The 576,716-nt window shown below is 40.2% G+C and overlaps 2 protein-coding genes and 1 long non-coding RNA gene across 7 annotated transcripts; 1 reads left to right on the forward strand and 2 right to left on the reverse strand.

Annotated features, from left to right (window-relative positions):
• The first annotated feature begins 42,924 nt into the window (after window positions 1–42,924).
• On the forward strand, window positions 42,925–86,993 carry ACER2 (alkaline ceramidase 2). Its single transcript, XM_004485099.5, has 6 exons — window positions 42,925–43,175; window positions 52,641–52,755; window positions 53,448–53,589; window positions 67,687–67,824; window positions 79,131–79,268; window positions 82,446–86,993. The coding sequence occupies exons 1-6, from the start codon at window positions 43,068–43,070 to the stop codon at window positions 82,630–82,632; spliced, it is 828 nt and encodes a 275-aa protein (XP_004485156.2). The 5' UTR covers window positions 42,925–43,067; the 3' UTR covers window positions 82,633–86,993.
• A 9,251-nt stretch (window positions 86,994–96,244) lies between these two features.
• Window positions 96,245–102,846, reverse strand: LOC111765828 (uncharacterized). Its single transcript, XR_002798055.3, has 3 exons — window positions 102,582–102,846; window positions 101,323–101,444; window positions 96,245–96,895 (listed from the first exon to the last, which is right to left on the reverse strand). It is a non-coding gene; the product is annotated as an uncharacterized lncRNA (long non-coding RNA).
• A 13,346-nt stretch (window positions 102,847–116,192) lies between these two features.
• Window positions 116,193–469,491, reverse strand: SLC24A2 (solute carrier family 24 member 2). Of its 5 annotated transcripts, none has more exons than XM_058301921.2 (11): window positions 469,256–469,487; window positions 466,286–467,370; window positions 291,955–291,993; window positions 289,368–289,476; window positions 262,452–262,502; window positions 235,723–235,821; window positions 232,067–232,185; window positions 210,942–211,085; window positions 204,204–204,293; window positions 201,518–201,684; window positions 116,193–119,164 (listed from the first exon to the last, which is right to left on the reverse strand). In XM_058301921.2, the coding sequence occupies exons 2-11, from the start codon at window positions 467,213–467,215 to the stop codon at window positions 119,161–119,163; spliced, it is 1,752 nt and encodes a 583-aa protein (XP_058157904.1). In that variant the 5' UTR covers window positions 467,216–467,370; window positions 469,256–469,487; the 3' UTR covers window positions 116,193–119,160. The 5 variants fall into 5 exon arrangements, with proteins under 5 accessions (XP_058157904.1, XP_004446815.1, XP_004446816.1 ...); XM_004446758.4 differs by lacking the exon at window positions 116,193–119,164 and adding an exon at window positions 188,827–192,947; XM_004446759.4 differs by lacking the exons at window positions 116,193–119,164; window positions 262,452–262,502 and adding an exon at window positions 191,037–192,947 and having other exon boundaries at window positions 469,256–469,491.
• Between the last annotated feature and the right edge of the window lie 107,225 nt (window positions 469,492–576,716).

Genomic DNA, 576,716 nt, shown 5'->3' on the forward strand with positions numbered 1-576,716 from the left:
CCAGATATTTTATTAATTAAGAAAAGCAAGTTACCTTTTGTTGGGTAAGAAAGAAGGGGAATAATAAAATAAAGATGTAATTGTTTATTTGTTTCAAAAAAGATACCTGGGAAGTATAAAATTAATTTGAATACCTTTAGTCAGGGTCAATGGGATGAAGAGGGTAGGGATCCTGGAAGCAAGGCTCTGAATATATCTTTCATAAATTTTTGACTTCTAACTATATATATGTATATATTCAAAAAATTAAATGAGAAGAAAAAGGTCTAAAATTGAATCTAAATAGAAACAAATGAACCAAATTATATATATCAAATTCAAATATAATCAGATAAAAATTAATTTCAAAAAATTTTGAAAACAGTATTCTGACTGTACATCCCACATGGGGATATATTCTAATGACCAAAATAATGCATGGAGATCTTGAACTTTACAGTAGCTAGGTTTGTTATTGATAGTGCTATTAGTTTCATAATTCAGAAACTATTTTGTATGTATTGTAAGTTCGAGTAAATGAGTAAATCAACTGATGTCTTGGGAACCAAAGGTTGCACTGTGGTATATAAATATTTAGAAAAATTATAGATGAATCCTGTGGAGTTGGATTTACATTGGAAGTATCAGTATGTATTAATATTTTATATATATATTATACATATATATATTCTTTAAGAAACTCTGGTTCTCAAAAGAATCAGAGTTCCTTAGAAAATTGGTTGATTCCAGATATGGGGCAGGGACAGCACAAAGTGATCTAGAACATTTGTGGCAGAAATAAAGAAATGTCTCAAAGCCTAATGGAATCACATAAAAAATACAAAGAGGTCGTTTGAAGGGACCCTGAATCACACAAGTACAAAATGTAGGTTTTCCTATAAGACAGCTGACTTGGAATCTTAAAAATCAATGTCATAAAAGCTAAAGAAAGGGAAGCAAATGTGGCTCAAGCAGTTGGATGACTGCCTACCACATGGGAAGTTCTGGGTTCAGTTTCTGGTGCTTCCTAAAGAAGATGAGCAAGGCATCAAGCTGATGCAACAAGATGACGCAACGAGTGACACATTAAGCAGGGAGCAGATGTGGCTCAAGTGATTGGGTACCTCCTTCCCACATGGGAGGTCCCAGGTTTGGTTCCCTGTGCCTCCTAAAAAAGAAGGCAAGCAGACATAGGGAGCACACAATGAACAGACACAGAGAGCATGCAGTGAGCTCAAACAAGGCAGGGGGAAAAATAAATAAAATTAATATTTTTTTAAAAGGAAGCTAAAGAAAAAAAGGGGGGGGGGTTGTTTCAAATTAAAAGAGTCTAAAGTGACTTAACTATCAAATGCAGTACATGAACCTTAACTAGATCCTGGATAGTATGAGGATGGGAAGGAGAAGCTAAAGAAGACATTTTCAGGGACAATTTCTAAAATTTAAATTTGGACTGACAGATTGTATTACCCAAATAATGTTTATTTTTAGGTCTAATAATGGTATTGAGGTTATATGGTAGATAATCCTTATTCGTAGGAGATGTATGCTGAAGTATTTAAAGATAAAATATGGTGTTTTCAATTTACTTTTTTTTTTTTTGCTTGTTATCTGCTCGTTGTCTCTTTGTTTTTTTCTTTTCAGAAGCACTGGAAACTGAACCAGGGACCTCCAATGTGGAAGGCAGGCACTTAACTGTTTGAGCAACATCCACTCCCTGCTTGTTTTGCTGGTTGTCTACTTGTTTTTTGCTCAATGGCTGCTCATTGTTTTTTGCTTGTTGTTTATTTGTCTTCTTTAGGAGGCACCAGGAGCCAAACGCAGGACCTCCCATGTGGGAGGCGAGCACTCAACTGCTTGAGCCACATCTGCTCCCTAATTTACTTTTTTAAAAAAGATTTATTTTATTTATTTATTTCTCTCCCCTCCCCCCAACCCCGTTAGCTGTTCTCTGTGTCTATTTGCTGTGTATTCTTCTTTGTCCGCTTCTGTTGTTGTCAGTGGCATGGGAATCTGTGTTTCTTTTTGTTGCATCATCTTGTTGTGTCAGCTCTCCGTGTGTGTGGTGCCATTCTTGGGCAGGCTGCACTTTCTTTGGTGCTGGGTGGCTCTCCTTAACGGGGCACACTCCTTGTGCGTGGGGCTCCCCTACACGGGGACACCCCTGCCTGGCACGGCACTCCTTCTGCGCATCAGCACTGCGCATGGGCCAGCTCCATACGGGTCAAGGAGGCCCAGGGTTTGAACTGACACCCTAACCACTGGGCCAAGTCCGCTTCCCTTAATTTACTTTTAAATGGTTCAGAAATTTAAAAAAAAAATATATATATATATGTAAAGAAAGATAAAACAAAGGTAAAATATATTAATAAATAGTGAATCTAGGTGAAGGGTATACAGGTATTAATTGTATTCTTTCACCTTTTCTTTGGGTCTGAAATTTTTCAAAACAAAAAAGTTAAATAAAATTTAAGGAGTGCAATGGATAGAACTTTATAATTGATGGGAAGGAAGGGAGAAGGCAGAGTCAGAAATGACACCCATGTTTATGGCCTCTTATGGGGGTGCCATATCTGAGATGGGGAACCCTAAAGGAAGAGCAGGCATACAAGTAGTCACAGGAGTTTTGCTTTGGATACACTGAGAGTGAGGCATCTATGGGATACAAGAGGAAAGAACCAGTAGGCTGTTGAGTACACAGGTTTGAAGCCTTGAGAGCTCTGAACAAGGACTCAAAGGAAAAGTCATCCACAAGGGCCCTGACTAAATAGAACACTTCTCTATATTCAGTAGCTTAAATCAGACTAATCCTAAAAACAAGCAGTAAACACAATTTTCCCCTAACTCACAATAACTATGTGAAAAGGTGACTTTTTCAAGTGATTTTTGGGGAAAAGGGGTATTTTCCAAACTGAGGTAGAAGTACAGAAAGGAGAAGTGGTAAGGGAGGAAGTGAATGTGTTAGCATTTCAGTAAGCTATCTCCTTTCTGGCCCAAGTCAAGGAAACAGGAAGAAAAAAAAAGATTGTTTTTGGCACGGAAAACTAAATTTCAAGGACAATTTCTAGTTGTAAGGAAAAAACTAATTTTTAAAAATGCCATGATAATGTTTGGGAAAGGAATTTGAATCAAAGAAACAAGAAAAATTCCTCGGCAGTATCTATGTAACTCTATCCAGGAGCAAGTATTACAATGCATTTTTTACCCTTTGGGTTAGGGACCAAGATATTTTTGCAGAGTTGTGGAAAGTAAGATCTGGCACACAGTTATGAAAGATTTGGAGGAGGGAAATGGATATGGCTCAACTAATTGGGCTCCCATCTACCATATAGGAGGTCCAGGGTTCAATGCCCAGGGCTTCCTGGTGAGGGCAAACTGGCCCACACAGTGAGCTGGTCCTCCCTGCGTGGGAATGCCGCCTCGCGCGGGAAAAGCTGCCCTGCGCAGGAATGCCTGCCCACAGGGAGAGCTGGTGCAGCTAGATAACACAATAAGAGACACAAAAAAGAGAAAATAAGAAGATGTAGCAGAATGGGAGCTGAGGTGGTGCAAGAGAGTAATCACCTCTCTCCCATTCTGGAAGGTCCCAGGATTGGTTCCTGGAGCCACCTAATGAGAATACAAGCAAACACAGAAGAACACATGGTGAATGAAAACAGAGCAGATAACATGGGGAACAGGAAGGGCGAGAAATAAATAAAAAATAAATCTTTTTTTAAAAAAGACAGATTTAGAGGTGGGTGAGCAGGAGGGTACATGACAGGAAAAGTACAAGAATAAACCAGTTGTTTTTTTTTATCAGATCAAGTCACTGCATCAGGGCAATCTTTCTGTCCCATGTATAGTTATGTGACCTTGAACAACTTACTTGCCCTCTATGTGCCTCAGTTTCCCCATTTGTAAAATGGAGATAATAATAGTACCTTCTTCATAGATTTCTTGTCTGTGTGCTAACACATGAAAAAGTTAAACAGATCTTGGTACATAGTAGATTTTTAATGAACATTAGCTTTCCTCATCATTGAAGGAGCCGGCTGGTAACTGAACTGTGGCCCCTAGGCAGAGGGAATAAGAGCCAACCAATAGGGAAAGAAATTTTCAGCCAATAAGGTCCATTACCCTAATTAATAAAAGGCTGATCATTGCCTCCCATTAACATAAAATGCAAATCTTGCCTCCAAATGCTAACCAATGCCCTTGTATGGACCCAATGAATAACCAGTTAGAACACTGCAACTTAAGTCTCCACCTTCAGGGGGATGTCACAGTAAACCTATAGATAACGCAGCCCCAAAGCCCTGAGCAGGCTTCCATCCTTGCCCTGGCCAGACTAACACCCGAACTGCAACACTGAGCCAGGCTGTAACGCTGAGCTGTATGCCTCCATCTTTGCCCTGGGTGCACTTCCATTGTCTCAGCCAGGCTTGAGCACTTCCATCATCACCCCTACCTGGCTGGCACTGCAACACTGAGCTGTAATCAAACAAATACCTGGCCAATGTACTGAGATCATGTTTCTTCATTCTGAAGTCTGTCCGAACCAAGGAACAAAAGTGGCGATAACAATCATCACTACCACCATCATCATCATCATTGTCATTACACATGCCCCTCTGACTTTGCCCATTTTCTCTCTGCTGGCAATGCCTTCCTTTCTCCTTTCCATCTTGTTTAAGTTGTGATTCTTTTGGAGTATTTCCTGAGGATTCCAATCCAAGTAGACTTCATTGCAAGGAGGAGATGGAAGCCAGAATTTGGTGCTGAGGTGTTCTGGATTGATTCAGATTGTGGACAACTATGGGGAGAGTCCTCAGCAATATCATTAGTAAACATATCAGCACCCGGCTAGCAGCAGAGGATACAGAGATGAAAAGTGATGGTCCTTCCTTTCAGAGAACTTTTTATCTATTGGAGAACGAAGCATATAAGCAGACAAAAGATATATAGTAGAGGTATAGTAATATAGCAAAAGACAGGAAACAATCTTATGTCTGGATCATTCCCATCAACCTAAAAACATGCTGTAATATATCCTATTTTTTTTAAGCTGCTTTGCTTTTTTTAAAAAAGATTTTATTTATTTTATTATTTATTTCCTCCCCCCCCCCCCTTGCGGCTTGCTTGCTGTCTGCTCTATGTGTCCATTCACTATGCGTTCTTCTGTGTCTGCCTGTCTCCCTTTGTTGCATCATCTTGCTGTACCAGCTCTCCACGGGCATGGACGTCAGCTCTCCACAGGCACGGGCCAGCTTGCCTTCATGAGGAGGCCCCAGGAATGCAAACCCAGTGCCTCCCATATGGTAGGTGGGAGCCCAATCAATTGAGCCACAGCCTCTTCCCAGTATCTCCTGATTTAAGAAATTCCATCTTGAATGCACCACCTTGTCTGGCTACCATTTCTTTGCCACTTTATAGCAAAGTTATAAAAAATTGCTATACTATTTCCACTTTCTCACTTCACGTTCACAACTCTTTTTCTAAAAAAAACTATGCTTCAAACTTCAAAAGCTAGGAAAAGATATGTAGCAGGTTGGATTATATATCCCAGAAAAAAAATGTTCTTAATCTTAATCCATTACTGTGGGTGTGAACCCGTTGTAAATAGGACCTTCTGAAGATGTTATTTATATTAAGGTGTGGCCCAACTGAATGAGATTGGGCCTTAATCCTTAATGGAGGCTTTATGAAGAGAAAGTCACTTGGAGGAGAGGAAGCAGAAGTCACTGGAACCCAGAAGAGACAGGAGTGTATATCACCCTGTGATGGGAAAGCCAAGGAACCCAAGGGTTGCTGGCCAAGAAATGAAAGGCATCCAAATTGGAAAGGAAGAAATAAAACTTTCCCCCTTTGCAGATGAAATGATCCTATATACAGAAAATCCAGAAAAAATCCACAACAGAGCTCCTAGAGCTAATAAATGAATTAAGCAAAGTGGCAGGGTACAAGATCAACACTCAAAAATCAGTTATGTTTCTCATCAGTTTTTTCTTTTTTAAAGACCTATTTCTCTGCTCTCTGTTGTTCCTCTCCCCTCCCCGCGCCCCGCCCCTTTGTCTGTTCTCTATGTCCATTCACTGTGTGTTCTTCTATGACCTCTTGTATTCTCATCAGGTGGCACTGGGGATCTGTGTCTCTTTTTGTTGTGTCATTTTGCTGCATCAGCTCTACATGGGTGTGGCACCATTCCTGGGTGGGTTGCAGTTTTGTGCAGGGTGGCTCTCCTTGTGCAGGGGCTATTCCTTGCATGGGGGGCACTCTTATGTGGGGGCATCCTTGCACGGGCCAGCACTCCTTGTGCACAGCAGCTCTGCACATGGGCCGACTCGCCACATGAGCCAGGAGATCCTGGATATCGAACCCTTGGACCTCCTATATTGTAGGTGGATGCTCTATCTGTTAAGCCATATCCACTTCCCCAGTAATGTTTCTATACACAAACAAGGAACAATCAGAAGAAAAAAATAAAGCATTCCATTTAAATCACGACAAAAAGAATAAAATATCTAGGAATAAATCTAACCAAGGATATAGAGAGCTTGTACACAGAAAACACCAAAACATTGCCGGAAGAAATCAAAGAAGACCTAAATAAATGGAAGGACATTCCATGTTCATGGATTGGAAGATTAATTATTGTTACGATATAGTCCTACCTTTTTTTTTTTTTTTACTTTTTAAAAATTTATTGAAGTATGTCATTCATACATAAACATACATAAACAATAAGTGTATAATAATAGTTGTGAACTTACAAAACAAGCATTAAAAACATCATAGAGGACTCTCATAACTCACCCTACCACCAATAACTTGCATTTTTGTTAAACCTTTTTAACTAATGATTAAAGAGCATTGTCAAAATATTACTACTAGCCAAAGTATTTTCCCCCAAAGAACTCTAATATTATTATCTTTATATCATTTGTATATGAACGTACATAAACAATTAAGTGTATATTAAAAGTTGTGAACTTACAAAGCAAACATGCATGACATCACACAGGGATCCCATACATTAACCCTCCACCAACACCTTGCATTGTGAGAAGTTTGTTACAAATTTTGAAAGAATATTGTCAAAATCTTACTACTAATCATAGTCCTTACATTTGGTGTGTTTTCCTTCCCATTATAATTTTTTAAATACATATTTTTTTATGACAGAAGTTGTAAACTTATAAAACAATCATGCACATGTGCAAAATTCCCAAACAACACCCCTCCATCAACACACCACACGTGGTGGAATATTTGCTGCAGATAGATAATATCATCTGATTGTTACCATGTCCATAGTGTACATTTGGCTCACATTTTCCATACTGCCTCAATATCAACACAATACATCTTTTGCATAGATGCAAGAATATTATATTATTACTATTAACCACAGTCCACAGTTCACTCCAGCTGTATTTTTCCAGGGCTTCTCCACTTCCCAACACCCTGCGGTAGTGATGTACATTTGCTCTAGCTCACAAAGGACACTCTTGCATCTTTACCATCAACTGCAATTCTTATCCATCTCTTGGTTTACTGTGCTATTCAGTTCCTAGATTATTCTCTAACATTTTGTCAATTGGCATTTACATACCTAGACTCTATTTTCAGCCACATCCCAATTTATAAACTAGCTGTTACTCACTGTGTATTACCATCCACTCTATGCATTTCCACATTTCTACAGTAAAGCTAATTAAAACTTCTACATACATTAAACATCAGTAGTTCATCTCAGTACTCCTCTTATCTCATTTAAGAATTCACCACCTACCACCAGTTCTTGAAGATGTTTTCCCACATTTTCTTCTAGAAGTTTTATGGTTCTTGCTTTTATAGTTAGCTTTTTGATCCAGTTTGAGTTAATTTTTGGATAAGGTGTGAGATAGGGGTCCTCTTTCCTTCTTTTGGCAATGGATATCCAGTTCTTTCAGCACCATTGGTTGAATGGACTCTTCTGCCTGAGCTGTGTGGGTTTGACAGGATAGGCAAAAATCATTTGACCATACATGTGAGGGTCTGTTTCTGAACCATAAATTTGGTTCCATTGGTCTACATGTCTGTCTTTATGCCAGTACCATGATGTTTTTACCACTATAGCTAGCTAATATGACTTAAAATCTGGAGATGAGGGTTAGCTTTTCCTTTTTTTGATGTTTTTGGCTATTCAGGAGCCCTTGCTAGATTTATTTACCCTTCCAAATAAATCTGATGATCATGTTTTTCTTTTTTCTTAAACGCTGGTAGAATATTTATCAGGATTGCATTGAATCTGTATATTGATTTGAGTAGAATTGACATCTTAATGATATTTAGTCTTCCAATACATGAGTATGGAATGTTTTTACAGTTACTTAGGCCTTTTTAAAATTTCTTTTAACACTGAGTTGCAGTTTTTTGAATCCAAGTGTTTTACATCATTGGTTAAGAATATTCCTGACTATTTGAGTTTTACTGTCCTATTTTATTTTCACCAATCTTTGAACACTTTCAGTTACTTTTATTGATATAATCTTCATTTCTAGACTCTTCCAGGCCCCTCTATCCTGTTTTTTCTTTTCAAGCTCTAGCTCCCCCTTTAGTATTTCCTGAAAATCTGATCTCTTGCTTAGAAATTCTCTCAGTTTCTGTTTATCTGTGAATATTCTAATCTCACCCTCATTTTTGAAAGACAGTCTTCCTGGATATAAGAGTCTTGGCTGAAAGTTTTTCTCTTGTAGCATCTTAAATATATCAGGCCCCTGTCTTCTTGCCTTCATGGTTTCTGGTGAGAAATCAGCACTTAATCTTACTGGGTATCCCTTATATGTTATGCATTGCTTTTCTCTTGCTGTTCTCAGAATTCTTTCTTTGCCTTTGGCATTTGACATTCTGATGAGTATGTGTTTTGGAGTTGATCTATTTTGATTTTTTCAGATGGGATTAGGTTGTACTTCTTGAAAATGGATATCTACATCCTTCAATAGGGTTGGGAAATTTTCTACCATTATTTCTTCAAATATTCCTTCTGCCCCTTTTCCCTTCTCTTCTCCTTCTGGGACACCCATGACATGTATGTTTGCACCTCTTTTGCTGTCATTTAGTTCCCTGAGACGTTGTTCAATATTTTCCATTCCTTTCTTCATCTATTCTTTTGTGTGTTCACTTTCAGAGGCCATTTCTTTAAGCTCACCAATCCTTTCTTCTGCCTCTTGAAATCTGCTGTTATATGATTTCAATGTTTTTAAATTTCATTTATTGCACCTTTCATTCCCATAAGGTCTGCTATTTTTCTATGTATGCTTTCAAATTCTTCTTTGTGCTCATTCAATGTCTACTCTCTTTTTTTTCTTTATTCATTTTTTTAAATATTACGTTCAAAAAATATGAGGTCCCCATATACCCCCCAGTGCCCCTCACCCCACTCCTCCCCCCATAGCAACATTCTCCTCCATCATCATGAGACATTCATTGCATTTGGTGAATACATACATCTCTGAGCATCACTGCATCTCATGGTCAATGGTCCACATCATAGCCCACACTCTCCCACATTCCATCCAGTGGGCCATGGGAGGACCTACAATTCTGACCTCTGTGTCAGAAACCCAAAATTCCATATCTTGCAAGAATCTCCTCCGTCACTGTCTCACCATATTGACTTCCAGACACCTCCTGCCTGCAAGCACCTGAAACAGCCTACTGGGGGCGCCACTGTACTACAAACAGCTCAGGGACTGCTGCAGATGGGCCGCCAGCCCTAGGGGGAGGGGCTCTATCTGGAAGCTCTGACCTCCATGTCAGAAACCCAAAATTCCATGTCTCTCAAGAATCTCCTCTGTCACTGTCTCACCAAATTGACTTCCAGACACCTCCCATCCTGCAAGCCCCTGAAGCAGCCCGCTCAGGGCTTGGGAACTCCCCAGTGCAGCAAAGCCTCCAGAAATCGCCGCTGCCGGGCCACCAGCCCCAGGGGGAAGCATCCTGCGCGCAGCCCCAATCTCCGTGAAAGAGACCCAAAATTCTACCTTTTACAAGAATCTTATCTGTCACCGTCCCACTAAATTGACATCCAGACACCTCCTGACCTGCAAACACCTGAAACAGCCTGGTCCAGCAGGATTCCAACCCTACTCAGCTGCTTCTTTGCAGGAGAGATTATAAGGTGCACTCACTCAGACGCCATCTTGCCGATACAGTCCTACCTGAAGTGATTTATAGACTCAATGCAATCCCAATCAAAATTACAGCAACCTTCTTTGCAGAAATGGAAAGGTCAATCATCATATTTATATGGAAGAGTAAGGGGCCCTGAATAGCCAAAACCATCCTGAAAAAGAAGAATGAAATTGAGAGACTAACACTTCCTGATCTTAAAACTTATTACAAAGCCACAGTAATCAAATCAGCATGGTACTGGCACAAGGACAGACATGTAGACCTATGGAATTCTATTGAGAACTCAGAATTCAACCCTCATATTTATGGTCAACTGATTTTTATATTTTAGGAGGTACTGGGGATTGAACCAAGGGCCTTGTACATGGGAAGGAGGCACTCAACCAGTAAGCTATATCCCTCACCAAAGAGAGTTGGTTTTTTCATTTGTTTGTTTTTAGGAGGTACCAGTTATTGAATCCAGGACCTCGTACGTGAACCCGGGACCTCAGGCCTTCAACCACTTGAGCTATATCCACTCCCCTCAACTGATTTTGACAAGGGGGCCAAGACCACTCAATTGGAAAAGAACAGTCTTTTCAGATGATGCTGGGAAAACTGGATTTCCATTTGCAAAAAAAGGAGTATCCCTACCTTATGCAAAAACCAGCTCAAAATGAGTTAAAGGCCTAAGTATGAGCTAGAGTTATCAATCTCCTAAAAGTTAAAGTCTTATATTGGGCAATGATTTCCTAGGCTTTATACCCAAAGTATAAGAAACAAAAGAAAAAAAAAAAATGTGACCTCAACAAAATTAAAAACCTTGATGCCTCAAAGGATTTACCATGAAAGTAAAACAATAACCTATACAATGGGAGAAAACATTCAGAAACCACATATTGATAAAGGCTTAATATCAGGATATGTAAAGAAATCCTTCAATTTAACAAAAAGACAAAGTTTAAAATGGATAAAAGACTTAAATAGACGTGACGGTTAAGTTCATGTATCAACTTGGCAAGTTTATGGTGTCCAGTTATCTGGTCAAGCAAGTACTGATCTGAATGATACTGTGAGGATATTTCATGGATTTAAATCATTGATAGGCTGATTGCATCTATGGCTGATTTACATCTACAACAACCTAAGGAGACTGCCTTCAACAGTGAAAGATATTTCATCCAATCAGTTGAAACCTATAAAAGAAGAAGTGATGGGAAGCAGACTTGGCCCAATGGATAGGGCATCCACCTACCACAGGGGAGGTCCGTGGTTCAAACCCCAGGCCCTCTTGACCCATGCGGAGCTGGCCCATGAGCAGTGCTGATGCATGCAAGGAGTGCCGTGCCACTCAAGGGTGTCCCCACATAGGGGAGCCCCATGCACAAGGAGTGCACCCCGTAAGGAGAGCCGCCCAGTGCAAAAGAAAGTGAAGCCTGCCCAGGAATTGCACTGCACACACGGGGAGCTGACACAACAAGATGATGCAACAACAACAACAAAAGTAACACAGATTCCCAGTGCTGCTGTTAAGGATAGAAGTGGTCACAGAACACAGTGAATGGACACAGAGAGCAGACAACTGGGGGGTTGGTTGGTGGGGGGAAGGAAGGGGAGAGAAATAAATAAATCTTTAAAAAAATAAATAAATAAAAGAAGAAGTGATGATTTCAGCAGTCAGAAGAGAGAATTTCCATCTCTACTTCAGCTAGCCAGCTTCCCCTAGGGAATTCATCAAAAACTGTCATCAACGTTCTCAGCTTTCTCAACCTGCCCACAGAATTTGGACTCATGCATCCCCATAGTCATGTGAGTCAATTTTATAAAATCTCATAATATCATCTTCTGTTTCCCTCGAGAACCCTGAAAAATGCACAATGAAATTTCAGTTTCTACTTCAATATATTAAGAGCTTGGAAGTCATCACTCCCATCCTCACCATAAGGAAATATTTGAACAAACATATTCTAGATCTATCAGAAACTTGTGGCTACAGGGCAAACCCTAACTGAAGAGACAGATGAATACAGAGAGAATCACAGCTTTCTTGGAGCAGAATCTTCTGAAGCCAAAACGGTAGAAATACAAAAAGGATAATTGGCTAATTGCTGGAGAGACTAATGTGGACTAGCTTGAGAATTTAAAACTCTTGGGGCCCACTGTTAGGGGATCTCCCACACTTTCATGAGTTTTACCTCCATGAGCCCCACCAGATTTTGGGGTTGAAGATTAGAGAAGTATCTCATGCTTCCAGAAGGGAATGGGGAAAGTAACCATTTTTTAAATATGTCTAGTACATTTTATTATTTGTAACAAAGGGCTGCCCTCAAGGAGAACTACTTCATCAGAGTCTAACTGACTTGGGAGAAGGGAAATAATCAACTCTGGCCCTCTCTAGTCTTTTTTCTCACCCGAAGGGGGTGGGGGGAAACCTGAGAATCACTTGTGAAGGTCACAACTGAGGAGCACAAACAGACCCAATAAAAGACTGAGAGCTAATCACAGGATTATAGAATACTTCCCCTCCTCCTACATCTTACCTTCACATCAACAGGGTTGCTGTATAATAACAGGCAGTTATAGTGGAAAGAACTGCAAAGCTCAGATCCCATTTTAGAAAGAATCTTAGAGAAACCCAAAGCAACAGGTTAGATAGAAACAAAGACACTAAATGAAACTGAAATCTCTATAGATACAGCAAACCATAAACACAGCTTATCTTTTAGCCAGATAAGCATAAAATTTCATGTTAAATCCCTACGTATCTTAGTTCCTACTACTCAATACATCATATCCAGCTTTCAACAAAAAATTACAAGGTGTGCTAAAAGTCAAGTAAAAACTTGCTTTAGAAGACAAAAAAGGAAAGCACAGAACCAGACACAGTTATGGAAGTGATTTTGGAATTAACAGGTTGGGAATTTAAAATAACAATGATTAATATGCTAAGGGCTCTAATGGAAAAAGTGGAAAACATGCAAAAGCAGATGAGAAATATAAGCAGAGAAATGGAAATAGTAAAAAAAGAATAAAAAGGAAATGCTAGAAATCAGAACCAGTGTAAAAGGAAAGATTGCATTTGATGGGTTTATCAGTAGACTGGGAAGAGCTGAGGAAAGAGTAATATGCATAATGGAATACCAGAAGAAGAAGATACTGAGAAGCCAAAGAAATAGTAGAAGTAGTAATGGCTGAGAAGTTTCCAAAATTAATGACAAACACCAAGTTATAGATCCAGGAAGCTCTGAGAACACCAGTCAGGCCAATATCAAAAAAATCTACACCTACTCATATCATATTCAAACTGCAGAAAACCAAAGACACAGATAATCTTGAAAGAAGTTAGAGGGGGGGAAAAGAAACACCTTATCCATGGAAGAACAAGAATAAAAATTACGTGGACTTCTCTTCAGAAACCATATAAGCAAGAAGAGAACGTGTGAAATATTTAAAGTGTTGAAGGAACTTATTCTCAAGTTCATTGGACTCACCCAGGACAACTAACAAGAAGGTGATGATGGGCATCCCCTATACCAAGGAATGGAGAGAGTCTACAGCTGAAAGCAAGAGAATCCCATCCATCAGCCATATGGGACTGAAGCCCCCTCTCAATTAAAGGGAGTGGGCATCACCATCCCAGAATCCTCAGGATAAGGGAATGAACTTTGGACTAGCATGGACTTACTGGTGTTCTCTTATAGACTTATTGTGATTCTAGCAATGGAAGAACTTATATTATTGATGTAGAGGGAGTGGCCACTGGAGGTTCTGAGGTTAGGGAGTGGGAAAACAGGTGTAATGCGAGGGTATTTTCAGGACTTGGAAATTGTCCTGAATGACATTGCAATGACAGATACAGGCCATTATATAAGTTGCCATAACCAACAGAATTGTGTGTGAGAGAGTGTAAACTACAATGCAAACTATAATCCATGCTTAGTGGCAGTGCTCTAAAATGTCATCATCAATTGCAATGAATGTACCACATTAATGAAGGATGTTGTTAATGTGGGTAAATGTGGGTGGTGTGGGGAGTGGGGCATATGGGAATCCCCCATATTTTCTATACAATGTGTAATCTAAATGTCGTTAAAAAAAATAAAAGGAGCTAAACCTTTTGAGGGGTAATCTAAATGGTCTAAAAAAGGATTCTGGTGATAGTTGCATATCTGCATACTTAATAAAATAATTGAATTATATCATAAAAAATAATAAAGTGTTGAAGGAAGAACCCACCAACATGGAATTCTGTATCCAGGATAATGATCCTTCCAAAGGGAAGGAGAAATATTTTCTCAGACAAAAACTGAGGGAATTTGTCGCTAATAGACCTGCCTTGCAAGTAATGTTCAAAGAAGCTTTTCAGAGATAATGAAAATAATATATAGGTCAGAAACTTGTATCTACCTAAAGAAAGGAAGAGTGTTAGAGAAGGAATAAATGAAGACAACATTTTTTGTTTTTCTTATTCAAAAAAGAAAAATAATTCAATTAGAATATGGGCAAAAGATATGAAGAGACATACCAATAAAGAAGCTATGTAGAGGGCAAATAAGCACATGAAAAGATCTCCAATATCATTAGCCATTAGGGAAATGCAAATTAAAAACACATTGAGGGAAGCAGATGTGGCTCAATCAATTGGGCTTCCATCTACCACACGGGAGGCCCTGGGTTTGTGTCCCAGGGCCTCCTTGTGAAGACAAGCTGGCCCATGCCTGCAGAGAGCTGGTGTGGGCAAGATGACCAACAAAGGGAGACAAACAGGCACAGAAGAATGCGCAGTGAATGGACCCAGAGCTGACAGGAAACAAGAGGCGGGGTGTGGGGGGGAAGGGGATAAATTAAAAACAAAACAAAACACTTTGAGGGGAGTGGATGTAGTTGAGGGCCTGCTTGCCATGTACAAGGTCCCTGGTTCAATCCTTGGTACCTTCTAAAACAATAACAAAAACACACATTGAGATATTACTACACAACTATCAGAATGGCTAAAATTAAAAATAGTGACCAAATGCTGATGAGGATGTGGAGAAACTGATTCATTCATATATTGCTGGTGGGAATATAAAATGGTATAACAACTGTGGAGAGCAGTTTGGAAGATTCTTAAGAACTAATCATGTCAATACCATAAAATCTATAAATTGTTGGTCATTATTCCAGAGAACTGAAGACTTGTGTTTACACAAAAACCTATGTATAAATGTTTATAGCATCTTATTTTGTAATATCCAAAATCAGAAAACAACCCAGATTTCATTTGGTGGATATGAATGGTTAAATAAGTTGTGGTACCTACATATCATGGAATACTGCTCATCAATAAAAAGGAATGAACTATTGACACAAGCAACATCCTGGATGGATCTTGTATGCTTGGAGAAGAAAGCTAGTTCTCAAAGGTTACATTCTCTATGATTCAATTAATATAGTGTTCTTGAAATGACAAAACTATAGACATAGAGAACAGATCAGTGATTGCCAAGGCGAGGAAGGTGGGAAAGTGGGTGTGCTGTAAAAGGGGACATAGGGATCCTTGTGTGATTGAATTGTTCTGTACCTTTACTGTATAATGTGAATATGCTGGTTGTGATAATGTACTATAGTTTTGCAAAATGTTACCATTCAAGAAAACTGGGTAAATATACCCATTTGCTGGTCCCACTGCCTGGAGTGCTATTTATACAGATAACTATATATGGCTTATGCAGAGGCCATGAGAAGGAGTTTTGCTAACGTCCAACTGCAGAAAATGTAATTGACCAGTGGCTGCAGCTGCCACCTTTGAAGTCCATCAACACATTGGCTTCATGGGCACACTCCCCATGGGCCATGTCCAGCTGATGATTGAGCACACCTGGGATACTAAAACATACCTAGAATCTAGAAAACAAAGTTCTCCTCTAATGGCCTCCTTTAGCTTGGAGGATTCCCCAACAGCCTTGTAAAACCTCCCTTAGACTGTGCAGCAATGTTCCCTCCCTCTCTTCTTCACTAGGGGTCAGACTTGCATCATAGTCTGGCAACCCTGCTAGTCTTTTCTGGCTCCCTCCTCATTTTCTCTCACATAGACATTTCCCCTAATAAAATCCTTGCACATTTAATCCCATTTTGCTATTTCTTGGAGGACCCAGACTAACACAACTTGTTTCCTTAAACATTCAGGCCTCTGGTCAAATGTTAGCTTTATCTGATTATTCTTGTAAAATAGTTTTGCCATCTAACTCTATCCCCTTCCCCTGCATTATTAATCTTCATGGCACTTATCATTCCATGGCATTATATTATGTATTTACTTATTTACCTACTTGTTTATTGACTTTTCCAAAACAATTTAAGTTCCATGAGGGCAGGGGCTTTGCCTTGTTTTTTGCTAATCCTCACACCTATGACATGCCTGACATATGGTAGAGGCTCAATAAATATGTATTTTTAACACTTTTTAAAAATTAAAGTTAATAGATCACAAAGAATGTTACATTAAAAAACATAAGAGGTTCCCATATAACCCATTCCCCAGCCCCCCACCCCCATCATTTTTGTAAATTGTATTTTTTAAAGATCTATACATCACAAAAAATGTTACATTAAAAAACAAGCCAGGCATTGGTGGTTCAGTGATAGAATTCTCACCTCCCACGTGGGAGACCAGGATTTGTTTCCCAGCCAATGCACGTTATGGCAGGCATAGTGGCCTCCTATATCCTGTCCTTTGTCATATCTCTTTCACTCACCTTTTAGGGAAGCAGAGTGGCTCTACTGATAGAGCATCCATCTACCATATGGTGGACCCAGGGTTTGACCCCCAGGGCCTCCTGACCCATGTGGTGAGCTGGCCCTCATGCAGTGCTGCCGTGTGCAAGGAGTGCTGTGCCATGCAGGGATGGCCCCACATAGGGGTGCCCCAAGCACAAGGAGTATGACCCGCAAGGAGAGCCGCCCCACATGAAAAAAGCACAGCCTGCCCAGGAGTGGCATCACGGAGAGCTGACGCAGCAAGTTGATGCAACAAAAAGAGATGCAGTTTCCCAGTGATGCCAAATAATGCAAGCAGACACAGAACAACACACAGCAAATGGACACAGTGAGCAGACAACGGAGGGAAGGGGAGAGAAATAAATAAAATAAATCTTAAAAAAAAAACATAAGAGGTTTCCATGTACTCCCCACCCCCCACCCCACTCCTCCCACACCAACAACCTCCCCCATCATTGTGGCACACTCATTGCACTCGGTGAACATATTTTGGAGCACTGCTGCACCACAGGGATAATAGTTTACCCTGTAGATCACACTCTCCCCACAGGACATTCAGTGGGTTATGGCAGGATATATAAAGTCCAGCATCTGACCCTGCAATATCATTTAGGACAACTCAAAATCCCAAAAATACCCCCATAATACATCTCTTCTTCCCTCTCCCTGCCCTCAGGTGGCCACTTTCTCCACCTCAATGCTACAATTTCTTCTATTACTAGTCACAATAGTTTTGTAGTAGACTATCAGTAAGTCCACTGTAAGCCATATTTTATTCCTCCATTCTGTGGACCCTGAGATGGTGATGTCCATGCCACCTCTATATCAAGAGGAGGCTTAGATTCCACATGGATGATGGATGCAGATCTTCTGCTTGCAGTTGTAGGCACTCTTGATTCCCTGAATTGGTGGTTGACCATCTTCAACTCCCTGTTAGCTGACCTGGGTAAGTCAATTGAACCAGAAAATAGGAGTTACAACTCTTCTGAGGCTCAGGGCCCAGCTTGCACATGGGCAGTCCAGAGATTCAAGTCTCCTGAATATACACCATCCCTAGCACCAAACACAGGTTCAGTAAAAGTGACAGAGGAGACATGTGTAGAAAGGTCACATCTGAATCCAGCTCCATCACACTCAGGAGCAAAAATTCCAAAGTAGGGCCCTCTGACATGGCACAGAACTCCAACTCCATCTGCCATGACCATATACACTGTGAGTCTCCATAGCTTTCAGGAGAACCAGTACCTAGGATTGTATCTATTTTGGCTTTTTTCTGGGGTCCTGCTGCGGTGTGTGTAAGTTCAACCCCTCTGATGACCTCCTGATGCTTTTTTAAAGACCCTTAGCCATATAAACTCATTTGTTTTTGCCATTTCCCCCTTTTATTCAAGGTCAAAAAGCACTTCTAACACATGATCCTACATGTAGGCTGAGCTGCTGGTCTGAGTTGACCCTTTTATTCAAGGTCTCTTTCTAGTTGCATCAACAGTTAGTGATTGGTAGTAATCCCTCAGCACCAGGGAGGCTCATCCCTGGGAGTCATGTCCCACACTGGGATGAAGGTAATGCATTTACATGCTGAGTTTGGCTTAGAGAGTGGCCACATTTGAGCAATGTGGAGGCTCCCAGGAGGTAACTTTTAGGCACCCTGCAGTTCTAGGCCTCATTCATATTTCAGGCACACAGACTCATAAACATAGTCATCAGTATCAAGGACTCATTATTGGACCATCCTTCCTTGTTGGTCTTTGCCATTGCACTTGGGGGATTATTGCTATTTTATTGGGGAATGTGACAGAGCTCCCTGGGTAGGAACTCAGCATGCCCTCAGTTGACATTTGCAACTAACTACTATGAAAATACCCAACATATATCAGAACATTTTTATGTCCCCTATATCCATGCCCTGTAGAACTCCTTCCCACCCATGTGTCCCCCATCAATAACACCCCACACCAGTGTTCCTCCCCTGCCATAGTTGAACCTCTCTGTGGTCCAAAACTTCTTCAACAATGAAGCCTAACATATTACCAAATTCGATTAATAGGAAATTGAAATATAGTGATGGGTTTAAAGTTTAGAAATAGAATACATACTAATTTAGAAATACTAAAATAAAGTAAAAATAAATTGTTGTATTTAAAAAAATGAACAATATTATAAAGCTTTGTTTTTAACATTTGCCTTTCATACTGTAGTAGGCATTGCCCTGTATGTACTGTGGCAAGACACTTTCTTTCATTTCTTCCTCAGTATCTACATCCTTGCTTTTTTTTTTTTTCCTAATTTTTAATTTTGTCTTCAAAAAAGTTTTAGAGCTCAGTAATTCACATATACAATATAGGGGACTCCCATATATCCAACATCAAACCCTTTTCCCCTTTCCCTAGCAATGATCTTTTTACATGTTCATGTTATATTTGCTGCAGCTGATGTACAGATTTTGAAACATAGCTATCAAACATGTTTCCAATTTGGTTTACATTATGGTTTACATTTTAGACTATACACATTTTAAAATTTTTAGTTTCTTTATGTTTTACATTATGGTTTACATTTTAGCTTATCAACTTTTATGCACTTTTGGTGTAAGTTAACTTGTCCTATATCCATCATTGCATGATCTTGTGGAGCATTTCCATTGGCCCCCAGTTGCCCTTCTTCCATCTATTCTATACCTCTTTCCCCCTCCCCTGAGGTCCACAGTGATAATCAATCTTCACTACTTGAGGGACCAGATTTACAGATATTTGCAACAATTCTGAGGGCTTGACATACTAGACTGCCCTAACTGATTGGGAGCCACCAATTCTCTTGAGAGACACAATTCCCTCTGTTTGAGAACATCAGGTCTCCCCAGGATGTGGGTACACCTTCACACTCATTGTTGGGTCTCTACCAAATGACATAACACACTACGAAAAAATGAGCACTCACACACTCCCTAGAAGCCTGTCCCTGTACCAGATGTGCCCCCCCCAAGCACCCAAAACACATAATCCTTCCTTATTTCCTTATTACATTTTCTAAAGAGTTTTCTCAACATCATAGTTTCAACCATATACGTGACAGTCTCCCATATTCAACTTTCCCCCCCAGCAATCCCCCCAATCCCTTGGGTCATCTGACCCATCCTCCCAACCATAGCCCCCCTCAAGCTCACAAAGCCCCACCCAAAGGTATCCCTATGCCCCCATCTTATCTCTTCCCTGAACAAATACCTCCTGTTTATCATAGACATCACTCATGTAGGGCATCAGCTTGCAACCTTCCTCTCCCCCCCCAAATTCCTTTAAGCCTATCTTCCAGTCTCTAGCTCTCTCAGACAGCTTGGTTTGCTTGTTTCATATCAGAGAGGTCATGTAGTATTTGTCCTTCAATGCCTGGCTTACTTCACTCAACATAAGGTCCTCAAGATCCATCCATGTTATCACATGTGTTTGTACTGTATTCCTCCTTATAGCTGAGTAGTATTACATTGTATGTATATGCCACATTTTATTTACCCATTCATCTGTTGATGGGCATTTGGCTTGAATCCAACTTTTGGCAATAGTGAATATTGCTGCTATGAATATTGGAGTGCATATATTGGTGTCCTTATTTTCAGTTATTATGGATATATACCCAGCAGTGGAATTGCTGGGTCATATGGCAAATCTATAGCTAACTTTTTGAGAAACCGCCAAACTGTTTATCAGAATGGCCGGATCCTTCTGCATCCCCACCAGCAGTGGATGAGTGTTACCATTCCTCCACATCCTCTCCAGCACTTGTAGTCTGCTATTTTTTGATAGCTGCCAGTCTTATGGGAGTAAGAGGGTATCTCATTGTAGTTTTGATTTGCATTTCCCTAATAGCTAGTGATTTTGAGCATTTTTTCATGTGCTTTTTAGCCATTTGCATTTTTTCTTTGGAGAAGTATCCATTCAAATCTTTTTCCCATTTTAAAAATGGGTTGTTTGCCTTTTTATTTTTGAGATATAGGAGTTCTTTATATATGCAGGATATAAGTCTCCTATCAGATATATGGTTACCAAATATTTTCTCCCATTGTGTAGGCTCTCTTTTCACTTTCTTGACAAACTCCTTTGAGGTGCAAAAGACTTTAATTTTAAGGAAGTCCCATTTATCTATTTGTTCTTTTGCTGCTCGTGCTTTTGGTGTGAAGTTCATGAAGCCATTTCCTATTACAAGGTCCTGTAGATGCTTCCCTACATTGTTTTCCAAGGTCTTTATGGTCTTGGCTCTTACATTTAGGTCTTTGATCCATCTTGAGTTTATTTTTGTATAAGGTGTGAGATGGTAATCCTCTTTCCTTCTTTTGCATATGGATATCCAATTCTCTAGGCACCATTTGTTGTCACTACTAGGCACCACTCCCAATTGAGTAGGCTTGGTGGCCTTGTTGGATATCAGATGGGTGTATATATGGGGATCTATATCAGAACTCTCAATTCATTTCCATTGGTCAGTGTGTCTATCTTTGTGCAAATACCATGCCATTTTCACTACTGTAGCTTTGTAGTATGTTTTAAAGTCAGGTAGTGTGATTCCTCCAATTTCATTTTTCTTTTTCAATATGTCTTTGGCTATTTGGGGCCTCTTTCCTTTCCAAATAAATTTCATAGTTAGTTTTTCTAGTTCCTTAAAGAATGCTGTGTTGATTTTTATTGGGATTGCATTGAATGTGTAGATCAGTTTTGGTAGGATAGACATCTTAATAATGTTTAGTCTTCCTACCTATGAACAGGGAATATTCTTCCATTTATTTAGGTCTTCCTTGATGTCCTTGAGCAGTGTTGTGTAGTTTTCTGTGCATAAGTCTTTTACATATTTAGTTAAATTTATTCCTAGGTATTTGGTTTTTTTTATTTACTATTGTAAATAGTATTTGTTTCTTGATTTTGACCTCAGATTGCTTATCATCAGTGTATGGAAATGCTACTGATTTTTTTTTGCCTTGATCATATAATGTGCAACTTTACTGAACTCATCAATAAGTTCTAGAAACTTTGTTGTAGACTTCTCAGGGTTTTCTATGTATAGGATCATGTCATCTGCAAATAGTGAAATTTTGACTTCTTCCTTTGCTATTTGGATCCCTTTTATATCTGTTTCTTGCCTCAGTGCTCAAGCAAGTACTTCTAACACAATGTTAAATAGAAGGGAAGATAGTGGGCATCATTGTCTTGTTCCTGATCTTAGATGGAAAGATTTTAGGATTTCACCATTGTAAATGATGTTAGCTGTGGGTTTTTCATATATGTCCTTTCCCATGTTCAGAAAGTTTCCTCCTATTCCTATCTTTTGCAATGTTTTTATCAAGAAAGGGTGCTGGGGAAGCAGACTTGGCCCAATGGATAGGGCACCTGCCTACCACATGGGAGGTCTATGGTTCAAACCCCAGGCCTCCTTGACCCGTGTGGAGCTGGCCCATGCACAGTGCTGATGCACACAAGGAGTGCCCTGCCATGCAGGGGTGTCCCCTGCATAGGGGAGCCCCACATGCAAGGAGTGCACCCCATAAGGAGAGCTGCCCAGCGTGAAAGAAAGTGCAGCCTGCCCAAGAATGGTGCTGCACACATGGAGAGCTGATGCAACAAGATGATGCAACAAAAAGAAACACAGATTCCAGGTGTACCTGATAAGGATAGAAGTGGTCACAGAAGAACACACAGCGAATGGACACAGAGAGCAGACAACTGGTGGAGGCAGGGAATAAAATTTTAAAAATCTTAAAAAAAAAAAGAAAGGGTGCTGTATTTTGTCAAATGCTTTTTCTGCATCTATAATACGGTCATGTGATTTTTTTCCTTCAATCTGTTTATGTGGTGTATTACATTAATTGATTTTCTTATGTCGAACCATCCTTGCATACCAGGAATGAAACCCACTTGGTCATGGTGTATAATTCATTTAATGTGTTGTTGAATATGATTAGCAAGTATTTTGTTGAGGATTTTTGCATCTAGGTTCATGAGAGATTGGTCTGTAAGTTTCCTTTGTGGTGTCTTTGTTTGGCTTTGGTACTAGAGTAATGTTGGCATCACAGAATGAGTTAGGCAATGTTCCCTCTATTTCAATTTTTTGGAGGAGTTTAAGCAAAATTGGTGTTAGTTTCTTCCAGAATGTTTGGTAGAATTCACCTATGAAGCCATCTGGCCCAGGGTTCTTCTTAGTTGGGAGGTTTTTAATGACTGATCCTATCTCTTTACTTGAGATTGGTTTGTTAAGATCATCAATTTCTTCTTTCATCAATATAGGCGGCTTATGTGTTCCTAGGAATTTGTCCATTTCCTCTAAATTGTCTTTCTTGTTGAAATATAGTTTTTCAAAGTATCCTCTCATGATAGTCTTTATTTCAGTGGAGTCAGTGGGGATAACCCCTTTCTCATTTCTTATTTTGTGTATTTGCATCTTCTCTCTTTTTTTCCTTGTTAGTCTAGCTAAGGGTTTGTCAGTTTTATCGATCTTCTCTAGAACCAGCTCTTTGTTTTGTTTATTTTTTTCGAGCACTTTTTAGTATTCTATTTCATTTAGCTCTGCTCTGGTCTTTGTTATTTCTTTCTTTCTTCTTTCTTTGGGGTTTGTTTGTTGTTGTTTTTACTAATTCCTCCAATTGTGCAGTTAGTTCTTCAATTTTAGGTCTTCTTTTTTTGATGTATGAATTTATGGCTATGAATTTCCCTCTCAGTACAGCTTTTGCTGCATCCCTTAACTTTTGATATGTTGTGTTATCATTTTCATTAATTTCAAGGTAGTTTTTTATTTCTGTTGAGATTTCCTCCTTGACCCACTATTTTTCTAAGTGTGTGCTGTTTAACTTCCCAGATTTGTGCCAAATCTGGGTCTCTGGCCCTTGCAGATTTCCAGCTTCATTCTACTGTGGTCAGAGGAATTATTTTGTATGATTTCAAAATTTCTGAATTCATTGAGAATTTCTTTGTGTCCTAGCATATGGTCTATCTTGGAGAATGATCCGTGTGCACTTGAGATAAATGTAAATCCTGATGTATTTGGATATAATGTTCTGTATATGTCTATTAGGTCCAGATCCTCTAACATATTGTTCAAAGTCTTTGTGTCTTTATTGATTCTCTTTTGAGATGTTCTGTCCAATGGTGATAGTGGTGTGTTAAAGTCCCCCACTATAATTGTAGAGGCATCTATTCCTTCCTTTAGTTTCTCCAGTTTTGCCTCACATATTTGGAGGTGCCCTTGTTAGGGGTAAAAATGTTTATGATTGTTCTTTCTTATTGAAAGAATATCCCTTTCACTATACGTAGTGTCCATCTGTTTCTCTCAGAATAGTTTTGCATTTAAAGTCTATTTTGTCTGACATTAATATAGCTACTCCTGCCCTTTTTTGGTTATTGTTTGCCTGTGAGATTATTTTCCAGCCATTCACTTTCAATCTCCTTGAATCCCTGGGTCTAAGATGTGTTTCTTGTAGACAGCATATAGATGAGTCATATTTCCTTATCCAATCTTCCAATCTGCGTCTCTTAACAGGTGAGTTTAATCCATTGACATTCAGTGTTATTACTTTCAAGGAATTACTTATATTAGCCATATTTTCTTTGGATTTGTGTTTGTCATATGTTGTTTGATTTTTCCCCCTCTTTTTGTCATTTTAGTTGTTCTTACACTCTTGTCCAACTCTGTCTCTCCAGTTTTTTCTTTCCTCCTGCAGAACTCCCCTTAGTATTTCTCAAAGGGCACATTTCTTGTTGGCATATTCTCTTAGTTTCTGTTTATCTGTGAATATTTTGAACTCTCCATCATTTTTGAATGCTAGCTTTGCTGGAGAGAGTATTCTTGGTTAGAAGTTCTTTTCTTTTAGTACCTTCACTATGTCATACTACTGCCTTCTTGCTTCCATGGTTTCAGATGAGGAATCAGCACGTGATCTTATGGAGCCTCCCTTATATGTAATGGTTCTCTTCAAACTTGCTGCTTTTAGTGTTTTCTCTTTGTCTTGCACATTGGATAATTTGACAAGTATATGTCTTGGGGTCAGCCTGTTCAGATTTATGGTGTTTGGGGTGTGTTGTGCTTCCTGGACATGTACATGCATCTTCCTCAATAGGTTTGGGAAGTTTTCAGCCATTATTTCCTCCAACACCCCTTCTGTCCCCTTTTCCTTCCCTTCTCCTTCTGGGATACCTATAATGTGTATGTTTGTGTGTTTTGCATTGTCATTCAGGTCCCTAAGTCCCTACTGGATTTTTTTCTATCTTTTTATTGATCAATTCTACTATCTGTTTGATTTCAGATGTACTGTCTTCCACATCACTAATCTTTCCTCTGCCTCTTCAAATCTCCTGTTATTTGCTGAGAGTGTATTTTTGATTTCTTGGATTGTGCTGTTGATCCCCATCATATCCATTATCTTTTTGTGTATGATTACAATTTCTTCTGTATGCTCTCCAAGTGTTTTCTTAATATGCTTAATCTCTTCCTTCACTTCATTAAATTGGCTCATGATACATGTTTTGAGAGCTTTAATTAGTTATTCAATGTTCCACTCTTCTTCCCTGTTTTTAGTTTGTTCATTGGATTGGGCCATGTTTTCCTGATTATTGGTATGGTCTGTAGGTTTTTGTTGTGTCTGGTTATCATTTTATCTTGTTGGTTTATTCAGTTGATTAGCTTCTTCATCTCAGGGTTTAATTAATTGCTGTTTTTGTGTGCGTGCTAAGTCTTCTCTTTGTCACTTTGTTCTTCTTATTCTATTTCTTTGTTCCCTTGAAGGAAATATTAGGGCTAAGTTCCCTTGAAGGAAAATATTAGGGCCAGAGAAAGCAAAAGGGGTAAGAAAAGAAAAATATAATAGTAGTATTGATAATGAATGATAGCAGAAGAACAATGTAAGATCTAGGAGAATGGATATTGAACTCATGTAAGCTGTGTAGAGTTACAACAGTAAAAACGTGGAGTATAATAAGATAGTAAACTGAATATGGGAAGAATATAGTATGAATTAAAAGGTCAATGTGGTCAGGAGAGAGGGAAAGAGAAAAGAAAGGACAATAATATAAAGAGTGAATAAAAGATAGAAAACAGAATAGAGGTATTAGAGATAAAAAGTCAGAAATATTGGGGGCTAAACAGAGATGGAATATAAGAGAAACAATAAATGATGGAGGGTAGAAAGATGTAAAGGAAAGGGTTAGCATTGGTAGCCAAAATCAGTACACACAGAAAAATGGAAATTGAGGATGAGGAAGCACAGCGAATAAGAAATTTTGCCTGCAGCACCTAATATAAAAAAAGGAAAAAAAGGGAAAAACAAAGAAAAAGGAAAAAAGCAAGCAAGAAAAAGAGAAAGGAAAAAAGAAAAAAAAGTGGCTGTGGGGGGATAAAGAGGAAGGAAAAATAAGAAAACAAACCAACAAAAAAGACTAGACAAGGCCTCAGGCAAGGAATCCTCTTTGCAATTGAATAAACTGCTTAGGACTCTGACCTAGCCCCTTTCTCCCTTCTTCACTTCCCTCTCTCCAGGGCAGTAGGAACCCTGTGTGAGGGCTCCAATAGGAGATTCAAATGGGTCCCTGGTGAACCAACTCATCTCAGAAAATAATGTCTCTTAATTTCTCGAGAGAAAGCACACACCCCTTGCCAGGAACCCTAATTATGCTACTGGAAGCCTGCAATGCACTTCCTACTGTCCCTCTCCCTCAGGTGTGCTACAGGGGGGTTAGTTAATTTTCTGACTCCACCTTCTCCCAGACCAAGTTTCCTATCCCAGGGTTTTTAGGTAAATCCAGCTCTCTTAGTAGATTCACCTCTCCTCTCTTCCTAGGCTCTCCCCATGTCAGTTGATAGGCTCCTCCAAACTCAATAAAAAGGAGGGATCAGATAATTCAACCTGCACTCCTTGGGCCCCTCTGCATCTCCCACCTAAACCCTCCCACTCCTGGAGTTAGCCCAAGACAGGGGGCTAGGGCAATGCCAGATTTCTGGGAGTGCTGGTCTTGAGAAACAGAGACCCAGGAGAATGTGGACTCAGGGTACATAGGTCTGTGAAATGTGGGTTGCGGGGGTTCAGGAACATGGACTTGGGGGTCATGCCTTTGGGGAACACGGGACTTAGGAATGCTGCAGCGTGACTGGCAGTTCTTAGAGAGCACTGCCACCCTTAGCCCAAGGGGAAAGGGATTTACCCTCCCACAGCTTCAAGTTCAGTGTTAGAAACCCACGGTTTCACCTTGAGCAAGCATTAATTTTGTTGCTATCTCTCCAGATTAATATCCATACACCCCCTGCTTTGTAGGTTCCTGAAACAGCTGGCTCCAGCAGGATTCTGTCAGAACACAGCCAGTTCAGGACAGTTGGGACAGCCACTCCTTGCTCCTCTCCACACTTGCCCCCACCAATAAATATGTTTTGAATGAATAAATATATAATGGTCAGTCATATATATGAAATGGAACTCTTTCTTTTTTTTTTTTTTTTAACCAACATAAGCCCAGGACAAGATGCAGCTTCAAAAACAAGGAGGATCCTGCACTTCACTTTTGCCTTGAGTTAATCTTCTTGATAAGAGGACTGAATCTGAAGGAGAGCACCAGCCAATTTGCAAAGACTGTGACAGGGGCGTTTTTTTAAAAAATTAATTTATTGAAATATATAACTCACACACAGACATACATAAATAATATGTGTATAGTAATAGTTGTGATCTTACAAAATGAACATATGTAACATATACAGGACTCTCATAACTTACCCTACCACCAACACCTTACATTGTTGTTAAACCTTTTAAACTAATGATTAAAGAGCATTGTCAAAATATTACTACTAACCAAAATATTTTCCCCCAACCCTCCCTATTATTATCTTTATATCATTTATATATAAACATACAGAAACAATTAAGTGTATAGTAAAGTTGTGAACTTACAAAGCAAACATGCATAACAACCCAAAGGGGCCCCATACATCAACCCTCCATGAACATCTTGCATTGTCATGAGATATTTGTTACAAATAATGAAAGAATATTGTCAAAATCTTACTACTAATCATAGTCCTTATCTTACATTTGGTGTGTTTTTCCCCCAACCCACCCTATTATTTTTTATGACAGAAGTTGAGAAATTATAAAACAATTATGCACATGTGCAGAATTCCCAAGCAACACCCTCTATCAACACTCCACACTGTGGTGGAACATTTGTTACAGATAAGATAATATCATCTAATTGTTTCCATGTCCATAGTATACATTGGCTCACATTTTCCATACTGCCTCATTATCAACACAGTACATCTTTCGCATAGATGCAAGAATATTATATTATAACAGCTAACCACGGTCCATAGGTCACTCCAGCTGTATTTTTTCCATGCTTTTCCACATTCCCAACACCCTTCAGTAGTGATGTACATTTGCTCTAGCTCACAAAGGACACTCTTGCATCTGTACAATCCAACCACAATTCTCATCCACCTCTTGGTTTACTGTGCTATTCAGTTCCTAGATTATTCTCTAACATTCTGTCAATGTTACATACCTAAACTACCATTTTCAGCCACATCCCCTTTCATAAACTAGCTGTTACTACGTGTTACTATCCACTCTATTTCCACACTTTTACAGTAAAGCTAATTAAAACTTCTACATACATTAAATATCAGTAGTCCATCTCAGTCCTCCTTTTATCTCTTTCAAGAATCCACCATTTACCACCAGGTCTTGAAGATATTTTCCTACAATTTCTTCTAGAAGTTTTATGGTTTTTCTTTTATTTTTAGGTTTTTTATGCATTTTGAGTTAATTTTTGGATATGGTGTGAGATAGAGGTCCTCTTTCCTTCTTTTAGCTATAGATATCCAGTTCTTTCAGTACCATTTTGCTGAATGGACTGTTATGCCCGAGCTGTGTGGGTTTGACAGGCTAGTCAAAAATCACTTGACCATACATGTGAGGGTCTGTTTCTGAGCCATCATTTTGGTTCTATTGCTCTATATGTCTGTCTTTATGCCAATATCATGCTGTTTTTACCACTATAGTATGGTAGCATGATGTAAAGTCCAGAGATGATGGTTCACTTTTCCTATTATTATATTTCTGGCTATTCAGGACCCCTTTACCCTTCCAAATAAATTTGAAAATTGTGTTTTCAATTAAAAAAAAATGCTGGTGGAATTTTTATCAGGGTTTCATTGAATCTGTATATCAATTTGGATAGAATTAACATCTTAATGATATTTAGTTTTCCAATCCATGAGTATGGAATGTTCTTCCAGGTATTTAGGACTTTTAAAAAAATTTCTTTTAACATTGGATTGCAGTTTTCTGAATACAAGTGCTTAACATTGTTGGTTAAGTTTATTCCTATTTGAGTTTTATCTGTCATATTTTATTCTCACCACTCATTTGACACTTTTAGTTACTTTTATTGATATAATCTTCATTTCTAGACTTTCTTCCAGGCCTCTATCTCCTGTCTTTTCTTTTCAGGCTCTAGCACACCCTTTAGTACTTCCTGAAAATCTGGTCTCTTGCTTAGAAATTCTCTCAGTTTCTGTTTATCTGTGAATATTCTAATCTCACCCTCATTTTTGAAAGACAATCTTCCTGGATATAAGAGTCTTGGCTGAAAGTTTTTCTCTCATAGTATCTTAAATATATCAGACCACTGTCTTCTTGCCTCCATGGTTTCTGGTGAGAAATCAGCACTTGATCTTATTGGGTATCCCTTATATGTTAGGCATTGCTCTTCTCTTGCTGTTCTCAGAATTCTCTCCTTGTCTTTGGCATTTTTTGTTCTGATTAGTATGTGTCTCAGAGTTGATCTATTCAAGTTTTTTGGATGGGTTTATGTTGTGCTTCTTGGACATGGATATCTATGTCCTTCAATAGGGTTGGGAAATTTTCTAACATTATTTCCTTAAATATTCCTTCTGCCCCTTTTCCCTTCTCTTCTCCTTCTTGGACACCCATGACACATATGTTTGCACATCTCTTCCTGTCATTTAGTTCCCTGAGACCTTGTTCAATTTTTTCCATTCTTTTCTTCATCTCTTTCATATGTTTACTTTCAGAAGCCATTTCTTCAAGCTCACCAATCCTTTCTTCTGCTTCCTCAAATCTGCAAGTATGATTCCATTGTTTTTAAAATTTCTTTTCCATAAGATCTGCTATTTTTCTATGCATGCTTTCAAATTCTTCTTTTCATTCATCCAGTGTCTTCTTAATATCCTTAATCTCTTTAGCCATCCCAATGAATTTATTAAGGAGATTTGTTTGAACATCTATGATTATTTGTCTCAACTCCTTTAATACATCTGGAGGCTTATCTTTTTCCTTTAACTGTGCCATATCTTCCTGTTTCTTGGTGTGGATTGTAATTTTTTGTTGGTGTCTTGGCATCTGGCTTACTAGAGTATTTATTTACTCTGGGTGCAGTTTTTCTCTTTAGTTTAGGGCTTCCTGCCCTTTCTCCCTTGCTGGTTGTACAGTAGGAACCAAGGATATAATTGGTGCTATAAGCTGTGGAGCCTCAAGCTGCCCTCATTGCCCCAGGAACCAATGAAGCTTCTCCCAACTTTCTGCTTTCCCAGAGGTAGGGACAGTCATGGTTGTGTGGAATAATCTAAGTTGTGCAGGCCTAGATTGTGATTGCCCAGAGAGACTGATGAAGCTTCTCGCCCCTTTCTTCCCTGCTGGGGCAGGGATGGAGCTGCAGGTATGGGCAGCAATCTATGCAGTGCAGGTCCATGATGACTGCAGTTGCCCCAATAGACTTTAGATTATTCAATTCATGGCAGCCAAAGTTACCCAACATTACCTGAACAGGCTGGTGCAGAGCTAGCCAGCCTCCTCCCTGCCAGGGGTGGGACTGAAACCTAGGCTAGGGCTGCAGCTGATCTGGGTGAAAGAAACCGGTTCCTACCGTCTCTGTGATATTTGGTCAGCCCAGCTTCCCCTCAGGCTGGAGGGTGGAGTCAAAATGGAGGCCACTGGCCTCTTTCCTTTCCAACTTGGGCAGATTCACACCCCAGCTGTTCCTTGGGTTATTTCTTAGCCATCCGAGTCTATCAATCAGTAACTGAAATCAGCAGCCAACTGTCTCCTCCCATTTATGGGAAATGGAGCTTCCAGTTCCAATCACAGAATAGCTCCTGGGGCAGCTTGTGCCTCCAGAGTAGGATAGTCAATGGCCTCCGCGGCTTGGCCGGCAATCTCCTGGAGAGCCTGGCACAAGTCCCCGCAGCTTCCTCCCTGTCAGAGGTGCCACTGGGGCCTCTGAAGTCCTGCAATCTGACCTGGGTGGAAAGAAGCCAGTCCCCACTAGCACTGCGATTCTCAGTCCACCCTGCTTCTCCTTGTGCCAGGCACAGAGTTAAGATGGCAGCTCCCAGCCTCTTTCTGGCTTGGACAGGCTCAAACTTTAGCTGTTCTCAGGATTATACTTTAGCCTGCTGAACTTACTCATCAGTAGCTGAAATTGGTGCCCAACTGTCTCTTCCTCCCCCGTTTTTGGAAAGTGGAGCTTTCAATTCCAGCCACAGAATAGCTCCTGAGGCGGCTTGTGCCTCCAGTGGAAGATGGGCACCAGCCTCCATGGCATGGAGCCTTCTACTTATGAGTCTTCTCTGCAGATGGGCAGTCTCCTCCTTCCAATCCTTCAAGAATGTGGCAGGATGCCCTTCTGGCCTCCTGGAGCCCCCAAACAGGTGCTTCAGCTAGCTCCAGAGAGCTCTGGGTGTTTACTAACTGTCCTGTAGCAGGAGCTGACTCTAGGAGCTCCTTACTCTGCTGCCATCTTGCTGGTTGTGTCTATAATGGAATTCTTATAGCTATTTAAAAAGAATGAGCTATGGGAGTAGGTGTAGCTCAGTGGTTGAGCACCTGCTTCCCATGAATGAGGTCCCAGGTTCAATATGCAGCACCTCCTAGAATAAATAAAAATAAAAGGAATAATCTAGAACTGTATGTGTCAAAAAGAAACAATCATCAAGATGCTCTTGGGGAGCAGATGTAACTCAAGCTGGTTGAGTACCTGCTTCCCATGTACGTGGTATACCAGATTCAATCCCTGGTATCTCCTAATAACAAAGAAACAAATGAAAAAAACAACTCTCACAGGGGAGCAGATGTCTCTCAGTGGCAAGTGTCTCTCAGAGTGCCTGTTTCCCATGTGCAAGGTCCTGAGTTCAAATCCCGGTAACTCCTAAAAATACAAAAAGATGCTCTTACGTGAAAAAAACAAAATACAGAATGTACAGTATAAAATGAAAGGGAAGAAAGATATACTGTATGATATACCAATGTGCTTATGGATTCATAGATTTATGGAAGGAAACAAACTGGTAATAGTACTTGTTTTTTGGGAGGGTAGAGGGTGACAGAGACTTTTTTTCCTTTTCCTTTTAAATTTTACCAGAGTTATGCATGCACCTAATTTAAAGAATAAAATAAACCTACAAAACTGATTGCCAAAGTAGTTCTCCGCTTCCTACCCCCTCATTCTTCATTTCCTGTTAATACTTTCAATTCTCAGGTAATTCTTTGGTATTTACCCATAAATGTAAAATTAACACATTACTATTTTTTAAAAAGATTTATTTCTTTATTTATTTTCCCCCTTCACTTCCTCCCACCCTGCTGTTTTTGCTGTCTGTGTTGCCTTCTCTTCTCATTTTCCCTCCTCTAGGATTCACTGGGATTCGATCCTGGGGATCTCTGATGTGGAGAGAGGTTCCCTGTCAATTGTGCCACCTCATTTCCTCGTCTCTACTGTGCTTCCCCTTGACTCTCCCCTTCGTCTCTCTTTTGCTGCATCATCATGTTGCTGTGTGACTCACTTGCGCGGGCACTGGTTCACCATGTGGGCACTTGCACTCAACACAAGGGCACTTGTGCAGGCACTGGCTTGCTGTGTGAGCATGCTTTCTCTTCTCCTTTTTCACCAGAAAGTCCCAGAGATCGAACCTAGTTCCTCACATATGGTAAGTGGAAGTTTATTATTTGAGCCACATCAGCTTCCCAACACATTACTATTGATAGTTGTTCTTATTTTCCTTCTAAAGCATTATCTATTGACTTGAAGCATTTTCTATTGATTAAGGAAAACAAGGATATGCCTCTCTTACACCATCCCTCCTAATACACACACACATACTTTCCATCTTCAGAACTCCCATCCTCCCAATATTGTATTTTGTAAATTTTTATGATTATGTAAATTTATTCAAAACTGAGCCAGAAGTAAACTGTGATCTTTTTCAATTCTTATATTCTTTTTAATTTTTTCTGGAATTAATACTTGTCTTGTTTTTCCCTTTTTTAAGTGTATATCATTAACTCAACCATAAAGTTTCCCTCCTTTGTGTCATTGCCTCTCAATATATTCACACATCTTGAGGAAATTTCTCCATGAGTCTTCTGGCCTGTTCTGATCTAATTGGTTGCTCTCTGGTCAGCCTACTGAATAGATTATTATCTTGAGAGCCCCTTTGCCATCACTCTGAGAATTCCCTTTGTCTTTCTATTGCACAGAATCACAGAATCCTCTGTTTCCTGTTTTTGTTTTTGCCCATGGTTTACTCCATCATTTTGGTGCAGAACATACTTCAGTAGCTTCCCGAGAAAGAGTACATGGACTCTTGATAGTTTGACTGGATATAGAATTCTGAGTTAAATATAATTTTCCCTCCAAACATCATTCAATTACATATGTCCTAGCTTTCAGTATTGTAGTTGAGAAATCAAATGATATTGTGATTTTTAATCCTTTTGTTTGAAGTCACATTTGTCTCATTGGAAATTTGTGGAATATTTTCCTTGCCCCAATAGTATGAAATTTTATGATATGCCTCAGAGTGGGCTTGATTTCATTCATTGATCTTGGTACTCAATGTGCTTCTTTAATCTGGAAATGTATGTCTTTAACTTTTGGGAAGTTTTAAATTTTCCTTTATTTAATTGTTCCCTTACCTGTGTTTTCTCTCTTCTCTCTCTTTTTTTTTTTTTTTTGACATTTTTATTGAAGTATATAATTCATACATGAACATAAACAATAATGTATAGCAAAAGTTGTGAACTTACAAATAAACATGCATAACATCATACAAGGGTCACATCCATCACCCCAATACCTTGCATTGTTGTGATACATTTGTTACAAACCATGGGAGAGCCTCACCAAATGCCATCACTAACTATTGTCTATATCCTACACCAACACATTCTTCCCCCAACCCACCTCATTTTAAAAAATATATTTTTATAACAGATGTTGTGAACTTACAAAACAGTCAGGCACATGAGAAAAATTCCCATACAACGCCCCTTCACCAACACACCACACCATGGTGGAATATTTGTTAGATTATGAAATAATATCATCAGATTATTACCACCAACCATGGTCCATAGCATACATTTGGCACATTTTTTCCATTCCCCCATTATCAACACAGTATATCTTTGACATTGATGAAGAATATTACAGTATTGCTGTTAACCACAGTCCATAGTTCACACCAACTGTATTTTTCTCATGCTTCTCCACATCCAAACACCCTGCAACAGTGATGTACATTCACTCTAGCTCACAGGACACTCTAGTGTCTATACCATCAACCATAATTCTCATCCACCTCTGAATTCACTGTGTTATTCAGTCCCAAGATTATTCTGTGGCTTTCTTTCAATTGGCATTTACTTCCCCAGACTGTCCTTTTCAGTCACGATCACATTTGTAGACCAGCTGCTACTCACTATGTGTTACCCTCAACTCTATCCATTTCCACACTTTTACAGTCAAGTTAATTGAAACTTCTTTTTTTTTTTCCAAATTCTACTCAATTTATTCATTTTTTAAAAAGATATTACATTAAAAAAATATGAGGTCCCCATTCGCCCCCACCGCTCCCACCCCACCACTCCACACCCAATAACACTCATCTTCTCTCTTTCCGAAACTCTATTATTTGCATGTTGGCTCTCCTGGACTAATGATATTGTTATTGTTGTTGTTGTTATTGTCATCATCATCATTATCATTATTACTCTGTTTTCAATATCCCTTTTCTCTGCTTTCTGAGAGATTTATCTTCCATACCTTTTATTGAGTTTTTCTTTTCTGGCATTATACTTTTAATTCCCAAAAGGTCTTTTCTGACCTCTGACTAGTCATTTTTTAAGGCACCAGTTCTAATTTCATGGATACACATCCTCAAATGTGTCTAGATGTTCCATATTCCCATCTTTTTTAGAAGAGAGTTCTATTGGGTCACTTAGTTCTAAGTCATAGAAACCCAACTCAAACTAGTATGAATTTACTATAAAAGTCTTGGAGTATCTTGGTAACCTTTGTGTGTAGTTGGGCCTGAGCATAGCTGGAGCCAGGAACTTCTTTTCCATCTGGACTATCTATTCTCTATATAGTTTTTTGGGATTGCTTCATATTTCTCTTTCATTGTTGTCCAGTTTTGCCTTCTCCTCTGTCCACCTGGTGGAACAGGCAGCCAGTAATGCCCAGGTTAATATCTCCTCCATTCCTGAAGGCAGCCAGATGGAGTTGAAATAGCTCAACTTTGATTCCAAATTTTCATTGATGCATTCTGATCAGCGAGTTTGGGTCAAGACCTACTCTTGGACCAATGCATTCTATAACCATAGCTGTTCACATGGTAGCCATCTGAATGGAAGGGTGGTGGTAGAAGGTGGACAGTCCCCAGAAAATAGAAGTAAAAGGCCCCAGAAAAGGAGAGGATGCTGAGACAGACAAAACAATACATGTCTATTCCATGTCATCTCTTCTCTCCAGGCAAATCACAATATTTTGAGCCTTCAATTCCATCTCTTCCCAAATCCTTTGGGATCTGGTTTCAATAATTACCCTATTTTTCTTCTATATTTTAAATCTGTTTCTTACTTGGGCTCCTTCTCCTTAGGCTCAAATTTGCTCCTGTATCAAAGAACCCTCCATAATCCTTCTTTAAGCTCCTGCCCAATCTATGTAACTTCCTTTTCTGCCAAGTGAATGTGATCTGTACCTTATTCATATTTCACAGCAACCTGGCCTCTTCCCTCTTCACTCCTGCCGCTTCCATTTCCCCAAGGTGTTTCTTTATCTTTAAAAAGTTGAAGACAATGCATAGTGAAAGAAGCACAAAGGTTATAGGCCGTCAAGTTGGGCCTTTCCAGTAGATATGCTGTTCTGACATGCCAGTGCTGACTACTACATAGCACATCTCAGGAATCACAGAGCCCAGCCCCAATGGGCCCTCAAGATTGTGAAGCACAGTAGTGACCATACTTGACCTCTGTAGTTCCTGGTTCCAGAGAGTCTGGAGCCACAGTACCACCTGGACTCCACCCAGACTGTTGAGAGTCATCTTGTTTGCCAAAGCCTATCTGGGTAAAAGGGACCTTCTCACACAGAGGTCTGTGCTTCCTCGGATGGGGATAACCTGCCATGCCAGTTCTGTGCCCTGTGCACTAAAGAGGAAAGGTAATAACCACAGGTTCAACCAGAACTGCTTCTGTAAGGCTACTAAAGCCGAGCCCTTGCACTTGCTCACCAACCCACTTTTCTGCTGCTCAGTGCTTGTGGGGACAGTCTACTTAATGGAGACTTCTGCGCCTTTGTCTTAAAACAATTTTTTTTATTATGAGAAAAATTTAAATACATTCAAATTGGAGAGACTGGATTAATGTTTCTACCACCCAGTTTCACCAATTTTCCACTTGAGGCCAATGTTTTTCCATCTGTACTTCCAAACCAACACCCTCCTCCACTGTTTCAAAGCAAATCTCAGATATTATATATTTTATCTGCAAGTATTTCAGTATGTATCTCTAAACAAAAAGTCTTCTTTTTTGTTTATTTCTGGTATTTTTTTTAGTGTGGTGTAGTGAAAAACTTGCCTGATTCTTTTCAACAGTTCCTGGGGAAGCAACCTCTGAATCTTTGGAATTTCCTGTGATGGGAGGATCTTCTGTTCTTCATGTTGTTCCCAAGACCACACCTTATCAGCCACATTTGCAGTGTGGGAGGCTGATCACACCAGAAAGACCAGCTAGTAATTAGGAGATTGGATCTTCATATTAGCAGCTCCCCAACCTCTCTGATAGGGCCTTGATTCTCTCAATCATGCCTATGTAATGAGACTCCACATAACCTAGGGACACTTGGCACTCCATAGAGCTTCCATGATTGAGAAGATGCATCACTGTGCTAGGAGGGTAACATGTTCTGACTCCATGTGGAGAGGACATGGTAGCTTGTATTTGAGGCCTTCCCAGACCTTACCTTATTCGTCTCTTGGCTTCTTATTTGTATCTTTCTACTATAACAAAGCTATAATTGTAAGTGCAGCATTTTCAGCAAGTTCTGTGAGTTGTTCTAGTGAATTATCAAAACAGAGGGTGGTGGAAACCCCCAAATTGTAACCAGTTGGTTAGAAGTGTGGAACCCTAAACTTGGTGACTGTTGCCTGATGGACAATCTTGAAGAGAAGTGCCCTTAACTCATGAAATTGGGCCTGACTCTGGGTAGAATCAGAATTGAATTGATTATTACAGTATTTGCAGTTGGTATTTGAAGCAGTCTTTGCAGTAGCTGATTGATGTTTTTGATAACCATTACAGTCATGTTTATTTATTTTATTTATTTTTTAAAGATTTGTTTTATTTATTTCTCTCCCCTTCCCCCCTGTTGTCTGCTCTCTGTGTCCATTTGCTGTGTGTTCTTCTGTGTCTGCTTGCATTCTTGTCATGTGGCACCAGGAAACTGTCGCTTTTTTTGTTGCATCATCTTGCTGTGCTAGCTCTCCGTGTGTGCGGCACCACTCCTGGGCAGGCTCCGCTTTTTTTGCACGGGGTGGCTCTCCTTGTGGGGTGCACTCCTTGCGCGTGGGGCACCCCTACGCGGGGGACACCCCTGTGTGGCATGGCACTCCTTGCATATGGCAGCTCTGCATGTGGGCCAGCTTCCCACATGGGTCAGGAGGCCCTGGGTATCAAACTCTGGACCCTCCACATGGTAGGCGGATGCTCTATCAGTTGAGCCACAACCACTTCCCAACAGTTAGTTTATTAGGGTATAGTTTACTTATATAATAAAATCTACCCTTTTTAGGTGCAGTTCTCTAGGTTTTACAAACTCATTTAGTTACGTAACCATCACAGTCATGATATAGAACAGTTCTATCACTACTCAAAATTCCTGCATGCTCCTTGGCAGTCAACTCCTTTCCTCCATCCCCTGGCAACCTATGATCTATTTTCTGTACCTATAGTTTTAGCTTTTCCAGAATATCATAGAAATGGAATCATACAGTATGGACCCTTTGAGAACTTGCCTTTTAAAACTTAGCCATAAAACCATCATCATATCCCACCCTCCCCAATCAACAGTGATTCCCTCATATCACCAAATATCCAGTGTTCACATTTCCCCAATTGCCCCCCACCCCAATATTTTTTAATACTCTGTATGATTTAGTTCTAAACAAAATCTACACCTTTTTAACTGGTTGTTATGCTTCTTGGGTCTCTTTTAATCTATAGGTGTCCTCTCTATCTTTTAAGAAGTGGTGGTGCCATGAAGAGCTTCTTCCCATAATCCGGATTTTACTGATTGCATCTGCATGCTGTCACTCTTCTGTTCCCTATACCCTTGCTGCTAACATATGGTCCATGGGCCAACAGCATCAGTGTCACCTGGGAGCTTGTTAGAAATGCAGGATTTTGGACCTCCCCCCCGCCCCCCCCCCCCGCCAAGAACTAGAGTCAGGATATGCATTTTTAACATTTTCAACAAGATCTGAGGTGATTCATCTCTTGTAGCTTGGTTTGCAGAGCTAGTGTCTTAATCTGCTTTAGGTTCAAATTTTTGGCATGACAGCTTCATAGGTGGTGCTGTGTCCTTTATTTCTAGACCCTGCTCTCCTGCTCCTCTCTATGGCTCTGACTGCTCCTTGTCAGGCAGGATTTGCACTTCCCTGTAACTCAGGCATCTGTAAATGTAGGCAAGCCCAAGGATCTGCCCTTGACCCTTCTCCATTCTCTCTTTCCTCCGTGTCTCGAACAAGCTCCTTTAACTTCTCCACTTTAGTTATCTGTCTTTTTTTTTTTTAAAGATTTGTTTATTTCTTTATTTCTCTCCCCTTCCTCTTCCAACCTTCCCCCCCCCCACCCCCCACCCCCGTTTGTCTGCTCTCTGTGTCCATCAGCTGCGTGTTCTACTTTGTCCACTTCTGTTGTTGTCAGCAGCACGGGAATCTGCATTTCTTTCTTTTTGTTGCGTCATCTTGTGTTCAGCTCTCCGTGTGTGCAGCACCACTCCCGGGCAGGCTGAACTTTCTTTCACGCTGGGCAGCTCTCCTTATGGGGTGAGCTCCCTGTGCCTGGGGCTCCCCTACGCGGGGACACCCTTGCGTGGCACGGCACTCCCCGTGCGCATCAGCACTGCACATGGGCCAGCTCCACACGGGTCAAGGAGGTCCAGGGTTTGAACCATGGACCTCCCATGTGGTAGTCGGACACCCCATCCACTGGGCCAAGTCCACTTTCCCAGTTATCTCTTTTATCCTCATGATTCATGAATATTTTTCATAATCCTTACTTGTCTTTGGTCTTCTAACTTGTATTTTCTGTTCCTTCAGGATATCTTTTCCTGGATGTTCAGGCTGCACCTCTAACTCAACAAGTCAAAACCTAAATCATTATTTTCCTTCCTATCTTCCCTTTTGAGTTTATAGCCTAAGAATCTTCTGATCACTCAGGCTAGAAAATTTGAAGTTGCCTTCTATTTTTCCCACTCTTCTATGTCCCAACTCTAAGTAATAGTTAAGCTTTATTACTTCTCCTTCTGTATTTGTCAGCCTTTATTAATTTATGCCAGGGTAAGAAATAATCCCTCAAATCTCAGTGGTTTACAATACAAAGTTTTATTTTTTGCTTAAGTTATATGTTGACAGTAGGTTGACTGCAGCTCTGCTCTGCTCCATGTGTCTTCTTCATTACAGACTCCAGGGTGAAGCAGTAGCCCCTATTTGGTATACATCAGAGGGATAAGAGAAATAGCTTCATGATCTGCTCAATCGTTGTAGAGATCAATTCCATGCACATTCCATTGGCCATAGTAAATGACAAGTCTTACATCAGTGAGAGGGAAAGTGTGCCCCACCTGCAGAAACCCACTGCAAGTCACATGTGTAATGTTCATGCAGAAAACTAATATCTAGTTTTGACAGCACAATCTATCACAACTCCCTTTATTTCTTAATTGCATTCCCTTGTTCCAGTTCCCTTTGCCACTGCCTTAAACTTCACTTCTTTCATCTTATAATCCACTGTATTAGTCAGCCAAAGGCGTGCTGATGCAAAATACCAGAAATTGGTTGGTTTTTATAAAGGGTATTTATTTGGGATAGGAGCTTACAGATACCAGGCCATAAAGCATAAGTTACTTCCCTCACGTGTCTATTTACACATGTTGGAGCAAGATGGCTGCTGACGTCTGTGAGGATTCAGGCTCCCTGGATTCCTCTGAACTCAGCACCTCTGTTTTCTCCACAAGATCAGCTGTAGACTCTCAGAAGAATGCCTCTTTCTCTCTTCCTGGGGCTCCAGCTTCAGCATGAAACTCCAACATCAAAACTCCAACATTAAAAGCCTCCAACTGTGTCCTTTGCCATGCCTTTTATCTGTGAGTCCTCACCCACCAGAAGGTGGGGACTCAACGCCCTACTGGCACAAGAGGTTTACATGATTACTTAATCAAGCAAACCTTTGAACCCAGTATAATCTAATATTCTTATAGGAAAACGTCTTATTTACAAACATAATCCAATATTTCTTTTTGGAATTCATCAATAATATCAAACTGCTACATCTACTTCCTCAGGGAAGCCTTCCCTGATACTCTCAGACCAGGTCACACACCCCTGCTCTCTGCTGTCATGGTAATTGTACTCCCCTTCGTGGTGGCACCTGGCAAAATTGTAACTATTTACATCATTATTTAAAGACTGACATTTCTCCTAGAATACACGTTCTATGAGGGCAGAGACAGTATCTGTTTTGCTCATCATTTTATCGCTAGCACCTAGAAAATTGTCTGGCACATTGCAAGTATTCTGCACTTACTTGTAAATGAATGCACGAATGCCTTAGTCATGCCCATATCATCCCTCACCTGGATTATTGAGCCTACCAGGTGTTTCTGACATGTAATTTATCCTTCTGCCATCACTTTTCCTTCTTAAATACTTGCTCTTTCCATATTACCCTTCCAGTTCAGCCTCCCCTTCTGTCACTTTTCCAGCTGAACCACAATATTTGACGTTTCCTAAAAGTACATGCTTTCTTAGACCTCCATCCATTAGGGGGCCGTGCTTTGAGAACCACTGGCATACAAAATTATGGTGTCTTTTATAATGGATGGTATAACAAAGTTGGTGAATATGGATATATTATTTAAGTATTTCCACCTAAAATTATGGAAGGAGTAAAATTTTGAGTTCCTAGAAAACTCTGTTGTTGGGAAGGTGGTATGACAGCGTGAAACACAGAAATTAACTGGTGTACCTTCCTTTTGTGGCTGTGGGAATCATTTTCCGCCTCCTACTCCCAAGAGGTTGTTCACCCTGCATATCCTACAGGCCTGGGTAATTCTGACCCCAGGAGAAGGTACCAGAGTTTGTTTAGGAAAGCTGGGTTCCAAGAGGCAGGGGAACTGGCTGTTAAGAAGGAAGACAAATTGGTACAAAAGATGGAAAAAGGACAGTGGCTTGGCTCCAGGGGGCAAAGCTAGATTGCCCAAAGACTAGGAAAGGAGTTGGGGCATTGCAGTTTCCACCATTGATAGACATCTGGAGAGATATGCATATGGCTATGTGGGAGCCGGACATGAGGTGCAGAGGGCTTTGGAACCAGGGTCTCACTGGGCAGTCAGGCCTGGAGAGCTGGAAAGCAGGATGGCTTTCAGGACACCATGCAGGTCCTGCCAAGGAGATCCTAGTGATAATATGATGGCATTGCTGACCAGGACCTCTTCTGCCACTGCCCTGACCTGGAGTCCAGGAACTACCGAACAGAGAACACACACACACACACACACACACACACACACACACACACACACACACACAGAGGTTGGCCTTCTCCAAGGACCTTGGGAGCAGGACTGGGACCAGACTGGACTTGATTTGGAAACTACAGAATAGTTACAGCAGCAAAGCAAAGTGGTTATGAGCAGATCTGAGGTCCTCCTGCTTGAATGTGAATTCTAGCTCTGCCACTCAGGAGAGGCAATGGTCCTGCTGATAGTATCCACCTCTCACCATCCTGCTCGGAGGGTTAAATGAGTGATCCACGGTAAGTGTTCAAACAGCACCTGGCACGTAGTTCTATGTATGTGCGATCTTCTCTTGCATTTGAATGTCCTGAGATGTCATACCTGCCACAATCTACATGCTCTGCGGGTTGAGATGGCTGAAATTTGACCCTAGTATAAGCCCTCACGTAGAAGATGGCTTACAGGAACCTACTCGAAATTGCAGAGGTGGTCCGTTGGCAAGAGGAAAGGTTGTTGCTGCACCCAGACGACAGCAGCGAGTTGTGGCAAGCAAACACCTCCCGGCTTTGGAGGGACCGAGGGCCTTTCTCCGCGTCAAGTGCGAACTCCCCTGGAATCCGAAGGAGCCTGGATCAACTTGGGTTTTCTCCTTATTTCTTTTTTGCCTTGCAGACCCTGAAGTTCTTTGCACAATCGGGGGACACCTGCGAGTCTGAGTCTGGGAAGTGGGTATGGGCAAGCGTGGGCCCCATCACCGGCCTGGAACCGAGTCCCTCTCCCGCGGGTCCCGCCCCTCTCCCGCGGGTCCCGCCCCTCTCCCGCGGGTCCCGCCCCCTCTCCCGCGGGTCCCGCCCCCTCCCCCGCGGGTCCCGCGCCCTCCCCCGCGGATCTCGCCCCTGAGTGGGCGTGACCGGCGCGCTGCCCGTGGGCTCGCCCGGGGGGGCGGAGCCGGGGGAGGGGTCTACGAGCGGATCAGGTCCAACCCGCTGAGCCGAGAGCCGGGAGGCCGGCTGGGGAAGAGCCACATCCGGCGGCTGGCGCCCTAGTGCCCGCGGCCGCCGCCGCCGCAGCTTTCCTCCAGCAGCAGCTCTGGGCTCCTCGTCTCTGGAGCAGCTGCCCCGATGCCCCGGAGCTGCCATGGGCGTGCCGCACTGGTGGGACCAACTGCGGGCGGGCAGCTCCGAGGTGGACTGGTGCGAGGACAACTACACCATCGTGCCTGCCATCGCCGAGTTCTACAACACGGTGCGGGGCGCGGGAGTGGAGATGGCAAGGCGGGCTGGCGGGGGGCGGCGGTCCCTTCGCGCCGCCGGGTGGGAAGCTGGACGTGGGTCGCTGCGTGTATCTGGGGCATTCTCTCTTAGGCCAGGGCCGATCCACGCCTTCCCTCCCACGCACTCCTCCCAGCTCTCCTTCTGTCCCCTCCTGTCCCTATTCCCGGTATCAGGAGCCGTCTCCTCCTGTCATTTCCCTCTGATGGCTCTATTGTCTTGTTTGATCCTCACCCCCTCTCGGAGCCGCAGATCCAGGCCAGCCCGTTCCCCCAGTTTGAATCACCTGGTGGTGGGAAACCTGCCGGGTCAACTCCTTTCCTTCCCCAGGATCTGTCTGGCGTGACGCACTTGGGTCGCATTGTGCGCTTTTGCCCTCAACTGCTCTGGGAGTCCCGGGAAAGGCGAAGACCCCGGCAGGTCTCAGGGGCCGGCTCGCTGGCCCCACGCTGACATGCCCCTCCCCCACGAATTCTCCAATAACAGACTGAGTTATTTTGGCTAGAATATTACTACTAGTTCTTATTTTCTTTAGTACCCAGCCTCACTCCAGCCCCCAATTTTAACTCTCCCAGGCCAGCCTTCTCGCCAGTTTTTAAGTCAGGGTGGTGAAAGGGAAGTTGGGAGTGGTTATTGGTGTGTTTTCTGGACGTGTCTAGGTCCCTGGATATGAGAAGACAGAAACTTCCCCACTGCAGTATCCTCTGTGTGTTTAGTCTTTGTGGGAGGGAAAGATTGCAACTGGGAGAGGAAATGCCTCTTCTTTTCACTGTGTCCTGGCTCAGGATTCTGGGAGCGAATGTAAAGCTTCGCGTGGTCATTTCTGTGGCTTATCTTTTCACCGCTCGGACATGGAACATAGGAACCCTGGTTTGAGTGTCATTGTGGATTTTAGGTTGTTCTTTAGGATTCCGCCCCCCCAGATTTGCTGGAGGGAACGTCCTTGACCTGAGCCAGATGCTTATTGCCTGGAGGGATCTCAGATGATCCAGTACAGTCCTGTCATTTATAGGATGAGGAAAATAGGCTTGAAAGGGGAGTTGATATGTCCCCATTTCTGGTATGGCTGGGACCAGAATCCAAATCTTTACTCTCTCCCCTCAGGATTGAAATCTACACTACCCTCCAAACACACACATATCCTTCTGCTCCTTTTTTAAAAAATTAATTTTTAATTGTCTTTTTTTAAAAAAAAGATACATAGATCACACAAAATGTTACATTAAAAATTATAAGAGGTTCCCATATACCCCACTCCCAACCCCCCAATCCCCTCTCCTTCTTTATAACTAGGTTAATTTCTCAAGAATACCTTTACTGTCCCTGAATATTGTGAAGGATACAGTTAGTGGAGGTGGCCACATTTCACTCACACAATCTCTTGGGGAGGATGCTGTCAGGTGTAGACAGGTGTGCACACAGGGCAGGTTCAGCTGGGGTTAGAGTTTGGTCCATCTGATTCTCAACAAGGAGAAACCACCACCACCAGTGGTCAATTTCTCCATTTGAGAGTAGAGAATACAGTGAAATACTGTATTTTACCAGAGTTAAGGAAGGAATGTCCAGTTCTCACACACTGAGCAAGGGTGTCTCTGGAGCCCAAGGCTGCAGAGAGTCAAGTCTGGTTATTTGGGTCCCAAAGGTTAGTGTGAAGAGAGACCTAAAATCCCGGGTGAGGGGAAGAGTTTATTTTGTCTTTACTTTTAGTCTCGTCTCATTGGAGCTGTTACGGAACTTAGTACCCAAGTCATTTGTAGAAATTATCTTCAACTGCAGTATCCGTGTCTGATTAGCCTGGCTGGTCAGTCTTACAAAACCTTATTCCTTGGAATACTTGTAAATCACAAAATTTTCTTTGGGAAAACAGAGAGCTTAAGGTCTCAGAAAAGTAGCTGATCACCTGACTTGGTTGAATGTAGGTCCGAAGAGTTTATTTAGCAAAGCCCATTTCTTCCTCTCTGTTCCATGATCCTAGTTATGGTTTGATGCTTATCACAAGACATAGCTTGCTTATCTTAGACTTATGAAGGAAGACAGTGAAATATTACTTTGTGATAAACATCTCATTAAATCCTTATGACAAAGCAGCAGGCCTAATTATCCATTTTGTAGGATACCTATAATCATCAATTTTGAGAAAAAGTTAAAGGGATTGAAGATGTTTAATCTGGCAAAAACTGGGAGAGGAATTTAATACCTTCTTAATGGGTCTTGGTGACAGCACATCACTACTGCAACTTCAGTTACCACTAGCTACCATTAACTAAGTGTTTGTTATGTGTAGGAGCTCTCCTGGGGACTTTACAATCACCATAGGCAGTGGGTACCATTTATTATATCTTTTTAACCAAGGAGGAAATTGGGGCCTAAATAAATGATGCTCTGTGCCCAAGGTCAAGAAAATGGCAGAGCTGGGGCTAGAACTTGGCCCATCTGACTCCAAAATATTTCTCTTGAAGATGATGTAAATGCCACTGTAGCTATTTTAGATTTATTTAACTGGGATAGTGTAGGTATTTATTATCCAGTCATTTAACTTAAAACCCCAGCATCATCAAAAAATAAAAAACAAAACAAAACAAAAAACACTGCATTAGGAGCCATTCTGCCTATAGGATAAAACCCATGATGTTTGTTATGAAAAAAAGAATTGGTTGGAGTAGCTTTTGTTAATGTTGTTATTACCAAAGTAGTAACATGCTCATGGTAAAAAAAATTCCGAGTATGGAAGTTTTGAAATAAAAAATACCCTTTTTTTTGTATCTTTCCAGAAAATTTTAATCATGTAAAAATGCAAACGTATGTCTATGTGTAAAATATGTGTGTGTAGTGTATATACAGACTCTCTTGCTTTTTTTTTTTTTAACCCAATTAGGATTAAACTATACAAACTCTTCTGCACTTCTCTCTTTTAATATATCCTGGAAAGATTCCCATATTAGCTCAGATGATGCTATCTCTGTTTTGTAAAATTAGCCCATGAGCTGTCCTCTTACCCCACTCCAAATCACCAAGCTAAGGAAAGCAGGATTCTCTTCCTATCCTGAAGTTAACGCCCCACTGTCTGTAGATCATAATTCTTTTTATCTGCATGTCTGGCTGTCTATCTCAGTCTGTGCATACTGGGCATTTGCTCTGTACCTAGCGCAGAGCCCAGACCTGGAAACCATCAGCGGGGCGGGGAGGGCCATAATGAGATGACATACATTAGGGTGCTGTCAGTACTCCACGAGGGGTGGTGTATTGAGGAGAGGTGGAATTTGCAAGGAAGCTTCTGAGAAGAGTGACCAACTTGTCCTGGTTTGCCTGGGACTTACCCAGTTTTAAAAATGAAAGTCCTAGGTCCTGGGAACCCCCTCAGTCCCAGACAAACCAGGACAGTTCCTCCCCCATCAGAGAGGTGGCCAGGGTGTGGCTGAATTCTCAAGGAGGCAGGAGAGGTGCTGTGGAATGAATGATTAAGATTCTGTGAACAGGGAAGCAGACTTGGCCCAGTGGTTAGGGCGTCCACCTACCACATGGGAGGTCTGCGGTTCAAACCCCAGGCCTCCTTGACCCATGTGGAGCTGGCCCATGCGCAGTGCTGATGCGCACAGGAGTGTCCTGCCACGCAGGGGTGTCCCCCGCATAGGGAAACCCATGTGCAAGGAGTGCACCCCATAAGGAGAGCTGCCCAGTGCCAAAGAAAGTGCAGCTTGCCCAGGAATGGCGCCGCACACATGGAGAACTGACACAACAAGATGACACAACAAAAAGAAGCACAGATGCCCGGTGCTGCTGATAAAGATAGAAGTGGTCACAGAAGAACACACAGAGAATGGACACAGAGAGCAGACAGCTCGGGGGTGGGGGGATGGGGAGAAAAATAAATAAAAAATAAAATCTTAAAAAAAAAAAGATTCTGTGAACAATTAAGATGCACAGAGCAGGGTGATAAGGGTAATAAGGCTCCTTAGCCGCTTGTGAACGTACTGTTCAGAAAACATACAGCCTATTGCTTTGTCACAATTTACCCTCTGTCTGGAAAGGGGCACAGCCAGACATGGCAGGATGAGATGGCAGGATGAGATTGCAGGGTGTTTATGAGTGTGGAGTCATTGCTACATAGGAAATCATGGAATGAAAAAATACCTAAAAGATCATCAAGACATTTTTAAGTTGTTCACTCCTTTCTTAAAACATTATTGTAATAACATGTATATACAACATATAATCTAATTTGGGAAGCAGATTTGGCTCAATGGGTAGAGCATCCGTCTGCCACATGGGAGGTCCAGGGTTCAAGCCCGGAGCCTCCTGACCTGTGTGGTGGGCTGGCCACGCTCAGTGCTGATGCGTTCAAGGGAGTGCCATGCCACGTAGGGGTGTCCCCCTGCGTTGGGGAACCCTGCACACAGGGAGTGTGCCCCGTAAGGAGAGTCACCCAGTGTGGAAAAAACAAAACAAAACAAAAAACATAAAATTTGTCATTTTAACTATTAGTAATTCAGTGGCATTACTTACATTTACAATGTTGTACCACCATCATCACCATTCATTACCAAAAGTTCTTCATGACCTTAAACAGAAATTCTGTACTTAATAAGCAGTAACTACTTTCCATTCCTCCCTTCCTCCAGCCCCTACTAACCTCTAATCTACTTACTGTCTCTACAGATTTGCCGCTTCTAGATACTTCAATTATGTTACATCATACAGTATTTGTCCTTTTGTGTCTGGCTTATTTCTCTTAGCATAGTGGCTTCAAGGTTCCTCATGTTGTAACATACATCAGAACTTCATTCCTTTTTATGCCTGAATAATATTCCATTGTATGCCTATACCACATTTTGTTTATCCATTCATTGGTTGATGGACAGTCAGGTTGTTTCCAACTTTCGGCTACTGTTGACAATGCTGCTGTGAACATCGGTGTGCAATTATCTGTTCAAGTTCCTGTTTTCAATTCCCTTAGGTATATATATACCTATAACTGGAATTGCTGGATTGTGTTTTGTTTTGTTTTTTATCTTCCCCCTTGTGGCTTTTGCATGCCGTCAGCTCTCTGAGCATTTGCTGAACGTTCTTCTGTGTCTGTATTTATTTATTTTTATTTATGTCCCCCCGCCCAGCTTGTTTTGCCATTTCCTCTCTGTGTTTGTTTACTCTGCGCTCTTCTGTGTTTTTACTTGTGTCCCTTTTTGTTGCGTCACCTTGCTGAGTCGGCTCTCTGCAGTGCTTGTGGGCCAGGTGGCACTCTGCGGTGCCTGGGCCAGTCACTCTCTGCATTGTGTGGGCGAGCCTGCCTTTACAAGGAGACCCGGGACCAGAACCCAGGACCTCCCATATGGTAGACGGGAGCCCAAATGATTGAGCCACAGCCGCTTCCCTGTGGTTTACGAAAGATCTATTAAACGAAAGATCTATTCTGCAGGCATTAAACAAACCAATTTCCAAGGATATTAAAAAAAATATATCCTGGCTGAATTATTCTTTAACGTCAGTGACCCACACAAAGGAGAATTTTCATTTCTTAGCAGAGACAGAGTTATTGAGTCTGTTTCTTCATCATCACTCCTTGCTTTCCTGTATTTTTGGGGGGGCTTCTTCCTCTTTTTTGCCTTGGGAATCATCTCTCTCTAATTTGGTCTTTTTCTTTTCATATGGTGACATCTTTAAAAGGGACAGTGGAGGCCAGCAGCAGATGGCCTTTGCAGAAGCAATAATGATTTCAGTGGTTTTGAGAAAAATATATGAACTAAGATGAAAAGGTATGCAAGGCATACTGTTGAATGAAAAAAGGAAGTTGAAGAATGATAATGGTACAATGTGTATGTTTTATATGGATGTAAATATATTCACATAAATGCAAAGAAAAGGACTTGAAGACTATGAATCTGAGAACAGTGGTTGAGTCCGTGGGGAGGATAGAAAGGAGACTGTAGCTTTGTCATGTTTTAACAAAGAGAACACATTCACGTATATGACCCTTCACATCAGGTTTAAAGTTACCCATGGTATAACAATTTCATTTTTCTTCTCTTCCTCCTCCCGCATCACCTCCTCTTCTTTCTACTTCTTTGTTTAACAAAAGGTAAGCTACATTTAAATTATATAACAGGTTTCATGTGCACTATGTGTGATGCAGTTCCAGATTTTTAGGTGCCAAGTAAGGAGGTGCACAAAGATAGAATGTGGTTGGATGGGTTGAGGGTGAAAATTAGCTTGGGCAGAAGGAGCATGAGGCCAAGAGTTGGCTGGCTCGATGCTGCAGCCTGGGCTTGTGATTGATTGCCTTTCTGACCTTGGCCAGACTTGGAGCTTTCCTGCATCTTCACTTATATCCTTTCACAACACCAGGGATAATCTTTAAGGTCCCTCATTTGCACTCTTAAAGATCTCTCTCTTTTTTTTTTAAATGATTCTATAAAATGTTAAAGTCTGTGATAGTAACAATAAACAGTAGCCTTCTACTTATGCAGTACTTCAACCAGTGTCCTGAATCCTCCTTGTTTCTTAGTAATTGAGAATTAGCCATATTCCCAAGACTTGAGACCTGGATACTACCTGGGACAGCTGAGACAATTTACTCATATTCCCACCATTAGCTTTTTTTTCCAGGAGGTAGTGGGGATTGAATCTGGGTCCTTGTACATGGAAAGCAGGCACTCAACCACTTGATCTAAATCTGCTCCCCACCATTAGCTTCAGCGCCCCCTCCCAACTGGCTCCCTCATCTGCTTGCTTGCATTGTTGGTTTGTGTTTTCTTTAGGAGGCACTGGAAACTGAACCCGGGGCCTCCCATGTGGGAGGCCAGTGCTCAGTGGCTTGAGCCACATCCACTCCCACCATTGTTTTTTTTTTCCTATCTGGTTGCATCATTATCTTTTTGGTGTGATGCTTCATTGGCTGACCTCTGCATGGGGGCCAGTGCCTCTCCAAGCAAGTCTGGGACACCTTTTTTCTTTTTTTACCAGGAGGTCCTGATGATTGAACCCAGGTCCTCCGTATGGTAAATGGGAGCTCAATTGCTTGAGCTACAGCCACTTCCCTCACCTTAACTTTTAAGGCTCCTATGTGGGAAAGAGAAAAAAGATTCTCTTCTGAGTGGACCAACTAGGTTTGTCAAGAATTTCTCAAAAATGATGCCGTTCCACTAGGGATTTTTACCCTGGGTTTTAACCAAAGGCAGTGGACCAACTCCCACCTTGCCTCTGACAAAGAATCTTGTTCTCTTCCCTTGTTTTTTGTTTTTTCAATTTTCATTCCCTCCACCCAAGATGGCTCCCTTGTCTGTCTGCTTGTCTTCCTCAGGAGGCACCAGGAACCAAACCCAGGACCTCCCATGCGGGAGGTGGGCACCCAATTGCTTGAGCACATCCACTCCTCTCTCCCCTTGTTTTATCTCTCTCCAACACTGCCTTTCTCTAATAGTGGAGTCACTCCCAGACCCCTCCTGTTCCCAGGTGGTGGTAGAGGCATACGTTCTTGCCAGAGGTTGCCAGTTCTTACCTGCACTGTGTCTCAAGGACTGCAGTTTGCAGACACATTTTATTTGTTTAGTTGTACCCCGTGTGGTTTCTTGGGTCTGGCAAAGTCTTTCTGTCCTGCTCCCTTCACCTTCAGTTCACTTCAGGAGGCTGCTCTCACAGTTCCTTTGAGGCCTCAAAGGCAAACTTTCCACAATGTCCATCATGGACAACCACTCTTTCTTTCTGAAAGCCCCTGCCCCCTTGGCGTTCTGGACTTCATCTGCCTCATCCTCCTATCTCCGAATGGTATTTTAGTCTTTTTTTTTTTTTTCACTCTTCTCCTCCCCAACCCCAACTCCGCTGGTGCTGCTCATTTGGAAGCAGCTGTTCCCGTCACATTCTGCACTCTTCTCTGTGGCTGCACAGTGTTCTTTACAAAGAGCTCCTCATTCCACACTAAAGACGAGACTTGAAAAGCTGAATGCCCCAACCCACTTCACGCCCACTAGGGGAGCTATGAAAATCTGAAAATAACAAGTGTTGGCAAGGATGTGGAGACCTGGGAACTCCTGCACTTTGTTGGTGGGATTGCTGCGGCCAGTGTGGAGAGTAGTTTCATAGTTCTTCAGAAAGTTGAATGTGGAATTACCTGATGACCTAGCAATTCCACTCTTAGTATATACCCAAAAGAATTGAAAGTAGGTGTTCTAAGAAAAACTTGTTTGTGATGTTCATACCAGCACTATTCACAACAGTCCATCAACTGATAAATGGATAAATAAAAAATGTGGTATATACATCCAATGGAATATTATGCGGCTGTAACAAGGAATAAAGTACTGATATATGCCAAATACAACATGGTGAACTTTGAAAGAAGAAACCTGGAAGAGAAAGAAAGCAGATTAGTGGTTATCAGGGACTGGGGGAAGGGAGAATGGGGGGTGATTACCTACGGGGTACAGGGTTTCCTTTAGGGGTAATGAAAATGTTTTGGAAGTAGTTAGAGGTGATGGTTACACAATATTGAGAATGTACTAAATGCCACTGAACTGTCCACTCTAAAATGGTTAATTTTATGTTATGTGAATTTTACTTCACTGGTAAAAAAATATCTTAGGGGAAAAAAAGCTGGCTATGACCTACCTTCAAAAATCACACCCCACCCCAATAGAGGGGAGGTTCTAGAGCTATGCTGTTCAATGTGATAGTCACTAGCCACGTGGGGCTGTTAAGCATGTGAAATGTGGCTAGTTCAAATTGAGACGTGCTGTGTGAAATTTACATTGGACTTCAAAGCCTCAGTATGAAAAAAGTGTAAAATATTTCACTAATGATATTTTAATAATGATTGTATATTAAGACGACAATATTTTAATATATTGATCTATTGCATTATATAAAATATATCATTAAAAAAAAAGGGAAATGCCTGCTTGGAGAAAGAAAAGAGTGGTTCAAATCCAAACTAAAGTCTGAAGGATAAAATAATTGTCATTTTAAAGCTGAGAAAGCTGACACAGGGCAATGAAAAGGGGAACTAGGAAGAGCCCTTCACGGGGCCGAGGTAAACAGGCTGACCTTGCCGATGAAAGGTATTGGGGCTGGAACATGTTTAGTCCTACTCACCCCTTCATTAAACTTTATTTTCACCATTATTTAGTAGAAGCCTTGTCTTTAAAATTCTACGTGCAAGTTCATTGGAATGCTTCATAATTAGTCTGTGCAGAAAAAGTATAAGTAGTTGGTTCTCTTAAGAAAGGAGACTGTGCCGTTCTCGGATCAAAGAGGAACTCCCAAATGGTCATTTAAGAAGCCTTCCATTTTCCTGGTTGTATATCTGCAATAAAAAAAAAAATGTACAAGAGCTTTAAAAAGGCATATGACCATATCCATCCCAATTTGCAAAGGATACGCTTAGCATATGTGAATATTTTTCACTCTTTTACTTAATATGCATCTTTTCATTTTACATTTCCCCCCACAGATCAGCAACATCTTGTTTTTTGTTTTGCCGCCCATCTGCATGTGCTTGTTTCGTCAGTATGCAACATGCTTCAACAGTGGCATCTATTTAATATGGACTCTTTTGGTTGTAGTGGGTAAGTGGATTAGTTTGTGAACATGGGCTGAAAGGGAGGAAATGGGGTTCTTCACACTTCCTGTCCCCTTTGAATACTATGTTTTGTAAACCAAAGCCACTCTGACGTCTTAGCAAACTTGTTTTTTGTTTGCTTGACGCCAAAAGGAGGACATTCTTGAATGCTGGCTTGATAACAAAGGTTGGCTATAACTATCACTTATTTGAGAGTTCATTTGTGTAATAGTTATTGGTGGTGTGCCAGTGCAATTATCTGAAAACTTGTGATGAAAGTCATGTGAAACAATTGAACTCTTGTGAGACTGCAGTTTGTAAGTAGACTTAAAATAAAATAAGAGACTCTTCAGTGTTCGATCCATCATTGTTCTGGGAATTATTTGTGTAATTTCCACTTCCTCTCACATGTAGGTTGGGAATTCTTGGCTTTTATTTACTGTTTATTCTCATGAAGTTTCATGGGACAGGAACTGTGTTTAACTGTGGGCATAGTTCTGATGTTCATATTTGAACCTTACTTGAAATCTTCTTTCCAGACTTGGAGTCTGCGTGCTGGGTTGTGTTTCTTCCTTCAGTTTCTTTTCAGAGAAAGAGAGATCTGGTGATTGTGATAGGGGCTTTCCTTAAGCAGTTTATTGAATTTGTGAGTCTGTTCTTCCTTGGTGACCTCCTTTATTGGTGTGTAATTTTTTTTAGGAATTGGATCTGTCTACTTCCATGCAACACTCAGTTTCCTGGGTCAGATGCTTGATGAACTTGCAATTCTTTGGGTTCTGATGTGTGCTCTGGCTATGTGGTTCCCTAGAAGGTATCTACCAAAGATCTTTCGGAATGACAGGTAAGCTTATGCCAGTTATTTTTGCATTTGCCATTACCCAATAATACCATGTATTTATCAAGAAAAATAGCATATGATTGAGTCCAGTCTAGTGATAAGCTTATCATTAGCTGGTTTAATATCCAGTGATTGGTTATGACCTGATAGTATAAATAAAATGATAGATAAAAGAGGAAATTTCAATATGCTTGGGGAAGAATTTGTATGACATTAGGGTCAATAAACCAAGTGTCTTTTACTTGATATGCAGAAGAGTGGAAAAATTTTCAATGGAGGAGAAGTTGTTGGATGGTAGTTAAGACTTCCTTTGATCTGCTAGAACATTTCCTTGAGTCTAGTCCAGCTCCATCAGTTTTATGTCTTAAGTAGAATCCACATTGAGGAACTGATTCATAGAGCTATAGATACTTTAGTTTTCAAATTGCATTGTTTTTAATTTTGATGAGATACACTTGCATGCACATGCACACTCATACATACACATACATGTGTCTCTCCAAGCTGGAAACCCAGAATTTCAGAAAGGGGCACATTTTAATATCTATTGTGTTATGATTATATAGTTATTAATTAATTCACCCAGTAACTATTTTTGTTTGAAAACTTACTATTTACTATGCATTTTCCTAGGCATTGTGATATAGCAGTAAAAGGCAGAGTCCCTCCCTGCCTCCAATGAACTTACACTGAAATCAGGGAGCTTTAAATCAACAAACAAATAAATAACACAGTTCTAAGTAGTGGTAGGTGGTTTGATGAAAAATGAAGCAGGTAAGGAGATAATAATGATCCAGCGTACAAATTTAGAGCTTGGTTAGGAAAAGCCTTCTGAAGAGGTGATATTTGAATAGAGATTTGAATGAAGTAAGAGGATGAGTCTTATTAATATTTTGTGGGAGAGCAATTGAGGTAGAAGAAATAGCAGGTACAAAGGCCCTGAGGGTGGAAATACATCGGGCATGTTTGAGGCATAGCAAAGAGACTTGTATAGCTAAAACAAGTGTGCACTGTGTGACTCATGGGAGAGGAGGAGGGAAAGGCATGCAGGGACCGCCATTTAGGGCTCTGTAGACCAAAGTGAGGGTGTTGGAGTTTATGGGAAGTGTTTGGTAAATTTTGGCAAAGATTGAAGTGATCTGATTTGCACTGTGACCGCTGTAATTAGTGGACTGTAAGGGACAAGAGGGGAGGCAGTAACGGCTAATAGTCCAATCAAGAGATGATGATGCTTGAGCAACAGCAGTAATAGTAGAGGAAGATGCATTAGGGTTAATTATGAAGGTGTTATCAATACTGTATACTGATGGACTAGATGAGGAATGTGAGAAAAAAGTCACCTCAGGGGAAATGCCACGGACTTCTGTCTGAACAGTTGGGTGACTGGTGGTGGTGCTGTGCTGAAAAGGAGAAGCATTAGTGGGGAAGCGAGGGGGTGACAGTGCAGGTATTTAGTTTGGGATGGCCGTTCTCCTTTTTTTCTTTTTTTTTTTTTTGAGGTTCAGGGGCCTGGTGATTAAACGCAGAACCTCGTCTATGTGGGAAGCCAGCATTCAACCACTGAGCCACTTTGGCCTCCCTGAGTTATTTTTTTATTTGTTTTTTTGCTTGTTGTTTATTTAGAAAACACCGGAAACTGAATCTAGGACCTCCCATGAGAGAGATGGGTGCTCAGCTGCCTGAGCCCCATCTTTTTTTAAAATACATTAAAAAAAATTTTTTTTAAAAAGATACTTTAGGTTACATAAAAAATACAGGGGATTCCCATATGCCCAAATGCCACCCCTCTCGTACTTTCCCACATTAACAACATCCTTATTAGTGTGGTACATTTGTTACAATTGATGAACACATATTGAAGTATTGCCTCTAACCATGAATTATAGTTTACATTATACTTTACACTCTGTCTTGCACAATTTTATAAGTTATGACAAAATATATAATGGGCTGTATTCGTCATTGCAACATCATGTAGAACAATTCCAGTGTCCTGAAAATACCCTCATATTACACCTATTCTTCCCTCTCCCTCCCCTCAGGATATCCTGTGGCCACTACCTCCACATCAGTGATAAAAGTTCTTCTATTGCTACAGTAACAATAAATCTACAGTAGAAAAATAGTCAGTCTACTTTAGTCCATTGTTCATTCCCCAATCTTGAAGATTTTGGGATGGTGGTGCCCACTCTGCCTCTAATTGAGAAGGGGCTTAGATCCCATGGGGCAGATGGATGGAAATCTCTTGCTTGCAGTTGCAGACTCTCTGTTCCTTGGGTAGACATTGTCCATCATCATCTCCTTGTTAGTTGTCCCAGGTGAGTCCAATGAACTGGAAAGTAGGTGTTATACAATACTGTTGAGATTCAGGACCCAACTGGCATGTGGACAGCCCAAATATTTAAGTCTCTTGGACTATCACAGCTAGTGCTAACTATAGGTTAAGAGAAGGGGCAGAAGAACTATGTGTAAGGAAACCACAAATGAGTCCAGCCCTGTCACACTGAGTAGCATAAGCTCTAAAGTAAGACCCACTGGTAGGGTGCCAAACTCCTGAGCTGTCTTCCCTGCCTATAGTGTCTGGATGTTTCTAGAGGCCTCAGGAGCCCCACTATTTGAGGCAATATTTACTGTGGTAGTCAATGAGATCCTGCTGAGAATTGTATAAGTGTAACCTCTGGAATGACCTCCTGACTCACTTTGAAATCTTTTAGCCATAAAAACTCATTTTTATTTACCTTTGCCCCCTTTGGTCACCTTTTCTAGGTGCATTGCTATTTGGTGCTTGCTAATAATCCCTTGGTGCCAGGGAGGCTCATCCTTGGGAGTCATGTCCAACACTGGGTGGAAGGTAGTACATTTATATGCTGAGTTTGGCTTAGAGAGAGCTGGCCATTCTCTTCTGATTGTTGTGGCTACTTGTTTGTGTGCTTCTTTCCCCTCTCCCCCTCCTCCCCTCCCCTCCCCCCACCCTGCTGTTTTTGCTGCCTGTGTCCATTCACTCTGTGATCTTCTGTATCTCTTTCTTTTTTTGTCTTCTCTTCTCATTTTTTCTCCTCTAAGATTCACCAGGATTTGATCCTGGAGACCTCTGATGTGGAGAGAGGTTCCCTGTCACCTGTGCCACCTCAGTTCCTGGTTTCTACTGCGCTTCACTGTGACTCTCCCCTTCGTCTCTTTGTTGCATCATCATCTTGCTGCGTGACTCACTTGCGCTGGTGCTGGCTCGCCACCCAGGCACTGGCTCACCATGAAGGCATACTTTCTCTTTTTTCCTTTTTTACCAGGAGGCCCCAGGTATTGAACCTGGGTTCTCTTGTATGGTGGGGGAAACCCTATCACTTGAGCCACATCCACTTCCCATTGTTTGGGTACTTCTTGACCCAAAAATAAATATAGTGAGTTTTGCCAGTAATATCTGAAGAACAGAGGACAGTCAGCCTAATAAGAGAAACATTCCTGGAATATTACCTATATGTTTCTCCACAGTCCACAGGGTATTGTATTCTGTCAGAATATATATGTGGATAAATAGCCTTAGAATATGGACTCAAAAGCTGATGTGACAATCTACAGAATGGGAGAAAATAGTTGCAAATAATATATCTGATAAGGGTCTAGTATCCAGTGTATATAAAAAAACTATAACTCAAGAACAAAAAGACAAACGACCCAATATAAAAAATGGGCAAAGGACTTGAGTAGTCACTCCTCCAAAGAAGATATACACATGTCAATAAGCATATGAATAGATACTTGACATCATTAGTCATTAGGGATATGCAAGTCAAAATCACAATGAGATACTACATTACAACCACAGAATGGCTATAGCTAAGAAAGAAAATAACAAGTATTGGCAAAGATGCAGAGAAATTGGAACACTCCTACATTGTTGGTGGGAATGTAGAATGGTACAGCCACTGCAGAAAAGTTTGGCAGTTCCTCAAAAAGTTAAAAGATAGAATTACCAAGTGACCCAGGAATCCCACTTCTATGTGTATACCCAAAACAATTAAAAATAGGAACTTGAATAGATACTTGTATACCACTGTTTACAGCATCATTATTCACAGTAGCAAAATGTGGAAATAACCCAAGTGTCCATCAAACGATGGATAAACAAAATGTAGAATATCATTCAGCCCTAAAAAAATAATGAAGTTCTGATACCTGCTACTACATGGATGAATCTCGAAGACATTATGTTAAGTGAAATAAGCCAGACACAAAGGAATAAATATTTCATGATTCTACTTACATGAAATACTTAGAACAGGGGTTCTTAACAAGGGGTCTGTGAGCTTGAATTGAAATTCAAAAAAAGATTCTTGTGTGGATGTCTTGGTGCAGGTGTGATATATTCATTAAATAATACACAGTATAGTGGAGTTAGTAAAGGGTCTATGGTTTTCACCTGACTGGCAGAGGGGTCCATGGGACAAAAAAGTTTAAGAGCCCCTGACTTAGAATAAGAAAATACAAAGAAACATAAAGTAAATTAAAGATTACCAGGGACTGGGAGAGGGGGATGGGGAGTTATTGCTTAATAGGTAAGGAATTTCTGTTTGGGATTATGAAAAAGTCCTGGTGATGGATGGTGGTGATGTTAGTACAATATTGTGGATATGATTAATACCAGTGAAGTGTACGTTTAAAAATGGTTAAAGTGGTAAAATTCATGTTATTTATGTTATCACAGTTAAAAAAAAAGTAAATTATTCAGGGGAGAAAAAAAAAAAGGCAAGCTATATGTACATAGGGAGTAAAGGAGCAGGAGTTCTGTAGCTATTCAAGAGTAAAGCTGATTGCCATGGACTGAGGTGGAGGAATGTCCATGAAAAATGCTGCCTGCAAAAAAGCACATTGCAGAAATATATATAACATCCTAGAATGGATGAACTGAAGTGTCTTTTAAGTGTATGTTTTTGTTTATGCACAAAAATGGCCTGAAAGTTTGAGGACACCAAACTACTTCATTGGGAATTGGAATGGGAGAAAGAAATTCCACTTTCACCTTTATTCTCTATTTAAAAATTTTTTAAAAGAGCATGTGTTAATTGCTTTTTAAATTTTTTTTTTTAAAGATTTATTTATTTATTTAAATCCCCCCCCTCCCCTGGTTGTCTGTTCTCTGTGTCTATTTGCTGCGTCTTGTTTCTTTGTCCGCTTCTGTTGTCGTCAGCGGCACGGGAAGTGTGGGTGGTGCCATTCCTGGGCAGGCTGCACTTTTCTTTCGCGCTGGGCGGCTCTCCTTACGGGTGCACTCCTTGCGTGTGGGGCTCCCCTATGCGGTGGACACCCCTGCGTGGCGCGGCACTCCTTGCGCGCATCAGCACTGCGCATGGGCCAGCTCCACACGGGTCAAGGAGGCCCGGGGTTTGAACCGCAGACCTCCCATGTGGTAGACGGACGCCCTAACCACTGGGCCAAGTCCGTTTCCCTGCTTTTTAAATTTTTTATTTGGTAAAATATACTATCTAAAATTTCCCTCTTTAACCACATTCAGATATACAATTCAGGGGTAATTACATTTATAATGTTAGCACATGATAATTTTTAACAGTAATATTTTATTTTTAAATGAGTAGGGAGAAAACGTCCTTCAAATTGAGTAGTTTGACAGTTCATCTTGGGAAGCAGAATTTGAACTAAATAGTGTCATCTCTGTATATAATCTAGCAGAAAGGAGCACAAGAATGTTTCTTATCAAAAAACAAAAGAGAGATTGGGAGCACGTGCTAATATTAGCTCCTTTTTTTTTTGAGACTTATTTATTTATTCCCCCCCACATCCCCTCCTCCTGCCCTGCTCTTTATGCTGTCTGTGTTATCATTTGCTGTGTGATCTTCTGTATCTAGTTTTCTTTTTATCTTCTCTTTTCATTTTTTCTTCTCTAGGATTCACCAGGATTCGATCCTGGTGATTCCTGATGTGGAGAGAGGTTCCCTGGCAATTGTGCCACCTCAGTTCCTGGTCTCTGCCTCACCTCACCTTGACTCTCCCTTTTGACTCTCTTTTGATATGTCATCATTTGCTGTGTGACTCACTTGCATGGGCACTGGCTCACTGCGCAGGCACTTGGCTTGCGTGGGAGCACTGGCTCACCACATGGGCGCTTGCGCAGGCACTGGCTTGCCGTGCGGGCACACTTTCTCTTCCTCTTCTTCATCAGGAGGCCCCAGAGAGCAAACCCGGGTCCTTCCATATGGTAAGTGGAAGCCCCATCACTTGAACCACATCCACTTCCAAGCACTAGCTCTTTACAAGTAAAAGTGAAAGGAAGGGGACGTGGATGTGGCTTAAGTGATTGAACTCCTGCCTACCATATGGAAGTTCCCTGGTTTGGTGCCCAGTGCCTCTTTTTTTTTTTTCTCTCTCTCCCCTTCCTCCCCCCTGCCACCTGCCCCAGTTGTCTGTTCTCTGTGTCCATTTGCTGTGTGTTCTGTGTCTGCTTCTGTTGTTAGCAGCATGGGAATCTGTATCTCTTTTTGTTGCATCATATTGTTGTATCAGCTCTGTGTGTTTGTGGCACCATTCCTGGGCAGGCTGAACTTTCTTTTGCACTGGGCAGCTCTCCTTATGGGGCGCACTCCTTGAGTGTGGGGCTCCCCTACATGGGGGACACCCCTGCATGGCAGGGCACTCCTTGTGCGCATCAGCACTGGGCATGGGCCAGCTCCACACAGGTCAAGGAGGCCTGGGGTTTGAACCGCAGACCCCCCATGTGGTAGACGGACGCCCTAACCACTGGGCCAAGTCTGCTTCCCCCCAGTGCCTCTTAAAGAAGACTGCAAGCTGGTATGATGGGCAGGTGTGGCAAGCTGATGAAACAAGAGACACAAGAAAAAAAAAAACCATAATGAGAGAAACAACAAAGCAGGGAGTGGAGGTGGCTCAAGTGATTAGGTGCTGCTCTCCCACATTGGTGGTCCCAGGTTTGGTTCCTGGTGCCTCCTAAAGAAACAAGATGAACAGTCACAGCAAGTTTAGACAATGAGGGGGTAGGAGAAATAAATAAAAATAAATCTTTCAAAAACAAACAAACGAAAGAAAAGTAAAAGGAGGGCATTTTTGGTCTTAGATGAAATGTGCTTCTCCAGCTCCCCATGACCCTCTACTCCAGTGGAGAAAGTATGCTTTAACATTTTAGGTTATGTAAATGTTACTAGAATAAAAATTTTTTAAGAAGTTCATGGAACTGAATAACGCAGTGAACTCTAAGATAAACATGGCCTATAGTTAATTGTACAGTTATAAAAATTTGCTTTCATCAGTTGTAACAAACGTGCCACCCCAGGTCAAAGGGTTAAGAGGGTATTATATACGAACACTGTATTTTATGCATAATTTTTCTGCCAACCCACAACTTACCCCTCTAAAAAAAGAGAAGAAAAAAGAAAGCATATTTTAAAAAGATATGGCTAGTTGGTTTAAGTTGTCCCAGCCTACAGTCTTCTTTTGTTTCCTGATACAGTTTCAGGAGAGTGACAGAGATGACCAGAGAGCTGTTTTTTGTTTGTTTGTTTGTTTTGTTTTTTAGCTCTGGAACCCCATTTTGCTTATCTGTAAGATCAGAATGATAGGGAAGCAGACGTGGCTCAACTGATAGAGCATCCGTCTACCATATGGAGGGTCCAGGGTTCGATCCCCAGGGCCTTCTGACCCATGTGGTAAGCTGGCCCATGCACAGTGCTGCTGTGTGCAAGGAGTGCCCTGCCATGCAGAGGCGCCCCCACCTAGGGGTACCCCACACACAAGGAGTACACCCCGTAAGGAAAGCCTGCCCCATGTGAAAAAAGCACAGCCCACCCAGGAGTGGCACCGCACACATGGAGAGCTGATGTAGCAAGATGACGCAACAAAAAAGAGACACAGATTCCTGATGCTCTGGCAAGAATACAAGCAGATGCAGAAGAACACATGGCAAATGGACAGAGAGCAGACAACGGAGGGGGGGAGAAGGGGAGAGAAATAAATAAAATAAATCTTTAAAAAAATGAGAATGATAAAAGTACCTCATGAGATTAGATATAAAAGGGAAAATCATATAAACTATATAGTGCAATGACTGCCTTGTACATAGTAAGGACTCAGTAAGTGCTAGCAGTTATTATGATTGGTTAATGGGGATTTGAAGATGTGGATGTCCAGAACAGTGGGAAATTATTAAAGTTCATTATATAAATATAATTTGTGGATTTTAAAAAATGGGTTTTCTTCCAGTTTGTCTAGGATGTCCTAAGACTCTCCAGGGCTTACACTTAGCTGATGATGTTTATTAATGTTTAGACATTTCTATTTTGGGGAAACAAGCATTAAGGACTACCATAAGTGAACTGAATTAATTTCTTAAAGAATATTTATCATGCTGTGCTTTTTATGATTTTACCTCTACAAAATCTAGGGACAGCCCCTGATTTATAATCAGTTTCATTTTTGGTATTGAGTATGATGTGCATTCTGAACAGCAAGGTAGTGGGCTGGGTCTGCCAGTCTTGTTCTCACATTAACTTGCTGAGTGACTTGGGGTGAGAATCTTAGATTCTCTGAACCTGAGTTCCTTATTTATATATATATATTTTTTAATTTTAAAAAGTTTTTTATCCCCCTCCCTTGTAGCTTTTCGCTGCTGTCTGCTTTCTGTGTCCATTTGCTGTGCGTTCTTCTGTGTGTCTGTATTTATTTTTCTTTATTCTTCCCCCTTGTGGCTTGCTTGATGTCTGCTCTCTCTGTTCATTTGCTACGCGCTCTTCTATGTTTTTTTGCTTGTCTCCCTTTTGTTGCGTCACCTTGCTGAGTCTGCTCTCTGCAGCGCTTGCAGGCCAGACTGTGCTCTGCAGCATCTGAGGGCCAGGTGGCGCTCCGCAGCATGTGGGCGAGCCTGCCTTCACAAGGAGGCCGTGGGACATGAACCCAGGGCCTCCCATATGGTAGATGGGAGCCCAACTGATTGAGCCACAGCTGCTTCCCAAGTTCCTTACTTATAAAATGATGGGGTAGGCTGGCTGAGAGTCCTTCCATGACTGAAGGTGGGAATACTTGGAATATCAGGCACTCGTTGTTCTAAAGAGGTTCTGTTTTAGTCTCAAAACGTAGTTTAAAGCAATGGATTTTAACCAGGGACATTTTGATTCTTCAAGGCACATTTGGAAAATTTGTGAATACATTTTTGGTAGTCACATTGAAGAGAGGTTTAATCATCTATAAATTCCATTTCATTTCAGAATAGTAAAGGGTCTGTAGCAATTTGATATGGTTATAAATTCCAAAAATAGATATTGGATTATGTTTGTAATCTGATCTGTACCTGGGCATGACTGAGTTATGATTAGGGCTTTGATTGGGCCACATCGTTAGGGAGATACCAAGGGGTGGGGACTCACAGATAAAAGGAATGGCAAAGTACAGAGTGGAGGGTTGTTTTTTTTTTGTCTTTATTTATTTTTTTAAATATTACATTAAAAAAATATGAGGTCCCCATATACCTCCCACCCCCCTCATCCCACTCCTCCCCCCATAGCAACAATCTCCTCCATCATCATGAGACATTCATTGCATTTGGTGAATACATCTCTGAGCACCACTGCACCTCATGGTCAGTGGTCCACATTATAGCCCACACTCTCCCACGTTCCATCCAGTGGGCCATGGGAGGACATACAATGTCCGGTAACTGTCCCTGCAGCATCACCCAGTACAACTTCAATTCCCAAAAACGCCTCCACATCTCAATTCTTCCTCCCATTCCCCACACCCAGCAGCCCCCATGGCCACTTTCTCCACACCAATGCCACATTTTCTTCGATTACTAATCACAATAGTTCATGAATAGAATATCAGTAAGTCCACTCTAATCCATATGCTATTCCTCCATCCTGTGGACCTTGGAATGGTTGTGGAGTGGAGGGTTTTTGATGTTGGAGTTTGATGCTGAAGTCTTAAGCTGGATCCCTGGAAAGTAAGCTCACAGAGGAAACAGAAGCAAGCCCCAGGAAGGGAGGAACCCTGAGCCCAGGAAAAAGAAGCCCGAGGAAGAGAAGAACCCAGGAAGCCTGAACCGTAGCAGATGTCAGCAGCCATCTTGCTCCAACGCATAAAAATATACTTTGGTGAGGGAAGTAACTTATGCTTTATAGCCTGGAATTTGCAAGCTCCTACCCGAAATAAATACCCTTTATAAAAGCCAACCAATTTCTGGTATTTTGCATCAGTACCCCTTTGGCTGACTAATAAATGTCATTACCAAAATTTTGATATTTGATATTGATAGGATTGGAAATCACTACTTTAAATGGGTAATGATAACAGTAACAACTTTATTATAATACTATGACAACAGTATTGGGTTGTGGTAGGTTTTGGTTTGGAGAACACAGGAAGAAGGGGTGCTAAGGGTCCCTGGACCTTGTGTTCCTTAATATGCTGGAAAGTTGAAAACAGGACCCCTAACTGCAGTAGGAGTTGCCTGTCATCAGCGTTTAGAAGGACCCTGTCTGGGTCTCTTGCTCCTGGATATTTCTAGCTGTCTTGTGCCCAGGGCCTCTGGTGACTCTGGGGTCTGCTCTGTGCAGAATTGTGTGTTCACAGGACATCCTCGTGGCTAAGCTGCCTGCTTGAAGCACATTGCTCCACATCTTTTGGACCCAGTCTGCAGGTGGTGATTGTGGACGGTTTCCTTCCAGAAGTTTGCTGTCTTTTAACTATTTGACAGCATTACATAGGGCCTTTGGTGGTTGCAATGTAAGCTCGGTGAGGTTCTCCCTAAGAGTGTGATATCATTAACAATAATACTATTATTTAAAATAACAGTTATTCTCAAAACAATGACAGTAGTAATGATTTTCCTAGCACATTAAATGTGCTAGGCAACATGTTAAGTGCTTTAATACTTACGAGAACACTTGAGACAGGGTACATTAATTTTGAGATGGGAACCCTGAGGCTTGTAGGCTGAGTTACATGACAGGGGTCCCAGAGGTACCAAGTGGTGGAGGCAGGATTTGAATGCTCATTAGTCTAACCCAAGCACCTTTTAGTCACTATGTTGCCCTCTCTAATCTGTGCCTGAGTCCTACACCATGGGGTTGGGTGGGGTGATAAAATTTGGCAGTTTCCAATTCTCTTTTTATCCAATGTAAAAAGGCCAGGCAGCCTTGGCATGGGTCACACACCTCAAATACTGAAAGAGTACCCTGGGCTCTGTAGGACACATGCCCAGGACGGGGTGGGGGAGCCATGGCTGACGTCCTTGGGCTGTGCACACAGGGCTTCCTTTTATCTGGTTGCTGAAGGATGCCAGCCAAGGCCAGGAGAAAACACAGTTTTCCTGAGGATTTGCTGCCTGGATCCTTGCCCATTCGTATTCTTTCCCTCTGGTCAAAGTTTCAGGGTTATGATTCCTGTTCCTTCCAGTCAGAAAGTTGGCCACTCGATCAATGACTTCCTGTCCCTTGATGGTAAATTGTTTTGCTATTTAAGAGAGAAATTTGTATTTTGAAGGTTCAATGTGTTTTGATTTCTTTATAATGGAATTTAATTTAAAATAGTTTCCTAACTACATGACTTGTTCCAGGGCTCTTGGCCAAAGTAAATTGTGGTAATGAGGAATAATTAGAAACTTCAGGAAAATCATGCATGGATAAGGCCTTTGAGATCATCTATCTAGTCCAGCCTTTTTGTTTTATAGGTAAGGAAAGGGAATCTCCATGAGAAAGAGCATGTCCAGGATCACATCGCCACTTCTGACTCTTTGTACCTAACTACCTCCATTGAAGGATGTGAGAATATTGTTATTTTTTTAAGATTTGTCATACTGAGAACTTTTCAACAGTGCACGTATATTTCAGTGCGTACTGGTTATGTGGGTTGTCAGGGCAGACACTATTAGAATTTTTTCTAGGACTTCCAGTTTTGTATGCTAGACACATGACATTAAAAAAAAAACTGGGAAGCTACATTTTTTTAAAATTTTATTTTGTACATTTAATCAAAATATAAACAATTAAAAACTAAAAAGAAAACACAATTGAATAAAAACAAACATTTCTCAATTAAATGTACTAGATACCTATAAATTTTTTTTAAATCGTACAATATGTTACACAGTATATTTGGTTCATAGTAATGCAATCATACAGCATTTGTCCTTTTGTGTCTACCTTGCTTCACTCAGCATAATGTCCTCCAGGTTCATCCATGTTGCCATATGCTTTACGACTTCCATTTTTCTTACAGCTGCATAATATTCCATCATGTGAATACACCACAGTTTGTTTATCTATTCATCTGTTGATGGACACTTGGGTTGTTTCCAACTTTTGGCAATCATGAATACTGCCACTATGAACATCGGTGTGCAGATGTCTGTTCGTGTCACTGCTCTTAGTTCTTCTGGGTATATACCCATAGTGGTATTGCAGGGTCACGTGGCAAGTCTATATTCAACTTCTTTAGGAGCTGCCAAAGAATCCTCCACAGTGGCTGTACCATTCTACATTCCCACCAACAGTGGACAAGTGTTCCTATCTTTCCCCATCCTCTCCTACACTTGTAGTTCTCTGTCTTTTTAATAGTGGCCATTCTGATAGGTGTGAAATATCTCATTGTAGTTTTGATTTGCATTTCCCTAATCATTAGTGATGTTGAGCATTTCTTCATGTGTTTTTTTGCCATTTGGACAAGTGTCTATTCAAGTCTTTTGCCCACTTTTTAATTGGGTTGTTTGTCTTTTAATGTTGAATTGTAACATCCCTTTATATATCCTGGATATTAAGCCTTTATCGGATATGTGATTTCCAAATATTTTCTCCCATTTTCTGCCTTTTCATCCTTTTGGCAAAGTCCTGTGAGGTGTTTAATTTTTGAGGAGGTTCCATTTATCTATTTTTTCTTTTGTTGCACGTGTTTTGGGTGTAAGGTCCAAGAAACCACCATCTATTCCAAGTCTTGAAGATGTTTCCCTACATTTTCTTCTTGTAGTTTTATGATCCTGGCTTTCATATTTAGGTCTTTGATCCATTTTCAGTTGATTCTTATATAGGGAGTGAGATAGGGGTCCTCATTCATTCTTTTGGGTCCCAGAACATTTTTTGAAAGGACTGATTATCCCGTTAACATTGACTTGGCACGTTTATCAAAAACCAGTTGCCTGTATAGGTAATGGTTTATTTCTGGGTTCTCAGTTCTATTCACTGATTTATGTGTCTGTCTTTATGCCAGTACCATGCTGTTTTGATCACTGTAGCTTTGTAATATGTTTCAAGTCAGGTAGTGAAATTCCTTCCACGTCGCTCTTCTTTTTTAGAATGCTTTTGGCTATTCGGATGTACTTTCTCTTCCAAATGAATTGATAATTGCCTTTTCTAATTCTGTAAAGTAAGCTATTGCGATTTTGATTGGTTTTGCAGGAATCTGTAAATCAGTTTGGGTGAGATTGACATCTTCATGATATTTATTCTTCTAATCCAGCTACATGTTTTGTTTTTTTAAATGGCCTTTGTTTTTCATATAAAAGTCATACATATTCACTCCATAGAACATGGGTCCAAAAACTGTGCTGTGGCCCAATGGGGTCCAACACCTCTTTTTACTAAGTTCTCTTGGCACACAGCCACACAAATTCATTTACTTATTGTCTATGGCTACAATGCAGAATTGAGTAGCTGTGCCAAAGACTGAATGACCTGCAAAACCTAAAATATTTACTATCTGGCTCTTTACAGAAAGACTTTGCTAACCTCTGCTGTAGACCATCTGAAAAGTACAGAAAAGTAACACTAAGAAAACAAACAATTATCCATAGCTCACCCTCAGGAACGTGGGTTGATTTGAATTTTACATTTTTGTAAATAATGCTGGGATAACCATTCTTGTGACTAAATATTTTTGAAAATCTCTGAGTATCTCCTAAGGCTAAATTTCTAGAAGTAGAATTACTGAACCAGTGAGTATGAAGTGTTTAAGACTCTTGATTCCAAGTACAGAATTTCTTTTCAGCTTGCACTGCTCCTAGCAGGGCCTGCACCTTGCCAATATTAAGCAAGCAAACCAACAAAAACTCCTGTGCTAATGGATTTGGTTTTGCTTTCTCTGATTCAGGGGCAGGTTCAAGGCGGTGGTCTGTGTCCTGTCCGCAGTTACGACATGCCTGGCGTTCGTCAAGCCCGCCATCAACAACATCTCTCTGATGACCCTGGGGGCTCCTTGCACGGCGCTGCTCATCGCAGAGCTAAAGAGGTGGGTGCCATCCTGCCTGTCGGCCTCTCCAACTGTCCCTGTGGTAGAAACATGCCAGCTCCCAGTTCTTTTTGCTGCCCTCAAGTGTGAAGAGAAATTTTACTCTTCATGAAGAATGAGTTCCTGATATGGGATTGCAGGCAGGTTTAATGGTTTGGTTCAAAATGTTAATGTCATTCTCAGAAAGGGGAGCAGTTGATTACTGGATGCAATACATACCAGTGATCACAAGCCAGCTCAGCAGGAACATCTCAAGAACCTGGCGCGCTTCTAGGACAAGCTGCCAGAGTTAACTCTGTAGAAAGAAGAACGTATTTGTTTACAGGACAAGAGCAAGAGGGAAAGAAAAGCCCTCAAGAATGTTATTGCATTCACACACACAGAAGGAAAAACAGGAAGGGAGCAGGGGAAATGAGTTTCTCTATATGATGAAACATTAACCACTTGTGAAATACAATTGACTATGACACCTTCTTGAGGCTTAATTTCTACTTTACAATCTATCATTGTATATTGCCTTTTGCTATTTGCTTAAGAATTTTCCGTTGGGAAGTTGTGTGCTCAGAGCTCATGTTGATAGCCAGAAAGTTTCATTTTAACACTCGTGTGTTACAATTACTGTCTTCTAGCCCCAACTAAAATACATCTCACCACTGCCCCTATTTCAAGATTTGAAAACAGGTCTCTTTCTTCGCGCGAGCTGAATTTTCATTTCATGACTTTCTCATCACTCTTGATCCCTAGGGTCTCATTTGCAGTCTTGTGTCTATCTCCCGTTGTGCTGCAGTTGCTCTTGTGGACTGTGTTTGCTCAGTTGTCTCTCTTGCAAGGAGATGCTCGTTTCTTTGCCCCTGGGGGTTTCTGCCATATAAAAGGCAGGGCCAAAGGCCTGGGCTGTTGAAGAAGTAAGTATTTGCACTTTGTCGGTCAACAGCAGGATTCTCTCTGCTCTTTTCTTCTGGGACAGCCTTGGAGCAGCCTTCGAGGACTGGGAAAGAAAAAGACCCATTGCAGAGACTTGGGTCTTGAATTTGGTACTAGAAGAATAACTATGGCAGTAAGGTCTTTTTAATAGGAAAATAGATAATTGAGTAAACAGTAATCAAAATAACTCTTGAAAAGTCACCTTCCTACTTTTGCACTTGTAATACTTGTTAGAGCTGGAAGGGTTTGTGGCAACCCTGACTCTAGCTGCTCTCTCAGGAGTGTTTACTGAGTTCCTGGTATGCCCCCATTACCATGGATCTTACCTGGGGATGCCTCAGAATCACTTGGGAAGCTCTTCGAAAGTACAGGTGTGTAGCTTCGCATCTGCAGGGATTTTGATTCTGGAGGTCTAGGATAGGGGCCTGGGTACCTGTAATTTTACAAACCTCAAGAATCCAGTTGCATGGGTCTAGGGTGCAAGGGGGAGCCAGAGTGGGGATACAGGGAGGTAGACAGGAGGAGTGGGAGAGGGGAATTAACTGCTAATGGGTATGGGGTTTCTTTGTAGAGTGTTGAAAGTTATAAAATTGATTGAACAACTCTGTGACTATACTAAAACCACTGAAATGGGCGAATTCTATGGTTTGTGATCTATATTCCTCCATAAAGCCATAAACAAACAAAATAAAACACTCTCAAGAATGGGCCCAGGTTTACCTGGAACCCTGAACGGCTGCCCCAGGGAGGTCAGAGGCTTCATTCCCATGGGACCCATGGAGGAGCTGCCCACGACTTTAGGACTCCTTGGCCGGGTCTGAGCTACACAGTGTCCTGAGAGGGTTCATTAGGAGAAAAATGTCAGTCACAGCTTAAGAATTTACTTTGAAAGGAACTAAGGAGAAAGCAATTTGGAAGGAGAATGAAATTCGGGCACAGAGAGAAAGCCAGGGAAGCAAGAAGCTGAAATCACAAAACCCACAAGAGAGAAAGGAGAGACCAAGGATTGCTGGTGGCTAGTCTTTGGGAAGAAAACATGGCATTACCTTGATGATACTTTGGTATGATTGATTTAGGCACTTTCATGGCCTCAAAACTGTAAGCTAATAAATTCTCATTATTTAAGCCGGAAAAAAAAAAAAAGGAAAAATGTGCCGAGGTGATTCCACCTGATGCCCACTTCTGTTTGAGAACCATAAATCTATTTGAAACTCCACATTTCAATAGTGGGAGTGCTCTATCTGTGGGGAAGCAATTTTTCTCTCTCTCGGTAGCAAGTCGGAATCTGTCATCATGAAGACATTAAAGAGGAAGACTTCGTAGTTTTTAATAAATAATTGGTCATCTTAGCACCCAACAGACTTCATGCTGAATACAGGAAGTGATCTGCATCCATCCAGCTATGTTTTGAATGTTCTCAGTAAAGCTCTTATCAAATCATTGCCTTTCATGAAAACATTCTTTTGCTCTCTCATATGTCTAAAACTCTGCATAACTGAGGCCTGTGCTTAGACTCCTTTATGCCAAAGTGACTAGAGTTTTCTCTGAGCTAAGTGTGTCTACTTGGTGATAATAACGTAATAACAGTAACTGGTTCAGATTGCCAGCTACACCCACGGGACAGAGCTGCTCGCTTCTCTTTCCCAGTGTTTTGAAAGAGTTGTCTCTACCCATTGCCCTTTCCTTCTTATCCACTCTTTCTCTGAGCTCTTGTAGTCTGGCTTCATTTCCCATCTTTAGACTAGAATGTTCTCTTAAGGGACACTAATGCCCTTTTAAAAAATTTTAATTTTTAACAATTAATTTGTATTTGTTATAGAGAAAGTAGAGAATACAAACAAGTAAAAAATAAAATTATCACTTACTAAATGAATTAATATTAAAAGTACTTAGAACAATGCTTGGTGTGCACTAAATAAAAATAATTAAACATGTGATCTGATTTTTAGCCTTTTGTTTTATATCTTCCAACCTTCTTTTCTTTGCCACCTTTTCTATCTTTAAAAAATCTGACTCTATATATATTATAAAAATGAGATTATTCCTTTATAGATCAATCTGAAATTGTATTTTCTCACTTAGCAATATATTATAGCCATCTTTCTGTGAATATAGACTTAGGTCCTCATTTTTATTGGACATATAGAATTTTAATTTCTGGACATACTGTAATTTAGTTAACTGATCTACTGTTTTTTAAAATTTAGGTTATTTCCAGTTTTTTACTATTATAAATATCTCTGTGTCAAACATCTTTATGTGTCTCTGTGATCTTGTTATATTATTTTCCTAGGCTGGACTAACAGACTTTCAATTTCTAACTTTAATGTCCCTTCCTCAGCCCTCCCCTCCCTGACGTGTATGAAAGTCTTACCCTGGTGACTGCCTTCTCTTAGCTGTCTTCTCTTGGCTTAATGAGTCTTTGTGATCGAAGCTCCTCTTCTACTTTGCCGACTCTTCCAACGCAACTCCTTTACTTCCTTTAAATTGGCATTCTCTAATATGTCTTTTCCCCTTTTTGTTTATTTCTTGAAGGTCTCATTCGCTCCCATGCATTCAGCTATCATCTCTCTGCTTACAGTTTTCTGCAGCCCGTCCTAATCTTTCTTCTGAAGTCCAGTCTCACATTTCCAATTGCCGGCTGGGTGACCCTCCTTAGACTTTCTACTTTCCACACTGTAATACTCAGTGGAGTACATAGAAGGAGCAGGGCTAGAGAACCCCAAGCTTGGATCCTTCCACTAGGTTGGAAACTTTTGGTCATTTACTTTGCTCACTTGGGATGTATTGCCCTTATCTGTAAGTGGAAGATAATGTGTGGACAGCATATTCCTGTAGTGAGAATTAAATAAGATGTATTTAGTCTAGTACCTGATACATAGTAGATGCTCAACAAATATTTGTCACCTTTTAATTTTTTTTTACCATTACATTTCAGCAAGGAGAGCTAAATCAAACTAAAAGAGACATATACACCTTTTCCTCTTCTCTCCCCTCTTTTAGGGATTTTGCCTTTATTGTAAAGAAATTCTCTGTAATGTGCCTTGGATAGAGAGGTTAGTTGAGCTGAATTTTCTCTGCAGGGTTCATGGACCTTGAGAGACTAGCTCCTGTGGCTTTGGCCCCATTTTCATCCTGCTCTAGCCAACCCCGAATATTAACAGATCTTGAAGTTCTTCTGAAAACGCAGAATTAAGTTACCAGTGAAGATAACTGACTTGGATGATATTTGTAACATTTAGTACAGTGGTACTGGTTTATTTTAGGCCTGAATTGAATAGAATGTTCTGGACTTAGCTTAGTGTTTCTTGAGAATTCACTGTAGTCTAGATTCATTTTGACTTTTGAGTATAATAATATGTCTTAGCCTATAATTTTTGTTAAAAAATAGCTTTAGTAGAGGGAAAATATTTTTAATTAATAATACCCAAACCGGAGAAATGGGGGAAGAAAAGTGGTTAGGGCAGATTATTCTGCAGTTTATTTATTTATTATTATTTTTAAAGATTTATTTTATTTCTTTCTTTCCCCTTCTGCCCCATTGTCTGCTCTCTGTATCCATTCACTGTGTGTTCTTCTGCATCCACTTGCATTGTCAAGTGGCACCAGGAAACTGCGTCTCTTCCTTTTTTTTGTTGCATCATCTTGCTGGTCAGCTCTCCGTGTATGTGGTGCCACTCCTGGGCAGGCTGTGCTTTTTTCGCACAGGGCAGCTCTCCTTGTGGGGCTCACTCCTTGCGTGTGGGGCACCCCCGCATAGAGTGGCATGGCACTCCTTGCATGTGGGCCAGCTTACCACACTGGCCAGGAGGCCCTGGGTATCAAACCCTGGACCCTCCATATGGTAGGCAGACACTCTATCAGATTACAATTGTGGCCTTTAAGAAGGGAGACATATTTTGCTTTAATTCTCTAATCTTTGTAAGTGTATTTCTTTCCTAGGGCTGCTGTAACAGAGTACCACAAACTTGGTGGCTTAAAACAACAGGACTGTATTGTCTGACACTCCTGGGGGCCTAGAAGGTCAAAATGAAGATTTTGGCAGGGCCGTGTTCTATCTGAAACCTGTTGGGGAGAATCTTTCCTTGCCTTTTGTAACTTCTGGTAGTCCCTGGCATTCTTCGGCTTATAGGTACATCACTCCCTTCTCTGCCTCCTCCATCTTCCCGTGGCCTTCTTAACAGCTGTGTCCGTCAGTGTCTCTTCTCCTTTTCTTACAAGGACACTGGTCCTATTGGATTAGGCCTTATCCTAATCCATTTTGGCCTCATCTCAACTAATTCCATCTTCAAAGACCCTATTTCTAAATAAGTTCACATTCACAGGACTGGGGATTAGAATTTGAACTTATCTTTTGGGGGTCATAGTTCAACCCATAACAGTACGTTATTGAAATAACTTCTATTTCATACTTAAAATCTTTGCCCCCAGAGGGCCATCTACGGCTGCAGCTAATTGGTCTTTAGTATTAAAATAGAAAATTATAAAATCATAGGAAGTATCCCTCCTCCTATCTGCCTACTGATTATTTGCTCTGTTCTCCAATACCCACTTTACTTCCCATCAGCCTGGACACATGTTTGGGTCTCTCCCATCCTCTGTAACTCCCGATCTGGACTTGATCGTCATCCTTCTCCAGCTACCACCTTTTACCTTCCTTGTCCATCATGGTTAAACTTCTTTAAAAACTGTCTTCATTCCTCCCCTCTCATTTACTCTTCAACCCATCCAATCTGGCTTCTGCCTCTGCTTCAATACCCAAAGCCTTCTTGGCATGTCATCATTTTTCAGCTCTCCTGTATCCTGTGTATTATTCTCTCAGTTGTGTTTGCACACTTAACACCTCCGTCCTTGAAAGTTTCTTTCCTAGGGCTCTGATGATACTGCACACTCCCAGTTTTCACACTAAGTCTGTGCAGCCACTTTTCAGTCTCCCACGTAGGCTCCTTGTTCCCCACTCACCTTTCCTTGGAGGGATCCCTTTAGGTGCTTCCTCAGCTCTCTAATTTCTCCCTTTCTATTTCTCTTTAAAAGATCTTACCTCCTTCCATAGTTTTTAATCACTGTGCCCACATTTACATCTCCTGCCTAGTCCTCCCTTCCAAGCTCCACCATTAGATATCAGCTGCCTACCTGACATCTCCAATTCCAGTTCTCACAGGCATCTCGAATTTGACTTGTCCAAACCAGGATCCTGATCAGCCTTTTCCAGCCCTGGTTCCCATAAAAATATTTTCAGTCATAATAAATAAAAGCAGCATTTACTGACTTGCTCAAGTTAGGAACCTGGGGCCCCATTCTCTTCCCATGTCACCTGTCTGATCGTAGTAGTTTTCTATGAGTTCACGTTGCAATTAAGTTAAAATTCAGAATCCTTGGCATGGCTTCTGCCTGCCTCTGCAGGCTTATCTCTTTCACATGGAGCTCCCCCTGCAGCCACTCTGACCTTCCCTGTTCTCAAGTGGACCAGCTCCTCCTGGGCCCTTAGACATTCTGCCCTTTCTTTCGGACTTCCCTGCTTGGCTCACCCTTCAGGTTTTGGCTCTCAGCTGCTTACATATGATAGCATCTAAACTTCTCCTTTGTGGGCCTCAACCCAGGTGTGATTAAAAATTATTTGTGTCATTGCTTTGGTCAGCATTTGTCTCCTCTGCTGGGCGTAGACGCCCTGTGGGCAGGGTGGGGTTCCCACATTCACTTGCGGAGTCCCAGCTACCCCCGGCAGTCCCAGCCAGGGAAGGAAAAGATGGTTGTTTACTGCTTTGAAAACATTCCCAGAGAAGAGGATGCCCTTTTGGCTCTTTGCATTTCCTTCCAGGATCTTACCCTATTTGACTACAGTCTCTAATGTCTGAGCTAAACGTTTCTCATTGTACCTCCCTTGGCTCAGAGGAAATAAAAGAGAGACTTTATAGTTTTCGGTTTTGCTTTAACCTTAATTACTAAAACTTGTTTTCCAGTCTCTTCATAGTTTCATTGTCCTTTCTGAACTTTCTCTCAGACCACAAGGAAACAAAATTTCATTATGATTTGGGGTCATGACCTGAAATTTATTGACACTGGTGCAGTGTTAAGTCACATTTCAATGTGGCTCAGCTGCTTTTTAATTATTTTAAAATATTCTTTTCCTGATTATAGGAGTGATTTTATTGTTAACCAGAAAACAACTTTGAAGATACAACATTGGGTCAAATAGAGAACAAATGGTAGACATTCTGTCAGATTTTTCTATTTTATAAAATGGGATCCTGCTGTTTTTATGATTTTTGTTCTGCTCTTTTCACTTAACAACCTGTTGATATTTTGATATAAGCCTTGAAAAGTGGGACTAAAGCCTAATGGAATCATTTTGCTGAGTGAAATAAGCCAGACATAAAAGGATACACACTGTATGAATTTACTAGAATGGGTAAACTCATAAAGACAGAAATTAGAGTTGAGGTTACCAGGGGCTTGGAGGTGAGAGAATGGGGAGGTACTGCTTAATGTGTGCAGAGTTTCTGTTTAGGGTGAAGGAAAAGTTTTAGTAATAGACAGTGGTGATGGTAGCACAATATTGTAAATGTAATTAATATCATTCTGTTGTATACTTAACAATTATTAAAATAAGAAATTCTATATCTATCTATCTATCTATCGTCACAATAAATACAAAACAAAAATCCCAAAAATCTATTGGAGCACATGGACAAGCCCCAAGTAAAAATAAGCCTGTCGGCAAATTACAGCAGGACCTCCCCCTCTGGAGAGAGGAAGCAACGAAACAGGCTGCTTGACAGCTCGACCCTGCAGTACTTTTTTCCTTCCTGTGCTTTGTAGACTTTACCCTAGCCGTGTCCTGACTCGGAAATTCCACCTCTTGACACATTCCACACACTGCGCTGACAACATACTATACTGCTGTATTTTGGTGTGTTCCTTAAGCCTAACTTCCAGGGTTTAAGTGTATCAAGTGTTCATAGATCTTCTTGTACAGGTAATTGTCCATATATTTACTGATATTTGTTTTTTTTTAGTTAGCATGTTACTTTTTAAATTGTAAGGTACAAGGCCTATTCATTTTGCCTTATAAAGTGACTAGCATCGATTTTGAGAATTTGGTGCCCAGTCAGTATGGTTCCTTTTTTTTTTAGAACGATATTTTCTTTTTAGATTTTTCTCCCCCCCCCCACCCCAGTTGTCTGCTCTCTGTGTCCATTCACTGTGTGTTCTTCTGTGTCTGCTTGGATTTTTGTCAGCAGCACCGGGAATCTGTGTCTCCTTTTGTTGCATCATCTTGCTGTGTCAGCTCTCTGTGTGTGCAGCACCGTGTGTGCAGGCTGCCCTTTTCTCGGCTCTCCTTATGGGGCGCATTCCTTATGTGTGGGGATCCCCTACATGGGGACACCCCTGTGTGGTACAGCATTCCTTATGTGCATCAGCACTGCACATGGGCCAGCTCACCACACGGGTCAGGAGGCCTTGGGTATCTAACTCTGGACCCTCCATATGGTAGGCGGATGCTCTATCAGTTGAGCCAGATCCGCTTCAAGTAGGGTTCCTTTTTAAAAAAATATCTAAAATCACTTTTCTGCCTAGATCACTAGAGTCCAGTTAGAATTGTCCTTTCCCTTCATTATTTCATCCATTCATTCAACAAGCATTTATTCAGTGCCTAATCTAGGCAGTGTTGCTAGAAACTGGATCTATATTAGTGAATAAAGCAGATACAGTGACTCTTCTCTTTGATCTTACAGACTAGTTTAATACCAGATATTATACAACTAATTGCACAAATAAATTTGTAATTTCAGCTTGTGATAAATGTTGTGGAGGACAGAGAAAAGGTGGCATTGGAATGGGAAAAGTGGACATGGTGGCTGATGGATATGGGGAATAGCAGGAAGAGATGAGATGTGGAGGCGCCTTTGGGACTTGGAGTTGCCCTGGATGGTGCTTCAGGGGCAATCACCGGACATTGTAAATCCTCCCAGGGACCACTGGATGGAATGTGGGAGAGTATGGGCCATGATGTGGACCATTGACCATGAGGTGCAGAGATGCCCAGAGATGTACTTACCAAATGCAATGGATGTGTCATGATGAAGGGAGTGAGTGTTGCTGGGGGGGGAGTGGTGGGGTGGGGGTGGTGGGGTTGAATGGGACCTCATATAATTTTTTTTTAATGTAATATTTTTACAAAATCAATAAAAAATTTAAAAAAAATGTTGTGGGGGAAAATGGCAGGGTGCCATGAAAGAATATAATAGGAGGAGACTGAAGTTAAATAGTGGGACAGGGAGGTGGTATCAGGAAAGCATTTGTGAGAAAGTGATGTGGAAGCAGAGAACTGAAGCTGAGGAGAAGGACGAGGTGAATGAGGGGATGAGAGGATAAGTACTCCGCGAGGGGGAACAGCAGGTCGGAAGATGAGCCAATCACAGAACTGAACGAAGGCTGGGGCTTGAGTGTGGTGAAGGGAAGGGAAAAACACATGTTTAATCTGTTGGTATTAGTCATTAAGTAGGAATATAGCCTTTGTTAATTCTTTCAGAAAACTTTTTGAGGGTGCATTAATCCTCCTACAAAATAATTTTTGGTTCGTTTTGGAACAGGTCTTTCTGGACCTGCTGCCACACCCCGTGTTTATTGACACTGTTGCTGATGTTTCTCTCAGGCCACTGGGAAAGGTCCAGGAAGTCAAGCTTTTGACATCTGTTTATTTGTTTAACACATAAACATGAAGCTCCTTCTCGGTTGCAGATGTCATGTTAAACGCTGGAGCCCAGGAGGGTACTCGGAGGGCTGAGGAGCAGTCCACAGAGGGAAAGGGCCCCTGCCTCTGGGCATTTCTCTCCAGAAATGAAAGTCACCCTCTTTAGAAGCAAGTTGGTAATAAGGAAGAAAATGGCAGCAGCAATTTCTTTTGAGTGGTTTGGATGTTTCAGAAAAACATTGTGTCCCAGTGTGTGTAACGTCCCATCCCTTCCTCTAGCAAATATCGAGAGCCTTCTATGTGTCTGACACTGCTCCAGGTGCTGAGGAAACAGCAATGAGCAGCTTACATGCAGATAAACAGGAAAACCTAGAATGTGTCGGAGGGATTATAAGTGTTACAGAGAAAGTTAAAGGAGGGAAGGGGGATTCTGGAAGGGCTGCTTGAGTGTTGTGACTGAAGTTGCAATTGTGAGAAACAGTGGTCATGAAGGGGCTCACTGGGTGGCATTTGAGCAAAGACTTGAAGCAGATGAGCCACAAGGACATCTGGAGAAAGAGGAGTCCAGGCAGAGAGAACAGCGTGTGCGCAGAGTTTGGAAAATTGACTGTAAGGGCAAGGGTGGAAGAGGAAGACCAGTTAGGAAGTGATTGCCATAATTCAGGCAAGAGGGGCTGGTGGCTTGGCCTAGGCGGTGGAGGAGGTGGTGGGAGGAAGGTCAGATTCTGCATGTATTTTGAAGGTAGAGCTGATGGATCGGGTATTGGGTGTGTGAGAAAGAGAACCATGACGCCATGCTTTTTGACCCGGGCATCTGCAAGAATCAATTATCTTTTCCTAAGACAGGAGAGTCTGGGAAAAGAATGGGTTTGGGCAGAGGTAAAGATCAGAACATGTCTCTCGTGGCCATGTTAGATTCAGATCCATGTTAGAAGTTGGGGTGGTAGTAGTTGGGTATAGAGAGAGTTGGGTATAGAATCTGGAGTCAGAAAGAGGCCTGGGTGAGAAGCAAGACTGTGTGAGTCATCTGTGTACTTGTGGCATTTAAATCCATGAGTCTTGGGAAGAGGATTTGGCTCAACTGATAGAGCATCCACCTACCAAATGGGAGGCCCAGGGTTCAAGCCTAAGGCCTCCTGACCCGTGTGGAGCTGGCCCATGCACAGTGCTGAGGCATGCAAGGAGCACAGTGCCATGCAGGGGTGACCCCATGTTGGGGAGTCCCATGCGCAAGGAGTGCGCCTCGTAAGGAGAGCTGCCCCACGCAAAAAAAAAAGCACAGCCTGCCCAGGAATGGCGCTGCACACACAGCGAGCTGACACAGCAAGATGACACAACAAAAAGAGACACAGATTCCAGGTGCTGCTGACAGGTGTGCAAGCAGACACAGAAGAACACACAGTGAATGGACACAGAGAACACCAGGGGTGCGGTGGGGGTGAGGGGGTGGAGGGGAAGGAACAAGAGAGAAATTTAAAAAATAAAATAAAATAAATCCACGAGCCTGGATTGGCTTGAGAAGAGAGTGACTGCAAGCTGGGAAATGAAGCAGCCTGGGGCCCTCCGGTGCCTAGAGGCTAGGGAGCAGAGAGAAGCCTGCCCGTGAGGGGGCAGAGAGGTGGCTGACGGGCAGGCAGAAACCAAAACCAGGGCTGACTGCGGCCTGCTCTCCGGCTCCCCTGCGCAGGTGTGACAACGTGCGTGTGTTTAAGCTGGGCCTCTTGTCGGGCCTCTGGTGGACTCTCGCCCTCTTCTGCTGGATCAGTGACCGGGCCTTCTGTGAGCTGCTGTCGTCCTTCCACTTCCCCTACCTGCACTGCGTGTGGTAAGCCTCTGCGTGGGGGGAGCTGGCTCGGGACAGGTGTCTGGGGACAGGTGCCTGAGCTTTGCTGTCAGGGGCCTTCGCCCTGCAGGGGCTCAGTGCGCAGTGAGGCTGAGTGGAGCCCTGCGGGCCTCTTTCTCACCTCAATTCTCACAAGTTTCAGAAGCAAAGGACAGTGTTGTGAAAAGCAGCACTAGCTCCAGGCAGCAGGCCTAGCAGAACAAGACCTAAGTGTTGATGCTACTCGTCTGCTGTCTCTTACCTGAAGCTCCCGTATTAAAGCATAAAGGAGCTTCAACACCGAATCTGTACCCGGAGCTACAGCTGGAGCAGAACTCTAGGGTGGGGGGAGGTCGGGAGGGCATGGGACAGCGGAGGCGGGACAGGGTCTGCCCTGAGGGGGCCTGTGTGCCCGGGGGTCAGCACGGGCCTTGCAGTGGGTGGCCTGGGGGCAGGGCTCACCCCCCTCATTTTGCAGGTGGAGATGAAAGCCTGGAGAAGTAAAGAGAATTATTCAGGATCACCCACCTGGTTGTAAAAAAACTACTTAGAAGTTCAATAATAGGCAATTTGAGCATCTATCTTTTTGGGAATGCTTGGGATACACTATTAAGTTAAAACAAACAAACTAAACAGGTAACAAAACTGTATGCAGAATCCTGCACTCAGACAACTGAGGAAATAGGAGTGGCTTTCTTCCTGGGAACTGCTTCAGATCCCAACCCAGAGTGATCTTCCCTTCTCTGTCCTCCAGGACTTCTGATTGCAAAGGATAATAAGGACCAAGAAATCTGCTCTATAATGTCACTTGTACATTGGGAGCATCCGGGGAGGAATTCTAGTGGTAGAGTGGGAAAAGCTTTGTTAGATCTAAATTAAGAGGTTTAACTTCTACTAGAGAGGACCTGAAAATATACAGTTGGAAAGACTTCATTTAAATTCCCTCATACATTTGAACTTGTATATATCTACCACAAGACCCAACCTACTCAATTTAAGGCTTGAGGACTCTAGAAAATTGCTTGTAAAAAACCAAAACAAAATAAAACAGCACAAGTCGAGGTTACTAGTCTTGAGATCCATTGTCTGTCAATTCTTAGGTTCAGTCTTGACTCACACTAGTGAGTTTATATAGACTTTATATGTTTATCGAGGTAAAATTTACAGATACCAAAATGCACAGATTTTAAGTGTATACTTTGAATTTTGATAAATATACATCTGTGTAGATGCCTCAATTACAATATAGTGCATTTCTATCAACCCAGGAAGTTGTCTTGTTAATACTAGTGATTTAAGTGAAATTTAAAAATTAGCTGATGTAATATCTTTGGCTCAGAAATTTGTTTATAAATTTGGTATCCTTTCTGCTTTGTTTCTGAAAGTTGTATCATCTTTCTAGTCATAAAATGACATCTTTTTAAAAATAATGTTTTTAAACAACATTGAAGTATAGAAGAGGGCCTCATAATTCCATCCCCTGAAGAGAGGGAACAGTTGTTAACAGTCTATACTTCCAGGCTTACATATATATATATTTTTTCTTTCTCTCTTTCTACTTTTTAAAAACAAAAATAGCTGCATTTTGTACATAATGCAAATTGGTTCTTTTTTTTTTTTCAAACTAAAGGATGTCATGGACATCCTTCCTTACCAATGCACATATAAATATTTTCATCATCATTTTTGATGTCTGCATAATACTTCATCATTTGGATGCTTTATGATTCATTATACCAACCTCTCTGTTAATGAATATTTAGATTATTTCTAATTTTTCACTTTGCAAACAATCTCTAGTGAACATCTATATTTAGTCATATACCTGAATATTTCCTTAGGTTAAATTGTAATGTTTTGCCAAATCCAGAAAGATTGTACCAATTTATACTTTTGCTAAATGCCTTTTTACCCACGCATTTGCATATACTGTACATTATTAACTCTTTTAAATCTTTGTTAGTCTCACAGGAAAAATGTTATATTTTGTTTTAATTTTAATTTTCATGTCTTTTTTTCTGATTAACATTGTAGTTGAGTATCTTTTCAAATATAAATTTTCTATGTGTCTTCTTTTCAAATGTGCCTTTTAATTTTCTTTGTCCTCTTCCCTATTGTGTTCTTATAGTTAAAAAAAAAAAGTGTATCTAGTACCTAGTGCCTGGCATTACTGTCTGCCTGTGTGCCAGTTATTATGATGCAAATTTGCAACACTTTCAAAAGCATAGAGAATAATACACTGAGCACCCATGTAGACAGCTCCCTGCTTCAATAACTATCAATCTCATTTCATACCTTCTTTCCCTACCTCTCCCCTCCCCTGCCCTGATTATTTTAAAGCAGTCCTGGACATCATATGAAATGATTACTTTTTAAAGGCTCTTTTAATGTAGAGAGTTTAACTTTCTGTCATATAGTGCAAATATTTTCTTCCACTTTCCCATTTATGGGACTGTCTTTGTGGCATATAGGTTTTTAACTTTCATGTTGTCACATCTGCCAGTTTTTTCCTTTATGGTTTCTGGACTTTGTGTCATTCTAAGAAAGGCCTCCCCAGTAAGATAATAAAAACATTTTCTTTGAATATATTTTTAAAATACATGTTACATCTTTAATTAATCTGGAACTAAGTTTTGATGTAGGGCCAAAGGAAGAAGAATTACATGCCTTTAAATAATATTTCATTGGATAAAGATTAATATTAAAACCTTTTACATGCACAATAAAGATAAATTTAAAAAGAGTTCCCTTACTAAACTACAAAAGCAGTTTAGTCAGTATATAAAATGGGGACTTAAAATATCTACAACCAATTGTTAAAGCAGACAACCACACGTGCTTAACTATTTCCATTTTCTTACAGCCTCTTTTAAATCCCTTGAGTCTCAGACTTCTCGGTAGAGCCCCAAAGGCATTTGCATGTTTGTTCCCATTATCAAACCTGAATATTCTAGAGCATTCCAAGACTGATCTTGAATTGCTCAAGATTTATCATTCTCCTGCCATTGGAGATTGTTGGTCGCGTCTCCCTTTCTAATTAGAAGAGATCCCTTGGACTGTAATTACAGCCAATGAGAGACAAGATCTCAGCCAGCGGGAGCAAGATGTCTGCTTCTGTCTGGGCCAACCTGCCCTCATTGGCTGTAGTTGCCAAGTTCTCACTTCTCATCTCTTTTTCAGGCACATCCTCATCTGCCTTGCTGCCTACCTGGGCTGCGTGTGCTTTGCCTACTTTGACGCTGCCTCAGAGATCCCCGAGCAAGGCCCTGTCATCAGGTTCTGGCCCAGCGAGAAGTGGGCCTTCATCGGCGTCCCATATGTGTCCCTCCTCTGTGCCAACAAGAAGTCATCAGTCAAGATCACATGATGGCGAGAAGCGGGCTGTGTGCTCTGCTTGTTTTCCTTCATTCTCTGGCAGAGACAGCTGGGGGAGTCGCAGAGTAGGGGGTTCTGTCATTTTAACGTTCCATTCCTGTGGGCTCTAACCAGTATGTCTGTGGGCCACCAGGATTGCACTGTGCTTGGGGAGCAGCAGGTGTCTTGGCCACAACCCAGAGGTGGAAAGTAGGGGGTTGGGGGCTCTGGGCATTTCTTTCTCGGCATCGCTTTCAGACGCAGTGGCTTGTTGTGTTGTGTGCTTTCTGGTGATGGCTGAGCGGTCCCCTGGGTGAACCCCTGCCGCACAGAATCTGTCTTTCAGAGCGAGTTTGCTCAACCTCCTGTTCCCAGGTCCTCCTGGTGTGAATACTACCCTTGACAGACAGACCCTCAGACAGACGAGATCCTTTGACTCATGATGGAAGATACCAGAAACTGTCCTTCAACCCAACCCAACCAATCACACACAGGGCTTATGGCTCAGGAGGCTAGTTTTTCACCTGCAACTCTTAACTAACCCAGGTTTTACATCCATTTGTGAATCCTTCTGCTACCTCTGCTGAGAGATGGAGGCTTGATTTCAGATGAGGGTAAAGCTAAGGAGAAAAATCCTCTATGCCAAAAACTGTATTCCACTTCAAGCCATTCCTGAAGATGAGCACGATTTTTAAATGTTGATATCTTTTAAACCTCTCCCCACCCCCTTAGCTCTGTAGCGTGAAATACACAGAGAAAAAAGTTACATGTGACACTGAATCAACTTCCTTACTGCTGGACCTCTGTGAGATTGCCAAAGGGCTCCTTACAATCGTGGTGGGGCTTCTGGTTCAGAATTTGGAGCAAAATTGGAATTTTTTCTGATTTTGGTTCGTTTGAAGCCTCCTGCATATTACATTCTTCTGGAATTACCTCCAAGAATCTCACCCCTTCTTTCTCTAATATCACTGGGAATTCGGCTCTCGTTTCACAATACAAGGTGCTTCCTGTCGATTCTCAGAGCATTTGATGCTTACTTCTCAAGTGCTGGCAATATCTACACATTGACTGCCTGATGGGATTTGTGCAGCAGGGCAGACTGATTGCCTTCTGAGTTTCTCTAAAGTAAAGTGACACTGGCTATAACACAGATCTCCTTTTTGCTGGGCTGACTCAAAGATTCCAAAATTCTGCAAGGTGTGAAGTGGGAATTTTCACCCTCAGGAATAGTTTTAACTCAGGCAGCTCCTGCCTTTGAACAGCCCATGTGGGGAGAAAGCAGGACATGTCCTTCCTGTGTGGACAGAAGATATGTCACTGTCCTAAGTAAGAGTTGGACAGAAGCAGTTTTTGGCAAGCCCAGGAATCTTACCCTGGTGAGAATTTACAAAGGATCCGAGGCAGAAAGCCCACTAAGGAACTGAATTTATAATTTAAAAATGAATGACTTGATTCTCCTTCTGTGGTTTTCAACTTATTTTAGCAGCAGAACCCTGTTTGCTATAAGAAATCTTCAGTGTGTGAAACAGGTTGTATTTTATTACCTTAAATCTATTTTAAGGCTAAATTTATAGCATTTACTAGATAATATATAAGGAAGTGAAAATACAGATTAACGGATTAGTGGTTTCTAAGGTAGAAACATTTGGTATTGAAGCAGTGTATTTTATATAGTTTTAAAATGTATTTTAAAAATGATCTTTGAGCTTAATATTTGTGGGCCTTCTGATGCACCTCTATGAGACCTGGCAGTTTGTGGAACAGAATTTGGAAACTGCTTTGAATCCAAAATTCCTTTGGATTTCAAGTCTAGAGTTTTTTAAAGGGAAATATCAGATGGTCATCACTTAAGTTTGATCTTACTGGATTCTGGTCTCACCTATTCTGCTGAATAAAAATGCCCCAGAGTGGGAGGTTTGATATATTTTAGCCCATCTGTCTTAATGTGGAAACATAGATATGGAAAAAGAGAGTATAGAAAAGATGTGTGTGTGTGTGTGTGTGTGTGTGTGTGTGTGTGTGTGTAAGGTTATTCTTTGTCTTGAGTGTTCCTCAGTGGTGCATGTTTTGCCTCAACAGTCAATGGAAGGGCCATTTCTCCAAATAACGGCTAAGGGCTTTCCCCCTGGGGTCCCTCTAGCCCCTAAGGCTTTGACCTTGCCATCAGAAAGAACCTCAAATAAGGATAAAGTTTGACTTTGGGTATGTATGAATAGGTTGGTAAGTGAAAGCCCTGACTTACAGGGCTATTTCCACTTCTCTACTCCAAATGATGAATTTAAGATGTCTTAAAGTGAATGTTTTCATATAAAAAGCAGAATGCTCTTCTAGAGACTGGTTCCAGTGAGATGAGAGCTGACAAAGAAGTGTGCAGTGGGTACATTTGAGGAGGGCAGAACTTTACTTTTGAGCAGAAATCACTAGAGCTTGTCAGCTTGGGATGGTAAATCTAGAGAATAGGAATACATACCTATTTTGTTTTTATGGTGTCAATCATATTTATATAAATATACTCTTTAAAGAAAACTGGGAAACTACAGAGAGGTTTAAAAAGAAAAAAAATGCAACCCATATCTCTATTGCCCATGCTCAGTCACTGTTAATATTTTGGTATATTACCTTTACATAATTTTTTTAATGTAGTTGTAAATAGATTTTATTTTAGAGTTGACAGTTTATACTGTAGCTTGACTGGAATATAACTGCCAGTTGCGTGTTCTTCATAAGGAGCTGGTTTTGGAATACACTGAAGTTAGTTATGTATTAGAGAGCTAATCACTGGAATCTGAGACTTACTACTGAGTCTTTCTTTTTGAATTGAGCCTAATATAAATGGGCCCTAAGAAATAATGAACCAAATTCTACTTTTTTTTCTTATATCCTCTTGAGTTTATATTATCCTAAACTTGGTCATAGAAAATAGCTATAAATTGGTGATTCTAAAGGTTTTGATATTTTCAGATTAAAAAAAGAGTAGTATCTTTCATTAAGTGACATGTAACTAGGAATCTTGTTTTCAATTATGCAGGGAAGCAGAAAATTGACAGTTAAGAGTTAGGTCATGGCAGTTACTCAGCGTGACTATCAGAATTTTGTTCTGGTTAGAATTTATAACAATTGATTCCCAGCAGGAACTCGATTTAGGATATAAAATACATTAATGTTATCAAGTAATAATTTAAGTTAATGACTCTTGTTTTATAGTGTTTGGTTTATTGTTGATTTTCAAGGAAAAGAAACCTTGTCTCTCCTTTATGATTATATTATTATAAAACAAGCACTTTGGTGAATCTGTTTAAGGTGTGGGTGATATGTTGTCTTAATCCATTTGTTAACGGACTACCTTTTTTGGGAACTCTGTGCTTGGTCCCTCTGAAGAGAACATAAACATCAGTTATGGACTGAAGATGTTCTGTTTGGGAACAAAGCTTGATGGTCGACAAACACGGATGGACTGAAGATGTTCTGTTTGGGAACAAAGCTTGATGGTCGACAAACACGGGCTTTATAAAAACTGTCACTGCTCAGTTTATTAGATCTCTCAGGCGTGTAATAACTCCCCTTCCCGTTCCTTTACTAGTGAGCCTGAAGGCAGTGTGGGAGGCTGCGCGGCTGGCTCTCTGTCCCTGGGACTAGCGTGGAACTGGTCCCTGCACACAGTGAGGGCTGCCCGATTGCCCGGCCAGAGCACCTCTCCCGGCTCCTCTGCTGTGAAATGAATTTGGAACTTAAAGTCGGGGCTTTGCCTGGGCGCTGTCAGACCCGCTGGTCAAAGAGAGAAGTTGTGGACAGATTGGGAGTCTCAGTGGAGTTTGTAGACATCTTGCTCCTATAGGCTTTTCACAACACTGCCCCTGCTCCAAGGAATTAATTCTTTGAAGTATATCTTTTCCTATATGCTGACTGTTTTATAACCATACTATATAATCAGAGCAATATAGTTTTTTCAGATATATACCTTGTTTTATATACAAAGGTGTATTGTATATGGAGTGGCATGCCCCTTGGCTGTGGCAACATTTAATCTCCATTGGGGAAACATTTAAGGCCTTTTGAAATGGAGACTTTGCACTTTATGCTCTTTTTGTGAATTGACTATAACAGCTGTGTTTGATATTAAATCTGTAAGTGGCATTTTCTGTGTCTGAATGAATATATGTATGTTTATTTCTGAAGTACCCACAGTGAAAACGCATTTAATGAATTGAAGAGCAAAGCACATTTGCCCAAATTAATTTGTTAAAGAATTTAGGTATCATTGTTATTAAGCATGTTTTAAATTAATGAAGTTAATTGTTGGTTTCTCCTGAGTTGTGAAATGAATACATCTAAATATTTTCATTATAAAGTACATAAAGTTTGTATTTCCTCAAATTTCTATAATTATGTCATTTGCATATAAAATCTCAAATATAGAGAACAGTTTATTTGAGATGCATTTTATCCAGTCACTGGAAGGAAGATCACATGACATTTCAAATTATTAAGTGACTTTAGCAGGAAAATTCTATATCTACTTCTTTTTCTTTATTTCCTGTGAAATTATCCTTTATTAAAGGATTCACAGCAAGTCAAGCTTAAAAGAATTTGACCTTAGAGACGAGGAAAACAACCTTATCAGTATTCTTACAGTGGTTCTTTAGACTTTTGTTTTTTGGCATGGGGGTGGGCTCACGTAGGGATCACAGACTTTGAAAAGCCGATGCAGACAGTGGACCTTCCACCTAGAAAAATGCCAATACTTATCATTTTCTGGGGTTTCAGATGTCCCTAGTAGCCCACCCAAGTATGGAACCCTGGTATAACAGAGACTTTAAGCAAAGATTCAATCCATTATGGTGCTGAAATTGGTTATCCCAATCCTTAGCTTTTGGCTGAACTTTTTTGTGGCTGCAGTGAGTGGCTGAGGAGGCCCTGCTCTGCGGGGGTGGGGGGAGGGGAGGTGGGGGGAGGGGAGGTGGGGGGGCAGAGCGTGGGAGGGCATATCAGCCCAGTCAGGCCAAGGGTAGGTGCAATCTACTCAGCTCCCCTTCCCTGGCTGCCCTTAAAGACTAGCACATATGGGAACCTCTTAAAATTTTTAAATGTAACATTTTGTGTGATCTATGTATCTTTAAAAAAAAAAGTTAATAAAAAAATGAAAAAAAAAAAAAAAAAGACCAGCAGGTAACACCTTGCCCTTCCACCCTCTTTTCAGGCTTTACGTTAGCGGGTGGAAGCAACAGCAGGGTCTTGGGAATTTGCATCTTCCTCACTGCTTCTCTCCTGGTGTATGGTTTCAGATACTTATTGAGACCATGTTTGAGTTTGCCATAGGTTTCTACTTTTGTATTGTTGAACTTTTCCATAATAAAAAAATAACTTAAAAAAAAGGTATTTGAGTTTTTGTCCTTCAGTCTCTCCAGCGGAGCTCAGCGCCCGCTGGGGCCCACCTGCCTTGAGGGGGCGGGCAGCTCCTCCTCCCCCTTCCCCAGCCTCAGGAGTTTTGTCTGTCTCAAGTGGGCCCTCAAATATCTTTGGTGACCTACAGGTGATCTTCTCTTGGGGGTATTAACGCACAGATAGGAAAAGATCACCCTCCCAGCAGTATTTGTTTTGTATTTCTCAATAAAACAAAACATTTGATTTGGCTGCTTTTACAATTGAGAGCAGAGATCTTAACACAAATTTTAAAATGTAAGAAAACTAGAACCGGTAGAGTTTAATTTTATATTAGACCTGGTTATGGGAAAGTGGCTGAAAGAAAGGTAAGGCCTTGAGCACGAAGTGACAGAAAATGCACAGTGGCCCTGGATAACATTCACTAGAGAAGGATGTCTGTGAACAAAGAAAACCGAGGCGGTGGAGCGTGGCCAAGGGCTGAGGGTACGACCACTGGAGTAATGTCGCCATCTTGTGGCTCTATTGGGTATTGCTAGCTGTGGCGTAAACGAAGCCCTTTCTAATTCCGAATCATCCTAAACTCACTATATCTGTCTCAAAAGAGCTACTATTTGACCTCTGTCTAACCTTAAGCATATTTTCCTGGAATTTTTTTTGGAGGTACCAGGGAAGGAACCCGGGACCTCAGACATGCAAAGCAGGTGCTCAACCACTGAGCTACACCCGCTCTGCTTATTTTCCTGGATTTTTTAAAGCAACTTTCTGCCTTCCTTTTCTACTCTTCTCTTTCCCCAGCAACTCATTCTTCACCCCATAGATTTTAAATCTTATTAGGATTTTAAAAATCTCCCAAACGTGATAAAGCAAATACTTCAAGGGGAGCAGATGTGGCTCAGTGGTTGAGCACCTGCTTCCCATGTATGAGGTCCTGGTTCAATCCTGGTACCTCCTTTAGGAAAAAAAAAAAAGGAAAGTTAATATAGATGTGATCTAAAGGAAGTTTTTATCTCACTGGAGTTAAATTAAACTTTTTGGGATTAACAGCTCAATTTATACAAGCCAAATCCCATTATGACCCAAATCTTTTTAATACTGAATCCAGTTTAAGTCAACATGCGGCAAATGCCTGTTTTGTATTATGTGCTGTGATCAACATGGCAGCAAGCTTGTGTGGGCTGTGGGAGAAGACCACTGACTGTTGGAGTGCCACTAACGATGAATCAACCATGCTTGAGGGGCAGGCAGGAGAGGGAGGTGAGGCCTGACCAGGGAGAAGTTGGGATTTGACAAATGAGCCACATTTAGTAACATTTGGTAATATATGTTACTTCCTTGGAAGATTATTATTTTCTTATAAATATCGATTATCTTGAACATGCATTGTCTTATTTAATTCCCCACAAATATTTTATGAGGCCAGCATTATTATTATTCCTGCTTTGAATATGAGAAAATTGAGGCTCAAAAGTGTAATATATTTTGACCAGGGTCACAGCTAGTAAGTGGCAAAACCAGGATTTGAAAGCAAGGCTTTTGACATAGTCTCTAAGTGTCTAATTAAATTGGACTTGTTAGTTTAATTTACCTCTCTCTCCTCAAAGGGTTTAACTCTATTTTCAAAATGGCAAACAAGGTAGTTTTTCATATAGGTAGGCACCAAGCTGGGATGATAAGATCCAACACTGTCCTATTAATACAAACAATTAGATGTAGTATAGAATAGCAATTGGCACATAGAAGATGCTCAATAAATGGCAGCTAATCATCATGATAACCTACCACCACACAGTCCTGGATGACAGTATTGCCCTGTGGCTATAGTGGTGAAGCCCAGCCCATTTCCTGAAGCTTCCCGAGGGGTTTATGTACACAGGTGACTCTCCCTCTTCAGGCTCCGTAGTCCAAGCCATCACTATTTTCTGAGTGAGAGATCGGCATTTCCAGCTGCTTCCTTGCCATCTCCATAGACACTTAAACTTACACCTCAGCTAAGCCTGTGCCTTGTTTACCTCTAAGTATGGTGCCCCTTTCCATTCAGTGGCCAGAGGAAGTCCTCCCCTCCCTCAACTGTCCATATCCAATATCAGTAAATAAATCCCCTTAATTCCACTCCCCAGTGTCTCAAATCCAGGCATTTCTCTTTATCTTAGCACCTTCATCTCTTGCCAATCCATCTACCATACTGGAGCCAGGGCCTTCTTTCTAAAATAAAATCCAACCTCATTGCTTCTCTGCTCAGAACCCACCAATTCTCCCCGTTGCCCGTAGAACCAAGCCTAAATTCCTTAACATGATTTATAATCTCCCTCAAGATCTAGTCTCAGCTTTCCTTCACTCCCCTTGTGCCCTTCACTTGAGTCTTCCAGAATTCTAGCTCTACATGGTCTTTCACAGGGCCTTAGGGCCTGAATTAGTTATCTGTTCCTGCTTGACAAACTACCCAACAACTTAGTGGCTTAAAACAACAAACATTTACTACCTCGCAGTTTCTGTGGGTCATACATTTGGGAGCAGTTTAGCTGGGTGGTTCAGGCTCTGAGTCTTTCATGAGGTTGCAGTCATCTCGAGGCTTGGTTGGGGCGGCAGGATCCACTTCCCAGGTGGCTCACTCACATGACTGTCGGCTGGAAGCCTCAGCTCCTTGTTGGGTGGACCTCTTGATAGGGCTGATCATGTGTCCTTACAATATGGCACCTGACTTCTCCCAGACTGAGAGATCCAAGAGTATAGCTGCCTTTTAGCCTCAGAAGTCACAGTCATTTCTACAGTATCCTATTGATTACACAACTCTGTCTTATTCAATGTATAAACAGACTGCACAAGGAAGCAGGAGTCAGATCATTGGGGACTATCATGGAAGCTAATGATCACAGGGCCTTTGCACAAACTATTCCCTCTCTCTACCAGCACTGCACTCCCCACCTACTTCCTGAGACTTCATTTCCCATTACCTCCCAATGGTGAAGCTTTTCCTATTACTCCCGTCTTCCAACTGTCTCTCCCCTTTTATCATACTGTATACTGTAATAGCTTCTTAGGGCAGGGACTGACTGGGTTTTGAAACAATACTTATTTCTTCCAAGATCTGGAACAAAGTAAATTAAATCCAGGGAATCAAGTTTAAAGTAGAGTAATGGTTGCTTGAGTGGAGATGAGTGATGGCAGAAGCCCTTATGAAGGTAGAACTACCAGCTTTCCCAATGAGAAGTGGAGGGCAGTGGAGAAGTCCAAAATGATCGCTGGTTCAGTTTCCTGTGGCTGCTCTAACATTACACAAATCTAGTGGCTGACGACAACACAAACGCTTTCTCTTACAGTTTCGGAGTTCAGCAGACTCAAAGGGTCTCATCTGGTGTAGTGGGTTGGATAGTGTACACCCCAAAATTCATGTTCACCCACAACCTCGGGATGTGACCCTATTTGCAAGGAGGACTTTGCAGATGTAATTAAAGTAAGGATCGCAAGATGAGACCACCCTGGGCCAGGGCGGGCCTTAAATCCATCGAGAATGTCTTTACACGAAACTGAAAGGAGAAGACACAGGCACACAGAGGCCAATGTGAAGGTGAGGCAGAGGTTACAGCGGTGCATCCACGAGCCAAGGAACAGCCACCACAGCCAGGAGAGAGGCGCGCAGGGACCCTCCCTCAGCACCTCCGGAAGGAGTCCACCCTGCTGACACCTGGCCTTGGACTTCTGACCTCCAGAACTGTGAGAGAAGACCTTTTTGTTGTTCTAAGGAGCCTCGTTTGTGGTAACTTGTTCCAGCAGCCCTAGGAAGCTAATACGCTGGGCTAAAATCAAGGTGTTGGCAGGGCTGCACTCCTGGAGGCTCTGGCAAGAAGTCACTTCCGGCCTTTTCCAGCGTCTAGTGGCTGCCCTGCCTCCACCTTCACCACCGGTCACTTTGGGCAGAGTCCTCAAGCTGCCACCCTTCTGCTCTCTCTCTCCTGCATCCCTCTTCCACTTATAAGGAAACTACAGATTCCATTGGGCCTCTGGTAATCTAGGATAATCCCCCATGTCCAGGGCAGCTGATTCCCTCTGCACCCTGAAATCCCCTTTGCCATACAACCTAACGTATTCACAGGTTCCAGGAATTTGGACGTGGATATCCCTGGGAGCTGTTATTTTCCAATGAGCCAAAGCAGTGATGCTGGAAGAAGGAATTCTGAGACAGTAGCTAACATTTAGTGACTGCTCACCATGTGCCAAACAGCCTACATGTATACATGTAATCCCATAATGTCTTTACATACTTGGTTTTTATTAAGATTTTTAATTTTTAATTTATTTCTCTTCCCTTCCCCATCCACCCCCCCCCGCCCCAGTTGTCTGTTCTCTGTGTCCATTCTCTGTGTGATCTTCTGTGTCCACTTGTATTCTTGTCAGCAGCACCCAGAATCTGTGTCTCTTTTTGTTGCATCATCTTGTTGTGTCAGCTCTCTGTGTGGGTGGCACCATTCCTGGGCAGGCTGCACTTTTTTTGGTGCTGGGCGGCTCTCCTTACAGGGCGCACTCCTTGCACGTGGGGCTCCCCTACGTGGGGGACACCCCTGCGAGGCAGGGCACTCCTTGTGCGCATCAGCACTGCGCATGGGCCAGCTCCACATGGGTCAGGAGGCCCGGGGTTTGAACCCTGGACTTTCCATGTGGTAGGCGGACGCCCTCTCTGTTGGGCCAAATCTGCTTCCCTATATACTTGTAATGGACATTATGGTGTACACTTACCTGTTTGTCTATCCACACCAGTGATAACTCACTCCATGAGGGCAGGGACTTCGTTTTGTTCACAGCTACCTCCCAGGCACTGAGAACACTACTTGACGTTTAGTAGTTTAGTGAATATTCATTGACGGGATGGATGACTAACTGTACGAAGCAGGTTTATATTATCTTCATTTTCTTGATGAACTCTGAGGCCCAGTGGAACTGAATATCTAGTCCAAGGTCACCAATGGTAAGTGGCTGAACTCTCCCTCGCTCCCAAACTCCGAATCTTTCCCTTCTTTGTTCTGCCCCCACCATTCTATGTCAGGGCAGCCAAAAGAGAGGGACTAAGTTCACTTTGCTGAATGCGCATAGCTAAGGGTGGGAGGGCGGGGCTGATAGTTCTGAGCAGCTCCTGTCTCAGGTCCTTCTCCCACGGCTGGTAACTGGCGGTGCAGCATCTGAAGCTATTATTCAGCGTGGAGGCTGAGGCTCTGAGGTAGAGCAACTTGCCAAGGACTCCTAGCTGGTAAGTGATGGAGGCAGGATTTGAACTCAGACCTAGTCTGATGTCACAGCTTCTGCTTTAGTGTACACTGTATTTCTGTGTATGTTTTCCTCTTTCAGGCCTGGTTGCAGCCAGTTCCTGTCCACAGCCTGCTTCTTGCATCTGGCGAGAATCCCCTCCCCACAAGTTCAACGGAAGGCACCAGCGTCGAGTTAGTGTGTTGGGAACAGGTAGACTCTTCAGTCCACACACCCACAGCTCCCTCGTTCTCTTCTATGGGCCTGTCCGGGCTTCCCGTAATTCCTTTCCTGCTCCCCATCTGAGCTGAGCGTGTGACCCACTCCACAGCACAGAGGGTTTGCAGGCCAAGTTAGGGAAGAATGTGTTGCCTGGAGGTTCGCCTGGCCCAAAAGCCCTTCAGTTCCCGGACTTGAGGGTTCCATGAGGAGAAAGGCAGCCAGCCGGCTCCCCTTCCCTCCCCACGGCCTGCTCCTTTTTGTAGTTCCAGAGACAAGCCCAGGGCCTGACCTGTCAGTAGCCGTTTGTGAGGTTGAATGGAATCGTTAATTTGTCCATCAGTCATTCACAGCAAGATGCGGCCAAGTTCCCTGCAGGCGATGAGGAGGACTGGCTGGGTACAAGATCTCGGTCCGGACCGTGCTCACGTAGAGCAGGGCTCCTTGGTACACGGCGCTGGTTCTGTCTCGAATCCAGATGGGTGTGCATGTGTGCGTCTGTGTGTGTGTGTGTGAGATGGGGGTTGTGCAGGGAGACGTGAGAGAGGTGAGCAGGGGTCATGCCCAGGACTTGGAAATATCACAAAGCGGGATTTGGGCCCGCAAGACTCGTTACGCAGGCCTGGCCGCCTTGGAGAGTTGGGGTTGGACTAAGGGCAGGGTGCACTTCTGCTCATGTCCAAAGCTGGTGATGGGGTGATGGGGAGCACGGGGTGGGGAGGGGGTTGCCGCTCTGACCTGAGCCTCCGAGGAGCTGGGCGGCGCTCTGGCGCCCACCAGCGGGCAGTGCAGCCCGCGCAGGGCGCCCCCGGCCCAGGGAGGGAAATCTTGGGAAGTTTCCAGTCAAGCTGCATTGCTGACTCCCGGCTGCAGGGCCCGCTCTCTCCAGCTCGGCCCCCGCTCACCAGGGAAAGGTCTGCGCTCTGTGGCGGCTCCTTGAGGCTGGGGTTCCACAGATTGGATTCACCACAAAGCTAATGAAAGTTAGATTTTAGGGCCTCAAGTCTGCAGAGTTCCTCTCTAAGACCCTGTTCCTAATTTTGCATTGTTTTATTTTCTTTGTTAAAGAGCTTTCCTGAAAGTGTGTACGTTTCAGTCGCGCAAAATCATGATCTGCCCGTGGGGTTCATTCCAAGTTTTAGTTTGTATCCTGCCTTGATGGTTTGATCTCTGCCTCAGGCAGATCCACCAACTGCTGCTGAGAAACCAGTGCACACAGAGCAGACCTAGGGGCAGCCTTTGTGTGTGTGAGAGAAAGAGATCTCAGCAGAGTAGCCGAACCCTGTAAGGAAATAGTCCCCTTTGCCTTGTGACATTTTGGGTGAAAATCCTTATGTGAGTCTCTGCTCTCTGTTTTCTCCAAACCTTTCATTTACAGCGGGTTTCTCAGCCTCACCACTACCCACATTTGGACCTGATAATTCTTTGTTGGGGGGCAGGGACTGTCCTGTGCACAGCAGGATGCTTAGTACCATCACTGGACACTACCCACCAGAAGCCAGGGGCACCCTCCAGTTATCACAACCAAAAAATGTTCCCAGAAATGGCCAAATTTCCCCCCAGGGCACAAAATCTCCCCACTTGAGAACCACCCATTTAGAGGTATTTCTCTGGCCATGGGGCCTGAGCAATTCCAGCATTCCTTTCCCATTGCTTCATTTATTTTATTTTTAAAGAAGCTTTAGATTACATAAACATTACATAAAAAAAAAATAGGGGATTCCCATATGTCCCCTCCCCCTCCCACACTTCCCCTTGTTGCTTATGAGTTAAGCCTCAAGTCTTTTCCAGAGGGCTTTCATAATGGCCTGTATATGCCTCTTCCTGGGGATTTCCAACCACAGAAGCTGGGAGGGTCCACAGCCCCCATTAAAGCTCTGGTCTTGGGTGCAGGGCGGTGGACTCAGTAGGCTGGACAGGCGGTGGAGAGCCATGCTCAGTCCAGGAGAAGGCCTGCAGCCTCCCTTCCTCCAGTGGCCACAGGCTGTGGCCATGTGAGCTGTGAAAAAGAGCTGCTGGCCTGGCCCCGAGTGCCGGCTCTGCTGCCACAGATTTCCATTCTCGAACAACTAACACTAAAGCTGGAGGGGACCTGAGGGCCAGCACCTGCCCCTTCCCTTTGTTTATGACCCTGATGCCCAGAGCTACCACTGTCTCCAGGGTTACACAGCTTTTCTAAGACAGAAGCAGGACCCCATCCAGGTCACCTGACTTTGAGCTCAGGGCTTCTTCTGTTGAGTGGGCAATTTCTTAAAGAGTCCTCCATTACAATGCAATTGCCTTGGAGGACAAACGCCTTAAGTGTAACAAATCACCCCTACCCTTAGTGGCTTGAAACAAAAACAAACATTTACTCTGTGGTGGTTTGAAGCGATATATAACCCAGAAAAACCTTCGTAAATTTAATCCATTCCTGTGGGTGTGAACCCATTGTAAGTGGGACCTTTTGATAGGGTTACTTCAGTTAGGATGTGACCCTCCTCAGCCAGGATGGGTTTTAATCCTATTAGCAAGTCCTGTATAAGTGGAATGAAATACAGACAGAAATAAAGCCACAGGAAGCAAGAAGCAGAAAAGGAACCCGGAAAAGGAGGAGGAGACCAGGAGATGTGCCTTGTCATGTGACAGAGGAGCCAAGGAGTTCAGCAGCCAGTCCTGGAATACCAGGCTTGGGGGAGAAAGCATTGCATTGATGATGCCTTGATTTGTGTATCTTCCCAGCCTCAAAACTGTTGTAGAATTTGAGAGAGGTTCAATTATTTGCGTATAAAGAGGCCAGGACTCAGGAATGATTCTGAGAAGGAAAAATGGTTTATTGATGGCCAGCCGTACTCGGGAGCTTTCTGTTTCAATCCCGAGCCCCGAACAAGATTTTCAAATTTCTTTTAAACAGAGTGGAAAGGCCAAATGGTCCCTTTGTTTCAGTTCTCAATAGGCTTGAATTAGCATATATATCTTCCACATCTTAGGTAAGCTTTTAGCATGGACTCCAGACATTCTAGAGAAGCTTTTAGCATATTTGGTTTGCATTTCCCCTAAATACTTAAAGTTTATAGACCTTGGATTGTTAAACTGTTTCCTGGGACTGGAGTTGTTGCCATGGTCACCAAGGGCAGGACTGCAGCCTCTTACCATTCCACACCCACAAGTCAGACAGCTTAGGTTATCTCTGAAGAGACACAGAGCCTTCCACCCATAGCCCACATCAAGACCCTGAGCAAATAAATTCCCATTGTTAACCCAACCCATTTCGTGGTATTTGCTTCAGCAGCCTAGGAAATGAAAACACCATCTTTCTCAGCTTCTGTGGGTCAGGAATTTGGGAGTGACTTGGCTGGGCAGTTCTGGCTCAGGGTTCTCATGGGTATCATCAGATATCACGGGGACTGTGGAGTCTGAGACCTCGGTCAAGAAGCCTCTCTAAGCCTCAGTTTCCTCATCTGTAAAACAGAGGTAATAAAAAGATTACTTCATAGGACTGATGAAGATGATTGACATAATCCTTGTGTGGCAGACTGCCAATTGCCTCTCTCAATCTCAGTTTCCCCTTCTTCCTTTGTAATAGACACTCCGATTTTTAGCTGTGAATATGGCTGCCTGGAATCAAAGTCTACATTTTTCAGCTTTCCCCTTCCCTTTCCTTCCCGTCCTTTCCCTTCCCTTCCTGCTGGCTGTGTTCGAAGAAATATAAATAGAAGTGGTATCTGGCAGCTTTCAGTAAACTTCTTTTAAAATCAACTGATACCTCCCTTTGCTGTTTCTTCCTCTATCCTGTTTTCTGGAATATAAATTTGGTGTCTGGTGCTCTAGTTGTCATCTTGGACCATGAGGATGACACCACATCCCTGGGATGACAGAGTGAAGGATTGCAAGGGCATTGGGTCTCTAAAAGTTTTGTGGGGCCTCTATACCAACCCTGGACTGCTTATGTGATAGGGAAACTTCTGGGTTTTCTGGCACACGAATCTAAATTGAATCCTACCTGATTATACCCTTAGCACTTTCCCAGTAGTCAGGAGGTGCTCAGTAATTGGTAGGTATTTTGATTATCCAAAGCTGAGCTCAGAACAGTCAACCAAGCCTTGTAAACTGGCTATGGGGAGGGTGACTAAGACGGTCAGGAAAGTGGAGAAAGAGCTGATCTGGGGGCTAAGAGACCCGGTCATAATTTTAGCTCTTCTCTCTGAGCCTCCACTTTATTTTCTTTAAAATGAGAAGGACTGGAGTAGCCAAAAGGTTTTCAAACTCTTCTTAAATTTTTAAAAATTTTTATTAAGAGAATCCTACTCTTCCCATGGAAGCCAATTTATAATGCAGGTAAGTGGAACTTCTGACCCATCCAGTCCTTTTGGTTCCATCCCCAAACTGCCTTGGGGGCAGTGACTCCAAGGGGTTTTAAGGCACATGATTTGAAAAACAGAACAGATTGATTCTCCAAATTCTCTTCAGGTGTAACTAAGGCTGGTTAGTTTAGGGAAAGGGAAGCCAAGTCTAAGACCTGGCAGAAAAACAAGGCCACGAAATATGGCCATGAGACCCCCCCCCCAAGGGAAAGCCCACCACCAAGGAGGCTGCTCCCACAAGAACCCCCACTGGAATGAAATCTCATTTGGGGTCAAGGGAAAACCCCTGACACCCTCGGGGTCTCACCATTGGACCCCTGGGGAACTGACAGGTGGGGTAACCAATCAGAACAGCAAACAGCTGAGCCCCTCCCCCAAACATTACTAAGGGGAGGAGTAATTAATAGCTTAATAAAGGTAACCGCACAAGCCAAATCTTTCTCTGCTTGGAGCAGCCTACACCTACATCTGGGGATGCATAATCTGTTGTTTTCTCCTGTTTCTGTTCTCTTCTCCCATCTTCTCAATAAACTACTGGCCTAACTAAACCGACACGTTCTTAAGTTCTGTTATGTAATACAGGCAAGAACCTGGAGGAACCATCATCCCCCGACTTCCCCCAATTTCATGTGGTGAGGCCAGCCAGGAGTTCTAGAGGCAGGTAACCTTCCCCACCCCTGGGGAGGCCTGGCGAGTCTAGACTATGAATTCTAGCCTGTTTAGCACCCTTTTTTGGTTATCTACTTTATTTATTTATTTTTTAAACTTTTAAAAAAAAATTTCTCTCCCCTTCTTCACCTCTTTCCCCCCAGTTGTCTGCTCTGTGTCCATTCACTGTTTGTTCTTCTGTGACCATTTCTATCCTTATCAGCAGCACTGGGAATCTGTGTTTCTTTTTGTTGCGTCATCTTGCTGTGTCAGCTCTCCATGTGTGCGGCGCCATTCTTGGGCAGGCTGCACTTTCTTTCGCACTGGGCAGCTCTCCGTACGGGGTGCACTCCTTGCACATGGGACTCCTCTATGTGGGGGACACCCCTGCATGGCAGAGCCCTCCTTGTGCACATCAGCACTGCATGTGGGCCAGCTCCACACAGGTAAGGAGGCCTGGGGTTTGAACCCTGGACTTCCCATGTGGTAGGCAGACACTCAGTTGACCCAAATCCACTTCCCATAATTAATGGTTTAAAAGGCCTGTTCCTGTGCCTTTCGTGCCCTCTTCTGGCTTCTTGGCCTCTCCTGGATCAATATGCAAGTAAACCTGTGCATTTATAATCTGTAATGGGGAACTGTGGTCTGTAGACCAGCCCTCTTTACCACTCTTCAGCCCTTTCCTCTCTACCTGGGACCCACAATCTGTTATTTTCTCCCATTTCTCTTCCCTCCCTACCTTAATAAATTACTGGCCTAGTCAGCATGGTTCGCTCTTGAAATTCATTTCTTGCAGCTTAGTCAAGAACCTAGGGAAACCCCGATAACACTGGGAAAGGGAACAGGGCTGCCCCATGGTTCCCAACCGTGGCAGGCCAGGGGGGCGTCGGAGGGTGGGTTGGAAGGCAGTCGCGAATGTGCAGAGAAGCTGTGTGTGAAGCTGGCTCCCCAGGAGGCGTGCAAGCCCCTAACTCTCTGCCACTGCTGCTGAGGGGTGACGGCAGAAGATGGCGGCAACCAGCGCCAGTACGGGGCCAGCTGCTAAAAAAGCCAGACTGTAAAAGGCGGCCTCACTGCCCGCAAAGCCTGGCCCAGGACCTCCTGTCTCTGAAGAGCGCTGCTTTGTGCCTGCACCCTCCTGGCCAGGTTCAGATGCCACAAGCCTCAGTATGAGGTGTGTAGGCTGAGGAATCCAACGCCCGCCCCTGCCCTTGGCCTGGAATTATGTCCTGTGGGGGACCCTACAGGAACCTGTTTAAAGTGGATAGCCAGGGAAGCGGACTTGGCTCAATGGATAGAGCGTCCGCCTACCACATGGGAGGTCTGCGGTTCAAACCTCGGGCCTCCTTGACCCGTGTCAAGCAAGAGGATGCAACAAAAAGAGACACAGATTCTTGGTGCCGCTGACAAAAATGCAAGTGGACACAGAAGAACACGCAGCAAATGGACACAGAGAGCAGACAACAGGGCGGGGGTAGAGGGGAAGGGGAGAGAAATAAATAAAAATAAATCTTTCAAAACAAAACAAAAAAAACCATTAATTATTTCTGCGCCTGCGCTAATGGCAGGGGAGGAGTCCCAGCTGTTTGCTGTTTTGGTTGATTGCCCCACCTGTCAATCCCCTGGGAGGGCCCAATGACAAGGCCCCTGGAGAATATCCGGAGCTTCTTGTGGCTTCGGAGGAAACCTCGTTCTGAATGGGAGTTCTCCTGAGGGTCTCCCAGCAGCCATCTGGGGGAACCAAAGAACACTGCTAATGCTGGTGATTTTTCTGTCACTGCCAGATCCATCTATGGATTCCCTACCTAGCCAGCTCCACAGGGGTTCACGGGCCAGGGGGCTGCATTCGTATTTCGGCTCCAGTCGGCCTTTAATCTTCCCACTACTGAATTCCTCATTCTGGGTTTGTAAAGCTTTGGAATATCTTAGTAAAGGAAAATGTCTTTGCTGGGAGGTTTCGGTTCCACCCTTGGTGCAGGAAGTTCCGTTCCTTCCCAGCGCCCTGGAGGCCCCGACACTGCCTAAGGGCCCGAGGCTGTTGGCTAGAACAGGATCTTTATTTTCTTCGTGGACCTTCAATGTCTGGTTAAACTGTGAAACTCCCAGGCAGGGCTTCAGTTGGGGGTCACAGCTCCAAACGTCTCCCACAGGCCCGGCTTGGCAGCTTTGGCCTGAAACCCGGGTTCCCTCATCTGCCAAGGCCTCGTTCTGCCACAGCAATGCCCAGAGGTACCGCCGAGAGCTCAGGACGCTGCGACCGGAGCAGCGGCTCCAAACATCCCCCAAAGCCTGCGCGACCCCCGAGCGGTTGGCCTCCCTTAACTTCTTCGAGGGGCAGGTGTTTTGGAGCTTCAGTTTGGAGGGTAAAAGTTGAGTCAGACACAGACTCTGGGATGCCAGGTCAGCTGACAGGCTCTTCTTCGTTTTTCCTAGAATTACGGGCACGGCCTCTAGCATGCCAGCAGACTCCCTCAAGAACCGGACAACCGTGCCCACCAAAGGGTTGAGGAAGGAGAAACTGATCTTCCCTAACATGGCACGGCTGCGGTACAGCCTGGAAAACAGCCAGCAACCGCCTGCTGACGCACTCTCGATTATAACCTGATTTTGCAGTTCAACCTCCTGTGTAAAAGGGAAGGGAAGGGAAGCAGTTAGAGATTCCATATACCCAGCGCTTTATGGCTCTATCTCAGAACACACGTTTAAATGGATCTTGCAGGTTGTGTAGTGCTCGGGAAGTAACCCCCCCCCCCCCCCCCCCCCCGCCCCGGAAGAGAGAGAACCTGAGTAGGAGGGTGATATTCAGAGGATCCCCTCCTCAGTTGTCCCCCCGCACTGCAGTCCGGTTCCCAAGCCTAAGGCTCCCTTGGACTCACCTGTAGCCTCGGCACGCTCGCCTTATGCACCCAGAGCTAGTCCAGAAGGAGTCACCAGGAGGGAGCATCTTTTCACTCTGCCAGGGGATCCGAGAACAGCCCCTACCCAATTAGGGGAGTAGCTAAAGGAGACGCGGGAACAATTAGAGTCCATGCTCCTTTCTCCCTGGCAGATTTAGCTCAATGTAACAAGCAGTTGGGGTGATTTTTCAGAGGACCCAGCTAAATTTACTGAGGAATTCCAGCGTTTGACCCTAATTTTTGAGTTACATGGGGAGATATGCAGGTTATCCTAGCCATGAGCTGTACCCCAGAAGAAAAACGCCACATTTGGGAGGAGACTCAGGGACATGCTAATAAGACGGCGGCCCAGCAGCCCCAGCAGTATGTGTAGAGGTTGTGGCAGTCCCAAATACCAACCCTACCTGGGACTACCAGAGGGGCAAGCAGACCTAAGGAAAAGGGACCATATGATAGCACGTTTATTAGAGGGAAAGAGGACGTGTGTCATCAGCCTGTTAACTAGAATAAGCTGCAAGAAATAACCTACAAAAAAAACATTCCCTGTTCCAAGGGAGGCTAGTGAAAGCTATGACTCACTGGAGTCATAATCCAGACTCACTGGAGGGACAGATTATGTTAAAAGAATATTTCACCAGCCAGTCAGCCCCAGATATTAAATTTTTTTTAAAGATTTATTTATTTATTTCTCTCTCCTCCCCCCACCCCACCCCACCCCACCCCACCCCACCCCACCCCAGTTGTCTGTTCTCTGTGTCTATTTGCTGCATGTTCTTCTTTGTCTGCTTCTGTTGTCAGTGGTATGGGAATCTGTGTTTCTTTTTGCTACTTCATCTTGTTGTGTCAGCTCTCCCTGTGTGTGGCGCCATTCCTGGGCAGTCTGAACTTCTTTCGCACTGGGTGGCTCTCCTTACAGGGCGCACTCCTTGTGTGTGGGGCTCCCCTATGTGGGGGACACCCCTGCATGGCAGGGCACTCCTTGTGCACATCAGCACTGCGCATGGGCCAGCTGCACACGGGTCAAGGAGGCCCAGGGTTTGAACCACGGACCTCCCGTGTGGTAGGCAGATGCCCTAACCACTGGGCCAAGTCTGCTTCCCTAGCCCCAGATATTAGAAAGAAGCTCCAAAAGCTAGCACTAGGACCCCAGGCCCCAGGAATTCTCTTTCAGAAGCAGCTTTTTCCACAAGACCATCAAGGAATTGAAGAGTTGAAGGAGAGACAGGGAGAAGGCTCACCTTGTGGCAGTCACCGTGGATGATAACCTTGGAGTCATCTGACTTGGACTCCAAAGTTGAAGATCCTGCTTCACCTGTGGAAAGCTTTGCCACTGGAAGAAAGACTGCCCTAGACCGCCGCAACCCTGCAATGGAGGAAAACAGGCCATTCATCTCAGGAGTGCCCTGAACCCCAGAGGGGAGGCAGAACATAACCCAGGACTCTTAGGGCACTGGTGCCCGGGGCACAAGTGGCTCCATGGACAACTCTGTGGAAATTGAACTGGAGGAGCCCTGGATGACCTCTGATGTGGTTGGTAAGACTTTTTAAGTGATACAGGAGCCACCTATTCAGTTCTGACCTGTCACTCCACATTCCTCCCTGCAAACCTGTCTGGTAGTGGGTGTTGACGGTATTTCTAAATTAGATCCTTTACTGAGCCTCTCCTCTGCCAAATAGGAGACCTAATCATAAGCCATCCATTTTTAATTGCTCCTGAGTGCCCCACCCATTTACTAGGACAGGATTTACTTCATACCCTAGGAGCATGCTTCCAACTAGTAGGGATAAATAGAACCTCTAAGGTGCCTGTAGCCCAGTGCGCAAGAGAAGAATGTGGAACTTTGCGTTTAGCCATGATTCTAGATAAGGAACTGGGTGCCTTGTCAACACTAAGCCCCAGGAGGTCAGTAGTAAAGTAAATCCTAAAGTCTGGGAAACCAGGATACCCAGAAGGGCCCTCCGGGTTCCTCCAGTTTCCACTGCTATAATACCAACCAGCCCTACCCTCAGAGGAAGCAGCACCCTCTCAAGGAGGAAGCTGTTAAGGATCTCGGGCCTAGGATTAAAAAGTTCTTGGGAGAATGGCCAACTAATCCCCTGCCAATCTCCTTGCAACATGCCTATTCTTCCTGTGAAAAAGCCCAATGGCACCTACTGGCTAGTTCAAGACTTAAGAGTGGTCAATCACTCTGTAATACCAATTCATCCTGTTGTACCCAACCCATATACTCTGCTAAACCAAGTCCCAGAAACCGCGACTTGGTTTACTGTTCTTGATTTAAGGGATGCCTTTTTCTGCATTCCTTTCCACCCGGACTCCCAATTCCTCTTTGCCTTTGAATGTCAGGAGTCCAACTCTAAATTTCCAGTTCAGCTTATGTGGACCATGTTGCTGCAAGTGTTCTGAGACAGCCCTGCTATTTTGGGAATTCCTTAGTTCAGAACGTAGCTGATCTCCACTTGCTATAGAGCTCCTTCCTATAGTATCTGGAAGATCTGTTGCTTTGCAGTCCAACAAAGAAAGTTTCCAGTGCCAACACCATTTTAGTCCTTCATTTCCTAGTTGATAGGAGTTAAGGGGTGTTGGCATCCAAGGCACAATCTCTCAGCAGAAAGTCTCCCATTTAGGGTTTCTTCTCACCCCAGGAGAAAGGCCTCTCTCCCCAAAAAGAGGTCAAGCTATCCCTAGTATTCCCCAGCCTGAAAACACAAAACAACTGCAGGCTTTCCTAGGAATGGCTGGTTACTATAGACTATAGACCCAGGTTTGGCAAAATAGCCTGGCCACTGTACAGTGCTGTTGCAGGGGCTGATAATCATCCCTTAGACTGGGGAACAAGCCAGGAAACTGCCTTCCATGCCTTATAACATGCCTTAATTAGTCCTCCAGCCTTAAGAATTCCCAACCTATACAAGCCTATCTTTCTAAATGTAACTGTGAAGATGGGAGTGACTCTAGGAGTATTAGTCCAAAAACTGTGTGATGTTTCTTATTTTCCCAAACCTTGGATAACACAGTACAGAGATGATCACTTTATCTGAGAGCAGTGGGGGCAACAGCCCTTTTAATTGAGCAAGCCACCAAATTAACTTGGGAGCAATCTCTCACAGTCATCATCCCATACCAGGTGAAAGATGTGCTTGAGGCCAGGGGCCACCAGTGGCTTACCAGTAGCCAGTTGATTAAACACCAGGCTCAATTACTAGAGACCCCCGAGGTGCAGCTAAGGATATGTCAGACCCTCAACCCAGCCACCCTGCGACCAGTAGAGAGCCCAAGGTCAGATCCTGAGAGGCCCCTTCTCCACTCCTGCCTTGAGAATTAACCAAAACTACTCAAGCAGGCCAGATTTCAAGGGTGAGTTGCAGTACAAACCCAGGTCTCCCTCCTAGCTCTTATTCCAGACCTTATCCCACTCCTACCATGGGAGAACTGGCAGACCCACATGCCTTCCTGCCATGGCTAAGCATTTCCCGCCAGAAGGGAAACAAGGTGGCTAAGGACCTACTTCGAGATGGTCTATTGGTGACCTTTCCTCACCCAGGACCTGGAGACCAGGTTCTGATCAAAACCTGGCAGGAGAACAGGCCTCGCTGTCAATTAGGGCCAAAATGGAAGGGACCCTACTCTGAGGTTCTAAACACTCCCACAGCTGTTACAGTTAAAGGAATTGCCAACTGGCTGCTCTTATCCCAAGTGAAGCCAGCTGACCAAGGAAGTGCTGGCTCACCAGAAGCACCTGACAGGACATATGAGTGCCAATCATTGGATGGCCTGAAATACCCCTTCAAGAGACAAAGCTAAAAAGTATCTGTGTCAAAGCCAGCTGTTCCTCTAGCTCTAGCCCAAATGTTTATTGCTAGGGGGAGGGCAAGCCAGACACCCCTTAAGAAATCTTGGCTGTTTCCGTGTCCTGTATTTTCTCCCTATACAGTAACTAAAAGGGCAAAGCCTCTTCTCATTGCCCTCTATATTAGTCAGCCAAAGGGGTGTGGTTGCAAAGTATCAGAAATCTGTTGGCTTTTATAAAGGGTATTTATTTGGGGTAGGAGCTTACAGATACCAGGCCATAAAGTATGTTACTTCCCTCACCAAGTCTATTTCCATGTGTTGGAGCAAGATGGCTGCCCATGTCTGCCAGGTTTCAGGCTTCTGGGTTCCTCTCTTCCTAGGTCTTTCTTCTTTCTGGACTCAGGGTTCTTCTTTTCCTGGGGCTTTCTTCTTTTTCCTCTGTGTGCTTACTTCCCAGGGTTCCAGCTTGAGACTTCAGCATTAAACTCCAACATTGAAAACCCTCAACTCTGTTCTTTGCCATGCCTTTTATCTGTGTGTCCCTCCCCACCAAGGGGTGTGGAGTCAATGCCCTAATGACATGGCCCAATCAAAGCCCTAATTATAACTCAATCATGCCCAGGTACAGACTAGATTACAAACATAATCCAATATCTATTTTTGGAATTTATAACCATATCAAACTGCTACACCCTTTTAGCTGTCTTAGGCATAACCACTGCTATGGTAACTGGGGTTAGTAGTTCATATGAAGCCCCGGTGATCTACTAGAATCTCTCCCTAGAGCTAACTAACGGCAGGGAAGGCACTAGCCATGCCTTATAAGCTCTACGACAGCAAACCGAATTTCTTGTGCTGTGGTGCTGCAAAATTGCAGAGCACTTAATATGCTAATAGCACAGGCAGGAACATGTCTGTTCCCGTCTCTATGTAAATCACTCTGAAATAGTCCTAGCCAGCATTCAAAACCTGCAAATGAAGCCCACCTTTGGAGAAACCTGGCCTTTCCTACTCTATGTGGTCTAGTATCCTTTTAGTGGGACCTTGATTTCCAAATTCTAATTAAACTTATTTCTTCCAGAAACAACACCTTATTAGCTGTTGAGGTTATGGTGTGAGACAATTGGGATACCAAGACCAGCAATTGCAGGCAAGGATTTATTAAGAAATCCCATTAGGAAGGGGTCTGAAGATAGAGATTTTAGCCCATCATTGAGGGCTTTATGCAAGTTTATGAGGGTCAAGAGGAAGGGCTAAGGGTAAGGGGTTAACGTGGGGGACCAATAGAACCTTGGTTCGAGGGTGGCGTTACAGGGGGTATGGAGTGTTGCAGGGGGTATGTGGTTCCAGAAAACAGGATCTTCATTTGGATTAGTTTGTTCCTTCTAAGTAAATGCTGGTTGCATTCTCACAATAGGGCAGGTTAATAATGAACTGCAACATTTGTAAGTCATGGCTGTTATTAGGATATAGCTAGGCTAAAGGATGGGGCTTAGTCCTGTTATTCTCAGGTTTCAGTTATATTAAAAATAAAAGCAGGCAGCCGGTCTCGCACATGAAGGATGGGCATCAACTCATTCCGGCTGTTTCCTGCTCTTAAGGGGTGTAGGGGGTTTCCTTCCTGTGTGGCTCGGCTGGTGGGATCTTGTGTTCTGAGATGGTTATTGATTGCTGTTCCTGTAGCAGGGAGGCCCCATTCACATATTCTTGAGTTGTTGTTTGGACAACTCAATGAATGAATTGAGTGAGGAGTTGCAGAAGGCAAGGACCACATTCGAGAAAGAGAAGGATAATTATTAGTGGGATTATTAGGGATATTAAAATGGCCTTCAAGGGTGATGAAAAGTATGAGAGGGAGGAAGAGAGCCAGGATTGGTTTTCATAATTTTCATCTCTTGCTCTCTGAATAATTTCAGTATTTTCTTTTAGGACATTTAGGTTTTGCTTTACTTGTTATGTTTTATGTAAAAACAACAGGTCTCATTAACAATGCCACTAGTTCTTTCTGCCACAGCAGTGAGAACATTGAGGATGCTTCAGTTCTGAATGACTACTGAGACCAGGCTATTGATTATAAATTGTTGATTATTAATTGCTTGTACTGTTGTACTGTTACATTTCAGGATAGCTGGAGTTGTAAGGAGATGTTTAAGATAGCTTGCTTTAGGAGGGGTATTTCAGGGAACTAAAAAAGATTATAGAAGATAGTGTGTCCTATTTTGTTTTTTTCCAGGATCGGGTTATCATGGGGATGGTAACCAAATTCTGGTTCACCCAAAAAGTGTCTTTTCCTGCATTTGTGTTTTGGGGAGAGAGAGGTTTCAAGGAAGGCACCAAAGTTTGGGATTAGGTCAGAGGTGGCCATGTCTTGCAGCTGAAGAACAGAGGCACTGGGAGTTGTAGACACAATAGTGCAGATATCTATTCAAACCACTGGCAAAACCAGATGAGTTGAGTTACCACAAAGAAAGTAAAAGCCTGTTCCCACTAAAGTTAAGGCAGTGGAGGGACCAGAGGGAATAAAGTAGGTAGTAGGATGATTAGGAACATGGAAGATTTGGGTACCTCCATACACTACATTGACACATAGTGGGGAATAATGCGGCTTGGAGGGAATGTAAGTGAGATTGGTTTAACACAGGAGATTTCTGAACAGAAAGGTAAAGAGGTTTTTTGTATTCTTTTTAGCCTTTGATTGAACAGTGTCATATAATTGTCTGGATTGAATACCAATCCCAAACAACTCTTTCTTTTGGTAAGAACTGTTGAAGCACAAGATGTCTTCACTGTAGATTTTTGTACTAAACTTAGGTAGTAACATTTGGTTAATACTGCTGTCATTCCACACTAGAGTAGAACTTAGGTGTTTTATGGTGATTTTTGAGTTGGTCTGCCAGGTTAAAGAGGTGGCATTGAAAATTATAGTGTGATTACAAGAGTGAGAAGCGATGTACCCTAAATTAGTTGCGTAGGACTGGGATGAAATGTATTTGAAACACAATAAAGGTTTATTCATGAGGGTAGTGATTATACAAATAGAGTGGGAGTTGTCTTCCTTTTGTGACTAGTTTAAAGCCTGTCAGAGAAGGAGGATATCTTCATATTCAGGTAAGGATGGAGGGGAGTGATAATTCAGCAGCTTTCAAAGCCAGTATACTCAGGGAGGATGCGTATTAGGGTTTCAGGGCTTAGAGGGAATGCTAGTAGTTATAGGAGAATGACCATTGTCCTTCAGCACCCCCTTAAGAATAAGGGTGTAAACCCTCTGAGGGGGGAGTTGAGGCTGGTTAGTTAGAGAAAGGGAAGTCTAGTCTAAGGCCTGGCAGAAAAACATGTCTGTGAAACATGTGGTCATGGAACCTCACTTGGAAACTCCCAAGGGAAAGATTGCCACCAAGGAGGCTGCCAGAAGGACCCCACGAGAACCCCATTTGGATGAGATCTCATTTGGGGTCAAGAGAAAGCTCCGGATACCTCAAGAATTCTCATCATTGGGCCCCCTGGGGAACTGACATGTGGGGTAACCAATCAGAAGAACAAACAGCTGGGGCCCCTCCCCCAAATATTAGCAAGGAGAGGAATAATTAATAGCTTAACAAAGGTAATCACACAAGCCAAATCTCTCTCTGCTTGGAACAGCCCACACCTGCATCTGGGGATGTGTAATCTGTTATTTTCTCCTGTTTCTGTTCTCTTCTCCTATTTTACCAATAAACTACTGGTTTAATAAACCAGCATATTCTTAATTTCTTTTATGTAATATAACCAAGAACCAAGAGGAACCCATCATCCCCCAACTTTCCTCAACTTCATAACCATGTATGACTCTAAGATACTGTTCTGGGAAACATATTCAGGTTTTCTAGAATGAGCCATAATCTGGGTGAGAGGCGACATCAAGTGCTCCGTAGGCCTGGGCTCCTGGAGACCTCAGGCACTAACTGTGTGCTGGTGATGGAGCTACGGCATCATCTTACTGTGGAGGGAAGCACATTGATTCATAACCAGGTCACCCCCAGCATCTTTCCCCTTTAATAGTTCTAGGCTATCATACATTATACTGTATTAGCTAGAAGTCAGTAGACATGACCAAAAACCAGGAGAATGTGTGAAATTTCATTTTGCTGGTATGGCAGGATTGAAAATAATCAGCTCCTTAAGTCACCCAAGTCATTGGTGAAGGAATTATGGCATGAATCAAGAAACCGGGACTCCAAAATAAATCCTCCATTTGAAACATTTTATGGACTTTGCTGTAAAATGCAAACATTGCAACCCATTGTTGTGGTTGCTACTCATCATTGGGGCAATAATACCGTAATTCATTGGGTTATGTGAGGATCAGATGAGGTAATACACAAATGTTCAATGAATAAGTTATTGACTTCCTTTAATGGTCAACTGGGGGTTGTGGTTAGTGTTTTGTTATTGAGTTGCAAGAGACTTTTGTAAGGATGTCTGATAGTATTTACTGTCAAATTCTCCAGTTTATTGTTTTAAAATTCTGGTTGTTATTATTATTGTTACTTAACACACGTGTGTTGAAATTTTTCAGTGTTGGAATCTGTCGCTCTTTTTATTACTAATAGCCAATATTTATGTGTACCAGGTGTCCAGGCCCTGTTGCCTTTGCAAGTCTTTCTCAAGCACTAGTTTATTGAGCCCTATCAACATCCCTGACGCTGGGGATGCTCTTGTGCCCATTTTACCATCAAGGTCATGGTTCTCAATGCATTCTCCACCTACTACACCCCTGTGGGAATAAAGAGGCCCTTAAAGACTGGTCTCTTTTTAGAAGTGGAAGCGTGTGAGCTTGCAGGTGGGGACAGGCCTCGGGGTAGGGTAGAGAGCACAGAATTCTGATACCTGGGACTTACCAGAATTGTTTTGTCAGATGCCTGAGAGGTAGAAATATACCCTCTGGGGTATGTCACCCTGATAATTGAACCATGGCAATCTAAATTCAGCCCCACCTTGGTTTCTGTGAACAAGGTCTTGATTGAGGCAGTTCTGTCCTCTATTACCTAAGGTTAAAATAGTTCTAGTTGCTTAGTTGATAAACAAAATGGCCCAGCTTGTTTTGAAGTAAAAATAAAACTGTAATGGAGAGTTAAGAATTAACAAATAATTATGATTACTGAAACACTATATAGATGTTTTCTCTTCCTCTTCTGGTATATTAAGAATAGGCAAAAGTTAATACTTGAAATGACTAAAACTCACTAGAATGAGTTTACCTTTAATTATGATTATTTAAAAACTAGGCTCACCCTTGTGTATTCTTGCCATTGTGTTGGTAACCACTCCACCCTCCCCTGTTTATTCTTGCTCCTCTGGTTCTGGGAAGGCAGATTTGAGACGCTCCCATCTCCTGTCCTTTCCCAGGTGTTAATAAACCTGCTTTCTCTCTGGACCATCCCAGTTTGAACTCCAATTCATCTGCTCTAGGAAAGAACCCAGAGGGACCCCCACTGGATTTCCTTGAGAACCAGGGAAAGTTGCTGAAACCCTACCACATCTGGAAGAACAATGGGGGAGAAATGTTAACCAGAGCAGGTCTTCGCTCCAAATTTCCACTGCCTCAGCCTGGAAACTTCCACTGCCTCAGCCTGGAATCCAGGATGGCAGCCCCAGTTCCTTTTGAAGTGATCCCCAGCAGAAAATCTGTTGACAGTAGTTTTCCCCAGGATTATCAGCCAACTGACCACTGGCTTTGACAAGCTGGATGTGGACAGAAGCTTGAACCCTGATTTGAACTTCTAGAGTCCTGACTCTGCCACTTAACAGCTTTGTAAATTGGGACATGTAGAATTGCTTTGTAAAGTACAGAGGTCTATGTGTCAAGGCATAGAGTGAACATTCATGGCACTCCTCAGGGAATGACATCTCAAGCTGGTACTCAGTGACTTTGCTAATGCAGATGCTGAGAACCATTTTTGGCTCTATCTCATCTGAAGCACTGTTGAATTGATGCTGAACAAAAGTGGGTTATTTGTCTGCTTGGTGACCTCCAAAGACCAATTCCCAGGACAGGGGGCTTTCAAAGAAAGAATTTATTTGTTAGTCTAGCAGAGGAGGTCAGTGGCCTAAGGGCTTCAAAATCTACCTTTTCAAGTTTGAGGATTTTAGTTTTTTTGTGGATTCAAACAGGGGGAGGGTAGAGTATATACAATAATAAGTATACACAAGGGCGAGCCTAGTTTGAAATAACCATGAACAAAGGTAAGATCAGTTCAGTGAATTTCAGTAATTTCAGATATTAAGCTTTGTCTATTTTATAATATACTGGAAGTGAAAAGACATCTATATAATCATAATTATTTGTTAATTCTTAACCCTCAGTTACAGAGTGATTGCCCCAAACTCTCTGAGTCAAGTGAACACTTTGATACTGGGCAAGTGCAGATTCCTTTTCCTGACGCATCTTGAAGACACCCAGCTTTCAGAGAGGAAGCTTTTATTTGTTTACATAGTTAAATGAGATCAGTGGTCTTGTGGCACCCAAAACTGCCTCCTGGATCTGCAGAAATTCGAATATTTCATAGCATTAGGACACTATTGAGTAATTGGGGTGGAGCTGGCCTAGGTTTCTTCATTAATAAACATTATGGGGCTTAACAGGATGGGGAGTGGGCACCAACCCAAGGTGAGTCCCAAGGTTCTGGGATAGGAGGGTACAGAACAGAGGTCAGGTACAAGGTTTTTCATATGGATATTCAGCAGAGGAGGGCGGAGTGTTACGTCTATAGAGACTTGGAATGCTCCCTTCCCCCTCCCACTAATTATTTGTGTAGATTGCTGGAAAGGGTGGGGAGGAATTGGCCAGCAATCCATCCTGGGAAGTCCTGCTACACACACACAGGACCCTATGCATCATTAATTTGTGTACATGCTGCCCCTCACTGTTCTGGGAACCCACATGATTCCCCCCATATGTACGCATTCACTGCTAATCATTTACTAGGCTATGTGCACACTTGAGCTGATCTATGCATTAGCTAGATGCCCTCGTTTTGCTATCTAGCCCTATATAATCTTTGTTTCCCTACTGCACAGCACTGTTGCTGCCCAAACAGCTGTCATCAGGACATGTGAATAAATAAATGGTGTGACTGCTGCTGGCATCCCCATGTGGTTTCTTTGGAATATCAAATTATTTGGTCAGTCTTCCCAGGCTCAGCTTTGCTGTGTTACACTATCACAGTAGTAAGCATACACAAGGGTGAGCCTAATCTTAAAAACAAGAGTAAGGACAGTCTATAATCTAGAGTAATCACAAATTCAAGCTAGCTTCAGTAATTTCATGTATACCAACTTTTGCCATTGGTAATATAATGATTTAGCAATCATAATTATTTGTTAATTCTTATCCCTTGGTTACACCTCCCAGCAGGTTCATGAACTTCGTCAAGGGGCTGCTCACTTATCTCCCTCTTCTTGTTCTTCCAAACTCCACACCAACCACACTGAATGCCCGCTTATTACCTCTAGGTTTGGGCACTTTTAGTTCCTTTGTCTAGCATGCCTTCCTCTCCTTCCTATGTTTTCACATTCTTACTTCTACTTCACCTTCAGGATTCTGTTTATGTTTTATTTCCTCCAGGAAGCCTTTCTGACAACCCCCAAAAGTTGGTTTATGTGCCCTTCCACTGTGTTCCCATAGCAACTTCTATTTTCCTACCATGGGGCACATCACTCTGTATCTAAATGTCTTCCCCACTGGGGAGGAGCCTGAGCCTTGTTTATCTTATATCTGCAGAGAGTAGAATTCTAGAATTCTAGAATCACTGACTATTTGAACTGGGAGCATTCCCTAGTAAAGCAGGCTAGTAAAATAGGAAATCAATATATGGATCTGGAACCTGGCAAAAAGTCCACATGGACATCAATACTCCTAAGATGGCTGCCAGAAGACTCTCACGAGATTGTGTCATTCAGAATGAGATTTCCTCTAGAAGCCAGGAAGAGCTCCAGATATGCTCCAGGGACCTTATCATTGGGGTAATCAATCAAAAGAGCAAACAGCTGTGAAGCAGGCTAGTAAGATAGGGAATCAATAGGTGGGTCTGGAACCTGGTAAGAAGTCCATGTGGAAATCAATAACCCCACGATGGCTGCTGGAAGAGCCTCCCCAAGATTCTGCCACTCAGAAAACTTCCTCCAGAAGCCAGGAGGAGCCCCGGATATTCCCCAAGGACTTTATCATTGGGTCTTCCTGGGAGACTGATGGGAGAAATAAGCAATCAAAATGGTGAACAGCTGGAACTTTTCCTCTGCCATTAGCAAAGGGGTGGGATAATCAACAGTTCAAAAAGAAGGTGGGAGGCCTAAGCTCGCTCTTGCTTCTGGACCCCGATGCTGGCTGCCTTCTCCCCCACTTGGATCATAGCGCAAGTAAAACCTGGGGATTTATAATCTGTAATGGGGAATAGACTGTAAATCAGATTACCACTCTTCAGCCCCTTCCTCTCTACCTGGGAGCCATGCCTCTTGTTTTCTCCCATTTCTCTTCCCTCCCTACCATAATTAATTGCTGGCCTAATTAACCCGGCTTGCACTTGAAATTCGTTTCCTGTAGTTTAGCCAAAAACCTAGAGAAAATCTGGCTATACTAGTATCAAGCCTTTATTTTACATATTGTGGAAAGATGGAAGATGGGCCCAGAGATTTAGTGATTGGTACTGAGCAAAAGTGGGTTCTTTTTCCCTCAGTTCATCTTTAAAGCCAGGGTTTCAAAGAGAGAAAAAGTTTATTTGGTTGTGCAAGCAAAGGAGCACAGTAGGCCTAATGGCCCACAACTACATCCTGATTTGTAGAAATTCTAGTATTTTATAATATCAGGATGCTAAAGGGTAATTGGGTGGGGTTTGCACAGTTTCCTTCATTAGTAAACATTAAGGTGCTGATCCAGGATGGGGATGGGTAATGAGCAGGGGTGAGTTACCAAGTTACAACCATTGTAAGATGAGATGAGGTCACTTAGGAGAGAGGGATATTAAAAACAAAGGTCAGCTACTCGCTTTTACATATGGATCTCAGACAGGAGGGTGGCAAGGTCACTCTTTCAATAGATATGTTCATATACAAAGGCGAGATCTGTCAGGAGTATTCATTACAATGGCAGGTCTTTAGTGGGAAATGGCGACATACAAAGGGTGAAGTCAGTCTTGCCACTTTCAGTAATTTTAGATATTAACCCTTTTGGCTAATTTAAAAAAGCATCTATATGTTTCTTAACCTTCAGTTACATGATTAGCCCAAAGGCCACACATCTATTTTGTAACAGAATCGAGTAGAACTCAGGTCTCTTGCAGCCCATGCTTTTCTCCTACCACATGGAATTAGTGAGACTAGGATTTGAGCATTGCCTCAACCCCCCCTCCAATACCACCACCTCCCACCAGTTGCATGACCTTGGGCAACTTGCTTTACCACCCTGGTGTGTTTGCACTATGCAAAATAAGAGCAACAGTACCTAGCTGCTAGCTGCTGTGAGCATTGTGGGCAATCTATGCAAAGCAGAGAACAGGTGTTTAGAATGGGGGTGGGAATTTAGAATTCAAAATCAAGCAACTGGTGTTATATTTCCACGTTGGGCCTGGATCCATGATACTGACAGGACATGACTAAGTATTTCGAGGGTCACCCCCCTTTGTAAGCTCCAAGAGGGAAGACCTTTGTTTAGTTCTCCACTGTATCCTCATAGCTTGGAAGTGTGCCAGGCACATAATAGGCACTCAGTAAATATTAGTTGAATGAATGAATGAATGAGGTACCAGGAAACTCCATGAGATGATTGGATCTTGGTGACTGGTCCTGGTTCGGGACTTCTTTTTTCCTTATATTCTGTATCTTATAAGAGCCTTCCTTCACCCCAAAGGAAACCAGAGGATCCCAAACATTTTTACCAAGCATCTTTCTTTGCCATAAGTTTGAGAAAAGTTATTTACCTTGAAGAGAAAGCCAGAAGGGAGAGAACACCTTGTCTTAACCTCCAGCACCAAATGGTGCCCGAAACATACCACCTACGCAGCTCATGTTCTTGGGAGAGAGACACTGTAAAGTGGCATCTGGAAAAAACTCAGTTCAAGCCAAATTTGTGTCATTTCCTTCTCTATCAGACTGTGCTTCCCTGTAAGTGAAGGATAACATGATGACAGCTTTATAGAGTTCCCTCCTTTTTCTTCTTTCCTAAGAAAACTTTAATTTAAAAAAGTGTTTATGACATGAAGGGAAAAAATTGTCCATTAGGACCTTCTGTAATGATGGAAATGTTCTACAATCTGCACTGTCCAGTATGTTAGCTTCTAGGCCCATGAGGGTATTGAGCACTTGAAATGTGGCTAGTGCAACTGAAGAACTGAGTTTTAATTTAATGTCAACCAATTTAAATAGACACATACAGCTAGTGGACCATGTATGAGACAGCACAGTTAGAAAGTGTAGGGATGAGAAGATGAGGGATGCGAAAGGGTCCTCAAACAGGGATTTGATCCTGGAAGTCTTCAGTTGACCGCTTCCAAGGACCAGAATCAAGAAAAGGCCACCAGTTTTTCTGTGCCTTTTAATGGTAGCTTAGGGTAACACATGAAGTTATTTCTTTTAATATTCAAACCACGTGACTCTGAGCCTTTAGCCTGCCTCTCTTCTCTCACTCAGGATTCTCCTGCCTTGGGGATTTCTCTGTCCAAGGGGTCAGTCACCATTATGCTCACCTCCAGGAGAGAAAGCCAGAAAAGTTGCTTGTCACCCAGAAATCCTGGCTCTCTGGCTGCTGCTGCTTTCTTGGCCACTAGATGTCACCAGTGGTCCCACAGCCCAATGAGAGCGAGGAGGCAGGTACCAAGTTGCAGGGCTGGCATGGAGGAAGGGGTCCCCCAAGAGTTAAAAACTTAGTTAACAGGTTCTGAGGGTAATGGATGGTGATAATGGTAGCACAATATTGTGAATGGAATTAAAGCCACTGAAGTATATATTTGAATGTGGTTAAAGGGGGAAATTAGGTTGTATATGTTACTAGAATAAAAGTTAAGAACAAAAACCAAAAAACCAAAGGACTGTACAATACAAACAGTGAACTTTATTGTAAACTATGAACTATAGTTAATGGTACAATTATAATATTCTTTCATCAGTTGTCACAAAGATACCATAGTAATGCAAAGTGTTGATAATGGGGGGGTGGGGAATGGTGCATGAGCACTCTTTATGTTCTGCAGTATTTTTCTGTAAACCTACAACTTCTTTAACAAAAAAATTTTTTAAAATATATATTAAAATAAAAACACTTCTGAGACAAAGGTGGAAGCAACCCAGTTTCCATCAACAAATGAATGGATAAACAAAATGTGATACACATGCATTGGAATGTTATTGGTCATAAAATGTAATGAAGTTATACATGCTAAAACATGGAAGAGCCTGTAAGACATGTTTCATGAAATAAAACAGACAAAAAAGGACAGGTATTATATGATTCTCCTAATAGGAAATTCACAGAGACAGAAAGTAGGTTAGGGAAGCGATTGGCTCAACTGATAGAGCATCCACCTACCATATAGGGGGTCTGGGGTTTGATGCCCAGGGGCTCCTGGCCCTTGTGATTAGCTGGCCCATGTGCAGTGCTGCTGCGTGCAAGGAGTGCTGTGCCAGGTAGGGGTGTCCCCCCGCGTAGGGGTACCCAATGTGCAAGGCGTGCACCCTGTAAGGAGAGCCACCCTGCGCGAAAAGAGCAGCCTTTCCAGGAGTGGCACCACACACACGGAGAGCTGACGCAGCAAGATGACACACAAAAAGAAACACGGATTCCTGGTGCCGCCTGACAAGAATGCAAGCGGACACAGAAGAACACACAGCAAATGGACACAGAGCAGACAACGGAGGGAGAGGGGAGAGAAATAAATATAAAAAAATTTTTTAAAAAAGAAAGTAGATTAGAGGTTACCAGGGGCTGGTGGGGAGATGTGATGGGGAGTTATGTCTTAACGGGTACAGAGTAATGAAAGGTGGTGGTGGTCGCAAAACACTGTGAATGTAACTATTACCACTGAAATGTGTGGTTAAAATGGGATATTTTGTGTTTTATATAAATGTTACCACAATAAAAAAATAAAAGAGAAAAAAAACACCCTGAGGGGTGGAACTCAGACGCCTGACCTTACTAGAGGGAACAGATAAGTATCATGTGGGGAGTGAGTTGGGGAAGAAGGATGAGGCTTAGAAACATTTGCTGTGTGCCTGTTCTGACAGAATTTTTCCTCACTCCAGTCACCAGACCCATGGGCATCCTGTGACGGAAGCGACTTTTGCAATATCTACCCTCTTGCCTCAATGGACCTCAACAGGCAACCTCCCTCATTAGGTGAAACTGTCTGATGTCCATCCCATCATAAGGTTTGGGTACTAAGTCCTCTCCATGGTGACCTGGAATGTAGGAGGAGGAGTGTGTGCTCACAGTAGGAGGTGCATAGACCTGGGTCCTGGGTCCCAAAAGATCCTAAGCACCTGTATCACAGAGAAAATGAGACCTGCCACTTATTTTTAAAGATTTTATGTATTTATTTCTCCCCCGTCATTGTTTTGTGCTTACTGTCTGCTCTCTGTCTGCTTGTCATCTTTTTTTTGGGAGGCACCAGGAACTGAACAGGGAGGGAGGGAGGCGCCTGATTGCTTGAACCACATCTGCTCCCTGCGTATTGTGTCTCTCATTGTGTTTTTCCTTGTTGCATCATCTCATTGTGTCATCTCATTGCATCATCTCGTTGCATCATCTCGCTGCATCATTCATTGAGTCATCTCATTGTGTTATCTTGTTGTATCATCTCACTGCACCAGCCCAACATGTCAGCTTGCTATCTTGCTCATCTTCTTTAGGAGGCACTGGAAACCAAACCTGGGACCTCCCATGGTGGTAGGTAGACACCCAACTACTTGAGCCACATCTGCTTCCTGTTGCCACATATTTTTGCAGCTTTTTTGTCTCCAAGTTGAGATTTTAGTTTCCTGACAGCCCAGTGCACAGTAGAGTTTCAAATAAATACTTGCTAGTTGATTGAATGCTAGTGTTTTAGTTTGCCACAGGGCTGCCAATGCAAAGTACCAGAAATGGTTGACTTTTATAATAGGGATTTTATTTAGGATAAAATTTTAGAGTAACAAGCCATGAAATGTCCAAGTCAAAGCACCATCAGACGTGCTTTCTCACCAAAGTCAGCTACTGATGATCCTGTGTCCTGCCATTTGGCGAAACAAAATGATGGCTGATCTTTGACGAGGTCCCTGACTTCCTCTCCAGAATCTACTGTCTCTCAGAGCTCAGCTGTGGGCAACCAGGCATAGGGCTTGTCTTTTTCTGGGCCTCCCCACTCAGTCTTGTTTTTTTCTGCTTTCTTTTCAAGTTTAGCTGTGGACTCTCAGGCATATAGCTCATCTCTTCAGCCTTGAGCTGCTCCGTGGGCCCAGCTGTTGGGGACATTGTGCTTAAGCTTTGGCTGCTAGCGATTCTCGAGTTCTCTCTCACACAGCAGGGTCAAAAATGGCAGCTTCCTTTCTCAGTGTCTTTTTCTCTGTGTCTCCATACAAAGCTCCAGTAAGAAGGTAGAAATTCCAACTAAGTCACACCTTACTGATACATCCAGTCAAAAGGGCCCCATAAACTCTTTTTTGGGATTCACCAAATTCAAACTGTCACAGCTAGTTTGAGGGTTATTAATGTAGGTGGGAGTGATCTGGATTTCCTCTCTGCTGAGATTCAATGAAACTTTTGCCACCCACAGACCTCCAACTTTCTGGAGTCAGACTTGGATTTGATTTCAGCATATGAATTAATTGGATATGTCACTTAATTCCTCAGCACCTCAGTTTCCTCATATGTAAAAATGATGTCAATATCTAACTTTCAAATGGCCGTGAGGATTAACTGAAATAACAGTGTGAAAATATCTAGTACACAGTTCATTGTAGGTGCTTAATAAATGTTGTTTTGTTATCCATCCTCCTAATTCTCTTGGTCAGACATTAAATAGTCACCTAAAGAAAGGAAAAAGACAGTCAACTTGCATTATTTGCTGAATCTTTATTTAAGAATTTGCTCATTTGCTAAAATTTATTAGTAACCCCAAAATTAATACTTAATACTTTTGGGGTCATTCACAGACATGCACAGAATAACAAAACATTTGAGTCACTTGAGGTGCACATTTCCAGCTGAAGTCAAACCAGGTGACACTCTACCTTCTTGTTTCAGCTCTCCAACTGTGAAGAAGTGCCCTTTTTGTAGTGTGTTTAGTGCCATATTTTACATATTTTCATGCATTTTTGTTGGCAATTTCATTATTTATTTCTCTCTTTTTTTAAAGATTTATTTTTTACTTATTTCTCTCCCCTCCCCGCCCCAGTTGTCTGCTCTCTATGTCCATTTGCTGTGTGTTCTTCTGTTCTGCTTGTATTCTTGTCAGCAGCACCCAGAATCTGTGTCTCATTTTTGTTGCATCATCTTGCTGCGTCAGTTCTCCTTGTATGTGGTGCCATTCCTAGGCAGGCTGCATTTTTCGCACTGGGTGGCTCTCCTTATGGGGTGCACTCCTTGCGTATGGGGCTCCCCTATGCAGCAGACACCAATCTGTGGCATGGTGCTCCTTGCCTGCATCAGCACTGCGTGTGGGCCAGCTCATCAGATGGGTCAGGAGGCCCTGGGTTTGAACTTTGGACCTCCTATGTGCTAGGCAGATGCCCTATTGGGCCAAATCCACTTCCCAATTTTGTTATTTAAAATGGCCCCCAGGGGTAGTGCTGAAGTGCTGTCTAGTGTTCCTAAGCACAAAAAGGCTGTGATGTGCCTTCTGGAGAAAGTGTGTGTCAGATAAGCTTCATTCAGGCACAAGTTATAGTGCTGTTGGCCATGAGTGCCATGCTAATGAATAAACAATATTTTAAGTAAGGCGGCCTTAAACACACATAAAACAAGATTATGTATACTGATTAAGATGCTGTGACCAGAACCTAACTCCGTGTTTACTCTAGGAACAATGGTTCAGTATTAGCTAGTTCAGTATCTGCAGTGACTTTATAGAACATTACTGTGAGTAAAAGAGTCAACCCTCCTTAGAAGTATGGCACAGAAATCCGCTGGTCAGTCTGCCAATGTTGTCCACTCTCAGTGGACTGCCTGGTGTCTCTTGAATCACTTTCCTGACAGAGGACACTTCCCTAGGCACCCCCTACTCCACCTGTCTCCCATCTCTAGAACCTTAGAAAAAAAAGGCACATGGCTTTCTTTGTTCCCAGTCACTAATGGCTCCTGGGTAGGTAAGAGTAGGAGGGAGAGATAATTCCCTCCTCTTCATCCTCATCAGTAATCTCTACTAAGCCACACGTGTCTCTGGAGCCTGAAAGGTGAGGGGGTGGGTTCATTATGCTTCTTCAGATATGTAAGACCTCTTTTCATCCAAGTGCTTTTTGCCAATTGATGGCAATTAGAATTATTTTTAGCATATTTGAAAACTTTCTTTCCCATATTGTACTTGGGAAATCTAAAGCACTGTGCTACAGTTAACTTTTCCCTCTGCTTATGACTAATATAAAATAATAATAATAATAACTCACACTAAACATTGATTTTAGGTCATTTTAAAGATCATTGTTATTATTTTTGTAACTTAAAGCTTAGCCTGTATATTAGTTTTCTATTGTGGTATAAGAAATTACCATAAGCTTCAAAGCTTAAAACAACATCCACTTACTATCTTGCAGTTCTGTCATCAAAAATCTGGGCATGATGTCAATGGGTTACCTGCTCAGGGTCTCAAAAGACTGAAGTCAAGGTGTCAGCCAGGTTACGTTCTCATCTGGAGCCCAGGATCCTCTTCCAGACTTACCTGGCTTATTGAAAGAATCTAATTCCTTGTGATTGTAGGACCATCAGCTGGGGATTGCTCTCAGTTCTGAGAGACCACCCCCAGATCCTTGTCACGAGGCCCCTTCTGTGAACCCCTCCCACTCTCATGCTTTGAATCTCTCCCTTGGGAAGGGCACAGTCTCTTAAGGACTTGCCTGAATAGACCAAGCCCACCCTGGCTCAAAGTCAACTGATTAGAACCTTAATTATATCTGCAAAGTCCCTCTGCCAAGAAAATAATACAATCATGAGAGTGATGCCGTCATCTTCATGAGTCCCTCTCACACTCCAGGAGAAGTGATTATGTGGAGGGTGGGAATCTTTTTTTTTTTTTAAAGATTTATTTATTTATTCCCCCCCTCTACCCCTCCCCCCGGTTGTCTGTTCTCTGTGCCTATTTGCTGTGTGTTCTTTGTCTGCTTCTGTTGTTGTCAGCAGCACGGGAATCTGTGTTTCATTTTGTTGTGTCATCTTGTGGTGTCAGCTCTCCATGTGTGTGGCACCACTCCTGGGCAGGCTGCACTTTCTTTCGCACTGGGTGGTTCTCCTTACGGGGCGCACTCCTTGTGCATGGGGCTCCCTGGCACGGGGACACCCCTGCATGGCACGGCACTCTTTGTGCGCATCAGCACTGCGCATGGGCCAGCTGCACACAGGTCAAGGAGGCCCGGGTTTGAACCACGGACCTCCCATGTGGTAGACAGATGCCCTAACCACTGGACCAAGTCCACTTTGGAGTGTGGGAATCTTGGGGACTAAGAATTCTGCCCACCACACTACATATCATAATTATCATCAATACTCAGTGGTTCCTTTTGTGATTTTCCTGTCCCCAAAGTGGAAAAAAAAACCCAAATCCCAGTCTTACAATATTTTTTATCATTCATTTCCTTAGTTCTTTTCCCAATAACTGGGAGTGGGGATGATTGTGCTAGTAATGAAAATAGTCTTTGTCTCAAAATTCTTGGCCAGGAGAATTTCAGAATAAAGGGGGGTGGAGAGGTCTCCATTAATTCATCTTAGCCCTGGGAGGGTCTCGAGTGGCTGACCTCTCTTTCGGCCCCCACTAAAGTTTTACTGGAGTTGCTATTGGTACTTCTGTTTTACCATCTGATAACCTTAATCATTGTCAGGGTTCCCCTTCAGGAGAGGACTAGGGTGGGCCTTTCCATGCTGCCATGCAGGGTACTCCTTCAGGCTCCTCTCTGACTCTTCCTCATTTCTCTGAGCTTCTAAAGCAGGATTGGTAATTACGCCATGTGGACCAAAAACAGGACCACATGCCTGTTTCCATATGGCCCATGAGCTAAGAATGGGTTTTTACATTTTTTTAATGGTTGGAAAAAATAAAAGAAGAATATTTTATGACACCTGAATATGAAATTCAAATTTCACTGTCCATAAATAAAGTTTTGTTGAAACACAGTCACACGCATTTGTTTGTTATTGTCTATGATTACTTTCATGCTACAATGGCAGGGTAATATAGTTGTGACAGAGGTGGTATGCTTGCAAATCCTAAAATATTTACTCTGGCTGTTTACAGAAGAAGTTTGCCAACCTGTTCTAGACGGTGGTATGTTTCTGGATCCTGTGTATTTTTGCTCATATGATCTCTTTTGGTGATACTATCTGGGCCATGACTTTAAGTACCATCTATATACTGATGACTTTAATAAGCTACAGACTCATAGATCCAATCCTTCTCTTCTTGAATATCCAACATTTTCCCTCCTCTCACCCCTGCTTCTCATAATCCATCAGCAGGTCTTGTTGATTCTATTTTGATAACATCTCTTAACCCATCCGCTTCTCACCAGCTGCACTGTCACCCAATCCAGGACCATCTCTTCCCCAGACCACTGAAACACTCTCAACTCATCTCCCTGCTTCCTCTGTTGTTTAATTTATTCTCTACACAGAAGCATTTTATGGTCTTAAAATTTAAATAGACCATTGCCTCTACCCTGCTTTAAATTCCACATGGCTGCCCACGGCTTCCAGGATAACCTCCCAAGTCCTTACAGCAGCCCCCGAGACCTGCCTACCTCAACATTCTTCTCCTTTGGCTCTTTCCCTCCTTTATTAAATGTAGCCCCAATGGTTTTCCTTCAGCATTTCCAATTGCCAACCCCTTTTGGATCTCAGGGTCTTTTTACTTCCACTTCCTGGAATGCTCTTCTGCCTGCTCTTCCCATAACTCTCCTTCTGGCTTTCCAGGTCCCAGATTACATACCACCCCTTCTAAGGTCTTCCCTTGCCAACCAAGCTATAGTAGTTCCCACAGTCCCCACTTCTCTCTGCTTCAGCTGGTGCTTGTTTCCTTGTTGGAACTCATCAACATTTGTAATTTTTATATTTATTGGATTTTTTTTTCTGTCTAACCTTACTAGGAGATAAGAATCAGGAGGACAGGAAATATGTCTGCCTTCTCCTCTTTTGAATCCCCTGGTTTTCACAGTGTCTTTCATATAGTAAGTTCTCAATAACTATTTTTAGAGATAATAAATAAACTGGAGGTGGATGTGGGCTGCTGGTGTGGGAAAGCATGCTAGAAGACATGTTACATCCTCCAGCTACTGGGCAGGAGATACTTTTTACAGTTGCCTCAGCTCTGGAGTTTAAACCTTGGTTTACCAGGATCTACTGCTTCAACAGTTTCTTTTTCACAGCCAGAGGTGTCTATAGGCTTCACTGCTTCATAGCTCCTATATACCAGTGTTGTCCTAACAGAGGGGCAAAAACACTCTCATTCCAGGATTACAACTCATCAGGTTCCAAAGGGGTGGTGTCACTCTGTGTTCTTCTGATTAAATACAACTTTTTATTTTAAACAATACACAGATAAAGAAAACAATGCAAATGAGTGACTTAATGAATTATTCTAGGGCAAACACCTGTGTACCTATCACCAGCCAGGAACAGAACTTGGTCACCATCTCTGAAGTCCATCTATGTGTCTAGTCCTAACCATACTTCCCTCCCTCCTTACATATAGGTTTCTTCATCCAAATATGCACCCCTAGTCAATGTAGTTTAGCCCAGACCATTTTAAAAACTTTGAGGGAAGTGGGTGTGGCTCAATCAGTTGGGCACCTGCCTACCAAATGGGAGGTCCCAAGTTTGGTTCCTACTGCCTCCTAAAGAAGATGAGCAAGACGGCGAGCTGATGCAACAAGTGAGATGATGCAACTAAGAGACATAGCTAGAAACACAATGAGAGACACAACAAGCAGGGAATGGAGGTGGCTCAAGTGATTGGGTAACTCTCTCCCACATGGGAAGTCCCAGGTTTGGTTCCCAGTGCCTCAAAAAAAAAAAAGACGAACAGAGAGCAGACAGCACGTGAAAACAATGAGGAATGAGGGGGGCAGGTAGAAATAAATTTTTAAAATATTAAAAAAAACTTTGGTATATCTTTTAGTCTCTTTTAATCTATATGATTCCTCACCATCTCTTTTCCTTTTAATTTATCTGCAGAAGGACCTGTGCTATTTGAGCTGTAGAAGTTCTCACATTCTGGAGTTTGCTGATTTCATACTCACAGATAGTTCACCATGTTCCTGCAAATTAGTAGCTGGATCCAGAGACTGGACTGTCTTCAGTTTCAATCCCTGTGGCAAAATTAGAGGAGGTACATAATGCCTGGTTCTCTCTGTTTTTGTGATAGAAGCAGCCATTGTTGCTTAATGCCGATACCTAATAATTCATTGGGGTTTGTGAAATGGTGATATTCTATGATTTCTTTTCACTTAATAGCTGAAATACTTTCATAAAGAGAAAATTTCTCTTATCAACTATTTGGTTAACCAGGGATAAAGATAATATAAGGAAGACAGGGATTCTTTTCTTTATTTGCCACTTTTCAAGGTTAAAAAAAAAATTGGTTCCCTATGATCGTCCAAAAAGAATCAAAGATATATAAACTCTTGAATTTAAAAATATTTGGTGGATTTCAAGCCATTGCAAATTGTCACCATTACTGAAACTCAAACTGTCCTATCTTTGGCCAGTGGGAGTCTCTCCAACTTGGCTTTTGAATCTCTCTGACATGACCTTAGTGGTCTTTGGTACTTTTTTGCTATCTTGTAAGACAACAGGGTCCAGACTCACCTTGTACATTTCCTGCCCAGATCTGGACTCAGCTATCATTCCATGAAGCACGGTTTCTTTGCTTGTTTGTTGGTTTTCGTGAGAAATTATATTTCAAGACCATAATCTGGGTTCTAGGAGTGCTCATTGCTGCCAGGTTGGTCATTGTTTCTAGCCCAGTTTGGTGGTCAAACTCAATGGACAGGGTTCATGGTCATGAAAAGGGCTAAGAATTGCTCTATGTAAACAGTCCATAATAATCAAAGTCCTTTAGCCCTAACTGACCTGAAAAGTTCCCCAGAATTGTTCTCCACAGGAGAGGGTGTCAGCTCTGTCATCTAAACCAAACTCTGGTCTTAGTGACAGTGTTGTACCAACCTAAAATCTTCCACTGCAGCTTTAGTTAAAAATAGCACAACTTCTTCACTTTCTGTTCTCAGTTGCCACATGGTTGCCACATGGGGGCTCATGTGGAAGCTGCCTCCCTCCTCAGGGGTGAAGTCATCCCTATAGATAGCGCGGTGTCCCCAGATTCTCTTCATCACCTGGTCATATGCTGGCAGATATTTCCCCTGGCCACACTACATAGAGAAAGGGTGAGCCCTCCTCGTCTCTGCCTTGCCATGCTCCTCCTACCACTCCTTAAAGCTCTCCCAGCCTCTCTCCTGCACCCACAGCCTTCAAGATCCATATCAGGTCTCAGGAAGTCTTCCTGGACTACTTAAGCCTCCCTGTGCCTTAGTTTCTCCATATGTGAAATGCAGAGAATTAAACTCACCTCATCAAGTTGTGAACTTTATACAAGTTATACCTAGAATAAGGCTCAGCACAGCAAGTCCTCAATAAATTTGAGCTTTTATTCTTACTCTAGTCCAATAGGTCTCAACCCTAGCTGCATATTAGAAACATATGGGAAGGTTTTAAAAGAAAATAGTGGGGAGTGGAAGTAGCTCTGTGGTTGAATACCAGCTTCCCATATATGAGGTCCCAGGTTCAATCCCCAGTACCTTTGAAAATTAATAAATGAAAATAGTGATGCTTGTCCCCAAATCAATTATGACTTAATTGGTCAAGGAGTAACCTGGGCATTGGGATTTCTCAAGTTCCCCAGGTGATTCTAGAGCAGGGGACTCTAGCAAACTGCTGCTTCTTTTGGTAAAGTTTACCTGGAAAACAGACATCCCTATTTGTTTAGGTGCTGTGTATGGATGCTTTCCCACTACAAAGGCAGAGTTGGGTAACTGTGATTGAGACCTAATGGGCCACAAATGCAAAAGTGTTTACTACCTGGTCCTTAAAAAAACAGTCTGCTGACTCCTATTCTAGAGCCTTTCTACTCACAGGGTGTTCCAATAACCAGCCGCTTCAGGATCCCTTGGGAGCTTTTAGAAAAGCAGAATCTCAGGCCCCACAATGGACCTAGTGAGTCAGAATCTGATTTTTCACAAAAGCCCCAGGTGATATACGTACTTACTATGGCTTGAGAAGCAATGCACGAGAGCACCTTTTTCTAAGCAATTCACATCAAAATTTAATGACACAATCTATTTTCTTTGTTGAGTGTTTCCTCTACTGAACTGGCAGCTCTTTGAGCACAAGGGCTGTATCTTGAATAGGCATTCCTATTTTTTAAAAAAATTAATTAATTTTTAATGTTACATTAAAAAAATATGAGATCTCCATATACCCCCCACCCCCCTCACCCCACTCCTCCCATAACCACAACCTCCTCCATCATCATGGGAAATTCATTGCACTTGGTGAATACATCTCTGAGCACTGCTGCACCACATGGTCAATGGTCCACATTTAAGTCTACACTCTCCCCCAGTCCACCCAGTGGGCCATGGGAGGACATACAATGTCCAGTCACTGTCCCTGCAGTGCCACCCGGGACAACTCCAAGTCCTGAAAATGCCCCCACACCACATCTCTTCTTCCCATTCCCACCCTCAGCAACTACCATGTCTACTTTCTCCATCTCAGTGCTACATTTACTTCCACTACTAATCACATTAGTTCCAGAATAGAGTATCAGTAAGTCCACTCTAATCCATACTCTATTTCTCCATTCTGTGGACCTTGGGATGGCTATATCCACTCCACTCCTCTATCAAGAGAGCATCCCTATTTTTTATGCACCTTCACATTTCATCCATCCATGTATGTGATGCTGCCCAAATAAAACCTCTATGGCCTTGTATTTTCCTAAAGGGAAATAACTATTATTTAATAAGTAATAGTTATTAGATCACAAAAGCAGAGTGAAGAAACATAACCTTGTGAATCCTGCCACATGTATTATACTAAGGATTGTACCTTAAAACAGTTTCAATCCTGGTATCCACAAAGGAATTGCATTTAGAAGTGAGCTCCACCTCCTCCAGGTGGATACAAGTCACTCCAGGAGAGAAGATTTTAATAACTAAACCTTTGGGAAGTACTGCTCTGGTGGAGGGCAGCAGAACCCTTCCCACGCCAGTCTTGAGCCTGGGGCTCCCGCCTGACTCTCCGCTGGAAGTTGGTGGATCCCTGGATGAATCTTGTGGGTGTGGGTCCTGAGAGCACGGGGGAAGGGCAGGAGAGAGATGTGGAAGGTGGGAGGGGGCGGCTGTGAAGGAGCCTGAGGGACCCTCAGTAGACCTGCGGCCCTCGCTGGGGGAGGCAACTGTACAGGCAGGGCAGCCGTCTGCAGGGCCCTGCATGCTTTAGGAGAGAGCCAGGACTGGGGCACAGGAGCCTGACCAGCCAGGCACAGGAGCAGAGGAAAACAAGAGCACGAGGCTCCCTGCTGGGAGGACCATGCTGTGAGCAAGCCTCTACCTCCCCTCCGCAGGTAGAAGAAAACAAGCAAGGGGCTCTGCCCTTCCACTCAAGGAGAGTGTCAGTGCCCTGGGGTGAGGACAGGAGAGTCTAGGGACCTGAGACTAAGGCTTAGAATGAACAGGGCTGAGTCATTAAATACCCAAAGGAGACTGTTTTAATAACTAAACATGATTGAAAAGTCTTTGAGCAGGGCCAAAATGATATAAAGAAGCCCCTACCAGGTGGGAAGGTGGAAGTATTCAACAGAGTGGAGAAGGAGAAGTTCTTGGGGTGGGGGAGAAGTGCATCATAGTTAAACCCCAAGCGAGTGGAGATGCCTTGATAAATGGGTTATTTTATCAAGCACTTCTGGGAGGTGCCGTATGCCCTGCTCCTGCCTGAAACCCTACCCAGTTGGACTTTCCATCCCTGCCTGCCATCGGCCTCTTGTCCTCCTGTCCTCTCACTGCACAACCTCCTCCATGTGTGGACATGGTCCTCCTTCCCTCTTTCCCTACAGGGACAGCAATGCAAGGCCATTGCTCTATTTTAGAGTCTCAACTTGGTTAACATCAGCTCCAACACAGCCAGGTGATTCTGCTCTGGTTGCCAAGCTGGGAACCTTGCTTACTTTGGACTTGGAGAAAAATGACTTCAAGGTGTGTTGACTGACAGGGAAGCCTATCCTCACCTGTGCACACTGGGGATGGGCGGTGGAGGCAAGGGCGGCACATATGGAGATGAGAAGGTCTGGCACTATTTTCACAACTGTTCTGAGCACTTTTTGGAGTGTCTTTTGCATCCTAAAACAGCTCCTCTGTCTTAACTGTTTCCTTCACACGCAGCAGCCCTCAACCTCAGCAATTGTTTTACCATCTGCTCTTGCTCCCAGCTGATTGGACCAGGAATTTGCCCTGATCAAAGGCTGGCCCATCAGCAACTCTTCCCCAGGAACTCAGGACCGAGGGAGATGGCCAGTGTCTGCGTGATAGCACGCTATGCGTGCCTGTGGACTGGAGAAGTGGAGGGCACACATGGGATTTGTAGAGAGAGAAGACAGGAGCAAGGGTAGAAGTGGAGAGAGGGGCTTGACAACTTCCCAGTACCTTCCTGAAGCCCAGCTCCATTATTTCTTTTGGGTCCTGTGCATTGATATACTTCTGTACCATGTTAATACATTTTTGCTGACTCTAGGTTGAGCTGGTTTCTGTTACTTAAAACCAAAGGAGGCCTAATGAATGCAGGAATGATCTGTAAGACAAATTGTTACCTGGAGTTCAGCCTTAGGCCGCTCCCCCACACCTACTCCCAGGAGTCCCCTTGGAGGTTGCTTCTGCTCTGGTGATTGGGGCACACGGTTTAATGCTATCTCCATCTGTAGGGAGAGCCACCTACAACTTTACTTAGTAATACATTTCCTTTCCTTACCACATTAGTTCAGCCATTTTGAGAAAAAAACATAACAATTTTATCTTTACTATTCCCCCATCCCCCTGCCTTTGAAACCACCACTGCAGCTGCTAACAGAAGCATCTCTATGTAGAACATTCTTTGTCCTTCTGCAGAAGACAAAGAATTATTCAAAAAGCAGCCAGCTGCTGGTACTGGCAGGAGAATGAGCGGAGTCTGTCAGCTTCACTCTTTCTCAGCTGAGTCACCACTATCTTCCTCTTGATCCTGATTTTCCTCTTACTTTTCCTGGTCCAGAAGATAGGGGCCATGGCCCTATTCTAGCTCTCTAACTCTGGGAAGACCCACCTGCTCAGTGCTCCCTCTTTGTTGAATCTGCATGTCTTTTTAAGCAAGCCTGACAGTTAAGACAGGGCCCCTTGACTCTAAACAGCACCTCCACACACAAACACACAGCTCATCTAACAGTGCAAGATTTACTGAAAAATGTCTCTTGTTCTAAGCATTGAGGACAGCCAGAGAAAAGAAGAAAGAATGACTTTAAACGTTTCTAGGGATTTTCCTGTGTCTCTGGGAAATCTACTTCGGCTTTGTCTCCTGAGTTTGCTACTTGCCAAACTGTGTGTTCTTGGACAAGTTATTTAATCCTTTCTCTTCTCTCATGTGCACCACGGGGATAATGACAGTGTCTACCTCATGGGGGTTAAATGAGATAGGCAGTGGGTCTCAAATTTAGAATTGTGGAAAGAGTTTTAAAAATTCCAGTACCAGGTGGCACCCAGATCAGTTAGGTAAGAATTTCTGGAGGTGGGAGCCAGCCATCAATTCTTTCAAAATCTCCCTAGGTAATTCCATTGTTTAGTCAAATTTGAGAGCTGGTGAGATAGTATTTATAATAAACACTCAATGAATGGTAGCTGCTTCAATTATTACAATCAAAAATTAAGTGAGAGTCCCCAAAATTAAAGAGATGACTGTAATTGAAGGCTTGCTGGGACCAGACTCATTCCTTCTTTAATCCACTCAACCAAAAATGACTGAGTACTTACTATGTGCCAGGCTCTGTGTCCTCCCCATTGGGAAATAAAAAGATCATATTGCCTTCAAGATGAAATTCAAGCTCTTTAGGACAGTCTGGCCTCTCTCCACCCCTGTGGTGTCCATCGCCTGCCAGGGCTATGGCCCACCTGCTGGTGAGCTCCAGCCACACCAGATGGTTTGTACTCAGTCCAGGCCCTCCTGTGTCTTGTGCCCTTCCCCATTTTCTTCCTTTTGTCGAGGAAGCCCTTGCCATACGTCTCCCTCTGCTTTTTCACCTGGCCTGCCCTATGGGATGAGTTCCTGATTCAGAGCCCAAAGAACAGATGGGGCCCAGCACTCCCTGGCAGCCCCCACCAATTCCCCTCTGATAAGTGAGCTGGCCAGTGCCCCATCAGGCTCAGGATTCCTTGAGCACCCTGCAGTGTGTGAATGATGAGCTGCCAAGCTCTTTTCTCCACAGAAGCACTGGACAATTCTCTCTCTGCTATCCCTCCTGCTTCACTTAGGCCCAGGCAGGCTTCCTTTCCTTTGCTTTGCCTTGCTCCACTGGCTCTGTTGTTCCAGGACTACATGGAGCTGTTCCCCAAGGCCCCCCTGAGGGACAGCACTCTCCTCTTGAGTAATCCATGGGAGTAGGGCAGCTCAGAGCCCACTAATTGGCTTGTCCTGAAAGCCTGGAGGCTGGATCTGCTGTGGCCACTATATGAAACCCCATGAAGTTGGCAGTCTTGGGGGAGTGAGGAGCAACACCATTTTGCAACCAGGAATGAGACCCTCTAACAGCTCTGCATTGCAGCCCTGTGACAGCCGAGGGGTGTGGTGGCTGCCACAGCTGTGAAGAGTTCTGCTAAAGCCAAGAGTTCTGTTAGGGATCTTCTTTGTCTTGAGCCCACATTCCACCCCCAAGTGGTCCTGCTCAGAAAGGTCCCAGCACTTTCTTTGCATCTGAGTCTGTCAGGAGGTGGCCCCATTGTATAGATTTGTGTGTCTTCTCACTGGGCCCATGGAGATCTTTCTGTCATGTCTGTCTGGGCAGACCTCATTCAGTATTTCAAGCCCACACACACACCCTTGATTCAGGCTCTTCTAGTCCCAGGCCAGTGCCACTGAATAAAGTCATTAACTTTGCAGCCAGGCATAGACAGGGTGACATCTTCCTTCTGCATTCATTCTTCAAGATTTATCTTAAGTCTTTGGGCATGGGAAAGAGGGAAAAGAACTAATATTTGCATACATTTATACATGTTATCTAACTTAAACTTTCACAACAAACTTAAGTAGTTGGTGTAGTTGTCCCTATCTTTCACAAGGACATATAGCTGGAATAGCAGTTAGCTTCTGACGTGTAACAAACCATCCCCAAAATAAGTGGCTTAAACAACAGCTACAGGGGAGCAGACGTGGCTCAAGGGGTTGAGTGCCTTCTTCCCACATAGGAGGTCCCAAGTTTGGTGCCTCCTAAAAACAAACAAAAAAAAAACAGCAAGCAAACAAAGGTAAAAACTAACTCAGGGGAGCCAATGAGTGCCAGCTTCCCTTGTGCAAGGTCCCAGGTTCAATCCCTGGTCCCAGTACCAAAAAAAAAAAAAAAAAAAAGAAAACCACCACCACCACCAGAAAACCCCAGCTGTTTTGTTGCAACAATTCTAGGGAGTGCCTGGTTGTCAGTTGGGGCAATAGGAGTAGCGGCACATTTGGGCCACATGATCTCTCTCATCCTCCAGCAGGCTGGGCTGGGCTTGTTCACATGGCAGCCTAGCAGGATTCCTAAAGGAAGAGAGGAAGGGCGAGGGTCTCTTGATGCCTGGGCTTGGACCTGACCCAACATCACTTCTACTGCCATTTATTGGTCAAAGCAAGTCATGAGGCCAGATCAGAGTCAAGGAATGATGGAGTGGGCTATGCCTCTTAATAGGAGGATAAGCAAAGATATTTCAAGTGGGTGTGCATTCATGGAGGGGTGGAGAATTGTGGCCAATTTTTCAATATACTCTATTTGGTAGGCAGCAGAGGTAGGATTTTATTTTTCAATTATGAAAATAGCACATGCAGATGAAAAAATTCAAACAGTATAAAAGGGCATATAAGGAACAATCTTACCCCGAGGTAGCAAAACACATTCTAATCTAGTCCTACTCTCCACATGTAAATACCATTAAGAGTTTCTTGTGTATTTTTATATGATTTTTTCCATGTATATATACAAACAGATACACTATCCTGAACTTTGTTCTTTTCATGTAACAATGCAGCTAAGAGCTCTTCTGTAAACACAACCAGAGATATTCCATTCCTTTCACCACAATAGCAGTCCACCGAATAAATGTATCACATTTTATTGAACCACATCCCCTACTGGTAGACATTTAGGTTATTTCTGGGGTTTGTTGCAAACAATGCTGCAATGAACATCCTTGAATATCCTTCTTTGCATACTTGTAGACTAGAGTCCTACAAATGGGATTGCTAGGTCAATTATCAGATTTGAGCCCTGATCTGTTTTCAAAGCACATGCTATTTCCAAGATGGGACTCAGGTTCCCAGGTGTTCCAGATTTTTCTCCTACTAGAAACTACCTTAGGAACCAGTGACCCATATGAAAATGACCCTGTGTCACATGCCTCCTTACATCCCCTTCCCCCATGCTCTTTCCCTCTTGGGAAGGCTCAAGAGATCCTGAGATATGCATTATTAAGCTTTCCAAGGCAATCCAGATTAGTTGTCTTTTTTGTGCCTTCCTTTATGAATTCTTTTTTTTTTTTTGACAGGCCAATGAGCAAAGAATCCTAGTAACATGTAACACGCACATGATGGGTTCCATTCAGGTGAAGGCCTAATGCGTAAATGAAAGAAGATATCACAAGTAGTACAAACAGAGGCAAGTGGTAGAAGAATGAACTTGAATCACAACAGCAAATATAGTAGTATATACCAGCTGTCACATCTAGAAGTTGTATTACTCGAATTCCATCCTTGTACTTTACCAGTTCATGAACATTAGGTAGGATAGCAAATATACAGTGCAGAATATCTTGAGGTCATATATTTCATTCTTTAATATTGGTTTGGGGTTTCTTTATGGATCTTTTTTATTTTTTAATTTTTTTTTGAGGTACCGGGGCTGAGGACTGAACCCGGGACCTCATAACAGGAAGCTGGTGCTCAGTCACTGAGCCACATTGGCTCCCCTGAGGTGGTTTTTTTGTTTGTTTGCATTTGTTTTTAGGAGGCACAGGAACCAAACCCGGGACCTCCCATGCGAAAGCAGGCACTCAACTGCTTGAGCCACATCTGCTCCCCTCTTCATGGATCTTGGTGTCCACATCCCAGGGCTCACTGGAGCCCTGAATTTCTACCAGGTATGTGTGGACTTCTCTCTATTATGAACATCAGATTGGCGACTGTCAGAATCTGGGGATAGCATGTAGGTGCACTCAGATATCCTGCTCTATTTCTCACCTCCCCAATTATTTCCCTGAGTAGATGTAGCCAATAATTCTACAAAAGGGGATAAAAAACAGGGACTAATTTCTGTGACTGGGGAGTCTGCATTTCAGGGCTGTTCTGTAGCTAGGTTAAACGTGGATTTTCAGAGAATACAGTTTTAAAAGATAATTACTTAATGGTTTGGGAACTTTACAGAATTATAGGCATGTAACTCAGAATTCAAAGCAGGAGGTACCCAACTTCCCATCTGCCATTTAACATTACAGATATTGCTGCTGTCAAAAAGGCAGAACTCTGAAAAGCTACGATTTTTTACAGCTCAAGGAAGAATGATGTGTTATTCCAGGGTACCCTTAACAGCAGAGAACTTAAGGGCTAAAACGTTGATCAGTCACATTACTTTGCTCATTCCTTCACTTATTCGGCATTTTAGTGAGTGCCACTTTGGGCCAAGCACTGTGCTGGGTATTGGGGCTATGAAGAGAAATACAATACAACCTCTGCCTGACCAGTTAGTTCTTCGCTACATAACAGATACCTCAAAACTTAGTGGCTTAAAACAAATGTTATTTATTTAACTTACAAAGCTCTGGGTCAACAATTGAGCTGGTCAGTTCTTCTGGTCAGCCACTGGCTCAGGCAGAGCTGGCTGGTCTAGGAGATTTTCAGTCGGGATGGCTTCTCTCTGCTGCACCTGCTCTGCCTTCCTCCAGCAGGCTAGCCTAGGCTTGTGCATGTGGCAGCAATGCAGATTCCAAGAGGATGGGAGAAAGCGTGCAAGGTCTCTTGGATATTAGGCTCAGAATTGACAGGACGTTGCCTGAACCATTCTATTGGCCAAAGCAAGTCACAAGGCCAGACCAGATTCCAGGGATGGGGAAACCCCACTTGGCTGTCATTGCTAAGAAACTTAAAAACAGGCAGGGGAATAATGTTGGCTAACTTTTGCAGACAATCTAGTCCACAGACCTTTAGGAGCTCCTGGTCCAGTCAGAGAGGAAGGAAATTGTGATGTGCTGTTATAGAGGGTGTGTCCTCTACCCACCCCCACCACCACATCTATCTCTAAATTTTATTAACCTTTGTACGTTTTCCTGCACAGAAATCTAGTAACTCGGTTAAAATACTTAAATTAGTAAAATGTTTAGTGCGGTGCCAACACTGTATGTTTCTCCTTTTTTTCCCCCCAGGAAGATAGAAATTTATTTTTTCTTTCATTGAAAGGTCAAGATGTAGGAAGTTCAGGTCTGATATGAAGATTCTGCAGTCCTCTAGGTCCAGGCTAGACCACCAGCCCTAGAATGTGCCCCTCATCGTCATGTTCTAAGATGTTGCTCCAGACATCACATGCATGTTCTTACGAATGGCTCAGATCATGCTTGGTTCAATGAGCTACCATGAGTATCTGCCCCATTTTTATATATATAGTAACCCTGCTTGCACACCTGGGGAAAGTCCTTCTTGATCATGAGGTGTTCCTTTTTAAATATTTCATTGAATTTGTTTTGGTAATATTTTTATTTTAAGATTTTTGCATCTGTGCCTGTATATGAAATTGTATATTTTTCTCTTCTTGCCTGTCCCATCCACTGACTGAATAAGATAAGAAGGGCTGCTTTCTCTCTTTTTCTATTGTTTTTTGGAAAAACTTGATAAAATAGGGATTATCTCTTGAAAGTTTGGTAGCACTCAAGGAAAGTCTGATTACCATTAAAATGTTTTGGATGGTCATTGGTCTATTTAACTTTTCTATTTCTTTTTGTTTCAGTTTTGCCACTTTATATATATTTTTTAGAAATGTATCCATGTCACTTAAATTTTCACATTTAATGACATGAATTTCAAATTTTTGTATATTTCAAAATCCAGGGAAGTAGATGTGGCTCAAGTGATAGAAGTTTCTGCCCACCATACGGGAAGACCCGGGTTCTATCCCTGGGGCCTCCTGGTGAAAAGAAGAGAAAGTATGCCTGCATGGCGAGGCAGTGCCTGTGTGGTGAGCCAGTGCCCACGCAAGTCCCCGCATGGTGAGCCAGTGCCTGTGCAAGTGAGTTATGCATCAAAAGAGACAAGGGGAGAGTCAAGGTGAAGTGTGGCAGAAACCAGAAACTGAGTTGGTGCAATTGATAGGGAACCTCTCTCCACATCGGAGGTCTCCAGGATCAAATCCTGGTGAATCCTAGAGGAGAGAAAATGAGAAGACAACACAGACAGTAAAAACAGCAGGGTGGGAGGAGAAGAGAGAAAGAAAATCCATTATACTTAGTTATTTTCCTTTCTTACTATTTTATTTTATTTTTTCCTTTTTAAAATTGTTACTGGCAGAAATTTTTTAAATAAATCATTTAAAAGAACCAGATTTTAATTTAGAAAAATCATCACTATTAGTTATTTTTTGTTGTTGCTGTTGGCTCCCTTGTCTGTTTGCTTGTTGTTTGCTCATTTGTTTTTGTTCATTGTCTGTTTTCTTTAAGAGGCACTGGGGGGAAGCGTACGTGGCTCAACTTATAGAGCATCTGTCTACCATATGGAAGGTCCAGGGTTCAATCCCCAGGGTCTCCTAATAATCCATGTGGTAAGCTGGCCCATGCACAGTGCTGCCATGCGGACGGACTGGGCCAAGTCCGCCGCCCTGTGTTAGTTTTCAATTACTAACCACTGGGCCAAGTCCGCCGCCCTGTGTTAGTTTTCAATTACTGCTTTAACAAATTACCATGCAGGGGTGCCCCTGAATAGGGGTGCCCCACGTGTAAGGAATGCACCCCACAAGGAAAGCTGCCCATGTGAAAAAAAGCGCAGCCCACCCAGGAGCAGTGCCGCACACATGAAGAGTGATACAGCAAGATGATGCAGCAAAAAAGAGCCACAGTTTCCCAGTGCCACTGGATAATGCAAGTTGATGCAGAAGAACACACAGCGAATGGACACAGAGAGCAGACAATGGCAGGTAAGGGGAGAGAAATAAATAAAAAATAATTTAAAAAAAAAGGGGGGCACTGGAACTGAACCTGGGACCTCCCATGTGGGAGGCAGGAGATAAACCACTTGAGCCACATCTGCCCCTATTAGTTATTTATTTTACATCTCTATTTCATTGACTTCTGCTTTGCCATTATTTCTCTTCTTTTAAACTTTCTCTAATCATCTATTCTCTAGATCCTTAAATTGACACAAAGTTCATTTATTTTCCATTTTTCTTGTTTCTAATTGTATTCGAAGCTTTAAATTTTTCTCTTAATATTTAACTGCATCACACAAATATCACCATGAATCACTCGATCGTAATAATTTTATAATGTCCCCTTGTGGTAGGTGGCTTCTGAAATGGCTCCAACCATCCCTGCCTCCTGGTACTCACCCCTGTGGAATCCCCTCCCTTTGAGACTGGGCTGGATCTAGAGGTTTGCTTCTAGAAAACAGAACCTGGCAAAGTGATGGGATGCAATTTAGGAGATTAGGGTGCAGAAGCCGGCCTCCCCATGTTAGCATGCCCTCTTTTGCCCTCTGGCTTGCTTGCTGGCTCTGATGAAGCAAGCTGTGTGTTGAAGAGGTCCACAAGCCTGCAAGGAACTGAGGGCAGGCTCCAACCAACAGCCTGTGAGGAACTGAATCGTGTCAACAACCACATGAGTGAACCAGAAAAAGATCTTTCTCCAGGTGAGCCTCGAGATGACTGCAGCCTTGTCAGAGACCCTGGGCCAAAACTCGCAGCTCAGCTGCATCTGGATTCCTGGGCCAATGAAATTGTGAGATAATACATGTTTTTCCTTTATGCCACTAAGTTTTGGGATAATTTGTCAACAGCAATAGATGACTGATATAACCCTCTTTAACCCATTAATTATTTAGTATTATATTAAAATATTTCTAAATCATATAGGATTTATTTTTAGCTAGACTTCTGTGTTTTCTTTTTTTTTAAAGATTTATTTATTTATTTCTCTCCCCATCCCCCAACCCCGGTTGTCTGTTCTCTGTGTCTATTTGCTGCGTCTTCTTTGTCAGCGGCACCAGAAACTGTGTTTTTCTTTTTCTTTTTTGTCTTTATTTATTATGTGTTTTTCTTTTTGTTGCGTCATCTTGTTGTGTCAGCTCTCTGTGTGTGCAGCACCATTCCTGGGCAGGCTGCACTTTCTTTCACGCTGGGCGGCTCTCCTTATGGGGCGCACTCCTTGCGCGTGGGGCTCCCCTACATGGGGGACACCCCTGCGTGGCAGGGCACTCCTTGTGCTCATCAGCACTGTGCATGGGCCAGCTCCACATGGATCAAGGAGGCCTGGGGTTTGAACTGCGGACCTCCCATGTGGTAGACAGACGCCCTAACCACTGGGCCAAGTCCGCCGCCCTGTGTTAGTTTTCAATTACTGCTTTAACAAATTACCACAAACTTAGTGGCTTAAAACAGCAAAAATTTATTACCCTCCAGTTCTGTAGGTCAGAAGTCTGCCAGGTCTCATGCAGCTAAAGTCAAGATGCCAGCAGGGCTTTGTGCCTTTCTGGAGGTTCTAGGGGAGGATCTATTTCTTTGCTCACTCAGGTTATTGGCAGAATTCTGATCCTTGCTGTTGTAGGGCTGAGATTTCCATTTCCTTGCTGGTTGTCCAGCTTATAGAGGCCACCCACATCATTTGACACGTGGCCCCTTTCTCTGTCTTCAAAGCCAGCAATGACAAGTCATGTCATTCTCATGTTGCATCTCTCTGCTTATTCACCCATAGTCATGTCTCCTTCGGGCCCATTTCCACTTTTTAATCTGGAAGGCAGTTGGAATGATCCATGAAATACCACAACAATGAACATGTTGACAGAAACCTGGAGATAGAAAACCATCTCATTAAAGCACATGGTGTGAAACCAGTGAAAATGGGAGCAAACTCTGTAGCTGTAAAATAAGCTCTTTTAATTAAGGGGCTTATTTTTGACTCCATCAGAGAGGATAGGCCAGAGATGTCAGTACCAGATGCACCTAATTAAATTAATTCCAAGTTCTTGCTGTGCAGGAACACGCTGTGTTTGAAGCTTGTCCCCACCAGGTGAATCACTAAGGGGGATAAGAAATATTAGGTGAGTGGTTCTCAAACTGTTGTGGGTATGAGAATCACCTGGGTGGGGATGGGTTGTGCATCATCTTGTTAAAGATGAGATTCTTTTATTCCATCAACCACTCCCATCTTGGTGATGCACGTAGGTAATTTTCACATAGCCGGTCAGAATCACACTTTGAGGATCACTGCTTTGCTTATAAAGGAGGTCATAGTTCAAGGAAGAACTTTTTCAGAAAGAATTAGGGCCTTTCAACCTTCATTATCAAGCAGAAAAAGCCCACTTTTTGCCAACGATTTTCTCACGAGGACTAAATTTACAAGAGAATTTAAGGTAAATACCCAGCTTTAAATCACTATTCAAGGCCCAAAATGCCTTTCTAAAAATCTAATTTGATATGAAGGGGAAATATTTCAGCTGAGGATTTGTGGATGGGTTACATAGAGCTATTGCTGGAATTTTCTCTTGAATTGTAGACCTATACTATACAAGAGTTCAAAGAGAATTTGATGCTACCTAAACTCATTTTATGGATAAACTGAAAGTGTCTTCTCTAAGTGGCAGAGATGGGATTAAAACCTAAGTCTTCTGAGTCTTTAAAAATTTAGTTTTCTCAAGATGTGTAGACTCTGTGGTACTCAGCCAGTGTGATAGTCTCTGGTTGTAGTTTCTCTTGTGGGGCAGCCAGCCTCATGGTGGAAGAAAGGCCATCCCTAAGATGGTCCTCAGTGCCCCTTCCCAATAGAAGCTCTTCTGGAGTCAGGAGAGCTGAGAGGGCTTGAGCCTTTGGCCCAAGAGGTGTCAAGGATGCTACAGCACCCCAGGGACTTTGTCAGGGATCCTCCATGCTGCGGTGGGGCAGAGGTGTACTGTGGGAGTCATCCTGAGATTGCTGCCAGCCATCCTCTATGATGCCTGGTTTCAAAATCCTCCTCAAGACAGGTCTCCAGGCAGTCACTTTGCATCATCCAGTTAGCATGCGAGACGAGACTTGTTTGCAATCCTGCTTCTAAGAGAATTTGTCTAAAGTAATTCTAAAATCAACCTCCAGAGAATAGGATTTACCAAGCCATTGCGAGTATGGTGGGTGGTGGGGCACTGTGTCAGGACTACCAGAGAGTGTGGCTATTGCTCAGGATTGGGTTGTCCTGTTGTGGAATTTAAGAGAAGTTTAATTATTTGAGTATAGAGAGGCCAGGACTCAGCAATGATTTTGAGAAGGAAAAATGGTTTATTGACAGCCGGCTGGACTCGGGAGCTTTCAGTTTGAATCCCGAGCCCTGAACAAGATTTTCAAACGTCTTTTATACAGAGAGGAAAGGCCAAATGGTCCCTTTGTTTCAGTTCTCAATAGGCTTCAATTAGCATATATCTTCCACATCTTTTCTAAGCTTTTAGCATGGACTCCAGACATTTTAGATAAGCCTTTAGCACATTTGGTTTTTGCATTTCCCCTAAATACTTAAAGTTTATAGCCCCCGCATTGTTAAACATTTCCTGGGACTGGAGCCGCTGCCAGTCCCCAAGGGCAGGACTGCAGCCCCCCACCGTTCCACACCCACAAGTCAAACAACTTAGTTATCTCTGAAGAGACAAAGAGCCCTCCACCCATAGCCCACATCATTCTCCCCTTTTGTCAAAGTTTACTTGCTAAGCTTTGGCATAATTATTGTTGGAGCTATGAGGTGGATGGCTGTTTGTTGTCTTGACTGATTATTTATCAGTCTTTAGTACAGCATCCAGGACCGTTTTTAGAAGTTTAGAACTTTTCATTCTGGACAGCAGAATCTTGGGCAGGGGCTTCCTGCAGTTATTCTGCTGCCACTGGCACTCACGTGGATTTCCAGTCAGGTTCCAGATCCATCTATTACTTTTATTTTACTTTTAAAGAGTTTACACCTTTAATTTAAAAGGGGTGCTGAAGGGAGACGATCTCTTTTCTGTAACTGCTTCCTGCTGGCCATGGGCTGTAGTCATTGCCTAATAAGGTGTAAAACTCTTTAATTTATTTTAACTGGAGGAAGATGGATCTGGCATTCTGTACGAAGTTGGATGAAGTTTTTATATGGTTAATAAGATGTTTACTCTGAAAGAAACAAACTTAATTAAAATTTTGGAATACCTGTTTTTAAAAGAGGACACATTGGATTACAGAGGTAGACAAGGTTAGGTGCTTATAAAGATGGCATTCCTTAAAAGCTGGTGGGAACAGCATATATATTCTTTTTTTAAGTTATCTATCTTTAGAGAGAAATTGCAACAGACACTTAGCTTTGTCTGAAGACACATTCTAAGCTGTTCAATGATTGACACTCATTCGCTCTGTCAGATGCTCCTGGTGAACTGGTACTCCTTGGGCAACTGGCTTCACTCAGGATTAGAACACTAATTTGGAAATACTCTTAGTTTTTACCTGTGGGAGTGATCAGAACTACAGAATAAAGATTTTTACACCTTGGTTTTTATTGTACAATTTTTAGCAATTTTGACTTGTTCAATAGGTGACTCACCATCAGCAAGCAAGCTTCACTTTTGCTACACAGCAGAGTACAGCAGAATATGGAAGCTGACTGAGACTGGCTGAGACTGCCACCTTATTTTATAGACATGTTATTAACTGTTTAGAAAATGATTTTACCAGGAATTTAACATGTCTAATATACTTCTGCACTTGATCTAAAATAGAAAATATAACATTACAATTATTAGGCATATATTTAGTACAGGATAAAAGTACAGCACTTAATACTAACTAATGTATTACTTAATGCATAAGGATTTAGAATTGCCATTATTAGTTTTGAGTTTCAGGTTTGTAATACTTTACATGTTATCTTTCTATGAGAGCAGGCCATAATGCCAATTGTGTTTAAGTTTTACTTACAGTCTCCTGGTATCATGGCTCCACTTAGCATGTTCTTTAACGCAGTGAGCAAGTTGCAGCATTCTTCTAGTATTCTAGAGATTTTCCAGTATTCTACTAGCTTGGTGCATAGTGCTCTCTGGCACCATGGAACAGTGCCAGTCTGGAGGCGATATCCATTGTACACTTGGCTGTACAGAGTCATTATTGGCTGCAGGAGCTTGAAACTGCAATATAGTTTCCATCAACTTCAGGAGCAGAACTAGAGACTGATATAGCACATATTTTTAATTGAGGGGTCAGTGACCAGCTTAGCCAATAACTCACATGGAGAGGCCACCTGTAATGTATACAAGGCCTGGTTCGAATGCACAAGAGTTTGACAATGTTAAAGTTTATTCTTTGTTTTATATATATTTTAAACAACTTAACGCAATACATATATCAAATGACTATTTACTTACACAATTTTACTATGAAGATAACAGTAGGTACTTTACTTTAGTAATAGAGGAAAAATATTATTTTTCATTGTTAGAATGAAAACAGAATATTTCCAATAGAATCAAGACAACTTTTTATTACCATTTACTTAAATGTGTATTTTGCAGTGGCCTTCAGACAGGTTTATTATCATGAAGTTATTTCTGCTACCAATACCAATCTAAGTTTCTTTAGTTAACAATGACTTCTACAACTAGAACTATTTAAACATTTTCAGTTTGGAAGATGTTTTACAAACTCTTTATAATTGACTATAACCGCATTGACTAGACACCTCATGTTTAAATAAACTTACTAAATTACAATTACTAATGAAAGAAATTTACTCTTTATTTAAGAGAGCATATTTACAATTTTTTTCCTTTAGCTTAATTTCACCAATGTGAACTTACAATTTTCATTACTTTAAAGATTTTGTACATAATGTTAATTCAGTTTATAAATTAACTATGGGAGATTACACTCAAGTTAAATAAAATTGAAACTATAATAGTTTATGCAAGGAATGTTCTCTTTTTCCTTTACAGGAAGCTAAAAACTTCTTTTTTTTAAGTTATGAAAATTATTAATTTAAAAGCATAACTGACTACCAGGTTTTAAAAACACATGCATACTGACTACCAGGTTTTAAAACACATTACACAATTACTTAATTTTTTTAAAATCATAACCCAGGAAAGATCTCTCCATAGTTTTTATGGACTTTCCTTTACTTACTGAAATTTGTCAATAGAGCCACTAATTACTTTTATTTCGTTGGAAAGAAATCTTCTGGAAGAATTAAGGCTCACCAGATTGTGGAGAAGAAAATAATTTATTCTCAATCTTGCAAGAAGGGGTGCAGAGCCAGATATGGCTGGTGCCACGAACAAAGAAAAATGACACAATTTATACCCCTAAGCCTAGCATGCAAGCTCTTTTTGTTTTTCTATAGATTGGATACTTCAGAAGTTACAGCTTATCTGAAGATTTAACTTTCTCACGCAAAAGTTTGATTTAACTGCTTCCTCTATCACATTCTAACCATTTTAGTTTTTACCTGCTCCCCCCTTTTTCAAATAAGGAATAGAATTTAGTGCTGAAATGGCACCGACTTAGTTAGCTCTTTCTTGGGCATCCTTCCACTGCCCATAGGACTGGCCTAAACTGGTCTCCTCCACTGCTGTCCAACCCGGGAGTGGGAGACTGAGGCAGCAGGCCGCCAGGTTACATCAACATTTTTTTTATGTGAAAATTAACTTAATCTTTGTGTGTGTGTTTTTTTTTTTTGCAATTTATGGCTGACAATGGTTTAAACTGGGAAATTACCAGGCAAACTGATTCTTAATTCCCTAGCCTAGTAGATAGGTTTAATCTGCCACACCTAGTCTTGCTTTAAAAGCTCTTGCAAAGAGGAGGCCCTTTCCCAATTGTTTCCATAATCAGATTTCTATGACTTTTTCATCCTGCTTAGTTTAATTTGGGCTTTAAGAATATTTATAAATATAACTGCATATTTAATTTTTAACAATTTGAATAGACCTCTTTTAAGAATTTTTATTTGTTAATTTGATATTATCCTGATGTATGAAGGCATACATTGAGCATTTTTTTTTAAATGGGCAGACACAAAGAGTTAGACACAAACACAACTCATTGATATTACTTATAATTTGCATTATTTTATATACTGTTTAGCTTAATTAATTAGGGGTCCAGAAATGCATATTACTTATATAACTGCATATTTAGCCTCAACAATTTGAGCAAATAGGCAGACATGAATAGTTTGACACAACAACATGACTTTAGTTACTTTAAACTTTTCAAAGACTTTTGAAACTCTTCTTAATTTGCACTATGACCATGCAGTTTACCACAAGAATTTTCTTTCTTACTTAATGGATTGTAATAACTAAAATGTTCTCAATGCCTTAGCACCATTTTGTTTTAGAACTTTATATTTTACTTTGAAATTAGCAGAATTTTGGATAAGCAACAAGATTAATTTTATATATATATACTGAGGCTATTTGAAGCCTCAGGGAGACAGACTGCTTTCTCTCATGAATTGCCATTCTTAGGAACACTGACCGTCAAGGCAGGAGACTTCTCCCCCTCCACTCCCTTTTTTGGTTTTGGAGATAATAAAACTCCAGTGGCCATTTCACCTTATTCTATCAGGCAGCAATTTATTTAGTTTACACTTGAATTCATGAGAGAAAGGGTTACTAATACCAGGAGAGGAGACAGTGATGTCCCAGCTCTTCTCAATTATGAAATAACCGTAGGCAAAGGCAAAGGGTGAGGTTATGATGTGGGCTATGGGTGGAAGGCTCTTTGTCTCTTCAGAGATAACTAAGTTGTTTGACTTGTGGGTGTGAAACGGTAAGAGGCTGCAGTCCTGCTCTTGGGGACCAGCAGGCTCCAGTCCCAGGAAATGTTTAACAAAGCAAGGGCTATAAACTTTAAGTATTTAGGGGAAATGCAAAAACCAAGGCTTATCTAAAATGTCTGGAGTCCTTGCTAAAAGCTTACCTAAGATGTGGAAGAGATATATGCTAATTGAAGCCTATTGAGAACTGAAACAAAGGGACGATTTGGCCTTTCCTCTCTGTATAAAAGACGTTTGAAAATCTTGTTCCGGGCTCGGGATTCAAACAGAAAGCTCCCGAGTCCGGCCGGCCGTCAATAAATCATTTTTCCTTCTCAAAATCATTCCTGAGTCCTGGCCTCTCTATACTCAAATAATTGAACTTCTCTTAAATTCCACAACAGTTAGGCTTGAAGTAACCATAAACAAAGGAAAGGTTAGTGTAGAATTTACACTTAAATAATAGTTTCAGGCTAAATTCACCCAGCTATAATCTCAGTTATTGTCTTTCTACTGTTTTATAATATAAATGCATTTATAAATGATTTTAACTCTTAGTTACAGTTTTTATTAATTTTTTTAAAACCTATTAATTTTATAACACCTTTAAATACTTTTCATTCAACTTATAACATATTAAATGAACTTAACCATTACTTTAATTTTTCCTTTAAAGTAAAAGAATAAATCTCTTGCAGTTAGTTTGAAATAAAAGGCTACTTTTCAGGATTTGATTTCTAGAACATAAAATGTTCTTTTAAAAGAGGTAAGACTTTTCTTCAAACATTGAGGATATGATGAGGTTAAAGCACAAGAAGCTATTGATAAAATATTTTCTTTGTATATTGATCTTACTCAATTTAATTATAAAAATTTCCCTTTTACAAACCTTTTACACTTTCAGTATTCATTCAGGTTCTGTCCCACACTCTACTCTTTCCAATAATTAATCATTTTATCTTAGGACAAAATTATCTTCTGTTTTTTTAACAATAAAAACACACTCCATATATCCCACATACTAAGTTACCAGGCAAACTTCTTACAACATATAATTGCCATTAATACTAAACAAGTTTGTTAAAATAATGAACTTTTTTTCACTTTAAATACTTAGTAGCATGTAATACTAGAAACAGTTTTTTGGAAGCAAGTTGGCAGGGGAGATTGGCTGCCGAATAAGTTTGTTATAAAATTGCCTTTTATTATTATTATTATCAATTCAGTTTTGTTAAATAATGACTTTCTGCAATTAGCCACTTAAATACCTTAAACAATGCTTTGTAAAACTTTTATAATTATTTATACCCTTAAGACAAATTTTACTTTCACAGAACACATTCTATTACTTAAGGTTACTACAATACCTTCTAAGAACCTGAGCAGAATGCAAACGTATTTTGGCTTTGACACCCTAAGGAGGGAACTTTACTGCATTTATTCTGATTTTGCTTTTCACCTCCTTCACTTCCCCCCCTTCCAGGCAGTCGGGTGCACAAGAAACAGGAATGCGGCTTATGAATAGAAGGGTGGACTCACTGGAAAGGGGCAAGCCGCTCCCCCCTTTCCAGCTTTCAGCTAAAATGGGCAGACAGAACTTACTCAAATTTGGCAACTCTCCCAGGAACCCAGCCGCCCTGACTGGGACATTCCCAACAAACTTGGGTGCTTGGCGCGGACACAGATGGCCTCCAAGCCCCGGCAAAGGACCAGACCAGAGACAAGACAGCAGAGCATGCACAAACATCTAGACTCCACAAACAGCCAGACTCCTCAGCTTTTGCCCCAGAATCATTTCACCCCCTTGCCAATGGCAAGGGAGGGCTCCAGCTCAGCTGTAATTCCACTCTACATAAGGATACAACTCTAACACTAGCCTTGAGCTGACACAGACAGAAGCACAAAGGTCACTAATCTGACCCACAAGTTTATATATTTATTTTCACCATGGCTGCCCCCACAGCCATCACAAACCTCAGAACACTTAACATTTGGTGTAAAGCGAATTCATTCACAAATTAGCACCATAACAAAAGATTTCAGCTAGACTTTTCCACTGTTTAAACTTTACACCCAGACCAAGCTCCACCAGAAAAGCCGATCCATTTTCCTGTAACCAAGTTTTGTTTCCCTTAATCTAGACCAATTTCCAGGACATTAGGACTTGAACCTATAAATAGCCCTTCCTATTAAAATCGAGACTCCACTCCTTTAGTGGATATAAGACCTGTACCAGATTCTAACATGCAGTTAGACAAACCCAAAACACCAGGGCTTTTCCCCGGTTTTCCTCCTTTTCCCAAGCCTAGAGAGAACGGCTTCCCCCCAGCCTTCTGGGGCTACTAGGGTTCTCTTGGGAGGTGATCAGCCTCCCCTTCCTAGCAATTAAAGCTAGGGCCTTCCAGACTGTGCTCACCCGGGGAGTCTTACCTTCTTCCATGTTCGGAGTTCTTTTTCGTTCCCAGAATCTTTCTCTTCAGACCTTCCATTGCCCCTCGATTTTGTCGGGAAGATTCTGGTGGAGCCCACATCTTTTCTGGATTAAATTTAATCCAGGGGCACCCAGATTTGGGGTTCACCCGAGTCCTCCCGGCTTCCTCGGGGATTTGGAAGGGGCAGCAAAATGCTACCGTCTCTGGCCTTCATTTATTATCCCACCAGAGTCACCAAAAATGTTGTGGAATTTAAGAGAAGTTCAATTATTTGAGTATAGAGAGGCCAGGACTCAGCAATGATTTTGAGAAGGAAAAATGGTTTATTGACGGCCGGCTGGACTCGGGAGCTTTCAGTTTGAATCCCGAGCCCTGAACAAGATTTTCAAACGTCTTTTATACAGAGAGGAAAGGCCAAATGGTCCCTTTGTTTCAGTTCTCAATAGGCTTCAATTAGCATATATCTTCCACATCTTTTCTAAGCTTTTAGCATGGACTCCAGACATTTTAGATAAGCCTTTAGCACATTTGGTTTTTGCATTTCCCCTAAATACTTAAAGTTTATAGCCCCCGCATTGTTAAACATTTCCTGGGACTGGAGCCGCTGCCAGTCCCCAAGGGCAGGACTGCAGCCCCTCACCGTTCCACACCCACAAGTCAAACAACTTAGTTATCTCTGAAGAGACAAAGAGCCCTCCACCCATAGCCCACATCAGTCCCACTTTCATGTGGTGGCCTCCAGATGGGTGAGACAATCTCTTCTATTGTGTAGTCAGTGCTCCTCTATGTGTATGTGTGTGTGTATATAACAAAGACCCAAGATTACAGGCTGCAGCTAAGGGTTCTGTCTGTACCCGTAGAATAGAGTGATCCCAATTGTTTTGTGGAGATCAAACCTATGTCCTTAACTTCCCTGGTGTGGTTCTCAAGCAACTGAGCTAAACTGTGACCATTACAGAACATAAAGGCTTGCCATTCAAAGTGTGGTCCAAAGACAGGCGAACTGGTCTTCCTGGGCACTTGTTAGAAATTGAGAATCTCAAGCTCCACACCAAACAAAGTAAAATAGTGAGTCAAGTTTTAACACATTTTATTAATAAGAAATATAAGTGACTTATATGCACATGAAAGCACCAACTTACAGGACTCACCATATAACACAATGGCTTTAAACTGATAGTAACTTAAGGGTCTACTGTGTCCCCAGAGTGTGCTGGCCTCTTTAGTGGATACCAATAAAGCACATGACAGGCCTTGCCTTCAAAGGTAGCTCTTTGCATGCAAATGCACCTTGTGACTTGTATTGTTCTAGAATTAAAACTTGTTCTTGCTTTGTTTGCCTCTTTTCTTTCTCCTCCTGCTATTAATTCCTCCACCATTTTATGTTGCTCTGCATGAGCCCTAATACCCAACTTTCAGAATTTCTCCTAGCCTCTTGTGTGCTTGGGGGTTTGTTTCAGCCTGCCTCCCCCACCCACTCCCCATTTTCATTATCTGAGTGTCTACCACTTTCTCATTGGCTCAGGGTTTTGACTGGGATCCTGGTTTTGCAGGAAACACTGATAAGTCTTTCTTCCAATTTAGCTGTTGCTGATTCGCTTATTCTACTTAAGGATCCAGAATCTTAGATAATTCAAAAGTCAATAATGAGGCTTGAAATAGGATAGCATAGCTGATCCTGTTTGCCCATAAAAAGAGACAAGAGCTTTCCTACTCAATGGGATCCCTTGGTTGGGAGTACTTCACCTGTTCTGGAATCTGTCAAACAGCTCCCTAGGTTGGGATTCTTATCCAGGTGGGCCCTGAATGGCCAAGTGACAGATGCCTAATATACTGACCAGGTAACATTCCTCATTACATTTCCTTCCCATCTGCATGTGTTTGCCACCCTGTACTGCCATTTTGGAAGCCTGCTCTGCCCAGTACTAAGTAATGGCTGGCTGGCAGTCATCCCTGTTAAGTTCACTGCTATTGATCAGACACAATGGGGAAACCATTTGGCGATGTCCTCTAAACATTTAGAAGAACAGTGATTAGAAGGAAGAAGACAGAATGTCTCTAAAGTGTGTCAAGTGAAGAAAAGATTAACTGTTAAAATGGTTCTGTTTGCCTTCACTGACCTTGTTCAATTTTTTTCAAAGTGGCATAAGGTGCCACACAGCTACTATACCTGGCTTCTGCTGGCTGCCAACATTCGGAGAAGGTGGCCTCTTCAAACCTGAATAACCAAGTCCATGGATTAATTGTATTTCCTTAATTCAGACACTGTTAATAAGAATCTGTCAGCATCTCCATTAAAAAAAAGATTAATGAATAATGTAAATTTCTAGTTGTACCAATTCTGGTGTTGTTAATTTTTCCTCCCTGAGGATTATTTTAGGTGAAGATTTCTACTCTTAGGTCAACTTTATACAAAGCTATATGATTCTCTGCTGTCCAATACAGTAACCACTAGCCACATGTGTCTATTTAAATTAAGGTCAGTTAAATTTAAAAATTCAGTTCTTCAGTTGCCCAGGATTTTAGGTGTTCAATAGCCTAGTGAAAAAGGGCCTTTCCATCATCTCAGAAAGTTCTTTGGGATGGCACTGATAGTGGCTCAGTAGAATTAAGGAAGCAGAACAAGATCTATTGAGTCTCACTGGCCTGAGTCCAAATCTTATTTTTCCTACTAAATATCTAAATGACTTTGGGCAAGCCATTTACCCTCCCTAAGGGCTCAGTTTCTGCATCTGTTAATGGGGTAATAACACCTTCATCTCAGGGAAGCTGTAGGATTAAATGGGAAGGTGCTTTTGGGAGCTCCTGGCATAAGTGCTCAGTCATTGTCCTATTTTCTTGGCCCCCCCCCCCCCCTTGCCAAACATTTTATTTCCTTTCACCCTTAGATCACCTTTATTACTAGGAGCTCAGACTGAGCTTTGAGACCTGGCCAGGAGTGGAGAGAATCACCTTTCCCTTAGTGTAGAATGGGGGAATCTTGGGGATGATTCTAAGATTGTGATGTCCACAGGCAGCTGAGGGAACTGCCTGGGGAGCAAAGGGCTTTATTTCATTACATCTCACTCTCTATGCCTTTACCTGCAACAAATGGGTGTGTCACAATCAGGAACATTTGTTATTTAATATGTCTGAGTTTCAGATGATTATGTTGTATATAGATCAGTGGTTCTCAAGCTTTAATGGGCATCAGAATCACCTGGAGGGCTTGTTAAAACAGATGGCTGGGTCCCAACCCTAGAGTTTCTGATTCTTCAGGTCTTGGATCCAAGAATTTGCATTTGAGTTGCTGGTCTGCAGCTGTGGTGGACTTGTGGCAGCTAGAACACGACACTTTCATAGGCAAAGATTATGTGATCTGTACCCATGGGTTACACTGAGAGGGTCCATAGGCTCATTCTTGGGTCGTGAAGATTCTTCAAATATTTAAAATTTGATTTCATCTTTGATCCTATTCTGGATCATAAACCAAATGCCTGTGACTTTTGTGCCTGCTCTTGCACTTACGTTTACAGTTACATTAACACCAAGCAGTTTCCATGGGCAATACTTAACTTTTGATGTGGTGTTTCTCAAAGTGAGTTCTGTGGAGATCTTTGGTTATGTATGTAGGAGTCCAGGAGTCCCCATGTTTGAGAAACAGTTGCCTGGGGGCGGAGGAGTAGGGGCAGCAAAAACAAGCCTTTCTGTGTTTCTCACAGGGAGCTTGTGGCATTTTGAGGGGACCTGCCAGACATCTTGCAGGGCATTTAACATCACTGGGCCCTGCTTAGTTAGTGGCTCTGGAGTTACGTGACAACCCCAAATCATTTGCACACATTTTCAAATCACTTCATGAGGGCAGTTCTGTTCACCCTTGAGTGAGAACTGTTGAGAACACAGGTGTGGCTTAAGAAAGGTTAGCCTTTGCTCTTTCTGGTGATACTAATGGCTGGAGCTGAGTCCTTGGGCCTCTCCCATGTGTTCCTTTTTTCTGTCATTCCTAGGCCACCTGGTATGAAATTCAGAGAGCCCACTTTCAGGATGCTTTCTGTGGGTGATCTTCCTATTCTACCGTGTTGACTGTAGAGGGCAGCAGCACCAAGAACTTGTCAGCTGCATTTTAAATGGATGAGATGTGCTAGGCATCTCTCAGTCCCTCTATCTCTCTTCTCACCTTGCCTTTCTTTTTGGCAGTCATGTGTAGAAGAGTGACTGTCATAAGTGCCAGGGAGGAAGCCTGGAGAGCAGCAGTGGTGTTGGCTGGAGATGCACCTGCTCTTTCGGGATGCTGAAGCAGGGGTGCCCGCTCCCCACTGCCTGAGCATCAGGCAATGCTAAGTGCTTGCAGGGTGCAGTGGTCAGTCTGGTGGCCTGTGGGCCACTGCTGCCTGCCCTGCTGTTTTGCTCATTCATTTCCTCTCACTTCCTTGTCCCCTAAGTGCCTTTTTCCAGAAAGAATCTGAGTCAGTTTCTTGTCATTAGATTAGTTCTTGCCAAACTATGGCAGATGTTAAAGCAGCTGACAGGAAGACTATAATTCTCCCTGGCTCCCACTACAAAAGGTAAAGGGGAATAAAGAACATGAGAGGAGAAGGTTATCTGGCAAAGTTCTGAGGAGGGGAGATAGGAGATAGTTCTGTTTTGGCAGTTCAGGAATCTCCACCATCTCCCCTGCCCAAAATGAGAAAAGGGAGCTGGAAGGAGTACCACTATATCACCTGTTGGACTAGCCCAGAGTCTTTGGATTTTTATTTTTAAACCAGTTTTATTGATACATATTAATAAAACATACAATTCATCCAAAGTGTACAATCAATGGTATTTGGTATAATCATATAGATGTGCATTCATCACTTCAATCATTATTAGAGCATTTTCATTATTTCAATAATAATAAGATCAGACAAACTAATTCTTCACCTCTCAATCTCTTTATGCTTCCCCTGTTGTACATAGCAACTATTTCTGGCTATTCTTGCACAATTTATTTATTAAGCAGTTTTGTTGAGATATAATCACATACCATACAATCTAGCCAAAGTGTATAATCAATGGTTTTTAGTATAATCACAATGGAGTGCATTTATCACTACAAAAAATTTAGAACTATTATATTACTCCAGAAAGAAAAAACTCCACACCCCTTAGCAGTCCTTCTCAACCCTACATAACCACAAATCTAATTTCATCTTTATAAAATGATTTATATTTACATTTTATCTAAATGGAATCATACAATATGTAGTACTTTGTGTTTGGTTTCTTTCACTTAGCATAATGGTTTTTTTTTTTGTCTGAAATTAACAACTTGTTGTATTAACATACATGTGTTCAGTTTTAAAGAAAGATGGTCTCTTTTTTTTATTTTATTTCTCTCCCCTTCCCCAACTCCCTTGTATGTTCTTTGTCTGCTTCTGTTGTTGTCAGCGGCACGGGAATCTGTTTCTTTTTGTTGCGTCATCTTGTTGTGTCAGCTCTCCATGTGTGTGGCACCATTCCTGGGCAGGCTGAACTTTCTTTTGCACTGGGCAGCTCTCCTTACAGGGCACACTCCTTGTGCGTGGGGCTCCCCTGCGTGGGGGACACCCCTGTGTGGCATGGCACTACTTGTGCGCATCAGCACTGTGCATGGGCCAGCTCCACATGGGTCAAGGAGGCCTGGGGTTTGAACTGCGGACCTCCCATGTGGTAGACTGATACCCTAACCACTGGGCCAAGTCCGCTTCCTGAAAGATGGTCTTATATATCCAGTTTTACCCATATTCACATTTCCCATGTGGTTTTACTATGCTATACATTCCCATGTTATATTTTTTAGCTTTTATTTAGTAATATACATGATCTTAGACTTTCCCTTTAAACTATTTTCATATCTGTATACTAGTACTGCGAGTTACAAACATTTAATTTGACTTTCATCTTTTCCATTCATTTACAAAGATTAACACATCCTTTTTGCTAATTCTGCACAAGTTAACCCTCAGCTTTCCATTCTTTACCCTCATTCTATTTTATGGTAAGCCATATTCAAGTTCTTAACTCCATGAAATTACACAATATATTTAGTTCATAATAGCACAATCCTATAGTATTTGTCCTATTGTGTCTGGCTTGCTTCACTCAACATAATGTCCCTTAGGTTCATCTATGTTGCCATGTGCTTTACAACTTCATTTCTTCTTACAACTGCATAGTATTCCATTTTGTGAATACACCACAGTTTATCCATTCATGAGATGGATACCTGGGTTGTCTCCAACTTTTGGCGATCATGAGAAATGCTGCTATGAACATTGGTGTGCAGATGTCTGTGTCACTGTTCCCAGTTCTCCTGGATATATACCCAATAGTGGTATTTCAGGATCTCATGGAAAAATCTGTATTCAACTTCTTTAGGAACTGCCAAACAGTCCTCCACAGTGGCTGTGCCATTCTACATTCCCACCAATAGGGAATAAGTATTCCTATGTCTCCATGTCTTCTCCAACACTTGTAGTTCTATCTTTTTAACAGTGGGCAGTATAATAGGTATGAAATGATATTGCACTATAGCTTTGATTTGTATTTCCCTAATTGCTAGTGAAGTTGAACATTTTTTTTCATGTGTTTTTTGCCATTTGTATTTCTTCTTTGGACAAATGACTATTCAAGTCTTTTGCACACTTTTTAACCATGTCGTTTGTCTTTTTATTGTTGAGTTGTAGCATCTATTAATATACCTTGGATATTAAACCCTTATCAGAGATGTGATTTCCAAATATTTTCTCTTATTGAGTTGGCTGCCTTTTTCACCCTTTCGACAAAGTTCTGTGAGATGCAAAAGTGTTTCATTTTGAGGAGGTTTAATTTATCTAGTTTTTCTTTTGTTGTGCAGGCTTTGGGTGTAAGGTCCAAGAAACCACTACTTACCACAAGGTCTTTAAGATGTTTTCCTACATTTTCTTCTTGTAGTTCTATGGTCCTGGCTTTTATATTTAGGTCTTTGATCTAAATATCTAAGTAGGTCTTTGATCTTGTACAGGGAGTGAATAGTCCTCTTTCATTCTTTCGGTTATGGATATCCAGTTCTCCCAGCACCATTTGTTGAAGAGATTGTTTTGTCCTGTTAACGTGGTTATGGTAGGTTTGTCAAAAACTTGTTGGCCGTAGAGGTGAGGGTTATTTCTGGACTCTGAATTCTATTCTACTGATCAATGTATCTATCTTTATGCCAATACCACTGTAGATTTGTAGTATTTTTTTTTTTAAAGAAAATAGTCATTCTCTTTAATTTTTAAAAAATATTTATTTATTCCATCCTGTTGTCTTCTCTCTGTGTCCATTTGCTATGCATTCTTCCATGTCTGCTTGTCTTCTCCTTAGGCAGCACCAGGAACTGATCCTGGGACCTTCTGGAGTGGGAGAGAAGTGCTCAATCTCTTGTGCTACCTCAGCTCCCTGGTCTGCTGTGTCTCTTATTGTCTCTCTTCTGTATGTCTTTTTGTTGAGTCACCTTGCTGCACCAGCTCTCCACTTGGGCCAGCTCACCATCTGGGCCAGCTTGTCTTCACCAGGAGGTCCTGGGAATTGAACCCTGGACCTCCCACATGAGAGGTGGGAGCCCAATCGCTTCAGCAACATCTGTTTCTCTGTAATATGTTTTAAAGTCAGGCAGTGAAGTTCCTCCCATGTTGCTCTGTTTTTAGAATGCTTTTGGCTATTCAGGTGCACTTTCCCTTCCAAATGAATTTGATAATTGCCTTTTCTATTTCTGTAAACTAGGCTCTTGGAATTTTGATTGGTATTGCATTGAATCTATAAATCAGTTTGGGTAGGATTTACGTCATGACATTTAGTCTTCCAATCCATGAACATGCAATGTCTTTTCATTTGTTTAGGTCTTCACTGATTTCTTTAAGCAATGTTTTATAGTTTTCTGCATATAGGTCCTGTACTGCTTTGGTTAAATTGATTCCTAGGTATTTGAGTCTTTTTGTTGCTATTGTAAATGGAATTTCCCCCCTGATTTCCTCCTCAGATTGTTCAGTACTAGTGTACAGAAACACTACTGATTTGTGCGTATTATATTGTATCCTGCCACTTTACTGAACTCCTTTATTAGTTCAAGTAGCCTTATTGTAGAAATTTCAGAATTTTCTAAACATAAGATCATGTCATCTGGAAATACTGAGAGTTTTACTTCCTCTTTTCCTATTTGGATGCCATTTATTATTTATTTATTTATTTATTTTCTAATTGCTCTAGCTAGAACTTCTAGAACAATGTTGAATAACAATGATGACAGTGAGCATCCTTGTCTTGTTCCTGATCTTAGAGGGAAAACATTCAAACTTTTCCTACTGAGCAAGATGTTGGCTGTGGGTATTTCATATGTGCCTTTTATCACATTGAGGAATTTTCCTTTTATTCTATATTTTGCAGTGTTTTTATCAAGAAAGGATGCTGGATTTTGTTGAGAGCCTTTTCTGCATCAATTGAGATGATCATGTGTTTTTTTTCCTTCAATTTGTTAATGTGGTTCGTTATGTTGATTGATTCCCTTATATTGAACCAGTCTTGCATACCAGGAATAAATGCCACTTTCATGATGTGTAAGTCTTTTGATATGCTGTTGCATTTGATTTGCAGGTATTCTGTTGAGAATTTTGAGAGATTGGTCTGTAATTTTCTTTTCTTATAGTGTCTTTGTCTGGCTTTGGCATTAATGTGATATTGGCTTTATAAAATATGTTGGGGTAATTTTTCCTTCTCTTCAATTATTTTTGGAAAAGTTTAAACAGGATTGGTGTCAATTCTTCTTGAAAGGCTTGGTAGAAGTCACCTGTGAAGCCATCCAGTCTTGTCTTTTCTTTGTTACAAGATTTTTGATGATGGAATCAATCTCTTTAAAAGTGATTGTTTTAAGTTCTCGTATTTCTTGTATGTCAGTGTAGGTGGTTTGCGCATTTCTAGGAATTTGTCCATTTCATCTAGGTTGTCTAGTTTGTTGGCATACAGTTTCTCATAATATCCTCTTATGATCCTTTTTATTTCTGTTGGGTCAGTCATAACTTCATTTCTGATTTTATTTATTTGCATTTTCTCTCTCTTTTTCTTTGTTACTCTAGCTAGGGGTTTGTCAAGTGTCTTGATCTTCTCAAAGAACCAGCTTTTGGTTTTATTGATTTTCTCTTTTTCTTTTTGTTCTCAATTTCATTTATTTTTGCTCTAATCTTTATCTTTCCTTCTGCTTGCTTTGGAATTGGTTTGGTGTTCTTTTTCTAGTTTCTGTAGTTGTTCAGTTAAAACTTGAGTTTAGTTCTTTCTTCTTTTTTAATATAAGTGTTTAGGGCTATAAATTTCCCACTCAGCACTACCTTTGCTGTATCCCATAAATTTTGATAAGTTGTATTCTTGTTTTTATTTGCCTTAATATATTTACTGATTTCACTTGCAATTTCTTCTTTGACCCACTGATTATTTAAGAGTGTGTGGCTCAGCCTCCACACACTTGAAAATTTACCTTTTTCCTGTCTGTTATTGATTTCCAGTTTCATTTCATTATGATCTGAGAAAGTGCTTTATAATTTCAATCTTTTTATAATCATTGAGAGCTATATTCATGTGGTCTATCCTGGAGAAAGATCCATGGGCACTTAAGAAGAATGTGTAAACTGCTGAGTTTGGATTCATTGTTCTGTATACATCTGTTAGATTTAGCTTGGTTATCATATTGTTCAAGTTCCTTGTTACCTTGTTGATTTTCTGTCTAGTTGTTCTATCTAATGATGTGAATGGTGTGTTGAAGTCTCCAACTCTGATTGTAGAGATGCTTGTTTCTCCCTTCAGTTTTACCAGAGTTTGTCTTATGTATTTTGGGACACCCTGGTTAGATGCATAGATATTTATGACTGCTATATCTTCCTGGTGGATTTTCCTTTTTATTAATATACAATGGCTATCTATATCTCTTCTAACATTTTTTGTACTTAAAGTCTGTTTTGTTCAATATCAATATAGCTACCCGTGCTCTTTTTTGGTTACTGTTTGCATAGAGTATCTTTTTCCAACCTTTCACTCTCAGCTGTTTTGTATCCCTGGGTCTAAGGTGAGTCTCCTGTAAGCAGCATGTGGATGGCTCATGTTTTTTTAATCCATCTGTCAGTCTGTATCGTTTGATTGGGGAGTTTAATCCATTCACATTCAATTATATTACTGTAAATGCATTATTTACTTCCACCATTTTATTCTTTAGTTTTTATATATTATATTTTCATCTGTCTTTTTGCTCTTTTGATTATCCTTTCTGCTATTCTTTCTTCTATACTCTTCTCCAAGCCTCTCTCTCCTGTCTTTTTCTTTCAGGCTCTAAGGTTTCCTTTAATATTTCCTGCAAAGGTTGACTCTTTTTTTAATGCACTCTCTTAGTTTCTGTTTGTTTGTGAATATTTTATACTCACCTTCATATTTGAAGGACATTTTTGCTGGATAAAGAATTATTGGCTGGCAGTTTTTCCTCTTTCAGTATCCTAATTGTATCATACCACTGTCTTCTTGCCTCCATGGTTTCTGATAGGAAATCTGTGGTAAGTCTTAGTGGGTGTCCCTTATATGTGATGGTTTGATTCTCCCTTGATGCTCTTAGAATTTTCTTTTTATCATTGACATTTGACATTCTGAATTGTATGTGTCTTGGAGTAGGTTTATTCAGATTTATTCTGATGTGGTATGGTGTGCCTCTTGGACATGTAAGTTCATTTTTTTCATGAGAGTTGGGAAATTTTCAGTTGTTATTTCCTCAAATATTCTTTCTGCCCCTTTCCCTTCTCTTCTCCTTCTGGAACTTCCATGACATATATGTTGTGTTTTGTGTTGTCATTCAACTCCATGAGCCCCTACTAATTTCTTTCCCATTCTTTTCTTTCTCTGGTCTTTTCTCTCTTCAATTTCAGCTGTCTTGTCTTCTGTATCACTTATTCTTTCTTCTATCATTTTGAGTCTGCTATTGTATGTCTGTAATGTGCTTTTTTCATTCATATGATCTCTGTTACTTTTCTATTCAGGATTTCAAATTCTTCTTTGTTCTCACTCAGTATCTTCTTGATGTCATTTATCTCTTTAGTCATATTGTCTTTCAACTCATTAATTTGATTTTGGAAATTTGCATGCATCTTGTTAATTAGTTCTTTGAAATCCTGCATCTCTTTTGGTCCTTTGACATATTTCTTTTCTTGGGCCATGTCTTCCATTTTCTTAGTATGGCTCATAATTTTTTGCTGATGTCTAGGCATCTGATTAGGATGGTAGTTTACTCAGATGCTCAAGTTCTTTCTCTTTTGTAGGTATTTAGTGGTGGGAGGCTGTGTGTTACTGCTGCTCTTTTTTTCTTGGTTCAACTGTGATCATTGGGATTGTTCCTGTTAAGTTGCTCAAAACTGGGTTCTCAACACAGTAATGTGTTGCAGACCCACTTCCTAGGGCCTTGGAGATGGAGACTATTAAGGCCAGAAAAAGCCTCTCTTATTTATTTTTAATTTTCTCACATGCAATTCCTTGTCCTCCAGCATATGGCAATCTTCAGCAGCTCTCTCAGTTCAATGCCTGGTTGGAGTGTTTGTTGTAATAGTGACAAGATTAATGTGACAGAGGATCTTGCCTGAAGGCTAAAAGCCTTGTAATTCAAACTTTCTCAGAGACAGTACTCCAGCCTTCTCTGGCAGCCCCCTCCCTTTTCCTGGATAGAAAATAATTCCACTCTTCTCTGCATCCTCAATAACCAGTCCTGGTTAGTAGAAAAGGAGATTGGGAGGGTTATATCTCTTTAGCCCCTTGCTGGTTCCCAGGCAAACAGTGGCAAGGCCTCACCCAGCCTGGAAGGGCTCATAGGACACAGAAGACCAAATCTGTGGGTCAGAAGGTGAGTCAACCTTATGCTGCATCCCTCTCTCTCTCCCCTTTCCTGGGGTGGTGGATCCCTGGAGCCCCCTTTGACTGTAGCCAGCTCAGAGGCTTGAGAATTTATTGTGGGGGAAGGGTATAGCAGTGGCAGTCATTCAACTCACAGTTTTCCCATTATCACAATTCCCCTCCTTTGTCCCTCTCTCTTCTGGGCAGTGTCCAACCTTTGCCTGTTGTCCTAAACCTTTTTCCAGGCAATTTCAGCCTGTCTTCTAGCTATTTTTGTGGCAGAGAAAGTCCTATGTCTTTCTAGTCTGCCAACTTCCTGAAAGTCTCTAATGTGCTTTTTTTAAAAGTATTTATTTATTTCTTCCTCCCACCCCTGCCATCATTGTTTGTGCTTGCTGACTGCTTTCTTTATCCATTTGTTGTGTGCTCTTCTTCATTTTAGGAGGCATCAAGAACTGAACCCAGGACCTCCCATATGGGTAGGTGCCCATTGGCTAAAGCCACCTCTGCTTCCCTCTAATGTGTTTTTGAACTTACCTCTTGTAATTTCATTCCCTGAGTTCTGTTTATTTTCTATTCAGGTTTTCAAATTCTTCATTGTACTTGCTCAGTGTCTTCTTGAGGCTCTTTACATCTTTAGCCATATTGTCTTTCAATTTATTAATTTGACTTTGGAAATTTGTGTGCATTTTGTTGATTAGTTCTCTCAAATCTTGTGTCTCTTTTGGTGCTTTGATATATTCCTTTTCTTGGGCCATTTATTTCCTTTTTTTAGTATGGCTTGTAATTTTTTTGCAGATGTCTAGGATGGTGAGATTACTCAGATGTTCAATTTCTCTCTCTCTCATAGGGATTTAGTGGCAGGAGGCTATGTGTTACTTATGTTCTTTGATTCTTGGTTCAAGCTATTCTGGGTCTTTAGGGTTGTCCTTGTTAGTTACTTAAATCTGGGCCCTGGACCTGGTAATGGGTTCCAGACCTGCTTCTTAGGGCCTTGGGGAGTGTAAAAAATGGAAATTACTTTAGTTTTCACATAAAGAAAGAAAATATTAATTAATGTTACCTGGCAGCCTACTGCCTCAGTATCCCACTCCTGGGTTAAGCAGGAACAAAGGAAACCAGCTTAAGCCAGACCTATAGCCAGTAAAAAAACTGCACAAGAAAGAGCTAAGTCAATACCAATTCAGCACTAAATTCCATTTCTTATTTGGCAAAAGGAGCAGGTAAAAATTACATTGTTGAATGTGATGGGGGAAGCAGTTAATCAGAAACTTTTGCGTGGGAAAGTTAGACCTTCTCTGATAGGCTGTAACCTCTGAAGTATCCAATCTATGGAGAAACAGAGGACGAGCTTGTGTACTAGGCTTACGAGTATAAATTGTGTCATTTTTCTGTGTTCAGGATGCCATCCACATTTTCTGATTCTGTGCCCCTTCTTGCAAGATTGAGAATAATTCTTTTCTTTTCCACAATCGGGTGAGCCTTATTTTCTTCCAGAAGAAGATTTCTTTCTTACAGCTTTGGGAGCTTGTCTGGGATTCTGAAGCTTCAGAGAGCAGACACTGGGAGTGGATGATGGGGAGGTGCATCCCGCTGTTTAAGCGGTCTTGGACTCCACTGGTGGCGGCCTTGCCTCTGGCAGCCGGGAGACCTGAAAATAGATGCTTAGATCTGCTGATGTGGATGAGAAAAAGGGAAGGGAAAATCTGCCTCTCACTGACCAGGTAATTCCATGCATGGACCAAGGTAAGAACAAAGGCTACTAAGTATTAGTACCTTGGTGGTCAGAAATTCTGATGAGTCTGAGGTTGACTGTGCATGAATGAGACACGTGACATACTGTACAAAGTGAGTGCAGAGCCCCAATTCATGTTTCCCTTCTCCCATGAGGGAAAGGGCTGGGGACAAACAAAGCAAAAGATTCAAGAGTAAGAGACCGAGACAAGATTCTGAATGGAAAATAGATTCAGAATGGAAAATAGTTGACAGGGAAAAAGGGAAAGGGGGTATCTGTAGGATCCCCCAGGAATATTCCTCCAGACAGTCCATTAGTGAGGATGTTAAGGGATTGGATCGATAGTGATCATGATAAAGCCTGTGCATGAATTCAAATTTCTCTAATTCTGTATCCAAGTGTGCCTAGTTTCTAGAAAGCCAATTAAGTATATAGGCCCTATAGGCTTTGAATATTCAGAAAGTATGTAAACTGAATGTGTATTCAAAGTTACATCCAGACAGAATAGTTAATTCAAGCTTACCTGGAAAGTGGGTGATATGTTAATTCAAGCTTACCTGGAATGTGGGCAATATGCTAATTCAAGCTTTGCTAGTATTCAAACAAATGGCTAAACCCTAAAAAACTAACAACGAAAGTCTTTGTGACCCCTAAACCTCTCCTGGCTCCACCACATGTGTCTCTTGTATAAAAATAACCTTAAGTCTCTACTCAGAGCTCGCTTTTTGAACAGGAGGCCACTGGACCTGGCCGGTTGTAATAAATCTTTCTTTTCAAAGATTCCTGAGTCCTAGCCTTCAATATGCGATTACTGAATCCTCTCTGTTTCCACTAAAATTGGACCAGGGGAAAAGACAAAAATAATTAAATACTGCTATTGTATCTAGACCAAGCAAAGTATTTTACTGCCTGACATATTCTGGCCAAAATACGGGGCAGATGAGGATTGGCTTTGTGCCGACCTTGTACTGTATGTTAATGGGAAAACACCCTTCTCCAAAGAAGAGTCTGACTATGCTGTGTGCTGGTTAAAGGGAAAGTGGGCCACTCTCTATCCTATGAAAGCTAAAAATCTAGACCCCGAGACTAAGCTTGCAGAAACTAAGGCTACAGAAACAAAAGCTGCAGAAACTAAACTCTGGGACCCCCTGTTGAATCTCCCTTCTCCTTACGTTCCCCCTCCCCTCCCAGGAAAAGGGCCATTGAACTTGGAGGGCCCAGTAGAACCCATTCTAAACCCTGGGGAACCGGAGACTCAAGTGGAGCCAACAGCCCCACTGGTTACAACTCACCAACAACTGAGGAAAGAATTGGAACAGTGTAAAAAAGACATACGAAATTTTCCATTCCCCAGAGCACCTGAGGAGAAGAGAGTGAAAGAGCAAAACTCCATTAAGCCTTTGTATCCGCTAAGAGAAGTACCAGTGGGGCCAGGAGAGATTAGCTATGTAAATGCCTCACTGATGAGTACTGAAATAAGGAACTTCAAAAAGGAGATGAAATCACTAATAGAAAACCCAGTGGGGCTAGCTGAACAAGTAGATCAATTCCTAGGTCCTAGTTTATATATATGGCCTGAACTTATATCCATACTGAATATCCTTTTTATGGAGGGCAGTTATGAAGGAGTGGGAAAGGCAGCATCTGCTGGGGTAGGGGGTAATGGCAGCAGAATAGAAGTTCCCAAACACAGACCCTAATTGGAAAAATAATGACCTGGGGGACAGAGCACAAATAAAAGATCTTAGAAACCTCGTTATACAGGGGATCAAATTGGCTGTACCCAAATCTCAAAACTTGAATAAGCCTTTGAAGTAACCCAGGAGATGGATGAGATTCCCTCTGCTCACCTGCAATGATTGAGGCACCAAGTGAGGAAATATTCAGGGATGGACCCTGATGATCCTGTCTCAGAGAATGTTAAGTCAGCCATGTGAAGGGGTCTTGGCCTGATATTCAGAAGAAGATTCAGAAAATAGAAGGATGGATGGATAAGCCATTGGAAGAGTTATTGAGAGAGTCCCAGAAAGTGTTTGTAAGGAGAGAGGAGGGAAAGCAGAAACAGAAAACAAAGGTTATGATAAGCACAGTTGATCAAATGGTTAAGAAAAGATTGCAGACGGGTCAGGGAGGGAATGATAAAGAGGCAAAATGGGCTTATTTAGATAAGGGGTCAAAGAGAAAGTCAGGCTCTGCATGGTGCTATCACTCTGAGAGTCCCAGTCATTTCAAAAGGGAATGCCTGAGTTGAAAAAAGAGAGTCGGGTAACCCCCTCATTAATTTTGAGGATTAGGGGGAGGTCTGAGCCTCCTCACTTCTAAAGCCCACTGGAAGCCTTTAATAAATCTAAGGGGAGGGCCCATATCAGGAAAAAAATTACATTTTAGTAGATACCAGGCAGCCCAATCCTCTGTAACTTATCTTTCCAAAGGAACCAAACTTTCTAGCAGTTCCCTTACAGTCTCAGGGGTAAAAGGAGAAGGATTTGAGGTCCCCATTTTTTTCCCCACTAATATTTGTTGGGAGAACAATCAAGTTGTAAGCCCTTTGTTGTACATCCCAGAAGCTGGGAGTAATTTGTTAAAAAGGGACTTAACAGTATTCATGGGTCTGGATTTGGAAGTAAGGGATGGGCAAATAGAAGTAGTCTTAGCCCATGCCCACTGAAAAAGATGAAAAAGATATCAGAAAGGAAGTGTAGGTGAAAGAAGGGAATAAAGGGAGTTTGCAAGTACCCTCTATTAAAATCAAATTGTAAAAAGAAGGAAAAATTATTTGTCAAAAACAATATCCCATTCCCCTTAAGGGGAGGCAGGGACTTCATCTCATCATCGAAAGCCTCCTTCCAAATCGACTCTTGGAGCCCTGCATGTCCCCCTTCAATTCTCAAATCTTGCCCATTCAGAAATCGAATGGTAGTTGAAGGATGGTACAGGATTTAAGGGCCACTTTAATCAAATTGTTCAGGATCTACACCCAATAGTTCCAAACCCATACACTCTCCTTAGTAAGATCCCCTACCATCATAAATAGTTTAGTGTAATAAATCTAAAAAATGCCTTTTGGGCCTGTCCCCTTAATCCAGAGAGTGAAAACTTGTTTGCCTTTAAGTGAAAAAATCCTTTTACCAGAAGAAAACAGCAAAACAGGTGAACAGTTTTACCCCAAGGCTTCACAAAATCCCCCAACTTCTTTGGACAGGAACTGGAAAAAGTTTTAGAGAAATTTGCAGTCCCATCTGAAATTTCCTTTTTACAATATATAGATGATGTACTAATATCAGGTAAAGAAAGGCAAATAGTGGCCCGAACTACAGAGAGCTTATTCAATTTTCTGGGAGATCAAGGGCTAAGAGTGTCAAAAAAAAAAAAAAAAAAAAAAAGGCTACAATTTGTGTAAAAGAAAGTCAGATACCTGAGTCATTTCATTAGTGAGGGAAGGAGGAAGATAAATCCAGAAAAAATTCAGCCATTACTGAATTACCTCTTCCCCGAACAAAAAAAGAACTAAGATTTTAGGACTAACGGGATATAGTAGATTATGGATAGATTCTTTCTTTTGTTGTTGTTGCATCATCTTGTGTCAGCTATCCATGTGTGTGGCGCCATTCTTGGGCAGGCTGCACTTTCTTTCGCACAGGGCAGCTCTTCTTGTGGGGCACACTCTTGCGTGTGGGGCTCCCCTACGCGGGGAACACCCCTACATGGCAGGGCACTCCTTGTGTGCATCAGCACTGCACATGGGCCAGCTCCACATGGGTCAAGGAGGCCCGGGGTTTGAACCTTGGACCTCCCATGTGGTAGACAGACACCCTATCCATTGGGCCAAGTCCGCTTCCCTGGATAGATTCTTATGCATCCCAAACCAAAGGGTTATACCAAAAACTGTTGGAGAAGGAGCCTGACAAATTAGGGTAGAAGGAGGGGGAAGTAAAGGCCTTAGAGGGGCTCAAGTGGGCATTGGTGCAAGCCCCAGTTCTAGCCCTCCCCTCCCTTGAAAAACCTGCCCATCTGTTTGTTACAGTTGATAAGGCGACAGCCTTAGGAGTCCTAACCCAGATCTGGGGAGGCCAAAGGAAGCCTGTGGCCTTCCTTTCCAGAATCCTGAACGCTGTCTCCAGGGGATGGCCAGGGTGTGTTTAGGCCGTGCCAGCAACTGCTCTCTTAGTAGAAGAAAGCAAGAAACTGACCTTTGGAGGGGCCTTAGTTGTTAGCCCCCCTCATCAGGTCAAGACTATTTTGTCTCAAAAAGCAGGAAGGTGGTTAATGGATTCCCAAATTCTAAAATATGAGACAATTCTAATAAAAAAAAAACAACGATTTAATATTGACATTTGATCATAGTCTGAACCCAGCCTCTTTTCTTTGGAAAGGATCCAATCAGATAGAAACTCTTAAACATGATTGTTTAGACTTAATTGAATACCAAACCGGAGTCCAGCCCAACCTAGGGGACCTTCCCTTACATTCAGGGGAAAAATTGTTTATAAATGGGTCTTCTAAGGTCCTGGAAGGAAAAAGGCACAATGGCTATGCTGTTGTTGATGGGCTAACTTGTGAGGTGAAAGAGGCTGGCCAACTGCCCAGTGATTGGTCAGCTCAAATCTGTGAGCTGTATGCATTAAATCAAGCCCTTAAATTATTAGAGGAAAAAGGTGGTATAGTCTACACAGACTCTAATTAAATATACCTTTGGCATGGTCTACATCTTTGGAAAAATTTAAGAAGAAAGGGGATTAATCAATAGCAGAGGGAAGGAATTAGTCCATGTAGAACTGGTAAAACAAGTGTTAGTCTGCTCTTACCAAGAGAAATATCCATGGTACATATAAATGGGCATCAGAAATGTCACACTTGAAGCGAAAGGCAACAAACTGGCTGTTAAAAAGGCCAAAGAGGCTTCCCTCTGTTCCCTTCTGGAATTGATGGTCCTGATACCCTCCATCCCCAAAGAAACTGGAATCTCTGTATTCTCTGAAAAGGTAGTAAAAGAACTAAAACAATTGGGAGTGACCTTAGATATCCAAGAGAAGTGGCTCCTCTCAGATGACCAGCAAATGTTAAATAGGCAAATAACGAGGGAAGTACCAGCAGTTTTGCACCAAGGAAGTCATTGGGGTGTACAGGCCATGTGTGACATGGTCCTCAAGCATTTCGGGTATGTAGGCCTTTATACTATAGCCAAACAAATAAGTGAATGGTGCATAATCTGTCAGAGTTAATAAGAAAGTTTTAAGAAAGCAAGTGCCAGGGGGAAGGAAGCCTGGCCTCAAACCATTCCAGAGCATTCTGGTTGATTATACTGAAATGCCTCCTGTAGGTCAACTAAAGTATGTTCTGGTTATTGTGGATCACCTGACAGGGTGGGTAGAAGCATACCCTCTTACTTCAGCTACAGCATCAGGGACTTCAAAAATTATCCTTGAACAAATCATTCCCCAATATCTGTTAGTAGAAAATGTAGATTCAAACAATGGTAGTCACTTTACATCCAGAGTGTTGCAAAATATTATGCAGGGTCTTGGTATCACATGGAACATCCATACTCCCTGGCACCTGCCGTTCTCAGGAAAAGTGGAAAGAATGAACCAAACCTTAAAAAAACATCTAAGTTGGTCCTAGAAACCAAATTACCATAAGTTAGATGTCTGCATATAACTCTGTTAAGAATCCAAACTGCCCCTAGAAGGGAACTGGGAATTTCTCCTTATGAAAAGTTTTTTGGCCTGCCCTTCCCTGGGAAGCCTGGAGAACTCCCCTCCTTTGAGTCGAAGGATCTCTCTCTTCAAAAATAATATACTAGCCTTGTCTTCTACTTGGTCATCCCTCAGAGACTGGGGTTTGCTGGCTCAGACTCCACCTCTTGAATTTGCAGTCCACCAACAATGACCTGGTGACTGGTCCTAATCAAGCCATGGAAAGAGTCCAAACTCCAATCAACCTGGGAAGAACCTTATTAAGTCTTGCTGACAATTGAAACGGCAGTCTGAATGGCAGAAAAAGGCTAGACTCACTACTTTGGAGTAAAAGGACCAAAATCTGGACCAGATGATAAGTACCCAACAACTTTATCTGAATCTTGGAAAATAACTTCAGCCCCAGACCCCTTAAAAATCACATTGAAAAAACAATAATTGGGGAAGGGAGGGGTTGAGCTGTGTATTGTCCCAGTCAACAATGGCCCTAGTCCTATTGGAATACCAAAGAAGGAATTCAGACCTTAAGTTACAAGTGAAAATAATCTTACTAGCCATGATGTTTCAAAGTTGAAAAGCAACTAGCCCCATTAAATTAGTTATAACTGTGACTGAAGGTCGAGTCCCAGACTGTGCAATTTGATACCTGCCAAGTAATAGACTGTAGAAATTTAGAACCCTCGTGATAGCTGAGTGTGAAAAATAAATACCTATGCCCAGAGCCAGTGGGGAATGGTTACAGTAGAGTCCCCCTTTGCCCCTCCTGGGATGATGTATGGTGGATTACCCAGAATAAGGGATGGACTGTGAATATGGGATGGATCTCACCAAGTTTGAGGACATTAAAGGGTAAGATAACCTTTTATAAAGGTAATACCCTGCCAGACTGCAAAAGTCTTCAGTGCAATCCAGTAGTAATAACTATTAAGAAGGCAAACAGACTAAAAACTGGGAGCAGCACCAGGGACCAAGTAGTCAATAGAATATATGGAATGGAAGCAGATGTTACAGGTAAAGATCCTCTGGGGAGGTTCCTTATCCGAGTCCTTCCTCCCTGTGTAGATACGACATCAGCAATGCCCTCTCCAGCTAGCCCTTCAGAAATACCACAGGAAAACCAACCAAAAGCTAGTTTCCAATTCAAAATAACCCCAAAGCAGTAAGGATACCTAAGGCAGAAGATTTAAAGCAAACCATAGAAATAGTGACAGGATATGGGGACACAAATGCTTGGGTAGAATGGATCAAATATACAGTCCAGAGTCTAAACAAAAGCAACTGTTAGGCTTGTGCAACAGGCCGACCCACAGCTCATATTGTACCCTTTCCTCTAGGTATGGAAAAGCATAAAAAAGGAGTTTAAGTGCATGATACTCCTCTTCCAAAATGCTACTCCTGGTAAAAATTGTAGTACGTTGTCCTCTTTCTTCCCACTGGTCAAAAACAGAAATATCAAGGCCATACCCATCTTTTGTCTAGGCCCAGGGAATCACTCTTTGTCTCTCTAGACAGGGGGAAGGATTCCGGGGCCTTAAAACTATGGCCTGATGTACACAAGTGTGGAATGTGAACAGTAATCGTACTGACAATTTCTCCAGTTTGGTCAAACCTCAAACAAACCTATGGTGGTACTGTGAAAGGCTGTTCTCGACCAATACTGCCTGAGAGTTGGGGTGGAACCTGTGCTCTGGTCCAATTGGCTATCCCATTCATCTTGGCATTTGAAAAAGAAGCAAAAATAATATCCTAGGGAGGGAGAGAGAAGTCTACTTGTTCTTTTTTTAAATTTTTAAATTTTTTTAATACTACACTAAAAAAAATGAGGTCCCCATATACCCCCCACCTCCTTCACCCCACTCCTCCCTCCATAACAACAATCTCCTCCATCATCATGAGACATGCATTGCATTTGGTGAACACATCTCTGAGCACCGCTGCACCTCATGGTCAATGGTCCACATAATAGCCCACACTCTCCCAAAACTTTGTTCTTTTGATGAGTGGATCTATCTAGACTATATAGGAGTTCCCCAAGGAGTCCCAGATGAATTTAAGGCTAAAAATCAGGTAGCAGCTGGGTTTGAATCATTCTTGTTCTGGTGGGTCACCATTAATAAAAATGTAGATTAAATTAATTACACTTATTATAATCAACAAAGGCTTATTAATTACACCAGAAATGCAGTTAAGGGAATTGCAGAACAATTAAATGCTACTAGCAAAATGGCATGAAAAAATAAAATGGCCTTAGATAGCTAGCTGAAAAAAGGGGGAGTCTGTGTTATTATTAGAAGTAGTTGTACATTCATCCCCAGTAACACTGCACCTGACACAACTATCACTAAAGCTTTACAAGGCCTAAAAGCCTTATCTGAGGAATTAGCAGAAAATTCTGGCATTAGTAATTCACTCACAGGATGATTTAAAAATTAGTTTGGGAAATAGAAAGGGGTTACACTGTCCATTTTAACTTCCCTCATTTTCTCAGCTGGGGTGCTTACCACAGTCAGATGTTGTATCATTCCATGTTTCCAAGGGCTAGTTCAAAGACTCATTAAAACTGCCCTAACCAAACAAATGTCCATACAGTATAGGCAAAACAATCTGTACCCCCTTAAAGAAGGAGATCCCTATGATAGAGAGTGTGAAATAGCTCTGAGAAAATTTGTAAAATGGAAATGTGAAAACTGAAGAGTTTAAAAGGAAGAGGGACGACTGTAAAAAATGGAAATTAGTTTAGTTTTCACACAAAGGAAGAAAATATTAATTAATGTTACCTGGCAGCCTACTGCCTCAGTCTCCCACTCCCGGGTTAAGCAGGAACAAAGGAAACCAGCTTAAGCCAGTCTTATAGCCAGTAAAAAAAATGCACAAGAAAGAGCTAAGTCAATACCAATTCAGCACTAAATTCCATTCCTTATTTGGCAAAAGGAACAGGTAAAAATTAAAATGATTGAAATGTGATAGGGGAAGCGGTTAATTAAAAACTTTTGCGTGGGAAAGTTAGACCTTCTTGGATAGGCTATAACCTCTGATGTATCGTCTATGGAAAAACAGAGGAAGGGCTTGCATACTAGGTTTAGGAGTATTAACTGTGTCATTTTTCTTCATTCAGGGTGCCAGCCACGTTTTCTGGTTGTGCATCCCTTCTTGTAAGATTGAGAATAAATTCTTTTCTTTTCCACAATTGGGTGAGCCTTATTTTCTTCCAGAAGAAGATTTCTTTCTTACAGGGAGGGAGACTGTAAAGGACAGAAAAAAGTCTCTTACTTAACTACTTTTAATTTCCTCACATATCCGTCCTTGCTCTTCCAGGATTTGGTGATCTTTGACAGCACTCTCAGTTCAATGCCTGGTTGGTGGGTGTTTGCTGCAACTTGAAGTGGATCAGTGTGATAGAGTATCCTGCCTAGAGGCGAAAAGCCTTGTAATTCAAACTTTCTCAGAGGCAATTCTCCAGCCTTTTCTCAGGTAGGAAATAATTCCAATCCCCTCTGCATCCTCAACAACCAGTACGGGTCAGTAGACAGGGAGATTGAGCATGTCAGATCTCTTTAGTCCCTTGTTGGTTCTCAAGCTTGGAAGGGCTAGTGGGACACTGCAGACCAAGTTTGTGTGTCAAAAGCTGAGAGAGCCTTAGGCTGTGTCTTCTCTCTCTCCTTTCCTGGGAGGTCAATCCTGGGGGCTCCCTTTGTTTTTAGCTGCTGGCCTTGAGGCATGAGAATTCAGAAGTGTTTATAGGATGTGGGGCAGTTGCAGCTATGGTTTTTTACTCACAGTTTTGCTATCACAATTCTTTTCCTTTGCTCCTCTCTCTTCTGGGCATTGTCCAGCCCCCGCCTTGTGTCCTTAACCCTAGAATATTTTTTCCAAGTCATTTCTGCCTGTCCTCTAGCTATTTTTCTGGGAGAGAAGAGAGTCCTGCATCTTTCTAGTCTACCAACTTCCTAAAAGTCCAGTCTTTGGATTTTATGTTGCCTTAGAGTAAGAACATTTTCTTTTCTTTTGATAAACACCCTGTTGGAGTTTTCAGAAGTTTTAGGGGGGGGGGGGATTGATGAGGAGGAAGATTTCTAAAGACGTTTCTGGTGTAAAAGAAGGATTTGGTAGGAAGAACAGGTTTAGCAGAGGAAGGGAAAGAAGGAAAAGGAATGCCTGAATGTAAGGGATCTCTGGCCATCTGTCATTACACTGGATAAATTTCTTTAAGTCTTGGAGAACTGGGAAATCAAAAGTGCCATTTCTCAACCATTGACTATCATTGTCCAATTTGTATTGCAGCCACATAGAGGTCGAATAGAAAATGAGTTTTTTGGGTCTGATATTTCCTTCCGGGTACAGAGTTTTAAGGTTATGAAGGAGACAGCCCAGAGGCATGGATTTTAGGGGGGCCAAAATTGAATTCCCTATTTTAGATGGCTGGGGTGAGACTAAGGATCTCTAGGACAGGGGAGATTCTGAGTGAGACAAGCGTCCCTGAATCAGTCAGTTATCTCCAAGGAAACGGCTTGGAGCCAGACGCCTCTGGAGTCAAGGTGTTTCTTCCCACAAGGACACAGGCGAACCTCCTGCCGTGGCCCTCGGGGGAACGGTGAGGATCCTGATCTAGCAGTAGGTTTGCCCAGTGGGTTGTCCTGGACAATGGGAAAGGGGAGAGAGAGACAGCAGGATCTTCTGACGGAGAAATCCTTAACTCACCCAGCTGAGGTTTGATGTTTGGTGTTGGATGGGTGTTCAGCTATGGCAGATGGGAGATTCCTCACTAGTCAATCAGTCTCAACATGACCCTAGTCCTGGGTTTTTGACATCATATGTGGGGGGAAATGGCACTTACTGGGACACAGAGACTGATATAGCCACAGGCAAAGAATTTATTGAGAAGCTCTCCCAACCGAGGGGGTCTGAAGAGAGACTTCAGCCCACTCCTGGAAGGGGGTGGTGGTGGGGGGGATGGGATTTGAATTTATACAGAACTTTCCCAGGCACGGAAATGATAGTTGGTGGGAGAGGGGTTGAGGGTCCAAGTGAGGTGCAGGGACAAAGAGGAAGCCCTAGAGGTGAAAATTTTCCCTGATAATGACTAGAGAATAGTGGGTTAGGGAGTTATGGTTTCTTGGAATGCTGCAGGAGCAGATGTTTCTTTGATCTGTAGGAATTAAAGAGTTTCTTTATCTCCCTCTGATATGCAGGTAGGGAAGGATTCCATTTCCCTTTACTCCTGAGTCTTTACATGGTTTCTTTGTTTAACCTTTGGGGAAGTGCCATGCCCTTAGGCACACAGGCTTATGGGGAGGGGGGTTAGCCTTTCCCCAGTGCATATCAGGGAAAACTGAGCTATAGCTTGTTAATTATTGCAAGCCTCTAACACATACCTTGACCTGGCTTGCATGCTTCCAGATGTCACTATTTCTCCCAGTTTTTCTTATTTGCATGCTTTCTGTGAGTGCTCACTCATGCACTATCTCACACACATGGGCTTCAATTAATTTTTCTGTGAAATAGGCAGCATCTATCCTATCCCCAGTGACTTTTTTTTAAAGATTTAAAAAATTTTTATTTACTTCTCTCCCCTTCCTCCCCCTGCCCCAGTTTTCTGCTCTCTGTGTCCATTTGCTGTGTGTTCTTCTGTGACAGCTTCTATCCTTAGCGGCACCGGGAATCTGGTTTCTTTTTGTTGTGTCATCTTGTTGTGTCAGCTCTCTGTGTATGTGGCACCATTCTTGGGCAGGCTGCACTTTCTTCTGCACTGGGCAGCTCTCCTTATCACTCCTGGGGCTAACTGTGGCTGAACTTCGTTTTCTAAGCCTAGGAGGTCACTCTGCACTGCTCCCAGGAGTTCATTTGATTTGGGCTCCTCATGCTAGAAAGTCACTGCTGCCAGTGACCTAGGATCCTGCTGTGAATCCTTTTCCTTGGGGGAGAGGATACAAGATGTGACACATCCTGGATCTAAGAACCCTGGCAGAACAGTTCACTTCAGGAAAAAAAATCCAGGGTCACCTGGACTTTCTTTGTCAGAGAGAAGTCAGTCAACAGCAACCCCAGGAGAAATATTCACATCAAACTTAGGGACTGGGAGGGCAAATAGCCTGGAACTGAGAGTGCAGAGAGCTGATTGCCGAGGCAGGCAGGCAAGCAAGCATGCCGAGGAAGAGGATGGCAGCCCGGTCTCTGGCATCCCCAGGCTTCCTGACCACTGCCTTTTGGCTCCTCATGTTTACTTCTTACCTCAGGCATCACCTGCTTCCTCTTCATTCCCACAAAAACTTACCTCCTTTTACACTGGGATGCAAATGACTAATTAAAGCTGAGAGTGATAGAACAGAAAAGCTTTCTCTTGGCCACTCTTTTAAGCAATTATTTATAATGGAAATTTCAATCACAAAGAGACAGAGACCAAACCCTATATATCCATCACCTAGCCTCAACAATCATCATCCTGTAGCCAGTCTGGTTTCTTCAATACTCTACCTACTTCCTCCCATACCTCTGGATTATTTTGAAGCAAATCCAAGATATTTCTTTTTAGTCTTTAAATGTTTCCGTGTGTGCAGAAGACTTTCTTAAGCCGCATTCTGAACATGTCATGTGCTGGTGAAGAACCTTTGGTGGCAGGAGAGAGTCCAGGCTGCTTGGCGGGTTAGAGAAGGTCCTCACAATCTGTTAGCACCCTGCTTTTTGGTTTATATCCCTCCATTTCCCAGTAGAGCCTGCCCTTCAACCACGCTAAACATTGTTTCCCAAAATGTCATAATTTTTTTTTCATTTGTCACTTGGCCAACAATGTTTCATTGTTAGTCTTCTCTTCATCCTCAAGCCCAGCTCAGAGGCCATCTCCTCCTTGAAGCTTTCCCACAAAACCCCAGATGGAGTGAATTACATCTTCCTTTGGGCTGTGATGGTGTGGCATATCCATTTACAACACTTAGTTATCAAATGGGGGTGTATTCTTTACTGTAGGCTAGACACTGTGCTAGGGATGTTTCAAATAAATATTAACTGCTTTCACCTGTGTAAAAAAACCTCACCAGATAGGTAGTAATATTAATATTATTCCCATTTTAGAGATGGGGAAACCATGGTACAGAAAAGTTTAGGTCACCCAGTAAGTAAGTGGCAGAGCTGGGATTCAAACCCAGGCAATCTGGCTTCTTAACCACTGCGCTAGGCTGCTTATTCAAGTACAGGGCCTTCCTTGAGACTGTAAAGTCTTTGAGAACAGTACCCGGGTGCTCAGTCCTGTTTCTGGCACACTGCAGGTACTCAACACGTACTGCTGAATGCATGAAGAAATGTAAGGCACTCCAGGTGGTCAGTTAGAGAAACTCCCAGGCATGGACTCCTCGTAGTGCCATCACCATTTCCAAAAGAATTAGGGCCTTCAGCGAAATACCATTCTCTTTTATTCCACCCACCACCTCTGTGAGTTATGGCTCACTCCTTACTTGAGGGCTACCTATGGCTCTCATCTGGAGAGAACTTTACTATGCAGAGGGGGACAACTGGAGGTGGAGCTAGGTTTCACACAGGTAGTTTGCAAAAGCCCAGTTCTGGGAGAGGCAGACTCAGTTAAGGTTCACTGAGCTGGTGAGATAAGACACTAAGTGGAAATCCTAGGCCATGCCCCAGGGAGTGTGGGGGTGTGGGGATTTTGAGGATGCTGGGAACAGGGTCCTCCCTCCACCTCCCAGGCACCTCTAGAGCCCACCCCTCAATCAGGCTAATGGGAGGAATGGCCTGATTTGCCATTCCCTGTGAAAAACGTGGTGTTTTTTTTCCCTTCCTTTTTCTTTCTTCTGAAGGCTAGCGAACTGCTGCTGGGATTGATTGCACATTTGAGCAAGCGAGCAGGAAGAGACAGGAAAGCCAGAATGATTACAACCTCCCGACCTGATTCTATTTCAAGGATGTGGGTCATTAGCTGCTGGCAGCAGACAGATCTGCATGCATCCTTTTCAATGTTTTTGTGACCAAATTTGGGCATAGTTATGTTTTTATTTTTTAGGTTGTTGTTTTTGGTCCCTGAGGTGATTATTTTTTACTGGAAATTCCGTTATTAAATCCTTGAAAGCCTTTCTTTTCTTTCTGCACAATTCACACTAATTAAAATGTGTTATTATTTAGTGACTGGCTATAATCTAACTGATGATCTAACAAGACTTTTTAATGAGAAAGAATTTTATCTCAGTTCTCTAGTACTCCAGCTTGTGAGTGGTAAACACTCAGCTCAGACCCTTGTGCATCATGGTTGGACGTGTAAAACTCCCTTGACAGCACGTAAAACCCCTCAGGTGCACTTTGGCTATTGCAGAAAACACTATACACAAAACAAAAAACAGACCATAATATGCAGTTCTACTGTGTGACCTCAGGAAAGCATCATGACCCATTTAGTGCTCATTTTCCTCATTTATAAATTAGGCTAGAGCCTGGGGTGGCAATTAGGTTTTTTCTTGCATGCCAATGTGACTGACTTAGGCTGCCTGGAATGCTGGAAAAGCATGGAGGGAAATGGTGATGTGATTAATTACTGATGCCCGCCATGGGTGAGGGACCATGAGTGGTGCCATCATTTACCAAAGGATTGCCAGTTCTGGGCATATAATATTTTAGGTCTGTCCTGGTAGAAGTATAGAGAATATAGTTAACCTGTGAACTGGCTCTAATGGCAAGGTTAGCCAAGCAGCGGCTCAGTACATGTTATTAGTAGATACTGATCATCAAAGCCTCCAAAAGATGGGGGAGTTCTAGGGGTTTTGATGTGCACCAAAATTTTTCATGTTCCGGTTGAGCTTGATGCCAGGACTGAAACAGAATCCTTCCTGGTCTGTTGTTAGTAACTAGCCTAGGCTTTTGATCCCCAGATCACCTGTACACTGCTGGGGTGGGCTAGATGAGGGAATGAGATCAGGGGCAGCATTATACCTTAAGCATCCCAGGAAGAGATGGGTTTTAGAGGTGTATTGAATTATTAGTGTACTGAGATGAATAATCAGGATTACTGTAACCTTCAAGCTAAGGTAGGGTTCAGGCATCCCAATAAAGGACCAATTTAAAAGCTTTCTAAATCTTGAAGATGTTATATAACTTCAAGTTTATACAGGGTTACGAATGGGAGGAGGGGCTAACATTTACTAAAAGCCTCCTCTGAGCTATGCACTTTATGTAGGTTATAGCTCATTTAATCTTTCCATAACCCCATGGGATTTAATAATATAGTAATATTATTTCATAGACCAGGAACTGGTGATACAAAATCATTGAGTAACTTGCACACGGTTGCATAGTAAGAGGTGGACTAAAGTTAAGTTTTTCATCCCATTTCTGGATTCTGATCACAGTATATTTTGTATCAAGGCTTCTTATGTTTGGTAATTGCCAATGAATTTGGGCCCAGGAATTTGATATTTGTGACAACTAAGGAACTAAGGAGTGCTGTTTTGCTTTTTTTTTTTTTTTAAATTCTATGATAAAGAAGTTTGTTAGCCTGTAAGCAAACTGTCAATACAAATAAATGCTAGAGGAATTTTGAAGATATTAAAATTGGAAGTGTTTTTCAAGCCATTAAGAAGTACTTCTTTTTGTACAAATAATTGACAAGCTAATGAAAATTGCCTTTTTATTAATTAACACCAGGTTCCCCAAATATCTCTCACAGTTGTCTATTGTTCACCAGTTATGGCAGTTTGAGATTATTTATAACTTCCAAAAAGAGAGGTTATGTTTGTAAACTGGTCTGTTCCTCTGGGTATGCTACCCTTTGATTGTATTAGATTCAGCTGAGATGTCTTTGATTCAATTATGTTAAGTCCCCTCCCCCTTGGTAGGCTGATAGAAATGGACATTCACTCAAGATACATGGGAAGAGAGAGCTCCATAGATGCTAGAAGAGAGAACTTTGGTCCTCAAGCCCCAGGAAGAGAGATAAACCCTATGCCATCCTGTAGCTGAGAAAGAGGAAGGCTGAATGCTTGCAGAAATCTGTAACCATTTTGCTTCAACATTTGGCAACTAACTTTGGTGAGAAAGCAACCTTGAGTTGGACTCTTTAGGGCCTTGTAACTGTAAGCTTTTACCCCAAATAAATACCCTTTATAAAAGCTAACAGATTTTGGTACTTTGCATTAGCATCATGTTTCAAGAAGTATTTAAAAATGTACTTTCTTTTCTTTTTTTAAAGCTTAAGGAGTATACAAGAGGCTGCTTTAGTTGCTTAGACAAAGATAAAATAAGGGTGGATCTGGTGCTTGGGAGTGAGTGTTGAGGAATGATACTCTTAGACCTGCTCAGTTTACATTTTAGGTCTGTCTTCAGACCAGAGAAGGGTTTGCTTACTCAAGAAATCAAAACCCACATCAATATACAGAGAACAAAGCCAGGGTGGGAAGCAATTTGAAAAAGTTACTCCTAGCTAACTTAAAGGATATTAAGTTTCTAGGCCTCAGGCAAATGACAGCTCAGGGTGCTGAGAACAGTTGTGTGTGGGACCTTCCACACCTTGGTAATCCTCAGTGAAAGATATGAGCAAAAACAATCCCAACTTTTAAAATGAAGAAAAAGATTGAAAGGGTTAATTGAAGCCAGTTGGCCTGAGGTTGTTTCAGGCTAAAATCTAGAAAGTGTTATTAAAAGTGGGCTCCTTGAGCCGAAAGTGACTACAGCTGCAAGCAGGAAAATCACATCTGTCAACCATGTGGGATCTAAGCCCCCTCTTGATATAGAGGTGGAGTGGACATTACCATCCCAGGGTCCACAGAATGGAGGAATAAAATACAGATTAGAGTGGACTTACTGGGATTCTACTATAGAACTATTGTGACTAGTAGTGGAAGAAACTGTAGCATTGATGTGGAGAAAGTGGCCATGGTTGCAGAGGGCAGGGAGAGAGAAGAAGAGATGTGATGCGGTATCATTTTTGGGATTGGAAATTGTTCTAAATGATATTACAGGGACAGATGCTGGACATTATATATCGTGCCATAACCCACTGAATGTACTGGGGGAGAGTGTAAACTACAATGTAAACTATTATCCATGTGGTGCAGCAGTGCTACAAAACGTATTCACCAAATGCAATGAATGTGCCACAATGATAAAAGAGGTTGTTGATGTGGGAGGAGTGGGGTAGGATGGGTGTGGGGTATGTGGGAACCTCTTATATTTTTTAATGTAATAGTTTTTTGTGATCTATGTATCTTCCAAAAAATACAATTAAAAAATGCAAGAAAAAAAAAGTGGGCTCCTTGAGCATTAGAATAAGGAATACTCATCATTAGGGGCAAGCTTTGGGTTCTTCCAGAACACACTCAGGCCAGATTTTCTCACACATTTTTCTAATATGCTGCAGCTTGTTTTGTGGTAGTTATATGTCTGAATTTCAGCAGTGCATTAAAAAAATAGCAAATATTCATTGGTTGTTATGGGTACTCTGTAAGTATATAATATTTTTTTTTTTTTAAGATTTATTTATATTTATTTATTTTGCCCCCTCTTGCAGCTTGCTTGCTGTATGCTTTCTGTGTCCATTCGCTGTGCATTCTTCTGTGTCTGCTTATCTCCCTTTGTTGCATCATCTTGCTGTGCCCGCTCTCTGTGGGTGCGGGCTGTCAGCTCTCCGCGGGTGTGGGCCAGCTTGTCTTCACAAGGAGGCCCTGGGACATGAACCCAGGGCTTCCCATATGGTAGATGGGAGCCCAATTGATTGAGCCACAGCTGCTTCCCTCTATCATTTAATTTAATTCTCAAAGAATCCATATTTGAGGTAGATAGTACTATTACTTCTATTTTATAGATGAGGAAAGCAAAGCCCCAAGATTATGATGCCACATGCTCCTGGTTTGCCTCCAATTATCTGATGTTCTTTTCTTAGTATTTTTATTTGGCTCCTCTTCTTTTTTTTTTTTTTTTAAAGATTTTTTACTTTTTAAATTTCTCTCCCCATCCCCCATTGTCTGCTCTCTTGTGTCCATTTGCTGTGTGTTCTGGGTCCGCTTGTATTCTCGTCAGGCGGCATGGGAATCTGTGTCTCTTTTTGTTGTGTCATCTTGCTGCGTCAGCTCTCTGTGTGTCCAGTGCCACTCCTGGGCAGGCTGTGCTTTTTGCACAGGGTGGATCTCCTTGCAGGGCGTATTCCTTGCACAGGGGGCTCCCCTACATGGGGGACACCCCTGCCTGTCATGGCACTCCTTGAGTGCGGTAGCACTGCATGCAGGCCAGCTCACCACACGGGCCAGGAGGCCCTGGGTTTGAACTCTGGACCTCCAATATGGTAGGCAATGGCTCTATCGGTTGTGGCTCCTCTTTTTACATGGCAATTTCCAGGCCGGTGTTCCTCAAAGCTCAATATAGGTGATAAGATTAGGATCCCCAAAAGATCTCAAGAGATTAATAAAGTAAAAGAGTAAAATCAAATAGGGCTCACTCTATGGTCCTGCCCTTGATCCTTTCAACTGAACGGCAACTAATGGACAAGGCTTAAGGTTTGGCTGCTTGTGATGTCACTATGAGTTGGTGTTTTAGTTTCCTGGGCTGCTCAAGCAAATCTCATGAAATGGGTCAGTTTAAACAATGGGACTTTATTTGTTCACACTTTAAGGCTGGGAAAAAGTCCACCTCAAGGTATCATTATGGTGATGTTTTCTTCCCAAAGACTGGTGTTCTGGGACTGGCTGCTAGTGATTCTTGGTCCTTAGCTTGTTTCATGGCAAGGCACATGGTGGTGTCTCCTGATCTCCCCCTTTTCTTCCAGGTTCCACTGGTGTTATGTTCCACTTCTGGCTGCTGCCTCTGGCTTTCCCCTTAAGTTTTATTCCACTTATAAAGGATTCCAGGAATAGGATTAAGACCCATCCTGATGGAAGTGGGCCCCCCCTTAACTGAAGTAACCCCATCAGAAGGTCCTATTTATGATACATTTGCGTCCACAGGAATGGATTCATCCAAGAACATGTTTTTCTGCTCTGAATGTTCCAGGAGTATTGTGATTGCTCTGGGAACCCCATGTAGAGTTTTAAGAGATTATATCAAAGGAAGAATGACTGAGGAAATCCTTTAGGGTCTGTTCTGACTCTGAGGATCTGGAGAATATTCAATAATCTAGGGTTGTATGGACACACTGCATGTCATGTAAGACAATCAGAGGAAGTGATGGTGATGAGTACTGAAGGGCTGTGTAGTACGAGGCGGGGAATAATAATAGCTACCATTATCAAGCAATTATTATGCGCACGGCAGAGTGCTAAGTATTTCATTTAATTATCACCACCATCGTGTAAGGCGGCTATTATTAGCTCACATTAACAGATTATAGAGAGGTTAGCTACTCGTCCAAGGATACATGACTGAAAAGTAGTGAGTCAAGGCTACAGATTCAGAACAGTTTACTCCAAACCCGGGCTGTTCCTCACAATGCTGCAAACATCTTAGAACCAAACCCCATGAAGAGAAGCTCTAGGAAGACGGAGTTTGGTTTTCTATATGATAGACCTTTCCATTAGCCAGGTGTCTAGAGACTGCCTCATTTTGACCACTGAGGAGAATTTAGGAGAAGAAAGTTAGACTTTAAGTGAGCAAATCAAGAAAATCCCTTTGGGATCCTTTCCAACTCTGAGGCTCTGAGAGAAAAGTCTATAATCCAGGCAGCTCATCCATTCAGAAATGTTTCCTCTAATTAGGAGATTTTATTCTATTGAAGAGATTATATGGACTTTTCCACGTGATATATTACACTTGAATACAGTGGAAAAAGGGAGGATAACAGGAATGGTTACATTCTCATTTATGTGATGTATATGCCATGACAGTTGTGATAAATAAGCCATTCCAATAGAAATTTAAAAATAAAGCGACTGGGGAACTGATTTTTTTCCATGTGCTATGATTGTTAGGTAGAAGGAAAACCTCTTACCATTTCCCATCTCTGAAGTGGAGGTAAGAAAAGAAACGGAAAGACAGCCTATAAAAAAAATGCCTGGCTCCTAAGAAGAATAATCTTATCTAGAGGTTCCCACACCATTAGGTAAAATAAAATGGCTGCCTGCATTAGGGGTTTCTGGGAGGTGACCTCTTTCCCAGAAGGGCTTGTCTAGAAAATAATTGACCTGCAAGAGCTTTCTGAGAAAAACCGCAGATAAGCAACACCTACTGATAAACCAGTTTCCATCCAGGCTTATCAGATTGGACAGACAAACCACCTTTCTCAGTGTACACCTGCTCCCCCCATATAAAATGGAAACTTAATGTCAGTTAATCTCAACATTTCCTTACTTACTTATGCATTTGTCCCCCTCTCCACCTCTTGGAGGAACTTCCTTCTACTTTCTGAATGGGATGCTGCTGGATTAATGAGTTGCTCAATAAAGCTGTGAGATCCTAAAGTTAACGTTGTTGAAAAGTTGTTCTTTTAATAGTACTAAACCTTCCAACAGGGAGACAGTGACTACACATTCCAGTGGCCAGGCTGCCTCTGTGAGCTCTAGGCAACCAGGCTGGTGGAGGCGGTAAGAGAAAATCAAAATGACGACAGGTACAGAAACCTTGTTGTGCTTTGCAGGTGAGTCCAGGTGACAAATAACTGATTTTCTTTTTTTTTTAGTTACTGTGTATCCAGCTGAATGTCTAATTATCACCAGTTGATTTTGAGGAATGTTTGCTTTCATATATTGGGAAATTATAAAACCCTTTTTCATTCCTTTCCCTATGTTCCTGTCCTGTTTCCTTTTGAAATACATCATCCCAAGAACATGCCTTTTGTGCAGAATGCAAGGAATAGGTCATTGCAGGAACAAAGAAAAGAACCATTATGCACTCCAACCCTCCCAGTGGAGGGTCAGTCCACACACATCTCCAGATCAGTTTTAAGTCTCTGCCACATGACTCAATGAATGTAAAAGTCCTTTTATTTGAACACTAACAACTGGGTTATTTGAGTACTTAGTGAACCTGGAAATGGTTTTCCACGATTCTGAATTGAGACTCACTCACCAAATATGGCGATTTATGATTGTATTTTGCAAATCCCTTCTCTTTCAGTATAAAACCTAGTATTTCTTGTCTTTGAGGACTGTACCAAGCCTTTGAGGCTAGCCCCTAAATGGGATCAGGCAAGGGTATGGCCTGTGCTGCTCTTCAGTGGGCAAAATTGGTTGAAAAGGATTAATGTGGATTTGAAAGGGAAAAACAATGTAGACTGTTGACTGCGGATAATGTCTCTTGGGAATGAAGCTTGAAATATGGAGAGGATGACCTTAGGTGTTAATTTTTTACCATCTTTGGCTCCCCTAGTTTCCAGTGGAAATCTGAGTAAAATAAAGAGGAAAAATCATTTAATTGTACTATATAGAGAACTGATCAAAGATTTTAATCAACCTATTGATTATTGCCCAGAAATCAGCACTGAAGAAATCAACCTTAATATAATTCTGACTAAAATGCTTATATTCTTAAACATAGGATGAAAATACCATAAGGGTCAAAAAACAGATTTTTACATATTGGGTTGAATGCAAGGCTGAAATGTCCTGTTCTTTTTTCCTAAAGTATTCATATGTCCTTCTGAGAAGTGGGATTCATTGTGGAAGGAAGGGAATGAGAGGAGTGTGGGTTTAAGCTTTTCTTAAACTTGGCTGTGTGTCTTAAGCCCATCAGACTTTCCTGACAGAGACAGGGCCTCACATCCTCCTCCAGTGTGGAAGCTTCAGGACAAGGCCAATGAGCATTCACTAAAAAGGTCACCTCAGCGCACAGCTTTTGGGATGTGGTATTTCCAAGGTTGTGGCTTGCAGAAATCCCCTCAGAGAAGAACAATCCTTTTCTCAGAGAAAGACCTGGAGACTCAGAGAGAGGCAGACCACCTCAGGCCAGAGGTATTTGGTAAGCTGCCCAGCTGTGCGGAATGGGCTAAAGGAGGAGAGTCTCAGAGCTTCAGTAGTTGCTGTTCACACCCCTCCCCCGTGTGTGTGCGCGTGTGCATGTGCATGTCAGGAGAAGCTGAGAGAGAAAATTAGAGACTCCAATCACAGATTATTTGACAGGATTATAGCAAGGGATCAAAGGCAACCACTGGCTGGAAGTCTAGCCATCCTGCAATTTTGCCTTCCCCCACCTCTGTCCCCAGGGAACACGTGGCAATGTCTGGAATTACTTTTGTTAAACAGGCGTCTATTGGGTAAAGGCCAGGGATGCTGCTAAACATCCTAAAATGCACGGGACCATCTCCCACAACACAGACTTTTCCAGCCCCAAATGTCAATTCTGTAATAGAGGTATTAAAACTCAATCAATGCAGCTGGTATGTATATACCTTTTATGGAAAAATGTGAGTTAAGGAAAGAAGAGAAGAGGTAGATCACTTGGCTGACTTTGGTGTCCTCATCCTGTCTGATTGCTTTTGTGCTCCATAATTGTAAATCCTGGAGTTGGGGTAATTATGCAGCTAGAGGAAGACAGTACAAAGCAATGATTAAGAGCTCAAAATTGAGTAAGACTCAGGTTCCAGGGCCCGTTCTGACACTTATTGTGTGGCCTCGGTCCTGTTACTTAACTTCTTTGAGCCTCATGCACTTATCTGTAAAATGGAAATAAAGGACCCAACTCATTATTGTGGGTTGTTAAAATAAAGGAAATGCTGCATTTCCTTTCTCCTCAAATGCAAAGCACTTACTGCAAATGCATCGTTGTCAATAAAAAGTGTGGAACTCTGGTTAGAGCAGACTAGAAAATTACCATCAGAAGGAAGAACCTCCACCAGGCAAAGAGATTAATTGACTACAATCAAGTGGTGTAGGAAATTGGCTGTAACTCAGGTGCGGCCACAGAATTCGCCTACCCAAATGAGGAGACAACATTTTGAAAAAGATTTCAATTAAAAAATGGTAATGGTAATAATGTCCATTGGCTTGCAAAATCAAACCCACCTGAAAGGCAATGGACTTGGTGAGGAAAGGGCCCTCCATGGATACAAGACAGAATGTGATTGAGTTAGAGCATTATATGATTACCTTTGGCTACACTAAAATCACCCAGGTCCTATGTAGGGCCCAAATGTCATGTCTTGAGTCAATTCTCTAAATGATAAAAAATGGTATTGTGTCTCAGATCCAGAATCTTATCTTGTCAGAGTTGGTAAATCTGCTCATTAACTGGGGAGTTGTCAAAGTCTGGGAATATATTTTAGAAATGTAGAGACGATGAAGTAAATTGAATTAAAGTATTAATAATGTGTTTTGGTATGGTTTAGGAATGAGTTCTGTGATCATTGGGATAATTTGGGTGCATCTGTATTTGAAGGCGTTTGAAATAAATCTGGCATATTAGATAATCTGATTACAATTTGAAATGTGCAATTTATATTGGACTCATGATATTAATTTTAATGGTGTAGTACAGTTCTATCAAGTTTGTAAATGGTATCTAAAATATTTAAGAGAACCCAGCTTATTGAATTTTATTTAAGTTTGATTTATTAGACTTACAGGAATTGCTTAAGTGCATAGGAGGATTTCGTTTTTTTACATCTGTCAGGCTTTTGGAATGTTTGAGAGAATTAGGTATATTAAATATGTACATTTTAAAAAGTGCTTAAAGGAATTTGATGAACTTTAATTATAAATAGGATTATTTAGAATTTAATGTCTGAAATTTATGTTAATTGAGGATAATCATAGAAGAAAGTGACAGTGAAATCTTATAGAAAATTTTAGATTTATAGTAAGACTTCTGAGTTGCATTTAAAGGCTTGGGGGAAACACTAGGTTTTTAATTTACCAGTTAAATATATTTAATTAAAATCCAATAACTCGACAAAAACCTTTTCATGCACAAAGTTCCCTTCAACATTTAAAAGTTCAAATGACACTATTAAGTACCCAATAAATGGTAGTTATGATTAACAATAACTCCTGCTGCCCCTCTGTTCTCTCATCCTTGTAATGTAACTTCCATGTTGTGTGCCCATTTCTTGAGACCCTGACAGCCCTGATTAATTGAAGGCAAAGATTACTCCAAAACTCATACAATACTTCTTTTGAGTTAATAATTTTATTACTAGTATTTTTCACACTGAGAAGACTTAGTTACATAAAGTGATATTCTATGAGTTTGTCAGTAGTAGAAGCACAAAGGTGTGGAAAGTGTAAAACCTGAACACAGTGAAGAAACACTCTTTATCAGAGCGAAGTCCATGTGACAGAAATACATTACTCCAAACAGCCTATGTACAAATAAATAGAGCTTTCAGTCTCTGCACAGACATATTCACAGAGAAGGAACTGATGCAGTATCTCCGTACATCTTGTCATCTGGTGAAAACTGCTCATAATAAACAATACACACACACACAATGACAAAATTCCTTTGGAAGTATATCAGTTGGATTCTTGTGGAGTAAAGATGGGTGTGGAGTGTTTAAAATGCTTCTTTAAAATGGAGGCAAAGGAAGGATGAGACAATGTCTCTTCCTAAAAAGATCCTTTATAAAAATGGCATTGAAATGTTTTAGGGAAAGAGTTATGTTGGGGTCCATGTTTTAACATTTTCTCTATTTTAACAATATGCAAAGAACAAAAGTGTTAAGTGGGAAAATGTGTACCCGCTTCCAGATGGAACGTCTCTGCTCTTTGGATATACTCTTCAGAAGATGAAACAGCCTCCAACAGGGGGAAATCTCTGGCACTGGATCAAGGCACCCTTTCTTTAAGGCAAAAGACCATTAAGGATAAAATTGATGGGGTTGTCCAATTCAATACATGGGTTTACCCTATATAGTTTAAGTACCCAGTTATGGTAGATATTTCTGGGCTATTAGGTGCCTTTTAGTCCTTACTTTAGATTTCTTTTAAACTATATAAAGAGTTGTGATGAAGTGAAATATGAAAGTTTTTAGTTATGGAGACATCTGTGTGTACACATGGGTCATGTGTGTAAGCAGTCTACCATATAAGTCAGAAACTGTATATTTTGGCAGAATGAAAAAACACCAATGCATTTCATAAGAAATCTGCTGTTTCACTTGTCCTCCCAAGTGAGGTCTATAAATTATTACAGACATAGGTTATTGACAAATTGTATACCTCTATTTGCCATTTTTATAAGGGAACTTCTTAGACCCATGCTATATTTATTTAAAAAAACTTAAACACGCCCTACATTTCTTAGGTATGTATTTGTTAATTTTCCATTTCTCTCTCCATTTGAGTGAACCTTGTTTTACATAACAAATGGATTCCTGAAAAATAGTGAATCTATAATTTTAAGAAAGGAAGTATTTTCAAAGTAATACATAATCTTGCTACTCAAAGAAACTGTGCAATAAGCTATATTGAAATGAAGAATTCTTTTGTGAAATGAATATCTTTGATTTTTCAAAGTTTTATTAAAGTACCATCTAAAATTTATCAGTAGATTAAGATTGTCTAGAACAATAATTGTATGTAATAAAAATAGAACAGATAAACACCAATTTACAATAAACAATATGAAACAGGAATGACTCATGGACTGCTTATTGATTGACTATATTCAGAAATCCTGAATATATGTATTATTGGTATTTTATGGCTTTAATTAAGACAGTTGTCTCTTATGAAGTACTATACAGTGCAATATTAAAAAAATTAAAAAACCCAAAAGGCATCCAATGTCCCTCAGTTTCATCCTTATGAGGAGAATTGGAGATTCATTTAGTTAAAAGGTAAGGAATTATTTACTCTTAATTCACATATGAGTAATTACCTTATTCAGTGATTGAGACTTTTTTTGGGTGATGAGATTTTTAAAAATTAGTATTGTTTTTTGACTGAGTGTTTTAGAAAATCAGCAGTTCCAAGACCTTAGTTATTTATGGATCCATTATAAAGGAATATGCACGCCAATGTATGAGAATGCGAGAGGAAATTTCCAGTGAGTTGTAACCCATGATCCTAGGCCAGGACACCAACCAGCAACCTTTAATTCCTATGGAACCTACTACATGAGGGAGAGTATACACTACTGGTTGATAAGAGAAGGTCTAATCATTTGCCCTATTTCCTAAAAGGAAAATAAAAATTCCTCTTGATAAATAAAACGCAGGTAAATGCCTGTCCAGAGTTTCTGAATGATCTACATTGATGCCCCCCACATTCTGATTTCTTTCTGAGAATGGCACCATGATCTTAAAACCAAAGCTTGACCTTGATCTTACCAGTGTTCATGCTTTTCACCAGAGGATAAATGCCTGTTGGAGCTTGCTCTATTCAAAGCTTACTGGTGCTCTTAAGGTATTTCAGTGAATGGGTGCTCTAGCAGGTGTGAATTCTGTCTACATTTTAGGAGCAATTAGAAGGGAATCTCCCCTAAGAATTAGTTACACAAAACACAAGTCGTTGAGGAAGCGCGGTTAGCATTTTTAAATATTCACATTCATGAGGAGATAAAAACGCTCACTAAACCTGCCAGGTGAAAGTGAACTGGAGAGCATGGTGGTGAAACCCTTGCAGAGGAGTAAATACTGGGCTGCAACCTGGCCTAGAACATCCGATGTGGAGTTTGAAATAGACTGAAACTCAATGAGACCACGTGGAGACTGGCTCTTAGTAGACAAGACACCATTGCAAATGCAGTGGGACAGGTTGAGAAATCTATTGGCTTCATCCAAATGTCTCTGAAGAAAGATGCAGGGGTCATAAGGAACACAAGATAAACATGAATCAGTGATGAAGTGTGACTTTTCCAAAGATAAGGGCAACAGAGGGTGCATAAAATGGGAGCAACATTAGCATGGAGGCTGCAGTTCAGGACTGCTCAGACCTTACACTTGGGTCATGATTAGTCATGAGGTTTCATAGTTTAATAGTGACGTAAAGCATTTAAAAAGGCTTAGTAGAGAAGACCTGTAGGAGGGTTAAAAAAAAAAAAGGCTCAGAAATAAAAATCTAAAGATACTTTTGATGAGAAAAGGTAAAGGGTCACAGTGGTGATGCCAACTATATCTGGAAAAGGGTGAAGATGCAGTTCTTCTCTGCCAAAAATTTAAAAATAGGTTATCAACCTGAGAGACTTGGGTTACCTGGATGGAGATATTTTTGATGGTTGCTAAACTCTGAATTGGGTTACACTATGAACATTTAGGTTGGGAAACCTTTCCTAAAAAAGGGTTGTCTTTTTGATACGGACATACTATCAGTGGAATTACACCTTTGGTGGGAGCCTGTGCAAACTCCATGGCATAGTCAGACTTCGGCATTTATTTGTTTTGCTATAAAATTTAAAAAAAAAATTTTTTTTAGGTTTTCTTTTCTGCCTATCTTTAGTGAAAGTTATTTGGCGTAAATGATTTGGTATTCCATACAGTTGCTTACTATTTGCACATTTATTTGAACGTAGTTGTCTATTCAGACTTAATTGCAGGGTCTTTTTGTCTCTGAAAACTGGGTGACTTGATGTGCTTGTCCTTCGTGGCATTCTCATTCTTAAGTTCAATTTAAGAAAATTCTTCTTTTAATCTGATTAAAGACTTCTATAGAATTCAGGTTGTTCTGAGCAAGGCAGATCCCCTATATGTGTAAGAGATATGTAAAATGGTAGGGCACATTGTTTGGGAAGTAACACTTGTTACTTCCATAGCAAACATGAGAGTGCCAGTGATATCTACGTAAGTCTAAATTCTCCCGGTGATTATATGTCACGTCCTGTGCAGTTTCAAAGCACCTAGTGGAGTGCAAAATATATTGTGATGGTGTAATAATAAATAATGGAGTTTAGCTGGCTGAGGGTATTTCCTTTATTGCTTTTCTTGGTTGCTATAAATTTCAAAGATATGAAGGCTGAGAGATTAAAAAAAAAACAGGCAGGTTGCTGAACCTTTTGGTATAAGGGGGATTTTTTTTTTAGAACTACCTATGGGCTTTTGTAACTGGCTAAAAAAAGCCTGATATTTGTAAGTATGTATTTCAAACAACATAGGGATATATTTCAATGTGACACTTGCTTTCTCTGGAACCAATTTCTCCTTCTTTGCCTGCCTTAATCTTCTATTTTTTCACCAACCCTCTTGCCTACAAACTGAATACAATATTGCTCAGGTTGGTTACAGAGGCTGAGGATGTTTCTTTTAAAATATTAAACCTTTAAGATCTGGCTTAGCGGGAATGAGCATCTGTTCCTACAGAAAGCTTTTAGTCGATTTTTCTAGAAATTCCCAAGAACAGTTTCCCTATTTCTTTGGGAATAGAGCTGCCACCCATAATATGGCCATTTAATTGTCTGAGTGACAATCTGCCCAGATGCAAGGAAACATAACATCCTCACCATCTTGTGCGCAGGTGTGCGGTGGTGGAGAGCGTAGGGAAGAAAGCACGCTGAAATGTTCAGAAATGCTGTGACCATCGAACGCATGCCAGAGATTCCAACCCAGTAATTTCAGCACTTAGCAGCTGTCCCATTCTTTCTGATTTGTTAGCAGCTCTGTCATTTCCTAGGTCAGTTTTATGCTAAGGTGATGATCTGGGGTGCAGGAGGGGTGGAGGGGGGTCTCCCCTTAACAGCTCCTCTCTGTCTCACTGTTACACAGGAATCTAAGAGCTCTGAGCAATGGTGGGGCATTTGCCAATTCTCTCCCTGCTCAGGAATGGATGTCCATTAACATTAGTGAGCATCTAATCAGTGAGGCAGCTGTGTTTTACTGAACAGACTCCAAACCACCTGATTCATGCCTTCCCTAATAAAATATAATGTCCTCTGTCAAGCATGACACCTGTTAGAAGCCTTACGAAGCATTTTCACCAAATATGAAACAGTCCATGTCTCTTTATATAAGCCTCTGGACAAGGCTTTTAGGATGGTCTTCTGCATTTGCCAAGTTAATAAATAACACTGTATCTCAGTCCCTGCACATGTGCTCTTTACCAATCTGTCACTGCCTGACTCCATTTAGGTCTTGGGAAGCTGCAGAAACATCATCTAATCTCCATTTTCAAGTTCGTCAGGCACCAGTCAAGTTCAGAGGGCAGCTGAGCTTATTGTGGACATTCCCAGATCCAGTTCAGAAGGTTCCATTTGAACACTGTTGGTTTGAGCCAAGTTGCTCTCCTGTCCTGGGGCTGACTAGGGCTACAGGGGATGTAACAGCAAGCAAGACCTGCTTAGTTTGCTGGGAGGAAATGGAACCATTCGGATATAGCATGTTTATTTTAGGCTGATCAACAAAATGTTAGTTTTTGAATGTTTATTATTTTATACCCTGCTCCAGGCAACAAAGCAAGTGTCTGCAGTCTAAATTTTGTTTCATAATTTTCTGTTGTGTATTTTTTGCCTCAACATCAGCATTAGGGATATGGCTGGTCAATTCCTTAAGGCTACAAATCACTATTACTTGGGGTGGGAACATATGGGTCTGTTTATATGTATATGTGCACTGAACAAAACAACCTTATGATATTAGGATGAAATGTTCCCTTTGGTAGTTGATATGCATGACTTTCCTCTTCCTTGACTTTGATGAGCTTGATGCTCCCTATTTTTGAACCCTGAATGTGACTGGCTTAGAGAGTGATGATGCAAGTGATATTGTGTGTGTATATATGGACCAGTATAAAGAGATATATATATATGTATAAACACAGGCATGCAGGGAAAGTGTTGGAGATGACCTTCTCTGGAAACCATGATCTAGAAGCTTCTTTCTCATAATTATGTCAATGACTTGGATGCATTCTATACAATGCTCTTTGAACAATCCTGGTCCAATATGTAACTACATACTCATGAAGCAAAAATGAGGGAAAAGAAAGGGAAAACAGTAGAAGGGAGAAGGTGACTGCATTCAGTCATGGAGCATGGCTATTGTAGGTCATACTCACTCCACATCACTGAGGTGGGAACTGGGCTTGAAAATATTGTCTTCTCAAACACAGCTTTTCATTAGTGACCACTACAATCCCTGTGAAATGGAGCTCCCAGGGGACTAAAGGGCTCCACTTGGATCCACTTTCACTGTGAGCTGAGAATGAATGAGGAGTGGGAGGTCAGGAGTACTGGAAAAAGAACAGGTGGTGGCACTGGATCACACGCTGCAACCTTTCTTGTTCTATTTTGTCTACCTGCAGTGGAGTCAAAGTCACTTGTTTACACTTTCTTTCAAGTTACAAACCGTTTCGGGAAAACAACCAGTTTTTAAAGAGAAGTTCACTTATTTTCTTTCACTTGTAAGGAACTAGCACAAATTCTTGCCTCAATGAAAAATCCTGTCCTTGGTGAACGACGTGGGATTCTCTCACACACCTGAAAACCTGGCTTTGCAAAGCCAGAGAGACTTGAAAGCTAGGCTCCAAGGTGGCAGCCCTTTTGATGTGTGTTCTCAGTGGACCTCCACCTAGAAGTGTTTTTGCTTGTGAGTGAAGAGCTGTGGTGGACACTGCCTGTACTGCCATGTTCTGTGGAGTGAGTTGAAGCTTTGTGGGGCCTGATCTGGGACTGTAGGTCTCCCTTCCTCTTCATTCAGCTGGGAGTTCGGCATCCTATCTCCCAGTGTTAGGAAATGTGTGCTCACGACAACATTATAGCAGGCGTCCATGATGGAACAGTCTGGAAACAAGATAACCTATGGTGTATTTCCCCCTAGGTGGTATGTGCCAGCCTAGGTATAGGACAGGTACAGAGTAATGGGCCATCCCCAATTTGACTTTTTAATTGGTATTAATCAAAACATGAGTTGAGGAAATGAAAAAAAACTTTTTTCATCAGATTTTTTTGTCTTTTTTTTCCTGCTCTTTTTATTTTCTACTGACATAGAACTGAAAATCATACAAGGTGTCGAAAAGAGCTTGGGGCCACTGCATGAATGAAATGCAATATACTATGTCACACTGAACAAAAAAAGGGAAATCAAAATCTTGGAGTAACTGGCTTGAACCAAAGTAAAGAAGATGTCCAGTAGTCTTTAGCTCACTATGTAAGCTAGAAAGAGTCCCACATGGGGTCCTGATGGACGTAGAGACAGATGTTGCACAGACTTTATCTAAATACTGGCCCTGGCACCACCTGGCACAGGACCCAGGAACCTTCCTGAGGTGTGCTGAGTACGCAAATGTCTTCCCAAACATCTCTAATCTGCTTTTCCCCAAGCAGCATTGAGCAGCGTTAATTTAGCTCTGTGAGAGGGAAAATGAATTCCTCAGACACTGAAGCACTTTATGACCACACTGGAAGATGCTGTAAAGAACTATGCCCTTCCATTCCCATTGGGGCAAACCCCACTGGACCCTCCATTGGACGATATTCCTCATCACACCTGGCGGCCCTCCTGGTGGGCATTTTGACTAGCTGTATGGTTTTAACACCAACATACGCCTAAATGACAACTGCAGCTAAATTTACCTTCTCCTTTTGATGATAATGGGACATGCATTGGTACAATACAAGTTCAGTTTATATAGTCTTGCTGTCCTAGAATAGTGCTAATTTGGTTTGCAGTCACATTTTCTATTTGCATGCTGGGGCAATATAAGGAAAATAAACTAACCCTGGTCACCTTTCCCCTGCCCCTGAACCAACACCCAGTTTGGGTTTTACCTCTGTTCCAAGTAATCCTGTGGATTTCAAATGGTCATTGTACCAAGTGGGCATGGGTAGGAAGTCTACCTTGTTTGGCTTGTAGTAGTATTTTAGAGGGCTAAACTCAGGACCCCTACAGACTATCTCCACCAAGCCCTCTCCCGCAACCTAAATTGCTAAACCCTCCACCCTACCAGCAGGACCCCAGTAAGTCCAAGGTAGGCTGAAGGTCACAGCAAAGTGACCATTGTCCATCAGTTCCAGTAGTTCACCTCTTATACTAAAGAGGTAAAACCCAGACTGAAGGTTGATGCCCCTCTTCAAATAGGTACTATAAATATACTAGAACTATCCCTGAAAAGATGCATTCTTGTGTGTTTGTGTGCATATATATATATAAATATATATATAATTTTTTTCTTTATGTTTGTATACAGGAATATAGGTGTGGAAAGAGAGGTATAGTACAGAAACAGGCAGGGTGTGTGTTCATGTGTTTATATTTATAATATGTATATTATATATATAGCCTACATCAGCGTTTGCATTATTACAACAAATGTACCTCCGACCAGCGAGGAGTACCTGTCAGTAGAGAATGGAGAGCAGTCCCAAATTGACGGTTCTCTTTGTCTCTTGCATGGAACGGTTTTGGTAGGCAAGGGTGGAAGCAGCCTGTGAAGTGAACAGGCCCAATGTGAATCCACCCCTCCTAAAAATCCACCAAGAAGGGGCACTTGAAACACCCAGGACCATGTGCCAGCTGCCTCTTCTCAAGAGGTTGAGGAGCCTAGAGCCCAGAGTGGGGAGGGACCACCCATTCTTTTGGTTCAAGATATGGCTTTTCCTTCTAGATGGAAACAGGGCACATAAGAATTCTGTCTTCTAAGAGGACGCTGACCACCAGGAACACAAAGTAGAGACCAAACATGATGAAGCCCAGCACTTTGTTCATCCGCCATTTGCAGAGGGCAATGGAGAGGATGACGAAAAGCAGCATAATGAAGAGAAGGACGATGGCACAGAAAAGGCCATTGCTGCTGACGGCCACTGGTTGGAATCTGTGAATGATGGTGTACAGGAGCCAGGGCAGTGGGAGCCTGTGAGGGAGAGAAGCAGGGATGAGGGGCCGTGGTAGACCAGTCAGACATGTTGAAGAAGGCAAATGTCATAACATTAGCTTCCTGAAAGCTATCTTGCTATGTTTATTATGACTTGGGCATGACTGGCCCAGGAAATCACATAAGGAAGTCAATCTGTTTCCTGGTGGAATTAGGGAAAATGGAGAGAATTTGTGCTACAGTTGGATAACATCAAAGACATGGCTGCTGCAGGTGATTTCTGAATTTGATTTGATTTTCTTTTTGTTTCTTTCCTAGCTGAGATTAAAATGTGGCTCTAAGCCCTAAAGAAGTGAACTAGAGGATTTTTACAGGGTAAGGAGAGAATACAACAAATGGAGAAAATGTATAGGCATCAAGGGTGAAAATGGTGGAATTATTTAATTGAAGACAGAGAATAGCAATGATTTAATTAATTGAAAAGCAAGATAAATTAGATGATGACAGGGACCAAGATATAATATAGCACTCTGAAGTTTATTCTGGAAAAGATATTGAAAGCCTTTTGATTAGAAATAGGTCTTTCTGAAAGATTTGAGGGAGAGAGTATCTTATACTTGTGAGGTGGGTTTTAAAATTTTAACATATATTTTCATATTGTTATCTCCATTATCATTTGACTTTTAAAATCTGATAACATCATTCATTTCCTATCCAGAATGGCAACTCCAAAAGACACCAGGAAAACTACTTGGCACGTGCACCTCTGGGGTTGAAGAGGACTCTATGGGAGAATAATTTGGCTGAAAACACATGGCTCATGTAGCATGAGCATCTCCAGGTGGCTGAGGGAACACAGCTGGGTTCTACCCATTGAGCCTAATGATGGGATGTTGGCTAGGGTGACTTGGACCAAATTGGCTGAGCCTTTTAGCATAGCAAAGGATGAAGGAAGGTTCAGTTATGGCCTTGTCTCAGGGTGTGGATGAAGAGGTGCTCTTTTGAAACACTAAGTTGTCTGAGAGAAAAGAAAATAGCTTGTCAGAAAAATAATGAGGGGAAGAGGGGGCAATTGCAGCTGGCTGCCACCTCAGCAACTTGAGCTTACATGTTAGTCTCTTCACTGAACAAAGTGAGCAGTGATGCTGCTGACTGGTGAGCAGTTTTGCTCACTAAAGTCTGAATGGGAGGCACGTTCTTCTGAGTGGGTGACAGGGAATGGCTTCCACAGGGGCACTTCAGGGCACAAAGTGTAAGCCCAGCTACTTGGATACAGGGGCAGCTCTGGGACTCTGGTGTCAGCAGTGGAAACTCAGAACATTTGGGGTGGGGTGGGGACAGATTTGTTATGATACAAAAATGAAAACCATCATTAGGGTACTCTTCTTCCCTGCTGGCTATCTCTTACAAAGGAAACAACCAAAATCATTTTATTTTTATTAACTTAGCTAAATAGAACAAAACAATTCTGATGAGGGTGAGGTTGACAGCACTACAAATAGGAAAACGCTTTGGAAAAAAATTGCACATTTTTCATAACTTTTAACCTATTGATTCTATTGTCAGGGACCAAGCATAAGCAATAAATTGAAATAGAAGATCTCAATAGACTAATTACAATTAAAGAGATTGAATCAGTCATCAAAAACGTGCCAACAAAGCAAAGCCCAGGATTAGATAGCTTCACAGAGGTGAATTCTTTCATGAGTAAGTCCTTTGCACAAAGGTTGCTAATTTTTATGAAGTCCCCATTAATCTATTTTTCCTATGGTTGCTTGTGCTTTTGGAGTAAAGTCTTAGAATCCATTGCCTAACACAAGGTCATGAAGATGCTTCCTGATGGTTTCTTTCTTCTAGAAGTATAGTTTTAGTTCTTCTATTGAGGTCTTTAGTCTGTTTTTTTTTGGGGGGGATACTGGTATTGGTGATTGAACCTAGAATCTTGTAAATGGGAAGCAGGCACTCAACCACTGAGCTACATCCACTCTCCAATGAAAGTTGGTTTTTGATTTGTTTGTTTTTAGGAGGTTCCAGGATCAAACCCAGGACCTCATACATGGGAAGCAGGCACTCAAAACTTGAGCTACATCCACTCCTTTTAGTCCATTCTGAGTTAATTTTTGTATACGGTGTGAGGTAGAGGTTGGCCCTCATTCTTTTGTATATGGATATACAGTTTTCCCAGCACCATTTGTTGATGAGACTATTCTTTATCCTGTTGAGGGGACTTAGCGGCCTTGTCAAAAATTACATGGCCATGGATGTAAGGGTATATTTCTGAATTCTCAGTTTGAGTACACTGGTCTATATGTATGTCTTTGTGCCAGTGTTTTGACCACTGTAGCTTTGTAATAAATTTTAAAGATGGGAAATGTGAGTCTTCCAACTTCTTTCTTTTTCAACATGGTTTTCCTATCCAAATGAATTTGATGATTGGCTTCTCTGTTTCTCCAAGGGAGGTTGTTGGAATTTTGATTGGAATTGTGTTGAATCTGTAAATCACTTTGGGTAGAATTGACATCTTAACAATATTTAGCCTTCTAATACATCAAAACAGAATGTCCTATTTATTTAGGTCTTCTTTGATTTCTTTTAGCAACATTTTGTAGTTCTCTTTGTACAAGTTCTTTACAACCTTAGTTAGCTTTTATAATAGGTAGTTCATTCTTTTAGTTGTTATTTAGTTATTACAATGGAGTTTTTTTCTTGATTTCCTTCTCAGATTGCTCATTACTAGTGTATAGGAACACTAATGATTTTTTTGCTCTGATCTTTTACCTTGTCATTTTTCTGAATTTGTTTTTTAGTTCTGCTAGCTTTTTTGTTGATTTTTTGGGGACTTTCTCTATATAGGATTGTGTTATATGCAAATAGTGAAATTTTCACTTCTTCCTTTCCAATTTGAATGCCCTTCCTTCCTTCTTTTCTCCCTCCCTCCCTTCCTTTCTTTTGCCTAATTCTTCTGGCTAGAACTTGCAGTACAGTACTGAATAACAGTGATGGCAGTATCTTGTCTTGTTCATCTTTCCCAGAGAGTAAGATGTTAACCATGGGTTTATCATATATGCCCTTTATTATATTGAGGAAGTTTCCTTCTATTCCTTTATTTCTAAATGTTTTTTAATCAACAAAGGATTCTGGATTTTGTCAAATGCCTTTTCTATAATACATCAATGGAGAAAATCATGTGGTTTCCCCCCCCTTTGTTCTGTTAATGTAATATATTACATTAATTGCTTTTCTTATGTTGAATCACTCTTGCCTATCTGGGATAAATCCCACTTTATCATGGTATACAATCTTTTTTTTTTTTTTAAGGTGGTACCAGAAAATGAACCCAGGACCTCATATATGGGAAGCTGGAGCTCAACCACTGAGCTACATATGCTCCCCAGTGAGAGCTGTTGTTTTTTGTTTGTTTTTAGAAGGTACTGAGGATTGAACCCAGGACCTTGTATGTGGAAAGCAGGTACTCAACCACTTGAGCTACATCTGCTTCCTAGAGTCTTTTAATGTGCTGATGGGTTTGATTTGCTAGTGTTTTGTTGAGAATTTTTGCATCAATATCCATAATTTTCCTGTAGTATCCTTACTTTGATTTTTGGGGGACTTTCTCTATATAGGATCGTGTTACATGCAAATAGTGAAATTTTCACTTCTTCCTTTCCAATTTGAATGACCTTTCTTCCTTCCTTTCTCCCTCCCTCCCTTCCGTCCTTTCGCCTAATTCTGTAATTTTCTTGTAGTATCCTTAACTGGCTTTAGTACTAGGGTGATTGATGTTGGCCCCATAGAATAGGCAGTGTTCCCTTCTGTTCAAATTTTTAGAAGAGTTTGCATAGAATTGGCATTAATTCTTCTTGGAATGTTTGGCAGAATTCACCTCTGTGAAGCCATCTAATCCTGGGCTTTTCTGTGTTGGCAGTTTTTGACGACTGAATCAATTTCTTTAATTATAATTGATTTACTGAGATCTTCTATTTCTTCTAGAGCCAGTGTAGGTTTTTGTGTTTTTCTAGGCATTTGTCCATTTCATCTAAGTTTCTAATTTGTTGGCATGCAGTTGTTCATAGTATCCTCTTATGATCTTTTTTATTTCTGTGGGGCCAGTAGAAATGTCCCCTTGATTTCTGATTTTGTTTGTAGCTTTTTTTTGGTCAGTCTAACTAAAGGTTTGTCAATTTATTGATCTTTTCAAAGAACCAATCTTTGGTTCTGGCAATGCTCTCTGTTGTTTTTATATTCTCTATTTCATTTGCTTCTGCTCTAGTCTTTATTTCTTTCCTTATGCTTGCCTTCGAGTTAGTTTGTTATTCTTTTCTAGGTCCTCCAGGTATGCAGTTAGGTCTTTGATTTTAGCTCTTCCTTTCTTTTTTTTTTTCTGCCTCCCCCCCACCTTGCAGCTTTTTGCTTGCTGTCTGCTCTGTGTCCATTTGCTGTGCACTCTTCTGCATTTTTGCTTGTTTCCCTTTTTGTTGTGTCACCTTGCTGAGTCAGCTCTCTGTGGCACTTGGAAGCTGGTGGTACTCCGTGGCACTTGTGGGCCGGCAGCTCTCTGCAGTGTGCAGGCAAGCCTGCCTTCACAAGGAGGCTCCGGGACATGAACCCAGGGCCTCCCATATGGTAGACGGGAGCCCAACTGATTGAGTCACAGCCGCTTCCCTCTTTCTTCCTTTTTAAAGTAAGCACTTAAAGGCTATAAATTTCCCTCTCAGTACTGCCTAAATATATGTTGATGCATTCTTGTTTTCATCTCAATGTATTTACTGTTTTTTTTCTGTAATTTCTTCTTTGACTTATTGGTTGTGTTGTTTAACTTCCATATATTTGGAGAATTTCTAGTTCTCTGCCTGCTTTTGATTTTTCAGATTCATTTTGTTGTGGTCAGAGGAACTGCTTTATATAATTTCAATATTTAAATTTATTGAGACTTGTTTTATGACAACATGTGGTCTATTCTGGAGGATGGTTCATGTGCACTTGAGAAGAATGTATATCCTCTGTTTTGGGGTGCTATGTGCCATATATGTCTGTTAGGTCTTGATCATTTATTACAGTATTCAAGTTCTCTGTTTCCTTATTGATCTTCTGTCTAGATGTTCTGTCCATTGATGAAAGTGATGTATTGAAGTCTCCAGAGGCATCCAATTTTCCCTTCAATTTTGCCAGAGTTTGCCTCATGTATTTTGGGGCACTGTGGGTAGGTGCAGAAATATTTAAAATTGTTATTTTTTCTTGTGGATTGACCCTTTTATTAATAGAGTGCCCTTCTTTTGTCTTTTGTAACAGCTTTTGACTTAGTCTTTGCTAAAATTAGAACAGCTACCCCAGTTCTCTTTTGGTTACTATTTTCATGGATTATCTTTTTCCAACCTTTCACTTTCAACCTATTTGTGTCTTTGGTTCTAAGGTGAGTCTCTTTTTTTTTTTTTTTTTCCTGAAGAGATTCAGGATTTTTTTATTTTTATTTTTATTTTTATTTTTTATTGACTTTGTAATAATATTACATTAAAAATATATATGTGAGGTCCCATTCAACCCCACCCCCCCACCCCCCCTCTCCCCCCCCCCCCCAACAACACTCGTTCCCATCATCATGACACATCCATTGGATTTGGTAAGTACATCTTTGGGCACCTCTGCACCTCATAGACAATGGTCCACATCATGGCCCATACTCTCCTCCATTCCATCCAGTGGGCCCTGTGAGGATTTACAATGTCCGGTGATTACCTCTGAAGCAGAAGGTGAGTCTCTTGTAAACAACAGGGAGTTGGATCATGCTTTTGAAATCCATTCTGCTAATCTATGTCTTTTGATTGGGGAATTTAATCCATTAACATGGGACATATCCTGCATTACAGCAGTTCAGTTTCCCCCTTTTTGTTTTCTGTGAGGCTTTTCTGTCTCTGGTTACTTCCCCATTAGAGTATCCCAATGTTCAAAAAAGTCTTTTTCTTCATTTCATTGATCCACCAGTCAGAGGAGTATGTGCACCTCTTGCCAACAGTTCTGCGGTGATCTCTCATTTCCTGATGGCCCTTTTGTATGCACTTGCCTGCCTGGGTCCCAGGGAACTTGGGTCCTTGTGCCTGGCTATGCATGAGGTCCTAACTCTCTGGTGTGAGTGACTCTATGGTCTGAATTCATGGCAGCAGTTCCCTGGGTCATGCTGCCCCTGTTTGACTCTTAACCTGCATGGGACCAGGTAAGGGGGTAGAGTCCAGACTGGCAGGTCCAGATCGTAGATCTTCTACCTTTATTTGGTGTTTTTTTTCCCTTTTTCTTTGATTCGGCATTTGTGGAGTCCTTCTCCAGTCCCTATCATCCTCCAGAATTCCATGCAAGTGGGATTTGCCCTTTTATAGTTGTTTCTGAGGGGAGACTTCCAGGGGAGGGCTTATGTGATGATGACATCAGTCCCCTGAAGAAACTCTCTCTTATCCTCATTCTATTGCTAACAACATTGTAAACTGGTATAAATTTATGGGCAAGAATCTTTTAGAAAAGAAATATACATCTAATATCATTAAAATGTTCATAACCTTTAGTCAATTAATACTGCTTGAAGGAATTTATCACTAATAAAATAATTAAAAGATAGGGTTTTTTTTGTGTGTGTGTGCATAAAGGTGTTCATTGAAATAACTATAGTAGTAGAAAATTGGAAATAAATACAGGTCTAACAAAAGGGCAATGATTAATTAAACTGAAAAGCAACATGAAGGAATGTTTTAAAATCATAAAATATGTTATGAGACTTGTGAAGAAACTCAGAAAAATGGTTACTATTATTCTCTAATTTATTAATAGCTGCCTACTCTGTGGCAGGCATATATGGCCTTAAAATGGAAGAAAATGCTCACCAAGGAGACTAAAATGAATATTCACTAAGAAAATTTTGTGAAATATTTGGAAGAGAACTTATAAAAATGAAATATTTGACTTGTAGGATAAGGGTGTTTTTTTTCCTTAAACTTTCATTTAAGTTGTGTGTGTACACACATGTAATTTAAGAACAATGAACAAAAAACATGCAGCAAGTACCTAGAATAATTTTCAAAATTACGAAAAGGATGTCTAATAGAACATTTGTAAGTTTACCCAATTTATAAGATTTATACTACAGATACTACAGGGCATTTTCTTTTCCTTAATATTGACCAAGAAAAAGATTGACCAGTAGCGGAACTGAGAAACACGTTTACGTCAGGGACATCCTCACTTTAAACAAACACCTTTTAAGGCATTCATTTATTCATTCATTCATCTGTGTATTCATCCATGTAACAAAAATTTGTCATGCCACTGCCATGCATCAGGAAATGTGACAGGCTTTGCTGAGACCTTGCTCTTGGGGAGTTCACAATCCAGCGGCCAGAAGGACATGCAAGACCAGGCCTACTGTACACTGTGCAGAGGGTACACAGGAGCAGGAGCCCCGGGGCAGGCTCAGGGCAATCAGAAGCCAGACTCTGAAGTGATTCTGGGAGGGGGGGTCTTAGTTTTCCAGGGAGACAAGCAGTGGAGGGCTTTTCAGAGAGGGGGCCAGCAAAGGACCGTAGTATAGGGGGGTAGGGCATCTTCTGAATCCACTGGTGGTTCAGACAGTAGAAAGTCAGAGCAGGATTTTATGTAGAGATAGTGCCATGGCTGAAAGCACAGACTGTTCAAATCCTGGCTCTCTCATTTACTAGTTATGTGAAATCTGTACCCTTCATTTTCCTTCTCTCAAAGTGAGGATGATAATACATATCCCATAGGAACATTGTATAGATTAAATTGATAATGTATGGTGCAATGGTAGATACTACATGGAAAGGAACAGATAATATCATATATATTTGGTAATGGAAATATGTAACTTTGATATTCAAGATGTTCAGTGAGAAAGTAGATGTATATCTGTGGGTTTTCAGGAGCCTGGCTCTCCTAGGAATCAGTCTCTCTTTCTCAGGGGGCTGCCACTCAGGTTTACTTATCAGACTATTTCTATTTTTTCTAAGTTAAATGAAATAAGTAATAGAGGTAAAAGCACCCTTCCTAATCTGACCTACTTTAGAGATTTTCTTATTGAGCACTCCAGTTGGCTTAATGGTGAAAACAGATTTCATTCTTCCGAGTTTTAAAAAACCTAGAATATCTTTACCAGCACAGATAAACCATGATAATGCATTTTCCAAGGAAGGAGACAGGATATCTATGCTGGGTCTATGTTTGTTCCAATCTGTTTTACAATCTAAATGTCACCTGAATTTGGAGAGGACTTACCTAAAATAAGAATTTAGAAAAATATACTGAAACTACCAGAATATCTCAGACATGCCTGAATACTGAATATTTATACCATGTAACCAATGCCTTTATGTAAGTGAAACTCTTAACATTCATTCTGCATGCAGGCATGTGTTTCGGCCTGTCTAGGGATGATTTATTCTTCACTGTGATCTCTGAAAATAAAAGTGAGGTCTGTGAAAGTAAATGTTCATTCTGTTATTAGTATTTGTTAGTTTTGGGCTTGGAGACCGCAGTCTTGTCTTCACAGCTTCTAAGAAGACAGGAACAGAGAAGGAGCTCATGCGTACCTTTTTAGAAGTATCTTTACTCACCCTACAGTGATGTCAAAAATGTTACTTCCAACAGAGCTGGACACGGCCATGTCCCCAAGCCCTTTCCGGGCCACGATGACACTGGTGATAAGATCAGGGATGGAGGTCCCTGCAGCCAAGATGGTCAGGCCCATAATCTCCTCGCTGATGCCAATCGTCTCTCCAACCTAAATGTGGTGACAGGAGCAGACTCAGGAGTGACTGAAGCCACATCATTACAGCCACAAACATTTCATTGTAACTACTTTTTAATCATTTTCTACCCTGGACTCTGCAGAGTGCTGGGATTACAAAGATGAATAAGCTGCAATAACTGCCCTAGAGGAATGCACACTTTAATGATATCCAGACTCAAGAGGTCAGGAATGTCCATGGGGGTTTCAACAGGTAATTTCAAATAAAAAAAGAGTTATATAGAGGGCTAGTGTGTGACCAAGACTGCGCAAGGGAAGCTGCAAGATTTGAGTTCTAAAAAAGTCCGCAGGCCACTGAATCCATGAGCAGCACCGACAGGGGCACCAAGGCCAACGGGAAGCCCCTGGCATTTACCATCGAAGGTGGAGGACTGATGCCCGCTGTCCCCATTTTTCCTTAACATTCCCTAGTGTCTGGAGCCAAATCTTAAACACTTTCAGCCTCCACCATTTTATGGGAAACTTGATTTTGGGTGTGTTGGGGTTTGGTAATATAGGACTGTCGACTGGCCAGGCAGCCGTGGGAAGAACCACAGCCAGGGAGGGAGGACTCAGCCCCAGGCTGGCTCTGACATTTAGTAAGTACTTGGCCCACTGGTAAGTGAACTGGTTGTGTAATTTCTTTGAGCCTTACCTTCTTATCCATAAAATGGGGTAACACCACTTACCTTACAAGGTGGCTGTGAGGACTAAATGGTAATTCCTCTAAGAGTCCTTTGTAAATAGTAAGTCATTTTTGGAAACCAAGGAGAGGGGCAGCTATCATATTTTCTTTTGGTCTTTACCTTTTAAGACTGAGTTTATTTAGGAAGGTTGGTCTAGCCTCAGATGGATGTTCCCTTCATTCTCTCTTTTTTTTAAGATTTATTATTATTTTTTATTTATTTCTCTCCCCTCCCCGCCCCCAGTTGTCTGCTCTCTGTATCCATTCGCTGTGTGTTTTTCTGTGTCTGCTTGTATTCTTGTCAGCGGCACCAGGAATCTATGTTTCTTTTTGTTGCGTCATCTTCCTGCGTCAGCTCTCCCTGTGTGCAGTGCCATTCCTGGGCAGGCTGCACTTTTTTCGTGCAGGGTGGCTCTTCTTATGGGGTGCACTCCTTGCGTGTGGGGCTCCCCTACATGGGGGACACCCCTTCGTGGCACGGCACTCCTTGTGCGCATCAGCACTGTGCATGGGCCATCTCCACACGGGTCAAGGAGGCCTGGGCTTTGAACCCTGGACGGCCCATGTGGTAGGTGGATGCTCTATCAGTGAGCCAAATCTGCTTCCCACCCTCCCTCCATTCTCTTAAAGGACCTATTTGTCTTCTTGGATGTTTTAAATACTTTAAGCTTTTTTTTTTTTTTAATTTATGAACTATAGTTCTGCAGTTAGTGGTTCCCATGTGGTTTCCAGCAGTCTACCTGTATCCAAAGAATTCTATCAAATAGCATTTATTACTGGCAAAACAGGTGGGTAACAAAACAGTTGAGCACCAAAGGCTACACTTGATTTTCTTTGTAGCCTTTATAGTTCAAAAGTACAAATAATAGGAATTAGAGCTAGACTTCTATAAATCTATTTAGATCAACTGTCTGGAAGTTTTGAAACAGAAAAGCATTTCCATAGGAGAAAGGAAAGAGAATCTTCTCATCCATTATTGGAAAGTAAGGTTTCTGTTTATGCACTTAATATTTTGGGCCTTTTTGTAATTATTGTCCTAGGCATTGCATTTATATTCTTTTTTTCTATGAGAAAATGAAAAGGAAACAAGATTGTGGAATTAGAATTATTATGAAAAAGAAAAGAGGATCAAAGCCCGAAGGATGATGTTCTCTAGCATGGCTTAAGAGAAATATCTAGTTAGAGTGCCGCAAGTGGAAGAAACCTCCACTTTTTCCATTATCAGCACACACAAAAATAAAAAATGATTAAGTAAAACCATTATATTTTATAAATGCCAATAGTCCTTTCAGGCTGGAAGTCTGGATGCTGAGAAGCAGGCCTTATTCTCAATGATTTCTGCCACGTACCGGCAGCAAACATCTCTCAATGAATGTAGACGATAACAACTTTAGGGCAGGCGGAACTTCTTCAGGGAGCCAATGATTTCTGGAAATAGCTGGGAAGAGTCATCTGAAGTCAAATGCCAGCAAAAGAACTATGATAGGAATAAGATAAAATATCTTCTAGGAATAATGCTGCGTGTCTCCACCAACATTTCCAGTGGATCTGCTAGTGCTCAAATTGCTTTTTTATTAAGGTATAATTTATATACAGAGCACAAGAAGCCCTTTAGACTTGCCTTGGGGCCTATGCCGATTTAAGTGTATCTTACAGGAAAAGGCTGGGAGATAATGGAAAGTTAAGTGAAGTATATTCCTTTAGTTCCAGAATAAATACTTGTCTGTGTCAGATCCAATACTGTTTTGACACTGTTAGGAAGCTAACGTGTGGACTAACCACTTGGGGACCAAGACCAGAGAAAAACCAGCCACTATCAAGGTCTTACCTGGTGTGCCCACCAGACCATCAAGTAAGAGAATATGGCAATCCAGGTGATGGAGCCGAAGAATGTAATGGGAAAAAACTTCCGTGATGACTGAAAGAGAACCAGGGAAAGGTGAGAATGTCAGTGCTAATAATCTGAGTTGGATCTGATAATTCAAAGGCTAAACCCATCAATATAGCTATTCTCCCCCATTTCTTATAGTTGGTAGAATTATCAAGCAAAAGGCCCTCCTACCCCTGGTCAAGCTGAGAAAACAAATTCTTGGGAGTGTGAAAATGGTTGAAGCTGAATTCTGGAATCTGGTTCCCTGAGATGGTGAGCTCCTGAAGAGAACATCTGCTAGTTCTGCGGCTAGATTACAGATTCCCTCTGTTTCTGCCCTTTCCAAGGCCTGGTTTTTCAGCCTTTCCTTCAAACTGTTAACTACCTCACATCCTCCTTTGTCTCCTGTTTCTTTTTTCTTTCTTTTGCTCAAGTTCACCAGAATCAGTTTCTATTGCTTTCAACCCATGTGTCCTAAAAATGTGTGTCCTTGAAAACCTATGAGATTAATTACTTTTAACAAGAGATGGGAAGGATCAATGGTTTAAAACTGATTGGCTTATTTTACAGTCCCATGAATGACCAGGAAAAGCCACACAGAAGAAAACAGCACCATGGCAATCTTTGTGCAATCTCAGGTGTACAGTGTTAGCATTTTCAAAGTTCCTTTCGAATATCAGCCAAAATGAGACACTTAAAGTGAGTGTTCCTTACTCAACTCCACTAAAGGAAATGCAGACTTGCACTATTATTGTGGTGTCCTTTTGATGCCTTTTTTTGCAAACTGGGGGCACTTAGAACATTCTCAGATGGCAGAATGCTGCCAGAGAGCCTCTCATCTATATTGCCAACACTTTTAATTTCAAAGCTCTCCACTTCCAGAAAAAATCCCACTTTTGCTTTGATAATTGCCATCCAATTTTGTCCATAGAAATGAATCCTGGAGTTGATTGGGAAGAAAGCTATCTAGATTGTGTGAAGGGCTGACCTTGGGCAATCATGTGGAATGCTTTGTGCCATAGCTTTTCAGAGCTTCTTTAAAAAGGAACGATAAATTTGTACATGGGAACCTTTTAAATATCTGTGATGACAAACACAGTCTCTATTGCTCCAAAACAGCTTTATGTTCTCTTTACTACTTTCAATATATGTTGTTATTTACAAACTTCTGTTACATATCACAATAATCATTTCTCTCACTTAATGATTGCTGTTTTTTTTTTTTGCCATTTGTTAGTTGGGGTGTCTGGAAGACCAAGGGGGCTTGATTAATCAGGCCATAGTGAGTAGCCATCGCCTTACTCTCAAATGTTTCTCTTACCCTGCCCTTTCTTTAGAAGGAAAATATTTTGGCCAAGGACTCAGACCCCTTCCAGGTACCTAAACACTCCGATAGGTTGTGGAGAAAAGTAATCAGCATTTTAAATCAAAGGTTGAGACTAGAACTTCTTTAAGCAAGCAAATTCCTTTAAAGTCAGAAGTTCAGCTGGATTCTAGAAATCAGACTCCCTGAGTCTTGGGATTGCCAGTGCTGGGAAATCAAATGTTCTCAGGCAAGGCATTTAGCTGGCTGGAGTTTCCATCCTTTTGTCGTGTCACAAGTCACTGCTGTAGGATTTTCAGTGATGATAAGGGCTTTACCTCCCACGGCCGTGCCCTGTTAAAAGGGCTGGAAGGACTCCTCTCCTGGCAGGGTCCACACCCATGATCTGAGGAGCAGTCAGTCCATGAAGGAGGGCTGACTCCATGTTTTATAGTAGACATTTGTATTAGATGTCCACCTGGGAGAGTCCTCATTTCACAAGTTGCTCTTTCAAAGTTAGCACATTTACTAAATGTGTAATTATTATTTCATTTTTGTACCTCTGAAGATCTGTTCATCAGGATAACTTCACAAATCAGAATCAAATTCTTTGAACATTCTTTTGATTTGAAAAATACCAATGAGCTATAGAAAATTCCCAGTCAAAACGTAGAAAGCAAGGAATCAGAATAGGGATTTAAAGATGCTAGATTCAAATCCACATATTGATGATCTCTCTAATTCAAAATTTGTGCTCATGAGTCTTAAGAAGCCAATTAGTAATTGGCATCCAAATGTACCTAACATCGTATTAGGGAGCTCACTGGGAAAAAAAAACAGTTAAAAGTAATTTTTCTTTGTGAATTTTCAGGGTCTTCGTCATAAACCAGGGGTAGGCAAAAACTCTGTACCAAGATCTTGTGCTAGAGATGAAATTGGAATCTAGGTCTGCCTGCCTGTATATCATGTGTTCCTAACAACCAGGTTGTATTGACTCCTTCCAGAAACACTGGGGCCAATGCTCAAATAGTCCCAGCCACAGACAAAGTGATGATCATCACTATTATACTAGGCTCTGCTCTGAATGTCAGAAAATAAATAGAGCATCAGGGAGCCACAGACTTGAATTCTAGCTGTATGACCATCTGCCTCACCCAGCCTCCCATCCTGCTCCCGCTTTGGAAGTAGCAACCCTTTATGCATCAGCAATTTGATTAAGCTTCTCCCAACTGTCAAACTATCTTAATATTTCAATTGTACAGCTCAGGTAATTCCTTCCTTTATCTTTTCCCTGAACCAATCTTTTTATTTGGAGTCTCTAGTCTCATTCCAGACATCACCTGTACTGTCATTTAGTTACCAGACTCACTGGAGAGAAAACAGCCCTTCAAGCCAAGGACTGACACATCAATTTACCGTTAGTAATGGCGGCTCATCCTGACATCTGCTGGGATGGGCCTGACACTAATTAGCAAATACGCGAATTGTGCTCATGTGCTGGCCATTTAGTTCCCAATGTAATGGTTTATTTGTGTAATTGGCTCATGTTCTCATTAGAAGCTTCTGGTACATCAGAGTGATATTTGCTTGGCTTGAAAAAAGTTGCTGGACATTGCTTGTTGTGCAAATTGGCCATATCCTAACTGATTTAAATTCAACAAATATTCACTGAACATCTACTCTGTGTAAGGTTCTGGGGAATACATATTTAGCCATCCTACTAAAGATTAAAAGTTAGCCTCTGGGTTCATAGGGCATGCACTGTAATCCCTGCCCACCAATTAGCAGCAATATGTCCTTAGGCAAATAATTTAATCTCTCTAAGCCCCAGTTTCTTGCTATAAAATGGGGTAAATAAGAATATCTAATTGTTCTGAGGACATCATGTACATTAAGTGTCTAGCTATGTGCCTGGAACTAAGTGCTTGGTTAATAATGGTAGTTGTATTAATAATTAGGCAATACACCCTCTTGGTTTGCTTTTAAGAGATGAGGAAGCTGGCACTTAGGTGAATGACTGTGTTGAAGAAGCAGCTGGGCATTCCTGCTGTGGAAGTAGCAGGGACAAGATGGAGAACGTAAGTACTGACGGTGCTTTCCCTCAGAGCTGGACTAGGAGACCTGGTCTTGGCTCTGCCCCTTACTAGCTGGGTGTGCTTGCACAAGACACTTAACCTCTCTGGGTCTCTAACTCCTCATCCTTGCTAGAACAGAGCCTGGCACATAGTAAATGCTCAACTACCTGGTGAATGAATGAATGATAGAAATTGCAAAAATCTAGCTTGGTTCTTGGGTCTCTTCCTACCTTGTTTTGTAAAGAGCATCCATTCTAGGCCATGAGAGAACATATCTTTTTGGGTCTTTATTTCCTTTGTTTGCAATTTTCATCAAAGACATGCTCATTCAAGTTTACATTTTAGTTCTTCAGCTTTTAAATCAAAACCTTTAATTTAAGGAAACTAAAGTGAAGCCCATATTAATTATGTGAGCTAGAATTATGCTTAATTCAACAAATCCTGTCATATAATCTGAGTACAAATGAAGTGAAAAAAAAGTGGGAGTACTATTTACTCTGAAACTAGAAGTATATACTTAAAACAATCATGTTTTCCTTGTAATTATTGCCAAGGTTTGGATGTTCCTGTCCATGGATAATTAAAAACTTATTGAGGAGAGATACCTGACAGACTCTAAGGAGAAGCAAGTATCTTAATAATTCTCTCTTGTTTCCCTGGATCATTTTCTTCAAGAGGCATTTCTGGCAATAGATGAGGTCTATGGTAGATGGCAAAAATGGCCATAATACTTTGCAATTCCTCTTCAATAGATGTAGTCTATTTCCCCACTGTTTGATTAAGGGTCAGCCTTATGTCTTGCTTTGATCAACAGAAATGTGGTGGAAGTGAGAGCTGCAAATTTCAAGCTGGCTATCAAGAGGGCTCTGCAGCTTCCATTCTTGCTGCTCTTGCAACTCTACCACTGTGTGAACAAGCCCAAGCTAGCCTGCTCATAGATGAGAAATCCGTGAAGCCGAGAAAGCTGGACCAGTGAAGACACCCCCATACCAACCAGCTACCAGTCATCTGAGTGAATCCCACTGAGACCAGCAAAACTGTCCCGCTAAGCCCAGCCCAAATTGCTAATTCACAGAACGTGGGCTAAAAAGTGCTTGTCGTTTTAAGCCACTAGGTTTTGGGGTGGTGTGTAATATAGCAAAAGCTAATTGATACAAGATAAAACCTAATTAAACTATCCTGTGCTAGGCATGTTCAAGAAGTCACTTGGTTGCTTTTGTACCAACTGGCATGATCTTTTTCATTTGGCATTTTGTATATACAAAGGAACACCATATAATTTATCTTTGAAACTGGGACTGTCCTGGGCAAACTGGGATGTATGGTCATCTTAACTTGCCATATTGTGTTGATGGTTATCTCTTTATATATGCTTTCCTTAATCAAAGAATGTCACATGTGGCAGAGAATTTAGAAGTCTTCCAACCCTTTATTCACAGAGGAGGGAAAATAAGGTCCAGAGTTGAGAGTGACTTGTGAAGGTTGCATAGCTCATGGTTTGTGAGGGAAGAAGCCCAGCAGTCACTGCAGTAGAACGAAACTGCTCTGGAGTCAGGAGACTTGGTTTTTTTTAAGATTTATTTATTTATTTTTCATTTCTCTCCCCCTCTCCCCCTCCCCCCTAGTTGTCTGCTCTCTGTGTCCATTCGCTGTGTGTTCTCGTGACCACGTCTATCCTTATCAGCGGCACCAGGAATCTGTGTTTTTTTTTGTTGCGTCATCTTGTTGTGTCAGCTCTCCCTGTGTGCAGCACCATTCTTGGGCAGGCTGCACTTTCTTTCGCGCTGGGCAGCTCTCCTTACGGGGCACACTCCTTGCTCGTGGGGCTCCCCTATGCAGGGACACCCCTGCGTGGCAGGGCACTCCTTGTGCGCATCAGCACTGCGCATGGGCCAGCTCCACACAGGTCGAGGAGGCAGGGGGTTTGAACCACGGACCTCCCATGTGGTAGGTGGACGCCCTATACATTGGGTCAAGTCGGCTTCCCAGAGCTGTTTCCTCTTATCTCTCCTTAGTTCTTTTATTTCTTGGGACAATGGCCCAAGAACCTAGTTTAGCAACAATGGGAAGTGGATGCTCCCTTCATTTGATTGACATTCACATTGTACTCTGCTGTTCACAGGATGGTATTACGATAGTGCCTTGTACCCAATACATAATAATGGTAGATAATTTTATCAATAATAATACAGGAAGGAGAAGATCAGACATGTAAGGCATTTACACTACATGAATCCATTTCTTTAAATTATTATTATTGTATCCTCTCCCCCGCCTCCCCCCAAAATGGCTCCCTCATCTGTCTGCTCACTGTGTCCGCCCACTGTGTCCACTTGTCTTCTTTAGGAGGCACTGGGAACTGAACCCGGGACCTTCTATGTGGGAGGTGGGCACCCACCTGCTTGAGTCACATCTGCTCCCTATGTTATTTTTGAATAAATAATCCAAGTACACAGCCATAAGAATATCCAACACAAAGTGAGTTGCCCTCTTGCCTCAGACCTTTAGTTTCCCTTCTTAGAGACAATCCCAGTGATGATTTTAAAACATGACCTCAACTTCTTTCACACTCCTCCTACCATGACTGTTATGTGCTTTATGGCACTACTATATTCTGAGTGAACTTTGTCTCTTCCACTTGAATCAAGATAGGCTTATAGCTGCCCTGACAGTAGTATTTGGTGTAAATGACTCTGTGAGCTCTGAAACTAGGTCATGAAAGACCATGCAGCTTCTGCCTTATGCTGCTGGAAGGAACCCTCACTCCTGGAACCCGATCCCTTATGAAAGATGGCAGATGTCTGACTACCCTGAGGACACTGTGTTGTAAGGAAGCCCAAGTCACACACAGGCCACGTGTATGCACTTCAGTTGACAGTCCCAGCTGAGCCCAGCCCTGGAATCATCACTGTCGGTGCCTCATCACTGTCAGGTGCCAGAAACGTGAGTGAAGAAGGCTCCAGATGATTCCAGCCCCTAGCCATTTGAGTTACTCCAGCCATTCTAGACTTCCCAGCTGAGGCTCCAGACAATGCCAAGCAGAGATAAGTCATCCCTACCATGCCCTTTTGAATTCCAGATCCACAGAATCCAAGACCACTACTAAGCTCTGGGGGTGATTTGTTACGCAGTATTAGCTAACCAGAACAATCACTATTATGGTGTTTCTGTCCAGAGAAAGTTCAGCCATACATAGGCATCATACACATGTATATATGTTATACTCCTTTTCCTGTTAAGACGAATCAAAGTGGACCATGCATACTGTTATGTGAGGTGCTTTTTGCAGGGGACCGATTTCAAAAATGCTTTACTCACAGGTTTCCGAACGTCAGGTAAGGTAACCCAGAGAGGGAACACTATGGGGAAAACGATCAGGAATGTGACTTGCTTGCGGGCATTGGAGGGCCAGGCCAGGCTCAGGGGCTGGTCCTCCTCATCCTCACTTGTCTCTGCGGTGTGCTGTAGAAAGAAAAAAATAAATCAAACTAATGAGGGTGATGCACACAGGCCAGAAGAGCAAGGTGGCAAAGCAAGGGAGGGGAGTGATGGGGTTCATTAGAAGTTTCCGCATCATCCAGCAGTCGTACTTCACTTTTGTTTGTTTTTTTTAGATTTTAAAGAGAATCCCATCTGCAACAGTCTGAGTCCTCAGAACAAATAATAAATTGCCCAGCATGAGAATTTAAGACCTTTCTTTTCTCTCACTGCTTTTCAGCTTCTCACTTTCATCATCTGATTGTTCCAATGAATGAGGCTACTGACATGATTCATTAACTTTTCATGAGCAACTATATCTGCAGAGCAAAAGGCCCCAATACCTACCACCTTCTCCCTTCTCTCTGAGAACAAAGTGACAGGATTTGGAATCTGTGAGGACAGCACTGATTTTTTTAAAAATTTTCAAAAATTTTTTTGACTGCATAAAATTAAAGGACCACAGAAACAATTCTGTAACAACACTAGGAGAATTCAGCTCCCTCCCTTTGGCCCTGGAATAGTGAAGCTCATGGATTATTGTGTGGTTGTGAGTTTTTAATCTGCTTAATCACATGGTTGAATTCTAAATCATTTTACTTGCAGGCAAAGGCTCATTTGAACATATGCCTCGATCCTCAGAGAACGAGAGGGAGAGAGTAGAGCAGGACATTGAATATGGGGATTTCAACTGCAGAGGCCTTAGAGCTGGTGTAAACTTCAGAGTTTCCGCCTTGGCAGCAACTGGTGAGATTTTTAGTCCCAGGCTGCTGAAGTCAGCAGCTTCTCACATCCCAGGGCTAGAAGAGACAGAAGGTGGACGGGCCCTGGCAGGATGAACGGTAGCCTGATAGCTGGACCCTTAGGGCCTCCAAACCAGCCCTGCAGGCAGCACGCATCCCAACTCCCTGCTTATTTAAACATGAATGACAGCAGCAGGACCAAGCATCAGATCTAAAAATAACAGGAGGCACTTTTCCACGGATGCACCCTTTTGAGACTGTATAAAGAACCTGCACCGGCTTCACCAAGCTCCTGCCCCCTGTGGCTTTGGCTTCCAGCACCGGCGCTGACTCCCCAAGCGCCCCTCTCCCTATGAGGTGACAGATGTGGCAGGCTCAGGCCTGAGGGTGGAGGGTGGAGGGGGAAAGGGATGTGGCCAGAGGTTCAGGGCTGCATGAAGCCCGACTTGCTGTAGTGCTCTGTCTGTTAGTTACAACTGAAACCCAGTGTACTGTCCAAGACGATCTGTGGGGGTTTAAACAAACAACATTCACCCACATTTTAGTTCTCTCCAGCGGGAAAATTTAAAAAAATAATAAGAAGGATCTTAAGCCATACTGAAAAAGGTGCTAATAACAGGTTCTTCCACTTTCAGTGTATGACTTTGGCAATGGTTAGAAGAATTTATAAACCGCAAATATGAGGGAATTAAGGGGATTAGGTAATAAAGCAGCCTTAGGAAGTTGGCCTGGTTTATTGTGGTCACCCATCTCCTCACTAAATACAGCTCTCATGCTCCCATCCTTCTGCTATCCAGTTTGTGTGTGGCCCTCTACTGCTTTATTTACTTGGTCCTGAGGGGTCCCTTTCCTGATGGAAGCTGGGGCTTGCCCTCCTGGCTCCTCTTCTGAACCACCTCCATCTTCTCTGAGGAGGTGTAGCAGATGTAGAGACTATCATCCCCTTATTTGGCCCCACCAGCCAACTGGCTACACGGACCCTTTGTGTCATGAAACTGATGAAGAGTGAGACAAGTGCTTTTTACTTGTCCCCTTCCACATAGGCTTTTTCTTGTTTAATCCAAACAAATGACTCCCCACTCCCCATCCTGTAGATGCCACAGAAATGGGGACAGCCATGGGAGAGTTGAGGCATGGCATCCTCTTTCGTGTGTGCCCGTCTCATACAAGATGGGCAGTTTTCTTCTGGCAGAGGATCCACTTTCCCAAAGACTCATGAAGCTGAAGTGAAGAGTCCATCAAGGCCCCTCCTCACTCCCAAGATTGACCCCTGCCTTCCACCCACCACTGCCATCTTACAATCTAGCAACTTCTCTCTAAACTCCAAGCTAACCTTTTTCTGAGAAAACACAAAAGCAACTCTTGATGACTCATATCATTTTAATGACACCAACAGATGGTGACATTTCATCAGTAACCCTTCTGCTTATAATCTACGGATTAGTTCCTTTCTCCATCTGCCAAAGTCACCAGGCAGGCAATGCTGCTAGCAAATAGCAGAAAATAACTGTCTGTTTAGATGTATAAGCTCTAAACACACTACAGTCCAACACAAATGATTAGCTATACTGTATGGTTTCCAAAAGCTGCATTTGAGGTGGCTGCTGCTGGGGCAGAAATGCACAAGAAGAGAATGTGTCAGGCCGTGTAAATGGAGCTCTCTCTGGGGACTTCTTGGGGGGTCTGGTGTCATAGAGAAGAACAGGAGCCAGAAACCTGGGGTAGATATGAAAGGTGTCCTGGGAGCCAGGCTCTCAGGATATTTGAGGGGAAATTCTCTTTGTCTTCTTGCCAAATGAAATCTCTCTCTACTTCAATGGACAACAGCTTGCAAGCTAGTTAGGGAAGTGGAAAAAGAAAGCCATTCCAAGTCTGGAGCCCGTTTTGCCTTCGCCCAAGCTGGGGCTGCTGGCATGCTCATTAGTCTCAGCCCCAGGAGAGAGGCCACTGAGGTTAAGGCAATGATTTTTCAGTTTTTTCCTAGAGCTGTGGCAGCCTGGCTTTGACCTTGTGACGGCCCATCCTCATCTCCTAAAACTTCTGCAGAGTGTCCACAGAGAACAAAACCATGTAAAATGATCCAGAAAGAATTCAAATGGTATTTGATATAAGGGTGTAAAATATTTTGATACCTGCTGGGGTATCTGTAGAACTCTTAGAATTGTACAAAGCCTGGACCAGCAATCACTGCTTTGAGACCTTGTCATCTCTGATCTGGCAAATCTGAGATTGAAATGCGTAACACCTAGTTTACACACAGTGGATTTGCTGGTTGTTAGACCTTGAATGAGTCAATGCAACCTGGTGGGAAATGGAGACAGTGGAGAATTAGTATCCTGGGTTCCAGTCTCTGCTCAAACTGGGATTCCTTGGATGGTCACCACCATTATCTGCAAGCACTCACTGAGTGCCTTTTAGGTGCAAAGCACTGTGCTGAGATCAACAATTCTTGCCTTCAAAGAGTTTTGGCTTTAAAAGGGGAGACAGAACAAGCAGCTCAAAGAACTTATTAATTATCCCGTTACATTGATGTATGGCTAGTGGCAAGAGATTGCTGATTGTCCTCCAATATCCATTCTGCCTTCTGCTTTAGCTTACTATGAGAAAAAGACCCCAATTTCAATCTCTCCTGCTGTTAAGTGTGGCCATGTGATTAAGTTCTGGCCAATGGGATGTGACCAGAAGTATCCTTTACAATTTCCTGGATGTACCTTCAAAGGGTAGGGATACATGCTTCATCATTCCTTCCTTCCTGTTGGCTGGAATGAGGACATTTTGGCCAGAGCTCGAATGGCTGCCTTAGCTGATGAGGTGAAGGAACAACCTAGGAGTCCTGTGTCTATTGCCAACACAACAGAGAGCTGTTCTAGCCCTGGACTCCCTACACAGACATGAAGAGACACACATTATCTTATTTAAGCTTCTGTTATTTTGGGTTTGTTGTTGCTACAGTAAAACCTTATCGTAATGAATTCAGTATCCTCTTTATGAAGACTTATAGGAGAAATATCTTTTAGGTCTCAGTATCAGAAAAACTTCAAAAAAATCTTAGGGGAGCAGATGTGGCTCAAGTGGCTGAGTGCTTGCTTCCCACATGGAAGGTCTTGGGCCTCCTAAAAACAAAAAACAACAAGCAAACAAACTAGAAAACCAACTCAGGGTGGCTAATGTGGCTCAGCAGTTGAGTGCTGGCTTCCCAGGTACGAGATGCTGGGTTCAATTCCTCAGCTCCCGAAGCTCAACAACAACAACAACAACCAAAACAAACAAAAAAACACAAACCTTAGGAATCCTGTCAATCAGGTAATTGATACTATTCTTTCTTGCTTTATTAACTTAGGAGTTCAGTGTCAAATTCATATTCCCCATCCAGAAACTTCAACACTGTAATATGTGGGGTATGTTTCTCTATGCAAAATTATTCCAATCTTATTAGTTTCTTGCCCTTCTGTTCCCTTCCAGTATATTTTCAAAACTATTCATTTATTATCTGTTTTTGTCATATGTATTTTTGCAGTCTTAAATCAAATCTTTGTGAAAATGGGTGGGGGAGACTTAAGTAAAAAGTGGTCTAATAGAATTTTTAGTATAATTCTATCAGAGTGAAAAGACTTGAAAAAAAAAAAGATGTTATTCTAGGTTACAGCTAGCGACAACTGTACTGCCACCTTCTAGGATTGAAATCAGGAAGCCTGGCCATCAGAAAATATACAGATAGGAGAGAATACAGGGGTCACTTAGCATCTACCTGAGGTCTCTGGAGCAATGTACTTATTTTTATTTATCTAGTGAATGGGGAAGAGTAAAAGGTGTCCACCTGTGGCCTAATCTCATGTCTATTCAGAGTCTTTGCATAGAAATTATTTTTAATTGAGAAGAAATTTATATAACATATCATGAATCATGGTACAATCAGTGTACAATTCAGTGATAGTGTATTCACAATAATGTACAATCTCCAGCTCTCTAGTTTCAAAGCTTTTTCATTACCTCCTAAAATACCCATCCCTGTGAAATCATTACTCCTATTCTTCCTTTCCCCTATCTGCTGGTAACCTCTTATCTACTTTCTGTCTCTATGAATTTGCCTATTCTGGATATGTCATATAATAAGATTCATAAAATATACGACCTTTTGTGCCTGGCTTTTTCACTTAGCACAATGTTTTTGAGGTTCATCCAAGTGTTTGTGTATTGTTACTGAGTTCCTTTTTATGATTGAATAGTATTCCATGGTATGTATTTGCCACATTTTGGTCACCTATTCACCTACTGATGGATACTGGATTGTTGCTACCTTGTGGCTATTATGAATAATGCTGCTATAAACATTTATGTACAAGTTTTTGTGTGGACATATGTTTCCATTTCTCTTGGGTATACACCTTGCATGTGACTCTCCTCCCTTTTCTTCTTCTTCTTCTTTTTTTTTTAAAGATTTATTTATTTATTTAATTCCCCCCTCCCCTGGTTGTCTGTTCTCTGTGTCTATTTGCTGCCTCTCGTTTCTTTGTCCGCTTCTGTTGTTGTCAGCAGCACAGGAAGTGTGGGCGGCGCCATTACTGGGCAGGCTGCTCTTTCTTTCGCGCTGGGCGGCTCTCCTTACGGGGCACACTCCTTGCGCGTGGGGCTCCCCTATGCGGGGGACACCCCTGCGTGGCAGGGCACTCCTTGCGCGCATCAGCACTGTGCATGGGCCAGCTCCACATGGGTCAAGGAGGCCCGGGGTTTGAACCGCGGACCTCCCATGTGGTAGACGGACGCCCTAACCACTGGGCCAAGTCCGTTTCCCTCCCTTTTCTTCTTATGCCTGCCCATGGTTGGCCTCAGAGTAAGCACTGGGTCTCCAGTATGAGGTGTCTGGTATAGATTCACAACATCAGATGTTGCCTCTGCAGCCATTAAAACTATTTTTTTGGAAGTAACCCAGTTACTTATTCTTGTCTACGAAGGGCAATGTGCAAGATTTCAGTGTGAAGGTGAACCCATTTTACTACAAACTTTTAGCAGAGAATTAAAATGAAAACACAGAAGGCATCTGAAAAGAGGCCATCTTCAAATTCAGTTTTATTGATTGCTTATAACATCTCATCTCCAGTTCACAGGGAGAAACCCCAGAGGATCGCTTGCATCTGCCTAGGTATCACCTTGACTGGGTTCGAATCAGGCTGGAAATAAGGTTCTCACTTCTCTATGCCCTGCAAAGGACCACTCACTTCAGAACTCAGGAGTGCCACCCCTTTTCATCGCAGGGAGCCCCTGAAGTGTAGCATGGTGCTGGAAAAAAATAAAATGTCAGCCCTTAAATATCCAGGTAAATTGATAATCTATTCCCTCTAAAACAAAGGGCCATGGTCAAGATGGGTGAAGGTGACAATTTTAAGTAGTTTGTACTTCTATTCCAAGAGGATGGTCCTTAACATATTTGTTTTCCCTATTTCTGGAATTTATATTTATAGAAAAGAAGACAGCTCCAATCTTCATGCTGTTCAGTTGCATAAATGCCAAAACGAATGACCAAATGAAGCAAAGCTCATGGAGTGTGGTACATGCTAAGAATTGCCAACAGGGCCGAGAATGGGAACAGAGATCCATAAAAACATCTGCTGAATTGAAACTTGCTCAAATGGGGCCTCTCTCTAAGCCTAGATAAGCACATAAACCCACCACCTTCCCCACCCCCCACCCCCTGGCATGGGACATGGCTCCCAGGGATGAGCCTCCCTGGCACTGAGGGATTATTAGCAAGTACCAATTAGTGATGCATTTGAAAAAAGGACTTGACCAAAGGGGGAAATATTAAATACAAATGAGTATTTATGGTTAAGAGACTTCAAAGTGAGTTGGGAGGTCATTCTGGAAGTTATGCTTATGCCCATCTCAGCAGGATCTTACTGACTGCCACAGTAAACAATGCCTCAAACAGTGGGGCTCCTGAGAGCTTGCAGATATCTAGACACTAGAGGCAGGGCAGACAATCTCAGGAATTTGGCACCCTGTCAGTGGGCCTTACATTGGAATAGATGCTCCCCAATGTAACAGAGTTAGACTCATTTATAATTTCCCTATACATGGCTCTTCTGTCCCTTTTATTTGAACCTATAATTAGCATTATACTCATTAAATATATGCCCCAGAGACTTAAATCTTAAGTCTGTTCATATGCTGGTTGAGTCCTAAATCTCAGCAGAGTTGTAGCACCTATTCTCCAGTTCACTAGACTCACCCAGGACAACTAACAAAAGGATTATGATGGACAATGCCCATCCCAAAAAACAAGAGTATTTACAACTGCAAGCAAGACAGTTCCATCCATCTGCCACATGGATTCTAAGTCCCCTTTAGTCAGAAAGAGAGCAGGCATCACTATCCCCAAATCCTCAATATTGAGGAATGAGCAAATATAAGGGGGAATGGACTAAAGTAGACTTGTTATTCTAGCAATGGAAGAACTTGTATTATTGATATAAAGGCAATGGCCACCATAGGTTCTAAAGGGAGGGAGAGGGAAGAAAAGGTATAACTTGGGGCATTTTTGGGACACTGGAGTTGTCTTGCATGACATTGCAGTAAGGATACAGGCCATTATACATTTTGTCAAAAGCTATAAGTTTGTGTGGTACAAGTCTAAACTATAATATCAACTATAGTCCAAGGTTAGTTAGCAATGCTTCAATATGTGTTTATCAATTATAACAAATGTACCACACTAATGAAGGATGTTGTTAACGTAGGAAAGGGTGGGAGGGTGAGGTAATGGGTTATATGGGAATCCCCTATATTTCTGGCATAATATTTATATAATTTAAAGCTTCTTTAAAAATAAAATAAAAAAAATAGAAACATCTGCTGAGCCTTAGAAATTAGGTTTGGTAGGTGCATGAAGAAAATTCCAAACATCACTCTCAACAATGTTTTAAAAATGACACCTAATAAAATATGTGTAATGTCTAGCTTACTTGGGAGATATTTACCTATAAACTGGCATCTGTAGGACGCACTGTGCCTGACTCAGATGAGGGGCTCAGTGAATGTTAACGCTCTTCTCCTCTGCCATTAATCTCCACTCTGTGACTGACTTTGTGACCTTGGACAAATCAATAAAAATTCTGGAACCACCAAAGAGTATATAATGGATAGTACCTATAAGGTAGCTGGTCCTGGTGCATCTCACTGGCTTTAGGCTCCAGCAGTTCTTACAAACCATGCCACTGTCAGGCAGATCTTCTGTCTCTAGGAATGTTTTAAAGGGGGACCACCTTCCTGTCAAAAAACTTGACATTCAATTCATCATACGGACAATAATAGATCACAGGTGATAAACTGTAACCGTAGAGCTCTGCAATCATTTAGAATAAGAGTTTTTGGCTGTGACAGAAGGAACCCACAAATTTCCGAGTTGGAAGGACCCTGGCTCATTGGAACCAATCCTCTAATTGATGGATGAGGATCCTGAGAGAAAGGTTACAGTAGCAAGGTGGGTCTGGATGACCCCTAAATCTCAGCTCAAGGCTCTTCTCACCATCCCACTTTGCTTTCCTTACTCAGTACTATAAAAATCAGTATGAATGTACTTTATGCCCAATTACACCAAGCTTCCCAACTTTTTGTAATAAATTTGATCTATTAAAGTAATAATGCTAACTATAAGAAACACTAAACATTTAATTGACCATTTTGCTTGATATCCTTGAGCCCAGAACTCATTTCTGGTTACTCGGATGACCCACATTTCTTAAAAAGCTGATCTGTAATGTCTGAACATTGCATTTGTTTCCCTTTCTCAGATCTATAAAATATCCAGGGCAAATGAAGGGGAAATGAAGGGTAGACTTAGGGGTGTGTGGATAGAAGGAGTCATCAGGATGCCCCTTCCTTCCTCCATCTTCTTGACTGATGTCTCTAAGGTAATAGTAGAAATTTAAAAATGAAATGTGGGAGCTATCAAGCCATGAAAAGACATGGCTGTCTTAAATATGAATTCTGTTCAAGAAAGCTCCTTTACAACATTATTGTTGTTAAAAAGTTAACTGAGATAACCCATGAAAAGCACTTAGCACAGTATATGGCATTTAGTAAACTCTCAATAAATGCTGGTTATCATTATTTCTAATAAGTGTTTAGGGAAATAATTTCTTAAAGATATCTAGGAGAAAGGAGAATGGACTAGGTGAATTATAATGATACTCCAAGTAACAAACTCTATTACTCAATGTGAAAGTGGAAACTGCAATAATTTAGTTTCTCCGTTTGTCTACTCATCCATCATTTACTGAACATTCATTGTATTGATATCTGTGATCTAATTTCTTTTTCTTTTAGGTAATATAATACATGGAAGGTCTCTGTAAATAAGGTGAAAGGGAAAATTCCACAGCCCTAAGGAGGAAAGTGCTGTTTTATAACAGGAGATAGGCTTTAAGTTAGAATTTCTGTAATAAACAAAGCTTCCAAGCAGATGGCAAGACTTATTATGACACTTGACTCTGTATTTTGGGCAGAGCTAAAAACAATGGAGTTTTTACCTCTCAAAGGTAAAATTACCAAAAACGCACTGCACATTTTAATATTTCAAAGGTGATGAAAAAAAACCAACTATTTGGCAAATATACGTGCCTTCCAAGAGACACAGTGTGTTCATTTTGTGAGCTGCTGTTAGATGAAGTGTTCTATATGCCTATTAGGCCTGGTTGGTCTATAGAATTATTCAAGCATTTTATTTCCTGTCTACTATCTAGATGGTCTATCCATTATTGAAAGTAGTATATTAATGTCTCCTAACTATTAATGGAGACCTGTCTGTTTCTCCCTTCAAATTTGTCAATATTTGCTTTATATATTTTGGGGTGCTGCCATTAGGTACATATATATTTATATTTCATGTGTCCTCTTGTTGAATTAACCCATTTATCAGTATACAGTGACTTTCATTGTCCCTTTTAACAGTTTTTTTCTTAAAGCCTATCTTATATAATATTAATAAAGCTATCCCATTTCTCTTTTGGTTATTATTTGCATGGTATATTTATTTCCATCCATCACTTGTATGTTTGAAGTTAAGGTGATTTTCTTGTCCATAGCATGTAGTTGTGTCATACTTTTTAATTTACTCTTCCAATCTCTGTCTTTTGACTGGAGAGTTTAATACATTTACATGTAAAGTAACTACTTTTAATTCAGGACTTTCTTCTGCCATTTTGCTATTTGGTTTTTGTAAGTCTTAAACCTTTTTTGCCCCTCAAATTTCCTATTAATGCCTATTTTCACTTTTTCTTTTTTTTTTGGTATCATGCCATTTTGAGTCCCTTCTCATTTCTTTCTGCATATATTTTAATAAGTTTTCTTTGTGGTTACCACTGGGCTTAAATATAACAAGTTAACGTCCTAAATCTATACCATACACATACACTGTTCCCATACTCCTCTGTCCCCACCTTTTCTGTTGCACTTATTACAGATTATATCTTTAAATTATATATTGTATGTCCAAAACCACAGACTACATATCTTTGCATTTTAGAACCAGTAAGAAGTGGAGTTACATATAAAAAAATACAGTGTAATAATTTTGACATTTATAATTACCCACAAGGTTATCTCTATTGTGGGTCTTTATTTCTTTATGTCACTTTATCCACAGTCTAGTGGCCTTTCCTTTCAGTCTGAAGAACTCTATCATTGTTGTAGAGCAGGTATAATGGTAATGAACTCTGTCACCTTTTGTTTATCTGGGAATGTCTTAATATATCCCTTATTTTTCAAAGACAGTCTCACTGTCTTTCAATATAAAATTCTTGATTGGCAATTGTTTTCTTTTGGCACTTTAAATATCTTGTCCCACTACCTTCTTGCTGAAATGAGAAAATGGCACTTAATCTTTTTGGGACTCCCTTGTACATAACACATTGCTTTTCTCTTGCAACTTCCAGAACTCTCTCCTTGTCCTTGCCATTTGCCAGTTCGACTACTATGTGTTTGGTTGTGGTCTCTTCAAGGTTATCTTGTATGGGGTTGATTGGACTTCTAGAATTTGCATATTCATGTCTTTCATTAAATTTGGTATGTCTTCTGCCATTATTTCTTTGACTATTCCTTCTGCCCCCTTCACTTCTTCTTCTTCTGCATCTCCTATTATGCATATATTGGTACTCTTGATTGTTTCCACAGGTCTCTTAGGTTCTGTTTACTCTTTTTCATTCTTTTTTCCTTTCTGCTCCTCAGTCTGAATCGTTTCATTTGTCTTATTTTTGAATTCACTAATTATTTCTTCTAATGCTCTTGAAACCCCATAGGGAATTTTTCATTTCAGTTTATTATGATCTTCAACTCCAGTATTTTGTTTGGTTCCTTTTAAAAATTTCTACCTCTTTATTGAGATTCTCATATTCATTCATTCATTCATTCATTCATTCATTCTTTTCTTCATATCCTTTAGTTCTTTCTCTGTGTTTTCCTTTATCTCCTTGAGCATATTAAAGATGTTTTTTTAAAATGTCTTTGTCTGGCATGTTCAAAAGCTGGTCTTTATTGATGGCTTTTGGATTTTTATCTTGTTCCTTTGGATGGGCCGTCATTTCCTGTTTCTTTGTCTTGCAATCTTTTATTGCACACTGTACATTTTAATGTTTTAAATTGTTAACTCTGGGATCTAGCCCCTAAGTTGTCTGTTCCTTAAGTTTGTAACCAGCTAGTGAAATAAGGGAGATTTCCTTGACTGGCAAAAGCTAACAAAAACAAACAAGTCAATGCAAAAAATACCTTTCATAGCCTTTGCAAATTGGCTTTGCTTTTGCTGGTGGTTTCCTTTAAAGCTTAGCTCTCTTATCAAGAAGATTAGCCTGAGGCAAATGCAAAGTGGTGGGTGCTCTCTGTCTTATCTGAGTTTGTGTGGCTTCCCGAAGCCTGCTTCTTTTCCTGGGTTTGTGTTTGCTACTGGCCTTAGGAGTTTCCCTGTTTACAGTTTAGTAATTCAAATGCCCTCCTGGATGCTCTATTGCCTTAAGGCAGGTAATCCTTTGCCCCAGACCTCTCCGACTTAATTGTTTCTAATATTGCTTTAGCTGCCTGTAAACTGCTTTGTAGCATTCTGGGAGGGCAAGCCAGAGATGAGTTTCTTGGTTCAGTCTTTTGGGCTGCCACGTGATAGAATAGCAAAGATAGGCACAAGAATATGCACATAGGAGTTACTCTGCTCCTTCCTGGAACAGGGCCAGGGACCCACAATGGCAATGCAGGTTGGCACCACACTGCATCGGGGAGAGCTTGGTGGAGGGGTCAGCAAGGGCACCAAGGGGTTCATCTACCAATTTCCAGCAACTTTTTCTTGATTTTGGACTTGACTCATTGCTGTAATCCTATAACCTTTTTTTCTGGAGTTTTGAGGAAGATGGTTCTGTAAGTTTTTGCTAGCTGTTCAAAGATTCTGTGAGGAAATGGTACCCTGGAGCACCTTATGCTGCCACCTTGGTCCCCAAATCTTTAAGTATACATGAAAAAGTGAAATTTTTAGATCCTGTAGCTCAGGACTTGCCAAAAAAGGTGTACTGTGAGCTACTTCTGAAGCAAACTCAGAGCTCTGGGATGGGTCTGCTTGGGACTCCATGGCTAAGGGTAAGACTTCATTCGCCTTTCCTTTCTGAAAAGGAAAGGAACAGGAGAGGCTGGGATAAGAGAAACCGCAGAGCCATATTTGAAAAATCTCAGTTACTCAACTCTAAGGTTTGAGTTCTTACTGCCCATAGGACATTTTTCTTTTTAAAAGATCTCATTTGTGAATAGATGCTTTTTGGTTTTGAAATAAATTACTGTGCTCACTAACTATAATTTATTTCTATATGTGGAGCAGGTGCAAGTTCAGTGGTTGAGCATCTGCTTTGTATGTATGAGGTCCCAGTTCAATCCCTGGTACCTTCTAAAACAAAAAACAAAACAAAAGAAAACAATGTAATTTATTTTTAAATTGCCTTTTTTCACTCATTCTTTATTGAGTCTTAGAAAAATCTACTTTTGTTCTCTTTATTTCTCAATATCTTTGCATTTGTAATTTTTACCAACATCCCTCATTCTCTCACTCTGTTGTTATTCTCTATGTTCCCATCACTTATCTCATTCTAAGAGATGAATCAAAAAAGAGATAAGTAAAAAAGTGTCTCTTTTTGGAAAGGAACACCATCTGAGACATTTGCCTTGCCTTCTGTGTGGACATCCTGAACCAACAGAGCTAACATTTAAGAAGCAAACAAATCTAACATTTAAAATAAAAGTGATAAATCTCTGTCTGACTGGTGATAGGAAATTATTTAATCCCCTTATAATACCATAATCGGGCATGTTTTACATATAGATGGAAGAATTTAGCATATTAAACACAAAATGAGGTTTCACTCAGCAATGGCAACAGAAAACGACTTAATATTCTACTTCTTTGGGACTTTGAATTGAAAGCAAGGTTTCAAAATATTTTGCTATGAGTGATGAAGCTGTCTGGTTCCACATTTTCCAAGAAGCCAGGAAACGACTTAACTATAAAGTAAAATAGCATTTGGACAGTTTGGTGAAACGCAATTGCTTTCCTTCACTTTGCATTTTGCCCAAATAATTCTGAGGTGCAACCTACAGACAAGATGGATTTCTTTCTCTATTGTGATTGTAAATTGGCTCTTGTACAGATTCATGGACTTTGTAAATCAATTGCTGATACGAATCATAAAAGATTTGTCAATATAAAAACTAGGGAGAATCGCAAAAAATAATTAAAAATCATTCTCCTTGCTTCATAATCAATTGAACTGGATTCCTTATAGAAATAGTAATATTAATATTTGTATTTTTTCCTGAGTGTTAATGGAGGTTTTTTCCCTTTTTATTAATAGTCAGCAACTAATGTATCTTATGGGAACAATTAATAGGCATTCTTTAAACCCTTTCAGAAAGCACAATGACAAATGAAGTTAACATCCAGATTTTCAGCGAAAATCATTCTTTGTCAATAATCCAAATTTAGGCAGAAACTCAAGTCTAATCTATATCTATTTGCATTTTTAAATGTATTTAGAAGAACTCTGAGTACATTTTAGGCAGTTCGTAAGTGCTGTCCAGGTTATTAGCTAGATGAACCCTAAGGTCCACACCTTAATTTTTGCTTTTATAATTTGTGTTTTATAATTTGTGTGCATGTTTTTTTCTGACACTAATGAAGTTCCTTTTCTAAGGAAATCATACTTCTAACATGGCTTGGCTTTAACAAATCCAATTTAACAGAGAATCTTTTGATACTATTTTTCTTTTCAATATTAGGCCTTGACCTGTCTCCCCCAGCAGTGCCTTTGTGCCCCGGTAGTGATAAGACACAGACACACATGTACCCACATCCCACTGATACCTTCTATATTTGGGTGTAGGATCCTCGTATGTTTCCAGATGTCCCAAGAGATTGAATAATTTCATTCAAAGGAGGAAACGCAGTCTTGGGCTGTTTTAAAACTTTCTAAATGGTGGGTCTGTGCTATTGCCCCTTAATCATTTAGAAATGATACTTGCTTTTTTAATAACAGGAGAGTTTGGAGTTCCCAAACCCTGCACTAAACCTTACCACTGCTAAGAATTTCACACATCTGTTAACTAAGTGTAATATTTTAGGAAGAAAGATATAATATGGATTCCAGGCATCAAGAGCTTGGCTAATTGTGGAAATGTCTATCAGAGCAATCTCTGACCAATATTTATTATGAAGTCTCCCTCTTTAGCTCTAAATTCTGTAATCTTTAAACAACAATTCCTAACAAACTGTTGTCCTTGAAACCAATGCTTTCGTACCACACTTAGAGATTCAAATTTAGCGGTAAGGAGGTATTTTTTTGCTTTTTTTTTTTCAAGACGCTCTCCAGGAAAGTTAAAAATCACAGTCTCCCATCATCCACATAATTCTCGAACCTGCTAAAAATGCAACAAACATTTTTTTCAGCACCATGAGGTTTTATGAAAGCAGATCTTAAAAATGCTGAGTTTAAAGATCTGTGCTAGACAGAAATCAGTAAGAGTTGAATTCCCAAAGGAGAAAGAATGTGCTTAACACAGCAAGGTGATATTTAAATTGTAAAGTGAGAAAATAAGGAAAAAGTCGATAAGGGCCGCATTTCATACTCTTTCTCTCTGTATATGTGTAATTGTATATAGGTATATCTCTGCATAGACATCATGTGTTTGCATATACATGAATTTTATATGTGTGTATGTATATATGCATACATATATATTTTCTTTTTCCTAGGAATGTGATTTTCTCATACAAATCCCAGTGCCTCTGGGAAATGTTTGGCTATACGGACAACTCTTAACCAAAGCAATGGCAATTCTGAATTCTCTAAAGACAGGTAATATCTTATAAGTGAAATGAAATAGAAGCTGCAACATATAAAAAAGCCATCTCACAATGAATGACAATGTAGGACAAAACTGAAAAAAATGTTAATTTTTTTAGATGTCAGAATCCAAGAAATACGCAAGGCATTTTGCCTTCTACCTTCTCATTGTGCATGTGTCATTAAAGGGTTTTGTGATCTGGCACAGCAGTGACATCGTAATGCAGCAAGGCATGAGGCTCCACCAGCACGTGGGGCCAAGTGCAGCCGCCTGGATGTTGTCTAAAGTGCCAAAATTAAAATGTATGAAAATGCCGCATTCTGGGTCGGGGAGAGAATATTTCTTTGAATTGTCTTTCAAACCTGGCTAACCTCTCAACCCTGAAAATTCGGGAAGGTTGGTAATTCTCAGTGGCATCCCAAGTCAGTTTTCTCTGTGTTATAATCCACAGTATTGCATCAGCAGTCATCGGGAAAAACTAATTAGCACTAAGTTATTTAAAAAGTCAAATTATTTCTTGGTTCCACATAACACATAAACAAGGCAAAAATGCTCTTGCAAAGGGGCTTCCTCTCAGAGAGAATATTTTAAAAAGCTCTTTGTTGTCAGTGTAAAGCTCGTACTGAAGAAAACACTCAAAGATAAGGTGTTAATGTAAAATGAGCTCACTTGTAAACTGGGGTTTTAAAGCAGCAGGTTAATTATTTGAAGCAGGGTAAAGTCTTAGACTACCAGTGATGAGTATGTGGTGCATGGAGCACATAATTTCCATTAATAAAGTTGGGATGCCCACCTCATTCTTCATATAGCTTGATGAAAATACAACTCAGAAAGAGAGAACTCTAAGTCAGTAGAAAAGTTTGAATCATTTCTGTTAAACCTGTTTCGAGTGGCCTGAGCATTCTGATTTCACATCTTATATTCCAACTCTACAGTCATAGCCCTGATTCACTGTTTCGTCCAGTCTTCCTCAGAAACCTCAGAACACTGACAGTTTTTTCTTGTTTACTCTCTATGACCAATTTATTACCAAATCATTTCAATCCTGGCTTAGAAATAGCTCTCAAATACAGCCAGTACTTGGTCTAAGGCATTGTCATCTGGACTATTTCAACAGTCATTAAAAAAAAGTACTGCTAATAACAGAAAATACTTATCCAGTGTTTACTGTGTGCCAAGAACTATTCTAAGAGCAGTTGATCCTTACAAAAATGCTGTTAAGTGCTGTTATTATCCCTGTTAGAGAAGCATAGACAAAAGAGAGGTTAAGTAAGTTGTCCAAGGTCACACAGCTAGTTAAGTGCAGAGCTAGGCTTTGAAATCAGGTGGACTCTTTTCAGAGTCTCTGCTTTTAATGACCAAATCATACTGTTTCTGTTTTAATTTAACCCATTGTTAGTACTATTGCTCTTTTTTTCAAAACAGGTGATATAGTTACCTGATTCAAAATTCAAAAGCTATAGTGAGTGCATATTAAAAAACGTCCTTCCCACCCTAGTTCCTTGTCCTTAGGCCCCTTCTAGAGGTAATCAGCACCAGTTTAATTTCTCCTTTTTCTCTCTCACACAAATATAGCATGCTGGATACAAAGTGGCATGTTGCCTTTTCACACTAAACAACATATATTGAAGTTCATTTCATTTCAGTCCATGGAAAGCTTCCCAACCTTTTTTTTTTTTTTTAAGACTGCAGATGGTCTAAACCAAGGGTGGGCAAACTTTTCCTGTAAAGGGCCAGATAGTAAATATTTTAGGCTTTGTGGCCCATATGGTCTCTGTCACATATGCTGCTGCTAGCTTCTTTTTAAACACTTTAAAAATGTAAAACCATTCTTAGCTCATGGGCTGCACCATAACAGGTTGCAGGCCAGATCTAGCCCAGGGACCATAGTTTGCTGGCCCCTGAACCAACAGACTCCCATCTGGCCTCCCTGTATCCAGTCTTGTTCCACTCTGGCCCTCCTTGACTGTTCTGTGTTACCTTCCTTTAAAACAAATCTGACGCTGCTACTCCTCTCTGGAATCCTTCACAGTTCCCCACTCCCAGCAGGGTGAGTCCAAACTGCCTGGCATGGCACACGATGTGCTTCAGGACCCCTGTCTTTCTCACTGCCTTCATGTCTACTGCACAGGTCCAAGCCACCATCGGCTCTTTCCTGAACTCCTCTGGTGATCTCTTTGCCCCATTATTGCCATACAATCTTCTTCCCAACAAATCAAATCTCCACATCACAGCGCAGGGATCTTTTCCAAGCACGGATCACATCTGAAACCTTCCAAATGCTTGCTGCTTCTCTAGAAAGAAGTCAACTTTCTCACCCCAACCTACAAGACCTGCCAGCTCTGATTGGCCCTCCTCTCCGACTCACTGCTGCCCCCTCCCTCTCTCCACTTCTCGCTCTTCAGCCCCACTGACTTTTCTCTTCCTCACACAGGCCAAGTTAATGTCTGTTGTTGTAGGTGCTGACCTGCTGCTGGCTCAAACGCGCCTACTGGGTGAGGCGTTCCCGCAGCACCCAACCTAGAGGGGCCCCTGCACAAGCTGTGCATCATGCCCCCTTGCCTTACTTTCCTCGTGGCCATCAGCACCACTTAGAACTATCATATTTTGTACTTGGGGTCTCTCTTCCGCACTAGAACACGTGCTCTGTTCCCAAGTGCCTGGCACATAGCCTGACACATCTCAGGTGAGCCATAAAGGTTTTCCGAAGGGATGAGCCATGGAAGTTGAGCCAAATGACCTTTCCTGACGGATCTCTCTTCCCTTGTCCCATATATTTCAGTCTCCAGTTCCATTGGCTTTCTACCCAGCCACTACACATGAGATTCCCTTTTAAGGTTTAATACCTTTGCATAGGCCATCCTCTCAGCTATCTTTTCCTTTTATGGGTGACAAAGTCCTACTCACCCATCCATGCTCTCTGCCTTCAAATCCTCCCTCTTTTGTGAAACCTGTTCTCTCTGGCAGGTTGCCAGAGCACTTTGCACAGACCTCCATGATCCCACGGGCCAGAACAATCTACCTTCTACAAATCTTTCTTGATTGATTTATACACTGAATACTTCCAAATATATATATATATTTTAAAAGGTACTGGGGCCAGCGATTGAACCTGGGACTTTGTATGTAATATGCTGGCACTTAACCACTTGAGCTGTACCGGTTCCCCCAAACGTACTTTAAAAAAAACTATTTTTATTTACCTATGGTGAGCTCCTTCCTAAGTGACAAGTATGGACACATAATATAAATAACTAGCATTTAGCTCCATGCTAAGTGTTTTATGTACATTATCTCATTTAAGCCTCGTTGTAATGCTAATGAGGCAGGTACTGTTATTATCTGTACTTTCCAAATGAGGAAACTAAAGCTCAGCAAGGTGAGATCACTTGACCCTGGTAGAAGTGAAAGACACCGCCAGGCAGTCCTGCAGCCAGCCCTGCTGGGGTGGGATTCTGGAGGCCTGTTTGCTCGTGAGTGCGCTCTGTATCAGTCCTGCTTCCGGTGGTGAGACTTGGGAGGGCAGCTCTGCTCACAGAGGGGCCATGGGGACCCTCTTGCTCCCCTGTAGCAAGGCCCTTGTTTGGCGGTGGTGGGGGTGGCACAGATATCCCTCTGCTAGCCAGATGGAGAGGCACAGATACTGGGCTGCCCTCTGCGCGCCTGAGGCTGTGCCTTCCCCAAGGGCAGCCAGGTGTCCTCCTGCCGCCACCTGGTGCTTATCCATGTGGCCCTAAGCCGCTCTGCCAGCTCACCTCTTGAGGTAATGCCAAGGGACCACAGGAGCCTAGAAGGCAGAGGAGACAGGGGCAGAAGGAGCTGCAGTCCCTTTATCCTTTCCTTTAAATGCAAAAACATTCCTTTCACATCCTTTAGGGAATAAGGCAATGGGCAACAAGTAGCATGTTTTGTTTTGTTTTTAAAGTGCACACTCTCTAGTAGAAAGTATATTCTGGTATAAAGGAGAAGAAAGTGCTGTGACATATGGCTTTAGTCTAGTTTCTATTTGTGCGTCACATGTAATTTTCAGCTCATTCACTGGGAAAATACTGTCTAGAGAAGTGGGTCTAAAACATTAGGGTAGAGCTGTTCAAAGTGTGGTTCTTGGACCAGCAGCATCAGTATCATTTGGAAGTTCATGAAGATTGAAGACTCGACCCTAGACTTACCAAGTCGGAATGTGAATTTAAACATGACTCCTAGGAAGTTCATAAGCATGTCAAGTTTGAGATGCAATGACCTAGGGTGCCTGATTAAAATGTAAATCTGGGCTCCATGTCTTAGTGATTCTGATCTACTAGATCAGGATGGGGTCAAAAAATCTAATCAGCATCACCAGTGAGTCTACTTCCTTTTTGAGCTACTGTGGCCTAGAGACAGGGTTGTGTAGTAGAAATAGTACAGGCACGGGGTTTAGACAGTCCTGAGAGCAAATCTCAGCTCTATGAGCTACATGATCCCAAGCAACTATTTCATTCCACTGAGCTTCAGTTTACTCAACTATAAAATGGGGATTAATGGAGGTTTAAAGATGATAATGTGGAAAATGTCTAGCACTGAATCTTTGACACATTGTAAGTGCTAGATCAATGGTGGTAGCTTGTATTCTAACTAAAAGGTCAAGCTGTTGTCTGTTGCTTGCACCAATGAACAGCGGGTTGTATCAGAGAGTTGATTAACTTCAAAGCCAGTGACAGGGAAGTCCAAGGAGGGGTGCTCACTAAGGTGTGCTGGCTATGGTTTTTCTGTTATTTAATGCTGACCTTGAAGACACAATTGCCAAGCTTCATTGTGCATTAAAATCACCAGGAAGTTTGGGGATGAGCCTTCCTGGCACTAAGGGATTAGTACCAAGCACCAACTAGTGACGCATTTGGAAAAAGAGCTTGACCAAAAGGGGGAAATATTAAAAACAAATGAGATTTTATGGCTAAGAGATTTCGAAGTGAGTCAGGAGGTCATTCCAGAGGTTATGCTTATGCAAGTCTCAGGAGGGTCTCACTGATTGTTACAGTAAACAATGCCTCATATATTGGTGCTCCTAAGGGCCCTAGAGACATCCAGATCCTATAGGCAGGACAGACAAGCTCAGGAATTCTGCACCCTGTTGGTGGGACTTACTTTGGAATTTATACTGCCCAGTGTAACTGAGTTAGACTCATTTATAGTTTCCCTACACATGGCTCTTCTGCCCCTTTTACTGAACCTGTAATTAGCACTATACTCATTAAATACACTTCCCAGACATTTACATCTCTGGTCCTTACATGTGCTGGTTGAGCTCTGAATCTCAGCAGAGTTGCAGCAGCTACTCTCCAGTTCATTGGACTCACCCAGCACAACTAACAAGGTGATTATGATGGACAAAGCCCAAGGAACAGAGAGAGTCTGCAACTGCAGGCAAGATAGTTCCATTCATCTGCCCCATGGGATTTAAGCCCTTCTCAATTAGAAACATACTGGGCATCAACATCCCCAAATCTTCAAGATTGGGGAATGAATAATGGACTAGAGTAGACTTACTATTATTCTATTATAGATTTATTACTATTCTAGCAATGGAAGAACTCGCATCATTGACGTATATATACTATTTTTTTTAAAGATTAAAAAAAATTATTTCTCCCCACCCCCTCATTGTTTGAGCTCGCTGTCTATTTGTTGTGTGCTCATCCTTCCCTGAGGAGACACTGGGAACTGAACCCGGAACCTCCCACATGGGAGGGAGATGACCAATCCCCTGAGCCACCTCTGCTCTGTCTAGCTGGGAGCTAGGACCTCTGAGAATGCAGGGTTCTGTGCTTCTATGCTAGAACATCAAGAAGAACAGTAGCTCAGAGGAGCAACGGGAAAAGGCAGTACCTGGACTTCCGTAGCTTCAATGCTGTGGGAGAGATTTCCATTTTGCACGGGTTCCGAAGCATCACTAGGTGGTGTCATTTCAACTTCAGTGCTGGTGCTGTTTGGGAGCTCAATTTTTTCTGTAACATAATTTAAATGCACACAAAAAGCAAATGGAATCAATGGGAGAAAAGAACCACATTGGAAAAAAATCCTAAAATGCAGGGCCAACAGAGAAGACAGGGGTCCCTGAGGGGTGCTAAGTGATGAATCCCAGGGTTGCTGCTGAGCCAAACAGCCAAGAATTTGTGCCATTCTTCCCTCTTCTGCCTTTTAGCATTCTCAACTTCCTTTTCCTTTGGAATGAATAGCTCTCTGGCTTCCCATTCCAGCATGATCTCTTCAATTTAGGGCCCTATCAGTTCCCATTATATCCCATTCTATAGTCCAGGCAATACTTACCCTCCAGCTGTTCAAAACAGGAATACTGACACTTTTAAACCCAAATCCTACCCAATCTACATACTACTCTTTATACCCAGGACCACACTCCTCAGCATTTTTCTTTTGTACTGCACTCTGCAAAGGGTGTTGGCCAGGTTGTGAAGAGTTGGGGGTCCCAGGTCTGCTCTGTCACAATTCAGAATTGGGAACCCAGAGCTTCCCCAAAGTCCTGAAGAATGCTAGTTAGCACATGCCACACCTGGGCGTCCTAGTGCAGGAAAGGCAGGGGGAGCTGAACAAGTAATAGAGGAAAACGTCTCAGCATTCTCAAATGAGAGGAAACCTTAGGCAGAGTGAAGCCATAGTCCAGCAAATACAAGTTCAAGTTTCCCCCTAAGAGTTGAGAAGGGATGCAAGGGTAATGGTTAAGCCCTGGGATTCTAGGACACTGGGAATCAAACAGTTTTGGGTTCAGACTCTGGCTCTGCAACTTATCCTGTGTCAGTGGTCCTTAGCAAGTGACTTAGCCTCTCTGAGCCTCAGTTTTATTATCTGTATAATGGGGGTAATGATGACAATGCTACCACTGACAACAATGCTATATACCAAATGTTACTTTTTTTTTTAAAGATTATTTTATTTTTTATTTCTCTCCCTCCCCTACCCCCCAGTTGTCTGCTCTCTGTGTCCATTCACTGTGTGTTCTTCTGTGACTGCTTCTATCCTTATCAGCGACACTGGGAATCTGTGTTTCTTTTTGTTGTGTAATCTTGTTGTGTCAGCTCTTCGTGTGTGCGGCACCATTCCTGGGCAGGCTGAACTTTCTTTCGTGCTGGGCGGCTCTCCTTACGGGGCCCACTTCTTGTGTGTGGGGCTCCCCTGCACAGGGATACCCCTGTGTGGCACGGCACTCCTTGCGCACATCAGCACTGCACACAGGCATGGGCCAGCTCCATATGGGTCAATGAGGCCCGGGGTTTGAACCGCGGACCTCCCATGTGGTAGGCGGATGCCCTATTCATTGGGCCAAGTCCGCTTCCCCAAATGTTACTTCTGTAAGGATTAAATAAGAGAATGTATATAAAGCACTTAGCACAATGCCTAGTTCAGAGCAAGTAAGCAAGAAACAAACTACTCTGATCCTCAATGCAGTACCTACCTTGTATAGAAGATTTCTTTCAGGGCTAAGAGGAACACTGCCAGGTGATCAGTGTCCAGGCACAGCAGTATCTGCTGTGACCTCAGTAGGAGGAAAATATAAAGGTTCCTAGGGCCACTGGCTGTGCTGGGTCAAGTCCTGGCTATCAGGGGAGAATGAAGCTATGCGGTTTAGTAGCAGGGTTGCCAGGAGGAATCTGCTCATAGAGTGTCAGAAGTTTTTTTTTAAAGCAACTTCAGAAGGACCCTACATTTCTGTTAACTAGTGCATAAGAGAATAATTTGAGCGTTACATAGAAATTTTTGGACTTGAAGTGGTCAAATTTTGGAAATTGTGGGGAAATATTTATGGATTTAGTGTGGAATACAAAGACATAAATGTATTTAAATATACAAAGTCATGGAAACTCAAATTTATTTTAGTTTTATTTATCTTAATTTTAAATTTGTTTTTTTGTAGTGACAAAGACACAGATGCATCATGTTGCTGTGTATGGCTGTGCTAGTTTATCTCAGCATGTTTGATTGAGTTAAACTAAAAATTCCTGAATACCTTGGGGAATACTAAAACTCTGTTTTGGGGAGTTTATTGGCTGAAATGACACAACCTTAGGATCCAGTTGGCAATGGCCAAACTTGACCCTAGAGATATGGGATACTGGGTACAAAATAGAGTTAAGAAGTCCAAGAACAGACATAAACAAAAGAGAAGAAACAACCTACCAGGCACAAAATGCAGCCCGATTATGCACATCTTAGCTGATGAAGTACTTTTACATGTCAGGCTGAGGTCTTGTTGCCACAGAAAATATGAAAATGAATCTTGGACTCACTTTGAAAAGCATGGGTTTTGGAAACATTGATTTTTAAAAGTCTATTTTCAGTACAAAATCATTCAGAGACCCAATCAATATTGGAAGGTTCCCAGGAGTTACATGTTCTCCTAGACAATTAAATTCAAGTCTAAGGTCACCCAATCACTAGAAGTAGTGCAGGGCCTGAATCCAGGCATCTAAATCTTTTATTCTATGCTGCCTCCCCTACAAAGGAGAACTCATTGAGTGGGGCAGAAAAATAGCTTATGTAATTTAAACATCACAAGCAACACAACCTGTACATCACAGTTTTATGGCATGGCTTTAAATTTTTTTACACAACAACCCAATATGCCCATTGTTAAAAAATTTGCCCAAGTTCATAGAAGCATAATGGGGGGGACAGGGCAGGTAGAATTAATGTACAATTCCAACTCCAGGAAGTATTGTTAACATTTTAGCTTATTTCCTTTCAGTCAAGATCCAATAGGATCTTGACTGCTTCTTACCCAAAGATTTTCCCGGAACTAAAGTCAGGATAAAGAGAGGCAGACACTTATCTAGAAGTGTCATGTATTTTGAGTGAAACACTTGAATTCTGCCTGCAGATAATTTTAGTTCCATGGGCAACAGCATCATTTATAGCATAGATTCAGATCAGGTTAAATTTAGTTTGAGTTTAGAATTAGTTATATTATAGTTATAGACAGGAAGATCATGTTTCAAGTTAAAATAAGATTCCTGAATGTCACGGTCTGGTCGCACAGGAGGCTCAAAAGAGCCGGCTAAAAGAGATCTGGGCTGATATTGCTGAATTCTTCAGAAAGGGGAGCAGAGCCATCTTGCAAGGACTTGCAGGAACCTGCAGGGACTGCAGACACCCGCAGGGACCCTGTGCGTCGTCTGGTAGTTTAGTGGAAGCACTGCCAGCACTGTTACAGGTATACACCCTGGTTACCAAGAACTTCAGAAAGGGTCCTCTACTCTTAAACAGAGACAACTGGTTAGCCGCTGGCTTTATTTCAGACTCCTCAGGATCACTTAACTCTTTTTTGTGTTCCCCGGCAGTTACAGGTGAAGGACCATTTCCATGCATGCCCTACATCCACCAAAGGAAGAGGGGTTTCTTTCCTGACAAAGCAGCAGCCCTGTGGACCTCTAAGTGTCTGCACTGGGTCGGGGGTACCCGTGCCGGATCCAGCTCCTCTGCTCCCCGCTCACACCCCAGTAAAAAGGGAAGGAAGTCTTCTCTGTACTCACCCACGTGATTGGCAGCCCCATTCTGCCTCTCATTCTCATCTACTGGGCATTTCTTCTTGGCAATCTTGTGGAGAATGGAAGCCTTTTCTCTGAACCGCCCTGAAACAAGACAAAGGGGCAGAAAGGAGAAGGGTGAGGAGGAAGATTAAGAGAGAGGCCTGCAGTGAAGGGTGACATGTTGCTCCCTCTGTTATGCTGTGTTCTGGCAGCAAACCAAATGCCCTGCGAGCTGCACAAAGGGTACTTTTTCTCTTTTGTGGATTCTTCAGTCCAGTTCTTCATTTGAGAACCTCAAGCAGCTAGACCCTACACAAAAAGTTTGACCTCCCCCTAAATGCCTGTAAAATAAACAAAAGCACCAAGCACCTTTACCAATAGCTACTGTTGAGATCCAAAGCAGGCCTAAAGAAAAAAGTTCATCTGGAGGCATAGCCATTTTCTGGGGTTAAATGCCAGTGCCACCTTGGCTATTGATGACCGGCCGGGAAGGCAAGCCCTTTGATTGATACTGGTTTTCAAACATTTATCATAACTAACATTGCAGTTTTTAAATGATTCAGGAACATGCTTCACAACTTTCTGGACCAGCTGAGTTGGCTGCAGTTAAAGTCTCAAGGAAGCAGTGATTTGACTTGGGGACTAGGGGAAAGAATGATCAATTAAGCATAGAGAGTAATGTCTGACGGTGATGTGCTGCATAAGGAGAGGTGCTGGAAAAATACCATTTTCAAAATCATTCTAAACAGTTATACCATAAATATAATGCATCATTTGTTTTCTGTTATTGTTGTAATTAATGGGTAAATGCATGCAACAAGCACAGAAAAAAAAAACATGCAAAAGTATAGAGATTAGGGGAACATAGCACATTTCTCTTTTTTTTAATCCTTAATTTTCTTCCCTGGGAACATTCAAGGTACAGAAGATTCTTATTCTAAATGGGCTGATTATTGCCTAGATTCAAATATGATGAGTTCCTCAAACACCACAACTTCTACAATATTCCCATTAGGCATCTGTTGTTGGTTGTGTTCCCTACCAGCATATTAACAGGGGATCTCATTCTACTTTTCTAGTTAGACCAACAACAAACCCAACAAAACAAAAACCAAAATGTTTCTCCTGGAGAGTCTCTTCTCCTATGATGGGAGGTTGGCATCCACTGCCCTTCCTCTTGGGTGGAAATCATGGGGGGAGTGGTCCTAGTGGTGACTTGTGTAAGTGGGTAGGAGTGACGGAAGCTATAAACTAGAGTGGGACTCCAATGGTGAAGTTGATGTGGGATGGAGCACCTTCTGCCTCACAAGCTCCATTAGTCATAAAGCAAGGCACCTTACTACTGCACAGGCAGCTCTTAGGATGTAAGCACCTTAGTCTAAGCAATGGATGTTAATCACAGGGCAACTCTCAAAGGAAGTTGGATGGGAACATTATTTGAGTAAAAGAGATCAGCGAGTGATTTGGGCTCCATAGGGGATAAGAAGGAAGAATGAGGTGCTGGGCATGACGTTCACCTTGAGGGATGCTGTTTCAACCCAAATCCTGAAGGGTATGAGTTGGTGTGGCCATGAGACCAAAGAAGGCACCTGGTTTTGAGTCAGGCGTAAGATTTTTTTGGGACTTACAGACAGGAGAGGCTCTCCAATGGTGGCCAGGTAGAGAATGCATACAGTGCTCCACAAAGAGACAAGAAAATGAGGTATGATATAAGGGGTTTCAGAACAAGGACATTCCATAGGGTGTGAGAACAGAGTTTCTGCTAGGGTCAGGTGAAACGTGCATGTGGGGTCTGGTGATGTTTTCACTATGCTCGTAGGATGGGCATTTATTGCTTTGGGAAGATTAGTTTATGACACCATCTATGCATTCTCTCCCTTCCGGGGAGGGTTGTTAACCTCTAGCTTATGTCTAGGTCATGCAGGCAGCTATGTGCTGAGGACTTGGGGTAGGGGGTCTGGGTCTCCAAAGATGCTGAAAAGCTTATGGGAGGGTCAACACCAGGCTCATGAGCCTGCAAAGTATTTTGATTTTGTTTCTATTTAATCTCCAAGGGGAAATTTTGGAAAATAAAAGGAGAGGAAAAAGGCCTGGGGGCTAGGAAAAGGAGGAGGTAAAAGGGAGCAAGAAAAGAAATAAAGAAGGTATATCAGGAAGGAGGAGGTTGGCAGAAGGCTGTGGTTATCGGGAGGTTGCCCTGGTAGTGTTGATGTGAGACATTTTCTTGGCTACCAAATCTCGTCACTGGGGGACTAGGTTAACAGATTATCTCTAGTACTCTCCAGCCTTAAGTCTGAAGAGGGGCTATTTCTTGCAGAAGACAACTGTAAGAAGTCCTCAAATTCATATGATAAAAAGCCCAGAAGAGGAAAAAGGAGGTCCTGAAACTTTATAGGGGATGATGGCTCTACTGATTAAACTGTTCTACCATGGTTTCATGGCCATCCTTTCCACAGAGAACATTATGCAACTTTACAAAATAAAGATGAACATTAATTGTTATTTTTTTTTTAAGATTAATTTATTTTTCTCCCCTTCCCCCTTTCCACCGCCCCCCGCCCCCCCCCCCGGTCCCAGTTGTCTGTTCTGTGTCTATTTGCTGCGTCGTCTTCTTTGTCCACTTCTGTTGTTGTCAGCGGCACAGGAATCTGTGTTTCTTTTGTTGTGTCATCTTGTTGTATCAGCTTTCTGTGTGTGTGGTACCATTCCTGGGCAGGCTGCACTTTCTTTCGCACTGGGTGGCTCTCTTTACGGGGCGCACTCCTTGTGCATGGGGCTTCCCTACGCAGGGGACACTTCTGCATGGCATGGCACTCCTTGCGCGCATCAGCACTGCGCATGGGCCAGCTCCACACGGGTCAAGGAGGCCTGGGGTTTGAACCGCAGACCTCCCATGTGGTAGACGGATGCCCTAATCACTGGGCCAAGTCCGCTTCCCCATTAACTGTTATTTTAAAATTACATATACAATAATAAGAAAACATTCAGAAAAGGAAAAAAATAAACCTGCTTAAAAAAACCCTGAAATTACGCAATCCAAATAATGTCCCAAAGTCATGAATCATGGCAGAGATAATATTTGAGAGAGACCAGCTAATCACATACTGTCTGTGGTTATGAGTTTTTTTTAGAGCTTAGATGTATGCCAGAGAGAAATGATAATAAAAGGGATCCCCAAAGCATGTAATAGACCAGCCACTCCCAATGGTCTGGCCATGGTCATTTATAAGCTAGTTTCCCCCAATTCTCCAAGGGTCAGAAATGATTCTGGAACTGGGCTTTGTAGGTTCTAAATATTGTCACAAACTAGTGGGCATTTTCTAGTAAACTCTGTGTCCTATGCCCTCATCGCAGCAGAGCCTCAGACCTTCCACGCTATTGAAAAGTGGGAGGGTTGAACCTTATTTGTTTTTTCTTGGGGTTTAGCCTTGAGGCAAGCAAAACTAAGGAGCATGGGACGCTGTCTGGGATGAGGGTGCATGGGTGAAAGGCCCACTTTTGGATTTCAGCATACTTGTGTGCTCACAAAACAAGTCATGCTCATGCCAGCCCAATCCCTGGGACCACCACAGAGTACCCTTTGAGAAACGCCGTGAGGACGAGAACAAAGAGGACTAGAGCAAGCATGTGGGTTTCTGGGTCATGACTCCTGGTGACTTGGGATAGGAAGGCATGGCACTTTTAAGACTTGTTCTGCCCCAGGCAGGGGACTATCAAGCAGGGTATGTGTGTGCAGCGGAGGCGGGGGTGGTAAAGCATCTGCCATTAAATGGTGTGATTTAGAAGCAGGTAGATCTGGGTTCAAGTATTGGCTCTCTCACTGGCTCTGCTGGGTGATGTTTGGAAGTAGCTGAGTATTTCTGAGCTTCAGTTTTCCCATCAAACAGAGATTTCAGTGGTACTGTCTCATGAGTTAAATGTAAGGCCTAAATGAGAAAATGTATGTCAAGGGCTTATCACTGTATCTGGCACTGGAAGAGCTCTGTAGATAAGAGGAAAAAGAAAAACAGAAAGCCGAAGGACGATATCGACATGAACCTGAGTTACTTTAAGAGAATTGTTGGCATTTTCTCCTCTCTCAATTCACACAAGCAGGGTTGAAGAGTCAGTCATATCCTGACCCAAATAATTGAAGCATCCCAGAGCCTTACTGGATTGCTGCTCAGGTTTCAGGGAGTTCTCCAAGTCAGTTCCAGAACTGATTAGGAAAAGGATCACTCTATAGTTTCCTGAAACTGAGAAGGTCAAGGTGACAGGGCTAGCATTCAGTTTAAACACTGATAACTTTGCAATCTTAAAACTGAAAGATGGTGATCAGCTTTCCCTTATCACCTGTGAAGACAGAATGAGGGTCAAGGAGCTCTGGATCGGCTCAAATGAACTTCCTGATGCCCAAGTCTCAACCCCTCTGTGTCTCAGGTTCAGAATTTGTGAAATGGGGATAATAATGTCTCACATGGTTGGAAGTTTCAATGAGTTAATGCGCATCAAGTTCTTAGATCGCTTCTGACATTAAAGTGTTCAGGAATTGTTACTCAGAAAGCTTGATTGTTATGGAAGGGAATGGCAGGGAATTCTTCCCATAAACTACTGAAAAGAAAGTTATTTGAAATGGAAAGATGCTGACAGCCTTAGCTGAAGCAGAGCTCAGTGGTAAAGGGGTTGCTTAGATAAAACTATTTTAGGCATTGATTCCACCGTGTCATGTGGGGTTGCACAGGTGGGACAGAGCTAAGTAACAGCAGGAGCTTTGTGCCTCGCCAGTGATAAAGAATCAAGATATTTTTGAGTGCTTTTCAAGGTGAACGAATGAGTGATTTTAACATGCTTTAAGGCAGCCTGAAAAAATACACTTTTTTTGTGGTGTAAACCCCTGAAGTGTTATCTTTTTATATAGTTTCCAATATTTGTATACTTAAAATCTCAGAAATAGCAAACTCTGCTCAAATCGTGAGACACCTACGTCAAAACCTAGTACAAAATTTTAATATAGTTTAGCTTGGCCTGAAAGTTGCAAAGGAATACCAGCTGAGTGTTCTCAGGAGTGTTGAGTGGGTGGTAGGGAAGGAAAAGATCAAAAGCATAAAGGCCTAATGTGAATAACAAAGAATTCTAAAGAACAACCAGGAATCAAAACCCTTGACCACATCGCTTTGACATAAAACAGAGGCCCCCAAACTACACTGCCAAATAACCTTGGAGAGTCTATTCCTGCAAAGGAAATGGATTTGGCTTCTGTTTGGTTGTTAATTAATTAAAACAGCCCCTGGAAATTTCTTCACATCTTTCCCACTGAGCCTGTAATAAGCAGGATTACAAAAAACAACCCATTTGGGTTGGCAATCAGATTAGCTCCTGGCCTCCAAAGAACACTGAGAGCACCAGCAAAACAGAAAGTCCTGGACAAAAGAGATGTGCAGATGCAAAGGGAGTGACAAAAACACCTCAGAGAACAGACCTTGGTTTGGGGGAAGGAAAGAAAAAAAGAAACAAAGGAACACTTGAAAAGTCGTTTTGAATCTATTTTTGTGTTTTCATTCTGCCTTTCTTGTCTCTTTCTTTGAAGTGTATGGGTTGGCAGGTAGCTTCAAAAGCAAAAGCGCACCTGACCTTTTGTCCTGTTTCTTCTGTACCTTTTTTTCTGGACATGGAGACTCAAGTCAGGCAGACAGGCCATTGTCATGCTGAGAAGATTTGCAAAAGAAATGATGTGGCAATAAACAAACTCTAACCTTGGGACATCCTGGACTCCTCTTTCTCTCAGAGTGCACAAGCCACCCATCAGCAAATCCCTATGAAATCTCTATGAAAGTCTCTACTTGCATAATATTTCAGGATCTGATTGCTTCTCCCTACCAGGCCCAGCCACCATCGGATCTCACCAGAACAATTCCAGTTGCTTCCTAACTGGTTTCCCTCTTCTAAACTTACTCCCCACTCGCCCCCACTAGTCTCTTCCCAGCATCCTTGATCTTTTTCATGTAAATCAGATCATGTTACTTCTCTGGCAAAATCCTGCAACTGCTCTCCAGTTCAAAGTGAAAGCCAAAGCCCTTACAATAACCTATAAGGCTATGAGGCTCACCTAGTCCACCTTGACCCTGTTCCCTTGTCTTTGTTCACTCTGCGCCATCAATGCTGGCCTCTTGACTGTTGTTTGAAAACGCTGTGCACTACCCCACCTCAGGGTCTTTGCATTTGCTATTCCCTCTACCTGGAACTACAGGGCTCACTGTCTCACCTCCTTCAAGTATTTGTTCAAATAGTTAATAGTACAGTTACAAAAAAATGTTGTCACAAATTGCCACATATGTACCATGCAAGGTGTTAATAACAGAGTGCTATAAGGGAACTCTGTATTTTATGAATGATATTTCTGTAAACCTATTTCTCTATTAAAAAAATTTTTTTTTTAAAGTCACTGTCTCTTTGGGGCTTCTCTGAGCAGCCTATTTATTTATTATAATTAAAATTGTATGATTTATGAGCAGCCTATTTAAATGTGCAATTTCCCACTCCAATATTCTCTGCCCCCCTTCCCTGGTTTACTTTCTCTAAAGCATTCATCACCTAATATACTACATCATTATCATCCTTTATTACCTGTTTTTTCCCACTAGCAGCCAAGTTCCATGAGGGCAGAGTTTTTTAATCTGCTTTCTTCATTGTTCTACAGCACCCTGTAGAGCTCCATAAATCCTTGTCTTTGTGGTTTCTAGGTAAGTAGATGAGGTTACAACTCTTTCATATGCTTTTCCTTAGCTGATGACCTAAAGAAAATCCTTTCAGTACCACTCAAACCCATAGCCCCAGTGGTGCTGAGGGGGGGAAGCACCTGTGAGAGCCCCAAACTTCGTAGAAGTAAATAGAAAATGGAGTGGACTGGGTCTTCAGGTTCCAGAGGTGGAAGGCAGAGTGGCTTATCATTTGTCCCCTTTCCTCACATTTCCAGGGCCAAGAAGGTGGGTGTTAAAAGGAGTCTGTGTCAGAGGAGAAGGTGTAGTGAGTGGAAGTGTGTAGAGCAGGAAAGCTGGGCTTTTGCTCCTCATCCTTTATTAAGATGCTCCTCATTCTTCAAGGGCAAACATAAGGCCCACCTGAAGGTTCCTTTACTGACTGATACCCACACCCCTTCTTCCCAAGAAGAAACTCATCATGGCACTTGGATTGTACATGCTAGAGCCCTTAGCTCAGCTTGCTGCCCACAAGTCTGCTTTCCTCACCAGATGTTAGTTCCTCTAGGGAAGGGGCTTTCTGTCTGCCATCTTTGTATCCCTCAACAAGTGCCTTGGAATAATGGTTGGCATGTCATATGTACTCACTGAATTGCAGTGAAGCACTCCCTTTGATCGGCAACCCTGGGATGCACACATTTCTTTTCTGGCCAGTACAAACACCAATGTTTCAATGAGTAAATATTTTCCAAATTTGTGCTATATATGGGCTCTGTGCTAAGTGTTTGTTGGGTAAGACGGATCCAGTTGGTGTCTTTGTAGGGTTCACAGCCTGGAGCTGGAGATAAGTAACAAGGATTTAAGATTGTATTCTGATGGTAGAGGCATTCTCGGGAGGGTATGAAAGTTCAGAGAATAGCAACTTCCTTGATGCAAGGTATTAGCAGCTGGAAGGAGTAAATTTCTTTTCCATTCTATACACTGTCTTTCCTGGGCATCTTATTTCCTTACTAGGATCTGGCCTGACTTCTATCCTTGTAAACAAAACATTAAAAATAATTTCATTTTAAACAAGCAAAGAAAAAAATAATCACCCAGAACATGGAATTTTATTTACTCCTAAATCTTTTTTTGACATATAACATCAACATTTTTTTTTTTTTTTTTTGAGGTTCTGGAGCTGGAACCTGGAACCTTGTAAGTGGGAAGCTGGTGCTCAACCACTGAGCCACATCTGCTCCCCTAAATTAAGTTTTTATTTTTTGTGAAGCATCATTTAAACCATTTATTTTGAGACTACATTGATATTAATGGAAATTAAGCTATTATAAGAAAACATTATGTGAAATGTCTTCAGTAAATATTTATAAACCACATAGTAGAGAGCATTAGCATGATTTAGTTATTATACTTTGTTGATAGATGCAATCATAGGGCCAGTTTCTACAATTAGTGAGAATGACCTATGTAAATACGTATCAAGAAGTGGTCAAAACCAATCACACAGTGATGCAGCCAGATTTCCTTCTTAAGGTCTTTTAAAATAATGTTCTGCAAGCACGACGTCAGGGGCCACCTGTAAAGAACAATACTGTCCAAATGTGAATGAGTGCCATTATTTGCCCTAGTAGAGTCACTTTACCATTGGAAATAAGAGCATGTTTTAATATTTTGAAAGGCATTCCATGTTTATCAAAAATTCGTCATCTTATCTTGCCTTTTGTTTCCAATGTCTTGTCTTCCCAGGAACATAGCCTAAGCAGTCATCTTCAATTTTCAATCCTTCCCTGCCCTTCAGTGTATAACTAAGATCAAGTCTCTCTCAATTTGGGAGGTCTTCTCTTGATTTCAGGTGCCACCCTCTCTTGCCTTCCTTTCACAGCCAAGCCCCTTGAAAGCCTGGTCTATGCTGGAGACTTTAAGGTCTCTCTACTCCTTTGTTCCCATCTTAAATCCTTCATCTGGCATTCATTGGTGCTTCTCCATTGAACCTACCCTCAGCTACTTTTCACCTCCAAGTGACTGATCTCTGTGACATCTCATATTCCTGACCCTCTCTCTGAAATCCTCTTTGATGTTCAAGAGCCCCAGTTCTCCTGGTTTTCCTTTTTCTCTGCCTGTGCCTTTTCCTTTTTTAGAGCTCCCCACCACTCACATTAAATGTCACTATTTCTCAGGGATCCCTTCTTGCTCTCACTCTTTCTCCACCCTTCAGTTTCTCCCCAAAGTACCCAATGAACCTGAATGTCAGTGATTCCCAAATTCCTGTCTTCGGCCTGATCCTCTTAACCAACTGACTTCTGAGTATCTTTACTTCGAAGTCCCTTCATCAGTTACACTCAACATGCCTCAAACATTTCTTCCTAGGAATATGCTCTTCTGCTTGTATTTTCTTTTGGGGATGTTCACATACCTAGTTTTTTCCCCAGCCATCCTAGAGGAGCTCCCCTCTCCCTTACATCTAATTAGTTACCAGATCCTTTGACTCTACCTTTGAATGCTGTATTCAATTTTTTCCTTCTCCTCTTCCACTACTGACAGGAACTTTCTTGCCTGGATACTGGGTACAGCCTCTTATGTGGTCTCCCCATTTTCAATAGCATTTCCTTCACCTCCAACTTACCCTTGACATGGCATGGAATGCTTTACCCTTATTTGCTTGTCACACTCTTCTTCAAGACTCTGCTTTAGGCATTTCCTTCTTTAGGGAGCTTTCCCTGTGGCCCTTTCTGGGCTGGTACTTTACTCTATCACAGTACCCTGAGGACTTCTATCATAGCAAGGTACCATAGAACATCCAGGTGCTTTACTGACCCTCTCCTCAGTTAGCCTTTGGGGACCTCAAGGACAGAAATGCCGTTTTTCATCTGTCCCCCAAGTGCCAGGCAGGGGCCACAAATACAAGGTCTGAACATATTCCTTTTGCTCCCATCCCTTCCATTCCGTGGATACCTAAGAGATAAAAGAATAATCACCTTACAAAGCAGGCCCCATACGCAAGGCTTGCCACCATCTAACTCACTACCATCCCATGGCAGAAAAGATTTCTTCAGAGTCAGTTAGTCCAAGCCCGTATTTGGGTAATGACTCTGCATATGGGCTGTGACATTAATCCATTCATTAGGGCAGGGGAGTTGATTTGTTCACAGCCTCTGGCAAATAGTAACTGCTCCATAAATATTTGTTGAATTACTACTGAGACCCATATTTAAGAGAGCCAGAACCTAACAAAAAAGTTTTCTTATCATGAGCTGATATACTACCCAATTATTTATCTTGATGTTAAGTGGAAGAGTTTAGATTTGGCTAACATTTATTTAGTAGTAGCCACTATTTCATGTAAACACATCATCTGCCACCTGGATTTCATGTGTCTGGGAATTATCAGTTTGAGTTCCTATTTATACTTTTTTTTAATCCTCAACTTTATATTGTAAACTAATCTCTACAAATCTCATTTGAAAGTGCTGGTGCATGCTGAGAATCCTTAAACAGGGGTTACGGTTTGGAGAGCCACAACTAAAATGAGACGATTTGGTTCATTTTAAATTTAACCAAATGAGAAACTTACCATGCTTAACTGATCATGCCACTCTTCTGGCATAACAGATTCCCATTTTTTTTATTTTTAAGAGAAAGCTTCATGGGGGTAAATTATATTATTAATTTATAATAACAGTATTCAGGTTTGACTGATGAAGGCAACAACATTTTTTTTTTGTCAGAAAGAGACAAAAAGAAGAATTCACACTTGGCCTTCTGCAGCCACTTACTGCCATCTACTTAAACAATTTGACAAAATCTGACTTTTCTTGCCAGGCTCCATCTTTTTGTTTTTTTACCACTGACAGTTTAGATCATGAAAATAAAAGGCAATGAGATTTGAAAAACTGGATGTATTCTAAGACTTCCTTGGTCCGGATCTTCAGGAAGACTGTGGCTTCATCCACAGAGCTGGTTTGCTCTTTTGGGCAGACCTGATGCTGGTCACTAGCTAGGTCGACTGGCTATGCACACTGACCAGGCTGCTGTCTTCCTTAGATCCAGCCCCAGGGAAATGTTTGTAAGAATACATCTCTACAGTAGAATGTGGTTAATACCTGGTGAGTTCAATACATTCATATTTTGGATGAGCCTCAGCCTTCCAGAGGGCATTTGTTCAAATGCTCAGAAAATTCCTCTGGTTATGGAAGGGTGGAGTCAATGAGTTAAACCATAAACTTGGAATGAATGGAACATAACATGGAAATGGTGTGTGTGCACAATAGAGGTCCCTGCTTTGGTAATTGGAAGGTGGAGAGTTAACTTGCAGTGTGTTTCTCAGACTTTCTGCAGGGAGATCAATGGTCTTGAGGTAAGAAGAGCACAAGCTGCGGTGGAAACTGGAAATCTGTGTAGGAGGAACAGCCTTGTCATTTAATGTCAAGAGAATAAATACTTCCATCGCAACTGTACCCTGCCTTTAATTCAACCTGGTTAACAATTTGGGTTTTGAAACAAGTAAAATAGAAGATAGTTACATTACAAAGTCTTAGTTGCTTTGTAATGAAATCAGTTTGAATCTCTGTTGAAAGGACTTATTTCAATTTGTATTTGAGGCTTTCTATTAGTGGGGGTGAAAATTGGTGCAATACTTGGGTGGACACTTTGATAGTATCTTTCAAAATCTGAAATATGTTTATCATTTGATAGGCATTTCAATGTCTAGGAATTTATCTTATAAATAACTTCTACTCAGTATGGGCTATTATATGGGCAACAGAGATGCTCAAGTAGCATTGTAGTAGTGACTAGACAAATACATTAAAAAGGAAATATTCAAGTTCATCAAGAGGAGACTGTTAAAACCACCAGGGAACAGCTGTGCAGTGGGTTATTATACAGCTGCTAAAAAGAATGAGGAGAGTCTATATGTGATGATCTAGAAAGAACAAAGATAAAATTGATCCAAGATATAACTATTAATAGTAAAAAACAAACAAATACTGATATAGAACAGTATATAGCATTATCCCATATATATAAAAGAGAACATGTTTTAAAAAACTGCTAAAATTGGTTACCTCTCAGGAATAAATGGAATCTGGGTTGGGAGGGAGACTCAATTTTTGCCTTTCCTTTTGTAGTATTTGCTTTTTACCTCCACCTGCATGTAATATTTTTTATAACAATAAAAATTAATTTGCAATTTAAAAATTTTACTGTGGTAAAAGTTTGTAACTATATATAATTTTTTATTATTCTAAAGGTTTATTTTATAAGCACTATCTGATATAAACCACATTAATAAAGAATTTGGCTATGAACTAGATCAGACAATACACAAGTCTTTCACTTCAGATGCAGTGGCCTGGGAAGGTACTTACCACAGTCTTGGTGACAGCTTAAAAAAAACTCAAGATCAAGTTTGCAAAAGGGTTAATCTTAAAAGTAGAGTGCAAACAAATATCCTCCATCCATTTACTAAAAGGCATCTTGGATTTGGGACTGCAAGAGGCATCAAGGTGTCTGCTATCTAAACACTGTATTGAAGGATCCCTGGCTTCTCCAGAGAAGGGGGCTCCCTCCCTTCTTGGGCATGTCTATAGGAAAGGTCTTCCTATGCTAGGCTGAACTTCTCTGAACTGGGGAAGGCAGAGATCCTTCCAGACATGACATCCCCATCAGCTGGACTGAAGGAGGTCTCCAGAGCAACCCTTTCCTAGTAAGACAGATCATTCTTTAACTCTGCAAATGGCCCACAGGACTAATCCCAAGAAGGAAGCTACAGTGAAAACTTCTAACATGTCATTAGGTTGATCCCATCCAATGCTACATCCTTGCCCACTTCAGCCAGAACCTCCCAAGTCATCCACTGCCACCCAGACCCTCATCTCATGAAGACCCTGACTTGACTCAAGCTCCCACCCCTGGCCATCAGTTAATCTCCTATATCCTTAATCTCATCTCTGAATATCCTATGTCCTCTCTTATTCCAACTGAAACTCAGCTCTTCCCTGAACATCCTTTTTCTCCTGTACCCCTTAAAAATGGCACTATTTTCTCTTCCAAACCCTCACACTCCATCCCCTCTTCCTCCTCCTCACCGCTTCCAGACCTTTTCTCCTCCCTCCCTTGACACAAGCCATTAAACTCTACCACCTCTACCTTAACTGATTTCCTAGTCATCCTCCTCCATTTCTGAAGATTTTAGAACCTAGTTCACTATTTCTCTCTTGCCCAATACCCTTGTCATGATCCATGACCACTTTGTGTAGTTGAACCCTACAACACTTGGCTCCTCAGCTCCATAATCTCCTCACTTCCAACTGCCCTTTCCTCTAGTTCACCTCATCCACCCCCTCCTGTGGTTAGTCTCTAGACTTTGTCACTACCATTAAGTGTACCACTTCCAAAATCTTTATTTGAAACATTTCATTCTGTCCATCATTTGTGTGTGTGTTGTATAGTTGTATGGTTTAATATTTTTTAAAAAATTCTAGTAACATATATACAACCTAAAACTTTCCCATTTTAACCACATTTACATATATAATTCAGGGCTGTTAATTTCATTCATTAAATATGCTACCATCAGCACCAACCATTACCAAAACATTACAATCAACCCATCCAAACAGAAACTCCATATGATTTGAACATTAACTTTAACCCAGCCTCTGGTAACCTACATGCTAGATTCTGACTCTATGAATTATTTGTTTATTCTAATTGATTCATATCAGTCAGATTATGCAATATTTGTCCTTTTGTATCTGGCTTATTTCACTCAAAATGATCTCTTCAAGGATCATTCGTGTTGTCACATGTATCAGACCTTCACTCTTTTTACAGATAATATTCCATTTTATGTATATATCACATTTTACCCATTTATTGGTTGATGGACACTTGGGTTGCTTCCATCTTTTGTTAATTGTGAATAAAGCTACTATGAACATGAGTGTGCAAATAATGGTTCGAGACCCTGCTTTCAATTCTTTTGGGTATATACTTAGAAGTGGGATTGCTGGGTTGTATGGTAATTCTATACTTTCTGAGAAACTCCCAAACGGTCTTCCACAGTGGCTGCATAACTTTACATTCCCACCAGCAATGTATGTTTTTCTTACTTCACATCCTCTCCATCACTTGTAATTTTTGATTGTTTTTAAAATAGTAGTCTTTCTAGTTGGTATAAAATGGTTTTGATTTGCATTTCCCTAATAGCTAGTGATGTCAAGCATCTTTTCATGTGCTTTTGACTATTTGTATATCCTCTATGAAGAAATGTCTCTTGAAGGTCTTTCATCCATTTTTGTGATGGGTTGTCTTTTTATTATTGAGTTGTAAGATTTATTTTTCTGGATATTAAACCCTTTAGGATATGTGATTTCCAAATATTTTCTCCCATTAAGTAGGCTGTCTTTTCACTTTCTTGATAAAGTCATTTGATTCACAAAAGTTTTAAATTTTGATGACATTCTATTTTTTTTTCTTTTATTGCTTGTGTTTTGGGTGTAAAGTCTAAGAAACTATTGTCTAACACAAGATCCTGAAGCTGCTTCCCTATGTTTTTTTTTCTAGGAGTGTTATAGTATGGTTCTTATATTTAGGTCTTTGATCCATTTAGAGATAATTTTTGCATATGGTGTGAGATAGGGTTCTCCCTTCATTCTTTTGCCAAGTTAAATTATTTTTAATTTTTAAAGATGCTTTAGGTTTGACGAATGTTACATCAAAAAGAGAGGGGGTACCCATATACCCCTCTCCTTCCCACATTAATAACATTTTTCATTAGTGTGGTATATTTGTTAGAGTTGATAGACACATATTGAAGCCTTGCTATTAACCATGGACTACAGTTTACATTATACTTTAAACTTTGCCCCTCCCTTAATTCTTAAGTATATGATACCCAGTTCTCTCAGCAGCATTTGTTGAAGACACTCTCTCCCACTGAATGGATTTGGCAGCCTTGTCAAAATTCATTTGGCTATCGATGTTACAGTCTATTTCTGAACTCTCAATTCCATTCCATTCTTCTATATAACTATCCTCATGCCTGTATCATGCTGTTTTGACGACTGTAGCTTTGTAGTAAGTTTTAAAGTCAGGAAGTGTGAGTTGTCTGACTTGTTTTCTTTTTCAAGATGGCTTTCGCCATCCAAATAAATCTGATGATTGGCTCTTCCATTTCTGCAAGGAAAGCTCCTGGAATTTTGATTGGGATTAGGTTGACTCTGGAAATCATTTTGGGGAGAATTGACATCTTAATGATAGTCTTCCAATCTGTGAGTATGGAATGTCCTTACATTTATTCAGGTCTTCTTGATTTCTTTTAGGAAAGTTTTGTAGTTTTCTGTGTATAAGTCCTTTACATCTTGGCTGAATTTATTCCTAGATATTTGATTCTCATGGTCGCTATATTGTAAATGAAATTTTTTTACTGATTTCCTCCTGAGATTGTTCATTACTAGTATATGAAAACACTACTGATTTTTGTGAGTTGATCTTGTACTGTGTTACTTTTCTTTTTTATTTTTTTTTAAAGATTTATTTTTATTTATTTAATTCCCCTCCCCTCCCCCGGTTGTCTGTTTTCTGTGTCTTTTTGCTGCGTCTTGTTTCTTTGTCCGCTTCTGTTGTCGTCAGCGGCACAGGAAGTGTGGGCGGCGCCATTCCTCGGCAGGCTGCTCCCTCTTTCGCACTGGGCGGCTCTCCTTATGGGTGCACTCCTTGCGCGTGGGGCTCCCCTACGCGGGGGAAACCCCTGTGTGGCAGGGCACTCCTTGTGCGCATCAGCACTGCGCATGGGCCAGCTCCACACGGGTCAAGGAGGCCCGGGGCTTGAACCGCAGGCCTCCCATGTGGTAGACGGACGCCCTAACCACTGAGCCAAAGTCCGTTTCCCATGTTACTTTTCTAAATTCATTTTTCAGCTGTAATAGCTTTCTTTGTTGTAGATGTTTTGGGATTTTCTACAGGATCATCTCATCTGCAAAGTATGAAAGACGTACTTCATCCTTTCTAATATGGATACCTTTTATTTCTTTTTCTTACCTAACTGCTCTGCCTAGAACTTTCAGTACAATGTTGCATAACAGTGGTGAGAGTGGACATCCTTGTCTTATTTCAGATCCAAGAGGGAAAGCTTTGTTGAAATTTCAACAATGATTATATTAGCTGTGGGCTGATCATATATACCTTTTATCATGGTGAGGAAGTTTCCTTCTTTCCTATCTTTCAAAAAGATGCTTCCTTTTGTCAAATGCATTTTCTGCATCAATTGAAAAGATTATGCAGCTTTCCCCCCTTCGTTTTGTTAATATGGTGCATCACACTGATTTTTTAATGCTGACTCTTGCTTACATAAGTTATATCCCACTGGATCATGGATTCAATTTGCTACTATTACAGCAGTAATAGTATGAAAGTAAAAGTATGAAGGTATGAAGGTGTTCTTTCATTTGTAATGAATATATCAAAATGATGTAATGTGTTGGTGGTGTGGTGATATACGAGAATCTTGTATGGTATGCATGATTAACTCACTTCTCTAAAAAAAAAAAAAGCAAAAATAATTTTCCCTCCCAGCACTGCCTTCACTGCTTCCCATAATTTTTGACATATTGTGTTCTTGTTTTCATTTGTCTCAAGATATTTACTGATTTTCCTTGTGATTTTTTCTTTGACTTACTGATTGTTTAAGAATGTCTTAACTCCCATGTATTTGTAGATATTCTAGTCCTCTGCCTGTTGATTTCCAGCTTCATTCCATGTGGTCAGAGGAGATACTCTGTATACTTTTAACCTTTTAAAATTTATTTAGATTTGTGGCCCAATGTGTGGTCTATCCTGGAGAATGATCCACGTGCACTTGAGAAGAATGTATATCCTGTTCTTTTGCAGTGCAATGTTCTAAACGTCTGTTAGGTCCTTTTCATTTATCATATTATTCAAGTCCTCTGTTTACTTACTGATCTTCTGTCCATACATTCTATCTGTTGATGGGAGTAGTGTATTGAAGTCTCCAAATATTACTTGTAGAGGGGTCTCTCTCTCCTTGTGTTTGCCTCATATAGTATGGTGAACCATGGTTAGGTGCATAAATATTATTTCTTTCTGGTGGGTTGCCCCTTTTATTAACATATATTGTCCTTGTCTCTTTTAACAGCTTTTGACTTAAGTTTGTCTATTATTATAGCTACCCCAGATCTTTTGGTTACTATTTGCATTGCTTATGTTTTTCCATCCTTTCAGTTCAACCTATTTGTGTCTGTGGGTCTAAGGTGTATCTGTTGTAAACAACACAATGTTGGATTGTGCTTTTCTATCCATTCTGCCAATATCTTTGACTAGGGAGTTTAATCCATTCATATTCAATGTTACTACTGTAAAGGTAGTACTTATGCCAGGCATTTTGTCCTTTGGTTTTTATATGTCTCAGATCTTTTTTATCTCTTTTCCCTTAATGCCACCTCCTTTACTGCACAATCTTTGTGTTGTATCTGATGGATCCCTTTCTCATATCTGTTTCTCTCTCTCTCTATATATATTTTATGAAGTACCGAGGCCGGGGATTGAACTTGGGACCTCATATGTGCTGGCATTCAACCACTGAACCACATCAGCTCCCTGCATATTTTAAAAATACTTTCTTTGTGGTTACCCTGGGATTTGTATTATACAACTTAGGGCTCTGATCTAATTTGAAAAGATGCTAACTGAGCTTCAACAGCATACACATTCTCTGCTCCCATATCCCTCTATTTCTTCTCTTTTTGTTGTTTCTGTCCCACAGTATCTCTTTATATTTTGTATGTTCATTATTAGGAAATATATTATTTTCACTCTTTATTTTTTGCTTGTTGACTGTTTTTTTCCCCTTTCTTTCTTATTGTCTGCTTGTTGTTTTTGCTCATCTCTGTTCATTGTTTTTCTTTTTTTTCTTTTTTTAAAGATTTATTTATTTATTTAATTTCCCCCCCTCCCCTGGTTGTCTGTTCTTGGTGTCTATTTGCTGCGTCTTGTTTCTTTGTCCGCTTCTGTTGTCGTCAGTGGCACGGGAAGTGTGGGCGGCGCCATTCCTGGGCAGGCTGCTCTTTCTTTTCACGCTGGGCGGCTTTCCTCACGGGTGCACTCCTTGCGCGTGGGGCTCCCTCACACGGGGGACACCCTTGCGTGGCACGGCACTCCTTGCGCGCATCAGCGCTGCGCACGGCCAGCTCCACACGGGTCAAGGAGGCCCGGGGTTTGAACCGCGGACCTCCCATATGGTAGACGGACGCCCTAACCACTGGGCCAAAGTCCGTTTCCCTTGTTTGTTTTCTTTAGGAGGCACTGGGACCTGAACCTGGAATCTCCTATGTGGGAGGAGGGTGCTCAACTGCTTGAGCCATGTCCACTCCCTTATTTTCACTCTCCCTGGAATTAAAGAGAAGGGTCATAAATTGAGGATGCAGTACTATTGTGTTTTCTATTTAGTTACCTTTACTGAAGTTCTTTACTGTTCCAAGACTCTCTCCTGTCATTTCCATTCAACCTGAAGAACTCCCTTTGGCAATCCTTGTAGGGTAGGTCTTTCGGTGATAAACTCTGTTTCTGTTTATCTGTGAATGTTTCAAACTCTGCCTCATTTTTTGAAGGACAGGTTTGCTGGGTAAAGAATTTTTGGCTGGCAGTTTTTATCTTTCAGAACCTTAAATATATACCACTGTCTTCTCATTTGCATGATTTCTGAAGAGAAACTGGCACTTAGTCTTATTGATCCCTTGTATGTGATAAATCACTTTTCTCTTGCTGCTTTAGAATTCTCCCTTTATCTTTGGATTTGACATTCTGATTAGTGTATGTCCCAGAGTAGGTCTATTATGGTTTATCCTGTTTGGAGTATGCTATGCTTCTTGCATACATATTTTTTTCTTTCATAAGAGTTGGGAAATTTCTGGCTATTATTTCCTTAAATATTTTTCCTGCTGCTTTTCCCTTCTCTATGTTGTCTGCAACACCCATGATACATATGTTCTTAACATGTTAACAACATATACATCATGCTGTCAACCAAGTCCCTGAGAAATGCCAATTTTTTCTATTATTTTCTTCTGACTATATAATTTCTATACTTACATAATATATATGTCTTCTAGTTCACCAATTCTTTTTACTGCCTGTTCAAATCTTGTTGTTCTATGGCTCTCACATGGATTGTTTTTTAAAGGAAGGCAGATAAAGAGTTTATTGAGAAATGAGAGAAAATATGCACCCATGACATGGGTGTGGATGTCCTCAAGGGAGAGGTGCTCTGTTGTGATTTTTAATCTCCATTATTGTGTATTTCCTCTCCACAATTTGTTGTTTCTTTTTAAACTGTCATTCTTCTTTTACTGACACATTTTCTTCTATTTTTTAGCTCTGTATTCTCCATTAGTTTATTTCTATCTATATTTTCCTTTATCTTCATGAACTGATGTAGATTTGTTTGAACTTCTTTGGTTAGTTGTTTCAAACTTTGTTTCTCCTCTGAAGTTATAGTTCCCTTGTTTCTTAGCATCATTTGTAATTTTTCCCTCATGCATGGGCACCTGATTATTTTGATGTGCTAACTCTGACAGTCAGTTTTTCCCTCCTGCCTAGGATTTTATTGTAGATTTATTATGTGCTAAGGTTTCTTCTTTGATGCTTGGTCCAATTTATACTGGACCTTTAGAGTAGCCTATGTTTAACTGTCCAGATTTTTCCAGCTCTTCTGTACCTAAGATATGTGGTATCTCTGTCCCTGGAAATGTAGTACAACTTTTAAGATTGCCCTTTTATATGCATTTGTTTCACCTCCAGGAAAAAGCTTCCTTTCCTCTGTTCCTTCTCTGGAAATCATGTTTTTCTTTTGTGCAGAATTTTCTCTCCAGCTCCTATAATTTGTTTAACTTCTCTCCCTCAGTACCGCCTTTCCATCATACTTCTCTGTTTTGGGACTTTTCATGCCTTACAGCAGTATAGTTCTCCCCCCTCACCCCCTTCCTTTGTGAGGCTTTTCTGCCCTGGAGAGCCAACTGGGGTCAATTCCAAAAGGGTCTAATTTTTTGTTTAGGTGACCCAGCAATCAGAGACTGGGTTGACTATGTGCACCTCTTGCCAACAGTTCTGCCACAGCCTCTTTTATTTCCTGGGAGCCCTTTCTGTATGCAGCACTCATCAGCTGCTTGTGTTCTGCCCTGGTGTCTGGGGACTTGGGTCCCTGTGCCTGGATATGTGTGGCATTCTAACTTGCTGCTGTGAGTGGTTCTATGGTCTGCATTCACAGCAGGAGGTATCCAGGCCATGGTGCCTCTGTGTGACTAGTAAACTGTGTGGATTCGACGGGCGGGTACTGGTCATTATTCTACCTTTTTTTTGGAGTTTTTTCCCTTTTTCTTCAATTAAACATTTGTGGAGTCCTTCTTTAGTCTCTCTTGTCCTCCAGAGTTCCAAGTAAGTGTGATTTGTCCTTTAATTAGTTGTTTCTGTGGGGGGCCTTTTCCCGGGAATGACTTACACTGCCATGTTGATGCTGTTACTGTCCACCACTGTTAATGCTTCTTACAACAATTCTTTGATCTCATTGGGATCTGCAATTCAGTGACTATCACCTTTTCAATGCCCTTCTTCGGAATGCGTTCTTCAGTTGGCTTCTGGGTCTTTTCATATACACGGGTCACTCCTCAATCTCTTTTGCTGGGCCTCCTACTTCTTCATAGACTCTGAAATTTGGAGTTCCCAGTGTTCAACCATTGGCCTATTCTTCTCTGTCTATTATCCAGGTACTTGCATCCAATTCTGTAGCTTTAAATATCACTTATAACTGACTGACGTCAAAATTTACATCTCCAGCCCTGACTTTTTCCCTAAGCTCCTGATCCCCAGTCTACTGTTTTCTCAACGTCTCCATTTGGATTTCTGATAGGCTTTTCAAACTTAACATAGACTTTCAATCTTCCTCATATACCTTGCTTCATTCTCAGTCTTCCCTGTTGCTATATATGGCATCACCTATTCATACAGTTGTATGAAAGAGAGATTTCCCTGCTATGGAGAAACTCTAAAAATTGCCTATCCAATATGTATCCTCATTTCGTTTATTAATTTCATAATACCTAAGTTATTGGGGCAACAGACACTCAGCTACATTTTCTTGCTCCCCTGTGGCCTAGTACAGCCATGTGGCTGAGTTTTGGGCAGATTTTAGATCGGACCTCAGGGAAAGCTCCTTAAAAAGACGAGAAATGGGTGGGGAAAATCCTTCTGGCCTTTCCTTTCTGAAATGCAGGCATGATGCCTGGAGCTCCAGCAGCAGCAGCAGCAATCTTGTACTATGAGGTATCTCGGAGGTTGAAAGTCAAGATACTAGAAAGGTAGAGCAGGATAGAAGGAGCTTGGGTCCTGGAATTTCATGGATCTACCACATCTGCCAGATACTGCCTGCCTCTGGATCTCTTTTACTTGGGAGAGAAATAAACTACCTGATTCAATTCTTTGTTAATCTGGATTGTTTGCTATGTGTAGCTGAACCTATCCTGCTTGATGTACTGATGTATGTAACAGTCTCATTCAGTAAAGGATTAAAATGTAATGTGAAGGACACAGGTAATGCCAGGATCTAGTTCTGGAACTATGATTTTCAGAGGATACATTTTGGGTAGTGGGAAAATTGCTGCTGAACAGTATTCTAAAATTCAATTTCTCCTTGAAAAAGAACTGGAAAATTTCATGCAACTAAGAACATCAAGTGACTGGTTAGACTATGTGACTTGAAGTTGCTTTTGCTCCTTTGAAAATAATGGGATTTTCAAAACTCAGTCACATGACTAATTTAGGACCCCATGATTCATGCACGGCATTAATTTTTCAGCTTGACCGAGAGGCTATGGGTTGCTATGAAACAGTAGCCTTAATTTCATCAAGGAAAAGGTCATTATAAAATTTTGCCCTTGATATCACAACTTCTTCTACCCCCTCCCCCAAATACAAATAAACAAAAATTGACTTTTTAACTAGGGATGAAATTACTTTTCTGAAGATAACTTTTGTTAAGTTGCAATGAGTTTAGGATAATACAGTGCAGGCAGCTTTCCCCACACACCTCTTCTTTGCAAAATATTAGTCATGATGTCTACCTACCTACCTAAATGCTTCTTTGAAACATTGATCTCCGAGAGCCCAGATCACTGGTTTGTACACTGCTGTTGATGGAAAGGCCTTTTCCTCTTTTAATTCATTTATTGTATCACAAATTTATGTATTACTTTGAACTAACATTTTATATTTTTATTTAAAGTAATTTTAGGAAGGAAGCCAAGTCTAATTTATTGAGAAATAATTACCCAGAGAATTCCATGACATTTGGATATCTGCAGATAGATATAAACTAGGAGTTATTAACTTTAAGTAAAAATTGGAGATGGTTCTTTCAAGAAGATTAATATCATCCCATAAGGAAATAAGGGGATGGCTGCTCATATTGGGAATATGAAGTCAACAAATGACCCCGCCCAGGGTCATTTGTTCTCATCTCTGAAAAGGTCTTGTTATAGAAGCAAACAGAGTCCCCGAGAAAAGTGGTGCTCACTGATCAGGTCTAGCAAAAGGTCTCATACAGAGCAGGTGCTCAATTATTAAGTGAACACACTGGCATCGGGTTGTCATCTTAGGATGCAAGAATGAGGCAGGTGAAACATGGCTGCTTCTGAGAAGTCTTCCCGCATTTCCCAAGATTGAGTGAGGTCTTCCCTTCTGCTCCCACATGACCTGGGCACCCACCACATCACTCTGTTTTATTTGTCTGAGATTTTTAAGCTGTCTTTAATCTCCACAGGCCCTGTACCAAGTCTAGTACACAGTACAGATTCATATTTTCAAATGCATGGGTGAGTGAATGAATGAGTAGATGATATCTGATGGTTTGGGGATCAGGGAGGAAATAGGGTGTTGCCCAGTTTACTGCTCCAGTTTAGGTTCTAGGGTACCTGAGTAATGCGGGAAAAAGGAAATGGGTTTCAATGATAGGAAAACTTTGCAATTATCATGATGTAGTCCAGTGTCTATAAATATGTTGTTTTCTTAAAATAGACTTTTTACGGAAAAGTGTCCAAGTATGGGTATATGTCTACTTGGACATATTTTATTTTATTCAATAACTCAGTGCTGTTCATTCTATGATGCCCTTGTTTTCCAGGCTATGGATCAAACCTTTACCATGATCTAGTCTCCATCAAGCCTTTCTTCCAACTCCATACACTGCAGCCGTGTGAATGGCCCCTGTTTTCATTGCATACCACCACAACAGGGGGGGAATTTTCAGTTAAGAATGGACAGAAAAGATATTCATGAAAGGAGAGGAAGGTCAAGGGAAGCATAAGGAGAGGTTACAGGTGCTCCATGAGGGTCTTCATCCAATGAAATACTTACTTGAGCCTATTTTAGCATCTTCAATAAAATCTACCTTGTGTGGTCATTATGAGGATTAAATGATATAGACTGTGGGAGACACCCAGTAAATGTTGGTGTGCCCCATCTTTTCAGTGCCCTCCTTTGTCTCAGCCTGGTATGTCCTTGCTACCCAGTTCCCCAATTTACCCTATATCCATAATCTACTAATCCTTTCAGGCCAGTTCAAAGGTCACCTTCTCCACAAAAAACCTTCCTTGAGCCTTCTTTCCTCCCACTGCAGTCTGTCACCTTTCTCTGAACACCTACCATAGTTACTACTTCCTTCCTGGTGGCTCAATGGCGGCCATGCTTTATTTCTCCCCCCGGTTTTTAGGTCCATGGGAGCATACTGACCATCTATTTTCTTGCATTTCCAAAGAATCTAGCAGAATACCTCACACATATAAGGTGCTTAAAATAATGAACCTTAAAAATAATGAACTGAATATAAGCAGGACAACGCTCTATATCCTTCCACTTGACCATTTTAGGGGGAAAGGCCTCATTGCAAATAGCTAATGTCACACAGAGTTCCTTGGAAACAATTATCTATAATGACTAGTCATGTGAGCAGTCATAATAAAGCTCTGCCCAAGGACTAGTAGCATATCTAAAATTGTGAAGAGAACTGCTTAAAGGGTCTTAACCAGGGGTTCATGGACCACTCAGGGTCCGTGAGCTTGAACTGAAAAAAATCAACTTATTATCTTTATTTTCTCTGACCTCTAACTGAAATCTAGCATGTCCTTCACTTATAAATGTATGCAATAAATAAATTGTAGTAGTATTCGTTTCACCTGACTGGCAAAGGGGTCCATGGAACAAAAAAGGTTACGAACCCCTGGCTTAAATGGATGAGGGGATGGTATTCCCAGGGGCTAATATAGCTAGTCCACAGCTATGCCCTCATCTTTAACATACTCCCTTAAATTGTATAACATGGAAGTGACATAAATCACACTTTTTTTCTTACGGGAGTAGGTGGCCCTTGAGAGTTTGAGAAAGTTGCCATGTCTAAGAGTACTGAGCTGGCCTTGAGTCTTTTTAGATTGAATCCCAGAATTAGGGCTTGGCTTGACATGGAGGCAGCTGCTGAAGGTTATGATTTGTGGCGGCGACATGGAGGTCCCCCTGCTCCAAAATATTCTATCTAGGAATATCTGCTAGGAATTGTTGTGTTTAGAAGGCTTTTTAATCTTTCAGAAAAATCCCTATTCTAGGAAAAGGATGCCTTAAGCTAGAATTTCCAAAATGATCCCACAACAGATTCCATGTGAGAAAGGGTCTCTGATCAAATAATTCTGGGAAATGCCACATACTCAGTCCCTCTTTAGGTTTTACTATATGCTACAGTAGAATATTGAGGGCTCTGAGAAGTCATGTGGCAAAGAACCTTTCAAATTATCTCAGAAGCTTCTGGACTTAACTCTGAAATCAGTTCTTGGATTTTCCCCCCTTTGGTTGCAAAATTCCTAGTTACAGCATATGAAACCAGTATTTCATAGAACATACTTTTAAAATGCTACCTTCACTACTACTAGCTATCACCATAATGGGGTGAGTTTTCAGCTAAGAATGGACAGAAAAGATTTGCATGAAGGAGAAAAAGTCAAGACAAGCATAAGGAGAAGTTACAGGTACCCCAGGAGGGGCCCAAACACAATGTAGAGGCTTGCTGATAGGTAGTTACAGTTCTCCTTTTGGACATTCTTGTGATTTTGTTTTCCTGCCTAGAAAGCTCAGTCATTAATACGTGGTGTCATTAGATTGGAAGTAGCCGTTTTTATTTTCATCTTCATTTGATCTTCAATGGTCTGGTGTCAGGAGGAAAGCGAAAAGTGCAACTGGATGACTATTTGCTCAAACTGGATGTGGGCAGAGGAAGGCAGAGGGACAGAGAGATGGAATAAGGGAGCTGATGGAGGCAGAAGTTGCACTGCCAATGGAAGTCAAGGATGGAGGGCAAAGGACTGAATGGAATAAAGGGAAGAAAGTTCAGGGTTGTGATACATTAGGTAGGGGTTAAGGAACCCACCCAATCAAGCTATGAAAACGAGGCTGGGAGCTAGGAAGGAACCCTGAGGCGCTATCGAATTATAAAGTCAGTGAGTCTCAAAGTTTTGGTTTCTCTTGCAAATCACCAATACAAATCAAAGATCGGGAGACACCACCCAAAATAACAGCTAGGACAGGAGCCTGCCCTTCAGGTGTGGATGGCTCTTTCTTGCCCTGGGTGGCAGGATAGCTGTTCCTGCAGGTAGGGTGCTGCCCATGGGCATCTTGGTGCCCAAAGGTCTGTCTGTCCCCAAGTTGTTGTAGGGACCTGGGCTCCAACAGGGCCCAGTGTGAGGTCCTAATAGTGGCCTGCTGCTTTAGAAAACATCACAGTGGTTAATTACAGCACAGGGCTAGCAGCAGGGAAGGGCCAGAGTGTTGTGCAGAAGCCAGAAAGAACAGGGGCTGAGAAGAGGTTTCTTACCAAGTGCTGTCGGATGTTCCACTTGGTGCATGCAAAGCAACTAGGAGCTATGTGGCAATCTAAGGCAACTTAGAAATACTGGAAGCTGGAAGCCAGATATGCAACACGTGGGACTTTCTCTCATATTGCAGGATAAAATTAGCTGATTCCCCTATTGGGGTACCTTTTGATTTTTGTCAGTATCAATGTAAAAGCCATGTAAGAAACCCAAATGTTTACATGATTTACAATCATTATATATTATTAACAAGGTGGTGGTGTGTGTAGGGTGAGATGGGGGTGGAGTGGGGTGGGGTAGGGTAGGGCACCAGGACAACTCCCTTTGTAAGAATTCCAAATCTTCAAATTGCTGTTTCATAGTGAACTTGATTGAGAAAACTGACCCTGCCTGGGGCAAGGCTGTGCTCTGGGATAGAAAACTTTTATTTTAGGAATTCATTAGTAAATATATCTTAAAGTAGATCTCGGCCAGACTTGCCTTTCTCAAAGAAAAAGGTTAGGATGACACTTCAAGCCTCAAAGAAGGGGAGCCCCCAAATATGCAAGTCCACTGGCTGGGAACGGTGGTCCTCCCTGGCCTGTCAGAGTGAGGGTCTCATCTGAGCCAACAGGGGCTGGGGCGGAGGGCTGGGACATGAGCCACAGCCCTCTGCAGCAGAAACAGGTACCTAACGGGGTTGGGGTCTGCAGCCTAGGAGTTACCTATGGACTCATTCCTCTACATAAATCAGAAAATCACCAGAACATACATCCTCACTCCTGACGCTGAGGGCATATTAAAAGAAGGGTGTAGGATGGATGTGCTTGTAGGTTGTTAACAAGCGTGTGGAGGAAACAGTGCTGACCCAGTGGGACTGTGCTTGTGCTTACACAGCTGACACCACTTCTCTGTGTGTGTGTTCCACAGTCGAGATGGTCTGAATCATTTGAATGGAATAACATGATCACCCATGATATTGCACGCCTCCAATTGCAAATAAACACAATGGCAAAAATTAGATGAAAATGCAGAAAGAAGAAGTTACACAATGTCACTGAAGTCATGCAAAGAGGAAAAAAAGGTTAAAAAAATGGGCAAGCAACAGACACTGTAAATGAAAAAAAGCCAATGCATACAATTCTAAAATCATTCTTACCTTCTTCAGTCATTGTGTCATAATATTTTAGTTTTCCATATGATCCAAGTTCTACAACATCACAGTAAAAGACACAAAGATAAGGAACGAGCTGTAATGCAAGAACTTCGTTTTTACACATTCTTAATTAATCAGATTCAGAGTTATACTGTCAAATTCTGCAATCGTAACTATATAGAGATGTGCAAACACGGGCCATGTGGCAGACAGCTTTCACGGCCCATTTTCATAAATCACTTAAAATATATTATTTTACAGGGAGTAGGATGTACCCTGCATCACAGAAAAGGACAGTTATTTTAACATCTGACGAAATGGAATACTTGGCAAAGTTAGTTTCACACCAGGTCTAACCTAGCCCTGTGATTTTTTTAGAGGTGACATGCCAAGAGAAAGGGATTGAACAAGGACAATGTCCAGGTCGACTAAGGCATACACGGAAGTCCCAGAAGTTCATTTCACAGCTCTTCTCCAATGGAACCACTTCCTAGATGTTAAGGAAGACTACCTGGAGAAATTCAAAATAAGAAACCAGGTTCTAAGCTTTCCTTTCTCTTCTTACCGTATTTCAGACAGAAAACACTGAATACCATGCATGCACCATGCTGGGAAGAGCTGCTGATGGTGCAGGGAGCTGGGGGGCCAGGGCGGCGCAGAGGCAAATTCCCAAGGAGGAACACCTGGCTCAGGTGACAGCAGCAGCAACCCCCAGATGAAGGTTATCACTTGCTGCTGTGGGAATTATGGGGAGCGGGAGGGCAGGAGTCCCTCCTCTGTGTGCAGATCATCAAAGGAGGTGTTATAACCAGGGTGGAAATCAAGCTGATCTGAGTCGGCTGGTGGGATTGGCTGCCAGGGCTGGGGTGGGGGGTGGGGGGGTGGGGGGGGGGAGGGAGGAGATGAGGATGGATCCCTTATTTTCTTACTTCAGTTCCAAAATAAAAACTTTTATTTTTGTTCATCTGAAAACTCCAGATTGTTTTAAGCAACATTGTCAGCAGGCTAAAATTAGTTTTCCTGGTTATAAAAATAGTCTCCTGGTAAACTTCAAGAAATTAATTAGACTCAAGAGAGATTCCTGTGGCTCTGCAGACTGCATCCATAGCCCATTAACTTGGAAGGCTGTTGGAAAGACATGTATGGATCCACTAATCATTTATTTTTGTTTTGCTTTTTGGTTTTGTGTGCATGATGGACGATCTAGCTTAAAACACAATTATAAACAGTCTTCTAATATACATTCTACATACATTCTTTTCCACATGCCTTAAAATGTACTGAAAGCTATTTTAATACATGAATATAAAATTATGCTTTGAGAAGAAATCACCTTGTCTTTATGCTTCTGCAAAAACCTGCCTATTCTGGAATTACAAAGGATGTAGCTGCTTCAAGAAGAAATGGAATTTTGTGTAAATAACAAGAAAATTTTTTTATGACTTCTGGGGAGTACCTTCAGTGAAATATTTTTTTCTGGTATTTTAAAAACAGGAGTCTATTTATGACATTGTACAGGTTTAGAATTCTTCAGATGATCTAAATACCTTCATAAATATTAAACATCTTCATAGCAACATACATAAATCTTCACACATAATGTGTGTGTGTTTGTGTGTGTGTGTATGTGTGTAATCTTGCAGTAAGATGATGAATTGTAACAGCCAACTCATTTTTTTATTTTGGTAACCTCTCTTCCTTCCTTGAAGTGAGGCAGTAGAATAAGCAGGTGGCATTCTCTAATATTTGCTCAGGAGAATGTAGATGCCTCTTTGTTTGCAGGGTTGGATGTAAACCATATTCTATACAGTGAAGATACACCATTGCATTTTTATGGACCTTTTTAGATGTAAATATCTCCTTGTGCACACACCTGTTTTCATTTATCAATCCAAAATTATCACATATCTGCTTGTGGAGACGATAATTATTTTTTTACCTCATCTCTTGCAGAGTGAGGTATCAATAAATATAATCGTATTCCTTATCTGTACATAAATGGAACTGGGACTGTTCATGTCTGACGAAGCTCACACATTCTTGTGACTGTGGCAATGTCTGGACTTAGTGAACCATTGGTTTTTAGCTGCTTCCTTGGATGATGAACGGGAGAGAAGGAAAGAACTTGGCAGAACATACCAAAAGGGATGCTAAAGATGGTGGGAGAGAAGGAATAAGAGTTGTGAATAGTTGATAGCAATGGGTGACTTGGCAGTCAAAGCTGAGTGAGGAAGAAAGGAAGGCGAACAATATCTGCCCAAGTGAGCGGAACCTTGCTTGCAGCTCACTAAAGGGAGAAAGTAAAAGAGAAGGAAACCAGCCTGTTGGAATACAGTGTTGGAAACACTGACAGTGACCAGCTAATTGGATAGTGAACTCAGCAGTCCAAAACTGTCAAAATGGTTACCGGCAAAATCCTGAGGCAAATGGGAAAGCATCTCTAAAAGCCACACCATCCTCTTCCCTGAACTAGAGCCTCAGGAGGTGCAGGAAGATGGGTGTGACATGAGACCAGGACAAACACATCACGTACACACAAACCAGAGCATGTCATGCACCTGGTTGGTGTCCTTCAGCCCAAGGTTGCCTTAAGGAAGGCGGTCCCAGCCCCCGCCTGGTGACAGCCTGTGGCCAGGCTAGTTGCTGAGAGGGCCTGAGGGACACACCTCTGGGATGAAAAACTCACCTGCATGGGAACAGAGCCCTCCAACCAGCAAATTTCCCACAGACAATAACCAAGGCTATCTTTAGCATCATTGGATCAGGATTCAAACTGGGCCAAACTGAGTTTTTTTGGGTAGAAGGGAGGAAGTGAGGGAGTTCAAGACAGTGCTGTTTTATATCACTCCAGCAGCGCCCATGGCGTCAACCAAGCAAGAAGCAGCCAAAACTGAAAGAGCGATGCATTGCCAGTCAATTGTTCATTCTCGATACCACCTGGTGCCTGTTTTCTATACATTTTTCTCAGAATGCCACACAATTTAAAAGAAAATTCAAGAGCCCTGTGGTTGGTGTTTGGGATGAGCCTGTAAGCTAATGGTGGATGAGCCTGTAAGTTAATGCTCAATGCTGCCAATTGTGGCCACCACACGTGCTTCCATGCCATCTGCCCAGCTGGGGCCACTGGTACCCAAGTCCTATATCTCAAGAAGATTTCATCATTCCTCGATCCAGTTCATTCCAAGACTTAGTGGCAGTCTCACTATGTGGCTTTAAGGTATCTCTGAGCTCTTGTTCATACTTCATGATTGACAAAAATCAAGGTAAGGGTCTTATCTTTAGTCTCAAAGAATCAGTAAACAAGAACTATACTTTGGGCTGCTAATTTTCACCTTTTCTGCAAAGGGTATAGATACAGATTTCTCCTTAAAGCATTGTCTTTCTCAACCTCACTTTAAAAAAAATTTTTTTAATATTTATTTAATCCCCCCCCCACCTGCAGCCATCTCCTCTCTATGTCCATTTGCTGTATGTTCTTTGGTGTCTGCTTGTATTCTCATCAGCTGGCACTAGGGATCTGTATCTCTTTTGGTTGCATCATCTAGCTGGCGTCATCTCTCCATGTGTGTGGCACCACTCCTAGGTGGGCTGTGGTTTTGTGTGGAATGGCTCTCCTAGCACAGAGGCCACTCCTTGCACAGGGGACACCCTTATGTGGGGGCATCCCTGCATGGCCTGGCACTTCTTGCATGCAGCAGCACTGTGTGTGGGCCAGCTCACCACACAACCCAGGAGGCTCTGGGTATCAAACCCTTGGACCTCCTATATGGTAGGCGGATGCTCTATCTGTTGAGCCATATCTGCTTCCCTCAGCCCCACTTTTTTGGTCACTGGCATTCTCAACCATTCTTCAGCAAATCCCACAGGAGGGAGAAGGAAGCAAATTACATTTCCCATTTCCAGCCCTCAAAATTCTAACATATAATACAGAATGTCATTTGAAGAATCCATGCAGGGTTCATTTTATTAGTACAATTTATTACTTAAATGTTAGTTGATAGAAAAATAATGATTAATGATTCTTTTTTTAAACCAAAGAGCTAGATTTATTTTTGGTATTACTTTGAATTGTATGTGAAGACCTAAAAATTCAGGCTTTCTCAAGAGAAACAGTAGTTTCATAATGAAGCTGTTGGATACCTAAAAGAAGAGAGGTACAAATACTGGACTGCATCATACCCAGCGAAGGATTATTTTCAGTAGTGCATGGAAGTTAAGAACATGAGCACTGAAGTCAGGGGTGTTTGGTGGTGTGACTGAGCAAACGGCTTCCCCTTTGAATCCTAGTTCCTCAGTTGTAAAGGGGCATGATAATCATATCTATCATATAAGGCTGCAGTGAGGAGTGCTTGAGGTAACGGCATACACTAAGCAAGCAATAAAGGGCAGCTATCATTATTGCAACCATCTCAAAGAAGAGTGAAGGAGAATCCATGGACCAGAAGCAAGGCATTTAGAGATCTTTCTCTCTTACACAAGGTTTGTTAAACAAATTCAACCACTAGTTAGTGAGGTTTTAAATATATATATATATATATATATATATATATATTGTTCAACAACAAAAGATACTCTCTTAAGTTGGGGACAATATTGAAAAGAAACCTCTTCATCAATCCTTTTCTTCTACTCACAGATCTACAGGGAATGTCTAGACATGGACCACAATCATGGGACCATGACATGAAAAGCTGACTTTCATTCATCGCACCACCAGCGTTCTAACACGGAACCCAGGGCCCTTCCCTCCCAGTATCTGTGTTTAAGCCCATCTTGCCCACTAGGCTGTCCATGTCTTAAAAGCAGGGATCTTCTTTAGATTCCTCCCAACAAAATCTAGAACAGAGTTTGGCTTTCATCACATGCTCTCTCCCAACTGTTAAATAAAATTCACAAATGCAGAGCTCCCCAGTGACAGCCAAGTTCAGGATGCTTAGGTTTGTCAAATTTCCTTGGACTTGAAGTCAGGAAGGCTGGCATTGATACTGGAGGCTTCCTGTCTTGTACCCATATCAAGTTTTAGTAATTCTGGATCAGCTCAAAGTCCTGCTCTACTACTTATGAGCTGGGTGACTAAGCAGGGTCCTGTCCCTCTCTAAGCCTCCACCTCTAATGAAGTAGGGATAAGAGCAATAAAAACCTGTTCTCAGGAGGGTTTGGAGGGGATTAGATGAGAAAATATCTATAAAGCACTCTGCATTGGGGTGGCACAGATATGCTCAGTGATTGGTTTCCCTCTTCATCATCTGCCCAAGGTCCATCATGAACATCTAACTCAGCCCAGTACAAGGAAGTTGAATCCTGGTCACACTCTATCTGTGTGGGTGGACACCAATTTATGTTTAACATATGGAGGCAGCAAGAACCTCTACACCAGGGGTTCTTAACCTCTTTTATTCTGTGGACCCCTGTGCCAGTCAGGACACAGTCATGGACCCCTTACTAAGTCCACACTACATGGTGTATTATTTATTAAATACATCACACCTGCACCAACACACCCCACAAGAATAATGTTTTTTTTGAATTCCAGTTCGAGCTCATGGACCCCTTGTTCAAATCCCCTACTCTAGACATCTTCCCCACTTAAACACATGGAAGGCTGTCAAAAGAAAATCTTCAGTCTGGTAAAAGGCTGTCCTAACTAACTTCTAGAACTGTATTTTGCAGTATTAATATTTTAGCCTGAAGGTGTTTTCTTCTTCTTTTTAATCCGGGAATTTATTTTTAGTATCGAGTAAAAGTGTTTGTTTTGAGGTTTTGTGAATGGGTAAAATGAGGGTTGAATGTTTATCATTTCCTATCCCATACCCTGCAAACATAAAACTTACACTTATAGCTCTATATAATTTTTAAGTTTCTTGCAGGGTTTCTGGGTTAAAATGGTACCATGACAAGCAAAAGCTTGTCTCCTGGTGTGAAAAACTTCCATCAAAATAAACAGAATTCTGTGTTAAAAGAGGTCTTCTAATACAGCCCAATTTTAAGTTTTTTTTTTGTTTGATTTCATCTCCAAAGTGGCTGCATGAACCACCAAAATCAATGGCTATTATTTTATATTAAATGTTCATGCCAAAGCAAGTAATTTTTATAAACTTTTAAAAAAAGTCTTTAAGAGATGGAGGTTATATGAGGAAACAACCACAAATCCTCAGTTCTTACTTAAGTCAGAAGGAAAGGAATATTTTAACCTTCAAATTCAAAATTTCGCACCAAAAAAAAGCTTTTAAAGTACTGACTCACTGCAGAAGCTCTGCTTAACATTCTGTGGGGGGTTGATACTTGCGTGCTAAACTTCACTAAGAGGCTCTTAAATATGTACACGTTTGCCCAGGGACAGCTGGTGCCAACACGTGGTACACAAAGACGTCATACACAATGCGTTAATGGAGATAGTTTTGCCCTATGGATTTCTTTTCACACAAGAAATCTTCCAAACCCATGCTAACAAGTACTTACTTATTTTTGTTCTATGGGATTAAAACCTTCAGGCCTTCAGAAGCAAGTCAAAAAGTTTGCGAGTGGAAATGGAAGGCTGAATTTGTGGGTTATCCTCTGTCGAAGAGAGTTTCAGGTAGGATTTGTGAACACACACACATGGTTACCTCTTAGAGATTTATCACCTGATTTTCATATGCTTTGAGTCTAGGCCATTTCATGAAATACTCCTTGTCTTACATCCTGAAAACCCAGGTACACTTCCTTGGTATTGTTACCTTTTTCTCTTCACGTTTCATGTGTATTTCCTTTTTTATGTTCATTTCCTGATCCCAGAGTGAGGGCCCAGTCCCAGAAAATACTGATGCCATGTCTGTGGCCAATCCAGGAATCAGAAAGATTCTTAGCAACTGGCCCAGTGGCTGCAGTGTAGCAGGTGTCCTGATAAAGTGCCAATGAACTACTTTAAATAGGGTTGCACATGCAAACACCTACAGGGTTCACGCATGCAGGTGAGTGAAGTGGGCTGGGGAAGGCGAGGTGGAGTGCTGGAGATTATGGAACAGACAATATATGCCTAAAGAGGGAGCAGCCAATCAGCTCTGACCAAGGTCTCCTTGGGGAATGCAGGTGCCATGCTGACAAATCTGATTATTTAAGGGAAGCCAGGTATCTGGATTTTTATGTGAAATCTCCTAGTTTTTAAATATGACAACTAACTTTGAATGAAAAAATACTCTGGGCTCATCAATTTGCAAACCTTGGTTTAAAATCAGTTTGCTTAGTCCAGTTTCCTTATAAATATTAGTTGAATGAATGAATGAACAAACAGGAGGTTTCCTTGCTAGGCAACCCTTCTCCAGAAGGTCATTCTCTGGCTCACTTCCTTGTCTCTAAGCGTACATCCCTTACCTGATAGACATACTACAGTTTGCTCACCTCTGGCTTAGGAGCAGCCTGAGTCCCTGAGCTAACTAATTCCCTCCTTCACACATGTTCCTGCCTAACCAGTTCTGCCATCACACAAACCAAGAGGTCAAGGTTAGGTTTTAATTTTTATTTCGGGGAGGAATGGAAATTGCCCATTAGGTGTAAATGTCCCCAATTATCTTGCAGGGGAATATCTGGATAATTTGGTAGGTTAAGATCATTGAAGGAGGTGCCAATATAATAATTGTATGGGAATTATCATCTTCAAACAGAGAACAATAATGTGTAGTCATTACTGTGGATCATCCAGATGGCTCATAATGAAATGCCCAAGTGAATCCCAGACACTCTGGCTTCTTATAAATTTGTCACCTAATTTGCAGCCTTGTTCTTCAGTGGTGTTGCTTAGCAATATCAGTGGTTACTGATTTCTGTCCCGTGAGGAGGTGACTCAGGCCATATTTCACCATATTTTACATGCTCTGGATGATCAAGCAAGAAAAATGGGACCTGAATGTGCCATTCTGCTGCTTTCCCTTTTAGGTGGGTTGGAAAGGGGGACAGTACAGGATGGAATGAGCAGGTTTCCACAAAGGATTTTTAAATAAAAGTAATGAGCCACCTAAACAAGAGAATCAACCCAAAACAGCATGGCTAAAGAGATTCCCTGTTTTTTATCAGCTCCCTTTTGGTTATGTGACTAAAAACTTCACTGACAATTTTAAGATAGTTGCTATGGATTGAACTGTTTCCCCCAAAATGACATGCTCAAATCCTAACCCCTGGTTCTGTTTCTGTGAATTAACTTGTAAATAGGATGTTTAAAGTTGTCAGTTTGCCAAGAAGAGGCCAGATTGTATTAGGGTGTGCCCTGCATCCAATATGACTGGTGTCCTTACAAGTAAGGAAATTTGGGCACACAGAGAGGGGGCCATATGACAAAGCAGAAAATGAATTACGCCACAAGCCAGGGACCATCATGGATTGCCAGTCAGCTGCCGCCAGAGCCTTACAGGCTTCAGAGGAAGGCTGGGCCTGCCAACTCCTTGATTTCAGACTTCTGTCTCCAAAACTGAGAGACAATAAATTTCTGCTATTTAAGCCAACTCTTCTGTGGTCTTTGTTAGAGCAGCCCTGGCAAACTAAGACAATAATTTTAAACACTACTACTTTGTCAGAGGTTTCTTCCCAAAGGGAAGGAGAAAAGCAAGTGACAATATAGCATGGTGGCTACATGTACAGTTGGGAGTCCTACGTACCTTGGCTTGACAGGGGGATCTGCCAATTACTAGCCATGTGACCTTAGGCAAGTTGCCTGTCCTCTGCAAGACTCAGTTTCCACATTTATATAAAATGGGAACAGTAAAAGTTATCCTGTAGGGTTATGGTGAGGATTACTGGTAGTTAATATATAATTGGGACATGATATTCATTAGATACATGGTAGCTATTATGATGACTTCAAAGCATTGGTTTTCCTTTAAAAATAATTAGGAAGCTCCCAAGGATAGCATTCTTTGATCCTTATAAAATCAGAGGGAACTTGCTATCAAGAAGCCTTATCAGGGAAACGGACTTTGGCCCAGTGGTTAGGGCGTCCGTCTACCATATGGGAGGTCCACGGTTCAAACTCCGGGCCTCCTTGACCCGTGTGGAGCTGGCCATGCGCAGCGCTGATGCGCGCAAGGAGTGCCATGCCACGCAAGGGTGTCCCCCGCGTGGGGGAGCCCCACGCGCAAGGAGTGCGCCCGTGAGGAGAGCCGCCCAGCACGAAAAGAAAGAGCAGCCTGCCCAGGAATGGCACCGCCCACACTTCCCAGTGCCGCTGATGACAACAGAAGCGGACAAAGAAACAAGACGCAGCAAATAGACACCGAGAACAGACAACCAGGGAGGGGGAGGGGAATTAAATAAATAAATAAATCTTTAAAAAAAAAAAAAAAAAAAGAAGCCTTATCATTATAATGTAGAACAAGGAGATCTTACAGGATAGCATAAACTTTGGAGTCAACAGATATGGGTTCTAATCCAGACTTTACTTTTTATTAGCTGTATGACTTTGTAGTAAAATTTTCAGCCTTTCAAAGCTTCAGTTTCCTCCTTTGTAAAATGGGGACTATTCTGGTACCTCCCTCGCTGTGTTGTTGTAAGGGGCTCCGCAGGGTACATAGGATACTGGAAGTACTCAATGTATGGGAGACAAAGTCCAGTGAGCAGTGAGCTGTCTAGACTAATATATAAGTCACAGTAAGTGACCACATTCTTTTCACAAGTTCATACTGGAAGAGAAACAGGTAAAAGAAGAATGACAAAAATAAGGACAAATTATATCATGGCAAAGGTGTCTATGAATCTAGCATTCCTCGGTATAATCTGGCACCAGGTACACAGACCATTGGTATTAAAGAAAGTACAACTCAGGGAAAGAGATATGTCTTTAAGTTTTGATTTGCAAAGAGAAAGGTCAAAAAGGATTCCAAGCTCTTTGGGAAAGTTCTACTGTCTAGTGCTTAAGAGAGTGGGCTCTGGTGTTCAACAAATCTGGATTTGAACCCAGATCCATCAATTACCTTCATGTGTCCTTGGGCAAATTATCTAACTACTGTAACCTTTAATGTCCTTATCTATAAAATAGTTATATTAGATGTTTCTATCTCATAGGATTGCTATGACAAGATTGAATGAATTAATCTAAATAAAATGTTTAGCACAGTTGTACCTGGCACATAATAAGTGTTCAATAAATGTCAGGTATTTCTGTTGCCATCATTATTGCCTCCATGTACATAAATTCAGAACTCTGGCTGAATATTGAACATTTTCTCCAGTCTCTTCTTTTTTAGCTGGAGTTTCAAGAGAGAAAATAGTATTATTAAAGATAGTGAAAAAATATGGTTTGAATAGCAAAGAACAGTGAATATCTGAAACCATCCAGGCAACACTGAGAATGTATTTCTTATTTCAGAACATCTGTTGGAGCTCTTCTACTAAGCAAGTTTCTAAAAAATATTCTCAATAATTTTTGTGGGGTGGGCAGGAGAATAGAAAGCTAACATTTTTAATAATGACATTTTCTCACATCTTGGGTACATTTTTATATCTCTGTAAAATTGGAAGATCATGTTTACAAAGACAAACAAAAGACACTTTCTGATTAAATCTTATCAGACTTGGAGAGGGGATACAAACACATTCATAACTTAAGTACTAAAAGTGGAAAAACATTCCATTCTTTCTCCTTGCCTTTTATTTTAATGACTTACCAAGTAATGCACTTTCTTTCATAGAAACATGAGCTTGGTTACATTACTTGTGAATAAGATCCACAGGGCTGGGCCTAAGGTGAAGGTCACACTTCTATAAGCCATACCCATAATGAAGCCCTATCAATTCTACCCCTTCAATATCGTCAATCCTGTCTTTTTGTCTCCATTTCTACTGCTCCTGCCTTGCCTAGTCCACTGCAATAATCTCTTATTTGAACTCTTTTTCTAATCTTATCACCAGTCTACCCCCAACGCCTTTTATTTACATTTTATTTTATTTTATTTTAAAGATTTATGTATTTATTTATTTAATCCCCCCCCACCCCACCCCAGTTGTCTGTTCTCTGTGTCTATTTGCTGCATCTTGTTTCTTTGTCCGCTTCTGTTGTTGTCAGCGGCACAGGAAGTGTGGGCGGCGCCATTACTGGGCAGGCTGCTCTTTCTTTCGCGCTGGGTGGTTCTCCTTATGGGGCACACTCCTTGTGCATGGGGCTCCCCTACGCAGGGGACACCCCTGTGTGGCAGGGCACTCCTTGAGCGCATCAGCACTGTGCATGAGCCAGCTCCACACGGGTCAAGGAGGCCCGGGGTTTGAACCGCGGACCTCCCATGCTGGTAGACGGACGCCCTAACCACTGGGCCAAGTCCGTTTCCCTACATTTTATATTGTTACCAGGATAAGCCTTTCAAAACGCAAAGGGAGAATACAACATACTCCTTCTTCACACCTTTAAATCCTGCACAAATTGATTTTTTTGTATTGGAATTTTATTCTCCTAGTTTATTTAATCCCCCTGAACCCAGTTTTGATGTCCCTTCTTCCAGTCTTCCTAAATATCCCCCGTCCCCAGAGCAAGTCACTTTCTCCTATCATTTCTGTTCTAATATACACATCTTTTGTTGTGCACACCACATGTACCTTAATCTATTTGTTTTCTGCCCTTAAGGGCAATGAATCATCATACTCATTGCATTAATTCCAGCACCCAGCAAGGTCCTGCCACTCTGTTCAACAAGTGCTGCTGAATTGAATTAAATCCTTATTTCATAATGTCATTTTACTTTAAGGACATTTAATATGAAATGCCCTATTTCATAATGTCCTGTTAATCTTCCTTAGCCTGGATGCCTCTGATACTGATGATTAGGATTCTTTCCGTTTTAGTTTCCTACTTCTCAGTTTCAACTATCTGTCCAGTATCTCTGTGGGCAGAAGCCTGGGAAGGGAAAGTATGTATGGCCTTGACCCTTAGAAACCCCTTTATTGCTTCTGTAAAGTAGAAGGATTTACATCAGCTCAAAAGAGACACCAGGAGAGTCCTCTGTATACAAAAGATAAAATGGTGGCAACATCTTGAAATGGACATGAACAACTCTGGCACACAGAATGGATGCTGCATGTTGGCTAGAGAACAACTTGGACGTTCTCTGGATCCCATCTTGCGGCCTGGCTGGATTCAGAGGTTTTAGCCAAGCAGAAGAGAATCGGTGTTAAATTATATCCATCTATGGGGTCAGCACAGCTGAGTGTCTACCTTCTGGTACACTAAGCATCAAATAATGTCCAGAAAACACACAAGAAATGTGTCCTAGGGGGAGGAGGGGAGAAATAATTAAAAAAACAACAACAACCATCTAAGGAAAAAAAAAGTAAAGGATAAGAGAGGTGTAAGAGAAGGCATGAGAATTTGTGACTAGAATGAGACTAAGAGAAAAAAGACTGGAAGACAGGAAGGAAATGAATGCCATTGATGTGGAAGTAATTCAAAGTAAAAACTATTCTTGAGGTTATGTATTGTTTAGGACAACACATTATCCCATTACTGAACACTTGGATCCCTACTCCAACAGAAACAATCACCACAAATGATGAAGAAGCTAAAGAACCTAAAGCAGAAGCAATTTTTTTTTTTTTTACACAGATCCTATAAATGAGCTTAATATCCAGGATATAAAGATAAGGTAACAGATTAAGACATGCGTTACAAGCACTCAATTTTTCATTTAGATTGAATAGAAAATGCCTGGCAAACTAGAGACCCAGATGTAACCCAGATGCAATCTCAACTTTTTGGAGGGAAATGAGTTAAGTACCATGTCAGATTGCCTTCTTATTGTACAAAGGATAGGAGAGCTTTGTAAATATAGAAATTGTAATTATACAGACTCAGGATAACTTTTGCTCAACTAAAAGCCAAACTGACAGATAACTTCACACGTTATTTTCCAATGAGGTACCCCAAGATCTGAAAAAACAGTGTCTGGTAAACAGGCTTTTTCTGAAGGGAAACTATAGAAATGACAACCCAATTGAGTTACAATTGAATCACTAAAATCTGCATAAAAATATGATGGCTGTAAGGGGGAACAAAGCAAAAAAACTCAAAACAACAAAAAACCCCACATAAAACCATAAAGAATTAATTTGGAAAATACCCACATAGGGCTTATGATGTTTCAGGCACTGTTCTATGTGCTCTCTGAATTGCACTCCATTGGATACACTTAGCAGCCCTAAGAGACAGATACTATCAGCTTCCCTGTCTCACAAAAGCAGCAGCTGAGTTACAGAGAAGTTGAATAATTTGCCCAAGGTGAATACAGCTAAGAAGTAGTGGAGCTGAGATTCAAACCAAGGTGGCTGGTTCTATAGGGTCTGCTTCACAACTACACTATGTTACTCCTCCCAAGAGTCTGATGGGCAGGGGCCATCACTAACACACCAAGGAGGGGAGGGAGAGGTAACCTAAATGCGCACATTGTACGATGTTACCTCTAAGGTCCGGGAATCAGCCCCTCACCTTCTAATCCTCATCAGCACTAAGAAGATGGGTACAGCTCTGAGATCAAGAAAAGAATTTGTAACTTCTTTCCAGATAGGAAACTTTGCAGGACCTATTGAATCATGAATGGAAATATGGTACATGAAAAGAAAGATAAACAACTGGGTAAAGTTTCTTTCAGAAATGGCAGAGGAGAACTTTCATGATAAATTGTTTTCTGGAACAAGACTGATTCACTAGGAATTAAACTCCTGCCCAAGATGGTTGCTGTGGCCTAAAGGCCTTTGAGTTGAAGGAATTCTACAGTCACGATTGGTTATTTAGTCAACACCCTGGGAAGTCAGAGGGAGAAATCATCACCACAGAAATAGCCACATACATCACAACAACTGCTTTTCTAAAGCTCAGATTCACCAACTGCATTTAAACTGCTTTTCAGGAAGTTAACCAGTTTAGGGCAAGCATTGGTTAATGTTCCCAGTAGAATTATCACTCATATCAGCTTGCAATAGGAATGTGCTTTGTGAATGAACGAATGAATATAAGAATACATAAACACAAGATAAGAAACCAATCTGATATAGACTTCTAGGTTTTATATAACCAATGCTACTTCTGTAGAAGCTTGAATCTACATGTGTCTTTCCCTCCCTCATTTGAGCCCCAAGACTACCGGTGAAGGGCAGTCTGGAACAGGTGAGGGAACTCTTTTTAGTGGCTGAGGTGAAGAGGCCAGAGTTGGTAGATCTGATAATGTGAGGTCAGGAGAGAAATGGACCCTGGCCACCACTTGAGGATTTGTGTTTGCAATATGATCAGAGGTCCAGAGGTGAGTGCACAGCACAATACAAATCACAGATGGAATACCAGGAAGAGCTTTCACTGCGATCAGAGAAAATTGTCTTATCATTGAACGTAAGTCATTCACCCTGCATTCCACTGAGGTCCTGCTATTTATTAAACAATCAAAGGCGTCTCTAAATTACACGCTTTTCATTTGGGAATAAACACCTTTGAATGCCCTCATATGATCTTTATATACCAATATACATTTTGAATGTGTAGTCTTTGGTGAAATGAAATGTTTTTTAACCTTCAGTGATTGCCCTCATCCTCTGGCTTCTCACAATCATACACGTAACAGCTAACTTTTATCTCTGAGAGCCCTGAGCTCCCCCTTCTGAAGTTCTAAATGCATCTTTTGAGCATGTGATAAGTTCAAGAGAACAAAGATGAAGCTGTTACATTATGGGTGTTTCATATTCTTTTTCCTTTTTTGTACTATATTTAAGCTCAAATGCTATCAAAAGCAATTTTTTGGGGCTCCATACCTTTGTAGCATTTACTTCAAAGCAAATCTTAATAGAGGAAAAAACCAAAAACCCATTTTTCCATACCCAAAAAGCATTTATTTCAGCAAGAAGATTCACCTTTTGTTCATGTCCCAAATGAAATGTATTTATAATGTGTTCGAGACAGAGATTCACTTTTGACGTCTTTGACCTTCAAATCTGGGTGTAATGCTTTACTACTCCCCAAAGAGAGGAGCACTTTAGCTTGTCCCTGCTTTTGCTCTAGGAGAGGCATCAACGGCATGCCCTCCTCTATTCAGGCATTTAAACTACTGCCACCTTATTACAAACACAGCCAGTATATTGGATTTCATTTTCCCCCAGTGAAGATTTCCACTCCTGTTCTATTCCCTCACCAGGCTGAAGCTGCATGCAAACATCTTTATTGCTAATTTAAACTGATCTACAATTTGAGAAAGAAGGGAAGGTTAAAGTACTGACATTCAAGGACACCTCCACATTTTGAAGGAAACAGATGCAAAAATGACTTACTTTTGGAATCAAATGACAAGTTATGAAAGCTCATTTTGAAGCTTTCTTTTGTAGAAGCTGGGTAAGTACCAAGCTCTGCTATTTGAGAAATACCTCCTTCCACTTCTCCTCCCAGCAACCAAGATTTATGAAAGTTTACTCTTAATGACAGCTTCAAGTTAATATTACATATATATATATTAAAGGACTGGAATGATTTTACAAAATAAAGAGATGTATGGCTAGGTGAACAGAGGATGGACAGGTATGGCTAGCGATGAGAAAGTCCCATGTGATTGGAAAGAGTTCATTCAGGCTCTGAAGTCAAACTGTCATGGGATTTATTCCAAGACCTTCCACTTAGGAGGCTGAGTGACTACAAGCAAGTTCTGTAAGCTCTCTGAACCTCAGTTTGCTCAGAGGTAAAATTGGCATAATAATTCCCAAACTACTGGTAAGAGTATTACCTGAGACAATTACTCTCAGCGGCCTGGCACAGAGTAGGTACTCAAAAAGTTCTACGTTCCTTTTTTTTTTCTCCTTGCCTAGCTTCCTACAGTCAAACCACACACTCACAGGTATGGCAGACATATGTACACATCCCTAGTGGCCCCTGACAGGAGAGACCATTAGAATGCTGGTTCACCGGCAAATAGCCACATGCTTGCTTATCTCACGGGGGCTCCCAACTTTAGTTGGGCCAATAACACATAGTTTTGGATCACCCTCAGTGGGCCAGTTCCTTTGCCTTGAAATCCTACACCTTCTTCTCTCTGCCTGCTCATGCTCCTTGCCTCCTTCTATAACTGGTCTTACAGATCACTTTCTCCAGGAACACTCTTCCTGATTGATCTTCCTTCAGGGTTTGCACGTCAACATGAATTTCCTCAAGGTCTGGCAAGCAGAGCTCAGAGCATGGAGTGCTTATTCTATGCCAGCTGCTCTGCTAAGTGGTATACATGCACCATAGCACATTCAGATTTGGTTTATTCATCTGCACTTGTCATGATGTGATACAGCATCCATAAATGTGTGCTGCTTCAAACAGGTGATGCTAATGCTCCTGGAAGTCCCTCTCCTATCCCTTCCAGTGCTTCACTCAAAAGCAGATTCCAGTAGGGAAGTGGTGGTCACATTCTCTTCATAGAGCTCCTCAGAGTCCACCTTAGGGAGACCCCCACTGTCTCTGGCCTCGTACCCCTCCTCCCATAAACGTCAGCCAGAGCATCCCACAGCTGCTGCTGTATACTTTTTGTGCTCTTGTGGGGCAGGTCTCCCCCTCTTTGCTTTTCTCTATCAAAAATGTCTTTGGCTCTTCTTTTGAAAATTTATATATCAAGTTAGAAAATTTCCTGAAATATCTTTTTTGGGATTTCAATTAGGATTGTGTTGCATTTTCAGTTTAATTTGGTGAGAACTGATATCTTTATAAGATATCAACATTTATTTAAATCTTTTATGCTCACTAAAGTTACTTTTTTCCCATAGAGTTCTTAAACATTTCTTTGGGTTAATCTTTGTTTGGTACCTTATGGTTTTAATGCTATTATGAATGAGATCTTTATTTCTTTCACATTTGTTACTATTGGTCTATAGGAAGGTTATTGAACTGGGCACATCGGTAAAAGATCTTACATTAGTGAACTCTTACTAGTTCCAACAGTTTAAAAAGAATTTTTTTTTCCCGGGGCGGGGGGGTTAGGGATAACTTTGAACGAAGGGTTTTGCTGTTTTAAAAAAATTTGAAAAATCCATGCTCTAGGGGACAGGAAAGATGGTGAAAAGAGTTATTTGCTACTCATTTGTGGGGCTTTCACAGTCAAGACGTTCTGGGACTCAGGCCCCATTGCCCGAGCCAGACTGGTAAAGCAATAGAAGAAATAGTATCACAGATGGCTTAGTATGTTCCCTCTGCTGCTGCAGAGGGATATGAGAGCGAAGCTGTCCTACAGAAGGGCAGGAGAAATGCTCCCAGAATACCTCCCAAACCATTCTGAACTTAACCTAATGTGTTGGTGGAAAGTGACAACAGCAGAGACCTCTTCTGACAACATGAAGTGAGCTTACCACAGGGAATATCTGCTTGTCTAACAGCAAACAGGGTAGGTATCATACTATGAATACAGTGTCATTTTCAGACATCTCATTACAAGATTCCACAGATTATATCATGAAAAACTAGGTGCATGGAAATTACATTTCAGGCATTAGACATGCTGCTCAAATAGTTTAGTAATCCTATAGTTCAATTTCAGGTCCACTAGATAGGTGTTATTTCTTCTTTTGTGCTTCTTAGGGTAGCTAGTGCACTTATTTGTTAAGTTTTGGTATTAATAATAAAATTGTTGTTACAGTGAAAGAAATGTAAATCAAAATTTGAATATCTACAAAGAAGAAGAAACAATTAGGAATTTAGGAGAGCATCCAAGAATCCAAAGAAATTGAGTGAGGAGCTCCCTGTTTTGCAGTTTTCTTCTCAAACTTACTCACCTTAACACTAAATTACATAGCAGATGCAATTTTACAGGTATTTGAATTTGTAAAAATTTGTTAAAGGAATAAACTTTCTAGAATCTCATAGTATGTTCTTTGAACATACAAAATTAGGTTCAAGGAATGCAACTGATTAAAGAATAAACTATGCTGAAAGGAAGGAAAGAAAATGAGGGAAAAACAAAGAGTCTGGGGAAGAGAGGAAGGAGTGGAGAGAAAAGCGCATCAAAAAGGCAAGAGGTAGAGGGCAAAGCTTCACTGCCAAGGCAATGACTCCAGAACTAGAGGAAGTTGGTCAATCATCCAGATAGCTGATGCTTTCTGAACACCTACTTAGTGTTTGGGGATGCAATGGAGACCAAAACAGATATGACTGCTATTCACTACTGCAGGGACTTTGCAAATAGGTCTTTGCAGGTCACAACCAAAGAATAGCCCTTTGACAGGGCATGGATTAAGAAAGTCTACAGGGCTAGAGACACACCCTCATCCAGCAGAAAAATGGTAAAAACAAGTACTCACCCATTCAATTCATTCAACAAATATGTACTGGGGTCCATATGTACCAGGTACAGGGGATAGAGGCAAGCCTGCCCCAAGTCCTGCCCTCTGGAGACAGAAAGGGGAGGGAGAGGCAACAAACAGAAAATAAATATATCCAGGGTGATGAGTGTTATAGAGAAATACAGAGCAGGACAGGCAAGATGGAAAATTCTGTTTTATCACTTTTTGATTTTGCTATTTTTCAAAGAGTGAACGAGTAAGTCCTCTCTGATCAGGTGGCAAATAAAGGCAGTCTTGAAGGAAATGAGAATGGGAACCATTTGGATATCTGGGGGAAGAGGGAACATCTGTAAAGGCCCTGAGTTGGGACAGCCAAGGAGCTGGAGCAAAGAGAATGACACATGTGAAGAAGGGAAGAAGGGCAGAAAGAAGGGGAGGAAGAGAGAAGGGGAGAAGGGCAAGTTGGAGGAAAGAAGGGCAGAGAGGAGGAAGGAAGACAGAGGAGGAGGGCAGAGTGGAGAAGAGGAGGGCAGAAGAGAGAGTAGAGAGGCAAGTCACAGGTGGCCTTAGGGCCACTGGAAGGGGTAGGCCTTTTCTGTTGGTGAGATGGTTTTGAACAAGATGAGGAATGATTTAACTTATATTTTAGGGAAACTTGGAGTCTTAGATGGCAAATTTTGGGATGTGCCTTTTCTGGGGAGTATGCAGGGCCACTGGATAAAAATTGGATCCATGGGCCAACAGAGAGTCCTTCACAGGAGGAAGAAAGGGAATATTCCTCTCTCTCCTGTAATTTAGGAACTTGAGAAGACAGGACAAAGGCTACTAGGGATGGGAAGACAAAGGGGAACATGTTTGATTTAACTGGGGTCCACCACTGAGTTCCAAGGTGAGGTACTGGGAAAATAAATTTCCCCTAAATCTGTCTCATCTGAGGAGTGTGACACTGGCAGAAGCCTGCCCAGGAGAGGTGAGAACAAAGGGCATGGAACAGGGCTGGCTAGGACAACCTGAGCGCAAAGCTGGGCAAGTAAGAAAACCACTCGAGGCCTCAGTCTCCTCATCCATAAAACAGAGATAACAGACCCTCTCTCATGGGAATCAGACAGTGTTTTCAAAGCACAGTATCTGTACCTAGTAAGTGTTTAAAATATGGGAACTAAAAAAGCTATTATTATGATGTATAAATCCCATCTGGAAGAAGCAAGATGTTATCCTGAGGCCCTTTTCTATCCTTTCATAATAGTAATAGCACTTTTCTAGCACTTACTCTCTGCCAGACCCTGTTTTAAGTACTTTACATACCTTAGCTCATAGGCCCTTAAAAACACCCATTCTATACTTAGAAAGTGGATGGATCACTAGGATCACACAGAAGGGCCAGAGCCTTGGAACTAGCTCCACCTGGGTATACATGTGGCCTCTCCCTGGGCAGGCTCCCCTGACTGCTCTGGGTCTCCGTATCCACTCATGAAGCAGGGATGACAACGTTCAGGTGAGGTCACGACAAGTGCTCAGTAAGTGGAAGATGCTATTGCCATCAATGATAACAATGTACCTTATTCAGTAATAATCCTCCTATACAGTAGAGCCTCTATTTTTAGTAACTTTGTCACCTTTATGGTCAAGGTGACAATTTTCATCCCTGAATTTTTCAGCAGTCATTTTTTTTTTTGCATTGTGTGACTGACTGATAACAGGAAAAGTGTATGGTCTCTTAATTCTCTGAGGCTTTTGGGAGGCAGATAGATAAACACTTGGCTGAAGTCACCTGCCTGCTTCTGTCTGGAGATGTCTGGGCTGGGGGAGCTTTAAGGAGGGGTTCTAGACCAAACCTTGTGCAATTCTCATCTGCTTGAACTGTATCTCAAGAAGCATGGGGGGAAGAGGACTTGGCCCAATGGACGGGGCATCCACCTACCACATGGGAGGTCCGCGGTTCAAACCCCAGGCCTCCTTGACCTGTGTGGAGCTGGCACATGCGCAGTGCTGATGCGTGCAAGGAGTGCCCTGCCACGCAGGGGTGTCTCCCGCGTAGGGGGGCCCCACACGCAAGGAGTGTGCCCCATAAGGAGAACCACTCAGTGCGAAAGAAGGTGCAGCCTGCCCAAGATTGGTGCCACACACACGGAGAGCTGACACAACAAGATGATGCAACAAAAAGAAAAATAGATTCCCTGTGCCGCTGATAGGGATAGAAGCAGTCACAGAAGAACACACACCAAATGGATACAGAGAGCAGATGACTGGGGGGAAGGGGATGGGGAGAGAAATAATAATAAAAAAAAAAGGATAAAAAAAGAAGCATGAGGCCAAGCAGGGCTTGAAGGGTGGGGAGATGGAAGATAGCACCATTTTTTCATGCCTTCTCATCCTCCGCAAAAATGGTCAATCTCAAACATCTCTATCCACAATACCCTAGTTTACCTGCCTTGCTACAAATCAGAGAAAAGAAGAGAAAATAAGGAGAGCTATTTTCACTCTCTCAGGAAGGAACCACTTCAAGTCTTCCCTGGTAGTAGCAATAATAATAATGTGGCAGGCACTACTGGCTGCTTTCCCAACATCCATTCTCCCCTTCTTCCTTGCCAAGAACACCCTGATTTTGTTTGGGAGGCAGAATGCTCCTCTGGAACTCAGGGTGCAACTGTGATAAAAATGGAAGTTTACTGTGTAGGGCTTCTGGGGTGCTAGTGTTTTTCCCATATAAAAACAGCTTCACTGCCTTGCCCATCCCCTGCTTTCTGCCCAGAATACAGATGTCCTGGGGGATGGAGAGGGAAGGAAGGAGGGTAGTAGCTGCCACCTCATAAAGATGTAGATGAGAACCATGTACTATGGATGGAAGAATGAAAATACAGGAGACTAGGTCCCCAAAGGATGTGGAGCTGCATTGTTGGGCGTCTTGTAAAAGAAGAAAACGAAAACACCAGCAAGTTAAGTCTATGCAGCTGGGTTTTGTTACATGACACCCAACACAATTTTAACTGAAAAATGACTGCCAACAGTCACCGAGCACTCATTATGTGCTTTTTGGTTATCACTGCACTGAGATGTCAAGATAAACTTATGACAGTGAAACTATCATTATCCCATTTTGCATATGAAGGAACCAAGGCCCTAAAAGGTTGGGTAACAAATCCACTTTGACAGTGGCACTATCATTATCCAGTCTTATAAATGGGAAAACTGAGGGCCAGTGAGGTTGAGTAGCTTGCCCAAGGCCACAGAAAAATAAGGCTGAGCTAGAATTTGAACCCAGGCAGTCTGACACTGGGAGTACATACATTACATGGCCAAACTCTGATACCATTCTGATTCAATCTCCCAGTGTCCCCACATGGGCCTCCCCATTGCCCTCACAAGTGGATGGGCTCCCCCCAGAGATGCAGAGCTGGCTATGGGGTTACTTTTCCCGTGCAGGATAGCATCCACGTCATCCTGGGCAAGTAGATCACCAGCAGTTCCATGTGTGAGAGGGGAAAACAGCTTGAGCAAAAGTTGAGTGACAAGAGCAAGGTGTGCTGGGGACTGGTAAGTGGCTGGAACCCAAGGTGTGGGAATGTGATGACAGGAGCTGAGGCGGGAGAGGCAGGTGTTACGGCAAAGGCTAACATATGAGAAATTGACATCTCACAGATTGAACTAATAACTGGTCCAGTGATAGGTGAGAGCTCCTGGGATCTAGGTTGATTCTATACCAGGAGAACAAGGAAGACTGGATCAGACATAAGGTTACACAAAGAGGTAGGATTGCAGAAGAGCTATGAACACAGAATTTGAGTCAAGCAGATATGGGTTCAAATTCTGGCTCTGCTATTAACTTCCTGTGTTGTGAGGTGAAACACCTCACCTCTTTATGCTTCAGTGTCCTTATCCTGGTGATGGGCTATGGAAGGATTCAATGAGATGGCTTATAAAGAGTACTCAAGGTAATACCTGCCCTATAGCGATCCCTCAACAAATGGTAGGTGGTGGTATTATTCTTCGACAAATTGATAGTAGAAGCTACTTCTCAGTCTAAAAGTGCTATATCTAGCATCCTCATTTTAGTTTCATGAAGATGTACACCTGGGTGAATATAATGGCTTGTTTAGAAAAAACGTTGAAATCAATATGAGACACTGAATTTATTAGAACGATCAATTCAGACAGCCATGGATCTTGAAGATGAAAAATTCTAGTTCCCCAGGGCTTTCGAATAAAAGAAACAAAATCTTTATTCTAACCATTCCTGTGAGCTTTAAGTGGATCAATTCTTTACATGACCAATGTCTCGTTCAGAAGTTTGCAGCCATGGAAATGTACCACATAGCCTCATTCGGACGAAAACTCACCCAGCCAGGCCTCCTATGGATTTCTACACAGTGTGGTCTGCCCGAGCACAGCAATGAACAATGAAGAGATGAACTGGCCAGCAATCAAACCTCTAAAACAGATTAAAGGTGGCTTCAAATTCTCCATATTCCCCCCATTAGGAGGCGGAATCTCATTGCCCTCCCATTGAGTCTGGTTTTAGTGACTTGCTCCATCGATAGAATATGTGGAAGCAGCATTCTGGGACTTCCCAGGCTAGGTCCTACAAAGCCCTGCAGCGCCCAACTGGTCCTCCTGGAGTGCTGGCTGTGGGAACTGTAGCCACCATGAAAGAAGTCTGACTACATTGCTGGACGGACCATGTGGGAAGGACTTGAGACAACATGGAGATGCAGAGGGGCCCAGCTGAGCCCAGCCTTCCAGCCATTCCCACAAAGGTGCCAGACATGTGAATGAAGATTCTGGCCTTCCAATCTGCCATCCATCAGCTGAATCCCATCCATTAAACTCAATTGATACTCCATGGAACATAAAATATCATTCATCTGATCCTGTCTAAATTTCTGATGTACAAAATCATGAGCAATGGTAAGATACTGGTGGTTGTTTTAAGCCACCAAGTCTTGGGGTGCTTTGTCACATGGCAATGGATACCCAGAACACAAACCCTGTTGGATCCTGTAACTCGGGCTCAGAGGCTATACCAGCCACTGATTAAGGCTTTTAGCAAGAGCCCAGACACTACATTTTGGAAGATGGAAACACCTTGGGTGGAAGCACAGATGACACAAAGGGGAGTGTCTTTCCATAGGCAATCAGCCCTAGATGAAGCTTTTGAACTAAGTTGAATACTTCCCTCTGTGAACACTGACAGTTTGCCCAGTGGTGCCAATGCACTCCTTGGCTAGGTGGATACCAGGAGCCTCTGGGAATTTCCTTCAGTGCAATTGGGAAGCTACTGCAGTACTCATGGTCGACTTGGTGATGCAAGCAGCACACTCTGCAGTATTAAAAGGTGATAGTTTGGCATGAGGATGGGTGAATTCAAGTGAATAGATGCATACTAAAAGAGAGATGAGTATTTCTGAGAGCTCTGGGTTAATTTTTTGGCTATACTTGGGATGGAAAATGATTGAATTTGGGGGGAAAAATACCAGAGCAGTCTGTTTTCTTGGCTGTGTGCTATGGAGCAATTTTAAAGCATTGAAGTGCTTTACATATTTTCTAATCACTGATTTTCCAATCACTTCTAAGTCCAGAACTGATTACAGCTCTCAGTGTTCATTCAGATTCACACCACTGGAGCCCTCCATGTCTTCCAGGCAGAGGTTTAACCTTGAAAGCAGGAGCATTAGAGGCACATCTTGCTATAGTGGGAACAAAGAGTTTAACTGCACCACATTCCACAAGTGCCAGGTGTTTTGGAAAATCACTGAGGGTCCAACTCTATCAGTCTCAGAAAACCCAGATTTACTACCTCACTGAAACAAAACATAAAATAGCTCCCCTCCTCCATTACTGGAGAACAAAAACAAAAGCTACCCCAAACTAAATAACTCCAAATAAAAAACAGAAATTTTGATTGTTGAGACCTATTGGCAAGGTCATACATGCAGCTGAATATGTGTAGGGCATTTCTGGAAGGATGCCCAAGAGATTGGTAACTATAGTTTCCTCTGGAGAGAAATGGGGGACTGAAAGAATTGGAAGGGGAAGGCATTTTTTACCAAATAGATGAATACCTTTCAAATATTGTGAATTTAAAAAATCATCTATTATTTTTCAAAATAACAAAACCAAATAATTCAAACCTGTACAAAGTACTCATTTAAATGCTAAGTAGTGATTTAAATGCTCTATGTATATTCACACCTCTAATCTTAATGGCAATCCTATGGTGCAAATATGATATGTCATGCCCATTTTATAGACTGGTAGAAAAAGGTTACGTAACTTACTCAAGGTCATACACCTGGTAAATGCAGAGCTGGGATCTGAGTGTCTGGCACTGGAGGCTGCCCTGTTAAACACTACACAATACTGCCTTGCCAAAAATAAACATTCTCAGATACCTGCTCCTATAGAGTTGGAGCAGATAAAATCCTTCCTTTCTTCTCTCATATGGTCCTCCAGGGCAATGGGGTAGAGAAGATGGTGGCTCAAAATAACCAAGTTACAATTCACACACAATTGGAAACCAAGGGGCTTTCGAGGGCTTTGATAACATGAGAACATCAGGTCAACAGTGTGACTTGAGCCAAGGGGCTTAATTGTTCTGAGCCTTAGCAGCTCCTATGTGCTTAGATACTGTGCTAGGCCTTGGGGATAAGTGGTGAATAAATGGAGTCCTTGCCCTAGAGGCACCTACTGTATCCCGTGAGAGACAGGAAGTTAACAAATAATCCCACAAATGGTCAGTGAGCAATAAGGGAAAACTAAAGGCAGCCTGAGATATGACTGGGGGCCCTGATTTATATTAGATGCTCAGGAAGTGTCATTTAGACAGAGTGCTACAGAATGGAAGGAGTAAAGCAGGGGACATGGAGGGGGGTGGGAAGAAAGGAGACTGTTCTAGGTAGAGGGAACGGCCTGTGCTGAGACCCCAAGGCAGGGCAGAGGTTCCTGGAAGACAGAATGGCTAAAGCAAAGTGAGTCAAGCTGAGTTTGGAGCAAGAGGCAGGGGTCAGATCATGCAGACCATGGTAATATCTCATCTTTACCCTAAGAGTCAGGGGAAGCCCCATATAGGCTCTAAGTAGAAATGACACAATCTGATTGACTTTTTATGATTCCTAGGGCTGCCATGTGGAGAATATGGATAGAAGAAAGCAGTGGAGGGAGGGGAGGACTGGCCAGGAAGCTACTACAGGAGTCCAGGCACAGCAAGTGCCGGCTATGGAGATGGAGAGAAGTAAAGAAATTTGAGATCTATTTTGGCAATAGAATATTTTATGAAGGGAGAATAATCATTTTAGCTATGAAGTGTTATTGTGAAGTGGAAGTTCACATGTGCAAAAATGCTTCATAAACTGAAAGTGCTAAACAAAAGTAACTGACAGTTACTATAGATGAAGAAACCAAATACCAGAGTACTTAACTTGCTCAAAGTCTCACAAATTGCTTAGTGACTGGGAGATACCCTGGGGGAAAGAAAAGAAGGCTGGTAGCCAGGTCCAATCTCCTTGTCAAATCTGGGTAAAGACGGTAATACATTTAGGATGTTTCTGGCTAAGGATTACCTCTAGTAATAGTAAATAGTAAATAGAAGTCTAGTAAACAGAACTCAGGATCTGTGAAGCAGGGCCCCTTGGAGAATATGAAGTCAGTGATAAAATCCTCTGGGGGAATGGAATGAAGATGCTTCCTAATTGAAATAAAACGCTGTGTGTGGCTGATGAAGGAAGACAGGGTTTGGGAGCTGCCCTGGAGAGCTCAGAGTTTTCTTTGCTTTATCTGACTGAGGCTCTGGATCACCCATATCTTTGAAATTATTGAGTAAAGGTTGATACGGGGTGAAATCTCTGATTTTTGTGATATGATTCAATAATCTGCTCTTGTGTGTATATTCAGTGACAGAGACCTGCTTCCAAAGTCAGGCTCTTCCCATGATTTCTACTAACATCCTCCCCTCCCACTCCCAGGTAACCTCAGGTCAGGTTTTAAGTTCCAGGGATGTCTGAACCCCAGGCCTGTGGCAGAACTGATATATATTTTTTGATACCTCAGTTATCTATTTAAAGAATAAATTTTAAAAAATACACATATGCAATTTAAGAAACAAGATATATTTGACTGCATTGTGAAAGTAAAACTGGAAGTACTCAAAACTAGATTCACCCTTGGAGGTGAGCCAGGTCTGTGGGTCTGCAAGGACTGAACCTAAGAATTGCTTTAGAGAAGGCTCCTTAGACGCTCACTCCCTCCCACGCTCCAGTAGCCAAAGAACCAGTATCAGTGTTCTGCAGTGAATATGATGCCCAAACAAGTCACTCTCCTCCTAAGTCACATAATTTTAGCACCACGAACAACTTCATTTTGTCTTTAGGAAGGTTGATAAAAGAGAAATGTTACTCGTAGCTGGAGAGGAGGGAAACCTTTTCATCCTATTTCATTACAGACTGTATTCAAGCTGGGGGCCTCAAAAGACAAAATCAGCATGTGGACCACAGATCCTACTCTTGGTATAAAAATCACCAATCATGAACTGCGTTGTTGCAGATAAAGCATGCCAGAGGGCCAGATGGTAAACCAGAGAATTTTGGTGAGGCTTGTGTGATGGAAGCATAAACGTGCTTTGTTAAGAGAAGTCTCTTCCCTCACATCCTCAATGCTATATAAACTCTCAAACCCAAGCCTGAAATTTACCTTCAGCAAGGGGGTCAAGGGTGTGTATCATGAGCTGGAAGATGCTATTCCTCATGAGACTGTTGTGGAGGGAGGCAGAGCTTCCTCCTCGCTGGAGACGTGGTTTAGCCTGAGTGGAGAAACCAAAGAGGCTGTTAGTTATTAGAAAGGCAAGGCAAGTGCAGATACTAACTAGACTGGTGGCCATTCATTTCTGTTACATGATCACACATGACTGACAAAAGATTTTCAGAGTACATTTCAAACCCTGTGAAGGAATGGCTTTCTCACATCCTTTCCTACTAAATGAATTAATAGTGATTTTTTTTTTTAGCGCTTAGTAAACTCCAGGCAACGTGCTATATGCTTCACATCCTTTGGTTCATATCATTTTCAGAATGAACTCTTTGAAGTAGTTACTGTTATTAGTCCTTTAAACAGTTGAGGAAATGTAGTCTCAGAGAAGTGAAATGACATGTCCGAGTCACACAGACGAAAGTGGAGAACAGAGGAATGGATCTCAGGTCTGCTTCATGCAAAGCCTGTGATCTAAACTAGCAGGTGGTCTTTTTGGACTGTATACCCTATCAGTAAAATTTTGTGTGTGTGTATGTGTGTGTGTGTAAATACATCTGAGCATATATGTATGTGTTCTCAAACATGTGCGAAAATAGAAATTAAGAATAAGAATACAGAATTACAGAGATGCTCATATTTTGTCTTGATCCCCAAACAATCACCTTGTACATCTTTGAGTATCTCATCTATGCCCTGGGAACCATGGCTCTAATCCATGAAGTCCTATATTCTGGGTGAAGTGGGATTTGAAGAGACAGAGCCTCTTATTTTGAATCCATGGAGAACCCTCCTGAATTTCACATCGACTCCTACTTGTTGTGATCCTTTGGCCAAATAATGGAACTGATGAAGAATGAACTTCTAGAGATGAGTTTGCCAACATACTTTTTTTCTTTTATCTTCCAACACAAACAGTCCAATAAAATCCAAACTTGTTTTGACATATTTTTATCCCAAATAGGAATTATGTTCTTCCTTTTGGTTGACTGTCTGCTAATTTTTCTCATTATCCCTGGGAAAGATGCATCAGAGAGCACTCAACTAACTAACTTAAGGGAATTAAGTTCTTATTAAAATTTTGGTCCAAAAGCCTGACATGGAATTTTTATAGGGTCAGGCAAAAATTAAATACTATTTCCCACTAAGTCTCTCAACCCTCTATATAATAGGATTTCCAAAAAATTCTATCATACTCCAGTCTCAGAAGGGAGCTTCCCAAGAAAAGTCTCACAAGAGACACTGTGATCATATACATTTGGGAAGTGTTACATCCTAGGTCTGCCCACTTTTAGAGATTTAAGATACACATCAGACTTCTAAGTCTTAACACTAGCAAAATCTACTTAACTTTGATTAACTTGGGCAGTGTTTCTAAACTATTACCCAAAATCAGGTCTCTTATTTTGTAGAACACTTAGCAACAGTGTAGTGAGCTTGAAGTGTGGGTAAAAGCTAAACATGAGATACATGGAGAAATCTGACTTTTCTCCTGTGATTTGTTACAATTGATTTATCACTAGAAATCATATTTCCAACTAAACAGGGTTGGAGAAGGAGCAGAGATTATTGGTGCCTCAGTGGTGAACCAGACCACATGCTCCTCAGAGGAAGGAGCTGGTCTGTACCCCTAACCTGCTCCAGACCTGGCATCTCATATGGGCTCTCAATGAATGTCACAAGTCCTTGCTCTGAGCATTACATGAGAAAGCACGGGGTCATATGTGTATCTTCAGTACTAGTTCTTTCAGCCTTAAAATTCTATAACATTTTAATGCATTGTGTTATTTGGTTTTAGAGGTTTCTCAGATGATTAGGGTTTAAAAGATTTTAGGGGCAAGTATAGGAGACTTGAGAGTTGAAATGTAATTGTTATTTGACAGCTGAATACAAGAACACTGAAGGTCATTTCCTTGCAATGCTTCACAATTTAAAATGTGATGTGTTAATTGGATGGGAACTGGGAAATGAGTTTAGTGTTAAAAATTTGTTATCACCACTGTTACTATGGGTCTCAGTCTGGGAAACTGGAAGAACTCTGTGTGGAGAGCTTCATTAAAATAGGATTATAGCTAAAGAGGAACTTAAAGAATTCTTTTGGGTATTGTGTATACATTGAATACAAAGGTTTCATAAAGAATTTCTTTTGATGGGACCAAAAGAAATTTCCAGCCAAAAAGTGTGTACATGCAGATACTTGGAGAAAATTGATAAGAAGCATTAGATCCCACAATATCAGCACAACATCCCTTGGAATGCAATCTGGAAACATTTCACTATGAAAGTTCATGCCAAATGGAAGAGAGAATTCAAATTTTCTGAAACCTGGTCCCAGAAATAATTTTGTGAATGTGAGAATTCAATCATCACTAATTGTAGAACAGAGTATACATAAACAGCAGTGGTTTATACCATTTCAGTATTCCAAGGGAGAGGATGATTTGTTGAACACATACTCCCCTCTTTCTCCCACCCCTTCCCCACATTCTCCACAGGCACAAGAGTAGGTACAGACAAGGTCACTGCTTCCTACCGGTAGAGCCTGTTCATCCTTGTCTCTGGTTGTAGATGACTGCATAAGACGAAAAGGCAAAAACAAAAGACAAAGAAAGAAAGAAAGAGCGAATCACTTACAGGTTTTACATTTAATAACAAATACCAGTGTAAGAAAAGATTGGGTTCTTTCTGCGCCGGCCAAGGGTTAAGCAAACATGGAGAACTATGAGCATAAATTTCTAATCAATATATAATAATTTACTTAGGCACATGATAGGTTCTTCCATAAGGTCAAAGTTGAACGACCGACCCAAATGTCCAGCATTAGAAGGCAGTTAAATAAATTATGATACAGTGATGTTATGGAAAAATAAGATATTTGTTAAGTGAATTTGAAAAAGCATTTAAAATACTTATCGCATTTTATAAACGAAAATAAATAAATAACACTATCGTATATGTAAAGGAAAAAAAACTCTGCCAGGAATTATACCAAACTATTATTAGTGGTTATTGTTGCAGGGTGGGATTACAAGGAAGTGTCATTTTCATGTCTTTTGGCAGAGAGTCAGCCTTCACAGCTCTACACTGGTGAATAAAATTAAACCTGAAGAAATTAGCTTTTTAGTAAAGTAGAATCATCACACATGGAACTTAGATAACCCACCTTCCTGCCTGCCCCAAGCATTTGTTTCCATTTCTAAAGTGGAAATCTCTATCAGTTTGGGAAAAGTTGACTAGAACTTAAGGCCACATGAAGGCCTAATCATATGTTGGAAGAGAATTCAACTCTGATAAGGGGACACTGGGATTCTACCAAGGGCTGTGCTCTTCAACTCAGTGAGAAATTCCTTTCACTAGAACAAGGGGGGCACCATCCTGTGATTTTTCCAACATTGTACAGGTGCCTTGGAAAACTTACTCCCCATGTGTATTTTCTCAAGCTCAGACCATTCATTGCCTTTGTCACTTATCATGTATCAAGAACAAACTGGAACCTTCCTCTGTCTTGGTCCTTCCCATTAGAGTCTAAGCCAATCTATGCCTTCAGGAGTAACCACACACTTGGAGAAAAGGAATGGGTGCAGAGCTATTTTAAAACCTTCATGGGTTCTAGGTGCTCTCTTTTTTAGGTCCTACCATACACATCATATAAAACACATTAAAATGCCCCCCCATTCCACATCAAATATACATTTTTGTGTAAAAAAAGGATTCTTATAATTTTGTGTTTGAAATTGTTTACCTAAGTTCTGCACAATTTTTCTGTAAACCTAGAACTTCCCTAATAAAAATTATATTAAAAATGATTTGCCTATGTGCAATTCATTTAATTTATGATTGGTTATAATGAGTTTCTCAAAAACTACCATGGATGCTCAGAAATCTTGGATAGCAAGAAAATCAGAAATCTTGGATAGCAAGAAAATCACAATTTGTTTTCACATGTAACATAACTTGAGATGACATTTTAATTCTTAATGAAGTTGATATAAAATCCTTTGTAGGCATTCAATGAAACATTTAATAATTTTGATTTTTGTAGATACCTTTTTGGATTTAGGAATCAATACCAATTTATAATTTTCCGTCTGGTTTCAAAATTATTGTAAGTCCTGGAAGAACCTGTAAGCCTCAGGCCCCAACAGAAGGGTCCGGGGTTGATGGTTATTCCTAAGTACAGCCTGTGGGCATCACTAAATTTGCAGAACCTTCTGAATTAAGGACTCTCTCTCCTCTCTCTCTCAGTGGCTCCCTAAAACACTAATAAGAAAACATCCCTGAAGCCCCAGTTCACAGGAATGTGCTTGGGGAACTGGTGTGCACCTGAAATTGTCCTTTGATTTCCATTTTGCTCTGAGAGGCTCTGAATGATTTGCTTCTCTCTAGCAAGTCCTTTCATTTTCTCTCTTTCCACATCAGACAGCTCAACAGATGGCCTCACATTCTACAGAACAATCCTCCAGGGAAATTATCCAGTGCAGTGAGCTCAGCCTTTGGACATACATCGAGATTAACTGCCAGAGCACGCCTTCTCAGTTAGGAAATGTACACCTTGTGGCTAAATGGGAGACAAATAATCATGAGCTGGTATTGATACCACAGCAATTTATTTTTGTTCTACTACAGAACATGAAGGAACAGGATGAAATTAAGGAAAGAAAAGGGTGCCCTACATAACAGCAAATATATCACCAGCTGAGAATTTGAATTTTTAAAAATAAATTTAAAAAAATTATTTGATGGAGGAAAAAAAATCCAAACTTGTCTCTTGGTTTGAAAAGAAGAAAAATATCTACCCCACTGACTTCCTTCTTCCCTTGCAGGGAGGATCATAATACCCAAAAAAGTAGAAAGAAAATGCTTTATACACTGATCCTTCAAAGAAAAAAGAGTGCAGGGAAAGAAATCCTTTACAAAATTTCCAACTGTTTGGCATCATTACTTTTCTTTCAAGTGTGATTTGCAGACATGAATGTATATTAGGTCATAACATGCAAATTTAGATATACACATAAATGGCAGCTGAGGCCATTAAAACACCCCTGTACCTTCTTTTTATGTAGCCCTCTTGCAAAAGAGATGAGAAATGTGACATGCGGTGTTAACTGCCCATTTTCAGGTGCTCATCCACATCTACTGATAATTTTTGATGTTCACCTGACAGCCTCTCTCTTAGTGCATCATGTAGCAACCTCATGGTCCTGGGAATTTGCTTTTCATTATGTTAGGAATTCAATTTTAAAGAGGTTTTAATTACACTGAAGTAACTAGTGAAGGAGACAAAGAAACAGTCTAAGTGTATATAGCCGATACTTACTGATGACAGTGTTTTTAACCACTGGATTTTGTCACATGGTGGTTAATGAACTAAACGGGTTTGCCTCGGTATTGTGAATTTATTTTCAGGGTCATTTAAGATCTGACTAGTTTATTCTAACCCATAGAATGTTACAGATGCCAACTTCTCCAAAAGAACACTAACATGACTTTAAGGATAAATCTCGGCATCTTATTATGCATATTGTTTTTTAATCCTCTTAATTTTACACAAACCAAAGTACCATCCTTTTGGGCAGTACTAATTTTAAAGTCCAATTCCTGATGGTTAGCTCAAAGGCTGTGCCAGCTATTGAAAAGATGTGCCAATCCAATCTGTAGCATAAACGGCAATTATTGAGGATTATTTAAGAGAATTCATTAAAGAGCACCCCAAGGGCGATGTATGGAATTCTACATATTATGCATGATTGCTTTGTAAGCTCAAAACTTCTCTTATACACACACACCTAGTAGGTCAAAGTATACACCCTGTTTTAAGAGTAGCACTCTCCAAAAGAAATTGAGTGCAAGTCACATAATTTAAAATTTTCTAATGGCCACTCTAAAAATAAAAGAGGTGAAAATTTTAAAATGTCTTCTTGAACTGAATGTAGCCTAACATGCAACCAATGTAAAATTGTTAGTTTTCTTTTTAAAAAATTACCCCAAAGGGTCTCAAGGCTGTGGTGTGCTGTGCCAATGAAGATCCTCTTCTCCATTTATGAAAGGAGGACATCTACTGGGCCACAATGTAAGTAATACATCAGTCATTTAAAAGAACATATTCCATAATTCAAGCCCTTATTTAATTTAAACTGGACCCCCCTCTAATAATTCCAAGTTAGTCAAGTGCTGACTGCACTTAAATTGAATGATGCCATTATTATCTATTTTTCTCCAACACTAAATGAATTCAGAAAAATTGAAATTATACGAAGTAATTTCTCTGACCACAATGGAATGAAGCTGGAAATCAGTAAGGGGCAGAGAACCAGATCAAGCACAAAGATATGAAAGTTAAACAACACACTCTTAGACAACCATTGGGTCAAGGAGGAAATTGCAAAAGAAACCTGTAACTACCTTGAAATGAATGAAAATGACAACACAACATATTAAAGCCTATGGGATGCAGCAAAAGCAGTGTTGGGGTAATTTATAGCCATAAATGTCTAAATTAAAAAAGAAGAAAGAGCTAAAATCAAAGCTCTAACTACACATCTGGAAGAATTAGAAAAGGAACAACAAACTAACAAGGCAAGTATAAAGAAGGAAATAATAAAGATCTGAGCACAGCTAAATGAAATTGAAAATAATAAAGCACTAGAAAAAATTTAAAAAAACAAAAGCTGGTTCTTTGAGAAGATTAATAAAATTGACAAACCCTTAGCTAGACTAGCAAAGAAAAACAAAGAGGATGCAAATACATAAAATAAGAAACAAGGAAGGAGTATCACCACTGATTCCACAGAAATAGAGTATCAAAAGAGGATATTTGAAAAATTATATGCCAACAAGATGGATAACTGAGATGAAATGGACAAAGCTGTAGAAACACACAAGCAGTCTACACTGATGAAAGAAGAAACTGATGAACTCAACAGACCAATCATGAGTAACAAGATTGAATTAGTCACCCAAAACCTCCCAACTAAGAAGAGGTCAGGACCATAGATGAAGTCTACCAATCATTCCAGAAAGAACACTAATCTTACTTAAACTCTTCCCCAAAAAAAGAAGTGGAGGGAGGGAAGTGGCTGTGGCTCAATCAGTTGGGCTCCCGTCTACCATATAGGAGGCCCTGGGTTTGCATCTTGGGACTTCCTTGTGAAGGCAGGCTCACCCGCACGCCAGGGAGAGCCACCTGGTCTGCAGATGCCACGGAGCACTGTCAGGCCTGCAGATGCCATGGAGTGCTGACTCAGCAAGTGACACAACAAAAAAGGGAGATAAACAAAAACACAGAAGAGCGTGTGGCAAATGGACACAGAGAGCAAACAGCAAGCAAGCTGCAAGCAGGGAGGGGAAATAAAATAAATACAGACACAAAAGAATGCACAGTGAATGGACAGAGAGAGCAGACAGCACACAAAAAGCCACAAGGGGCAGGAGGATTAAAAAAAAAAGAAGTGGAGGGAGCACTGCCTCACTTATTCTGTGATACCAACACCGCCCTAATACCAAAGCCATAGAAAGACGCCACAAGAAAGGAAAACTACAGACCAATCTCTTTAATGAAACTGGACAAAATACTCAACAAAACACCTGCTAGTCATATTCAACAACACATCAAACAAATTATACACCATGACCAAGTAGGCTTCATCCCTGGTATGCAAGCATGATTCAATAGGAAAATCATTCACTATAACACACCACATTAGCAGACCAAAAGAAAAAAACCACATGATTATCTTTATTGATGCAGAAAAATCAACAAAATATAGCATCCTTTCATGGTAAAAACATTTTAGAAGACAGGAATAGAAGGAAACTTCCTCAACATGATAAAGGGTATATATGAAAAACCCACAGCTAACATCATATTCAATGGTAAAATGCCAAAGGCTTTCCCTTTAAGATCTGGAAAAAGATAAGGATGCCCACTGTCACCACCCTTATTTACACTGTGTTAGAAGTACTTGCTCGAGCACTTAGACAAGAAAAAGATATAAAAGGCATCCAAATTTGGAAAGATGTAAACATTTCACTATTTGCAGATGACACAATCCTGTACATAGAAAGTCCTGAGAAATCTACAACAAAGCTTCTAGATCTGACAAATGAGTTCAGTAAAGTGACAGGATTTAAGAGCAACATGCAAAAATCAGAAGCATTTCTGTACAACAATAATAAGCAATCTGAGGAGAAAATCAAGAAAAAATTCCATTTATAATAACAACTAAAAGAATCAGATACCTAGGAATAAACTTAATTAGAGATGTAAAGGACTTGTATGCAGAAAACTACACAACATTGTTAAAGGAGATCAGAGAAGACCTAAATAAATGGAAGAATATTGCCTGTTCATGGATTGGAAAACTACACATCATTAAGATGTCTGTCCTACTCAAACTGATTTACAGATTTAATGCAATCCCAATAAAAATTATAGCAGCATTTTTTTTTACTGAATTGGAAGTTAATTATGAAATTTATTTGGAAGGGCAAGGGACCCAGAATAGCCAAATACATATTGAAAAAGAAAAACGAAATTAGAGGAATCACATTACCTGACTTTAAAACATACCACAGAGCTACAGTGGTCAAAACTGCATGGCGGGACAGACCATTGTGCCAAGCCCTTGATATTAATGACTGTACTTGTGAACCTTTTCTTGTGAAATTGAAACTTAGCCTTGTATTGCATGTTACCTAAGAGTTACCTCCTTAGGGCCTCCTTGTTGCTTAAATGTGGCCCCTCTCTTAAGCCAAATTCACCATATAAACACATTATCTTCTCCCCAGTGTGGGAATGCCTTCTCCCCAGTGTGCGACATGACTTCCAGGGTTCAGTCTCCCTGGCACCAAGGATTACTGCCAAGTGCCAACTATCAATGCACCTGGAAAAAGACCTTGACCATAAGGGAGAAATGGTAAATACAAATGAGTTCTTATGGCTGAGATTTCAAAGTGAGTGGTAGATCTCTCTAGAGGTTATGCTTATGCACGTCTCAGCAGGATCACATTGACTGCCACAGTAAATACTGCCTCAAACAGCTGGGCTCCTGAGAGCTCCAGAGACATCCAGACACTATAAGCAGGGCAAACAGCTCAGGAGTTTGGCACTTTGCCAGTGGGCCTTACCTTAGAACTTATGCTCCCCAGTGTGACAGGGTTTGACTCATTTGTGGTTTCCTTACACATGGCTCCTCTGCTCCTTCTAGTATATTTGAATCTACAGTCAGTAGTATACTTGATAGGCATATGTCCAAGAGACTTAAATCTTTGATCTGTCCATGTGCCAGCTGGGCCCTGAATCTCAGCAGGGTGGCAACACCTATTCTCCAGATCACTGGACTCATCCAGGACAACTAACAGGCAATGATGAATGGACAATGCCCATCCCAAGGAACAGGGAGAGTCTGCAACTACAAGCAAGAGAGTTCTAGTCATCTGCCCCATGGGATTTAAGTCCCCTCTCAATTAGAAACAGAATAGGCACCACCATCCCAGAACCCTCAGGATTGGGGAATGAGCAATGGAATAAAGTAGACTTACTATTATTCTACTACAGACTTATTGTTATTCTAGCAATGGAAGAACTTTTATCATTGATACAAAAGCAGTGGCCTGTTGTGGGAACCTGGCTTACCCAGTTCCTTATTGTAAATGTTACACCTGTTCTATTGTAAATGTTGCAGTTGTTAGATGTTGCAGTTGTTCCCTATTATTGTAGATGATGTTGCAGTTCTAATAGCAAACAGCTGCTTGGTAGTTTCCAATAAAAACGAAGTGGAAACTGGGGTTGAGGCTCTCAGTTGTGGAAACTGTGAGTCCCCTGGTCCCATCTTTATTTCCTCTCTCGTGTTTCTCTTTGTCCTTTATTTCTTTAAGTTCTGCATTGCCTCCCTTCAAGCCAATCTATCGCTGAGTTGGTTGTAGCAACTGGCACCCAATGTGGGGTGTGAAGGGAAGAAGGCTCACAGCAACTGGTGGCCTGAACAGGGACCCGAAGGGAAAAAGGATTGTCTTGAGTGAAACTAAAGTTGGTGTAGAGGTGCAGAGCCCCAAGTGGTTTGGAAAGCCTTCGAAGTCCTCGAGGGTTTGCTTATATTTCCCCACGAGACAGAGAATGTCCTGTGTGGGTACCAACTCGTCGGAATAAGCCATACCATGAATGCCAAGAGACAACGGAAGTTCCTGTGGAAACTGGAGCCTCCGGTAGTGCAGATGGAGAGATGGACACTGGAAACTGCATGGCTGGGTCTCATTTCAAAGACTAGAATGGCTTTATATCAAAGTATCTAAACTAAAGAACTTATTCAAGCATGGAATCATAAAGCAAGTATGGCTTGGGGACAGAAAGAGATTAAGAAGGAAACTGAGAGGAGGAAAACTGGAAAAGAAATGTTGAATTATAAAAGGAAAAAATGAAGAAATTCTAGATTAATAGATTTGCAACTGCTTTTGTGTTTGTTCAATGTCAGTGTATGTGTTGTAATTGTTCCAGTATGTGATTGTTCAAAAAAGAAAGAAAAAGAGAAAAAGGAAGGAAAGAAAGTAAAAGGAAGGAAGAAAGGAAGAAAAAGAGAAAGGAAGGAAAAGAAAGAAAAAGGAAGGAAAAAGGTAGAAAAAGGAAAAAAGAAAAAGAGAAAGAGAAAGGAAGGAAAAAAGAATAAGAAAAAGGAAGGGAAAAAGAAAGAAAAAGAAAGGAAGGATAAAATGAAAGATTAAAAAGTTAAGCAAATATTGAAAAAGGTAAAAAGTTTGTGGGAATGTGAAAGCATTCAGTGAGATGTGTTTTGTAAAAGTAAAACAAGGCTGAATGAATACAAAAAGTGCAAAAACTGTGTGAAAAGGTCAGCAATGGACTTTTGCAGTTCTTCAAGGCTTTTTGCCCTGGCGTGAAGGCAATGAATCTGGCTGCATAGAAGAAACCCGTGGCAGTGACCCTACTAAAAAAAATATCAGACAACGGTATTTTAAGGGACTGGAAAAGGCCTTGCTGCTCAATCAAATTCTTAAATGTTTGGGTAAGACAAAACTATATTCTCTGCTGTAATTGATAAATACAATGCTTTCTCATGTTAATGGAGTTTGTAATAACTTAGCTTGGATGTGGCCAGCACTAATATCAAGTACTGGCCTATATAGCTTTGCCATTTGGGCATTTTAAGCCCATGAGAAATGAAAGTTTATTCATTAAATGTATGCTAGTTGGAAGTCTTATTGTTTGTTGTTGTATAATCTATGGTAGTTATGGATTATGTATAAAATGCTTGAATACTAATCAGAACTTTCATAATGAAACATATTGTATACTTAAGTGATTTGATGAACTGTAAGTGTATATGTATCTTGATGTAAATCTCTTGTTTTAAGTTTGAACAATCCTGAGACTGAATATATTGAGAAAAAAATTTGATGAGTATTGTTCAAACTTAAAGTGAAAATATCATGCCGGAAGCTTTGTTTATCAGTGAAATGCCATCTGCATAGACTTTGCAAAAACAAAAAGGGGGGAATGTTGTGGGACCTGGCTTGCCTGTTCCTTATTGTAAATGTTACACTTGTTCTATTGTAGCTGTTGCAGTTGTTAGATGTTGCAGTTGTTTCCTATTATTGTAGATGATGTTGCAGTTCTAATAGCAAACAGCTTCTTGGTAGTTTGCAATAAATACAAGGTGGAAATTAGGGTAGAGGCTCTCAGTTCTGGAAGCTGTGAGTCCCCTAGTCCCATCTTTATTTCCTCTGTCGTGTCTCTCTATCCTTTTATTTCTGTAAGTTCTGCGTTGCCTTCCCTTCGAGTCAACCTATTGCTGAGCTGGTCGCAGCAGTGGCCACTGGAGGTTCTGAGGTGAGGGAGAGGGAATAATAGGTGTATATGGGGGCATTTTTGGGACAGTGGAATTGTCCTGCATGACTTTGCAATGGTGGATACAGGCCATTATATATTTTGTCATAACTTAAAAAATTGCATAGGAAAGAGTGTAATCTATAATGTAAACTATAGTCCACGGTTAGTAGCAATGTTTCAATATATGTTTATTTATTGTAACAAATATACCATACTAATGTAGGAAAAATGTGGGAAAATGTGGGTGGGAAGTGGATGGGGCATGTGGGAATTCCTTATATTTTTTAGGTAATATTTATGTAATCTAAAGCTTCTTTAAAAAAAAATCCATTGTTCTCCCTGGTGGAATCTCTGATTCCAGAAGAGAATTTTGGTACTTACTTGATGAGTTTTTAGTATGTTCCCCATTTTTTTTTTTTTTCAGATAATAAAATATATAGTTCATTCAGAAAGTATTTTTAACTCTACTAATTATTTAAAGCTCTTAAATCATCTTCCTTTGAACCTCACAAGCCACAGAATGAGAAACAATTTCACTAATTATAAAGTGTAATTTTGATGTGACCTTTGTACAGTCTCAGCCCACATTACACACACATGAAATTTAACAAACATTGTGGTCTAGTGGCCTCCTGCCTCCACAGTAAGAGATGTTAGCATGCCCCTGTTTCACAGACCTGGTTGGTCACAGTAAATCAGGCATTCCTCACCTGCAAATCACAAAATCAAATAGGTCATTGTGAAGATTTCATGAAAAATGTGCAAAATATAGTGTGGTTTTCTGGGTCAGCATCAGCTACAAAGGAAAGCCATGCAATCTGTTGCAAAAGCCAGGTTGGAACTATAGACTTTCAGCATCATAACCCTTACCAAATCTTGTGAAATGTGCCTAATTAAATTCGTTGTACCAAGGACTTAAAAGCACTATATGATCTATGAAAACCAATTTAAAAGTATAATTATATTGTCATAAATGTGATATGAAACAAATGAGCAGGATTAGAAACATTAATCCAACATGTAACTGACATTAATTTTAATGTCTTAAGAATTTAGATGGGTTGGGTGAGGGATGATTAGAACTACTGTCATTTAAAAAATTAATAATTGTGAGCTGATGTCTTCTTTTTCTTTCAATACATTTCCTTGTAATAAACAAACATGTTCAAAAATCTCTCTTGGTTCAAGATGAATGAACTCCTGGCCTTATAGGAAGGTTAGATAAAAGGTACAAAAAATTCACTTCTGAAATTAGAAAGGAAAGAAATCTTACCACCTCTTAATGAAGATGGAAATTCATCTCCTTCTACCTCCATTTACTGTCTTAACATACTTCCTAAAATATTAAGGCAGAAGGGATTAAATAAATTCCTACAGAGTGAAATATAATACTAGGAGATTTAAATTCAAATTTTGACCACTGGTTGCTGGGTAATTATTCCACTGTCATTGTCTTTCAGGAAACTAGGAATCTCAAAGATTAATGACAGCTGCTGAAGTTGGCAGCGCAGCATGCAGGAATACCCACTTCACAATTCTGATTTAAGAAAAATGTACTGGAATGGAGAGAAAGGGTAGAAATTATTTATGTAGTATAGAAATGGAAGCTCAATTTTGGAAGCAAAACCTTTTGATCATTTGCTTGAATAATCTCCATAATCATGAACTATTTGGGATTGCAGAAAGAAATTTCAGAAGAATAGATATCCCAAGAAATGGAGGGAGTAGAAGAGAATTTGCTTACAGACAGTTAAGGAACAACATTTTGCCATATAAATAGTTTAAATAAAGAGAAGAAATAATATGAGATGAGAGGTGTCATATAACTTTAAGAATATATAACTCAGGATCAGATTGCTTGGGTTTATTTTCCTGTTTCTCTCACTTACGAGCTGTGTGACCCTGGATCACTCCCTGTGTAGTCTCATGTGTAAACTGGGGATATAATAGTACCTACCCTCAGAGGTTTGTTGTGAGGATTACATAGATCAGTACATGTGAAGTGCTTAGTTAGACCAATGTTTAGTACATGAAAAGCACTGTGCAAGTATTTATCATCACTGTCATTATTATCAAGAACCACAAAGGAGACATTATATGACAAAAGGAGATTCAGGGCTGTGAACTAGACTAGAGAAAGGGTTGGCTTCTATGCGCAGTAGGAAAACTCCACTGATTCGGGTGACAAAGGTGATTTGTATAGAACATTGGAAAATGGCTAATTGGGCACCCTCCAGGTTGGCAGCTGTGAGAGGAGGAGATGACACCAGATTACATTTCAGGACTTGGCTTCTGACTCCGGCCCTGTCCCATGAGTCAGCACTGTCTGAATTACACAAGGCAAGTTCAGCATTTCATATCCTATACCCCTGAGTGGGCTTGGTTTTAAGGAAGATGTGGGGGCTGGAAGATTCAGAGAAGACGGAACCCAGGTCTGAACCGAAAGGATCCTTACTCTCATTTTGAAATTCTAAAGGTTTCTGGCCACTTTCACTTGGTGGGATTTACTTGCAAGCAGAAAAAGGGAATTATCTGCATCAGAAAGGCCTGTGGCCTAGCTGTGAAGTCCACTTCCGACGGACGCCTTTCTTCCCCTTGGTGGTTGTTTGGTCTGGAGGTTCTCTGCATCTGGGACGCCAGGCTGCAATGGGGGTGAATTCTGAACAAACCAGGGTCAGGACCTGGGTGCACTGGTACCTGCTGAATGTCATAATTTGGACAAAGAGGGAGATAGGGTCTCCTTACAACTTGGAAAAAAGTTGACCCATGTGAGTGCAGCTGCTTATGGCAGATGAGATGACACATCTGTATAAATGACCCTCTGTAAAAATGTCAGGAAATATGATCTGAGAATACTCTCAGTAAATCAAGGGGACCAGGGTCATTTCAGGATGCAGAACGTGGCTATACCTGACCAGCTGAAATCCACACAATTGTAAATAATCAGTCTATAATGTTTTATGATCATATAGCATTAGCAAAGAGCTAGTAACATACAAATATATTGTGTGTGTCTATCGAACTCGTGCTATTTTCAAGCACTGAGTAAACACAGATAAATTTTTCCCTCTCTTTTTTAAAAGATAAAAGGAAACAGAATCCTTGTATTCCAAATCATTGTCTTGTGTGCCTCACTGGACCTTAGCAACCAGACCTTTAAAAAGGATTTTTACACACATGTGTGTTGCACGCCCAATCCTCCCCACCATCCCCTAAATAATGGAAGTTATGTGATCCCTCAGGGTGGGATTCACCTCTGTGCCTTCCACGGGCCCCAATGTGGCTACTTCAAACTTCCATGGCAGTGTATTCGACCAGGTGGCAGGGATGAGTGAGTAGCTCAGTCAAGAGCTGGGTCTGTGGACTCCTTGTGCACAGAAACCAAAGCTCCTCAGCTGCTTGCTCTGCTGGCTAAATTAATAGTAATGATGTTTATTTAAATCCACGTCTTGAAGACCTTAAAGGATTATTTAATCTTTCTTATTAAGTAGGTACACAGAAGACAGCGATTCCATTTTATCAATGGAGAGAGAAGCTGGAAGGCCTCAGGCTCTTTCTGTACTCAGGATCCTAAGCACCAGTGCTAATTCACTGTAGAGATGAACCACCCAACTCTGCTGCCATCTCTGGCCTCCCTCTGAAAAACCCAGATGTTGCTAATATACTTCGTTGTATTGTTCAAGCAATTCTCACAATTTTGATAAGCCAATCAATACAATCTGGTAGTGGTGTTCTGGCATTAATCACACAGATTTCCTTTGATAGTACAGAATCCAGAATGGTTTACTTCTTTTAAGGAGAGAGTGTCTAAAAGGATGCAATTTTTTAAAAGAAAGCCCAACAAATGTGTATTACTGGCCAAATTACAGAACTTGGCACACAAATCAAGTAGATTCCAGGCATAATGGGTAATATTAATTGAAAGCTTAAGATGTGTCAAGTGCATTGTATATGACATCTCATTGAATTCTCACAATAACAGGTATTACCACCACTACCCCCCTCCTCCCCCCCGCTTCTAATACAAGAGGACACTGAAGTTGATGGAGGTTGGACAATTTGTCCAAAGCCATGTAGCTGGTAAAGTGGTAGAGCTGGCATATGAACTTGGACAGCTGAGTTCAGAGCCTCCCTCAGTGCCCGGGAAACAAGAAAGTGGGATTTTCCTTGCAGAGGTCTGTGGGGAAAAAAAAGGAGGCACTAGATTGTCAAACAGGGTGAGAATAGTTTATGTGTATAATGAGCTCCGATTTCCAACAGAGGCCAGAAAATAGTTGCCAAGCGAATTATTGTGAATTCAGAGTGACAGATTTTATTAGTGTTCTTTTGGTATGAAAAGCTAGGACCAAAACGTAGGGAAAGTATAGAGGTTACTTTCCTGTCTTACGTCTCTTCCAGAATTATTATTTAGACTCTTACCTACAGTCATGAATTTTCATTATTTTTTCTGTCTTTTGAAAGTCAAGGAGACACTTTTTATGCCTTTCACAATGGCATAGGTCCAAATAACACTGCAAATTAGTTTACTCATATTTCAAGTTGACTTGTATTAAGGAATGTGTCTTGCTTAGCAGTACAGTTGAGGGGGGCAAGCAGGGCCCTCTGGTGGTCTCATTTATCACTGAGGTGGTATAACACTAGTCTATATTTAGTTTATTTGGAAGCACGGTGTGTCCTATCTTCAATTTATTGCTGACACTTGAAGGACTAGTGCTGTTTTTTTGTTTCAAGGAAAGAACAAGCTCAGACAATGAAATAATCATCCCCAGTATCTGAAGCAACAATGGGAGATTCTGAATAGCAAGTTTGGAATAAAGAATATACATTCACTTACTCAACAAATATTTATTGGGCACTTACTATATGTGCCAGACATTCTTCTAGGGTCTAGAGAAAGAGCTGTGACCAAAAGGGGCAAAATTCCATGTCCTTACGGAGCTTATATTCCAGAATATTGTCATGAAATTAACTCGACAGAAAGGGTAGCAGTGAGATCACTTAAACATAACTGTTATACTTAAGGATAAACTTAGGTGGATTCACTGTGGGCTAACCATCACTTTCGAAATCATACTTTAATTAACCCATGATTTAATACATGTTCTAGTCTGGAGAAAAGCTAGAAAAGGTTATAAAAGCAAATAAAAGTACATGATTGTGTACATAAAATCACTAAAAGCAGAACATGGAAAAATGCAACAAAGATATTTAAAGAGCATCTTGAGACTCAAAATTGAAGTGTGAAATGTCTTTATAAATTTAATTTTCTACAATACGATTGACAATAAGGATTCTTGTGAATATATTTTTTAAAAACTTTAATAGATTTAAGATAAAAAAATAAGAAAGCATGAACTCCAAGGAGAATAATAGTATAATTTGAATATAATGTATTTCAGTGGTTTTGACATATATTACTTTTCATATTTATTGTATCCTAGATACAGTATAAGCTCCTTAATATAGTGGGTTGATTCTCCACCACATTTTAACTTTTAATTCTAGAAATTTCCTTTGCACCACACCCAATATATAATCTCCACATGACCTGACACAATTTCCATCTATGCAGAAAAATAAAGATACCAGGTTTGATGAATTTGGTTTTGCAATTTCCTGGAAGAAAATGAGTATCATGTAAACCCAAAATAAAGACTGGGTAAAATAATAAGTTAAGTTGGGGAAAATAATAAATGGTATGAATATCAAGCATATAATACTTTGTTGAAATATGTTTTTTAAAAATTAAGTTTGTTTTATTATGTCCTTAATAATGGCTCTAATTTCCTTGCCATGATGTTTCCAGTTGAGTCAAAAAATGTATTATACCCTCCTCCAATGGTATCTTAATCTTAATGTGTTATTCCTCAAGTATACTTTTGTGTTTTTTCAATTAATTTTATATTTTTAAAGAAGCTTTAGATTACATGAGTGTTATGTAAATAATATAGGGGATTCCCATATACCCTACTCCCTCCCCCTCCCATACTTTCCCACATAAACAACATCCTTCATTACTGTGGTACATTTGTTACAACAGATGAACACATACTGAAGCATTGCTACTAACCGTGGACTATAGTTTACATTATAGTTTACATACTTTCTGCACAATTTTGTAGGTTATGACGAAATATATAATGACCTGTATCTGTCATTGCAATGTCATGCAGGACAATTTCAATGTCCTGAAAATGCCCCCATATTATACCTATTCTTCCCTTTCCTTCCCCTCAGAACCTCTGGTAGCCACTGTCTTTAGATCAAAGATAAAATTTCTTCCATTATAAAATAATAAGTCTATAATAGAATAATAAGTCTACTTTAGTCCATTGAAAACATACTGATATTGAGGACTGTTCCCACTTCTTGATCTGCTCTCCTTTTCCCAAGAGGCCAGGAAGACCCAAACATCATCCATGTCATGGAAATAGGTTTTAAATTGGGATATAGCTATGTCCCAATACTTTTCATACTCTGCGCTCCTCCCCATTTCCTTCCTAGTTCACTCACTCTCACGCAATATTTGTCTCATCTCTCCCTTCCCCACTACTGTGCACTCTTCTGAGGGCAGAGGCCATGTCCGTTTCCATCTTTATATTCTTTCACAGTACCTACCATAGAAAGATGCTCGGTACATGCTTGCTAATTAAATAAGCAAAATGGGATTTTAAAATTGTTTAATTAGCCCATATGCTCATGTATAATGAGGCTGGGGGATTTGTGCTGTCGTTACTGCCTCACACCTGTAGGAATACCATAAGATAATATCTCCCTTCTCTGAACTCACATTTTATTTAGAACTGGCACTTCACATTCATTCCTGATTACTTTGTGTTTGCCATTTGCTGGCTTATGCTGGAATTGTACGGTTGTAATGTGGGTGTTTTTTGTTTGTTTGTTTTTTAAGGTGGTACCAGGGAATGAATCCAGGACCTTGTACATGGGAAGCAGGAACTCAACAACTGAGCTACATCCACTCCCTTATGAGACTTGGTTTTTCATTTGTTTGTTTTTAGGAGGTACCAGGGATTGAAATCAGAACCTTGTACATGGGAAGCAAGTGCTCAACTGTTTGAGCTACATCTGTTCCCCTATGGGTGTCTTACATATCAATATTTCATATTTTGCCTACCAGTGTGCTAGCACGTGGAAGATCTGGTGCTGTCACTTTGTAATAATCAATCAAGGAATCTGTTTAAGAAAGGAAGAAGCTCAAATAGGGAGGAAACTCTTAGACAGAAAAGAGTTGGGGCTTAGGTCCTAGCCAGCAGAAATTATTTTTACTAATACAGAGTGACAGCATTTAACCATTCTTTGGCTAAGTCCACTGAACCCTGTGCCCAGGCACTGTGGCATGGGTCCTTTGACCTGAGAATGCCAGTCTTCCTTTAGGTAGTCCAATTGCACCTATAATACTAATGGCAGGGGAGAATGCTGTAGTAGTGGTCTCTTTTGGCTGGTTAAAGTGTTGACTGGAACAGGGTCACTATGTAGTGAAGGAGAGAATGTAAGAAAGAGTTCTATCAGGGTTCACCATGTGGTACCTGGGCACCCTGGAAAATGAAACTTCCTGGCAAGGACCAGGAGTCCCACCAATGGGTCGTGACATGAGGACAGTTACTTTCTCAATTATCCCTCTAAGACTGATACAATTTAGGGTAGTGAGAGTCACATATGGATAAAAATTTAACTTTAACATCTTCTCAGGTCACTTTTGTTTCTCTCATGTTGAGGCAGTCCAGGCAAATTGTCATTTTATGAGTCCTAGCCTGGATATATCCACTTCATTCCTTCTTGCTCTACTTGTCAAATATCCTTTTTCATGGCACCTCCAGAATCACTCATTCATTCATTCATTACATATTTAATGAGCTTCTTCCATGTGCTGCACTGTTCTAGGTAAGGGGATACAACACTGAACAAAAGAGACCAATTCCTTACTCTTATAGAGCTTACATTCTAGTTTAAATCTCTATTCTCAGACATTTCTTCTAATTAAATAGCCACAGGAACAATTAACATATAAAACCCTTGCTGACTTTCATTGAATACTACATTTGAGATATTGTGCTAATGATCATTTAATCCTCATAGCAACCCTAGGGTAGTAGGTACTATTAGTAAATATTTAAAATTTTTATTTTGATATAACTATAGATTCCAGGAATTTGCAAAGAAATGTTTTGTCAGCCTCCTTCCATGATAACATCTTGAATAACTCTAGTGTAATATCAAAACCAGAAAGCTGACATTGGTACAATCTTTGAATTCATTCAAATCTCACCTGTGTGTGCCAGTGTGTGTATGTATAGTTCTGTGCAATTTGTATAAGTTTATAATAGGTATAAGCTTTGTGTAACCACCACTGAAATCAAGATACTTAATTGTACCATCTGCACAAGACACCCTCGTGCTACCCTTTTATATCTACACCCACTCCTTTCTTCTATCCCTAACTTCTGGAAACCACTAATCCATTCTCCATCTCTATTACTATATCATGTATATTGTCTAAATGGAACCATGAGGTGTGTAGCCTTTTGAGACTGGCTTTATTTCACTCAGCATAATTTCCTTAAGGTTGATCCAAGCTGTTGCATATACAGATACTTTGTTCCTTTTAATTGCTGAGTGGTATTCCATGGTATGGATGTACCATGATTAGTTTAAACATCTACCCACTGAAGGACATTTGAGTAGTCCCAAGGTTTTGGCTATGACAAAGTTGCTATGACAGGGAAACGGACTTTGGCCCAGTGGTTAGGGCGTCCGTCTACCATATGGGAGGTCCGCGGTTCAAACCCCGGGCCTCCTTGACCCGTGTGGAGCTGGCCATGCGCAGCGCTGATGCACGCAAGGAGTGCAGTGCCACGCAAGGGTGTCCCCCGCGTGGGGGAGCCCCACGCGCAAGGAGTGCGCCCGTGAGGAGAGCTGCCCAGCGTGAAAAGAAAGAGCAGCCTGCCCAGGAATGGCGCCGCCCACACTTCCCGTGCCGCTGACGACAACAGAAGCGGACAAAGAAACAAGACGCAGCAAATAGACACCAAGAACAGACAACCAGGGGAGGGGGGGAAATTAAATAAATAAATAAATCTTTAAAAAAAAAAAAAGTTGCTATGACATTCAAGTACAATTTTCAACATGAAAATAAGTTTTCATTCCTCTGGGGTACAGGCTAAAGAGCACAATTGCTGGTCATATGGTCAGTCTATTTTTTGTTTTAAAAGGAACCACCAAATTATCTTCCAGAGTAGCTGTGCCATTTTACATTCTCACCAGCAATGTATGAATGATTCAGTTTCCCCACATCCTTGCCAGTGTTCGTACTGCACACCACTGTTTAAAACTTTAGCCATTCTAATAGGTGTAGTGCAATCTTATTCTGGTTTTAATTTACATTTCTCTAGTGGCTTATGATGTTCAACATCTTTTCATGTGCTTTTTTGTCATTTATGTATTCTCTTTGATGAAACGGATGTGTGTATCTTTTGCCCATTTTCTAAATGGATTTTTCTGAATAAGTCTGGAGAGTCCTTTACATAGTCTAGATAAAAGTCATTTGTCAAATAGATGATTTGAAGTTATTTTCTCCCAGTATGTGATTTCTCTTTCCATCTTCTTAATAGCATCTTTCATAAAGCAAAAGCTTTTTCATTCCAATGAGGCTTAATTTATCAATTTTTCCTTTTATGGATTGTACTTTTGGTGTCAAGTCTAAGAAATTTTTTCCTGTCATAGGTCATGAAGATTTTCTATTTTTTTTTTCTAGAAGTTCTACAGTTTTTTGTTTTACATTTAGGTCCATGGTGCATTTTGAGTTAATTTTTGTATAACATGTGAAGTTTAGATCAAGGTCCACTCTTTTGCCTACGAATATCCAACTGCTACTATAACAACTTTAAATATCAAGAGCAAAAGTCCTAGTAAGGTTAACTAACTTTCCCAAAGTCATACAGGTAGTAAGTGGAGGTGTTAGGATTGAAATGCAGGTAGTGAGACTTGAAATCACATTCTCTTATTGATTATATTTCCCTAGATCCAAGGTATCACTTTCTTTTCCTTCCCCAAATTAATTTAAAACACATTCTGAATTCAATGTACATGCAGGACATGGAATAGAACAGGAGTCACCCATTCACAGATTTTTTTTTTTTTTTAGGAAGTATGGGGGATTGAACCCAGAACCTCATATATGGGAAGAAGGTACTCAACCACTGAGTTAGATATGTTCCCCTTCAAAGAACTATTTAAAGAAACCTAGCTTCACTCATTCACCCTGATTTGAATAAAAGTACATGATATTTTAAAATAAACTATTATTTACAACAGCATGCATCTTTCTAATCTCATAAAGATAAAGTGTAAAAGAGAAAAATAAAAGACATGAAATTGAGATCTGCCATTAAGTAAGGATATAGTGCTCTATTTTTGCGAATGAAGTAATAAGGTACTGATGAGGTTGTAGGTCCAGGTCTCAAAATAAAAATTCTGGTTCCAGACAGTGGCTGTGGTCAACTAGGACATATCTTATCTGTTATCTGTCAATAGCGCAGCAGAAATTGTATGCTATTGAAAACAGATGTAGCCTCACAGTAACAGAAATGGAATAGACATGCTCTGGGAATCCTAACTGCATTACTGTTGAATGGAGCCAGGAGGTACTGATATTACAGTCAGAACCATCTTCTTGGCCAAATATTCAACACTATTTTCAGTGTTGGAATTAGAAATCTGTTGCAGAGTTAGGAGAAAATGACATGAGGAAACTCTGGCAGGAAAAGCTTTTTCTGATTACTGTTGGCTCTGAAGCCTTGGCTTTAGCCACTCGCACCTTCTCAGGATCATTCTGGAGGCACTGTTACGTAGCTGGTCTTAGCTCACAAGCTTACTACTGAGGAACATCTTAAATACTTACAATATTCATGTAATGTGAGACATCATTGCTGACAAGTTTCCCTTCTATTATTTTTTTAAACAATCTACTACTAACTAAATTATAGAAACATTGGCGGAAACAGATGTGACTCAAGCAATTGGGCTTCTGTCTACCATATAGGAGGGACAGGGTTCGATACCCAGGGACTCCTGGTGAAGGCAGGCTGGCCCATGCAGAGTGCTGGTCTGCACGGAACGTTAGCCAGCGCCGGAGTACTGTCCCACACAGGAGTGCTGGCCCATGCGGAGAGTTGGCGCAGCAAGATGAACACAACAAAAAGAGACACAGAGGAGAGATAATAAGAGATGCAGCAGACCAGGGAGCTGAGGTGGCACAAGAGAATGATTGCCTCTTTCCCACTCCCCAAGGTTTCAGGATCAGTTCCCGGAGCCGCCTAATAAGAATACAAGCAGACACAGAAGAACACACAGCAAATGGACACAGAGAGCAGATGGGAGGGATAAATTAATTAATTAATTAAAAAAAATATTGGGTATCTTTGAATAGAATTGTAAATTGCAATGAAAAAATATACTGAACATAAGAGAAAATGATACTTTCCCATTGACTGCAGAAATTCCAGTCCAAAAGTGAAAGGTTGTGCTGATGTTGACATTTCTCTCAAAATAATGTGTATTCATTCTCCAACTTTATATAATGAAAAATTTCAAAAATAGGAAAAGTTCATAGAATAGTATAATGAACACCCATATAACCACTACTTAGAGTCAATAATTGTTAACACTTTGCTATATTTGCATTACCTATATCTATATAGAGTTATACTTTTTTGGGGAATCATTTTTAAGTAAACTGCAGATGTCATGATATCTTCACGCTTAAACATTTCACATGCATCTTCAAAGGACATTATGGACATTTCTGACATAATGGCAATACTCTGTGCTTGTGTGAGCATGCACACATGCATTTTGTATGTATGTAAACAGGCAGCATGTTGTCTTTTTGGGTTAAAACCTCCAAATGGTGTTTTTGTTAACGTGCTCAATTATGTTTGTGTTTATATTTTTGTCTCGTCTCCTAAGACTAGTTGTTAGGTATAAGTAAAACAAAGTGTTCATTTTATTTGCTAAGACCCCCTCCTTTCCCTGCTTATTTTACCAACCCATAAGAACAGAGGAACAAAAATCATTTGGTTCTTTAAAAAAGAAAAGTTGCTCTAGACACACATACTCATTTGCTAACTGCTCTTTGGTATTAGCTTGTAGCTGGGCAATACTGACTACACAGATATTTTAAAGTACAAATACTATTTGGTGATGGGGCTCTTGATTTGGGATTCTTACTGTGAATTTTGGGGCAGGGGGGCTATGAAATTCCTAAAACTATGTGTAAAAGTATGGTATGTAAATGAATTTTCAGGGTACAGGAAGAAAGTGTCCAGCTTCTGTAAAATTCTCTTTCAGGCTCAGGACCCTATAAAAGCTTAAGAATCAGTGATTCAATGCTTTCAAAATACTTATACTTTGGAAGCTGGGAGATGTTTTATATAGGGCACAAAACCCTCAACTGATAATTGACAGAGAGAAGGCATTCCAAAAGGATCCATCTATCAAGTTGCCAGTGTAGTGCCAGGGAAATGGGCTCTGGCAGATGCAAGACAGAGCAGAAGGCAGCACAAAGCATCTTATGCACATCGACAAGTCCTCTATTAGTTCACACTCTTCAGGAAAAAGATCTGAATGTCACTACAGATGGTTCCATTCTATTCAGTGGGCAGACACTGGGCAGAATGCCCAAGGTCTGCTTGGAGCATCAGGAGCAATTCCGACCCATGTGTTTGTAATGGTTGGACCTCTGAAGCTATGATAGTCTGAAGGCTGGTTTACCACGATGATCGTGCTTACCTTGAAGAAACAAAAAGGAGGAAGCAGAAAAATCCCAAATAAACAGTGAGAGAGGAAAAAAAGCCTATTTTTTATCTGCCTAGACATTTTGGACATGGGTGCACTTCTTGGTAAATGACAAAGGGAATAACACAAGGGCACAAACAAATGCCAGGGGCTGTGCTAGGTGTTCTCACATGGCTGTGTCATAGCATTATGGGAATTATTAGTAACTCATTAGTATCTCTGCTTTATTACTGGAAGGAAGTAAAGCCTAATGGGATGAAGCAACTGGAAGGGGATAAGGACCGTCAGTTACTTAGTGAGCAGGGTTTAGGATTAGAACTTGACTGCGGGATGACACAAGAGAGTATTTTTCCATTGCAGTACATTGTTTTAAATATTTATGTGTATGTGTGTGTGTTCGGGGGGAGATAGGTGTGGAAAACATAAATGGGAAAAAAAATTAACAACTAAAGTCAGCTTCTACTGTAGACGGTTTGCTGAACTTTATTTTGTGCTAGTGTGTGTTGAAAATACACTGGGAAACAAATCAATAGCACTTAGCATTTGAACGAGCTGATCTAATTGCATTATCTTGTTTAATATTTATAGCTCCATAAACATTATCAGTCCCATATTGCTGTTGGTGAAAGTAAGGCTCTGCAAGGCTGAGTAAACAGTCCTAGACTACAGAGGTAGTACCCAATAAAGCTGGGGGGTTCCTGCTCAGGATTGTCTGGCTGGGAGACTGGAGCTCTCTCTCCTCAGGTTTGAGGCTTTACCAGGTGAGTTCAGGAAGTGTGGTAACACCTGGCAGGGCACCGACTCAGTCCACATGGGAACATTCAGTTGAATGAGGAAATGTTGCTTTCTCCCAGTGAGCTCCCCAACACACACAATCCTAAAAAGTTTTGTGGGAAATCAGGTTTTTGTAAAATGACTTTATCTTTATTGCCAATAGATCATCATTATGATTCTAATACTTTTATCTTAAATTTACCTGCTTTCTATGGAGTTACTGGTCTACAAATAAGCATTTACACATCCTAGGATTTCTAAAGGAATCTTTCTTTTGTTTTTGGTAATGGAATCATTATTTCTCAATGGATTAGATTCTGACATTTTTACTGTCAACTTTAAGCATCATCACCAAACTATATAATACAAGGGACTGTACAAAGTCATGGGATGACACTGCAGAACAATGGAAACTGTTTTAAATACCCATAGCTCTGCCAATGACTATTCTGATGGCCTCTGGCGAGTTACTAGAGGGCTCTAAATCTCTGTTCCTAACATGTAAAATGTGGATGATTGCTATCTCAGAGGGTTCTTTAATTATCAATTTTAATAAGATGACATATGTAAAATGCCTGGATCCTCAGAGGCACCTAATGAACATATATGAGAATACAAAATTACAAGAATTTACAAATGGGACAATTAACTATCTAAGCTTGGAGATGGCAGGTAGCCAGGTTGTAATTCCAACTTCTGAACTAGTCCTGAATCTCTGAGGGCTTTGGTCAAGAATTTCAATTTCATATAAACATGGAGAACAGGGGAAGTCAGACATCATCATCCCAGACAGATAGGAATGCACTCTGCTTCAATTTCTCCACTTTCTCATCCACATATTGTCGTTTTGCATTTGCAAGCAGTTTTACCAACAAAGATTCTCTCCCATGTCTCTTCCTATCCCATTTCTCACAATAACTTTTTAAAAAATTCACCAGGTGAAGCCATTATGTTATAGGGTAACTGAGAAATTTTTCCAGCTTTAATAATTGTGGTAGTTTGTGTGCAAGTTGGCTGTGATTCTTCTTCTCCCTGTACCCACATCTCTTTGCAATGTGACTCTGTAGACCCTCAGGAGGAGGAGTTTATTTCCCTTCCCCTAGATTTGGGCCTTGTGACTTGTTTTGTCAATGAAAGTGGTGGAAATGACAGTGTGCCAGGCCCCACCCTAGGCCTCAGGGGACTGTGCATGCTTCTAACTGTTCTCCTAGACCACCACATTTCTTGTTAATCTGGAAAACCTACAAATATTTATTCTCTTAATCAAATCCCAAACCAGGAAAGTATATTAATGGATTTCTAAGATCCTTCATGCATCAGCATAACAACCTGAGCTTATTAGATGAATAAAGAAAGTAAAGCTGCCTGGTTCTTTCAGTTGATCACCTGGTAAAGAAGAAAAACCTTTTCCCTCTGTTGGAGAACTCACAAAATAAAATTATGATCCTAGCATATTAGGCAGTCAAAAAAGTATTTTGTCTTGTACAACTTTAATCTGTCTGGAACCTTTCCATGAAAGTACCACCAATTTCTCTAAAACTGGCTCCCCTGCTGTTATTAATCCACGGGCCGCACTGCGCACTCACCGCATAAGATCAGATCCATTTGGAAAAGAAGTTGAGTCTTCCCCTTTGGAGAGGTTAACATTAGGTGCCTGTCTGTCTGTACTGCAGGGCAAAACATCTTCAGATTTCTCCGGTTTATTTTAAAGTGGTTAAACACCTCTAATGTTTATGTTTTTTTGACCATAAAAGCAAGTATAACCCTTGCCGGACTGGGATGGAGTGAGGTGAGTTTTTCACTAGTCTTATGCACAAAATTGAAAGAGGCACCAAAAAACACAGTATCTAGACAATGGCTTTTTAGTACAATATTTCAAAAAATAAAGATAAATCCAAAAAATCCATGATGAACAGAATATCAAGATTTTAAATAAAGACAGGATCCGACTCTGCACTTCTAAGACCCTGCCTCACTGGTCTCCCCCTAATCCCAGTCCTTGTTCCAATCAAACTTTAATAAAAAACAAGTGACTGGCTCATGGGTTGTAGTTGCCAATTCGATTTTTTAAAATATTGCATTAAAATATTACTTACATGATAGCTGAGTTTTGGAGGTCCCCTTAATTTTTTTTCATTTTAAAAACAATTTATAGAAGTATATCGTTTATAATGAACATACATAAACAATAAGTGTATAGTAAAAGTTGTAAACTTACAAAACAAACATGCATAGCGTCATACAGGGCTCCCATACATCACCCCACCACAAATACTTTTCATTGTTTTGACATTGTAACAAATTATGAAAGAGCATTGTTAAGTATTACTACTAATTATAGTATCTATCTTACATTTGGTGTCTTTTCCCCCCAACCCATTTCATTATTATTTTTTATTCATAAACCCTAGAGTTTATCCAAGTGTACAATCAATCACATTTGGTAAAATCACATAATTGTGTATTCATCACTGCAATCAACAGAGCCTTATCATTACTCCAAATATACCCAAAAAGCAAACCACTATCATACCCATATGTTAGCACTACTAATGGCAAATCCTGTGAAGTGCTTTCATCATTTATATTCATTTCCAAACATTTCCAAACAACTTTTTAAACAATTCTGCAAAGACTAAACCCGTTTTCCATTCTCTAACCACATTCTATTCTCTGGTGACTTATATTCTAGCTATTAACTCCATGATTTTGCTCATTATATTTAGTTCATAATAGCAACATCATATTTGTTCTTTAGTGCCTTTGCTTCACTCAACATGATGTCCTCCTGGTTCATCTACATTGTCATATGCTTTATGACTACATTTCTTCTTACAGCTGATAATATTTCATCATGTGTATATACCACAGTTTGTTTATCCATTCATCAGTTGATGGGCACCTGGGTTGTTCCCGTCTTTTGGCAATTGTGAATAATGTTGCTATGAACACTGGTGTGCAGATATCTGTTCATATCACTGCTTTCAGTTCTGGGTATACACCTAGTAGTGGTATTACAGGAGGATCTATATCTAATTTCCTTAGGAAACGTTAAATAGGCTTCCACAGTGGCTGTACCATTCCACATTCTGACCAATAATGAATTAGTGTTCCTATCTCTTCACATCTTCTCCAACATTCTAGTAGGTGTGAAATGATATCTTATGGTAGTTTTGACTTGCATTTCCCTAATAGCCAGTGATGAACTTTTTTTTAATGTGTATTTTCACCATTTGTATTTCTTCTTTAGAAAAATGTCTATTCAGGTCTTTTGCCCATTTTAAAATCAGGTCATTTGTCTTCTTATTGTTGAGATGTAGGAGCTCTTTATATATCATGTATATTAGATCCTGGTCAGATGTATGATTTCTAAATATCTTCTCCCTTTGAGTAGGCTGCCTTTTTTATCCTCTTCACAAAGTTCTCTGACGTGCAGAGTTGTTTAATTTTGAGGCAGCCCCACTAATCTATTTTTTTCTTTTGTTGCTTATGCTTTGGGTATAAAATTTAAGAGACCCCTACCTACGACTAGGTCTTCGAGATGTTTCCCTACATTATATTCTAGGAGTTTTATGGTCCTAGCTTTTATATTTAGGTCTTTGATCCATTTTGAATTGATTCTTGTACAGGGACCGAGAAAGGGATCTTTTTTACTCTTTTGATTATGGATATCCAGTTCTCCCAGCACCATTTGTCAAAGAGACGGTTTTGTCCCAGAAAAGTGGACTTGGAAGGCTTATTAAAAATCACTTCACCATAGAAGTGAAGATCTATTTCTGAACTCTCAATTTAATTCCGTTGATCAGTGTGTCTCTCTTTATGCCAATATCATGCTCTTTTGACTACTGTAGCTTTATAATGCACTTCAAGGTCAGGAAGCATGAGTCCTCTGACTCTGCTATTCTTTTTTAGGATGTTTTTTGGCTTCTCAGGACCCCTTTCCCTTCCAACTAAAGTTGTTAATTAACTTTTCTATTTCTGTGTAGTAGGCTATTGGAATTTTGATTGGTAGTTCATTGAATCTATAAATTAATTTGGGTAGAACTGACATGTTCATGATGTTTAGTCTTTCAATCCATGAGCATGGAATGTCCTTCCATTTGTTAAGGTCTTCTTTGATTTCTTTTAACAGTGTTTTGTACTTTTCTAAATACAGATCCTTCACATTCCTAGTTAAATTAATTTCTAGATCTTTGAGTCTTTTTGTTGCTATTGTAAATGGAATTTTTTTCATGATTTCCTCCTCAGTTTGCTCATTACTAGTGTACAGAAATGCTACTGATTTTTGCATGTTGATCTTGTATACTGCCACTGTGCTGAACTCATTTATTAGCTCTACTAGCTTTGTTGTAGATATTTCTGGATTTTCTAAATATAGGATCATGTCATCTGTGAATAGTTAGAGTTTTACTTCCTCTTTTCAAATCTGGATACTTTTATTTCTTTTTCTTACCTAATTGTTCTAGCTAGAACTTGTAGTACAATGTTGAATAACAGTGATGACCGTGGGCATCCTTGTCTTGTTCCTGATCTTAAAGGGAACACTTGCAACCTTTGCCCACTGAGTACAATATTGGTTATGGATTTTCATATATGCCCTTTTATTATGTTGAGGAACTTTGCTTCTATACCTATGTTTTGAAGCATTTTTATCAAGAAATTCTTTTTTAATATAGACATTTAGGCTACAAATTCCCTTCCCAGCATTGCCTTCACTGTATCCCAAAAGTTTTGACAAATTGTATTCTCGTTTCCATTCCTCTCAATGCATCTACTAATTTCTCCTTTTACCCTCTGATTGTTTAGGAGTGTGTTGTTTAGTCTCCATATATTTGTGAATTTCTCCCTTTACTGCCTATTATTGATTTCCAGCTTCATTCCATTATGATAAGAGAAGGTGCTTTGTACAATTTCAAGCTTCTTAAATTTTTTGAGAGTTGTCTTATGGCCCAACATTTGGTCTTTCCTGACGAAAGACCCATGAGCACTTGAGAAGAATGTATAACCTGTTGATTTTGGATGCAATGTTCTATATATGTCTGTCAGGTCCAGCTCATTTATCATATTGTTCAAGTTTCCTGTTGAGCTTCTGTTTCATTGTTTTATCTATTGATGTGAGTGGATGTAGAAATCTCCAGCAATTAGTGTGGAGATGTCTATTTCTCCTTTCAGTTTGGCCAGAGTTTGCCTCATGAATTTTGGGGCACCCTGGTTATGTGCACATGTATTTATGACTGTTACTCCTTCCCGGTGGATTGTCCCTTTTATTAATGTATAAGGCCTTCTACATCTCATCACTTTTTTGAATTTAAAGTCTGTTTTTTTCTGACACCAGTACAGCTATCCCTGCTTTCTTTTGTTACTATTTGTGTGAAATATCTTTTTCTAACCTTTCATTTTCAGTCTATTTGTAAACTTGGTTCTAAGGTTAGTCTCCTGCAGACAGCCTATGGATGGCTCATGTTTTTTTATCCATTCTATCAGCCTATGTCTTTCTGATTAGGGAATTTTATCCATTAACATTCAATGTTATTACTGTAAGGGCATTATTTACTTCAACCATTTTATCCTTTGGATTTCATATGTCTTGTCTTATTTTTGTTCATCTTTTTACCCTTATGGTTATCTTTTCAGATAGTCTTCACTTCTACACTCTCCAATCCTCTCTCTTTCCTGTTTTCTTTTTCTAGCTGCAGAATTTCCTTTAGTACTTTTTGCAGAGCTGGATTCTGTTTTTATGAACTCTCTTAGTTTCTGCTTTTCTGTGAATATTTTAAACTCATCATCATATTTGAAGGACAGTTTTGCCAGATAAAGAATTCTCAGTTTTTCTCTCTCAGTACCTTAATTATATCATACTACTACCTTCTTATCCCCATGGTTTCTAAAGAGAAATCCACACTAAGTCTTATTTGGATGTCCCTTGTGTATATGATGGTTTGCTTCTCCCTTGCTGCTTTCAACATTTTCTCTTTATCTTTAGCATTTGGCATTCTGAATATTATGTGTCTTGGGTGGGTCTATTTGGATTTATTCTAATTGGAGTATCTGCATATCCTGGGCATGAACATTCATATCTTTCATGAGAATTGGGGAATTTTGGGCCATGATTTCTTCAAATACTCTTTCTGCCCCCTTTCCCTTCTCTTCTCTGTCTGGAATTACTGTAATACATATGTTGGTGTGCTTCATGCTATCATTTAACTCCCTGATCCCCGCTCAATTTTTTTCCCATTCTTTTCTGTGTTCTTCTCTCATTTAAATTTCAGCTATTCTGTCCTTTATATTGTTTATTCTTTCTTCCATGGTTTCAACTCTGCTGTTGTATGTCTTTATTGTAATTTTAATCTCACTTTTTTCTTTCATTCCCATAAACTCTGTTATTTTTCTATCTGAGGTTCCAAACTTTTCTTTGTGCTCACCCAGTGTCTTTTATTTTTTTTTAAGGAGGTACCAGGGATTGAACCCAGAAACTCATACATGAGAAGCAGGTGCTCAGCTCTGAGCTACATCTGCTCCCCAATGAAAGCTGTTTTTTTAAAAAATTTGTTTGATTGTTTTTGTGTTTAGGAGGTACCAGGGATTGAACCCGGGACCTCGTAAATGGGAAGTAGTGCTTAATCACTTGTACTATATCTGTTACCCCCAGTGTCTTCTTAATGTCTTTTATTTCTTTAGCTATGTTGTCCTTCAACCTCATGATTTCGTTTAGGAGATTTGTATGAACCTCAGTGATTAGTTGTTTTAAGTCATGTGTCTCATCTGTAGCTTTGATTTGTTCCTTCCTTTGCCTGAGTCATCTCTTCCATTTTCTAAGTATGGCTTGTAACTTTTTCTGATGTTTAGGCACCTGACTGTGATGCTGAGTTTACTCTGATGTTCAGTTTTTCTTTCTTGCCCAGGGATTTCCTGTTAAGTAGCTGTGTGCTACCACTATCCTTTGATTCTTGGTTCAACTTGTTCTAGATATTTAGGAATACCCCTGTTAAGGTGATCAAACCAGGGCTAAGACCGAGTCATGGGGTGCAGGCCAGTTTCCAAGGGCTTTGGAGAAAGTGGCAGTACAGGCACCTGATTGCCTATTTATTTTTTTCCCCTTCTTTTCATTAACTTTTCTTGTCTGGCCAGCAGATGATGCTCTCTGACCAACCTCTTAGCTTACACCCTAGATCCTAGGGGGGAATGGATTCACCTTATCCCTACCCTGGGGCGCTGTGCAGAAGCAGTGTCCTCAGGGCAGACCAAGTCTGGTAAACAAAGTTTCTCAGAAGTTGTTCTCCTCTCTGGGCCTTGGCCCTCCATACCCTCCCTCCCTTTGCCTCCTCAGCAACCAGCCCAGGGCAGTAGGGAAGGTGCTTGAGAAGGCAAATTATCAATTAGCAAACAATGTCAAGGTCTTGGCCTGGAAGTGTGAGATCCCTTCAATGCAGCAGACCAAATTTGCTGGCCAAAATCTGGATTTGCTGTAGACTGTGTCCCTCCCTCTCCCTTTTCTTGGGGAAGAGGACCCTGGCAACCCCTCAGCCTGCAGCCCTTGTAGTCTGTAGACTGTTTGCTGTCAGGGTGGGGGGATGGAAGCCAGCTTTTGCTGCTGAAGCTTTACTCAAGGGATTTTTCCAGCCAGCTGAGACACCTTTTCTTTGTCCCTTCACTTCTGGGTGTCTTGCCTTCCCCTGGTGTCTGAGCCCCAGAGCAGCCTCCAGTAAGTGTCTGCTTATCCTCTGGTTATTTTTTCTGGGAGATAAGTGATACCCCTCTGCCTCTCTAATTCTCCATTTTCCCAGATGTCCCATATCCCCTTAAATTTTGTCTCAATTATGGCACTGTAGTTCCAGCTCTGGGAGTTTACATTTTATACTAAGTTCAAATGGCAAGCCAATGAAGGTTTTAAAGCAAGTGGCTGATGGGATCTAAGTTTTTAAAAAAGATTGCTTTGATTGCTGTGTGGATTGGACATAAGCTTATATGGGGAAACTGGGAGACTAGTTAGGAGGTTGATACACTAGTTCAGTGAATTCTGCTCTTCTTCAGTCATCAGAGACCACTTTGAGATAAAGACAATAGCCACCTGCCTGTCCTCACATCTCACTTGACATCTCAGCAACGTTTATCTTATTTCTTCGACTCTCATGGTTTTCCCGCTACATCTCTGACCTTTCCTCCTCAGTCTCTGGGACTCTGCCATCTTATGTTCTCAGAAAACCCCATGGATTTAAACACCATCAATACACACCTCTAGCCCTGACTTTGTCCTCTCCCAACATCCATATCGAACTGCCAATATGCCATCTCCATTTAATGTCTAATGGGCATAACAAATTTCACAAGGCCACAGATGATTTTCATAGAGGATAAAGGAAGGTGTCTTTCTCTTTATACTGCTGGGATCAGCCCAATCACAAACTTAGATGCTACAAAACATCTTCATATTTCTTTGGTTTATGTTAGGTTGTTTAAATATTTTATAAAACTTAACATTTATGTATTTGCCTTTAAAAACAACACAAGTTCACTGGAAATTTTTATGTCTACTCCCCAAACCTTTTACTCTTCCATTTTCCTTGACTCAGATAATTGTACTAACATCTACCCAACCGTTCTAGACAAAAAAATTAGAGGAGACTTGCTTAATTCTTCTCTTCGGCTTTTCTCCTATGTCATTAGCAAGTCTCATTAATTCTGTCACTAATATGTGTGCCTCCATTTTTCTTTAAGTAAAATCAGCACCAACCTAACAGACCTAGTAAGGGCACAGCTCTCATGTCACATATCTAGAGTAAGGGCTGCCCCAGATAGAAGGAGCTGAGGTTTGCAGGAGCTTAGTTTGGAGGAAGCAAAAGCTGCATGGCGGAGGGAACTGGTTCCTGGCATGCCTGGGTTCCTCAACTGGAATAGAGGGAGACACACTCCTGTCAAGCACACACTCTCTACATCCTGTCAGCTGGTTTCACACATCTGGATCTGAGAACAGAGGAAGATTACTCCAGCACATTCCCTGGTAGATGCAGCTGGTCTACCTTGATGGGAGCAGGCCAATCTCAGTGACAATGAATTCAATCATCAGTCTGGGAGGGTGCCTGAGCAGCAGAGGGTTGGCAACAAAGCACAGCCAGAGTTCAGCATTACAGTTCACCCTCCATGGCCTGGCATAGGACTGAAACCAGGGGCAGTGAACAGAAACCACAGGATAAGTTTTCCAAGTTAAGAATAAACTCCTCTGGGAGCCAAGTCTGCCAAAGCAGTGGCCACTTCCCTAGTATTTAGGCACATGGGTCTTGCTTATATAGACTGAATAGGGTTTGTTTGTTTGCTTGTTTTATTGTTTTGTGATTTGGCTTTGAAGGTGGCTTACATGAGGATGTGATGCTATGACTTTTCATGTCTCATGATTGCATGATCCTGCCTTACCAAACATCTGCCCACTTAGTAAAAAATCAGCAGATGTGATTTAGAGACTACTGATTTTGACTGCTCTTTGCATATGAAATGGAAGCTGTCATGACCTATTAAGATGAGCAATTTTTCATCTTAACGTTACTTAAAATTTTTCAATATTTGCTTTACTTATACCTTTATTTTACTAAATTCAGTGGACTCTATAGTGTAAAATATTAGATTTATTATCTCTTTCCTATTGAACTGTGTGCAGAGATGAAATGGTTCATTATTCAGGCCAGATACTATTATGTTTTGCATTAACCTTGTCTATATGAAGTATTTCCAGCTTATATTTTGACATGCCCCTGCTACTCCACACTTTGCCACCACCATTATATTTGAATAACTGGTGAAAATGTTAGCAGTGTGAGTATAAAACCTTTGGGGCATATTTCTTTGTATGTGGGTTGTCTGCTGCTAAAGGACCAGCAAGTGAGTGTATTCCAGATAAGCCACCGAGGACAGATGAGAATGGCTTATTGCCAATGATGGCTGTGCCCTGGGACAACGGCCCCAACACTCTTCCATCCTTATTGGAAGGGGCAGGTGGGTCAAGTCTGAGCCTTCTCTTTATTCACCAAAAATAACTATGAACATCTATGTATGATTTTCCACTTTGCAAAGCATTTGCAAGGCATTGCCATCAACATGTTGTTTAGGACAGCATTTCTCAACTTTTACACTTTTCCTGCAAAACATGAGAATGACATTGACATGTGTGACACTTTCCACAGTGATGGACCCAATGATATGCTTAAGCCACAGCGTGTAGGATTGGCCAGAATGTTGCATCTTTGCCTCCTTCCTACTTGAGGAAGCCTGCTGGAATTCCACTGAGTAAGGCAGATGTTACTGAGATAATCTTGAAACTACTTACTCTAATTCGTGAATTTATAAATTTGGGTACGCTAGTCATTGTGAATAACAGACTGCTTATGGCACACTTCACAACTGAAGACACACCAGTTTGTCTCAGTGCTGCAGAGTGAACTTGGAGATTAAGAAGTAATGGCAGCTCTCGTCTAAAGATCAAAGAGTTAGGTAAAGTGACATTGAGTTGTGGTGTTGAAAATGATGATGATGGAAGTATTGGCACTCACTCCTAGAAATAAAGAGAAGTTATTAGGAAAGCCAGGTTCAAAATGAGTGTAGCTGGAAGACACAATTCTGAAGGATAAGGACATTCAGCCTGAACTGATACATATAAACAGGTAAAAATGATTAAATTATAAAAATTTATAATAAAATTAAAATTATGATTAAAAATCATAAAATGTAAGCAATTTTATAAAACTTTTAAGGTAACACTGTCTACTCTGTGCCAGGTATGGTTTATGTATTTCACAGACATCTCTTCACTGAATTTGATAACAAGCATGTGAGAGAGGTTCTATTTTCATCCCCATGTTACAGATGGGGAAAGTGAGGAAACTGAGGAAGAGAAAAGTTAAATCACTAGCCTAAGGAGCACAATAGTAGTAGAAGAGCTGAGATTTGAGCTCAGGCAAGCTAGATTCAAGGTTAATACTTTTAACCATCATACTACTGTCTAGCTCTAATTTTTAACTTGCTTAATTTCAAATTATAGTCCTAATTGTTTTCCTCACTTGACCTTAGCATATCTGTATTTTCTCCATATTCTTATATAAGTACTATGCTTGAAACATAAAAAAAGTCATGTTTATTTATTTATTTTAAACAAACAAGCATGGCATTTTCTCATGTTTGTTCAATAGATATTTGTAAATATCTAAAAATAGAATTCTTTGTAAAGATTATTTGTCATCATTAATTGTACTTGTTTCTCTGAAAATTTTATAGGAGAATGGCAATTTTAATATCCTCATTATGGGATCTTGAAAAGTCTCAAAGAACATTTACTAAATAGATCCTTTCCATGAACTAACCATGCATTGGAATATTCAGAAATTTTGAACAAGAAACTGAACGAGGTGAATGAGATATATACAGTACTTAAAGATGAAGACAAAAATCCCTATTTTAGTACATCCTATTTTGTATAGTTTCTTTAGATGCTCCTCATCCTATCAATGCAAAGAATAATTTGAGTATTCAAAATATGTACTGTAAGGATATAAACAGGGAGGACAAGTTACCAAGGGCATAAAAATACCTGGACATTAAAATATACCCAACTCCTATAGAGCTATCTGGCTCCTAAAGAGCTCCTTTAGCTACTGTATTAATATAATTTCTATTTATATTCATTAGTAAAGACCAAGATACTTGGAATTTCTACCATCTCAGGAATACTTTGTACTGGGGTTGATCATAAAGTTGACAATACTTTTTTACTTAAAATTTCTCTGCTCCTCATAGAGTATGTAGCATTGTTATAACTATTCGGAACTATGATTTAGCATATTTTAGTTTGTAAACTTATGGCTGTAAGAGAAAAACAGACATATTTTGCATACAATTTTTAGTTTCAAAGTAAATTACCCATATATAATTTAAAAAACATGGATAAATGTGGGTTTTAAGGACCTGGTGGCAAAGAAGGGGGTGGACGGGGTGGCACTCAGGAGAGAAGGTGGAAATGAGGAGCATTTCCCAGGTGGGTCCTGATGACAGTGGGTCTGAGGTCAAGTAAAGAGCAACAGGGGGTTGGGTGATGGTAGGGGGCACCTCCAGTGGTCCAAGCACCCCAGGGGCCCACTCCATCCCTCAATCTTGGGTTCCTTGAATTGCATCTGTGACAAAGAAGACTATGCTAATTTTCACTATGAATCTCAAATTATAAACTTCTCAAGACTTGAAGGAATCTCTGAGGGAACTGTCCTTGCCCCATTCTCTCTTTTTAAAGATGAAGAAAATGAACTCAAGAGAAGTGAAAGGACACTGCAGTTAAGATAAAAAAAAACAAGAGTCTTACTTCTGTACCTTCCTACCTGTGTGAGCCTGGGAAAGCCATCAGCCTATCTGGCTTAGCTTCTCCAGCTATAACATCATGATAATCCTTTCTGGGACTCAGAGGAAGATTAAATGGGAGATGTATATGAAAGCACTTTGGAATTGTCAAAAGCAATATAAATCATCACTGTCAAGTAACTCACTGTAGGCACACAGTTCAGCAGGATCGAAGCTGTAACCCTAAGGCAAGGAATTCTGCCCATTTTGTGTAACTAACAGTCAAACAGGGACATACTGGTATGTATAAATTTTCCTATATGCTTCTTTTCCTCACAAAATAAAAATATAAACCATTTGAATTTCTTGTTTGTTCTCAGACTCTCCTTGAAGATTTGAAAAGAACCTGTCCTTTCACCCAGCAGACCATTTCTCGTCTCTGAAATTCCCCTTGCCACTGACTGTCACAAAAACCTGCACCCTTTTTTTTGGCAGCAAGCAGGGGGCTGTCACTTTTAGGGCTGACACACTTTCTTCCCTTCAGAAAGAAATTCCTCTAAAGCTCTGAATGCTGAATTCAAAACATCAGTGATGTCAGGCCAGGTTTGCTTTTTAAAGAAAGGTCACTGCTATGAGGGATGGAGCTGTGTGCAGGGCCTCAAACTGGAGGGGAGCAAGACTGACAGACAAACTGTTCCACCAGAAAGATCCTGACAGAAAATAAGCTTTCCTCTTTCAAGGGTGTGCTTAATCAGATAGGAACAAGATAGAAACACTACTCCCCAACTCTTCTCACCGCAAGGATTCTCTCTTATTGCCTTAAAATATGGCTGTAACCAACCTTTCCAAGGGTATTTAACAACACAATATACATACATGTACACACACCAATACATACACACACATATTGACGGAAGAAAGGGATTGCTAGTTCTTTAGTTGGATCCTTTGTCTGGATTACTCTCCTTGGCACATTCCCCTAATTAATTGGTTGTATTTCCATCTATCCTTTAACTACTATCTTTTCCAAGAAGGTGTCTAAGATTTTATGAGATAAAATTAATCTTTTTCCTTCTTAGCATGAGACTACTTTGCTGATTCCTCTATGACATCAGAGCCTGTATTCACAGCCTGCCTTGATTTAAAGATCTATTTTTATTTTGTCTCCCTCCTATATTGAACTCTTCCCTGACAAGGGGTAAGTCTCACTCTTCTATGTCTCTCCCCTAAAACCTCTGAAATTAATAGAAGTATTTCCTGAAGTATTTCACTGTCAAAAAACTCTTCAAAGCCATCCTTTTTTCTCAGGAAACTTATCGATGGTCTGTATCAGGGTTTCCAAAATCTCCTTTATTGGTCTATTTTGCCAGAAAGGACAAGACCATAAACAGGTCCCTAAAATTAGAGAAGGAGCACTGGAAAGAGGTGGGTGTTCACACCTGTGTTTTCACATCACAGGGGACCTTGAGACAAAGTGGGGCAGCAAGCACTACTCAGAGGACTGCCATGCTGGTTTAGGACTGCCATGGCGGAGGGGAAGTAAAGCGGGGCGGTAAGGACAACATGGACATAGACGAAAGGACACTTCTGCATTAAGAAAAAAAGGGGTCAAAGCAAGATTTATGGCCAGCAGGAAAGAAGGATAACCAAATTAATCAGCTGGGTACCATTTATATCTCTCTCTAGACAACCGAGTTTCTTGAAGTGAATGTGGGTTCTCACCTTTATAGGAATCATTAGCACCTATCAGTAGATTCCGAAATGCTCATTTTCACAAGCACAGAGAGAAGGCCTGTGCTAAACAAGTCATAGGGTGTCTCACATGTGTTAGGCAACATCTACCTTTTCGTTGGATATTTAAATATGGATTGTGAACTCTCAGTTTGTATCTCCTTACTCCTCCTATTGGTGGTGTGATTTGTGAAAGAAAGGAGGATAAAAGATGAAAAGCTAAGTAGCCAAGACAGCCTATTAACTAGTTCTCATCAATGTAAAAGGTGCTAACATTACCTAAAGGGACATGAACTGGATTAGCCAATAGGCAGACACTAATTTATAGTAGCTACAACAACTCTGTAAGGTAAATATTATTATCTTCATTCTCCAGATGGAGAAGAGAGGCACAGCAAAGTTAAACAACTTGTTCTAATCCAGTTAATAAGTGGCAGAGCCAGGTTCATCTGATTCTAAAATAGAAGGAAAACTTGCCAAACAGGGATAATTCATTAAGTAATTAGATTTTATGAATTCAGATGTGGAAACTGAAAACAAAAAAACAACTGAACAAAGTAGCACTCAAAGGGGTTGTATGCTACTTACAGAAAGAATTTCAGAACAAAAGAGAAAAAGTAAAAGTAAGAAAAAAATCAAACTGGCTAAAACCAGAAGCTGCATCAACATAACAGAATGCTACAAAACGAGGAAACTAAACCAGGTCATTAAAGGAGAAGTGAAGAAAATACAATTCACCTGTAGGAAAGAAAGCCCAAAATAGAAGACAATTTGTAGCAGACATTAGTTGGAAAAGGGAAAGCATTATTTAATTCTATCACGCAGAGAGAAACCAAGGTAAACACTGCTTCACTGACAGAGAGAAACATCTAATAAAAGCGGAACATTAAGGGTTATGATTAGTTGTTGACTATTATAATGGTCACTCTATTAAGTTCCACATACTGTGTAACACCCACTCATGTTGGCAGGTTGGGAAACCTCGAATAGGGAAGGAAATGACTCAAAGTTATTTAATAAAACAGGTTTCATTCAAATTGATGGGCCTAAAAATATCCATTCCAAAAAAAGATGGTATAGTGAATTTTACCATTGTCAATTAAAAACAAAAAAACAGAAATTCTTTCAAGGTGGTGATAGGAAATGTAGATGTCATCTAGAAAGAATCCAGAACCACCAACAAAAAGACCCAGAAGGAAATTATCAATTAGTCAGACCAATTTAAATGCTAGAAAGAAATCAATGCCAAATATTAACCAACATGTAAATACTGCAAGCATCTAAAGATTCGGTGCTTTAGCTAAATTGTTTTGAGAATTAATGCATATAAAACATTGTTTCTTGAGCGGGGGAAGTATATTTTTATGACAAACATTGAGAAGAATTAAGTTTTTTCTCCCCACGATAATATTTGTTGATCTGCAGCTTGAACTGTTTTGCACAAAAATGTGTTGGATATTTCAAAATCAACGAGAGAGATGAGATACTATTGGTACTTTAAAAAAAGCTGCCACTAGGACCAAGTCTTTACCATAAGTGTAGAGTAATGATGAGAGTACTATGTTTGGACTTCAATGTGGGTTTTCTCTCAACATTTGGAAATGACTTCCAAATATATGGTCTAATACACACTGACATTTGTGGAGAGAACAACTGGATCAAAGGCTTCTTCAAATACAGATTTCATTTAGTCCCAAATAATGGCATGTTAAAGCATCTCTGCAGAATAAAATATTTCTGAGGCCCAGCCTAATAGTCTACTTACTCCTAGTGGCATGTGATTCGACTAAAAAATATGGACAATGCATAGGAATAAGATTTAACTGCTGGATTAGAAAGCGTTTATTCAATTTAGTACAGTTTGCCAGGTGGTTATTTTGAATCTAGCTCCAATAAAGGTAACACAAAATCAGAACATCTCCTCAAATTAAGGAGGATTCAAAGTAGCAGGAATCTGAGATATCCAGTTACTAGCTGTTCAGCCTGGAGTATCAGGTTTGTAGGGAAGTATCATAGCTCAGTGGTCAAAGAGCATGGAACCTGGAAGATTTTGAATCCTAACTCTGTGTGTGACATTTTGGCAACTTAACTGCTCTAAACTTCAGTCCTCCAGAAAAAAGGAATAGTGGGTCCAACCTCAAAGGCTATTTTGAGGGTTAAAGGAGATAATTTATGTAGAGTGTCTTGGTACCTGGTAAAGTATGTGTTCAATAATTGTTAGCTCTTATTAGCAAATTCTTTATCAACATGCACAGCCAGTGAAAACATTAGAAATCAAAGATGTAATACCTCCAGAAAAGAAAAACTGGTACTAATTGGACCCCAGGAGTTTTCTTTGGCACAGAAGTGGAAGGGTGCTAAAATGGTCTAGTCTACTGTGTAAGAGTAACAGAGCCTAAATCCAATTTCTGCAGGGACCCAACCCAGGGAAAATTAAGAAAATCATCATAGTTAGTGTTTCCTTTGGCCTCTGGCACGCTAGTTGCTTGACCTGCACTTGTTGACTGACCCTGATAATCTTCCTCACCCACCGCCTTCCCATCCAATGGGAGACAACAGCTTGGATGTGCAGGATTAGGGAGCAGGCTGTGGCTATGAAAGGAGTAAAGAGCAAAGCTAACTGGCCAAACGGGAATTGAAACTGTGATGCTGGCCTCATTAAAAACAGGCAGCAATGTCCTTGAATAGATGTTTTCAGACAACCAAACCATCTGCAGAGAAAACAAAACATGGCATGCACACACACATACACAAATAAAAATACTCCCCCCCTGAAACAAATACACAAACAAGTTTCATGACTAAAATAAAAATTGCTTCACAGGTATTTTTACATATCAGCTTCTATTCATTTTTTTTCTGGCACCAGTGTTAACAGCCTTCTATGAAGTCAATTCTATTGACAAGGTTGAAATGCTTCTGAAGTGGAGAACTATATGCTATAGCTTACATCTGTGAAGAGCCCATAGCCCAATGGTCAACCTGCACTGATAAGACTTGTCACTCAAATATAAGTAATGTGCTGCCTTTTAAAATGTGAAAACCAAAACCTTAGTAACTCTTTAGAAACAAGCTCAGCTGTAGAAAACAGTATTAGGCAACTCAGATCTGAAGCCCTTATCACCCCATGTGCTTTTACAATATGGTTTGAAATAAGCCCTCTTGGTAAACTAGCACACCCCAACTAGATTCGTGTCAAAAATAATAGCTCCTAGCTGGACTCAGATGTGATCTTTGTTCACAAGCCTCTCCTGTTACTTTTACCGGAACTGTAGTTGGTGCTGGGGTTTAATATATACCCAGGGGTCCTGAATCTCTGGACTGACCACGTGATAGCCAGGCCCTGAGCCTCAAGAGACTTCAGCTCCTACACTCTGGTTTATTGGACTTACCCCACTCAGCTAACACGGTGTTGAAGAAGGTCAACCACCACACCAGGGAGCCAAAACTGCCTGTAACTGAAAGCAGGAGGATTGCATCCAGCATCCATGTGGAATCTAAGCCCCCTCTTGTTACAGATGTGGAGTGGACACAACCATTCCAAGGTCCACAGTATGGAGCAATAGAGTGGATTTACTGATAATCTATTCATGAACTATTGTGATTAGTAATCAAAGAAAATGTGGCATTGGTGTGGAGAAAGTGGCCATGGTGGCTGCTGGGGGTAGGGAATGGGAGGAAGAGATGAGATGTGGAGGCATTTTTGGGACTTGGAGTTGTCCTGGGTGATGCTGTAGGGACAGTTACTGGACATTGTATGTCCTCCCGTGGCCCACTGGGTGGAACGTGGTAGAATGTGGACTATGATGTGGACCATTGACCATGAGATGCAGCGGTGCTCTGAGATGTATTCACCAAATGCAATGAATGTCTCATGATGATGGAGGAGATTGTTGTTATGGGGGGAGGAGTGGGGTGAAGGGGGTAGGGGGTATATGGGGACCTCATATTTTTTTAATGTAATATTTAAAAAGTAAAGAAAAAAAAATAGCTCCTAATAATGATGATGTGACTACTTAACAATCATACTTATTTGGTGCTACTCACTGTTTTAAATACCATATATACTGCCTAATTTAATTCTTGCCACAACCCAATGGGAAAGGTGTTATTATCATTCCCATTTTATAAACATAAAACCTAAGTCCAAGACAAATTCAGTAACTTGTCCAAAGCCATCTGGTGAGTGGAGGAGTCAGGATTTAGACTCAGGCCATCTAACCCAGAAGCCCTGCTCCTGCAATCACTCCACACCATTTCTAAGGGAAGCTCTGGGGAGGGGTGACAGATGGCATTAAGATTGAGGACTATATAGTTTGCTAACATGAAATCCTCCCCCTGCCCCATCTCCATGCTTCTTTCTCAATTTCCCTCATTGACTCTAAGAGCACTGTTTTATAAGGGTAACAGAAATCACTATTTTGTACCATTAAATTTTTTAAAAATTCAGTTGTCAGGAATCTTGAAGATCAACTCAATGCCTTTATTTTACAGATGAAGATACTGAGGGTTCAAGTTAATGGGCACTAAAAAATTACTGGGATCGTAAAACTGATTACAGGGTAACAATGGAGCAGTACCTATCCCTTTCTAATTCTTACAGGTTTCCCTACGAAGTACTCCCGAGGTGCCTGCTGGTTTCTTATAGCCCAGTTTCTATCCCTGACCATACAGCTATTTCTTTAAACAAACAAATGCCTGGGGTTTTTTCCTCCTGTAAATCTGGGATCTTCACTCTCATTTGGGTAGTCCTCTGTGAGCATGTATCAGTATTCATGCTTGATTACAAGTTAACCACTTAATTACAGAAGACACCCAAGCTATTTTGCTCCCAAGGATTATTATTATTTTATATTTAAAGACACTTTAGATTACATAAATGTTATATCAAAAATATAGCAGATTCCCATGTACCTCACCACATTTCCCTTCTGCACTTTCCCCCATTAACAACATCTTTCATTAGTGTGGTACATTTGTTACAATTGATGAACACATATTGAAGCATTGCTACTAAGCATGGTCTGTAGTTTACATTATGGTTTACACCTTGCACTGTACAATTAATTTATAGGTTTTGACAAAATGTATAATGGCCTGTATCTGTCATTGCAATATAATGTAGAACAATTCCAGTTTTCCCAAAATGCCCCTGTTACACCTATTTTTCCCTCTCCCTTCCCTCAGAACCTCTGGTGACCACTGTCTTTATATCAATGTTACAAGTTTTTGCATTACTAGAAAAAATGTCTGCTTTGGTCCATAGTTGCAATCCCCTCTTATGTTTGTTTGTTGCTCAATTTTGAGGATTTTGGGATGTTGATGCCCACTCTGCTTCTGATTAAGACAGGCTTAGATCCCATGGGGCAGATGGATGGAACTGTGTTGCTTGCAGTTGTAGATACTCTTTATTTGGGGGGGCGGAGTGGGAATAGGTATTGTCCATCATCATCCTTTTGTTAGTGGGTCTGGGTGAATATGATGAGCTGGAAAGGTGGTGTTGGCTTCAACTCTGCTGAGGTTCAGGGCTCAACTGGCATATGAACAGATGGAGGATTTAAGTCTCTGGGACATATATTTAACACACAGGTTTAGTGCTAATTATAGATTCCAAAAAATGGAGCAGAAGAGCCAGGTGTAGGAAAATTATAAATGATAACATGGGGGAGACTGGTTATCATATATTCCAAGGTCAGGCCCACTGACAGGGTGCCGATTTTCTGGGGTTGTCTGCCCTGAGTATAGGCTCTAGATGTCTCTAGAGTCCTGAGGAGCACCCCTGCTTGAGGTACTATTTACTGTGGAGTCAGTGAGATCCTCCTGAGACGTATGTAAGTGTAAACTCTGGAATGACCTCCTGACTCACTTTGAAATCTCTTAGCCATAAAAACTTGTTTGTATTTAATATTTCCTGCTTTTGGTCTAGGTCTTTTTCCAAATGCATTGCTGGTTGGCACTTGGTACTAATCCCTTGGTGCCAGGGAGGCTCATCCTCAGGAGTCATGCCCCATGTCAGGGTGGGGGCACGGAAGGGAAAGTAGTGAATTTATATGCTGAGTTTGGCTTAAAGAGAGGGCTCCCTAGGATTATAATCACTAAATGTCCTTGTGCTTAGAGAAGAATTCCAAATTCTTTGGAATCTCTAAGGGTAAATCTAGCTGATAGTATCATATATTTCATCTGAATGTGATCAGAGGTTATTGATTATTTTCACCTTTCTTTTGTCTGTTTGGAACTAATAGAACTTCCATTAGTTCCTAACATTTTGTTTAGTGAAAGAAAAGATTTAGAACTTGTTATCACTGTGGTAGGCTTAATGACCCCCAAAGAGTTCCAGGTCCTAACCCCAGGAACCTGCAAATATTACCCTATATGGCAAAGGGTCTTGGCAGATGTGATTAAGTTAGGAATCTTGGGATGGTGAGATTATTTTTGATTATCCAGGTGGACCCAATGTAATTACAAAGGTTCTTAAAAGAGGGAGGTAATACAGTTAGAGCTAAAGAGGAAAAGGTGATGATGGAGCCAAAGGTTGGAGTGATAGGCTTTGAGGATGAAGGAAGGGGCCATGAATCAAGGAATGCAGGCTGCCTCTATAAGCTAGAAAAGGCAAGGAAACTTATTCTTCCCTGAAGCCTCCACAAGGAATACAGCCCTGTCATCACCTTGATTTTAGACTTCTGACCTCTAGAACTGTAAAATAATAAGATCATGTTTTAAGCCATTAAATTTGTGGTAATTTGTTATAGCAGCAATAGGAAATTAATAGTCACCCTAGTTCAGATCCTCATGCCTGTTCTAATTAGTATCCTTGACTTCAGACTTTTCTCCTTGTAATTTATCACACCAGGTTCAATGAGTCAGTGATTCATTCATTCATTCAACTGATATTTATTGAGCACCTGCTATAAGCCAGGCACTGTGATGATGATGCAGGGAAGTTTGCAATGAGTGCTCCTTAAAAACTCTTTCATCAGAATTGGCACTTGATGCAATGGCAAAGACCAAAAAAGGATGGTCCAACAATGAGCCCTTGATACTAATGACTATGCTTGTGAGCCTGTGTGCCTGAAATAAGAACTAGGCCTAGAACTATAGGGTGCCTAGGGTTACCTCCTGAGAGTCTCCATGTTGCTCAAATGTGGTCAGTCTCGAAGCCAAACTCAGCATGTAAATGCATTGCCTTCCCCCCAGCGTGGGACATGACTCCCGGGGATGAGCCTCCCTGGCACCGAGGGATTACTACCAAGTACCAGCTGATGATGTAACTAGAAAATGACTTTGAATAAAAGGGTCAACTCAGACCAGCAGAATATCTCAGCCTACATATAATATCAGGAGTTAAATATGCTTTTTGACCTAAATAAAAGGGGGAAATGGAAAGGAAAAATGAATTTATATGGCTATGAGTCTCCAAAAAAGAGCTGGGAGGTTATCAGAGGGGTCGCCCTTATGCACACCTCAGCAGAGTCCCAGAGACAGATAAAGTAGATACAACCTCAGGTAATGGTTCTTCTGAGCGCTACAGAGACCCACAGGTTCTATGGTCATGGCAGATGGAGTACAGTGCCATGTCAGTTGGCCCTACTTTGGAGTCTGTGTTTCTGTGTGATGAAGCTGGACTCAGATGTGATCTTTGTTCACAAGCCTCTCCTGTTACTTTTACTGGACTTGTGGTTGGTGCTGGGGTTTAGTGTATACCCAGGGGACCTGAATCTCTGGACTGTCCATGTGATAGCCAGGTCCTGAGCCTCAAAAGACTAGCAACTCCTACACTCTGGTTTATTGGACTTACCTCACTCAGCTAACATGGAGGTGAAGAAAGTCAACCACCACACCAGGAAGCCAAGAGTGCCTACAACTGAAAGCAGGAGGATTGCATCCAGCATACATGTGGAATCTAAGTCCCCTCTTGATACAGATGTGGAATGGACACAACCATTCCAGGGTCCACAGGATGGAGGAATAGAATATGGATTAAAGTGGACTTACTGATATTCTATTCATGAACTATTGTGATTAGTAACTGAAGAAAATGTAGCATTCATTTGGGGAAAGTGGCCACGGTAGCTGCTGAGGGGAGGGAGTGGGAAGAAGAGATGTGATGTGGGGGCAGTTTCAGGACTTGGAGCTGTCCTGGGTGGTACTGCAGGGACAGTTGCTGGACATTGTATGTCCTCCCATGGCCCACTGGGTGGACTGGGCAAGAGTGTAAACTATAATGTGGACCATTGACCATGTGATGCAGCAGTGCTCAGAGATGTATTCACCAAGTGCAATGAATGTCCCATGATGATGGAGGAGGTTGTTGTTATGAGAGGAGTGGGGTGAGGGGATGGGGGATATATGGGGACCTCATATTTTTTGAATGTAACATTAAAAAATTAAAAAAAATAAAAGAAATGAAATAAAAAAAGAATTGGCACTTGAAATGCCTGTTTCAGGTATCTGGAAAACACACTTGTTCTTATTCAGTGATGAGGCTAGATCAATAAATAGTGGAGGATTTTTTTTTCATTTACAGATTTACAGAGTTTCCCAGCGATATAAAGTCTAATCATTTAAACTTCCTGTAAGAAAGCACAAGCAAGACTCTCCGAAGGCTGGTGGCAAATGGATTTCAACTCCCTTGCCAATTACAGTTGATGGGTCAGGTTGCCTGGAGTGCTGTATTGAGAACAATTTTGACTCCATATCTGGCTAGGCTCAGTGGGAAAGACTGCTAAGACCAACTAGTGGTATCTTACATGGGCATGGGAGGAGGGCACGGTGGCTTGAAAATCACATATTTAACATTCCAATCTTAGAGTGCTATAGTTGTGAAAAAAAGATTGCAGGTGGCCACAAGTTCCAACTGTCCATGCAGAGCCTCAATCACTTTCTCCTGGCTGGAGATCTGAAGATTGATCTGCAATTATGAAAAGTAGGCCCTTTCAGAATTGTTGTGCAAGATCTCAGATTGTCAGCTTCAATGCTGTGAAACAGATTTGTGTTTCTCTCTGAAACCAGGGAATGGGTCAGTTCCATAAAGAGAGCTTCCATTTAAGTCAAATTGCTATGTAAGATACCGCAATGAATAGAATACAAAGTCTTTGTGGTTGCCAAGACTACAACCAATCTAAAAATGAAATAGAAATACTAAAACCTGATACCTGCAAGTCTTGATTGCTGTGTGTGGTTAATACTGTTAAATTTATACTGGTCTGATTTTATCCTCTGTTTGTACTACCACACCTATATTAATTAATTTTTGTCCTCAGAATGCTAGGAATATTTTCTTTTGCTTGAGTCAATTTAAAATTCTTAATTGTAGTGTCTTACTTTCTATCCCAAGTCTATTTTTTTTTTCTTTTGACACCCTTATTATTATTTGATTCCACATACCCTCTCTGAAATCCTTTTCCTACACTCCTCCAGAAGTACTGGTTTTCTTTCAGTTTCTTTCCCAGACTCCTAATTTCCCTATTTGGAAAACCCCTATTTTTTATTCCCACCTTCACAGCCCACAGACCAGACTCAATATTACTCCTCCATCTCCCTGTTTTCATCTCTGCATTCTCTTTCCAGCTCCTTTGCCCCTTCTGAAATCTGATGTTGCAGCTGTGGTCTTGCTACACCTTCCACCCTCTTCTTCTATGCCTTTGCAACTAACCACCCTAATGGAAATGCCTCAATTCCTCTTTGGATGCCTGCTCCCCAGCACGACTTCTCTGTGTCCATATTCACTCTTATATTCTACCTGCTGGGGAAACTGGTTCCCTTCCCGAGTACCATAATCCATTCCTTCCAACTCCTCAGGGACCTCACCCACACCAATAGGTGGGAGGCTCTTTGTTTCCCAGGGCAACTCTTCCTGTGACCCTCCTGACACATACAGCTTCGCACCTTTGTGCCTGGACAGTTGATTGCTAGCTTTAGTTCTCCTCCCTTAGCCGTGGCTGAATATCTAACTGTTTATCTGGCTCCTAAGAGCTTCCTTTCTCAACTCCATGCTACCGTTTCAACTCACTCTCAGAAGACCCTTTACGAGACTATGTATATCCAAACCAGCCATCAGGAGGAGGAAAGAAATCAGTTTATATTTAAAATGTGAAAAATTTACTGCTAATACCAAAGAGTTACTGAATTACTCTCTTAAGTCAAAACTCAGCCAGGCATTCCAGTTCCTTCATCATCATCATCTTTTTAAATCTTAATTCTACTGTAATCCTACTTGTTGTATTATATCATACCTTCCACCCTCTCATTTTTACTACCAAATCTACTGATGGTTTCCTAAATAGTTTTTGTACAGTCACAGTTCTTTGCCTTTGCTTAGGCTCTTGCTTCCTCTTTCCCCCAAAACCCAAATGCCCAAACCCTACTCTTTTTCAAAGTCCAGCTCAAATAATACCCATTCCACAAGGCCATCATATGTCCAACAGCAGAACTATGTCTTCTTATTAGTCTTAAGTCCCTTATGGATTTCTACTTTTAATGAGAGGAACTGGTGTCTTGCTAAACTGTAAGTTCCTGAGGGGACCAACAATAGCATCCCCAAAGACAATTCCCATAAGACATTGGATTAGTCCTATCTCCATTATGGAAATTACCCCAGCCTTTGCCCAAGCTGCTCTCCGGCCAGCACATGTACCAGGTGTTGAAGATCATTCACTTGTGTTGATAACTCAAAAAAGTCAAAGAACATTCCCAGGAAAAGGGCTTGTGTGCATACTGGTGTCCTTTGACCAATACGGCACCTAACACTTCCCACATTTACTAGGTTCATAAAGTCATGATAGGAAAGGTGGGCCATTTCAAGACGACCAGAACTCATAATAAAATGATAGCTATCTTGACTACACAATTTAACCTGTGTTCATCTGTATATTTTTCTTTTCTTTTTCTTTAACACTTTTTAAAATTAAAGTTAATAGATCACAAAGAACGTTACATTAAAAAACATAGGAGGCGGCGGACTTGGCCCACTGATTAGGGTGCCTGTCTACCACATGGGAGGTCCGCAGTTCAAACCCCGGGCCTCCTTGACCCGTGTGGAGCTGGCCCATGCGCAGTGCTGATGCACACATGGAGTGCCGTGCCATGCAGGGGTGTCCCCCGTGTAGGGGAGCCCCACGTGCAAGGAGTGCATCCCGTAAGGAGAGCCGCCCAGCACGAAAGAAAGTGCAGCCTGCCCAGGAATGGTGCCCCACACATGGAGAGCTGACACAACAAGATGACGCAACAAAAAGAAACACAGATTCCCAGGCCACTGACAACAACAGAAGCGGACAAAGAACACGCAGCAAATAGACACAGAGAACAGACAACCGGGGTGGGGGGTGGGGAGGGGAGAGAAATAAACAAATGGATCTTTTAAAAAAACCAAAAACAAAAACAAAAAAACACATAGGAGGTTCCCATATAACCCACTCCCCATCCCCCCACACCCCATCATTTTGTAGATCTTTCTCAACACTAGAGGAACAATTGAATTAGCAGTTGGAATTAGATACGATAAAAGTGCCTGGACAGTGAGCAGATGTAGCTCAATGGCTGAGCTTCCCATTTACAAGGTCCTGGGTTCAATACCAGGTAACTCCTTAAAAAAAAAAAGCCTGGACTGAACATTTTAGGAGTAATGCTTCCATGACTGAGCAGTTATCTTTATCTGTTATTTTATTTTTTGAATTTGAAATACATATTAAAAAACGATAGCTACCTTTTATGGTTACCACATACTAACAACTCTATGCAGTATGAATTAATATCCTTAATATACAGACAGGGAAAGTGAGACTTGGAGAAATTAGCTGGCTATACTAGTTATTCTGTTTGCCCCTCCTTATTCACTCTTTACCCTATTTGCCTTTATGGACTACATCGATGGGCTCCTGTCTTAGCTTCCTGTTAGACTCAACCAATGGGAGACATGAGCAGAGGATGCAGGAGATGGAAGAGGAGCAAAAGGTCAGAATGCTTATTTCCCTAGCTCTTCCCCTCCTCACGCCCCGCCTGACTATGGACGGCCAGTGGCTGCATTTCTCCCCTCAAGGGCACAGCTGCCATCATACAACCCTCTCCAACAGACACAGGTCTCATGGGTTCCAGTAACCTTCTGTCCTGTGCACCTTGTTGTAGGTTTCCTGAAACCCTACCTCTAATCCTTGCATAGAGGTCCCTTGATTAAATTCTCTTTCATCACTTCTTTTCAATGAGCCATGTGTTTTCTCCTGGTCCTTGTCTTTCCTAAGATGAAAAAACTAGGAACTGAATTCAGAGCTATGATGGCAAAACTCAAGTGTTTAACGTCTATAGGAATACTATTAATAGTAACAAAGTTAACACTTACATAGAGCTTATGTGAACTCCCTTATTGCTATTCTATCTGAGAACTAGGGTTCTACACTCTATTTTCGGCAATGATGACAAACCTGAATCTTTCCTATTAGACAAGGTGGGAGAGCTGTGATGACGAGTATGCTTGAGGGGAGCGGACTTGGCCCAGTGGTTAGGGCATCCGTCTACCACATGGGAGGTCTGCGGTTCAAACCCCAGGCCTCCTTGACCCGTGTGGAGCTGGCCCATGCGCAGTGCTGATGCGTGCAAGGAGTGCCCTGCCATGCAGGGGTGTCCCTGCATTGGGGAGTCCCACGCTCAAGGAATGCGCCCTGTAAGGAGAGCCGCCCAGGGTGAAACAAAGTTTAGTCTGCCCAGGAATGGCACCGCACACATGGAGAACTGACACAGCAAGATGATGCAACAAAAAGAAACACAGATTCCTATACCACTGACAACACAGAAGTGGACAAAGAAGAACATGCAGCAAATGGACATAGACAGCAGAAAACAGGGGGGTTGGGGGGGAAGGGGAGAGAAATAAATAAATAATAAATCTTAAAAAAAAAAAAAAAAGAGTATGCTGGTTTCCTGAAGAGGCACAAATAAATTCCAAATGGAACAAATGAAAACCTGGGTCCATGGGAGTCAGGATTTTCAAATACGTGTACAAGTGTCTTTCTCATGAATACCATCAGGAGAAGAGCCAGATAAGAAGCATAGGTCCCCGCCTCTATTGCCATCAAAGCCTAAAACTACAGGACAGTATCTTTATTTTTAAGGTGAACAAGCAATTGTGTGGGGACCCTTTAAATGCAAATAGGCTGGCAGCTTGCCAAGCTGCGATTCTTCCAGATGAAAAAGAAATAAAAAAGCAAACAGATGAAAGGTATAGATCTGAAAGTTTTCCTTTGCCGGAAAGGCTCTCTCTGATTGCTCAACCCTCCAGACCATCTCAGTGCTTCTCTCTTTATGTATCCTGGTTCCTGCTATAGGGAAGCAGGTGGAGGACGCTGCTAAGTAATTACTGCACTACCATTTTTTTCTTAAGGATCACTATTTTTAGTAGAAGTGACTCAGGGATATAAGTAGGTACACTGTTGGGGTGGGGTGAAGCTTCCTTAGTGGCGATTTAACTCTTATGCCTCTGTATCTATATTTATTCCCATACTTTGTCCCTTCTCACCATGATCATCACAGGCCACTTCTGACTTACAGTACTAATGAAAACACATAAATTCCCCCTGAAAGCTTAAATTGGTCTCCATTCTGAAGTCTGGGAAATGTGGAAGTTATTAAAATCTCTATAGCCAAGAGTGAGGGCAAAAATGGGGAAGAGATATAGGGCAGTGGTTCCAAGTCTTACTGAGAAGAGAACAGCCAAGAGCTAGAATGAAAGACTGAGAAATTCTACATCAAAATATCTCATGCTTTACAATGGAGTAAGAGGAAGAGCACTGGATTAGGAATAGAAAGATTCAGGAGCCTTGGGGAAAAAACCATGTCACTTTGAGGAGGATACTTCCTGATTCTAAGCTTCAGTTTTCCATCCTCTAAAGGAAGGCTAGAGCTCCCAGCATAACCAACATGGCCAGTGAGCTCACAAACACTGGGCAAAGCATCTCACAGATTCTCTCATGTAATCCTCACAACACTCTTACGAGACAGGTAGTGTTATTAACCCATTTTACAGATAAGGAAGGTGAGGTTAAGAGGCTTTGTAATTTCCTCAAGGTGACAAAATCATAAATGGCAAAGCCAGGCTTGGAACTCAGATCTGTCCGAGCTCAGACATTCTGTAATTCTGCCCCACCGGGCCATGGTGAGTACACCAAAATCTACTAGCTAGTGATCCTACTACAAGAGCTAGTTTTTGAACATTTCTGAAGACCTTATTGAGGATTAATTGCCTTACTCTGGCATAAGAAACCCAATCTGTGTGATCCTGTGGGATTGCTGGAAAAGAAAAACAGTAAAAACCTAGCTATTACAAGTGCTCCAGTTTAAATAACCTTTCTTGTAATTCCTCCTCATCCAATACTACAAAGCAAATTAGCCATAATATATTTTCATATCCATGTATTTTAGTGTACTTATTATTCAAATGGCATTCTGCCCTAATGACCAGTCCTCACCATACTGCCTGTTGTAGAGCACAAATCCCTAAATAACATGGATATTCCCATATAAACTACTAGATAAAGTATCTAGCAAAATATCAAGGCAGGACCTTGCTTAATCATCCTTTGGATGAGGAAAAGTTGGCATTTATTGTAAAATCATTATGTCCAGGTATATCTTTCTTCTTCAAAATACCTTAAAGTATTTTCAAAAGAATGAAATGAATAACATATTAGAGCAATTTAACTCAGTATTTTCTGTCAGAGGGTCAGTTGGGGGCATATCTAATAGTTGTCTCAGAAGATATCATCATGAAAGATTAGAGACATTTCTTAATTCTGTTAATAGCTGTCATCTGTTCCTTCATCCAAATCTTCCTTAAACACATTTATTTGTATCTAGCTAAGAAGTCTGGGGGGTTAAAAGAAAGTTCAAATAAAGGGCATGAGAAGAATCATCAACCTTTTCATTCTTTGCCAAAACTCTAATCACAAGCTGGCATCTTAATTTTCTCTTGGGCAATCCCTGACTACAAAACCACTATTAGGGAGTTTCTATTTGTAAAGTCATGTTCCATCATTGCCATCTTTGATAGACATTCTAATTTGTCATACAAAGTCTATCAAAATATCTAAGTGTGGATTCCTAAAAATATGTAATTTTATCAAAATACCACTGAGAGTTTGTAACCCTACTCCATCCAGATGGTCTACTCTTAATTCCTAACCACACCTTGCCTAGTCTGGTCCTGGTGTGTTCAAACTCATCATTCTCCTTCACTGGCAAATGCTTTTTCTCTTTTTTATTTGCATCTACACCCTACTTCTTCAAAGCAGTGTTCACACTCCATGTACTTGCTTCCCTGCCAACCTCAGGCCAGGAGCTTTCCATCTCTAGACCAGTGCTGTTGAATAAAAATATGTGAGTCACACGTAATTGCAAATATTCTAATAGCCACATTAAAAGGAAAAAGAAAAAGGTGAAATCAATTTCAATAATATATTTTATTTAACCCAATGGTTCCAAATTATTTTAATTTCAACATGTAATCAGTATAAAAATTAGTGTTGAGATATGAGATACTCTTTTTTTATGTGAAGTCTTCTAAATCCAATATACTTTTTTTTTTAAAGATTTATTTTTTATTTATTTCTCCTCCCCACAGTTGTCTGCTCTCTGTGTCCATTCGCTGTGTGTTCTTCTGTGACCGCTTCTATCCTTATCAGCTGCACCGGGAAGCCGTGTTTCTTTTTGTTGCGTCATCTTGCTTTGTCAGCTCTCCGTGTGTGTGGTGCCATTCCTGGGCAGGCTAAACTTTGTTTCGCGGTGGGCGGCTCTCCTTACGGGGCACACTCCTTGCGCGTGGAGCTCCCCTATGTGGGGGACACCCCTGCGTGGCATGGCACTCCTTGCGCGCATCAGCACTGCGCATGGGCCAGCTCCACACGGGTCAAGGAGGCCAGGGTTTGAACCGTGGACCTCCCATGTAGTAGGCAGATGCCCTATCCATTGGGCCAAGTCCGCTTCCCCCAATATACTTATTCTACATATGGTTTCAGACTAGACACATTTCAAGGGCTCAGTAGGCACGTGACTATGCACTTGGAGGATGGTACATTCCTGTTGTTCACTAGATTCTGACACACTGTCTAGCACACAGTAGGGCTAACACTTGTTGCACAATGTACTCTCTCCTCTGTGTCAGACTTGTGTCTGCTCTGTTCAGTTTGCAAGGATCACTGTGGTTGAATTAGTAACATCCTCAGGTATGCACACATCTCCTCAACTAATTCACAGAGAACAAGGGTTACACCTTGATTCTCCCTCACAGCACACTGTGCTACCTGTGGTCACTAAAAACCTGTCCCCCTTCGCACCTACTTCTTATGCCTCCTTGTCTTTGTACATGTGGTAACTTCCGTCTAGAATGTTCCTGCCACATCTCCTTAAAAAACTAACATCCCTTTTCAAAGAGCACTCTTTCCCTGTAGCCTATCAGTTTGATTTAATACCTGTTTTCTGACATCTTTTTTTCAGGATTTACATACCCTCTAACAATTAACTAAATACTTGGTGACATTCACTATTCTATGAGCTCGGTATATGCATGTATTCCATATTTTACTCTTATACTGGTTTTGGATCCCTAACACCAAATGTCATACTTACAAAATTAATGCAGGAGCAGTATTTTTTACACAGTATATGCTTAATAAAACATTAACTCATCTTTATACTTTTGAAAGAAAACAGGCTTCTGACTTAAGTATACTCTGCATTTATTATCTATAAAGTAGGTAAATGTTAAGAGTGTACTATTATTGCTCTGATCCATCATGAGTTAATTTTTGTCTAAGGTGTAAGATGGTGTTCCTTTCTCATTCTTTTGGATATGGACATTCAGTTATCCAAGCACCACTTGTTGAAGAGACCATTCTCTCCCATTTGAATGGGCTTTGGCCCTGTTGAGCAGTGTATAGGCGAGGATATACATCAGAATTCTCAATTCAGTGCCATTGTCAGTATGCCTATCCTTGTGCCAACACCATGCAGTTTTGACCACGTAGCTTTGTAGTATGTTTTAAAGTCAGGTCATGTGATTCTTCTGATTTAAATTTTCTTTTTCAATACATTTTTGACTATTTGGGGCCTCTTGCCCTTCCAAATAAATTTAATAGTTAGCTTTCCCAATTCCGGAAAAAATGTTGTTGCAATTTTTATTGGGATTGCATTAAATCTGTAAATCAGTTTGATGATTTACAGATGATGTCTATTTTAATGATGTTTTAGCGTCCCTATCCATGAAAAGGCAATACTCTTCCATTTATTTAGATCTTCTTTGATTTCCTTTAACAGTATTATATAGTTTTCTGCATACAAGCTGTTTACATCTTTAGTTAAATTTATTCCTAGGTATTTTATTCTTTTACTTGCTATTGTAAATGGTTTTTTTTCCTTGATTTCCTCCTCAGATTGCTCATTATTTGTGTACAGAAATACGACTGATTTTTGCACATTCATCTTATAACCTGCGACTTTACGGAACTCATTTATAACCTCTAGAAGCTTTGTTGTATGTTTCTCAGGGCTTTCATTGGCACTGAGGGATTATTACCAAGCACCAACTAGCAATGCAGCTGGAAAAAGACCTTGACTGAAAGGGGAAAGGGTAAGGACAAATGAGTTTATATGACTTACAGACTTCAAAGTGAGTTGGAGGTCATTCCAGAGGTTACACTTATGCATGTCTCAGCTGGATCTCATAGACTGCCAAAGTAAACACTGCCTCAAATAGTGGGGCCGCTGAAGGCTCTGGAGACATCCAGACACTATAGGCAGGGCAGACAGCTCAGGAGTTCAGTGCCCTACTTGGGAATTTATGCTCCCCATTGTGACAGAGTTGAACTCAGTTGTGGTTTCCCTACACATGGCTCTTCTGCCTCTTCTACTTGAACCTACAGCTAGTACTATATTTGATAGGTATATGTCCAAGAGAGTTAAATCTTTGGTCTGTCCATGTGCCAGTTAGGGCGTGAATCTCAACAGAGTTGCAAAACCTACTCTCCACTTCATTGGACTCACCCAGGACAACTAAAAAGGAGATAATGATGGACGACGACCATCCCAAGGAACAGATAGAGTCTGCAACTGTAAGCAAGAGAGTCCCATCCATCTGCCCCATAGGATCTAAGCCCCCTCTCAATTAGAGGTGGAGTGGGCATCACCATCCCAGAATCCTCAGTACTGGGGAATGAATGATGGACTAGAGTAGACTTACTGGTATTCTACTGTACACTTATTGGGATTCTACCAATGGAAGTACTTTTATCATTGATGTGGGGGCAGTGGCCAGGTGGTTTTGAGGGGAGGGAGAAGAAAAATTGGTGTAATATTGGGGCATTTTTGGTATCTGGGAATTGTCCTGAATGGCAGTGCACTGACAGATACAGGCCATTATGTCTCCGTCATAACTTTCAAAATTGTGTGGGATAGAATGAAATCTACAATGCAAACTATAATCCATGCTTAGTGACAAAGCTCCAAAATGTGTTCATCAATTGTAACAAATGTACTACACTAATGAAGGATGTTGTTATTGTGGGAAAATGTGGGAGGGGTAGGGTGAGGGACATATGGAAATCCCCTATATTTTTTATGTAACATTAATGTAGTCTAAAAAACTTTTTAAAGTATATTAAAAAAAAAAAAAGGAGTACACTATGTTGGCCCCGCCTTGGAACAGAAAAGGGAAAGATGAACCCAACATTTCCTGAGTAACTTCTACCAACCTGTCCTGCCTCATTTAATCCTGATAGCAACCCCACAAAGTAGGTAACATCACCCCCATTTTATGGTGAGGAAACAGGTTCGGAAGGTCAAGAGACTTGTCTAAGGCTACACTGCTAGTGAGTAGCCCAGGAGGGATTTGAGTCCAGGTCTGATCATCTCCAAAACTGATCTTTGTGCTGGGACCCAAGTTACAACCAAGTTCTAGAGCAGTAGCCTTCTGCTCACTTCAAACAAACCCTAGCTCCAGGGCACTCCTTACACAGAGACTGGAGGCACAGGTCGATGTATTTCCCATCTCCCTTCCCCTGCCAGGAATGATCTGCCCCCTACATTACCAAACACAAAGGGTAGGTGACAGAAGATGCTGTCTGAACTGGCAACAGAATGGGCTCCCAGGGACATGGGGACAGAATAGAATGGCAGAAATGGCCTGGGCCCAAGCCATGGAGACAATCAGACTGTCAGAGGGAAAAAGTCAACTCCAGCTTCTGACTGTGAGAAACAGTTTTGCAGTGCTTATCCCTTTTCTCCAATGAGACGCTTGTTTCCTCTCTCTTGAAACACGTGATATGCTACCACCCTCTGTAATGGAGTCTTGCCTAAACATCCTCAAACAGCATGGGCTAAACTAGGCATGCATTTGCCTGGTACTGTGGTCAGCAGCCACAGGCAATACCAGGGGAGCCGAGAGCAACCATAAGACCCTAAAGTGGCGAGTAACAGACTGGGTGGCGGGCAGAGCACCAGAGTGTGGGTACAAATTCTCAAACAGGGACTGATTTCCCTTCAATCTCCTGTCTCCTTTTAACAAGCAGCTGGACAGCTGGAAGCCAAAGTGATTAGCAGGGCTGTTCTTGGAAGTGCCTGTACCCCGAGCGCCAAGGCTCCTTCCCTTGAAGGCACCATAACCCCATGGGGAGGATGGATGGTTTCCTCGGTTGGTTTCTCTGCAAGCAGAACAGAAGTTGTCTACATTCACAGCATACAGAGTCGCCCTTGGGTAAATCTAACTTTTGAGATTGGATTTTGGTTGTTTTATGACAGACCATGTATCTTACTATAGGGATACAGAAATCAGCATAAAAATGTAAATTAGGGACAATTATTTGCTTTGTTTTGTGAGGGATTTGCTGCAGAATTTCTTTAAAGACAAGTCCTCGGTGCATTTTTTTAAAAAAGGTAAATTTACAGATTTTTTTTTTTTTTTTTTGAGGTATCAGAGTCGGGGATTGAACCCAGGACCTTGCATGTGGGAAGCGGCACTCAACCCCTGAGCTACATAGGCTCCTTGGAGTTGGTTTTTTCATTAGGCTGTTGTTTGTTTTGTTTTTAGTAGTAATTGGGGATTGAACCCAGGGCCTTGTATGTCAGAAACAGCCATCTAACCACTTGAGCTATATCTGCTCCCCCAGATACCTTTTTAAAGCAAACTGGCTGGTACTAAATCATAGCTGCCACTTCCTGAGTGGTCTCCACGAGACAGGCACTGTGCTAATCACTCCATGCATTACCTCAATTATTGTTGATAGTAGCACTGGAAATTAGTTATTAGCATCCCTGTTGTATAAATGAGAAAACTGGGGTCCATAGAAGTACAAAGTCATGTGCAAACCTGGGATTCAAACGCCAGCTGTACTGATTCTAAACACCAGGCATCCTCCTCATGGAACAAGTCTCCCTGGTGTGTGGTTCCGGCCATCACAGGCCGCACTCTTCCCAATCCCTGCTTCAGGAATGATTTTGGTGGACAGGAGTTTTCCAAAGATTGTCCCCGGTAAAGAGGAGGATTAGAGTGAGGCAAGCATAGATACAGGGGAGACTGCATAGAAGTATTGCTATTTGGTGGCTTAAGCTTATGAGGTGGCAGTGGGGATGGAAAGAAATTGATGACTCTGAGGTACTGAAAAGGTAGAATTATAGGATCGCTAGCACACTGGATGAGTGGTGGGGCCATAGCCAGAAGGGAGCAGTTACTATGACTGGTATCAAACTGATCCACTTTAACGGATATGGACTGCTATAGAGTTCTCTAAGGGCACAGGCTTTAGAACCAGGCAGGGGGGGTGTGACCTCTGGCATTGCCACTAAGTAGCTATGAGGCCTTGGACAAATCAGCCCTGCTGGGCTTTAGTTTCCTCATTCTGTAAAAACTGAGAATAATGACGCCCTAGGTTATAGCAGTTAACACATGTAAAGAGCACATGATAAGCAAATAATGAGTGACTCTCTTTCATAAAATATTTTATAATTAATATTGTGCTTTATTCCTAGAATCCTTCAATGGTGCATCTTATTAATTCAAATGAGGTAGACTGGATCTTGTATTTATTTCTTAAACGTGAGAAAAACGTGAGGAAAGACTGTGACATAAAGTGGCTAAGGACAAATGAAACTCTTTTTTAATGTCTCAAGAAAATAAAAAACTCTTTTCTAGTTACCTGTCTGACCATGCAACTGAACAGTACCCATGATTTTTGGTACACAGTTTAAAAAATTTGTTTGGAAAGGGAATGTAAATGCAGAGCAGTGTAGAGAGCATGTATTTCTTTATTTTCAACAGGTCATGGGAACACGATGTACCAGTAATAAAATAGCACTTTCTCTTCCCTAACACATTTTTTTTCTCCCTCTAAAGGGCTACTAAAACCATTAAGTTTTGTTCAATGCAGGACATCTTGTCCTTTTCCCTGGGGTTATAATAGTTGCTACCTTTCATGGCTGCAGGCAGTAAACTGCTCCCTCAGAGGAACTCTGTTCTTTGCCCAGGACATTTTACCTATTATAAAGCACAGTGTGTCCACCATGACAGGCTCTATTTATGTGTGCATTCTCAGAGCTACACAAACAATAATTTCCCCCCTTTTATGGAAATATTTAAAATAAAACCCTCAGTACAAATTAATAAGGATCAGATGCTACTACTTTTGTATAATTGGGATCTGTCTTTCAGCTGAGACGCTGATAAATATAGATGCCTCTACTAGCAAGCAGTAATTCCATTTTCCTGCCATTTAAAAATAACCTACATGATTTATCATATAAGAAGAGAAAATAAAATCTTGAGTTAAGAATCATAATGAAAGAAAGAAGTTGCCCAAATAATATGTACTGAGATCTTGCTAAAGCCACTCCTTCCCCAACTTCGATTGCCGCAGGTTTCCCTCAGGTGTCGCAGTAATCCAAATATTCGAAGCTGAACTTACTGCAATTTCTCCCTTCTACCTCTCCAGATGTGTTCATCGTCCCATCCAACCATCGTCCAACCAGAGAACTCAAGTCATCCTGAATGCCTTTATTCACACTGCCCAAATCAACTGCTCACCACATCCTGGTGATTCTATCTCGCAATCATTGCTCCACCTCCTTCCTGCTCTCCTTCCCTTATTAGTTCCCTGGACCAAGCTTCTTAAATATTCGCAGGCACCTCTTAAAGTGGTGTGGGGGTCCACTGGGTCCTGAGCCTGACTCCCCCACCCTAAGGGAAGCTCAGTCCACAGACAAGCCGCTGCCTGATGCCCCAGGACACAAGCTAAAATGAAAAACAGACCTCCCCATGGGAAAACTGTGTATAGATGGTATTGTGGACTGTAATTTTTTTCTGAGGCTGTACACTTCCTTCCTACAGTAACATCACTAGACCCTATTTATTTAACTCTGTTATGAAATGTCTTTGTTCTGAGACCCTTTATATTGCCCCTCATTTTTCCACCTCTTGGCAGAGCACTCTCTTCATTCTCTGAACCATCACCTTCGGAGACCTTCTCCTGTCCGTAAATCCCAATAAATTAAGTTTATGTCTGACACTGTACCATGTACATTCTTTGGTCTTGCAGCTGCCCTGACCTGTGCCCTTCAGGAGTTGGCTTGGAATGACTGGCGAGTCATCAGCCAGGAGACCAAAGGACCGCAAGCTGTAGTAGGCGTGGGCTCAGGGAAAGGAGAATCCACGGGGGAAATCCTAGGTTGGCCTATAATATCCATGTGGGGAGGGGTGGCTGCCCTACTGGACAAGTGGGGACCGCCAAGAGAATATGGGGACACCCTAAAAACTCTGGCAGGTATACATGTCTTGATTGAATTACCTGCTAAGATTAGGGCTTTGATGCAATGACGTCAGTAGGTTATGACTCAGATTGAGTCCCCACCCCTTTGGTGGGTTGATATAAACAGGCACTCACGTAAAAAGACACACGGAAGAGGAAAGAACTTGGTCATTTCAGTCCTGCTACAGTAGGTAGTAGAGCAGCTGCATTTAAATAGGAAAAAGGGAGACTACCAAACAGCAGTGGCTATAGCATGGAGTCTTGAAGGTGACTACTGAGGCAGAAAAAGTGACAAAGGTCTCTATGCGGTCCTTAGAAGAAGAGTTAAAGTTAAAAAGGGACATGCACCTGGCACAGGCAAAGATGAAAGATTCTTTAACCGATAGCCTATGCTGAGTTAATGATCAGTTAGAAATCCTAGTTTATAGATATGCTTGGGCTATGGGCTGCAGGTTGCCTTGAGTCCAGGTCCAGAGGATGTTAACATTCCTGGGGTGGGACCCTAAGGCATGGGACCCTATGGACTCCTCCTCAGATAAAGAAAAAGAGGAAGAATGGAAAAAATGAATGGAAAAAAAAGAATGGAAAAAGGGCTAGGTGTAACAAAACAGATAAGTTTAGCTTAAAACTCTTATCTACTAAGCCGGGGAATTAAGAATCATAGTTTGTCCTGTAATTCCCCAATTTAAACCTTTTAACAGCCTTAAAATGAGGATAATTAATCCAATTACCAAATTTCAGTAAGTAAAGAAAAAGCCCTTAAAAACTATGGAAAGATCTTTTCTAAATTATAATTAAAACAAATTAAACAATTACAATATATTCCAAAATCTAGCAATCAATACTCTAAAGTTTATTTAGAATTTTAGAATTTTATTTTAAAAAAGAGAGAGGTTTTGGCCTCCTGTGGAAGGAGGAAAGAAAGAAGAAAATTTCTTGCATAAACTGTAACTGTTTCAATTTTATTTGGCTTGTGTACAATCTCCCTAGGTTTATAGGATACTAATAAAATAAATTAGTATTATATGTATTAAAGTTCATGTTTAATGAAGTACAGATCTGTCCTAAAGTGAAATCACTAGTTTTCACAGAACAAAATGTGGAATATAAGATAGGACTTAAATGAATAAAAGTAAATTTTATTAGTTGCTAATTGTAATTTAATAAGCTTAAAGGTAAAAGTAACTTATAGGAAGTTTGAAAAAGCATTTTTTAAACTGAAATATTTAAATGACTAATTCCAGGAAATCATTATTAAGCAGAAACCTGAATTAATAACAACAACAAAAAGCAACTTCATAACAGAAAAACTTGTCAGAGGCCACCTCAATCTGCATATTAAGATGATAGTTGGGGGAAATAATCTTAATTCCATTTGAAATCTTAGGTTTTCATAAAATAATGAAGAAAGTAGTTTTTTCCTATACTGCTAAAATAATATACCTGTTCATTAATGTAATCATGGTAAATGGTAAAAGGCTAAAAGTAAAAAGTAAAGTACTAAAAATAGTTAAATTCATTTGATATGTTATTCACTGCATTGGAAGAGGTTAGCAAGTATATAAAAATTAAAAGAGATAAACTTCAGTACTGTCAAACTCTTGTACATTCAACCAGGCTCCCAGTATCCTGCAAAGGGCCTTTCCATTTGAGTTATTGGTCACGTCGGTCACTACAACTGACCTCTAAAACAATAAAAGCACCTATAATATCTCTGGGTATGCTCTCGAAGTGAATGGAAAATACACTGCTGTTTCAGACTCTTGCAGCAGGCAGCAATGGCTCAATAACATTGCCTCCAGACTGGCTCTGTTTCAAAGTGCCTGTACACCAGGCTGGTGGAACACTGGAGCTTCCCCCCAAGGGCCCACGGTGCTGCAGCATGCTGGCTGCATACCAAGTGCAGTGATAATCACTCAAGTAACGTAAGTAGAATTTAAACAAACATAATTGGCATTATGTCCTGCTTCCACAGAGACACAACATGGATGGTACTACAAAACTGGAGCTTACATCTATTAATTGCAGCTTAAAAAGAAACTTGGGTATTGATTAGTATTAAATACTGTACCTATATATCTGATGACTATCTCTTCTATTCCAGATCATATGTAGAGGGATAATAAACATTTTAAAAGTCTTTGTAAACTTAATTCATTTCCTAAGTTTTTTTTCTTCCAGAATCAACACTTTCCATAACTTTCCAGAACAAGAGATTTCACCTAGTTCTAACCATGGTGCTGTACCCATCTTCCCTCAAACTCAGTAAAACAGTCATAGAGTTTCACACCCTGTCAGGCAGGGGCTACTGTCCCTAACAAGCAGGAAGCAGCTGTAGAAGAATAAGGGTGTAAACTCTTTGCAGGGAAAAGTTGAGGCAGGGTAGTACAGGAAACATGGAAGGCGGTTGGTCAGAATAAAACCTGCCAAGATCTTAGTCACAAGGTCCAGTTTCAAAGTCCTAGGCTCAAAAAAGGTCTTAGATAACTCCAAACAGAAAGGTCTTCCCATTGGTTCCCTGAAAGCTGACAGGTGAAAGTATAAAGGCAACCAATCAGGACAGGAAATAGCTTCATTCTCCAAATTGTTGCCTTCAGAAACCCTCTCTTGTCCATAAGCCCCAATAAATAAGGGTTATCTTACCTTACCTTACTTATCTTACTGTACCAGGTACGTTCTTCAGTCTTGCAGTGGTTCTGACCTGTACGCTTCAGGAGTTGGGCTGAAATAAGGGTCCTCTTGCCTTTGGTCATGGAGTCTTCATTCCTTCTCCCCTGCAGCCTGAGGGAATGTTTGGAATTGCCCCTCTCTCACTGGTAAAGGCCTTTGCTGGCATCAAAGTCTATAAATGGAGCACAACCTCCTCAGAATACCTTTTCTCCTGCTGGAGCCTCAGATTTAGTTACTCCCTGTCTTAGCCTGCACTTGATATTCCAGTTATTCCAACCTGCCTGTTACCTATCAACCATATTATACTGCGCCCTCTGCCTGGAAATGTTTTTCTCCACCTTGTCACCCTAGAAAACTACCCTTAAATGTGCCATTAGTTCTGATAGAATATCCTCTAGGAAGCCTTCTGTGACCTTTCCTTCTCATTCATTGCCACCTCAGTCAACTCCTTTTTACCTCGACTCCATTCCTATTCTTGTACAGTTCACACTTTATTAATAATGTTTTAATTTACATATCTACCCCCAAGAAGCTCCTGGGAGGTGGAGACTGTTTCTTACTCATCTTTTCCTCCCAATCCCCAAGGATAGTGCCTGGACACAGAAGAGACCCACCAACTCCTGTGGTGAATCCCAGTTGTTCATTGTAAACCCTCTACTGTAATTCTTTTTCAATTTCATTTCTTGATATTCTTCATTCTCTCAGATTTTATTTTCCTTTCCCACCAGACAATTGTCATCATCTTACACATGAGGAAACTGAGGCTCTGAGGGTAAAGTCATTTACCCAATTTCACACTACTAGTGACTAACAGTGCCAGAATTTGATCCCAGAGCTGTGTGGCTCCAAAGTCCAGATGCTCAAGTGTTAAGCTCTATTGCCTTCCCAAAATATAAGCAGTAGGTTGTAAGTAATTTCTTTAATGCACCAAACATTTTCATACTTCCATGCCTGTGCTCATTCCCTGCACTCTCGCTAAAGGCCCTCTCCTCATCTACCTGTGGAAGCCTGACTCCCTCTTTAAGGTCCAATTCAAATGCTACTGACTTTATGAAACCTTTTCTTTACTTGCCAATATGTAATAATAAAATAATAGTTTCTTTCTTCTCCTGTGCAATCCACAGCATTTTAAAACACACACAACCTCTTCTGTCCATGGTCTCAGTTATTTTCTAGACCCTATGATGGTTATTTTCTGCAAGACTTCCTTCCTCAATAAACCGAAGTACCTTTAGTGAAGGGACTGGGTCTTTCCCATCTTTGTATGGCCACAGTTCCCAAACAGTGCTGTATATGTAGGAGGTGTTTAATGAATTTTGACTGAGTGAATAAATGTCTTATTTAATTGGTCTATCTCTGTTTGAGAACAGGGGCTTTCTAAATATCCTTAAACCCTCTAAACTCGGCCTGATAACTGGAAAATAAGTATCTGACCATGTATTGGGTTCACTGGTATGCTTTCATATTATATAGTTTAGTTCTTCTTCGTAGCTTGAGAGAGGGAGAAGAAAATAGGAATGGAGAAGGCAGATGTAATCTGGGACTTCAGATTTGACCTGAGCTCCAAAGCCAGGGGAGGAAAAAGAAAAAGGCCAGCTCTCCCTCTCTAGAGACTGTTCTCCACCAGGGATGGTATTCTGCTCCCAGATGGTGTGTGCAGAAATGTGGGGGTGGGGTAGGCATGGATGAAGTGACAACTGGGGCTAATACTGGCATTAGTGGTCAGGAGCCAGAGCTACTTAAAGGCCCTAGGATGCACTGGGCAGCCCCATGTAATGGGGAATTGTGCTTCCCCAAATGCCAATGGTGCCTGTATTAGTTTTCTATGCCGCTGAAACAAATTACTACGAACTTAGCAGGTTAAACACATGACTTTATTACCTTACAATTCTGCAGGTCAGTATCTAACACGGGTTTCATAGGCTAAAATAAAGGTATCAGCAGGGTTGGGTTCTTTTGTGGAGGCTCGAGGGCAGAATCCCTTTCCAGCTTCTAAAGACCACTCACAGTTCTTTGCTCATGACCCCCTTCCTCTTATTTCAAAGCAAGTAATGTCACACCTCCCTGTGCCTTTCTTCTGAAGTCACATCTCTTCTCACCTTCCTTTTCTGCCTCCTTCTTTTACTTTCAAGGATCCTTGTGATTACATTGGGTCCCCATAGATAGTCCAGGATAATCTCCCCATCTCAAGGCATTGAAAGCTAGGATGTCAAAGACCCTAAGCTGGTACAGGCTTAGCCCAGGCTGGTTGGGATAACATGCCATTACGTGCTGGTTAGCAAACTTATTTCCCCTTTTGCTGTTAAACAACATATGCACAGCATGTGGACATCTTTGGGGGCCATTATCCACACTTCCTGGTCTGCCTCAAGGAAGGCACTCAGAGAACAGTCTGAACCCAGAGAGCTGTGAAGTGTAAATAACCCAGTGAAACTCAGCACATGGGGGAAGCATCATTCTGTTCCCAGAGACCCACAGACTCCACATTTCTTCCCTTCTCTCCTCTTCCCACTAGAAGTCATCAAAGGACATCAGGGCTCAGCCTCAAGATGGCTCATTTATCCCTGGAGGCACACATGAGAATTAAGGACAAGGGAAGGATGTTGTCCCATCTAGCCTGGGTTAACCCTGTACTATCTAAGGGTCTTTTACATCCTGCTCAATGCAGATACTGAAACTTCCAAGTGTGACCATAAAACAGCATAGTTAGAGCTATTTATTATTAATATAAAAATCAACTTCCTGCAACAATTAGATATTCTCTAAGCCTGAGAAGTGAAAAGGACTCATGATTTGCTACACATGCTTTTGTTTCTCAAATAATAGTTATTATGAATACCGTGGCAGTTTGAGATTATTTATGAATTCCAAAAAGAGAGATCATGTTTGTAAACTCATCTATTCCTTGGGTATGATACCCTTTGAATGCATTAGATTCAACTGACATGTCTTGATTAAATTACCTGCTAGGATTAGGGCTTTGATTTGACCACATTAGTAGGCTGTGACTCAGATTGAGTCCCCACCCCTTGCTAGGTTGACGTAAATGGGCACTCACAGAAGACACATGGGAGAGGAAAGAGCTTGGTCATTTTGATTTCTGTCATGTGACAGAAAGGAGAAGGCTCAAGCTAAAGCCCTGGGAAGGGAGATTAGCCATTTGCCTGATAGCTTTCAGCTGAAGAGAACAGAGCAGCTGAGAAGGTCCGGAAAGAAACAAGCCTATAGGACTATAGGAAGACAAGACTATATAGGAAGGAGAAGACTGACAGAGATGCCTGCCATCTTGCTTCAACACGGTGAAAAAGCAACCTTGAGTTGGACTCTTTAGGGCCTTGTAAATGTAAGCTTTTACCCCAAATAAAAACCCTTTATACAAGCCAACAGATTTTTGGTACTCTGCATCAGCACCGCTTTTGATGACTAATACAGATACCAATACAAAGTACCAGGTGGTTTTGTTATATTCAACATAAAAATATATATTTTGTTTCTTATGACAGTCAAAACTATAATTCCCACTTTACAGATGAGGAAATTGAGCTACAAAAAGATTACCTTATTTGCCTAAGAGCACATACAGTGAGTATATAGACAAAATGTAATCCCTGCTGCCAGCCTCCAGAGCCAGCCCAATTTTTCTGGGCAGAAAAATTCAGACATGGCCCAGATTCTTACATGTCTCAGTGAGAATAAGCTCCTGTGTTCCATAAGTCACTCTTCACTGCCCAGGCAGCAGGTGGTAGAGTGAAGCCTGCTTTATCTGCACTGGATGAACCTAATATCTTTCTACAGAGCATTTCTGATATCCCTGATAAAAACTAGCAAAACTATAAGCTAATTAGCTTAAAGTAGTCAGAATAGGGTTAATTCTGTGCTTAAAAGTTATTTACTGTTTCTAGGGAGTTTTGATAATAAAAAGAACCTTAGATCTCTGTTTCATAGACCTTTCTGAAACAATGGCATTTGCCTAAAAATTATTTGTTGAATGTGTGGATAAGTAAAAAATAGCATCAAAATATTTGATGCCTAAAAAAACCCTGGAAGGCAATACATGTCACATATTAACAATGATCATCTCTAAGTAGTAAAATTACAGATGACTTTTTTGTTTATCTTTATTTTCTATTTTTTCCACAAGGAAAATATATTTCTTACATCATGGGGAAGGTTATTGTGGTTATTGTGGGCCATGTTATGGCAGAGTGTTACCTAACAAGCTGTAGATTTACAACATGCTTGTCTACACATATCAAAAGGAAATAATGCTCTCTGATTCTCTAAAGTATCCTGATTATTTCTAAGGATAGCATATAGGTATCTATTACTGATCAGAATCACCTTGACCCTGTGCACCTTACTTTGCCCACCTTTAAAAATACCTTCCTCCTAGGGTTCCTGGAGGAGTGAATGAGATGAAGTCTATAATGTGCCTCGTACAGTATCAGGGACACTAAAGTCCAAAATAGGTGGCTGTCATTTTTATTCTCACAGAAAGGAAACTTAATTGGTCCTTGAAAATGCAAATATCTAACATAAAATAACAGGGTACTATGGGATCTTTCAGATAAACATGAATTTAATGTATACTAAGGATTTACTGTGTCTCAGGCAAGATTATTTTAGCATTGCAGCTACAAACAAACAATAAGACTCAGTTTTTGTCCTCAGGGAGTTCACAGTCTCCAAGTACTATAATGGGGTGGAGTGGGGGCAACTGGGAGTAATGGAAGGAATGGAAGAAGCACAAGAAGGATGAGTTGAGAGATGTAGAATGTGTCAGAACACACTGAGAGAACAAGGCAGTTCAGGGGGCCCACAATCAGGCAGACCCACTGCCCAGCTGTGGAGGACAAGGACGCAAATCAGGGAAGCAGACCAAGCAGAAGTTCTGACGCTGCTGCATCTACTTCTCTATGGTTGACGACATTCTGCTGAAAATTCTAGTTTCTTTGTACAACTTTTGTTCATTAGAAGGATTGTTTTAACAATAAGGCTTAATTTCACTTCTTAAACATTATGGGAAATGCAGGTGGCTCTCTAATTTTCATCGTTAAAATTATGAGAGTTTAAATTGTACCTTGCTGTCCCTTGTCCTTAAATTCTTTCCCATGACCCAGATTTACTTATTTCAAGGCAAAGATTCATGGCTTCCAAACAACTGAAAACTTCTTTGCAGTTTCACACTGTTGAAATGCTCACAAATACAATGAGTGACAAAACAGTTCTTTCTTTCCCATCGAGAGCTTATATAATAAATGCTCATTAATTTTTGCTGAATTAGAACACTCCAAATGTTCATTATCTGTATGTGTGCATGCATATGTGACCTTCATGATGTATCCAGAGTCTGATCACTTCTCAAAGCCTCCACCTCTAATGCCTGGGTCCAGCATCTCTTGCCTGACTGGAGTAATAACCTCTGATTAATTGCCTCCCCACCCTGCCCCACTCTGGTTTATTTACAGCACAAGAGCCAGAGATACCTGTAAAAAAGGTTAAGAGCGAACGTGTCTCTTCTCTGCTAAGAACCTTCCAAATGTTTCCCTATTGTACTCAGAGCAGAAACCAAAGCCCTTACAGAGATCTCCAAATCAACAACTGCCCCCAAACATTATACCTCTCCAACCTCACCTGCCCTACTCATGTCTCTCCAGCTACACCTGGAGCCTTGACCTTGGTCTTCTTCTCTGGAATGTTTTTTGCCCCAGATATTCACCTGGATCCCTTCCTTACTTCCTCAAGTCTTTGCTCATATGTCACCATTTCCAGTGAGGGCTTCCCTGACCACCTTATTTAAAATTGCAGCCTCCCTGCTCCCCAGCATTCCCAACTGCTCTTCTCTGCTTCATGCTTCCCAGAATCAATTCTCACCTCTAACAGCCTATCTAATTGACTTATTTTATTTTTCTGGATCCCTCCCCTAGAATGTAATCTCCACTAGGGCAGGAATTACTGTCCTTTTGTTCACTGCTATATTCTCCAGCCCGTCAGCTTCACCAAGCTGGTGTCTGGAGACAGTGCAGAAAGCATACCAGCTGTGGTCCTACAGAGATCCCGGGGCTCATGGGCATTCCAGTGTCACCATCTTCCTTTGTCCTCTACTCATATTGCTCAGCTCAAAAAAATGTTTGGAAGTGCGACACTATGTAGCAAAATAAAAAAAGAAGCGATGGATAATAGAGCCTACATATAGCATAAGCAAGTTTGGCTGTTATCTTTGTTCCCAGGTAACATGAACATTATAGACACATATTGAGGATCTACAGATGAATAAATGGGGAGATTATTTACTTTTTTTTTTTAGGAGGTGCTGGGCTTTGAACCCAGGACCTCGTACATGGGAAGCAGATGCTCAATCACTGAGCTACATTTGCTCTCCAATGAGAGCTGGCTTTTCTGTTCATTTGTTTGTTTTTAGGAGGTACTGGGAATTGAACCCAGGAACTTGTACACGGGAAGCAGGTGCTTTACTCACTTGAGCTACATCCGCTCCCCAAGGTCATTTACTTTTATTCTCTTGAGATTCATTCAGTTAACCTTTTATCTGGGAAGCGATATATTATATTTGCAGAATATTTGAGACAGGAGTGACAAACACTAGTTTGCAAAAACAACTCCTTCACCCAATAGAAATATGCTTTGATTGATGGGTCCCTCCAGGGTGATTTATCATTACTTCTTCTGCCCCAATCCACTGGCTTCATTTTACTGCTGACATTTCTTATGCAGTCCTCTCTGTCACAGGTTAATTGGAACTGGGACCTAGCTAAGGGCTGGGAAACTCATTATCCTGCATCAGGGAAGTGCATCATGTGAATATTTACTAGAGGTGAGGCGCTATTTATAACGATGCTGACTTGTGATGAACATCTAGAAATGTTCACTGGCCAGGCAGAGTATTCTCTCCGTCCAAGATAACACATACAAAGTTATAGTTAATGTTCTTTTGATAGTAGACAGCTGCATAGAGAACCGAGATAGCTGAGTATAAAACCTGGGGCATTCTGCAAGCCCGATCAGGAAAAACATCACCTTACTTTGAATTGTTAATGACTACTAGCAGGAATAAAGGCGCCACTTTCCTGAAATAGTAATCTTCTTTGTAGCTGTTTTCCCTCCTATGAGTTCTAATGAGATTCCAAAGGGAAGAAATTCAATACCAAACATCAGAAGTGGAATGGTTGTCATCTCTGTGGCCATGGTACAGAGAAAACGCCTGAGGAAGGGCCTGTTTCCATGGCAAGGTATAACCACCCCCTTAGATAATCGGGCACAGAGAACTATGGGGACCTTCCTTTCTGCAGTTACCCATAAATATGGGTGTCCTTTAAACATACAAATGCATCTTAAGAAATAGCATGGTATCTTTAATCTGGGTGAAACACATATTTATAGTTGATCTTAAAATATATATTGTTGAAATCGTTTCATACTTATTTATTTTTTTAAAGATTTATTTTTTATTGATTTCTCTTCCTTTCCCTACCTTCCTCCCTGCCCCCCCCAGCCCAGTTGTCTGTTCTCTGTGTCAATTCACTGTGTGTTCTTCTGTGTCTGCTTCTATTCTTGTCAGCAGCACTGGGAATCTCTGTCTCTTTGTTGCGTTGTCATCTTGCTGCATCAGCTTTCCACGTGTGAGGTGCCCCTCCTGGGCAGGCTGCACTTTTGTCGCACTGGGCAGCTCTCCTACAGGGCACACTCCTTGTGCGTGAGGCTCCCCTACAAGGGGGACACCCCTGTGTGGCAGGGCACTCCTTGTGTGCATCAGCATAGCACGTGGGCTAGCTCATCACACAGGTCAGGAGGACCGGGGTTTCGCCCCTGGACCTCCCATGTGGTAGGCAGATGCCCTATCCATTAAAGCCAAATCCACTTCCCTGTTTTGTACTTATTGTAAGCAAATGACACAGAATATTTTTTGGATGGTAAGGTCCAGAGGGAAACCCCTGAAAAATAATGGCCTACAACCATTTTACATTTTTTAATGTTACAAATTTATTAACTCTACTGTCTTAGAGTGATTAAAAGCAAAACAAAGCTTTTTTTTTTTTTTAAAAAGGCCTGGACTCTGTCAACATGGTGCTGTTTAAAATATTCCCTGGAAAAGCCTCCCCTCAGAATCAGTTAAAAGAAAGACAAATACTACTTGCTTGGAACTATAGATGATGCCAAAGGACTCCACAAATGATGAATCAAAGAAAAATTTTTAAATTTCCAGATTAGACATGCCAGTCTGGACCCCTCCGTCTCCCTGGTCCTACACAGCCAGGGAGTTGCCCAGAGGCAGCGAGGCAGCGTGGCCTGGTCCCTCCTGCCACAGATGCAGACTTGGGAGATGCTCACCACAGTTAGTTAGACCCCACGCATATCTCGGCACAGGGACCCACGTCCAAGAGACCCAGGACAGGACAAAAGCTGCTGAGGAGTGCTGCATACAAAAGGGCCCCCAGGGAAACAGAGAGGAGGTGGCAGAAATGTTGGCAAGAGGTGTGCACTCAGATCCCGTCTGTTGTCCGGACCACCTAGACGCAAATCGGATTTTTATGGATTGGCCCACCTTTCTGGACTGACTCCATCTGGCTTCCGGGGGCAGGATACCCTAATGGGGAAGAAATCAGAGGAAGAAAAGCCTCACAGGAAAAAAAAGGGCAGGGAGGGGACTGAATGTTTTAAGAAAAACCGATGTAAAAAATGGACAGAAGACCTGAATAGACATTTCTCCAAAAAGGATATTCAAATTGCTACAAAAACGAGGAAAAGATGCTCAACATCATCAGCTATTAGGGAAATGCAAATTTAAACCACATTAAGATACCATTTCATACCCACACAATGGCTACTATCCAAAAAAAAAAAAAAAAAAACCCACAAAAAATTACAAGTGTTGAAGAGGTTGTAGAGAAATTGTAACACTCATTCATTGTTGGTGGCAATATAAAATGGTGCAACTACTGTGGCAGACATCTTGGCAGTTCTTCAGAAAGCGAAGTATAGAACTAATATATGACCCACTGGTCCCTCTACTAGGGATCCCAAAAAGAACTGAAAGCAGGGACTTGAACAGACATTTGTGCATTTGATGTTCATAGCAGCATTATTCACAATTGCCAAAAGATGGAAGCAACCAAGTATCCATCCACTGATGAATGGAAAAACAAAATGTGGTATATATATAAAATGGAATTTTTTTTTAAAGATTTATTTTATTTATTTCTCTCCCCTCCACCCCCCAGTTATCTGTTCTGTGTCCATTTGCTGCGTGTTCTTTTTGTCTGCTTCTGTTGTTGTTAGCGGCACAGGAATCTGTTTTTTTGTTTTTGTTGTTGTGTCACCTTGCTGCGTCAGCTCTTCTTGTGTGCAGCGCCATTCCTGGGCAGGCTGCACTTTCTTTCATGCTGGGCAGCTCTCCTTGCAGGGCGCACTCCTTGTACATGGGGCTCCCCTACACGGGGGACACCCCTGCATGGCAAGGCACTCCTTGCGCACATCAGCACTGCGCATGGGCCAGCTCCACATGGGTCAAGGAGGCCCGGGGTTTGAACTGCGGACCTCCCACGTGGTAGACGGACGCCCTATTTACTGGGCCAAAAGTCCATTTCCCTACAATGGAATATTATTCAGCTGTAAAAAGGAATGAAATCCTAGTACATGTGACAACATAGGTAAAATCTGAAGACATTTTGCTGAGTGAAATAAGCCAAACACAAAAGGACAAATATTGTATTATCTAACTAATCTGAAATATTTAGATAAGCAAATTCATATGAGAATATAGATTACCAGGGAGTGTTTGGGGGTTGGGTTAGGGATCCAGGAGTTAATGTTTAATTTGTACAGAATTTCTGTTTGGGTTGATTTATATAGTTTTGGAAATGGATGGCAGTGATAGGTAGCACAATATTATTAGTGTTATTAACAGCACTGAATTATATTTGTGAACGTGGTTAACAAGGAAATTTGAAGTTGTATACATGTTACTAGAACAGAAATTACAAGATAAAACATAGGGCTGTATAACACAGTGAACCCAAATGTAAACTATGAACTATAGTTAATAGTACAATTATAAAAATGTTCTTTCATGAATTATAACAAATATACCACACTAATGCAAAGTGTTAATAATAGGTTGGTGTATTAGTCAGCCAAAGGGGTGTTGATGCAAAATACCAGAAACCTGTTGGTTTTTACAAAGGGTGTTTATTTGGGGTAGGAGCTTACAGATACCAGGCCGTAAAGCATAAATTACTTCCCTCACCAAAGTCTATTTTCACGTATTGGAACAAGATGGCTGCCGACATCTGCGAGGGTTCAGGGATCCTGGGTTCCTCTGGGCTCAGTCCTCTGTTTTCTCCACAAGGTCAGCTGTAGACTATCAGGTGAACAGCTCTGTCTCTCTCCCTGTGGGTCTAGCTTAAGACTTCAGCATCAAACGCCAACATCAAAACTCCAACATTAAAAGCCCTCAACTCTGTCCTTTGCCATGCCTTTGATCTGTGAGTCCCCACCCCTCATGATGTGGTCCAATCAAAGCCCTAATCATAACTTAATCATGCCCAGGTACAGACCAGATTACAAACATAATCCAATATCTATTTTTGGAATTCATAACCATATCAAACTGCTACAGTTGGCATATGGAAAAAGAAATACACCTTAATGTAAACTGGACTACAGTTAATAGTACAGTTTTAATATTCTTTCATCAGTTGTAACAAAGGTACCATACTAATGCAAAGTGTTAACAATAGAGGGGATACATCAGGACGCTTGATTTTTCACATGAATCTTCTGTAAACCTAAATCTTCCCTAATTAAAAAAAAAATTCCAAAAGGCTTATGGCAAATACATATTTTTGTACAGAACAACTAGAATTTCACTAAGCCATGAATGTACCATGAACTTATAGCTTCACCAACCTCATTCCTGGTGTAATGGTGATGTAAAATTTTAGTGCCAGTCATTCACCAAAGAGTTGAAAACAAGGTTTACTAGAAAATCCCTTTAGAAAGTAGTGAATTTACAACTGAATGCTTCTCGTATGCCAGACACCACAATAAGCATTGTGGTGGGAATGCCAAAAGCAAAGCCTACACGAGATGAACCTGAACTGTTGCAGCAAAGCCAGGAGTTCTGAATGACAGAGAAACCTAAAATGACACTGGACGATGCAGAGGAACAGATTTATTACATGCAGGCTCAGAGGAGAGTCAATCTCCAAATTCTGAGCCCTGTTTTTCAGTTTTCATAGGTTTATATAGGATTTTATGTGGGATCAGCATGACTTTTGCTCATTGGCTAATGCATTGCTAGGTGAAATTTTGCAAGCGGGGTTACAGAAGCAGAATGCAGGTGCAAGGCTGTGCTTTTGCGGGTTGATTTACAGAAGCGGGGTGGGGCAGGAGCGGTTTGTTAAGATTACAGAAGTGGGGGGCAGGAGTCGTTCATTTGATATTCTCCTGTGAAGGCCATGTTCTCACAGGTTGATTTACAGAAGCGGGGGCAGGAGTGGCTTGTTAGATATCTTTGCAAGGTTATGCTTTTTATTTCTCAACAGAACAATGACAAAACAGGTGAGTTGTGACCACAAGTTTTCCTTCAGGGAGTGCTACTGGAGCACAAAGCAAAGAGACAGACTCAGCAAAGGGAACTGAGAAGGTTTCTGGGAGGTGACATGGATGTTGAGTTGTATTGTGAGGAGTGCAGAGGAGTTCACTGTCTCTCTGGAAACAGAAGGGTCCCTAGAAGGTGATGGACATTTGGTTTAGCACCACAGGTAGCTGCCCTGATCATGTGACCGGCACTGCACCCTCCTTGACTGCAGGTATCCTTCCTGGAAATTCTGCTCTGAACTTTTTTATATCTCCAAGAAACATCTCATTTTTTTCATTAATGATATGGCCTATCAAACTTCATTAAACAAAGTTTATCTATTAATTGGAGGCTTCAACCAGAGTTTCTGAAATTGCAAGAATCAATATACTAGACTGATGGAAATCTAGCTAAGAGCAAAGAGAGCAGAAATTTTTTACTGCTAGGCAGTTTTCCGTGGTTAAATTAGACATTCAAAACAAACTTTTTGGAAACATGTAAGAAAGCTGTTGGTTATTGGACGCCCAGGACACCAGGCTGAGCCTGGTCTGGGCACCAGGGCCCACACACCCCTGGTTTCTCCCCACTTCCTGGCAGTTCCTCCCTATGTCTCTGGCTCCTCACCATATCGCCTTCCAGGGGTCTTGCAAATGTGGACAAAGGGAATTTATTGGAAAGAAATAGGGGAACTCACTGGTTCAAAGGAAAGACAAGAATGAGGTTGCAAACAGCAGGCATGGGGTGGCCCTGGGCATACAGAAAACAGGAACAGTCTCTTCAGGGTGCCCCTGCAGGGCCAACCAGCCTCAGAATTTTTTTCTTTTTTGGTGTCATTTCACTCAAAGTTCAAAAGCCCAGAGAAGAGTGAGAGAGTGTCTTCCTTGAACCATCCAGTCTGGACTCAAAAGAGGAATCCCTTGCCCCATGCCAAGGAAATCAGGATGCTGTACCTAAGAAATAAGTTTTCCCACTAGAACCAGAACAACAACTTTAAAGTAAAGCTCTGTTCAGGAAATCCTGATGGTACCCTGTGTGCTCTTTTTGATGAAGACAGTCAAAACAAGTTTCTGCAATGGTCAAGGGTAAATGGTGCACATTTCCTTGAGTATGACTCAGGTTCTCATCAGTTTCTGCTTTTAGCTTGTCTCGATTATGACCCCAAGATATAGAACTGGTTCTGGACCCTGTCATTTGAATGACAAATATTCTAGTCAGGTGTCCTGACCCCTTGAGGGAACCTAGGCAATGATTAAAGGAGTCCATGGACCTTGAATGTTAATTCAGCTAAGTCCATTTAGTTGGAAGGCATTCCCCTTCTCCCATGTGTCCTCTATTGTTTGTCTATAAACACTCTATAATTTCCAATAGGTTCCTTCTCTAATATTCCATTGCATGAAATTGCCAGGTAATATGTTGTATGCTTTTGAAAAGCTCCGAGAAGGATGCTTTCAGTGGTGGGTGAAATGATTTCTAAATATAACCTGCAAATCAATGTGTTCAGCTTATAAAAATCTGATGAAGAAAGGTGCTACTAAATGTGCAAAATGAAAACTCTGTTTTAGTTTAGAGTATGCTACTAATGCTCTGTGAAAGGAGCACTGGATTTAGAATAGGGCAGGCCTGTGCATGATAGTCTTAGTTTTATGGATTGTGACTTGAGGCAAGTCATATAACTTCTCCAGAACCTCAGATTCTTTGACTGCAAAATGAGGAAGGAGTATTTCCCTCATTGCACTGTTGCAAAATTGAAATGAGAGAACATATGAAAATGTTGTTGATAGGATGCTTGGCAGCTTGTGGGAGGCTTATTACATTTCTGTCAAATCTGAATTTGAAAGCTAAACCTAAAATGATTCCAACTAGTGATTGAGGTTTATGGGAAAGCTCTAGGGATTTTTTTTTTCCTCTTTAAAAATCAGTTATCTGGAAAGTACATTTTCTTAGAATGAGTTTTGTTTTTATTTCACATTATGGAAACAAATCAGAATGTGTTCCTAGTGAATAGTGTTCACCAAGGAAATGCACTAGGAGCATGCCTGCAGAAATTTTTATCATCTCACTGACTCCAAGTTTATTTCTCTGCAACATACATGTCTTTCTCTAAGCTAGAGAAATGTATTTATGTCCGCTGACATCAGGCTTAGAGATCCCAGATTTTAAATTCCTTTAGTCCTTTAGTTTGAATTAATACAAAGTCTCATGGGGTTATGCTGTAAATTGTTAGCACTACCACCAAGTACATATTATAGATTAGTTTGGTTCAAGTCTTATATAAATTTGAGATTTTAGATTTTATAAAACAAATTCATGTCCATTTATCAAAACTATAAATTTATAATGAAGGAACTCTATATCAAATTCTGTTGGGGGGGCGAAGAACTAACATATTAAGCACTGCATCTATCCCAGCTTTTTTCCTAGTTTTTAATTTATATTATTTCATCATATTTTTGTTTCAGCCTAATTAAACAGTATCATCATCATCTCCATTTAACAGATGAATAACTGAAGCTCAGTACAGTTATTTAAGTGGTCCAAGTCATAAACGATACTGTTTTCCTGGCTTTGTAGTCAACCCCCTTTCTCCAAACCATGAAGAAGGAAGTGCTGTAGTTATGCAAGGATTCCAAAAAGAGGAAAAATAAGCAACTAAATCATAAGACACTTATCCTACAATTTTACTAAGGTTTGAGCATTCCTCAAAAGGCCAGGTTCTTCGTTTATTCAGTTTATTTTCAATAAGATTAACAAAGTTCTGATGCTATATTTCCATTAGTAAGGGGAGCTAGTGAAAAATATTTTTATGTTCAAGAATTATTGGGCACTTATTTCAATGCATCTGACTAATGCTAAAAAAATCTATTCTACTATAGCATGATATGATATGATTCATGACATCATGCTTATTACAGTTTTCAAGGAGTCAGTGCCACTGTCAAGATGACATAAAGGGGGAAGGGCTTGACGGTATGGCATATCTAATGAAATCATCATAAACAAAGGCAGCCACTGCTTGCTGCCTCCCACGTGTACCACTTGATACTAAGTTCATGGGTTTTCTCCTACCTAGCACCTACTCCTTTTTTTTTTTTTTAAGAAGTTGTTGATGTGGGAGGAGTGGGGGTGGGGTGGGGGGTATATGGGAACATCTTATCTTTTCTATTGTAACATTTAAAAAAAAGAGATTTATTTATTTAATTCTCCCCCCTCCCCTGGTTGTCTGTTCTCTGTGTCTATTTGCTGCATCTTGTTTCTTTGTCTGCTTCCGTTGTCATCAGTGGCACAGGAAGTGTGGGCGGCACCATTTCACGCTGGGCGGCTCTCCTTATGGGGCGCACTCCTTGCGCGTGGGGCTCCCCTGCGCGGGGACACCCCTGCATGGCAGGGCACTCCTTGCGCGCATCAGCACTGCACATGGGCCAGCTCCACACGGGTCAAGGAGGCCTGGGGTTTGAACCGTGGACCTCCCATGTAGTAGATGGACGCCCTAACCACTGGGCCAAGTCCGTTTCCCCTACTCCTCTTTTTTGAAATAGTGCTTTGACTGTCTTGGAGGCTCCTTCTCTCTACCACTGTGAGTTCATTTGATTTGGGAGGGGATGGACCCCACCCTCCGCTTCATGTGAACGTATGAAAGGCCTGTTCCATCAGCGTATCCCATATCTGGGCCACAGGAATCGGTAGGAGGTTGGGCAACTGATTCAAGCTGATCAAATGTTGGGACTGCTGAAGGGGCCACTGGAAATGAGGAGCCATCTTTCCTTTGGGGTTATTATGCTGGTGTAATGCAAGCTAGGAGTTTCTGGTGATTGTCTTGTGGACTGTACAAAGAGCCTGCCTGAGGACAAAGCCAATTGAGAGAAAAGAAAAACTGAGGCAAGAGATACAGAGAGAGAGGCGAGGTCCAAATGGTACTGTTCGATGTCTTCCTAAATCTGGCCAAGCCTGAAGCTCCTGGACAATTCAGTCTCTGAAGTTATGTAGTTTAAGTTATGTAGTTTGGTTTAAACAAATACAGATATTCCAATTAATATACTAGGCTTTATATATTCTCATTTAATGACTTAGTATACGAGCCCTGTAAAGTAACTATAATCTCCCCATTTTACAGGAATTTTAAACTCAACAAAGATAAATCATCACATGGAAATTCTGGTAAGAAGTAAACTGGGAGTTCAGTCTGCTTCCAAATCCTTTTCTTCTTTGATTCATTGGCTAACACCTGGTGCTAAATAATGGATACACACAATGCACAGATATTGGTAGGACTGAGAGCATGGATTAGCCAAAGCACAGGCAGTCAAGCAGAGGGTTCAGCCACCACAAAGGAAGTCTATTTCCTTTCTTCCTTTATGTGTGTGTGTGGCCGGGGGGGTGGGGAGAGGTGTGTGCACACACGTGCACACACATGGACAAAAAACCAGCAGGCTCACTTGTGACAATTCTTTAAATAATTAATAACTTTGAAACTGCTCAAGATAATTTCAGATACCAGAAACCCAGCACAAACATGTTTTCTTCAACCCTGACTCATGGATAATGCTGGAAAGCACTCCCTCCTTGAGCATGTGAAAAGTCCTAGGTCCATGGAGAGTATAGACCACAAGAAGGGCCATGCTCACTCCACTTCGGTCATCCACATACCACTTTGGCAGTTTTGGCCACATCTGCATGTCACCTGCACCATCACTAACCTAGAACTTTACTTTAAGTCAACTCACTCTTCTTTAACTTAAATACTTCCAGGATTATCCTATGTAATCATTTCAAGAAATCAAGGGTTTAAAATACCAGTTATGAACGTTTTCAAATATATATTAAAGCAAGCATATAACCATTAAAAATGCTTGAAGTATCACCTAAAATAATTTCAAGTGCTGCAGTGGTACTTATGCTACTCATTGGGAAATATCAGCATATGGTGCATGCACTGGACTTCAGGTCTACTAATGTGAGAACAGAAGTTCCTCCCTTTGAGATGCTGAGAGGGGACCACCCATGAAGCCCCTGTGTTTCAGTGCTGTTTTCATGAGCTGCTCCTTCTTCTTTTCTCTGCTGAGAACATTCCAAAGTCCCTAGTTTTTGCCTCTAAGAAAACATGAGTTTGTGGACAAATATTGGAATTAAAAAGAGGGGTAAAACTGTCAATGGTGGGGACTTTTGAAAGAGGTAAGTACATTATTATTATCACATTCACAGAAAGAGGTAAAAATGACCTCTTTTTTAAAAAAATTTATTCTAGCTCTAAAAGCAGTAGATACCAATGCCCCACTTATGTCATAAATGAATGGTAATTATGTACACATAATTAAAAGAACAATTTAAAAATTCTTTCAAATTTTTATAGGAAACCATATTAAGCAGAAGTCATCTATCTTTAAAAACATGAACTGTCTTGCAGCCACAAACTTCCAATCTACCAAGCATCTTTTCCCTTACAATTAAGAAAGGAAACTATGTTTTGTTTTATTACTAGCCTATTTTATCCACAGAGAAGCTAAAACATGTAATGAAAAGACCTAAGATGTTTTAATTTCATCTTGCAGTATTGTGGTCCAATGTAAAACATCTAAAGCATAGTACCATTTTTTCTAGTATGATTCAAAAGAAAACTTAGCCAGGTCATTAATGGTGTCTGAAAAAAATAGGTTGAAAGCTGTCTTTGAAAATCCGTTTCTGAAGTTCAAGCAGTATCTATGCTTTGGATGGAGTAATAACTTATCTTTCTATGGTAGTTTCAGATTATTTATGAATTCCAAAAAGAGAGACCATGTTTGCAAACTAATCTGTTCTTCTGGGTGTGATACCCTTTGAATTCATTAAATTCAGCTGATAAATCTTGATTAGATTAATGTCTTGAATAATCTGCCAATATTAGGGCTTTGACTTGACCAGGTCAGTAGGACAAGACTCAGGGTGGGGTCCCTGCCTCCTTTGTGGACTGATATAAAGAGACACTCACTCAGGAAGACACATGGGAAGAGAGAGAGCTCCACAGATGACAGAGGAGAGAACTTTGTCATGTGACAGAAAGGAGAAGGCTCAAACAGTTAAAGTCCCAGGAGAGATGAGCCATTCACCTGATAATTAAATTGCAGTAGAAGAGAACAGAGCAGCTGAGCAGGTCCAGACACTGATAAAGGAAGCCCTGAGAGACCAGGCGTTGACTGCCCACCATCTTGCTTCAACATGTGGCAAATGGTTTTAGTAAGAGAGCAACCCTAAGTCGGACTCCTTAAGGCCTTGTAACTGTAAGCTTTTACCCCAAATAAATACCCTTTATAAAAGCCAACAATTTCTGCTACTTTGCATCAGTGCCCCTTTGACTACTTATACACCTTCTAACAGTCATTCTTTATTCACCTTAATCTGCTTTATTTTTCTTCCTAATGTGTCACGTGTGCCACTGTCTTACTTGTTGTGTTTATTGTCTCTTTCCTTATTAGCATGGAAGCTCTATGAGGGCAGGGGCTTTGTATTCTTCATGTGGTCTCTCCAGCACCTATTAAAATACCCACCACATGGAAGGTGCTTGATAAAACTCTGATAGATAAATGAATGTTGATTAATGACCAAGCGTTTACAATGAACAAACTATTTCATTTCTCAAGCTCTAGCCACTATTTATCAGATCTAAAAAAATAGACACTTCCTAGCCATATGACTTGGCAATTCACTTAAGCATATAATCTCTCAGGGTTTATGTCTCTGTTCATAAAGTGGGACACCACCACCTCTCAGGACATTTATGAAAATGAAAAGAGGTACACCTGTGAAAGTGCTGGCCTGTCCATGTAAGCATCCTTGTATCTGTCTATCTGTCTGCCTATGTCTGAATGAAATCCTTCAGCCCAGGCTCTGGTCCACAGTAGGTGTACCATGAATGTTTATTAGTTTATTCATTAATTTTTATACAAAATGCAATTGTTTCTTTTCCAGTTATTGATGCCCCTCCAAAACCAAGGACAAGAAAAAAATAGATGAAAGTATTGCCCTTAGATACCATATTTTTACCCTTTCTATATCTGCAATTTGAAGAGGTTTAAAAACATAGTGTTCTTCCCACTCAAGTACATTTAGAGGTAAAAATATGAACAGGACATTGACAATACTGATAAAGCACTAAAGTCGTCTTTTCTGTCCCTCCTAAAAGGTCAGTTTTGTTTTTAAGATGCTTCTCACGTACAGGAAGCAGGATAAAGAGAAAAGGAGAATGTTAGAAAGGTTGGTTTCCAGGGTGTGTTTTTTTTCTTTCATTTTTTTCTTTTCTTTTTTATTTTTTTTCATTAATGACAATTAAATTAAGTTTTGGCTGTCTCCTGTACATAAGATAAACCTATTACTTTAGATATAAGTATGTGAGAGGGAGAAGAAAAGTAGTCAAATGAAACTTTCTTAGAAGATGAATGTATGTTAAATCTTTTCCAAATTAGAATTTTCAAAATTTCACCATTTCAGGCAAAATAAAATCGTTAAATTATAATTGAGTTGCCCATTAAAACATGACTAACCAGGATGTCTTTTAAAAATCCCTGTATTGTCATAATTTTGATTCTAAATAAATATGCTTTAAAAACATTAGGAATATAATGACCTATTTGTACAGGAAAATGATGAAATCTCATCTGGCAGATTAAAGTCATTCCTAGAGAATATTTGCAATTGGCTTCAATCATTTCACACTCAGCTTAAATGCCTCAGCAAGACGTCTAGAATGTGAGAGTAAGTCTACATCAAGATTTTTACAGATTAGAAATACGTAAGTATTTGTTCTCCCCACCAATGAAAAGTCTCTCTTCCCCCATTTCTATAACATCTTCTCTAAAGAACTGATTTGTTACCCATAGGAAAAACTGAAATATTTTTCCAGTATTTGTTTTTTTGAAGGTTTACAACTCATTTTATTTTTAGTCTAAAAAAGAGAAGGCTGAAAGGAATCTAACAGGCTAATGATTTTCTAAAAAGTGAATGCTGATCAAAGGAAAAAACAAGAAGAACTGCAATTAGATGAATAAACATAATATATATCAAGGGTTGAAAATGCAAATCCTGAAAAATACATTTTAAATTGCACATATTTTTTAGCCCCACTTTTAGGATTTATTGTAAAGAATTCAGATTTGCCCAAAGATATAGAGTAAATGGATAACCTTGCCAATGTCAGTTACAAAGATAAAAAATGAGAAACCCTTATTCCCCATTCATTCAGGCAGGCAAGACTAATCTAGAGAGGCCAGGGGGTTCACTGTCTGAAGAAATTTAATCTAGGACACTTTGTACTCGGGATTATCAAACACGGCCAAGAGCAGGCAAGTAGACCAGAGTGAAAATGGAGAGAGACTGAGGAATAGGCTGTATCAGGTCCTTCATCTGGTTGATTCTCCTGGTCCCCCAAACAAGAACCAGTGACTGGAGGAGCCTGTCTGGAGATAGTGAATGACTCCAGGAAAAGGCCTCCAGAGACTAAAATTTGGGGCAAATATAAAGGCCCTCCAGCCACCTATTCATCCTAGAGCAGGGGTTCTCAATGGGTGATTTTTGCCCCACAGGAGATATTTGACAATGTCTGGAGACATTTTCGATTGTCACAACAGGGTTGCAAAGAGGATGCTACTGGCATCTTGTGGCTAGAGGCCAGAGAGGCTGTTAAATATCAGACCACCCATGCGGCAGTCCTGCTCATGGGCCAGCTTACCACATGGGTCAGGAGGCCCTGGGGATCGAACCTTGGACCCTCCGTATGGTAGACAGATGCTCTATCAGTTGAGCCACATCCGCTTCCCTATTTGAAACTATATTAAATGAGAACTACTTTTTTCTCTTCAGAAAGACAAAGGAAAATATTATGCCCAGTCACAAGTAATAGGTCTCTTTCATGAAGTAGGAATTTAACTTGAAAAATACAAGTTATGGGGAAATTTAATATGTAGAACGTCTACTACATGTTTTAAAATGTAAAATTAAGATGTATAGACTTTTTTGGAAAAAAAGTAATTTGTAATTTAAGTTACAGTATATAATTTAAATTTAACCTCATGGTATCATCTTAGAATTGAGTTTTCTTTTCTGATAACAGAGTATAAATAAGGTAATTTTGTCATGCAACTGCATGGAAATTCTTACAGATAGATCCCAATAGGTCATATGTCATGACCAGCTATTTCCTTCTAGGTATTCTCTATACTAAATATTGGGGTAAATAATTAGTTGCTAAAAATAGAACTTGATTATATTTTAAACATTCAGCAATTATGGTCCACAAATGAAACTTTAATTTATTAATTTAAAAACCAATAGGTCTGTCAATACTCTAAAATTTCATCAATGAACTAAGTCCCATAGATGACTGGCTGCATCTAAGCCTTCTGAAATTGCAATAGCTTCTTCAATTATATAACAAATACCTTTTTCTTCGGCACTAATTTTCCAACTAGAGGAATTGTTTTGGAATTGATAAAAACACAAGAAGTCCGTGTCATGTTTAATTGTATACGCATGCAACACAAGAAAATTTGTGACTAAATTAGTTATATAACTAAACATTTTCATTTAGTCACACTGGCTTAGCTAAAACTAGCATTTTAATTGTTGTTTTAGAAATGCTGTACCACTATGCCAAGTAGTGAAACAAAAATACATATCAGATTGTCAGATTAAAATAAATATATTCATTATTTAGGAAAAAAGGATTCTCAAAGAAAACATGTCATACTCCTATTTTTCACTGGTTTCATAAGTACTTGTTTAAATAAACTTTGGAAACTGAAATGATCACTTTACCACTTTTTTATGCAATTGAAAATTTCATCTGAAAAATGCATTTCTAATCTAGTTACTGCTTCACACATGGCCTGCTTCCTCTACAAATGAAAGCTATATACTTTGCAAATATATATTAGGACCATATTCAGGAACAAAATAAAACAACCCAAAAACAAACAAAAATCACTTAAATATGGAAAAATTTGGATCAGATTCAATTTCCTTGGCTAGGAAATACTTTAAATTTATTCTAATTCTAGCAAATATGTATGAGGTGAGAAGGCTAACATTGCTGTGTTTACAAAAGTGAAATGGTAACCAAGATGATCTCTAAAATGACAGCTGAAAAATCTCCTCCAGCTCTAGTATTTCATTCACCCACCCCTTCAATATTAGCAAATTCATTTTTCACTCATCCTTTCCTTCTTATAGATCCTTCCTATGTGCCAGGCACTGTACTAGGCTCTGAGAACAGAAAGAAAAACAGCGAAATCTGCTCTAGCCACAGGCAGCATCATCATGACAGGTGGGAAAGGATTATAGCGCTGTCATGGTCACACACTTCTTCACCCTCTCTGTTGGAAAGGAAAGGAATCCTCCTGCCTAGGTGAATTGACAAGCTCACACACACACAGCACCCTTTTCTCTAATCATGCTTCCGTTTATTTAGAGTTGAAGAAATGGAGGACAGGGTGTGACTTGTTTAAAGTCAGAGCAAGGGACTAGAGGGCCAAAAGCTGAACATGTGGTCCACCTTCGTGTTTCAACAAATGTATTGAGTGACTGCCAGGCGTATGGCTCAGAGCCAGGAAACGGAGACAAAAAAAGATGAACAAAACCCTGACCCTGCCCAGAGGTGCTTATGCTTTGGTGCTGGCACTGGCTTGACACCAGGGTTCTGGGAATTAGTTTAACATTTGATCATCCTGGTACCTACCGCTGAGTCTCTGAGGATCGCGGCAGCTCATAAACTAACCTGGCACGGAGTCAGAGCACTTGGTAAAGGAAACACAGGGAAGTAAGTTAAATTTGGCTGTAATCCATAAAATGCAAATTAGGAAGAGAATTTTTTCTCACCTATCCATCTCATAAAGGTTTGAAAATTACAACTTTCAAAATGGAGAAATGGGTCATCTTATCCGTAGCTGTTGAAGGAGTTCATTTTATGTTTAGATAGAAAAATTGCAGCATTATGTATAGGAACAATTTCTATGTTCAACACTAAGTGAAGGGTTAAATAAATTAAGGTTCTATTCATGAAATGTAATGGTATATGAGGCAGTTTTTTAAGGTTATTTAGTGACCTGGGAAAATACTCATCATCTAACGTTCACTGGTAAATCAGAATATTAAATTTTATATAGAATAATTCTTTTTCTGAAAACAAAATATTCATACAAAAGCGCATAAAAGCACTGGAAGGAAAGGTATCAAAATAATATTGTGATTATTTTTGGGTGGTAACATTAGAGGTGATTTCAATTTTTTCCCTTTCTATATTTCCACATTTTCTGAAGGAGACTCCATTATTCTAATAATAAAGAAAGAAAAACACAATAAATCTTAGTTAAAAGTTTTTCTGACCAAAAAGATTCTCCAGGCCACCAATGACTCATCCTATTCTGGCCTGGACACAACGATGGAATGAAAGGCTCTGAGACCTGAGCCCCATGATGCAGACTGCTTCACTGTTTACTGGCTGGGCCTCTTGGGGAAAACAGATCTAAGTCTCTATAATTTTATCTGTAAAATGAGGCAACTGATATTTGCCTCTCAAGTGAAATTTAAAGGAAATGTAAAAAAATGCCTTTAAAAGCACTATACAGTAATATATAGTATAATGCAAGTTGTGTATCTCATAAGAAAAAAGATTTAAATGCTCAAATTCCAACTGACCAACTCCTTAATTTTATGACATCATATTAATAACCCCTTTGAAGTTTAGCTTCCAAATCTGTAAAGTGGAGATATTAATGCCTTCTTCAGATGGTCAATGGGAACTAAACACTTTGAGCAGTGTCTGTACCATATGGCTGCTCAGTAGATGTTAGTTTTCTTCCCTTTTAAGAATATGCCTATCATCGCCCCATCCTTACTCTGAAAAAAAAGATAAACATTCTAGCATCAACATTTTATGCTCAAATTTTAAGGCCAATTTATTTTAATTTTTTGATATTTAAAAAACATTGACTCTCTCATTTTTCTACCCTTTTATGGTTGGGACTGTAGCAAGCACAGAGTCAGCAGCTTGGGAAAATCAATGTGAGGACTACGGACAATTTTAAAAGGCCATCTGAACCTGAAGTATGCCAAAGGCTCTAAAAACCTAAGTATTTAGAGCTTTCCCTAATAGGGAAGAGTAGGAAGGGTGAACATCCTTAGTTTAGTGGGCTGAAGCTATTTCAGCTATAAGGCATCCTTCGATTCTGGGTTTATCTAAGTATATGTGTGACATTCTGCAAATGTGCTGAACTCAGAATTTCTCAGGCTCAGTTTCTGTAGTGTCAATGGACAAACAGCACATCTTACATGTTTCCTTTAATTAACCTTCTCCATTTTCAAATCAATTTTCTCACTTCCTCGTGGTGTTACTGCTATTCTAAGGAATGCAGACCTCAGGGATCAAATTTCAAGGCTCTAAAACATTCAGATGCCAAGCATGGATCTTTGTGCACAAATAGATACACAAGCACATCCGCTGCTCCTTCTGCACACCCATATCTAAAAGATCAAGGACCGAGACTGAAGTATAAGGGGATTCAGCCCTCATTTTTATTATTTGACTTCTAGGCTTTCATTCATTCATTCACTTATTTTAAAGAAACTTTAGATTACATAAATGTTAAAAAATACAGGGGATTCCCATATGCCCCACTCCCTCCCCCTCCCACACTTTCCCACATTAACAACATCCTTCATTAGTGTGGTACATTTGTTATGATTGATGAACACATACTGAAGCATTGCTACTAACCATGGATTATAGTTTACATTATAGTTTAAACTCTGTCCCATGTGATTTTGTAAGTATGACAAAGTACATAATGGCTGCATCTGTCATTACAGTGTCATGCAGGACAATTCCAATGTCCCAAAAATGCCCCCATATTACACGTTTTTTCCTCTCTCCCTCCCATCAGAACCTCCAATGGCCACTGCCTCCACATCAATGATACAATTTATTCCTTTGCTAGAATAACAATAAGTCTATGTAGAATAATAGTAAAACAGACTAGGCTTCCTTTAGTAAGGATCTTTTCTTACGGGATGAGGAATGATTGAAAATTTTTGAGAGGGAGCATCGCTCTAAAGGCCGTCCCTGTTCTGGGAAGATTAACCTGTTAGGTGCTGAAGGAACTACTGGAAGGGATGGATCTGTATGTGAGATAGTCGTGGAGGCAGACTAGAAAGAAAGAGGCAGATGAAGGATACCTTCAGGCAGACTGTTAGTGCCCTGTCCATTTCCCTGGGGTCTTAGCACTTTAGTGTGTTCTTGCTGGTATTTAACTACCATACCTGTCTCCCTTTACCTGACTGCTGAGGAAGTAACACGCCCAAGCCCAGTAGCCCTCAACCAGTGACCAACAGGAATTGGTATATAAACACCTTGGTTCCCTACCCTTTGGGTAGCAGAAATCTGAGATATGTTGCATTGTTTCCTATGGCTTCTATAAAAATGGTTATAAATGTAGATAATAAATTTGTGTTGCTTCAAGTCACTAACAGTTCTGGGGGTCCAAAGTCCAAAATGGAACTAACTGGAATAAAATCAAAATGCCAGAACAGTTGCATTATTTCTGGAGGCTCTAGGGGAAAATCTGTTCCCTTGCCTTTTCCAATTTCTAGATGCCACTTGCATTCCTTGGCTCATTATCATTTCATCCATCTTCATATTTCTCTCCTGACTTCTGTTTCCATAGTTGCATCTCATCTTTCTTTCTCCCACTTTCCCTCCTATTCTCCTTTCCTTCCCTCTCCCCTTCTCTGACCGTCCTGAGTCTCTCATATAAAGACCAGCAAGAGGTAGACGTTATCAACATGGCAATGTAAATACATTCCCTGGAAAAGTCTCCCCTCAAAATCAACTAATAAAAGGATGAACCTCACTTGCTTGAAACTCAGGAGAACAATAGAGACTGGAGAAGGACCCTAAAATGCTGAATTTAAAGCACCCCAAAACAGCATAGTATACATTCTTCTCAAGTGCATATGGATCATTCTCCAGTATAGCCCACAAGAAAGGTCACAAAACAAGTGTCAATAAATTTAAAAAGACTGAAAAGCATCTACTTGATGATAATGGAATGAAGCTAGAAATCAACAATAGGCAGAGAACTGGAAAATCCACAAATAGATGGAAGCTAAATAACACACTCTTAATCAATGGATCAAAGCAGAAATTATATGGAATTTATAAGAAATTACAAGTAAAAGTATTGAGACGAATGAAAACGGGAGCAAAATACATCAAAACTCACAGGACATAGCAAAGGCAGTGCACAGAGGGAAATTTATAGCTCTCAATGCTTATATTAAAAAGAAGAAAGAGATAAAATCAAAGACCTAACTGTACAGCTAGAGCTATGAGAAAAAGTACAGCAAACAAAACCCAAAGCAAGCAGAAGGAAAGAAATCACCAAGAATAGAAACAAAAGAAACGAAATGGAGAATAAAAACAATAGAGAGCATTAACAAAACCAAAACTTGGTTCTTTGAAAAAAATCAATGTAATTGACTTAGCTAGACTGACAAAGGGAAAAAGAGAGAAGATGCAAATAAATAAAATCAGAAATAAGAGGAGGGCATTACTACTGACCCCACAGAAATAAAAATGATCATAAAAGGATACTATGAATATCTGTATGTCAAAAAATTAGACATCATAGATAAATGGACAAATTCTTAGAAGAATACAACCTACACTGACTCTAAAAGAAATAGAAGATCTCAAAAAAAATCATAAGTAAAAAAATTGAATCAGTCATCAAAAATCTCCCAAGAACTTAGAACTGTGATATGAACAGTCATCTGTACACTGATGCTCACAGCAGCATTGTTCACAATTGCCAAAAGATGGAAACAACCCAAATGTCCATCAACCAATGAATGGATGAACAAAATGTGGTAAATACTATATGATGGAATACTATGCTGCAGTAATAAGAAATGAAATTGGGACACATATGATAACATGGATGAATCTTGAAGACATGCTAAGTGAAATAAGCCAGACACAAAGGACAATTATGACAGATCTCACTAATATTAACTAAATACAAAGAATAAAAGCATGGAGTTAAAACACAGAGTATAAGTTATTAGGAAATAAAGTCTGTGAAGGAGTACTTATGCTTAATGTACATAGAAGTTTTAATTAACATAAATATAAATGTGTGGAAATGGATAGAGTTGACAGTAACACATTTCAGTAAGTAGCAGCTGGTTTAAATGGGATTGTGGCTGGAAAGGGAAGTCTAGGGATGTAAATGTCAATTGAAAGAAAGAGAATAATCTAGGGACTGAATAACACAATGGTGTTATTCACCAGAGGTGGATGAGAACATGGTTAATAGTAGTAGAAGAAGAAGAATAGTAATATTCTTCTTCTGTGAACTAGAATGGATGTATGTCACTATTGCAGGGAGGTGGGAATGTGAAGAAGCATAGAAAAATACAATTAATGTAACCTACAGACTATAGTTAACAGCAATACTGCAATATTCTTGCATCAATGCCAAAGATGTATTAATAATAAGAGGATATGGAAAAAATATGTCAAATGTACACTATGGACCATAGTGAGTGGTAATTGTCTGACATTATTATCTCATAATCTATCACAAAAGTTCCACAACAGCTTGGTGTTTTGGTGAAGTGTTGTTGTATGGGAATTCTACACATGTGCATGACTGTTTTACAAATTAACAACTTCTAAAATAAAAATATACTAAAAAAAAGTAAAACTTTAAAAATGAGGTATTATCAATATTAACAAATGTTCCACACCAAAGCAAGGTGGTGGTGGTGGGGTGGTGTATGGGAATCCTGTATTTTATGCATGATAGTTTTGTAAACTCACAACTTCTCTAATTAAAAAAAGAGTAAACTTAAAAAAAAAAAAAAAAAAAAGCCTCCAAGAGCAGGACCAGATGACTACATAGGAGATTTCTACCAATCATATCAACAATAATTAACAGCAGTCCTGCTTAAAACCTTCCAAAAAACTGAAGAGGAGGGAACACTATCCAACTCATTTTATGATGCCAACATCACCTCAATATCAAAGCCAGATAAATATACTACAAGAAAATTACAAATTTCTCTTATGAATATAGATGTAAAAATCTTAAATACTAGCAAATTAAATGCAACAGCACATTAAAAAAAAAAAAAGAAGTATACACCATGATCAAGTGGGCTTTATCCCAGGTATGCAAGAGTGATTCATCAGCAGAAAATCAATTAATACACCATATAAACAAAATAGAGGGTAAAAACACATTATCTTCTCAACTGACGTAGAAAAGCCATTTGGCAAAATTCTGTATCCTTTCTTGATATAAACACTTAGAAGAATAGGAATAGAAAGAAACTTCCTTAACTTGATAAAGGGCATATACGAAAAACCCAAAGCTAGCATCACATTCAATGGTTAAAGGCTGAAACCTTTCCCTCTAAGATCTGGAACAAGACAAGGATGCCCACTGTCACCACTAGTACTGGAATTTCTAACTGGAATGGTTGGACAAGAAAAATAAAGGCATCCAAGTTAGAAAGCAAGTAGTAAAATTTCCAGTACTTGCAAATGACATGATCCTATGTATAGAAACCTCCAAAAATCTACAAAAAAGCTACTAGAGTTAAACATAAAATTCAGGAAAGTGGCAGGGTAGAAGACATATGAAAAAATCAGTAGTGTTTCTATATACCAGTAATGAACAAGTTAAGGAGGAAATGGTTTAAAAATCCATTTACAATAGCAACTAAAAGAATCAAATATCTAGGAAGAAATTTAACCAAGGGTATAAAGGACTTATACATAGAAAACTAAAAAACTTTACTAAAAAAGACCTAAATAATTGTGACAAAATTCTGAGTTCAGTGACTGGAAGACTAAACAGTGCTAAGATGTCAATTCTACCAAAAATGATTTACAGATTCAATGCCATCCCAATAAAAATTCCAAGAGCCTACTTTACAGAAATGGAAAAACCAGTTATCAAATTTATTTGGAATGGTAAGGGTCCTCAAATAGCCATAACCATCTTGAAAAAGAAGAAGGAAGTTGAAGGACTCATACATCTGGACTTTAAAGCTTATTACAGCAGTTAAAACAGCAAGGAACTGGCACAAGGATAGATATTTCAACCAATGGCATTGAACTGAGAGTTCAGAAATAGACCATAATATCCAGGTTGTATTAGTCAGTCAACGGGGTGCTGATGCAAAGTATCAGAAATCTAATGGCTTTTATAAAGGGTATTTATTGGGGTAAAAACCTATAGTTATAAGCCCTAAAGAGTCCAACTCAGTGCTGCTTTCTCACCAAAGTCTGTTGCCACACATTGAAGCAAGATGGCAGGTGATCTCTTTCTGGTCTCTCCTTCCTTCTTCCTCTTATGGTTCTGAGGTCCCAGATCCTTCTGATCTCAGCTGTAGGCTGGCATAGGGCTAGTATCTCAGGGCTTCCTGTATCAGTCTGGCATAGTCTCTTTCCAGGCCTTATGAGCTTCTCTGTTCTCGTTAGCTGCAAACTATTAGGTGAATGGGTCCTCTCTACCCAGGGCTCCAGGATCAAACATGATAGAGCTATCCTCTCTTCTGTGTCTATGGAGCGCTCTCTCTTTCCCTGTGTCTTCTTGAGTGAGTGTCCATTTATATCAGCCCACCAAGGGGGCAGGGACTCAACCCCGAGTCATGCCCTACTGACTGGTCAAAGCAAAGTCCTAATCTTAATAGGTAATTTAATCAAGTCATGTCAGCTGAATCTAAGGCATTTTGAGTCACACCCAGAGGAAGAGATTAGTTTAAAATGTTAAGCTGTCTTTTGGGGATTCATAAATAAACTCAAACTGCCAAAATGGCCAATTGAATTTTGACATGGCTACTGTGATGGTTAAGCTAATGTGTCAACTCTGCTAGGTAACTGTGCCCAGTTGTTTGGTCAAGCAAGCACTGGGCTAATTGTAATACGAGGACTTTATGGACTTTAGTCACCAGTGACTTTACTGCACCGATAGTTGACTATATCTACATCAGTCAGGGAAACGGCAATGAGTAACTCTTTATTCAGTCGGTTGAATGCCTTAAAAGGGGAAGTGATTGCAGCATTCAAAGAGAATTTCCCAGCTCATCTTCGGACAGCCAACTTCTCCCAGACACTCATCAAGGACCTTCACTGGACTTTTATTCGGAACCCTGGTTTGCAGCCTGCCTGTGGAATCCAGCCCTGTGGATCCCCACAATCACATGAGAAACTCTTATAAAATCACATACTATTGACAGACATCCCCTGTTGATTCCATTTCCCTAGAGAATCCTGACTAATACAGCTGCCAAGTCCATTCAATGGGAAAACAATAGTCTCTTCAACAAATGGCGCTGGGAGAACTGGATATCCATATGCAAAAGAATGAAGGAGGACCCCTATCTCACACTATACACAAAAATTAACTCAATATGGATCAAGGACTTAAATATATGAAACAGGACTATCAAACTGCTAAAAGAAATTAGGGAAGCATCTTCAGGATCTTGTGTTAGGCAACAGTTTCTTAGATTTTACATGCATAGCAAAAGCAGCAAAGAAAAAATACATAAATGGGACCTCATCAAAATAAAAAACTTTGGTGCATCAAAGGACTTTAATGTGAAAGCAAAAAGACATTTACTCAATGTGAGAAAATATTTGGAAACCACATATGTAATAAGGGTTTAATATCCAGAATAAATAAACTCTACAACTCAACAATAAAAAGACAACCCAATTTAAAAATAGGCAAAAAACCTAAATAGGCATTCCACATGTGTGTTTTATAATATTTCCCAGAGTTTCCCACCCTTCTCCCCAAGAATAAGCTGTAGTTACCCCTAGTGTTGGTAGTTTTTTAACTTACTCTTGATTGCCTGCATTCCCTTCCTTGCTCACTTCCCCACTCCTCTACTAGTGTTTCCTGGACCTCCCAAATAATCTTCTTGAGTTTAAAGCTTTGTCTCAGGGTCTGCTTCTGGAGGAACCCAAACTAAGACATATCATAAGAAGAGCCTGTGGGTGATAAGAGGGAAGAGTCAAGAAAGATGAGCTGGGCTATTTCATGAGAATGTTAACAGTGGGAAGTTTTACTTTTTTTTTTTAAACAAATCAATTTTATTGATATAGATTAATAAAGCATGCAAATTCATCCAAAGTGTAAGTCAATGGTATTTGGTATAACCACATAGTTGTGCATTCATCACTTCAATCATTACTAGAGCATTTTCATGATCTCAATAATAATAATAAAATAAAAAAACAAGAAAAGTCTTGACCTCTCAATCTCTTATGCTTTCCCAGCTGTACACAACTGCTAGGGATCTGGTTTTGAGAAGATAATGAGTTCTATTTTAGTTAAGATGACAGTAGGACAATAAAGAAGAAATGCCTGCTAAAGGAGTAGAGAGTTTCCTATGAGGTGAAGGCATTGAGACATGATGGAAAATGTGCTGAGAACTTTTTTTATTTGATAATAATTTGTTAATGAAACAAACAAGAGGTCTAAAGGGCATTGCCATCTTTGAAGTAAGAATAATTTCCACTCCAGAGGCAGAACTGTAAGCCCCAGAGAGGTGAGAAATATCTAAAACATTAGCTCACACTTTCCCTTCCAGAAATCTTTTTCATCTTCTTAGTTCACATTGCAGGCACTGTGATGAAGCATTAAATCCTCATTACAATAAATTATGTAAATACTATTACTTTTCTCATTTTATGGTTGACAAAACTAAAGAGAGGTTAGGGAACTTGTGCAAGGTCTGATAGGTAATGGTGGAGGCAGGATTTGGAATTAGGTGTATTTAATTCCAGAGCTGGAAATTTTAACTACCACATTCTTATGCTTTGGTTTTGCTTGTAAAGAGAGGAAGAATTCAAAGAGGTTTCCTTCAGGTCTTATAAAAAATAAGCTGCCTAGAATTTGGTCTACTTGTATCAAAAGTTTGGTCCTCACCCTTCATTTTGAAGGCCCATTTCTCTCCACTACCTTCAAATAAACTACATCAAGCCTCATCTGCACCCTCAATTTCATGTTTGCATCCTCTGATTCTAGAACCATTGAGTCAAATCATCTAACACCTCCAGACAAGCAGGGACATGTAAAGTCCCAGAAGGTTACCCTGGATGGAAAACAATGACGAAGTTAACTAAGTGCACAGAGTTGGAATCTTTTAATTTTGGCTATTTGAAAAATAAAGTGATAGTCTAATCACTTAATCTCATTCTGACTGATTTCATGTCTTTATGTAGAGGCAGGGTTAATAAAACCTGCTCCTTCTTTGAGATATATCAACAGGATAAATGAAAAATCTCATGTGAACTTCTTTCACGTTCTAAATAGAAGAGCAGTAATTGTGTTAATTCAGAACATGATCAATTTTGTATTTTCCAATGAATTCGGGTTTTAATCAAACCTTTCCCAGCACAGTGTATTCCATACAATTGGTACACCTCAAATATTTGTTGCTTTTTATAATGGTGAATATCCCATTGCCAAGTAACACGTATGTCTATCTTTTCCCAATCATGATCTATAAATGTTGAGCCATTCCAATTACTTTGATGAACCCCCTCACCATAACATATCTAACTTCTTTATCAGAAATACTCTATCTTCTCTATAATTCTCTGGATATTTTGGTAAAATGAAACAACAGATAGTCAAATGTTAAATAACAGAACATCAGACCTTTTGGTCTGTTTTCAATCACACTTGGATAAGTTTTATTGAGGATATATCACAATTAGAGCTCTGTTGGAGATAACAACCTACAGAACTAGTCTTCCAGTAGTTAGACAGCAATAGCTAAAATAACAACTGACATCACATATTGTTTTACAGTTGGCAGGTGGCTTCCTATAGTTAGATGTTACTCAAATTCAGTGTTTTTTGTTTTGTTTTTTGGTTTTTTTTTTTTGGTACTGGGGCAAGGGATTGAACCCAGGACCCATATGTGGGAAGCCAGTGCTCAACCACTGAGCCACATCAGCTCCCCTGAGTTGGTTTTCTCATTTGTTTGCTTACTGTTTGCTTTTTTGTTTGTTTTTAGGAGGCACCAGGGACTGAATCCGGGACCTTACATGTGGGAAGCAGGCGCTCAATCCCTTGAGCCATATCTGCTCCCCACACTTTAGTCATTTTTATACCATCAGCATGATATTTTGTCAGTTTCATAGATCACTCTGCTGTTTACCATATGTTTTGCTTTCAACTAACTTGCCTCTTTTCACTTAAATTTATTTTAAAAGTGAACCTCATATCACTTCCATAACTAGAAAATCACTACTGTTTGCCATAAATGGAAAGCAAATAAATGATATGAAAACAAAACAATATTACTGAATTCCAGCTAAATACTGCTGTTGGGTGACATATGCTCTTTTTTGTTAGAGAGAGAGAGATTTACATACATTGGATAGTGTTTAAAGACAAAGAACTTTTAAACTAATAGTTTTTGTTGAATTATTTAGATTTTATAGATATAGTAAAGATAATAACACTGATTAATGAGGTGAGGAAGTTAATATGTCTGCTCACCATCCACCATTGCATCATACCAGTGGTACCAAATCTACATTTTGAAAAACCTTATAATGGATTATAATATGAATTTGCACAACCTTGTTAAATTATGTGTTAAGTAATTAATGCAGATATTACTCCAAAATTAAAGCTCAGAGAAGCTAGGTGGCTTATTCAATCACACAGATTGTAAATGGCAGGCCCAGGCCTTCTCATTCCAAATCTTTATACTGTACCAGAACCTGTGAGAGTTGCATCAGAAGCCGTGGCCAAGGCATGATGAAGATCCATTCCCTCAAGCATTTTATAATCCAATCAAGGAGATGAAAGGGACCAAGTGATATATTTAAATGTCATGAAGGGAAAAGTAGATAGTGGCCTAGAGAACAATGGTGAAAATATGTAGCATGTGAGTTCACTGTAAGATAGACTGTTAGGTCTGGAGGAGTGAAATGAAAACTGTGTAGAACAGTGGGTGAAATTAGGTGATGTGAAGAGAAGACAGAAGGAAAGGCATTTCAAATAACATCAAAACAGTGGCCACAATTACCAAAAATTATCAAAGAAAGCTCTGTCTTGATTCACTACAGGGAGAGGAATTGCAGACACATGACAGCAAGCACCTCAGCTGTGCTGTAGTCCTGTGTGCTATGAAATGAAATTAACTACTAGTTTGGACTCTTTAAGCGTAAGTTAATTCCCTTAAAATATGAGTATTCTTTTGTTCCATCAAATCTACTTAAAAGAGTTTATTTGTATGGAATAATCATTGATGCGTGCTAATATGTGTAAGGCTGTGCCACATCCTTTCAGGGAAATTGGAAATAAGTTCAGTGGCTGACAACATGGGACTTGGTTACATAAACTTGGAGACATCAACACCAGGGACCTGTGCAGTCAGCAGAAAGGAAGTCAACCCCTGCTACTCATGTGTGCTCTACTGGGCCAAGAGCATTATTTTCTCCTGGGAACTTGTTAAAATGCAGTTTCTGATTCAGTAGATCTGGAGTAGGGTCTGAGATGCAGCATTCCTAATAAGTTCCCCAGTGGTTCACAAATGCATTAAAGTTTGAGAAACACTGATGTAGACAGTTAATGGCATGAAAAACATATCTGCAATTAAATCAAACAAGCTGATTTCACAAGAATTTATTCTGCATGATACTATTGATAAATTTATATATACAGTCATAGGAAAGATCAAAATCACAATAGCAATGGAATTACAGAGGATTTGAAAATTTTTTTGCTTATTCACATTTTCTACTAAATACATCTTTTAAAAAAATAAAAGCAATAAAACTATATTTTAAATTTCTTTTCTTTTTCAGAATTTCACTGAATTCTTTCTGAAAAAATAAATATCAACCAACAGGCTGAAATGGAAGGAAACAACCCACAGGGATCTAATCAGTGTAACAAGAATCTGTCAGAAGAGAGAAAGACATAAGAAAAGAATTTTCCACTAGGTATGAAATAAGCGTATGTAACCTTCATGTTGTAGTCCCTGGAGCTCTTGGGATTTTTTTTTTTTTTTAAACAAGGCTATAAAGCTAAAGGAGCATAGACATTTTGAAGACTGCAAAATGGGAAAATACTTTTATGATAAAACAGACCAATTTCCCTTAAGTATTTTCAGTGACTACTCTGAGTTCTGCTTGGGAATATTCCAGAAATGTCACTTATAAGTTGAAAGAGGACCAAGCTGCTTTGTCAGAATGATTCTTTGCCTGTATTCTCTCCTGGAATATTTACTTTAAACTATATTCATTTCTCTCAGTTGTCCCCCATTTTGGCGATCCCTTTCCTTCAGCATATTATAGCAAGAAAACGGTTCAAAGCTCAGTGTCACTATTTGGTAGCTGCTGGGACCTAGAGGCAACAAAGGAAAAGAATGTCCATTTCTTTACCACAGAACTGGGCACAATAGTATTTACTTTAGTTAAGAGTATTAAGTGAAAAAATGCGTGTAAAGTAAGTATTATGGAGCATGAAAGTACCACCTAATAAACTGATTGGCTGATTGATTTGTTCATCAGTCAACATGGTATACTATGTGCCTATCATATGCTAGAAATTACTCTAAGGGCAGAGGATATAAAATGATCCCAGATATATTTCCTTATTTCAGGATGTGTTCAGGTTAACTGAAATAACCAAGGAAATGACGATTACCCTAGAGCAGGGATTCTTAACAAGGAGTCCATGAGCTTGAACTAAAATTCAAAAAAAACCATTATTCTTGTGGGGATGTGCTGGTGCGGGTGTGATATATTAAATAATACACAGTATAGTGTGGACTTAGTAAGGGGTCCGTGGTTTTTACCTGACTGGCAAAGGGGTCTGTAGAACAAAAAAGGTTAAGAACTCTGCCCTAGAGTATAACAAGCACTACAATAGGGAGAGGGCTGGATATCATAGGAACAAAAAAGGGAACCTAACCCAAACATGGCATGGTTGAAGAAGGCTTCCTGTAGGAAGTGGCATCTGAACTGAGATTTATTTTTTTTAAAGATTTATTTATTTATTTATTCCCCCCCCCCCCCCCCCCCCCGGTTGTCTGTTCTCTGTGTCTATTTGCTGCATCTTGTTTCTTTGCCCGCTTCTGTTGTTGCCAGCGGGATGGGAAGTGTGGGCGGCGCCATTCCTGGGCAGGCTGCACTTTCTTTCGCGCTGGGCTTCTCTCTTTATGGGGCGCACTCCTTGCGCGTGAGGCTCCCCTACGCGGGGGACACCCCTACGCGGGGGACACCCCTGAGTGGCAGGGCACTCTTTGCATGCATCAGCACTGCGCATGGGCCAGCTCCACACGGGTCAAGGAGGCCGGGGGTTTGAACCGCGGACCTCCCATGTGGTAGACGGACGCCCTAACCACTGGGCCAAGTCCGTTTCCCTGAACTGAGATTTGACAGACTGGTATGTGTTAGTCAGGAAAGGCTGGGAGGTCCAAGACAGTGGGAATAATACATTTAAAAGCTACATGTGAGGAAGAGCACAGAATGTTCAGGTGCTTAGCAATCTAAAACTGTTTAGGATATGAGTTTGGACTAGAGTGTAGGGGGCAGTGGAAAGAAGGGAAATGATACTGGGGCTGGTAAGAAGAGCCCGGACACAAACAGGCCTTGGAAGCCACACAAAGGAAATTTAATTTCATTCAAAGGGCAAGAGAAGGAATCAGGGTCAGACATGGTCTGCTTGGGGTTTTAGGAAGGTCACTCTGCTGCAGTGTGGAGACTGTACCAGAGGTAAGATGGGAGGATTGGAGATCAGGTATGAGGCTGTTGGATTAACACAGGTAAGAGACGATCCTAGCCCACATGAGGCCAAGGTCAGAAGAAATGATCGATGATTGTAAATGGAGTGAGACTGGTGATAAACTGAAAGTGGGGGGTGGGAGATGGAATGGACACCAAGGATATGGTTAATAAGGGCTTATTTCCTTCCTTTCCTCTCCACAGAGACCTAATGGTCACTCAGGTCAAAGGAAAATTAACTCAATGGTACTGGAAAAATATTTTCTTATAGAAAATACCTGACTTCCCTTAAAAAGGGACTGCTTCAAATTTATACAACAGACCAGCAGTTTTCAAAACATAGTCTGACGATCTTTCGGAGGACCACATTTCACTTAGAGGGTTTGTGAGGTCAAATAGAGTATGGATTAGAGTGGACTTACTGATAATCTATTCATGAACTGTTGTGATTAGTAATCGAAGAAAATGTGGCATTGGTGTGGAGAAAGTGGCCATGGTGGCTGCTGGGGGTAGAGAGTGGGAGGAACAGATGAGATGTGGGGGCGTTTTCAGGACTTGGAGTTGTCCTGGGTGGTGCTGCAGGGGCAGTTACTGGACATTGTATGTCCTCCCATGGCCCTCTAGGTGGAATGTGGGAGAGTGTGGGCTATGGTGTGGACCACTGACCATGAGGTGCAGTGGTGCTCAGAGATGTGTTCACCAAATGCAATGAATGTCTCATGATGATGGAGGAGATTGTTGTTATGGGGGGGAGGAGTGGGGTGAGGGGAGTGAGGGGTATATGGGGACCTCATATTTTTTAAATGTAATATTAAAAAAATAAAGACAAAAAAAACCCTATTTTTGTAATAATACTAAGACATTATTTACCTTTCTTCCTTCATTTTCTCTTGCACATACAGGGGAACTATCCACAGGCTACATAATGTGTGGTGAGGTGTTCTGATGCCTTATGCTATATGTGTTTAAGTATTCTTGGGTTTTAACTTTTTCTGTTTTAATTTCTAATACAGTAAGTAGATAAAAATGACATACACAAGAGCTATTTGGGGTCCTCAATAATGTTTAAGAGTTTCAAGGGAACCTGAGCTCCCCAAAATTGAGAACCACTGCTAGCATTAAAAAGCATTTTGAAGGCATCCACTACTAAAAGCTTAGCAAATTTATGAGCCAAGGCAAACTCTACTGACTGAAGAGTCTAATTCTTTTCTTAGTGTAACTGTCCTTTTGAATCAGAACTGTTGTCTGCACAATATAAGGATAATGCCTGGGGTTTAATGTAAGAGGACCACCTCTAACTAAAGAAATCATAGTACATAACTCAGTGTGTTAGGTAGAAATATGAAACTTAAATTGGTGATTCTGAAGATACTGTGTTTTTTAAACTTGTTTTTAAAGTTAGAAAACAGAATGACTGAGTAATACTCATAGCTTAGAACAAAATTAATGTTGAGTGGGAAGAAAAGCAAACTATAAGCTGCAATGTAGGCAAGTAGAAAATAACAGTGAGGAGAAATGACGAAAGCTGGATTCAGAGAACCAGAGCTCCAAACTCAAGTTCTCACCCAATAAAGGACTCTAGGCTGCCCTCTGATGCATTCCCTTAAAATTCCAAGAGAAATGACATAGTTGGCCAAGCCCAAACCTGCAGAAACACAAACACTGGAGTACTATCTCTTTACTATAAGGAACCTTCACTGGGCTCCTGAACAAAACCTGGGCATCTGTACTTCTAAGAAGCCAAGGAACCTCTCAGCATGGAAAGCCTGGGCAAGGTCAGGGAAAGAGCAACGAGAGTCCAGCAGAACAAGGGCAGTTAAAGAAGACTCAAGACTGGATTCCAATGTGGCTGTCAGGAAGAATGAGAGATCTGTAAGCGCTAATGAAATCATCTCCCAGATAAAGTATTTTCTAAAAAGGTGAAGAACAGAGTGTATCATAGGGTCCATTTGTGAAAAAGAGATTACTTACACAAGCATCTTGTATGAGTATAAAAATGCATGTACAGTCATAGACTATTATTGGAAGAATACATCAGAAACAATTAAGTGTCTTCATGGGGGAGATATTTGGGGACTGGGGACTGGGGAGAGGAGATTTACTTTATGGTGTCTATTTTCGTACTGTTTAAAGTTTTCAACCATGGAAATCTTTTCAATTAATAAAAAGTTACCATAAAGTGAAGAATCTGCATGTGAAAAAACAGGATTCCTCAGTAGATAAATCTAAAAAGACTAAGAAGTGCTACGTGACTGAAACGTGTGAAACCCCAGAGAGGATGGGTGAGAAGATCAGGAGATTGTCTCCTAGTCTTAGTTTATAATAAACTCAGTGCTATACTGGAAACTTCTGAAAGAGGTAGCTTGAAGCTTTCTTTTCTTTTCTTTTTTAAAATTATTTTTAAATAGTACTCTATCAAATAAACATCTTAATTCATCACCCTTTAGAGGTAGTTCAGAAAGGATTTTGATAAATTAATGGATTACCTTGGGTCTATTTATTCCTTTGTATATCTATGGTCTTTTTGTCTAAAAGCAATAGCATTCAGACCTAAATCTTGCTCAAAAGTGAATGGCTTTAAAATCTTTATTTTATAGGAAATAAATTTTAAAAGCTTTTTTCCCTTGATTACAAAACAACTCACATTTTATCATAGAAAATAAGTAAAATATTTAAAAATTAAAATAAAGCTATTTATATAGATTTGATCATTTTACCCCAGTTAATCTTATGGCCTAAAGATTTTCCTGTCTAATGAAAAATATATTTAAATATATTTTAAAAATCAGTGATTAGCAGAATTGATTTACCCATTGCTTTATTATTTCTGACATAGTTATCGATTCTTCACTTTAATAACCATCACTGCAATTCATATTCACGGACATTCCTTGCTAAACTGTATATCTAAGTATTTATGTAGATAAACTCTTTGAAACAGAAATTTGGAGAAAAAGTATAACAACATTTTTAAGTCTCTTACTGCATTCTGACAACCTACTCTTTTTTTTTTTAAAAGATTCATTTATTTATTTATTTAATTCCACCCCCCCACCCCCATCCCCCATTGTCTGTTCTCTGTGTCTATTTGCTGCGTCTTGTTTCTTTGTCCGCTTCTGTTGTCATCAGCGGCAAGGGAAGTGTGGGCGGTGCCATTCCTGGGCAGGCTGCACTTTCTTTCCCGCTGGGCGGCTCTCCTTACGCACGCGGGGGACACCCCTGCGGGGCAGGGCACTCCTTGCGCGCGTCAGCACTGCACAGGGGCCAGCTCCACACGGGTCAAGGAGGCCCGGGGTTTGAACCGCGGACCTCCCATGTGGTAGACGGACGCCCTAACCACTGGGCCAAGTCCGTTTCCCTGACAACCTACTCTTAAGAAAGGCTGTTCAAATTTTCATAGACGAATTTTCTAAACAATTTTAAAGGGATTAAAACTCAATAAAAAATGACTGTAGCCATGTTGAAAATACCTCCTTAATATCTGTGTGGTACACCTGGGATTGTAATTGGCAGGCGCTAGCTCCACTTCTAACTGCCAAAGGAGCACTGCCCTAAGTTTTCACTCTGTCCCCACCTGGAGGCTCTACCAAAATCCCATGCCCCAGTTTCTTAGCCTGAATCTACTCAGTGTGTTTCCTTTTCCAGAACTGCACTTGTACCTTGGATTACCATTTTCTTGGCTACCATCTGCATCAAATGTTTGACTGATCTTCTCAAAATTCTTCCTATATAAAAAACAATAAAAATGTTCATTAAAATTATCCATCATTTTCTGGTGTAGGGTAATATGAGTGAATGAGCTGAACACGATATGCATATACCATTTGCTAGAATCCAAGGCTCTTGTTTTTATTTTGTTTTTAATTTCTAAAGGGTACAGAAATCAAATAAGTAAGTTTTAAGGGAAAATGTCTTAAAAGGCACCATGGAAAGAGGACAGGAAAAACTCTGAGGAATTTATAGAGTAACACCACAAGATATACCAGGCATAGGCTCGAGTCCCAGTTTTCAACTTATTAGCTTTATGATACTGTGGTAGATTTAAAAAATGGCCAGGATTCTTTGCAGCTTCTTCTATCAAGAGTCTATTTCTCCACCACACGTCTGGGTTGGGGTTATGGCTTGCTTTTGGCCAATACAATCCACCATAAATGATGTTGTGAGATTTCTAAACCTGGGCTTTGGTTCTTGTTCTTGGGATCCCTGCCGCCGCCACCATGTGAACAACCCCAAACTAATCTGCTACATGATAAGAGACCATGTAGAACAGATGCATGATGAGCTATGTGGCTGCAGTTATCCTTGACCAATCAACTTCCAACTAACACAGCAGCTGACCTGGCAGTCACATGAGCAAACCCAGCTAAAACTAAAAGAACCTCCATCTTCAGTCCAGCCCAAATTGCTGACCCATAGAATTGTAAGCTAAATAAATGGCTGTTTTTTAAGCTACTAAGCTTTGGGATACTTTTTAATGGGACAAAACTAGCTGACATAGTTACCTCAGGTGTGTAAACCTTTCTGGACTCCAGTTTCCTTACTTCTCTAAAGGAGACAGAACTATTTAACTCAAAGATTCCTCCTATCACTATATTTAGTTATTCTAGGGCTATACTGTCTGTTTTATAGAACAGTGATGCACACTCTCCAAATCTTAGCTGCTCAATGTGGCAGCCACAGCCACATGTGTTTACTGAGCACTTGAAACATGGCTAGTATGTCGGAAAAACTAAAATTTAAATTTCACCTCATTTTAATTAATTTAAATTCAAAGAGGCACATGTGACTACCATATTGAAGAGCTCCACTCTAGAACTTCGGTGAACCATAAGATACCCCATCACTGGACAAGACGGGTGTGGAGAACTCACTCTTCAGGTAAACAAATATGTGAAACACTCCTCGCACACACACAAAAACCTGAGTCAGCTTCCCAGACCTCTTCTAGCCAAGCCAGGTATTTCCCAGAGGAGAGCTGTGGAATATGACCTTAATAGGGTAGGAAGCAGGGGAGGAGAAGAGAGGGGCAGAGGGCTTGACTGTTACCCCATGAGACCTGGCCCCAAGCTATCTTTCAAATGTTTTTCCTGGTACTATATTCTTATCACTATGTTCTAGCCACACAAGCTTCCTAGGTCTTCCTCAAGTGTGCCAACAAGTTCCCATTCTCAGGGACCGTGGTGAATTTATTCTCTTCTTAGCCTGGCATGCTCTTCCCCTAGGTCAGTGTTTCTTAAAATCAGTACTACTGACATTTTGGGTCAGATAATTCTTTGTTACAGGGGGCTGTTCTGTGCAAGGCAAGATATTTAGCAGGATCCTTGGCCTCTACATTTGAGAGGCTGGTAGCAACCCCTCATCCACTGTGATAACGAAAAACTTCTCCAGATGCCAAATGTCCTCGGGAAGGCAAAATCACCCCCAGTTAAGAATCACTGCCCTAGATACCTCCATGATTCATCACCTCACTTAATTTAGGTCTGTACTCAAATGTCATCTCTAGGGAACCTTCTCCAAAGCCCAGGCTAAAACAGAAACCCATCATTCTGTGTCCCCTTTCCCTGCCGTATTTTTTTCACAGTATTTATCACTAGTTAACATTAGATCAGACACTTCTTTGTATACTGTCTTCGACTGTTTTGTTCACTGCCACAATTCTAGGTCCTAAACAACTAGAGGATGCTTCATAAATATTTGTTGAAGGAAAGAGAAAGGTACCTGCACCCTTTGGAAGGTTGAAAGAGAGACAGGAACTTGTCATTCTGGGAAATGGAAGCCTACCACCAACAGAAAGTCTTCAACTCTATTTAGCTATTAACATCTGTATTGGTTGTTACATACAACAGGAACAAGGTTTTCAAGAATTTTCTACTAATGGATGTACTTTACTCACTGTCTCGAAAGTGATGCTTTGAATACAGAAATAAAGTATAATTTTAAATGTATTGGTCAATCATTTTATGAACAGTATGCACTTTTGAGACCTAAAATTGCACTCAATTCATATTATCAAGAAAATATGCTCTCATACAATATTAACATTTATGTCTATTTACTGTTGAAGAAAAAAGCAATCTGATAATTAGGAAAGTACCTGATTAAGGGCCTGCATTTTACCTTCACACTTAAAAATTGAAAATATATTCATAGAAATTTTTGTTAGCAATGCTGTATGCCAATCAGTAGAGTGGGTACTCTCCTGGCTCCAACTGAGTAAGCAAATTCACATGCTGAAGCGAATTCATGAACTCATCTGTAAGATTAATGACACAAGGATTTACATTTTGTTTCCTGGAGATCTGGTATCTTTCTGATTCCCAAGATGCTGGTTTTCAGGTGGAAAGAATTATAAGTAAAAGTAAAAGAACTGTAACTGTTCAGAGAAATTATAATAACTAGGCTCAAACACATCTTTATTAATCAAAATAGGAACCATTACAATCAACACATCTTTGCCAATGAAAAATAAGTTTGCTTATTCCTGTAGTGTAAAAACCCATGCTTTGGGATTCTTTTTCCCTGAAAAAAATTGTCAAGAGGCTTGAAAAAGTGATAGTCGGTTGGCAAGAGGTCAAGGGAATATTGTGGATGAGGCAAAACTTCACAGCCCAAATCGTTCAACTTTTGAAGACTTGTGCAACATGTGGCCAGGCATTGTCGTGGAGAAGAATTGGGCCCTTTCTATTGACCAATGTCGGCTGCAGGTGTTGCAGTTCTTGGTACAGCTCATCTATTTGCTGAGCATACTTCTCAGAGGTAATGGTTTCACTGGGATTCAGAAAGCTGGAGTGGATCAGACCAGCAGCAGACCACCAAACAGTGACCATGAACTTTTTTCAGTGCAAGTTTGGCTTTAGGAATGCTTTGGAGCTTCTTCTCCCTCCAACCACTGAGCTGGTCATTGCTGGTTGTCGTATAAAATCCACTTTCATCGAACACCACAATCTGATGGAGAAATGTTTGTCATTTGCTTAGAATAAGAGAAGATGACACTTTAAAATTACAATTTTTAAAATTTTCAGTCAGCTCATGAGGCACCCACTTTTTGAGCTTTCTCACCTTTCCAATTTGCTTCAAATGCTGAACAACCATAGAATGGTCAACGTTGAGCTCTTCAGCAACTTCTCATGTAGTTTAAGAGGATCAACTTCCATGATTGCTCTTAATTGGTCATTGTCAACTTCTGAGGGCCAGTCATTATGCTCCTCATCTTCAAGTCTCTTATCTCCTTCACAAAACTTCTTGAACCACTACTGCACTGTATGTTTGTTAGCAGTTGCTGGGCCAAAAGCATTATTGATGATGCAAGTTGTCTCCACTGCTTTATGACCCATTTTGAACTCAAATAAGAAAATCGCTCAAATTTGCTTCTTCTTTAACATCATTTCCATATTGTAAAATAAAAATAAACAGCAAGTAATAAGTCATTAGCAAAAAAACATAAAGTGAGAAATGTACATTAAAATGATGTATAACATAACCACATTTATTTAAGAATGTATGACAGTGTCAAATGACAAATTTCATCAGTATAAAACTGCAATTCTTTTTGCACCAACCTAATATATGATTTAAAATTCATGGTCCAAAATTGCAACTCCTTTTGCACCAACCTAAAACAAGTGCCAAGCAAATTTTACTTATTTGGAGAAGGAGATATCTCCTAACCATTCGTAGATCTTTGTAAATGATCAGAATATGATCCTAAAACTGGAATCTAGCCAGCTATTTAAAAGTTACAATAATTTAAAAAACATATTATGCTAGGTGAAAGAAACCAGACATAAAGTATGGTATGACTCCAACTGTATAAAATGTAAATACAAATACACCTATAGAGACAGAATTCGATTAGAGGGGTTGAGAGGTGACTGCTAAGGAGGATGGGGTTTTTCTTTTTGGAGAAATGAAAATATTCTAAAATTGATTGTGGCAATGAATGCACAACTCTGTGACCATATTAAAATCCACCGATTGCACACTTTAGATGGAATGTATGGTATGTGAATATATCGCAATAAAATTGATTTAAAAAAAAAAGTTCCACAATACCTCAGTTCCCTAGAATCTCCAGGGAATTAGAACTTCTGAATATATTAACCAAAGTTTCTAAAAATTAAGCTATATGCCTTCTTGAGGAGGAGAAAGTGACCACAGTAGTTGCTGAGGGCAGGGAGAGAGAAGAAATGTGATGTGGGGGCATTTTTGGGACTTTGAGTTGTCCTAAATGATATTGCAGGGTCAGATTATGGACTTTATATATCCTGCCTCAAGCCATTGAATGTACTGGGGTAGAGTGTGAACCACAGGGTAAACTATTATCTGTGTCGTGCAGCAGTGCTCCAGAACGTGTTCACCAAATGCAATGAGTGTGCCACAATGATGGAGGAGGTTATTGGTGTGGGAGGAGTGAAGTGGGGGCAAGGGGTGGGGGATATATGGGAACCTCATTTTTTTAAAAAGATTTATTTACTTTATTTCTCTCTCATATTTTTTAATGTAACTTTTTTTGGGTGATGTTATATCTTCAAAAAAATACAGTTTACAAAATGATGGGGTGGGGGTGGGGAGGGGGGTATATGGGAATCTCTTATGTTTTTTATGTTTTTTAATGTAACATTCTTTGTGATCCACTAACTTTAATAAAAAAAGTGTAAAAAAATTAAAAATGAATTTTAAAAAACTTACATGTTTTCATATTTTCCCAAATTTTCAATGATGAAAATCTTTCTAGAACAACACATTACTACGCTTTATTAAAAAAGAGATTATGTGGAACACTTCAGTTTTATGGATGACTATGGTCATCCTCATGAATAAGAGTCATTTTTTGAAGCTGTACATAAGTACAAACAAGGCTGGGGTTAAAGGTCTCAGGGCTTTAGGATTAGGCCCCAGGAGGGGCCCTGGAACATACTTCCTCTCACAGGTGGCATGTTGCACATGCACAGCCATGACAACGTCACATGACTAGCTCCTATAAAATTAATCACTGAATTAAAGACTAAAAGTTGCCTTTCCCTCTGAGGTTATCTTGAAGCTTTTTAAAAATCATCATCTTTACTTCTCAGTATATATCCTAACCTTCTTTATTATTTCTACAGCCTGCCCTCTTGCCAACTCATATCATTCATTTATTTCCCTTTCACTCTTTGTATGGAAGAGTATTCCTCATTATTAGTCCAATAATGTGAAAGGTGGGGAAAACCTACTCCTCAGGTGTCTCACCCTCTCCTCCTAATTCCAACATCATCATCAACATCATTACGAAATGGACACTTGCAGAGAACTAATACCAGAGGACATTTCTGGGAGCATTCCACAATGTCTGACTTTGAACAGAATTCTGGACACCTACAAAATGCATTTTAGTGGAAAATAAGCTTGAGTGTTTCATATAGTTTTTGCAGTACAAATCAAACTACTCTTGTATTTTCTTTCAAAATAAAATTTTATGAAAGTGAAAATAATATCCCAGTTTTTACATTGGGAGGCAGAAAGGTGATCAAAGATAGATAGCCTCTTCAAGGTTGAGGGCATAATTGCCTAGCCGGAGGGTGGCTGAAGTATCCTCGAGTAAGAATGAGGCTTGAAATACTCTTTCCCTGAAAATAATGAAAGATGATGGAATCTCTTGGGAAGTATTCTCCATCCATCCAAGCATTAACTTATCCTCTGAAATCAACACCATGACTGCTCTAGAAGCTCTGTGCTAAGGATTATTTCTAAAGGCTAAAGGTTTTATTTTCTAGGAGTCTACAAAACTAACCCCTGCAGGCACAGTCAACCTGTCTTCATTGTCCACAGGAAATGTGACCAAGACACATTATTATATACTGTTCAGAGAGTGGGAGAATATATACAATTGAGTTCTCTGAAAGGAATTAATAATTAACAACTCTAATATAGTTGCATGATATCCTAATTTCAAAAGTTGAACCAGCCAAAGTACCTAGCAGAAAATACCCTACGTCTTAGTTAACTAATAAGAATCTGATATTTTTCTAATTTGCTCAAAGGTTCTAAACTTGGCAGTATATTACTCTGCAATCTTGAACAAATTATGCTGATTCACTAGTTCTCCAGGATCTGGAAAACAAACAAGGAATACTAGATCAGAAAAATCTACACTAAGGTTCCATGAGAGAAAGATGACCCATAAGTAAGTAGCCCAGTTCGTTTTGAAATGGTGGGGGAATGGAAGGCTTACACCAATTTGATTCTTTTATTAACAAGAATTACATTATGCCCTAGACATGGATTTCAAATTTTTAAAGAACCAGTAATGCAAGTGTCAATAAAAGTATGCTACCAGGTACTGTTTGCCTCAGAGATCAATAAGAAAATTATGACAACTACAAAAAAGGCCTACTTATTTTTTTTCTTTAGAATTCTAGGAAAATGAAGTCCAATACAAACTACTGGAAAGTTAAACTGTTCAAGAATAAAGTTACATACTATCCAGCTCACTTGATCCAGGCCCAACATGCTGTTTAGCATTCTGAAATTTTGATCTGGCTTTTAAATGATTTCCTCAGTTGTGCTGTACAGCTTCTCCTCTTCTTCCATGATTAAAATCATCTGAGGCTTCTTGCAGTGATTACAGGGATTAGGCTTTTCCATTAAAGAGTCATCAAATAATTAGTTTTTCAATGACTCAACTAAATGAAAATTCCACATAAAACTTCAGTTACAAAAAGAAAATGCATATGTTATGAACTAATGGGACTGGAACACTGAGGATAACGAAAGACATGACATGGTTACGACGTCACTGTGTTACTTGGACTGATACCTGCAGTCCTTACTGCCAGCTAGGCTCACCGTCACTGTATCAGGGACACAGAATGAGCAGAACTGGAGATGAATGCCATGCATGTTCAAAACGTGGATCAACAGTTCCCATGGTGGGAATGTCTTCCTATTAGCTTGTTAAAAGATGACCCATTTTCATACCTCTTCAACTTCTGGAACTTTAAAATGTGGTGTCAACTTATTTCCCTCATGACTCCCTGTATTTATACAGGTTTTTTTGCCTTTTGAATTGCTAGAGCTGGTCTGAGGAAAGTGGGACACATTTCCCTTGACAAATTTCAAACTATATGAGAAAGAAGAACCCATCTGCAACAAGCTGTCATACTGAATACTGGCAGAAAGCAATCAAGTCCTCCAGGAAGCAAATCTTGCTGGAGTCCCTTCCACCTCCACTTCACACAATATCCCAAATGCCAAGATTCTTGATGAATTTTCCTTCTGGGCATGAGCTACTAAGACTCTATTTTTTGAAGAGTATTCTGAGGCACAGTTTGCTATTCTGGAGCTCACAGTTGCAAGACATTCTTTTCCTTGGGTACCAGCTATGAGCTATGGGTAGGACAGTCTCCCTATTCCTCAAAGGACCTATTGAAACCCTCGTTACCAAATTAGCGGTTGGGTGAGGTGTAGCTAACATTTTAGCACCTTACATATGATTTGTTACTTGGTATTTATTTCTTTAGCACTATTATTATGTTTCAAACTCAGATGTTTTCTTTTATATGATTTTTTGGAAACACTCTCAGATAACGAGAGTTTTGCCTCCACCATCTTGGTTCTTAGACCTTTGTCACCAGGTAAGGATTGAGGCTGAGAAATGAGAAGAACCAGACTGCTTGCAGATTTGCATTTAAAACCCCCACTAATGGCATGAGAGAAACAGTCCAGAAGGTGAGAAGAAAAAAAACAGGAACCAACATAGGTTAGGTTTAGGTTAATAGAAAGTTTCATTTTTTTAAAAATTAAGGTTAAGGTCAAATCTCAGATACTTAGCAGCTTCACTGTTTAAAGAATTTGGATTTCAAACCCAAAGTTCATATAATCAGCCCAATGATTCAATGTTTTGTCTCAAATATTTCTGCTTACGCTCTCTCTGTGTTCCCATCTGTGCATATAATAAAGTTGATCTCACCCAGAATCTTTGTTTAGTAATAGATATACACAATATATATATGATATGGTTCATATAATCCAATTCCTAGGGACCAGGGAGGTACCATACTGGATGAAGCAGATTAGAGATAAACCTAGAGAGGTTATGTTGCTAGTATTATGACCAAGCAACATAAGCAATCCTTGCCTGCATCTTAAAAATTTCTGGGCCAAAGAGAACAAAGCTAAGCTGACTTCAGGTCTTTGGAACATCAAATTGACCCAGTCCGAGAATCCACAATAATTTACCAGATGCTGCAGAAGATGGTACACCAACTGTTAAACAATGGAAGAAGAGCCCCTTCAAAATGCAAGTGCTGAACTGAGACATCCTTGTCTAAAAGTGTGAGGGTGCAATTTCACAGTGATCACGTGGATTATGGGCCCTGAACATGTTCTTAACTAGTACCTGAAGAGTACTTAAGCTACTAAACTGCTGGAAGAAAGCTGCAGCTGTCCATGGTGCTCAAGAGTTCTTCAAAAACTGGAGACCCTTCTCTGAATCTCTAGTACAGCAATACTTTACAATGAATACATTTCACATTAAAGCAATAACCAAATCACCTTGGGGTGGTCCACTAGGATTCAATGTCTTTTTGACTCAGCTCAATAGCAAACACTTAAATAGAAACTCATGTCCTTGACTTCTTTTCTGTAGTTCCTAAACAGTTTGCAAGGACGGGGCAATGTGTACATATGTAGTGTCTCTGAAGGTTTTTCCTAGCACCACATATTTCCCTGATGTTAATATTATTTGATTCTCCAAGTTTCCAAAGTACAGTTCTTGATATAAGTGATCACTTATATATCAACTCCTCTGCTATGGAGTGTATAGCCGCCCCCCGCGACACAAGAACATGATACTTTTTCCAACAGGTTTCCCTCTTTGACACCTATCCTCCTTGAAAGTTTAAGAAAAACCACTGTTGTCCCAAAGTGGTAGGAATTGAAAATTCTTCACAAAGAACAAAACAAAACAAATGAACAGTTTAAAAAACAGCATCTAATCCAGAAAAATTTCCACTCTGAAAACAGGCTTTAAAAATACAACTCACCTGGTTTATTTTGAGATCAAAACATTGATTCTGTATCTACATAAGGACCCAGAACAAAATGATCTCAGCTGGCTTTGAGTTACCACCACTCTCCTCCACTATAAATATTCTGAAACACTGACCCTGTCCACACTAGCTGGAGGAATTTTTGTGTGAATCTTGGATTATTTTATGGAGAGAGAGGGAAAGTTGTTGATTTGACTGGAGTATCAAAAACACAAGAAGAGGGAGGCGGACTTGGCCCAGTGGTTAGGGCATCCACCTACCACATGGGAGGTCCACAGTTCAAACCCCAGGCCTTCTTGAACCGTGTGGAGTTGGCCCATGAACAGTGCTGATGCACGCAAGGAGTGTCGTGCCACACAGGGGTGTCTCCTGCGTAGGGGAGCCCCAAGTGCAAGGAGTGCACCCATAAGGACAGCTGCCCAGCGCGGAAGAAAGTGCAGCCTGCCCAGGAATGGTGCTGCACACACAGAGAGCTGACACAAGATGACGCAACAAAAAGAAACACAGATTCCCGTACTGCTGACAACAGAAGGGGACAAAGAAGATGATGCAGCAAATAGACACAGAGAACAGACAACTGGGGTGGGGAGGGGAAGGGGAGAGAAATAAATAAACAAACAAACAAACAATTTAAAAAAGCACAAGAAGAAAAATATGGAGAAAAGGGAATAAAAAAAGTGTTCAATAAAACAAACAATAATGTCTTCCTTCTTTCACAATGAAGGCTTAAACTCTTTAATCATTAGATGATAAAGCTGATGAAATCAAAAGTTAATAAAGAAATTAAACATAATAAATAGAAAGTAATCTTAAACATCATTAAAACAGGAGGCTCTTTAAAATGTCATTTAGTTCTCAACATTTCAGACATTTAAGTGTTTACTCATTCCAGCAGCTTCCTAAGGGAAGAATTCCACAGTCCTTTTAAATAAATCATTCCAATATAACAATCTTCATTGCTGGGTTATTTTTCATCCTATCTAGACTTAATTTTTGCCATCTAAAGCTTATTACCTTTTTCGTTTGTGCCTCTGTGTATTTATGGAGAAAACACTGGTCATTATTCTTAATATAACTGAAAACAGTCACTGAATTCATGAAGTCTGTTGCTCTTTTCCAGATAAATAGACCTGCTTTCCTCAACCTCACTCTGCTCATCTTTTACTGCTCATCTTATAATACAAGGTTATTTTCCATGATACATTTCCAAATTCCTCAAATCTCATTGATTATGCAGTCCCTTCTGAGAAGAGAAAGTATTCCAGAAACTATCTGTCAGCTGCCATTATATTTTTCATACATGCTATTTTCACAGTCTTGCTTAAATTTAAATGGAAAAAAATAGAGGACTGTATTCATGTTGTTCATATATAAATAGGCAGTGGGTGCAAATAGATTTTTCAGTGAAGAAAATACTGGATTAAAGAGTCCTGGAGCAAACAAAATCTAATAAATATTATGTAAAAATATATAAATCCTCATAGGAGTTCATTGGGCTGAGCTGAGAATGCTGGGTTGGACACATATTTTGGTGTTACTTTAAAATAAAATTTTATGACCTGTTATATACTAATACGAATAAAAATCCTGCCTCCTTTGGCACCATTACATCTTCAACAGGAAAACTACAAATAGTTGATTAATATTCAGTTTATAGTTCCCATTGGAATAGCTAAAAAAAAATGCACAATAATTCAAGACAGTCTTTAAAGGAATTCTGAAGTATTAAATCAGAAAGAGCAAGTTAATAATACTTACCAAATGCCTATTAGGTACAGGGATATCTGAATTAGGCTCTCTGGGAAGTTACAAAAGAAAGAGAATATTAATCCCTATCCATCAAATTACTAACTCAACTTGAAGAGCCCAGGAAACAAAAATGCAAGTTGAAAAATCCTACAAACAAAACAATCATGACCAAGACTCCTAACAACCTTAACACATAACTCTTAAAGACACTGGCTGGGAAGGGCAGAGGGAAGAAATGTCAAAGGAGTTTCCAGAGTATGTGGAAGTACTAGAATCAGGTGAAGCCAGTGTGGGAAGATAGATTTTGAGTGACATTGTTAAAGGCTATTTTCTTGTCCTAATAGAATCTGGAAGGTCACCTCTAAAAGTAATGAAATCCTCTCTGCACTGCAATAAGATTGTTCAATTTTTAATTCAAGGAAAATCCCAAAGCAAATGGCACATTAAATACTGGGGTTTGGGGGTGGTGGTAATAAAATGATGATCAAAATTTAAAGACCTGTCAATCTGAGCAGTGCACATGGATCCATTTTGGAATAAATTAAATTGTTTTTAAATGACAGATGCCATTTTTATCATGCACATTCCTGCAATCTAATTCACAATAAGACTCTAAATAGCTATGGCAATTATTTTAGGTGCTGCTTCAGCTAGAAGTCATGTCATTTGCACTTTTAGTCTATTTTGTTGCATAAATGTGAAGGAGTTTTAATTTATTTCATATTTCTTCTAACAACAAAGAAAGATAAGATGCATGAAAAAAGAATGAGTCTAAAGAACATCTGGCACTCCTCCCTATTTAAAAATAATATTCAAGACAGGTGTTTCCATTCTGAACAGTCTTTTACTTTCCATACAATTTACAATCCAAGTTTTCCTCTCTTAAACTCTGTCTAAAGTCATGAACTGCATCTTTTACCATAACAGTTTTATAATGACTTTAACACAGATTCTGAAGTAATTTTGCCGTATGACTTTATGCTTAATTACAGGACTAGAAGGGACCTAGGAAATATTAGGGATATTACCGTGCCTTCCTATTTAGCTGAACCAGATAGAGGCAGATATTTATTGTCCTTTTCATGGAATTCTTCTTGGAAACTAATTTCATGAGAATTCCTGTTAATAATTCATAGAAGCCCAGGGCCAGAGTAAAAGTGAGGACAAACCATTACAGAAAAATTCACAGTTCAATTTATTCATCATATTTCAGTAGAGAAATTTAAATGAAAGACTTAATTCAATAAACGCTATTGAGAATTTACAAGGCACTGGGTCTGGTACTACGTATGTCTTTGACGCTGTGAGCATTTTGCCATATTGATTATTTGTGATCCAAAAACATTTGTCTGAAATCAACTACCTAGATGTCTTTAGTTTATGAATTAATTTCACTTATGGTATAACCTGACTTATGGTATATTCATAGTAAGGTTAATATCCAAATACAACTTCTGCCATAGTCTTGTAATTTAATTTGATATGCAGTGACATTGACACTGACACAATTGTTACGCCTAGGAGAGAATGGGAATGCATTTGAGGAAGAATGTAAGAGTGAGTCTGCCTACAAGACTTCTTATTTAAACAATCCAGAGCCACATAGGTTGGTGAACATGGCATCATGCTTAATCTCGTACTCTTGGCTAAGTGCATAGCTGAAACTTTCGTTCATCCAGACTAACAAAGGATGCTAAGAGGAAGAAAATGATGCTCCTTCAAAGCAGCAGGGGATGGCAGCTGGCTTTCAAATAGGACACAATTTGAGCAAGTCATTCCCTTGGAGAAAGGTAGATATTCAAAGTTAAGACTACAGTAAAGATTCAACAAATACCTGAGAGGCAAAGCACAATTTTGACCTGTGCTGGGGACAGGAAAAAATGCCTAAACGACTTGATATGCATTTTGCCATTTTAGGGGTTGGGAGAAGGTCGCATTAAAAGTTAACATTATTAATACAAGGTCAGATATATTACTTCCCTTTCAGTACAGCAATGTCAAGTGGCTTATCTGTGGCATTTATAAATGGAGAGCAGCAAGCTTATGCCCAATCCAACTACCCTTAGATGCTATAATCCAAAGAAGCCACATCACTAAGTTCAGCAATAATTCAGTCTTACTTTAAACAAGGAAATAAAAATTATTTAAATTCTCCAAAATTCTAATTCTAATTAGAATTCAGGCATATCTAGAGATTTAAACATCACTGAAACTGATAGGGCATGTTTCAAACATAAACACATGATACCATTAAAAGGAAACCAGCAAACAAGCTACAATTTAATCCCAAATTCTACACAACTTCAAGATTGAGCCAAATTCCCCTCTGACTTGAAGCCTTCTCATTCTTCCCCATAGGAAGAGTACTCCCTTCATGAGTTCAGAGCCCAGGTCTGCACAGTGCAAAACCCTCTGAATTAAACTGTAGTTATTTTTATCTACTGTGGTGTGTACCAGTGCGGGTGATACAGGAAATATTTTTTTGGTTGTCAAAACTGAAAAGGTGTTAAAGGACCGTGGGTAGAGGCCAAGGATTTTGCTCAGGACAGCTCTGTCCCCACAAAAAAAGAATCATCTGCCCCAAAACAGAAACAGTGCCCAGGTTCAGAATCCTAGGAGTATAGCCTGCAGACGGTATATCTGTTAAGTGGTTGATTTCATATCACATTGTGATTACATATCACTCAGTCAGTTGTTTCTTTAGAAGCTAAAGGAGCTAATGCCAATCCAAGCACACCTCATTCAGAATAAATGCACAGTTTAGGTAAGAGAATTTGGCTCAAGAGTTTATTTTTACTCTTTTCTGACTTAAGATGGAATGTGTACAAACTCTGTTGTTCAACGTTTTGATGAAAAGCTCTCAGATTTGGAGGTAAAACTGGTACAAAATAAGTTGTTATATCTCCTCAGGGCTTTGTTTATACACAGTGTATCTTTTTTTTTTTTTTTTGCAGAATTTTATGCATGCATTTATTTTTGTCATTTTATTTATTTATTTTTTAAAGATTTATTTTTTATTTATTTCTCTCCCCTTCCCCACCCCCCCACCCCGTTGTCTGTTCTCTGTGTCCTTTCACTGTGTGTTCTTCTGTGTCCACTCGCATTTTTGTCAGTGGCATTGGGAATCTGTGTCTCTCTTTGTTGCATCATCTTGCTGTGTCAGCTCTCTGGGTGTGCAGCACCACTCCTGGGCAGACTGATTTTTTCGTGCAGGGTGCCTCTCCTTGCAGGGCCACACTCCTTGTGCATGGGGCTCCCCCCTGCGTGGCACGGCACTCCTTGTGCACATCAGCACTGTGCATGGGCCAGCTCACCACACAGGTCAGGAGGCCCTGGGTTTGAACCCTGGGCCTCCCATATGATAGGCGGACGCTCTATCAGTTGAGCCAAAACTGCTTCCCTATTTTTGTCATTTTAAAGGAAAGAAACATAAGTATTTGATGAGATGATATAGGAATAAAGATTGCAGCATTAAAAAAATACTTATGAAGGTCACTATTACTGCAGTATTTGAGGAGTGAGCATTTGGGAATAGATCTTTGGGAACAGATCACATGTACTCTTTCTAAAAGTTCCAAAAGAGACAACTGAATGGAAGTAATGTGGGTCCACAGATCAGAATTAGATGGGGTGTATCTTAGAGCAGTTCCCTCTGATCTGCAGGAAATCCAGATGTTTGTCCACATTCTCCTCTGGGGTAGTCATGCCAGACTTGAAGAAAAGGCCAACTCTTGCTATACCCTGGACTTCAGCTTACAAGGGAAGATTTACAAACTCTGGGATCACCTGATTCTTGCAGCAAACAGCTGGGGGTGGGGGACAAGTGGGGAACACATCCTCACGTTGGAGAAAATGCAATATCAAGTCCTCTGTGCCCTAATCAAGAGCTCCACCTTCAGCTTTATGACACTCAAGAACCAAGCTCCTCGAATCACCTCTTGGCAAGAACTTTACTTAGACAAACATTTCAGCATTAAACATTGCACAGGATTACCATCGTCTCAACAGGCAGTCTCCTTGCAGCATTAATGATATTCTAATTGCCTGGAAGAGTACACAGATTCAAGAATATTTTATATCCAGCCAAAAAGGTAAAAAGAGAAGGCAAAGTCTGGTTCCATAAACAATAGAACAATCTTGGTGTACTAGTGTACATTTGCGTTATTCTCGTTCATATGTATTTGTTTTATTTTAGTACAAAAACATGAAACCACAGTGTGGTTATTACCTCCAAATAGCAATCAGAAGGCACAGCACTCCTGATGAAAACAGGAAGAGCAACAGAAGGCTAAATTGGAATTGGGAGACCTCCATGACCTTTGAAGAACTGAACAGAGTGTGAAGTGTGATTTTGTTCGCTCTGCAATGATACCAAATTCCTGCTGGCTAATATGACCATTTGGCATTAAATATTCTCTCTTCATACAGATGAGTCACTTAAAATTATTACAGGATGGTGTTATTCACATATGGCTAACAATTCATTAGCAGTGTACGTCTGTTCTCTCGAATACTTTCGCATCCTGTAGAATTTATCTGTTTACCCCAAGGCAATTTCAACTTAATCTATAGAGCCTCCTTTTTTGCCCCAAACCAAGGAAAATTTTTAGACTCGCTTAAAAATTATCCTGAGTACTCCTGAGTACATTTTGTTTTCCTCCACATCAGAAAGATTGTATTTTATTTATTGCTTGGTAGTACTTGGCAGGTCAAACTAGTGCCAAAGCCTCTGTCAAATCAATCCCCAAATTTATTGCTTGTTACTCATTTATTCAGACTCCTAAATAACTCTGGGTGAAACCCCATCACCATTAAAGAAGCAAAGATTGTATCACCTTATTTAAAAAGAGAGTAAAAACAGCAGTTCTGTAGGCTCTACCACTCCTGGATTCTTCTTATTGAGTAAATCTGCTGCTATGAAATGCTATGTTCTTTGCTTTAATTGGCATAAATACTAGAGATTTTTATGCAATACAATCAAAGAAGAAAGGGGGATCTTTACAGAGTGATAATTTTTTCATCCCCTCATGAAACAAAAAAAGAATATTTCACATATAATTCAAATTTTACAAAGTGGTCTTAAATAACTTTAAATCATATGCTTAGCTCAAAATCAGCATTTTTTTTTTTGCATTAGTGTTTGACTTTATAATCCCCACCCTCTTCCCTATTTTATGTTTCTCTATATTACTTTTCATCCTTCCACATACTATACATCATTGACTTATTGTGTCTACTGTCTGTCTCCCCCATGAGAAATAAGGTTTTAAGAGGGCAGGATTTTGGAGAGTTTTAAGCATTAAGCACTTTGGCTGACACAAAGACACTTGTATCTATCTGTTGAATGAATGAATGAATCACTTTTTCTCCAAGCATTTTTTTAAGGATTCAAGTAATTTTGAAGTAAATCCTTTTCTAGAAGAAGTTATTTTTAAAAATTCATTTTATCCAAAATACTGAAAAGAAGATTGTAATAAAATACCATACAATCCCTTACATGCCTCTAAGCAAAGGTCTGTTCAGTTTTACATTTATCTGCAAACATGGCCATTTATTATTTAAAATCAGAAATAATAAATTAAGGTCAGTGTCATTACCCTTTTCAGGTAAAAAAAAAGCACTAGACTGAGGCTCAGAATGGTTCAACAGCTCACCATGTAAGGAAGGAGCTGGGAGTGGAGTCAGGGGTGATGGGCTTGGATGTAGGCCCTTTTGAGCACAACCGTGGGAAGCCCAGGTCCAAAGAGTAGAGTCCCTTTTGCTCTTTGGATGTATAAGGTTTTCTGAAAGGTAGATGGTCTCACTTGAGTCACTTTGTATGACTAGCATTTTTAATGACTTAGTGACCAAAAAAAAAAAATTGACTCTCTCCCGGCTGAATAACTTCAAAAATGCCAAACTGAAAAGAATGATATCTCATAAATTCAGGCAAACGGGCATTAAGGGAACTAAGCTGGCTGTCCTTTTAATATTCTGAGTATTAGCATTTTTTAGCACTTTCAGCTCAGGAGACTACACCTTTCATTAAAACTCTTATTCTTTTTGCTTTGTTATAATGAAAAAGCCTTAAATTGTCAAATGTAATGATTATTGATTTAATGATTATCAACTCTGAAAGAAGATAGGGTCAGAAAAGGCAGGGACAATTTTCAAAGACCTACTGCTTGCCTTAAAAAAAGAACAGCCGTAACCAATGTTTTACATAAAAAAATAAGTTAATTTTAGACTGATTGTTAATTTAGGGAACTCTGGGTATTGGAAGGCTCCTCAATTTTTGTATAGTCAGAGGCCCTAAGAACTCTAGGCTAACTGATTTTATTCACTGAGAGGACAAAGGGAATACTCAATACCAAAAATGTGTTGTTTTTATTTGTATGAATTGAGACTTGTATTAAAAAGCAAAGCAACAACCAAAAATGCAGTGAATTTTACTACAAGTTAAAAATAAATCATAATAATTGCCCACAGATATACACATAGAAGTACACAGACGTTCAATGCGCGATTTTTGTGATTGTAGACTATAACCTAAATGTACACCAACATGGGCATAGTTAAATGAATGATTATTTAACACAACCCTATTATGGAACACTGGGTCATTGTTTCATAGAAGGAGGTAAATCTATATGTACCAACACGAAAACGTATCCGAGTTAATATATTAAATGAGAAAGGAAAGTTGCAGAATGTGATATCTAGTATGAGCTCAAGTCAATTTTGTTTAAAGTACACACGTTTGTGTATCTATGTGGATTTTAGCATTTTTCTACTGTTTGAATTGATTATAATATGCATATGATACTTCTGCATTAAAAGTTTTAAACACAAATTTTAAATATTTGACGCATGTCTTAACAAACACATATGACCACATTTAAATTTGCATTCAATAGGGTTTTAAACTAAACATTCCTACTCATTTCTGGCATTTATACGTAAATCTTATCACTCCTAGTTTTTTTTTTCTTTTGGTAATGAAAGATTCTAACAATGGGGAAAAAGAATTTTTCAATTACAACGCCATACTTAAAACTGCCATAGTTTTCACTTCATTTTGCTTTATATTCTTTTTGTTAAATTCTAAGTGATGCCGATTTGTCTTGAGGCACATTTTCAAAAGAAGCCAGCACAAAACAAACTAGAATAGGTTAAATCTAATATTTTCATTTATATATTGCCTGGACATTGAGTTATGAAATAGAGTTTAGGAAGTAGTCTAGCTGGTCGAAAGGTATGGAATTTGGAATCAGGTCTCAGTTTGAATCCTTTCTCTGCCGTGACCTACCAGTATGATTTACCTTCTCTCGGTCTCAGTCGCTTCACCTGTAAAATCTGTTTTCTATAAGGATTACATACATAGCATGGGCAAAGCATCAAATATAATACCAAGTACATGGCAGACAAAGACAGGCAATCTTCGCTTTGCACGACAGACATGCTGTTAGTGGAAACTCATGCATATAGGAATGGTGTCCTCACTTTGCATGGCAGGTACCCTAGAACTATGCAAACCACTGTATTCTTATAATTAACACACATGTATTATAATTACATTATATAGTATATTTTAAAATATTTATATAAACATACAATTGCACTACTAATATAATTAGATAATAATAAAATTACTATTAACAACAATAATGAAGATAAATCATAAAAGAAAGATATGGATTGTTGTATTAGTCCACTCAAATGATACTGCTATGGGTTTTGACATAAATGGATACCAAATCCCTGGCAACTATGCAAATTCCAAGTGAGGAATTAGAGGACTGAAAGTTCAACTCTTAGCTGAAGTGGTTGCTAAGCTTACCTTAGCATTTTATATTCTTACCTTGAGGAGAAAGGGAATATTATTGAGATGAAATCTGACTGTCACCTCAACTTTGCCTGACTGATAATATACAGAAGACAAAGAAAAAATTCTGATTGGGGTGTGACCCTTTTATACAGGTTGCAACCTACGTGGACTAGAGCTGTGAAGACCCTGACTGAACAAATGCTTATGGAGATAATAAGGAGCAGTTCAAACATCCATAAATTAATAATGAGGGGAACTAAATTGTGTCGTAAATTCTGTCACTTCCATAGTTTCTAAAGGCACATGGTATCATCAGGTGAGCTGGAAAGGAACCTTAGCTTTGCCACCTGGTCATTGTTAGTCAACTTCTTTAACCACATGAGCCTTCTCTCTGATCTGTGAAATGTGTATAATGAAAGCTATCGGGGCATGGTGGTGGGGATTTGAGAACGTGGAGGAAAAGCACAGAGGATCGTGTTAGCACATTGCAGGTGTGCCAAAAGGATCCCTACTGCCACAATTTTTATGGGTGTTAATATAATACCTGAAAGAGTTGTTGCTTGCTGGATTTAAAAAAAAAGCTCTTCCAGGTGAACATTTGGATATATCTGGAAAAGGGTAGGTGTCAAAACAACAGCTAACACAAAGTGGTACCTATCTAGTTATACTCAGCCCAATGCCTGGCTCCCCAGTGAACACCCAGTTATGTCTGCTGCCCAAACAAACATTACAAGTGGCTTAGCCCCACTGGTTGGTATTAGAAAGGCAGCAGTTGGGGGATTAATCGCCACATGGTCAAATTAATTTTCAGAGCAATCTCCAATTAGTCACTTGGACCGACACAGAGCCCTGAAACCGGCACTTCCAGAAATGATAGAAATATTGGCTGTTCGCCCACAAGGGAACTAGTCAAAAGGCACGAGCATGCCTCTGCAAGTCCATCAGCACTGGCAATCTCTTAGGGAGGCTTCAGCAATGTCCAGCAGGCATGAGGATATAATCCTAATGTCACTCTTCCCTGCAGCTGGGGTTGTTCTTCCTCTGCATCACTCTGCCTGCAAAAGTCAATCGCGTTTCATATGCAGAACACAGGTCCAAGCTGTCATGAAACATGGGGACTGGCTGCCAGGGTCACTTTTTATTGCAGGGCCAGCTGCCCTCCCATCTGCTTGTCAGACTGGAGAAAACATCAAGAGCTGAAAATGTGAAAATAATACAGCCCCAACTGTATAAAGAAAAAAATATCCCGTTTTTCAGTTGCCATTCTATTAGGAGAATCAAGAATTAACTTTTGGCCTTTTTACTTTATTATTTCAGAGTGGGCAAAAGTCAAAAAGCAGTATCCTTTATACTACCTCAGGCGCAAGTGCTACAAGGGAAGAAAATCCTAACTATAAAGTCACATGAAAATGGATCATTTTGGAAATCTTAGATGTGCTTGGTCTTAAAAACAAAACAAAACAAAACAAAAGAAATCCTACAAATATTGGATATATGAGCTGTCCTTTGGATGGTACCCTGGTCCCAGTTTCAAGGCTCAGTGGCCTTTGGTGCCTAAGTTTCAGCAATGGGAGAAACAGGGTAATATGAATGCAGGGACACTGGATTAGGATTATCTAGGGCCAGTGCTCGGAGCTTTTCTGTTTAAATGTAGTTTTGCATCACACTGACACTATTTTAATATTGCTGACCTAGAATATCAGGACCAAAGTTCTTGATTTCATCAGGACTAGTGCAACAGGATGTCTCACAAGGAGAACTACCTCCATTTCTTTTTATTGCAATATTCTTTTCAGTCATCCAGCCTATCATTCCCTTGAGCTAGATAGGTTTGCATCAATGATCTAGGAGAATGCTCATAGAGAATGCTGCTTTACGTGCATAGCAAGAAGTCTAGCAGCACAGTACTCCAGTACTCAGCACACAGCTTAGTGTCCAGATCTGAGCAAGTGCTCAGGAAATGCTGAATGAATAAAAGGCAAGAATGGAGGAAGTCTGCCCAATTCCAGAATGATCCTGGCATCATTTCCCAAGTTTCTTAGTATAAATTTTCTCTGACTTGTGATTTTCAGTCGCTTTCCAATGGGCCCCTGCTTTCCTCATTCCTGACAGTTAATGGCTGTGGTCTCTGCTGGGTTCCCCTGATATACATGCATGATTTAACATGTATATATTGAGTGCCTACTCTGGACCAGCTCCTGGTGAGAAAAGACTGACAAATCCTTGCCTGGCCTTATGAAGCTTACATTCTAAAGAGACAGATAACAGCAACAAAAATAAATAAATAATGTCACTTCAGGCAATAAGTACATTAAAAAAAAAAAGAAGAGAATGGAGAAGAAGGGGGTGGAGTGAGGTTATTTTAATTAAGATGATATGGGCAAGGCTTTTTGAGGAAGTGACATTTGAACAAAGATATGAAAGAAAGAATAGTTTGAGCCAGGCAAAAATGTAGTCAAATATAATACATGACACCCAATAACACAAAAAGTGGGAAGGGGTTAAATGGAACTGAAATATTCTAAGGCTCTGATTACTTGTTTTCCTCATAGCCTTACCATAGTCAGCTGCACTTCAGTTAATCATGTATGTTGTATTCTTTACAATTTTAACAGAAGAAGGATAAAATAGAGGAAGGGACAATGTAATAATAAAAATACTTGATTAATCCAAAAAGTAGCCGAGACAGACACAGAGACACATAGGAGAGGGAGGAGGAAGAGGAAGAGGAACCAACAACAACGTTGAAATTGATAAGACAAGTAGAAAACAAGATGGTAGATTTAAGCCCAAATAAACCCACAATTACATCAAATATAAACTGATTAAATAATCTAATTAAAAGGCAAAGATTGTCAGATTGCATAAGACTGGATAGGAAACAAAATACTAGAGAAACATTAACAAAAAGAAGGCTTGGGTAGCTATACTAATATTAGACAGAGTAGATTTTAGAGCCAGATGAATTAGTAGAAGTTAATAGGGCCATATATCCAAATGACAAAAGAGCTAATACACAAGATACAACAATGCTCAATTTGTAATGTGTTTAATAACAGCTTCAAAATATATAAAACAAAAATTAAGAGAAATGGAAAAATTGACAAATCCACAAATGTAGTGGGAGAATTTTTAACAACTTCTCTCAGTAAATAATAAAAGAATAGACACAAACTTCAATATTGACCTGGCTGAACATTTGAAGACCATGATGAACAAGGATACCTGCTCTGTTTTCCTTTATGTAGTATTGTACAATGAAAATACAATGAAAAGTTACAAAATTGGAAAAGATACATGCAATGCATACATCCACAAATAACTTATATCCAGAATATATTAAGAATCACTACAAAGGGATGAAAAAAGACAGATAGTAAAAGCATGCGAAAGACTTAAAACACTACAAAAGATACTCCAATAGCCAATTAAGCAATAGGTAATAGACTCATTGGGGAAATAAAACCAAAAATGACGAGATACCATGACACACTTACCAAAATAGTTAGAATGAAAAATAAAAATGACACCAAGTATTAGCAAAGATATTGAACTGCAACTAGTGTGAGATAGATTGCTGCAACCACAGTTAGGCAGTATTTAGTGAAGTTGAGCCTATGTAGCAACTCCCTCTTGATACATACCCAACAGAAATGTTACAAATATGCACTAAAAGACATATAAAAGAATGTTCATAGCAGCATTATTCACACTAGTCAAAAGCCAGAATCACCTCAGATGTCACTGAAGTCCAGAGTCATCTGCCATGACCACAGAACCTGTGGGTTTCTGTAGCCCTCAGGAGAACCAGTACCTGGACTTCTGTCTACTTTGGCTGTCTCTGGTCCCCTGCTAAGGCATGCATAAGCCTTACCCCTCTGATGACCTCCCAACTCATAGCCATATAAACTCATAAATTACAAGCCATACTAAGATAAAGGAAGATATGACTCAAGCAAAGGGGAAAACAAATCTCCAGATAAGACACAGGACTTGAAGCAACTAACCGATGAGATTCATACAAATATCCTAAATCAAATCATGGAATTGAAAGGCAACATGACTAAAGAAATAAAAGACATTAAGAAATCACTGGGTGAACACAAAGAAAAATTTGAAACTTTGGATAGAAAAATAACAGAGCTTTAAGGGAATGAAAGACACAATAAGTGAGATTAAAAATACAAAGAGAGGCATGCAACAGCAGAGCTGAAATCATGGAAGAAAGAATCAGCAACACAGAGGAGAGAACAGCTGAAACTGAAAAGAGAGAGAGAAACCAAAGAAAGAAAAAGTTGGGAAAAAATGGTCAGGGAACAGGGAGTTGAATGATAGCACAAAGTGCACCAACATATGTACTATGGGAGTTCCAGAAGAAGATAAAAAGGTAAAAGGGGCAGTAAGGGTATGTGAGGAAATAATGCCTGAAAATCTCCCAACTCTCATGAAAGACAGGAACATACATGTCCAGGAAGCACAGAGTACTCCAATTAGAATATTTCCAAATAGACCTAGACAAAGACATGGAATATTCAGAATGCCAAATGCCAACGATAAAGAGACAATTTTGAAAGCAGCAAGGGAGAAGCATACAAGGGATATTCAATAAGATTTAGTGAGGATTTCTATTTAGGAACTATGGAAATGAAAAGGCAGTGCTATGATCATATAAGGTACTGAAAGCGAAAAACTGCCTGCCAAGAATTCTTTATCCAGCACAACTGTCCTTCAAATATGATGGTGAGTTTAAAACATTCACAGAAAAACAGAAACCAGAAGAGTTTGTAAATAAGAATACAGCTCTGCAGGAAAAACAAAAGGTACTTCTGCATTAAGAAAAGAAAAAACAAGAGAGAGAGACTTGGAGAAGTGTGCAGAAGTGAAGACTGTCAAAAAGATAGACAAAAATAAGATATGACATATGAAAGCCGAAGGATAAAATGGTCAAAGCAAACAATGCCTTTATAGTAATAACACTGAATGCTAATAGATTAAACTCCCCAATCAAAAGACACAGGCTGACAGAATGGATATGGAAACAAAAGCCATCCATATGCTGTCTGCAGGAGACTTGCCTTAGATCCAAGGATAGAAATAGGCTGCAAGTGAAAGGCTGGAAAGAGACATTTCACACAAATAGTAAACAAAAGAGAGCAGGGATAGCTATATTGCTGTCAGACAAAACAGAATTTAAATGTAAAAAAGTGATATGATGTAGAGGGGCATCATATATTCATAAAAGAGACAATCCACCAGGAAGGAGTAATAGTCATAAATATCTATACACCTAACCAGAGTACCTGCAAAATACATGTGGAAAGAGACATTTCCACAATAATAGTTGGAGACTTCAACATGCTACTCAGATCAACAGAACAACTAGAGAGAAGATCAACAAGGAAACAGAGAACATAAACAATATAATAAACGAGGTGAACCTGACAGACATATACAGAACACTGTACCCCAAATCAGCAGGTTATACATTCTTCTCAAGTGCTCGTGGATCTTTCTCCAGGATGGACCATATGTTGGGCCACAAAGCAGTTCTAAAAAATTTTAAGAAGAATGAAATTATACAAAGCACCTTCTGATTATAGTGGAATGAAATTGGAAATCAATAATAGGCAGTAAAGGGGAAATTTCACAAATATATGGAGACTAAACAACACACTCCTAAACAATGAAAGGGTCAAAGAAGAAACTGCAAGAGAAATTAGTAAATATCTTGAGACAAATGAAAATGAGAACACAGCTTATCAAAACTTGTGGTATACAAGTGAAGGCAGTGCTGAGAGGGAAATTTATAGCCCTAAATGCCTATATTAAATAAGAAGAAAGAACTAAATTCCAAAATCTAACTGAAAAACTGGAGGAACTAGAAAAAGAATAGTATACCAATGCCAAAGCAAGCAGAAAGAACAAAAATTAGAACAGAAATAAATGAAATTGAGGACCAAAAATAAAAAAAAGAGAGAAAATCAACAAAACCAAAAGCCAGTTTTAGAGAAGATCAATACAATCAACAAACTCTAACCTCGGCTAACAAAGAAAAAAAAAGATAAGATACAAATAAATAAAATTAGGAATGAAAAGGGGGACATTACAACTGACCCCACAGAAATAAAAAGGATCATAAGAGGATATTATGAGAAACTGTATGCCAGTAACAACCTAGATGAAATGGACAAATTTCTAGAAATGCAAAAACAACCTACATTGACTCTACAAGAAATAAAGGAAATCAACAATTCAATCACAAACATAAAGATTGAATCAGTTATCAAAAATCTTCCAACAAAGAAAAGTCCAGGACCAGATGGCTTAACAGAATTCAACCAAACATTTCAAGAAGAATTAATACCAAGCCTGTTTAAACTCTTCCAAAACAATGAAAAGGAGGGAAAATTACCCAACACATTTCATGACGCCAATATCACCCTAATACCAAGGCCAGAAAAATGTACTACAAGAAAATAAAATTATCGATCATTCTCTCTAATGAACATAGATGTGAACATTCTCAACAAAATATTTGCAAATTGAATCCAAAAGCATATTAAAAGAAGTATACACCATGATCAAGTGGGTTTTACTCCTGGTTTGCAAGCAAGGGTGGTTCAACATACGAAAATTAATTAACATAATATACCACATTCACAAATCAAAGGGAAAAAAAACACATGATCATCACAATTGATGCAGAAAAGGCATCTGCCAAAATCCAGCATCCTTTCTTGATAAAAACATTCCAAAAGATAGGTATAGAAGGAAAGTTCTTCAACATAATAAAGGATATATATGAAAATCACAAAGGTAACATCATACTCAATGTGGAAAGTTGAAAGCTTTCCCTCTAGGATCAGAGACAAGACAAGTTTGTCCAGTGTCACAACTGTTATTCTACATTGTGCCAGAAGCTCTAGTTGAGCAATTCAGTAAAAAAAAGAAATAAAGGCATCCAAATTAGAAAATAGGAAGCAAAACTCTCCTGATTTGCAAATGACATGATCTTCTAGTTAAAAAGCACAGAGCTATTAAAGCAGGGGTTCTTAACCTTTTTTGTTCCATGGACCCCTTTGCCAGTCAGGTGAAAACCACAGACCCCTTACTAAGTCCACACTATACTCAGTGTTATTTAATAAATATATTACACCCTCACCAACACATCCCCACAAAAATAATGTTTTTGTGAATTTCAATTCAAGCTCATGGGCCCCTTGTTAAGAACCTGTGTATCAGAGCTAATAAATGATTTCAGCAAAGTATCAGGATACAAATGAACATAAAAAATCAGTAGTGCTTCTACACACTAGGAAGGAGCAAGCTGAGGGGGAAATCAAGAAAATAATTCCAGTTATAATAGCAACAAAAAGACTCAAATATCTAGGAATTAATTTAATCAGGATTGTAAAGGGTTTGTACTCAGAAAACTACAAAACACTGTGAAAAGAAATAAAAGAAAACCTAAACAAATGGAAGGATGTTCCGTGTTCATGGATTGGAAGACTAAACATCCTGATAATGTCAATTCTACCCAAACTGATTTATAGATTCAATGAAATACCAATCAAAATTCCAAAAGCCTACTTTACAGAATCAGAAAAAGAAATATCCAAAAACATCCTAGAAGAAGAGTGAAGTCGGAGGATTCGTGTTTCCTGACCTTGAAGTGTATTATAAAGCTACTGTGGTCAAAAGAGCATAGAATTGGCATAAAGACATACATACTGGTCAATGGAATTGAATTGAGAGTTCAGAAACAGATCCATACCTTTATGGTGAAGTGATTTTTGATAAGCCTACCAAGTCCACTTTCTGGAACAGAACAGTCTATTCAACAAATGGTGCTAGCAGAATGGATATCCATAACCAAAAGAATAAAAGAGGACCCCTATCTCACTCCCTATACAAGAATCAACTCAAAATGGATTAAAGACCTAGACATAAAAGCCAGGACCATAAAACTCCTAGAATATAATGTAGGGAGACATCTCCAAGACCTTGTGGTAGGTAGGTACCTGAAATCTTACAACCAAAACATGCACAACAACAACAACAAAAAATAGATTAGTGGGACTGCCTCAATATTAAACACTTCTGCACCTCAAAGGACTTTGTGAAGAGAGTAAAAAGGCAGCCTACTCAATGGGAGAAAATATTTGGAAATTACACATCCAACGAGGGTCTAATATACATGATATATAAAGAGATCCTACAATTCAACAATAAGAAGACAAATGCCCCAATTAAAAAATGGGCAAAAGACCTGAACAAACATTTTTCTAAAGAAGAAATACAAATGGTGAAAATACACATGAAAAAATGTTCAACATCATTGGCTATTAGGGAAATGCAAATCAAAGCTAGTGTGGCAGTTTGATATTATTGATGAATTCCAAAAAGAAATACTGATAATGTTTGTAAACTGGTCTGTTCCTCTGGGGTAGTGATACCCTTATATTGTATTGAATTCAGAAGTTTCACTTTTACTTGATTAAATAATTATTAAGGCTTTGATTGGGCCACATCAGTAGGACATTGCATCCCTGTCCCCTTGGTGGGCAGAGACTCACCAGAAAACTATATGGCAAAGAAAACAAAGAAAACTATATGGCAGAGGAGGGGAGGTAGAAGTTTTGATACTGGAGACCGGAAGTAAATATACAGAGAAGCAGATAGGTGAGGAAAGAGAGAAGGCTCTAATAAGACACAGCAGAGGGCCCGGGAATAGAGACAAGCAGTTCACTGACAGTTTACTGCCTTGTGGAGAGAGCAGAGCAGCTGAGCCTTAAGAGAAATGAGCCCCATGAAAGAGACAAGACTTATGCTCACCTACAGCTGAGATTGGAAAAAGCTGGGACCCTAGAGCCGTAAGAGGAAGAGGAAGCCTGATCCCATGCAGATGTCAGCAGCCATCTTGCTCCAACACATGACCACAGACTTGGTGAGCGTATAGACGACTGTATGCTTCTAATCCAAATAAATATCCTTTGTAAATATCAACAGATTTCTGGTACTTTGCATCATCACCACTTTGGCTGACTAATACAGATACCATGAGATATTTCACATCTACTAGAATGGCCACTATTAACAAAACAGAAAACTACAAGTGTTGGAGAGGATGTGGAGAGATAGGAACACTTATTCACTGTTGGTGGGAATGTAGAAGAGTACAGCCACGGTGGAAGTCTGTTTGGCAGTTCCTAAGGAAGTAAGATCTGCCAAGTGACCTGGCAATACTGCTACTAGGTATATACCCAGACGACTGAGAGCAGAGACATGAACAGACATCTAAACACTGATGTTATAGTGACATTATTCACAACTGCCAAAAGATGGAAACAACCCAGGTATCCATCAACTGAAGAATGGATAAACAAACTGTGGTATATACACACAACAGGATATTATTCAGCTGCAACAAGAAATGAAGTCATGAAGCATATGATAACATGAACATGGATGGAGCTGGAAGACATTATGTTGAGTGAAGCAAGCCGAGCACAAAAGGGTAAATATTGTATGATTTCACTATTAAGAACTATATATAATAAGCAAAATTATGGAGTTAACAGCTAGAATATAAGTCACCAGAGAACAGAATGCTGTTAAAGAATGGAAAGCTGAGGTTTAATCTGTGCAGAATTGTTAAAAAGTTGTTTGGAAATGTTTGGAAATGAATAGAAATGGTGAAAGCACATCATGGAATTTGTAATTAGTAGTGCTAACATATGGGTATGATAGCGGTTTTTGTTGTTTCGTGGGTCTTTTTGAGTAATAAAAATGCTCTAATATTGATTGTAGTGATGAAGGCACAACTCTGTGATTATACCAAATGCCCCTGATTGCACATTTTTTATGAATTGTATGGTTTATGAACAAAAAAATATATTAGTGTGGGTTTGGGAAAAATACACCAAATGTAAGATATGGACTATAGTTTAGTAGTGATACTTTAAGGATGATCTTTCATAATTTATTACAAATGTTTCACAACAATGCAAGGTATTGTGGTGGGGTGATATATGGGAGTCCTGAATGATGTTATGCATGTTTGTTTTGTAAGTTTACAGCTTTTACTATACATTTATTGTTTATGTGTATTCATGTATGAATGATATACTTCAGTAATTTTTTTAATGGAAAAAAAATTAGTGGCCAAATGCGTATGATTAGGTGCGTTAGATTGGGTGATGGGTCCATGGGGGTTCATTGTACTATTTTATGTCTGTAGGAAATTTTCCATGGTAATAAGGACAAGAGAATAAGAACTATTCAGAGACCTAGGACAGCCTCAGGATGGTTTACTGCCTTCTCTCACTGAATCAAAGTCCTCGTTGGCTTTAAACATAAACTGTTAAAAGTGAATGTCATTTGAAGATTATAGTTAAGACGCTGCTACATTTTGTATGTCTTTCCTGGCACCTAGAATGCTTTCTTATTCTCCTTGAGCTCACAGGCTTGGTTTCTGCTGCTGTCATCAGCTAACTCTCCTGTCTGCTCTTAGTTGCCCATCTTTTCAGAAGAGATGAAAATAGGAAATAAGCTACTCAGTATTAAAAAAATTATCTTAAAACCTTCTCAAATCAAGAAACAGTCCCCTAAGTTAGGACTTTTGGGAAAGGGGAGGGCTTCTACTTTCATTAGACCATGATAGTCACATTCAATGATATTGTGGAAATAAATCCTCTCTAAATAAAATACTACTGTATTCTATTTAACCATAGATGCTGTTTGTATACAGCAGGACCCTTCCCCAAAGAGCATTTTCACTAGCATGACACCATTGAGTTCTCACTTCAACATTAAGAAACAGAGCTGATATTCCTACTACCCCTCTCCATGCGTCCTCTCCCACACCCACTCTCTACAGGTTTTTAAGTACAGGAAAGTGGTAAGCTTCCTTTAATTCAAATGCACTGTAACTGCCAAAAGGACCAGACCCTGGCCTTCCATCTGCATTCCATAATATGTTCTCGTTTCACATAAAATGTTCTGAATTACTTGCTAGTTAATTTATTTAACTGATGCCCCTATCCTTAAAAAAAAAAAAATCTACCAGTAAAATTAAGCTCGGATCCTCGGGTTCTTTTTGTCCTAAGGCACACTGCCTCTCCTAGTTCAAACAGCATGGGCATTTAGACACAGTTCTTTGCAGTGCAGAAACTCTCTAGAGGAGACACGGAACAATACAGACACCTTTCTTTGGTGGTAAGAAGGCTATTGCCTGACTTTATCCACGTCTAAACTGCACAGTTTCATTTATTTATTTAATGGTTCCAAGGTGAAAAATGGTTTGCTGCCTTAAAGAGAACAATCCATAGTCCTGGATCACCATCTCCACCACCCATGCTGCCCAGGGTCACTGCAAGGAAAAAAGTCACATCTCATTTCAAATGGGCTCACAGAGCTGCCCTGCAATGTTTTAATCCATCCTATCAATTCCCTAGCACCTCCTGCGATTGTCATGTCAAGCCTTCACTTTTCCCATGGACCTAATCTCTCCACTCTCAGGCTCAGAAGAGGGTTTTGTCAATGTTACCAAGAAGAGCAATTCTTCCATTCAAAATGCTGCTTCCCTCATGACCATCTTTTCTCTTTTCTTCCCCACCATATCTGGGGTTAGATGTTCCCATTCTTTCCCAAAGCAAAACCTCCCATTTGTGTCCTTGATTCCATCTCCTCTTTCCTCTTAGTGGACCTTGTTCATGGCATGAATACAACCCCCCAGCATCTCTAGTTCTCTGTTCTTCAACTGGCAGTGTGCATGTTTACCATGCTAGATTTTGTAATTGCAAACTCAAATTCTCATAGAGGTCTGGCAGTACAGACGAGACTGATGAGCCCAGGACCAGGTAATGGAACAGCTGCCACCCGGCTCCAGCCCACTGTTGTCAGGTGGGAGTACAGGCCCCAAGTTGCCACATCTTCTGATTTTTCAACAGCAGACAGGAATCTGTGTTTCTCTAAGTAATCTGATAGTTTTTAAATGTTAGCCACCGATTTTTAAAAATTGGGCAATACTGCAGGTGGGCCAAACCAAATACTTCATGGGCCAGATACTGCCCCAACCATAATTGTCACCTCTTATTTAAACATTCATTTGACTCTACTTCCCATTCAAATATCATGTTATTTCATAATCAAACTTCCCATTTAGTCTGTAAATGTTGACTTTTTTCTCACTCCCATGACTCTCTCCTCAACCAGCTCTAACATGTTTTCCATCTTACTCAAAGTATACTCTTGAAGGTCACCAATAAACTTCTAATCAAATACCCTGGGACACCTGTGTGTATATACATACCTTCATACACCTTTAAAGCTGTGGTTCTCAAAAAAATGTTCCCTGGAGGAACAACATCAGCATCACCTGGGAACCTGTTTAAAATGCAGGATCTCATGACCTTCCCAAGACCCACTGAATCAGAAACTCTTGGGAGGTAGGCCCAACAATCTATGCTTTAACAAGCCTTCCAGATGATTCTGATTCATGCTAAAGTTTCAGAACCTCTGCCCTAAAACATACTTGCCTGTGAGTCTTACATTAAGTAGGTACATGGTGATGCCTGCCAGCAATGATGGTGTTCTGCAGGAGGGGAATCCATCTCCCTCTCAGGATCTTGCCCCACGTCTTTAATCCTTTCTGCATAGGCTAGAGAAACTCTTTACATTGACATAACACTTTTTATAAAAGGGTACTGACATTTTATCATTTAATTTCTGCACAAGAATCCCACGTATGTTTATTATTCCCCATCTGCCCATTTTATGAATGTGGAAGCTAGCAATGAGAAGTTGGATGATTTTCTTAAATCATAGTAGAGTGCCAGCGTTCACATATCAATCTGGTTTCCTGGCATATAAATGACAGCTTTTCATTTTGTTTGTTACAAATAACATTTTTTCTAGTTGTAAGAGTCAAGTACATTCATTGTAGAAAAGCTGGAAAAGGACAGAAAAGGACACAGAAGCAAATAAAAGTCACCAAGCATGCCTCCACTATTATGTATTTTTTATAGTTTTTTTCTTTAAATGCATGAGTGCTTGTGTATTCAGATGCAATTCTCTTTTCAACTGCACAACATTGACAGGAAATAAACAAATCTCTTATTCTTTGAGCCTGTGGCAAGTTTCTGGTACGATCACAAATGAAAAATAAAGAATTATTTTATTTTTCTTTTGTTCATCAAAGTGATAAGTAACTCTGAGAGTAGATGCAAAACCTAAGTGAAATGAAATCAGCATTGCTAGAAATAGTAGCCATGACAGACAGGGGAAATTGCTAATCTTGATATGAAAATATTCAATATCTCTATGCTACTAGGGTGCCTGAGGCAACTCCAACGGCAGAGTGCGTGTGTAAGCTCCCTGTGACTACAGTCATAAAATTCAATTAAAAAAAACACAACTCCATTACCATAATAGTCTAGTGTGTCAATAAAATTGATACTGCTTTTGCAATAAGGAAAAAATTATAAAATATACCCAAAGGCATTGAATGGGAAACTTTTCATTTTTATTTACTGACCCCACAGAATTATTTTTCTTCCCTGATTCTGGCATTAGTCTAATATCGTCTCTTCCTTAATTCTTTACCTCACATATTTAAAAAGCCAAGGTTAAAAAAAATTAAAGGTGATTCATGGGAAGTCCAAACTGATTGCTATTTCTGAAAAACGACATTTATTTAGGACACTCTGGGATGTTTATTTTTAGTCATGCTTACGTATCATGTCGGCTTATGTGACCACTAGGCAAGAACAAATGCAAAGGTGTTCTCAGTTCCTGTGGGGGTTGTGTCTTGTCAGGTTTCCTAACCTGCTGGCTCTTTGCTTCAGAAGGTATTTACAACAGTGACTGACTTTGTGGCAGTGCCTATAAAGAAAAAAGCCTAACAGGAACAATTCTGTGGGTTGAGTGTCTATTTATGTGCCAGGTACAGTGCTACACTATGAAACACTTCTCATATTTAATTCTCAGGCACAATATTGTCCCTGCAATGCCCAACATCCCGCAAGTGGCAAGTGGTAGAGCTGCCCAGGCTTTGGAGGAAATCAGCAGAGTGTAACTGCTGGGCACTCCAGCGGTGGAATCACAAAGATCTCTTCAGATTCTGGCTCTGTGGCTGTTGCATTAATGACCACTGCCTTCTGAGCTGAAGAGGAGTTAGAAAAAAACATATTGAGCAGATACGCAAAGAAATAAAGATGTAACTTTGAGAATTGAGGACTTGCTGCTCTGGCAATGATTTGGGTGCATGACAGAGAGTAAAAGGAGGTTCCACTTAAAAGGGTAGGAGTGGAAGGCCTGTGGGAAGGGGGCAATGGCAACCAAGATTTACTGCAGTGCACACTTAGGTGTAGCATCTCATTAAATTTTCACAACAACCCTAAGCCCTGGGTACTATTATCACCCCATCTCACAAAAGAAGAAAACAAGGGTTTAGACAGAGTAATTTACCTAGGGCTACTCTAGTAAGTGGAAGGGTCACTATTTGAACCCAAATCTGATGTTCTCTAGAGACGAAGTTCTTGATCACTATGATAAAGCCTATTTCTGAAAATATGAAATATTTCAAACATTCAAAAAAGGAATAGAGAATAACATTATAATCTACTACCTGGCTTAATCAAATTTTAACATTTTGCCATATTGACACTTAACTGAAAGAAAATATTCCAGATAGAGTTGAAGCCCCTCAGTACTCCCTCCCTATTCCATTCCCCTCTCTACCCATTCCTCCTTATCCTGAATTTTATATTTATTATTCCCATGCACTTTTCTTTCTCTTCCATTACATATATATACATACACAAACGTGTATATATATATATATATATTTGTCTAAAACATTTCTACATATGGTTTCATTACATATTCTACAATTTATTTATTTACTTATTTACTTGCTCTCTTACATTTTGAAATTAATGCAAGTTGATGCACAAACACTTAACCTCTCCTGCAGGAGAACAAATCTGAGGTTTTAGTCCTCCGACTGCCACCAGTGCTCACGAGCAAGCAGGCAGATTTCCCTCCTTCACCATGAGATGCTGGTTTCTTTGTGCTCAACAAAGTAAGAGACCATTAATGCCTTCCCTCTGAAATCACAGCAAGAAATTACACAAGAATTTTTAAGACTGGTCTTTCACTGATGTAATGGAGTAAACGGTGGAAAAAAATTTGAGGCACATTTTTGAGTGTGTTTAATTAAACTTCTGCTTAGCCATAGATAAGCAGTAAGGATGTTGGCAGGACAGATGCCAGAAGTGGCTGGTTAGTGTAAAAATTACGATCTTTGTAATTTAACTTGAAAATAAATTTTCAGCAATATGGGTCAGCCACATCTTCTAGGTAGCCGAGGTTCATTTCCTTGCTATTGTTCCTTTTTTTGTTTTTACAATGCAATCCAAAACATCCCCTTTATGGCACTGCCCAAATCAGAAGGGTTAAAGCATCCCTTGGTCCAGAAGAGGAGTTCTTTCAACTTTTTTGTTCCATAGACCCTGTTGTCAGTCAGGTGAAAACCACAGACCCCTTACTAAGTCCACACTATACTGTGTATCATTTAATAAATGTATCACACCCGCACCAACACATCCCCACAAGAATAATGTTTTCTTGAATTTCAAGTCAAGCTCATGGACCCCTTGTAAGGAACTCCTGGTCCAAAAGGAGGAAGGAATCATGAGATACCGAGAGAACGATAATCCCTCTGGATTAGTCAGCCAAAGGGGTGTTGATGCAAAATACCAGAAATTGGTTGGTGTTTGTTTATACAGGGTATTTATTTGGGGTAGGAGCTTACAGATACCAGGCCATAAAGCATAAGTTACTTCCCTCACCAAAGTCTATTTTCATGTGTTGGAGCAAGATGGCTGCCGACATCTGCGAGAGTTCAGGCTTCCTGGGTTCCTCCCTTCCAGGGTCTTGCTTCTCTCTGGGTTCGGGGTTCCTCTCTTCCTGGGACTTCCTTCTCTTTCCTCTGTGAGCTTACTTTCTGCGCCTGCAGCTTAAGGCTTCAGCATCAAACTCCAACATCAAAACTCCAACATCAAAAACCCTCAACTCTGTCCTTTGTCATGCCTTTTATCTGTGAGTCCCTACCCACTAAGGGGTGGGGAATCAATGCCCTAATGATATGGCTCAATCAAAACCCTAATCATAATTTAATCATGCCCAGGTACAGACCAGTTTATAATCATAATTCAATATCTATTTTTGGAATTCATAACTATATCAAACTGCTATACCTTCTCCATTTCAAATGGAGAAAGTACAAGAGAAAGCTAGTTTGTGTTAAATTAGCAACAAGACCCTCCTCTTAGCTCCAAGAGGTTACTGCACCAGATTGTGTGATCTGTCCCTCTCTTAAGATCTTGAGCTGCAGGATGAGAAATACCTGTTCAGTGCAGCCAGCTTGCAGGGTTATTCCCAGGTGCCATCAATCGGCCTCTAAGAGTCTCATGAAGCAGCAGAATCTGATGCGTGTACTCTAGACACTGACCTAAGAAGTCAACTGTCTTTCTTGCCCTTAGCTTGGATTACTTAGGTGAGAAACGTAAAAGTAAACCACAAGATGTTTATGATCCAGATCCTCAGAATCCTCAGGAAAACACAAGTATTCCTAATTTTTGTTAAAGGAGATCAGAGTAGCAGCACATATTTCTTTTGGACTATCTCCCTGTCTAAATTTTATTAGCAGGAATACTTTTAGCTATATTTTTGTATTTGGTTTGGTGTTTCTTTTTTAAAGGTGGTTTGTGTTCAAAGAATATAATAAAGACCAGCAAAGATTAAAAAAAACACACACACACAGCTGTGTTTATTGCTTGTGCAATAGGGGAGGGCCAGAGTCACATCACTCAAGAAACAAGTTCAGCTCGTCTCCCTGTGCTATGGGCAAAATGAGTCATTTATTACACTTTAAAAGGCATTCTAGGCATTGCAAGAAGTGTCTAAGGTAGATTAGGTGTGGGGCAGCCAGATTAACAAACAAAAATTCAAGATAACTAGTTAAATTTGCAATGTAGATTAAAAATAAATTTTAGTTAAGTTTCTGTTATGTAATATTCGGGACACAGACGAAAATTATTCTTTATCTAAAATTCACATTTATTTGGGTGTCCTACATTTTATCTAGCAACTGTAATGAGATGATGCTCTGGGAGGTTGGGGCTACGTGGTGCACAATTGGGATGCAGCAATATTTTTCTTTAACAGTGTAAAGTGAATGTCGTACTGTAGTGCATTCTGCTAAAAGGACCAGAAACCAAATTTTCCCACTGGGGATCACACCCAGGGAAATAAACCAAGTTGTGGACTAATGCACACAACTGCTAGACCCTCCAGGAACCCAAAAGGAATCCCAGTTCCCTGTGCCCCCTGGACTAGAAGAATCAGTACTTGGATGCTGCTGGGGTAGACTGGTGTCAGGAGGCAGTGACTCCATATTTCTAGCTTGTGGAGCTAGTTGGAAGGTAATGTTTTTAACTAGGTTCAGCATACAGGAAGATTTAGTGGGAGGACAGAAATCCCTTTCTATCCTCATCAACTGCCTAATGAAACCCTCTACGAGAACATTCTCTACCTGGGTATCTCACTGAATCAAAACTTAATTCATTCTCTTCCTCTCCAGGCCTGCCTGTGCTCCTATAAACCCTGTCTCAACTGCAGACAGCACATTAAGACTCCAACACTCCCAAGGTGGTTGTCATCCCAGCTGTCCTCCCAGTTGACCTCAGATACCACCACCACACCCTCAGTCCGCAGTCAATCAAACGCCGCGTCCTTTAGAAACTGCCTCAGTCATGTCTCTCAAATCTAGCCTGTCGCCACTCTCCTAGTTCAAGTTTTCATCTTTTACCTCAACAACAGCAAGAAGGTCTTACCTTAGCTTCCTCAATTAGCCATCTCCTCTTTCAATCCATTCTCCACATTGATACATGAGATACCTTTCTAATATGCAATTTGGAGCATCTTTCTCCATTAATTAAAAACCTATGTGGCTTTTCATGGCTAGGGGATAAAGTCCAAATGGGTTTCAGGCAGGCATGCAGGTCCTTCAGGGTTTTGGCATTGGCCTTTATTTCCAGTCGAGCCACCACTGCCTTGCCCAACAACAGATGGTGCCAAACTACTGACCGTTTCCCTGCCATTTGATGCTCTTTCATATCAAGATGATTTTGCACAGACTGCTGCTCCTTTACCTCGAATGTTCTCTGCCTACCTTGCTTTTGTTTGGCCAAACTCATCCTTCAAGACTGCTCAAGTGTTAGGCCTGCTTTGTTCTTCACTGCTGATTTAACTGTTTCCCTGTCTGCATCCCATAGCACATTGTACCTGCCTATACTATGGGACTCACTGATTTGTGCCAAGCATCTTAGTAACACATTTATCTTCCCCAGAGGATTATGACTATGGGGAATAAGCTATTCATCTTTGAATCCCTAGTACCTTGCACAAACACCAACTATAAAAATAATAACAACAACAACAACAGCTATGTAAACACTGGCCGAAGGCTTATGGCTTATGTGCTGAGCAATTTTCTAAGCCCTTTAACTATTTTAAAGTCATTTAATCCTGACAACCCTATGATGACAGTGCCTTTATTATCTCCATTTGACAAGAAGAAGAAACTGAAGCAAAGATGAGGAACTGGTTAAAGTGTCATGGCCAGCAAACTGGTGATTTTCAACTTAGCAAAAGGGAAATGCCTTTTTGAATACAGAAACACCTGAGAAATTTTTAAACATACTGATACTAAGGCACACAAGACAGCCATTGAATTAGAATCTTTAGTGAAGCTGGGAAAATGCAGACTATTAAAAACTTCCCAGGGGATTCTAATGTGCAGGCAGAGTTGAGAACCACTGAGCTACCTGATCCTAATAAACTTCCACCAGTGTTGGGGGGCAGGGAGAGAAGCCAGAGAACTTGGATGGGACAAAAGGGGCACAGGGACCACAGCCGAGAGTTCTATAGCTCTACAGCTACAGCACCAGGAGACTCACGTGCAGGAGCAGAGAGTCAGGAGCAGATAGGACCTGGCTCTTTCCTTAGCATGTGCTAGGCTTGCGGATCAGGCGTGGAAAGGGTGGGGGAGAAGGCTCCTTTCCAACCTGAGAAAGCACTTTACCAGGCAACAGAGGGAGGCTTGGGCTGAATTAGACATTTCTGAGCACATGCACTATGATTCCCAACTAATCTGCTCCAAAGACGGAACTGAGTCCGCTCCTCTCCGTGCACCAGCTGCTTCTCTGCAAAGAATCATTCTCTTTCCCAAATTAGAATGTGTAGTGCAGTAACCACTTTCTATAATCAAAAATTTGTCAAATAGTAGAATTTGGCTCTAAAAGTGTTCATCTGATAAGTGCCTATAGGTATTTAGTTATGTGACATCAGTGCTATCTGCATTCAGAGAGGAAGTAAGAACAGAAAACAGAGAGAATGAGTACAGAAAGAATGAGGAAATGATCTAGGATGGGGATAAGAAGGAAGGAAATTTCTTTTCGCAAGTAGAAAAGGCCTAGGAAAGGCAAATTACTGTGTATTAGCAAGAATCAAACAAGAAACAAGGATGAGAGTTCATGACATGAGGGACAGATCAATTCTGATCCAGAAACAGGGGTTACAGCTGGATTCCAATAAGAAAAGACAAAGGTTTCCTCTAGCTAGAATAAAGAATATGCTGTCTTCAAGGGTTAAATCTTTCAAAGTGGTCAAATGGCAAATAAAGATGCCATTTGCACCTGCAGTCATGAAGTCTTGGAAAGCTGGACCCTGGCTCAGCCCTTTTTAAGTTCTGCCACTTTGGGAAAACTGCTTAAACTCTGGGCCTTGGTTTCCCTATATGGAAAAGAGTATTAATAAAAAAACCTACCTCATAACTTTGTGGGGAGGAAGAAACAAAGAACTGCTTACAAATAATAGCTAATCTTTATAGAGAATGTGTGAGGGGATGTGTTTGTGTATGTGTGTGTGTAAAAATCAACCATCTTAATCCTCACAACAGCCTTATAAAGCAGGTACTATTATTATTTCCATTTTACAGATGAGGAAACTAAGGAACAGAGAAATTAAGTGACTTCCCCAAGGTCACCCAGATGAGAAGCAGCCAAGACAGGTTGTGAACCAAAGCAGTCAGGCAACAGAATTGAGGCTCCTAAGTGCTAAGCTAGACTAGATTAGAATAAAAGTTCTAAATTGATCAGAAGTCTGAAACTGAGGACAAATACCAGATGCAAGAAAAAGGGAAATGCCAGAATTCTCAGTCACAGCTTTCAAAGGAGTCCCCTGATATCTTAGGTGTCAGGAGTGGGATTTAGACCTAGACTCACTTTTTAATTACATTCTCACCTCTTCTTTGCATAACCTGGCTGAATGGAGAAGAGCCTGGTATAAGGACACCAAAGGCACCTTTTGATGCCCTCAGACCACAGTTAGCTCTCCTGACTCAGCAAGCAGAGAGAACCAGAACACACAGATGAATCATTTCTCATCTAAACATATCAACTATTGCCTAATTTCTCAGATTCCCAAGTTCTAGCATTTTTGAAAGTCTGAACTTTATCTTTGTTGACAATCGATAAAGCTTTTAGGAATAGAGTTGGCTCAGATTCTGGGGAGTTCCTAAGTGCTGGTAAACAGAGCTAAGAATGTGGAAAAAATTAATGACTCTAAACCACCAGTTCTTAACAAGGGGTCCAAGGACCCCAAGAGTTCAGAGGGTCTGTAAGCTTGAATTGAAGAAAATCAACTTATTATCTTTATTTTCTCTGACCTCGAACTGAAATCTAGCATTTCCTTCACTTATGAATGTATGCAATAAATAACAGTAGTATTCATTTCACCTGACTGGCAAAGGGGTCCATGGGACAAAAAAGGTTAAGAATCCCTGCTCTGAACTATTAACATCCCCAAATAGTTTGTTCATTTCCTATACAATTGGGTGCTTATCAGTCAGACTGGCATAAAACCAATCTTTATTTTTAAACTATCATCTTCCTACAATGCTGTGTTCACTTCTGTGTCTTAAGGAATGCATTAAGTTCTGAACATCCAAATTTCAGGCAGGCTTTAGCATTTTCTTGTCTCAGTATTTTCTTATTTTTTCTGCAAATCAAAACATTTTTCTTCTTGACCACAGCCTCAGACTAAGTTGTTCCTTCTAAGATACCATCCCACCAAAGGTATACTAATGAGAAAGTCAAGTGTCCTGTGTCATCTGAATGTGGATTAGATGGGGAGAGATCATCAGTGTCCCCAGATTTCTCTCTGTCAAATAGAGGGACAGGAGATGTTCCCCACAAGCCCCTCCAGTTCTAACATTGTTGTCTGTCACAGTCTCCTTTCAACCCACCCCAACCATTGAGCTTCTTCAAGAGAACTTCCAGTGAGAAAGGTATGGAAACAATGAATTAAAACATATATTTGAACATGTATGAATAAAATACATACTTTAAAAAACTAAATAAGGAGGGAAGTGGCTGTGGCTCAATCAGTTGGGCTCTGGTCTACCATATGGGAGGCCCTGTGTTTGTGACCTGGGGCCTCCTTGTGAAGGCAGGCTCACCCACACGCTGTGGAGAACTGCTGATCTGGGTGCCGTGGAGTGCCACTGGCCTGCAAGCACCGCAGAGAGTCGACTTAGCAAGGTGACGTACAAAAATGGAGACAAGCAAAAACATGGAAGAATGCGCAGTGAATGGACACGGAGAGCAGACAGCAAGCAAGCCACAAGGGGGTGGGGATAAATAAATAAAAATAAATACAGACACAGAAGAACGCACAGCGAACGGACACAGAAAGCAGACAGCAAGCAAAAAGCTGCAAGGGGAGGGCAATAAAAAACAAAATAAAAAAACTAAATAAGGAAAAAATGAGAATCCCCAATTTTTTCCACAATATTAACAATTTGAACTACATCAGAAGTTTTCACCAAGGTAGGCCACTGAATTGATCCTTCAGAGATTCTGAAGAAAGGGGCCATGTCCTCAATGATAAAGTAGGCAAAGGATCCACCTGCTCCTTTAACTACCTTAGCAAGATGACAGCCTACTCCTCCTTCAAGATCAAGTTTCCCCATGCAGCCACCTGTATTAGTCAGCCAAAGGAGTATTGATACAAAATACCAGAAATTGGTTGGTTTTTAAAAAGGGTACTTATTTGGGGTAGGAGCTTACAGATACCAGGCCAAGAAGCATAAGTTACTTCTCTCACCAAGGTCTATTTTCATGTGTTGGAGCAAGATGGCTACTGACATCTGCGAGGGTTCAGGGCTCCTGGGTTCCTCTCTTCCTGGGGCTTGCTTCTGTTTCCTCTGTGAGCTTACTTCTTGGGGCTCCAACTTAAGGCTTCCGCATCAAACTCGAACATCAAAACTCCAACATCAAAAACTCCCAACTCTGTCCTTTGCCATGCCTTTTACCTGTGATTCCCTACCCACCAAGGTATGGGGACTCAACACCCTAATGATATGGCCCAATCAAAGCCCTAATCATAACTTAATTATGCCCAGGTACAGACCAGATTACAAACGTAATCCAATTATGTGTTTTTGGAATTCATAACCATATCAAACTGCTACACCACCCTTATAAATGTTCCCTCTCCAAGTAAGGTGAGTTAGGCAATGGAAAGATCATGAAGAACACTGGGCTTGGAGTGTGGCAAATCCCATGATAACTAGGCCAGCCTTAGGGTACATCAACCTTAGTGCTTCAGACCCTTCCCTAGTGGCATAAGGACTGAAGGACAGCATCCATCTCACCTTTCTTCTAGTTGCCTTCTGAAACTGCAGAGGTTGGAAAATCTAACAAGGACATTTTACAGACTCCCTTGCAGCTAGGGTTCAGGGTATTATTTATGTTCAGACAATCAGACACCCATAAGCCAGTTTTAGAAGGTGAAAAGTGAAAGTAAGGTAGAAACTATCCTCTGCTACTTCTGCTCTTTCTCCTGACAAATAGGAGGTGAATTTCTTTTTTAAACTTGTGGTGTTAGTGACTATTATAAGTGCTGAGAGGCAGGACACTGGTGATTTGTTCCAGAATCCAACAGTTCCTGGGGTAGCTTCCTGATTCCTCACCTTCCCGAATGAAGCACAAGAAGCAGCTCCTCAGGCAGGCCAATATTACAGTGTGGTTCTGGGAGTCATTCCTGGAGACCCAGCTGCTCCTCCAGCCCTGCCAAGGATTTTGTGAGCACCCGGTTACTACCTTAAATCCTTGGCTCTTCTTAAAATAAAAAGAGTGGTTTCTATTTTCTGCAATGGAATCTAGACTGATATCCTGTACCTTTCAGAGTGGATGTGGGTATGGATACTAAAGGACTAAGGGGAGGCAGCAGAAGAGAACAGTTAAGAACATAAGCTCTTGGGATCAGACGGCCTGGGCTTAAATCCTGGTCCTGCTTCTTGCTCACTTTGAAACCACGGCTAAGTTCTTTAATCACCAGTTCCGACCTCAAGGGATTATTAGGAGCATTACATGAGATTATATAGGTGGAACACTTGTCACAGTACTTAGTCCCTAGTAGAAATTCAAGAAATATTATTTTCTTTCCTGCCCTGAGTTCCCAAAGAATCCCCTGCACACTTTTATTAGAGTGCTTATGACACTATGATTAGCCCTCTGTAAACATCAACCCAGACAACTGTCTGCATTGTGTGAGTAAAAAGTATAAGAACCCTCCAAATTCCAGTCGAGGTGATTCTGGGGAATCCTGAAGAAGGAGAACTGAAAAATTATCATTATTTATTAAGTGGAAACAAATTATCTCTACTGTACTCTGCTATGGAAATAGTGTGAATAGGGGGTCAGGGATGGAAGTACAGCAAAGAGGGAGAAAAACAGCAATGAGGCAGAGCTGGCCAGGACTGTCCAAGGGCTCTCAGGGCTAGAGGAAATTCTGGCTGAGCAAATGTTACTCTTTTCTCAGGGAGGCTATCTCTGCTGCAGGCAAAAGTCTGTCAAGGTATTTTAACAGAGCAACACTTCTTAAATGCATCATGATGCCAGGATCTGGCTTCCCATTTTGTTATCTATACAGAGCCAATGTACTGGTAAGATTGGTCAAGTTGACAGTTTTACACCTTATTATAAATTAATAGGTTGTCACCTTGATTTTTATAATTTGGCTTTCCATGTACTTGCCTACAGGGGATAAGGCACTGATTCTGCTGATTTGAGCTTTCCATGTGGTTTGAGAGATGTAGCTCTCGTTGTATTTTAATAGCTGTAATTGGATGTGTGTGTATACACACACACCCCTCAGTCATAATGAGCTTGGTTAATATAAGTCCACTTTTGAGAGACAAATCCCTTCACAGTATGCTATCACAATCAGGTTTATGAGTCACAGAGATGACAGCCAGATTCCTGGCTGTGGCAAATTCACCAAGGTAAATGTTACCTATTTCAAGAGTCCTGTGCGACCAGTTTAACCTTCAAACTTGAGCATCAGCTGCATGCAACGATATACTTTCATGTCTCCTAGTTTCTGCTATGCAGTGACCATGCCTTAGTTAGATTTTACCTCCAAATGCCCAACTGCATGATAGGCACATACATAGTTGATATCTAATAATATTTGATGAATGAACTCATAAACATGTATTTGTTCTTCTACAGAGGTGTTTTGGTTTGTGTGGTTTTTTAAAATAGAAATTATAGGGAAGCAGATGTGGCTCAAGTGATAGAGTTTCTGCCTACCATAAGGGAGGACCTGGGTTCGATTCTTGGGGCCTCCTAGTAAAAAAGAAGAGAAAGGGTGTCCATGTGGCAAGCCACGCGATGAGCCAGTACCCACATGGGTGCCCGCGTGCTAAGCCAGTGTCCCGCACAAGTAAGTCACGCAGCAAGATGATGATGCATCCAAAAAGAGACAAGGGGAGAGTCAAAGTGAAGCACAGCAGAAACCAAGAACTGAGGTGGCGCAATTGACAGAGAACCTCTCTCCCCTTCAGAGGTCTTCATGGTTGAATCCTGGTGAATCCTAGAGGAGAGAAAATGAGAAGACAACACAGACAGCAAAACAGCAGAGTGGGAGGAGGGGATGGGGGAAAATAAATAAATTGTTAAAAAAAAAAAAAGAAATTATAGAAAGAGGAAAAAAACAATTCCAAAAGGACTCCAAGGAGAAAAGAATCATGGGCTTCAGTAGTGCATTGTCATGTGCATTGGCACGTGACAGAGGAGCCAAGGACCAAGGGGTCACTGGCAGCCAGCCCCAGGATACCACAGTCTTGGGGAAAAAAGTGTCACCTTGATGACACCTTGATTTTGGATTTCTCCCAGGCTCAAAACTGTGAACCAATAAATTCCCATTGTTTAAATCAGTCCATTGCATGGTGTTTTCTTTAGCAACAAGGAAACTAAAACACCGACAGTGAAAATAGAAAGAGTCCATCAGTCTATGTTAGGGTAATTTCATTGTCAAACAGGAAAAACTATTTTATGGAACATAATAGAAAATAACCTATGGCCTGCCAACGGATGTGAAGTCCAGGCTTTTGCCTGAACTAAACTGGTGAAGAAGAAAGACACAAGGAGGTCCCTTTGACTCCAGTTTCCTTCCCCATGAGTAGGACCCAGACCTTCTCTGGAAGGAGGGAGAAACAACCAGAAGCAACCTGTTTGTAGGGTCAAGAAAGTTGTGTACTTTGTAATTGGGAGTATTCCCTATGGAATTTTGATCTTTCCTTGTTTGCTTCCATTGGTTCTTGAATATTTTAAAAAGCTGAAGAATCCGAATATAGCATTATTTGGACAATAGATTCTTCTTGCCAAAACGGAACAAGAGATCATGATTTCCTTTTGTCAGCACTTGGAACCAGAAAGCTCCATAAAAGCATACAACTTAAAGGTCATTTAATGGGTCCAAGGTGAAGCAAATGAGAAGTTTCAAGAGACAAAAAGAACTTGTCAGGTTTGGTTTTTTGAGTTTTTATCCAAAGGATTAGTTTTATTGAGAGAGACACAATATACCCCCAGGACTTTAATACCTGGCAAGAGAAGAGTACAGACATCCTGCAGGGAGCTTTCCCCCAGTTGCCCACCCCTTCACTGCTCTTGCTCGCAGCGCAGGACCCTTCTCTCTGCAGGTGAAACATGGGCCCTCAGTCCCGGATGGTGCTCCATCTCCGTGCCGCACACCAGCTGACTGCTCCTTACTCTTGAGAGCGTGGTCCCTCTGCCTGGGTCCAATCCCACACCCAGGTCCCTGGAGCTGACTTAGGCTGCAAGTCAGGAGCTCAGAACTGCCCTCCACGCTCGACTTAAGTAAAGTTGGGAGGTGCTCGAGTGGAAGTCGCCAGAACAAGAAGTCTGTTGGGAGCTCGGGCCTCTCGGTCCAAAGCAGTGCACCAAACCAGACCCTTGTTGTTAGCAAAGCAGTCCTCTTGCAAATGTCCACCACTCTGGGCAGTGGGGCTGCAGAAGAGTTTTGCTTTCTTCCTTATGCCTTTCTCTATTTGGATTTTCTACAGCCAGTTTGCCTTTTCTTTGTAAGACAAGAAAGAAAGAAAGAAGGAAGGAAGGGAAGGAAGGACCCCACCCTGCCCCTTTTGTGCTCGCTGTCTGGTGTCAGCTCTCCACAGAGCGCCAGCCAGCATCAGGAGACCCCAGGAATCAAACTCAGGGCTTCCCAGATGGTAGACGGGAGCCCAATCACCTGAGCCACATCCACTTCCCTGGTTTGTTTTTAATAAGGAAAGATATTCCCTTTAAAGAGCACTATGATTCAATATCTCAAAAAAGAAAATTATTTCACTCACCATTACTGGTGTTCATCAATAATTCCTGCTCATTAGACAAGTTGGAGCTAAAATAAATCTTCTTGTGCTAATAAGTAATCTATTGTTCTCCTTGACTCAACAATTTACCCCATACTGCAATGCACCTTTCCTCTAAGGTTGCTGGGATAGCTGCAAAAAGTGCTTGCATAGCTATTTTGTCAAGATTGCATAACACTCAGTATGCTACCTATTGATTTATGTGAGGTACTCATCTTGCCAAGGAAAGGAAATAAAGTACAAGTAGCATTGTGACTCTACTGTTTTCAAAAAAGATCAAGCAAATGGCAACTAAAAACAGCCAGCTAGACCTAGAATACTATTAAATAGAATACTATTCTATTTAGCTGCTGATTCTTACTATGTCTATCATATGGTAGCAAGCTGACATAACTTAAATACCAGAGGACCTTGTTTTGAATTTCCGCAACCATATCTGAGTTCTCAGTGTAGGGTGTCCAACTCACAAACAGATGGTGCCTGGCATTTTATCCATTGAACACCATAATCTCTATAACCATTCAGTAACGAGATTGGACCAGATAAGATTAGGAAGCAGATTTATATTCTCTATAGAAGTTGCTGGCATTTCAACTGCAAAGTGAATATATGGGTTGAGGCCTCTGAAATTATCCCATATAATCATAGCTATAAGCAGTATCTTTCCATCAGTTCACAAGAACAAAGTGTTTGGAGCAAAAAGGCAGTGATGCAGTCACATGGACACTCTTGAATGATGAAGCATTTAGAATGCAGGAACAGGTCACTTAAAATAATTGGTAACTTTCCTTTTAACAAAACGGATAGTTTCTGGTTACCCTTGTTCTGTAAATATGGCAACAATCACTCATTCAATAATTATTTTACAGAGCACCTATTATTTGCCAGGCATTCTTACAGGCATTAGGAATCCATGGGAACAAAAACAAATTCCTGCCCTCATGAAACTTATATTTCACTAACTTCTATGTTTCTACCATAAATTATGTACTGGCATAACTGGGGTGCCTGAGCAAGAGAGAAGTCAACTTTTAGGCCTGTCATGTTGCATATACTGATATATCTTGCTATCAAAAAAAGAATGTGGTCTTTTTAAAAAATAAGATGGGTTAATATTCTTGGCTTCCCAAGTAGTACATAATTTTGCAATTCAATCTGAGCCATACACCTTTATTTTGTTAAATGCCAGTCTGATTGACAGATGATCTATATTACTTCAAGCATTTTTCAATCACATTTTGGAAATTTGTTGCTTCTCATTTTACTGCGGCGAGAGGGAGGGAGGGAAGGAGGGAGGAACTTCTGCAAATCCCACCATCACATCCATCTATTTATCACCTGCAGCCAAGAACAATCCTCTGGCTTCCCCAGTTATTGCATGGGTGCTCATCCCAGCCCAACTCTTCATTTGTGCACAAGATCCCCACCCCGCCCCCATCACTTACTCAAGGACACCGAGCCAGCAATTCTCTTCTTTCTTGTATCATCAAATCTCCCCTCTGCTGCATCATTCCCTTCACCAAACAATGCGCTAGTATTTCTCCCACTGAAAAAAATATCCTTTGATCCTACATTTTCCTCCAGCTTCCACCCCATCTGTCTGTTCCTCTTTACGCATATCCCCAGTTCCTATTTTCCCATTTCTTGAATCCACTTCACCCAGGTTTTCACCCTACCCACTCCACCAAAACTGCTCTTGTCAAGTCACCAAGAGCCTCCTCATTGCTAAATCCAATGTACTATTCTCTGTCCCCATCCTACTTGGTCACCATTTGATACAACCACTCCCCTTTTTCTTTGAAATTCTAATTCTCTAGGCTCCCTTCCCTCCTCAGTAGCTGCTGCTACTCAGCCTTGCTGGCTGGTTCCTCCTCATCTCCCTCAAGCTCAACGCTGGGTAAACATCAGGTCTCAGGCCTTTGACAGGTTCTCTATCTACACTGGCTCCCTGGGTGGGTGTATACAGTCCCATGGCTTTATGTACTGTGGCAGTTTGAGATTATTTTATGAATCACAAAAAGAAAAAGATTGTTTGTAAACTAATCTATTCCTCTGGCTGCGGGACCCATTGATTGCATTAAGTCCAGCTGAGAGACCCTTGATTAGACTGCTTCATCGTTTTCAATTGGACTGTGTCAGTGAGGCATGACTCAGGTTGAGTCCCCGCCCCCTTGGATCTGATAAAAACAGACACTCACAGAGAGAAAAGAAAAGGGAGCCAGCATTTTTGATCCTGCAATGTGAGAGAGAGGACAGTTTAAGCAGGAAGCCCCCAAGGGCCTGGGCCCACAGGGCAGGTCAAGCAGAGACCGGCTCTGCTATATGCCTAACAACTTATAGCTGAACTTGAGAAGAGAATGGAACAGCTGAGACTGATACAGGGGTCTGGAAAGAGACAAGCTCTATGCCTGGTTGCTCAGAGCTGAGCTCCAAGAGACGGCAGATTCTGGACGGGAAGGCAGAAATCTCTGCAGAGACTGGCAGCCATCTTGCTTCAACATATGGTAGCTGGCTTGGGTGAGAAAGCACCTCTTATGGTGCTTTGAATTGGGCTCATTACGGCCTTTGAACAGTAAACTTTTTACCCCAATTTGATACCTTTTATAAAAGCCAACACATTTCTGGTACTTTGCATCGGCACCCTTTTGGCACACACTATCTATAGTCTTAGGAGTTTCTTATGTTTCTAGCCTCACTTCCAGACTCATACTCAACTGCCAACTCACCGTCTCCATGTAGATATCTAACAGGCATCTCAGGCTTAACAAATTCAAAACTTAACTCCTACCTTCTGCTTGAAACCTGCTCTACCTGAAGTCTTCCCTATCTCACCTACTGTCAATTCCATTCATTACTCGGACCACAAAACTTAATATTGCCCTTTATTTCTTACTTTTTATTACACTCGGCATCTAATCCATCAGCAAATGCTGTTAACTGTACTCTTGAGATCTGTGCAGAACTTGATAACTTTTCATTGCCTCTGCTGCCATCAACCTGGTCAGGCCACTATCATCACCCACCCGGATCATGGCACACGTGGGTCACTCCATTTCCACCCCTGCCCCTGCACCCTTCCACAATAGTCCCACTGCCTCTTACATGGGACAACAGAGCATGATTCAGACTTTCCCAAAGTTCCTGTGGCTATTGTCCATGTTAATTTCTATCCACTTTCATTCCCACATGTGTCAGGAAAAGGTGAAGCTCTGTATTTTGACTCTGCACTTACTGACCCCAGCTATATTTTTGTGTGTTCTTCCAGTTCTTTTGATTTTTGCTGCCATCCCTGTCTTACTGATGTGGTCAGCAGGGTTGCAGCCTAGGCTGTGCATTTATTTGTGCAACACCCAGAGTGCAAGCCTGCAGGGGTGAGCTGAGCTGGGTCCCACACACCAAGCTGTGAGCCCTGGTGTGCACTACCATCTGCCTACCTGGAGGAGAAGGTGCCTTTCTCTTTGCTCAAAGATGCCTTCTGCTCACCAAGTCCTGCACTCACAGGGCTGCTCACACTCAGAGGAGGTGCCTTTTCTAATTGGTCCTCTCTGAGCAGGCAGCCTGTCTTAATCCTCTTACAGACACTGTATAGCCAGGGCAGGCTGGGTCATCATGTGCTCCTATGCGTCTACCCCATCTAAGCACCCTATCCATCCCCTGGGTCGCACAAAGACCACACCTACTGCTTCAGCCCTCTTTATACAATGGGAAACCTGGCAACCTAATTTATTTGAATTCTATATATGATAAAAGTAAAAAGACTCTAATAAAGGCTCTAAAGTTGATTACAGGCCTGAAATTTGGGCATTGTTCTTCTGCCATCTATTTGGCTACTAAAATTCCTCTTGGCTTGGAGTTGGTTCTTTTCTTGACATCTAGTTAAGGGACTTCTGGATAAAGGGACGATGGCCATGGTGGCTGCTGGGGGTAGGGAGTGGGAGGAAGAGATGTGATGTGGGGGCATTTTCGGGGGTTGGAGTTGTCCTGGGTGGTGCTGCAGGGACAGTTACCGGACATTGTATGTCCTCCTATTGCCCACTGGGTGGACCATGGGAGAGTGTGGGCTATGGTGTGGACCATTGACAATGAGGTGCAGTGGTGCTCAGAGATGTATTCACCAAGTGCAATGAATGTCTCATGATGATGGAGGGGGTTGTTGTTATGGGGGGAGGAGTGGGGTGAGGGGGGTGGGGGGTATATGGGGACTCATATTTTTTTAATGTAACATTAAAAAAATAAATAAAGACGAAATAATCATATACAGATATAGTTTGCCCGAAAGTACTTTATTAAACTCTCAAGATTACTAAATATGAATATTTAAGATATTCACATTAGAGGACTCCTTTCCAGAAAGACAATTTATTTGAACCTTACACTTAAAAATGTGCTTAAAATCATTCTAATCCTGTTTCCTAATATTCTCACTCAGCACTTGCCAATGACTCTTCGTGTCTGCAGTTTTGTTCTAATGTGGGCTCAGACAATGATACATTCCTCTTCATTAATTATCACACTATCCCACAAGACAAGGACAGACCATCTGCTCCCACTTCTTGATGTAGAAACTGGGGACAGATAAATGGGATACATAACTCACGAGATACTGGGGCATTTAATAAAGTAGTAGGAATGTAAAAATATTTTAAAACATGTGAATAGAAAGTAAAACTTAAAACTGACCATTTTATGAATCAGTGAGATTCTCAGTCAAGCATTTTTGTACCCTGGACTGCTTAGGTTAAAAAAAGAAGAGAGCACATTATAGCACATCACAAAACACTTAATATTATTTTAAGATGGTTAAAAAAAATACTCCTTAAGCCTCTATAACCCAACTCTAGAACTTGAAGAATTTTAATGAGTGGCCCCTTACTGATAATATTTTTAAAACAAACTATTCAGCTGCAGAAAGTTCATCCTGTGATCCATCTTCACAAGAAGAAAATGGACTGAAATGGCAGTATGGGACTTTAAGCACTATTTTACAAAAAATAAATACCCCAAAGCATATACTGGAACTGCTGAGAGGCAGGAATCACTGCTCAGGGGCTGCAGATCCAAGGTGATTATGCAGTAACGTCACAGGAAAACCACTCACTTGGGGTTTGTCTCCCAGAGCCACACAGTAAAATGGAGATAGAGTTGGATTAATTTAAACTCAATTTATGATTATCCACCAGCAAAGCATGTGGTGCTATTTCCCAGGGCATTTAACTTCCTCCTCCTAAAGTACAACACTATCTCGTCCTGTTCTATTTATTTTCCTTAAGTGTTTATCGCTCGCAGAACGCTAACGCACCAAAGCATATGTTTCCTAAGCCTGTTCTCACATCTCACCTTCATTTAGACTTTCAAGGTCAGAGCTATTTGTGGCTATGCACATAATTGGACTTAAAAAAAAAAAAGCAGCAGCAACAGTAGATTTGTAATGGCCCTTCAGAGTAACCATCAAAAGAGTAATCTGGCACATCTGAACACTATTTAAATAAAACAGCCTCTTGCTCAGGACCACAAAACTCAGCCCACGATGCCACCAGTTACCGTAAGGCTGATGCAAGCTAGAAGCCAGAGAGAGGATGCTTCCTGAGACCCGTGGAAACCACTGGAGCACTGAACCAATTGCACATTTTTGTACAAAGCATGATCAGATGACTAAGTTCTCTTTACCCTCAGAGAATGTGCATTAATCAGGGTTTGTGCAATTACTGCTCACCCTAGACAGTGATGGAATAGGTCATTACTGGTATTATTATTTACTGTGCACGGCTTCATACAAAGCTTATTTCAAGACGGATGCAAATGTTCTGAGGGCCTGGAGTGGCAGGGGCTGCAAACTCTGGGGGCTGGGGGAAGCAACTAGGATTTGGCCCACAACCAAGATGTATAAAGCTAAAAGCCAAGGGACAGACAGAAAAACAGGCAAAGTGTGCATCTGGGTGTGAGGTCTGTGGCCCGACTGCTTTGCTGAAAGGGGAACTGGGCAAGAAGTAGCCATCTGATGGCAAGAAACTGTTCTAAATAGGTCAGAAATGAATTAGGAGTAGACAAAGGAGGGGGAGGCAGCAACGAGATGGCAAACAGGCCAGCTCTAATGTTGTAGGTTCCTTGGTTCTCCATAATTGGGAAGTCCTGAACTCCAAACAATTCCTACATCCTCCCTTCAGTCTTTACTTTAAGGGGACCAGTATGTCCCCAAGACCAAAACAAAGAAGAGAGAGCTTTAGGGTTGATCCAAGGGTCTCAAATCATTCTAGATCCAAAATGGAGCAGATTGGAGCCCTGGAGTTTTCTATCTCTGGAGCAGTTACCTTAACATGGATACAAATCCTTTCAAACAATCCCAATTTGGGAATGGGCATTCTACATGGGAGATGACATCTAAAGAGCACAACAGTTGCCTACAGGGCTGATGCCAAGATTACTGATTTCTTGGAAAAGGCGACTCAGAGGTCTGGCTTTCTTTTCCATTTTTAAGTTAAAGGAAATAGAGGCCAACCCACAGAACGGGAAAAAATAATCTGGAAATCAATATCTGATGAGGGACTTGTATCCAAAATATTTAAAGAACTCTTACAACTCAATAAAAAAAACAATTAAATAGTAGGCAAGGATTTGAATAGACATTTCTCCAGAGAAGAGCCATGAATGGCTGATAAGCACATGAAAAGATGCTCATCATCATCATCCATTGGGGAAATGAACATTAAAACTACAATTAGACACTACTTCACCTCCAAAAGGATGGCTCTGTTTAAAAAGTCAGTCAATAACAAGTCTTGGCAAAGACGTGGAGAAACTGGAACCCTCATACACTGACAGTGGGAATATAAAATGGTGAAGCCTCACTGGAAAACAGCTTGGCAAGTCCTCCAAATGTTAAACCAGTAAGTATATGGCCCAGCAATTCTATTCATAAATATATACCACGAAAATCTGTATAAAGAATATTCATACCAACATTATTCATAATAGCCAAAAAAGCAAAAATATCCATCACCTGATGAATGAATAAACAAAATGTGATATATTAATGCAATGGAACATTACTTGGCTATAAAAGGCCACTGCATGGCTGAACCTCGAAAAATTTGTGCTAAAGGAGCCAGTGATAAAATGTCCCATATTTTATGATCCCATTTATATGAAATGTGTAAAATAGGCAAATCCTTAGAAATAGAAAGTAGATTAGAGGCTGCTAGGGACTGGGGGCAGGGAGGAATGGAGAGCGACTATAAATAGGTATGGGGTTTCTTTCTGGGATGATGAGAATGTTCTAGAATGATGATGAACAAGTCTGTTAACACATGAAAAACCACTGAATTTTATATTTTAAAGGGGTAAATTTTATGGTAAGTGAATTATATTTAAAAAGCTGTTATTTTTTAAAAAGTTAATAGAGATGCTCTACATAACTCTAGAAGGCAAGGAGTCCCACAGCTGGAATAGTCTGGCTTTTACTAATAGTTCTGAGGGCCCTTACCTGCCCTGATACCCACACTTCAACTGAAGGGAATGGAGGATTCCTAATGACTCTGGGGTCTTACAAAAGAATTTATCTTGGCCCCTTTAGTACACAACCCACCACATTTTATGACTGATTCCAGCCCAGACCTTTATTATGGACACTCATCACCATCCTTTCCAATTTCTGGAAGCATTAAGCACCCTTTGTGCATTGACCCATAGCACAGAGCCAGGCGCTGAGCACTGCAGAGGAGACTCGTTCATCACCCAGTCAAGAGCAGTGCTTCAGTCCAAGATAAAAACACAGGTGCTGACATACCAAAGTAAGGGAGATCTATAACCAGAGAAACACGTGCGTAGTTAAGATGAACTATTCATGACGTAAGAGAAGAGTAAACGCATTCGGAGGGCAGGACAGGAGAGCTCGGGCGCATGTCATGGCTGGGTCAGGGTTGAGTGTCACAGACTGCTCCTCTCTCAATCCTCTGCAAGAACAATGGGAAGGCAAGGACACATCTAAGGGTCAGTGATGTGGCTGTTAGGGATAAGATAGAGGAACCACTCATTCAAATGTCTGCATGTGAGCACAGAGAGGAGGGCTGAAAAGTGAGGCAAGGTCCTGAAAGGGCAGGAGAAAAACACGAACAGGGGAGGTGGGGGAGAGGGAAGGGACTGCGTACAAGGGACCAGGAGTACAGCAGCTTTAGAGGTAGGAGGGAGGGACCACATTCTGCAAAGTACTTTTCCTATTTTATCTCATTTAAAATGCACATCCTCCATATGAGGGAAATTTTATTATTCTTAATTTATGGATAAACAAACATAATCCCAAAGTACAGAGTTTCTGTTTGGGGCCATGAAAAAGTCTTAGGATGGCCCTGATGGTTATTGTAACTAATACCACTGAAAGGTATGCTTAAAAATGGTTAAAGTGGATTTTTGTTTTGCTTCATTTTACATATGTTACAATTAAAATTTTAAAAAAAGCCCAGCAAGGTTGAGTAACTTGCCCAAGATCACACAGCTAAGAAAGTCACACTCTTTCCCAGGCTTAAGTAATTCCATTGTTCTAATACGTATCCATTTATAGCCCCTCTCAGAAAAAAAGTCACAAGTTCCTAGAATGCACCAATGCTCAGTACCTACTACAGTCCCAAGCTAATGAGTTGTTTCAACTCATCTTTGATTGAAATCAGGTGGCAGGGAAAAATGAACAACCTACCTGAGTGATTAAGGCAACAGATGATGGGTTGTAGGTGGGAGGAATAAGGCAGCTGAAGACAAAACCTGTATTTCTATCAGCAGGCCCTTGCCCAACTCACATCCATCAAACCATAAAAGCCAAAAATTATTTACAGAGCACCAGTGGCTCACCTGGCCTTTTCTAAGAAGATCCTATGGAGGGGTAGAAGAGTCTTCATTACTTCTCCAAAGGAACTAATCCCCTTTAATTAGTTACCTTATTTGGAAAAGCATTCAAGAGGTGAGAGTTCAAGGCTTCATGATGTGACCACTTCTTCTGTTGTCCAATCCATAATTACAGACAACTCTACCTGTTTCCTTCCCATGAATAGAGAAGCCAATGTTATCAGAGCTGGCAGGGACCTTGGAGATAAACTTGCCACTTCATTGTCAAAGAGGAGACCCGTGGGGCAAAGGGCCTGGTCCAGGGTTACACAGAAAGTGTGTGAGATTGAAAGAGGCTGTCCCTCCAGTCTTAGCCCCTGCTAATGTACTATTCTGAGCCCATCCTTTAATGCTCTAAAGGGGCAAATAAATATGGTTTTGCACCTGGACCCCCCCCCCCCTTTTTTTTTTTTACCAGCCCAGGAACAGTGTCCGCGTGATTTGGTCTACAAATCCAAACCTTCATAAAAAGGAAGCCAACCTAACTGAAATGCAGTTTCAACCTTCTCATCAAGGTTCTACTTCTCTCTGATTTCATAACCTCCCTGCTTCGCCCACATTTCTTTTCTGGCGGATGACAAGCTCATTGGGAAGCAAGGGCGAGTTGATGCTCAGCAAGAACATCAAGCTGCCATCTGTGCCTTTCTTACCCCTGAATCAGTCTATGTCAGAGCCAGTCAGCAACATGTGATTTGGTGGGTGCTGGTGTCTTAGGACTTTGCAGAGCCTGCACTGGTCAGAGGGCCAAAGACACCCACTTGCACACAAGTGAGGGCATGGGAAAGAAGCTGCAGCCATGTGTGGATCCAGTTCTAGATGACTGAAGTAGTCCCAACTATGATAATTAGCATGAATTTACAAGTACTTACAGGCTTCTGTGGATCTATGGTTCTGAAACTAAATAGTCAATTATAAAAGGGAGAAGTTGGAGTAAGTCACAAGGTGAACACCAGCCCAAAGGGCACATTTGTTGAACTAAAAAAAAGCAGCACTCCTTCTTCCTCTGGGCAACAATGGTCCCAAACCAGGGCAGACAGCTTGTCCAAGAGAGTGACATCTGGGTTTCAGCCTCTATTCACCCCCTTGATCAGATGCCCTTGTGCAGTAAACAACTAACACAACTTTAACAGTGTAGCCCTGCTAAGGAGAAAGAGGGAAAAAAAGAAGAAATCTCTATTTTTAAAAACTCACGTTGTAACCCATTGGTGTGCCATCAAACTATTTGAGAGGGTTGAGAGAGTATTTTTAATATAATAGAAAATACAAGAAATCTAAAAGTGTCTCACCTTAATTTTTATATGCATACGTACATAGCAGGTGTATGTGTGTATATTAGGTTGAGATGTAAAATACATTTCTTAGTATAGGTCATGATCAAAATATTTGAAAGTCACCGACTTAACAGAGCCTAAGATATAATGTGAAGCTAATTTGGAGGCTTGTTTTTGCCTTTATTCTACACTGCCCTGTGAGAAGCACTAAGGTATAAGAGAACAAGTATACATTCTGGAATCAAACAGACCCACGCTCATACGCAATTTAAATATCACTACATTTGAACTTTAGGCAAGCCTTTTTATGTCTTCTGATTGTCAAATTGCTGATCTGTAGGTAGATCTGATAATATCTATTTGAGAGGGTTGATGCAGCTAGTGCCTACTTTTCAGATCCCTCTCTCTTGACTCCACAGAGGAGCTGATCCCCAGCCATCCAAGGATGCACATTCAGCTGTTGAGGGATTTCAACACGAGGAGCCCTAGCGAGGGAGCGCCAGACAGACTTGCCAGTGGTGGTGTCCAGTATGGACAGTTTGCGGGCAATGCTGACTTTGAGCTGAACAGACTCCACCTGCATCCCGTTGAGCTCAGCTATGGCCTGATCTGCTGACTCCATCTTTTCATAGGTGATGAAGGCACACTTTCTGGGTGGGTCCAGGAGCCTTAAATGAGAAGATCTAGTGTCCTGTAGTAAACTTTAAATGACTTTCTCCCATACATGCAGTTCTCCTTTCTTTTTGGAAGAACTACTTCCCACAGCATGCTTGAGCTAAAATTATTGCTTGGTCAAGCCAATTAAATAATTTAAGCAAAAATGCTACATGTAAACTGGTTTTGGAAAAGAGAAGTTTGGTAATATGGACACCGTTAGAATCTGGTCCTTTGTTAAGGTAAATGTGTTAGACTGCCAGTTTGATATTGTTAGAGCACTCTGCAAATTAAGTATTAGACCTTTGAAGGACAGGAATGGAAAGCCAAAATCAACCTTTTAGGGCAGGTAGGCCAAACCCCTCTCATTTGCCAGGCGAGGAAATAGGGGCCTCGGGAGTAGCACACTTCCCCAAGGTCAAGTGGCCAGAGAATATGTGGACCGGGAGCCTCGTCTGCTAATTCCTCAACTGTTTCTAGAATAATCCACTCACCGAAACAAAAACAAAAAACTGAAAAACTTCTTGGTTTTATTTAGGTGTGGAAATGTGAGGAAAGATGAGAGCTAATGTGTGATTCTTGGCATCTATTTGTTGGAGATCTTTGCTTGAGTCATCACAGCAAACTTTAAAAATGATACCAAGTACACACAGGAAACTGGCAATCCTTAAAAGAAAAATTTAATTCTCAATAAACATTTTTCAAAGCTCACCTTCCCAATTAATCAACAAAATGCAAACTAAAGCAATGAAATGCCCTGTTTCAACTATGACACTGGCAAAGAATAAAAATCATTATATTCAATGGTACCAAGTCTGTAGAAATGTGGCAAAAAGTTTAGAAAGCTCATAAACTTTAATCTATAATTCCTACTTCTAAGAAATCAGAAAACTCATGTATAAGACTCTTTTACATTTTTCAGCAATAAAATATTTGAGTAATTGTCAATATGAAAATGGCTTTGTATATTATATTAGACAGCAAATAAAAGAAGAACATTTAATGATGTGGAAAATGTCTATGTCAAGGTAAAAAAAAACATTAAAACTGTGTAAAATTGTGTATACCCTACATGCCAAGGCATCATTTATATGGTACATATCCAATATAATCTCAATTTATTTAAATATATGTGTGTGTGTGTGTGAAATAAAAAGAGAGAAAGAAATAAAGTTGGTAAGAATATATGCAGAAAAGTGCATGGTTACCTTTGGACAGCGCAATGGAGGGATTATAGACTATTTTAGTTTTTTTAATGTATTTACGTATTTTTTAATAATCTTGTATGGTGAACATATATTATTTTTACTATCCAGTAACAATATTATTTAAAAGGTAAATCTAAAATTTAAAGTGACCTTTATAAAACTTCCTGCTAGAATTGCCTCAGACTTGGTTGGACTCAAAAAATAGCTGTTGGTAGGATTTTTGTTGTTGAGGAACTTTCTTATGATTGTCTGGTTGTATTAAGCATTCTGAGAGTATTCTATTTTTTTCTTATTTTTTTTTTTTAAAGATACATAGATCACACAAAATGTTACATTAAAAAATATAGGAAGTTCTCATATACCCCACTCCCCACACCCCCCACTCCTCCACACTTTGGAGCATTGCTACACAGCATGGATTATAGTTTATGTAGTAGTTTACACTCTCTACCAGTCTATTCAGTCAGTTATGGAAAGATATATAATGTCCTGCATCTGTCCCTGCAATATCACTCAGACAACTCCAAGTCCTGAAAATGCCTTTTCCCTCCTTTGCCCTCCCCCTGCCTTCAGCAACTCCTGTGGCCACTGTCTCCATATCAGTGATATAATTTCTTCCATTGCTATAGTCAACAATAATTTTATAGTAGAATATTTGGGTATTTAAAATACCCAAATATGTTAAGAATTAGGAACTTCTCAGAACCCAGAACATGAAGGAAGCTCAAATCCAGAGGTGTCTGTATTGCTTTGCCATTCCTCAGTAGCCTAGACATGAGGTGTTTAGAAGCTACAAACACAAGGCCTGAAGAGGGGGACTCAGTTCAGAGACTCCTGTCCCCACAATAAGATAAAAATCCTGAAAGTCTGACACTTTCAGCAGGGTAATAAGGAAAACATTCTGCCTAGCAAAGGGAGACAGAGGGTTGTGCCTATTAAAAGAAAGAAAGAAGGAAAAGAAAGAAAAGAAAGGAAAGAAAGAAGGAAGGAAAGAAGGAAAAAGTCTCCCCTAAGAATTTCTAACCACATATTCACCTTCATTCCCACTACTGTTTAGATTAGAATGGTTCTGGGTTGGTAGTGCACGAAGCACAAACAAGGAAATGCAGACCTCACAGGAGGAATATACTTTAAATCCAGGCTTTAATCAAATTCCACTAGCAAAGTTCCAGGGAAGATGAATTCAAAAATTTTATTTTAAAAATCATATAATACACAAGGAAACAAACCCATATGATTGAGAATCAAAACAATACAATCAGACCTGCAAGAATATTAATAATTGAATGATCAGCTATGTAATACAAAATAAATATACTTAACATGTTTAAAGTAGTTTAAAAGGCATTAAAAGAATGAAGAAATAAAGAACGAAAAACTTGAAAATTTGAAGAAGAGTCAAAAAGAACCTCAAAAAAAAAAATAAAACAAAATGCTATTACAAAACATCACGGTAGAAGTTAAAAACTGAACTTAAAATCATATACAACGGGGAAAGGTAAATGAATTGAAATGTACTAAGATCCTTAGGGTGTTCAACATATATTACATTAAATATAAATGTTAAAGTAAAAATTTCTAGAATAAACAAAAAATAGAAATAGAACATATAACTTCCAAACTAATATAGGGAAAACCAAATTTGGGGAAAAAATTCGATCTAAAAAAGAAGTAAAAAAATTTATAAAAAAAGAAAAAGTTTGAAAATTTATGTCCAAACAAAAAGCTGCACATGAATGTTATAGAAGCTTTATTGATAACTGCCAAAAATTGGAAGCAACCACAATGCCATTCCATGGGTAAATGGATAAACAACCTCCAGCACAGCCATACTCAGCTGTGTGACTATTACTCAGCGATAAAAAAGAAATGTACTATCAAGTAATGAGAAAACATGAAGGAACCTTAAATGCATGTTGTTATGTAAAACAAAGTCTGAAAGAGTACATACTGTATGATTCTAACTATATGACACTGTGGTAGGACTACAGAGATAGTAAAAAGATCAGTGGTTACAATGGGTTCAGTGGGACTGATGAATAGGGGGCGCACAGGGCATTTTGGGGCAATGAAACTATTCTGCATGATATCTTTCGGTGGATACATGATATTATGTAATTGTCAAAACCCATAAATCTGTATTAAGAGGGAACCCTAATGGAAACTGTAAATGTTAGTTACTAAAAATGTATCAATACTGATTCATCAATTATAAGAAATTTACCACACTAAGCAAGATGTTACTAACACGGAAACTGTGTATGTAAGTGTGGGCAGGAGAGGGAATATGGGAAATCTACATTCTATGTAATATTTCTGTAAACCTAACAATGTTCTCCAATATCGACCACCTGCTGGGTCACAAAACAAGTCTCAATAAATTTTTAAAAGCTGAAATTATTCAAAGCATCTTCTCTGACCATAGTGGAATGATGCTGGAAATCAATAACAGGCAGAGAACCAGAAAATCCACAAATATATGAACGTTAAATAATACTCAATCAGTAGAATAAAGAAGAAATTAAAAGGAAAATCAGTAAATATCTTGAGACTCATAAAATCACAAACACAACATATCAAAACTTATGGGATGTAGCTAAGGCAGTGCTCAGGGGGAAAATTATAACCCTACATGCTAACATTAAAAAGTAAGCTAACTTTAAAATGCTGTTTGACCTAAAGTAAGGGGGAAATGGAAAGGAGAAATGAGTTTATATGGCTACGAGTTTCTAAAAAAGAGTCTGGAGGCTGGCAGAAGGTTTGCCCTCATGCACAACTGAGCAGAGTCAGAGAGACAGATAAAGCAGATACAACCCCCAGATATTGGTTCCTTTGAGGGCTAAAGAGACCCATGGGAGTTATGGTCATGGCCGATGGGGTTAACTACCAGGGCAGATGGCCCCTCTTTGGAAATGGTGTTTATGTGTGATGAATCTGGACTCAGATGGGATCTCCCTTCATAAGACTTTCATGCTAATGTGCTGGAGGTGCAGTTAATGTTAGGGTTTAAGATATATTTAGGGGATTTGAATCTCTGGACTGACAATGTGATAGCCAGATCCTGAGCCTCAACAGACTCCAGCACCTACAATCTGATTTATTGGACTTACCACACTCAGCTAAGATGGAGTTGAAGAAGGACAACCACCACAACATGGAGCCTAGAGTGATTACAACTGAAAATGGGAGGATTGCATCCAGCATCCAGGTGGAATCTGACCCTCCTCTTGACATAGAGGTGCAATGGACACAACCAATCCAATGTCCACATAGAAGAGGTGGCATTGGATTGGGAAAAGTGGACATAATGGACAAAGGGTATGGGGAAAGGCAGGAAGAGATGAGAGGTGGAGGTGTCTTCGGGACATGGAGCTGCCCTGGATGGTGCTTCAGAGGTAATCACCGGACATTGTAAATCCTCACAGGGCCCACTTGATGGAATAGAGGAGAGTATGGGCCATGATGTGAACCAATGTATATGAGGTGCAGAGGTGCCCAAAGATGTACTTACCAAATCCAATGGATGTGTCATGATGATGGGAACGAGTGTTGTTGGGGGGGGGAGAGGGGGGGTGGGGGGGTGGGGTTGAATGGGACCTCACATATATATTTTTAATGTAATATTATTACAAAGTCAATAAAAAATAAAAAAATTAAAAAAAAAAAAAAAAAAGTAAGCTAAAATCGAAGACCTAACTGCACATCTGGAGGAACAGAAAAAAGTACAGCCAACTAAACCCAAACAGAAGGAAAGAAATAACATAGATTAGAACAGAAAGAAATGAAATTGAGAATAAAACAAGTAATAAAGAGCCTAACAAAACCAAAAGTTGGTCTATGAAAAGATAAATAAAATCTAAAAAACTTTAGATAGACTGACAAAGAAAAAAGATGCAAATAAATAAAATCAGAATTGAGGGCTGACATTACTATTGAAGTCACAAAAATAAAAATCAATCCTAAGAACATACTATAAAAAAATGTATGCCAACAAATTAGATAACTTAGATGAAATGGACAAATTCCCCAAAATGCATAAACTACACTGACTCTAGAAGAAATAGAAGATCTCAACAGACCAATTACAAATAAAGCAATTGAGTAAGTCATCAAACCTCCCAACAAAGAAAAGCCCAGGACCAGACAGCTTCACAGGGGAATTCTACCAATCATTCCAAGAGGAAGAAGCACCACTCATGCTCAAACTCTTCCAAAAAATTTAAGAAGAGGGAACCTAACCCATTTTATGAGACCAACATCATCCCAATATCAAAGCCAGATAAAGATGCTAAAAGAAAAGAAATTTAAAGACCAATTTCTCTTATGAATGTAGATAGAACTATTCTTAACAAAATACCAGCAAAATAAATCAAACAACATACTGAAAGAATTATACACCATGAACAAGTGGGATTTATTGCTGTAAGCAAGAGTGATTCAACAAAAGAAAATCAATTATGTAATATACTACATTAACAGAACAAAGGGAAAGGCATCATTTTTATAGATAGAAAAACATCTGACAAAATCCAGCATCATTTCTTAATAAAAACATTTAGTAAAATAGGAATAGAAGGATACTTTCTCAACAAGATAAAGGGCATATAGGAAAAAGTCATTGCTAACATCATACCCATTGGTGAAAGATCAAAATCCTTCCCTCTAAGATCTGGAAAAAGACAAGGATGTCCACTGTCACCATTATTATTCAGCACTGAATTGAAAGTTCTAGCAAGTGCAGTTAAGCAAGAAAAAGAAATAATACACAGCATCCAAATCGGAGAAATAAATCTTTCATTCTTTCTAGATAACATGATCCTTTATATAGAAAGTCCCAAAATATCAATAGCAAAGCTACTAGAGGTAATAAATGAATACAGCAAAGTGGCAGGGTACAAGATTAAACTCAAAAATCAGTAGTGTGTCTATACATTACTAATAAGCAAGCTGAGGAGGAAATCAAGAAAAAAAAATTCCCTTTACAAAAGCAACTAGAAGAATCACACATCTACGAAGAAATTTAACCAAGGATATAAAGGATCTTTACACAGAAAACTTTAAAAGGAATTTTAAAAAGACCTAAATAAATGAAAGGTCATTCTATGTTCATGGGTTGGACAATTCTACCCAAACAGATTCAATTAGATCCCAATCAAAATTCCAACAGCCTACTTCACAGAAAAAGAAAAGCCAATTATCAAATTTTATTTGGAAAGGTAAGGACCTCAAATAGCCAAAACCATCTTGAAAGCAAAGAGTAAAGTTGGAGGATTCACACTTCCTGACTTTATTTTTATTTTTATTTTTTTAAAGATTTATTTATTTATTTAATTCCCCCCCCTCCCCTGGTTGTCTGTTCTTGGTGTCTATTTGTTGCGTCTTGTTTCTTTGTCTGCTTTTGTTTCTTTTGTCCGCTTCTGTTGTCGTCAGCGGCACAGGAAGTGTGGGCGGCGCCATTCCTGGGCAGGCTGCACTTTCTTTTCACGCTGGGCAGCTTTCCTCACGGTGCGCGTGGGGCTCCTCCACGCGGGGGACACCCTTGCGTGGCACGGCACTCCTTGCGCGCATCAGCACTGCGCCTGGCCAGCTCCACACGGGTCGAGGAGGCCCGGGGTTTGAACCTCGGACCTCCCATATGGTAGACGGACGCCCTAACCACTGGGCCAAAGTCCGTTTTCCAGCACACTTCCTGACTTTAAAACTTACTACAATGCTACAGTGGGTCGAAAGAATATGGAATTGACACAAGGATAGATTTATAGACCAAAGGAATCGAGTGTAGAGTTCAGAAATAGATCGTCATCTCTGTGGCCAAATGATTTTGGACAAGTCTGACAAGTACAGTTAACTGGGAAAGAATAGTCTCTTCAACAACTGGTGTTGGGAGAACTGGATACCATATGCAAAAGAATGAAAGAGGACCCGTATCTCACACCATATACAAAAATTAATCCAAAATGAATTAAAGACCGAAATGTAAGAACCAGGACTACAAAACTCCTGGAAGAAAATGTAGAGAAGCATCTTTAGGCTCTTATGTCAGGCAATGGTTTTTTAGACTTTATACCCAAAGCACAAGCACCAAAAGAAGGAAAAAAAGGAACACATCAAAATTAAAAACTTTCGTACATCAAAGCACTTTATCATGAAGTGAAAAGACAATCCAACCTACTGAATGGGAGAAAATATTTGGAAACCACATATCCTGTAAGACTTTATTTACTTATTCATTTATTTATAGGAGGTATCGGGGATTAAATTTGGGACCTTAAATATGAGAAGCAGGTGCTCAACCACTGAGCTACACCCACTCCCTATAAGGGTTTAACATCCAGAAAATATAAAGAAATCCTACAGCTCAACCACTAGAAGACAAACAACCCAATCAAAAAATAGTTTGAATATATATTTCTTCAAAGATATACAAATGGCCAAAAAGCACATGGAAAGATGTTCAACATCATTAGCTATTAGGGAAATACAAGTCAAAACCACAAGATACCATTTCACACCTACTAGAATGACTAATACTACTAAAACAAAACAAAACAAAACCCAGAGAATTACAAATGTTGCTGAGGATGTGGAGAAATAGGAAGACTTATTCATTGCTGGTGAGAATATGAAATGGTGCAGGCACTGTGAAAGACAGTTTGGCAGTTCTTCAGAAAGCTAAGTATAGAATTACCATATGAACTGGTATGGCAGTTTGGTATTGCTTATGAATTCCAAAAATAGATACTGGATTATGTTTGTAAACTGGTCTGTTTGTCTGGGCATATTATGATGGTATTAGACTCATAGGTTTCACTTTACTTTATTAAATCAAGATTAGGGCTTTTATTTGACCATGTGATTAGGGCAACTCAGTTTGAATCCCTGCCTATAGCTAGCTTTCAGCTGTGGGCTATAAAAAGATGCTCACTCTAAGCTGGGGAAGTAAGAACACAGAGAAAGGGAACACAAGAGTTTAGATTGGACACTGGAGCCCCCAGGAGAGAGCCAAGCTGTTCACCTAGTAGTCTGCAGCTGAAGACACCAGAACCCTGAAAAGCTGAGAAAGCCCAGAAAGAAAAGAGCCCTGGGGAGAGAGATGAGCTATATGCTAGCCTACAGCTGAAATCAGAAGGACCTGGAACCAAAGAAGCATTAGGAGGAAGAGGAAGGCCGAACCTTAGCAGAAACCAGCAGCCATCTTGCTCCAACACATGGCATCAGACTTCGGTGAGGGAAGTAACGTATGCTTTATGGCCTTGTGACTATAAGCTCCTACCTCAAATAAATACCCTTTATAAAAGCCAAAAGATTTCTGGTACTTTGCATCTAGTACCCCTTTGGCTGACTAATACACCTGGCAATCCCATACAAGTTATATACCCAAAGAACTGAAAGCAGGGACCCAAACAGATATTTGCATACCAATGTTTATAGCAGCATTATTCACAATCACCAAAAAAATGGGAGCAACCCAAGTTCCCGTCAACCAATGAATGGATACACAAAATGTGGTATATACACAAATGGAATATTACTCAGTATTAAAAAGGAATGAAGTTTTGATTCATGCAATAGCATGGATGAACCTTGAACACATCATATTAAGTGAAATAAGCCAGACACAAAAGAAAAATATGATCTCACTGATATGAAATAATTAGAATAAGCAAATTTATAGAGTCAGAACCTAGAATAAAGACTACTAGGGGCTGGGTTAGGGATAGGGAATGGGAGTTCACACTTAAATTGTACAGAATTTCTATTTCAGTTGATTGTAAAGTTTTGGCAATGGACAGTGATGATTGTAGCACATTGTGAGTGTAATTAACAGCACTAAATTATATATATGAATGTGGTTAATAGGGGAATTTATTTTTTTTAATAAGAATTTCTTTTAAAGATTTATTTATTTTTTTATTTATCACCGCTTCCCGGCACCACCACCCCCCAGTTGTCTGCTTTTTGTGTCCATTCACTGTGTGTTTTTCTGTGTCCACTTGTAGTTCTTGTCAGCGGCACCCAGAATCTGTGGCTCATTTTGTTGTGTCATCTTGCTGCTTCAGATCTCTGTGTGTTGGTGCCATTCCTGGGCAGGCTGCACTTTTTTTGCACTGGGCGGCTCTCCTTACACTGCGCAATCCTTGCGTGTGGGGCTCCACTATGCGAGGGACACCCCTATGTGGCAAGGCACTCCTTGTGCACATCAGCACTGCGTGTGGGCCAGTTCCACATGGGTCAAGGAGGCCCGGGGTTTGAACCTTGGACATCCCATGTGGTAGGCGGATGCTCCATGCCTTGGGCCAAATCTGCTTCCCAATAGGGTAATTTCTAGTATATATATATATATACTACCAGAGCAAAAATTAAAAGATAAAACATAGGACTGTACAACACAGTGAACCCTATTGCAAACAATGGAATATAGTTAATAATGCAATTATAAAAATGTTCTTTCAAGAATAACAAATGTACTGCACTAATGCAAGATGTTAGTAATAGGATGATATAAGGAAACTGTATTTTATATGTTTTTCACATGATAGTTATGTAAACCTACAACTTCTGTAACAAAAAATTAATAAAAATATGATAGAAAATAATCCAATGTTAACACTAATCACAATCAATGTAAACAACCTAAACTTTCCAAAGATAATGATTGTCAAATTGAGCTAAATAAAATGTTCAGTATTCTATTTTCTAAAGACTTACCTAAAACCAAAGAAGATTGAAAATAAAAGAATGGAAAACCAAAATGGTAAAATATACATCATTAATGCAATTGCCTCCCAACAGCCAGAGAGCATCTCAACACAACAGTCCCATTCCTTTTTAAAGTCAAAATACAAATTCTCTGGTTCTATATTAGTTTTTAGAAAAGAGAGAAATAAAAATCATAAGATAAAGGGATCCCTGACTCTCTTTTGGGGTAGAAGAATTCATAAAGTGTAGATTGTCTCTTGCTGGGGAAACCAGAGTAGCAATGAGCTACTGAACTTTGTATCTTAAACTCCACTGGGCTCTTTTGGGTCTCTTAAAATGCCTCCGTCACTTTCAGTTGCATTAGCAGCAACTGATTTCTAATATATATATGTATGTATATGAAAACAAAATAAGGAAAATATTATGATATAGTATCCCTAGATGCACTCCCCCCACCCTCACACACATATTCACAGGCATCTAGTCAGTTAAGAATTTTAATGCCTAATTTTCTTTCATTTGAAAAAGGAAGGAAATTTGTTTCTAAGTCTATCAAGTAATAGCATCCCTTTATTTACTATCAGGATGATTTTACCTTCCTTGAAGTTTGTACATTAATTTTGCTAATTTATATATGAGGTTTGGAGAAGGAACAAAGGTTGACTCTTATAAAGGAGTCTGTGCTTAAGCAAGCTTGGGGCTACATATTTATGTTTACAAAATTATTTATGGTTTCACACCTATGAAAGAAGATCCTTTGCTTTATAAGGTATGATAGTGTTATGCGTGATGAATCTGGACTCAGATGGGATCTCTCTTCATTAGACTTTCACGCTACTGTGCTGGAGTTGTAGTTGGTGTTGGGGTTTAAGATATATTTAGGGGATCTGAATCTCTGGACTGACAATGTGATAGCCAGGCCCTGAGCCTCAACAGACTCCAGCACCTACAATCTGATTTATTGGACTCTTCTCACTCAGCTAAGATGGAGTTGAAGAAGGACAACCACCACACCATGGAGCCTAGAGTGCCTATAACTGAAAGCGGGAGGATTGCATCCAGTATCCATGTGGAATCTGAGCCTCCTCTTGACATAGAGGTGCAATGGACACAACCAATCCAATGTCCACAGAGAAAAGGTGGCATTGGAGTGGGAAAAGTGGACATGGTGGCTAATGGGTATGGGGAATGGCAGGAAGAGACGAGATGTGGAGGCGTCTTTGGGACTTGGAGCTGCCCTGGATGGTGCTTCAGGGGCAATCACTGGACATTGTAAATCCTCACAGGGCCCACTGGATGGAATGGGGGAGAGTATGGGACATGATGTGGACCATTGACCATGAGGAGCAGAGGTGCCCAGAGATGTACTTACCAAATGCAATGGATGTGTCATGATGATGGGAATGAGTGTTGCTGGGGGGGGGGGGGAGTGGTGGGGTGGGGGTGGTGGGGTTGAATGGGTCCTCATATATATTTTTTAATGTAATATTTTTACAGAATCAATAATAAAAAAAATAAATTAAAAAAAATTCTTATTTTCCCAAGAACATTCATAATCTGAATAGCAAAAATTCTGTTTATAAACAACTATCCAAGAAACCACAAATTGCATAAAATAAGGCATGCCTATAGTACTAAGTTTTCTGGCTGTCCAACTCCCAGCTTTAAGTATCTTTATTTAGACCACTCCCTGCATTAGAACTGGGCCAACCTGCTGTCAGATTACAGAGCCAACTCTAAGAAGAAGTTAAATACCATGGACAGCTGCTTTCCAGGCCAATGACCTCCTAGCACTTTAACAGATCAACAAACCCCAGCAGCTTGGCCAGGCACACTGCAAAAGCTACACTGAGTCAGGTGGAGTTCCTGTGTGCACGGAAACGCCACTGCTTCACATTCCATAGGATTCTTATTTATTTCTAAACAGCTATGGAGCAGTTTTAAGAAGACAGCACCAATTATATATAAGTAAAAATACCCTTAAAACAAAAGTATGCTTGGCATAACATTTATTTCTAAACCTCAGCCAATGTCCTACTTATGTCAAACAAAATTTTACACAATAAAATTTCAGGGCAACAAAGGCATTTGGATGTTCCTTTGGAGTTTATGATCATATATGGCCTGCATATATTCACTATATGTGAACTGAGGCTTAAAAATATGATAACATGACAAACATTAGATGCTTCTAAGGGGACAATGGTTTGCTTAACTCACTAATTCACTGGAGTGAACCCAATCTTCAAAGACTGCTTTGAAATTCTTGAATTTGAAACAATTTATTCTGATTTACTTTTCATTTAAGAAGCGAAGATAAAAGAAAGGGAAGTAGCTTTTATTTATTATTTGCCAAAGACTGTTAGCCACTTAACATTCATTTCTATATTTAATAAATGTCTGCAACCTTATGAAGGAGATATTAGTCTCATTTTCCAAATTAAGAAACTGAAGTTCAGGGTATTTAAGTGACTTCTCTGAGTTCACAGGGCTTATTATAGACCTGAGATTAAAACCCTTTCCTCCCTGAGTCAAAGCTGTGTCATGGCACTACCTAACTTTTTATAATGGATAAAGGTGTCATTAAAAGACATAATAATAAAATAAATACCCACACACAGGGTAGAGCAATTAAAGGGGATGAGAAACTACTACTTTATGAAAAAAAAAAAAGCCATGTCACATTCTTTTCATGCTTCAAAGTGGTCCCATAACATACATCATCAATAATGGAACCAAATTAAAGTTTTCAACTTGTCCATGAAGTAGTTTCAAAGATATTTCACTACCCAAAGGCCAGAAGAGTTGATGCTTTTCTTTAAAAACAAACAAACAAACAAACAAACAAACAAGAACCATGTGATGATTTGTAAAAGAATTTCTAAAATGTGTTCCATCCATTTTCCCAAGCCCCCATCCTCAGTGATTGGGCAAATAAGACAATGAGGTTGTTTTGCATTAAAACATGATTAGCATTGTGTTTCCTATATTCCTGTACAGAACATTTCTCTCTAGGAAGACTCCACTGAGTGCCACATTGGATCTGCGTACTTTTTTCCTGAGTGTTCTGATGATGCCAGACACACTGAGTTCTGCAGGGAGGGTGGAGTAGACCACAGAACCAGAGAGCCACACTCAGGAACTCACCCCTCTTCAGGATACCTTTTGTTCTGGGCTTGGGCAGTAAAATCTCTACAAGATTCTGAAATTGGGCATATGATAAGGCTGCAATTGCCAAAAAAAATTTTTTTACAGCAATGGTTCAAAAGTGAAATCGGCAAGGTGAGATTTTCTGAAGGAAATCACACATCATTACCCACTGTTCCACCTACAGATGTATGCCTGTGTTCTAGCATTTTTGAGGAATACCAAGCAAGACATAGCTATGATATAGACCTTTCTACTCTCCTGATTTATAACCCATTCTGATTAGTGAATGCCAAAAGAAACAATAATGAATAAATGAAATAAATTATAACTATTTAGTAATAAAAGGAAAAAAAAACACATGAACACTGGGTAAAACCAGAAACAGGACAGTTACAAACACAACCTGCTTTCTGTTTAAATTAGGTAAACCCAAAATTTCCAAATAAAGAAATGCACAATATTAAGCATTACAAATTATGGATACAAACAACAACAGTACAGGAATGTCCACCTGAACTGAGTTTTTAAATTATTAAAAAAAAATGACATGACAGTCAATTAACTGAGCAAGCAAAGATCCTCCAGGGCTGCTTTTAAGGAACAGTTCATAATTGACTTACTACGGTCTGTAAACTGTATTTAATAACTTATTTACCAAATGCCTGAAACCAGATTTCCCTCCCCTAAAAGCAAAGTACAGAATCCCCCTGGAATCCTACATACACTATCAGATTGCTCTGTAGTTTCCTGTTTCATAAATGTTGCCAATATAACTTTCAGTCAAGTCAGTGTCTATGTTAATGACGTGCCACTGTGGTGTAAAAAAAGAAAAAAGTACTAAATTCTCAAAAAGACTTTTCATCCTTGATGTGCCTAGGAGATTTATAAGACACCAAGTCATTTCCTTGCCTCTAAAAATATGCCTTTCCCTTGGCAATCGCACAGTACTCTAATTAGAGTAAACACTGAGACTATTAATGCAAACCACTCAAACTAGCAGTCAGTATTGAAAGGAGAGTTTGGGGACCATTCTACTAGCTTCAAAGTTAAAGCAGAGAGAGAAAGGCTCCAAGGATGACTCCGACTTTGGCCCTGAAGGAGGTATATTTAGTTTCACATCCAGATGCTTGTTTGGCATGTATATATTGATAAATTTGAGTTAAACAAGCATACACTAAAGGGCATTTTAGAAGAAATGCAGTAAAAATCATTTCACTTTTGCAATAAGTAGAAACATAACTAATGTTGTTTTTCTGTACTTCATTTCCATTTCATAGCTACTACAAAATGGTCATCAAATTTGACTATAAAGGACTTCAGTGAATTTGGCTAAATTAGTATCACTTTTTTCCCTTTTCTTTCTGGACAAAATATTCCCTTTCCCCAAACATCTGTTTTTTCCATACATGAGAATTTTCCCAGATGCCAGTAAGAAAACTCCACATGTGTGTCTTTGTTTTCTTTTAAAATCACCTTCGAAAGTGATATCCCAATGTTAAGACATAAAACAGAATTGCAGTACTGCATTTGACATAAAATGTTATATTCTTCAGCTCTTATTTTTAAAAATTAATTTACATTTTTGTAGATCAATTTCTTCTAAGCCCTTTACTAATTTGCTTTCCACCTAAGAGGCAAGATGGCCACTACTGCCATTAAAACTGCTTCCCACTCTACTGTAAAAATATTTTGGGTCATGTTTATTAGAGTGTGAAAAATGGACTACAGCTCACAGAAACAGGCAGTTGAGCTTGCCAAAGACTCTCTTTACAATGGATCTTGGTCAGTTCCTGGTCAGGTATTTGAAGCATGATCTTGTGGCTCAAGAAGAATGGCCAGGACCACTCTACTGACCAGTTCTAAGTTAAAGGCTGCTAACTTAAAGATGAAGCTTTGATGACAAGAGCAAACTTTCTTCCATAAATATCTTTCAAGAGAAGGTTCTTGGTACCTGTCATGCAGCAATTTAAACAGAAAAAATCCTCCAACTTGCAAGGCACATATAAACATCAATGAAAATTAAATTGCTCACAAATTCATTATGCCTACTTTAAGAAAATGAGACAACTGCTAAGGCTACTCTAGGATGCTGATGTAACCTGTATTTACAAATAGTTTATTCTGAAGGAAGTAAATTGGGAACTAGGTAGACTTCTACACAAATGTCCTCAAATTATTTTTCTCACTACCATATTAGTCTGGCAGAAAGCAATCTGCTATTCACTATAGCAGAAAACACCATGACATTTTTTAAATGTTGCAAATCTTAAAAACCTTACTCAGCACTATGGTCAAGAAGAACATTAAATAAACCACCACCACCAACCTTTGCTTGGGTCTCTGGTGCTGTCACTTTGATGACTTTATTGCGATTTATCATTTGCTTCACCCATCTTTCTACTTGGACGTTGAATTTCATGAAAACCACGTAGCCACAGTAAGCTGTTAGTAGAAGCAGGCTTTCCCACCACATGATAACATTATCCAGGAAAAAAATAATCAGCATGATCAAGTCAATGATGTAGAAGGACACATCCCGAAAGAGCGGCCACCATGTCAGGTTTAAGATTTCTCTAGAAAATAGAGCACACATGCCAATAACAAAGAGGATATTGAACACTGCTGAGCCCACAATTGTGCCTATGCCAACGTTGCTGTGAGCAATAAAGACCCCTATGAGAGATGTGAAGAGCTCTGGGGCTGAGCCCCCTGCGGCCATAAATGTGGCTCCAGCCACATCATCAGAGATGCCCAGTTTCTCCGTGATGACAGTCAAAGAAGGAACAAAGAACTCATCACAGACAATGGCTAAGGCTATGAACATGTAGATCATTCCAAGGACATGGAGAACGATAGCGCCTTTTCTTCGCTCCTCAAGGGAAAAGATGTCTTTCGGGTAGTCTCCTTGGGCATGTTCTGTACTATTTTCAGATTTGCTTTCCTGAAAAAGTGATGGCTGTGGAGTATAATCCTGAATCTTCTCATTTAAATCTAAGAGAGTTCTTTGACGGTAACCATGTGCTACCCCAGGACCACTTATACCGTTGGCCTCTCCTGTGCTCTGTGTCTCTGTCTCAGAAAAGGCACTGATTGCGAATGGTACTGTGCTAACAGTTACCAGGCCCATGAAAAGACCTATGATTCGAATTAACTTCAGTTTTTTCCTGACATTATAATGTCTCCTGCAGCCAGACAGTGACTCATCCAAATACCAATTCTCAAGGAAGTTGATGGCGGTGCTTTGATGCAGATCCATCCTCGGTCTTCTGATGGATGTGGTAGTCTTCAACCCTGAGAGTCAACCAGATGATTCTTTCATACTTTTCCTCACTTTACAGTTAAAAGTCCTTGTGGGGCACTTTCACAATCAGGGATTCTTATGCTTCACAGGAAATATTTTCATCATTGAAGCTTAAGTAAAAATAAAAGCAAGAATAAGTAAATCATAAATACCATGTCTTCTTTACAAAAAGAACTTTGCAGATATCATAAAAATCCCAGTCTGCCGCTGTGTGACCTTGGGTAAGTTACTTAATTCCTTCCTGCCTCAGTTTCCCCATTTAAAAAATGAAGACAATTACAGCACCTACTAACCAGGGTTGCCTGGAGGATGAAATGACTTAAAGCGTGAATCACATACAATAGGATGTGGCACATAGTAGGCACTTACAGTCTTGTATGTACAAACCCAAATAAACATTTTAGTAAAACCAGCGTTAGATGTAGAATACCATTGTGTATGAGCATAAAAATCTTACAGATGGAAAACCTATGGGTTCATCCCACCTTAAATCATGCAATGAATAACCTACCAGTGCTAAAAAAAATACCCCATTTCTCCCAGTACTTGCCAACTGACAATTATTCAATTTGTTTTCTTTTAGTCCAATTATACAATTCCCAGCTAAAAGCAAACTTTTCTGATCTAATCTTTCATTTGTCTATCATGACAGATTTAAATAGATATGAAAAAGGTTGAGTGTTGGAGGAAGTAGAGGTCGTTTCCTGCAGACATAAAGATCACAAAACCTTATTTTTTCATGAAAAAGCCTATCCTACACCAGATGTAGAAAAGCAGCTCTTCAAAAATTTAAGTTCACAAAAGAATGTTCTGGTGACAGAAGAAACTGTTTTCCCTAAACATTTAGATATTATTTTCAGTTAAAGAATAAAAAAAAAAACTTTAGTCATACAAAAAATAGACAGATTAGTATATTGAACTCGACTCCTAATGCAGTAAATGGTCCCCTAACAAGTAGGCTATTTGGAGACACTGACGTGCATTTCAAAAACAATATGCAAGTTGCAGCAATACCTCTTCCACAAAATCTATCAAAAATAACCCCAACACTGACTCTCCAGTAGATTAGATATTGAAAGCAGAATTTTCATTCTCTACACACGGGGAGATGGGTAACATATCGAGGTGGGGAAGCTGATAATCAGAAGAATGCTTTTTAAATTTTCTTTGAAAACATAGATTTTTCTATATAAATGATTTCGTTTCGAGGCATGCGCTGAGATAATCTCAGGTGTAAAATAAGCTAATTAATCACACGCCCGGGAAACACTGAGATTTGAGGGAGCTCAGGTTTGCAGAGCAGAGAAAAGCAGGAGCATAAACACAAGTGAAACCAGGCTGAGTTGCTGCTACTCCTAAGATAACCCGAACCCATCCAGAGATTCCTGGCTGGCTGCAGATGTCGACGCTTAGCACCAATGAATAAGCGACTTACATTGCCCCGGGGATTCTCACAATGCGCGGACTACAGCAGCGATGGACACAACTGCCCCGGAGAACGCCCAGCTCCTGCCCGACCGCTACCTCCACCGGCGAAGTGTGCCCCCAGCCGCGCCCTAACTTTGCCCTGTCGGGTCCCAAACTTTCCCTAGTGGGTTAAATAAAGGAAAGACGCCCTACTTGCAAGCCGGAGCCGGAATCTGGGATGCAGCTCGGCCCGCATCTCCCGGATCATATGTGGGTGCTTGGGAAGAGGGGCATCGTACCTCCGCGAGTCTGCTCCGACGGCAGGTCCTGCCCCGCGCCCCTCACCCGGGGCCAGAAAGAAGGTTGGTTGGAATGGCAGAGGCGGGGGATCGGGAAACCGCGCCCCGGAGCGGAGTTAGCCAACTCCTAGCGGGGCCTGGGGCGCCCACATCCGCGGCGGAGCCACCTGTGAGCCTGTGCCGCAGGAGAGGGATGTACGCAAAGGGGGTCCCAGGGACAACGGCCACCGCGGTCACCAAACCTGGCAACCGGAGGGAGCCGTGGCTGCGCGCAGCCGGCCGCACTTACCAGGATCCTCCCGGAGGACGCGCACACGGCGATGCCCGAGGCCGGTCCGCCGCTCCGCTCTGCCGCCTTCGCCTCCCTCGGCTTCCGTGCTCCGAGGCCTGGGCTCCGGCTCGGGCTCGCACTCGCCGCCGCTCTCGCCCGCCGGGGCCGGGTCTGGAGGAGACTGAGCCGCAGCGGTCCCGGCGCGCAGCGTCTGGCGCTGCCCGGAGCCTCTGGCCCCTCCCTCCCGCCTGCGCGCGGGGAGCGGGGCCGCAGGGCGCTCACCTCCTGCGCCCTCCGCTCCACGTCTCCCGGGCGCTGAGGCCGACGCCGGTGGCCGTCTCTCTTAGATTACTACGCAGTGGGGACAGGGGAGTCAGGATTTATAGGCGAGCAAGGGCAGAGCGGAGAAATCGTACCGGTCCGTGTCGCGCCTGATTCCCAAAGCCTGAGCGTGCTGCCAACTTTGGGGTCGCCCATGAAGGGTACCTCTCTTCCTCTTCAGTTTTCGGTAAATAGTAGTCCTATCAGTCACATCTTTCTTTAGGCGGCAACTTCAGGCCCGTGTCTCATGGTAGAAAGGCACGGAGGTGGGCAAGGCAAGCTGTGCGGGCCCAGGGTTCCAGGAGTCTGGGGTTTGGATGGTTGGGATGCTGAAGGGTCCTTCGCAGTCTTGCAGGCTGACCCTTTATTTCATGGGTGATGAACTGAGGCTCAAGACACACTGCCATTTGGAGTCACAGATAGGGTTGCAATTCTGACCTCAAGACTCCCAGTCCAGTGCTCTTTCCTACTCTATCTGGAGAGCAATGAACTGAGTCAGGCTTGTTAAGGATTATTGACAAGAATCCGGACGGAAGACTATGCCAAAAGAGACAAACCGATCACTGAAGGAAGGTCCTCTTACCCAGACCCCGGCTCCCCCCAGAACTACCAGGAGGTGCTCACCACGCGAAGCCTCTCCAGGCCCTTGGGCTGGTGTTTTCCAGTCTCCTTACCCTACACCCTTTCCCTGGCCTCCACCCCAGAGCAGAGAGGGTTCTTCCTGTCCTCCTTGAGTTGAGGGGAACGTCCCTTGTATCCTGAAAGCTACTACCTCTGACGTAGAGTGAAACTTTTATCTTCAGAACTCTGGGCTACTTCTTGGTAGTCAAGGAAAGCATTGGGAATTTAGAATTCTCTTTTCTCCCATCAAAGCCAGGTATTCCAGCTAAAGATTTCAATATCCTGTTTTGGAAACCGTAGATTTCCAAAAAAAAAAAAAAAAGAAAACCATATATACACTTTTTTCTTTTTTATCTTTCTTTTTGGAAGATTTCAAATATAGACAAATATAAGACAATAGTATAACGAACCTCCATGTGGCCATCGCCCCGCTTGAAAAGTTATTAACTCATGGCCAATCATATTTCATCCATACCTCCTCCTCCTCTGCCATTATTTCAAAGCAAATCTCAGACACTATATCACTTCATCTTTGAATATTTTCAGAAAGCAAGAAAGTATCAACCACTACTGGGTTGTGTCCAAATGACTCAGGAGCTAATTTAAATAGGCTCCACTGGCCAAAGATGGGTCGATTTGAGCATCAAATATAAAATAAAATAAAATAACTGCAGTTGTCTGAAACACATCAGATATGATTGCAACCATAAATTTATAACAATTCTAAAACAACCCAAGTGATAGTCACTGTTGGTGAATGAGGGAACCAACTCAATATTTTGAAAACTGATTTTTTAAAAAGAAAACTATTGGGCATTTATTCAGCCTTTTCTATACATATTGGACCTCAGGGTAAGCAATTCGGGTTTTACTTTTACCCTGCCTCTGTCTTTGTTTTCCTGATTTAACAATCCTATTCCTCCCTGAGGCAATCGATGCCCCTGCCTAAATAGGGGAAGATGATCTTGTACAAGGTTCTGTGTAAAAGAAGATTGTAATGTTTTTCAAAAAAAATTATTCCTTTAATTCTATCATACTCCTCCCAACAGGATCTTTATAAATGTTACCCAGCTAATTGCCCCTTCAGCCCGGAGATTACCCTGCGTCTCCATTGGGTCAAAAGAAGAATGAGGCCCAGATAATGCCCAGATGAGGTCCTCATAAGCCTGCAGGTTTTATTGGTGGGCATTTGCATGTGGCTATATGTTATGGAAACTCAATCTCAGCGATTTAACCAAATAAGGGCTTATTTTTCTCTTGTAAAAAGAAGTCTGGAAACAGACTGTCTGGAGCTTATACAATTCCTCCACAATGCCATAAAGGAACCCAGCTCTTCAGTCTGACTTCCGTAATGTGTGGCTTTTATCTTCATGGCCACAAAACAGTTGCCTCCTCTAATCTCAGCCATGTTCCAGGCAGGAAGACAGAAAAGAATGAAGGAAGAAAGGCAGAAGACCTCCTTGATAGGCTTTGCCTTATCATTTAGGAAGGGACATTGTAAAAACTTCTTATATTTCACCGACCACAACATGCATCTATGGCCATACCTAGCTGCGAGACAGTATGAAGAATATTTTAATTGGGCTCACAGTAACCTTTAAAAATACCAGGATTCTCTTAATAATATCAAAGGGGGAAATTAATGTTGCATGGGTGACTTGCAGTATTTGGCACACAGGTAAATAGCAGCTTAATGAAATCTGTATTGGACTAAAGATATGGCAACCCATCAAGAACTTGGCAATCAACTGCCATGACAGTTGAAAAGCCTGGAACTGGCATCATTATGTTAATGGAAAAAAAGCATGGTCTATCATGCAACAAGAAAACAGTGAAAGAATTGAGCAACATCTGTAGGTCTCTCAGATCCATAGACCTTATTGCCTAGTCATAAAAAAAAGGGAGCTTCATGAAAAAAATAATTTCTCTGTATATTATTAAAGAGCTAACTCTAATTTTTTAGATACCTGAATGATTATAAACTATAGTTGGCATAATATTTACCCTTCTACTATTAACTATATGATTTGTTTGATCATAGAGTTTATGAGTGTCTTCTGGTGATTACTACTTAGGGATGGTGGTCCCTTTTTGTAATTCTTGAGAAGAGCCTTTCAAAAATAAGTAATGAATTTTAAATGCAGGTCATACTTAAGCCAATAAAGGAATTTCCTTTAATGTAGAACTGCCAAAGCCATGCTGGTTAATAATTTTCCCAAGCATCCATATAATTTTCACAAAGAAAGGCATGATCTAGGTAGTGTTGGGTATGTCCTTGTCCCCATACAAAAGACATCCTCAGTTGCCTCTGTGCTTAAAATTCCATCATTAATAATTCATTCCTTTGGCTTTTCATTTTATATCTCCAGACTTTTTTTTTAAGTTTATGGCTCTAGCATAGTAATAGCAATAGTAAGCAGTTTTATATTGTTTTTTTTACTTTACATTTAGTTTAAAAGAAAAAATCTAGTAAGGTTTCATAAAAGAAATGTGGGGGAGAGAGCTGAGTAAAGAAGTTCTGGACAACTAAGCATAAAACAAATTATTCAGATTTTATTCTCCCCACATACACTATGTTTCTTCCTTTTATTACAATCTCCAGTTTCTCTGTTATCAATATTGCAGACAATCAGGACATATATTAAGGACTCAATTTACACTAAAATGTAACTTGGCCACATGGCCATACATAGCTGCCTCAGTGCTCCTGAACTCTTCCTGAACATTAGAATCAAGAGGGGATTTTTAAGCACATCTGACAAGAACACCTTTCTCTTCCCTTTACCAGGAGTTCCTTCAGGGCAAGAATCAGTATCATCCATTTCCCAGCATCTAGCACAATGCTTGGCTTTTGTTCAACATATATATGTGGAACAATTTAATGAATATCTCTCTGTAATGAGATGCCAGCAAATGTAATTACTGAAATAAGAGTTAGTCAATCAAGGTGAGGTAGGTTATGCTTCAGTACACAAACAGCTCAAAAATCACAATGGCTTAAAACAACAAATACATTTGTTTCTCACTCATGCTGCCTTCCTTTGTGAGTTTTGCTGTGTCCTACACATTGCTGACCCCAAGCTGGTCACTCCCTAGAATATCATCGAGAGAAAAAGAGCATGGGAAATCTTACACTTGCCTTTAAAATTTCAGCTTGGAAGTGATGGCTCACTGCTGTTCAAATTTCAATGGCTAAAGCAAATGATATGACCATATAAATGTTCAAGGGAGTGAAAAAGTGCAATTGTACTAGGCTCCTGTACTAATGACTACCACAAAGAGTAATGGGAGCAAAGCAAGAAGGGAACTAATGTGTTTCACACCTGTGGGTTTTTATTTGTGGTGGTTGAATTATGCACCCCAGGGAAAAATCTTATCCCATTCCTGCAGGTATGAACACATCAATAGGACCTGTTGTAATTTTTTTTTTTTATTTTTAAAGAAACTTGAGATTCTATAAATGTTACATAAAAAATACAGGGGAATCCTATATGCCCCACTACCTCCTCCTCCCACACTTTCCCACATTAACAGCATCCCTCATTAGTGCGGTACATCTGTTACAATTGATGAACACACAATGAAGCATTCCTACTAATCATGAACTATAGTTTACATTATAGTTTATACTCTGTCCCACACAATTTTGTAAGTTATGATAAAATGCATAATGGCCTGTATCCATCATTGAAATGTCATGCAGGACAATTCCAAAGTCCGGAAAATGCCCCCATATTATAGCTATTCTTCCCTTGCCCTCCCCTCAGAACCTCTGGTGGCCACTGCCTTTATATCAATGATAAAAGTTTTCCTACTGCTAGAGAAAGAATAAGTCTCCTTTAGTCCATTGTTCATTCCCCAATCTTGAGGATTTGGGGATGGTGACGCCTACTCTGTTTCTAATTGAGAGGGGGCTTATATCCCATGGGGCAGAAGGATGGAACTGCCTTGCTTGGAGTTGCAAACACTCTCTGTTCCTTGAGATGGACATTGTCTGTAATCATCTCCTTGTTATTTGTCCTGGGTGAGTCCAATGAACTGGAGAGTAGGTGTGGCAACCTCGCTGAGATTCAGAGCTCAGTTGGCACATGGACGGACCAAAGATTTAAGTCTCTGGGACATATATTTAACAAATATAGTGCTAGTTATAGGTTTAATTAAAAGGGGTGGAAGAGCCATGTGTAGGGAGACTATAAATGAGTCTAACTCTTGCACTGGGGTGCATAAATTCCAAAATAAGTTCCACTGCTGAATTTCGAAGCTTGTCTGCCCTGCTTATGGTGTCTGGATGTCTCTAGAGCCCTCAGGAATCCTGCTTTTGAAGGCACTGTTTACTGTGGGCGTCAATGATACCCTGCTGAGATGTGCATAAGCATACCCTCTGGAATGACCTCCCAACTCACTTTGAAGTCTCCTAGCTATAAAAACTCATTCGTATTTACCATTTCCCCCTTATGGTCATGGTCTTTTTCCAGTTGCATTGCTAGTTGGTGCTTGGCAATAATCCCTCAGTGCCAGGGATACTCATTCCCAGGAGTCACGTCCCACACCAGAGGGGAAAGTAGTGCATTTATACGGTGAGTTTGGCTTAGAGAGAACACATTTGAGCAACAAGGAAGCTTTCAGGAAGTAACTCTTAGGAAATATATAATACTAGGCTAAGTTCCAATTTCACAAGAAAAGGTTCATAATTACAATTATCAATATCAAGGGCCTGGCATAATGGTCTATCTTCCTGCACTGGGCACTGCCCTTGTACTCTAGGGCTTCTTGCTGTCCTATTGGAGAATGTAGCAGAACTCCCCAGGATGGGAATTCAATATTCTTTCGGTTATTGTGTAGATCTCCACCCACCGAGACAAAGCCCTGTGAACACTTGAACATAGTCATATGCCTTAAGGTGTGGCAAGCTGAATCATTTGCGTTTTAATGTGGATGACTGGAGCCCTTTAGAAACAGAATGAAAAATTCAGATACACAGATAGAAAGCCATGGGAAGAGCTGAAGCCAGAAGTCAGCAGGAACCTGGAAGAGAACGATGAGGATATTACCATGTGTTTCATCATGTGCTGGGAAAAGCCAAGGACCCAAGGATCATGGACAGCTATCATCAGAATTCCACAGTTTTAGGGGAGAGAGCACTGCCTTGCTGGTCCTCAGTTTTAGACTTCTAACCTTAACACTGTGAACCAGTAAATTCTTATTATTTAAGTCAGGGGTTCTTAACAAGGGGTCCATGAGCTTGAATTGAACTTCAAAAAACCATTATTCTTTTGGGGATGTGTTGGTGCAGGTGTAATATATTTATTAAATAATGCACAGCATAGTGTGGACTTAGTAAGGGGTCCATGGTTTTAACCTGACTGGCAAAGGAGTCCATGGAACAAAAAAGATTAAGAACCCCTGGTTTAAATGAATCCATTGTATGGTCTTAGCTTTAACAGCTGAGAAACTAAGACACTATTTATCTCTTTTAAATCTCATGAATTTTATTACTATTATTATTCCCATTTTATAGATGAAGAGACTGTAAAATGACTGTAAAAGAGGCTCAGTGAGATTAAGTGGCTTTCCCAATATCAGACAACTTATATTTGAACCCAATTTTAGCTCCAAAGCATGAGTTTTTCTACTTATCTTTTCTGTTGATGACTGAGGTTTTTAGTCCCTAAGAGTTAGCTCCATTTTTTCCTGTGATAATTGGGACTATGTGCTAACATGATTCCTGGGGATTTCTTCTATCACCAGCCTATCGACACTCTAGACAAACTGTCTACTACCCAAGAGGATGTGTTTTGCTTATTCAAAAATCAGAGGAGTAATATTAGAAAAAAATCCTGGCGTTTTGTAAAAAAATGTTCTTGTCAGGCCCCAACCCTGAGCTGATTTTGTTTGCCTTTGTGTTTGGCTCTTTTTGGTCAGTGACTCTTCCCTTCCAGTTCAATGAGATCCATAAAAGCAGAGAAATATATCTGTGGGGTTGAGGGATGCAAATACAGACTTCTGTGCTTTGGCAGCAGTTTCTGCAATAGCACTTAACACAGCACACCCAAATTATTGCTCTTTCTTCTTTGCTTATCCATTTAGGAGATGAGAAATGATTAATATCTGTTATTTTTACATTAGGAGCAGGATTTTTCTAGGCTTGCTGGCTCAGGAAGAGCAAAAATTCAGCTCAACCTCAGTGCTCCTGAGCTCTCGGCACAGTGCTGATGGGATGGCTCAGAAGAGGGCAGCAGTGCGGTCTATTGATTTCAGCAGGGGACCTGGAGTCGAAAGCTTTGGCTGTCTTCCTGAGTCAAGCAGGGACTTCCTGAGTGACCTCCAGGGTGCCCTTTTGTCTCTCAGAGCCATGTCGGCAAAGTAATAAGGATAAATAATACTGGTAATATGAGACATGCTGGAGAAGAGGGCACACACAATCGTGATAGCCCACTTGGAGGACAAGCGAGGAACACTTCTTTTTAACTGTTCAAAAAATTATGCTCCTGCTCTTTCTTCTTCAATTATGTTTTATCTTTACCTGTCTCTGTGTAGAAGTTTGATATTATTGATGAATTCCAAAAAGAAATATTGGATTATGTTTGTAAACTGATCTTTTCCTTTGAGCTTTTTAGATTATATTGGATTCATAGGTTTACTTGATTAAGGAATTATGTAAACCTCTTGTGCCAGTAGGGCATTGAATCCCCACCCTTTTGTGGGTGGACTCAGATAAAAGACATGGCAAAGGACAGAGTTGAGGTTTCTTAATGTTGGAGTTTTGATGTTGGAGTTTGATACTGAAGCCTTGAGCCAGAGCCCCGAGAAGTAAGCACATAGAGGATAAAGAAGCAAGCCCTGGGAAGAGAGGGAACCTAAGCCCAGAGAGATGAAGACCTGGGAAGAAAGGAACCCAGGAAGCCTGAACCCTGTCATATGATGGCAGCCATCTTGCTCCAACACGTGGAAATAGACTTTAGTGAGGGAAGTAACTTATGCTTTATGGCCTGATATCAGAAATCTCCTACCCCAAATAAATACCCTTTATAAAAACCAACCAAACTGGTATTTTGCATCAGCATCCCTTTGGCTAACTAATACAATCTGATTCAGAATTTCAACAAAAAAATAGAGTTTAAAATATTGGGAAAGTGGGAGATGGAATGTGGGTTGAGAAGGGGGAGCTAGTGCTGGATGTATGTAGTATGTTTAACAAGGTAAAAAATATATAGTATATTCTATATATGTATATATATTTATATATATATAAAATATATATAAGTGTGTGTGTATGTATATTTATTTCCACATATATGTATGGAAAAAAGACATATGTGCCATGAGCCTCAAGCATAGGACAAACTAACAGAAATGTGCTGTATCTTTTTTTCCTGAAACCTGAAGTAGAATGCTTGTTTTTTTTTCAATTCAAAAAATTAAAATAAGTATGTCAGTAATTATTTTCCCAGTACAGGTGTCTCAAACTTGTTCAGTTCAGCAGTACCCTTTCCCTAGTAATATATCCATGTCAGTGGGGGGGATGTCTCCACATCCTGAGTCTATGTGGGCAGACCTGTCCCAAACCTGGGATTCATTTAATAAGTCTGTTTGGTATTCACTCATCATCTTTCCAAATTAGACTTTATTGGTAATAACGGTGATAGTTTATCTTCTACCTGCCACTTTCTTTTTTTTTTTTAAGTGAGAGTTTATTTTATTTCATTTTATTTTTTAAGATTTATTTATTTATTTATTTCTCTTCCCTTCTTCCCCCCACCCCAGTTATTTGCTCTCTGTGGCTATTTGCTGCGTATTCTTTGTCCGCTTCTGTTGTTGTCAGCGGCATGGGAATCTGTGTTTCTTTTTTTTTTGTTGCATCATCTTGTTGTGTCAGCTCTTTGTATGGGTGGTACCATTCCTGGGCAGGCTACACTTTCTTTCACGCTGGGCGGCTCTCCTTAAGGGGCACAATCCTTGCACATGGGGCTCCCCTATGTGGGGGACACACCTGTGTGGCACAGCACGCCTTGTGCACATCAGCACTGCATGTGGGCCAGCTCCACACGGGTCAAGAAGGCCCGGGGTTTAAACCATGGACCTCCCAAGTGGTAGGTAGACACCCTAACCACTGGGCCAAGTCCGCTTCCCATGCCACTTTCTTATTTCTCATTTTGTCTGGAACCAAGATAGGGAAGACAGATGATACAAATAGAGCCCCTCACACCAACTATTACTTACAAGGCTTATACCAAAAATACTAGTTCTTTTCCTTCATAACTCCTGATTCCTAGAATTAATAATTTTCAAAAGTTTTAGCTGCCCCATCCCCATCTCTGGTATTTATCACCATCTTACCAAGCAATAGTTTCATTTTGCTATCTTTTGATTTATCTATTTTTCTGATTTGGATGCTAGCTATTAAATTTCACTTATGGGGAGCAGATGTGGCTCAGGCAGTTGGGCACCTGCCTCCCACATGGAAGGTCCTGGGTTCAGTTCCCAGTGCTTCTTAAAGAAGAAACAGACAACAAGCAAAAACCAACAAGAAGACAATGAGCAAACAGATAAGGAAGCCATCCTGGGGGGGAAGGGGGGATTTCAATTATGGAAAAGAAGGACTTATTCCTCTCACAATATTCCCCCATTTCATCCCTGAAGTCTTCATCTTGACATACCTCCCATGGCAGTTTGAGATTATTTTAAGAATCCCCAAAAGAGAAAAATTATGTTTGTAAACTAATCTTTTCCTCTGGCTGTGATATCCTTTGATTGCATTGAATTCATTTGAGGGGCTTTTGATTAGATTACTTGATGAGATTGCTTTAGGGCTTTCTATTGGACTATGCCAGTAAGGCATGACTCAACATGTGTCTCTGCCCCCTTTTTGGGTCTGATATGAACAGATACTCGGACAAAAAAAAGGCAGCTGGCATATTTTTTATTCTGCAATGTGGAAGAGAGAAATGTTTAAGCAGGAAGCCCTCAAGAGGCTTGGCCCATGAAGCAGCTTAAGAGGAAACCAGCTCTGCTACATGCCTGATAGCTTACAGCTGAACTTGGGACAAGAGTGGAAGAGCCAAGATAGATATAAGAGGCCTGGAAAAAAACAAACCCTATCCCAGCTTGCAGCTGAAATTGGGAAGAAAACAGAGCAGCTGAGCCTGAAAGAGGAAGTCTGGAGGGGAAGGCAGAGACTAGGCAGAGATCGTCCACCATCTTGCTTCAACATGTGGCAGCTGACTTAGGTGAGAAAGCATCTCTTATTGTGCCTTGGTTTGGACTTTTAACAGTTTTGGAACTGTAAGCTTTTACCCCAAATAAATCCCCTTTATGAAAGTGAACAGATTTCTGATATTTTGTATTAGCAGCCCTTTTGCAAACTAAAACACCTCCTTTCTCAACCTTCCAATATAGTTCTACCACAGTTTTGAATAAACATTTACATCCATTTAATGATGCAAATATAATCATCAGTTGAGCTGCATGGTATACTAATTCACCCCCAACTCTCCAACAGAACTGTACTTTTCCCCTCAATATTTTCAAATATTTTGATTGATCTACCAGTTTTATGTTTTGCCCCTTAGGAAAAGAGCCCTTTGCCCTCCTGCTGCATCTGACTGACAGCTTTCTTGGCCTGCCTACATAGTTGTCATCCCAGAAATTCCCCTTGCCGCTCTGAACCTGTTTACTAAATTCACATCTTCCTGTTTCTTATTACTTCCTTGTTTACTGGAGCACATCTTCCAGCATCTTCCTCAGAAAGGTGCCTGGGAGGAGATTTTTAATCCTTTTGTGTCTTTAATGTTTTTATCCTTCTATTACACCGTATTCAAAGTATGGCATTGTGGAAACATCTAGCTGAGAAATTGTTTTTCCTTGGAATTTTTAAGGCATTTATTTCTTCATTGTCTTTGATTTTTTATTGTTACTGCAGAGAAGCCTGAAGCTATTCAGACTCTGGTCCTTTTTGAAGGTATCTGTTTTTTCTTTTGAGATGATTTTAGAATCTTTTTTTGATTTGCAGTGTTCTAAAATTTCACAGAAATTTGCCTTGGAGTGGATTTTTCCATTATATTCTCTCTAGAAACTCATAAATGCCTAAGAATTGTGGATTTTGTTGTTGTTTTTTTGTTTTTGAGGTACCTGGGATTGAACCCATAAGCCTGGTACATGGGAAGCAGACACTCAATCACTTGAGCCACATTTGCTCCCCTGTTTTTATGTAGATTTTAAAGATAATTTCCTTCCATCCATTTTATCTGCCTTCTTTCTGGGGTCTTTATTTTTTTTATCTTGACCTTCCTTAATTGATCCTCTAATTAAAACATTTTTTTCTTCATTTTCCATCTCTTGAGAGATTTTCTCCAAATTACCATTTAATGCTTCTAATGTTAAGAATTTTAGCTATCTTTTTTTTAAAGATTTATTTTATTTATTTTTATCCCCTTCCCCCCACCCACCCACCCACCCAGACCAGTGTTTGCACTCACTGTCTGCTCTCTGTATCTGTTTATTGTGTGCTTGTCTCATTTTTAGGAGGCACTGTATTAGTCAGCCCAAGGGGTGCTGACACAAAGTACCAGAGCTCTGTTGCTTTTATAAAGGGTATTTATTTGAGATAGAAGCTTACTGTTACCAGGCCCCAAAGAATCCAACTCCAGGTACTATAAGAGGTACTTTTTGGGAAGCGGGTTTGGCTCACCTGGATAGAGTGTCCACCTACCACATGGGAGGTCCAGGGTTCAAACCCAAGGCCTCCTGACCTGTGTGGTGAGCTGGCCCACACGCAGTGCTGATGCGTGCAAGGAGTGCCGTGTCACACAGGGGTTTCCCTGGCATAGGGGAGCCCCACGTGCAAGGATTGCACCTCGTAAAGAGAGCTGCCCTGTGCAAAAAAAGTGCAGCCTGCCCAGGAGTGACACCGCACACACAGAGAGCTGACGCAGCAAGATGACACAACAGAAAGACACAGATTCCTGATGCTGCTGACAAGAATGCAAGTGGACAAAGAAGAACACATAGCGAATGGTCACAGAGAGCAGACAACTGGGGGGGTGGGGGGAGAGAAATTAAAAAAAAAAAAAAATAAATTCATCTTAAAAAACAAAAGAGGTACTTTCTCACCCAAAGTCTGTTCCACATGTTGACGCAAGATAGCAGGTGATCTCTGAGAGGGTTCAGTCTTCCTCCTTCCTCTTAAGGTTCTGTGGGCCATGTTTCTTCCCATCTCAGCTGTAGGCTGGCAAAAGGCTCCCTTCTCTCTGGGGCACATTTCTTTCCAGGCTCAGCTGCTCTGTTCTCTCCTCAAGGTCAGCTGTAGACTATCTGGCTCATCTCTCTTCCTGGGGCCATGTCTATGGAGCACATTCTCTTCCTGCGTATCTGCTTCTGTGTGTCTACTTCCCTAATCTTAACATAATTCAGACATTTCAGCTGAATCTAATAAAACCAAAGGGTTATCACACCAAAGGAATCAACCAATTTACGAGCATAATCTATGTTTCTTTTTGGAGTTCATAAATATCAATCTGCTACAGGCACCAGGAACCGGTCTTGGGACCTCCCATGTGGGAGGGAGGGGTTCAATGCCTTCAGCCACCTCCACTCCCTCAGCCATCATTTTTAGTTTTCAGAAGCTCTATCTCTTTGCATATTTCTTTTTCTATAGCTTTGCTTTTATTTCATAAGTCTAATGGCTTCTTTTGTGTCTCTGAGATAATGAAGCCTCACGAAGCCATGGAGTTTATCTGGTTTGGTCATTACTTTATGCTCAACATTTGGAACAATTAGTGCCCAATATTGTTGGTGTTCAATAAATATGTTTGGATATACTCATAGTGGCAACAATTAAAAACCACAGTAGGGGGGGTACTGGGTTCCTGGCCAGTGGTGCTCTGTCGTGGTCCCTAGGGGAGCAGCGACAGTCTCCCAGATACAGTGGTGGGGACCGGGAGGGAGTGAGGGTTCAACAGTGAGCCCCTGATACTAATGACTATGCTTGTGAGCTGATAAACCCAAAATAATAACAAGGCCTAGAGCAACTTTGTGCCTGGGAATTTCCTTCTGTCAGCCTTCATGTTACTCAAATGTGGCCAGTCTCGAAGCCAAACTCAGCATGTAAATGCAATGCCTTCCCCCCAGCGTGGGACATGACACCCGGGGATGAGCCTCCCTGGCAACGAGGGACCACTATCAACTACCAACTGATGATGCAACTGGAAAATGACCTTATACGGAAGGTTCAATGCGGATCAGCAGAATATCCATGTCTACATAAAATACCATGACTTTAAAATGCTGTTTGACCTAAAGTAAGGGGGAAATGGAAAGGAGAAATGAGTTTATATGGCTACGAGTTTCTAAAAAAGAGTCTGGAGGCTGGCAGAAGGTTTGCCCTCATGCACAACTGAGCAGAGTCAGAGAGACAGATAAAGCAGATACAACCCCCAGATATTGGTTCCTTTGAGGGCTAAAGAGACCCATGGGAGTTATGGTCATGGCCGATGGGGTTAACTACCAGGGCAGATGGCCCCTCTTTGGAAATGGTGTTTATGTGTGATGAATCTGGACTCAGATGGGATCTCCCTTCATAAGACTTTCATGCTAATGTGCTGGAGGTGCAGTTAATGTTGGGGTTTAAGATATATTTAGGGGATTTGAATCTCTGGACTGACAATGTGATAGCCAGATCCTGAGCCTCAACAGACTCCAGCACCTACAATCTGATTTATTGGACTTACCACACTCAGCTAAGATGGAGGTGAAGAAGGACAACCACCACACCATGGAGCCTAGAGTGATTACAACTGAAAATGGGAGGATTGCATCCAGCATCCAGGTGGAATCTGACCCTCCTCTTGACATAAAGGTGCAATGGACACAACCAATCCAGTGTCCACATAGAAGAGGTGGCATTGGATTGGGAAAAGTGGACATAATGGACAAAGGGTATGGGGAAAGGCAGGAAGAGATGAGAGGTGGAGGCATCTTCGGGACATGGAGCTGCCCTGGATGGTGCTTCAGAGGTAATCACCGGACATTGTAAATCCTCACAGGGCCTACATGATGGAATAGAGGAGAGTATGGGCCATGATGTGAACCAATGTATATGAGGTGCAGAGGTGCCCAAAGATGTACTTACCAAATCCAATGGATGTGTCATGATGATGGGAACGAGTGTTGTTGGGGGGGGGAGAGGGGGGATGGGGGGGTGGGGTTGAATGGGACCTCACATATATATTTTTAATGTAATATTATTACAAAGTCAATAAAAAATAAAAAAATTAAAAAAAAAAAAAAATAAATATCTTTGAATGAATGGAAGTACTTATTAAAGTTTATTGCACATTTCTTTTCTGCTCCCTTGATTTTCTTTTTCCCCAAGTTCCATGTTGCTATTTGTTCTGGCCCTTCTGCTGATGGAAAACTCTTTCCAGGGTGAGACTTGTCAACTAGTAGGTTTTACTATAAGGATAATCAGGTGGAGGACTCAAGCACGACATTGCAAGAAACACAAATATTAGTATCTGTACATAATTTCATTTAGGCTGATCAATTTCCCATGAGGGGCATTTTCTATGATCCAGTCCAAGGAATTTATGCCTATCTGCCAGCAAGGAAAGAGGTTTAGAACAGTTTCATTATTCTGTTTATAGACTTTAAAGTAGTGAACCCTTGACATCAGCTTTGCCTAAAGTCCCAGAACAACTCAGGTTAGCTTTTCCAGAGAAAAAACCTCCAGTCTTCTGCCAGTGCGGGAAGGGGCTGTTCTCCTGGCTATACAGGATGGGGGAGGGTATCTGAAGACTCTCTCCAGTCCTTGCATATAGCCCCCTATATCTCAGAATCAGCAATAGAGCATCAAACCCTTCTCATGCTGCTATTTCTCTGACCCTTTCTCTGAAAGGTTCTCTGCTTTTGAGGGCTCCTGTGATTAGATTGGGTCCATTTGGATAAATCCAGGATACTTGCCTTATTGTAAGGTCCATAAGCATACTCGTATTTGCAGAGTTCCTTTTGCCATGAAGGGTGGCATATTCACAGATTTTGGGGATTAGAGTGTAGACATATGTGGGGTCCAATACTCTGCCTACCACACCTGGTGCCCAGTTCCTGAGCTTCTCAGTGTAGGCTTAGGTTTCAGCTTGCAGTCCTCTGTCAGTAACCCCTAGTCTATCTGCTTTTTAGCCTCCACAGTTTTCTTGTTTTCTCTCTATTTTGCTTGATCTCCTCCCCCATTCTCTTTGTCCTTGTTAGATCATGGTTTTTTTGTTGCTGTTGTTAATTCCTTATTGCCTTTGGCATTCTGGGAGGGAGCCCAGTGTGTTCGATGTGCTGTATTTACTGGACCCTAATGTCTTCTTAGTTTTTCACAGAAGACTTTGAAGGACCCTAAAATCCAAACTGAAAAACTAGTTCTCCTTTTCTTGAGGGCCTATATCTCATTTATACAGCATACAATTGGGTTTTTTTTCCCTGAATCTGAGATTAATTTTCATTTAATAGATTAATTTATCCATTTATCCTATTGTTAAAATGTTTTGATGTTGTTTATCTATTTCTAAATTTTTCCTGTTTTCTGTCCTTTGTTCTTTGATGTGATTATGTTTGTATTTGCTGATTTGTCAACTTTAACTAACATATATTTGTTTGCTGCTAAAAACAACACTTATGAACTTAAACTTGCTTTCACCTTCCTTTCCCCACTGTGCATAACAAAAAAATTCCTAAGCCAATTATTCATTAAAATTAAATAATTTTAAAACTTGTTTTAATTCTTTCAAAATATGACTTTCCTATTCATGCATATATATGTTTATTTTCATTCCTTGCACACATCAGCACTGCATGTGGGCTAGCTTACTACACAGGTCAGGAGGCCCTGGGTGTGGACACTGGACCTTCCATGTGGTAGGCAGACACTCTATCCATTTAGCCAAATCTGCTTCCCTATTCATGTATATTTGATTTTGATTCATACCTTGATTACCTGGATTTAATTATCAAATTGTTTTTATAAGAAGGGTCCATGGATGAGAACTTTCACGTTGATAAATCTTTCAGTTGCCCTTATAAAAGAACAATGAATTTAAATTATTTGGTGAATACTTACATATACCTCATAACTGTAGACATTATTCTACTGTCCCTTGCTAGCATCTAGTGTTGCTAATGTAGAAAAACATTTATTCATAATTTTTTTCTGTAATTTTTTTCATATTTTAAAAATTTTCTGCTCACATACCTGAAGGATTCTTTCTTTTTCTTTTAAACTCTGTAACACAAACACCTCTCAGCAAGGACCTGTATCTATAGCTGTCTATCTCTATAATTTTTACCAATTTAAGATATACCATTTTTTGGACTCTTCCTTTATTTCTGATTTTTTAAACAAAATATCTTTGTTTATTTTTCTCTTCCTGTTTTTCATCTTCTTCAGAAACATTACAATTAGGCATATGTTGTCTCTACATTGTCTGCGATCTGTCTGTCTCCTCCCTCATGTTCTTCTTTTTGTTGTAGTCCATTTCGTTTCATGAGATTTTCAAATAAAATATGTTCACTATTTTCACTGAATCTCTTTTTGAAGATTTTATTCTACTTCTTGCTTCTTCTAATAGGGCTTTTCTTTTTTATATATAAAATTGCTTCCCTTAGCTCTTTCAGCTCATTCTTTAATCTCCTGTAATCTTAATTCTCCAATTTTGTCCATTTTGTCTATTTCTTCAGCTTTATGTTTTTAACCATTCAGTAAAAGTCCGTGTAACTTTTAATTTTTTGGCGGTATGGTGAAGTATTTGCCCAATACTTTCTTCTCTTTCCTAAAGTAATTATTTTGTATATTTTTCATCTACCTTTTGAATGTGATGTTTCCTTTTCCCCTAAAGTATTTCTGCATCTCCATTAAGTAGAACCTATGTTGCATTCTTTATTCATCTTTGACTGTGGTAAGTTTTTTACAGGCCTGCTCTTTGCTCAAGAACAGTGTTTACAGGAATGGGAGCTGAAGAGAGAGGGGTTATCATAGGACAAAATCTATAAGCCCTCTACCTGAACCAGGTTTTCCTGCAAGTTTTACCATCTTCCAGTTAGGATGAGCAGCCCATCCAATAGAGCTCCCAGTGTTTAATCTCTTTTGAGGCTTATGATGAAGGCTTATAGTTCAGAGGTATTTTGTTTCTTAATTTTGTATTCCTTTCTATTCATCCATTATTGTCAGCAGCTGCAAACTTGTTTGACATTCCACCCCATTTCTCTGGGAGGACACTTCTTATTTCCTTTCTGTAAATTCAACACAAAAAGGCACAAGGTGTCGACTGCTAAAACCTTTTGTCAAGATTGCATTAGGCTTTTAAATGGCCAGAGGCATACTCACACTCTCACTGGCTCAGCTCTAGAGTTTCAGATGGGATGAACAATGAGTCTTAGAAAAACTGGCACTGCATTCCAGCAGCCACTCCACAGAAATGTGAATATCTTTCCTGACAAGATGCCAACTGTGGAAGGCTCAAACCAAAATTTCCCAGTGCATCTGGATCCTTTCAGATGTAGTTATAATTTCTGCAGGCTCAGATCTCAGATGTTCCCCAGCCAGTAAGAAGGAGCATCTCTCTCACCTACTCCTCCACATTTTTATATGATATTAGGGTCCAGGTTTGAAACACAATAGGGTTTTCCCACATTCAGATGACTCCAGCCTTGCCAGATGTGGAACTGAGGGCACAAGATAAAGTCCCCTTTCTCTAGTGGCCTACATCTTCAGTTTTTGTTATTCCAAGCAAGAAATTAGATTTCTCACACCTTACTGCTTATTTTAAGTGAACATCATTGAGGTCTGGAAAGTTACTTTTTTGAAATTTTCCCTTAATTACATCTAACCATCATTATATTTTGCAGAAATTCTTTAGTATTTGTAGTTTGTGAGACAGTCATTTCCTGTGTTCATTGTGATGGAATGACTTTCACTATATAATCTTACTTTGTTGTTGATTTGGAGATGTTTTTGTGAAGCAACAAAAGAAAACATGCATTTATTCCATGATCTTTACTGAAAGTCTCTTTAATTTTAATGACTGCATAATATTTTCTCATAAACATTTATTATAACTTTCTTAAGTTTATTTAAAATTTCTCTATTATCCTAAAGTTGCTTTCCAATTACAAATAAGACTTTAATGGCCATCCTTCTACATGAAACTTGATGTGGTAAGACCCTTTTTGTTTATCTTGAAATATGTTTCTTGCTATTGGGACTATTTGGGAACTCATGTGCCTTTCTCTCATGATTGGAATTGGAAGGATAAGTCTTCTGGGCTGATGCTGTCTCATGGGTCTCTTCCACTTCTATCAATAACCAGTGAAGATTCCATCTTTTCATTAATCCACAGGGAGGGCCAATGGACCCCCTAGACTTGTTTTTTATAGGTTTTTTTTCAGATATAATAGTTTATTATTATTACTTTTTTCATTTCAGTTCAATGATCATCTTTTTTGTAACATTTGTTTTCTTTTTTTTTTTAAGCTACATAGGTCACACAAAATGTTACATTAAAAAATGTAAAAGATATACCTAAATGTTATGTTAAAAATTGTAAAAAATATACCCACTCCCCACCCCACCCCCACTCCTCCCACCTCAGAGATGGATTGGACATCACCATCCTAGCCTTGTCTTGACCAAAGTTCTTAGAAAAAGGATGGGGAAAATGTCACTATTTTTCCTCAAATACTTCCTATCTTGTCAGTTTTCCATAAACCAAGCACACCCCAGACTAAAATGGAAATAGTTCATATTAAGGGTAATTCTTACTTCAGAAAGTTCCATGTAGCCTTAAACAGGGCTGATAGTTAATGGCCACACTGCTAATTAAAATATTGGAATTCTTATATGCTACATGATAAATTGTAGAGGAGTAACTGTGATAAGCAGTAAAGTTAATTTATAATACAAGTTTAATGTAAACTTAGTGGTTCAAGTGAAGCATTGTAGATCTCTCAACTACCAATGAAAAGGGGCCTCTGTCATAACAAGATCTAAGAAATAGTTGTAGCTTTACTGCCAGTAAGTCAATGTCCATTTGACAGTGCAGATGCATTGTGTATTCTTTATAAAACTCTCTGTGCTTTGGGAGAATCACCAGTTTATCTTCATCCTGTAATTATAGTTGCTACTGCATCTAAATAGTTTTTGTCTTTTATAGCTACTGTGTCGTAAACCTTATGTAAGTAAAAACGTATACAATTTTAATGCTCCTAAATTTAAGGATTTATATTTAAAAATATTGAATAGAAACACCCAGAATGAAGCAACAATGAAGTTTGGGTAAGCATAGTTGGATAATTTTCTTTACATGAAAAATTCGATACTTTGAAGAGAGTTGGTTTTATTTTTAACACTTGGGGAGCTAAAATGAATAAGATATGACATACTTTAGAAGTTTTTTTTGATCTGAGAAAAATGATTTTGGTGAAGTATATAACAACCTTCCTGAACTTTAAAGAGGTGTGCAATTGTGATATTAGAGAGAAAGCCTGGAGTTGTAACCATAATTTTAGAAAAACATTCTGCATATTTAAATTGGCACTATCTAATTCACAATATTCAATAAAAAGGCATAAAATAAAATGTTTTCTTGATTACTTTACATTTACCACTGTTCACCAAACACCAGAGAGACTAAAACAATATTTGTGAAGAGATGGGGAATGAAAGAATGAAAATTAGAGAAATATTTGGTTTTCAGTTGGCAACTTATAGTCCTGAAGCTGAAAGCAGTTTGGAAATCATATAAGAAATTGTGAAATGAGAGTGTCATGTATATGAGAAATGCAATTCTTTGAGATATGTTTTTTAAAACATCTTTATTGAGATATGATTCATATAAAATGAAATTCATTCTTTTCAAGTGTACAATTTAATGGGTCTTAGGGAAATAAAAATAACATTTAGTGAAGAAGAAATAATATTGACAGTGAACTGTGGTCTGGAAAATCTGATGTGAAAAAATAGGGAAGTGTGAGTCCTCTTTGTTTTTCTTTTTCAGAAGTGTTTTGGCTATTCTGGGTCACTTGCATTTTCATATGAATTTTAGGAAAAACTTGTCAATTTCTGCAAAGAAGCCAGCTGGGATTTTCATAGAAATTGTGTTGAATCTGTAGATCAGTTTGGGAAATATTAACATCTTAACAATATTAAGTCTTTCCACCCATGATGACATAGGATATCTTTCCATTTATTTAGGTCTTTAATTTCTTTCAACAATGTTTTGTAATTTTACAGGGTATAAATTTTGTGCTTCTTTTGTTAAATTTAGTCCTAAGTATTTTTTTTGAGACTATTTTAAGTGGAATTTTCTTAATATCATTTTTGGATTGTTCATTTCTAGTGTATAGAACTACAATTGACTTTTATATATTGATCTTATATTCTGCAACCTTTCTGAATTCATTTATTAGTTTGAATAGTTTTTTAGTGGATTACTTCCAATTTTCTATATACAAGGTCACGTCATCTGCAAGTATAGTTTTATTTCTTTCCAATTAGATGCCTTTTATTTCATTTTTTTCCCTAATTTTCCTGGTTAGAACCTCCAGTGCAATGTTGCATAGAAGCAATGGGAGTGGTCTTATTTCTAATTCTAGGGGGAAAATAATTTAAGTATGTAGTTGACTCATAAATGGCCTTTAGAGACTGAGAATATTTCCTTCTATTCCTAGTTTAGTGCTTTTATTGTAAAGAGGTACTGGATTTTGTTAAATGCTTTTCTGCATCTATTAGGCTGCTCATGTATTTTTATCCTTTATTTTATTGATATGGTTATTACATTCTTTGACTTTCTTATGTTTGGAAATTTGATTTTAATAAATGATGTTCTAACAGATGTCTGTACTTTTGTTACTTTACGAGAAAGAAATGTTTCAGTTATTAAAACAGACATGTTAATTTGACAAACTATTTCAGTGAGTGAACACATAATACTAACATATTGTTCTCTATACCTGTCAGCACAACATGATATAGGGATAAAATGGTGTCAATAATGGAAGGTCTTGCATAAAATTCCACCTATTTTTCATGTAAAATATTGCAAGTCTTGATTTTGTCATTTATCATATTTTCCTTTTCAGCTGTACATTTAATAAGGATTCTTGTGTATTTGCATTCAGGTTGTCAGCAAAATAATTGAAGAGAGTTATGCCACAGACAGACATTCCTTGTGCCATTTCTCTAGAGACTGCTGTCCATCTTTACATAAATACCCTAATCAATACTTAACATTTGGTCATTCATCTAATAACCAATCCAACCAACAATGCTATCATACAGAGAACATTAGTCCATCTTATTTATAAAGACATCTTAGGAGACTTACACAAAATGGATATATATAGTTAATTCCACTGGACTATGTTCTCTGAGGACAGGTACTTTGTCATTGCGGTATCCCCAGACCCTTGAACAGCACATGACACAGAGAAGACTCTTACTCAAGCATTTTCTGAATGAGTAAACGAATTCAATCTTATATTTACTAATCTAGTGAGAAATCAAACATGAAAAAGATATTAGTTTACTATGATTAGTTCTTGAGGAACACATGCCATCAAATGTATCCAAATTATGAGCCTGATGATTTTTTCCCATAGTAGATCCAAGTTTTGTGTGTCCTGAAACTCAAAGACTTTGAAAGTTCTAGGAAAAAGAATGCAAAATTAGTTGCAGGGCTTAATAAGAGGCGCGGGCAGGCAAGCATGGGCCCCTCAAGTTTAAGCTTTATCAGCTTCTAAGTGTGCGCTTTTATCTAAGTTGCCACTATGGACTGATGCTGGTTGAATGAACGAATGAAATTCTTTCCTTTTTCTCATAAAAATAAAAGCAAAATGTTTTTATTGCCTCATTTCACTTTGGCTATGGATCCTTATTCCAAGAAATTAGAAAATCATGCCATTAATCAATTATTAGGATAGTCCAGAATAAAAAGTGTTAATTCATTTTAATATTTATATTTTATTACCTGGAAAAATAGAGCAAAACACTGAATCCTGAAGTTTAAGATTACAAGTTGTTAGCAGAAAGCGCTGTGTTTTGAGCTTCTAGGTCTTTGGCTTATGTTGCAAAGAAGAATTTAAGGACACAGCATAAGGAAAGCAAGGGAATAAAGAGTTTATTAAGAAATAAGAAAATGAGAAAAGTACATGGCCCAAGGCATGGACTGCAAGGGGTGCCGCAGAGTGAGACACACATGTGGGGCCCCAGGTCAGGCCTTTTTAAAGTCTTTCCTCCTCCCATTTCATAATGTTGGGGAGGACACCCCAGCTGATTGCTGTTCTGATTGGTTGCCCCACCTGTCAGTTCCCAGGGGACCAAAGGTGGGTGTTTTCAGGGTATCAAGTCTTTCCCTTGACTTGTAATGGGATACTTGTTCCAAATGGAATTCTCACAGCCAGGGTCTCACAGGATCCCTCAGGGGATTCCAAATGGGTTTCTCATGGCAGGATCCCACAGCCATGTGGTCCTTTGGTCATGTTGTCTGTTGACCATGTTGTCTGTCAGATCTCAGCCACATTCCCCCTTTCACTACACTAACCTGTCTCAAAGTGATACAGTGGAGTCAGCATGGTGTGAAGACTTACCATGGAAAGGACACATGGATCAAGAATCAGGAGGCTTGGCTCTGAGCTAGACCAATTCTGAGATTCTTTATGCTTTGAATTTCTATGCCTATATCAAAATAGAAAGGAATTGAAAACATCAGATGTCATTTCTGCATCAGATGTCAAAACAGATCCTAAAAGAGAAAATACAGGGGAAAATGCTAATTTTACATTGTTTTATATCTCATTTGACACTTTCCTTTATAAATAAAAAGAAACAGAAAAAGAAATTAAAGACTCTCCAGAACTTAGATTCTTGTCTTCTTTTGGAAACAATCTTGCTGTCCTCACCCTTGAATTTTATAACCCAAATGGAACCATTTATATTCTTAGAATGTAAGTCAGTAAAGTGATGTATCATTATGGTAACAAGGAACAAAAGGAAGGCAATAGATTTAAAATTTATGAAAGAATTTGGCTTCTGCCATATATCTATACATTTCCATTAGTCCAGGAAGCCCTCTCCTAATTTGGTTATCGAACATGCTATTTTATTTTGCTTTTCTCACAACCTTTAGGAAGAACTGATATATAAGAAGAAAAAGTACAATAAAAGAGCCTATTATAAAGAATAAATGATAGAGAAACCAGGGACATTTAGGAGGGTAAAATGAATGGTTCAAGTAGATCAGTTGCTATAACCAAATCTAAATACAAAAGAGTTACTCTTTGAATAAAAATGGATATGAAAGTCTTTTAAATGCTAATTGCAAATGGAGGAAATCTGCTATTTCAAACTGCAAACAGTCCCTCACCTCCCCCTGTACTTTGTGGCTTCTGGATTGATTCTGCTTTAAACTAAACTACGGGACTGTGAAATTGAAAAGTACTTCGAGTTCCTTTGTGTAAGGGCTACTTTATACCAATTACAACGCTCTGATTCTTCACTCATTCGAAGTCCGAGCCTCAGGACCATTTTATGTGATGAAGAGCATAATAACCCACCTGAGAAATCTTTATGGTGTAAGACATTCCTTCTGAACGGCTATGTGGCGTTCAGAGAATGTTTATATAGCAAATTCTAAATGCAAGGTAATATGCAGGAAACATAAATTTGGTTTCTGCTCGCCAAGGAATCCCTATAGCGGGGAGTTATCCTGAGTAATCTCTTTGGGTTGTTTCCAGAGCTCTTGTTTCAGGCTCCTAAGAAACAGCCACTGTTCCTTGTGGTTAAATATAGATAATGCTTGAAGGTGCCTGAAATACAACCACCAAGATAGTGTCCGTATTACCAGATGACACAGATGTTCTTGAATCTACTTCACTACCCTGAATTTATTCCCTCTTCTCTCTGATAAGTTTAAAGAATAGATATGGAATGGGTTTTTAAAAGGGTATGTAAGTCATAAAGTTGGAACTCACTTTGTATCTCATGAAAGAAATGGGTGATATTTACATAAAGAGTATTTGATCATAGAACTCTTTGTCTTTTGAACGATAATTAGCAAATCTAAAAACAAGAGTTTTCTGAAACAACGTGGGAAATGAACAATCCAAGGTTATTTAAGAAGGCTTTTTCTGGTCAGACCACAATGAGGTCTTACTGGGAATGGGTCCCTACAGCATCTGGGTCTCACTTGTGGTCCAGTCAAGGTCCTGATTACATAGTTGTAAATAAATGTATATACCTTTCACCTTTTGTTCCGTTCTCCCATTATTAACTTCCTAATTATATACATATATTACTTTAATTTTTTAAAATGTCAGCAGGAGTAATCTGGGTGATAGAATGACAGGCTTGTTTTTAGTTCCCTACTTTATACCTCTCTATGTATAAAACAAAATTTTTCACAATGTATTTAAAAAACAGAAATGTGTAGGATTTTCCTATCACAGCAGAGTATATTTAATGCTCTGAGAGATAACAGAGTAAAAAGACAAAAACAAACAAAAACTTCAAAAAATTTAAAACCTATGTACTTGGTGAAAATGATTTTACCAACAGCAACCTCCAGATTATTTCAGTTTGGGAAACTGAGTTTCTGGGGCACAGAGACCAGACTCCTGGCTGGAACAGGAGGAAGCACCAAGGAGAACTATAGCCCAAGTGAGTAAGGACCCTGAAGGCAGGTCTGAATGTGGGGATCAGTGGTTCCAGGCCCAGGGGAGGTTGGCTTGGATGTCCACACCCAGCATTGCCCCACCTCCTCCAAGAACCCTTGTGCCCAGGCAATGCACAGCCTCAGGAGAACAAGTACCCAACCAGAGGAAGCTCTGGTTTCCATAGTAGAAGAAGCTTGGTGGATAAGGAGCCAGTCACCTTGGGAGACCCCTTACCAGATACAGTAATACTTAAGGAAGAAGAACACGGGCTCTGAAGTCTGGTGAATTCCAGTTCTGAATTTATTACTTGTGTTGACCTTGGGCAAGTTACTTAATCGTTCTGATCCCAGTTTTCATCTTCTGTAAATGGTGATAATGATAGACCCCACCAATAGGAATGAGGTGATGATTAAATTCATTAACACATAAAAAGTACACCAAACAGCACCAGGAACATACTAGGCACTTAATGAATGTTAGCTATCAATAATGTCTTCCTGATAGATAAATGCTGCAATCAGCTCACAATAGTTTGGCTGGAAGGGAAGGCAACACAGAACTTTACAGAATAAAGGATAGAGAGAGAGACACACAAGAGAGGAGATAAAGATGGGACCAGAGGACTCACAGCTTCTGGAACTGAGAGCCTCGACCCTCGTTTCCACATTGTATTTATTGGAAAATCACGAGCAGCTGTTTGCTATCAGAACTGCAACATCATCTACAATAACAGAGAACAACTGCAACATCTGCAACAGAACAGGTGAAACTCTTTTTCCCACAGATAAATTGCCTATGTTTAATAGTCAACTCCTTCTACAACTTCACTAAAGTAATCATTACTTATTCTTCAGGGATAAAAGCCAACTCAGTGTAATGGCTACGTTTTCTGAGTTCTCAACCATAGACTGAAGAGTATTATGAACTGCTAGAAGACAAATTCTTGGTGCTAGAAAGGCAAAAGTGCTTTGAAAGGTCAGTGGCAGTTCTGAAATGATTTAGAAACTAACTTATGAAGCTCTTACTCCTTTTTTTTTTTTTTAAGATTTATTTTTTATTTATTTAATTCCCCTCCCCTCCCCCGGTTGTCTGTTTTCTGTGTCTTTTTGCTGCGTCTTGTTTCTTTTGTCCGCTTCTGTTGTTGTCAGCGGCTCGGGAAGTGTGGGCGGCGCCATTCCTGGGCAGGCTGCTCCCTCCTTCGCGCTGGGCGGCTCTCCTTATGGGTGCACTCCTTGCGTGTGGGGCTCCCCTACGCGGGGGACACCCCGTGTAGCACGGCACTCCTTGCGCGCATCAGCACTGCGCATGGGCCAGCTCCGCACGGGTCAAGGAGGCCCGGGGCTTGAACGGCGGACCTCCCATGTGGTAGACGGACGCCCTAACCACTGGGCCAAAGTCCGTTTCCCGCTCCTGCTCCTTAAGATGTGAAAAATTTGAGTATTAAATTAAACCTTACGACAAATAACAATAATAATTATGGTCAACTGGAACAAGCTGAGTCTGTGAGTGGTAATTAATCCATAATACTCAAAGAAAAAACTAATGCAACAGTTACAAAGGTAATTAAAACATGAAAAAAGGTATCTGATGTTTACATTTTATTGATTGTAATAAGAGTAGTATTGATATATTCATATAAGGGTATTTTATTTAATCTATTCATAAACATAAAGTATCTCTTTATAAAGACTACTTGTTTTCCCTTTAACATGTGTAAATAGGAAAGAACATAGAGATCTGTATTAAGCCAAGCAGTCCTAGAAAAAGGTGGGAACTGTATCAAGAACATGATGAACTGATCAGCTCTGAAGAGCACAAGTGGAAATGGGCTCTAACAGTTCATTGGCATTATACATACTCATTTCCAAGTAGAAAGCAGTCACACCTGTGTGCCCCAAGATTTACACATCCTAGTATCTGAAAGAGAACTAATGCAGTTGAGCATAACAAAGAAGCTGGTTGTAAGATCATGAAAAAATCAATAGCTCTATTGTATGCAATAAGTACCTTGTTAGAAAATAAAATGGAGAACAAGATCTTATTGCAATAATAAATTTTGTTAAACTATATAATAACTGATGTTTATGATAACATTGACAGGAAATCTGTGTAGCCCATGGGAAGAAATACATAAAATGTGACTTGTATAAAACAATATGTGGCTAGATACATAGGTATAAAAATATGTGTATATATATATTATATTATCACATTTTTCTTCTTTTAAGTTTGCAAGTAAAACATGATTATTGGGAACATTTCTAACAATAAATATTTTGGAAAATAAAAGCTGCTTCATTCTCTCTCCAAAGTTTTTCATTCACCAGATGACACTGTTAGCAGTGTGCTATTATCTTTTCAAATATTTGGAGTATTTAGATCATTTACATAATTGAACCTAAATTTGCAATTGGTTCATTTACATATAATGTGATTACTGGTATATTTAGTTGAAATAAACCAGCTTTCTATTTGACCTGTTTCTCTATCTTTTTCTTCTCTTTTTTTGCCCACTTTTGACTAATCAAATAATATTCAAATATCAAATAATATTTAACATTCCATTTTCCCTCTATTAACTTTTTTTACCTTCTTTTACTAATTTTTTCAGAGGTAATCACAGATTTCAGCATGCAAATTTGATTTATTATAGTCTAATATGAATTACCTCTAACCATTTTCCTGATAATGTTAAAAATTTAATTCAGTTGTTCCCCTGCTAGCCTTTGTTTATTTCTATATATATTTTAAACTACACAAGATATTGTCATTATTGTTTTATATACTCAATATTTCATTTTTATTTACTCTTTCCTTTGTTCTTCTTTACTTCCTGTATTTCTGTGTTTCAATCTGGGGTAATTTTCTTTTTTGTCTGAATAACTTCCTTTACTATTTCTCTTTTTCTTTTGGTCTTTATTTTATTTTTTTAATGTTACATTAAAAAAATATGAGGTCCTCATATATCCCCCACCCCCCTCACCCCACTCCTCCCCCCATAACAACAACCTCCTCCATCATCATGAGACATTCATTGCGTTTGGTGAATACATCTCTGAGCACCGTTGCACCTCATGGTCAATGGTCCACACCATAGCCCACACTCTCCCACAGTCCACCCAGTGGGCCATGGGAGGACATACAATGTCCAGTAACTGTCCCTGCAGCACCACCCAGGACAACTCCATCCCCAGAAAATGCCCCCACATCACATCTCTTCCTCCCACTCCCTACCCCCAGCAGCCACCATGGTCACTTTCTCCACACCAATGCCACATTTTCTTTGATTACTAATCACAATAGTTCATGAATAGAATATCAGTAAGTCCACTTTAATCCATACTCTATTCCTCCATCCTGTGGACCCTAGAATGGCTGTGTCCACTCCACATCTCTATCAAGAGGGGCTTAGATTACACATGGATGCTGGATGTACTTCTCCTGCTTTCAGTTGTAGGCACTCTTGGCTCCCTGGTGTGGTGGTTAGCCTTCTTCACCTCCATGTTAGCTGAGTGGGGTAAGTCCAATAAACCAGAGTGTAGGAGCTGAAGACTGTTGAGGCCCAGGGCCTCACTATCACATGGTCAGTCCAGAGATTCTGGTCCCCTAGGTATACATTAAACCCCAGCACCAACTACAGTTCCGGTAAAAGTAACAGGAGAGACTTGTGGACCAGATCACATCTGAGTCCAGCTCCATCACACAGAAACACAAACTCCAAAGTAGGGCCAACTGACATGGCACTGAACTCCATCTGCCATGACCATAGAAAATCCGTGGGTTTCTGTAGCCCTCAGAAGAACCAATACCTGGGGTTGCATCTACTTTTATCTGTCTCTGTGACTCTGTTCAGGTGTACATAAAGGCAACCCCTCTGATAACCTCCTGGCTCTTTTTGGAGACTCATAGCCATATAAACTCATTTGTCCTTTCCATTTCCTCCTTTTATTCAGGTCAAAAATCATTTTTAACTCCTGGTATTATATGTAGACTGAGATATTCTGCTGGTCCGAGTTGACCCTTTTATTCAAGGTCATTTTCTAGTTACATCATCAGCTGGTACTTGGTAGTAATCTCTCAGTGCGAGGGAGGCTCATCCCCGGGAGTCATGTCCCATGCCGGGGGAAGGCAACACATTTACATGCTGAGTTTGGCTTTGAGACTGGCCACATTTGAGCAACACGGAGGCTCTCAGGAGGTAACTCCTAGGCACCCTGCAGCTCTAGGCCTTGTTCTTATTTCAGGTGCATAGGCTCACAAGCATACTCATTAGTATCAATGGCTCATTGTTGGACCTTCCTTCTTTTTTTGGTCTTTGCCATTGCACTTGGGGGATTGTTGCTGTTCCTTTAGGGACTGTGATAGAACTCCCCTGGCTAGGAACTCAGCATCCCCTCAGTTGTTGTTTTTAATTGTAACCACTATGAAAATATCCATACATTTTTATGTACCCTGGATATATGCCCTGGAGAAATCCCTGCCAACCATGTGTCCCCTGTCAATAATATCCCACACCAGTATTCCTCCCCTGCCATTGTTGAACCTCTCTGTGATCCAAAACTTCTTCAAAAATGAAGCCCAATATATTGCCAGGTTCCATTAATAGTAAAATGGAATATAGTGATGAGTTTAAAGGTTAGATATAGACTACATACTAATTTAGAAAAATTAAGGTAAAAATAAATGGGGGTATCAAAAAATTTAAAAATGCAAAAGCTTTCTTTTTGATGTTTTGCCTTCCATCACTGAAATAAGTGTTGCCCTGTATGCAAATTGCCAAGGCAACTTCTTCCATCTTTTCCTCAGTGTCTATGTCCTTTCTTTTTCTTTCTTTTTTCCTAATTATTAAGCTTATCTTCACAAAAGTTTTAGATCACAGTAATTCATATATACAATATACAGTACTCCCACATATCCAACATAAAACCCTTTTCCCTTCCACAGCAATAATCTTTTTACATGTTCATACTATATTTACTGAAACTGATGTACAAATATTGAGACAATAGCTTTCAAACAAGGTAACATTTGGGTTTACATTGTGGTTTATATTTTAGACTATACAATTTTCTAAAGTTTTAGTTATGTTTTACATTATGATTTACATTTTAGCCTCTCAGCCCCTATACATTTTTGGTGTAATTTAACATGTCTCATATCCATCCTTGTATAATCTTGTGGAACACTTCTATTGCCCACCCAGTTACATTGATTCCATCTATTCAATACCTCTTTACCCCTCCCCTCAGGGCCAACAGTGACAGTCAATCTTCATTGCTTGAATGGCCATGTTCAGAGATACTTGCAACAGTGTTGAGGGCTTGACATGCTCAACTGCCCTAATGTATTGGGAGCTACCATTTCTCTCGAGACATACAATTTCCTCTATTTGAGAACATCAGACCTCTCCAGGATATGGGTATACCTTACTCTCATTATATGAGTCTCTGTCCAATGATATACTCCACTATGGCAAAATGAGCACTCACACACTCCCAAGAAACCTGTCCTGTGTCAGATTATCTCCTTTAAGCGTCTTAAACAGGTAACCTTCCTTATTATATTTTTGAAAAAGTTTTCTCAGCATTATACTCTCAACCAAATACCTGACAATCTCCTATGTTCATATGTTTCCCCACCCTCTCCCCAATTTCTTGGGCAATATTACTCACCCTCCCATCCCAAGTCCCCCTCAAGCCCACAAAGTCCCACCCAAAGGTCACCCTAGGCCCCCATTTTATCCCTTCCTTGTACAAATACTTACCTCCAGCTTATCATAGATTTTACCCATGTAGGTATCAGCTTGCATCCTTCCTCTACCCCCTAATTTCCTTTAAGCCTATCATCCAGTCTCTAGCTCTCTGAAGCAGCTTGGTTTACTTATTTCATATCATTGAGGTCATGTAGTATTTGTCCTTCAATACCTGGGTTGCTTCACTCAACATAAGGTTCTCGAGATTCATCCATGTTATCACACGTGTTTGCAGTGTATTTTTTCTTAAAGCTGAGTAGTATTCCATGTATGTATATGCCACATTTTATTTATCCATTCATCTGTTGATGGGCATTTGGGTTGATTCCAACTTGGCAATAGTGAACAATGCTGCTATGAACATTGGTGTGCATATATTGGTTTGTGCCCTTGTTTTCAGTTCTACTGGGTATATACTCAGCAGTGGAATTGCTGGGTCATATGGCAAATCTATAGCTAGTTTTTTGAGAAACCACCAAACTGCCCTCCAGAATGGCTGGATCCTTCTGCATTCCCACCAGCAGTGGATGAATGTTCCTATTCCTCCACATCCTCTCCAACACTTGTAGTCTTCTGTTTTTCTCATAGCTGCCAATCTTATGGGAGGAAGATGGTATCTCATTGTAGTTTTGATTTGCATTTCCCTAATAGCTAGAGATTTTGAGCATTTTTTCATGTGCTTTTTGGCCATTTGCATTTCTTCCTTGGAGAAGTGTCTATTTAAATCTTTTTCCCATTTTTAAAATGGGTTGTTTGTCATTTTGTTTTCGAGATATAGGAGTTTTTTGTATATGCAGTTTATAAGTCTCCTATCAGATATATGGTTACCAAATATTTTCTCCCATTGTGTAGGCTCTCTTTTTATTTTCTTGACAAACTCCTTTGAGGTGCAGAAGGCTTTAATTTTGAGGAAGTCCCATTTATCTATTTGTTCTTTTGCTGCTCGTGCTTTTATTGCGAAGTTCACGAAGCCATTTCCTATTACAAGGTCCTGTAGATGCTTCCCTACACTGCTTTCCAAAGTCTTTATGGTCTTGGGTCTTATCTTTAGGTGTTTGATCCATCTTGAGTTGATTTTTGTATAAGGTGTGAGTTGGTAATCCTCTTTCATTCTTTTACATATGGATATCCAGTTCTCCAGGCAGCATTTGTTGAACAGGCCATTCTCTCCCAGTTGAGAGGATTTGGTGGCTTTATTGAATATTATATGACTATATATATGAGGATCTATATCAGAACTCTCAGTTCGGTTCCATTGGTCAGTGTCTCTCTTTGTGCCAATGCCATGCTGTTTTCATTATGTTTTGTAGTATGTTTTGAAGTCAGGTAGTGTGATTCCTCCAGTTTCATTTTTCTTTTTCAATATGTCTTTGGCTATTCAGGGCCTCTTTCTTTTCCAAATAAATTTCATAGTTAGTTTTTCTAGTTCCTTAAAGAATGCTGTGTTGATTTTTATTGGGATTGCATTGAATGTGTACATCAGTTTTGGTAGGACACACATCTTAATAATATTTAGTCTTCCTATCCATGAACAGGGAGTATTCTTCCATTTATTTAGGTCTTCTTTGATTTCCTTGAACAGTATTGTGTAGTTCTCTGTGTATAAGTTTTTTACATCTTTAGTTAAATTTATTCCTAGGTATGTGATTTTTTAATTTACTATTGTAAATGGTATTTGTTTCTTGATTTCCTCCTGAGCTTGCTCATCATTGGTGTACAGAAATACTACTGATTTTTGCACATTGATCTTATAACCTGTGACTTTACTAAACTCATTTATGAGTTCGAGAAGCTTTGTTGTAGACTCTCAGGGTTTTCTATATATAGGATCATGTCATCTGCAAATAATGAAATTTTGACTTCTTCCTTTCCAATTTGAAAGCCTTTTATATCTGGTTCTTGTCTCAGTGCTCGAGCAAGTACTTCTAAGGCAATGTTAAATAGAAGAGGTGATAGTGGGCATCCTTGTCTTGTCCTGATCTTAGACGGAAATATTTTAGGATTTCACCATTGTAAATGATGTTGGCTGTGGGTTTTTCATATATACTCTTTATCATGTTCAGAAAATTTCCTTGTATTCCAATCTTTTGCAGTGTTTTTATCAAGAAAGCATGCTGTATTTTGTCAAATGCTTTTTCTGCATCTATAGATATAATCATGTGATTTTTTCCCCTTCAATCTGTTTATATGGTATATTACATTGATTTTCTTATGTTGAACCATCCTTGCATACCTGGAATGAATCCTACTTGGTCATGGTGTATAATTCATTTAATGTGTTGTTGAATACGGTTAGCAAGTATTTAGTTGAGGATTTTTGCATCTAGGTTCATTAGAGAAATTGGTCTGTAATTTTCCTTTCTTGTAGTATCTTTGTTTGGTGTTGGTACTAGGGTAATGTTGGCATCATAGAATGAGTTAGGTAATGTTCCTTCTGTTTTGATTTTTTGGAAGAGTTTCAGCAAGATTGGTGTTAGTTCTTTCTGGAATGTTTTGTAGAAGTCAACTGTGACGCCTTCTGGCCTTGGGCTCTTCTTAGTTGGGAGGTTTTTAATGACTGATTCTATCTCTTTACTTATGATTACTTTGTTGAGCTCATCAATTTCTTCTTTCATCAGTATAGGCTGCTTATGTGTTTCTAGGAATTTGTCCATTTCTTCTGAATTGTCATTTTTGTTGGAATATAGTTTTTCAAAATATCCTCTTATGATAGTCTTTATTTCTATGGGGTCAGTGGTGATATCTCCTTTCTCATTTCTTATTTTGTGTATTTGCATCTTCTCTCTTTTTCTTTGTTAGTTTAGCTAAGGGTTTGTCAATTTTATTGATCTTCTCAAAGAACCAGCTCTTAGTTTTGTTTATCTTTTCAAGTGCTTTCTTATTTTCTATTTCATTTAGTTCTACCCTTATCTTTGTTCTTTCTTTCTTCTTCCTGTGGGGATACTTTGTTGCTTTTTTACTAATTCCTCCAAATATGCAGTTAGTTCTTCAATTTTTGCTCTTTCTTCTTTTTCGATGTACGAATTTATGGCTATAAATTTCCCTTTCAGTACTGCTTTTGCTGCATCCCATAAGTTTTGCTATGTTGTGTTATCATTTTCATTAGTTTCAAGGTAGTTATTAATTTCTTTTGAGATTTCCCCTTTGACCCACTGTTTTTCTAAGAGTGTGCTGTTTAATTTCCCTATCTTGGTGTGAAATGTGGGCCTCTGGTCCTTGCAGATTTCCAGCTTCACTCCACTGTGGTCAGAAAAATTATTTTCTATGACTTTGATCTTTCTGAATTCATTGAGCCTTTCTTTGGGGCCTAGCATATGGTCTATCTTGGAGAATGATCCATTTGCATTTGAGAAAAATGTATATCCTGCTGTATTTGGGTGTAATGATCTGTATATGTCTATTAGGTCCAGCTCCTCTTTTATACTGTTCAAAGTTTTGTTTCTTTATTGATTCTCTTTTCAGATGTTCTGTCCAAAGTTGATAGTGGTGTATTAAAGTCTCCCACTATAATTGTAGAGGCATCTATTCTTTCACTTAGTTTTTCCAGTGTTTGCCTCACGTATTTGGAGGTGCCCTTGTTAGGAGCATAAATATTTATGATTGTTCATTCTTCTTGAAAGATTATCCCTTTCACTAATATGTAGTATCCTTTGTCTCTCACAATTGTTTCACATTTAAGTCTATTTTGTCTGATATTAATATAGCTACTCCTGCCTTTTTTTGGTTATTGTTTGCTTGTAAGATTGTTTTCCAGCCATTCACTTTCAACCTCCTTGAATCCCTAGGTCTAAGATGTGTTTCTTGTAGACAGCATATAGATGGGTCATATTTCCTTATCCAGTCTTCCAGTCTGAATCTTTTGACAGGTGAGTTTGATCCATTGACATTCAGTATTATTACTTTCAAGGAATTATTTATGTTAGCCATATTTTGATTGGACTTGTGATTGTCATATTTTGTTTGTTTTTTTCCTTCTCTTTTTGTCTTTTTTGTTGCTCTTACACTCTCCTCCAACTCTGCCTCTCCTATTTTTTCCTTTCTTCCTGCAGAACCTCCTTTAGTATTTCTTGAAGGGCAGGGTTCTTGTTGGCATACTCTTTCAATTTCTGTTTATCTGTGAATATTTTGAACTCTCCATCATTTTTGAATGCTAGCTTTGCTGGTTAGAGTATTCTTGGTTGGAAATTATTTTCTTTTAGTACCTTGACTATATCATAACACTGCCTTCTTGCTTCCATGGTTTCAGATGAGAAATCAGCACTTAATCTTATGGAGCCTCCCTTGTATGTGATGGTTCTCTTTTCTCTTGCTGCTTTTAGAATTTTCTCTTTGTCTTGAGCATTGGATAATTTGACAAGTATATGTCTTGGAGTGGGCCTGTTGGGATTTATGGTGTTTGGGGTGTGTTGGGCTTCCTGGACATGTACATCCATCTCTCTTAGTAGATTTGGGAAGTTTTCAGCCATTATTTCCTCCAACACCCCTTCTGTCCCCTTTCCCTTCTCTTCTCCTTCTGGGATGCCTATAATATGTATGTTTGTGCATTTTGCATTGTCATTCAGGTCCCTAAGTCCTAGCTGGGTTTTTCCTATCTTTTTATCAATCATTTCTACTGTCTGTTTGATTTCAGATGTACTGTCTTCCACGTTGCTAATTCTCTCCTCTGCCTTTTCTAATCAGCTGCTATTTGCTGAGAGTGTATTTTTGATTTCTTGAACTGTGGTATTCATTACCATTGTATCTGTTTTCTCTTTGTGTATGTCTGCAATTTCCTCTCCAAGTGTTTTCTTCATATTCTGAATCTCTTCCTTTACTTCATTAAGTTGGTCTCTAATATATGTTTTGAGATCTTTACTTACTTGTCCAATGCTCTGCTCCCCTTCCTGGTTTTTAGTTTGTTCTTTGGATTCAGCCATGTTTTCCTGATTATTGGTTTGGTTTGTAGTTTTTTGTTGCTTTCTGGTCGTCATTTTATCTCAACGGATTTCATCAGTTCCTTAGCTTCTTTTTCTAGTCTTGGGGATTAATTAGTTGTTGTTCATGCATAAGTGTTATGTCTTCTCTTTGTCACTTTGTTCTTCTTACTCTATTTTCTTGTTGCTGGCTAAGTTCACTTTGAAGGAAAATATTAGGGTCAGGGAAAGCAAGATGAGTAAGAAAAGAAAATGTATGAAGTAGTATTGGTAATAAATGTTAACAGATCAACAATGTGAGATCTAGGAGAATGGATATTAGACTCATGTAAGTTGTGTAGAGTTATAGCAGTAAGTAGAATACCTATAATAAGACAGTCAATGGAATATTGGGAGGAATATAGTATGAATTAAACAGCCAGTGTTTTCGTGAGAGAGGGAAAGAGAAAAGAAAGACAATAATATCAAGAGTGGATAAAAGACAGAAAACAGAACAAAGGTATTAGAAATAAAAAGTCAGACAATTTGGGGGCTAAAGAAAGGGAGGTGGAATGTAAGAGAAACAGTAGATGATGGAGGATAGAAATATGTAGGAGAAAAGGGATAGCGTAGGTGGCCAAAATCAATACACACAGAAAAGAGGAAATGGAGGATGAGGAAACACAGCAAATGTGAATCGTTCCCTGCAGCACCTATTATATAAAGAAAATAAAATCAAAAAGAAGAAAAAGAGAGAAAAGAAAAAAAAAGAGAAGAGAAAAGGGGGGCAAAGAAAAGGGGGTGGGGACAAGCAAGAAAAAGAAAAGAAAAAAACCTCAATAAATGAAAAAGAACCTTGGGGGAAAAAAATGGGAGAAAAGACCAGGAGACAATGCAATATTAGCAACCACGACAAAAAAAAAAAAAAAAAGAACCAATGTTTCAAGCTAGGAATCCTCTTTGTAGTTAAATAATATGCTTAGGGATCTGACCTTCCCCCTTTCTCCCTTCCTCACTTCTCTCTCTCCCAGGGTAGCAGGAAAGCTGCCTGAGAAGTCCGGTAGGGGATTCAAGTAGGTCCTTGTTGAACCAAATCAACACAGAATACTATGACTCTTTATTTCCAGCATGAGAGCACCTACACCTCACCAGAATATGCTATTGGAAGCTTGGATAGCATGTCCTACAGTCCCTCTCCCTTAGGTGTGCTAGGGGAGGTCTAACTGATTTTCTGACTCCACCTTCTCTCAGACCAAGTTGCTTATTCCAGGATATTTAGGTAAATTGGGCTTTCTCAGCAGATTTGCCTCTCCTTTCTTCCCAGACTCTCCCCAAGTCAGCTGGTACACTCCTCCATGTTCAAGGAGAGAGAGAGAAACAACAACAACAACAAAAACCATGGAGGGCTAGGGTAATCAAGGACCTCAGACGGACCTCAGGGCATGGTGGATTTGGGGATGGGAAGTCCGTGATATTGCAGACTCAAGGTGTGTGAGTCTCTGGAGCATGGGCCACCAGGGTTTAGGGGACACAGACCTGGGAACCACAAATCCAGTTAACACAGGGTTTGGGAACACTGCAGCACAACAAAGCCTTCAGGGATTGCCAAAATTCCTCCTCTCATAAGAATCTCTTCTGTCACTGTCTCACCAAATCAACATCCAGACATCTCCTGCCCTGCAAGCCCCTGAAACAGCCTGCTCAGGGTTTGGGAATACCACAGCACAACAAAGATTTCAGGGATTGCCGTGGCTGGGCCGCCAGCCCTAGGGGGAGGGGCTCCACCCACAACCTCTGACTACCGTGTCAGAAACCCAAAATTCCACCTCTCACAAGAATCTCCTCCGTCACTGTCTCACCAAATCAACATCCAGACACCTCCTGCCCTGCAAACACCCGAAACAGCCCAGTCCAGCAGGACTCCAACCCTACTCAGCTGCTTCTTTGCAGGAGAGATTATGAGGTGCACTCACTCAGACACCATCTTGCCCTGCCTCTCTACTATTTCTCTTAGTGCAGGTTTGCTGGTGAAAATTTCCTGTTTTGGTTTGTTTGAAAACATCTTCACTTTGTCTTCATTTTTGTAGGGTAATTTCACTGGAAAAGAGTTTTATATTGCAAGTTATTTTCTTTCATCACTTTCAAGATGTCATTTCATTATCTTCTGGCTTTTAGAAGTTCTGATAAGCAATTACTGTCAGTTTTAAGTTCTTTTTTGAAGGTAATATATCTTTTCTTTCTCAGCTATTCCTTGGAGCGATGTTTTTCATCAGTTTTGAAAATTCTTGGCCATACTATCTTCAAAATTTGCTCTTCTCTCCTAGGATTCCAATTAAATTTATGTTAGGCAATTTATTGCTTGTGTGTCTGTTTTCTAAATTTTCCAGGCGTTTTTCTTTTAGTGCTTCACTCGTATTTTCTATCAGCCTATGACCTCATTAATCCTCTCTACTGCTGCCTCTAAACTGCTGTTAAACTCATTTATTGAATTCTTAATTTCAGTTAATTTGTTTTTTAGTCCTAGAGTTTTCATTTGATTCTTTATATAGATTCCTATGATGAAATTCTCCATATTTTCATCTATTTTTCTCAAACATATTCATGACTGCTATTTGAAAATCTTTGGTAACTCCAGTACAAGAGTCACCTGTAGTCACATCTATTGTCTAATTTTTCTGTTGGTGTTAGAGCATGTGGTACTGTCTCTTAGCATATGTAATAATTTTGATTGAATGCCAAATATTATTTAAAATTTTACAGACTTCAGATGATTTTGTCTTCCTTCAGAAAGGATTCACCCTTTTATTTTCTAGGCAGAAAGAGGTGGGTCCTATCATCTTACTCTATTTTGGCATTGAGCTGGGTCAGGCTGGGTTGTAGTTTGAACAAATCTCTGCCTGAGTCTGGTTCTCTCCTGTTCCTAAGGCATAGTTCTTCAGGGCTTCCAACTAAGAGACTGATGTACTTTCTTGAGCCCTCTACCTAGCAGGTCCTGAACTTTAACCCTTGTCTCTTTACTTGAAAACTGTTCTGTTTTTCCAGACGCTATGTAGCTTCTTTGCTTCTTACACTGTGTTGCTTGAGAATTCAGTAAAGGAAAAACCAACCATATGTCAGGATCATTTATCTGCTGCCCCCACCCCTGCTCCAGGGTATTGTTGCATGACACCTCTAATTTTGACTTGTCTGCCCCATAAAACCAACAAAATCTCTATTGGTTTTTCTGTCCCCTGGTAGCAGCCCTCTGTGTGGGCAAAACCTGTATTCTTAGCCTCTTACCCTAGTTTAGAATGGGTTCAGAATCCCCCCAGAGAAAATACATTTGTAGACGATTAATCCATCCAAGTTTCTTCCCTCTCAAGAATCTTGGTTCCTTTAATTCTGGTTGCTTTAGCAAGTTTTCAGTGCCTTTAAACACATTTGTTTTTGGTTTGTTTTGTATTTCCAGTTGACTTTTTACATTTTTCTCAGTGGGAATTTTCACCAGCTGCAAGCCATTCCATCATATCCACCAATATCTCATTGTTTTCAACTTAATGACATGGTCACATCTAATTTTAAGAGAGTCAGGAAAAGGTAATTTTCAAAAAATTATTATTCTAAGTGACAAATGCCCAACTCAAAATCAGGGTTTTGTCCTTAAAAAGATGGGAAGGTTGAGCTTAGGGTTAAGCAACTAGAACTTTCTTCCACAGTGGGTGATGGAAGGCAGGAATCGTCTTAGAGTTGGATGAGAAGTGAATTTCCCATATACTGGGGTTGTTGGTAGCTGGAACAAACATTTGACTTAGATGACCTCATAAAACAACCATAACTTGACTGACACTAGCTATCCAAATCATCCATTTAGCTATGTTTTGATCCAAGCCCACCAACAACCTTGAGGTAGTAATTTGACTTTCCTTAGAGACTTGGATAAAATGTACTATTCAGCAGATACGAGTCTTTCAGTTTATTTGGCATATATACTTCTCATTGGTAAATAATCAAAACAAGTATCAGGGCGGGCATGGTGAGCCACTCTTCTTGTGTCCCCTTTGCTCTGGCTAAAATTGCAAAAATCTAGGTTCGAGACATACTAGAATTTGATTATTGCTGTGGCTCAAGAATGGTCATCACAAAAAGACATTAGATACCTCTTTTTAAATTTAGCAGCAGGTTCTTGTTTATGGAATAAAAAAATGAATCCTCTGCATAGAAATCTTGCAAATGGTATATAGGTTTCTATTAAAGAGGTGAAACATCTTACCACAGCAATGAAAACCGGAAAAATCATGTCTGAAAATTGTTTGCTCCTTATGTCAGATATGAAATTGGAAACTATGATCCTGAAATACTATCCTTTAGATTGATTAGTCTATAATTTGGGGGTTATAAAAAAGTTTTCTCTTTTTAAAGATAGAGCAGAATGTAGGCTCTGGCCAACCTGACAGAACTTCCCTTTTAAGTTAATCACTGCAAACACTGGGTCCTAACAGACAAGAGAGATGTAAATTCTGAGGATAAGCACTCTCTTGGAACCCATTTCAATTTTATTGGAATAATCAGATGATTAAGAGAAAGAATATGACTGGAGAGGTCCTTGGGATTCTCCTGAAAATTCTGAATAAGCCACTTAATTTTTCTAACTCATTTCTTCATTTCTCAATCTGTTATGGAAAAATAAAATCTGGTCTCTAAGGATATACTGCTTGTACTAATGCAATAATAACTGGAAGACTCCTGAGTTCATTAGATGGGATTTGGGCAGATTTCCCTAAAACCTGTTCATGCCTAATGACCAACTCACTTAAAATTCAACACAACACTTTATTAATGTTTTGCATCATTTGGAGTGTTCAATTCTCTTTTCCCATTTTATTGCCCTTTTAAAGATTTCTAGACACTAATCTATTTAGTTCTTAATCTTGTAGAATCATATGTATGCTGTAGAACCTATCCCTAGAAAAATGCATCTATGCACAAAACCACAAAGTTTCGTCTGCAATTTCAGGGGATTCACAGACATCCTAGAGCCCACACAAGGGCCAAGGTTAAAACCTCAGATATTAAAGGATATGTGACGCATTTAAAAATTTTTTGTAAAATACATTTTTCAGGTTTTGAACATTTTATAATCAGTTGGGCTCTTCTGAATCCCTAAGGATATATACCCACTTTCAAACATTTTACCTTTGAATACCTCAAGTTGATAAAACTATGTTGGATAATAAAACATAAAGTAACGTATACAACAATGGTAGCCAATGTAGTGGGCAATACAGAGGAAGGAATATCAAGAACTTGAATGACAGGACAGATGTTATCATCCATTCAATTTTTGTTCTTTTCTTTTTTTTTTTTTTACCTTAAATCTGATTTTTAAATTTTAATTTGTGTGGACCTGATGACTTTCCCCTGGTTTAGATGGTTTGTGGCAACCAGCTGCTGAATCAACACTGATAAGCTGGTCCCTTTTAGTCCTTCATCTCAATGTGCTCTATACCTGCTCTCCCCTTTACCTTTCTTATCCTCTTTGCATAATGAAGTCCTCCTCATCCTTGCCTGGTTAGTGAGCGACTTTCCTCCTTTGCCGGTATTCAGGGTCCCAGGCTCTTTCTGCCTCCTGACTCCACTATCCCTAGGACCCCATTGCCCTCAGCTTTCAACAGGAGAGAGAATAGAGAATGCATTCATTTCACAGACACCTGGACCCAGAAGGGACATGCTTCACTTCCAAACACATTTTGAGAGTAAGAACTATTCACCTGCACCCCACCCAAGAAACAAGGGGGTTTGGGAATTTTAACTCCTGGCCCAGCAACTACTAACTAGGCACATCTCAACACTGTGAAGAGGGGGCACAATTTTTTGGCAGCTGTCTTTCTTTGCCACGCCATGGTGTACCAGCCACATCTAGTATAATGCCAAGCCCATACTAGATACACAATAAATATTTGCAAAATTAAAGACTGAAAATGAATGAAAGCAATCACTTGGAGCTGTGTGTGATGAGCAGTATTGTAACAATTTCACATTTATTGCACAGTTTGGAGAAGCAGCAGCTCCATTATGGTACAGATGCTCAATTTGCATAGTCTCAAAATAATTATCCAGGAGAGATTGTGCTTTCTCAGGTTTAATATGTCAAAATGCACTAGAATGGGAAGTATCACTCTTGATCTCTGCTTGTGTCTGCTGGCTTGTATTGTTCCCCAATTGCATCAATAGAAATGGAAGGAGCATTTATGGTAAATTACGTCTAAGAACCCAGCTAGAACTGGTTTTATTTTGGCCATTTCAAACTGCACCATGAATCAATTGCCCAAAATGTGCAAAAGAGAATATAACATCAGAACAGGTGGTAAAGAAATTTTTTTAACAAACTGACTTGTCCCTATTGGATAAAAAAAGATATATGTATACACACACACATATAAATTTTTATAATGGCCATATGTAAGATTAGACTTACAAAATTGGGCATATTTAGAACGCATCAGGAATTGTAATTATGTTATTAGGTTAAAATCACCCTTTTGCCTACTTCATGTTAGAATTAAGACAGATTATAAAACACAAGAGTTTGATTATGTAACAAATGAACTTCTCTTTGCACCAAATCTCCTAATTTTAGCCTTACAAGGTATCTTTAGTAAGGAGTTTATGAGATTAACAGGGTCTAGGAGATTTATTTACCTTTAATTTCTGGTGCAATACCTAGCACATATTAGAGTGTACCTGTTTTCCCCATTCTTATAACATTTCCCCAATTTATCCAGCTCTGTTTTTCACTTGTGTCTCTAACTTCAACCTCCTACAAGGTGCTCCATGTTCTCCTAGTGTTTGCAATTTGTTCTGGTCAGATAGGGGAGCCAGAATATCAAAGAAATTGTATCCTGGACAGGACTTTGGCTCCAATGGGACAAACCTGCTCTGTGATCTGATAGTTTGATAAAGGCCTAGTGGTTTCTAATGGAAAATTTTCATTAAAAAATCATGTATGTGATATTTGACACTAAGTAATTCATTAATGGTAAAGCTAACTTGGGATTCTCTGTGTCACTATGTGTGTGTATTTCCCTGTGAATGTGTGTGTATGGGTTTGTATTGTTGAGTCGGATTTATATGATAAAGAAGAAGGCTGGACCATTCAAATCATGCTAGATCAGGTTACCTTTGCTTGCAAATCTATACTTTCTCACCATATTCCCATTAGAGAGCTTAGGTATAGTCTTTCTCTATGTTTTCTGTAACAACAAGGAAGTGGACATATTTTACACCCTAGTCTCATGTTAGCATAAAGAATTCTTTAATGCATAACCAAAAACTTTTTCTAGGATGTTATACTTTTGGAAAAATGCTTCTATTTCAAACTTCCAGTGATGTCTGAATTCTAATGGGTTTGACTGACTTTTTAAATAAAATGGCATATCTTTTTACTAGATGGCTTCTGAATGATTACTACATATACTTACATCTAAGTGTGAAAAAGACCAATTTAACTGTTCTCACTTCTCTATCCTTTATAGTGGTGGCAATTCATACTGCACTGTGAGGATTCAGAGCAGACTGGCACTAAATCTGGGGGAGAAACTAAAATTTTATCCCCCAAATGAAATTTGCTCACACAGAATTTGTAGTCTTGATTCTATATCTGGACTACACAAACAAATACAGTTCCCTCATTTTGTTTCGTTCATTAACATACCAGTGATACTATTCTATAATTCAATTTCTCCTACAGAGTGTAAATGGTCCTGTTTTTTTGACTTTTCAAGATGGATTTGGCAGTACCCAAAAGAATCTATTTAGAATGATACGTAAATTTCAAGGAAGCCACAGCCCAAGGATCCTAGGGTGCTTTATATAATGTCCAATGTATTTAATGGTACTGGACATCATTTACACAACAGTGATTTCCAACCTCTTTGAACATAATGCCCCTTTTGAAACTCAAGAAAATCACGAGCTTTATGTGTTGCGAGTTGTACATTTAATATATATTGATCAAGAAATAACCTGGCAAAATCTACTTTGAACTTAGCAATGCTTTATGATATATTTGTATGTTACTAATCATTAAGCATCAGCATAATTTTGAAAAAGTATAAGACCCATATGTGAGGGGCATGCTGTTTATGCCAATGTTGCTTGGCCTGCATATAGACTTGTGGACTCTTCAAGGGCTACCACCCACAGAATGGAAAGTTCTTGGCTAGAGCAAAAATACACAATTGGTAATGGGGCATCTTCTGCATTTTCATGAGTATTCACTTTTGACAAAGGCCTGAGAGATTTAAGTAAAACATTCTTTCAGGGCTTGTGTCTGATGATGGTCTTATTTCTATCTTTGATGCTTTCCCCTTTCTTGATGCAAAGTGTGACCTCTGGTAATCCTGTGTGGATCTAAACCCTTATGATCCCTGGAAAGATAATCTCCCCATGGGACTGTTATTAAAGATTGATGTTCTATAGCACCAAGGAATTAGCTAGGGAAAATATCAGGCCTGATTAATTAATCAGGTAGTCTGCTGAACTACCTCCCACTTTGTAATATCTCTGAAACAACGTGATTGCATATGCTTGTGGAAAATAAGGGCAAATACTAAGACTTTTAAAATAAGAATGTTATTTATCCAAACTATATTGCAGAATGAAAGGGAGTGCTCACCAGTCAGAGGAAGGAAACCATTGCATCCTAGTGCCATAAACATTAAAATAGTAAGCTTGCCTCAAGTGACATAATCAGCATGGTGATGAAGACATCCCTGAAAAAGTCTCCCAAGATATTTAGCAAATAAAAGGACAAGTTGCACTGCCTTTGAACTCTGGAGGATGGTAGAGACCAGAGAATGACTCCACATATACTGAATCAACAATACAGCAAAATCTCAGGTAGGAGAAGTCCATCTTGGACAGACAGTCAGTTCCCATTTCTCTTTCCTCTCAGTCCTGTGAGGCTCGCCGCCACACAGAGGCAGCATGGCCCCGCGTTCCTCCCACTGTGGATAGAGAGCATAGACTGAATCATAGTGGTGAGTTATAACTCCATGCATATCCATGCATAGGGACCAAAGTCTGCAGAGCCCCAGGACAGAACACTGGGCACTGAGGAGTACAACATATAAAAGGGCCCTCAGCAGGTGAGAGAGGGGAGAATGCCACAGATAGGCTGGAAAGAACATTGTGACCAATTCAGTTTCAGTTGGCTGGACCATCAAAAGACAAAATGGACTTTTCTGAAGACCCACCTTTCTGGATTGACCTTATCTAACTCCCCGAGGTGGGATATACTAATGGAGAAAAAACCAGAGGCAGGAAAGCCTCATAGAGGAAAAAAGGGAGGAGTTAAATTGAGCTACTGTAAGATAGGACAGGTCCTAAAATTTAGAAGTATGAGGAAAACGGGGCACTGATTGGGGGAGAGAATTTAAACAAATCATAGGAACTATGGAGAAAACACAGTTTTGCCCCAAAACAAACAGAAGAGAACAGATCAAGAGTTCCAGAGAGGGAAGTGGATTTGGCTCAATGAATAGAGTGTCTGTCTACCACATGGGAGGTCCAGGGTTCAAACCCAGGGTCTCCTGACTCATGTGATGAGCTGGCTCATGTGCAGTGCTGATGCGTGCAAGGAGTGCTGTGCCATGCAGGGTTGTCCCCTGTGTAGGGGAGCCCCACGTGCAAGGAGTATGCCCTGTAAGATCTGCCCAGCATGAAAAATGTGCAGCCTGCCCAGGAGTGGCACTGCACACACAGAGAGCTGACACAGCAAGATGACGCAACAAAAAAGAGACATAGATTTCCTGTGCCACTGACAAGAATACAAGTGGACACAGAAAGCAGACAACTGGGGTGGGGGCGAAGGGGAGAGAAATAAATAAAAAAGAAATCTTAAAAAAAAAAAAAAGCATCCCAAAGTAACAAAGAAAAGAAAGCTCTCTCCTGGAGGTGAAATAATTGCACAAAGAGTGCATTCTTAAAAACTGCATCACATGTATAGGGCAAGAATCAGAGGAAGAAGAGCTAACAAAATCTGAATAGTTAAACATGAACCTCTCTAAAGATCTATAATAAGTAAGACCAAATGTCAAAGAAGAGCCTTACTCAAAGCCAATAAATAATAAAAGCTTAGACAAGAGGTAGAAATGGACCTTCTGTATTAACCCATCAGGAGTATGAGGCGGCTAGACATCAGCAAAAAAAATCACAAACACTACTAAGAAACATGAAGATATGGCTTATTCAAAGGAACAAATTAAAAGTTCAGAGGAGACTAAGAAGTTTTGGAACAACTAATCAAAGATACAAACAACTCTCCTAAATCAATTAATGAAAGAAAATATGCATAAAGAAATAATGGGTATTAAGGCAATATGTGAACTTAAAGAAGTTGAAAGCATAGAAAGAAACAACAAAAATTATGGAGATGAATGGCACAATAGTAGAGATTAAAAATACACTAGAGGCATACAACACTAGATTTGATCAGGAAGAAGAAAGAATCAGTGAGCTAGAAAGACAGGATAATGGAAATTGAATATATAGAGTAAAGAACAGAAAAAGTTGAGCAGTGCCTTAGGGATTTAAGAGACAGCATGAAACATGTGAACATATTTATCATGGGTGTCCCAAAAGGAAAGAGAAGGAAAAAGGTGCAAAAACAGTATTTGAGGAAATAATAGCTGAAAGCATCCCAACCCTTATGAAAGGCATAAATATTAATATATATGTCCAAGATGTGCACCATGCTCCAAACAGTATAAATCCTATTAGACCTAGTCCAAGAAACATACTAATCAGAACTTCAAATGCCAAAGATAGAAAATTCTAAAAGCAACAAGAGAAAAGCAATTCATCATATACAAGGGATCCTTAATGAGATAAAGCGCCAATTTCTTATCACAGACTATGGAGGAAAGAAAGAAGTGTTACGACATATTTAAGGTATTAAAGAGAAAAACTGCCAGCCCAAAATTCTTTATTCAACAGATTCTCTTTCACAAATGAGGGAGAGTTTAAAGTATTCACAGATAAGCAAAATCTGACAGCTATCGTCAAAAAAGACCTGCCCTACAAGAATGACTAAAGAGATCTCTGCAGCTTGAAAGGAAGAGACAGAAAAGAGTGGCTTAGGGTAATGTGAAGAAATGAATATCATCAGTAAGGGTAACTAAAAGGGGAAATGCAAAACTCAGTAGTACTGTTTTTTGCTTTACATTAATTATCCTGTACTTAAAAAAAAAAGAAAATCAAAACAATAGTACTGCATCCTCAATATACAATGCTATTGTTTAATTCATCCAAGAATCAGAATACAATTGAACAGGAAAAAGGAACATTTCTTGATAACATATATGCAAAATATAAAGTGGAAAAGTGGGACATAAACAACAAAAAGAGGGAAAACAGAGATATGGAAGCAGAAAATGTCCATGCTATTAAAACTTAATTGGTATCTTTTTAGATTGGTAGATTATAGATGTAGGTTGTGTAATATAAACCCCAGGGTAACAACAAAGTATTTTAAAAACATACAGAAACAGAAATGATAAAGGGATCAGTCAGATATATCACAAAATTTGAGCATACAGAAAAAGAGTTGCAATAAAGGAAAAGAGACAAAAAAGATATGACATATGAAAAACAAAGGGCAAAATGACTGAAGTAAGTATTGCCTTTATGATAACACTGTTAATGGATTTAACTCCTTTATGAAAGACACAGATTGGCAGAATGGATGCAAAACCATGCTCCAACTATATCTTATTTACAAGAGACTCATTTTATACCCAAATACACAAACAGGATGAAAGTGAAAGGATGGAAAAAGATATTCCATGCAAACAATAACCAAAAAAAGTTGGGATGCTTATAATCAACAAATTAGACATTAATTAAAAAGCTGTTAAAAGAGATAAAAAGGGCACTATATATTAATAAAAAGGGCAATCGACCAAGAAGATATGATAATCATAAATATTTATGTCCACAAACATCATGCCTCAAAATACATGAGGTAAACACAGGAAAACCAAAGGGAGAAATAGGGACTTTTGCAATGATAGTTGGAGACACCAGTGCACCACTCTCACCAATAGATAGAACATCTAGATGGAAAATTAATAACAAAACAGAAAGCTTAAATAATATGATAAATAAGCCAAGCTAAACAGACATATATAGAACATTGTACCCCAGAATAGCAGGATATATATTTTTCTCAAGTGCACATGGATCATTCTCCAGGATAGACCACATATTAGGTCACAGAACAAGTCTCAATAAATTTAGAAAGATTGAAATCAGACAAAGCATCTTTTCTGACCATAGTAGAATAACGCTGGAAATCATTAACAGGCAGAGAACTGGAAAATCTACAAGTGGATGGAAGTTAAATAACATACTCCTAAACCATCAGTGGGTCAAAGAAAAAGTCATAAAAGAAATGAGGAAATATCTTTTGATGAATGAAAATGAGAACACACATTATCAAAACTTAGGGATTCAGTGAAGGCTGGGCTGAGAGGGAAATTTATAACCTAAATGCTTATATCAAAAAAAGAAGAAAGAGTCAAAATCAAAGACCTAACTGCACACCTAGATGAACTAGAAAAAGTACAACAAAAAGTAATCACAAGCAAGCTGAAGGAAAGAAATAACAAAGAATAGAGCAAAAACAAATTAAATGGAGAAAAAAACAATAGATAGCATTAACAAAACCAAAAGTCGGTTCTTTGATAAGATCATAAAACTGACAAACTTTTAGATAGACTGACAAAGGAAAAAAGAGAGGAAGATGCAAATAAACAAAATCAGAAATGAGAGAGGGGACATTATGACTGACCCTGTAGAAATAAAAAGGATCATTAGAGGATGCTATGAGCAACAGTATGCCAACAAATTATACAATCTAGATGAAATGGAAAAATTCCTAGAAACACATGAACAACGTACACTTAATCTTCAAGGAACAAAAGCCACTGACAGACCAATTACAAGCAAATAGATTGAATCAGTCATCAAAAGCCTCCCAACATAAAAGCCCAGGACAAGATAGCTTCACAGATAAATTCTACCAATCATTCCAAGAAGAATCAATACCAATTCTACTCAAACTCTTCTGAAATATTGAAGAAGAGTACTACCTAACTCATTCTATGAGGCCAACAGCACCCAACTATCACAGCCAGATAATAACCAAAAGGAAAGAAATTCACAGACCAAATTCCCTAAAAATAAAGATGCAAAGATCTTAAACAAAATACTTGCAAATAGAATCCAACAGCACAGCAAAAGAATTATAAACCATGATCACGTGGATTTTATTTAGGTGTGCAAGGGTGGTTCAACAAAAGAAAATCAATTAATGTAATACACCCCATATTAACAAAAATAAGAGGAAAAACTACATGATCATCTCAAGTGACACATAAAAGGTATTTGACAAAATTCAGCCTCCTTTTTTGATAAAAACACTTAGAAAAATAAAGGAATAGAAGGAAACTTTCTCAACATGATAAAGGGCATATATGAAAAACCCACAGTTAACATCGTACTCAATCATGAAAGACAAAGCTTTCCCTCTAAGGCCTGGAACAAGACAAGGATGCTCACTGTCGCCACTGTTTCTCAACATTGTAATGGAAATTGCAGCCAGAGCAATTAGGAAAAAAAAAAGAAAAAAAAATCATCCAAATTGAAAGGGAAGAAGTAAAACTTTCACTCTTTGCAGATTACATCATCTTATATATGGAAAGTACCAAAAAGTGGATAGCAAAGATACTAGAACTTATGAACAAACTCATCATGGGCAGAGTACAAGATGAATATAGAAAAATTAGTAATGTTTCTATACACTAGTAATGAGCAATCTGATGAGGAAATCAAGAAAAAAATTCCATTTACAATAGCAACTAAAATTTACCCAAGGTTGTAAAGGACTTGTACATAGAAAACTATAAAACATTGCTAAAAGTAATCAAAGAAGATCTAAATAAATAAAAGTCCATTCTATGTTCATAGATTGGATGTCTGAATGTTGTTAAGATGTCAGTTCTACCCAAAATGATTTACAGATTCAGTGCAATCCCAGTCAAAATTCCAACAGCCTACTTTACAGAAATGGAAAAGCAAATTATTATACCAAATTTATTTGGAAGGGAAAGGGGCCTCAAATAGCCAAAACCATCTTTAAAAGGAGGAGGAAAGTTGGGGGACTGACACTTCCTGACTTTAAAGCATGTAACAAAGCTACAGTAGTCAAAATATCATAGTACAGGCACAAGGATAGATCTATATATAGTGTGGGAAACAAAGGCATGTTGTTTCCATAATAGCAAGTTACCTCCTTAACCACTGAGTCATGCTGTCCTTGGAGATATAGGTGCAGGTCATAAATCTATCAGGGAAATGTAACATTCTGGTGGAACAAGGACTTGCTAGAACGGAATGACCTGAGCAACAAGATTAATGAGTATATTTGTTTCAATAATATAATCAAATATTATGAGCTTTGGTAACTATCTAATTCACTGTGTTAGTAAGAATGAGGTAATGGTAATAGTTATCTAGAATAGCTCCTGCTTCTCATGGCCTGTTGGGGTATATAAGCAAGCCCCTGAGATTAATAAGTTTGTCTGATGAGCTTGAGAAATCAATGCTCTCAGATCCCCTAATCCCAATCTCTCTGTCTTTCATTCCCGATACCCTTCGGGTCCGTGACTCTGACACTATAGACCAATGGAATTGACCAAATGGAATTGAATTGAGAGTTCAGAAATAGACCTTCATACCTATGGCCACTTGATTTTTGATAAGGCTGTCAGGTCCACCCAATTGGGAAAGAATAGCCCCTTCAACAAGTAGTGCTGGGAGAACTGTATATCAAGATGCAAAAGAAATGAAAGAGGACTCCGATCTCATACCATATACAAAAAGTAACTCAGAATGGATCAAAGACCTTAATATAAGAGCCAGGACTACAAAACTCCTAGAAGAAAATGTAGGGAAGCATCTTCAAGTTCTTGTGTTAGGCAGTAGTTTCTTAGACTTTACATTCAAAGCATAAGCAGTGAAAGAAAAATAGATAAATGGGAACTTCTCAAAATTAAAAATTTTTGTGCATCAAAGGACTTTGTCATAAAAGTGAAAAGACAACTACCCAATGGGAGAACATACCCAATAAATGTTTAATATCCAGAATATATAAAGAAATCCTTCAGCTCAACAACAAAAATGACAAACAACCTAACTAAAATTGGAAAAAAACTAGAATAGATATTTCTCCAAAGAGGATATACAAATGGCTTTAAAACGCATGAAAAGATGCTCAACATTACTAGCTATTAGGTAAGTGCAAACCAAAACCACAATGAGGTATCATTTCACATCCACTAGAATGGCTATGATTAAAAAAAAAATTCAACTGCCTAAGAGGATGTGGAGAAATAGTAACCCTCATTCTTTGCTGGTAGGCATGTAAAATAGTGCAGCCACTGTGGAAGACAGTTTGGAGTTCCTCAGGAAGCTAAGTATAGAATTACTCTATGACCAGGCAATCCTGCTACTGGGTATATACCCAGAAGAATGGAAATCCAGGACTCGAACAGATGTACACACAATGATGTTCATAGTGGCATTATTCACAATTGCCAAAAGATGGATGCAAGCCATTTGTCCATCAACGATGACTAGATGAATGGATATACATATGATGGAATAGTACTCAGCTGTAAAAAGAAATGAAGTTGTCCTGATACATGGATGAACCTTGGGGACATTATGCTGAGTGAAATAAGCCAGACACCAAAGGACAAATATTGCATGATCTCACTGATATGGACTATTTATAATAAGCAAACTCATAGAGATAGAATCTAGAATATATGTTACCCAGAGATAGATTGGGGAAGAGGAGAGAGCTGAGGCTTAATTTGTACATAATTTCTATTTAAGTTGATTATAAAGGTTTGAAATGAATGGTGGTGAGGTACCACATTATTGTGAGTGTTATTAACAGCACTGAACTGTATATATGAATGTGGTTGAATGTGGAAGTTTTGAATCATCTGTGTTACTAGAACGAAAATTAGAAGATAAAACACGAGACTGTATAACACAGTGAACTCTGTTGTGGAGGATGAACTGAGTTAATAGTACAAGTATAAGAATATTCTTTCATGAAATATAACAAATGTACCACACTATTATAAACTGTTAATAATAAGGCAGTGTATTAGTCAGGGTTCTCTAGGGAAACAATCAACAGATATCTGTCAATAGTATGCAATTTTATGAGTCTCTCATGTGACCGTGGGGATGCACAAGTACAGGTTCTGTAGGCAGGCTGCAACCAGGGGCTCTGATGAAAGTCCAATGTAGGTTCTTGACGAGCTCTAGGAGACGTTGTCTATCCAAAGACGAGCTGGGAAATTCTCACCCAATTCTGGAATCACTTCTCTTTTTAAGTCATTCAACTGATTGGATAAAGCATCACTCACTGCTGATGGAAACCACCCTGATTGATGTAATTGTAATCAGTTATCTATGATTTACCCCTGCAGTAAATTCAATGGTGACTAAATTCCATAAATGCCCTTATATTACAGTTAACCCAGTGCTTGCTTGACCAAACAACTGGGTACAATTACGTGGCCAAGTCAACACATTAGCCTAACCATCACAGGTGGTATATGGGAAAAAATACATCTAATGTAAGCTAGGGGCTATAGTTAATAGGAGCATTTCAATATTCTATCATCAGTTGTAACAAACGTACCAAACTGGTGCAAAGCATCAACTATAAGATGTCATATGGGAACATTGTAGTTTTTTACATGACTTTTCTGTAAACCTACTTCTCTAATTAAAATAATAATAATAATAATCTCACCTTTATTCATGCATAAACCTCAGAACCCCTCTCCAAGAATTACCTTGTGGCCAGAGGAGAAAAGGAGATCAGGAGACATATGGGGGAGGTGCCCTCCTTACTCTTTTCTTCCACAGGTGTCAGACCTGCATTGCTGTCTGCAGAAACTCTCCCTGCCTACTCCTGCTTCTTTCCCTTTGATCTCTTTCAGGAGTTTCCCTCAGTAACTGAACCATCCTTATAAGCATGGGTTATCTAAGCAGCACATATGTTCAATAACAGTGTCAAAGTCCTAGGGGTTTTACAAGGAGGAAACGAAAAAGTAGATGGAAAATTCTAAACACAGTGCCTTGCATATGGCAAAAGGCTGATAAAAAATAGCTAATTATTACTATTACTGTCTTTCAACACTTCTGAAATTCTCTGCTTAGGAAGAAGTTGAGAAAATGGAAACTCACCTTGACTTGGAGAGGTCCTGAATTCTCAGACATAGCTGGGATAGAAACCTCACAGAATCCTATGTTGATCAGAACCTAAGTTCATTGCAGCTGCCTGTGGTAGGATTTTCCTTCCTGTCGAATATTTGTGCCCTTTGTACTTGAGCAAAAGCCATGGGAAAATTCTCTGACCTACTGAAGCTAAGAAGGCTGGGCTGGGGTCCTCAGATGGGGAAGTCACAGACACATGCCCAATCACCCTCCCTCATCCTTTTCGATTGTATGCAGATGTTTTGGTATGTTTCCATTCTGGAAGGGGGTAAGGGGGCTTATGTCTAATGAAAGGATCTGACCATGCCTTGAACCCAGACACTGCCTATCAGGGTGGGAAGTCTCAGTGGCTGGGGCCTCTCCCCTTGCATCATATAAATACCCCATCCTTGGCGGCACAGATTTGTCGCTTCTTCAGTGTGAAGTGGGCATGAGGAGTTGCCATCTACAGACCTCTACTTGAGCAGTTTTGGCCAGTGTAGGAGCCTAGCCACAGTGGGATCTTTTCTGCTCTTTTGGACCTTTTGTGCTGGGTTAGTAATAAAGCGGTTATTTGCTGAAAGTTTCTGTTGTGCCCTGAGCCAGTATTCTCATGTCTCAGGGTGTGGCAACTCGCTCCATACCCCTCCCTCCACTTTCTTTTTTCGACATAGTTTCAGACTTAGAGAAAAGTTGCAAGAATATACAAAGAATTTCTGAATACCTTCACCCAGATTCTCCAATATGAACATTTTACTGTATTTACTGAAATCCCCCCTTACCCCCACACACATACACACATAGACACACAGACACACATGTATTTTTTCTTTCTTAACACTTTAAAAGAAAGTTGTGGGCTTGATGTTCCTTCACCCTAAATTCTTTGGTGTGTTTTTCCTAAAATTAAGAATTTTCTTACCTAGCCACAGTATAATTAACAATAAAATTAACATTGATTCAATTCTATTACTTAACCTAGAGACCTTATCAGATCTTGCCCATTGTCTTGATAAAGTTTTTTTTTATAGCAAAAGAAAATCTAAGACCAGGCTTTAGAGCCTCTTCTTTTACTTTGCCTGAAATGCAATTCTATGCATAATTAGTAAGTGCCTACTAAGTGCCAGGCAGGAAGTGACAATAGCCAGGTGAAGAAGAAGTGGTCCCTGCCACTGAGAACTCATGTCTTCTCTGGGGAAGTAGATGCACTAATAACTAGGGTATGGATTAGGCTGTATCATGGTATGTGGGGAGATTCCATGGGGACTATCTAATGTGGTGTGTAGCATCTAAATTTAGCACAGAGGTGAAAATTGCCCAGGTGCAGTCTCACATCCTGCCCCACAACAAACCTGGAGCAGCCAGATTTTTGTCTCCTGCACTGGAACAGATTGTTTCTTTGGTTAAGCAGCAGATGAGGTTGTTTTGCTTATAGGGAGCATGTTGTCTAAAAATAAAGTATTTTTAAACACCGGAATCAGATTTCTCATAAGAGGTACACACAACGTGACGCATATGGGAAAACTCAAACCTCATGAAGGTCTTTCAGGTGAATGGGGTGACCCAAGCTCCTGTTTAAAGTATTCTCTCACATTGTCTTTATTGACTAGGATATGTTAAACATTCATATAATGTGACTTTGAATCACTGTTCTACATGCTTAGGAGATGGAAAATTATTCATGCAAAATCCCTGTCCTGAATGAACTTATACCAGGGAAAATAAGACATAGACAAAAATGATCGTAACATACCTATGAAGATGTGGCTCAAGGAGAAAGAAAGATCACAAGGCTCAGGAAAGATTTTCATGGAAGGGGTAGCATTTAAGAGGGGGAGAAGTTTTCTGGACATAGTTGGGGAGTTGCTTTCCATGGGGGTGGATCAGCATATGCTAAGACATGGAGACAGGGCAGCCATAGAAGGAATGTAGTGCTCAAGTGTAAGGAAGAGTGAGGAACCCCATTGAGCAAGATCTTCCAGGACTCGAACTCCTGTGGGACAGCTGTGAGAAGTAGACTAAAGAGATAATTGGGGGCAGATTGTAGAGCTCCTTGGAGGGTGGTGTCCAGTACATCTTTCCCTAGTTCCGTGTGAGTCCAGGAGTAGCATGTGTCTGTTCCTCACTCTTTCTCACGCTTCCCTTCTTCCCTGTAGGTTCTCTTTCTCCAGCTTCTCCCCCTTGGCATCAAGAGACCTACTCTTAGGACAGTTCCCTTCACCAGGTTGGACAAGAATCCCCTCCACTCTTGCTCCCCACATACAACCTTCTCCCACTTTGTTAAGTTACAGGGTCAAGGTTTCTCATATGTCTAAATTGTCACAAAATTACCAAGATGAGGGGTGCCAGTGCTCACACCATGGTCACTGAGTCCTGGGGGTCATCTGAGCAAAGGACCTCACATCACTTTCCTCTACCCACCCAACAATTTACCTTGTGAGGCACTAATCAGTTTGAATCTCTCAGTTGAATCATCTATTTATATCCACTCTGCAAAGGTGAATATTCCAGACACAATATAATTTGGATGAAAATGTTAGAAACTCTCTGAGTTCACAGGAGTGCTTTCTTCCTGAGAATGCCTGAATAAGGCTGTACTAGAAAATTAGCACCATTTTTTTTTTCTCTTTTATGTTAGAGGCATTCAAATGGCTAGGAAAAAAGCAAATACTGGGCAGTACTAATTTAAAACAAAACAAAACAAAAACTATTATTACCTTTATCACCTTATTTCCTTAATCCTAACATGCATATTTCCACAAATTTTGACATTTTTGAAATGAAAGTATGACTTACATTCAGTATTTATGGCTAATGTGGTGTCGTTGTTTTCTACCCCGTTATATCCTCCCCCAATCAAACAAACAAATGGAAAGCTCTCATTAGGTAGCTGCCTTACAATCAAGGGAATAGGGTGATATTTTCTAGTTCCTCACTCCTGTTGCCCAGAGATACTCTTCCTGCTGATTAGTTGGGTGAGGAGAAGTCATCTATTCTACAGTGCCTTACTGAGGATTAAGCGGCCCTCTCTGGAGTATGCTATGGACTCTGGAATTACCCACGGAAAAGAATGAGTCTAGACTGTTTCTGTCAACAAACTGTGTCTCATCTGAACAATTCCCCATGTGCATGTCCTACTGCCTTCGAAATGCCCTCCTCAGTGCTTTCCTGACAGACGGCAGAAAGGGCTTCTTTTTTAACAACCCCAGCCTGGTTTTCATGACGGCTATTTTTTTTTTAAAAATGTACATATGGTGCTATGGTTATTCAATTACAGATAGAAGTAAAAGAGCTTTGTTTGCTTTATTTATCCCCCCACAAAACTGAACATTAATTAAATATTTTAAAAAGATAGAAACGAGGTTGTTTTCATAGAATTCTGAGTGTTATTTCATGAGTGACAGTCTTTGTTCCTAGTGCATGTCTAGACTCATGTGAGGGCTGGGCATATCATATCCTGTCCGTCATCTGCAATTTTCCCCTCCACTTTTTAAAAGCAGGATAAAACCTGGCAGAAGTGTACTGATTGGACAGCCGCAAGGAATCGAAGTCACTGAACAGATGTAGTAACAAAACGCGTTGCCTGAGGGGTGGGTGAGTGGAGGGGAGCTCCTGTTGGCAGATAACAAAGCATCAACTGCTTTGCGGAAAGTGGGGGATAAGAAAGAGGGGAGGTTCTGCTCAGGACCCAAGAAGCCCTGGCTCTATCACAACATTCCATTGTAATCCAGGAAGGCTTATTTTCAAAAAATCAGCACTTCTCTTTGTTCACTAACTGACACTTTCCTCTACCCCTAAATAATTCCCACACCACCTGGCTTCCCCTTCTCAGGCTCTTTTACTAGCTGTTCCTTTTAATCTTTAACTCTTTTCTCAAGCTCTTTTTAAGCCTTTTTCCAGAACTGAAATCTGACTTACCCTATAAAACATTGTAGAGGCCACACCTCCTTCATATACTTGAAACTCATAAGATATGGGGCTTTGCCATAGTCCTTTTCTTCTGGGCCACTCTCTAGCTTTCAAGACTCTTCTCCTATGAAGCCCATGAGAACCATTTCCATGGCTCACAAGAATGGGTGGAGCGAGCAGAGCTTGGAGCCCAGGTGTGTTTGACACTGGCCCCCATCACTCAGAGATCTCAAGTCCTTGCAGGATGGTTGTGAAGATTAAATGATTCCTTGATTGAAGAGCATCTAGCAGAGGGCCAGGCATGTGGCAAGCCCTCAGTGTATTTCTTCTGTTCATCTTCTGTCTTACCCTTTCTCTCCTATTCTTGTAGCTGCCATCTGCAGGCTTCCTGGAAAAATCTTTTAATTTCTGGAAACCAGATGATTTTAGCATCTGGTTCACAAATTAATAAGGTATTTCAACATTAAAACTGATGGCCTTTCCAATTCCCTGGCTTCACAATTTTCTTTTACCCTCTGTTTCAATCACTCTTACCTTGAACTGCTTCATCCCCTATAAGCTCTTAAACTCCTGCATTTCTTTGGATTATTGGCATCTGGAGCTGGACCACCTATCCACAGCACTAGTTTTATAGAATTACAAATTATAGGGAAAAAGGAGCTTCATGTGTAACAGAGAATAACACTGCATTAAAAAATACTTCCAAAGTTGTATTGAGGGTCCAGACATCACATTGTTCAGGATTTCTTATTTAGACATTGACCTGATAAATGAGTCCTAGAGCGTGGGCCATAAAAATGCTTGTCTTTTCTGCTGGTTTTGATGACTTGGTCAATGTCTTTTTTCTTTTTTTTTTTCACGAGGTACCAGTGATTGAAACTGGGACCTTGTACGTGGGAAGCAGGCACTCAAACTACTGAGCTACACACACTCCCTGGTGACGGTCTTTTAAGTTGAAAATGGAACCTAAGGAATCTCCTGTTTTTTTTCCATATTGTCCTGGCTTTTAGAAACCTCAGAGTCACCCACCCCCCACCTTTTTTTAAATCCTAATTTTTTTTCTTACGTTAACTCTTCTAGTATAATAATTCTTTTGCTCTTCCTTTTTATTACTTAACTTTGGGGTTTTGTTGTATCTGGATTTCAATAGTCTCTCTTTTAGGAATGTAAGAAGAGTAACTAAACACAACTGGAGTAAAACATTACTTGGCTTCCTGGGCCACCCCGGGGAAGGGGCTGATAGGGGATGGGGAAGTAGGCCTGTGATGGATGAGTCTTCCTAGTGGTTCTCCAACAGAATTCTAAGTCACTCCTTTAGGGCTGCCTTGGAGCCTGAGGCCGCTATAAGCAGAGCCCACTAACATGATCTACTTTAGGTCTTGGGTTTTATGTCTAAAAGAAATCTGAAAGCCACTGTGTTTTGCTTCAGGTGTACCAGGACTTCCTTCCCCAGAAAAAGTAAATTATTTTGGGGAACCCCTCAGGAGTCTAATTTATTAATCAATACAGTTGTTGTCTTTTTTTACAAAGACATTTTCTACATGTTTCTTTGCCATGAGGCATTTTGTGGGATTCTAAAATGCATTATTTCACTGGATTTTTACATAGTGTTGTGGAATAAGTATTATTAGTAGCTGCAACGTGTAAATGAGGAAACTAGACCTGTAGGAAAGGTTAAATCACTTGCTCCAAATCACACAGTTAAGAGTTGGACCCTGAATCATCTATTTGAAAACCCAACCCACCAATACATTAGAAACTCTGAGGATGGAATGAAACTGATGGACTCTGCTGGGAGTCCCCCGTTCTAGGAGCCAGCCAGGTCCAGCAAGGGCCATCTGAACAGCTCTGCAGTGTGGCAGACCATCCACATCTAGCATACTCCAAATTCCTGGTCTTTCCTAACAGGCTAGTATAGGGACCCTGGAGATTTTGAGATTAACACATGATCCAAACAGCCCAGCACAGGACAGTGAATGGCTGGTGTGTGCCTGACTGTAGGAATTCTGGTCACTAGCTATATTCAGTAGGTTTATGTATTTTCTTCTGGCTGCCTAGTGAGGGGGTCCATTCAAAGTTGCCTAGTGATGTTGCCCAGCTGCCAGCAATCTGAGTGAAAATCAAATCCACTGCTTTTAAAAATTATTATCTTTTTAAAAAAAGATGCATAGATCACACAAAATGTTACATTAAAAAATATAAGTGGTTCCCATATACCCCACTCCCCATACCCCCACTCCTCCCACATTGACAACTTCTTTCATTAGTGTGGAACATTCATTGTATTTGATGAGTACATTTTGGAGCATTGTTACATGGCATGGATTATAATTTTCATTGTAGTTTACACTCTCTCCCAGTCCATTCAGTGGGTTATGGCAAGATATATAATGTCCAGCATCTGTCCCTGCCATATCATTTAGGACAACTCTAAGTTCCGAAAATGCCCCCATATCACACCTCTTTTTCCCTCTCCATGCCTTCAGCAACTCCCGTGGCCACTGCCACCACATCAATGATATAATTTCTTCCATTGCTAGAGCCACAATAATTCTATAATAGAATACCAGTAAGTCCACTCTAATCCATAGTTTATTCCTCCATCCTGAGGACCCTGAGATGGCGATGTCCACTCCACCTCTAAATCGAGAGGGAGCTTAGATCCCACATGGCTTATGAATGGAATTCTCCTGCTTGCAGCTGTAGACCCTCTTGGTTCCCTGGTGTGGTGGTTGACCATCCTCACCTCCCTGTTAGCAGGCCTGGGTAAGTCTGACGAACTGGAGAGTAGGAGTTGCAACTCTGCTGAGGCTCAGAGCCCAGCTGGCATATGGACAGTCCAGAGATTCAAGTCTCCTGAGTATACACCAACCCCAGTGTCAACCACAATTGCAGTAAAAGTGACAGAAGAAGCATGCATAGAGAGGTCACATCTGAGTCCAACTCCATCACATTCAGGAGCACAAATTCCAAAGTAGGGCCCACTGACATTGCACTGAACTCCAGAGCCATCAGCCATGACTGTAGGACCTGGGTGTCTCTGTAGCCCTCAGGAGCACCAGTACCTGGGGTTGTATCTACTTTGGCTGTCTCTGAGATCCTGCTGAGATGTGTGTAAACACGACCCATCTGATGACCTCCCTACTCATTTTGAAGTCACTTAGCCATATAAATTCATTTGTCTTTACCATTTCCCCCTTTACTTCAAGGTCTTTTTGCATCACCAGCTGGTGCTTGATAGTAATCCCTCAGAGCCAGGGACAAATCCACTGCTTTTTTATGCTGTTTTTAAAATTCCTCTACCACTTTCCCCATCCTTTCCAGCTAAAATACTTTTGTTCAGCTAGACTGTAAAATAGAACCCCTTATAAACAATGTTGACACTTGAAGGAGAAAAAAAACATGCATTTTAAAAGCATGTTCCTAAATAAATCTGAGGTCAAATCAGTTCCAATAATCTAGTGCTACCAATGTCACTGGATCCTCAATTACATTTGCATCAAAGATCTTTAATTTCCCAGACTGAATTTTAAAAGTGATTCTAATTAGGAAGACATATATTGACTTAAAATTATTCAGTGGTTCAGAAGTCAAAGAAAAGAGACAAAGACTTTGGGTAGTTAGAAAAAATCCAAACTATCAACATGCCAAATATTAATTTCCTTCTGAAACAAAATTACTGATTTCCAAACAAAGCTGCCATTTAGGCCCAAGCTATGCTATTCAAATCATAATTGCTTTTTCTTGCTAAACTTAGAATACAAGAATGCATGCATTAAAAAACGTTAGGAATTCTAGAAGCAAATATTTTGCTCATGACATGCATCAAATCAAAAATACTGTATTCTAGCATAATGGAAAAGATAGCATTGATGACCCAGCATCAATTAGACATGTGTTTTTTTGTGATGGATTTTTAAAAATAATGGGATAGATTTAGATCCTACCTGTACCTGTCTGCACTGCCTCACTCAGTCATTGCCACGGTCCATTGATGAATTGTCAAATCGTTTCAAAACAGGCAGAAACCAATTGGTTTATGAAGAGAGGAGAGTCCAGATTTTGACCTTTTGAACGGAAGTATTCCACCTATAACCCAAAGCATCTGTACCATTTAGAAGTTAAACAGGGAGTCCACAGACTATGTCTTCAAAATCATTTGGCTGATGTCAAACTACTAACTATTCAGGTTTGTATCAGAAGGAAGTTGTTGTTTATAAATGAACCTTTTCAAATTTTTTATAGGCTAATTATGTGTCAAACATGTACTTAGTAGCTGAACTGTCAAAATGACCCACCAGGTCATGTTGTGTAGATTAGAAATTACCAAAGCAAATTCCATGTAACATTAGAAGATGATCCACTAAGCTTGGGAAATACTGTGTTAAATGAAAGGAAATAGGTGTTTTAGCATAGGGCTTATACACTGGTGCATATACCAGAGATGACCAAATCTATATCTAACTGCTTTACCTTCATACATGAAGTGTTTATGAAAGTCTATATTCAGAAGATATCATTTCCCTTATGCCAAAAGAATGGTGCAAACAAGTACAGATTTCTTATTGATTTCAGAGACTGATCTGTTTTCTTCAACATTGATTACCTGAGAGCTATCTTAATTTTCTGTTTCCTTTTTGCTATTTCTGTTTCAGTAAATTGCTCAGATACAGGAATGATTTCTCCGAGATGAAGTGGGAAAATTCTGAATTCATTCTATCTCTGCTCAGGTAATGCCATTAGGCCAGTGTAGTCTGGATTCTCTTTTTCTCTTTGTTTTTTGTATCTCTTTATGGAACTACCTGAGATTTTATATTGTATAGTGGATTGATCTTGTAATTCACGCAATTATCAACATCTTTTTAAAAGAGAAAGGAACAATGGGACACAATTCTCTGAAGTATTCAAACTAATGGAGAAAGACCATGCAATTTAAGAACTTTCTGCAGTTGGTAAGTTTTTCCATTAGGCTCCAAAACATAGCTTAGCTCTAACAGTACATCCAAGAAATTATAAAAATGGAAAAATAGAATTGAAAGCAAATAACTTAAGTGGTAAAAAATCGTAGGGATTTAAAGGAAAATTGAATTTGTGATTACAGTCGCTGGCACAGAGAGGCTAAGAGTACTTACTCATACTCACTTGTAACAATACTCATGCAGAAAATGTTCAAAGGTTTACTAGAGCGATGATTGCACAGCTCTGTGATGAAAGTGAGAGCAAATGAGTATAAACTTTGGATAGAATGTACAAGGCATGGGACACAGTGAACCATGTGGTGGAAGATGGACTGTGGCTAACGGCGCAAATATGAGAGTGTTCTCTCATGAACTCTAACAAATATACAATACGAATACATAATGTTAAAAATAGGCGATGTATGGAAAAATATGCCAATTGTACACTGTAGACCATAGTTAGTGGTAATAGTCTGATCACGTTCTTTCATAATCTGTAACAACTGTTCCATAAAAATGTAAGGTGTTGGTGGAGGGGTGATGTCTGTGAATTCTGCACATTATGCATGATTATTTTGTAAGCTCACAACTTATCTAATAAATAAAAACAAAAACAAAACAAAACAAAAAAGTAATGGAGGTAAATGCATCTTTCAATAATTTACAATTTGTGTAACTGTAATTCTTTCTAAAATGGAAACAGCATGCAGGCTTGAACAGCAGTAATCATCATTAGAAATAAAAGTATTAGAAGAGTTACACTGGAAAAGCACAGAGGAACTGAAGTCCCCTTAATTTCAAATGATTATGAGGCTTAATTATACTTTCCATGTCCTGGTTCAGCTATATGTTGTTGTATGTTTGTTTCTTTTCATTGATGAGTAGTAGTATTCTATTATAAGAATATAAATCAATTTCCTATCGAAGGGTATCTGGATGGTTTACAGTTTTAAAAATTATGAATGAAGCAATAATTATTCTTGTGCAAATCTTTGCATAGACATGTTTTTATGTCTTTTGAAACATAAACTTTTTCATCATCCTGACTTTGGTGGACACAAAGATTTATGTATTTTAAAGACTATTAATTCAATTATTGATTCATTTAATAAATCTTTATTAAATGCTGTGGTAGTTTGAGACCATATGTATCCCTGAAATCATGTTCTTAAAGCTGGTCTATTCCTATGAGTATGAACCCATTGTGGGTAGGACCTTTCAATTAGTTTATTTCAATTAAGGCATGGTCCTGAGTGGGTCTTCAGCCTCTTACTGGAGTCCTTTATAAACAGGAGGAATATGAAGAGAGAAGAGAGAAAACTGGAAGCAAGAAGCTGATGCAATGAAACCTGGAGAGACCAGCAGATGCTGCCATGTACCTTGCCATGTGACAGAGGTATCCTGATGTTCAGGGAGAAAGCATTGCCTGATGATACCTTGATTTGGACAATTTCACAGTCTCAAAACTGTAAGCTTGTAAACTAATAAATCCCCATTGTTAAAATCCAAGCTATTTCTGAATTGCTTTTGGCAGCTTGGCAGACTAAAACAAATGCCTATTCAGAACCAGGCATTCTTCTAAGTGCTGGGGATGCAAGAGTGAACAAAACAGACAGAATCTCAGTTCTTTTGGAGCTTATTTTCTAGAGGAAAATAGGAAACATAAATAAGTGAAATATACAGCATATTACATGGAAATAAGTGTTAAAGAGTAAAATAAAGCAGAGAAAGGGGATAGGAGTGTTGGGATGACCAGGAAAGCCTTCAACAAAAGGATGACATTTGAGCAAAGAACTGAAGGAGGTGAGGGGCAAGTCATCTGGACATCTGGGGAAGGAGCATTCCTTGTAATAGAAGAGTAAGGCAAAGATATCCTTTGAGGCAGGAACATACCTGATGTGTTCAATGTGCTTAGGCAAAGTGAGCTCTGAAGAAATTTCTGGGAGATGATTGGTGGAAGGGGGATTGTATAGGTAGGATAATATGCCGATTATTCACTTATTGCTTCTCAAGTCAAAATTTATCCTTTTTGTGTGCTCCGTGAGATTGAATATGGGCCTTTACTTATTTTTTTCCTGCCAGCTGGCATTGAAGCTTTGTCAGTAGAGGTCTTCTACTGACAATCTTATTTAGTGCAGGATTGGAATAGGAGTAGAATATTGGTGACAAGAAAGTCTGGAAGAGATATGTGGACGGGCCTCTCTGAATGGGCAGATTATGAAGATATTTGTGTCTCATATGAATGTCCATTAAAAGGCATCTGCTCAAAGACTTGTAATAATCAAATGGTCAAAATTACCTGACCTGTGGATGTCAGCCATCACAGTCACCCCAGTACTTAATGGGTCTATGAATAAAGTGGCCCCAGTGGCAGGAATGGAGGCTGTGCATGGGCTCAACGACACAGACTTCCTCTGATCAGTAATGACCTAGTTAATGCTATAGCAGATACCAACACTGAGTCTGTGACATGCCTCCATCTGGGAGAAGATTGATTATGTTGGCTGTCTTTTTGTCATGGAAGTGGTAGAGATTCATCCTCACAAAAATCACACATATTCTGGATATAACTATGTCTTCTCATTCCATATGCTTCTTCCAGAACCACCATCCAAGGACATTCAGAATGCTTTATCACCGTCCTGGCATTCTACACAGTATTACCCCTGATTAAGGAACTCATTTCACTGCAAAGGAAGTGCAATACTGGGCCCATGCCCATTAAAACAACTGGTCTTACCACTTATCACCTCCTATAAAGCAGCTGACCTAACTGAAAGGTGGAATGGCTCACTGAAGACTCAGTTATGGTGCCAGTTGGGAAACAACCTCTCAAAGGAAAAGGATTCTATTTCACAGGGCATGGTAAATGTGATGAGCCAGAGAATATTACCCGGCACTCTTAACAGCACTATTGTGCTGTTTTGATAGCCAGAATATATAGGTCTAGGAATCAAGGGGCAGGAGTGGCTCCTCTCACTATTACGCCTAATAACCCAGTCACAGAAACTTTGCTTCTTGTCCTGGAAACTTTGAGCTCTGCTGGTTTGGAGATCTTAGATTCTAAAGGACAAATGCTTCCAGAATTGGACGCAACAATGTTCCTCTGAATTGGAATATGTGCCCATCACCAGCCATTTTGGGCTCTTTATGTACCAAGTTAATGGGCAAATGGATTGTTCTACTGACTGGAGTAATTGATCTCTGTTACATACAGGAAATTGGCTTGCTTCTATATAATGGAGGCAAAGAGGACCACTTGTGAAACAAGGGAATTCTCTCTAACTCCTCTCCATACTTTCATGTTCACCTCTGATGGTTTTGTAGTGGACTATATTCAGTGAGGCACCTCCCATGAACTACTTCCCCATGAATAGGGTAGATTTCTGGCAAGTTCCAGAGTACAAATTTCCAGCAAGTTTTGCTGGCCTGGGATCACAGCAGCTTCATTGCCATCTAGTGCCCTCTTTGGTACACTATCTTGGCCCTAGGAATAGTGGATATTATATATTATTACTAAATAATATCATATCTGCCATTATATTAAATGCTGTAGCTGCAATTATATATTCTTTAGAATTATCTTTCATTCTATATTTCCCCATATAAGCTACTTCAATCCTCTGATAGAGTTAATAATTAGTTATACTAAATTTTCCCTGTTCAAATTACTGGTAGTTTCTCTTTCCAAATTGGACCCAGACGGATACAGGTGACCACATAATTTCATAAGTAAATTCAGGTGTTGAGAGAGAAAGAGAAGCTATTACTAATTCCTCTGGGACAGCATATATAAACCTGGACGGACCCCGATAAGGTGGGATGTATGGTTCCCTACCTATGGGCCATAGGAAGGACTTGGGCTTCACTCTGAATAAGATGGGAAGCCTTCGAGGTTTTGAGCAGGGGAATGACAGCGTCTGATTTAAATAGCATCTAAAGGATTACTCTTCATGCAAGATTAAATACAATATAGCTCCTATCCTTATTGCTTACTTAATCTCAGTAGAAATATAATAGAGTATCTATTTTCCATGATACATGACTGATATCCCTCCTCTAAAACCCCAGTTTCTCCCCATTCTTCAAAGCACAGCTCAGATCACTGTCTCTCCATGAAGGCTTGCAAATAAATAGCTCTCAGGTCCCAGATATTGCCCCTTGATATACTAGATAGTAATTTTATACTTTCTAATATCTCCCATAATATTGTGTTTTCACCCATATTCATTATTAGCTTTTCAATATTTATGTTTTATTTCCCCCAGAGGATTGTGGGTTCCCTAAAAGCAAGGATCATGCCCTTATACTTCTGTGAATTCCCCCATATAGTCTTTCTCAAGGGTTGGTGCCAGTCCATAAGGAATGCTGTCATTGGTCTACAGAAAATGGAAAAAGCAAGGATTATGTAATCTAATCAGGTTTTCAAGAAGTGAATGTGTCCAAGTTAGAGGATCATCTTTTATTTTGAGGTTATGCCCTTTCTTCTTTTATTGTGCCAATATGCTCCTTTCAAAAAAAAATTAATTGTGAGAATAATAGTTGATAGGGTTTTTCTGACACTTTTATTTGATGAAATTGAAAAAATCAAAATCCTGTATCTATCCCTTCACCCCACAATATGAAGTATTATAATCCTCCATAAATTTGTGCAATGCTATGCCCAATGTGAACTTGTCCTTGAGGAGTTGATGACATTCAAAACTCTCCTTGTTCAGAAATGTCCACTTATGTCAATGTTGGAACAGAAATCTTTAAAAGTCTTACTTAATTCACTTGTCTCCAAATTATCTGTTCAAATCATTTTAAGGTATTAATAATTCAATTGGAGGAAAAATATTTGCACTCATTATGTAACATTATGCAACTGTTACCTTGAACCTAATGTTTTTGAGGTCTAATTCTAAACAGGTAAAAGTGTAGGAAAGATTGAGAATGATTCATTGTTTCAGAAGATAAGAAGCAGTATCAATTTATCAATTTTTGAATCTTTTACAAAACTGCTTATCCATCCATTAGTTCAATATTATTCATTACTTAAATATCCCTAGGCAAATTTCCTCGTAGAATGTAATGTCGAGAAAAAGACTGTCTCTCATAGAAGAAACTGCATCCTTTCATCCGATAATGTGAACTACATAATTCATGTTTCTCTTTTAGCCTTGACTGCCAAGAAGTTCAATGCTGAATGTAACTCCTATTGCATTAACCTGTCTTCTCACTAGTTGCTGATACGAATCTTTCTTTTCTCTGGGTCTTATTATCTCTTTCAGATTTTTAAAAACTGCCAACATGTATGTGTTATTGAGGTAACCTGTCTCAATTACTTATGGAAAGTAGGAACAGTAAAAACAATAAATTTGTCACCAACAAATAGAATTATCCACATTTCTGTGAAAACTCAGAGTTTACATAGAAGGCAAGGATATCACATATTTTGCTATCCCCATGTCAGTCTCATACACCATCTTAATCCCTATGGATTACTTTTTTTCCACACTGGTAAACAAATAGCCAAATTTGCTCAGAACAAATAGATGATGAGTCCATGAGGCCCACAGTAATTGTTGGGTCATTTTGTTTGGATGAAAAAGCTCCCAACCCGGACTGACTGCAGAACTTGATCCCAGCTTTGAATCTGATTGTAAAAGGAATTTTCTTTTCCACAGGAAGCTGAAGTTCAAATTTGACAATTTTCAGCAACTACCATGCGACTGCAATTCTTGTGTAGGATCAGTCTGTGTTATATCCATTTGCATTATTATTTAAATCATTCAGAAAAAAAATGGACTTTTTCCAAATGCAGATGCATGTTATCCTAAAACAGTTAGCTTTTTGTGTATACAGGAGAAAATATAACTTATAGATTTTCCAAAATTTTATGGTAAAACTCAGGGAGAAAATGAGCAAATTCAAATTTTGAATCTATTATGTTCTATCTGGATTAAATTACTTACATAAACTTTCCTATTCCTGTCTCCCCATCTATAAAATTGGCAAAAGTGTAGTACCGGTGTAGAGAATAAATGATATATAGTAGTGTATGTAAAGTATTGTATATAAATGGTACATAGTATTGCATGGAAATATATCCCTAGGAGAATTTCCTCTTAGAATGTAATGGTCCCAGATAAGCATTAGTTATTATCAATATTTTAGAGCCATAGAAATAAAGTAATTTATTTTGCATTACGAACAGAAACTTTAAAAAAATTCACTTTCTAAATACCAGCTACATGCAGTTTCACTTAAAGATTGGTAGAGAAGATAGAAAATGTAAACATCTAAGGCCAAAGGGTTCTTTTTTATTTAAATCATGACAAACTTCAAGTTCCTTGAGGTCAACAAAATTGTATCCATTCATTGTTTCTCCTATATGACCTGAGCATTTATTGAACTGCAGATGGTCAATAAATGTTCAGCTAGAATAATGTGAATTCTAACTAGCTGCTATTCAAAGGCTGTATTTATTGAATGCCAAAGATGCCTCAGACATTGGGGCTACAGAAAGAGATAAAACATGGGTTTTGCATTCAAAGGAATCACACCCTAAGGGGAGGAGGCAGACATGTAAATACACAACTGCATCCCAGGGCAGTAGGGTATGTGAAAAATGTTCAGGGGGTGGGCGGCTTGGAGTACGCACTGAGGCCCCTGGGAAGGGGGGACTTGCATCTTGACCTGGCCTGTGCTCTGTGTTTGGGGGTCAGTTACCAAGTCAGAAATAAGACAAGAAAGAAACAATCACTCATAGCACCATATTACCCTTGAAAAATCTCTGTCCTTAAAGTAAGTATCCACAGGACAAATCCTGTGCAGACATACCTATGTACACATGTAAAATATATCTGGTACTGTATAGTACATAATAAGTATATGATAACTATTTTAAGGTATTTTTAATTTTTAAAATATTCTTTTTTGCTGAGGCTATATCATTCAATTCAATTAACTGTGCAAATGATGTGATTCTACTGTAAATACAAGATAAGGGCTCTATGCTTTCATAATACTGGATAATGGAAGACATTGTACTATTATTGAATTTATGGCCCTTGTTTATAAACACTATTTCAATAGAGAAATAAAGCGCTACAGGAGAAAAACAATTTATTTCTGTTTTTTAAAATAATTGTAAATATAAGTGAAAATAAAATTTATTCACCAATGTGTAGGATATAGCATAGAAGTGCATCTATTTTTATACTGCTATAGACTTTCTGTCAATCCAACAAGCAAACAACTCTGTGTTTGCAATGCTATGACTCTGAGAAGGCATAAATATAGCTGGCAATCTGTAACTGAAGACCAAAACTCTAAACTGATATTTCATCAACAATAAAGTATATTTAAAGTGAATGTTTCCCTAATAGATTTAGCTGTAGATGTAGACATTTCTTAAAGTGTTGCTGCAAAGAAAAAAAAATGAGCTGACATATGCAAATGAGATTTAAAAAGCCATTAGTCCTACCATTCCCAGCAGACTATATTTTTCCCCACAAAGAAGGGGACAAAATCAAAATCATAGGAATAAAAGCTGCTTTTTTGTAGTATCAGTATTATGCAAGTTTTCTGAGTAAAGACTTGGTTTCAACTCTTTATAATAATGCTCCCTCTAAATTATATAAAAGCCTGTATACTAAGTCATTTAAAAAATTAAAAAACAGTTAAGCAAGCATCAGAGTAGTGAATAATATAAAGTTATATTTAATGTGATATAGTAGCATAGGGTATTATTCAATGATATCTTTCATTTTTCTCTATAATTTCCAGGTCACACTGCAAGAAACGTGAAGTTCAAAGAATTCTTTTCTCTAACTTGTTGTGGTAATAAGATAGTTTATGGATTCTAAAAATAGATAGTAGATTATGTTTTGTGAACTGGTCTGTCCCCCTGGGCATATTAGATTATATTGGATTCAGAGGTTTCACCTTTACTTGATTAAATAATGATTAACGCTTTGATTGGGCCATGTCAGTAGGATGTTGCATTCCAGCCCTGTTGGTGGGCAAGGACTCACAGAAAAAGTGCACTGCAGAGAAGGGAGGTTGGAGTTTTGAGTTGGAGCCCAGGAAGTAAGCCCATAAAGGAGCAGAGCAGTTGAGCCCAGAGAGAATCGAGCCCCAGGGAGAGAGGAAACCAAGAAACCTGAACTTTCGCACATGTCAGCAACCATCTTGCTCCAACATGTGGCAACAGACTTTGGTGAGGAAAGTAACTTATGCCTTATGGCCTGGTAATAGTAAGCTTCCACCCAAATAAATATCCCATATAAATGCCAACAGACTTCTGTTATTTTGCATCAGCACCCCTTTGGCTGACTAATACAAAATTTGGTACTGGAGAGTGGGATTGTGCTTTTGCAATTACAAAAATGCTGGAGCAGTTTTATAAATGGGTAAGGGGTATTTTTTGGAGGAATTGCAAGATGGTTGGTAGAGAAGACCTATAGTGTGTTAAAGAGACTGTTGATAGTAATATGGACTCTAAAGAGACTTTTTATGAGGACTTAGAAGTAAATGATGAAACTATTATTGGAAAATGGAAGAAAGGTGATCTGTGTTTTAAAGCTGCAGACAACTTAGCAACGTTAACTCCTGGTGTTTTATGGAATGCAGACTTTGAAAATGGCAAGCCTGGGCATTTAGCTAAAGAACTTTCCAAATTAAACTTGAAAAATGTGGCTTGGCTTCTCCTTATAGTAAAATGCTAGACAAGAGAGATAAGCTGAGAACTGAACTATTGAGCACAGAGAAATAAGAAACTGATTCTGGAACTTTTCAAGTCTCTGGAAATCAAGCCCCCCAGATGATAGTGCCCCATTTGAGGACTTAACTAAACTTGGAACTAGTAAATCAGAATTTAAAATTCAGTTATGCAGAAAAGACATGTGTAAAGTCTTACTGTTTGATTGCTTGGACCTTTGCTTCTTGCATGCTAAACCAACAAGCTTTTTGAGAGAGCTGTATGAACAAAACCACTGTCAACTTGGACTAAAAGGACATGGAAAGGAGAGATTAAAGGGGAAAATAGCTTTAAGAGAAAACCCATGGAAGCTGAAATCTGGAATTAAGACATCATTTTGGGCCAAGAGAGGAACCCCACCCATGTGTACAGATAGGTTGAGTTTTCCCCAGCAGTTGAAGAAGGTGGGTGTTCTCACATGATGTTCAGGGAGAATTTTGTTGCCCCAGGGTACAAAGAGGGTGGAGTACATTCCTCAAGAATTAGGTTGGTCAAGGTCACCACCCCATAGGTCAGAGAGGGGTGGACCTGCCCCCATGGATTAGGGAGGGCCAGGTGGTCAACTCATTGCTCTGAGAGGGTTGAGCCTATATGCCAAAGGTTACAGAGGATGTTGTCCTCACTTCACTATACTAGGGGGGTTAAGACTCAAACCCAAAGATTGGGTAAAGTGTGGCAATTACTGCTCTTGGGGGGTGAAGTCTGGAGCTTGGTTGCCACCCAGATGCTTAATGAGGGCAGAATCAAGAAAATGGCCATTTGGCAAGCCTGTGGAAAGGGTGGGTGCCCATGCGGCCCCAGGAGAAAAAGCCATCATCTTAAGCATGACTCTCAGACTTTGACATCTACTGAGATATGTCCTGCAGGTTTACAGAACTGTAGAGGACCCATGACTCATGTTTCCCTCTCCATTTTTCCTTATTGTAATGAAAATGTCGATCCTTTGTCTATTGTATATTGGAAGTAGATGAATTGTTTTGTAAGTTTCAGACATCTACAGCAGACAGGACTTTGCCCCAAGTTTTCCTTAAACTGATTATGATATGGCATTGTGCTTAGTATTGTTACTGAAATAAGCTTTTTAGAATATTGTAATGTCCTTTTGGTATTCAGAGGGTGGAGTGTGTTTATGAATTCCAAAAATAGATATTGGATTAAATTTGTAAACTCGTCTGTTTACAGGCATATTGGATTATATTGGATTCAGAGGTTTCACCTTTACTTGATTAAATAATGATTAAGGCTTTGATTGGGCCTTGTCAGTAGGATGTTGCATCCCGGCCCCCTTGGTGGGTGGGGACTCACAGAGAAACTGCACCTCAGAGAAGGGAGGTTGGAGTTTTGAGCTGGAGTCCAGGAAGTAAGCCCATAAAGGAGCAGAGCAGCTGAGCCTGGAAAGAATTGAGCCCCAGGGAGAGAGGAATCCAGGGAGCTTGAACTCTAGAGAACCATCAACAGCTATCTTGCTCTAACACAACAGACTTTGGTGAGGGAAGTATCTCTCCTTTATGGCCTGGTAACTGTTAGCTTCTACCCCAAATGAATACCCTTTATAAACACCAACAGATTTCTGGTATTTTGCATCAGCATGTCTTTGGCTGACTAATACACTTGTATTATAAGAATTTAAAAATACAAGTTAAAGTTGTGTAAGTAGGAAAACAGAGTTGTATATTCACTACTTAGATCCAAAATTCTTTTTTTAAATGTGAAAAGCAAATGCATACACATGTACATACACATACATTATATAAAGTATATCTACAGTTTTTGAATTACACATAAGCAATTATACCTCCTTGTGAGTACACATGACTTTTATTTACAGCTTTATTGAAATGTAATTTGCGGCAGCTTGCTCGGTCGGTAGAGGTGGGGTCTGGCTGCGGACGAGGGGTCGGTCCAGCTTTGGACGAGGGATCGGTCCCGCTTGGGACGAGGGGTCGGTCCCACTTGGGACGAGCGGTCGGTCCGGCAGCAGACGAGGGGTCGGTCTCACAGGGGTTGCGTGGTTCGGCTGACGGGGTCGCCCGGCGAAGCCGGCGACGAAGGGGTCGCCCGGAGAAGCAGGCGACGAACTGGGGACAAGAGAGGCCAGGCCCTTGTCGGGGGCTCTCAGGACTGGAGGGCGCACAGCAGAAGAACTACCGTGGAGACAAGGTAAACACGCAAGTCCACTTTATTGAGGGAGAGGCAACAGTTTTATAGGGGCTGGGGAAGGCTGATTGGTCGAAGCCACGCCCTGTTTTGATTGGTTGCCGGTGAAAGGTCAGTGGGCGGTACTGGACGGGGGAGGGGTGGTGGTTAGGGATTGGCTGTCGCTGTTGCTGGGGGAAGGGGCAGGGTTTAGGGATTGGTGGCTGCTGTTGCTGGGGTGGAGGGCAGACTTGAGTTTCCCGCCCATGCCTGGCTGTTGCTGCTGTCGGGGGAGGGGAAAAGGGCAGACTGGAATTTTCCGCCCTGCGCCTGTGCAGGGAGAAAGAAGAAGAAGGGTGCCGCCCCACAGGCATCGTGTGGCGCCATCTGGGAGGAGGGGCGGCCGCGGAAGCATGGCTGCCGAGAAGGGGAGACCCGAGGGCACTCTGCGCCCATGCCGAGCTCCCTTCAGGGGTGGCGGTGAGTCCGACCAGCCACCCTATTATGGGGGCAGCGGCTTGGCCTGCCGCGGCTGCTCCCCCGCCAGGCCAGCAAACCACACTTCAGCCCGAGGGGTGACCGCAGTGATTTATATACCATAAAACTCATGCATTTTAAGGATACAATTAAGTGATTTTTGGTCATTTATAAAGTTGTGCAACCATCACCAAAATCCAGTTTTAGAACATTTCCTTGACCCCCCCAAATTCCCTTGTGCCCATTTTCAGCCAGTTCCTTTCCCTACCCTATGCCACAGGCAACCACTCATCTGCTTTCAGTCTCTATAAATTTGCATTTTCTGGCCATTTCATATACATGCACAATATGTAGTGTTTTGGATTTGGCTTCTCTCATTTAGTGTAATATTGAGGTTCATCCATGCTGAAGCATGTATCATTATTTTCTTCTCTTTTCTTGCTAAATAGTATTCCATTATGTAGGAATACCACATTTCTTTATCCAATTACCAGTTCATGAATATTTGGATTGTTTCTAATTTTAACTATTACAGACATTCATGTATAAGTGTTTGTGTGCACATATGTGTTCATTTTTCTTGGGTAGATTTCTTAGGAGTAGAATATCTGGACAGTGTAATAACTGGGTTTAACTTTTTATGAAACTGTCAATCTGTTTTCCAAAGTATCTGCTTCATTTTACATTCTCACCAGCAATATATGAGTTTTCCGTTCTCTCTACATACATGCCAACACTTGATATTGCCAGCCCTTTTGATCATAGTCATTTTAGTGGATGTAAAGTGGTAGCTTTTAGTGGTTTTTAATGTGCATTTCCCTAATAAGCAATGCTATTGCACATCTTTTCTTTCATGTTCTCATTATCCATTTATAGATCTTCCTTGGTGAAATATCTATTCAAATATTTTTGCCCACTGGATGTTTCACTTCTTGCTATTGACTTGTAAGAACGTGTTATATAGTCTAGGTATGTCATTTATCAAATATATGATTTGTAAATGTTTTCTCCCAGTCTGTGGGCTCTTTATTTTTAAATGATGTCTTTTGAAGCATATAGCTTTAAATTTTAGTGAAGTGCAATTTATCAGTTTTTTCATTTATGACCTGGGATTGTGCTATCATGTCTAAGAATGTTTTGCTAATACAATGCTACAACAATTTGTCCCATATTTTCTTCTAGATTTTTAATAGTTTTAACTTGCATTTATATCAATGAGCCACTTTGAGTTAGTTTATGTGTATGGTGTGAAGTACAGCATAATCTTTTAAAAAAACAAATATCCAATTGTTCCAGAGTTATTTGCTGAAAACATCTTCTCTCCCATTGAATTGTCTTGGCATATTAGTTGAAAATCAATAGACCATAAATAAAAGGATTTGTTTCTAGACTCTTAGTTATTTCCATTGTTCTATATGCCTATACTTATCCTGATACCAAACTGTCTTGATTATTGTATCTTTATAGTAAGTTTTGAAATCAGATAGAATAAGAACATTGTTCTTTTCTAAATTGTTTTGGGTATTCTAGGTCCTTTGCATTTCCATGTAAATTTCAGGATAAACTCATCAATTTTTACAAAAAATCATGCTGGGATTTTAACTGGGATTGCATTGAATTTATAAACTAATTTGAGAAAAGTTGCCATCCTTATCAATTCATATCCTACCGCTGCTGTAAACAAGTTACCACAAACTTAGCTACTTAAAACACACATGTACTATTTTACATCTCTGGATGTTAGAAGTCCAAAATTATTCTTACTGGGCTGAAGTCAAGGTTTCAGTCAAGGCTGGTTCCTTCTTGAGGCATTGAGGCAAAAATCCATTCCCTTGCCTTTTTTAGGTTCTAGAAGTTGCCTACATTCCTTGGCTTGTGGCCCCTTCCTCACATCACTTCAACCTCTTGCTCCATTGTAGCATCTCCTGTTATTGACTTTGATGCCCTGCCTTCCTCTTAAAAGGGACTGCCCATATAATCAAGGATCTTAGCATCCCAAGATCCTTAACTTAGTCATATCTGCCAAGTCCCTTTTACCATTTAAGGGAACATATTCACAGATTCTTGGAATTAGGAAGTCAACATCTTTAAGATGTTTTTCTATTTACTTAGATCTTCTTTAATTTTTTGCAGTATTGTTTTAGCTTTCTGTGCATATATTTTGCACATCTTTATTAACGTTATTCCTGAGTATTTCATTCTTTTTAATGCTATTGCAAATGGAATTGATTTCTTAACTTCATTTTCAGATTGTTTGTTGCTACTGTATAGAATTACAATTGATTTCTGTATATTTATCTCATGTGCTACACATTTGCTAAACTTGTTTTTAAGTTATAATAGTTTAATTTTTGTGGATTTCTTAGGGATTTTCAACATATAGAATCATGTCATCTGCAAATAAAGACCGTGCTATTTCTTCCTTTTCAATGTGGGTGCCTTTAATTTCACTTTCCCGTTATTATATAGGCCAGAACTTCCAGTACACAGTTGAACAGAACTGGAAAGAGCTGACAACCTTGGCTTGTTCTTGACCTTAGGAGCAAAAAATTCAGTCTTTCACCACTAAGTATGAGGCTAACTCTAGGTTTTTTGTGGATGTCATTATTAGTCAGGGTTCTCTAGGGAACTGACAGGAGATATCTAAAAATGTTATGAGATTTTATAAAATTATTTAATGTGACCTTGGGGATGAGTCTAAATTCTGTAGGGCAGTATGCAAGACAGGAACTCCATGAAGGTTCTAGAAGAATTCCCCAGGAGAAGAAGCTGTCTGTCTGAAGTAGAGATGGAAGTTCTCTATTCTGACTGCTGAAAGTATTGCTTCTCCTTTAAGGCCTTCAGCTGATTGGATGCTGAAGGCAATTTCCTTAGTTGACTGTAGATGTAATCAGCCATAGATGCAATCAACTTACTAATGAATTAAGTCCAGGATATGTCCTCAGAATAATACTAGGCCAGTGCTTGTTTAACAAAATAACCAGGTACCATTACTTGGCCAAGTTGACACATGAGCCTAATCATCACAATGCCCTTTATTGAATTAAGGAAGTTTCCTTCTACTCCTCATTTTATAAGAGTTTTTTAAAAAACTTCAGATGAGATGATTATTTGTGGGTATTTTTTTTGTTCTTTTTTCTATTAATGGTACATTATGGTATACCATAATTTCTATTATGGTATATTAGATTAATTGACTTTTGGTCATTAAACCAACTTTGTATTACTAGGATAAATCCCTCTTTGTTGTGTGTTTTATCCTTTTAATAAGCTGCTGAATTTGATTTGTTGCTGAATTGTTGTATGCGGTTTTGTGATGTCTTTGTATGGCTTTGGCATTGGGGCAATATGACCTGATACAATGAGTTGAGGAATGTTCCCTCCTTTATATTCTAAAAGAAAAGATTGTATTATTTCTTAAGTATTTGACAGTATTCAATAGTGAAGCAGTCTGAGCTTGGGATTTTCTTGGTGAGAAGATTTTTAGTTATTAATTCAGTTTCTTTACTTGTTATTTGTCTATTCAGAATTTATATTTCATTTCTTCTTGCATCAGTTTTAGTACTTGGTGTTTTTCTAGAATTTGCCCTTTTTTATCTAAGTAATCAAATTGTTGGCATATAATTTTAATGTATTCCCTTACAATTGTTATATATAGCTAAGATACTGATTTTGATCATTTGTGCCTTCTTTTTCACCTTCACCAGTAAAGCTAGGGTTTGCAGAAGTTTTTACTTTTTTACAAAAACAACTTTTGGTATTATTGATTTTCTTTATTTTTCTGTTTTCTGTTTCATTCTAACTTATTATTTAATATTTAATTTTTTCTGCTTGTTTTGGGTTTATTTTGCTCTTCTCTTTTGTTTTCTAAAGGTTGAGGCTTAAATTATTGTTTTGAGATATTTCTCCTTTCTGATATAGATGTTTGGTGCTATAATTTCCCTCTAATTACTGCTTTACCTGCATTGCATAGATCTTTGTTTGTTTTCACTAAGTTCAACACATTTAAAAAATTTTTCTCTTGTGATATTTTCCTTTGATCCATGGGTTATGTAGAAGGCTATGTTTAGCTTTCCAAATATCCATTGTGGATCTAATTTAATTTGGTTCAATGAACATACTGTGCATGATTTCAGTATTTTTAAATGTATTGGACTTGTTTTGCAGTCTAGGATATGATCTATCCTGGATACTGTTTAGGTACTCTTGAAAAGAATGTGTATTCTTCAGTCACTGATGGAATGTTTTATAAATGTCAGGAGGGTCAATTAGGTTAACAGTGTTGTCCAAATTTTCTGTTTTGTTAATTTTCTGTCTGGTATTCTTTATTTTTGTCTATTTCTCTTTTCAATTCTGTTAACTTTTTGCTTCATGTATTTGTGACTTTGTTGTAAGGTATGTATACATTTATAATTATATCTTCCAAATCATATTCACCATTGTAGCATTATGAAATGTTCCTATTTGTAACCAGTAATATTTCTTGTCTTAATGCTTATGTTCCCTGTTATTACCATGGCCACTCCAACTCTCTCTTACAATTACTGCTTTTATGGCACAGCTTTTTGTACTCTTCTACTCTTAACCTATTTGCTTCCTCAGATGAAAGATGTGTCTTTTGAGGACAGCAAAAATTTGGGTCTGTTTTGTTTTTTAACCCAATTTGGCAATCTCTATTTTATGAATCAGGTGTTTTGTTTATTCAAATTTAATGTAATTAATTAGTTATATGATTGTATTTATATCTATTTTGCAATTTTTTCCTTTTTTCTCATATCGTTTTTGTTCCTTTGCCTTCTTGATTGCCCTTAAAAAAAATGTGTGTAACATTTTAATTCCTCTGTTGATTTTTCTTTACTATGTTTTTAAAATCTGTTGCCTTAGTGGTATAACATGCATCTTAGTTTATCATAATCTACTTAATAATAGTCCTAAATGAATTCTGATAATTAGAAAAATGTGTGCTTCATTTCTTCCCCTTACTTTGCACTGTCATTGTCATATACATGACAACTGCACGTCATAAATCCAACAATAGTGTTATAATTATTATGTTGTACAATTGTATGCCTTTTAAAAAGCTGAGAGGACAATTATTTATAGAGCCTTTTATTTTTATTCCCCATACTTACCATTTCCAGGGTTCTTTATTTCTTTGTGTGAATTCAAATTATTATCAGCTGTTACTCCTCTCAATCTGAAGGACTTTTTTCAGTATTTCTTGTAAGGCAAGCGTGCTTCCAATAAATTCTCTGTCTTTTAGTGAGAATTTTTTTAGGAAGAATAGTTTTTAAAAATTGAGATTTAATTCACATATCATAAAATTTACCCTTGTGGTATATACAAATCAGTCATTTTTGGAATATTCACATGATTGAACAACCATGATTACTATCTAATTCCAGAACATTTTCATCATTCCAAAAGAAATCTCATTCTTATCATCCATCACTTCCCATTCCCTTCTTCCCTTAGCTGCTGGCAATGACTAATCTGCTTTCTATCTTTAGGGACTTTCCATCCAGGATATTTCATATAAATGGAATCATAGACTATATGGTCTGTTGTGTCTGGCTTCTTTCACTTAGAATACTATTTTCAAGGTTCATCCATGTTTTGGTATATATTAGCACTTCATTCCTTTCTGTAGTTGAATAATATTCCATTCTATCGATATACCACAATTTATCCATTCATCAGATGATGGACACATGGATTGTTTCCACTTGTTCACTGTCTTGAATAATGCTCTTATGAACATTTGTGTACATTTTTTGTTTTGTTTTGTTTTGTTTTTGAGGTAACAGGATGGGGATTGAAACTGGGCCCTTGTATGTGGGAAGCTGGCACTCAACCACTGAGCCATATTGGCTCCCCTGAGTTAGATTTTCTGTTTGTTTGCTTGTTTGTTGTTAGGAGGCACTGGGCACTTCACCTGGGACCTTCTGTGTGGGAAGCAGGCACTCAACCACTTGAACCACTTCCACTTCCTTGTACATGTTTTTGTGTAAACATAATGTTTTCAACCCGCGTGAGAATTTAGTAGGACTTCTGGGTCATAGAATAACTCTATTTTTTACATTTTAATGAATTGCCAAACTCTTTTCTGCAGTGTTTGCCCCATATTACATTCCCACTAGCAATGTGTGAGGGTTCTAGTTTCTACACATCCTCACTGACAGTTTATTGTTCATCTTTTTTATTATAGCAGTTAAGTTATAGCAAGTATGTGTTAAGTTGGTATCTCATTGTGATTTTTAAAAATTAATTTATTGAAGTACATCACTCATACATAAACATACATAAACAATAAATGTATAATAATAGTTGTGAACTTACAAAACAAACATATATAACATCACACAGGACTCTCATAACTCACACTGCCACCAATAATTTGCATTGTTGTTAAACCTTTTTAACTAATGATTAAAGAGCATTGTCAAAATATCACTACTAACCAAAGTATTTTCCCCCAACCAACCCTATTATTATTATCTTTATATCATTTACATATGAACATACATAAACAATTAAGTGTATAGTAAAAGCTGTGAACTTACAAAGTAAACATGCATAACTTTATAGAGGGGTGCCATAAACCAACCCCCCACCAATACCTTGCATCGTCATGAGACTTTTGTTGCAAATTATGAAAGAATATTGTCAAAATCTTACTAATAATCATAGTACTTATCTTACATTTGGTGTGTTTTTCCCCCAACCCACTCTATTATTATTTTTTAAGTATATTTTTTATGACAGAATTTGTAAACTTATAAAACAATCATGCACATGTGCAAAATTCCCAAACAATGCCCCTCCATCAAAACACCACACTGTGGTGGAACATCTGCTACAGATAAGATTGTTACCATGTCCATAGCTTTGGAGAAATGTCTATCCAAATCCTCTGCCTATTAAATTTTTTTCTTTTCCATTTTCTTGTTGAGTTATAAGAGTTCTTTATATATTCTGGGTACTAGATCTTTATCTGAGACGTAATTTGCAAATATTTTCTCTCATTCTGTGGGTTGTCTTTTCACTTTCTTGACAGTGTCCTTTGATATACAAATGTTTTTAGTATTGTTTAATACCAATTTTTCTATTTTTCTTTGGTTGCTTATGCTTTTGGTGTCATGTCTAAGATGACTTTCCCAAAGTTATGTAGACTAATACTTGTTTTCTTTTAGGAATTTTATAGTTTCCATTTTTAATATAGTTTTAATATAGTTGTGTTTAACTTAGAATTCTTAGTTGACAGTTCTTTTCTTTATGCTCTTTGACTTTGTCATTCCATTGCCTTCTAACCTCCATTATTTCTGCTAATAACCTACCCAAGAAATATATTTTTGTTCTCTTGTACATAAATCATTCCCTTTTGCTCCTTTAAAGATTTTCCATTCATCTTTTCAGTAATTTGACTATGACTTGTCTAGGTATGCTTATCTCAATGCTTATCCTACTTTGGGTGTATCGACCATCTTAGATCTACAGACTAATATTTTAAATAAAATATGGGAATTTTTGCCCATTATTTTATTGGATATTTTTCGAATATTTTCTTTCCTCCCTTTCTGGGACTGCCTTTGCATGCATGATTTTATGCTTGATATTGTCTCACTAGGTCTCTGAGTTTCTGTTCATTTTTCTTCAATCCTTTTTCATTCTGCTCCTCAAGTTGGGTAATTTCTACTGATCTAACTTCAAGTTCATGGATTCCTCTTGTGTATTATAAATCAGCTCTTGAACCCCTATAGCAAATTTTTCATTTCAATCAATGTGCTCTTTAACTCCAGAATATCTATTTGATATATGTACACACACACACACACACACACATAGTGTTTATCACATTATTGATCCATTGTCATATTTTCCTTTAGTTCCTTTTGGGATATGTAGAAACAGTTTCTATTGACTGCATTTTGCCTTGAGTATGGGTTACACATGCTTGTTTCTTTGTATTTATCACAGTATTTTGTTGAATACTAGACATTTTAGATAATATTTTATAAGAAAATCTGAAATCTGACTTTATTCCTCCTAAGAGCTGTTGTTATTTTGTTTGTTTGTTTGCTTGCTTAATAATTTGCCTGGGCTAAATCTGTGCTCCACTCAATATTTTATCTTTAAACCTTGTGTCTTAGGGGTCATTCCCTTTGTCAGCATAGCTAAGTGATCAACCAAAGATTGATCACAGGTTATGCTCAAACATTTCAGGCCAGTGAGATTTCTACTGAATGCCAATAGATACCTGTGTGGACTGGGGATTGCTGGCAAACTTCAAGGCATTTCAGATCTTCATTGGCTCTTACAGTCCACTGAGCTGTCTCACAACTCCTTTGAATACTCATCACCAATGGATTTGTAGGTGAATTGGGCTTGTTTTAGCCTTTGCTGTGCATGCACATAATCTTCAGTCAATGTAGGATATGTGAAGAGTTTATCAAGGTCCTTATGCTTGTCTCACCTCCAGAAATTCCCTATTAGATTACAGGAGTTCCAGAAGGAGAAGACAGAGAGAAAGTGGCAGAAGGACTATTCAAAGAAATAATAACCAAGAACTTCCCAACCTTAAAAAAAGACATGAATATGCACATCCAAGAATCCCAGAGAATACCAAAGAGGATAAACATTAAGAAAATTACATGCCATCATATATTGATCACACTATTGAATGCAAAGGACAAGGAGAGAATTCTGAAAACAGCAAGAAAAAAGTAACATGTTACATATATGGGAGTTTCAGTTAGATTGGTGCTGATTTTCCATCAGAAGCCATGGAGGCAAGATGGCATTGGGTTGAAAGAAAGCGCCGAAAGAAAACAACTGCCAGTCAAGAATTTTATATCCAACAAAACTTTCTTTCAAAAATGAGGGAGATTAAGACATTCCCAGATAAGCAAAAGCTGAGGGAATTCATCACCACTACACATTCCCTACAAGCAATGCTAAAGAGTTATTTAGACCAAGAGGAAAAGACATTAGATAGTGGATCAAAGTGCATAAAAAATAAAGAGCTGTGGTAAAGGTAACAATTTGAGTAATTACAAATGCCAGTATTTAGTAGTGTATTGTTTGGTATGTACCTCCACTTCTTACTTCCTATAGGTGCTAAAATGGAAATGTATATAAAGTAATGATAGATCTATGGTATTGGTTGCACAGTGTACAAAGATATAAGTAGTAACAAGTACTAAAAAATGGTGAGGAGAAAGAGGAGTATAGGAAACATATATGTACATGCTATTGAAATTAAGTTGGTATCAATCCAAATATGATTGTTATATATTAAGGATGTTAAATTTTAATGCCATGATAATCACAAGAAAAGAGATGAAAATATATCCAGATAGAAAAGATAAGGCACTCAGTGTGGTACAACACAAAAAATCAAATAAATATGAAAGTAGGTATTAATGGAAGGATTGCGGGACAAAAAAGGTATAAGATATACAAAGGCTAAACAGCAAAATGGCAGAATGAAGTCCTGATTTATCAGTAGTGACTCTAAATGCAAGTGAATTAAACTCTCCAGTCAAAAGACAGAGATTGGAAGAATGGATATAAAAGTACAACCAAACTATATGCTGTCTACAAGAGACTCACCTTAAATTCAAAGATATAAGTTGGTTGAAAGTGAAAGGATGGAAACCCTTCATAAGTAGGACGTTTTGATGAGGCTACTTCAGTTAAGGTGTAACCCACCCCATTCAGGATGAGTCTTATTGGAGTCCTTTATAAATGGGATGAATACAGTGAAAGGGAAATAAAAGCCACATAAGCAAGTAGCTGAGGGCAACAAAACCTAGAAGAAGGGAAAGACCAGCAGATGCTGCCTTATGCCTTGCTGTGTGACAGAGGAGCCAAGTATCCTCCAGCTGCCTGTCTCCATGTAGAAAGCATTACCTTGATGATACCTTGATTTGGACATTGTCTTAGCCTCAATACTGTAAGCTAATAAATTCCCATTGTTTAAGCCAACCCATTTCATGGTGTTTGCTGGAGCTGTGTAGGAAACTAAAACGGATTTTGGTATCAGAAAAGTGGGATGCTGCTATTACAAATACCAAAAATGTGGAAGTAGCTTTGGGATTGGGTAATGGGTAGCAACTGGAAGAATTGTGAGGTGCTTGAAAGGAAAGTCTTAGATTGCTTTGAAGAGATTACTTGTAGAAATATGGATGCTAAAGTTACTTCTGATGAAACCTTGGAATAAAATGATGAATATGTTTTTGGAAACTGGAGGAAAGGCAATCCTTGTTTTAAAATGGCAGAGAACTTGGCAAAATTGAGTTCTGATTTGAGACTGATGAGCTTGAATATTTAGCTGAGATTTCCAAGCTAAATGTGGAAAGGGCAGTCTGGTTTCTTCTTTTAGCTTATAGTAAAATGTAAGAGGACAGAGATAGGCTGAGAACTGAACTCTTGGGTAGAAAGAAATTTATCATTTGAAATGTTCTGAGCTTCCAAAAAGCAAACCCCTAGAGAACAGCACTCCATGTGAGGGTTTTACTGAGCATGGATCCAGTGAGCCATTTCAGTGCAAGTTAGGATTGGAGGTGAGTTGTCTAGGAAGGATCTGTGGGAAGCCCTACTGTCTGATGGTTTGGGACCCTGTGTAATATGTGCAAAACCAACAAGCCTTTTTTGTGAGATATGTGTGAATGGAACCACTGCCAGCCTGGACTAAAGGGTACAGAAAAGGGACAGATTGTAGGAAAAATTGCTTCAGGAGAAGAACCATGGGAGCTGTGGTATGAAATAGGGGCATTTTCTTTGGCCTAGAGAGTGCCCCCCCCCCCCAGGTAGGTGGAAATGGTGTTTGCCCCAGCACTTGGGGAAGTTGGGCCTTCCATCCCATTGTTCAGGAAGAGTGCTACCACCCCAGTGTTCTCAGAGGATGGAGCCCGTGTCCTGGGGATTGCAGAGGGTCTGGCTGCCACTCCAGTGTTTAGAAAGAGTGGAGCCTTCAACAAAGTGTATGGGGATAGCATGGCTGCTGCATAAATACTTGAAAAGTGTGGGGTTGCTGCTCCATCAGGCCCAGAAGGACAAAACATTTTCCTGCAGATGACTCTCAGACCTTGAAATCTGATGAAGTACACTTGGGACTTGTGACCCCTGTTTTTCTTCAATTTCTTCCAAAGGAAATTGGAATGCTTATCCTATGCCTGTCCCTCCATTGTATATTGGAAGCAGATAACTTGTTCTCTAGATTTCATAGGTCTACAGATGTAGAGGAACTCTGCCACAGGACAGACTACACTAATAAAGGATTTGATGAGACATTGTACTAAGCATTGTTTTGGAAATGATTTAAGGCTTTTGGGATATCACGATGGAATGAATATATTTTGCATATGGAAAGAATGTGTCTTTTGGGGGTCCAGAAGGTGGAGCTGTATGTACACCCTAAAACATGCCCCTAAATCTAATCCATGTCTATGTTATAAATCCATTTTAAGTAAGACATTTTAATGAGGCTTCTTCTGTTAAGGTGTGACCCACCTCATTCAGGATGGGTCTTAATCCCATTATTAGAATTTTTTGTAAATGGGATGAGTACAAAGAGAAGGGAAAAAAGCTACAGAAGCAAGAAGCTGAAAGCAACAAAACCCAGAAGAGAAGAGAGGGACCAGAAGATGTTGCCATGTGCCTTGCCATGTGGCAGAGGAGCCAAGGATTCCTGGTAGACAGTCTTTGGGATAAAAGTATCACCTGGCGATGTCTTGAATTGGACATTTTCTTGACCCTTAAAACTGTAAGCTGATAAATTCTCATTTTTAAGCCAACTTATTTCATGGTATTTGTTATAGTGCCCTAGGAAATGAAAACCCAAAATATGTGAAGCAAATACTAACATATTTGAAGGGAGAAATTTATGGTTCTATGTTAATAGTAGGAGACTTAAGTCACTATTTTCAATAGTGTATAGAACACCTAGTCAGAAGACAAATAAGGAATACAAGATTTGTGCAATACTCTAAACCAACTAGACCTAATAGACATATATAGAACACTTCATCCATCAAAATCAGCATGCACATACTTCTTGAGGGCACTTGGATCATTTTCCAGGATAGACTGTATGTTAGATCACAAAACAAGTCTCAATGAATTAAAAAATATTGAAATCATACAATGTATCTTCTCTGATCACACAGAATAAAGCTAGACATCAGTGATAAAGGGGGAGAAATGGAAAATTCACAAATATGTGGAAATTTAACAACATACTCCTAAACACCCAAAGGGTTAAAGAGGAAATCACAAATAAAATATCTTGAGGTGAATTGAAATGAAAAATGCAACATACCAAAATTTATAGGCGCAGTGAAGGCAGTGGTGAGAGAGAAATTTACAGTTCTAAATGCTTTCATTAGAAAAGATAAAAGACTTCAGATCAGAAATCTGACCTAAACTTTAGAAGAACTTGAAAAATAAGAACAAACTAACTCAAAACAAGCAGAAGGAAGGAAATAATAAAGATTAGAGCAGAGATAAGTGAAATAGAAAGCACGAAAACAATAGAGCAAATGAACAAAACAAAAATTTGGTTCTGTGAAAAGAAAGGGATAAACATTTAGCTATACTGACAAAGAAAAAAAGAGAGAGGGTACAAATAACAAAAACAAGAAATGAAAAGAGGTCATGACTACTGACCCCCATTGAAATAAAAAAGGCTATACAAGGAAACTATTTATATGAACAACCATATGCCCATAAATTATTAGACAACTTAGATGAAATGGACAAATTCTTAGAAAGACAAACTACCTACATTGACTCAAGAAGGAATAGAAGATCTCAACAAACGAATTACTAGTAAAGAGATTGAATCAGTAATCAAAAATTCTCCCAACAAAGAAAAGCCCAGGACCAGAAGCCTTCATAATAGAATTTCATCAAACATTCCAAGAAGACCTAACTCCTATTCTGCTCAAACTCTTCCAAAAAGTTGAAAGGAGGGTACACTCCCTTCTTCATTCTATGAGGCCAACATCACCCTCACGCAACAGCCAGATAAAGCTACTACAGAAAAGAAAACTATATAGGACATGTTAAATTACACCAAAAATGTATAGGGGCCTATAGGCCAAAATGTAAATCATAATGTAAAACATAAGATAACTAAAAATTTAGAAAATTGTATAGTCTAAAATATAAACCACAATGTAAACCCAAATGTTACCTTGTTTGAAAGCTGTTGTCTCAATATCTGTACATCAGTTTCAGTAAATATGATATGAATAAGTTAGAAGATTATTGCTGTGGAAGGGAAAAGGGTTTTATATTGGATATGTGGGAGTACCATATATTGTATATATGGATTACTGTGATCTAAAACTTTTGTGAAGACAAGCTTAATAATTAGGAAAAAAAGAAAGAAAAAGAAAGGATGTAGACACTGAGGAAAAGATGGAAGAAGTTGCCTTGCCAATTTGTATACAGGGCAATACTTATTGCAGTGATGGAAGGCAAAACATCAAAAACAAAGCTTTTGCATTTTTAAATTTTTTGATACCCCAATTTATTTTTACCTTAATTTTTCTAAATTAATATGTATTCTATATGTAACCTTTAAACTCATCGCTATATTCCATTTTACTATTAGTGGAACCTGGCAATATATCAGGCTTCATTTTTAAAGAGGCTTTGAATCACAGAGAAGTTCAACAATGGCAGGGAAGGAATACTGGTGTGGGATGTTATTGACAGGGGACACATAGTTGGTAGGAAGTTTTCCAGGGCATATATCCAGGGTACATAAAAATGTTTGGATATTTTCATAGTGGTTACAGTTAAAATGACAACTGAGGGAGTGCTGAGTTCCTAGCCAGGGGAGCTCTATCACATTCCTTAATGGAGCAGCAGCAATACCCCAAGTGCAACAGCAAAGACCAAAAAAGAAGGATGGTCCAACAATGAGCCCTTGACACTAATGACTATGCTTGTGAGCCTGTGTGCCTGAAATAAGAACAAGGCCTAGAGCTGCAGGGTCCCTAAGAATTACTTCCTGAGAGCCTCCATGTTGCTCAAATGTGGCCAGTCTCAAGGCCAAACTCAGCATGTAAATGCATTGCCTTCCCCCCAGTGTGAGACATGACTCCCGGGAATGAGCCTCCCTGGTGCTGAGCGATTACTACCAAGTACCAGCTGATGATGTAACTAGAAAATGACCTTGAATAAAAGGGTCAACTCAGACCAGAAGAATATTTCAGCCTACATATAATACCAGGAGTTAAAAATGCTTTTTGACCTGAATAAAAGGGGGAAATGGTAAAGACAAATGAGTTTATATGGCTATGAGTCTCCAAAAAGAACCAGGAGGTTATCAGAGGGGTTGCCCTTATGCACAACTCAGCAGAGTCCCAGAGACAGATAAAGTAGATACAACCCCAGGTATTGGATCTTCTGAGGGATACAAAGACCCACAGGTTCTATGGTCAAGGCAGATGGAGTTCAGTGCCATGTCAGTTGGCCCTACTTTGGAGTTTGTGTTTCTGTGGGATGGAGCTGGACTTAGATGTGATCTTTGTCTACAAGTCTCTCCTGTTACTTTTACTGGAACTGTAGTTGGTGCTGGGGTTTAATGTATACCCAGGAAACCTGAATCTCTGGACTGACCATGTGATAGCCAGACCCTGATCCTCAACAGACTTCAGCTCCTACCCTCTGGTTTATTGGACTTATCCCACTCAGCTAACATGGAGGTGAAGAAGGTCAAACACCACACCAGGGAGCCAAGAGTGCCTACAACTGAAAGCAGGAGGATTGCATCCAGCATCCATGTGGAATCTAAGTCCCCTCTTGATATAGATGTGGAGTGGACACAACCATTCCAAGGTCCACAGGATGGAGGAATAAAGTATGGATTAGAGTGGACTTACTGATATTCTATTCATGAACAATTGTGATTAGTAATCAAAGAAAATGTGGCAGTGGTGTGGAGAAAGTGGTCATGGTGGCTGCTGGGGATAGGCAGTGGAAGGAAGAGATGAGATGTGGGGGCGTTTTCAGGACTTGGAGTCGTCCTGGGTGGGGCTGCAGGGACAGTTACCGGACATTGTATGTCCTCCCATGGCCCACTGGGTGGAATGTGGGAGAGTGTGGGCTCAGAGATTGGTTCTTCTGAGGGCTACAGAGACCAACAGGTTCTATGGTCATGGCAGATGGAGTTCAGTGACATGTTAGTTGGCCTTACGTTGGAGTTTGTGTTTCTGTGTGATGGAGCTGGATTCAGATGTGATCTTTGTTCACAATCCTTTCTTGTTACTTTTACCGGATCTGTAGTTGGTGCTGGGGTTTAGTGTATACCCTGGGGACCTGAATCTCTGAACTGTCCATGTGATAGCCAGGCCCTGAGCCTCAACAGACCAGCAACTCATACACTCTGGTTTACTGGACTTACCCCACTCAGCTAACATGGATGTGAAGAAGGTCAACCACCACACCAGAGAGCCAAGCAGGAGGACTGCATCCATCACCCATGTGGAATCGAAGCCCCCTCTTGATATAGATGTGGAGTGGACACAACAATTCCAGGGCCCATAGGATGGAGGAATAAAATATGGATTAGAGTGGACTTACTGATATTCTATTCATGAACTATTGTGATTAGTAATAGAAGAAAACGTAGCATTGATTTGGAGAAAGTGGCCATGGTAGCTGCTGAGGGTAGGGAGTGGGAAGAAGAGATGAGATGTGGGGCATTTTCAGGACTTGGAGCTGTCCTGGGTGGTACTGCAGGAAGTTACTGGACATTTTATGTCCTCCCATGGCCCACTGGGTGGACTGGGCAAGAGTGTAAACTATAATGTGGACCATTGACCATGTGGTGCAGCAGTGCTCAGAGATGTATTCACCAAGCACAATGAATGTCCCCTGATGATGGAGGAAGTGGTTGTTAGGGGAGGAGTGGGGTGAGGGGGGTGGGGAGTATATGGGGACCTCATATTTTTTGAATGTTACATTAAAAAAATAAAGACAAAAAAAAGAGAGAGAGAAAAAGAAAACTATAGATCAATATCTCTCATGAATATCGATACAAATTCCTCAGCAAAATACTAGCAAACCAAATCCAACAGAATATTAAAATAATTATATACCATGATCAAGTGGGATTTATCCCTGGTATGCAAAGGTGGTTCTACATAAGAAAATCAATTAATAATAATACACATTAAGAGAATGAAGGGAAAAAAAAACACATGATCATCTCAATTGATGCAGAAATACTTAAAACACTAGAAATAGATGGAAACTTTCTCAACATGATAAACGGCTATATGAAAAAGCCACAGTTAACATCCCACTTAATGGTGAAAATTGAATGCTTTCTTTCTAAGATCAGGAACAAGATAAGGATGCACACTGTCACTACCGTTACTCAGCAGTGTACTGGAAATTCTTGCCAGAGCAATTAAGCAAAAGGAAAGGAAATATAAGGCATCCAAATTGGAAAGGAATAAGTAAAATTTTCCTTTTTGCAGATGACATTATCCTGTATACAGAAAACCCTGAAAAACCACAACAAATCTAGAGCTAATAAAAGAATTCAGCAAAGTGGTGGTGTACAAGATCAATATCCAAGAATCAGTAGGGATTTTATACACAATGAACAATTAGAAGAAGAAATCAAGAAAAAAGTTCCATTTACAATGTAACTAAAGAATCAAATATCTAGTAATAAATCTAACCAAGGGTGTAAAGAACTTGTACATAGAAAACTACAAAACATTGCTAAAAAAAATGAAAGAAGACCTAAATAAATAGAAGGACATTCCACTTTCATGGATTGGAAGCCTGAATGTCATTAAGATGTCAGCCCTATCCAGAGCAATTTATAGATTAAGTGTGACACTAATCAAAATTTCCAACAACATTTTTCACAGAAATGGAAAAGTCCAATCACCAAATTTATGCAGAAGGATAAGGAGCCCCAAATTGAGTGCTTGAAAAAGAATGACCTTGGAGAACTCACACTTCTTGATCTTACAACTTATTATAAAGTAACAGTAATCAAAACAGGATGGTACTGGCACAAGGAGAGACATACAGACCAATGGAATAGACTTGAGAGCTCAGAAATCAACCCTCAAATTTATGAATAACTTATTTTTGACAAGGGAGCAAAGACCACTCAATTGAAAAAGAATAGTTTCTTCAACAAATGGTGTTTGGAAAACTGGATCTCCATTTGAAAAAAAAAAATCAGTTTAAAATGGAAAAAAGACCTAAATGTAAAAAGCAGAACTATCAAACTCTTAGGAGAAAATGTGGGGAAGCATCTTCAGGACCTCGTGTTAGGCAATGGGTTTCTTAGACATTATACCAAAGCACAGGGAACAAAAAGAAAAAATAGATAAATGGGACCTCTTCAAAATTAAAAGCTTTTATTTTTTTAAAAGATTTATTTTTTATTTTATTTCTCCCCTCCCACCCCAGTTGTCTGGTTCGGTGTCTATTTGCTGCATATTCTTCTTTGTCTGCTTCTGTTGTTGTCAGCAGCATGGGAATCTGGGCTTTCTTTTTGTTGTGTCATTTTGTTGTGTCAGCTCTCTGTGTGTGTGGTGCCATTCTTGGGCAGGTTGCACTTTCTTTCGTGCTGGGCAGCTCTTCTTATGGGGTGCACTCCTTGTGCATGGGGCTCTCCTACGCAGGGACACCCCTGCAAGGCACTCTTTGTATGCATCAGCACTGTGGTGTGGGCCAGCTCCACACGGATCAAGGAGGCCCGGGGTTTGAACCGCGGACCTCCCATGTGGTAGACAGATGCCCTAACCACTGGGCCAAGTCCACTTCTCCAAATTAAAAGCTTTTGTGCCTCAAAGAACTTCATCATAAAAGCGAAATGACAACCTACACAACAGGAGAAATTATTTGGGAACCACACATCTGACAAAAGTTTAATATCCAGAATACAAAAAGAAATCCTTCAATTTAACAAGAAAAAGACAACCCAATTTAAAAATGGGCCAAAGACTTGAATAGACATCTCTCCAAAGACAATATACAAATGGCCAGAAAATGTATGAAAAGATGCTCATCATTATTAACCTCCAGGGCAATGCAAATCAAAACCACAATGATATATTATTTCATACCATTAGAATGGCTGTTATTAAAAAACAAAACAAAACAGAAAATACCAAGTGTTGGAGAGGATATGGAGAAATAGGAACACTCATTCTTTGCTGGTGGCAATGTAAAATAGAGCAGCCGCAGTGGAAAACAGTTGTTGTAGTTCCTCAGAAAGTTAAATATAGAATTATCATATGACCTGGCAATCCCATTACTATGTATATATCAAAAAGAATTGAAAGCAGGAACTTGACCAGATATTTGCACACCAATGTTCATAGCAACATTATTCACAATTGCCCGAAGTTGGAAGTAACTCAAGTGTCCATCAACTGATTAATGGATAAACAAAATGTGGTATAAAAATATAGTGGAATATTATTCAGCCATAAAAAGGATGAAGTCCTGATACATGTGACAACATGGATGAACCTTGCAGACATCATGTTGACTGAAATAAGCCAGACACCAAGGGACAAATATTGTATGATCCTACTGATATGAAATAATTGGCATATGCAAACTCTGAGTCAGAATCTAGAATATAGGTTACTTGGGACAAGGTGGGAATAGGGAATGGGAAGTTATGGCTCAAAATGTACAGCGTTCCTATTTGGAATGATAGAAATGCTTTGGTAATGAATGGGGTAATGGTAGCACAACATTTTGAATGCAATTAACCTCACTGAGATATGTATGTGAATGTGGTTAAAGGGGAAAATGTTAGATTGTATATATGGTAATAGAATAAAAAAATTAAAAGTATCCATGGAACTACACTACACAGTGAACCTTAAGTTAAACCATGCTGTATAGTCAATAGTACAATTATAAAAATATGCTATTATCAATTATAACAAGTGCTCCACACAAATGCAAGGTGTTAATAATAGTACGGTATACAGGAATCTTGAATTTTATGCATACTAGTTCTGTAAACTTTTCTAATAAAGAGATATTGGGAGTGTTATTTGGATCAAAAATTGTATTTCATTGTAAACATTTTTAGTGTTTATTTTTAAAAAATCATATTGTACAATTTTTTTGGCAGTAAAACTAAACTTAAAAGATTAAATAATGGATATCTTTAATAAAGCCCTTCAATTCAGGAAGTGGACTTGGCCCAATGGATGGGGCGATGGCCTGCCACATGGGAGGTCTGCAGTTCAGGCCCCCGGCCTCCTTGACCCGTGTGGAGCTGGGCCATGTGCAGTGCTGATGTGCACAAGGAGTGCCCTGCCATGCAGGGGTGTCCCCTGCGTGGGGGAGCCCCACACACGGGGAGTGCACCCCGTGAGGAGAGATGCCCAGTGTGAAAGAGGGTGCGGCCTGCCCAGGAATGGCACGGCGCACATGGGGAGCTGACATAGCAGGATGATGCAGCGAAAAGAGGCACAGATTCCTGGTGCCGCTGATAAGAATGGAAGCGGTGACAGAGGAACACGCAGCGGGTAGACACGGAGAGCAGACAACTGGGGGGGTGGGGGGTGTGGAAACAAATAAATAAATAAATCCTTTTTTAAAAAAGCCCTTCAATTCATACGGATATTTTTGTGGTCCCCTTCAGTTAGCTCCTTGTGCATCGTTCTATGGCCATTTTCTATCAGAATTCAGCTGGTGTGTGAGCCAATTAATTTTAGTCGACTAAATGTGTCCTAAAGCTGGCATTAGACCAGGTACACTGAGAGTCAGGCATATAGAGCCTGGTGAATGGGAAGGTGTACACACAAAGGGTACTAGAGAGACTCAATATATAGACAAAGAAAGGCAAATCATAAGTATGGGGAATTCAGGAACAAGAATTGTTTGATGATCCAGGCAGGTACTCAGCCTTGTGGACACCTGGGACCTCACTTCACAGACTGCTGTGTAGGGAGAGGACTCCAGGCTCTGGGAGAGGAAGAGGCCTCAGTCTTATGGTATGCAGTAAATTGAATAATGGCCACCCAAAGATAACAAGTCCTAATCCCTGGAATTTGTAAATGTTACCTTATTTGGAAGAAAGGTCTTTGCAGATGCGATTATCTTAAGGATCTTGAAATGTGGAGATGACCCTGGATTATCCAGAAGGGCTCTGTATGTGAAGATAAGCAGCATATAACAGAGAGGCAGAGAGAAATAACACAGACATACAGAGGCAAAGATGATGTGAAGATGTGGAAGAGAGGGATGTGGCCTAAAGCCAAGAAATGCTGACATCTTCCAGAAGCTAGAAGAGGCAGGAAACAGTTTCTTCCCTTCAGTCTCCAGAGGAAGTACAGCCCTATTGACACACTGATTTTAGTCTTCTGACCTCCATAACTGTATGAAAGTTAATTTCTGTTCCTTTTAGCCACCCAGTTTGTGGTAATTTATAGCAGCCCCAGGAAACTAATACATGGTGATAGGGTCTAATTTCTCTCTTTAAACTGCAGAAGGCCAGAGGGTCCAGCCTTGTTCCTGCTCTTTTAGGAAGAATTGTCAATCTGATTGGGTAGATTCTAGGACACTGATTGTTAAACATTTCTAGTGGATGAAGCCATTGACTATTTTCTATTTCCTGCTTCATATGGCAAATTGACCTACTGGGCTTAGATCTCTTCTCATTTTCTCTTCTTCACTGTACCAACCTTGTCTCCTTGGTCTCAGAGAACAGTTTTGTGATGGATATTTCATTTAGGTTAACTTCCTGTTCCTTGAGCCTGAACAATCCAGCTTTAGCAGAGTTAGATATTTAGGTATCATGCCTTAGCCTAAATAATACAAAGATTATGTATTTTTATTTATATTATTCCTTATTTCATACGATAGTCCCATTACTCTATTGGGAACTTCAAGTGGAAGGGATAATTGGCAGGGCATGATTTTTGGCAGTCCTGGGTTCTCCTGTAAAAATAATCCCTTATACCATAGAAATCTTGTACCACATCCAACAGGAAATGGAGAGGGATCAGGTTTCCAGAGGTAGGGTAATGTCAGCTCCAGAGTACTGTGAATTTGCTCCAGAAGTCCCTCTTGTCCAAATTCAAGATTGTTTTAGAGACTTGAACTAGTCTAAGATGTTGGCTGGTTAATGGTTGCATGGGGAAAGGAGGAGTCCAGAAGTTTGGAATGAGTCAGGGCATTATATTAAACCATCATTAAAAATCAAGTTATTTGTCCCTCTGTCTTTGAAATCAGAAAGTCTCAAGAGGCAGTGTGGCCTTAGCAGGAAAGGTTTGGACTCTGTAGTAAGTGCTGGATTTAAATTTAATTTCTGTTGTGCATTAAATGGGTGAAATTAAGCAAGTTACTACAATATGCTAAGGATGTTCCTTGATTCATAATACATTACTTTCTTCATTAAGAACTGTACTTATATGATCCAGCAATCCCATTGCTGGGTATATACCCAGAAGAATTGAAAGCAGGGACATGAACAGATACATGCACACCAATGTTCATAGTAGCATTATTCACTATTGCCAAAAGCTGGAAACAACCCATATGTCCTTCACCAGACGAATGAATAAACAAATTGTGGTACATACATACAATGGAATATTACTCAGCTGTAAGAAGGAATGAAGTATTGAAATGTGGGATAACATGGATGAATCTTGAAGACCTTATGTTGAGTGAAGCAAGTCAGGCACTGAGGGACAAATATCACATGACTTCGCTGATATGAATTAAGCAAATTGAGAAGAACATACAGACTTAGAGTCTGAAAGATAGGTTTACAGGAGATAGAAAGGGAGAAGAAGGTTGTGGGTCAATGCCAATATGGGCAAAATCTATGATAAGGTAGAAGGGTGTAGTTATATAGTGGATGGGTGTAACAGTGGTGCAGTGATGCTATTGGGCTGGGCAGTGCTGGTCTGTGAGGAGGGGGAGTGGGGAGGGTGGGCTAAACTGTCCAAGGAATTGGGGGGAAGGTTGTGGGAGGGAGCAGGTGAACTCTGGGGATTTGCAGGTATGTGGTTGAAACTACAGCATTGGGACTGTGTGTCCTGAGGGGAGGGGGAGATAAGAATAGAATATAAGGAGCACAGGACATTTTTGGGGAGGTGGAATTGTTGTACTTGATTGTGCAAAGATGGATACAGATGACATCAAACTTCATCAAAGTCTATAAAAGTGTACAGTCCAAAATGTAAACCACAATGTAAATCATTGACCATGGTTAGCAACAATGTTTCAATATTTATATATCAGTTATAACAAATGTAACATCCACATGTAAAATGTTATTAATAGGGGAACGGGGCAAAGGTAGAGGACATTGGGTATATGGAATCACTATATTCAGTACATGATTTTTCTTTTTTTAAAAATTATTTTATTTTCTTTATTTTTTTAAAAGTTACATAAAAAATATGAGGTCCCCATATACCCCCCACCCCCTCACCCCACTCCTCCCATAACAACAACCTCCTCCATCATCATGGGACATTCATTGCACTTGGTGAATACATCTCTGAGCACTGTTGCACCACATGGTCAATGGTCCACATTATAGTTTACACTCTCCCCCAGTCCACCCAATGGGCCATGGGAGGACATACAATGTCTAGTAACTGTCCCTGCAGTACCACCCAGGACAACTCCAAGTCCTGAAAATGCCCTCACATCACATCTCTTCTTCCCACTCCCTACCCTCAGCAGGTACACCATGCCCATTTTCTCCACAGCAGTGCTACATTTACTTCCATTACTAATCACAATAGTTCCAGAATAGAATATATGATTTTTCTGTAACCTAAAACTTCTTCGAACAAAATGAAAAAAATTAGACGGTGGACAGATAAATGGAAACAAATGTCACCATACATACAAGACAACAGATCTTATGGTAATGAAAGACACTACCTCCACATCCTTGATGAAAGTTCTTCCATTGCTAAGATCACAATTCTACACTAGAACAACTGTAAGTCTACTCTAGTCCATCATCCATTTCCCAATTCTGAGGATTCTGTGATGGTGATGCCCACTCTACCTCTAATTGTGAGGGGTCTTAGGGCCCATGGGGCAGACTCTCTCTGTTCCTTGAAATGGTCGTAGTCAGTCATCTTCTCCTTGTTAGTTGTCCCGGATGAGTCCAATGAACTGGAGAGTAGGTGTTGCAACTCTGTTGAGATTCAGGGCTCAACTGGCACATGGACAGCCCAAAGATTTAAGTCTCTTGGACATACAACTATTACCTCTAGTACTAACTAAATGTTCAAATAGAGGGGCAGCTGAACTATGTGTAGGGAAAACACAACTGAGTCCAACTCTATTACAATGGGGGATGCAAATTCCAAAGTAAGGCCCTGGCAGGGCACCAAACTCCTAAGCTGCCTGAACTACCTGTAGTGTCTGGATATCTCCAGAGCCCTCAGGAGCCCTGCTATCTGAGGTAATATTTACTTTGGCTGTCTATGAATTCCTGCTATATATGCATAAGTGTAACCTCTGAAATAACCTCTTGACTTACTTTGAAGTTTCTTAGCCATATAAATTCATTTGTCTTTACTCTTTGCCCCTTTTGATCAAGGTCTTTTTCCAGTTGGTGATGGTAGTAATTCCTTTGCACCAGGGAGGCTCATCCCCAGGGAGTCATATTCCACACTCGGGGGAAGGTAACACATTTACATGCTAAGTTTGGCTTTGAGAGTGGCCACATTTGAGCAACATGGAGGCTCTCAGGAGGTAACTCTTAGGCACCCTGCAACACTAGGGCAAGTTGAAATTTCAAGCACAACAGGCTCATAAGCATAGTCATCAGTATCAAGGGCCCATCACTGGACCATCCTTCTTCACTGGTCATTGCTCTTGCACTTGGGGGATGGTTGCTGTTCTGTGGGGAATGTGGCAGAGCTCCCCAGGATGGGAACCCAGCACTCCCTCAGTTGTAATGTGAATCTCTACCCATTGTGTTAATACCTAATGAACATCTGAACATATCTATATACCTTATATGCATGCTCAGGTGGACTCCCTCCCACACATCTCCCATCAATGTCACCCCACACCAATGCTCTTCCCCTGCCATAGTTGAAACCCTCTGTGACCCAAAACTTCTTCAAAAATGAAGCCTAATATATTGCCTAATTCAGTTAATAGGAAAATGAAATAGTAATCATAGGTTTAAACATTAGAAATGAAATACATAATAATTTAGAAAAACTAAAATAAGTAAAACAAATTGAGGTATTAAAAAATGAAAAATAATAAAACAGTGGCAAGGCAATCTCTTCCATATCTTTCTCAGTGCCTTACCTCTTTTTTTTTTTCATTATGTTTTTAAAGACATTTTAGGTTACAGTAAAGTCACATACAGAATATAGGGGACTCCCATATACCCAACGTCCCCCCACTTTTCTCCTTCCCCAAAAATGATTTTTTTTTTCATGTGGATGTTACATTTGCTATAATCAAAGTTTTTAATGGCTAAAATTTTTTAGAAATGCACGTGGTATCAATAACTCGCATTCCCAGGCAAGGACAGGCTTATGTCTGGATATTCAATTTCCTCAAGATTTTTTAAGTTGAATTCCCATTGCATCAATTTTTTTTGTGTCCAAGAGATCAGCTTTCCTAGCATCTATTTGTGTTACTGACACTGCCTATGTTATCAAGGGAATGGTTCCTCTGGATGTGTATTCAAAAATTTAAACAAATGATCTGAGTAGAAGTATTTTTCTGAGAAGTTTTCTGTGTCTTCAGATTTTGGCCTATAATAAAATCTCTAGAACTTTATCCCTATCTCCTCTATTTACAGAAGCACATCCTCTAACTTTAGTATGTTAGCTTAGTTTTCCATGTTCAGTTTTATCTTCCAGAACGACACAAAATAGGTTGGCGAAAATAGTTTTTTGTTTTGTTTATTTGTTTGTTTTACCAACAGCCATAGTGGTAACTGTAAATTCTTGAATGGAAAGATTTTACTCTTGCCTATGAGCAAAAATATTACTGAGAAAACCAAAATCACCAATGAATACTTTCTTGTTAAATGATATTGAGCAGCTTTTCCTTTCCTCTCAGGAAAAAGTGAAATATCCTACTGGCGCTTCAACAACACTTTCAAGACTTGGCCTCAAGAAAACCAATGAACTTTTCTGTTTGGTAGAAAACAATTTCTATTTTGCTCTCATTTCTTAAAAAAAAAAAATCATTATAAAATAAGGCAAATGAAGGTCCCAGTGCTGATGAAACTGAGGGCTTACTTCTAAGTAAATGATGACAAAACTTCTTTCTCTCTGTGGGCAGAGTTTCTCCCTGAAATGCATGCCAATGAGGACAGCAATGAGTCATGATGACACATGAGGCCTCTTTGTTCATCAAAGTAGTAAACCAGATGTGCTACCAAGGCTCCATCTGTGCCCAGAATATCAAGATTAGCCTCATAGGGAAATTTTCTTGGCAAAGAAACTTGTCACCATTTTGAAGACAGTGATGACCTTTGCGATTTCAAAACAGGGCACAGGAAAGAGGAATTCTTCGAAGTGTAGGCCTACACCCAGCGGCTGAGAATCAGTTGCGGGCTGCAGTTAGAAATGCAATAGTTTCATCCAGTTGTGTGTTGAAAGGAAAGGATAAGGAGTTTCCAATTCTTCTATGATATGCTTAAAAATAAGAGAAGGAATTTGGGATTAAATTATGTCACTTGAATGAGACACTGTTTAAGATTTCTTCATTTCAAGTCACACACTAGCTTGACCATTTCTAAGGCACATGAATTAATCAAGGATTCTCCAGTTGTGTTGACTGATGTGATATGTAACCTTATCCCATGTGTTTTAGTCAGGATTCTCCAGGGAACAGAACCAACAGGAGAGATCTGTAAATATTATGAGATTTTATAAAATTGTCTTATGTGACTGTGGGGATGCACAAGTCCAGATTCCATAGCACAGGCTGCAAGCTGGGAACTCTGATGAAGGTTTTCAATGAATTCCTCAGGAGAAGCTGGCTAGCTGGAAATTCTCTCATATGACTGCTGAAATCATCACTTCTCATAAAGCCTTCAACTTCAGTTGATTGCAGATTTAATCAGCCTCAAATGGAATCAACATCCTAATGATTTAAGTCTCAGAAATGTCCTCATAGTAACAATTAGGTCTGAGCTTGCTTGACCAAGCAACTGGGCACTATTACATTGCCAGATTTACACATGAAACTAACCATTACATCATGCTTCAAAATAAGACTTTGTGTTTGGGAAAATTTCAAGATTTGGTAGAATCCCAAGACTTTTTCTTAAAAAGCAAAATTCCCACTGTCTGACCAATGTACATTCAGAATGTAAAGTCTTCCCTCAACATTGTTGGCTCCAGCAAATTCAGTTATGAAAACAAAATTAGAGGCTAGATGAGTGTTATTGTATATCCTTTTCTTTGATATTTTCCAATTTAAGCCGGGCCTCACAACGACATAGAACGATGTCCATAATCACCAGTGGCAGGGCATGGTCAATTGGAAAACAAATGAGATACCATACATACTCTAATATTGTAAGCATTTTCAATAGTATCCCATGCTCCCCCATGTCTGTTTAGAATAAAACAGTATCTCTATTTATAAATTGACAATAGGTGTAAAACAGAAATAAAATTGAAGTAAAATTTTGAATGGGAAAGGTGGCCATTCATAGACCTCTTGGATGCCATCTGTAATGATCAAGAATTTGAGCCAAATTCTTTAAATCTAGCTCCAGATTAAGCCAGATCAGAAGACATCTGTTTGTAATCTACTTTAAATGGACTCTCCATATATTTGTTATTACTGAATGGTGATGCCTCTAGTTTATATTGAAGGTCACTATAAGAGACAACCTCATAAAGCTTGTTGCTATGTTAACTATCATAAAAGATGTTTCATCACATTACACAGTGTTCTCTCTCTCTGATAGCTATGGGGAAACAATTTATTTTTATCTTATGGACTTTTAAACACAAAGTGAATCATATTTCCCCCCACAGTGGTTGCTAGAAGATTCAGAACCATATTTGTGGCCCACCAAAAATATTGACTCAATATTTTTGAAATCTTTATGGCTCTAAGTCAGTTCAGGCTGCTATTTTAACACTGCCAGCTGTTTTCTGATTCATTTTTGAGGAAGATTATTTTCAACATTAGGAAAAACATTTTCATTTATCTTTTGCAAAAGTAAAGTCAAAAGTCTTGTTTTAAATTGGAGAACTTTGGACAATATGAGAGCTAAACTTCTCTGAATGCTAATGTGAAAATTGTCTTTCTTTAGGGTATTCACATCAGTGTAGATTATTATGCTATTATCTAGAAGAAGGGTCCTAGACTAAGGGTGAGAGAAAAGTGATTTCCCCCCTCTCTTTAGGCTCCAGTTGGGGTTCCTGGACTTCCAAAGAGAAATTAGATTTAAAAAATCCTGGAGCTTGCCACCAGTGGCAGGTCTAGGTAAAGGAGAGATGGTTGGTAATGGAGGAAATGTATTTGGGAAATGTATTCTAGAGGTAGTGAAAATTAATCTCCAATTTAAAAATTTACCTTTTTGGAATGGAAATTTCCTTGTGATAGTTCCCTTACCTTTAGTAACATCTTTTATATTCTATAAACTGACCTCAGGTGTGGAATCACCCAATGCTTGGAGTAAGGAAGTATGGGAAAAGCAGCAACCAGGATGAAGCTGGTCAGGAGATGGCCAGGTGAGATTTGCAAAAGCCCCAACAAGTTAAGGAGGTAAGTGACCACCAGGATAGGGCACATGGAGATTTTCCACAGAACTCTAGACACACTCTGAGCAGAACCTGGAGAGAAAGACTGGACAGCCTGTCTTTGCATGGAATAGGTACTTGACCTTTTGGATATTAAAGGGGAACAGTGATACATGAGGGCAAAAGAACCTGGGACTTGTAGGTTATAAGACCATATAACGTTGTGGTAGGCATTAAATTTACATGATCTATCTGGGGCCTCTTTTATTTTTTCACTCTTATTTTTCCATTACTCATGCCTGTAAATTTATGTAGGTACATATTTAGTTTTTCTCTAATGTGAACCTATATTGTACTTGGGGCTAACACTAGTAAGGGCTGATGTTGCTGGCTAGAACTCATGGGCAGAAAAGCAGCAGATCTCTTGCTATCCTGTGGAAAGGCACATCGGGCTGGCCAGGTCCAGAGTGCTCCAGGAGAGGGACATCAATTCTTATCGTTCTCTCTTCTTATGACATCAACCCTTATTGTTCTCTCTTCTCATGCAGTGAGCACAAGAATGGCTTTATCAGTGAGGTAAGGGACTCCTTGATTGCCAAGTTGTCTGAGCTTAGGAGCCTGCTATTTGTTGCAACCATTGGGAAAACAGCTGCATAGCACCTGGAGAACTTCAGGCCAGTGCTAATTTGAGCCCTTGCTGTCATGGAAACCTGGGGTTGAATGTAGGTTTCCTGCTAAGGACAGAGGTGGGAGTAGGGCCAGTTTCAGCCAGCTTGCCATTGGGTACCACAGAATGAGCACCCAGATTGCTAGACATCCTCTTGTTACTTCATGACATCTTTGGAAATTATTTTAAATCCCTTCTGGAAGAAAGCCAGATATAAATAATTAATTAAAAATAAGATGATAGCATAATGATACTGACAATCATCCTCTCCCCTGCCAACAAAGCAAAACAAAACACCCTGAGTCATACTAACAAAGCAGTCCTCCCTAGAGAAAGGAGACCATCTCCATCATTCAAAACATGCTTGAATTTCTCTTTGGACGTGGCCATCAAAGCCAATTTACCAACTCCCTGCAAAATCTTTACCATTACTTTATGGCAACTAGACATTCTCTCAGTCTGCTAATATTTATTCCTCCTTCTGTTTCTCCTGCTGAATGTATTCCCTCTCTCTCCTGCACCTGCCTGCCTAGTTTTGGACCAGCGGCAGCATTATCTCCATAGGGCCATGCTAGGGCTGCACTGGCTTAGAACCAGGGATATTGGGAATAGGGACTGGGAGGCAGACTTGCTGGGAGTCAAAGAAGTGATTTGCAGCAAACCAGAGAGCAAGTTGGTTTGTGTGAGTTAATTTATATGTAGTCTGAAAGGGGATATTTTATAGCTGGGTGTTGTGCATGTAAATCTTGTTCATTGGAACTACTGTAAATTAAATTGCTAAGAGTTTAGCAAGGTGCCTACATAGAGCATCCTATAAATACATGCTGTTATCATTATCTAATTGTTTTAAAGAAAATAGCAAGTTATTTTAGGCCTAATAAAACCTTGTTATAAATGCTCGGAAGTTAAAATTTTCTTAGTTTTTCACACCTGAATAAATTATATTTTATTTCTGTATTGGTCTCAGAACAATGTTTTCCTCCCGTTAAAAATGCAGCCACTGGAAACGATTGAGCGGTGAGCCAGCAGAGGGCGCATCCATTAGAAACTAGTTCCCTGGAGACCACTCGGTTTCCTTTTCCTTTTTTCCTTTTCCTGCAAAAGTTGAGACATCTTTCAAATATGGATTCAAAAGGGAGGATTCAAAAATTGCATATTCTTGTTTGTTTGGGGGACTCAAATGGTTCGTAATCAATAGTGAGTGTATTCTTTAAATAAAAGTAGCAAATAATGTTCTTTACAATTACCTTGATCCTGTCCTTTCTTTTTTTTAAGACACAAACTCTACCACAGCATTTATTTAAAAGTATATAAAGGAAGATTTGAAGCTATATGGGTTTGAAATACTTTGAAATACAATACAGATGCTGAGATATAGTTGGAACAGTATTTTCTCTCAGACCCTTTTTCATTGTTATGCCCTTCATGCATATTTGCCTAAAATTAACAGCATATGATAAAACTGAAAAATAAGTAAAGTTTGTTCTTGTAGTCCAGTTAGATAAAGGTAAATGCTCTCTCCGAACCTCCTTATACCCCAGTTCTTAAATTTTTCCATCAACTATCAAAACAATATATCATTTTGAAAAGCTAAGTAAAGGATCAAGATGTAAAACTTCTTTTAAAAAAGCACCCTTAAGAAGAGTATCTGGAATTCAAAAACTTACATTTTTACTTATTTTCTTCCACTATTTTCCTGTGTATTTTCCAATGACTAAGATTGTAAGGAAGCACTATAGTGCAGATACTTATATTAAAAAGAGCTTGTGGCAAGAGTATAAGAGAATGAGAGAGAGCAGATGTTTTCTCAGCTTATGCGTAAAGTTCCAGTGCTTCCAAGACCAAGCTTGTACAACTGGTTTCATGAAGACCCCAGGAAGTAACTTTGTTTGGCTTTGTTTGCATATCATACTCCCTTCAAATCTATTATGTGTGTGTGGGGGGGTGGTTGGTGTGCCACCATCACATATGGGCCATCTGTATGGGCCAAAAGGGCTCTGCTTTCTTATATCCAGCTTTACATTTGTACTATTGGCTTAGACTCTGGTGCTTGGGCCAGTATGTCATGGCCAGAAGAGTGGGGCTGATTTTTCTCAGCACATAGTACAATCTCAACTTAGGTACATTTTATGTTATAAAGTCAAAGTAGGAGTCCAGGTGAAAGAAGTTGATGACATGTTCTAGGGTAGTAGCTAAGGAAAAGCAGTCAGATTCTTGATTTATTTGGAAGGAAGAGTCAACAGTATATGCTGAAGAAATTGATGTGGAATCCTGAGAAAGAAAAGTCAAAGAGGGCCTGAGGAAATAGAAGAGTGGGAATGCCAGTTTTTGAAAGGGGAGATTATAGGAGGAATTGATTTGGGTTGGACTTGGGGATAAGAATTCCATTTTGGATATGTTAATTTTAAAATTCATCCTAAATGTCTCACCAATGTACAAATACTAGATTTTAGGGGAGAGGCAGCTGGTAGCAGTGTATCTTGGGAGTCATTGAGGAGGTAGTATAGTTTGGTATATGATGGTATAGCATAGCATAGCATAGAAAAGTAAGATAGTGCTGAAGAGCAGGTACTCTGGAGCCAGACTGCCTGGGTCAAATCTTGGCTCTACCACTTAATGACTGTGACTCTGGGAAAAATATATACTTTCTTTTTGCCTCAGTTTCTCCTTTGAAGTTGGGGCTGGTTCTATTATTAATATGTGAATCTAGTTGGTATTTAAAGTCATGATACTCAGTGAGAGTCCCCGAGTCTAGCCAGAGAAGTTCAAGCACTGAGATCTGGGATTCTCTCATTTTTAGATTGGAAAGAAGAAGAAAAGGGACCAGCAAAAGAGACTGAGAAGTCAGGTAGGATAAGAGCCAAGAGAGAATGATGTCCCCAGATGTCAAGTGGAAATTTCCTTGAAGGAAGCAGTAATAAATGTATCAGGTCATGTTGACAAATTTAAAAAGGTGAAGACTGAGAACTGACCATTGAGTTCGGCACAAAGAGATCTAAGGGGATGTTTACAAGAGCTATTTTGATGGGAAGGTGCAGCATAACAAAGAGCTCATATTCAAAGGATGATATTATAGAATCATTCCTTATACACTAGAATTACACTCATTGTGGTAATATGCACCTACTCTGACAGCTCTTTGGAGACTGAAGGAGTAGCAAATTTATATCTCTCATCTCATGGTCACTTAAAGACACATAGTTATTGGGTGGAAAGGCAGGCAAAATTGGCAACACTATTTTATTAGTTATTTCTCTCATTTTTCCCCTGAGGGCATAGAGTTAAATTTGCACAAGTTAAATGATGTGATACTACCATCTTATCACAAACAACATTAGCATAAGTAACTGCTCAGCTTGGTTTTCTCAAAGGGAGTTTCAGTAGTGGCAAGTACTTCCAGGTTCATGGACTCTTCTGCAGTACTTTTGTCTTGTGCCTACTTTCTTCACACAATTTTTTTTTTAAGATTTATTTTTTAATTATCTGTCCCCATCCCCCTCATTGTTTTGCGCTTGCTGTCTGCTGTCTGTGTCCATTTGCTGTGTGCTCTTTGGTGTCTGCTTGTCTTCTCTTTAGGCAGCACTGGGAACTGATCCTGGGACCTTCTGGAGTGGGAGAGAGGTGCTCAATCTCTTGTGCCACTTCAGCTCCCTGGTCTGCTGCATCTCTTATTGTATCTCCTCTCTGTCCCTTTTTGATGCATCATCTTGTTGTGCCAGTTCTCCGTGCAGACCAGCACTCTATGTGGGCCAGCTTACCTTTACCAGGAGGCCCTGGGAATTGAACTTTGGACCTCCTGCATGGTAGATGGGAGCCCAGTAGCTTGAGCTACACCTGCTTCCCTTCATACAATGTTAAGTCATTAGCATATATCTGTTATTAATTTTTTTCAGAAACATAATTTTAAATAACCATTTAATAATTCAACCTATGGCTGTTTCATTAGTCATTTAAGTATTCTTCTTCTTTTGAACATAATGGTGTTTATAACTTTTACTGCTATAGATATTACTATAACCATCTGTCACACATTACTGTTTGACCATATCTCTGATAACTTTCTTGGAGGGATTCTTAAAAGTGGAATAAGGTATGAATATTTTAAAGGCTCTTGGAATATGTTGTTAAATGGCTTTTTGGAACCATTATATTGATATAACATGCTACCAACAGAAATAGAGTGCCTTTCTCAACATATACTGGCCAGTATTGATCATGTAATTTTAAATTGTTGCTTCTTTCATCAGTGAAAAAATAGAGATATCTTACTGATGTTTTGATCTTCAGTCTAAAGGTTAACATCTTTATTTGCTTTTTAGGTATTGCAGTTTTTCTTTAGTGACTTTTATGTTCCTGTTCTTTTGGCCCATTTTTGGATATTGTTATCTTAAGTATGTGTTATCTTCATATAAGTGTAACATCTCTTCCTTGTGACCACATCACCACCTTAGTCCCCTGAAGAGTAAGAGAGAAAAATGTTGTCATGAGAAAGGATGTAGGAAACAGTTCTGATTCTGGGAGAAGGTCCAGCATAGTCCACTGTTGGCTATAAGTAACTAGGTATTTGGTCCCTCTGCAAGGGCTTTCTGAAGCTCTCTTGGGCAGAAGGTAGGAGGTGACAAAAAATGGAGAACCAGTTTTCACTTGCTCCTCTACTGGGCAAATACTGCATAAAAAATACAAAAGGTGACCCACACACTGGAAAATTGTGCTCAGTAAGTCCAATAAAAACAAGCAGCAAGTGACATTGAAGAGCACCTGAAGAATGCCACCTTTCAAGCACTCTTATCCTGAGCTCTGTTTCCCTGAACAAAGAGACTTGTTCATGGAAGCAGCTCAGATATGCTTCTTTTTAGGTCTTTCTCAGTTCCATTCAATATACAGAAAGACTCATAAAAATAAATGCATTCTAAGAGACTTCTTAAACAATTGTGACTCTTAGAACATGATTTGGTTAAAAATTTCCTAATACAAAAGACTGTCAACAATCAGGATTCCTTCTACTGATTTAAGAACTACTAGAACATTTATAGGAATATCTCATTTCCTTTAGGTAAATGTCTCTGTTTCCACAACCTAAACCATTTTATCTATTCCAATGCTAATTCACTGTAAAGATTCTAAACTTCTAATATTGTAAGTAGTATGTCCAGACTGGAATTATACACAGGTACAGTAAGTGCTTTCCCAAATGATTGTGTGCAAATAAAAGTTATACAAATTTAATAATTTGAGGATTTTATAGTCACTGGTTGGGGAACTTATATTGTGAATTATATTTTAATGAATTTAAAATGAAAATATAGCATGGCATTTTGCAAAGCAAAGAATTATTTTCTAAGTAAAGAATCTTCACTCAAAATACTGCAAACTGTTTCATCGAGCTCACGTTGCTTACCATTTTGTGGACTCAGTTCCCTCATCTTTAACATGATGTATCTCTAAGACTCCTTCTACTCTAAAGTACATTCATAGGTTATAGCACATACAGACAGAAATTAGCCATGTTAAAGCTCCACTCATTAAAGGGCGCTACTTATTCTGGAAAAAATCATGGAAAGACAACCCAGTCTAGAAATCCATCTGTAATGGCCCTTTTTTACTTAGACCTTTATGATAGCTACAAAAGTATTAGGTTAGAATAGCTGAGCCCAAACTATGAATTTGCTTTTAAGTAATACAATACTTATGAAAATATTCCTAAAGAGGTTTGTTTCTTTTACCACATTCTACAGAATGTCTCCTAATTAATATTATTGCTGCTTAATGATTGTGTTGGATGGCTTCTAATTCTGTGAATACCATCCTGGGAAGATGTGGTGGTTTGAAGCTATGTGTACCCCAGAAAAACATGTTCTTAAACTTTATCCATTTCTGTGAGTGTGAACCCATTATGAGTAGGATTTTTTATTTTAAAGAAGTGTGGCCCATCTCAATCAGGATGTGACCTAATCTTTTTACTGGAGTCCTTTGTAAGTGGGGTGAAATTCAGAAAGAGTGAGAGAAAGCCATAGAGAAAGCAGCCAGAAGCTGAAATCAAAGGAACCCAGAAGAGAATGGAGAGACCATGAAATGCCACTGTATGCTTTGGCATTGCTACACATGCCTTACCATGTGACAAACTAAGGACCAAAGATCGCCAGCCACCAACCCCAGAATACCGGTCTTTGGAAGAAAGCATTGCCTTGATGATGCCTTGACTTAGACTTTCTTTTAGCCTTAAAATTGTAAGCTATTAAATTCCCAATGTTTAAACCAACCCATTGAA

This window comes from Dasypus novemcinctus, chromosome 8, assembly GCF_030445035.2.
Source record: "Dasypus novemcinctus isolate mDasNov1 chromosome 8, mDasNov1.1.hap2, whole genome shotgun sequence".
Taxonomy (NCBI): Eukaryota; Metazoa; Chordata; class Mammalia; order Cingulata; family Dasypodidae; genus Dasypus; species Dasypus novemcinctus.

Excerpts from the sequence above, each read along its gene's own strand:
- ACER2 (XM_004485099.5), top strand. The coding sequence starts at position 43,068 with ATGGGCGTGCCGCACTGGTGGGACCAACTGCGGGCGGGCAGCTCCGAG. Across the intron at positions 52,756-53,447 it reads GACTCTTTTGGTTGTAGTGG|GAATTGGATCTGTCTACTTC; the intron begins GTAAGTGGATTA and ends AATTTTTTTTAG. Across the intron at positions 67,825-79,130 it reads CTCATCGCAGAGCTAAAGAG|GTGTGACAACGTGCGTGTGT; the intron begins GTGGGTGCCATC and ends TCCCCTGCGCAG.
- SLC24A2 (XM_004446758.4), bottom strand. The coding sequence starts at position 467,215 with ATGGATCTGCATCAAAGCACCGCCATCAACTTCCTTGAGAATTGGTAT. Across the intron at positions 289,477-291,954 it reads AGGATGAACAGGCTCTACCG|GCTAAACCACGTCTCCAGCG; the intron begins GTAGGAAGCAGT and ends TTCTCCACTCAG. Across the intron at positions 201,685-204,203 it reads TGGTCTGGTGGGCACACCAG|GTTGGAGAGACGATTGGCAT; the intron begins GTAAGACCTTGA and ends CACCACATTTAG.